At 49.1% G+C, this 561,292-nt stretch overlaps 19 protein-coding genes, 1 long non-coding RNA gene and 1 other non-coding gene across 55 annotated transcripts in view; 13 read left to right on the top strand and 8 right to left on the bottom strand.

Moving 5' to 3' along the window:
• Positions 1-67,830: 67,830 nt before the first annotated feature.
• LOC121354521 lies at positions 67,831-88,876 on the bottom strand. Its single transcript, XR_005955293.1, has 3 exons — positions 88,787-88,876; positions 86,969-87,094; positions 67,831-67,924 (listed from the first exon to the last, which is right to left on the bottom strand). It is a non-coding gene; the product is annotated as an uncharacterized LOC121354521 (long non-coding RNA).
• Positions 88,877-89,161: 285 nt separating this feature from the next.
• Positions 89,162-97,378, top strand: ADPGK (ADP dependent glucokinase). 2 transcript variants are annotated; one of them, XM_041468889.1, is made up of 7 exons: positions 89,162-89,433; positions 92,108-92,333; positions 93,607-93,669; positions 93,925-94,045; positions 94,326-94,522; positions 95,233-95,331; positions 95,790-97,378. In XM_041468889.1, the coding sequence occupies exons 1-7, from the start codon at positions 89,219-89,221 to the stop codon at positions 96,336-96,338; spliced, it is 1,470 nt and encodes a 489-aa protein (XP_041324823.1). In that variant the 5' UTR covers positions 89,162-89,218; the 3' UTR covers positions 96,339-97,378. The 2 variants fall into 2 exon arrangements, with proteins under 2 accessions (XP_041324823.1, XP_041324822.1); XM_041468888.1 differs by having other exon boundaries at positions 95,787-97,378.
• A 4,171-nt stretch (positions 97,379-101,549) lies between these two features.
• On the bottom strand, positions 101,550-136,186 carry BBS4 (Bardet-Biedl syndrome 4). Of its 4 annotated transcripts, none has more exons than XM_041468883.1 (16): positions 136,122-136,186; positions 134,269-134,320; positions 120,092-120,171; positions 117,426-117,489; positions 116,604-116,715; positions 115,977-116,049; positions 114,450-114,503; positions 112,977-113,104; positions 111,452-111,506; positions 110,326-110,394; positions 108,840-108,992; positions 108,559-108,730; positions 107,908-107,977; positions 105,123-105,264; positions 104,542-104,749; positions 101,550-102,999 (listed from the first exon to the last, which is right to left on the bottom strand). In XM_041468883.1, the coding sequence occupies exons 1-16, from the start codon at positions 136,143-136,145 to the stop codon at positions 102,842-102,844; spliced, it is 1,614 nt and encodes a 537-aa protein (XP_041324817.1). In that variant the 5' UTR covers positions 136,146-136,186; the 3' UTR covers positions 101,550-102,841. The 4 variants fall into 4 exon arrangements, with proteins under 4 accessions (XP_041324817.1, XP_041324818.1, XP_041324819.1 ...); XM_041468884.1 differs by having other exon boundaries at positions 116,604-116,662; positions 136,122-136,174; XM_041468885.1 differs by lacking the exon at positions 136,122-136,186 and adding an exon at positions 135,987-136,027 and having other exon boundaries at positions 116,604-116,662.
• A 1,794-nt stretch (positions 136,187-137,980) lies between these two features.
• Positions 137,981-188,229, bottom strand: ARIH1 (ariadne RBR E3 ubiquitin protein ligase 1). 2 transcript variants are annotated; one of them, XM_041468881.1, is made up of 14 exons: positions 187,742-188,229; positions 166,199-166,266; positions 160,338-160,482; positions 155,699-155,791; positions 155,300-155,355; positions 152,309-152,375; positions 151,503-151,609; positions 150,977-151,019; positions 149,745-149,816; positions 143,192-143,322; positions 143,036-143,093; positions 142,032-142,304; positions 141,477-141,589; positions 137,981-138,743 (listed from the first exon to the last, which is right to left on the bottom strand). In XM_041468881.1, the coding sequence occupies exons 1-14, from the start codon at positions 188,210-188,212 to the stop codon at positions 138,659-138,661; spliced, it is 1,782 nt and encodes a 593-aa protein (XP_041324815.1). In that variant the 5' UTR covers positions 188,213-188,229; the 3' UTR covers positions 137,981-138,658. The 2 variants fall into 2 exon arrangements, with proteins under 2 accessions (XP_041324815.1, XP_041324816.1); XM_041468882.1 differs by having other exon boundaries at positions 142,032-142,292.
• Positions 188,230-196,642: 8,413 nt separating this feature from the next.
• Positions 196,643-206,009, top strand: HEXA (hexosaminidase subunit alpha). Its single transcript, XM_041469231.1, has 14 exons — positions 196,643-196,937; positions 199,678-199,776; positions 200,075-200,140; positions 200,295-200,341; positions 200,669-200,779; positions 201,264-201,365; positions 201,454-201,586; positions 202,194-202,374; positions 202,684-202,770; positions 203,110-203,182; positions 203,677-203,857; positions 203,947-204,037; positions 204,428-204,532; positions 204,983-206,009. Exons 1-14 carry the CDS (start codon positions 196,670-196,672, stop codon positions 205,044-205,046), a joined length of 1,608 nt encoding a protein of 535 aa, XP_041325165.1. The 5' UTR covers positions 196,643-196,669; the 3' UTR covers positions 205,047-206,009.
• A 2,541-nt stretch (positions 206,010-208,550) lies between these two features.
• CELF6 (CUGBP Elav-like family member 6) lies at positions 208,551-225,215 on the top strand. The gene is made up of 13 exons (XM_041469037.1): positions 208,551-208,770; positions 212,607-212,689; positions 219,145-219,193; positions 220,626-220,754; positions 220,839-220,918; positions 221,378-221,521; positions 221,867-222,011; positions 222,094-222,243; positions 222,535-222,597; positions 223,379-223,459; positions 223,565-223,708; positions 224,831-224,980; positions 225,148-225,215. Exons 1-12 carry the CDS (start codon positions 208,626-208,628, stop codon positions 224,956-224,958), a joined length of 1,341 nt encoding a protein of 446 aa, XP_041324971.1. The 5' UTR covers positions 208,551-208,625; the 3' UTR covers positions 224,959-224,980; positions 225,148-225,215.
• A 2,612-nt stretch (positions 225,216-227,827) lies between these two features.
• PARP6 (poly(ADP-ribose) polymerase family member 6) lies at positions 227,828-235,597 on the bottom strand. 6 transcript variants are annotated; one of them, XM_041469029.1, is made up of 22 exons: positions 235,532-235,597; positions 234,692-234,769; positions 234,480-234,574; positions 233,453-233,513; positions 233,238-233,328; positions 233,081-233,147; positions 232,703-232,852; positions 232,293-232,473; positions 231,612-231,665; positions 231,167-231,262; positions 230,989-231,081; positions 230,789-230,914; positions 230,634-230,699; positions 230,427-230,494; positions 230,162-230,210; positions 229,642-229,754; positions 229,478-229,550; positions 229,239-229,308; positions 228,790-228,869; positions 228,629-228,692; positions 228,395-228,479; positions 227,828-228,317 (listed from the first exon to the last, which is right to left on the bottom strand). In XM_041469029.1, exons 1-22 carry the CDS (start codon positions 235,532-235,534, stop codon positions 228,215-228,217), a joined length of 1,866 nt encoding a protein of 621 aa, XP_041324963.1. In that variant the 5' UTR covers positions 235,535-235,597; the 3' UTR covers positions 227,828-228,214. The 6 variants fall into 6 exon arrangements, 5 of the variants coding, with proteins under 5 accessions (XP_041324963.1, XP_041324964.1, XP_041324966.1 ...); XM_041469030.1 differs by having other exon boundaries at positions 229,642-229,751; positions 235,532-235,580; XM_041469032.1 differs by having other exon boundaries at positions 232,320-232,473; positions 235,532-235,580.
• A 1,644-nt stretch (positions 235,598-237,241) lies between these two features.
• On the top strand, positions 237,242-257,136 carry PKM (pyruvate kinase M1/2). 3 transcript variants are annotated; one of them, XM_041469035.1, is made up of 12 exons: positions 240,636-240,748; positions 242,534-242,593; positions 242,807-242,976; positions 243,345-243,436; positions 246,278-246,409; positions 246,603-246,789; positions 247,573-247,843; positions 248,104-248,254; positions 249,567-249,719; positions 253,379-253,545; positions 255,605-255,786; positions 256,347-257,136. In XM_041469035.1, exons 1-12 carry the CDS (start codon positions 240,693-240,695, stop codon positions 256,451-256,453), a joined length of 1,728 nt encoding a protein of 575 aa, XP_041324969.1. In that variant the 5' UTR covers positions 240,636-240,692; the 3' UTR covers positions 256,454-257,136. The 3 variants fall into 3 exon arrangements, with proteins under 3 accessions (XP_041324970.1, XP_041324969.1, XP_041324968.1); XM_041469034.1 differs by lacking the exon at positions 253,379-253,545 and adding an exon at positions 252,778-252,944 and having other exon boundaries at positions 240,651-240,748; XM_041469036.1 differs by lacking the exons at positions 240,636-240,748; positions 242,534-242,593; positions 253,379-253,545 and adding exons at positions 237,242-237,396; positions 252,778-252,944.
• A 749-nt stretch (positions 257,137-257,885) lies between these two features.
• GRAMD2A (GRAM domain containing 2A) lies at positions 257,886-269,620 on the top strand. 4 transcript variants are annotated; one of them, XM_041469327.1, is made up of 13 exons: positions 257,886-257,948; positions 258,584-258,910; positions 261,298-261,411; positions 262,120-262,177; positions 263,483-263,555; positions 263,650-263,753; positions 264,327-264,425; positions 265,344-265,415; positions 266,280-266,342; positions 267,408-267,564; positions 267,829-267,928; positions 268,022-268,129; positions 268,601-269,620. In XM_041469327.1, the coding sequence occupies exons 3-13, from the start codon at positions 261,308-261,310 to the stop codon at positions 268,602-268,604; spliced, it is 942 nt and encodes a 313-aa protein (XP_041325261.1). In that variant the 5' UTR covers positions 257,886-257,948; positions 258,584-258,910; positions 261,298-261,307; the 3' UTR covers positions 268,605-269,620. The 4 variants fall into 4 exon arrangements, with proteins under 4 accessions (XP_041325261.1, XP_041325264.1, XP_041325260.1 ...); XM_041469326.1 differs by lacking the exon at positions 257,886-257,948 and adding an exon at positions 257,990-258,412; XM_041469328.1 differs by lacking the exon at positions 257,886-257,948 and adding an exon at positions 257,990-258,412 and having other exon boundaries at positions 261,273-261,411.
• Positions 269,621-270,984: 1,364 nt separating this feature from the next.
• SENP8 (SUMO peptidase family member, NEDD8 specific) lies at positions 270,985-278,936 on the bottom strand. 5 transcript variants are annotated; one of them, XM_041469333.1, is made up of 3 exons: positions 278,494-278,932; positions 276,756-276,833; positions 270,985-273,250 (listed from the first exon to the last, which is right to left on the bottom strand). In XM_041469333.1, the coding sequence occupies exon 3, from the start codon at positions 273,220-273,222 to the stop codon at positions 272,584-272,586; it is 639 nt and encodes a 212-aa protein (XP_041325267.1). In that variant the 5' UTR covers positions 273,223-273,250; positions 276,756-276,833; positions 278,494-278,932; the 3' UTR covers positions 270,985-272,583. The 5 variants fall into 5 exon arrangements, with proteins under 5 accessions (XP_041325267.1, XP_041325266.1, XP_041325265.1 ...); XM_041469332.1 differs by lacking the exon at positions 278,494-278,932 and adding an exon at positions 277,835-277,853; XM_041469331.1 differs by lacking the exon at positions 278,494-278,932 and adding an exon at positions 277,390-277,443.
• MYO9A (myosin IXA) lies at positions 277,797-451,617 on the top strand. Of its 4 annotated transcripts, none has more exons than XM_041469324.1 (43): positions 277,797-277,923; positions 308,709-309,630; positions 339,723-339,817; positions 344,077-344,139; positions 345,795-345,894; positions 348,585-348,641; positions 352,416-352,513; positions 354,531-354,657; positions 362,191-362,280; positions 383,235-383,351; positions 391,601-391,735; positions 403,901-404,022; positions 405,009-405,150; positions 405,860-406,055; positions 410,381-410,500; positions 414,470-414,545; positions 418,924-419,067; positions 419,714-419,753; positions 420,641-420,763; positions 423,961-424,041; positions 424,909-425,019; positions 425,999-426,121; positions 426,606-426,755; positions 426,982-427,292; positions 428,222-429,847; positions 431,062-431,137; positions 431,635-431,847; positions 436,338-436,450; positions 436,848-437,005; positions 437,385-437,611; positions 437,883-437,999; positions 438,481-438,669; positions 439,561-439,608; positions 440,270-440,381; positions 441,334-441,395; positions 443,647-443,839; positions 444,312-444,440; positions 444,776-444,881; positions 445,279-445,410; positions 446,571-446,694; positions 449,580-449,782; positions 449,948-450,090; positions 450,509-451,617. In XM_041469324.1, the coding sequence occupies exons 2-43, from the start codon at positions 308,788-308,790 to the stop codon at positions 450,991-450,993; spliced, it is 7,920 nt and encodes a 2,639-aa protein (XP_041325258.1). In that variant the 5' UTR covers positions 277,797-277,923; positions 308,709-308,787; the 3' UTR covers positions 450,994-451,617. The 4 variants fall into 4 exon arrangements, with proteins under 4 accessions (XP_041325258.1, XP_041325257.1, XP_041325256.1 ...); XM_041469323.1 differs by having other exon boundaries at positions 431,059-431,137; positions 437,388-437,611; XM_041469322.1 differs by having other exon boundaries at positions 431,059-431,137.
• Positions 451,618-455,616: 3,999 nt separating this feature from the next.
• NR2E3 (nuclear receptor subfamily 2 group E member 3) lies at positions 455,617-459,143 on the bottom strand. Its single transcript, XM_041469135.1, has 8 exons — positions 459,084-459,143; positions 457,876-458,026; positions 457,070-457,173; positions 456,738-456,986; positions 456,467-456,648; positions 456,029-456,260; positions 455,848-455,953; positions 455,617-455,772 (listed from the first exon to the last, which is right to left on the bottom strand). The coding sequence occupies exons 1-8, from the start codon at positions 459,139-459,141 to the stop codon at positions 455,640-455,642; spliced, it is 1,215 nt and encodes a 404-aa protein (XP_041325069.1). The 5' UTR covers positions 459,142-459,143; the 3' UTR covers positions 455,617-455,639.
• Positions 459,144-466,346: 7,203 nt separating this feature from the next.
• Positions 466,347-478,358, top strand: AP3B2 (adaptor related protein complex 3 subunit beta 2). Of its 7 annotated transcripts, none has more exons than XM_041469278.1 (27): positions 466,347-466,535; positions 469,213-469,288; positions 469,400-469,474; positions 469,584-469,679; positions 469,766-469,926; positions 470,467-470,533; positions 471,081-471,263; positions 471,379-471,555; positions 471,786-471,883; positions 472,161-472,215; positions 472,365-472,436; positions 472,562-472,624; positions 472,844-472,976; positions 473,059-473,168; positions 473,242-473,418; positions 473,502-473,688; positions 473,793-473,911; positions 474,131-474,242; positions 474,515-474,716; positions 474,793-474,955; positions 475,044-475,098; positions 475,680-475,786; positions 475,908-476,139; positions 476,235-476,319; positions 476,744-476,841; positions 477,506-477,644; positions 477,875-478,358. In XM_041469278.1, exons 1-27 carry the CDS (start codon positions 466,423-466,425, stop codon positions 478,023-478,025), a joined length of 3,306 nt encoding a protein of 1,101 aa, XP_041325212.1. In that variant the 5' UTR covers positions 466,347-466,422; the 3' UTR covers positions 478,026-478,358. The 7 variants fall into 7 exon arrangements, with proteins under 7 accessions (XP_041325212.1, XP_041325211.1, XP_041325214.1 ...); XM_041469277.1 differs by having other exon boundaries at positions 471,376-471,555; XM_041469280.1 differs by lacking the exons at positions 477,506-477,644; positions 477,875-478,358 and having other exon boundaries at positions 466,423-466,535; positions 471,376-471,555; positions 476,221-476,319; positions 476,744-476,840.
• A 10,566-nt stretch (positions 478,359-488,924) lies between these two features.
• Positions 488,925-520,485, top strand: CPEB1 (cytoplasmic polyadenylation element binding protein 1). Of its 4 annotated transcripts, none has more exons than XM_041469015.1 (11): positions 488,925-489,031; positions 497,235-497,423; positions 511,844-512,058; positions 513,528-513,777; positions 514,023-514,136; positions 514,250-514,303; positions 515,144-515,280; positions 516,277-516,475; positions 517,939-518,033; positions 518,262-518,342; positions 519,010-520,485. In XM_041469015.1, the coding sequence occupies exons 2-11, from the start codon at positions 497,270-497,272 to the stop codon at positions 519,118-519,120; spliced, it is 1,410 nt and encodes a 469-aa protein (XP_041324949.1). In that variant the 5' UTR covers positions 488,925-489,031; positions 497,235-497,269; the 3' UTR covers positions 519,121-520,485. The 4 variants fall into 4 exon arrangements, with proteins under 4 accessions (XP_041324949.1, XP_041324947.1, XP_041324948.1 ...); XM_041469013.1 differs by having other exon boundaries at positions 514,250-514,339; XM_041469014.1 differs by lacking the exon at positions 488,925-489,031 and adding an exon at positions 496,312-496,325 and having other exon boundaries at positions 514,250-514,339.
• Positions 520,486-521,113: 628 nt separating this feature from the next.
• On the top strand, positions 521,114-523,849 carry RPS17 (ribosomal protein S17). The gene is made up of 5 exons (XM_041469196.1): positions 521,114-521,256; positions 521,472-521,623; positions 522,098-522,203; positions 523,280-523,345; positions 523,725-523,849. Exons 1-5 carry the CDS (start codon positions 521,254-521,256, stop codon positions 523,803-523,805), a joined length of 408 nt encoding a protein of 135 aa, XP_041325130.1. The 5' UTR covers positions 521,114-521,253; the 3' UTR covers positions 523,806-523,849.
• LOC121354620 lies at positions 521,798-521,925 on the top strand. Its single transcript, XR_005955306.1, has one exon. It is a non-coding gene; the product is annotated as a small nucleolar RNA SNORA71 (small nucleolar RNA).
• Positions 523,850-523,986: 137 nt separating the features above from the next.
• TERB2 (telomere repeat binding bouquet formation protein 2) lies at positions 523,987-530,399 on the bottom strand. The gene is made up of 7 exons (XM_041468943.1): positions 530,336-530,399; positions 529,831-529,912; positions 528,455-528,600; positions 527,606-527,664; positions 524,936-525,024; positions 524,745-524,833; positions 523,987-524,666 (listed from the first exon to the last, which is right to left on the bottom strand). Exons 1-7 carry the CDS (start codon positions 530,397-530,399, stop codon positions 524,524-524,526), a joined length of 672 nt encoding a protein of 223 aa, XP_041324877.1. The 3' UTR covers positions 523,987-524,523.
• Positions 530,400-532,585: 2,186 nt separating this feature from the next.
• B2M (beta-2-microglobulin) lies at positions 532,586-535,145 on the bottom strand. Its single transcript, XM_041469212.1, has 4 exons — positions 534,991-535,145; positions 534,553-534,831; positions 534,033-534,068; positions 532,586-532,853 (listed from the first exon to the last, which is right to left on the bottom strand). The coding sequence occupies exons 1-3, from the start codon at positions 535,058-535,060 to the stop codon at positions 534,055-534,057; spliced, it is 363 nt and encodes a 120-aa protein (XP_041325146.1). The 5' UTR covers positions 535,061-535,145; the 3' UTR covers positions 532,586-532,853; positions 534,033-534,054.
• Positions 535,146-537,264: 2,119 nt separating this feature from the next.
• Positions 537,265-542,965, top strand: PATL2 (PAT1 homolog 2). Its single transcript, XM_041469211.1, is given in 20 exon segments — positions 537,265-537,354; positions 537,356-537,436; positions 537,870-537,972; positions 538,097-538,392; positions 538,514-538,582; positions 538,687-538,752; positions 539,130-539,297; positions 539,410-539,496; positions 539,671-539,825; positions 539,943-540,020; positions 540,098-540,236; positions 540,350-540,464; positions 540,545-540,645; positions 540,939-540,983; positions 541,137-541,279; positions 541,523-541,682; positions 541,936-542,076; positions 542,154-542,251; positions 542,328-542,480; positions 542,678-542,965. Coding segments are annotated over 20 exon segments (2,328 nt in total). The 3' UTR covers positions 542,718-542,965.
• A 2,772-nt stretch (positions 542,966-545,737) lies between these two features.
• On the top strand, positions 545,738-557,804 carry SNX1 (sorting nexin 1). Of its 2 annotated transcripts, none has more exons than XM_041469153.1 (15): positions 545,738-545,899; positions 548,904-549,006; positions 549,857-549,993; positions 550,505-550,574; positions 551,634-551,677; positions 552,591-552,732; positions 553,209-553,287; positions 553,547-553,622; positions 554,293-554,406; positions 554,533-554,626; positions 555,542-555,747; positions 556,340-556,483; positions 556,830-556,910; positions 557,194-557,265; positions 557,390-557,804. In XM_041469153.1, exons 1-15 carry the CDS (start codon positions 545,768-545,770, stop codon positions 557,438-557,440), a joined length of 1,545 nt encoding a protein of 514 aa, XP_041325087.1. In that variant the 5' UTR covers positions 545,738-545,767; the 3' UTR covers positions 557,441-557,804. The 2 variants fall into 2 exon arrangements, with proteins under 2 accessions (XP_041325087.1, XP_041325088.1); XM_041469154.1 differs by lacking the exon at positions 545,738-545,899 and adding an exon at positions 547,421-548,685.
• Positions 557,805-558,006: 202 nt separating this feature from the next.
• Positions 558,007-561,292, top strand: part of SNX22 (sorting nexin 22) — a 4,490-nt gene continuing 1,204 nt past the window's right edge. The window contains exon 1 of one of the 3 annotated variants that reach the window (XM_041469166.1): positions 558,007-558,484. In XM_041469166.1, coding sequence (XP_041325100.1) covers positions 558,287-558,484 — 198 coding nt within the window. In that variant the 5' untranslated portion in view covers positions 558,007-558,286. The remainder of the gene's footprint in view (positions 558,485-561,292) is intronic. The other 2 variants (XM_041469165.1, XM_041469167.1) reach the window with 2 other exon arrangements.

Here is a 561,292-nt window from a genome sequence, read left to right as displayed (position 1 = left end):
CACTACATTAAAAAAAAAAAAAAGTTACATTCTTGATCAAGGAACAAACTGGTCTGAATAGTCACAATCACATTTTACAGCCATGTAACTCTTTTTATCTTTTTCTCTCCCAACATCTGAAGAAGATGAACATCTGATTCCTTTATGTGGGAATTGCTTAAACCAGTACTGGGAGAAAATATGCAGTTGGATATTGATCTGAAAAGATGGAGCAAGTTCAACGCTGAGTTAATGGTCCTGGATTTTGGACAGGGGCTGACAGAGCTCAGCCCCTCTCAGGACCAGCCCCAGCCCGAGGCTCCTGCAGCTCCATTCTTTTCAGCAAAGGTTGGCTGAAGGAGCACAGCACCACTTCATTTAATCATGGTTGGAGTTCTCATATCCATAGGAAAAAAATCCTGGGAGCAGAGTGTATTTCTATGATCAGTGCATACAGAGTGGTATAAAATGTCTGCACCACTTCTTTCCACTCCAGCCTGTGCCTTTGAAGTCATGGTAACAGCTTTTGGATCCCAATCCTCTGATGAGACTCCTTGATTTATTAGGTAAAACATCTGGAAAAAATGAGGACTTGTGGCAGTGTAAATCCTCCAGAAGGAGTGGAGAGAGGTTTCATCTGAGCAGCCCTCCTGTCAAAAGGCAGGAAACCTGAGCCCTGGCCACTGGCTTCAGGGTGCTCCGAGGCTGAAAAGCTCCAGCCGGGCCCGTTCCCGTTTCACCCAGTGGCCAGAAAGCAGCTGTGAGCAGAGGAATGTCCAGCAGCCAGCAGCCCGGGCAGCTGGGGCCACGCCAGGCCCCTGGAATGGTTTGCAGACACTCGGGTGTCAGTAGCAGTGCTGCCCTTGACAGCACCACGGAGCCCCTGCTGTAAATCCCGGCGATCTGGGAGCACTCTGGGATGGAAATACCTGCAAATACCTGCCTGTCACCCGCACAGGAACAGGCACCAGCCAAACCCACTGCCCGGGCCCCTGCCGAGAGGGGCCTTGGGGTGACTTTTCCATCCCATAATTACAACAAGGAAAAGTTGGAGAAGAAAATGGTTTGGAAGGAATGAAGCCCGTGCAAGTAACAAACAAGGTGGCATGCACTTTGTGAGGCAGATTCCTTCTTTTATTTGGAACCAGCCCTGAGGTAAGAGAAGGAAAGAGGAGAGAGGGAACAGCAGGAGCAGCTTGCTGTGTTTGGGAGCTGGGCTCCCCCGTGCAGTGTGTGTGGTGGGCAGACACGTGTGAGAGCACACGCGTGTGCATCCGGCGTGGGGCACGTGGGGGCAAAGGTACAAATCACCCAGGTACTTGACTCACAGTTGTTTACTCTCTGCCTTCTCCACACAACAGCCCAGGTTCCAAATTTCAGTGCTGACACTCTGGGGAAAATCCCCCGAGAACCATCCTTTGCCAGTTATTTTCCTATCTAAATGCCTCTTCCAGCAATTTGAATCACACAGTTCAAACACCAGCCCTGATGCCAATGGGGCTTTTTGGAGAGGGCGTAGGACTGGCAGAGGAGGGGGTGTTTGGGGAGTATTTTTTTAATCAGATAAATTATTGCTGGGAAATCAGCCACTTCTCTCCATTCAATTTATACTCTATGGGGAATCCATCTAATACCCCTGCTCAGAGTGTGAGGCAGGACCAGCGAGATGCCGTATCAAACCAGGGAGGGAGGCAAAAGATGGGATGGAGTGCAGGGAATGAACAAACAACGGGAGGAAAGGGCTCTGGAAAAGCCTGCAGAGAAGAGGGAAAGCCAAGGGATGTGTCTGCAGCTCCTCAAACAAGGGAAGAGGGGAGAAAATGGATTTCTCTGCTGGCAAATGGGAGCAGGCTGGAGCATGGGTAGAGTGGGATGGTGTGGGATGGGATGGGATGGGATGGGATGGGATGGGATGGGATGGGATGGGATGGCTCAGAAACACAAGGAGCTTTTCACCTGCAGGGAGGTGGCAGCTCCAGACAGGATGGAGGGTCCGATCAGGCTCTTCTTGAATTTGCAAAATGAGTGTAGCAATTTCCCCTGTTTCCCAGTGGAACTGGGAAACTGCCAGTTCACCTCACTGCTGTATTTGGAAGTGATGAATGCTTTGCTGGCTGGCAGAGAGAAGCCAAGGCCTGGGAACAGAGACAGTTTGCAGCACCTGGGGTTCCAGCCGTGCTCACAGGGCAGCGTGTCTGGGAACCTTACCCTGCTGTCTGGGCATTCCTCTCATCCCTGTTTGCGTTCCCTGCTCACCTCAGGCTCTGCTGCAGCTCCACGGGTGGGGGACAGGCTGTGTCCTGAGGAGCTCCTCATCCAAAGGGCAAGCTGGAGCTGGGCACTGCCAGCAGCAGCACAGGCAGGGAATGATTGTCCCGAGCCCACCAAGCAAGCCGGTGACCAAACCTGCCCAGAGCCTCCTGCCCCATGCAGAACTGGTTCTCTTTCATGTGCTAACACCAATTTAGTCCAGAGGCTTCCCAGTCCAGCACTTCCCAGTGACTATAAATGCACATGGAGTTTTTAAAGAATTACAGGGTAATGGCACCTGAATGGGTGTCGAGGTGCACTTTGCTGGCCTTTTATTCTTCTTTATAACAAAGAATTCAAAGCTTTAGTGGGAGAGTTGGCAGTAAGCTCAGGAGATGGGGAGACTTCTGAGGATGATTTCCCAGATTCTGCGAGTGACTACAGTACAAATAATGTTGGAAAAGAAAGGAATTGACTCAGCAGGAGGCAAAAGGGAACAAGTGCAAGAGTAACTCTGCTCTGGAAAGCTGCGAGGAGAATATGACACAAAGCAGAAAAGAGAAATAAGGCCCAAAAAAAGAAATCTAATGTGTATTTCAGAGGGATTCCTTCTGACAGCCTGACTGTCCAAAAACTGCTGAGTGCCATTCTCAGGAAACTGGGCCTTACACGAAGTCCAGGGAATTTTGGCCCAAAACAACAGAGATGCTTTTGCTCAGAGCTCATTACCATCCTCCCCAACAGTCCACAGGCTCTCTCCAGTGCCCCCTGGCTCAATCTAAGCAGTGTGAAAGTGTTGCTTCTGACATTACACCCTCCTTTCCCAGGCAAAATTAATGCTTCAAGCAACACTGATCAAAACACGTAATTAAACCCCCTCTAGCCCACCTACCTAAAAAACTAATTTCCAGATGCCAATTAACCTCTGAGGTTATTACTGGGGATTACAGATCTCCCTAGAACTCCTCATGTCAGGATGCAGGGAACCCACTTGTTCTGCAAGTGTCAGGTCATGGGGATCACCTTAACCTTGGATCCTTGTCCAGCTACCACAGTCCTGGGAATAAAGTTAATAACTTTCTGGCATTTTCTCCCTCTCTAAGAAATGGAGAAAGTGTTATCTCTTCCTCCTCATAATTTTTCCTTGTATTTTGAGTCCCCAGACATCTGTACTTTGTTAAAGCACTACCCATTTCAGAGGCTTTTTCCAGGACTGGATGAACTCTGGTAATAGATATCCAAGCTGCTTCGTACATTTAGTAGTCCCTAAATGTCTGGTTTGGAGTCTGTTCCAGATTCTAATCATGTTACATTAAGGTTCAGGGACTCAGTAACCTCTCCCCTCCCAATCCCCAAGAAAAACAGAAACAACAGCCCTTCAACCCTGGATCAAGCACAAACCTCTCCAAAATCCCAGCCCAGAACCATCTTTCATCAGTCTCTGTTTTCCACGAATCCTGGCTCCACAGGACATGCAGAGTCTCCCTGTCCAAGGCAAGAACACCCATGACATGACTCAGGACTTTCTCCTGACAGAACAAGGTGGAGAGGCTGCTCATGGCCAGCCCATTCACATTAAGGGGCTCTTTAAGCCTCTCCAACCTTTCTGGAGCCTCGCTGGCCTGTGAGAGTTTTGGGCTGCTTCGTTGTTCCACGTTGGTTTTCATTCCTCATTTCTTTGACACCTGATGCCATGTGGTTTGTAGAAATCCCTCTGGGCTCAATAAACTACGGAACTGAGCCTCCTTATTCTGCTTTTTTTTTTTTTTTTTTTCGTGGGGACTCTGCTCTGGGTTTCTTTTTCCTCTGTCCAGCTGCAAACTTTCAGGTAACTTTTGGGAATTTCGTATCGGTGAAGTTACTCCCAAGTCTGCTGTCTGAGTTTCAGAAGGAATTCCAGGGAAGGGAAGAATGGCAGGAAAACATAAGGATACCTCTTTAGAAACCAAGACTAGTGCAGAAGTGCTGCTGGAAATCTTGTTTTCATCACCCACAAATTCCCTGATGCTGGAAAATGTCCCCCACTTTCCCATCTTCTCCCATTTGCTGCAAGTTCTGACAAGAACAGCTTCTGCTGGGAAGAGCTGACTGTGCCAGAATGGGAGAGCTGCTGTTCCTACACCTCCCTCCCCTCCCCAGATCCCCACGTTTCAGCCCAGAAAATGGAAATTGCTCTGTGTTTACCAACCCTCCTGCTCCTTCCCGCTCCACCAGGACCTCTGTGCCTGAGCCAGGTCTCTGCTGTTTACAAGCCCATCTGCTGCTGTTCCTTTTCCTCACCTCAAGTTTGAATGCTCTGTTCAGGATTTCGCTTACCATTGTGTTGGGAACTGCAGAGAGCAGCCGAAGATTTCAGGTGGGAAGTGAGCAGCAGGGAGGGAGGAATGCAAATCTGTTCTCATCTAAAGAGCCTTCAAAATAATTTAAAAAAAAAAGAAAGAACCAGATGAAAGAGGAAATTCCAAATGTTTTCAGCAGCACAGTCATTCCAAGGAGAGTTTGTCTCATATTTTTGTGAGAATTTGAACATTTAGAACCAGAAGGGAAAAAGCACAAGTGTTCCAATGGCTGTTGCCCTGAAATTACCCTGGTCCCTCTGGTCTCTGCAGTTTAGTCTCTACAGGAGCTTCAAGCCTCCACTTTGCCCAAGCCTGTCAAAAGTGTGTTGAGAGCTCTCCATGTCGTGTAACTCAAGGCCACATCTCTCCAGGAGTAAAGGGGAGACCCTTGGGAGTCACAGAGAGACTGGAAATGTCTGCCCAGAGGCCCCTCTGGGCAGCAGAGCTGCTGCTCTCCTGCCCGAGCCTGCACGAGGGGTTCTCTCTCCAAAAGCTGATAGATTCAAGCTCTCTCCTATCCTTCCCTTTGCCAGCAAGGAAGCACAGTGTGTAACAAGCCTGGGCAGGTGCTCAGACACCACCAGGCTCCTGCCAGGAGCAGAGATGGGAAGCAGCCAGGCTGTGGCTCATGCTGTGCTCCTGGACACGGTGTGGCTGCAGTGGGAACCAGTGACCCCCCAGCTCGGCTGGGCCCCACTGCTGGGCCTGGGTTCTGTCTGCTCCCAGTCCATGCTGGTGCCTGGATTAGAAGGGAAAACAGAAATTGTTTTCCTGGACTCTTCTCAGAGTCAGTGAGAATCAGGAGAACCCAAAGAGCTGAACTGCCCTGACCAGGTGACCGAGGTGTCTTTGCTCCAGCTCTTCCTGGGATTTACTCCTGGAGTTGTGAACTCAGCCAAGAACTGGCTAAAGGGAGCAGCATTTGGAAGGGGCTCTGCTGTGCCCTGAGCTTTGGGAGGCCCAGCTTGTCCAGACCCACCTGCCATTCCACATGGGAGAGCAGACATGGCAGGTTACAGAGCAAACATCCACGAGAAGTTCACACTGTGTGTGTGGACAATGACCAAGAAGGAGCAGGAAGAACGGGAAAGTGGAGAAGATGGATTCTCAGGAAGAAAAAGCCCACCAGAGGTTCCTTCTGACTGTCCCTCTATGCCACTGGAGCACAGTGGATCAGCTGCACCAGTTCTCAGCCAGGAATCTGCCTGGTTTAGGGAGGAACACACTGCCCTACTTGGCAGCCTCCGTGCCACTGGAGCACCAGTGCTGCACCACTGCACCACTGCTGCACCAGTTCTCAGCCAGGAATCTGCCTGGTTTAGGGAGGAACACACTGCCCTACTTGGCAGCCTCCTGGCCCTGCCCTACCAGCTCAGCACAATGCACAGATCCCATCCCAAGGCTGAGGCTGTTGGGAAAGGAGACTGCCAGGAGGGCAGGAGGCCCCTACTGTGGCCAGGGCAGCTGCTGTGCTCCGACCTGGAAGCCAGGATAACATTCCCTTCCATCTGCAATGCCTATGGCCCTTCCCCAAAGGATGTGTGTGTTTGGATTATCTCTCTTTGAGGACTTCACTGTGCAGAGCAAGGCCTGAAGAGCCCAGAACTGCTCAGAGGTGCTGAGTGAGTGCTGGTTCAGCTTCCTCAGCCCAGAGCACTCAGGGAAACTGCTGGATTTACAAACATGCTCCCAATGGAGCCAGCAAGGTGCTGGGATGCCCTGGAAATGCATTGCTGAGCAGGTGAGGGCAGAAAGATTGAAATTAGACTTTGCAAGAAGTTCCTGCCCTGTTCACTCCCAGAAATGTCCTCTTTGAGCCGAGCTGCTCCTGGGAATAGCTGTGTCTAACACCAGGCAGTGCTGCAGCTCCAGGGCCTGCAGCAGGACCTCTGGAGCACACATGCTCTTCATTAATGCTAATCCAGGAGCAGGAACGATCCGAGAGCAGAACCTCTGAGGGGATTAAGTACACAGATACCGCCTCACGGAGCTGCGGTGCAGGGCGGGATCCAACCTGAACGTCCTCCAAAACGCACTCAGATCTGGTTGCTCTGGTTTGGCCTCGACTCCAGCAGGACAGAAGGAGCTCAGAGAGATGGTGAGAGAGGGGAGAAGGAAGAAAGGAAAACAGTCTGCTCCCTGTGCTCCCCAAAAAGCAGCCTTTCACTGCTGGGGCTCTCAGCATGCACTACCAACTTGCCTCCCTTCCCTCGCTCCCACTTACATTGTTCACTTTGCTGCAAATTGTTTCCACATTCTGTATAAATAACCCCGGTGCCAGCGAGGGGGAGGGGAGGTGCAGGGAAGGGGTGGGAGGAAATCCAATGGCTTTGTTACTTTGGGAAAAGAAGGTGGAGGATGGAGAGGAGCGGTTGGAGCTGGAGCCCTGGCAGACGGAGCAGAGAGTTGCCATCGAGCTTGCGTTCAGACCTGGAGGAAGAAGAGTAAACAAGGAGGAGATTATATATAATTATAGACAATCATGTTGCCGGGGATAAACAGGAATCAAAAGCACAGAGGCACTGGAGTCTGGCACATCCCCAAGTACGGAACAGAAGCCAGCCAGCGAGAGGCACTGCGGCAGGAACGCGCTTCCCTTTGGGCCTGCTTTCACTTAGCTCAGGGGCTGGGGGGTTTTTTCCTCTCTTTTTGGCTGGAGGCATTCCCCCATAAAGAGAGGAGCCCATCCAATGGGGAACAGAAGCCAAAGTGAAGTCAGCAGAATTCTTGTCTGTGACATTCACCGATTACCCTGTGAGAAACGTCAGAAATATTTGGAAAAGATACAGCCCACAGAGGTCAGCAGGAACAACAACAGGAATTTCTGAAAAAAATGGCTTTAGAGACACTCCAGAATCTGTGCCTGAGTGTCCTGTGGGCAACTCCTCTTTGGCAGGAAGCAGAGGGGAAGCTGGAGATCAGGATGGCACTCGGGTCCTGCTTGTGCCTCCCAAGGATCCAGGGTTTGCTTAATGGGGAAATGGTGAACAAAGCCATGGAGAAAACCTGAAACAACAGCAGATGGGCCATGAGGGCTGTGCCGCGGGTTTTTAAACCGAGGACTTGGGGGAATTTGACAAAGAAAAAAGAAAAGGAGCCTCCTTCGTTCCCTTGAAGGCTCTTGAGAGTCAGAGGAAAGGTGACAAACAAAGGACAGCAACCGCCCGATGGTGACAGGAGGAGATTGTTTAGCAAGGCAGTGTGAAGAGCTCTCTCCCAGGCACTGTTTTCAATCCAAATAGCTCACAGCCTGCTGAATTCTTAAGCCATTTTGCTGATCTCTCAGCTGTTCTTCATTGAGAACACAGGCAGATACTTCAAAGCAAAAAAGCAGAGAGGAAAAATAAATATATTTAAGAAACAACCAGACCTGTGTTTAGAATCTGCATAAGACCAGAGGAGGCAGAGAATGCTCACAGGCTTCTTCACCTTCTCCCTTTCGTTACAGGTGCTCCAAGTGGCCTTTCTCCTAAGGAAAGAAAACGGATTTTTTAAAGGGAAATGACATTTACTCTCTGAGAACAGTGTCACAGTTTGGTGGATGGTATTATCTGTCTATCTGGATGTAGGATTGCATATTTTCTGTGCATTCGTCATTATGGGCATCCTTCCTCTGGGATTTCTTCTGCTGATAAATCCTTCCCCAGAGGATGTACCTGTGTGTGTGCCCATGCAGGGGCGAGTGAAAGATCTCTCTGCTGGCCATGTGGAAACTGTTTGGGTATCACAGACAAGTGATAAAACAGGAGTCATGTTCCTCTCAAAACTTTTGGAAAGAGCTCAGAAAAAGCAGAGGACATGGACTTGGAAAAGACAGTAAAGGGTTAAAAAGGTATTTGGAGTCCAAGTCTTATCTACTCTAAATTTACATCGACTCTGTGAGGTAATATTTAAGCAATCTCCTCCCATGCCAAGTTACAACAGCTTCTTCCAAATATCCCAGACAGTGAACAGAACCAAGAGTAAAAAAAAAGATAAAACAAGGATAGCAAAAATAGCCAAGCGCGTCCTTTCCCACGTGCCCCTGTGCAAAGTGGGGCACAAACAGTGCCAGGACTCGAGCCTGGTGGTGAGAGGGTAGCTCTGGACAGGCTACAGCCTCCTCACTTTCTCTTTCATTTGTACCTGACCAAGAAGGGAGAAGGACAGCTTTTGTCCCAATGTTCTGGCAAAACTGAAATGAGGTTACTGATCTCCTGCAAGCACAAATGAACATCAATCACCAAACACTCATCAAAGCACAAAACACAGTCCCTCGGTGTTGTTAGACAGCAAGAATTAAGAGTTTATCAAGCCGGAAAGAGCAGATCCTCGAGGGAGAATGGATTTCATAAGCAAGCAGCAAATCCTTCTCCAGGCGCCTTGGTGCAACTTTGGCAGTGAGAAAATCAAAAGAGCTCCCACCTAAAGAGGAACACACAGGAGTGTTCCCAGCAGGCATCTTAGGAAAAGCCCTTGGCGGGAGAAAGTCAGTCCTGCCTCTCCTCCTCCAGCTTTCCTGAAGCAAAGAGGGAAAAAAGACCGGGGGAAATGAAACAGAGTAAGATATTTGCATTGCTGCTTATTTTTACCCTGCAAAACAAATCTGTGTGTGCTGGAGGAATGGTTTGCACTGGCTTGTCACAAAAACTCTGCAGCTGGGGCAGTCAGTGGGACACCCTGGCTTAGGGCAGGCTGGAGGCAGCAAGAGCTGCCTGACACATCCACGGAGGGGCATTCCCAGAGCTCTGCCAGGCCCAGGGCTGCAGCCGAAGCTGCTGAAGGTTGGCAGAGGTGAAACTCAGCTGCATCTCACCCTGCTAATCACATTTTGGAGACTGGAACTTCGCCATGGGGAATGAAAAGATGACTGAAGCATTTCTTTATTCCAAGTTTGCCTGGCTGCCTTGAGATCCCACCTCTGGAAAATCCAAAGATAAAGGGAGAGAGCAATTAGGGTTTTCTCGTGGTGCTGGAAATCCTTGTATTCCCAGCCCTAGGACACTGTTATGTCCTAAAGTGTCCAAGTGCACAGTAACTGCACAGAGATGGGGGATTTCTCTGAGGTCAGGGATCAGAGGCTGGGGGGGACCAGGGGATGAGCTGCAGCATCACCAACTGCACCTTTAGTCACCAGTGACCTCTCCATGGCCCCACTTCCCTAGCCAGGTGCTCAGGAGGCAGATGTTTAAACCTGCCATCCAGAAAATGTGCTTCCCTGTCACTGTTCATGTGCTGACACTCCTTATGCAGCCACTTTGGAAATAAATATTCCCATTTTTATGAACATGGGCAGGGATGAGCTCAACCCTCTAGGCCAGAGCTGCTGGGCACAGGCAGCGTCCAACACACATCTGTAATGAAGTAGAGAGATGCTCAGGGGAACCCAACATTTTGTTTAATGAAAAAAAGCCCTGCTTCAAGCTTCTGAAGGGTTATTATAAGCTGTGGCGAGATGAAACTCAAGACATAAGTCTCTTTGTATTTAATAATACATGGGATCGATTTTTCCTATGGAGAAACTTCAATGAACACCTTTTTTTTTGTTTAAATCTTTTGTTGCAGGTATTGATTATTCATTGAAAATCTAAACCCCAAAGATGTGACCAAATGATTTCACAAAAAAGGTCTAATTTCTGGTCCAAAGCAGACATTTCCAAGCAGTGACAGCCCTTTTGCTGTACAGATATTGCAGCTCTGATGGTGAGTTTATAATTAGCCCATACAAATGTGTACACAAATGTACAAAACTGCATTTCAGGGCAAACTACTCACCCCCTAAAGGAAAAACGCAGCTCCAATACACACCAGAGAAATGCAGCAAGCATTCTGATCTTAGCAGGTAATTAAAACAGATTAATAAAAGTCAATTTATTACCAAAGTGTCCCCAGAAAGGCTCCCACAAAGCCCCCTTGAAGAGCTGCTGAGGAGGCACCACTCCCTGGCTTTACTGTTAAATCACTTTGTCACAGAGACAGTCCAGCAGCAATGACTCAAACACCTGTGTTTCTACACCTGATGCAACACGAGGGTGCCATCCTTTTAAATATGTATTTATGCTTCTTTAACCTCCCAGATCTCCTCCTCAGCACTGGCTGCACTGCGGGTCTGGTGGGATTTATTCTCCGAGCTGGAGGGGGGGTGGAGCAGATTGAGATGCACATGAGACAGGAGGAGGCAGAGGGAGAGAAAGAAAGGAAAAAGATCAATTAACGACCTGATCCCGGGGACAAAACAGCACAACTGTGGTCCCTAAAGTCCCCTCAAGTCGGTCGTGGTCGTAAGTGCTGGGGAGGGACGCAGTGCTCTGTGACAGAGCCCAGTTCCAGCGGCCGGGCACGAGTCTCCAGATCACAATAAGTCAGCTTGAAGGTGACAGATTTCATTGTTGAAGGTGATAAAATTCCACGTGGCGCGCTGCAAAACAAGGGCTGGAGCTGCGCCCGCGGAGAGGGAGCAGCGCCGCAGGCAGCGCGGCGGGAGGGAGCGTTCTCCTGCTCTCCCGGCCTGGAAAACCCTGGAGCAGTGCCCGATGCCCGCGTGGGTGACAGGTTTGCTCTTGCCTCACACAGGGCAGGGAAGCTGCCGGTGGCCAGGCGAACCTCGGCATTGCCACCTGCGCCGTGGGAGTGCCGCGGCTGCACCGGAGCGGCGGCTGCCGGGGGTGGGCACCGGGAACCGCGGGGAGGGAAAGGGAAAGGGAAAGGGAAAGGGAAAGGGAAAGGGAAAGGGAAAGGGAAAGGACAGCCAGGTAGGATCCTGCAGGATGCACACTGGCCACTGCACCGTCTCCGTGCTCCTTGCAGCTGCTCTCCCCCAGTTCCCTCCCAACTCCTGTGGGGAATGCACCAGCACAGGTTCATCATGAACAACGTGTCCCAAAAGCTTCAGGATTTGTTTTCCAGAATAACCTCCGATGCTGTTACACAGCTAAAACACCCATCCAGCAAAAGCCTGACCTTTGCTGTCATTAACACGTGCCCAGTTTGCTGCAGACACTCTGGGCAAGGGCTGGGCAAGGACAGGTGCAGACTCCCAGTCACACAGAGGTGCAGCTCAGGCTGGACACTGCCCCAGCCAGGCTGCTTGAAATGCAGGAAAGACTCAGTGGCAGAGATGTGAAAACAACAGGAAAATCAAAGCCTGAGACTAAAGGAGCAATTAAACCAGCCTCAGAATACATTTGAGTCAAATCAATCCATACAAGAATTGCAGTCACGGTGTGCTGGTGCCCACACTTCTCCCTCCCTCCCTCTTCATTTCCCTGTCTCTCCCTCCCTCCCTCCCCAACCCAGGCTGAGATCCAGCCTCACTGTCTGCTTCATCAGAATACGCACAAAGTGCAGTGACAACGCATCTCCTAAGATGCTTTATCAGTTTTTCAAAGTCCCAGTTCATCCTCCTCTTGTAGATCCATTTACATATTGATGTATTTATTCCCCTCTCTCCAGGCAGGCCCCATGAGATTAAACTATTTTATTTACAAAGACATTGGGTTGCAGCTTCTAACAATTAAGTCAGCCAAGATGGAACTTTGCTGGTGCTCCCAGACTGATGTGTGAACAGAGGAATCGGCCTCGTCAGCAATTTGGGAGCAGCCGGGGGGCACTGGCTCAACCCCATCTCTATAAACCACTCAATAGCTGCTGCAACTGGGGAAAATGAATTGGGGTGGTGGGAGGCACCAGTGTGCAGAAGGGAGAGATAATGAGGCAACAGAAGGAGAGATGAATAAAACCAGGAGGAGAAACTTTGCCAACAGAGCTCACCTTCTAAGGTTGGTGCTCCAGAATGGTTTGTGCCCCCTGGGAACTCGCAGGCTCCTGGGAGCTGCCCCTGCTCCATCTCCCCCCTCCACACCAGGCACACAAGGCTCCAGCATGTGTTCCTGTTAAATCCTGTGCCTCCCACAGGTGAAATACGTCCATCAGAGCACCTCAGGCTCCTTAAACACCGGAGCTGAAAAACACCTGCCTATTCAGGCCTGTATAAATCTGGCACACTATTGCCTCTCCCTGACAGCAACTTCATCCAGCGCCAGCGTTCTTCCCAGCATCTCTGACATTTCAGAATTATATTTAGAGACCTGGATGAGAATTTAATTTTGAAGTTTTCCACGGCACCCTGTCATATAAATATTCCTCAGTGCCTGCCGTCGGGGTGTCGGCGCGGAGCGAGCCCGTGCCACTGCCTCTAATTAAACAGGCCCAAGGAAAGGCACTAAAGAGTGCTGGAACCATCTTAAAAGTCAGCACGTGTCTCCCTATTAATTCTCACCCTGATCTTTTGCATAGCACTATCGCCAGGCTAATTAATCACCGGTGTGAGCTCGAGCATTAATTGGAACAATGAATCATTTTTTTTGTCTGTTCCTGGCCACTTCTAGCCTATAGGAATGCAGCTACTGCCATTACTTTAATAATTATTATAAATATAAAGCCAGCATCACGCACTACATTTGGTAGGCATTAAAAAAGACATGGTATTTGGCCTGGAGCATTAACAATCTGGTGCATGTTCAGGGGAGTGATGGATGCAGCTCACTGACAGTCCGGAAATGTGCTCCCTGAATCACTTTAACTCAGGACACTTTATGAAGGTGCTGGGGAAAGCACAGGTTTCAGGGATCCAGTGCCTGGATGAACACGCCTCGGCAGGTCCTGGCCACTCGTGGTATGTTGGGACTTCCAGGGTGCCCAGGGATGGAAACATCTCCATGAAGTGCACAAGGGAGGAGAAGCTGCTGACCGAGCTGTTCCAAGGGATCAGATTATAAATGTATGGAATGACTCAGGTGCACCCTGCATCCTGCCCAAGAAAAGCACCTGCATGCACAATGCCCGGCTGGGAGGTGGCACTGACAGCTCAGGCACTGGGGTCAGGCCTCACCTCCAGTGTCTGGGTGGCAGAAGTGCTTCAGCTGCTGGGAAACACAAAGCCACAAGGATGAGAACAGAACTTTTCAGGGAGGAAACAAAAGCTAAAATGTGAACAACTATAAACCCCCAATTTGTCACCCAGAGGACAGCAAGTATTTCCTTTCCTTGCCAGCCTGAAGGCTGGGGAGAAGCAGAAGTGGCTGAAGGAGAGCTCAAGGTGAGGCCTGTTATTTACTGCTGCTGATGAATAAGCAAACCCCCACATCATGTTTTCCTGCAGGACAGGAAAAGCTCTGGAGTGTTTAGCAGGCTGGGCAGTTGTTCTTTTCCCCCTCCTGGGGTGTGTTTTACATGCTCTTCCAGCGAGACGCAGTCCCACTATTAATTGTTCACACACATAAAACACATGGAATTCTCCTCCACCCCCACTCAGACCCAGCAGACCAAGTGGGGGAGGGCTGGAAAAGTCACCTACCAAGACAGAGGTGGGGGGAATAATGTAAAAAAGATCCAAAAGGATTTGTGCTGGTTTTTTTTTTTAAATGCAATATAATTCTCTGCACCAGTTTAAAAGCACAGGCTTGTTTGAACTTCCTAGGGAAGGCGGGAGCACGGGGCAGGAATTGGCAGGCTCCAATCTGGCTGCTCTTCCTTATTATTAGAAAATCCACTCTGGTCTTGTGCGAGGGTATGAATTCTTCATCTCATATTGTGTTTGCACAGAAGCGTGAAATACATCCCGAGCACTGGTGCCGTCCCCAGAGCACAATGCGAGAACAACGAGGGCACTGAGAACGGGGCCGCTGCCCGCCCAGGGCCCGGGCTCTGCCCTGCATTCAGCACATCCACGGCACCGAAAAGGACAGCCCCAGGCACGTATTTCCTCCCCAGGGCTCGGGGGCCCTGGGCTGTGAGCTGCCGTCCCTGTGGGAAGCTCCCACCCTCCTTTCCGTAAACGTTCCCCCCGCTGCCGCTGAATCACCAAATAATCAGGAGACCCGTGGGAAGGGAATTAAAGGGTGGTTATCACGCTGCCGTGTTCTGCTCACTTTATTTGTTTTAAATGACCATGAAAGCAAAGGGGGGGAAAAAGAAAACACACAAGTGGAAACTTAATTGAGCTGCTGAAATGTCTTCAAAGGAGCATTCTGGGCTGGATTGCGATGCCTCGGCTCCCAGTGGTGGCATTTGCTCACATGAGTGGGCAGCTGATGAGGCACTTTGGGACCTTTCTCTGAGTGATCTGTGTCTTCTGCTGCAGGTTTGGAGCAGAGGATGGGCACAGACACCCAGCTCTGTGGGCCTGGGGACACTGCATGTCCCAGAAAGGGGCAGGATGGGAGCAGGCTGCAGGTACCTGGCATTGCTTTGAGCTACAAGGGTCTGAGTCCTTGTTTCATTGGCAGGGTTTGCTCCTCCAGTGGGAATATCCATGTTGGGATACAACTTTTCCCTCCTGGAGCCAAAGACCATTTGCCCTGGCTCCACTTCTGGGCAGGAGGAAAGGGGAACCCGCTCCACTCATCACAGGCACCAAAGTACAGGCACAAGGTGACAAAACCACTTGAAGTCACAAAGTGGCCTTGGTTAGATGCTGTCTCAGGATGAAGGTTTGGGAAGTATTTCCAGAGGGGCTGCAGAGCCCATGGAGGATTTATGGGGCAGGAGAGCACAGTGGGCAGCTGCTGGTCTGGGGCAGGAGCACGATTAGAGGGACAGAAACAGTGCCACAGGAACAGAAGAGAACATGCCATGGAAGTGGCCAGCAGAAAAGGACCCAAATGTAGGACAGAGAAGAGGGAGGAACTGCCCTGACCAACTGGCTGGAGCTGGAATGTAGGAGAGGGGGCAAAGTAAAGCCAAGATGTGGAAAGGCAGGTCCCACAATCCAGCACAAACCAAGCCACCCACACCTGAGGGAGAAGACAGGGCGGGACTGTGTGGGAAAAGGGGGCTCAGGAGATCCAGTGTGGGAGCCCAGGGATCTGACAGGGAACCTGCTGGACCTGCTGGAGCAGCCACACTCCGGCTAATCTCCGAGTGGAACAGAACTTGCCTCTGGCTTGTTACACCCCGTTTTATTATGAGTCCAATAGGCACCCAAGTAAATAAAAATGGGCTCCTCTCTATTCAATCTTCTACTGGATCTTAAAATCTTCTAACATGCAGGAAACTCTGTAAAAGATCCCTTGGGAAGGATCCCTGCATTCTCAGGTCTGAGTTCCGAGTCCTGTGCAAATCCAAACGAAGACAAATGGGAGGAGGGGGAGCTGAGCTGCTCTGCCTTGCTGTGTGCATCCCTTACACTGGCCCAGCACTGCTCAAAGGAATGGATAAGCTCCTTTCTGATCCATTTGCCCAATCTCCTCCCTATGCATGGGCAGACTTCAGCCCAGCAGCAGTTTTTGGGATGCCCTGTCTCCTGCTCAGTTCCTCCTGCCCCTATCTCCAAGCCCCAGCTGTTTTGTCAGGTGCCTTCCAGCCCCAGGATCTCCCAGGAGCCTGCTACTCTGAAATCCAGTGAGGAGGGGTACACATCCCACTTGTGCTGGGAAGATAATGAAAAGGGCAGCCAGGGATGGAAAGGGGGATGGAGACCTTCCTGCACACCTCCTGCTCCACTGGCTCTCACTAGGTCAGCACTTTCTGGGAATTACTGCATTGCCAGATGTTGATTGGGCATCTGACAGGAGATGAATAAAGCCAATAAGGCTCTTATTTCTGGCTATAAAAACAATAATGAAAAGCAGACAGGGATGGGGGATACGTTGCCTAAAGCCTTCCTAGGCCACACTGAGCTGACTATAGCAGACACTACCTTCAGCTGCCCTCCCTTCTTGTTCCCTCCTGCCTGTGTGCCATGAGCAACAGCCCTGAGATGGAGCACTTGGATGATACTGTGCACAGTCAGAATTCCTCTGTTCCTGTCCAAACTCCCCAGCCATGACCCTCCTCCAGAGCTGTGTGTGCTGAGCTGACCCCACGGTGAGATCAGAGCTGTGCACAGCAGGGCAGCTCCGGCATCCCCGCACGGGCCAAGTCACCTCCTTTAAATAAAAATTCCTCTGCCTCCAGTGTAGCAGGGGAAAGCTCCAGTTCCTGTGCCAAAGGCTGCCCAGGCCTCTCTCCCAGAGGCACAGCCCTGCCTGTGCTTTCAGCTCCTACACAGCTAAAGACCAAGGTCTGAATTAGAACCACTTCCTTTGTGCTCTGTTGTACCAGCCTGGGGATATTTGGCCAGTTCTGAGAAGTTCTGAGATTCTGAGATGTATTTCTGCAGGGAGATTTGCTACACAGCTTCTAGCAGAAGAGCTGCTTCTATCCCTCCCTCCAACAGTGACACCTCTGCTCTTGGGAAGTGCGGCAAAAGGGGCAGATCATAGAATCAAAAAATCCCAGAATCCCAGACTGGTTTGGGTTGGATGGGTCCTTGAAGATCATTTCATCCCACTCCTGCTGTGGGCAGGGACACCTTCCACTCTCCCAGGTTGATACAAGCCCCACCCAACCTGTCCCTGGACACTTCTAGGGATCCAGGGACAGCCACAGCTTCACTGAGCAACCAGTACCAGAGCCTCTCCACCCTCATAAGGAAGACTCTCTTCCTAATGTCCCATCTAACCCTGCCCTCTGGAAGTGGGAAGCCAGATCCTAACATTGCCACACCTCCCAAAGCCAGGTGGCAGCTGCAGATTTGGAGGGTGAAGGGGACATTTATAAATAATTCCCTGGGTTTATAACCTCATAACCAGGGATCTAAATCAGCTCTCCATGAGAGGTCTTGAACAACCCACAAACCTGAGGGTTGGTGGCAAAGGTATCCTTTGTGGCAAAGGTATCATGCTCCCTCACTGCTATTGAGGGAATGCTGGCACTGACCTGTGCACACCTGGCTCTGGATAAACCTGCAGATCCAGCTCAGTCCATGGCAATCAGAGCTGCCCTGTTCCCCCTGGGATCCAGGCTGGCAACTGAAAAGAAACATTTCAAATGTGCATTAACACTGTTTTAGGGGGTGGGCACCACCACTGGGACAATGTCCAGGACCACAGAGACAATGTCCAGCCTGGCTGACACACAGCACCAAAGCAGAGTTGCATAACTGGTTAGCTGCAGCTCAGGCCTAGCTCTGACTCATAAAGCCAGGAACAGGAGCTCTTCCCAAACAACAGCACATTCAACCCAGAAACTGCTGCAAGCCACATGGAAAACCTCCTGCTGGACCTCAGAAGGCCAAGGAGTCAATTCCTGATCCAAAGGCAAGCGAGCTGCCTCAACACCACAGGGCACGGTCTGGTTACATTGGTGCAAACTCCTGCACCAGCAGTGACACACACACCTATGCATTTAACATTTCTGTTTTCCCAGGCCTCAGCTGCCAGCACAATGGATTGGGAATGCACATTTAAAGTGAAAAGCATTCCTGGAAACTGGCTGTTCTTCAAAGGCATATTTACTGCATGTTCCAATAGCCACAACTCAATAAACATACAGCAATATTACACTGGCTAAAAATGTCTGGGATAAAAGAAGAGTGAAACTCCCATTGCCGTTTATTTAATACTTTTATCAATGATCTGAATGACTCCATATAAATCCTTGTCATGGGAAAGTTTGCAGATGCCAACGAGATTGGTGGGAGGGCAACAAGAAGCAGGACTGGGCTATCAATACACTGAGATCTGACGTGAGTGAGAGCTGGCCACATGCCAGTGAAACGTGATTTAAACAGTCAAACACAAGGTAAGAAATCTGAAACTAGAAACTCAGGTTACACTCACAGGATGCTGCCTCAGAAAGGAAGAGTTTGGAAAAGGAACTTGGAGGACATTGGAGATTTGCCATAGCCCTAAAGCTGCCATAAAGGGGAACTGTGATCCCTCAGTGCTGAGAAGGGACAATGGATGATCCCAGCAGGGAGGATTCCTTCTGGCACACAGCTCCAGGAACCTGCTAGAAGGTCACAATCAGGCTCTCTTCCTTCCTTAATGGAGAAGGGGAAAATACAGGAGGAACTCCTCAAAGCCAAACACTGACTCTGGGGCTGGGAAATGGAAGGTGCCCAGTGTTCCTCTGAAGGAGCCCAAGGTGTCAGCTTGTCAAGGATGTGATCTATCAAGGATCACTGCTCCAAGCACTGATATGGGATGGCAGTTGGTGGGGAGGACTCTTGGGAACAATAATACCTTTTCCAAGGCAATTGCAGATTTAACCTTGAAGTAAAACCCAAGAGAAACAGTCATGGAGGATGTCCAGCACTGGAAGAGCTCCCCAGGGCACCAGGTGAAATGACAAGGTCAGGTGTTTTCCAGAAGGGGCTCTTTAACTCACCTCTGGGAGAAATTACTCAGGGGTTGGTTACACTATGGAATCCCTGGATTACTATACTGGAGTCTAGTCCTTGCACAAACTGTTTGGAGCAAGTGTCTCTCTGTATTTGAAGGAATGGAGGAAGCCTGTAGAATGGCTCAGGCAGCCTGGAAGACTTTTCCTGGCTGCCTCAAACTCTACACAAGGGGATACTTCTGCTTAAGCTTTACATACTGTAAGTTATAGGGTTGTCTCTTCCCAAATTAAGCAAACAGAGATTCCCTCCTGCTGAGCTGAAAATCTCAGTATCAGTTTCTGCAGTCCTCAACAAATCCTCACCAGTCTGGCTCTGGAGAAAATGCATAAAGAACCCCCGTCTGCTCTGAGTTCCAGCTGGGGAGCTGCACGGATATCAGCGAGGTTTCAGGGTGTAACAGAGCAGAAACCAGCTCAGCATGCTCATCTTCTCAAGCTAAGTCTGTCCTTCTGTTTCCATAGATTAGCTCTTCCCTGCATTCCCCCTGCACAGGATGCCAGCCTGGCCACGGCAGCAGCGAGCCGCGAACAGCAGGAGGTCCTGCTTCATCCAGCACCAGCTCCCACATCCCCAACAGTGGCAGCTTTTGTTCTCCTGGTTTGTGCTGATCTCTCCAGCCTGTCTCACATTCCTCCTTCAGGGCCTCCTTCAAAAGTTACTCCACAAAACATGATCCTGCTTTTCTATTTCAAATCCAGACCTGGCATCGGAGCAAAAATAAAAAGCGATCCATCATGGCACTGATGCACAAAGGTCTTTTTCCATCTCTGCTTTGCTTTGTGCAAGCTGAACTGTCACAAGCTGCTGCTTGGATACACAGGGAACACGTGGACTCGGGGAGGGGGATACCAGGAGTGTATTTCCTGGATAAAAAAGTGAATGCGTTGAGTAAAGTGATCTTACCTGTACAGCTTCCTGCCAAAGCAAGCTGTGAGCTTGTGGCACTGGGTGAACTCCACTTCTCACTGCTCCCATTCAGTGCTGTGTCCCACTTGCCCTGTGTCTTGGCTCCTAAATCCCACATCATCAGTGGCAACTTTTCCACCACAGATGAGATCCTTGGTGGAGTACCAGGTGCAAGTGTTCTCAGCAGATCCAAGTCTGCCCAGACAGTGCCATCCCTTCCCTTGGGAGCTACAGCGATTCTAATCACAAAACAAGCAACTTCCTGACTGGGAGCTATTGCTTCCCTGGAACAACAGCATTTCAGAGTGAATGTGTTATCAAAACAATAAACCAGGCTGTGCATGTCCTGATTAACTTTCATCTGCTGTTTCCAGGAAGGAGGAGCTGTTCTGACAGCTCCCTGCACAGCCCATGCCTGTGTTGGTGTTTGCTTTGTCTGGAGCAGGGCAGCCCCTTTGAGAGGACTCTCCTGACCTTGCCAATTACCACAGTCAGGTCCAGCCTGCAGAACTGGAGTCCTTTCAGGCATGGGAAGAGCCCCAGAGACCCACAGAACCCACACTGCTATTGAATGCTCCAAGCCATGGGGCCAGACCAAAGCTATCCCAAGTAATTCCTCCCAAAGCACAGAGTGGACCAGCACTGGGCATTTCATGCCCCAAATCTGTGCATATTGCACCTTCCTGCTTCCCAGGGCAGGTTGCACCTCTATGAAGCCTCTCTGCCCCTGCTTGTCTCCCTGCAGGACCTCATGGTGCATCCCAGACAGCTAACACAGCCCAATTAGCTAAATCTCCCCCCTTCCACTCTGTTCTGGTTTAGCTAAACAAGATTCCCATTAGCAGGAGAGGGAAGGTGGTATGATTGGAGCTCACAGTTTACCCACAGTTGTCAAGAGCAGCTCATCCCTGGAAGTGTTCCAGGCCAGGCTGGAGCAACCTGCTCTAGTGGAAAGTGTCCCTGCCCATAGCAGTGGTTGGGACTGGATGGGCTTTAAGGTCCCTCCAAACCTCACCAGTCTGTGATTCCATGATTATCCTCTTGTCTGTGAGTGAGTGCAGCCTGCAGAGGCCCGTGCCATGAGAGCTTGGCTTGGACCATCAAACCCTCAGACTTCTCCTGGCATTGTCAGGCTCTGAATAAAGGAAAATCTAAATAATCTAAAGAAAATCTAAATAAAATTCAGGCTCTGAATAAAAGAAAATCCAGAGCTGAGGTTCAGGAAGGGAACTGTGTGTTCTCATGCTGGAGGCCCTGAAGGAAGTAGAGGTAAATTCCCATAAAGAAATTACCAGGATCATTAAGGATTAATAATTATCTTTGCATCTGATAAGCTATTGGAGCTTTAATTTCCTGCAAGGTTTTTGTGAGTTGTTGTGTGTACAACAAATTGTGAGTGAGCTCAGCCTGGCGTTCGCGGGCTCCGATGACAGCCGGGTGAGATGTGCTCAGCCACCAGTTATTTTCCAATTAATGTGGAGCTGTGGTGTGATGAGTAATCGTGCACAGAGAGGGAATCTTAATTTGCCTGCCCTTAGAACAGGTTACTGGGATTTCTAATGGGTAGCAAACAATTGCAATTCCTAACTAACCAAAATAACAGGGCCCTGGCCGGTGTCAAGTCTAATTTCACTAAATGCCAGGATTGTTACATTCTCCTGTGGTGGTGGATTTGGAACTGGCACCAGGAATGAGTTATTCCCACTCCACGGGGATTTCAGATTTCATCTTTGCTTCTATCTTTGATTTATTTTCTGGGTTGGATGTTAATATTTTTGCCCTTCTGCTAATGATAAGGTCTACAGTTCAGTGTCTCAGTGGTGCAGGAATCGGGAGTGTGGCACCGGGGTATGCTGGAAGTGGGATTGGCTGCCTTTAGACATTTCCACTAGCTCACAAACACTGGTGTTCTCTCCCTTTGCAGAAATCTCAGTTCAAAAGCATCACTCTTCTCCCAGAAATGAATTCTGCCTCAGGAGCTGATTTAAATCAGAGACCAAAATAGAGGAAAAACCACTTTCCTGATATTTTCACTCTTCCCCTGCTCAGAATCTCATGCGACAAATCAACTGCTACTTACAGAACATCTTTCCAAGACTGAGCTTTTTTCCTGGAGAGGCTGGAAGAGGAGGGCACATCCCTCTGCCACTGGAGCAGCACAGCATCACTCTGGAAGCTGCTCCCAGTTATCTTCTATCAACTACTACTGGGCAAACATTTATGGTAAGAGTGACTTAAGGAGCCAAAAAATTTAAAAATTAAGGAAAACTTTCTCCATGTCCTGCAGGTGATTTCTCTCCCCCCACTCTCCCAGTATAAACTTCCCCATCTCCACCCTAAAAACCCCAGTTTGTACCTCCAGCTCTGCAACTGCCACGGAGCATCTTGGTCCAGTCAGGATCATGTTTTCAGTCTCTTGCATAATTCAGCAAGATTTTACTGCCAGAAAGTAATTTCTCTGCAAAGAAAGACCAGTAAGTCTTGCCTGATCCCTCTATCTCTGTGTAACTGCAAATTTAATGACCCTACACGCTGCCATGTCCTGTAAATCTTTAATAAAAATATTAAAGAGCCCCAGCAGAGGATCTGCTGCTCAGCCCCCTCCTCACTGACACTCACCCTGAGCTTTGAGCCTTCTTCCCTTTTTATTTTACCCTTTTCAAGAATAAATTATTTTAACCTACATTTAGGGAGTTTGGACCGTAATCCATCAGGCAAAATTTTCTTAAAGCCTCATGGACAACCAGATAGATTTATACTATCTAGCCTGATAGTTATTTCATTAGCATAAGTGATCAAATTAGTCTGACATGATTTACCTGCAATATATCCATGCTGACTCATTCCTATTACAGTAAATTTATACATCCTAAAAAAACCCCTGAGCTGCAGACTAACTGTAAATGAACATTTTAGAAGGACATTCCTCTGGAATCTCTGCCTCCTGTTATTATTTCTGTTGGGATGGAGCACAGCCATTGCGGGGTTGTTTTGGGAACGGGCTGGACTAAAAGTGAGCCAGAAGGTACAGGAACAAGTGGAGGCATGAAAGAACTATCACTGCTGAGAGGGCAGCCACAGACAAGGATTCTTAACTCCTTTCACAGAGAGACACAGCACGAGGAATTAAGCCTGGCACAAGACACTAAGTGGGATTTATCTGATCTGATTTTCTACAGACCCTGATTAAGCACCTTGGGCAAGACTTGGGCAAGCAGGCCCACCTTGGAGCTTCTAGCCACAGACCCACCATTGCCTTCTAATAAAACTACTAAAGCCCACCTCCCCAAAAAACAAAACAGCTATTGCATGGCCAAACTACCTGTTTTTTACAGTTCCTTTCCCCACCCACGGTGGGCAATAATGTCCTTCCCTAAAGGGTTTAGGCACAGCTGAATGCAGTGCCAGGCTCCAGGGAGCAGCCCCAGCCTGCAGGGATTGCTGCTGGCACAGCACACAGGCACTCACTGAGGCCTGGGGTGCAATTCCAGCTCTGCTCCTGTCCTCTTGTGCCACCTTTAGGCACAGCACCTTCCTCCCAGAGCTGGCTTCGCCTCCCACCTCGAGCCTGCCTTGGTTAAACCTGAACTCTCCAGAGGACAGAGCAGTTCGGGTATCTCCCTGAATCCTCTGGGCAAAGATGCCAAAATCTGCTTCCAACTCTTTCAGTTAAAGCAGAGACTTTTCTTTCATTTTGCTGTTGGCTGAACATTCAGTTGAGATTCCTCACACAGGATTTAAAGACAGGAGAGGAGGGAGAGAGACTTTTTATATAGGCAGGTAGTGGCAGGGCAAGGGGAGTAGTTTTAAACTGCCAGAGGGCAGGGATGGATGGGATACTGGGAAGGAATTGTCCCCTGTGAGGGTGGGCAGGCCCTGGCACAGGGTGCCCAAAGCAGCTGTGGCTGCCCCTGGATCCCTGGAAGTGTCTAAGGCCAGGTTGGATGGGTTTGGAACACCCTGGGATGGTGGGAGGTGTCCCTGCACATGGCAGGGGTGGAATGGGTGAGCTTTAAGGTCCTTTCCAAACCAAACCATTCTGGTATTCCATGATGTGGGAACTTAACCACATAACACTGGTAAATTAAATTTTGTCTAGGGAAGCATTTTGATATCAAAGGATGCTCCCAAAGGCCCACTCCACATGCAGATATTGTGTAACCTGTGTTACCACCTGAATCATTAAATTACATTTTAATTTCAACCCTGTACTCCAAGACAATGAAGCCATGTTCAACATCGTGTGAGGGCAAAGTCAGTCAAGTAGTTTTTAAATGGTCACAGTTGAGAGGTAAAACAAAGGTCCAGTCATTAAAGCATTGGAAAACTGGGCCTTTTTCACTACATAATCCTCTGTCAAGCCTCCCCACTCAGTGGTTGGCACAGTAAAATAATACAGCCAGAGATGATATTTTTTTCCTCCTACATAAACTCTCATTTAGTTTCTCGAGGGAAAGAAAAACCTTTTCAAGCTCTTAAGAGTTTAAAGAGAAATAGAGTTAAGTGTGACAGTCACTGAGGCATTTCCAGCCTTCTGTGTTGGATCAAGGGATGAGTTTTGTCCTTGAGGAAGAACAGGCACCAGTGAGGATTCATCTCTGACCAGCCAGCAAAATTCAGTGTAACTGAGGCTGGTCCTTAAGCACCATTGACTTCAAAAGGTTTTAAGCACATATTTAAAATTATGGGAGGCTTTGATAACCTGGGACCTTGCTAAATCCAAGGATCTCTCTAGGAAAGGAGGAGATACTATCTCCAAGCACAGGACACACATGACACTCCAGGTAACCCCTGAATTAGCACATAATCTGTGCCCTCCTAGGAAATCGGAGTCTTTTCTCCATGAGCACCATCAGCATCAGGCAGTGCTGCAGGAACCTTCTCCTTAATTACACGGGATCTCTGGAGCAACCACACACTGTGTAATTAGTCCCAAAATGAAGTATTTCAGTAACTTGCATTTAGCAAGTAGTACTGCCATCCTGATTGCCAGCCAGTGTTCAGCCACCATGAAAAGATGTTCTTTTTACACAGGAAAACAGATTTTTCCTGCTTCTAAGATGCTGCAGATTGGAGAATTTTTCCAGGCTTTATTAACATCAAGTCCTGTGTCCTTACAGATCTCAGGGTCAGCACTGACAAGAGAGCTTATCAGGCAGAATGATCTCTGGAGCAGGTTCCCAGCTGGATTAAACACTGCTGTGAATGGAGGAAATCAACCCAAAAAATAACAGGGAAAATGACAGCCTTTCTGCCGTTTGACAGAGATCTTGCTTTTCCCTTTTTTCCCTTGTACACGTTCATAATTTTGTAGACAGGTAATTACATGTCTGATGTAAAGACCACCCCTCCTAGTTCAGGCTTCAAAGCTGGCAGAATTCAGTTGCAATTTCATCGCAGCAATCACAGATCCAGCAGAAATGCAGCTGGGATGGAGGTGGAAGATCTCACTTCCAATCGAGGTATTCAAGTGGGAGACGTGGAATCAGCCACAGAGCTGCTGCTCTTGCCTTTACCTTCATCCTCCAAGCACAGGGGAGATCTGGAGGAATGCAGAGGTGAGCTCAGTTCTCCCCCAAGACAGGGATCCAGGCCACCCCAGCTCCCAGCTGAGCAGAACTGCACCCAGCCTGCTCTCAGGAAGGTGAATTAAGTGGGGTGAACCAAGATCACCCTAAACCCAAGCCTGTTTCCTACAGCCAGCTCAGCATCCCAGCCCTGCCATTCCCATCTCTCCCACCCTGGCTGTGGCAGGGGCAGAGCCAGCTCAGTCTGCCCAGCCTCCCTGTCCAGACATGCCCTTCCTTCCCCATGGAGCCCCACAGCCACATTCCCTTGGACTAAAAAACTTCTGGCAGGCCATGGCTGGCAGCCATGTGGGCCAGTGAGCACATGTTATTTGGGGAGGGCAGGAGTGAGGAACACCTCGGAATTTAGGGCATGGTAGCCCAATTCCAGCTTCCTCTGAAGCATGGAGTGGACTCTGCTCAGGAGAGGAGCTGGTGTAGAATTCAGAGTCATAGAACATTGTGAGCTGGAAGGGACCCACGAGGATCATTGAGTCCCACTCTCAAGTGAATGGTCCACACAGGGGTCAAACCCACAACCCTGGCATTAGGAGCACCTGCTCTGACCAAGTGAGCTAACCCCAGTGAAGAACCACAGGGAATTTTCATAAGGACACTGCCCAGAGACTGTGGTCTGTTGTCGTGAGCTGGTCTGGGGGCGTCAGAGCGAGAGCTGCGCTGCCAAGGCTGCCAAGATCAGGTGTAAATGAACACATCAAACAAGCAGAGAAAAAAGCAGGAGTGCAGTGAACAAACATTTGCTTTAACAGCAGCTTCCACTCACCTGAATCTTGTCAAAACACCTTTATCTCATAACCAGCACTGCTCAGCATCAGCGCCGTGCCATCCTAGCAGGGCAAACAAACCTTCCCACAAGATGTGAAGATAAAGGGGAAGGAATAAAAACAGCTTCACTGGTTTGCTAGTGACAGGATGGCCAGTGGAGAAAACTGATATTCCCTGAACAAAACCAAACACTGGATAGGAAATGAGCCCTGAAATTGCCATCAGACATTTCCCTGTCTAACAGACGCTTGTTCTGGAGGTCTTTAGTCATTGTTATTTCAGAGTTGTGCCTGGCATCAATTCTTTCTGACACATACACATAGAATAAGCCAGAAATGTATCCCAACTGCTCCTAAGAAGCTCCAGCCCTGGGGACTGTCCCTCTCCAGCCAGGACATCTGCTCACACCATTACTATTCTTACCACTTCCCCAGCACCTACATTGAATATCCCTTGTTGTTAAGGCCATTCTTGCCCTCCCAGCACAGAGCCATCCCTCCCTCTTTGCCAGAGCATCATCACCAGGTGCTCTCTTGCCCAAACATGCTCAGTTCCCTCTGTCTGCTCCCCGAGCAAATGTTCCCTGGAACTCTGATTGCTCCAACCTGCTGCTCGTCTCTGTTGGTGTCTGCACCTCCTGTCCCCCCACTGAGGCAGGGACTGGTTTACAGATCTTTCAGGTGAAATTTCTATTTTATGAATAAAAGAACAGATCTGATCAATCAGAGACATGAGAAAAAAAAGACACAGGAGCTCTGTCTCTGCTCAAACACACCCAAAGAGCAAAAGCCTAAAACACACTGCAGATGAGCAGATAAAATTGGGAGCATCACAACTGAATTGGGATGTCTGGTCACTTCAGCTCTGTCACAACTGTACCCTGCTGGTGCTATTGAAGCCTCTCAGCTGCCCTTTAGCAGCACGTCCCTTTCTGAAGCTGCCAGGCCTTTGTTCCTCCCCAGAATAGTGTCCTGCTCGTGCACACAGGGGCAGGGCAAGGTTGGACACTGTGCACTGCATTGTACTGTCAGCCTAAATAGAAGCTGATGGGATAATAATTAATTGCAGTCTCCCTGTAATAAAAGACAAGACAAAGCCAGAGATATAAATAAAATCATCAAAGGGACTCACAGAATAGGAGCTGTGTCTGCATTTTGTGGGCAATTTACAAGCCAAAGGAAGGTTGGGAACCCAAGGACTGAAAAGCAATAAAAATCCATGAAGCACTCAGAAAACCGTGACAGCGTCTCGCTGATCTGCCTTGTTACCAGGCAGAGGTATAAATTCCCTCAACACCTCTGTTGTTTAAGGAGCTGGAAAGGGAAGGGGAAACCAGGGCTTGAAGTGGGAGTGACCCCAGCTCACTGAGCCCCGCTCAGCGGGGAGGTGCCCTGGGAAGAATGGAGGAGACAGAAGGCACCCAGCCCTGCTCCGGGGGCAGCCGGCTGCCAGCGAAGCACCAGCCTGGAAACGGAGCTGCCGAGCTCCGGGCAGCCCCAGGGCTTTCATGGAGACGTTTTTAACTCTCTTTGTGCCACGAGGGCTCCTTTCCTTATGGCCTGCACAAAAGCAAACCCTCCCCTGACCCGCAGCTTGCCGGGGCCAGCTGCCTGTCCCTGCTCCCCGGCTGTCACCGCCTTGCAGCCCAGGGGCGAGACGCGGGGACGAGGCACAGCCAGGGCTCAAAGGGCCCCGGCCCTGCCCCGGCCTCGAGCAGCTGCAGCTGAAAACACGGCAGGGAGGAGAGAGGGGAATCCTCCCCCTGCTCCTCCCCATGAGGCCGTGACAGAGAAAATGGAGAAAAACGAGGGTGGGTACGAAGGGAGGGGAGGGCAAGCTCCTCTGTCCCGTTTAATGCCTCATTCTCGCTAAAGTCAGACAAACAGGTACCTAAACACCCTCCAAGCTGCTGACATGCCACATCCCTCTGCTCAGCAGCCTGCCCTGATGCCCAGATCTTTCCACTCAGCCTCAAAGACAGAAGGACTGAAGGAAGATGACCAAGTGCTCTCATGAAAGGGGGAGAGGTACAGCCCTCGCAGACATCTGGGCCAAACGGCTGCTGGTCCAGGCCCCTTCTCCTGGGAAACAGGCTATTGTACATTCAGCTCATCTCCATATGGCCCTGAATCCCGGCACACAGATACACGGGCTTCCTCCTTCATCCCTAAAGTGGATGGAGAGGCCAGGAATAGTGGGAAAGCAAGGAGGCACACCCTCAGCCTCTGTGGTGAAAGCTTTTCTTTCTTAAGTGTGTGCATAGCAGGGATGAGCTGGAAGCACAGATCCCAAATCCCAGCCCCACATCTGAGCTTTGTTTTATGTTCCTGTTTCCTCCCCCTGGCTTTTTTTTTTTTTTTTTTTTTTAATCCTCCTTTAAGAATCTTCTTTGGCTAAACCAAGCCAAGGTAAAGAAACAACAACTAATTAAAAGGAGCTGAAATTGCACAATGTCCCGTCCCCCCGTCCCAACCCCCCCGAAGGCAAACACGATCTTCTTCCCAAAGAACAAATAAGTCTTCAACTAAACAATGGCTTCCTTAATGGAGTCGGCAAAGTCTTTCTTCCACCCGATCCCTAAATAACAAACAAAGCAACCAGAGGAAAGTCGCCTCCCTTTTCCCGCTCCTGCCTTGCCAGGGGCTTTTCATCCCCGCAGCCGCGATGCCAGTGGGAAAGGGGCTCTGCAGAGAGGGGACCATCACAGAGCAGCCCTGCCCTGTCCCCCTGCAGCCCAGGCTTGTCAGGAAGGAGAGGTGATATGGCCCCAGCCAGCCCCGGGGGCAGCACAGCTCTGGCCAGCCCAGGAGCTCAGGCTACAGCGTGTTGCCTTTGCTTCCAAGCAGGGCACAGAACCAAAGCTGGGTTGGTTGGATTTGGGAACCAAGCGTTGGATCTAAAAGCCTGTCTGAGCTGAGGGTCAGCCCCACCTTACCAGTCTAAACAGCTCTATCTTATGAGCCCTTCTCTATGCTCAGAAGTTGCATTGATTATTTTAAAGCTCTTTTTCAACCTGGATGATTTTATGATTGTGTGACACTATCTAAGGACCTGGAGGGGCGATGCCCAGAGCAAACTCAGCAGTGCAGCATCCCCAGCTTGGCTCCAGGGAACTCAGAATGGATCAATCAGAAGTCTCCTGTCACCTGGCAGGTATCCTGATAAAGCCCATGCCTGTCTGGTGCAGAGCTGGAGCTGATGGCTGGTGTGTGGGAGAGAAAGGCAAACTGAGAGTTAATCTGTGTCCTTGACTCCAAGCAAGTTGAGAGCTGCTAGAGAGAGTGGGAGAGATCTGGAAAGCACCCAAACGTTTGTGGGGCCTGCCACCAGATTCTTCCTCTAGCTTGCAAGCAATGCTCTGGGTAGGGAGAAGGGAAGGAGGCTCCAAGTTCTGCCAAGGGAAGTGCACACTGTGGGTACACGAGCAGCAAAATCAGAGCTCAGCTGCAGCTGTGCCAGCTTTGTCACTGCCCACTCCCGAGGACCACCCTTGTGCCATCTGCCAGCCGGGGTGGCCTCTCACTGCTCCCTAATCTGGCTCAGCCAACATGAGCTGTCTTTTTCCATACCCTACACGTGCATGAGCACTTTCCTTCTGCCTCCTTGTCCCTCTGTGGGAGGGATGGATGGGTGGGGAATGCACGTGAGGAATTATCAGCATACTGCTGGTGTCCCACATTTCACATCCATCGTTTCCTGAGGTTTTAAAAGACCACAGCCCAGCTTGCTCCTCAGGAGCTCTCCCAACCCACACCTACATCACACATCCCTCAGCCAAGGCCATTTTAGAGGTATTCACTTTGTGCTCTTCAGGGCAGCCTTGTATTGCCAGATGCCACAATGGAGCCATGGAACACAGGGATTCTGGACCCATAAAGTCTCCAGAGACTGCAGCTTGGTAAGGAAGACAGTGGCAATCCCTATTCCCTCAGCCAAAGAGCTCTGAAGGCTGAATTCAGTCACCATGAAGCTCAGAACCAGGGAAAAACATCTGGCCAAGGTCTTTGGTGGGTGAGAGCCATCAAAATGTGTGCAGCCTGCCCTCTGTGCAGGAGGACACAGGCCTGGTGAGATGAGCCCCACAGTTCCAACACCAAACATTTCTTCGAGCACTCAGCCAGGAAGACCCTCCTCGCCCAGCTGGTCCAGAAGCTTCTTTTGCCAAGGGCACAGTCCTGGTTGTGATCCTGACCTGAGAATCAACATTGTTGCTGAACTTCAAGGCTCACCCCAAACTCCCCAACTCCATCCTTTCCTGCAGCTCCAGAGGGCTGGATGCCACAAGTGCCTGCTGGGGGGGGAGTGTCCCAGGGCTGCTGGGGTGAGCCAGGGCAGGCAGTGCAGAGCCAGCCCCTGCCAGGGGTCAGATCCCGAAAAGAGCAGCGTTGGCAGCAGGGCCCTCACCCAGCCCTGTGGGACTCTGCCCTGCCCAGAGCAGACACACCAACAGAGCCACTTCCCCGAGCTGCAGGAGCAGCCCTGCCAGCAGAGGGGCCGTAACCTTTTGCTGAAATACAGGAACTTCAAACAATCACATTCTGGGGATGGAACAGATGCTCATCTATCACACCTTCAGCTGTAAGATATCCCCTTCCTAGCAGCAGGCTTTTTTTTAACCTGCATCCAGGCAACGGGAGCTACGCTCGCTGATGGACACATTGCACAGCCAGCCCGAGGTAATTCCTGCTCACGGGCAGGGGAGGGAGAGCTTGGGAATGGCTCTGCTCAATCGTCCAGAAGGTGATTAAACACTGTGCTGCTCAGAAGCACACTGGCAGCCAGGCAGGAACAGGTCAGAGGTGAGGAGGGAGGATCTCACCATGTGAATATGGAGTATAAAGAGAAGCACCTCCCTCTGATTCTGCTTCCAGCCTCTTGTGCAGTGTGAGCAGGAGAACAGGTTGGAGGAGAGGCTGCCTGTGCTGTGCTGTCACAGCAGCACCCAGAGAGGAAAGAGGGGGCTTGGACTCAAGCTTAGAAACTACTCCAGCCTGTGCATGGAAGAAGGGGAGGGTGCAGGCACCTCCTCTGCCCACCCTCAGCCTGGATCCGGGACTGCTGCTCCTTCAGCCTCGGCAGGCTGATCAGGCAGGACCTGGGGCCGCCTGCCTTTCCTGTTCCTGAGCCATCCTGCCTGCTGTGCCATCTAGGAAGTGTGGCACAGATTGTGCAGGGCGTGAGCACACTCACGCTGAACCAAATGCAGTTCAAGTTTTTTTATCAGGAAGTGATAACACCTGGACTTTAGGTATTCAGACTAGTTTAGTGATTAGTAGTAAATATTCTTGATGATAGCATGTGTGAAATGCAAGCAAGAGCTCTTTTGATCTTCTGTCTTTGTGCTCCTGGATCCTGGACTCCATGGCACAAGGAACCACATGCCTACTGCCATGGGACGTGGGTGCTCATGTCCCACAAAGAACATTGCTGTGTCCTCTCCTGCTCTGCACTCCAAGATCCTGCTGTTACAGCGTGCTGGGATTGTTGGAAGGAGGAAGCTGAGGAGAAATCATGGATTTAAAAAAAAAAAACAGAGGAGCCCTGATGGATATGGCATAAGAACATGTGGGCTCAGCTTTCCCCAGGGGTTGGACAGGTTCTTGAGCCTTGTGAGAAGTCAAAGATGATGATGATAGCAGATGCTCATGATGCTCCAAGGCACTGTTCCCTGCTCCTCAGAAGCTCCCCAGGTGTCCTGCAGACCCATCAGCGGAAGGCAGAGCAAGAGCAGCGCACACAGGATGACTAGGACCATGTCATCGTGTGCTGCTAATGCCATGAGGAAAGAAACACCATACCTTGCAGGTTTTTTATTATTCTGTGTGCCCCAAGAGCAAAACTAGATACCAGCAGCTCTGCCTGCTGTAGGATTCTTGGAAGAGAGCACTCCATCCTGCTGAGCTCCCACAGACAAGTGAGGGCTGGTCTGTGACAAGCAGGTGTGACAAGCAGATGTGTTAAAACGCTCCCTGTAACAGAAGTTTTACAGCCCCTGAGGTGCTGCAGCCTTACATTAATGCTGCACTTGACTTTGCAGACTCTGTCCCTCACTCACAGCCTCATGATGCTGAGGTGAATCCTACAGAGCGTTTTCCTGAGCTCACCCTTCCAGGCACATCAGATTCACCTGCCACGCCATGAAGCAGCTCAGAGGGAGCAGCAGCATCCTGAGGGGCTGTTGAGGGCAGGAGGGCAGAGCTGCCAAGTCCTTGAGGGGACCTGTCAGCTTAAACTTTATCTGCTGGAGACCTGCAGGCCCTGAGCTCACACTTGTGGAGCATTGTGCTCACAGAAGAGCCCTGCAGTGCTACAGCAGCTCCTCTGTTCTTCACAAGAGTTTTCTTCCTCCATAAAGGTGTTGTTTTAGAGGCATTTCCTTCTCACATGTCCCCCACAGCGTGTCTGGGTGGTGCAGAGCTGCTGGGGGCACATGACATGACTTCCTGATCAGAGTTCTGGGAACTGGGCAAGGAGAACAGGCAGGCCCTGAACCCAAGGAACCTCCCACCCTGGGCTTATCATTCCAAGGCCTGGTTGCTCCATAAACCTGGTGCATGGTGGTGTGACCATGGAGCCACGAGGATCACAGCTGTGGAAGGCACTGGACTGCCATGGAGGGCTGTGGGAGCAGAGCTTTGAGTCACTCAGTGAAGACTTCAGCCACACTGACTGTGATGTACTCCAGGGTTTAGGACAGAGCCCTTCTCAGGAGTGACAGCCAGGGCTAGCTGCTGGCAGAGCACAAGGCACAGCTCCAGCTCAGCAGGGCCGTTTGTTCTTTGACTTCATCTTCATCTTCATCCCTGGGCCGCTCTGAAGGGAAGTTTGTGTGAGACAAACGTACATGGCACACAATGCCAGCTTCAGAGCAAGCTGTGAGGAAGCAGATTGAGCTCTCTGTGCAAACCAACAGCAAAACCATTCCTTGGTGGCTTCTCTTGTGGGACACTTCAAAGGCACCACGCAGCCACAGTGCTGCTGCTGCCCTGGGGAAGGACTCTCTGAATACCCTCTGTGAATGAGAAGTAAAAATTAAGCACTTCTATTTGGCACGTGCAGCCCAGCAAAGATCCCTGAATGCTCAGCTTCTCATTGAACCTAAGGCAGGCTGTTAATTCGTTATTCACTTCCCAGCCTGGAAGGAAAAGCATGTTATACCCGAGGGCCAGAACTGATGAACAGAGCCATAAATCAAGCAGTTTACAAGACCAGCAATTAGGAAACAAGCCGACAGAAGGGAGAACTCTGTCAGTAATAAAGCAGACACACCACAGGATCTGCTGAGTGCTCAAAGCAACAGGGGATACACAGTCCTTTCCACACTCCATCTCTAATTCTTCCAGTCACTTGCTGCTTTTTCCCTCTCTCTTCTACTTCCTTTTATTTCCTCCTGCTCTCCCTCCAGTTTTTCCTCTGTTCTCTCCCTCCTCTCTTCCAAAAAGCCTATTCTCCCAGTGAATGCAGGAACACACCTGCTGAGCAGATGGGTTTGGCAGCTGCTGCCCAGGAGCAGAGGCATGTGCTGGGTACCAGCAGGCACAGGATGATGGACGTGGGCACAGGTGCAGGGTGGCATGGGGACAGCTGGGTGCTGCTCTCCAGCCCAAGCACTGCACAGTGCAGGAGCCCCTGGGCAGGGGACAGGTCCTGGGATGGTGGTGCTGGGGGAGAGAGTGGCAATGGCACAGCTGCTCAAATAAGGAAGGGATGGGGTGACTCTAAACCACCTCGCTTGCTTCTGCCCTACGCATATCCTGGATCCAGCACCAGTCAGATTCAGCTCCCTTGACTTTGACAGCAGCTTCTAAAACCCTCCCAATGTCTCCTGCTCCCTTCCTACTTCCCTGTCCTTTGACATTACTCCAAATGATCTCCTGGAGTGGGGCACACTGGGTGGCCAAGGGGCTTCAGTGACTTTAGACCCACTGATCCCATGGGCAGCACTGCATCATGCAGCCCCCACAGAACCCCCCCAGAGAAGGGAGGCAGTGCTGGGGGCTGGCTGGACACTCCTTCCCAGATGCTGCATTCCTGTGGAGCAGCACTCTGGGCAGAGTCAGCCCTGAGCAGCTGTTCCTGCACACAGCACAGGCACCCACACGTGAAATGCCAGTGCAGGACATGGGCCTGAACCACCTGTCACATCCCCCTGCTCCATGCACTGCCACAGCTCCTGAACATCACAGATTTGGAAAGTCACAGCCAGAGGTGAGAGATTTTTGGCACCAGTATCCCTAAAAAAAGAGGAATATGGCTAATTATGAACTTCCTTTTATCAAGGAAGGAGGAAGACCAGACACTCCTCCAGTCACCCCAAGACCAAACAGATCAAGTTATGCCAAGAATTAAGTGTGTGATATTCCAGTGGAGCCTGGAGGAACCTTATGTTAACAATGAGCATCACTCCAACACCCTCCCAGCTGCCTGCAAGTGGAAAGGCCAAAGATTTGTCTGGAAGAGTTGTCCACGAGAGGAGGAAACATCTCCTCTAACCTTGAGCAGAGAGAGATTAATAATCCAGCTCCCCCAGCGCTGGGGATGGAAGGCTTTGATGAGTTCTTTGGCAAGTGCTGTAGGAAGAGGCTGCAATGCAAAGTTAAATAATTAGGTCACTGCAGAGCACGAGGCAAGAAAGTAGAAATATTCTCTGATTCCAGAGAAGGAGCAAACAGCTGCATTTCTGGAGACAGGCTGCATCAAGCTCCTCGAGGAGTTGGGGAGGGGAATGGGTTTCAGGGTCTTGGGGAAAGCAAATCCCCAACACGAGGCCATGACAACAAAGCACACTCAGCAGCTGGAACTCCTTAGGACGAGACAGGAGATCCTCTTCCAAGGAAGGCTTTTCCCACTCAGATCTTGGCAAGGCACTGTGAGCATTTACATTTCACTTATCCAAGGTCTCTCTCAGGCCAGCCAGCCATGGATTCCACTTCCAGAACAGCCGGACAGTTTCTGAACTACCATGACTCACCCTAAATGTGTCTGAGGACAGGGGAGATCCCAACAGAGCTGTGTGGGGCTTGCCTCAGGTATCCCAATACAGATGCAGGGAATAATGTGCTCTGACACCATGATTCAGAAGGCTGAACAATTGCTTTATTAAGCTACACTATATTACACTAATACTATATTAAATTACATACTAAAGAGATACTACACTAAAGAATACTACACTAAAGAGATACTAAAGAAAAACCCATGACTGTCTGAGACAGCCAGGACACAGCTTTGACCCAATTGGCCAAGGAATCAAAACAACCTTCACCAGTGTCCAATTAACAAATCACTTTGGGTAGACAATCTCCATAACACATTCCACGTGTGCCAAACAACAGGAGCAGTGAATAGAGATAAGAATTGTTTTCTTCTCTGAGCTTCTCACTGCCTTCCCCAGGAAAAACCCTGGGAGAGAGTTGTGCTTGCTGCTCTCTGTGAAGAGAGCTGCAGCCACATCCCAACCCCTGGCCTTGCCCTGGGATTCCCAGAGCCATGCAGGGAGCCCCTGTGGAGGTGTGCTGCTGTTTGTCACCTCTGAGCACAGAGCCCACAAGAAGTCACAGGTGCTCTCCTGCTGCACCATCCCAAGTCTCTCAGCTGGCCATGGTGCACAGGAAGGAAGAACTTGAGGGAATAACAACTGCTGGCACTTGGAAACACATTTCTGTTTTCCCAGAAATGCCACAGAGGATTTCCACAGCATCAGGTAGGTTGTGAGTGGCACTTGCAGGGAATTCCAGCCGCTGGGCTCTGCTCCGCTCCAGGAAGGGCAGAGCTCCGCAGTGAGCCATATGTTCAGCCTTGGCTTCCCCTCCCAGTGCCAGGACATGTCTGTGAGGAAGGAAGCCAGAGGGAATGTAGATCACCAATGAGACAGAGTCTCTCCTTGGCTCCCACCCTAATTAACCGTGGGAAGGGCCCTGCCTTGCCAATAAAGAGTGTGGGGTAGGTAATTAATTAGTGGCCTGTTGGGATCCCGGCACCTCTCGCCCAAGCGCAGCTCCATGCATTGATACAAAGTGGGTTTCATGGAAACACAGTGGTTTTCCCATTGTGGCTTTGAGCTAAATGGAACTGGTTTTGGAAGGAACCTCATTTACAGTCCTGTCTTGTGACTGATGGTTGGCTCCTCACCCTGCATGTACATGGAAAGGAACCTGCCTGTGGAATGCAGGAATGACACAGAGAGAGCCCCTGAGCTGATTTGGGAGCTATTTATGTTCTCCATCCTCCCTGCATAAGAAACCAGCAAGAGCAGGACACCACAATCCTTTCCCACAGTAGGAAGCTGGAGGTGAAAAGTGTCCAGGAGCTGGAACAGAGACCAAGCAACTTTGGCTTGGCCCAAACCAAGGCTCAGGTGGTTCTTTTCCTCTCCCATGACCATGGGTGACATTGAAGCACCAAGGTGTCAGGCCCAGGGGAAAGAGCAAAAGCAGGAAGAGCATCAGGAAGTCACATCAGGGCAGCCCAAAATATTTTTAAGAGATGCTCAGAAGACAAGATGAGGAGCAGATGTGAGAGGTCAAGAGATGATCTCTCAGGCCTGGGATGGAATAACACTTTTCGGAGGGTACTGAGGGTCTGGCACCACGGATGATACCCACTCTGCCACATCCCACCCAGAGACCCAAACCAGAGCCAGCTGCAGCATCCTGCAGATGCACAGAGCATGCACAGCAGTGAGACACAGCCACATTGTTGGGTGTCGGGGCTGGTTTGTGGGCCCAACCAGTGACAGAGCTCTAGGGGGCAAAGAGAACAGAAAGAAAGGTCATCCTGTTTAGAACATGGTGCTCAGAGCCAGACATAGCACACTATCAGCAGGGGGACAGGCCAGAACAGCCCTGCACACCAGGAGCAAGGAGCCATCCTCTGCCCAAACTTGCAGTTGTCCTCCCTTCCTAACAAGCTCTCTGGCTCATTAACCTTGTTTTGCTTCTCTTCATCTCCTTTATTGCAGCTGGAGCCTTTCCAGCTCCCTCTCCTGGCTTGATGTCCCTGTCCCTTGCAGCCCTGCTTTGGGGGGATGTGTGCCATGCTGCTCGTATCTGTCTATCCCCAGGTCACAGCATTGTCCCAACATCAGCAACTTCACACTGGCCTCTCCCAGGTGACATCCACACTGGGAGCTATTGTAACCTCTCCCTTCAGAGTCCTCTGATAGCCCTTGTTCAAATAAACTCATCTTGAAAAGATCAGGATTTTTCTTTCCAACAGATACCTTTTTCACTCCTCTCAGTCAGCCCTCATTTTTCCACATAAAGCTGTCAGTTCCATGAAAATGTCAGCTCAAGGCTCAGCAACCATCGAGAAACAGATCAAGTGGAATGAATCATTTGGAAAGCGAAGAACAGAACAGAAAAATCTATGATTCATCCACACCTTGGGTACTGCGGGCACTCGTGGTCCCTTCATCTCAAAAGGGGATATCAGAACTGAAACAGATTCTGAAAAGAGCACAACAGATGGTGGCAGACACACAGCATAATTAAAAGCACAATTACCGAGGCACAATGAAGTAGGCTCAGACTCGTTAGTGTGCAAGAGAAAAGGCTCGTGGGGAAAAAGTCAGGGTGTGAAGTCATTATTGCTGTGAAGGGGGCTTGGCTCCTCACCTCCTCCTCCAAGCCAAGGGCTTAGAGCTGTGGATTAAGCTTGGAGAGGCACCCCAGGAGGTGCAGCCCACCCCCACTAGCCCAGACCAGGGAATCCATCCTCTACACCTGCTCCTGAAGCTGGCACGGAGGCTTTGCTTCAAGTGTCTCAGGAACAGAGGGACAACCACGTTCACCTCTACAATTCCCATTATCTCCTTACTCTCAGTCAAACATCCTCTTCTCTCTATCATATTAGGAGAAAAGCTCATCCCAGTGTTCTCAGGAGTAAGTTAATTATACCAGTGCTGAAGGCCTTTCCTTGCCTCTCCCCATCTGTCATCTTTCATTCATTATGAAGGAATGAGCCCCCACCTTCTATCAGCTCACAGCACCAGGCCACCCACCAGATTTCCAACGAAGCACTCTCGTGCTTTTCTTTATTCACGCTTCTAGCAGGGAAAAACACCCAGAAAGCTCCTCACTTGTCTTCAAAACCTCCTTTTGCTGTGACTCTACAGCAAGTTTGCCAGCACAGCACCAGGATCACAGTCAGAATCCCTTCACTGCTCCTCTGTTCACCCCCACCAGTCTCACACTTTGGCAGGAGCTCTCCAGGACAAGCCTCCTCCTTTTCCCTGGTGCAATTCCACACCACAGAGCTTGGTTTTGCAACTCTCGTGCTGAGGATCTACCACAGGAGCTTCCCCAGCTGCATCCATCACTGGTTCAGTATCTTCCTCTTCTGATCCATTCCTTCCCAAAGGACCATGGGAGGGACATTCAGGTCCCTCACTGTACTGGTCCCACTCTCTTCCTAGACTGGTTGAGCTGGGACAGGGCATGCAATGGTCTGGGCTGGCCCCAAGTCCTCTGTGGTCTGCAGGGAAGGAAAGGTCTTGAAGCCAGATTTGTGTGTGGAATAAGCTGGAATCCCTTCAAAAGGCCGTGACACTTCATCTCCTCAGCAAAACATCTGAGATCCTGCACATTTATTTACTGTGATGTTCCAAGTTATAAAGTGCCTTTTTAAATCACCCTGGATGGGAGCTGGCATTGTCCCTTCTGCACTTGGAAAAGCCCACAAAGAGGCTGGAGGAGCTCTAGGAGCACAGGGGAAGCCTGGTGGGTGTTAAGACAGTGATAAACCTGCTTTGAAAGCAGAACCTCTGCTAGCATAGAAATGGGCCAAGATTTTGGAAAAGATTTCACACTCGGTACTGAGCACTGTGCTCAGGAAAACCCAATTATCCAGGACAGCAACCCAGAGAGGCAGAACAATCCCTGTGCTTGAAGACACACAAAAGCTGACTGGATGATGGCCAGACCAACTGGACTTCACTGTCTCCAGCTGGCTCTGGAGACTCCCTGAGTGTCCTTTCACCCCATTATCCACTGCCTGTGGAACTACACATCCCTGACACCACAGGCAAGTCTCAGTTGCAGAGGGAACAGCAAGGCTCTTCCAGTCAGCCCCAGAGCACTCCCTGGAGCTCAGCTCTCCTCCTCAGCCCCCTGGCAAGAGACACCCACAGCAGAGGACCTTCTGGCCCAGTCCTGAGCTGGGTGCCTTTTACACACAGGAAAATGGCTCCTGTCTTGACAGCATTCCCACAGTCTTGTGGATAAGCCAGAGGGTGCCCCTGGAAAAACAATCTGCAGGAAAGCTGAAAAGTTGGAGTGAAAGTCTGGCTGGATTGCATTTGGATTTCAGTAAAAAAGGCACTTAGACCAATGTTTGGCTCCAAAAACCCAGGTTTGAAAGCAGTTCCTAAGAGCCTTGCTAAAGCAGTTCTTGGCAGTGGGGTGCTGTCTGCAGAAGAAACACCAGCTCCCACTGACAGACACAGGATGGGAACTGCCCCTCCCTCACACCCAGACACACCCCAGGAGGGGCATCCTGTAAGGACAGATTTTACACCTTCACCTGGGGATCATCATGGAATACAAGGGGTTATAAAGCCACTTTATAACCTGGAACATCACAGCAAATAAATGTGCAGCATCTCAGATGTTCTGCTGAAGAGACGAGGCGCTGTGGGCTTTTGATAAGATTCCAACTAATTCCACATACAAATCTGGCTCCAAGGCCTTTCCTTCCAAGCAGACTGTTACTAAGCCCTTCCATCAAAAGGCTGAATGCAGTGACTGACTGCATTCCTCCTGACCAGGACTTTCTCTGGCCTCTTCTCCCTTGCTGCACAGCTTGGCCATCCCTAACAGTGCAGCACAAGGAGAGAGAGGACCGTGCTGCAGGACAGGGGTTGAGGGATGTTGGGTTTTGCTGCTTGCAGGTGTTTTCAGGGACCTGTTTTGAACTGAGATCACTTGGATTTGCCCGGACATTTGTAGCCCCAGGCCCCCAAGACTGTGCAGTAGCACAGGGGAGGGTAGTTCTCCACCAGGGAGCTCAGCCCTGAAGTCTGTGTGTATTCCAGGACTGGCAGGAAAACAGGGAGGAGCAGAGGCAGCATCACAAGGGGAAACATGAGAGACTTCCCTTGGAATAATCCCTTCCATGGAGAGGGGTTCAAGAAGCTGTAGGCTCTTCCAGATTACACCTTCCAAATCCCTGGGATCAGGCAGAAAGAGGCTGAGTTGTTGTTTCCACAGCCTGACTCTGGAAACTACACCCAGTAACACTTTACAGAGATGGTTCAGCACTGGCCCTGCTCCTGTTCCCCCCACATGCAATAAAAGAGTGTGCTGGCAGCTCAGAGAATTCCCCATGGCATGTTCAGATGTGGCTCATGTCCTTTAAAATAATCAGTGCATCCTCCAAAACACTGCCTGCATTCCCTGCTCCTGAAAACTGCCTGCTGGAAGTGCTAATGTGCTGTTAGACTCTGTGTGATGATTATAGATGATAAACATAATTATTTTGGGTCCTGATTGCCTCTGCTGTCTCCATTCTGTTGCTGATGTGTAAAGCAGTCTCAGTGTTATCAGTTTTATGGGCAGAGTGTGGAGGTACAGATTTATTCCTGAAGCCAAACCCTCAGGGAACAACCCCCCCCTCCCCTCCAAGGCACTGAGCTGTGCTGTGACAGATTCCTGCCTCTTGGAACGTGGAGTCTTTAAGATGCACATGAACACTGCCCAGCCCAGGTCAGAGAGTGATGGAGGTGGGTTTCCTCATCCAGCTGTAAATCCCAAGGGGATTTCCCACTGGTGGTGGAGTGGGAGTGATTTGACTGACCTCTGCCCAAAGCAGTGCTTTCAGGCAGGTACCACACAACCCAGGATTTCACGGAGATGAAGAAAATCAAGTCTCCTAAAGCAGCACAGTGGCCCATTCGACCTGGGGGTACCGTGAGTGAAGCTGGGGGTGGGGGAGCCCTTCAGATTAGGACCAGCAGATGCCTCAGGTTGGGATCCAGAGCACAAATGTCTGATTTTTGTTTTAAACCCCTGACTAATCCACCCTCCAAAAGAGTGCAGTTGCTTCCCAGCCATGAGAATAAAGACAGCACTGCTAAGCCCTATGGGGAAGATGTCATTGTCCCTTATAGAAGAGGGTGAGAGACAGGAGACACATGCTGTGACAACTGTAGGGATCTGCACAGGAGAAATAACCAAAGGAAGGCCCACTCTTTGTGTTCCATCATCTTCTCTTTACTGTCATATTGTCCTGTTTGTAGCCTTGGGCTGTGAACTCCCTCTTGTACTACCCCTGCCCCATCCTGAGAGAGATGGAAGTGGCATGGTCTGCATAGCACCATAAACTGTCCTGCCAGTGCAGGAGGAAGGGGTTACTGCAGAAGGCTGAGGAACAGAAGGAATAGTGGGATTGGCAGATTTTAAGCTCCCCAAGCAGCCCTGCTTCCCTCCACACTAACCCCATCATGACCTGGCTCCACAGAGACAGCCACTGCCTGGAAAACAACCCTCTCTTTAAGTTTTATTATTAAATAAATAAATCCAGCCAGCTATCACAAGGCCCTACAGCCAGAGCAGCCATGGAAAGGACTGGAGAAGCCAGAAAAGCTCCAGTGAGAGCAGGTAACCAGAGACATGTTCAGCACAGAGCAGAGACAAGGCTCCTCACATGAGCAGGCTGCAGCCCCACAAACATCCCCCCTGGCCTGGCCCGGCTGTGCAGGGAATTTACACGTACAGGCAGGGCGACGCCGAGCCCTGGCTGCTCAACAATCAACTTTTATTCTCTGCAGACCAGCAAAGCCAAGATTTCAGCAAACACACAACCCCAAAAATGTGCCTGTGGATTGGGTAGAGCAGAGCCTGTGCTCTGCCTGCCAAACTACAAAGCCCTGCTCCGCTGGGTGGTTTCACCGTGAGGTTTCTGTGGGGAGGAAGTGTTTCCAGTGGTCAGGGTAGGGAGCAGGGCTCCAGGAGACCTGGATGCCATCCCTGGCTCTAGGAACCTGGAAAGCTCTGATTGCAGGAAATCTCACACACACTCAGGAGCTGCTCTCCCTCTGCCCAGCCCTCCTTGCTGAGGCACAAAGCGCTGCTCCGAGGGGAGCTGATAACACTGCCTGACCTTGCAGGGGTGTTGTGGCGCTGGGTGATTGATGCCTGAAAGGCTGTCAGAGCTCTCTGGATTAAAATCTCTCTGGAAGGCACTGGGAGACTGCACAGACGGGTGCAGACACTGAGACATGCAGCTCACACACACTCTTCTCCCCTCCCTTCTCTCCAATCCCCACACGGACTTGCTACTCCTGCATTTAAATATTTACAAGCTGGGTCTGCAGAAAACCTGGGCTTTAGAGCAGAGCAGCCAACACTCAGCTCCAAGCTGCCCTGACAAACCCAGCCTGCTGCTTGGGCTGCCCAGGCTCAGCCCCAGCTCTCCTGAGCCCACAGCAGTCACAGTTTGCTCAGTTTGGCCAGGGTGGAACCTGGGACATCTTCTGGCCCTTGGCATGGCTTTCTCTTCCTTTCACCTTCCATGTCATTCACATGCTGCTTACTCCATCTTTTACCTCATTCATGAAGACAATAAAAAGGCTGGAAGCCCGGATCCTTGTGGCATGCCTTTGGAAAAGTACCTCCTTGACCAGCTCCCATCACCTCCTCCATGGGAAGGACCTTGCCTGGAGGTGTGCAGAGCTCCTAGAGCAGCTCCTTTGCCCCTGGGGAGAACTCACCAACTACACCAACAGTTTCTACAACAAATTAAAGAGGAAACAGGAAGGAATATCACTGTCACAGGCTCTGTGTTGAGCAGCTGTGCTGGGCTTGGCTCTTTACAGCATTTTATTTCACTTTTGGCCTCCCTTCCTGTCCTAAACAGATCTGGACACTGTTAACTTTTCTAAATCTTCTCTTACCTTATTGGCTGTGTTTCAGAAATAGGTGGCATGAGTCAATCACACAGGACCAGTTTATAACATTGTAAGCTACTTCCCTCAAGTGGAGGGAATAAAAATCACTCAGCTGTGTGTCACAGGCTCTGTGTGTACCTCAGGTAGGGAGAAGATAATGGGAGATGGACACCTGCACGAGGTAGAACCTACCAACCTGTCTGAAAGGTGTTAGGAGAACAGAAACATGGCCAGTGACAGTGCAGAATAAACTTTCCCACTGCACAGACCTCAGGGCACGTGGGGGGTACCCTTTGTGTCAGATCCCAAAGGAGTAGGTGCTCTGAGAGCCCAGCAGTTCCCATATGGACAGCTCCTCTGCATCCATGCCCAGGCTCTAGGAACAAGCTGAATGCAAGCTGAGACAGTGACAAGTGCTCCTACACAGCATTTCAGCACAAATGGAAGAGACTGCTTAGAAGCAGCTTGAGGGGTGAAAGACCTGAGACCTATGGAACAAAGCTTTCCTGCCTCCCAGAGCTGGGCTGCCAGGCAGGATAGGATGGAGGGCACCAGGCCCAGCTGAGGCAGCTGGCAGAACTGGGGGTGGGACCTGCACCCACCCCGAGGCTCTGTCTCATCTCATGGTTGCTGTTTTCCTCAGAGAAGCCAATGAAACACAAAGAATCCCCATTTCACCACAGTTCTACAGGTGTGGAGAAAGCAGCCCAGCTCCAGCCTCTTCCCTCTGCTGCAAGCAGGAGGATGTTTCATCTCCTGCAAATGCCAAGAGATAAGAGGGGTTTAGCACGAGGCAGGATTTGTTTCTGATCAGTCCAACAAAGGGACACACAACCCGTTTATCACTGGAAATTAATTGTGCCATCATAGCAGATGCCTGCAATTACTTCTGTTAAATATTATCTTTAATTAACTGTAAAATATATAATTAATAAACTTGCCCCCTCATTTTTGTTAAGTTTCACTGCTAAGACCTTATTACTGAAATAAATCTTCCTAGCAACACACGTTGACAGAACAGAGGAAGGTGCACGCCTCTAGCACAGGATAATTTCCGTATGGAAAGTTGAATTAGGAGGGAGGAATAATCACCTCTCTTCGTGGCTAGGACTGTAGAGACACCCCACTCTGCCACCAGTTGTTTCAGCTTGTGCTGCTTGGAAGCAGGCACAGAGAATCTGCTTTGGCTGGCAGGGATAGCTCGCTCTCAAAGCTGTCAGGCAGATGCATGCTCGTCTTTCAAGCCTGGAGAAACAAAAAATAAATTTCCTTTTCTGATTTACAGTCCATTAAAGAAGTTTTCTGACTGTAAAGCTGCACAGAAAGACCTTGGTGGTTAGGCTGGTACTTTTAGAAGCCCTGTGTTGCTCCAGCTCTCAGTGCTGGGCTAGAGCTGCATGACTGATTTGCTTCCCACTTACATCAGAACTGTTTGGATTCAGGGAGGTTTGGGGATGGCTCTTAAACCATCCCAATTAGAAACATTCAAAAACATTGCTGAAATTTGACTCCAAGCATAAAATTCCCCTTAGACTTTGTCTCCACTTGCGATCTTTACCTCAAGTTCGTTGATTGCCAGATTAACCAGAAGTAATTAAAATATTTCCAAAGGCTGTTCTGGGCAACACTTTTTGCCTTGCTGCAGGTGACAAATGTTTGTGGTTTGCCTGAGGCTGGTGTTCCCTCCTGCCTGAGCTGAGCATGCCAAACCCAGAGGAATGCCTGCTCCATCACCATCCTCCCTGCCTGGAGAAGGTGGCACAGGGACCCAGGGACTGCTGGCACGAGGGAGGAGTGTACAAGCACAGAGATCCAGCTCCTGGCCGTGGAGAGACAGAATGAGGCGCACAGGAGGAGAAGGGCTCTATGGCTTTGGAGGAAACCCTATGATTTCCCTGCTTTTGGAGGAACCTGGATGGCCCAGCAGAGCCCACGGGCTGCAGAGCCATTTGCCCACAGGCTGGCAGTGTCAGTGCAGGTGAACTTCAGAAACAGAAGCACAGAACCACTGAGGCTGGGAAAGACCTCTGTGATCACCAAGTCCAACCCTCCACCCAGCAGCACCTAAACCATGACCTCATTACTACCACTAAACCATGTCCTCAGGTGCCACATGCACATCTTTTTTGGACACTTCCAGGGATGGTGGCTCCACCACTTTCCTGTTCCAATGCCTGATCACCCTTTCCGTGGAGAAATCTTTCCTAATATGTGGTATAAACCTCCCCTGGCACAATTTTCCCTTCAAGGCCCTGGTTTGGTGGCATTTGGAGCTATTTCACAGATTCACTGAGGATGGAAAAGGCCTCCAAGACAATCAAGTCCCACCGATGACTCATCCCCAACTTGTCACCAGCCCAGAGCACTGAGTGCCACATGCAGGCATTCCTTGGACACCTCCAGGGATGGGGACTCCAAACCTCCTCGGGCAGCCCATCCCAATGTCTGAGCAACCTTTCCATGAAGAAATTCCTTCTGATGTCCATCCTGAAGTTCCCCTGGCACAGCCTGAGGCCTTTTCCTCTTGTCCTTAGTAGAAGAGGAGAAGGTTTCTCACCTTAACCACTGTACTGAGGTTTTGGCAATGAGATGAACTTGGGGAGACAGAGGCTGTCAGTTCCTGGCTGTCCACTACCACTTTGTCACCCCATTTTGCAGCTGTGAGCAGATTACAAAGGGCTGTGTGGGTTGTGAGTGCTGGAAATGCCCAACTCCTGACACAGAGCAGGTCCTGTCTCAAAAAATCTTACTGGAGACCCTCACCCTGCTACAGTCTGAGTCTAAAGAAAGGGCTCCATTCTCCACTTCATTTAACTACTACTTAAAAATGGTGTCAGACAAATGTTAAAACAGCCAGCCAATTTGATTACACAAAAATTTTAGAGTCAGCAAATTATCTAGTGAAATGATGCATACAGAAATGTTAATTCAACAGCAACCAAAGCCTTCCACATCCCTTAACATCTAAAGATGATAATTCTACACAAAGAAAAGAGTGGCCTGAGCATACTGTCCTTGCTGGAGAAATTACAGGAATATTCTAGCTCCCACCTACACTGTACCCTATATGCAGTGATATAAATAGCAGGGGCTGAGGGAGAGTTTAGAAGTGGGTTTGGGCTGGAAGCTCTGAAATCATATTATTTGCCCTGGGTTTGCTGGGAGAGAGGCTCCTGTATCAGCCCATTCCCACCATGTGCCTCTTTGCAGAATTTTTCTGTATAAAAGTCTAATTTTCCTGTTCTAGACAAAGCATAAAGGTACTTTATTTTGACACACACACACGCCCACCCTCGGGAATGAGGACCCTTTGTGCCCACTCCCAGGCATTTTGTTCCTCAGATCCCTGCTGGATCAGACCAGGAACACTGGAGAGGGAGAATGGAAGAGTTAAGCAACTTAACTCTCTGGCTCTCGGGCCGCAGAAGGGGAGGGAGCAGGGAGGCAAAGCATCTGGCTTCCCTGCTTCCCTAACAGCCTGGCGGGAAGGCTGCTGTCAATTCCGCCTTCTGCCTTGTTGGAAGAAAGTAGAAGTGACAAGAGGCCCTCCAGGCAGGCAGCCAGGAACCAGAAATTCAATTGTGCTACCTCCTGAAACTGGACGTTTTTTTTGGAGACCCTTTCCCTGAAATTGTTTTGACTTTAAAAAAAGGACTGTCATCGCGGTTCAGGGCCAATTCATCAGCCCCGCTCTCCTGGCTCTCCTCGCCTCCATGCAAGCACATTTGCACAAAAGGATTTCCATTTTCTGGGCTGCTCTACAAGCAGCCTCACCCACAATAAATACACAGACACATAAATATGCACACACACACACAAACACTGTTATTTATAGGTACAGACAGACGCCCGGCCGGGTGTGTTCCTTCGCTGTGTAACGCGAGGGCTGCGAGCGCTACGGCAGCTGAATTTACTCCACACTCACAGCTCAGGAAGCAGAGTGTGGGCCATACGGTCTGTCCCAGGGGCTTAGACCAACTGGTTATTGGCTGGTGCTGTTGTTCCTCTAACAAGCCCCTGGATATATGGCAGGGGCTGCAGAGAAATGCAGCTGGAGGAGCCTCTCCCTGTCAGCAGCAATCTGTCACTGCGCGCTCTCGCCCGCCCCGTGCTGCACAAAAGCTGCACGCCAGTGTCAGCACAAAGGTCAGGCTGCAGGTAGGCTGGAGGGGTTCTTCATTTCTGGGAACGTGCAGCCAGCTTGAGACACCGTCTGGATGCTGCAGCAGGAATTTCAGCCTCACAGATGCCTGGCTATAATTTAAAACAAGGCAACATTTCCATTACAAACCCCATTTCCCCCTGAGGATTTATACCTCAGCTATTCAGCTCCACTTTGGGGTGGACCTTCTTCACATTTTTGCTGCACAACATTTAAATCCAGCTCAGCCTCTGTTGGTTGTGAGATGGAGAAGGAAATTACGTATGCACACAAACACTCACGGGCACACACAAAAAGCTTACACAAACATATGCCCGCAGAGAGACCTGTCACAAAAAACCAGACCAGCCAATGCAAATAAGCTCGATTTTAAAAGTGAATTAATTTGACTTGATTATTCTAAATTATTAACAAGTTCCAGCAACCTTAGAATGCAATAACCACACTCAAGCTTTCATCTAGGTTAAATGGAAACAGATAACTTACACTGATAGAGATGGTATCAGTATAAATCTGTGACAGCAAAGTTGGAGGCACAAACCCGACCCACTCAGAGCCCCTCTCCTTGCTGCAGTGTGTTAACAACTCCTGGATGCTTCCCCTCCCCTGAAATATTCCAGTGCCATGAATCACCCTGACAGAGCCAGAACCCCCCTGTTTCCCTGGCTGCCAGGTGAAACCTGACCTGCACAGCACTCCTGTCTGTTTATGACTTGCTCTGCCTTAGAAAGCCCATTTTGTTAGGGGTTTTTTTAAACTCTCTATCGATTCTACTTTGATGTAGTCCAATAAAGCACATTGACAGAAGCAATTTATGTTGGCCAGTGCCTCCAGTTCCAAGAAAGCCTTCCTGGCATATGAAGAAGGGTTAAGCACCTGGCAAGTACTATACAGGTTATCTAGTTATCCCAGATTACCAGGTTCATTCAATCCAAGCCCAGGCCTGAGATGAGGAATGGCCTCCTGTTTCTCCCACTCCCAGCAGAAATAGGTATGATTCTCTCTATGATCTCTTCCTCACACCACACAGAAACATTAGGAAATGTGACAAGGATTTTCTCCATCTTAAAAAGAAAAAGCTGTAAGTGGCCACTGGAAGGAGAAGAGCATTTCCTCACCTCTGATGGCACAGAAACCAGTCCTGAGGCACCAGAGCTGGCACAGGTTCCAGCAGGGCTCAAGCACCTGGAATTTGTAAGATGTTCCTATCCATATTTCTGCACAGGTGTGCAAATGCACATTGTTCCAGTGCCACAAAGATCTCGATGAGGCAGTTAGGAATACCATGGATTTATCCTGTCAGCTGGAAACGTTGCTGGTGCCCACATGATATGCTCTACTCCCTCTTCCTTTCCTGGTTTCACACTCAGACCTTGCTCCTGAGCCTAGGGAAGCACTGACCAAGAGCATCCCTCAGGGAAGACATTTAGTAGATATTTAGGTGGCTTCTAAGTGCAATCTAACAGTTTCCTTGCCTCTTGCTAAGAGGGCAGAGGAGCAGAGCTGAGAGCTGCAGGGATTGGAAAACTCAGCTCAATTTAGCTACAGGGCAGTTTAAAGGGCCTGTTGCATTTTTCATCTAAGCACAGCAAATCCCCTCGCTAAGCACCAGCTCAGGTGGCCATAACTCCTGGAATGCTAAGTGGGGAGCAGGTACTGGACAGGCCATGCATCAGGCAGAGCAGGGAGCAGCTGGAGAGGGACACTGTCCTTCAAGGGAAGAGATGCCACCTGTCAGCAGCACCCGACCATGCTGGATTCTCATCCATCCAAAGCTTCCTGCAGTCACCAAGCATGGATAGGGTTTCACTCCTCACCAGCTGGAGCTCCAGGAAAGGCAAGTCTCTCTCCAGAGATGAAGATGAGGGGGGAACAGAGAGGCTGCAGTCGTGGCACAGCAGAGATGGCCATTGGGCACCTCCTGTGCCAATGGGACACTTGGGTGCTGAAAATGCAGCTCAGCACTTACAAAAGGAAAAGAACACAAAAAAAACCCATGGTCTCAAAACCCACCCAGACCTGCTGCCCCTCTGCCAGGCTCCCAGAGAGCTCCTGCTGCAAGAAGGGAGACAAGGCACATTAATTTACCATGAGGATGTGAGCACCTAACTTAGGGCTCTTCATTTATCAGAGGAAGAGCTGCAGAGCCTCATGTCTCCTCACAGAGAGCCCTGCCCAGCACCAACAGGAGGTTTCCTCATCCATCCATTCATCCACGCTGCGCTCCATGGGCAGCTGGCAGTGCCCAGGGCTGAGGATGGACGGCTGAGTGTGGCAGCCAGGCTGGAGCACAGGCAGACAGGAGCAGGGCGAGGAGCTGCAGCAGCCCTGGGTGAGCTGAGATGGACACGGGGGTCTGCACTGTGACCCCCAGTGTGTGGCTGCTCCAAGGTCCCCCAGAGCTCCCGAGTGCTCAGGACCGCTGGGGCTGCCAGGACAAACACGTGGCACTCGCTGGCATCCCACCCAGGAGTTATGAAGCCATCACTTGCTCAGGCTGTCCCCAGACAGTGCCAGCAGGCCTCAGAGCACTGCCTGCTCTCACCTGATTGGCATTTTTGGATGCTGTCACTGAGAGGCAATTTTGGAGCTTTGGGACCTGTCGAGGAGAATGAGGCCAAACTCTCAGCCTTTCTGCCTTCCTGCTTCTGCCCTGCTTTCTCTTTTCTGGAAAGTTTTCCCATGCTAAGTATAGCTCCTAACAGGTGCACAACCAGAGGGGACTGTCAGGGATGCAGCTGTCCCCAGAGAGGCCTGGCTCCATCTCCATCTGTCTCACTGGAGCTGTCCATGCTGCCTAGCTGAGCTCTCTGGACACAGGATGGGGGAGCATCAGGGATGCAGGCAGGAAATGCACGTACACACTCACAGAGGGAGGAAGACTGTGCCAGGGAATGCCACAAACAAAGCCTCTGACATCAAACTAATGCATCCTTTGAGGCTTTCAAGATCCCTTGGCACACACAGGCAGGCTGCCAGCTAACTCATCTCTCTTCCTTGCTATGCTCCAGCCTGATGCCAAGGTCAAGCTTTAAAGGAAAGCTGGCTGCTCTGTAATCCCTTGTGCCTCATTTGGGGATGCCACAAACTCGTAAGGATCAGTGGCAGAAAATATTTGACTGGGGCCGAGGCCAGTGTGATGCCTGAAGTGGTTCCCTTGGCCAGCCAGCTGCCAGCCCTGGCTCCCATCCTGCCAGCCCCACACCAGCCCCTTCCAGCTGGGAACCAGCACTGGGGCTGCAGGTGATGTAAGGCAGTGACACAGGGAGTTGGGATCCCTGTAACACCCCAGAGTGGCCTGTGGACATCAGGAGGCACCTCCACATGCACAGTGGTGACAAGGTGTCCCAAGTTTGCAGGGGACAGGTTTGAAGGGGTGACCCTCCTGAGCACTGAGTTGGCTCATCACTTTGTAGGGGATATGAAAATAGGAGCAACAGGGATAAGTGACAACCCTGCTCACAAACTAAAGGTGCTTCCTACCCCTAAGGTGTCCTGGAATAACTCCAGGCTGATAGGACATGAGGAAAGAAGCATTTTGCCCCAGCCCAGGGGGTGTTGCAGCAGGAACAGCTGATCTGGTTCACAAATCTGGGGCCTGGGACGTGTGCTGTGCTAACAGGCTGGCTTGGCTTAATGGGAGGGTGATGAAAACCATCTGCAGGGAAAAGGATGGCACAGTGACATCAGCACCCCTGGAAGAACAAAGGAGGAGGTTTCTGCAGTCCCACTGGGCTACCACAGAACGTGCTCCACACTGTGCTTTGGCCACAGAGTCCCACATCTGAATTTGGGGAACCCAGAGCCCAACTCCCTGCTCAAGCTGCAGGAAACTGAGCCACAACCAGCCCTCAAAACTCTGCCTGGGGCTCAGTGAAGGGGTGGGAGGGACTGGGTGAGATGGATGTGTATAAATCCTTAGCAGAGGGGAAATCCATTCTCTTCTTTAATTCTCTGTTCAAATGAATTTTAAAATGAAAACACACTGCTGGTAGCAATCCACTCACACCCTCCCAAAAGGAAGAACCCTGTATCCTGGGATCTGGGGTGACTTTCCTTCACCCTTCCACAACAACTCCTTTCAGGCAGAAGTGCTGACTGAAGCTCTCTGGGTCTCCAAAGACCATTCCATCAGCTCAGTGCTGCTGGGGCTGCCAGGCTGAGTTATCACAGGTCCTGCCCTCCCCTGCCATTAATACCTGCTCACCAAGGGAGCCCTGGCCAGCCCAGGCACAGAAAGGCAACCTTGAGCTGCAGGAGTCTCCCACAGTAAGGAAGGAGGCATCAAAGGGAAAAAAGAGAAAAATAAATATACCCCAGGCATCTCTGGATAGCCTTAATGGAGCTCAGACAGCCCCAGGAAGGGAATGAATTACTGAGAGTCATGAACTTTCCAGCTCGCATTCCCCAAGGAGCTCTAGCCACACCCCATGCCCAGCCCTGAACCTGATGTCCCACAGCACTGTGTCCCACAATCTGGGGTCTCTTTCTGTCCCAATCCAACCCTTTCCTGCCAGGCAGAGGGTCACACTGCTGTCACCTGTGTGGCTGTGCCAGGTAACCCCTGTAAATCATCTTTCTGCCAAAGCCCGGAGTAAACCAAGACAGAAGCAACATCCAGCACTTCAGCAGCACAGCTGGAACATCTGCAGTGTTATGCAATCCCCTGCCTGGCCAGACATGGGACTGAGAAAGGGTTTTCTGCTGAATAACACACGACATGGGTAAAATTCTTTTTGCTTTTGGTTTTAATTCCAGACCTCGAATGTCTCAGCCCCAAAACTCGTGCCAGCACCCCAGCAATGAGCACAGTCACCCCCTGAACACTCCAGAACTGAACAGGATCAGTGACCAAACATGGGAGCAGGGCTTTGTCCCTGGCCAGGGACAGCCAGCACCACAAACCCAACTCAGGGATCTGAGCAGCCTTGGTCAAACCTCCTGCCTGCACTTCACCATCCAAACATCAATCTGGTGGGGGGAGGAGGGGGGGTTGATGTGCTCCATGGATTAGAGCTGGTGAATTAAGAACCTATAAAGATATTATCCAGGATCAGCCTTGAGAGCCCCAAAACACCCAGAGCCACAACTTTACTACAAAGCCTTCAGAAACAGGGTGTTCCTCAGTGCCCATCTCCTGGGGCCCTGTGTCTGCATGCAAAATTCCACTTTTGTTATTGCAAAAATGCCATTCTGGGCTCCCACAGCTGAAGGGTCTGAGAATGCAGCTAAAGGATTAAACCCCTCCTCCCCAGACCTACAGTAAATAAAGAGAGTTAAAGCAGTTTTGCAAACTAGAAGGATTTGAAGCCAATTTTGTGACTGTATCAGGCAGTTCTGGCATTCTTTGTACTCAGGAGAAGCAGGGCAGAATAAAGGGGGATTGACCAGAGGACTGGGATGGCTCCCTTCAATGTGCAGATTTCTGGAGGTGGAAGGGCTGGCAGAGAGGAGGCAGAGAGGAACAGGAGCAGACATTTGAGAGACATTTACAAATGGATTTCTGTGCCAAAATTTCCCCTCAGTTGTGCCTGCATATCTCTGCAAACATACCTGGCCTCTGCACTGTGGGTTGAGGACAATTTAACCTAGAGTCTGAACAATGGCATTAAGCACTGGATCAGCAGAAAAATGGTTGCAGATAGCTACGATTGCCACTGGAGAGTGATTGTTTCCCTGAGCCACATTGTGTAGGTGTCGGTGCCTTTGTGAGATTTAATGGTCCAATTATCCCAGGCAGTGTCACCTCCTCCTTGTGCATGCCCAGACCTGCTCTCCTGCCTTCATTCCCCTGTTCTGTCAGCAGGCAAACACACCTTTGCTGCTCCTTCGTGGGCAGTCCTCGACTTAAATTCTCACATGCCCAGAGATGGGGGGCTGGGGATGCCAGACCAGTGGAAGAGGGGGTCTCTGGGATGGCTATCTCATCCTAAAGGTGGCTGTTTGGGAGCTGGTCTTTTTCCATGGGTGAAAATCAAAGTTTTTACTTAATTAGCAAAAATATAATTAAAAAATTCTCATTGAAGTCATGTCAAGCTCTCTTCCCAAACATCACCGTGAGCCACCAGCCTGTTCTCCAGCAGCTCCAGCCTCTGTCACACAGCACCTGCTCAGCGTCCCAGCAGCTCCACCTGGCACTCACAGCAAGGGGCTTGGCTAGGATGTCCAAGGAAGAGGATTGAGAGGGCCCTGCCAGACTACAAAGTGCTTCTGTCACCCAAAGGTTGAGGTTACACCCAGCCATAGATCAACCAGTCTCTGGTCAGCCCCACAATCCCTCTCTAAATGGATCCACTAAATACTCCATAGGCACAGAAACCTAGCTTTGGTACCTGGCTGCTTGTAGAGCAACACCTGAGCCAAAAGCCCATGGAGCCATGGCAATGGGCAGTGCTGCTCCTCCCCACCACAGCAGGGTCAGGCCACAGGGAGAGTTAATCACACAATCCCACAACGGTGGGTTGGAAGTGACATCAGAGCTCACCCAGTTCCACCCCTGCCAGGGGCAGGGACACCTTTCACTGGGCCAGTTTGCTCCAAGCCCCATCCAGCTTGGCCTTGGATACTTTTAAATTAATTCCAGAATTCAAGAAGGGGCAGGGACTGGTGTCAGGAAGGGGCAAAGCTCCTCTTCTGCTCTCCTAAGAGCAGCCTGCAGCAGGCCATCCAAGACTATAAGCTCCTCCAGGATATCAAAAAAGCACTATAACAATCAGAATTAGAGTTTCACCACAGGATTTGGACATTTATGTGCCTAAGAATAGCATCTGCAGGGACTCCAGCTCCAGTGACAATCAGAGCAGCTCCTGCCTCTCCTGCTCTGGGGTAGGAGCTGCTGCCAGCTGGGGTCAGGGGGGAATCTCCCCTCACAGGCGAGTATTGCACCATTATGGGCATTATGGGATTTTTATGTCTTCCTTTAAGGCATCCAGCTTGGCTTCTGGTGGAGACAGGATACAGGGCTGTACGTTCTGTTGGTTTGTTCAGTTCAGTTTTTATGTCCTAATACAAAATTAATGGTTCTCTCACTGAGACTTCATGAGGCAAAGCTGCCTGCTCTGGGCATTCCAACTGGCAAAGCAAAAGTGGGGCTGAAAACTCATTCCTTCCCAATGCTCCTGGATGGAACACATCCCCCAGCTCCCACCGAGGGTCTCTGACCCACCTACACCACTGCACTCCCCCAAACTCTTGAGAGCAGCACGGTGATGCTGGACCCTGCTGGGCTGCAGTTTGGAGCTCCCATGCTCCAGGGGTCCCTCAGCCTCCTGCTTCCTCTGCCAGGGATACCAGATCCACAAATCCCTGCTGCAACGCAGGTGGGTTGCAGGCACTTCAAACCTGACTGTGCCCCCTCTTCAGCAGCCTCTCCTGCTGACTGAAGGGCTGCCTGTCAGGTTAGGCAGGAACAGCTGTCTCAAAAACTGTATTTCAGGATTCACACAGAGGTTCCCTCTGATTGTATGGAACAACACCTCATTCATCATTCAGAGAGCCAGACAGAGCCACTCATCTTCACTCGATGACACCTTTTATCTACAAACACCTAGACTGACTCACAACCAGCCTGTGAACCCATCAGGATCTTTTCACCATGCCAGGGGCATGTTTTCCTGGCTCACATCCAGCACAGTGCTGGGGGCTGGAAGAATTCCTTGCTCCCATGAGGACTTTTTGAGGGTTTTTCTGAGCAGACACAGAGCTCCTAGTGACTGGAGCAGGCTGTTTTTTGTGGAGCTGATTATTTTGGTATCCAAATGGAAGCCAAGCTCTGCAATTGCCATGTGTGTGGCTGGCTTGTGGCTTGCCCTGAGGGAATCCATGGCACTGCTGGGAATTCTGACCCCAGAGTCCTGACTCAGGCATTCTGCAAAACCACAGGGCCTGTTGCTTCCAGGCCCATCTTTGTGCTCCTGTGTCTCTGCTGGGGCCAGCACAGGGATGGAAAAGGCAGGATTTGAACTGCTGGACCACAACACAGCAGTCATCTCCCACAGTGCAGCTCCAGAAGCCTCTTCCCTTTGGCTTTGTGTCCAGCTGTGAACCTGCAACAACTTCCACCATCCTCACATTCCTACTTCCACCAGATCTTCTCCAACACATCTCTACCTTGCTGAAGGCTGCCACAGAGCTCCTCTGCCTCCTCCAAGCCAATGCCATAAAGCAAATTATTGTGCACTGTTACTTATGGGGGAGCTTTCACACACACAGCTTAATTCACTGAGAAAGAGCACTCAAATATTAGGCCCTGACTCGGAAATAGGGAATTTCTCTTGGTGACCCCTAGACCTCAGTGACAAACTGACCACACAGAACAATGAGGCAGAGGAGCAGAGCCCCTGAGCCCACCCTGTGACACCAAACACTTCTGCTGTGCCCTGCTCTGATCACAGCACCATGCTGAACCCTTCCTTCACCCCACAGCTCTGTCTGTCTAGGGGAACAATGTCCTAATTCCTAGAGGGATGTTGACCAAATCATAAAGATGTAATGACATTGTCTGGGCTGACACGCTGATCAATGCCTTTCATGCAAAATTATGCTTTCTGCAACTAATAAATATTGATCCTTTTTGTTCCTGTGCAGCACTGCAATAAAGAGTGACTTAAATGTCTGCCAGCTCTGAGTTTCCACCATCATTTTCCAGCCCCCAGCTCCTTGGCAGCATCCCTCTGCACTTCCTACTGACACTGGTGCCAGTGCCTGATCCCAAGGAGGGCACAGCACCTCCCTGAACATCCACCTCCCTCTGTTCTTCTGTCCTTTGAATGGTACTTATGTTACAGGGGTTCATGGGAAGCAGTGGAAAATAAATGGAATTGGAGAGAGTGCTGGAGAAGGGGAGCAGGGTCATGTCCTGGGCACATTTAGGATAATAAACAGGAGGAACCAGGCCAAGTGCAGAACAAATAGAAACATTTACAACTGCTTGGCAGGGGAATCATGTAAGTGCTAATGGGCTCGGTTCAGACTGCTTAAATCAAAGCTCTGGGCTCAGCAGCCAGTGCCTGCTGACAAACTTTGCAGGACACAGGGATCCATTCAGCCCTGAGGAAAGGCTGGGCTCCACATGGCAGCAAGTCCTGCTCTATTTGCTCCTCTTCTGGAGAGGGGTCAAGGAGGACCCTGCCCTTGACACCCACTTGGCTGCCTCAGCTGCACAGCACAGTGCTCGGTGGCCACTGCTCCAGCTGCTCCTGCCCACCCAGAGTGATGTGATGGCACCCCTCAGGTTGGGTTATGGGACCCTCTTTGCTCCAGGTCTCACTCCACTGCCTCTCATTCTCCCATCTCCCCACCCCGCAAGGGGATGAGGAGCCTTTCCCAGTCTCCAAGGAGTGCAGAGAAGGGAGCTGCCCCAGAGAGCACAAGGTGTGAACTCAGAGCCGGGGCTGCAAATGGATTGATGATGACAGGCAGAGGCCTGGCTTCAGTCACTGCTGCCTGGCAGCCAGGCACTGATTGGATTTGTGTGCTGCACACATTTTGGGAGCACACTGCCTTCCTTTTCTGAAGGGATTCAAATCCGTCCTGAGCAGAGTTCAGCTGCAACAGTGAACCACAAAGCAGGAAAGGCCAAAGGTCCACAGTGCCCTGTACAACCTCAGTGAAATGTGTCCTGCTCCCTTCCCCACGCAGACAGCAGAGTGCTGAGAAGGCTTTTAAGGCAAAAAAAAAAAAATACAGATAAATACTCTGCCTCTGGATTACAGAGCTTAAAATACGATGCCATCTCCCCCAGATTGTGAATGGGTTCCCTGAAGAGCTCCTTCAGTTCTGAGACCCTCCCTTCCCCATTCCCCTCCTGGGAGAATTGGAGAGGTAAAGGGCTGCTGTTCCAGCAGATTTGCAGGAGTGGGAGTTGAAGGATCAATGAAGCTCTGAAAGCCAGTGGGGAAAGTCATTCTGCACCTTCCTGACACCAGGAATAAATGATTCAGCTGGAAAGGGAGAAAAAAAATCCAACAACCCTCAAATGAGGCTGGAATTACCCTCTGGAGAGATATTTCATCTTGAGGAATTGTGTTTGCTGCAGTGTTCATCTTACTGAGCCACAGCAAGGCTTTAATATCCAGCAAAAGGTCAAACCTAGATGGGAATTGCCAGAGCCTGCTGGAACTCCTGCCTGCACATGAGCTCCCAACCCTCACAAGGAGCAGCTACACCCAAACCAAGGGCTGAAACAGGGAATGGAGCTGAGTTGGACCACGTACGGGTATCTCCCTTCCCTATGGGATCCCACACACAGCTCAGCCCTGCACTCACTCCCTTTGGATGGGTACAAAGGTAACAGACCTGCCTGCCTCGGTGTCTTGAGCAAGGGGAGTTTGGAGAGAATGCTGAGAGCTTCCAGATGTTTCCACCCAAGGGATCTAACTGATTGTCAAGGAAGATGGGATTTTAAAGCACCCAGCTGTCAGCTGCTTCTCAGCTGGAACATCCATGCTTGAGGCACTGCCAGTGCCCTCCGAGTCCAGCACGGTCTGCAGGGCTGTGGGAGCTCTCTCCTCATGCCCATCAGCTCCCCATGCATAGACAGTTTTTCCACTTTTCTCAGTTCTGCTTTGGTACTGCTGCTGTCTCCCTCCACCCACACATCTGTTTAGCCTCTCCTTGGTAATTTGTACTCTTCTTCCTTCCCTCGGACTCAGCTCTGCCCTCTGTGACTCTGGTATCACTATCACAGGCTGCAGCAGAGTTCCAGGGATAAATTAGGCAGACAGGAGGTGAAGGCAGAGGTTCCTAGGGAGCTTCCTGTCTCCTCTACACTGTGACAAAGGTGAGTGTCCAAGAAAAGAAAGGAGGGAACTGAGCCCTTCCTGACACATCAAGAGGGCACAGTGCTCATCAGTGAGCTGAGCCGAGCTGAGCTGAGCTGAGGGAGGTTTTACCTAAAGCAGAGCTGAAAATCTGCTTGAGCTTTGACCTTGATAGAGAAACTGGTCCCATACTACAGGCTAAATCCAGACCCTGCAAGGAAACAGATTTGGGAACTATCAACAATCCTGACAGCCCTGAGCCTTCCACTGGCCACCTCAGTCATCCCACATAACGTGGAGCCCTCCTGCTTTCCTGTTCAGGACCTTGTCAACCTCTACCAATGCATCCTCATCCTGCCCAGCAATTCCAGCTGTCCTTTCAGCCCTTCCTGATGAACAAAGTGCCATCCATGATGGGTAACATGCTGGTTTCTGTGCTAGTGATGAGGAACATCCACTGGGGATGGAACTACCACTCTCACTTCCACATGTGACTCAAGCCAGATTTCACTATGTACAGAGAGATTAAATTTCTCTAAGGTTAACACAAGATAATTTTTTGTTCAAATATTTACAGTTAGAGCTCATCAGAAAATCAACAGGATTCTGCTGGACAACACTCAACTATCCACATCCCCCAAAGGCAAACAGGATTTTTATGTGGTATTTAAAGTATCCTAAGAAGCCATCCAGAATGAAGCCCTCACAACTGCTCCTGGGCCAGGCTGGGTCTGTGCCATACATCCATGCTTCTGAGGGAAGCAGGAAAAACTTGCTGGCCTTTTCTCCCTAATAATGAGCCCACATGGACACAGCCAGAGCAGGTCACCAGCCCCTCCTCACATGGTCACACAAACAGAGGAGGTGGAGACCATTCAGAACTGCATCCAGCAGCCACATACTTGGGAAGCTCATGCTGTGGAGAATGGGGTCAGATTGCTTCTCCCTGTGTTTGGCTTTATGGAGCTGTTTGTGTCTCCTGGATGCAAAACTTCCCTGGCAACAAACTGGAGCTGTCATTTGGAGATCTTGTCCTTTCTATGCAGGATGTTTAAATTCAAGCCTCAGACTTGTAGTTGGCAGGGAACAGGGGCAAACAAAGAGCCAAACAATCTGCTGTCAGCTCCTGAGTGCCCAGCCTGCAACAGTTATCCCTCCAGTCCACGGGGAATGGTGGAGTACAGAGGCAGTGGCTCAAGGGCCTGTCACAGATTGAAGCTGCTCAGACTTACAAGACAGAATTTAAAAAACCCAGCAGACAACAAGTGTACTGAAACATTTAGGTTTTGCTCCCTCCTCTACAGGGTCTGTTGTTTCATGAGCAGAAGGAACTCACCCACAGCTGCAGTAAACATCTAGGGCTTGAGGAACATTCCCTGACTGCTTCTGAACCTTTGTTTGCTACTCTCCCAACCCCTGATCCTGTTTTTGATATGTCAACCTCCACTGGAGGCTCCCCCCACCTCCTCCTGAGACTGCTCCCGTCTGCTGTGTGTCCCCCTGAGGTTTCATGGTTTTCTGTTAGGGAAGTTTTCTGGGAGGGAAGTTTGCCAGAGCTGCTGTGTCAGGTGCAGAAGCTCAGGTGGAAATTGCCCTCTCCCTCCTCTGCTCCTTTCCAAGGGTTAAGAGGGAAGGTGAGCACAGGCTGGATCCCTGCATGAAGAGCTCTGAAGGGAGCACAGACATCCTCAGATGTTACTCCCACCTAGGTGATTTAACAGCCTCCCTTCCCTAGCTGGACAATCAGCTTTCCAAGGGAGTCAACGACTTTCTGAGGCTTTTCTAATAGGCAGTGCTTTTCTGGAGTGAAGCTCCTGCTTTTGAAGGTGTTTGATCTCTCCCAGTGCCCTGGGGCTTTCTGCTTACTCTGCTCTTCCACGCAACCATGTCCTGCAAAGGCTTCCCATGCCAGCTTCTCTCTCTGCTGGGTGCAGAAACATTTCCCTGCAGCCACAGTGTTTGTGCATGGTGCCTTCAATCCACCAAGCTCACAGGGAATGCAGGAGGGCACACAACCCCTTCCTCTTGGTTGCCACCACTGTCCCCTGTAACCAGGCAAGCCCCAGCCCTACAGATGGCAGGTCAGCCCTCCCTGTGCTGCTGAATAAAGGAACACAGAGGCGAGGGGCAAGGGGAATGCAGACAATATCCTAAACAAATCTGCTGTTTACAAAGTCCTCTGTAAACTGTTTACTTTGCTGGGGAGAAAGCATGGAGGAACAGCAGCTGGAGAGTGCTCTTCCCAGCGGGAAGAACTCCACTCCTGTTTGTTCCACGGCTGTGGGAGGGAGTGGAGCTGATGTACATCTGGAAAGGGTGCAAATGCATGAGAGAAAAGAAGAGGCAGCAAAACCCCAGCACCACCCACTCCCCCAGCCTGTCAGGAGCTCTGGCTACCTCAGCACTGCCTCCCAGAGCACACTCTGAGGAAGGTGGTCTGTCCCTGGCTGCAAGGTGACAGGGAACAGCCAGCCTCAGGCTCTGAGCAGTGCCTGTGATGGTCAGGCTGAGCTGTTCCCTGCTGCCAGAGGAAGCATCCCAGCCAGCCCTGAAGCTTGCTTGGAGCCACTTGGCTCTTGGGCTGTGTGAGGAGCCTTGTGACTCTCATCCCTCAGAAATGTGGTGTGTGGTGCCTCCTGCTCATGGTTAAACACGGGGCAAGAACATTGCAAAGTGCTGGCATAAAATAAAAGAGTGTGCCTCTAATCTCCCTGTTTCCTGTCCATGGAAGGTTCTTTGAAGTGCCTGTGCTCAGGGCAGTGCTGGAACACCCGTGACCCAGCTGACCAGCACAACGCTGGCCAGTGACACAGCCTGACTGCCCAAGCCCTGGGGCTGCCACAGGGCAAGAAAGGCTCGGAGGGGAGACACGGAAGAGTTAAACCTCAAACACCCTGGATCAGTCCCCTTCACACTGGAAGGTTGGTTTTGTTACTTGAGCAGGATGTGAGAAAACACAGCCTCCACTCAAGGAAGGTGATAAGTGCTGTGAGCCCAGAAATAGTCCCAGAGGGGTAAGGGAATGGGCAGCCAGCTGGAGCAGCAAGGACAGAGAAAACATCCTCCCTACACATGATATGGCAACCCCTGTTCTGCTGGTTGGAAAGACATACAGGTACAATGACTAAAAAAAACAAAAAAGAAAGTGAGCAAACTCAGGCTGCCCAGAGAAGCTGTGGCTGCCCCATCAAGGCCGGGTTGGATGGGGCATGGACAAACCTGGGATAGTGGAGGGTGTCCCTGCCCATGGCAGGAGGTGGAAGGAGGTGATTTTTAAGGTCCCTTCCAACCAAAACCAGTCAGTGATTCTATGAATACAGGTACAATGATTTTTAAAACAAAGGAAATGGTCAAACTCACCCATTTGGTGTGAAGGGCAGGCAGGGACACCACAGTGCTCCATCAGCAAGGGGTAAGGGATGTTCATCCACATTTACTCTCACACACAGAACAACTCCACTCTCAGCACCTTCACCCTCCACCCAGTCATTCTTCCAGGGCCCAGTTGCGTCCCTTTGCTGACCAGGAAGAGGATGGGGGGGTCTCCCAGCAGAACCAAACACCTCAGCCAGCCAGAATGTCAGCGACATTGGCAGGATCTCTCAAGGACTGAGCTAAAAGAAAAACAACAGAGGAAAAAAATACCCAAACTTTGTCAGGCCAAGTCATTACAAAAGACCATCAAGTTCCTTTGTTGAAGAAAAAAACCTCAAATCCAAAAACATTTTTCACAGCCAACCCTAAAGAAAATTTGTTTGGTTTTGGTTTCAGAAGCTTTTGTGCAGCTCTAAAAGCATCAGCCAGCTACATTTCTGAATGAAATGGCTCCTCAAAATGAAAACTTGAGCAATTTTGCTTTAAACTAAGTCAGAAAGGACTGGAGCTGTAATCCCATAGGAGTGTTGGATGTGTTTCCTTGGCTCAAAATGACTTGCTGAGTTTGCCCTGAATTTTGTGGATATTTTTGCTAAACACCGCATGGTTCAGGCACAGTGACAAAGCATCTTCAGGTTCCGCTCCTTGCTGAGGAGCAGTGACCTGCAGGGATACCCCAGTGCTCCCTAGCCTTGAGGACCCCCCTGTGGTGGGTAGGCACAGTTTGGAAAAGGTGTCAGGGCTTTTTGGTGAGCGAGCAGCCTTTCCCACTTCTATTTTAATTCTGAGGGTCACTTATCTTCATACAACCAGCACAGCCAGGGCAAAGAGATTCCTTCATGCAACATCTCCAGTGTGAGCACCTTGCCCAAAAATCCCACAGGCAGAGGCAGTGACAGCACAGCAAATTCATCCATCATAAATTCCCTCATGCCTGGTGTGACAGGCTAGTCAGCACCTGTATCCTGCTAATGACAAAGGGATCATCTCTTCCCTTCTTCTTCCCAGAGGTTTTATTACTACAAACCTTTAAAACACAGACAAAATGATCAGGAATTAACCCACACATTTTCTAAGCATGACCCTCCAGACTCACATATCAGGCAATGTCCCAAAATCATCTGCTGGAATGCTGTCCCAGACATCTACCTAGAGCAGCCCTACACTCTCAGCCTCCTCCTGGACCTTCCAGGAGCATCCCTATTGTATTAGCAGGGTGCCCCGATGAAGGAAGGAATGATGAGTCTGACTCCATGTTCTCAGAATATTTATTACTTTATGATCTATATTATATTAAAGAATACTAAACTATACTAAAGAGTACAGATGGGATACTTAGAGAATGCTAAAAAGATAACAATGAAACTCGTGTCTCTCTCCAGAGTCCTGACACAGCCTGGCCCTGATTGGCAATGAGTGAAAATAACTCAGCAGAATGCAATGGAACAATCACCTGTGGGTAAACAATCTCCAAACACATTCCACATGAGCACAACACAGAGAAGCAAATGAGATAAGAATTGTTTTCCTTTTTCTCTGAGGCTTCTCAGCTTCCCAGGAGAAAAATCCTGGGCAAAGGGATTTTTCAGAAAATGTGAATGTGACACATCCCCATCCCTCCCTGTTGATTTAGAGGATGGCTGGGATATGGTCTGTGCCCCTGGGAGCTGTGGGAAAGGGAAAAGCAGAGCTGGGAGGAGGCAGTGGCCTGGTTTGGGGTGAGGATCCGTGCTCCCCATGCTTGCTCAAGGTCGGGGGCAGTGGGAGCTGCCCCCCACCCCTGCATCTCCTCACCCCTGTTTCTAGACAACCCTCCCTGCTGGCATGCCACAGGCCCTCCCATGCATGGAAGTATTCAGGAATTCTTGCAATTAATTCCCTGTCATCCCCAAGATAGCTCTGCTGTGTGGAGGAGTGCCACAGAGCAGCAATTAGGGGGCAAAGACAGACTGCCAAGGGAGGCACTGAGGTCACACCTGCGCTGCTCCAGAGCTGTGCTGGGAGAAAGCCCTGACCAAGCTCCGGAGGGAACGGCAGCTCCTAAGTCAAACCCAAGTAATAAGGTGGGCTTGTAGGGAGAAAGATTAATCATTATTGGCAGCAAAGAATGTGCAAGTCTAACAAAAGCTAAAGGGTTTTTTATTACAGTCCAACTGCAGCTGGGAAGACAATGTTAGCTAAGAATCATTAAATCTGTTGCAAGAATAAATTTTCTTTGATCCAAACCATAAAATGGGAGTGAAATCCTCTTAAGCCAGCAGCAGCTCCTAATGGAACAGACATTATTATTTTTTGCAAACCAATAATAGAAAATAAAAAAGGGTTAGATTATTAAGTGAATAGATTAGGCTCCCAAATGGTAAATATTTAGTCAAGAAAAACCTGCCTAATTTAATACCTGCCTCAATTAATTTTTCAGTTTGGGATTATAATTGAAGGGAATAAGGGCATTTTCTGACTGTACAAACAGGGATTCATGAACCCTGTTTGCCAGAATTCAGGCAGGAGAAGAAGGACCTAGGGAAACTTTCCCTTGCTAACCCCAGGTAACATCAGTGCTGCTGCACATGCCGGAGATGAGCTGGCAGCTTCTGCAAGCCTGGAAGATGGAAGGTGAAGCCAAGGTCCCTCTCACAGATGGTCATTAAATTTCCTGAAACATCTGACCAGGAGGTCACTCCTCATATTATCAAACATTAAAAATATTACAGAAAAATTGAAGTAATTTCTTACTGCAGTCTGATATAGTCCCTGCTTTCAGGGCAAGCTTGGAGTATTTCTCCCTCAGTGCTTTTCCCTCTCTGGCAGACACAGGAGATGTGGGAAGGGAGTGGAACTCTGAGCTCTAGCATTCACAGGGGCTCTGTACACCCAATCCTACCTACCCAATCTCTTCTCTGGGGCAGGCGGTGCAAAGAGAGTGTGTCCTGTGCCTAGGGAGCCTTTTCCACTCCAGACACTCCTCCTCTATGCTCTGGACAATCTGTCTTCCTCCTTCATGGGCTCTGCTCCCTTCCCACTCTCCAGAGGGTATCTTTGGATGCTCAGACCTTTCAGGCCTCTAAAAAGTTACCTGATCTAGACATGGCCTCTGCACAGTGGAGCTTTGCATCAGCAAGTCAAGGGAGGGGACTCTGCCTCCTCAGGTGAAACCCGACCTGCAACCTGCAGAGCTGCCTCAGCCCTGGGGTCCCAGCACAGGGAGGACGTGGAGCTGCTGGAGAGAGCCCAGAGGAGGCCACGGAGAAGCTCTGAGGGTGGAGCCCCTCTGCTCTGGAGCCAGGCTGGGAGAGCTGGGGGTGCTCACCTGGAGAGGAGAAGGCTCCAGGGAGAGCTCAGAGCCCCTGCCAGGGCCTAAAGGGGCTCCAGGAGAGCTGGAGAGGGACTGGGGACAAGGGATGGAGGGACAGGACACAGGGAATGGCTTCCCACTGCCAGAGGGCAGGGATGGATGGGATATTGGGAAGGAATTCCTGGCTGGGAGGGTGGGCAGGCCCTGGCACAGGTTGCCCAGAGCAGCTGTGGCTGCCCCTGGATCCCTGGAAGTGTCCAAGGCCAGGTTGGACAGAGCCTGGTGCAGTCTGGGACAGTGGAAGGTGTCCCTGCCTGTGGCAGGGGGTGAGACTGGATGAACTTTAAGGTCCCTTCTGAAAGAAATGGGCAGGAGATCTTTCTCCTTTTTGGGCAATTGAAGAAGAACTCTCAACAGTGAAGCTAACTTAATAGCAACTGGTCCAACCGGTTTTAACTCTGCAACCTTAAAAAAAATAGATAACTTTTTATTCATAACACCTTCCAGCCCAAACCCGGCTGAGATTCTCTGATTCTCTGACTTTTACAGCTCATATCCACAAAACACACTGATGTGCTCAGTAACAGCCATCCACAACAGCTCACTATCCCCATCACTAGCAAGACAGTTCTCCTAGAGACGAAGATTCCTGGAGCAGCTCCACACCCCACTACTGATATCACCACTAGCTCTGCCCCGGAAAGAAGCACATGGCCACTGGCTTGCAGCTGGCAACCAACTCTGCTCCTAGAAGTGGGAGGTGCAGTAAGTGGGAAGAAGAGAAACATCTGAGTCCAAACCTTCCTGCCTGCAAGCATTTCTGATCCCGGCTTGACCAGCTCAAACTCAGCTCCAGGAGTGTAAACTTCAGTGCATGTCTGAAGTCTTTTGGGGAGGAAGATGAGAAAGCATAAGGGTTTATCTGACATGGATCTTGCTGTCATGTCAGAGCTCTGTTGCTTTTGTTTTCCAGACAGGAACCTTGCTGGCAAGCGCTGGTGAGTGCTGCAGGCTCATGTAGGCTCTCCACACAAATTCCTGGTGCAGGTCTGGTTCTATGTTGTGCACAAGGGTCAGTGGGGACAAAAATGAGAGTGAGAGTGAAAGAGAGAGAGAGAGAGAGAAAGAGCGAGCAATGGATTCAATAATGAAACCTTGAAGTAAAAATGTGGCTGGTCAGATGACAGCAACAGAGGTCAGGAGTACTTTAGACCCAGACAGCTCTTAAATCCAGGTAAGAAACAGGACATCTGTGGAACAGCAGAATCATCAGAAATAGCAGTTAATCCCAAATTGGGAGCAAGTAAAGCCCAGAGCTTGCCAGGGAACAACATGTCAGCAGGATTACGGGCAAACCTTACAGGGCAGCTGTGATTCTGCAGGCCTGAGAAGCCAATTGTGATCAAAGAGCCACGCAGGCACAAGAGGAAACAGCATGGAACCCAGAATCCTTCTCCTGAAGGCAGATGGAGGTGAGTGACAGCCCAGCAGATCCTTTCCAAATCACCCCCCAGGTCCCAGGAGCAATGGATGGGGGACTGCTCACGATGCTGACTGACACGCTGCAAGATTGTCTGTGGGAAAGGAACAAGAGGGGTAATTTTATTGTCAAGTCCCGCAGGGGGGTGTAAGGAAAATCACAGCATGAGAAAATGACAGTGTATCTGTCTGAGGTCATTTGCATGCCCAGATAATCTGTGGGAGGAGAGCCAGAGTTGCTGTGCTTGACAGAGGCAACACCACGACAATGGGCCTGGGAATCCGGAGATTTGCAAGCCCTGAAACCAGCCTGGTGTTTGCTGCTTCAGAAACCTAAATGACCTGACTTCATCATTTAGGCTTCCATGATTACACTTTCCTCCCTCATTATGGGCTGTATGATGGTTTCATCTTGCTGATGGCACAGAGGGACAGTCCCACGCTCAGAAGTATGCCCACATCCCAAGGACACACTCAGGGGACACAAAGAGACATACACAGGCAAAGGAGCACAAACATGAAGGCAGACACTGGGTAGCAGTAGCAGGGCAGCCCAGGAGATTTTAGCAGGGATCCAGAAGAAGGAAAAAAGGCTTTGTCAGTGGTTACAGGTTGCTCCTCTGCTGCAGAGGGAGTAACCTGGGAAAAGCACACGGTAGCAGACGGGAACTGGCATGGCTGGCAGGAAAACTCGGCATGTCTGCAGTGGAAAATCCAGCTGATGGTTGGATGGAGCAGGGCCAGGAGGACAGGCTGCCTGCAGAAGGCACAGGCACTTCACAGGGAGTGTGAGGGAGATGGTGACAGGTTGGGTGAGACTCTCTCACAGAACCCTTTAACACAGCACTGCCAGAGGCTCCCAGGAAAATCCCAATGATAAGGTGTGTGGGACTCTGCACAGCACTGATAAGTGTGGCAGAAATCTGATTGCTTCGAAAACCTGGGCATTCCAAAGGGATTTCAGCTGGGTGCACAGGGAGGACGAGTTGGATTTCAGAGATAACCTTTGAGCAGAACCATCCAGCTTTCAGCAGAGCCCAGATATGGGTATTTAGAGAAAGGTCAAGTCAAAGAGAATGGAGGGGGTGAGTGGATGGTGAGAAAGAGACATCAAGAAAGGAGCAGGAAGAGCAAGCATGAGGAGATTTAAAACTCCTGAGCTGAAGGCAGGATGTAGGTGTCCAGGAAGGGCTGTCAGAAAGCAGAACATGAATTAATTTGGACAGTGCAGGACAGTTTAGAAGGAAAGGGATCACTCTGTGAGTCATCAGCAGGATATTAAATATGCAAAATTTGTAAATAAGGTCACCCCGAGAGGGAACACAGAGCAGGAAGATAGGAGGGCTGGGCAAATAGCCAAGGATGGAGCAGGTGAAGTAGCTGACAGTACCTGAGGATTGTCAAGCAGGGCAAGGCACAGCCCCACATCCTTCAAGGCAGGGGCAACTGGGCAGAGGGGAATAACAAACCCCCCTCTCCACCAACAGGTAGACTTGTCACTACCAGACCTGAAGAGAAAGCAAACTGTGATGTCAGTGTGCTAGTGGTAGCCATAGATTGGAAAAGACAAGCCCACAGCTGCAGCTGGCAGGGAGTTTTGTGGGAAGCTGAGCCTACCCAGCATTATTCAGCTGCTTCCCAGGTGCTGGAAGAGCCAGAGCTCGTGTCTGTGATTGCAGGGGCAGGAGCAGTGGGATCCTGAAAGGCTCAATTGACCCCAGATTACAGAGCCAGCTGGGCACAAGCCAGGGCTGAGCTCACCCACTCACCTGGAGCTGGCTGGGAAGCAGAAGGCAGCTCGAAGGGAATGCCAGGTTACCTTGTTGCTGGCAATGGCCTCTCATTTGTCAGTGAGGGATGCAGGCAATTTACACAGGGATGTGGGAGTGTTGCAGGTGTTAGGCAGCCACCCTGAGAGCTCAAGACAACAAAGAGATCCTGAAAAAAAGCAGATCCATTCCTAGCTGCAGAGAGGCTCTTAGCAAGTCCAGCAAGCCCCAGGCAGAGCTAGAGGAAGGGGGGCTGGGAACAGACCACTGGGACAATGGTCCAAGGACAAAAGGGCTGCATTACAGGGCCTATTCTGGCCGCTAAGCTAGGTTTAAGCAATTTTGCTGCTGCCTAATCTGAGGCTAATAATGTCAGTCTTAAAACCTGGAAATGCCTGGCCAAGTCAGTGGAGAAGAGAGGGTGAGGCACTTAAACAGTCCAAGCATTATGTTTCTGTCTGTTCAGAACAAAGGCAAACTGCTTTCAGGTTTAAAGTACATGATCCCTGATGGAAGCAAGATATACAGACCTGCTGTGGTGCTGTGATGGGGTGAGGAGCCTTAACATCACTGTCTGGTGCAACCCCAGAGGCAAAGTTCAGCGAGCTGGTGCCAGGGTGACCGGCAGAGGTTATCCAAAAGCCAGGCTCCATGAAATGCAGTTAGTCAGGACAAAGTGGCCTGGTCTCAGCAGGCTGCCTGCCTTGTTGTTTACCTGACCCAGCAATCCAGAATTTCTTTTACACAGCTTCATTTATAAAAGAATCCAGCCTGCAAAGCACAGCTTAGCCCAAATTTCCACTACCAGACTTCATCAGATCACTCCAGGCTCTGAGACCACTGTCTCCACACAGTAATAGACATCATCCTCAGGCTTTGTGTGTGTTTATGTTACCCTTCCATTTTCCCTTCAGATATGACATGCAATTCCTAGAAAATATGTTATAAACTCTTCTGCTCTGGAGTTCTGCCACCTCTGATTGCACTCATTTGAGCCAAGGATGTCGTTTCAAAGTAAATCAATAAACAAGGCTTAAAAGGGTCCTACAGACAGAGGCTGGGGGCAGCACCACCTCCCCCTCCCCAGTTATCTCTTCTTCAACCTAACCAAGTAAATGGGTGAAATCCAAACAGGAAAACACTTCCCAAAGCCCCTCAGTGTTGCTTTACAGTATGGGAGTAGGGGCCAGGGTCTGCCTTGCACCTGGAATATCACTTCCAGTGTTCAAAGTCCCAAATGAGCATGAGTAGGTGTCACAGCACAATCAGGGCTGGTGGGAAGCTATCCTAGGGATCACTGGCAGGGATACCCCTCACTGCTAGCCTGTGGCACCCACAAGGGGCTGCAGCCAGGGTCTCCTGGTTGCTGCAGGTGATCCTGGAGAAACCCAAGGAAACAACTCCAGTGAGAGACTGGAATGGCAAACCTGGAAAGTCTGGATTCAGAAAGGGGCCATGCACCTCCCACTCTTACTGTAGACATTTAGTGCCCCTCAGGCTTGCTATCACATGGAGAGTAACACATCCAAGTAGAGCATATCTAGATTTATTTGGGAATTCCAGGGAAGCACATCTTCACCACTAATCCTCCTTTCCACTACTTGTGGCTTCTCGTACTTCCCAGCACACCAACAGCCATACAGGCACAGGATCTGATCCTTGTGAGTCTCTCAAGAAGCTCTAACAAGGTTGTACCTCCTCAAGCAGCTCCTCCAAGGTGATCCATAATGGACCCTATGAGCACTGTATGGAATGCTGGCTGAGCACTTCCCTAGGGAAGAGCTGAGAGGTGGGTTATTCATCACCAGGAGCTGTCCTGCTCTCCAGGATCAATGCACACATGGGCAAGGGAGCTACCAGAGAAACCTCTGACACAAAGCCTGCTTGGATGCACTCACAGCAGGATTTACAGAGCAAATTAACTCCACTGGTTGAATTACTTGCTTTTTTTTTTTTCTTTCAAAATCTCCAAAGGCTGCATAGATACAATGCTGACAACTCAGCCAGAGAGGAGGGCTGCTGTTGCACACAATGAGAATGAAGACCCCCAAACAACTGATGGGTTTTTGCCTGGCTGCATCTTCAGTTGAGATCTCCATTACCCGTGTGCTGATGGTTGTATTGGTGTGTCTGCCTGGGCTTCCTCAGGCCAGCTCAGGACATCTGCTCTGCTGCTTTTGCTCGTTGTAAAACAGAATGAATCATTCAGGGTAGAAGTGATCTCTTGTTTTGGTTGTCTTCATGGGCTGGTCTCTGTTCAGTGCTCTGTTTCCAAATCCAGCATTGTATGTGCAGAATCTGATTAGGGGAGTTTACACCACCAGAATATACATCCAATGTAGCAATTACACACAGCTCTGGAAGAGCCTCCCACACAACATACTGGCACAGTGAAGCTCCTACTAGAGACATGTGGGACGAGCAGCCCACATGTCTCCTGCACAACCAGATTACTCAGCCCCAGAGTGCTGCTTGAAGCAACATTTTCTTGGGATTCGGGGAGAGATCCCACAGCCTGCTGCTCTTTTTTGTGGGGTCTGTCCTCGTTCACAGAGCTATTACTCATTGCCTGGAAGGCTGCATGCCACCAAGGTGCTCTGAGCTATCCCAGCCTGCAAAGAAGGTTCCTGTGAGCTGCACTGAGTGACACTAGTGCCAGAAGCCATCTCCATGGCCATATCCATGACATTCCCCTGCACAGCAGCAGGCATCTGAACTGCACACACTGCTGTGGTGCCTCAGTTTCTCTCTGTGCCTCCAGCACAGGCTTCCCTGCCCCTCACCCAGGCAAACCCCAAATTCAAAAGGCCAAATTCTTCCCTGAGTCCATGCAAAGCAGCCCCTCGTCTCCCCTGCAGAGCAACGGGAGACACTCCCCTCCCACCCTGCCCAGGACTGCAGAGCCCTGTTATGTGGCCCCAGTGCAACACTTCCAACCCCAGAGATGTTTTTCCTGCTGGGAAGCATCCCCTGCTCTGGGCACCTGCAGCACTGAGAAGCTTTAGGGGTGCTCAGCCATGGGGTAATTAATGAACACATGTGATCACTTCTATTATCTGCAATTTGAAAGTAACTCTTATCAAGGCAGAGCTGGAGCTGTGCCCACCCAGGGCACAGCCACATCTGGGGCTCAGGACCTTTGCTCACTCATTCTCCCTGGCTGCTCAGGGAGTCAGGTGGTGCCGTTCCTAGAAGGTGAATAAATTATTACTGCAAATTACTCTGATGAAGTGGCTTTTATTAGAAAGCCAGACACAAAGGGAGTTTGCTGATTGGCTCCCAGTGATGTCATACCCAGCACAGCACTCAAACGCAGAGATACGAATTTTCTCGTCTATATTTTGCATATAATTTTCATTTTCTCCTGGCAATAAAGACACCAGCGAAACCTTTCATTCGGGGAGGGTGGTGGGGGGTCTGTACTGCTCAAGTGGCTGATGAAAGAGAAGTGGCCTTTGTTCCTCTGTCTTGCAGGGAACCTCAGGCTAACAGTTTGCACCCACAAAGGCACTGTGGTTTATTGCTGTATTACAAACCCATCACTCCATTTTCTTCGGTGGATAGCAGAGAAATTGGCATTTTTTGGGCTTCACTGTATCTAAAATCATTCTGATCATAGGGATTTTGCTATTTACAAGCTGAAGCTTAAAGTGCAGATAAAGCAACAGCTTTCTGAACATCACCGAAGGCGGGTACAGGGCTTTGGGAAAAAACAGGCAGCAAAATCCCAACTAATTATTTATTTTCCAAATTTCACATGGTCATTGTTCCTCCCTGCAAAGCCATTGTGAGTTCTCAGTGAGGTCTGTCAGAGGCAGAGTCAGTGACCAGCACACCACGTGCTCTCATTCCCCTTCCCTAACTGAATGTCCTATCGAACTTACAGAATTTCCCTAGGAAACATTCCAGCTTTAATCATTCCTGGATGCAACAGGCTCAAACAGCAGACCCCTGTGTGGAGAGCAGGCATGGAAGTATCCCTTGCCTCACTGAACTGGAATGAACTCCCAAATTCAAGTGAAGGCTTTGGTTTCCTCAGCAGCTCCCTCACGCAAGGCTGCCGCAGGTCTGGGCCCCTCTTGTCCCTGCTGAACCTGGACATGGGCAGAGCGGAAGGTTTTCCATACCTTCCTGCCTCCATTATGTATCCTTGAGGTGTAAATTTTGCTGGGATGGCCAAGTGTAACATTTCCAGCCCTGGAAACAGGCTCCTGCTTGTTCTGTGCAAACACTGGGCTCTCCTCCAACAGAGCCAGCACAAATCCTGAGCTGACCTACAGTGCCTGCCTACTCCCCTTTGATTATGGCTCCAAAGTCATTTGTCCTACAAGGGCAGAAAACAAAACACATCTATCACTTGGAAGATGTCCTGGAAACCCCCAGACAGTTGTGCTGATGAAACTGGACACTGAGGGCTACTGGAGAGCTCAAACATAGTTAGATTTGCTGTTCCCAGTCCTGGGGTCACGACTCCCTACAACATCATCAACTCCACTTTATTCCAGGTGGATCGAAGTTGGAAATAATTCTCTCTTATTGTCTGAAGATTTGCTGAGCTGCCTGCCCTTTGTGGAAAACAGGAGCTGCCCTCAGACTCCTGGATGTTGGATCTGAGGCTTTTGAAATCCTGAGGGTGAAGGTGCAAGGAACAGGCATCCGGGAAAGAGAGCGCCTGACTGTGAATCCGAGTGAAAAGGAATGTGAAGGCTGCAATCCTGGAAGAGGATGCTGGCTGAGACACACGGCCAGCATCAGCAAAAAGGGAATGGGCTCTCAGGTTTAAGACCTGGAACAGATTCAAATCACCCCTTTTAGGTCTGACCTCCTTGCCCATCTGAGGGAGACAGCAGAGAGGGGAGGGAGCCATGAATCTTGGATCCTGTCCTTATGTGGCTTGGCCCTACATCCCTCTTTGCTTTTACCACTCCATGTGTAGAACAGAGGGTTATTAAAAGCACCAGAAGAATCTCAAGTAAAACAATTTTACTGTTTTAAGAGCTTTGTTATAGCATCTCTGGAGCTCTGGCTTGGACCACCACAGACCATTGTCGGGAAGCTCTAAACAGCCTTTGAATATTGAATTACTGCTCAGAAACGTATCAAATTCCAAAATTGCAAACACTTACTCAGGCCAAAAAAAGAAGACTCTGTAGAATAGTACATAGACAGAACAGACAACAAAACCATCATGCTGGCCTAACTCAGCTTCCCTTCCCCACCCAGAGCAACAGCCTTGCCCCAGTCTCATTCCAGCAGTGTCACTCCCCTGGGAAGCAGCAGGGCTCTAGAGAACACAGTCCCACCTATTCATCACTCACCTCAAAACGAGAGCCCTTCTATTGCTTGGCTTTTAATGAAATTGGGGCTTGATATCTCAGTCAGCCCCTCCCTTCCACTTGAGGACAGCATTAGCATCAGTCTGGATTATAATACCCAGGAAGATGTTCTGGGGCGATATGAATCAAAGCCCTGAAAGTGGGATTGTGTTTAATTAATTGTGGCTGACAGATGAAGGTATTGATCGTAGATTGAGAGGTTCAAGACTGGCCTGGGGGATAATTATTGCAGGGCACACTGTGTTAGGGTGATATTTTTTTAATTTCTGGCGATGTAGGAGGGAAGCAGGGGGGAAATAAGTGAATAATTGCAGCTAATTAGGACTTGTGTGTGCATCCCAAATTAATTTGTTTGAATAATCAACCACCAACAGCAGTCTGATCCAAAAGGAAAAGGAAACAACTGTTCAGAAAGATCTCAATTCCTCCCATAAATTGTGCAGTCCCATGTCTGGGATAAATGTTTTACGGAATTGAGGCCCTAAATACAGAAGGGGAATCAGGCAAGATTATTGAGTGGAAACACTTGCTTTTGCCTAAAATCTACAATGAATCCAAGGGGGTGGGTGAGGCTGTGGGATGGCAGGGTGTGGGATAGCAGATGCTGCTCTTGCTGTGGCCCCCACCCTATTTATCCCTGTCCATGTGCAACAGGCCCCCCCGCCGGACTGCCGGCCGCCACCCCCTTCCCAGGTGGGACACGGGAGGTGCGGGATGGTCACGGCGGGATCAGACACACAACTGCTGTCGCCGCGGGGACCATGAGAGGTGTCTCGAGCGGAGAGAGGGCAGATGGAGGCGAGGCTGCGGCAGCAATCTGTGTCCCGGTGCCCGGCCCCTCGCTCCGGTCCGCGGGATCCCCGTAATCCCCCCCGGCAGCCCTGCTGCTACAAACACTCTCATCACCATCACAGCGGGGGCAGCTCAGCACAGACAGCGAATGATCTAGCGGGGGGTTAATAAAAGGACTGGCGCAGAACAAAAAGCCTGTCAGCCGCCACAAGATGTGCTCTCCTCCCCTTGTGCCCCCCAGGAAATTAAAAACCGGAGCCTGTGGTGTGCAGTGTTCTCCGCGGGACTGGACGGGGCACTGGGATGTGGAAGGGTAGGGTGGGAAGGGGGAAGTAGGGAGTTAAATGTTTGTCCCAGCTGTTGTTTCTGACGCGATCTATCAGGTGCTGTTACTCTAAAGGACCGGACTACCTGGTCTTTCCAAACCTGAAGAGACCAAGGCACATTTCTGTGTGCTGCTGCCAGCAACTGCTCCTGGAGAGAGTCCACTACATCCTGCCAGGCTGCTCCGCCTGACACCACCGAAGTCCATGTTTCCATGGAAATGGGAAGAGAACGGATGCCTGTGACACGACATACCTTTTCTGATGTACATTTGGACCACTTCTAACATCCCTTTCTAGCAACAGCCTTCAGGACTGGATATTTTGCGGGCACAACCAAAACAGAACAAGAAGGGGGGAAAATATCTGATGGTATGAATCAAACCCCACTATCCTTTCTGGTGAACTCGAAAGTGCATTAATCCATTACAACACCCTTCTAGGCAGAGAGACCCCTGCACTAATACAATACAGTTCACAAGCGCACAGTGAGATCTGCCCCTCCCCTGTCGGGGCTGGCTTGGGTAAAGTTTCCAGCAGCATTTCCCTGCCGAGGGCTGCGATCGCAGCGCTCGGTTTCCCGGCTGTTCCCCGTGCCCAGGCCGGGCTGCGCAGCGCGGGCCCGCAGCGCCCTCTCCCGCGGCACCGGGGCACCCCCGGCGCCGGCAGCCGCAGCACTCCGGGCTGCCCGGCCCGGTACACGGGAGGTCAGTACCGCCCACCCAGGGCTAACCCCGGCACCACCCAAACCAGCAGCGACTTCTGCGCGCCTTGAGGGATTCTGATGAGCAGAGAGAAGTCTTTGCCTACCTGCAGCTTGCCAGCAATGCTGAGCACTTTAGATAAAAGTGAGGAGGTTCACAGAAGCTTTGCTGAGGGCCTGTCAGTTTGGCATGTACCAGAAGAGTGTGGAATAAAGCGATTATTCCTCTCTTGGACACAGTGCTCAGCACGTGAGGTCTGGCTGCACCTCAGGGTGTCAAGCAGCCAAACCCTCACCGGTCTGTTCTCGCACCACCTTCACAGAGGTTTTGTACAGCCTCTCTCAGCAGCTGCTCCTGTCCCACACTGCCCTGGGCACTGTGCTCTGGGCATCTCTGTGCCCACACTGCAGACCCGCCTGCCCTGGACCTCACTCCAGACCCATTAGCACAGCACATTAGGAGGAGAAACACAAGATATTTGTAAAGCCAAAGGCAAAGCAATGACAAATTTTGTCTCTGTAGGGAGTTTGCTTGGGATTATTATCATTTTAAAGGGCAAGTTACTGCTCCTCGAACTGGGAGCCCAGGATTTGAATAAAGGACCTTCATGAATACAGATACATTGCATAGACAGAATAAATAAAGCTGATCCACAGCTGCCATTTTACTTTCCAAGAGGGTGAAAAAAAGATGTCCCATCCCCAGGAGATCCAGAAAGGGCTTCAGCCCTTTCATTAGACACAGAGAAGAGGCTGAGATGCAAGGCCTGGCTGAGTGCTTCCACCCTGTCAGGAGAGCAATGTGCTGGAGAAGGCAGCCTTCCCAGCACTCCCAGGAAGCAAAGGCTTCCTGGCTGCCATGAAAACATTGAAAACTGGAAACACTCCTGCCCTTCCTCAGGGCAAGGGACTCCAGGAGGCACCAGTGTCAGAGCCAGACCCAGCTACACCCACAGGACATTTAGCACCACACTGCAGCTCCTGGAATAAAGTCAGCAGAATAAATGATAAATGAAATAAAATGGGATTTCAATTGACCAGAACATTTCATTCAGTCCAAAAGTAAATGAGAAGCCCAGGGCTCTTTCTGAGCAAGAAGCAGCAGCACTGTGACATGTCCCAGCCCTGCCCTCCCCAATGTGGACACTCACAGCATCTGGCCAGATGTGCCCTCAAGGCCCTGCCCTGGCTCATGCACCAGCACCTGCTGCTGGGAAATGAGTTTTTGCAATATTCCTTCCTGCCACATCCATCTCAGACAGTAGAAATAAATGTCATTTCTCTCACACCACGTTACATGTCCTGACAGATCTGCCCAACCAAGATAACCCTTGCAACACCAGCCTTGATTTTTCCCTGATCTCAGTGGATTTGGCACCAAAGGGATTTTCTCCAGGCTTGGGAAGGTTGTTACTTCTTTTGGTGCCATTGGGAAAACTATGTGTGCTGTGTGGGAGATCAGATGGGTGAGTGCAAGCAGCCCTGTAGTGACAGGAGGGTGGCTTATGTGGGGTTGTAACAGGGCTGGGACTATGCTCCATGGCAGGCAGCAGGTCTGTGTTCCTCCTGCTGCTGCTGAGCACATCCCTGCACATATCCCTGTCCCCTAAGTCTCATTTGTCCTACACCTGCAGTGAGTGTGTATATTTTTAGTCTCAGGGAAACATACAAGCAAGAATTGACCTGCTTAATGGATTCTGCTGGGTCCAACCTGCCAACAAAGAGCAGTGTAACACTGGCAGGACCTCTTGGTGGTAGTTCCATGTGGTCTTTTGTGTGCTGGTGATAGAGGATTTGTTTTTTCTTAGCACTTCTCTGCTTTGTTTTGGGTTTTCCACCACTGCTGGCTGTGGTAACATTGAGAGCACCAGCTTCAGGGTGTGCAGACATCAAAGTGAGGAAATTCCCCTTTTGGTGCTCTAGTAAGGAACAGATCAAATCCAAAGCAGACATGGGCAAGGTCCCCATGCCCCTGGCTCCAGCACTGAACATATACACTCACCCTGGGTTCAAACATTGTGCCAGGGTGCCACATCCAGCTCTGGCAGCCCCAAAAGCTCCCTACTGTTCACTCTGTCTGCACTCTATTTGTGGTCACCCCAGCTGCTGGACTGGCACCACCATGGCATTAACTTCAGGAGGGTGACAGTGACACTGTCCTGACAGAGCTCTCCTGAGGGCTGAAGCCCTGCCAGTGCTCAACACCTCCTCACTCACTTTGCCCTGGGCAGGCTCCAAACCCACCTCTCCCACTGCACTGCCCACAGCTCCTCCCAAGCTCACACCAGCTGTTACTCCAGCAAAGAAGTGAATCCCAGTAATGTGAGGACACTTGCAGAGCCTCAGCTTAGCAGGGACTGGAGTCTGTAGTTTATGCCTCCAGGGTGACATTGCAGATGAAAATCAAAATGCCAGAACCAACTAAAGGAATTTTAAAAAGCATTTTCTGCTTTTAGGCAGCTGAGGGATGAACAGATCTAGATTCACTGGGCTTAGGTCAGTCTTGTCTGAGATACACAGGTCCTTCTCCTTGCTTTGTCCTTCCAACTTCTTTCCCTTCCCAGAAACACCCAGTTGAGTCTCCCACTGTGCAACTCCCAGGTCAGTCTTTAGAGGGGCTGCAGTAGCTTATTTGTTTAAATCTCTGCAGGCACTCAGACTTCTCAGGAGCCCTCAATCTCGACAGAGTAGCAAGCATTCACAACTGTAAATGTGTCTTGCACAGTTTGTTCTCAGATTCCTGCTAACTACACCCAAAGTCTGGCTGATGCCCTCTTTTTCTGTGTTTTCTTTTACATGGAACAAAGATCTCGTTTTGCCATTGCTTTGTGGTATTTATGATGTGTAAGGTTGCTCAGGGTCCCAACTCTGTACCCTTGTGTCCTTTTCCCCTCACACAGACACAAGCTGCAGCATGTCACTTCAGCAGAATATGCTGAAGGCATTTGGGGGGTACTCACAGTGGCATTTTACAACTGCTCCTTGGGGATTTGATCTCTTCCTTCTTAAAAGACCTTCTGTCCTTGAAACACAGCTTGAACTTTTCACATGAGACCACAATATGCTAAACATTCCTGTGCTATTTAGAGACATCTTTACTCTGTTGATAGCAGTGACAAGCCCAGGGAAGCCACTGCTCTGCTGGCACTCCATTTACTGGCAACAGGTGACACGGTCAGCTCTCTCACTGAGGGACAAGGCCTGCTGTGGGTGTGTCATGTGGATGTAAATGTCTCTTTGGTAGGGCTGACTAGAGGATTGCAAATATTTAGAAGGAAGCTGGAGTTTTTACATCCCAACAGCATCTGAACTGACAGCACACACATTTCCCAGGCCGAGTCCAAACCTCAGGAATTCAGCAGGTATCTGCTGAGTGCTATTACAAACCAGGATTTCATCTGAGGCTTACTCCCCCAGCTCTTGTTAGCAGACTGATGGCTTTGTGGTTATGATCTTCCTCAGCTTCTGTCTTGAGATGTTTCAGTTTCTTTGTCAGAGATTGTCACTGGGCACTGCACTGACTCCCACTTCTCTCTGATTGCTGTGCTAATGAGACACTGAATAACCCATATGAAAAATGCTTTCCTTGGGCTGAAGGATGGTGTCACTCCCCCATTTCACAATAAGGACAGAAGAAGACTCCCTGAGACCTGCTAGCCTAGGAAAAGAACCTAAATTCCTGCTCAGAGGGATTCAAGTTCAGCTCCTGCTCATAGCATCTGCTGAATGGGCCATGCAGCACGAACCAGCCCTGCCTGGAGCAGGGCAGAACCTTGTCCTGCCTCCCTTACCTGTTTCCCATGAGCAGCACAGGGCTCACAACTGTTACTCTTTGGCCTGCCAAGCAAAAATTGCTATTTTAGTGAGAATGTTGGAGGCTGATGGAAATCTGACAGTCCATGGCTAAGCTGCCAGCTGGGAAGTGGGTGGAAATGAATCTTTTGTCGCATAGTTAAACTGCCTTTTCTCCAGATTAATTAATTCACAAAAATTTATCCCTTCCTGGGTTTCACAGCTGAAAACAAAGCCAGTCTCACCTCCCCTGCACTATCTGTCAGTTGTACCACAAAGTGCAGAAGCACTCACTCCATTGTTTCTCATATGATCAAGTCCTGGGGAAAAAAGAAAATACCTGCACAGGCTTCCAATTCACCTGAGGTTCTGAGCTGCCCCACATCAATTTTTCTACAGTTACACCCAAACAGCTGGTTCTGCCTTGAACTGATCACAGGGCCATGAGCCCAGGCAGAAGCCCCAGCACAGACTCAAAGCACTCAAGGCACTGCCCAGTTCTATTTTCAGCCCAAGTTTCCCGCAGTTTGTATTAAATGCCAGGTGTCTGTTCGATATCTCCACCACAGTGGCAACCCTCAGATCACATTTGGCTTCCCATGGACCAGATCCAAGGAGTGATGGATAGCTGGACAGGTGCCCAGCTGGAAGCTCAAGAGCCCAGCAGTGAGAAGCATCTCAGCACCTGTGTCTCGACAGAGACAGGAGCAGGCTGAAAAACTAGCTGTCCACGGGCTCCTGTTCCTCATCTGCTAGCACAGTTCTTTGGATAATCTCAAAGCCTACTCATCAGGTGCTCAGGGCATAGCTGTGCCCTTTCCCAGCCCCGTGTCCTGTGCAGCTGCCCAGACCTGTCTTTCTCACCTTCAACTGCCAGCTAAGTGCTAAATCTGTAGCAGACTCCTAAGATTATCAGTTCTTTTCCTGTAAGGAAGCTTTGTTTGGGAAAGGCTTCCTCACACACCTCCATATTTGGCACCTTAGCACTCCACTTGAAGTGAAAACCAAGCTCAGTAACACCTCTCCCCTCTAGAGTAGGCCACAAGGCAGTCACAGCATGTGCAGACTCCCACAGGCCACTGTCCCACCTCTGGAACAGTGAGATACCTGGGAAAGGGAAAGCCATCCCTCCCTGCTCACCCTCTAGTACAGAGGATTTCACAGTCCTCTACAGCAATGCTCTGGAGTTGAAGGGTTCCTTTTCAGTCAACTCTTCCTTGTACAGAAGCTGGTCCAGATCAACAGATTGTTCTTTCCTATTTTTATACTATACAGTTTTTGAAGTTAACAAGCAGCCAAAACTGTCCCTGTAAGCCTGAGTTTGGCGAAGGAGAGTGTTCTGTCAGCAGCTGATTCCTCAGGAGGAAGTCACTGAAAAGTCTGTTGTTTCCTTTGGAGATGAATGACCTCCTCCAGACAGCAGATGGAGTAGTCACTTGCTACTGAGGTCTGCAGCAGGATGTTTCAGCTAGGGGAAAAGGAGGAGGAATAAAGTGACATTCTGTCTTGGCCACTTCTGAGAAGGGAAATGTCACAATAGTAATTTCTGAAATCCAGAGAGCAGCAGCAGTAGAGAAGCATCAGTTTGTTTTCTTCTGTACTTTTGTGAAGATGAAGGAGGCAGAGTCTTTCTCAGTATGTCCACCATGGAGGGGCTTTCAGTGCCTTCTCTCTTCTCTTTAGCCCCTTGTCCCCATCAGTGCCCAAAAGCCATTTCTATTCGAGATGTGCTGTGCTCTGAGGCAGGGAGATCCACCATCCCCCTCAGCCCAAACAGCCTGAGGATGCTGCAGGGAAGCACTCAGTCCTGCAGCACTAACAAAGCACAGGCTGAGCTCACAGAATGGAGACAGTAAATCACATGCAGACTTGCAAAAGGCAGTCTCTGGGGCCTGAGCTGGCTGATCACCCAGCAACTTCCCTAGGAACTACCTGGGTTTCCCTTTGATCTCTTTTGGTTAGTATTTCTCCTTGTCATGCGTGATGCCCAGCCTAGAGGCAAGACATCCTCACAAGACTTATAAGTGCCACAGAACTACAAAGGCAAAAGGAATTTCATGCTCACAAAGCCTCAGCAATATCTATACACACACATAAGAAAAAACAGACTTCAAATACTTATAAAAGGACTTATTGTGCTCTGGATTTCTGTGGTTTTCCAATGTCTTACAGCTTTATTTCAGGATCATAAGACACTTTCTTTGAAACCTTTTCAAGCCCTTCCCCACACAACCAGTTTTAGCACCCCTTTGCTCCTCCATCCCCTCTTTATTTTAGAAAAGATTTTCTGGGTGTTCTGACTGTGCATCACTTTTCTCAACCATTTTTCTATTTCTCTGATTGTTGTCTCTTTATGAAAGAGGTTGGAGACCTCTTTTACCTACTTAAACAATGTGGTTCCATGTGCAGCCACAATCACTACCTTTGGTCTCATTTAACACCAAGCACTCCATGCCCTACGCTTCCTGTATTCACACAGAAGGAAAATACCAGGGACACCTTTGTCACAGCAAATTCTGTGGCCCAAACCTCTGTGGACAGATCTAGAGCCGACAGCTTTGCCAGCCACTGCTATTTATGAGCTGTGTCTGTTAACAACCCAGGGGGGTGTGTGAGCAGTTACAGTATGAACTATGAAATATACAAGTAGGTTTGGCAGTCTCGGTGGTGACATTCTCAAACAACTGCCTCTCAGAAGACCAATACAGACATTCACTGCAAAGTCTGATTCAGAGCTTCAGCTGGCATGTTAAAATATGCCCTGTTGTATAAGGCACATCCTATCTGGATCAGCCACCCCTGAGAGAGCAGGACCGTGCACCTGACTGCACATTCTGCAGGTCCTGGAGCTGCAGCACAGCCTGGAAGATGCTAAGGAAGAGACAGGGATCAGGAGGGTGGAACAGAGGTGGCCCCGGTGCTGCTCTGTGGGGAGTGACATGATCTGTAAGGCAGGATCCCCAAGGATGAGCAGCTGATGTCACCTCACACTGTCCCCACCCTGAGTGATTCTCCCACAGGGCTGTGGGTGACTGGAGTGGCAAAATGGGAGCTGAGCCAGTGGGAGAGAAGCAGTCCCCATGGACACATAGCCCCATGCACACAACCCAGGTGATGCGATTCTCTTCCAGCCAGGTCTTAGGAGCTCTCACAGAAACCCACCACAGCTGAGATAGCTCAGCTACCCTGAACAGCATAAAATTAACAGGATTAGCAACACTGAGGTAGTGTTGGAAACTGGAAAAGGTTTAATAAAAGGCAAAATTACAAAGCTCTTACAGAGAAAAACTGAGCCAGGGGCAAGAGGCTCTTGCTCCTGCTAAAACACCCCACAAAAGTGATTCTTTCCTTTGTTCTCTTCCTTTTCTAGTGAATTACCTAGGTGGGACCTCTTGGCCTCTGTCCAATCGGACAGCCCCAGATCTGAGATGAAGTCCCAAAAGTCCTATGGGATGTCTTTTGTACTGAATTGGGAGAGAAACTTGTGGGCTTTTTGCCTTTTTAAGCAGAGAAAGAATAATTTAGTCACTCTGTCAACAGGGGGCACCAAGACTTGTCTATTCCAGACATGCATAGGACACACACCAAGTGAGGAACAGAAACAGGTTATGTTCACACTGATAGCTCAAGTGCATATTTGCTGGTAAAACTGTGGGGCTTTCAGCCCTCTCCTTTCCCTCTCCCCTGCTCATGGAAATCTGAGGCGGTCCTGTGCCTTCCAAAGTGCCCTCAGAAGCCCCCAGATACAGCTCTGCAAGCTGAAAGACCCTACAGCACAGCAAACACTTGGCTTCTCTCTTCTCACCTTTCCAGGCCTGTCTAAATCCTTCTTCCATAATCCTGCTACAGCAAGGGCTTCAACTTGTGAAAAACACCATTCACTTGTGTTAAAATTTCAGAAGTTTAACAGTAGTAGAAATAGTAATGAAAATAGTAATAAAAATTACAGTAAGAATTTGGACAATCAAAGTTAGGACAATAAAAGACAATAAAAAAGCAAAGAATTGCTTTGCATTCTGCCACAAAGCATGTTTTGCTAACAAAGGATTAACCCTTAAAAGCAATAGCCTATTGCATATTCATATATCTCACATATGATTCTAACATTCCTTTCAAACCAAGGGTGTTTCTGCTTAATTTCAGCTTCCCCCCCTCATCTTGTAAATCAATCTAGGTTTTCCCGATAAGGAAGCAATAATTCTTCTCTTGGGATCTTGGTGTCTTGTTGCTGTTCTCTACGCAAAGAATTTCCTGATTATCTTTTCCATTCCTTGAGCTAGTTACAAAAAGTATCTTCCATCACATAGTTTCTATTTTAATATTATGCTATAGCCTATAAACTATATTTACCACACTACTTAAAGGAGATTAATACAGCTCTACTTAAAAATATTAGCACAGCATAACTTTCCAACATAACACATCTAGTATTCATTTCAATATTTGCAAAGAGCCAATCATATAATATGCATTTTTCACAAACCACAGCCTTAAAGAGTGCAAATCAAAGGCTTCTCAAGGATCCAGCTTTTGGGAGTTTTTTACATCAGTAACAGAAATAAAGGTTGCCCTTTTGGCATGTAATTTTGCTGGTGGGGTTGTACTACACCAGTTTGTTAGTCTGAGGTACATGATGAGGTTTTAGCAATGCCCTTTGTATCACAAGAATTAGATCAGGTTCAGTAGGCACCAAACATTTCAAGGCACATTCACTCCCAACAACGCTGGCACTGCTGTTAGTGCTGAAATGATGTGAATATAAATTATAACAACCATAATACAGAATCCAAAGTATTTACAATGAGATACAACCCACAGAACAGTCACCAATGGGCATGCAAATTGGATGGATGTAGAGTACTGCAGAATAATTCGAGTTTGGATCTCAGAGCTCCTTCCCAGAGATAAGACTGAGCATCTGTCATCCATCTTCTACCTTGCCAAGTTGAGAATACACAAAAACACTTCAAGCATTGCTCTGCTCACATATACCCATCCTTTCTTCTGAACAACACACCTCTTGTGGCAGCATACATCACAGTTGAGACAGGCACGAGTTATACAATTTCAGGAAGCTTCAACCCATACAGAGTAACACCATATCACATCAGAGGGCTTCAGGCATCAGCCCATACAGAGTAACATCATATCACTCCAGAAGACTGCAAGCATCTTTTTGTTCTTTAGCCCAACCTCTTATACCCCTCATGTTGATGCACTGCCCCTGTGTGCCCTCTGCTCCCTTTGGGGGTTGCTCAGTGCCCCTAGGCACTCCATGGCTCACTGCTGTCAGTGCTGCTCACAGCTGTGCCCACTGGGGATGAGGCTGGGCCACAGCCCCACTCCCATTACCACAAACTGTGTGCCTACAACCTGTAACACACCTAATCACTCTCATGTTTACAGGGCCACACCTGACAGATAAACACGGGTTTCGTTGCAGATCTCAGCTGCTGACAGCGTTGTAGCTGGAGTCACACAGGAGCAAGACTGGAAATGCAGTCAAAACACCTTCCTACCAAAGTTTCTCACTTCCTGAGGATGATTTCCTAACCTTCTTCCCACAAATTTTAGTTGTTCCATCTTCACTGATCTGAACCATTTGCTCCAGAAACAAGCAGCTCAGCAGTCACTGCCACCACCTCTGATTGCTTGGGGTGTTCACCAGCACAGGTGGTGGCTCACACCTGCTCCAGTTCCTGTGGATTTTCTGGAAGTCAGGCTGGTCATCACAGGGTGTGAGCAACCAGCACTGCAAAATCCAGCAATTTGGCTCCAATTGAAAGAAAGGCATAAATTTGGACATGGATGATGCCAGCTCTAGCCCTGGTGTCTCAGGCAAAATGGAAACAGTTCTGCTTCCCACTGCTGAGCTGTCAAAAACTGGGAGGTGGCAAGGTCTCCAAGGAAGGCAGATTCATAACCTGGGAGGGAGGGAAAGACATTCTCTGTGCAGAAATACTTTTGCAACAGCAAATCTCTCCAATGTGGTTCAGATTCTGCATAACATCCACACAAGTGGCATCTGGCAGCTTCAGACTCTTCCCAACTCTCATTCTGGGAACAGAGTTGCCAGAGAAGCTGATACTAATTATTTAAAACTGGGACTTGCATATTTCCCATGCCATTCTACTTCTGAAGCACTGCTCTACTGAGGAGAGGTTTGCAACTGCCAAGACATGAAAGAGTGTTTGTTATTAACACATCACTATATAACCAGGGGCTTAGCAGGGGGCTGGGCGTGCACATGAGTCTTCCTCTGTTGCTGACAGTGTAGATGGAAGTCCCCAGGTATCCCATTAGGTGACAAGTGAGAATGAGTACTGCAGCCAAAACTAAGCAATTTGGCACAATTTAGTAGAGAGATGGCATTTTCTGCTCATAAAGGGCCCAGAATTGGAACAGCACGAGATGTTTCTGATTGAGATTGAGCTGTGCTGGCCAAGCTGAGTGGGTGTCTCACAGAGCAGAGCAGCAGTGGGTGCTGAAGTCCAGGACTGAGATCTGCTGGCAGAGCTCAGACGGGGAATGTTGCCCAGTTTCTGAGAACAACACCGAGTGTGTATTTTAATTAGAGCCCCTCTGCTCATCTGCATGGCTCAGCAGAAACTTTGTGAATTTTCCAGGCCTTTATTAGGATCCAGCCAAAAAACCTACCTTCAATTTTTTTCTTCTCCTCCCCCAGTGAAGCCACACTGGTAGCAACCACCCACCCCATGTGTTCTGCTGCTGGCTCTGTGGAATGTCACAGGTAGGCACTGATTCCATGTACATGGAGTGATGTGTGGTTCTGGAAAGAGTGCCCAGCTCGGATTAAATGAGGCCTGTGAGCAAAGGCAGTCTGATAGCAAGGTATGATGACACACAGAGGAGTGAGCTGGACACACAAAACCTGAGTAACTGACTCCAGGGTGCTGGGGAAGGCAGAAGTAAGGGACAGTACATCGGGAGTGTTGGACAGGACAGGAGCTAAGAGGGCTGCAAGGACCTGCCATCCAAATTGTGCCCTGGGTCCTGCCCAGTGTTCATTGGCACCAGCTAGAGATTCCATCCCAGGCACTGCAGACACACATGACCCATCCTAACAACAACAAAGGAATTCATACTTTGGGAAGGCTCCTCCCCTCCCTGTGTTATGCACTGGCCTAGAGTTTAACTGGGCAAAGCAGCCCACAGGGAATGAGCTCATTTGAATATGGGAACTCAACTCAATAAGGAGTAAAGTCAATTGCTTCAAGGTTGTGAGTTCAGAGTAAGAAAAACAGGTTTCCAGATCTCCTTTGGGAGCTAGAAGCTTTGGCTTTCACCCCTCCCTAATGTGCTCACCCTCATTTCCTTCCCTCTTGCCTCCTGCCTAAGGAGGGTCTGGCAAACCCTCATTTCTCCAAACCAAGGCAAGTTTCAAGTCTGAAAAGCAAATTCAGTGAAGTCAAAAGCTCACACTGACAGGTCTGTCAGTTCTGAGCGGCCTGAGAACAGGTGCCACTGTGCAACTCTCCATAGCTAATCTTCAAACAAGCCAGAATCACATCCTTTGTCTGCTTCCTGAAGAAAAAGGGGAGTTTTCCACCTTTTCTCTTTTTCCCCACCTTTTCTCTCTTTTTTTTTTTTTCCCTAAAGGGAACAAGTTCCATTTCCAATAACTGAACACTGATTAAAACCACTGTCCTTCTGCCACTCCCCCAAGTCGCAAGCAGCTTACACCAAAAAGCTGTCAAGAAAAAGATTTCTTATACAAGAACTTCATAACACCAGGGAACAGAAATGAAGGAAAACTGTTGACATTAAATTTTAACTCTTTGCATTCTAAAAAAATCTTTTAAATCTTACCCTTCTCTTCCCATGCTTTTAATAAAAGTATCCCAGTGAAAATTCATTGAGATCAGTTTCAACTCTTTGAAATGACACACAGCAGTGACCCAGAGGCAATCAGCTTGCTATTTCCGTAATTAAACAGATATTTAATCAATACTTTTTACTCAGTCTGAGGTAGCTCATATGAATCCAACAGCCCTGTGTCCCTCTCTGTTACCTCTAACTGGAATTCATTGGGTGGCTCAAGGGCAGGCAATAAGGAGCTGGACTTGAGCTCTCAGCCAACCGTTTCACCTCTAATTTTGCTCTTTGAGGCAAATCTAGATCTCCATTGGCTTAAAAAATAAATGTTGACCAAGAAATGGGTGTTTAGCTCTTTAACTGAACAGGTTCTCTGAGAGAATAAACCTCTTATTTTTGTTGGCAGATTGTAAAATGAATCATACAATTACCTTTGCAGCCTTATTCAAGTGCACTGCCAGAACTGTCCATGGAGGCTGAACACCAGCACTTTACAAAGATCAGACTGAGGTGGTTCTTCCTCAGCAGCATCCATTGCATTGATGTGGAAACTGCATCTGCAGAAAAAAACCCCAAACTTTAGTCTTCAGGACAGCAACTGCATCAGCATCAGCTGACAAACTAATCTCCCCAATTGTGAATTGTGCCTGAACTCCCCAAACTATTGCAGTGTCAGATTGCTGCTCACAGCCACACCCTGACATGGGACTAATAATGGGGTCCCTGAGCAGTGACAACGCTCTGGGTTGAGGCTGCCCCATGGGCACATCTAATTATGATGTTCTGTGACAAGGCTATAAATACCCCTGGTCCCACAGGTGAAGCCCTCATTGCAGCAGGGTTTTGGGGCAGGTATGTACTCTGTTGTCTCTGCCTGCTTGGGCTGGAGGGCTGTTTGTAACCACGAGAGCCTCGCAGGCCTCTCCCCCAGGGAGTGTGAAACCAGAGAGATTTCATAAACACAGAGCAAACATCAGCCAGAAAAGCACTGAAGGGGAAATGATTCAATCTGTTCAAATGAAAAAACCCAAAGACCACCTGAGCAAAGGAAAAGAGCGGGTTACACATTAACCAAGCAACTCTGGTGGGCTGAACAGGGTCTGAGAGGAGAAGATGATCACTCTGTGAAGGGCTGCTATGGCAGGAAGGCATTTGAGGATAAAGAACTGCTTGAAGGATCTGGTAAAGAATGGGGAAGGCAGAAAGGCCTCCAGTTTGTCTTCACAGTTCTGTTCTTAAAGATCATTACGTTACTGCTTTAGGCTCACAAAGCCAGTCATGCCCCTGGTCACCATCAGGTGTCAGGTGAGAAGGGTTTTTTCTCACTCTCTCCTTCACCAGCAATTCCAGCCACCATCATCTGCCTGGCCTGCCCATCTTGGCACCTCAAAGCTCTGAGGAATAATTTCAGAGGAAGAGAATGCATAAATAAATGAGGAAATCCTTTATGGCAATGCCAGGAAGAAAGGGAACCTGATGGGCAGCCAATGAGCCATGAGGGCCAGACATGAATCCATGACATGGCTGCTGACTAAATACCATCCTAAAAAGAAAGAAAAATCAGCAAAAAAGCCTTGCATTGATCTATCTCCTTTACTGCTTGCTTTGTCAGAGTCTGAGGAGATGACAATCGCTCACAACACAGAACTGAGTAAGGAAATTATCGGCTGCCTCAGCCAACGCGCTGCGGCGTACAGTTGTCAAACTCTTGCAAATTTTGTCAGTCTCTGAGTGAAAGTTCCTGTGATTTCTAAAGAAGCCCAGAAAAACTCCCTTTCATTAAAAAGGGAAACCTCCCTTCTTGCTCACTAAAGCATCTCTGTGATGGATGCACCAGGCAGCAAAGGGCATTCCCAGGCCTGCGCCCAGCACCTGAGACGGCCTCAGGGATGTGGGCAGGTCTAACGAAATTTTCCAAAAAAAAAAAAAAAAAAGTATATTAGAGATTAGAGTTGGTTATTAGCTTCAGACAGTGACTGGGTTGATGGATGTGAGCCTTTAGAGAAACTTTGGTGTGAGGCAGGGCAGAGGAGCTGTGGGACGGCAGGCACTGTGCTGTTGGGGCAGAGTGGAAACACAATACAGACCCATAAAAGTGTTGGGGAACAAAGAAATAACGGCACCATGAGGAGGAACGCCAGGGAGGGGATGGAGCAGCAGCAACACATACATAGGAGGTTGCAGGCATGATGCCCAGACAGACATCAGCTCAGCTCTACTGAAAGCCCCAGCACCGGGGCAGTGCTCACCTCCTCATCCCGGCGGCCTGGGGGCCCGGTTGCCTCGGCCCAGCCCGTTCCCGGAGGCCTCGGCCCGGCGGTGCCGTGAGGGAGCCTCCGTCCCGCCATCTCCCCTCACGACGCGCCGCCCGCTGCTGCCTACGCTATTCTCGTGCCGAGTTACGCAGGTGACGTAGCGACATTGCCGAGCCGCACGTAAGTTTCGCAGGGGGAGCGCTATTCCCATACCGATTTACGAAGGTGGCGCAACCGCATGGCCTGGCCGCACGCAGGTTGCGCAGGAGGAGCGGCGCGACAGGATTCCCGAAGAGGTTTACGCCATCCGCCGGCAGGCGGGGGCGGGGCGCTACGGAGGCGGCGTAAGGAGGCCCCCGCCGGCGGCGCCCCGCCTCAGCCGCGGCGGCGGGGGAGGAGGAGGAGCGGCGGAGCGCGCCCGGCGCGATGTGGCAGCGGTCGGTGTGCGTGGGCCTGCTGGCCCTGGCGCTGGGCTACCTGTGCGTGCTGGGCCCCGAGCTGCCCCCCGCGGCCCTGCGGCAGCTCTCGGCCTCGCTGCTGGGGACGCTGCGCCGCGCCCGCTCGCTGGAGGCGCGCACGGTGGCGGCCTGGCAGGCGGCCATTGTCCGCCCCGCGCGCGGCTGGGCGCGCGTCGCCGTCGGGTAGGTGCGGGAGCGCGCGGGGAGCGCGCCTGGGCCGGGATGCGCATCCCGCTGTCCACGTGTGCGGGTTTGGAGCGTGCGGGTGCGGGGGTGCTGCGGCCCCGGCGCGCATAGCGGTGTGTCTGGGATGCACCTGTGCCGCCCAGGTGAGACCTCACCTGCAGAGCTGCCTCCGGCTCTGGAGTCCCCCGTATCAGGACGTTGCTGGAGCAAATCCAGAGGAGGCCCGGAGATGCTCTGAGGGTGGAGCCCCTCTGCTCTGGAGCCAGGCTGGGAGAGCTGGGGGTGCTCACCTGGAGAGGAGAAGGCTCCAGGAGAGCTCAGAGCCCCTGCCAGGGCCTGAAGGGGCTCCAGGAGAGCTGGAGAGGGACTGGGGACAAGGGATGGAGGGACAGGACAAGGGGCAGTGGCACTGCCAGAGGGCAGGGTTAGGTGAGATATTGGGAAGGAATTCCTGGCTGTGAGGGTGGACAGGCCCTGGCAGAGGTTTCCCAGAGCAGCTGTGGCTGCCTCTGGATCCCTGGCAGTGCCCAAGGTGAGGCTGGACAGGACTTGGAGAAGCCTGGGAGAGTGTAAGGTGTCCCTGCCCATGGCAGGGGATGGAGCCAGGTGACCTTGAAGGTACCTTCCAACCCAAACAATTCCATGATTCCATGAAAAAGAAGCGGATGTGAGTGCAGCACCTCCTGCAGTGCTGCTCAGTCGGAGCTGAATGTTGGCCAAGGGGATCAGTGATCCAGAACACTCCTGTGGTGGGGATTTAAGCCAGGCTCTGGCCCTGTTAGAGCCCTTCTCCAGAGGTATTATTCCTAGCTTGATTGTCTGTAAAACAAGTTCATGTACAGTCTGAGGGTTGGGGTTAGGGGCAGTTGGAGCTGCTGGTCCATCCAGCACAGGCTGGCAATAAATCGGTACCAGAGACAAGTTATAAAGTGGAGAAAGGAGCAGAGCCTTTCTTTGGGAAGAGGTAACTGAGTCCAGACACAGCTGGAGAGAGATAAGGAGGGAAGGGACAGGGAAGGAATGTTGAGCTCAGAGAAATTCAATACCCTTTCTCTTTTTAAAGTGGGAAGAGAACAAGGGGAAAGTTCAGGAATGTCACATTGATCTTATATTTAGCACTTGACTCACTTTCTTTTAAATATATGGACCTGGCAGGTAACTTGACTTTGACTGGAAGATTGATCCTTTGGATGTTGGAAGGGGTTATCCAGGTCCATGGCTGTGTAGCTCTGTGTTAGCAGAGGAATACGACTTAGTTTTATCCCCTTGGATCTGTAATGATTCGCTAAAACATAAATTTGGGGCTAAAATGCTGCTTGAATTTATGGTTTCTTTTCTCTGCAATGCTAGGGAATTTCTCTGTCCTTGGTGTAGGAGGTGGTGCACATCCGGAGGATTTCTGGGTTGGTTACCTCATGGAATGGAAAGCCTCAGGGTTTTTCATGTCCTTTATTTTGTGTGATGCAGCTTTTTTTTTGGTTGCAGCCCAAATCTGACTCCTGAGAGGTCACTGCCAAGGGAGTGCTGAGTGCTGAGCACTCCTCCCTGACAGGGAGCAGGAACTGGCCCTTGGACTGTCCTGGGGGGAGATGTGGAGAAAGTCAGGGATCCTGCACGAGTTCGATGATGGTTTGGATCCCTGTCAGGGAAATGTGGGGCAGAGGAACAGAAATGGCACTTGACAGCTGTGACAGAAGATGCTTAAGTTGCACCTCTGTGGAGTTGCTGGCGTTATCTCAGGAAGTATTTGCTACACTCTGAAACCACAGGGAGACAAGGGCAAGTGTTTCTAATTTGTCTGCTGGGGTTCTGGTTCTAGCCAGAAAGTCTCCTGTCCTCTAGTGTGAATGAAACTGTCCTGGCAGTGCCCAAGGTGAGGCTGGACAGGACTTGGAGAAGCCTGGGAGAGTGTAAGGTGTCCCTGCCCATGGCAGGGGATGGAGCCAGGTGCTGATTAAATCAATGAGACATGGGGACTGGAAGTTAGACTTCCCAAAAAGCCTGGATCTGCTGAAATGGTTCTTATCCCTCCCTTACAATCACAGGATTTTTCTCCTGTTTCCACTGCGTGCTGTTTCTGTAAGTTTGGGATGATCCTTTGGAAACTGCCGTTTTCAAATATTTCAACTGACAAATTGCTCTCTTGACTTTTTGTAAACAGAGCCAGTCTGTGTGGGGAGTTGTGTGTGGGTTGGGTATTATTAGGAATAGTTGAAACTCCAGAAGCTGATCTAGCTGACTTAAACGCTTTCAGTTTTGTTTTTAGCAGTTTTGAATCACATGCACATTTTAAACCCAAAATACACGGGTATTAGAAGCTTTTAAAAGCTTCTAAGAATTTAAAATGCCACTGTTAGTATTCCTGTTCTTTTTAAGAAGCCCAAGGCAGGAAATGAAGTGGAACCTGTATTGTAACATACTCAGCCACCCTTGGACCAGACAGCTTTCCTCGTTTTCATTCAGGAGAAAGTTAGAAATCCCTCCCTGAGCACAATAAAAGCCAGTCAAACGAAGAAAGCTTTAGGAGAGAACTCCAGGAAATTCCTGGGCCTTTTTTCCCTTTGGCTGGTTGCTCTCCCCCTGCAGAGTCAGGGATGTGACCTCACTGCACTCCCAGGTGCCCTGAGGTCTGTCTGCTTTTCCCAGCACACCTTTTCTTTCTCTCTCCCAGCGTCAACGCCTGCGTGGACGTGGTTCTGTCTGGGGTGAAGCTGCTGGAGGCGCTGGGCCTGGAGCCCAGCGATGGGAAGAACCACGCAGTCCTGAACTCCGGGCAGGACCTCAAGGAGGCTTTTGCTCACTTCATGGAGAGAGGGGCGGCTGCCGAGCGCTTCTTCAGCGATGCCGAGGCGTTCCAGGACATTGCCCGCACAGCCTCGGAGCACCCCGCAGCACAGGTGGGTCTGCACCCAGGACAGAGCCTTGGGAATCCTCTCTCTTGCTTCCTTGTCACTGCTGACTTTCATTCCCCCTCTAGAGAGCAAATCATTGAGGAAGAAGCTTGTGGTGTAGCTTGAGTTGTGTTAATGGTTTTCCCTGGGATTCTGCCCCGCTGCAAATGAGGCGTGGTTAAATGGTGTCTCCCCTGCTGACATTCCCAAACTGAAATGTCAGAGATGTCTCTTGGGAGCCAGATGGGGCAGAGGATGTAAAAGAGGTTGGGAGTGAGGAGTTGCCTGATTTTTAGCTGTATGGCCTGTTTTCTGTGAGAGAAGCCAGGAGTGGTTTGGGTTGGAAGGGACCTCAGAGCCCATCCAGTGCCACCCCCTGCCATGGCAGGGACAGCTTCCATTAGCCCAGGGTGCCCTGAGCACTGTCCATCCTGGCCTTGGACACTGCCAGGGATCCAGGGCAGCCACCGCTGCTCTGGGCAACCTGCACCAGGGCCTCCCCACCCTCACAGGGAAGAATTTCTCCCCAGTATCCCATCTAACCCTGCCTTCTGGCAGTGGGAAGCCATTCCCTGTGTCCTGTCCCTTCATCCCTTGTCCCCAGTCCCTCTCCAGCTCTCCTGGAGCCCCTTCAGGCCCTGGCAGGGGCTCTGAGCTCTCCCTGGATCCTGCTCCTCTCCAGGTGAGCACCCCCAGCTCTCCCAGCCTGGCTCCAGAGCAGCCCTCGGATCTTCTCAGTGGTCTCCTCTGAGCACCTGTGACCCTTAGGACAACCCATACTCGCTGCTTTTCAAGCTCAAATCAGAGTTTAACTGGAAAGTTTGACCTTTACTACTGAAGGAACTTCCACAGTTCCTTTCACTTCACATGGGCACAGGCAGCAGGTTTCACCTCGACCTCAAACTGGAGGAAGAATTGCTGCAGGTTTTAAATGATTCCTTGTCAGCCTTGCTAAAAACCCACAGGACTTTAGCCACCGAGTAAGGGCTGTTTATATGCTGAATGAGTTGTTTTTTACAGTGCTGTCAGTGCTGGGAATTAATTGATTTTTACATGGCTGTTACCTGAAGGTGAATATTTAGATTAAAAATAAAGAATGCCCAACTTGTTGAGAGAATTGTAAGATCATTTTGCCTTCAGCCCCAATAACCTTTAGTCACTTGGGTACTGCTGAACATTGTTCTAAAAAGCCAAAATCTCCAGCCTGTGCTGAGGACTAAATGTGTTTAAAGGTCCCAAAGCAAGGGGATGCCCACACCCAGCTCTGTTTGTTTTACAGCTTTACGTGGGAGGAAATGCTGCTCTCATCGGGCAGAAGCTTGCAACAAATCCAGACCTGAAGGTACACACATCTTCCAAACATCTCATGCCACTTGGTTGTGTTCTTTAATTTGCTTGTCTTATGTTATTTCCATGTAGATTTTGGGGATCTGGCAGTTATTTCTTAGGTTCTGCTGATGGAACATATGGTTGGACTTCCAAGCTGATTTTTAAAAATTGAATTACTAACTTTTTAAAATCAATTGTGTAGGTGATGCTTAAATTTTGGCAAGGGACATGGCAAGGGAAACTTTGTTTGTTTTTCCTTATTTTCTAGATCCTTCTTTGTGGCCCAGTTGGTCCCAAACTCCATGAACTGCTAGATGACAATGTGGTTGTGCCACCTGAATCCATGCAGGAAAGAGATGAATTCCATCTTATCTTGGAATATCAAGCAGGTACAATGGAGCAGGTGTTCAGTGGTACCCCTGAACATCACTAAGGTTGGTGCACAGCCAGAGGGGTGTCATTCTGAAGCTCCATAAACACTAAAATGCTCCCTGAAAACAGAGATTTAACCACGTGCTGATGAAACTCAGGGTAGCCTTCATGTAATGGCTAAAACAGTTCTAAAAGCTAAAATGGCTTTTCTTGCTGCTGATGGAACCCATTGAATTTGTGATCTTGCCCAGGAATAAAGCATTTCACACACACTTGGTCCTGTTTGCTCCACCCCAGGTGAGCAGTGGGGCCGAGTGAGGGCTCCTGCTGCCAACCGCTTCATCTTCTCCCACGACCTGTCCAACGGCGCCCTGAACATGCTGGAAGTGTTTGTGTCCAGCCTGGATGAATTCCAGCCAGACCTGGTGGTGCTTTCAGGACTACACATGATGGAAGGGCAGAGCAAGGAGATGAGACAGAGGCGACTCATGGAGGTGAGGTTCTGAATCCCTGAATTGCCTTCATTTCCCCTCCAGGTGTGTCGTGGCAAGGCCTTGTTTTCCCAGGTTTCAAGGTGTAGGAAGGCTGTGCCACAGATCTCAGGATTGAATCTCAACAGGAGAGTGGGAGCTACAGGAATGGCTGAAGTCTAACCACGTAACAGTGTCTTTTCTTAGATTCCATGGCTTGTCTAGGGAAAAGAAGAGCTGGTTGCCTGGCTGGAGGGTGTTGACCTGGGTACTGGGCTTGTCTAGCAGCTAAACCAGGCTTTTTCTGTGCTGGACACTGAGATGATCCAGATTATAATCAACACCTGCATTCCTTAAAGAGCATCTGTCTTGTGCCGCCTGTTTTACAGTTGAGGGCTTGTCCTGATGCAAGGCATTGGCATTTTTCATGTTCTGGGATCAGCTCTTCTATAGCTGCTTCAGATTTGTGAGGTTTTTGGAAGTAATCCTTTAGAAAGGTTCTGAGCTGGGAGCAGATTAAGGCTAGATAGTTTTCCTGCTCTGGGATTCTGCAAACTAGAAGTTGTTTTATATCCTCTCCTTAGCACTACATACACAGGTCAGACATCCCCTTGAATTGCTTATATCCGCACACAGGGAGATCAAAGGATGTGTATCTTGAGTCACAACCCTTTTTCTTCTTCTGTTCCTTAATAAATACGTGTTCTAAGGTTGTTTTTTCCTTTTTCCTGTAGGCTGTGGCCTCCATCTCTGATATCCCAACTGACATTCCCATACACCTGGAGCTGGCCAGTATGACTGATCAGGATTTTATGAGCAACATTATGCATCAGGTAAGGAAAATGAAAAGATGTGCTCTTTTCAGCTCAGTATCACAGTGCACACACTAGTGCATGAGTATAGACATCAAAACTCAACATTTGGACTATGCATTGGAAGACGAATTGAGGAATGAATTTGAGCTGAGTTTATAATTTTAAAATACCCCTCAATTTCTTTGCAGAATTTCTTTCCTGGTGGTTCCTTGTTTGGCTTGACACAGATCTGATCTCAGTGTTACATGTGGAGTTGTGTTGTTACTCTTTATTGTCAAAGTGTGTGTCTGGAAAATTAATTGCACCGAATGGAATGTTTTCTTGGCTAACTTTGTGGAAGTGCAGTGACTGGGAAACTGGGTGCTGCTTCTGCTGAGGCAGCAGCAGGGTACTGCAAAATCCCCGGCCTGGGGAGGGCTCCCAGGTGTGGCTCCGCTCCTGAAGGCAAACCCGCCGTTCCCTGTTTCTGTTAGCAGGTCTTTCCCCTGGTGAACTCCATCGGGCTGAACGAGCAGGAGCTGCTGTTCCTCACCCAGTCTGCTTCTGGTCCCCACGCCTCCCTGGCCTCCTGGAGCGGCATTCCCGACGTGGGGGTGGTCAGCGACATCCTCTTCTGGATCCTGAAGGAGCACGGCAAGACGGCGGAGCGGGCCTCGGACCTCACGCGGATCCACTTCCACACGCTGGCCTACCACATCCTGGTCACCGTGGACGGCCACTGGGGCAACCAGGCGGCGGCGGTGGCGGCTGGGGCCAGGGCTGCCGGCACCCAGGCCTGTGCCACCGACACCATCGACACCAGCAAGGTCTTCCTCAAAGCTCCTCTGGAGTTCGTCACCTCCCACACGGAGGCACCATCAAAAATTTCCCTCAATCCAGACGAGCCCGTGGTGCACTGGCACAGGGAAGGCATCTCCTTCCACTTCACCCCTGTGCTGGTGTGCAAGGATCCCGTGCGGACCGTGGGACTCGGGGATGCCATTTCAGCCGAGGGACTGCTCTACTCCGAAGTGTATCCTCAGTAGAAAACCAGGACTCTCCTTCCTCTTCAGCACTGCACGGTGTCTGAGACCCGTGGATTGGGACTTGAAGCAGTGGTGGTATAGGAACAGAACCAGGGTGTGGTGTGTTTTCTGGGTATAACTGAAAAAGAGCCAAAGAATAATTCCAGGTATAAACTGTCAGCTACATTCCAGTCACTCAGCAGTGGCTCGAGCGCTTCACGTGCAGATCAGGTGCAAATGTTTTAATATTTAATGTGAAAACTGGCTTTGTCTTAAGGGGGAAGGACACAAAGACCAAATCCCTGGCTGGCAAAGTTTGCTGTTTGTAGCTCAGAATGGATCTTTTCTGGTAGTGCTGCAGAGTGCAGCAGCAGGAGAATTTCCTGCCCCTGGATCCCAGGGAGAGCACAGCAGTGCCCGGCCCTGCCTTGCCTCTGGTAAATTCAAAATAAAAGGCTTGTGGGTTATCTCCTCCCAGCACTTTGCAAACCTTCCTTGGGGTGAGAATGGAATTATTGCCTGGTCCAATCACCTCTCTGTGTGCCCAGCCCCAGAGGGAGCCACGGTCCCAAAATGTGACACAGACTGAACCTACTCCAGGCTGCACAGGTGCTTCTGGATATCTGTGACTAAGGGTGTTCAACTGAGCCCCAGCAGCCTGTGCTTAGTTTTTAGGAAACAAGGAGTGAAGATAATCAGGGTTTCAGTTTGGGGGACAGCTCTGTTTCCGTGCCAGGGAACCCCCAAACCATTCCCTGTGTTTGCTGTACACTAAATACTCTGCTAATGGTGTGTTAAAGAAAAGCTCTTGAATGCTGGAGACTCATTTTTGGTTGGTTGAGAATGGTTGTGCCAAATTTTTCTGTCTCTCTGCCCTCTATTAGGAAAGGTTAATAATTCCAGAGGGAGGGGTCCCTCTGGAAGCTCAAAAGCTGCAATAGTGTTTTCCAGGTAAGACTGAAGTGAGATGCCCTTTTTAGGGTTTGATGTTGGGTTTTTTTTGTCTAGGTCACCAATAGTTTCTTTGCTCTGGCCTTTGAAATTAAAAAAGCAGAATCATGTGTCCTTGTTAAATATTTTGCTTCTATTTTTTAACCTTTTCACAGTCACACACTAAGAATTGTAGAGCACCAGCATGGTTTTCTCTCTTCCCAGCATGGTTTTGTCTCTGGCCACTTCAGGAACCTGGAGTGTATTTGCACAGCTCTCAAGCCAGTTTTCAGTAGAACTGGGTTAAGTGCAATCAGCATGTCTGGGCAAGCCTGTGCCTTAGCAGAGCTTGGCAGAGGTTGTTCCAGGTCAGTCTTTGCACCTGAATGGAGGGAGGAGAGTCTGTGTCACTCAGGGTGGAGTGATCTGTTGCAGTAACGCTGTCAGGCTGCTGTCAGTGGTGTTCTCTGTTGGGAAAAGCCGTCCTGGCTGCTCTGCAAGGATGAAAATTGGCAGCTGTTGTGCTTGCACTGACTCAGCACACAATGCTGTCTGTCATGTGTATTCAGCTTTCCCCCTGAGCAAAGTGTTCTGTTGTACAGAGCAGAAGTACAGTCAGTGCTGTGTTTTCCTGCAGCTCAGCCCACCTCGAGCTTCCCTTGAGTGTCAGCATTTTATCCAGGTGCAGGATCTTAAGACTGGAGGCATTTCTACCCAGATTATTTTTTTATTATGATGACTATTACTACTGTTATTATTATAATTGATAAACTGTAGCATAGGAGTTGGGAGTTCTGGTTTAGTCTTCCTAATCTGAAAATAAATGAAAAGAACCTCTCTTTTTGGCTCACTGAGAGGTCCAAGGCCATTAGCAAGGCTGTTTTGCAGCCTGGGATGGTGGCCTTTTGGCACTCCACTCCTAGGGCCACCAAAGGCCATGGATCTGCCAGCTGGAAACTGATCCTTGGCTTATACTGTAGATTCTGGACCTGGAAACAAAACAAAACTAAATACACACAAGCTGTCACCAGCAATGGCCCTGCTGCTGTATTTCACTTCTTGCTAAAAAACTTCCAGGGATGTGAGGCTGCTGGGACTGACATTCCTTAGGGCCACCTAAAAACATATGACTGCACATACCTTGTCCCAGGGTCAGCTGTGCTTGCATTGAACAGGAACATGACAGGCTAAAATTAGCTTTTTTAATCTGAGTCAGTAACCGCTGTAAAGAATCATTAAAAAGGAGCTTACTCCTTAGGAATCATGTGGGCCAAAAAGCTAAACTGATAGAATTATTCCTGCTGCTCCTCACAGGTAAACATTTCTGCTGTAGCCCATTCTGGGTGTGCTGGGAACACCTGGCATGGTGAGCCCCAGCTCCAATCCCAGCAGCTGGGGATGGCCAGGCTGCTGCTCTACCCAAATCTGCTTTATCAGGCACATAGAGCTCATGTGCACCCAAAGTCACTTCCCAAGGAGAATCCTTAACCACCATGACCTGTTCATCAGCTGTGCCAGTGGGATCCCTGATTAAGTTGTGGAACAATCTATATGGTAATAAATCTAAATTGAATGGAGGGGCCCAGCAGCCTCTGCTTTGTTTCACATGCTGTGAACATGATGTGCTTAACTTCCTTCTGCCTTCCCAAATTAATGACAGGGAGGCAGAGCTCCTGAAATGCTTCCCCTGTACTTATAGTCTCACACCTCTGCACAGCTACAGTAGTGACAACAAAGAAAAGCAGCTTCAACAGCTGCAAAAATACCAAAGCTTCAAAACCAGGCTTGAGCTGACCTTGTTCCCCCTCATCCTCTGTCTCTACAAATTCTATTTGTTCTCCTGTGTTACTTGTACCTTGAAATCCACAGTGATGGATGACTCAAACCTCAGCCAGCCTCACTCCTGGAGCAGGGTTTGCAATGGAAATGTTTATTCACACAGATTCTGCTGGAGGTGCAGCAGCAGAGCTCAGCACTGTGACAGCTCTCCATGGTAAAACCTGTGCACGCTGGTATTTTCACTTGTGTGTTCCTGCAGCCACCTTGGCTTGGGTTTATTTTGCTTTTTCCATGATCCAAAATTAGCATTCTTCCCATGTTTTCTGTGTATGGCACTTACTGAGGGTCAAGTGCTGGATTATTTGGGAGGTGTGAATCACAGGGGCCTGGCAGAGTCTCAAAGGACACGTTCCTTCTCCACTGTGCCCTTGGTGCTGTGCCATGGAAGAGCCAATCCCAAATCCAACTCTTGCCATTTGAAAGGCTCTTTACCTTTGTTCCTCTCCAGGGGAGTTTCTCAGCATTACTAAGAATTACTTGATTTTCTTTTGTTTCCTGGTTATGTCCTGTTGGGATGTGTGAGATCCAGCCAAGTTGGACCTCTCTTCCCAAGTTCATTTACAGAACTGGTGCTGAAATGTTCTTCCTCAGCCTTTAGCAAAGACCTCATTAACTGCTTTGTGCTGGATGTTTTAGAGCTCTGCTCAACTCATTAGCCACTGGAATCCAAAGCCTGGAGAGCAGCAGAGCACTAAATCCATTCCAAAACCCAATGGAAAACCGTCAGCAGTTGTGCTTGGGTTATTTTTTTACTATTTATCTGTAATGATACACTGAATTACCAGGGTTTGTGTGCCACAGGGTGACTTTTCCAGCCATGTCCTGAGCAAAGAGTTGAATAATGGGACAGTTCTGTGAAATGGTACAACAGAACTCAATTTCCAGTTATCCTAAAATGTTGGTTGGGAGTTCTTTTGGAGCTTGAAGCTTAGGTGAAAGCTGAGGTTTGTGAGTGGGTGAACAGCTAAAGTGTCTCTGTGCCAGTATTGTCTCTGTGCAATCTGTTCCAGAGCAGCACTGGCACAGACTTGTGTCACACAATTGCTGCCTTGCTATTCCTGGGCTAAGGAACCTCAGTGTTGGGGAGAACAGGAGAAAATCAGAGGAAAATACTGGGTCTGAGTAAGACTTTACATTTACTGGGGCAGTAAGACTTGGATCTCAGAGCCAGGAATGCTGGTTCTACCTCTTGGAGCTGTGGGATGAAGTTCTCCTCTTTCACTGTGGAGCAGTTTCTTGTTGGTGTCTCAGCTGGATCCAGGCAGAATTCTCAGGGAGTCACTAATCCAGACTGATGTTCTCTCAGCAAAGGAGAGGTGCAGGTTGCAAATAGCACATGGCCATTCCCTCCTGTGCCAGGAGCTCTGTTCCCAACAGCCTGGGACCAGCCTGTGCTCAACAGATCTCACAGCAGCTGAGGAACACAGATGATGGCAGGAATTATCCCATTAAAATATAAGGGGAGGCAATGGAAAAAATACCCTGGAAACCTCCCCTGTGAATTTCTCAGGAAAGCTGCCCCTCGGTGCAGACTGGGTAAAACTGGGTTCAAATCTCACCTGTGTGTTCCATTAAAAACACAGATTTTTTTTGAGCAGTATGGTTTGAGGGAGTGGTAAAGCTTTCCTTGTAGCAGAACTGGGTTTTCTCTTCTAGAAAAGTCTTGGCAGATGGAGTACTTGTTATAACATGGGCTCTTTTTGAATGCATTTATGTGTGGAGCTTATTATTTTAGTAAAGCTTTCCCCCATTCAGCACTGAGGCTTGTCTGTCTCTGCAGAAGAGGCTTTGCCAACTGAAACCCACTCCCCAACTGGGAAATCTAAATTCTGAACAGCTTTAAGGCCCCCACATCCACCTTGCTCAGTCACAACTAAGTAAACAAGTACAGGAGCACAGCATGTACCCACTAATACTGCCTGTACCATAAATCAGCATCCAGTTGTCTCAGGGACCTCAACACCACATTTTTTTGGGTTGAACACATGTTGCTGGATAGACAGATCATTACTCTTGGCTGGAAAAAGGTCTTGCCACCCAGGCATTGATGTTTGAATGACTTTTGTTTCCTGTGCAGAAGCCAAGATGTAAAGTACCTTGTGAGTTCTGCTTTACCCTGTTCATCACAGACCTTTCCCTAAAAAGGGGAAGAAAAGTCCTAAAGCAGATGGTTTCTGCTTCCCTCAAAATTAAGCTCATGATTCTTTTCAGTTAAGGGGGGGAAAAGAGGGGATTAGAATTATGGCTGATGCCAGAAACAGGTTTTGGAACATAAGGTGTGATTTCCAAAATCCCTAAATGCCTCAGTGCAGTCCTGCTGAACAGTCCCTTGCTTAATTCCAGCTGAAAGGGCAGTCCAGCCTCATTACCATTAGCACAAAAATGCTCTCCAGAATGATCCCAGGAATTTACTGCATGCAAATGCCACCATCACCATGCCCAGGGGAGGAAAGGGGACAGGACAGGAATTGCAGCTCTATTTATTATCCAACTGGAATTACATATTTAAAAATGCTCCCCTAGACATGAAGCTCCCAGAAAGTAAGAAGGTGCTACTGCTTCATTTTATAGAAGAATTCATTCACTGTTGTATAAGCTTTTCATAAAATATGTATTTAAAATGAATCCCTTCACAGTACCTCCAAGAGCAGTACGTGCTCCCTGTGTGACACTTATCCTATCAAAGCATCATAGGACAAAAATCTGCCTTGAATTAAAGTTTTGGGGCTGAAGTGAAGAATTTGCAGCCCCTGCCCACCCCTGCTCTCCAATCCTCACCTCTTCTTCCCAGTCACTCTGTTAGGCTGCAGGAACTTTCAGTGTAAGAAGTTAAATGTGAATAAAAATCTCTGCACTGTACCTGACTGACACTGTTTCTTGTCTGGTTTGTTTCAATTTGCCAGTGCTCTACAAAAGAATTCTGTTTAACTCTTGGCAGGAGGGAATCCTTACAGAAGTGCTGCCCTGGGGCTGAACTGACACAAAACCCAGCAGGAAGGACACCTGAGAGGAAAAAAAAGCCACATTTAAGATAAGCAGTCTGTTTGGGCTATCAGAACCCAGGGGAAAGTGAGGGGTTCTACTCTTTCCAGGGAGCAGGAGAGCACTTGAGCTCCTGGCTGGGCTCTAAAGATGCATTAATGTCCTTTGGATAAGAGCAACAAACCACAAAGCACAGCTGAAGGCTGGGATGTACCCAGAGCCCTGCTCATGCTGCCTCCAAGATGTTTCCATGAGTAACCTTCCTCTCCTGGGCTGGTAATTATGGAGGGATACAGTCCAACAGTGCAGAACTAAAAGCAGGAAATACATTGCCAAACAGCTGGGGAGCTTCACCAGCAAACACAGAGTCCTGAAGCTTCAGTTTACTGGTTCTTTATGCAAATTCAGCTGTTCACCAGTTCAGCCACTGGAAGGGTTTGATTCTCCTCACCATCCAGGATCCTAAATCACTACTGCTGGCTTTGCTAAAGGTCCTTCTGGAGGACTCACACCCAACCTGTGGAGAGCTGGACTCTCCAGTTCTGTAGAGAGTTGTGACTGCACTAAGAGTAGCTACACAGAAACCTCTGGTCACTGCAGTGACTCCTTGGAACCAGGCAGAGCCCACAAGCTAAAATCACTGATAGAGAACAGCTCCATCCAGACTGACAGTGGGGAGAAGCCACCATGGGGCAGGGTGGGGCAGGTCTCTTTCCCCAATCCCAGGCAGCCCTGGAGAGGCTCCTGCACTGCCTGTGCTGCCCAGAGCTGCCCTACTTTGCTGCCTCCTGGCTCTGGTGCTTCTCCTTCCTCTGCTCCTCGTCCCCTGTGGGAGCTGAGTTCTCCTCCGGGCTCGTTTCTGAGTCCTGCTCCTGTTCTGGTTCCAGAGGCAGGGAGGGAGGCTTTTTTGGCAGAGCTGGTGTTGCAGCACCTGGGGAGAGAACACAGTTAAAGTCACTCTATGGCTATGTGTGTGTTGTCTGCTCTTTATGTCCTTCCCAGCAGCAGAGGTGCAAAACAATCACAGCTTTTAATTACCCTCAGATTCCTTCTGCCTAACATTGGTTTATTGACACTGAGTTATCCAGACCTGACAGTGCCTGAAGTACTGCTGGAAGGAAGCTCAGGTACAGTCTCTCAGCTGTCAGAATTCGTACAAATGTAGGAGTTAACTCATGCTCTAGAAGGGAAAACATTTTCTAGAATCACAAATTTCAGAATGGTTTGGGTTGAGAAGGGCCTTACAGCCCATCTCATTCCATCCTCTGCCACGGGACACCTTCCACTGTGCCAGGGTGCTCCAAGCCTCATCCAAGCTGGCCTTGGGCACTGCCAGGGATCCAGGGGCAGCCACAGCTGCTCTGGGCACCCTGTGCCAGGACCTCACCACCTCACAGGGAAATGCCACTTCCAGTTCCACTGAAGCTGGTTAATGCTCAAGCTGGAGCCCCAACCAAAGTGTTGTTTTCACTTCACAGCTTTAGCAAATATGGGGAGAGTTTCCAGGCAGCTAAAGTAGCTACTTACAGAATTAAATCACAACAGGACACAAGCTGTTTCTACACTTACATTTAAGGTGCCAACTGATGTTATGAACCAGCTCCCTTCTCTGATCTGGGTAATTAAGTCCTTCAGGTACACTTTAAACCCTGGTGTGTTTTATTTTTCAGATTTTCTGGCTAAGTCTTCCCTGCATGGAAAGTTTATTCCATGTGTGAGAAATGGAACGGGTCCTTAGGGATGCCAAAGAAAGAGGCCTGGATTACACAACCACTCTCCTGGTTCAGTCCACAGGCAACAAAACTGAGAGTGACAGAAAATCATCACAACGAGCAACATCTCCAGTGCATTCCTCCCTGGAAGCTGAGGGGTGAGAGGAGGTCAGCCTTGGAATGGCTCAGGAGTTGCTCCTACCCAGCCCCAGCACATACAGTGATGGGCCGAGCCTGCAAAGGCTCACACCACCTCCTGAGAACCCTCAGTCCCACTAAATCCAGCAACACCTGCAAGGATGGGCAGCTTTGGAGCAATCCAGCTGCAGGATCACTGTCAGAAAAATGATGGAAGTACTTTGGAAAATTGTTCATCTTTTCCCTTCTCTGCAGCAGCCTCTGTGCAAGGCAGCTCCTGGGCTCTTGCAAAGAAAGGCAAGAGGTCTGATTGCTGAAACTGCTTCCTTTCCAGAGCAAGACACAACCTCATGCTATCTCATGGAATCTTCCCTGTTGAGGCTCAGACAGGAAGGGAAACTTTCCCAGCATCCCACATCCCTGCAAAAGCAGGAGAGTGACACTACACAGAGCATCTTCCTGAGCTTAGAAATCTGGGAAAGTTATCACCAAATATTGCCCTCACTGCTGTGTGAGCGAGTCAATCCCTTCCCAAACAGGTGCTGTAACTCTTCCAAAGGGAAGAGAGATTTATTTTCTTCTCTCCCACATCTATACTTGAAAGAACAGCAGAGGAGACGTACCTGGGGGGAGCTGCATGGTTTTCCCATATCCTGCAGCAGAGGACATGGCTTGACCCAGGGCCTGGTTGGAGCCCAAAGGCTGCTGAGAGCTGGATTTCCCTGACACAGCAGCTTTCTGCTTGGATTTGGACTCTTTAGAAGGCTTGGTCCAGACCAGGCTCTCCCCGACCTGCAGGGCAGCCCCCATCTTCTGGGCCATCTCCACCATCTTCTCGAGAAGCAAAAAGAGAAGAGCACCGTAAGCAGGGACACTTCAGATAACAATAAAGTCAACAACACCATAAAAAAAAAAACTACAAGAAAAGATCTGTGGAGAGCTGGCTACAGTTTGGTGTAGCCAAACTTGGGGGAAACATCTCCACTAATTCAGTCCCTTCATTAAGAGGGAATCTTGTCTTGCTGTGTATTGATTGAAGAACTGGGCTTCAAAGAGCAGAAAGGAAGTGAGCACCTCTCAGCAGGCGCTCGCTCTGCTTGGAAAATCTCATCAGCAGAATTTCTTCCTAATAACTGGACTCAAAGTGAAACCTCCTCCTCATTTGCTGCCTGCCCTCGGGTGGCTCCTGAGCCCAGGCACAAACCTCAGGGTCGAAGTCGGGCGTGCTGCTCTCCCTGGCCATGGTGACCTTCCTCTCCATCTCCTGGTACTGGCTCAGGGCCCCCTGCTTGTCGCCCTGGTTGTAGAGCAGGACAGCATAGTTCAGGTTGATGAGGGGGTTGCACCTGCAGCAGACACATGGGATGCATCACATTTCCTGAGGGAGCACTTATCCTGGCTGCAGTAATGCTAAGGTGTGCCCAAGCAAAGCTGGACACACCTCATTGCCTGGCACCAACAGAGAGGCTACAGCCAAAGTCCTTTGGGAGCACGGCTGAACCCTCTCTGATGACAGACCCAGTGCTGGGCTCTGCAAAGGCCCTGGGTGGGGGTGACAACAGAAACACCCCCCACTGCCTCCCTCCCTTCAGCAGCCAGTTCTGTGCACCTGGGGGCAATCCTGGGACTCTCTGGTCCCCAGCCTCACAGTGATGGGGTTTTTGTCACACTGAGACACATGATCTTTCTCTGATTTACCTCAGACTCTCCCAGCACTCCCAGTCTGCAGGAGAGCAGCTCATCATGGGACAGGCAGTGCAACAGAGCCCTGCTCTTGGGTTCTATTTTATAACCTGACACAACACAGAATGTGCTGTTTACAATTCATTTCCTCACCTCCTCTCTCTTCTACCCCAGCAAAACCACACACAACAGCAAGTACTGCTACAGGTGAACACAGGCACCTGCACGCTCCTGCCTCCCTTCCTGAATGAAGATTTCACAAGGCAGAACTGCTCATACACTCTCATTTCCCAAACCATCCATCTCCTTCACTGGGATACATTAACCCTTTCCAGGAGAGCCAGCTCTGCCTGCTCACAGCTCCCTGTGTGCACCCCACAGGAGCATCCCTGCAGCCAGGCCAGGCAGGGATGCTCTGATGCTCCGTGGGTTGACAAGAAATGTGAGTGAGGGACTGGTGCCCTCTCCTGGAGCATGGCTGGGATAACTGGAACCATCCATGGCCAAGGCAGAGGGAACATCCTCTGGAGCAATGCAGAAGGGAAGGATCCTGTTTGCACTGGACAACAAATGAAGTGTAACCTGCAGGCCCTGACTCTCCAGTCCTGGTGACTCTCCATCCCAGTGCAAGGAAGGCAACTCTTAGAAGAAAGCCCACTGCATTTATAACCATGGCTTCTCCTTTAACTAGGAAACTGGAATGCTGAGCTCACCACAGCAGAAGCCCTCCTCCCAGTCTTTACCAAAACACTGAGGAGATCAGACAGTCCTGGGAACAGCCAGTTTTAAAATTAATTGAACCTGATGCAGCTATTTCACTGCCTTCAAGAGCTGAGAAGCAATATGACAGTCAGAGAAAAATCAATAGCTGAATACCCACAGAAAGGACAGTCACAAGCCAGAACCAGGAGTGGAACACATTTTTCTAAAGAGTTTTCCAAGTTATTTCCATTCCAACCCCAGCATGGCACCCAGGCCACTACAAAAACATTCCTGGTGATGGAAACCAACCACCTTCATCCCAAACAGCTCAGAACACACCAGCAAAGGAAACTTATGGGGACACAGATTCAGCCTCACAGTCTGGATGTTCCCCCCAGCAGGCCCTGGCAGTGGGAATTCATTCTTGCTTTGATGAGGGTTTATTTTCCTGGTCAGACCATAGAGCTGGAGCATTGCCCAAGTGCCAAATACTTGGGCAAAGTTGTAGAGCTGATTTACTGCTCCTTCTCTTTGAGCAAAGCAGACAACATCCTGACTAAGTAGTCTGAGCTGCCTTTAAGGTCCTGTCCTGCCTTGCTAGGCATGGAAAGCTGATTAGGAATAGATTCATGGAATGGTTTGGGTGGGAAAAGACCTTAAAGCCCATCCATTGCCACCCCCTGCCATGGGCAGGGACACCTTCCACTAGCCAAGGGTGCTCCAAGCCCCATCCAACCTGGCCTTGGACACTTCCAGGGATGGGACAGCCACAGCAGCTCTGGGCACCCTGTGCCAGAGCCTGCCCACCCTCACAGAGAATTTATCCCCAGAATTTATAGAATTTATCCTGGTGTCCCATCCACCACCACGCTGTGTGGCCCCTGCAGATAAAAGTGCTTTTGGCACTGCTCTGTCACCTGCAGACAGACTCTGGGCTCAGGAGTGCTGGTAGGTCTAAGTGTGCAAATATTCACAGTAAACTGGGGACAGAAACAAAACTATTAATAAATATGAGGTAATTTTGATTTTGTGCCTGAAATGATGACATACTCTGAGGTTCAGCTTAACATTTCTGAAACCAAGTGCTCTGATTTTAAGACTTCGACTGCAAACACAGATGTTCTTAATGAAGGAGCTGCCCTTTTACTTGCTTTATACAAACTTCTTGCACATTCTCCCAGCTAAAATCTTCCCTGTGCCCAATTTAGAACAGGCTTTACCCCAGACATCTCACTGCTCTGCACTGTGCTCAAACTTTCAGTTAAAAAACATGTTTTCTTCTATTCAATCTGCTCCACTGTGTATAAACATTCACCAAAAGAGGACTGGCATCCAAAGTCATCACCACTGACTCACTAACCAAACAGCAAAACAAAAAACAGCTCTGGGTTGCTCTGAAATAAAATCCTCTCTCATTTTTCAGAGCTGACTTGAATTTAAAAAAAAAAAAAAAAGTTTTAACACTGTCACTTGCACAGCTACGAGAATAAAAGTATTTCCCTACTACAAACCATTGAGGGTCGAGGTACAGTGAGAGGCAAAGGGAATGAGGTGCAGTGAGGCAAAGCAAGCCCAAACAAGAGACAGCTCTGACAAAGACTTACTTGTCCAAGGCCACAGCTTGCTCATAGGAACATTTGGCGTTCTCGATGTCTTCAAGGTTGGTCAGAGCAACTGCACCAAAGCACACAGGAGGAGATGTTTCACAAGCAGCTGATTTTTAGGACAATTCTGAATGTCATAAAATAGGTGTCAGCAGGATTCTGGACTGCTGCCAGGATTAATCCTACTGAATGGAATGGCCTGGGTTGGAAGTGTCCTTAAAGCCCATCTAGTCTCAACCCTGCTATGGACAGGGACACCTTCCCCTATCTCAGATTGTTTCAAGTCCTGCCCAGCCTGGCCTTGGACACTTCCAGGGATTCAGGGGCAGCCACAGCTCCTCTGGGCAACCTGTGCCAGGGAAGGATTTCTTCCCAATATCCCATCTAACCCTACAATGTGAGTTCTGACATGTTTATCTCATTTCATCCCAAAAATATCCAGTGCTGGAAACCCACATCCACTCCTTAGGCAACCCAAACCCAGTCTCACATGTGTCAAGTCTTTTCCAATGTTTAATGTGGATCTGACTGCAGTTTTCCCTTCTATTTCCCTAGAGAGAAAGCCTTTATGGCATGTTTCTCTACTTCACCCCACACCTGCTGTCTGTGCTGTGGTGTTCCCAAGAGGGATGGACAGGGAGCATGCCATACCTGCCAGGAGCATGTAGAGCTCTGCCATCTTGGGCTGGAAGTTGATGGCAGCACTGAGGAAGTGGAAGGCTGAGGCATACTGCTGCATTGTGAGGTGCACCAAGCCCAGGTTGTACAGGATCTTCCAGTCAAAGGGAGCCAGGTAGTTTGCCCTCTTTAGGCAGCTGACAGCCTTGGGAAAAAAGGGATAAATGTGCTAGAACAGCCTCCACATGACAGGAAACTTGTGCTTGCATGAAACTGAATGCAGATGGCAGAATAAATGGAAACTGGATACTTACTGCCACGTATTTCTTCTTCCCAAAGAAGCACATGCCAATGTTGTTCCAGAGTGGAGGGCTCTCAGGAACACTGCTGGCCACCACCTTGTACTTGGAGAGGGCAACATCGAAATCGCCGTGGGCCTGCATCATGCTGCCAGCAGCCAGGGTGGCCTGGGGACAAGACAACAGTGACCCATCACAGCCCCATCTGCTCAGACACAGCAAGAACACGAGAGGACAAAATGATTAAACTAAAACCATCCCAGGAACAACCATTTCACTTCTAAGGACTGCCAAGACCAACAGTGGGAGCAGATGGGGATTCTGGAATCTCCCACCACAGAGCAGAACACAGGGTGAGGAACAAACCTGAGTCTGCTTCTCCCTGCACTGTTTTAATTATAACTGTCTCAGAAATGAGTTTGCCCAGAGAAGCTGTGGCTGCCCCATTCCTGAAGTGTCCAGGCTGTGCTGATGGGGCTTGGAGCACCCTGGGACAGTGGGAAGGTGTCCATGGCAGGGGGTGGAACAGGATGGGCTTTAAGGTTCCTTTCAAATCAAACCATTCTGTGAGCCTATAATTCCACAAGTACTGCAACACAACATTGCAAATGTTTAGGGTATCTTTTGGGCTGACAGAAGTATTTCTTAGAGTCTGAGCCTCTGAAAAGATCTGTGCACTAACAGATTATTTTACCAAGCACAAGAAGTAGTTTTGGTGCAAGTTAAATGGGGAGTAAAATGTACTCAAGCAAGACATGCAGCATAGCTCTCCTAGTTCATGCTGACTGGCTGATACTGCAAATTAATGGCAATATGCATGGGAAAAAAAAAAGGAAGTGAGTACATCACACTATATTTAAACCACACTAGTTAAGTCCTTTTTAAGATTTCACAGTGACAAGTAAAATTCGTAAGTGTAAAGGTGTTTTCACAACAATTCATGTTTGTCAACCACACATTTCAATGCTCTGCATCGCTAACAGGGAAAAAAAGGAGAGAAATTAAGTAACAGCCCTAAAAAGGGAAGCAGTTCCACAACGAGGAATGGAACCCAGACACCAAGCTCAGCCTTCCAGGCCAGAGCCAAGGAAATGCACACAGCAGCTGGAAGCACAGGCTATCAGCAGATGGAAGAATAATAAAATGCAGTATCACTTGGACCACAAGGGACCTGGCACAGCTCTTCTGGGATTTTTAAAATCCAGAAGACCTTCCTTCCAAAGTAAATTCCATCTGGCTTTGGTGTAACTTCAGATTAAAAACCAGAGGGATCAATTTAACATCCCACATTCTGCCTCCTTCCCTTTCCCTACCTCCACACACACCCAACTCCCCACCCAGGGAAACATCCCAGAAATATATTTCACAAAAGGCTCAGTGGGCAGGATCCTTTCCAGCCTCTCCAGGCCCCAGATGCAGATGGCAGAGCTCTGACACTGAGATTAGCTTTAGGAGGTGTCCCCTCATGGTTCAGCTGGGTCACTTCCACTCCTCACCCTACCTTGTAGTTGCCTGGATCGTAGGTAAGCACATTTCCAAGGTGTTCAAAAGCCTTCTGGTACTCCCCAGTCTGGGAAAAGAAGTACATAAGCATCAGAAATTCAGCAATAAGGGGAGTTAAGAAGGAAAATACAGGCTTTGTGGGCACCAGAATTTCTGGTTCAGTCAGAAAAGTGTGAACACTGTAAAACTCACCTTTCTGACTGAACCAGAAATTACATTTACACACACATGTTCCTGTTTCATAATTCACAGAACAGATTCTTAAGAATTTGACTTGGCTGGAGTCACTGCTCTGACCCAACCACAAATGAGCTCTGGGTTCACAGGTCTCTGCTAACTTTCTCTAACCTAGAAAGCAGGCTACAAACTGCTACTCTGCACATCCCCAAGTCCCTCACCACAAATTCCTCACTCCCCAGGGCTCTCCTGTTCAGGGCACTTCCCTCCCCTTGTCTTCTCATGCACTGAAGGTGTTAGTGGGCATCACTGTGGCCATATATGAAATCCTACAGACTGCACCCAGATAAGCTCTAAGGTCCCTTCCAAGCCATCCTGTGATTTTGTGGTTTCAATTGAGTTCACCTAAAGCTCGTCTCATTTCCCCTCAGAGCAGCTCAGGGGCCTCCTCTCCGTTTCAAGCACTACTGCCTATTCTTCTTTGCTTGCTCACTCTTTGGGAAGCCAGCTTCTGGAATAATCCAGCCCTTCCCATCCATTTCACAGACACAAGGATAAGCACACCTTTGTTATTTAAATTGATTCTGATTCTCCTTTATGGTGCATTAACACTCACAATTTCATGGCTGCTTTTTCAGGATAACTTGCAAGACTCCTGCTGCAGAAGCAAGGTAATGACTAGTCATGTTTTGTTATACTTGGAGGATTTATAACAGAGTTAGGGCTGTTGCCAAACAGAATTCCTGCTCTGGCTCTGGTCCAGGGAATCAGCTTGCTTTTAGCAGCAAAGACAAGATACAGAAAAGCAAGTTCTGTCCTGTTAAATGCAGTCGGTAGAGAAATGTGTGCAAGCAATGGGAAGGTGGATAGAAATTAACTCTATAAAAAATCCAACACGGTTATATTGACAATAATTAAGTTTTTGTAACAGTAACAGCATTTAGTACCTGCAGGTACAGTAGGCCCAGAGCTGTGAGGAGGTCTGTGTTTTCTGGAGAAAACCTGGAACACAAAAGCCAAAGGGCTGGGTTTGCTTTTCAGCCCTTCTAGAACAGGGTGAAAATAGAACATGGAATTCTGATGCTACATTACTGGTGTATCAATCCAGGAAATTAAATAGGTATTATTAAAAACAAATATTAGAACTGCCATCATGGGCACTTCCTTTGAATAGCATCACACCTCATCTACACAAATATCTTCTGGTATTGGTGGGAAGGCACAAGGCTCTGTGAAATACATCTGGACACATAATAAGATAATGTGGTTTTGTTAAGCTTCAAAGTGAGTCTGAATCAGTGACCTGGAAATACAAAATGAGATTTTCCATTGTCTCTCATAAACCACCCTGTAAATCCATCCATCCTAAGCCTCTTGGGCCATGTAGGACAAGCAATCCTCAGCATTCCTGATGGATCCTACACACTCCTCATCAGAATTTTAATTCACCTTATAAAAAGTTTACAAATAAATAGGATGGAAACCACAACGAAAAAGGACAAAGCAGAGAGAGACACAATTTGTGGTCTCACTCACCTCAACAGAAGACAGTTTTTAAGTCCCTGCTACCAAGACTTAAAAAAAATCTGATCTGCACACTCACACTGGCACCTCTAAACTTCAACCACAACAAAACCACCTGTGCCTGGTGGAATATAAACAAGGAATAACAGACTATCCTGGAGCTGGAAACAGCAAGAAAAATGTCATAGGCAGATGAGAACAAAAAAACCCCAGGAATAAACAGGAATGAAGAAGAAAGGAGGGCAGGGGAGCACCAGGATAAGAATATAAACCTGGTAAGATGCTTAGCAAGGATTATTTACGTAATAAACATTCTAGATTAGCCCAAATGCCTGCCCAACCCCACCCACCCTGAGGCAGCAGCAAAGGCAGACATGTAACCAAACACTGCAACAATACCCCTGTGGCTCCCAACACACTCCTGATTTTCTTTCTAGTGCTGGCCTCCATGGCAAAGCCACATTTGAAAGCATTAGCAAGGCTTGGAAATGCCCTAAAACAAGGATAGGTGGGCACTGAGGAGCAGTGCTGGGATGGGAGAATCTCCCTATGCACCAGCACATTTCCTCAGCCACAAACTGCTCTGAGGGAAAGCTGCAAGTGACACCCAGGCAGGGATTTTGGATGGACAGTCAGGGTTACATTGTTTTGGGAGATAAACCTTTGGGATGGATGAAGTCAGTTTTGGATCACTTTGCTCCCAGGCATCTCTGTCCATTTGTTATTCCATTTTTTTCTGGCAGCTCTTCCAACAGCTCCCTTCTTCCCTGCCACACTGTCAGCAGGATCTGAGACAGCTGAAGTGCTTGGAAGTGCCAGCTTTGCTCAGAGCCCCTGTAATTACCATTAGCTTTTTAATCATGGCCTCAATTCAGATCTGGGACACCAATCAATTTTCTCCTGGCATAGGATGGGAATGGGCAGATGGAAAAAAGGGATATTTCTTACTCTACAGCTTTCTTATATACTTCAATGGCTTTATCCACCTCCCCCTCCAAGAGGTGAATTTTGCCCAGCATCATGTAGGTCAGGTCGTGTCTGTTGAGCTCCAGGGCATTGTTGAGCTGGTCCCGTGCCTAAAAACACAACCAGAGAGAATAAAAAAATAGTAAATTATTACAGAGCCCTCAGCACAGCAATAGTCCATGAGCAATCCCCAACAGCCAGGGAAGGAGGACAGCCAACAATCATCCTCTGCACCTGGAGAACACAAACCCCAGCCCAGCTAATCCTTGGAACAAGCTCTGCACCAGCAGCCACATGCTTTTAGGGGCAGTAAAAGGCAACACCTTCCAGCCAAGCAAGAGGCAATGGCCTCCCAAGGAGGGGATGAGCACGGGCCTGCTCCTGGATTTGAGTTTGTTTGGCTTGAGGGATGCCCTGGATTTGTTGGGTAACTGATACTTTGCAGCTTATTCTTCCTTAAAATGCTTATTCCAGCAGTCAGGAAGTGAAAATCTCAGTGGAGGTGTGAGCAGGTCCCAGTTTGGAAGGTGTTGGTACAGACAACAAATCCCAAGTGTGAACCCACTCTCCAGAGGCTGTTTTTTCACAGGGATGTCTTGAACAGGGAGCACAGCTGGGGTTTACTGCAAGGGCCACAGCACCCCACCAGCAAGAGCAGCAGGGAGGAGCTGGGCCACACTGGGAACAAAAAGGGTCTAAATGTTGGTTTTTCCCTTAGTGTAGCTGGATCAGAGACAGCTCATGGTTAAGTGAGGAACTGGGAATGGCACACTTAGACCTGGGAATAAAACTGCATTTCAAACTCCAAAACTCCTTTACTAACTCCAGGTGTAATTCAAAAGACACAGGAACAAAACCTTCCCACAGAGGAAAAAAGGACCTGCTGCACCTCCAGGAAACAACCCCATAACTCTTTCCCTCTGAGTCCTGCCAGATCCGAGGAGCTGAGGTTTCCTTCAGGAACTCTCTGCATGAGGTGCAGCAGTTTGAGCTGGGGAAATGGTTTGGGGTTTTACCATCACCCTTCTCTTGCTTCAAGAGGATGGACCTGGATTGCTGCTCCTACAAAGCCAGCAGTGTTCCTGGGTCTGCCTTTAAAGGGCTCAGACACAGAAGCAGCTCTTATTGGAGCATAGCCCATTTTCTGTCTAGTTTGAGGTTTCTCAAACATTCCCTTTAAAACCAGAAATGTTCTCTGAAAAATCTTAGATTTCAGAAAAAGCCTCTGGCCGTGCCACAGGCTGATCTCCCATTACACAACCTCAATGACTTGCAGCTGACTCAAAGTAATTCAACACACAAATGGAAACAGAGACAGCTCACAAACCTTTGCTCCCAGAAACAAAACACTGAAGCAAAAAACTTTCTTGATACCTCTTGCTGCAAATGATCCATTTCAAGCTATCAAAGACAGTGAAATTTCTGGGATGCTTCCTTGCTTCCCACTGACATTACCTTGTTGAAGTGTTTCAGGTACATGTAGCACACACCCAGGTTGTGGCTGATCTCCTGCATGAAAAAAAGCACAAGGCATTAAATAAAATCTGACAACACTGACCCAGAGAAGGAGAGCCCTGACTGCCCACACCCTTCTTGCTTTTTAGAGCAAGTAAATCTATAAATTCCAGTTACTTCAGGCACCTACAGAGCTTAAGTGGGGTTGTACACAAAACTTTACAGTCCACTGAGACAAAAACCACAGAAATTGCAAATCTCTTTTGAGACATCAGACATCTTGTTTTCAGAGAACAAGGAGCACAGACTGGTTTCTTCATCATGGTGTCACCCTCTAAAACTTGCTGCCATCATGGGTGACTCAGTTTGGCTGTAGGATATGCACAGTGTCCAACCCAGCTGGACAGAACTGGAAGATGTGCTTAATTTTCCAAAACACAACTTGAGCACTGGAATATCTGATATCCCTCTGGCATCCTAAACAATTTTGCACAGGGTAGGGAGATCCCTTAGGGATGCTAAACACTCTGGTGACACTGCAGGGAGCATCCCTGCCCCTAACTCCTCACCCACAGTTTAACACACAAGGCACTTTCCCCACCCCAGCATATCCCTGAAAAGCAAGGTTCTCCCAATTTCTTATTTTATTCTGGTGAGCATTTCACTGATTCATCAGCTTAGACAGCCTTGACCTTTGGAAACTCTCTTACTTCCCCATCAACCTGTTTTCCTCCACGCAGCCTCTCCAGCTGTGCAGAACTGAATTAGTGACTCCAGGCTGCTGCAGATTGTAGAATGAGGGAAGAGCACAGTCAGATTCTGCTTCCAGTGCTGAGCCAGGAATGGGGAATAACTAATCAAAATACCCACTGGCATCTGCCTGCTGGGTTGTAAATAGGGTTACAAGCATGCCAAGCACTGCAAACGCAGGTGGAAAAAAGACTTGTGATACAAAAGGTTTCTGAGTTGTCTGGCACAGCGTAATTTGGATAACACCAAAGCTATCTTCGTATCCTGAATTTTGGATGTACTGACAAACAAAGGAATGAGCTCACACATTGCAAGCCTACTTTAGAAACACTTCTGCAGGCAAAACAGGCACCTGCAGAAGGCTGCAAGGGATGGCCTCTCCCCCAACTACTGTCACACCCTTCCCTTTTCAATGCTCTTTCTCTCTTTCTGTCTTTTTATACAGAAGAGCTAATTTAATCACTGCTCGTGTATTTTCAACAATGTTTTGCATTACAAAAACTTTCCCAATTACTCAAGCAAGTTTTAATAACTGAAGTTTCCAAACTCTCCCCATATTTCCCTTAAAGCACAGATGTGGTTATGTTAAAACTGATCCTTGGCAAAGTTTCAACACACGGCTCAATTCTCTGTGCCCCAAGCCAGGGATTTGCCCCGAGGTGTGGGATTTGGCTCCTGTGATCCAAACCAGGCTCAGACCACAGGCAGTGTGAGCTCACCTTGGTTTAGGACAAGTTTGCAGCTATTACAAGGATCTGCAACTCCCTGAACACTCACCCAGTCCTTCTCATCGAGTTTTGCTGCTTCATTGTACACTTCGATGGCTGCCTTATGCTTCCCCAGGAGAAACCTGCAAAAGGATTGCAGTTCTTATATCTTTCCTGTTTTCAGACCCTGCTGTGCAGCCACTATCACCTTTGCCAGTGAGAAATTATCTTATGTGCTGCAGCTCCAGAGGTCTGCAGGAGAAGTTTACAATCTCAGCACTGCTCCCTCTCAGGACCAAGGTCATCCATCCTGACACTACTGGGGATGTAAGGAATGAATGCCCAGGCTCTGCAGCCTGCTTTTGTCTACAAAGAAAGAGACAGATGCCCTAACACAACATTCAGCAACAGAACAGGGTCTGTAGGGCAAACCTGCCCAGCTCAGGTCAGCACCTGTAGCTCTGGACCTTGAAATCAGTATCACCGTTCTGCCTGAAGCCCAAAGAAAAAGAAAACACAACAGCAGCCAGGCAGATAACAGATATTCTGCTTAAAGAACAACCCACGCTTCTGGAAGCCAAGCCAAGTGTTGATAAGGAGGAAACATGTCTGGAATTAAGCAGCCTAAGAGAAAAACAAAGCATGGAAGGTCCTGGGTGGCAAATCCAAGAGAAACAACAAATAAAACACCACTCACAGGGATCGTGCCACCTGCTTGAGGTTGTCAGCGCTTCGAGGGTTCAGAATGGAACATGTCTGGAAAAGTTCAAGAGATTCTTGAATTTTCCCCTCCAAGCGAAATATCAAAGCTGTAAAACAACATACAGCAGGGAAATGAATCCATTCTCAGCAGGAAAAACGTGCCTCTGACAGCAGGGAAAGAAGGGAGAGTACAGATCTATCACATCAACGCTCCTCTGGTGCTTTCCCCTCCTGCAGCACCCACAGTTTTGTGTCTGAGGGCAGGACTCTGTGTGCCTGGAGAAATTCAGGGGTCAGAACAAAAGCTTTAAGCTTTAAACCTCGGGCAGTTGCTTGTACAGATGCAGTCTGGATTTCTCCCCACCCTAGCCTCTTCAGCCCCTGCCAGCAAATCTCCACTGTCCCCCACCATGGCATTTGGAATTGGAATGTCACATTTTGGGAGACATTTTTTAGGGGTCAGAGGGCAGGGCAGGAAGAAGAATACCATCCTTAGAGCAAGGAGCGAGACAGTGATCACCTGGGGTGGGTAACAAACAGAAAACATGCATCTGTAACAGAAGCAAACTCATACTAACACACTGAGGGCCAGGAATCCATAACCCAAAGAAGAACTGATGACAAATACAGAGAAAACAAGACATTTAATTTTCACATTTCATGTGAAAATCCTAAATGTCAAAACTAAATGGAGCAAGCAGAGGGAAAAAATGTGTTTTTGATATAACAATTCTGTTTCCCTCACTTAACCCCTGCATTGTTCTCTGTATCTCAAATCAGGGATGACCTGCTTTAACAAAAAGATTTTCAGACATACCTTGAACATAGACAGCATATTCACAGAGCCCTTGGGACTCCTGGAGCTGCTCTTTGATGACAGCCTGGAAGGACAAAATTGTAAACTCACATCATTTCAACAAAGCTGATTCCAGAGATTTGGTTCAAGTCACAAAAACCACAACCCCACCTCTAACAAGGGCACTGGACCATGACTGGGACAACCACACAGTGCACACAACAGAGCTCTGTGCCAGGAACACTGTGGCCCTTTTAGTATTCCTCTGTTCATTCCTATTCCCAAAGATAATTAGGTACTACCTGGGGAAAACGCCAGGAGGCATCTCTGAAAGCATCCTCTGCTGATAAGGGTATCTACTCCAGGCCCTTTGTGAAGAAATAAATTAAACTGCAGCTGAGTGAATGAAAGCCAAAAGAACAAATGAGGAGTGAACAGGGAAAAAAACCTGATGAAAATGTAAATTCTTGCTGGCTTCATCCACAGCTCCCAGTTTGGGGTGGGCTGGCTGCAGCTTGGATATATTCCACAGTCACAACTGGTCCCACCTTTGGGAGGATGAACACTCTGGACAGGAATCAAGAGCATAATTTCTGCTCTGAAATTCCTCTTTTGTGCAGAAGTGGAAGAACACAGGGGGTAAGAATAAATATCTGGGTGAGCAGGGACCTGATGCTCATCTGGCATTTCAGATGTGTGTGGTCAGTGCCAGCATCCCCTGCCTCTGAGATGAACAGAAATGAAGAACCTGAAAATTGAACCTCAAATACAGCACATGGGAGAAAAACTATTACTGAGGAAGTTATTCTTGAGAAGATATTCTGTTGAGAAGAAGGAAAATTCTTACTGACAATCCTCACTCGTAACAAGAGGAAGGAAGAACAGGCCTGAGCTGCTCTTCTCTCATCTGTACCTGCTAATTTATCTATGTAACTCTTTACAAAGTGCATGATTATAAAACATTGTACTCAGATTATAAAACATTGTACTCAATTCCCATACTCTGGATTGTTCCATCTACATAAACCTGGATTCTCAGAGCAAGAGAGGGCAATAGAGAGCTATCTTTTAGAGAAATCTGATTAATTCTATAAACCCTAAAAAGTCCCACAGCAAAAGGCCCTCAGCTAAAGAATATGATCTCAGATCCCAGATTTCTTCCCCAAAGTTTATTTAAGGAGCTGATGACAGAATTTAGACACAACTGGCAGGAGACCAAGCAGTTTCAGTGTCATCCCAGGGGATGCTGCAGCTGCAGACTCTCAGGGATGTCTGCCTGGCACCTTGCTCAAGCAGCATTGAAAGGGTCAAAATCACTTTAATGCCTTCACTTTGGGGAGTTGATGTCAGTAAATAGTTTTTAATGGCCTTTTAGTTCATTGAAAACTATGGGAGATTTTAAAACTCTGTTAGAGAGGGAGCATTTCAAAGCACTGAGCGGGAAAGACCAAAATTAATTAACACAACAGGTCACTTGTTTCTTACTGAGACTAAACTGATGGATTTTAACAGCATCCAAACTGTCCTGGAATCTTCCAGTTTTACTGCAAAAGCAGTTTTGTGAGCTCTGAGGAAAAGGAAAGCTGGTCTGCCAAGCAGAGGAGTATTTATTAGCTGTCTTCTCTCGATTTTCCCCTGCTATTTCCTTGCTTCCATGACTGATGAAGACATGGACACATCAGTGTTGCCTTTATATCATCCATTTGTTATTTTCTCTGGTTTCCTGAGCTGCACATATTTTTCTTTTCTGTACTCTGTGATTCCACATCCCATCACACAAACAATCAACACACAGAATCGCACCAGTCAGCCCACAAAAAAGGGAAACAATTTTCTGTTTTGAGGGCTAGTCCAGCTTGTGTTTCTATCTATGCAAACCAAGATCTGAGAGGAAATTACTTAATGATACAACTTCCTGGCTCTGTTAATTAAGAGCTAAATGAAATTCCTCCAGCTTGCCTGTTTCCTAAGCACCTCCAAGATCCCTCCAGCAGAGGCAAGTCCTGACCAACCTGGTGTTTCAGAAGCCAAAAAGTCTTTTTAGATCTTTGCTGCACATGCCAGAATCAGAATGGCAACTTTTGTCCCCTCCTCCTGCCCATGGGTGCATCATCTTCTTGTGTTCATTTTATCAGAAAAACACACTGTTAAATAATAATTTGCCATTTCCTTAGTCCACTTACCATTATAATTCCAGACAACCAGTTCCAAACTGCTCACCAAGCCCAAGATGAATTAGAGCATGTCATGGATCATGTGTAAAACGAGACAATTTTGCTCAAGAGTAACCAGGATGTTTTGTATTTACACTTGGAAGTAATGCTCCCCTCAACTCTAGTGTTTTCATAGTGTCTCTGTAGTACCATCAAGAAACCTGCACAGTGGAACTGTGTTATTATCAGTTTGGAAAACCCTATCCATCACTTGGAACAACAGAGGCCTGCAGTTCTTTCCACTTTTCCCCTCCCAGTGACATCCTGACCTCCTGACTGCTCCAGAGAGCTGCACTCTCAGATCCCGAAGGTAGTCAAGGACTGGAGAACACTGAAGTCATTTTACTTCTGTATTCTCTTGGTCCCCTTATTCCAAAAGAAGTCAGGAAAGAGGGTGGTTGGGAAACTGTCAAGAAAACTGTTCTTTTCATGGTATCAGTGAAATAATTCCCACATTCTGAAGGCAGCTCTTACCTTACACTCCTCGTAGTCTCTGCGGACGTAGAGCAGATAAATCAACCAGTTCTTCCTCTCTAGGATTGGCAGCTCTGGTGCTGTACATGGAAAATATTCACAAAACACAAGGAATCAGACTGAGCAGCAGAGAACGTGGGAGAGATATTCCCAACCACCCCGATTGCCTGCACAAGGCAAGTAATTCAAGAACTGCAATTGCAATTAATGATTTGACTTGAAGGCTGGAGTGTGGACTTCTAAACAGGGCCTGGTTTTATTCCACTTCTCAAACTTGTGGATAAAATACTTTGTTCAGAATAGATATTAAATAAAAGCTCTAAGAAGAAAACTTCCACCTACTGGAAGGTGGTCTACTGGAAGGTGTCCCTGCCCACGGCACAGGGTTGGAACAAGATGGGTTTTAAGGTCCCTTCCAACTCAAAACCAGTCTGGGATTCTAAAAGGCTTGAGGCATCAGCTCCTCCTGGAGCAGATCCTGAAGTAAACAGCTTCACACACACATTTTAATTCAACACCAACACTGGTTGGAGGAATTGGATCTTTTCAAATACACAAGAAGCAGCTTGGAGGAAATGAGTTGGATTCACATTTTGAATCTAGGGCAAAAAATCAAAGGTCTTTAAGATGAATTTCTGGGACTGAATGAGCAGGAAACAGTAGATAAACACAAAAGGAGATTGGAGAGATGGGGTCTGAAGGTGTGAATAATTTAAAGAGGTCAAACTTAGTTCTTTGAATCTGTGAAAGGACTATGAAACATCACGGGTCTGAGAGACTGAAGCTACTGCAGAAAAACATTTGATGCAGTGGAGGAGGAAGCCTTGTGCTCCAGCATTTCAATGGTGTGCAGCTCGCAGCCGTAATTATGGCAAATCACGGATGGATGTTGCTTAGCGATATTCACGTCGGGTTTACAAGTTGAACACGCTGCTGTGCATTTCATTAAGGCTGGGAATGTATTGCCTGGGACTGGAGTCTCCATTCCGAGGGGTAACCATAGCAACTGGCCCAAAAGCTCCGTGTTTGCAAGTCAATATTGTGACACGAGCACAGAGGCAAAGCCAGGCGAGCGCTGGGGCAGAGCTGGGGGGACACAGCACAGGGACAGCTCCTCCAGGCTTTGGGGCACGGCACGGAGCAGAGCCAGCCCTGCACACGCTGGCTCAGCTCCAGCAGCACAGAGCACAAGGTGAGACTGGGGAGCCCAGGGGCCCTTTGCCATCAGAGGTGAAGAAAAACCCTGCAGGGGGAAGGGCTGGATCACGTCGGGAGGCAGGTGCCAAGTGTAATTATCTTTTGGAATGGCTGAGCTTTAATCGCCTCTGGAGCACACCGGGCTCTCCCCCATAACCCACATCAAGTCCAGTTTCACTCAGAGCTCCTAAACCCAACATCCTTCAGCTGTTGAATTTGGAAACATTTCACGAAGCCATTCTCATTTTCTTGGTTTTTCTTTTTTAAATTCCAGAATATCCAACTAAATTTATATTAGAGCTGAGAATTAAATGTGCACACTAGCAATTTAAGGTCAAATAGCTTCTAAAGAAGGTTCAACTACCCCAAAACAAATAGAAAGCTCACAATCCAAACAAAAAAAGTAATCCAAACACACAAAAGAGTAATCCAAACAAAAGAGTAATGCAAACAGGCTAAGCTTACAGAAATGCACAGATCAGGGATCCAAACATTCCTGAATTCTGCTCGGCTGTGGAGTATCTGGATCTTTGGAAGCAAGGCATTTTAATAAGCGTGTTGCCAGATCAGATTAATTGATTTCTGATAGCTTTATGTTTCCCATTTGTCCTTCTTAGAGTTAAAGGATGAAGGGAAGAGTCAAGAGGCTGCCTAAATAGCCACAAATTGATTGAAACCCCACTATTTCACATCTGAAGCCCATTCAGGGGCGACCTATTTCACTGACCCTCTGTAATTACTTCCCTGTGCAGGTTATTACCAGTGCCAGGGTGTGACAGAAACACAGCACCTGGGGATGCTGGAAATGCTCTGCCCCATCCCTGGGAGTGTCCAAGACCAGCCTGGATGGGGCTTGGAGCACCCTGGTCCAGTGGAAGGTGTCCCTGCCCATGGCAAGGGGTGGGATCAGATGGGCTTTAAGGTCCTTTCCAACCCAAACCAGTCTGGGATTCTATAAAAGCAGCTGGACTTGTGTGTCCTTCCTGCCTGGCATCTCCTGGTGTCACTATTTGATATAAAACACCAAACCTGACACACCTGGGCACTTCTCACCTTCTTTTGTAAGTAGGGATTTAAGGACAGACACTGCAAACTCTATGTATCCATCAACATTCCACTAACAGTCAGAACTGAACTATCCTTCACCATTTTGTGCCTATTAACACAGCCTCAAATTAGAAAATCCTGCAGCTGTCTGAAATAGGGAATAGTCAAAAGAACTCCAGACACACCCCACCAGGTCTCCAACCATCTGTTCATGCCTTATTGGGAAGGTAAAAAGTACCATTAAAGGTTAAAATATACACCAATGTTGTGGGCTAAGATAAGATGCCAGTACACCAGAGAGGGGATGGAGGATTGCTTGTTTAGTTCCTGAAGGAAAGAGCTTTTTCACACTTATGAGACAAGAAGGATGTTATACTCCACTCCCACACCATGGAAACGCCTGCTGGGAACAGGGATGGGAAGGAAGAAATGCTGAACATCAGACTGAGGGCTGAGCAGAAAATCAGGCTGCAAAGAGAAGGGGAAACCCAAGGAGTTGCCTAAAAGTGGTGGGATGGAGAGAAAATGGAGAAATGAAAAGCCACTGTGAGCCCCAGGAGCGAGCAGTGTTGGCATCTGCACACAAACCAGCTCTGCTTCCCCCAGGGATGCACCTGTGAGCTGAGGAAAACTCTGTGTGATTGGGAAAACACAGGGAGATTTTATGCTCCTTAAAGTCATTTGGAAACAGCAACAAGGCTGACTGAGGAGACACGAATCACTTTTTTTCTTCTTTCTCCCTAACGCAAGCAAATTGAAAGCAGGCAAACAATTCTGATGTTTTTCAAAATCTATGTCTAAATTCACGATTAAGTTTGACACAGGAACATATCTGATCCCCCCAAAAATGGCTGTGGGAAGTAAAGGATTATTACCAGGCTCTGTGCTCTATTCAGATGCAGAAAGAATTAATGGAAATTATTTATACACCTCTCCAGAGCCACAACCACTTCATCTGCATTTCTGCTTTCCCACAAAGCAGTGGATACCTGCTCCTGGTGTATTTCTTTCCCTCAGGTTTGCTCCCCCAGCCTGTTGATAAGGGCTGTCACAGAGCAATGGGTCACTGCGTTCTCCTGAAGAAAATGGAAATACAAATACCTGGCTATTTGGATCTCTAGCTCCAGAGAAAGGGAATAAAACACCTTCTTCAATATATGGACCTTCAGGATTTTCTCCTAGGTCACTGCTGTATGAAGACACACTTTTCTTTGTCACCTCTAGCAATAATCCCAAGCACTGTACAGGCACAGGTTGGAAAAGTGTGGTTTAGATCCTTCTAGCAGTGAAGAAACAAAAAGTCATTATTTGCTGTAAATCAATCTGCCCAAAGGCCAGCCCAGGAAAACACAATCATCAAAGAACTTGCTATCTACATCAAAAAGAGTTTATAACTTGCATAATTGTCTTTCAGCCTCTCTTTTGTGGGACTACAAAAGTCCTGTGCCAGGGAGTCAGCCACCAAAAATATGATTAAATGCCTTTGAAGTGTGTTTTGATTGAATTCAAAAGGGAATCCATCTGATCCCCTCGCTGGCCAGTGATTGATTGCACGAGCCACTTCCAGCAATGTGATTTTTCTTTCTGACAATGCTCCTTTAAGGAAGCCACTGGAGCAGAAACCCTGACAGAATCAGAATAAGATCATCAGGTTTGTATCTGCGCTGCTCTATCATCACTCTTCCCTTTATTCCTCCTCTTATAGATTTTCTCAGAGAACTGGAAAAAATAATAATGAGTTATTCCCTTTTGTGTAAACCTCCCTAGGAAATTATTTTGTGCTTGCATCTTCATATTGGGTAATTGTAGCTTAGGGATGAACTATCAAACAGTGGGGTTTAGATTTAATAAAAGGGCTTTAAATTGCTGTAAAAAGAAGAGGGGGAAAAGGCCCCAGAAACTCTTACTTGATTTCGTGGGGGAAATGATTGCTAAAGCACCAGCAGTAAGAAGTGGCTCAAGAAAAAGTTTTAGTCATCTCAGAGGGAAAAAACCAATTCAAAGCCCAGCCCTCCTTCCAATCCAGATTATTGGAAAGGGTCCAACCCCAGTTCACCCCTTCCAGCTCTGAACCCAACCTGCAGCAGCCTGAGCAAGAGCAGCAAAGGCGCAAAAGACCCAACAGACACAAAGAAAAACTTGTTATTGCCCAAAACCCCCAACAGCCTAAAGCATACATAACATATAGCACAAAGAAAGGACAGAAAAGCTTTGCAAAGGCAGTTAAATAGAAGTATTTGATTTAATTTTTTATTTAATTTTTTTTATTCTGCAGTAGTTTCATGAGCCACAGCCTGGATCCATTGTGGTAGGTACCATGTATGTGGGAAAGATTTTCCAAAAGAATTCAGCTCTCCCTTTCCAAATTCTAATTCAAAATTCCATGTTGCAAAACAGCATCATCCAAGAACAGAGATATTTCTGAAACTAACAATCACCCAGGCAGTGCTTCAGTTCTCTATTGTGACATTTTGATATTGAGGCAGCAGAAGCACAAAAGAATTTCATAAAGTGAATCTCAGAATCACAGGATGGTTTGGGTTGGAAGGACCTTAAAGATAATCAAGTCCCACTCCCCTACCATGGGCAGGGATCCCTTCCACTAGCCCAGGGTGCTCCAAGCCCTGTCCATCCTGGTCTTGGGCACTGCCAGGGATCCAGGGGCAGCCACAGCTGCTCTGGGCATCCTGTGCCAGGGCCTGCCCACCCTCACAGCCAGGAATTTCTTCCCAATATCTATGTCTAAATTCGTGATTAAATTTGACACAGGAACATATCTGATCCCCCCAAAAATGGCTGTGGGAAGTAAAGGATTATTACCAGGCTCTGTGCTCTATTCAGATGCAGAAAGAATTAATGGAAATTATTTATACACCTCTCCAGAGTCACAACCATCTTAATCTCCATGCCCTGTCCAACGTGGCCTGGGACACTGCCAGGGATCCAGGGGCAGCCACAGCTGCTCTGGGCACCCTGTGCAGGGCCTGCCCACCCTCACAGGGAGGAATTCCTTCCCAATATCCCATGTAAGCCTGCCCTCTGGCAGTTTAAAACCACAGCACCTTGCTCTGAAGAAGTCAAACAGGAAGTGGAGCTGTGGCAAAGAGAGATGCAGGTTATCAGCTCCCATCGTCAGGCCAGGCTCGCTGGGACACAGCAACAGGACTGGATGGCTTTGGACATTCAATCCCCACTTCCAAGTCATTCTGAACGTTGCCTTAATGGCAAACTCCCAATGGCATAAAGACAACCCACTTGTCTCTGCAGGAGAGCATCCACATCTGAGAGGCAGCACATGGAATTCTGTGGGAGCGCCGCCCGCCCCATCCCACACTCCCAGCCCAGCCTCCTGTGGCTGACATTCCTGCCAGGATTACCATTATTCCACTCCCATGGAGTGGAGCTTGGGGAAGGCTCAGGCATAGCTGTGGTTACAGCCCAAATGCAGCTCTGTGCTCTCCTATCCACGTTAAATAAACATGGATAGGGAGGATGAGCCCATCTGTGCCTGTCTCCTTTTTGCCTTGAGCTTCACAAGCTGCCAACGCCAGGAATTCCGCTACCGTTTGTAAATCCAGTGTCAGGGAGGGAATGAGCATCTTCTGGGCAAAAATAACATTCAAATAACAGGGCACACACTCCAACAGCTTCTACAGAACAACACAGCCCTGCAGGGAACTGGATTTTCTGAAACAAGGTATGATAATGGAGAGAAAGCATTTGTAAGCTCTAATTCAATCTTCTTATCAAGATTTAAAACTAACAGACTGCCTTGGTGTGAGAAGAGCATCCTACAAATTTCTAGCAGAGCCAAATTTGACAAGAAATCCTCTTCCTTCCTCAGACTCTTTTACTGAGAGTGTGGCAGTATAAATACATTAGAGCTTTGAAAGAAAACTAGCACAGGAACATTGCTCTTCCTACGCCCAGATCCATCCTTGGAGTTTGAAAATGGAGCTGTTAATGTATTCAAAACTCAGTAATAATGAAAAATAACCCCAAAAGCCAGCACTCAGAAGAGGCACTACGAGCTTTATTTCACCCACCATGTGTGAGTGAATATATGTGAGAATAGAGGTGTTTGTATGCACAAATCCCTCTAAAATGGCTATAAACAACAACAAAAAAGGACCAGCTTTACACTGCAGCCATTCTCTGTTTAATCCCTTTTCCCTGTGTTTTCCCGTTTGCAAATTGTTGCTGGAACACCTTTAAATCAAGCCCTAAAGCCGTGTGGTTGCTCGTTTTTTACAGTCAGCTGGGGTTAATAAAACTCATCACACACAGCCCGGTGCTGGCGAGGAGCTGTAACTCATCCCCAGAGCTGCCTCCCACGGCTTAATAGCTCCACGAGGTGCAGGGAAAGCTGGAAGGAGGCTGGAAAACAGAGGTTTAAACAACAAAAAAAAGCAACATTTCTGACTCTCCACCTCCCCCTACAGGAAAATTAGCCAGGGATAGATGAAAGACTTCAAAACTGTATCTTAAATCTGATTTATACTCTAGGGCATGGGGGAAAAGGGGCATTTTCTCTTGCTACTATGCACTGCATAAATCTCATTGAGTTGCTTGCTCAGATTTGTCGTTTTTTTCTGATTTAAGACATTTACAGTTCTGAGTTACTCCAAAGAAAGATGGTTTTATTTTTTAAATAAATACACTGATTATTCAATTAATTTGCCATATATATATAATTTATTTATTTAATTATTTGTGTTCTACTACGTGCTGCTCAAGTTCAACCTGAAGGTGAAGTAAATAAACACACACTTGTCATCCCCCTGGACCTCCCAGTGACAGTGAGGCTCCCAGGGGCAGAACCAGTTTGGTCACTGGGAAATCTCTGTTAGGAGCAGGAGGCTGGTGAGACACCACTGGGCAGTCCTGAGTCCATCTTGGGGGGGATGAGATTTACACACATCTTTAACACAAGTACATGATCCCGATCATTACTCTACAAAAAGTTTCATTCAGGCCTGATAATGCTCAATTCAAGTATAAAATTTGTTTCAGACAAATAACACTGGTGAGAAATTTAGTAACAAACACTTTCAAAAGGAAATTTGAAAAAGTACGGTCTTTCTGAAAAATGAGAACGGAAAGTCTGTTTGCTCTGCATGAGCCAATTTTGACCATCAGTGCTGACTGCTGAGCAGAGATGTGCTCAGAACAGAGGAAAACAAAAACCAGGGGAAAAACCAAAAAACCAGGCTATTTTACATGTTAGTTCTTAAGTCCCTGAGGATGCAGACACCACACTTGGAGATACTCAATGATCCAAGTCCTGGCATGACACCCCAACTCTTCTCTGTTTAAACCATGTCCTGCTTGATGCCTCGTGCTCTTGTAGGCAAGGTGGAGTCTGAGCTCTCTCCAGGTGTCTGTTCCCAGATTTGGAACAGACACCTGGAGAGCACACCATTGCAAAGGCAAGGCAATAAAATGCCTTATGAACAGCAGAGGTGGTCTGAGATACTCACTGCTGGCTCCTCACTGGCTCCTCCCACAGCAACACTGGGATGGGAGATATTTCCCCCACAAAGTGGCTGCATGCATTCCCAAAATAACCGGCTTCTCATTAATTCCAGCATCAAGAGCAAAGTAGTTTGGGGATTTCCAGTTCTAATCTCTCCTCTGGCTTTAATTCCTATGCTTAGTCTTTTTCTGTCTAAGCATGAGGTATTTTACATGGAAATTGAGACTGAAATCGTTGTAAGGCATTTGTAAGAAAAGCTTTTCTTTTAGAAAGCAAAATAAAATTCCAGCATGGAGAGGAGCAGAATCCAGCCACATCAGTCTTTGAAACTTCCCATTCCATAAGGAACAGCACCTAGAACCTGTCCTCAGTTCATCCACTGCAAAAGAATGTTATATTGAAGGAATGTTATAAGAACATAGATATATATACACACAACAAAATATAGAAGCTGGTCTTGCAAACTTTTCAGTGCTCCCTACACAAGACCCTACAGATGGAGTTCTTCCAGGCTCATTGCCTCAGGATGAAGTTTTCCAGGAGGGAAATCCCAGTCTATCCCAGAATGAACATTTGCCTGAGCACCTTCTCTCTTCCCTACTGTACAAATGTGTTAATGATATAGTCTTTAATTACACAGTCACAGAAGTACACTCTGCCTCCTCCTAATTAGAAGTTAAAAAATGAATCACAGTCAGGCAGGGAATGAAATTATTGAGAATTATGAATAAACCAGTGACAAAATCCCAGGACTTGCAGCGTGTCTAATGCAGCTGGAAGCGTTGGCAGTGAAGGGGACAGGCCTTGTAAGGAGTGAATGGAAATATTTTTTATTCAAAAATCCCTCAGTGAGCTGCTCCTTGCTCAACATGTCCTGTCATTCCTGTGCCACAGGTGCTGTTGGAGAGCTGGGCTAAATGTAACAGGTGATTCTGTCACCAAAAACTCAGATGCTCAAATTCCAGCTGCACAGACATGGGGAATTCTGACTCTTGAGTGAGCTTCATCTCCTTCAAATGTCTGAAAATGAAGATATGAGTGACTTGCCTTGGGCTGTCTCCAAGGTAAAGGAGAGGAACAGGCATCCTCAGGAAGGGATTCATCCCAGCACAGGTGGCTGGGACAGGTCAGGGAATGGCACAGATGCCCTTTCCACTGACTAAACATGGAGCGCGAGTGATCTGCTGAGACTTGCTCTGCATCAGAGATGTCTCAATGCAGAGAGATGAATCCCACCCTTCCTAAATCTGTCACTTACTATTTTTACAGAATTATTTTTAAATTCCCACCAGGAGATGCTATTTTATCTGTATGCAGCACGCCAACAAACTGCGGCTGAGGGCTTTAAAATCAAAAGAAATTTGCCTGGCACCAAGGACTTTCAAAGAAGCTTCAAAAAATGAATGTACCTGTTTTAATAACTGGCACTAAAATGTTCCCTGTTGTGCTGTCTGCAAAGGATTCCCTGCTCCTGTCAGCACAGATATTAATGTACACACACAAGAGGGCAGAGCTGTGCTAGCACATTCCAATTTAAATATTACCAGTTCTTTGCAGTGCAGGGATTACTGGGCTGTTATTCTGGGAAGAAGAGGATGAAGTGAAGGATATTATACAATTTAATTACCCAGAAATGATAATCCATTTTTTAATCTCACTACTCAAAACTAGCAGCTGCATCAGATCCTGAGCATCACACACAGCAGTCACTGCTCCCCACTTATCGGTGAGATGGAAATACCCAAGTCTCTTACATAAAACAATGATGTAATTACCAGCTAATCTAGCTTATTTAGGAACCAATTTCTTCCCACAAGGTTGGGGGTTCAAATGGACTAAAAGATCTTGGCTTGCATGTGGCCAAATGGAAGCAAATGGGTATGGACAGATAAGGGCTGGATTGGCTCCCTCCGACCATGACATTCCCACTAAGGCCTTTTCTTTCTGACACACTTAGAAGTATTAATTAATTTAACTCAAGGGGGTTGTTTTTATCTGGATTTCTCAGGCAGCTTCACTCTTACAAGTTCAAAGGCAGCTTTGAAGCCAGCTCAAAGAATGGATTTATATTGATTTAAGAAACTGTATCAGAAATTCAGAAATGATCAGCACTGCAAGTGCATGGAATCGACTCCACGGGGTAGAGTTCCTGCTCTTCAGATTAAACACTCACAGAACCCCTTAAAACATCTGCAGGCACAGGAGGGATCCCCACTGGTTCATCTGGGCAAGCAAGAGCCACCCAGAGAGAGACAGGACAGCTCATCAAAAACCACTTATTTATTTCTGCATAATCTGAGCATTATTTATTATTACTTATTGCATTATTATTTATTAGCATTACTAAGAGCCACATTTTGAGATTGTTTATTGGCAGTTCCTAGCCAGAGCCACCACCCAACAGGCCAAGCAGTGCATTGTAATATATCCATTTATATGATACTTTTCATTTTATGTCTCCAAATGTTTTGTTAACCAAAAGCCTACAGCATCCAAAACCTGTCACTGGATATTAGGCCAAGCTTGCGGTTGATAAATGGAAAGCAACAAAAGCCAGAGCACTTTGTCAAAGATCACAGATAAATCCTTCCTTCAAACCCTAGAAAAAACATACCTACAAAGCATCCCAAAAATACCCCAATGCCCAGGCCAGGGAGAACACTTGATGTCTGCTAATAGTTTTGCAGGGTTTTCATTTTGAAAATTATTTACCTGACCCTTCCTGTGGTAAGTGTAGAGGTTGTTGATGACAATTCAGAATTCTCATTCTTGACAGATTAATGGATTTTTAGGACAAGTTCTTCCCAGTGATTCAAGCAAAATCAATTTTGCTTCAGTGAGTTTATTATACTGTGTACATATTTAGGATTCTACCTTGTCATTAAAACACCATCAGTGCATCTCAGAAAGTCTGAGGTCTCATATTCATGTAGAAATCCAAATGCATATAAAATCGTCCCATTAACCTCTGAACTGTTATTAGACAAACATGAACTCAGAACTTACTTTCGAAACATTTTTTCCACAATAAAGGGAAATAAATTTGAGTTATGTTCCATAAAAACCAACAATACAAGCTGGTAAAAGCACTTCTCCACTCCAGTACTATCAGATCCTATAAAATTATTTGATTTGCCTGCATGGGAAAAGAAAGTGAGAAGATGGGAGACAGTCTATCTCAATTCCAAACCAGTAAAGCATTTAGGAAAATATCTGATTAATTTAGAATGCAGGAGAGAGATTAAAACCCCACCTCAGCAGACTGACTCCTTATCACTTCACGAACAGGGCTTGAATTTATTTATTCCACCCTCAGTTGCTTGGGGATCAACAGAGGGAGAGCTATGGATGGAGCAAGAAAGGGAACTTTTTTGGGAGCAGCTCTCCCAACAGGGGATAAAGGACAAAATAATGAATGCTACTCCTGTGTCAGCTGCTGAGGGATGATTGTCACCAAGGGTGGCCACAAGATACTTGGAGGGAGTCACCTCCACCCATGCCATTAATTCAGATTATTGCATGGAGAGATTTCAAACCTGATTCCACCAACACCATCTTCTCCAGAACCTTGCTGAACACTCATCCTCTTCCCTCAGGGCTGGCCTGCCCACAAGCCAGACTCTCCCAAATCCCAACTTTCAGGCTTTGGCAGCCCAACAGCCACATGAGGATTAGCTACTCCATGAGCAAATTCCACCTCCAAACTCAACGTTATCCTTCTAAGAGCCAACAACCCAGTTGCTAAACACTGGTTGTAGGTTCCACCTTTTCTTGGATCACAGGGAGGGTCATGGGAGGAAAGCAAGAACAGTGAGGGGAAGCTACTCAGTTCAGATTCAATATATTCAATGGAAAGCAAGAACAGTGAGGGGAAGCTACTCAGTTCAGATTCAATATATCAGACCTGCATCACTGAAAATGTGGCCTTCTGGTTAAAGCTAGAAATCTCACATGTGTATTTTGTCATTCCAATGATTTTTGGCAAATTTGAGACTCCATTCTCAGAAACACACATTTAATGCCTCACTCCTGCTCAGTACAACACAGACAAGCTGAACAGGCTGAATGCAGCACTGTGATGGTTAACATAGGGCCTCAGCAATGACTTGATCCCACTCTGCTACACCTGTGTGCAATCACATCATCCATTATTGCTCTATTTGGGCACAAATTTTACCCACACCAAACTGTTCATATAGTCCCTGCATTTCACAGACCTGTTTGTGCTAACGTTGAGTTCAGGATCTCTCTTGTCAGAGAAAACACTGACACTGAAGCTTTATCCTGCTTGAAAACACAATGCAAATATAAAAAGGCAATTTGTTGTAACAGAAAGTGGCCATTCAATGTTTAAAATGCCAGTTTAAAATAAGTTTAGCAGCATTCTTCTGTTCAAACAGCACTGATGTAGTCTGGCTCCTAGAGTTCATCGTAATTCTCCTCAGCCAAACTAAAATGGGATGAGATATTTAATTAAGATGTTCTACAAATATTCTATTAAAAAAACGCAGCTGTCATGGGAAATAGATGCTGCTCTTTCCTGCCAAATTCCACAAAAAAATATCCAACATCCTTTCGTTCTCCCTCCTCCTCTTTTTCATGCCCCCAGTCCCCCACCCACACACAGAGGACACTGTTACATCACTCCAAGTACAAATCTTTTTGCTGCCCTCATTTCCCAGAGATTAACGATCAGGCAGCTCAAATCAGCTTTCCCAGCTGCACTGAAGTCAAATATTAAATGGCAAAGCCCAAAGGCTTTGAAGGCATTTCAGTCAGAACAGCCCGAGGTGTGCCAGGCCTGGAGATGCCTCAATTTACCTTAAAGGACAGAAAAGAGAAATTACAAAAGTCATGGGCTAGAGGATTTTTTAAAAAATCATCATAGTTTACTTGGTGTCAAGGGTTGTGTCAGTATAAAAGGGAGATCCAGAGCCACAAATAAATGGGACCTGCACAAGGAGGCAGAGCAGGGTGGGGGTTATGGAGGATGAGATGGGAGTCATAACCTTTATAGGAAATGATAGAGATGAAATAGCTCACCAGGGAGCCCATCAGTGCCTCCATGGAAGTCAGACTAATTGCCTCAAAGTAACCAATTTGGAGTAATTTTAGAGCAATCCTAGCTCTGAAAGAGTTGAGGGTCAAGATAAAAGTAAATTTGGGAGTTATTTTTACTTTCATGCAGGCCTGAAGCAGTAGCAATCTTCTCCTCAGCTCTGGGCAAGCTACCAAAGAGGCCTGGGCTTGTGCTGAGCCAAGCCCCATCTCCAGGACAGCCACACTCTGCTCAAGGGCTGGAATTCTCCTACCAGGAATTGGGACTATGTGAGGTTGGCCTGAGCTCCCCAAAAGCAAAGTAGTTTTTCCAGCTTCCCAAGGCCTACATGCAGGACAAAGCACCCAGTTAGGCAGATTGTCATTGCAGTGCCCAGCTGCCAGTCAAACTCCTTCTTGCTGCCAGCATTATCCTAAGGCAGGCTCCATCCCAAGGAATACTCTGACAGGCACATCAGGGCAGAAAATGGCCAAAGGACTGTGCTCACCAGCTGAGGTTCCCTGAATGCAAAGGCAAGGGAAAAGGAGGACTGCTTCTGGCACTGGTAGTAAATACTCTCAATTAGAATCTGAATTGATGGGGCCCTCTGCACACTCGAGAAAGGAGAATCTATCAAAAACCATCCCAGAAGCTCAGCTCGGGTAGGCACGAAAGCTCTGCAGCGGCCACATCTGTGCTGGAAGGGGAGCAGTGCCACAGAGAACACTCACTGTGTGTCAGGACAAGTCCTGCCTCAAGAACGAGGGAAAGCAGAAAAGGAGAGGCTCAAGAATTTACCAGATTTCTCAAAAAACAGCAGGATCTGGTCAAACAATTTGAACCAACAACAGAAATTGTACCTGTTCCAGTCCAGATTCAACCAAGATTTCAAACCAACACTTTGCACTGAGTGAATTAACACATTTTCATTATTAAAAAGAAACAAACAAAAGCAAATAAACTATAATTAAACTCACAACCTGCCTGATTTGATATCACTTTTACTTCAAATATTGGAATATGTGACGTAAAAAACCCCCACAAGACGGAATGTTTGCTTCCCAAGATTATATCCAGAGCAAGACACCATTCTGAAGAACCCAAAACAAACCCGTTATTATTTGAGAGGATAAATGAGTACCAAACTCATTAACAGCCCCATAAGTAAGTACACAATAAAATAAACAGTCTCACAGATTATAAGCAAACATGATACAGGCTGTGGCTATGGTAAGTCAGCCAGGAACAGCACTGAGCTCACAGAGACCCTGGAAAAATACTGGTACTCAGCAAATTACAGTCTAGACAGTCTCCTCTTTTCCCAGAGGACATTTATTTCCTCCTAGACAGCTGCAAACACTATAGAAAAAACCTTAAAACCAACCTGCCCAAGAAACACAATCAGCTCTTCAAACAAACCTTTTTTAGGACGGGGTTTTGTTGGTTCTGTAGCCGCTGGCGATGAAGAAACCTGAAAAGACAGAAACCAGGAGTAGTAAATAGACCAGGCAAGGTTTCTTGAAGCTCCGTTCCAGAAAATAATCAGAAAGGACAACTGGCAAATCCCAAAGGAGGGAACAAAAATAGCAGCATTGCTGCTGGACAAACTCTGCCCTGCCAAGCAAGGCAGAGATTTCTGCTCCACAGCTCGATTAAACAAACACCCTCATTGTGCAGCACATCCCTGTTGGTGGGGTCACTTCTCATCACCTGCATCCCGGGAAGGGATCTTTACCTTGCAAAAAAACAATACTGGAGCATTTAAGAACCTAATTAGAGATCACACAGAAAATAAGTCCAAACCATTTATCGTAAAACATTTATGAAGTTAATTAGGGCAAAGCTGTTCCCGGGGAACCATCTGAGTGCACAGGATGTGAGCACAGGGATGTCCCTTCACATGGAGGCCAGGGAACCTCCCCCAGCAAACACTGGCCAGAGCTCCCAGCCTGTGGAAAATACATTAATTTTACATGATTTTCTTACTTTGCATCCACCATCAAACCTTCATGGAAGAGAAGTGGGTCCATACAGGAAAGTATTTTTATTTTTCACTCTGCTTTTTGGGAAGACAAAATACGGGATTTTATACACCTGTGTCACATCCCCGCTGCTTTATAAATAATTTTTAAAATCAGAGATTCAGACAATCTTTGCTCCTTGCAATGTTTTGGGAACATTTTCTAATTGCATCTTTTTTTTTAATAGAGACGGGGCAGATCAGAGAGGCTGAGACATGAAAAATAACCCAAGAAAGGCTCTTCCTTTTTAAAAATTTTTTACTGCTTACTTTTTTGTTTCTTAACAGTTTCTAAAATTTTATTGACTTTTCTGATTCCTATTGTGAAAAACTGAGCTGCTATTTTCATGGATTTACCCAACTCTGAGCATTCCATCCTCAGCAGGAATAAGCAGCGCAAACACCTCACTGTTTTATTGTTTTACATATTTCAATTTTTTTTTTAACCTGCACACCCATCATTCTGAGTCCTCTCATTCTGCTCTGTTAAGACTTTCCGGAAGTTTCTCCTATTTCCTCCTCACCTGAGTAACTTCCTACCCATCTTTTTGTCCAGATCATTTCTAAGTACACTGAACAACCCAGGCCTCGTACTGACCCCAGCGAGGCTCCACAGCAACCACCCCAAAAACTAAGGAATTATGGAATGGCTTGGGTTGGAAGGCACTTTAATGATCATTTCATTCAGCCCTCTCCTTCCCAATATTGTTTTACATATTTCAATTGTTGCTCCAAGCCCTGTCCAGCCTGACCTTGGGCACTGCCAGGGATCCAGGGGCAGCCCCAGCTGCTCTGGGCACCCTGTGCCAGGGCCTGCCCACCCTTACAGCCACAAATTCCTTCCCAGCATCCCATCTAACCCTGCCCTCCGTCAGTCTGAAGCCATTCCCTGTGTCCTGTCCCTCCATCCCTGATCCCCCTCAGGCCCTGGCAGGAGCTCTGAGCTCTCTCCGAGCCTCCTTTTCTCCAGGCTGCACACGCCCAACTTCCTCAGCCGCTCCCTGTGCTGCAGCCCCTTCCCCATCTCCATTACTTTTCCCCTGCTCCAGCACCGAATAATCGATAATTAATGTTGATTACTTCAGCACAGGCTGAATTTCCCTCACGTTTTCCATACCAAGCGTGCAGATTAAAAACTCGCTCTTCAAAAGAACTTCCCGCCGCCGCCGCCGCCGCCCTTCACCTCTCCTCCCGTCCCTCGCCCCTCCCGTCCCTCTCGGTCCCCTCAGCCCGGGCGCCTCTCTCCCCTCACCGTGGCGTCCTCTGGCTCCGCCATGGCCGCGGCGGGCCGGGGTTGCCATGGCGACCGCCCGCCACTTCCGGCGCGGCCATGGCGCGCGGGGCACGGCGGGAAGGTGGTGGCGGGAGGACACCCCCCCCCTCCCATCCCTGCCCCCGTCTAACCTGAAAAACACCCGAAAAACCACAGAAATAATAAAATGCCAGGCTTTTGGAAGGTTTTATTGGGAACTCCGCGGTGTAGAGGGAAATGAGGCCGCCAGTGAGGAGGGATAGCCCAGGAAGCGCTGAGCGGCCGCGGCCCCGCTCCCTCCCCGCCCCACAGCAGCAGCAGGGAGGGAGGTTGGGATGGCGGATTTTGTTTATTTTCCTTTATATTTCTGCAGTGTCTGTGGGAATGGTAATTCACCTGCGAGCGCCTGATGCCCGTAGGAAAGGGACCGCAGCAGGTTCTCCCTCAGAACAGGGCTCTGTCATTGTCTTTAGGTTTGCCGACAGCCTTCGGGACCGAGGACGCCACAGAGCGCGTTTCCTCTGCAGTGGAGTGCCCACATCCTCGGCGTATTCCTTTCGGGAACACGGAGTGAAAACCCAACCTCTGTGCTTGCACCTGCCCAGCCCAGCTTCCAAGTGTTTCACCGCACGGAGGGAGAATTCCCAGCGGGAATGGCAGGGACGGATACGGGCAGGGCCGCCCCCACGCAGCTCTGCGCCATCCCACCCCTCCAGCAGCAGCAGAACAGCGCAGGGAAAGCGGCTGCACTCCCTCGCGTTTGATTTCCAGGGCAAAAAAAGGGAAGAGCAGATATACAGAGACAAAACCACATCCGTGGAATGTCGGTAGGAGCAGTGAGGGAGCCGAAGTGAGGCCGCTGCCAGCTGGAAACAGCATCCCGTCTTACAGCCCTGCCTGGGATCTGCCTTTTTATCTGATCCCTTCACAACTTCCATCCCCTGGAAGAAGGCAGAGCGGCTGGAGGCTTGGAGAACACTTGCCTGGCGAAAAATACCACAGAAGGAATTCCTATACAGGAGTAAATTTAATAAAACCACCACCAATTGTTTACTTTAACATAGCTCTTGTTACAGAAATCATAAAAATGGACTCAGTAGCTAAACTCATTAGTTCTTTCCCCTTTTAATTGAAAAATACTCCGCTGATTTCAGCTTCTACTGCACTAGATGGAGTGTTAAATAGTTGCCAGGACAGGACGCCCAGTGATTGAGCCCAAAACAAACACAAAGACAATTCCATCAGCTTTCCTTTTCAATGTTACGACTCGTTATAATGAAGTGAAAATTAAAACAGCAAGAAAGGGTCCATTTGACAGATGAAAGGTGGAGGGAGAGGAGATCCACAGCCGAAATCTCGCAGGAAGTCTTTGGAGAAGTGGTGCAAACCACCCCTCCTCGTCCTGCCTCGGGATCCAAAACAAACCTCTGAACACACACACGCACAAACACACACACACACTCACACGCCTCCTCTGGGATCACAGCACGTGTCCTGCGTGCACCACTGGGAACAGAGCTGGATTTGGGCAGGTAAAGATCTGGGGCCAAAAATAAACCAAGAAAAAGGCAAGGCATCCTGAACCAGAGCTCCAGGAGCTGCGAGGGGCCGCGTCCGTCGCCAGCAATGGATACACACACAGACCTGGGGGAGGCCCTGGACAGAAAGGAACTGCAGGAAGAAAGAGGAGAAACCCAACTGCTCTGGAAAAAGCCTTCCAAAAAGAAGAAAAACAAAAAAAAATATATATATAGATATATTCACTACACCAGCACACGCTTCCCCCACCCCAGCCCAGGGAAAAAAACCAAAACCAAACAAAAGAATCAAACTGAAAGAAAATGCACAGCAAATAGACATAATCTTGAAGATTTTTAAAGAATAAATATTTTTTTGTAATTAAACATTATGCAAACACGTGCCACGCTTGCTCTTTGTCCATGCATATGCGCTATATACAACTTTGAAAAATACTGTGTTGTCCTCTTTTTGTTTTAAAAGTCATATACAAAGGTTGGGTTTTTTTTTTCCTTGCTGTGTACCCCCCTCCTTCCCTCCCCAAAAATCCTCTTTACAATGAGCCAATCCACATTCATCCATGTATTTGGGTGGCAGAGAGGAGGAGGGGGGCGGGAGAGCCGCCCCCCTTACCAAAGTCCATCAAAATGGCTGGTTTGGACATGAAAAGCAGTGTCAAGAAACTGGTTTAAGTTTCATCTGTACTACACACAGGAAAAGAAAGAGAAAAGAAAAAGGAGTCGGCTTGGAGGATGAAGCTACGTTACAAGTTAAAGTTGGAGGGTTTTTAGTGCGTCTGTCACACTCTTGGCCGCCTAGAATACTGTTGTACAATGGTTTATCTACCTTTTTTTTATTACAATATAATTTACTTAATTTTTTCTGTTAACAAAACAGAATCCCGGTACTACAGACCAGCGGTGTAAGAGGCGGAGCAGCGCCCTGGGTGGGTTTTATTGGAATTGCATGAGCACTCTAGGATGGGAAAGGGTTCAGAGTTCATTGCTGCGGGGCCGGGCTCAGTCCTCGATGTACTCCCACAGGTCCTTCTCGTAGCCTTCATGCACGTGCTGCAACAAAACCCTCCGCCGGCTCTCGCAGTATCTGAGGGGACAGGGACAGCATGGAAAAGGCACGTCAGGAATCATGGAGCATCCCTGGCACCGAGTTATCCAAACCTACAGCATGCCTCACTTCCTGTCCCAGACTGCAAGTTGTTTCCTGCTCCCACATTTTTTGTCTGAGAGCCCCTTAATTTAAAATTTACAGCAATATGGGGGGGGTGTGGGGGTGGGTTTACATTCTCCATTTCAGGGAAAGCTCCTGCCCTCCTTAGCAAGTACCTGTCTTTCCAAACCAAAACACTTCCAAAGAGGTGATCCCCCGAGAAGGAGTTTGTATTTACAAGCCCATTAACAGCACTAATTAAGTCTTTGGTTGTTCCAGTCACTCAGCTGCAGGTCCCTGGCTGGAAAACCAATGTGCAAATTCAGAGTTTTTCAGGTAAAAGTATCCCCAGAGCCTCTACAGCTGAGAAACCTTCAGGAATAACTGGAAGAGGAGGAAGCAGCAGCTGTGGTTTGAAAAAGTCTGAACACAGGTTAGTGGAGACACACGGAATGGAATGAGCTCTCCTCAAACATGGGCCTGGTGCCTGCTCTAAGCCCCGTCAGGACAACAAAAACCCATGTGGTAGCTGGGAAAAACTAGCTGGAGGTGTTCAAGGCCAGGTGGGATGTGGCCACCTGGTCTAGTGGAGAGTGTCCCTGCCCATGGCAGAAGGTGGAAGAATATTTAAGATTTCTTCCAATCCAAACCAGTGCATGATGAAAACCTCAGGAGCACTGACACAGTTTTATTTCCCAGTGGACATGGAAGCAGTCCAAATGGTTACTGGTCTGGCTGGAGAGCAGGTTTCACCTCACATCCCAACATGTGGCTCTCAGAGGGACACTTACACCCAGGGAGCATTCCCACCTACGCTGATGGAAAAATGCTGCACATAAAACTGATCCAAGAGCCCTCCCAGGATCACTGATCCTGAGGAAAAGGGACCTCACAGAACACAGCAAAGGATGTCATTTTGGGTGTGTTAGAAGACAAAAACCACAGGAACACTGAACAAATTCAGGTTCCAAGAGCAAACTCTAAATAAGCACCTGAGAGGCTCTGGCTGCTGGGAACCCAGCTTGCTTGGCAGTGGTCAAACACTCCTCAGGAGAAACATCCCAGTGGGAAGCTATCCCTGACCATAATACACACTAACACCTGGCAGGAATTCCTCACCTACTGCTCAGGACCTTATCAGAGTGACCGATTTATCCATCAGAGCAGCTGTGGCTCCCCTCACTGCTGTCAGCTGGTGCAAGAGAAACCCCCGTACACACAGTCCCATTGATTTTCAGGAGCATGTGATGGCAAACACGCGGTCTCTGCTTTCCAAACTTTAGTTATTTTTCTGCTGGATGGGTGTGGGGGGCTTAATCCTGTTTTCTAGATATGTCTTTGCAAGCAAAGAGATCCAAACATCTGAAACTAAACCAGCCTGGAGGGCAGTTCCTGCAGCTTCCCAGAGCTCTTTAAACCCACCTCGATGACATCCTGCTCCCAGTCTTGCATCAAAGGGCACCGTGCAGGACATGATTAAGACATGACTGAACTGGTTAATCAGGAACCTGCACGGGCTTGACAGATGTATTCTTTCTTCCCAGAAATGTGAAGGCAGGTTTGGGATACTGTTTCCAAGCAATTCAGGCTATATTAGCTTGTCATTTCACCCCTACAAAAGCATCAAGGTTCAGAGGACTGAAGTAAACAAGCAGCTTCATCTGAAATATTGAATTAATGGTGGCCTTAAAGGGTAAATTACAAAAACAAGGTCAGGAAAGTCTTTTCCAGCCCCAGCTGTGCTGCCAAAGTTGGGCAGGATGAGCCACCAAATCTTAACAGCTCCTGCCACGCCCCCCAGTCCACTGAGTCCTGCAGCTCACCCTACTTTGGATATTTTCTTCCCCCTAAGCCAGGCATAACAAATTCAGTGATTTTGGCAAAATGCCTCAGAAATGCAAGCCCTAATCCTGTGACTCATCCGCATTTTCAGCTTTGTACTTTTCCACTGTGCAGAAATCATTCCCCTGGGACTGAACAAAGCACTGGCATCTGTGTCACCTGGACCCCAGTCCCCTGCTCCCCTTCCCAGCTGGGCAGGCTGCTCTATCCCTCTTCCTCAGGGACAGCTTTCCTACACCCACGTTTTGCACAAATGACCCAGCACACAATTAAAAGAGCCAATTGCTCTCTGCTGGCAGCTCATCCTAGGCCAAAGCTGGCAGCTTAGAACAACAAAGTCACTCCTTGTTCTTTGGCCCTCACTCTGTGAATCCCATTCTGGTGCTGGCCATTCCCACATGCTCCTTCTGTGCAGGAACAGCAGTGTACTGAGAGCCACTGCTTCTGGACACAGGATTTTTTCCATTCCACGGTTGGATCTTCCAGCTCCTGCTCTGCAGAGCAGATGGAAGGCAGAGCTGGGAGCCTCGCCCCACAGGCTGTCACCTCCCCTGAGAGCTGGTCCCAGCAGGGACACAAAAACACACTGCCAGCATCTGTGTGAGGGCTCCAGCAGAAGGATCCGGGGCTGGCTCGGGACAGCGCTGCTGCTCTCAGATATCCAGGGACTGGCTGATCACAATGGGTGGCACAAAGCCAAGAGCAAACAGCTTCCCAAGGATGTGGCTCTGGAGAAACTGTATCTTGGCAAGTGCTCAGGTCACTACCTGACACAGAGCATGGCAACACTCTGGCTGCTTTGAGAGAAAGGAGTATTCTAACACAAACCTGTACTTATCCTGTACTTTCTGCTTTATGTCTTGCAGCGAATCTTGGGATATATCTCGCTCCAGGTACCCAGAAAGCACCTCTGTAGCATTCTCTAAGTCTGCTTGGTTATTCTGTAAAGACAAAAAAAAAAAAGTGTTCAAGGGGGGGTAAAGAAAAGGGGGAAGATTTTTATTTCAGAGCTATTGGAATCAGTACCAAAATAAAAAAGGATTACATATAATAGAATCTCAGACTGATTTTGGGTGGAAAGGGACATTGAAACTCATCCAGTTCCATCACTGCCATGGGCCACCTTCCACTAGACCAGGTAGCTCCAAGCCCTATTCAACAAGGCCTTGAACACTACCAGGGATGGGGCAGCCATGCTTTTGTGATTCTGCGGCTCCTCCAGCACACAATCCTACACAATGCCCAGAGAGCCTCTAACTTCTGCACATAAGAATATTAAACCAGACTAAACTGGGTGAAAGCAAGAACTAGAGGCCTACAAGCATTAAATCTTATTTCCTCAGTTTTACAGTTTGAATTCCTGACAACCCCATTTTCTCTTACCTCAAAGATAATGGACTGATTATTCTTTTTGAGGTAGAAGGCAAAGACGTAAGTGTACATGAGTGTGGCACGACACTGGCAGAGGACGTCGACTGCTTTCTTCAGGAACTGCACCTCGATCCATGACATGTTGTGCTGCTGCATCTCCTCCATCTTCTGCTTCACCTGAGCGTAGAGCTTGTGCTCGAAGCGCAGGCTCTGCATGTGGTTCATGTAGCGGTTGCAGTAGAACAGGTACCTCTGCAGGGCTGCTCGGGATCGCTGTGTTAATTCCCATTAGGGAGAAAGAAAACAAATAGTTAAAACAAAGTAATGGCTGTAAGAGAAGTAAACCCTTCACAAGGCTCTTCCTGATCCAGAGAATGAGCTTCCTTTCCAAAGGAGGCTCCTCTCCGGTCATGTTGGGCAGACGGCTCCGCACACCCCGCTAACCCTGGGAAGCGCCCCAGGCACTTCCCAGCACAGCTCTGACATCCTCACTCCCAACCTTGGAAGCAATTACAATCACACTACTCAAGCCCCATCACTTTTGTATTTCAGCCTCTCGACTCGAGGTACAGCACTCGCATGCTTCCAGTGTCATGACAAAAGTGAGATGATGATATTTTGTTGGGGGTTTTTTTGCTAATAAGGAATTCTAATTACTGTGCTTGTGCTAAGAGGGCAATCTCAGGATGATTATAAAGCAGGGGAAAGGCACCATGTGCTAAATAGTGCAAGAGAACCAAGATGACTCAATACACAGTCATTAATCTTATTTTCTTCACACTGACAGACCAGCTGTAAAAAAATAACACCACGGGCATGGTTCAACTTGTGTGCTCTGGATGTACAAAGGTAGCACATAGCAGGCAAAACCATCCCTATCTTAAAAGTCAAAAGACTTAACTGTCCTTTGGATTTGTGCCCAAATCCGTGAATTCCTTCAGAGCAGATGTGTAGGTTTACAGAAAGCACAGCACAGGGCCGATGATCTCCCTCATCACCAAAGGTTATGGACTCACCTCCTGTGCATCCCTTGCTGCCTTTGCATCATCCTCATTGTAGCGATTACAGTTGTACCTGTAACAGGGACACCGATTCCACAGATTTCAGTCCAAATCCATGCCGTTTGCACCACGACCTCCTCGCCTTCCAGCAAGGCACGTTCCCGAACTCACCAGGCAGATCCGTGGGGCTCCCAGGGGCCCAGACACACCCAGCAGAACTCCGCCTTGCAGTTCTGGTTCCGACAGACCATGTGGTTGCAGCCCCCGTCCTTCTCGATGGTGACGTGGCATTTCGGGCATTCCTGTCCACAGGACAGAGAGCACCGTTAGCAGGGCAAGCACGGAACCCCAACAGCCTGGGGAACTTGGAAGGGTTCCCACGGCAGTCAGACAGAGCACGTCAAGTGAAATACATGATTTAATTCTTCCCTTTGGACATCGAGATCCTCTTCAGTCAGGCCTTAAAATACTTCCAAACCCGGAGCAGTTAGATAGAAAAAAATTTAAGGAATAACATATTTTATCTATGCTGCTCTCACAGAGGGACACTGGGTGAGTCACTTCATGACCTTCCCCAAAATCCTAGCAGAGAGGTGGTCTCTAAGAGCCTGGGAAGCATGTGGCTTTCCTCACCACCAAGTGTCTGGTCCACTCTGGGACTGAGACCAAGCCGGAATCACGCTGTTACCAATCCTGCAGCTGTAACATGCCATCCAGAGAGGAGCTGAAAACATGCAGCAAGACTCTAGTGTGCTTCAAAGAAGCTGCTGTCATCTAAAAAGACACTTCTCTTCCTGAGGTGCTTCCATGTTTCCCGTCAGGTCCCTTTTTTCCCTTCATGTGACACCTCACTGAAGACTTTTCCATAAAAGCTCACATGGGGTTTCCCTTTCAGGAGTAAGGCTCTTGACAAATGTGAGTATCTCAAAGGGCAGCTCTGCACAGGGAAATATCTGGGGAACATAACACCAATATCATGGTCTCCATGAGCTTAGAAATTAACAGATCAACAAAGCAGCAAATACAAAGAAAAAAAACTGCATAAATAAAACCAAAACCATTTTAGGCTGAATCAGCTCCTCATCCAGCTCATCCCACAACCACACCAGCGTTCATGAAGTTTCTGCACAAGCCAGTTTTTATATATAATACAATAACAAACATATCCAAACCAGTGATACACACACCTGTGAAATCAGCTGAAGCTTTTGGGTCAGCATCATGTGAAATCCCCTCCCCAGCCTGGAGCACATCATTGCTAACCAAAGCAAGCAGCTCCTACCATGGCATTCAGATAAACTCTCAGCAAAGGAAGAAACCAACAGGCACAATCACTCCATGACTGCTCCTTCTATATAGGACACAATCCAATGGGTTCTTGTACACCCACTCTGAGTGTCCCAACTATTACTGCGTTTTATATGAGTTTTCCAGTTTGTATTGTGACAATCAGGAGAATCTGAACATCAAACCAACGGGATCAAGCAGCAACCAAGCATAGAAGAGGGATTTTCCAGACCTGTCTTTTTCCCAGTCATCTGTGTTTGCTCTTCAGACTCAGTAACTGTACTACAAACAGAGTAAGTGAAACACAGTAGCTCCTGTGCTGGTCCCTTCAAGGGCACAACACCAAGATGTTCCCTAGGACTGTCACAGGATGGATACTCAGCCAGGGAAGCTTGTTCCCAGTTAGCAAGTGCAGTTCTGTGAACTTCAAAGTCAAAACTGGTCCCTCCTTCAAGCAAATCACTCAGGGCAGCATCTATTTCCCTTATCCAGGCAGCACTCCTCCCTCTTCCAATCCTGCACCAACAAGTCAAGACTCAAATTTAGGTTTATGCCAGCAATGTCCTCCCCAACTGCACAGATCCCTGCTCAGTCTGCTCATCAGCCAAGTACAGACAGTGTCCCTGTCCCACCATGATGACCCTGGGCTGCACAGCCAGAGGAGGCTGTGGAGCTGAGCAGCTCTTCCAGACGCATCTCCTCCCATCAGGTGCCCGCATCACTGTGGGAGGCGCAGCTGATCCACACAGCTGCCATGGTCCCTCCTGCTGAGCAAAATCCTACAGCTGAGAGAGGGAGAACAGGCCTCAGGTGACATGCCAAGCTGGAGAGGTGCCACAAGCACATATCCACAGCACAGGGACGTGGGGCCATCTCACCCCCAGCAAGGCTCCATCAGGAGCATGGAAATTCTGCCCTTCCTTCCAAGCTTTCCAGTGTGTCCACATTGCTCAGGGCTTTGAGCACTGGAATGCAAACTAGGCCAAAAAGACCCTTTCAGTGCCTCAAAGGGCTCCAGGAGAGCCTGGAGAGGGACTTTGGACAAGAGGGAATGGCTTCCCACTTCCAGAAGGCAGGGTTAAATGGGATATTGGGAAGGAATTCTTCCCTGGGAGGGTGGGGAGGCCCTGGCACAGGCTGCCCAGTGCATCTGTGGCTCCCCCATCCCTGGAAGTGTCCAAGGCCAGGCTGGACAGGGCTTGGAGCAACCTGGGATAGTGGAAGGGGTCCCTGCCCATGGTGGGGGTGGAACTTGATTTAAGGTCCTTCCAACACAAACCATTCCATGATTCTAGGATCTCATTCCAGCCCTTTTCTCACAGGGAATGCCATCCTTTTCACGCTTTTATGCTCCTGTCGAGCAAAGCACAAGGAAGAGGTGACACAGTATCTGTGCAAATCCCTAAAGCTGTGTAAAAGTGTAACATTGAATATTATTAAAAATTAAAGCCATGAAAAGCACACACTAAAGAAATGCTGCACACCAACAGAAAAAGAAGTAGCAACTACTCATATCACCAACAGAACAAGTGGGAGAGATTTATAGATTAATGAGGCTAGAAAAGGAAGATCTCCCTGAGAATTACAGCTATGCAACAACCCAACAGGCAGCAAATCAAGTTACTAAACCTGCAGATTATTGTGCACATTATCAGTCACATCACAACACAGAAGTGACCTCATTAACATTGTTCCACTTCAAACAATTCCGTACTGGGCTTGGAAACAAAAGCCTGGGCAAACCTGGCAATGGAGAACAATCCTGATTTTGTTGTAGAAGTCCATGCATACATAAAACACCATGAACCTCAGCTGCTCTTTTATGAACAGGAAGCTAAACAGAAACACGTTTCTTGTTTCAGAGCAAGTGAAAGAGATTAGTCCTTTCCAGAACTCCCAGAGGAACTGATGGACATCAGCCTCCCACAGCCACATTCACATCAACGCCTTCACCTCTAGCCCACCCTAGAAAAAGAATCATCAAAAGCCACAGGGATTTCTTAATGAATTTCAACAAAACCCAAAAACTTAATTATGGCTAGCACAAACAGTACACCACTCTAACACCTAGAGTCAGAGAGCAAAACTTTTTTTAAACAGATTTGAAACACCAGTTCATCTGAGAAAGGGAGATGGCACTTGGGCACCTTCAGAAAAACACAGATCATGGCTCCAGCGCAGTGGGAAATGAAGGAGCACAGTTTGGTGCTGGTGCTGAAGGATTCCATGTCCTGCCAGGATTTCCATGCATTAGAACAAATGCAGGATCTCCAGAAAGTACAGAGGGAGCACTTTAAGCCATTAAAAAGTGATCTGAAAAGGAAGAGATGTGGGCTCATGCCATTTTATCTCATGCACAGGAGAAAAACAGCCAATGGTTCTTTTGGAGAAGAAAATGTGCCTGGTTTATCCATCAGCCCTTCAAGCTCTGTCTGGCCTGCAAAGGAAGGATGGGGATGTGCCAGGAGCCAAAGAAGCAAGGCTGGGGCTTTTTTAGTACCAGATTAACAACTTTCATTAACACCAATTTAAGTTCCACAATAAAAAGCAGTGCTTTGTGTGCAGGCCAGCACTGTCACCATCTCTGTTCTTTTCCCTTTGGTATTCCAACAAGCAGAGATTAAAATCACACTCAGGTTCCAAACAGGTTTCCCCTCCTCCTTTTAGACACTCTTGATACACCTTAAGAGCCCAAAATAAATGCACAAATCCAAGTTGTCTCTATTTTTCACTCCTCTGCATGTCCACTTGACAAAAGCAATGGATCTCTGTGGCTCCTTTATTCCCAAATATCCCAAACCTGTCAAGTTTAGCTCAAGAAAGAACCAAGTTTGTCAAATAAACTGAAAAAGGAAGAAATGTGCAAATCCTTGGGCTATTCAATCCCATTCCTCAACAAGACTGAGAATTACAGGCTTGATAAAGAACTTGCATTGCCTTATCTCAACTTTAAATTAATCTAGTTAAGCTGAACTCATGTGAAAGTAGCTTATTTTAAGAAAAAAGCCATCTACTCTGCTGCAAGGGTTGTGTCTTTTGTACAAGTAGAAGGAATTTAGGTCTCCTAAGTGCAAGTAAATGAATGCAAAAGAATAAAAAAATCGTATCAGAAACCACAGAATTCACTACTCGAACTTCCTCGTTTTTCATTCAGACCACTCTACATAATTCATCAAAAAATGCATCACATCATTCCAGTTTGGGAACAGAACCCAATTCAGCTGGGTTTCACTCTTCTGTTCTCTCACACAATTGTCTAATCTTCCTTTCCAGCTCCATCTCCCAGGACAAGCCGGAACAAATGTATCTCACATTCTCCTGTTGTAAAGGATTATCCAGATTTCAAGCCCACATTCCAGAGGATTGGCATTTCTCTTTTACACCTTCATCTTGGTATGACAGGAAGTCTCCTTCCCTGAGAGGAGCCCACATGGGATAGGATTCATGCCTGGATGGCTCCAGAAAGTGCTTTCCAAAAGCCAGAAGCAGCAACGGAGCGCGTAGTCACAGCTGAATTCCTTGGAGAGCTGTTCCCACTGATAATGGGGATTTCTGCACCTGATGGCACCTGATTCCTTTCTAGGTTCTTCAAAATGAAGTTCAACACAGAATTTAGGCTGTGAAGACAACAGATGCAGGCACAAGTTGTGCCTCACCAAACACAGCTGCCTTGCTTTCCTGCTAGAGCAGTACAGAGAGAAAGGAGGGATGGAGACACACTCCAACTGCACAATTCCCATCCCAGTCTGTCACTACAGCCCCACACCCAGACAGCCCTGGGGTTTCTCCATGCCTCTGGTCAGGGATCAGCAGGGAACCGAGGCAGGAGCTGGATGCAGCCCCACGATCCTGGGCTGACCTGGTTCTCTGGAGGCTGCAAAGCTCCCAGGACACACATCCCAGAGGCCAAAGCTGGAGATTCCCACCTTCCCCAAGGCAGGGATCAGCATGAGGGTGGGTTACTCTTCCTGCCAACTTTCCCCTCAATTGAATCCAGCATCAGCTCAGAGAGAAGAATGCCATATTGTCCTTCAGTTAATTCAATGGATATGGATGCTGTAAGACTCCAGGACTGTTGGCTTGCTCAAATGTCTGGAATAATTACCCTGATGGCAATTTTTCTCCCTGTTGCAGCCTGGGCTCCTAAGTATTCCCATGTAGGAATGTCTGGGACAGTATTAAAGGAAGTAGCTTAGACAGCGATGTCCCAGGACACCTCTGCTGCTCACAGCAGACTAGAGGTACCAATGAAGAAGCAGGGCTGGTGCCAGATGCCACCCTCCAGATGGGTGTTCCCCCCCTCCCAAAAATCTTCTTATTCCCAAGGCAGGGACAGGTACAAGATGCGGAACCCCAAGATCTTGAGGGCGTTAACAGGCCAAGTAGGGCTGCTGCTGTTCCAGTGTGCCAAATATGTGAGACCCAAGGCTAGCAGTGCTTACACTCTGCCTTTTCCAAGCTATTTGCTGCTCTTACTCAGGTTTAATAGGAGCAGTCCCTGAATACCCAGCAAACTTCACACAAACCTGGTTCAGTCCCCGAGCCACTTTGGAACACACTGAGACAAAGCCAAACTCCCTCTGGTGACTCTGCGAGCTCCAAGCAGGGCCCACTCCGGGCTGATCTGAGCTGCACAGCAGGGGTTTCTCTGCCACCATAACACAACATTCCAGCTCGATGAAAACCAGGCAGCCAGCCCCGGAAAGCAGCGAGGCTGCTGCAAACAATGCCATTAACCACTTACACAACAGAGCTAAGAAAACAAAGCAGCCATTTCCTCACTCCCTCCCCACCTTCCTCCTTCAGCTGGGAGCCCCAGGCCTGCTTCTCACCCCCATGGGATCTGCTGCTTTTGTGTCCTTGTCCCATGACCATCTTGGTTTTAATTTGTCCCAAAATGATCAAATGCTAAAGTTTCAGGCAAAGTTAGGCTAAGTAGAAGGAAGACCTTTACATAATGAAATCCCAGACAGCTGTTCTCTGCCAGTCTCCACCTGGAATGCTGCCCAACAGAAATGAAGGCTCCTCCGGAGGCCAATCCCAGGGATTTGAAGGCAGATGTAAAAGATCCCAGCCAAACGGAGCCACGGGTGGTGCTAACATGTTCCACACAAGGAATGGGCCATGGATTTGTTTACGGAAGCCACCGGTGCCAGACAGGAGCCCAAAGACTTAAATCTTGAGCTTCCTTTGGGTCTCCAATTAACTGTTTCTTCCAAGCACTTTCCTCCACTGACCTTGAAGAAACTCACCTGATTCCAGGCATTAACACCTGTTCATTCTTCAAACAAGAGCACTTGAGTGTACTGTGGATTTTAAGGCTTGCTCTTAACGGGGAACAGAAAAGGCAATCCTAGTGCAAGGAATTAGATTGATGTCCTTTTCACCTGACAAATCTGTATAAAATCTCTATATAAAATAGGAGAAAACCTCTCACCTTTGTGTTGGCTGCAATCCAATTGGAGGTTTCACTGTCATCATCACACTTCTTAATCCATTTCTTTAACCACTGTCAGAAAAATGATGGAAGAAGAGCATTAAATCTAACTGGAGGAACTGTACATGTTCCCAAGACACCTGCTCACATTAAGGAAAGGTACACCCAGCCACATGGGAACTGGGGAGTGTTGGTGCTGTGCAAACAGCCACTAACTTAGTGGCAGACAGTTCCTGCAGCTCCATCCTGATCCAGCAAGCACAAGCACCCAGCACAAACACTCCTGCAATGAGTTTGCAGCTCTTAATCAACACAAACTTCATGCTGGACTCTTAAATAATAAGGACATTTTGGCTTTGGGGTGACTAATTGTGGCCTTACAGTACCTGAAAGGAGCCTACAAGAAAGATGGAGAGACTGTTTACAAAGGCCTGGAGGGACAGGACACAAGGAATGGCTTCCCACTGCCAGAGGGCAGGGATAGATGGGATACTGGGAAGGGACTGATCCCTCAGGGGAGGCACTGGTACAGGCTGCCCAGACAAGCTGTGCCTGCCCCATCCCTGGATGTGTTCAAGGACAGGGCTTGGAGCACGCTGGGCTAGTGGAATGTATCCCAGCCCATGGCAGGCTGTGGGACTAGATAATCTCTGAAGTTCCTTCAAACCCAAACCAGCAAAACCAAATTAGTTCCTCCAGTACAACAGATCATGCCTGACAAACCATCAAACACCTACAGGAACAACTCCTACAGGAATGCCCCTTGTCCAAAGAACACCTTCACTCCTCTGCATGGGACACAGGTCTAACAATCTCCTCTTCCAGACAATTCCCCCCTGGATGAGGCACTTTTCCCACACAAGGTCCAACTGTGAGGCAGCAGTAAAGGCACCCAAATTGGTGAGAACAACAAATGGGTTCAATAATCCCTGGGGGTCCCTTTCCAGCTCAGAATCATCTATGATTCTATGGACAGCCACAAAAACTTGGGCTTCATTGCTAGGATTTCACTGCTGGTACTCACCCTGTGATTCAAACAGGTGAGCTACTCAGCTCCCTGGTGAGAACAACAAATGGGTTCAATAATCCCTGGGGGTCCCTTTCCAGCTCAGAATCATCTATGATTCTATGGACAGCCACAAAAACTTGGGCTTCATTGCTAAGTCTTGCACACAAATTTATTTTAAACTTTTTCAAAACACAGATTTGGACAAGAAACTTGATGCGCTCACCTTGCATTTAACAGGATCATGCCAGTTTTCACCACAGTTAAAGCTGTAAGGGAAAGAAAGGGAAAATAAACAGGGCAGATGATTGTACTTATAATTAAACAGTTTAAGTTTTCTTCTGGGTTGTTCAAAGCCAGTCCTAAGGAAACTCAACACAATCCCCTTCAACCCTCAAATCCCTCAAGGGCCCCTTCAAAACAGTGACAGAGAACAAGGGGGAATGGCTCTCCACTGCCAGAGGACAGAGTTAGATGAGATTATTAGGGAGAAATTCTTTACTGTGAGTGTTGTGAGACACTGAAACTGGTTTCTAGAAGTCACCCCATCCTTGGGGTGACTAAGACCAGGCTGGACAGGGCTTGGAGCAGTTTGGGATAGTGTAAGGTGTCCCTGCTCATAGCAGTGGAACTTGATCACCTTCAAGGTCCCTCCCAAGCCAAAGCAGCCTGAGCCTCCATGAACACACACTAACACTCTCCCAGGGCAGTGAGTACAAAGCAGGGTCAGCATCTCTTCCTTGCTCTCTTACCAGAACTGGCGGCCACATTTGCAGCGCACGGGTTTAGCATCCGGGTATTGGACTTTAACGACGTGGTGGCAGTCGGGGGCAGGACACCACTTTAACAGTCGATTACACTGCGGAACAAAGCACACATCCCACATCACACAGGAAGGCTGTGCTCAAGGACAGCTCCAGCCCTGCATCCCTTTGTTGTGGCTGCAAACAGCTAAGAAATTCAAACCAAACCCACTGCACCCATCACTCCTGGCAAGGACTGAAAGCTTGATCCCGTAACAGCTTCCGCCCCGGGCTCTACAGGACAGCTGAAGCCACACGACTGGGAAACTGGGACAGTGCAAACATCTTGCAAAGCACCTTTCTCCAAGTTTATTTGGAGGCTATAAAACTATTAGTATTTTGCCAAAGCACTTTTGCAGTTTCACTTCAACTGGCAAAATGTTTAAGGCATGTTCTTGTGTTTATGGCATTTCCTGGTTTTAAATGTGAAGTATCTCAGGTAACACTCAAGAGTTATAAATATTACATAACTATTATGTAACCATTATAACTACGTAATTCTGCTTCTCAGAACTCAAATATTAAGCAACTGCTCTTACATTCTCTTTAGGTCTTTTGTCCTAAAGTTTTTTTACTGTTTTCCTACAATTATCCCTGCAATGCAAAGGACCATAAAACAACCCCTCATTCACACTTGATTAGAGACTATGCAAAAAACCTGCTCTGCAGTTCTAAACAAACCTCCAGCCTCTGGCTGGCTACACGTGTGAGACAAAACCATTAAAAGCCATTAAAAAATTCAAATAAAAACTCACCTCTACAAAACTATTGGTTATTAAATGCTGGTACTTTAATTTAACCTTGGAATCTGTGATCAGACGCCTGTGGGAAGGAAAGAAACAGAAAAATTCCAGCAGAAATCGTGTTTTTTTCCATATACTGCCAGTAAGTTAAGACAAATAGGTTTGATTCATCCTTCTACACTTGCAGGTACTTTTTGTACTTAACTGTTCTCTATTTATTTGTTACATCATTTATTACTATTAAAACTACATTCATTCTATTCAATGTATAAATATATATACAAATATATTAGTTTCAGAAACAGAAAGCTCAAACAGTTCAAAAGAACTGAAACTCTTGGTGTTGAGGATTTTTATTTAAAAACACTTCCCTGAAGAGCCCAAGAAACAAAGCAAGCAATTTTATCAGTTCATTTACATAAAACAGGCACATTTTGTGGCAAATCCCTTTAAAAAGCTCCAGAACAACCCTTGTGTGGCTAATAACTTTGGGAAGCCTCATGTTAGCTGGGTTTCAGTGGAATGTTACAGCTTCAGCTTAAAAATTAATGGTGTTTTAATCAATTTACCATAAAAACAAAGTTGATTTGAATTCAACATCACTAGGGGTGTACACAACATGGCCTTTAAATTAATTCCAGTCTGCTTGGAACTGGGGGAGCAGAGGAAAACTGACTGATGGGAACCCTTGACAAACGTGGTGACCACTTTTCTCCTGGGCACACCATTCCAGCTGGCATTTGCAGACTGCCCAGCCTAAATGCATCCAAAATAACTTAATTATGGATTGCTGAGCACTTCTAAAAATGTCTTTTAGCTATGACTGGAGTGTCTTCCCAATATATCTAAATATAAAGCTGCACTGACACACCCTTTGTGGCATTCCTGGTTTAAATCCTAGTGTGGAATACAGCTTTAAACAGGTCATACCACGGGTAAATATTGGAATTAATGGATTTTGCTTTCCAGCTGCAGCCAAAACTAAGGGTACTCCTGCATGTTATCCTTACAACACTCCCTGAGGAGCAGTGTGTGCCCATGGGATGTGCACAAATCCCAGCCCTGGGCAGCTGGGGAGCTCCTCTCCCAAGCACATGCTGGTTATTACATAAATCACAGCACGTGGCAGCTCAATTCCCAGGGCTAAAATAAAACAAACCAGCTGACAAAGCATCTCCTGCAATTCTGGAGTCAAACTTACTGAAGAATCAGAAAACAATCTGAATTTAGTATTAATTATAAATCTCTATTTTTTATACCATACCTGGGCTTCAAGACATACTGAATAACACCTTGAAAATGTACTGTATTATAAGAACATATCAGGTACTGGAATTTAAATTAGCAGTCATGCCATGACTAACCGGAGCACAGAATCTACTGGTTTTTTGCTTATCAACATGCTTTGATTTCCCCAATCAACATCACCAGGTCAAGATCTTCAAGAATTTTGCTTTGAATATTAGTCTTTTGGAAAATCACAAATAAAACTAGGCAAATTAAGAGGTGAAATCCATGCCCAGAGCCCATAAATCATATTAATTTTGTGTTCATATCACTTGGAAACTGAGAGCCGGAGACTTTGTAAACAGGAAAGGACTTAAAAAGTAGTAATTAACAGCACAGAAGTGGGTGCAGGTTCCGGTTGAGATAATTGACATTTTTTGCAATATATATTGACATATCCTAGGATTGCCACACTTATCTGTGTTGGCTTTTAAAGGAAAGAGCTTTTTCAGAAAATGCACCTTCCTCCCCACAGAAATCCAGGTAAGACCAGGCAAAGGTGGATTTTTACTTCTAGAAACAGTTTCTAGCTTTACTCAGACACATGGGACTTGTTTGCTTTAGCACCCAGCTGCCACTGCCCTATCCCAGGGCTCATCCCTGGCCTCTCCAGCCCAGGGGAGTCCCACAGCACTGCCCTCCTCTTCAATCCTTTCCTTGCTGCTGCTGCCACTGCCACCTCCAATGCTTTCAGCTACTCAATTTCACATGCACTGTTTGAACAGCTCATTCCAACTGTTGCAATCAAGAAAACACTCCAAAAAGTCCTGCTGAGAGCGTTTCACTCCACAAATTGAAGTTCAACCTCTGGTAAACAAAAATCTCAATCAAGTTACTCAAGACATGCCAACCTCAGCTCAGTTTCCACCCACTGGGCTCTACAAACCACCCCTCAACAGGGCAGAAAAGCATTTCAGCTACTTCCACTTCCATCCAGCCTACACTCCATGAGTAACCAAGAGCCAAAATTGGGAAAATCGTTACTCTGAAAGCAACTGATAATAAAAAAACACCAAATTAATATCAATGAATGAGTCAGGCTTCAGGAAGGAAAGAATAAGATAACAGAATAAGCCTCTACTGAGATGTTTTAGCAAGAATAATTAAAATGAACTTGAACAAATTTCAGCATTATGAAGGATATTGCTCATGCAACAACCTCCCTCAGTATAAAAGAGAAGGAAGCTCATGGAGTTCACTGCTCCACCATGAACTATATCAGTCATTCTACAGCTGGACAACTTAATAATCCCAAGGACACAGGATGACACACCACCTTAATCAAATCTTGTGTTTGAGGGTCAACTGCCTCCTATCAGAGGGCAAAAAACACATCCTGCATCAGCCCTTAGGACTCCTGTCCTCTGACTCACCTATTAACTACAGCTATAGGGCTTGGGCAACCACTGGGTTGACCTGGGTACAAGTCCTAAATTCCTAGGTAAACCAAAGGAAACAAAATGCACAAAGCAGTAAAACAGGGTTTGGAAACCCTGGTGTCACACTGACCAAACTGGTCAGGGAGTCTTTCCTCCCAGTGTCATCACACCTGAACAGGAAGTTAAGAGACATTCTGGAATCAAAGCAGACAGCTCAAGACAGGCTCCTCTGCTGCCTGCAAGCTTCTGTGCAGTTTGTTGGAAGCATTTAAATACATCTGAATAGCACAGGAGTAACACAATGGAAAGAGAGAGCAAAGCCAAGAGCATTACTTACATAACTGTATTGTCGTCCACTAAGATATCACAGCCATGGGCAGGGCATGAAATGGTCTGAAAAACACAAAAAGGTCAGAGGAGGAACAGTGATTATCCTTGTTTTGCATCACAAGGAATTCCAAGGCAACAGACTTCACTACAATCCACAGCCAAAGGAGTGCCCTTCCTCTCCCAGGTGTGCCACTGGCTCCTCCTCCCCCAGCCCAAAAACCTGCACCAACTCCACTCAATTCTCTCCAGATTCACCTTAGCAGAGCCTGCAGCCCCCAAACCTTTGGGGTTTGAGCTTTCTCTGCTGTTATTTTGGGGTTTTTTTAACTTTAGCAGAGAGACTCTACCCTGTCTCTCCAATACACAGAATTTCCAGAAATAAGCCATGAGGTTAGTTGAGATTTACCTGTCCCATGCCTTCCTCCATTATTTTGGTAGTTAAATATTCACTCCAGCACTGCATACAGAATTTGTGTCCACACTCTAGGCCAGTGAAGTACTGCAATGACAAAGAACACAAGACATGGCCTCATTTTATCACATGGATTGACTCCACAATTTCACCCTTCTTGGTGCTGTGCAGTTCATCCATCCCATCCCTCATTCCCCACACCAAACCTGAGACATTGCTATTCACCTTGCATCATCACTCCTACAGAACACTGCCAAGGCAGCCTTAGTCACTCTTCCAAAGCCAGACTTTAATCCCCAACCCCAGCAGCAAGGAAAGGTGTGGCCCATGTTTCCATCCTGCCCATTTAAATTTATCCTTGTTTTAGGAGTGTATATGGAGCACAGCATGGCTCTCTCCCATTTTCCTTTGGAAATCAGTCAAATAAATGCAACACCAAAGAGGCCACAGTGACAAGGATACAGTCTCTTCATTCCTCCTGTTTTTTCCCGTTGGCACATGTGGGTGCTGCCCTGAAGTCCCAGACCTCCCCAGGGAAGTTCCCCCTGAAACCCAGATGCTCATCAGATGAGGACACTCAAGGTCCTAATTGGCAGGTGTAAATTGCTCAATAAATTCAATAATGATCTGCTGTCACAGACAGCAACAGGGACAACTCCATCCTTGTCTGCATCATCTGCACAGTGCTGTCAAGATATCATCTGGGACTGAGTGGTTACACAAAGGGTGGAGAAGCAAACACTGCTGAGGAAAGAGTGGAATTGAAGTACTTTTCTCTGGTCAGCTGAAAGTTATTTTATACTCAAAGTCAGCACCAAGGAAAACTGTATTTAAAACACTTAATTTGCACCACTATTGAGGTAATTGCTGGCTCAGCTTTTCAAACCAACTTCTCAGCTAGTGAGATAAAACCAGAACTCTACCTTCAGACATCAGCAAACCATGAAAACTCCACAGAGGAAAGAACCTGGAACCCTCTGTGGAACAGCCCCAAACAACAGCAGGATGATGGTAACTGAGGAAAGGAGAATCCACTTGAGGCAAATGCTCTTTCCAAGCATTCTCATTCACCACAGATATATTCTGTCCATCCCACAGAGGTGCAGCAGCTGTGCTGTGCCATCTCTGGATGCTCTGGCATTGCCCAGAGCAGGTGCCTGTCAGCAGCCCTTTGCCAGGGCTGGCAGGCTGTGATTACACTGCTCTGACACTCCTGCCACCAGCACAGGCTGCAGCCTGGGAGCACCAACACAGCTGAATCTGACCTGAGCATCTGACTTGGTTCCAGGTAAAAATAGAAACATCCACCCCCAAAAAAACAATAAAGAGATCAGAGAGGAGGCTGACACCTATGTGGTGCCAGGTACACCAGCTGCAAGAGTGCGAAAAGATGCCATTGGTTCCTCCTTCCAATTTCTGAACCCTTACTGAGCCAGATAACAAGGTATCTGATGCTCCACAGATGCTGCTGTGGCCAAATGACATCTCCTGGAGATGCAGAGTTAAGAGTAAAAACACTTCAACATCTGTAACTTTTGGGATGCCACAGCATGAAACCATCTCAAAGACTGCACTGGCTTTTCTGTGAATTCTGGCTTCTCCACATGTGATGGGAAGCAAGCACAGATAAGGGAATCATCCCTTACTGAACCCAAACATTCCTGAAGCAGGCACACACGAGGAACCAGCACAGAACACATCTTCATGTAAGACCTGTTTTGGTTACTTCAGGCAGGAAAATGCTTTGCTAAATGCCCACAGAAAGGCAGCCACCACCACGCTTCCTCCCAGGCTGCAAGGAATGCAGAGAATCTCTCAGCTCTTTTCTTTACTTTGAGGGAGTTCCCAATTATTTTTGGCTCAGCTGACAGCAGATGTCAAGGGAGCAAGTAAAAAGGGCAACATAAAACCACCAAGGACGGGGGGAGCACAAACTCCTTAGGCAGCTCAATAGCCCAGGGGACAGCTCTGCTGTCACCACATCTGTGCTCAACATCTACAGTCTGGACAAAGCAGGATGTTCCCAAAAACACCCCCAGCCCACTCTCCTGAGGGTGAGGGGCAAGAGAGGAGGAAGGCCACGACCCTCCCAATTGCTGTCTTCCCAATAAAGGTGTCCCCTAAAAGAACTGCTGGGACCTGACAGTGCTTGACAGGGACACAGAGTAGGGGAAACATCTCCCTTAAATCCTCAGACTTGCAGGGTGAGAGCTTCAAATGCTTTGTTTGGCAGGTGCTTCCCAAAACCTCAAAGCACAGCTCTTTGGAGATGACTGAAGAGCTACACAGAGACTTTGTAGATGGTGTCTCATGTACTTCAGACTTTCAAGACTAACATTCCTGCAACAACTGTTGCACTGTAAAACTTCTTAATACCTCCAAACTCTCAGCTTTCCATAGGCTCAAAGGGGCTCTCAGTGCAAAACCCCCACCCAGGTTTCATGTGGAAAAATAATTAGCTAATTACTGCAAGAGAAATTTTCCAAGCTGAGATTTTAGGTTGGGCATTGAACATGAAAATAATCCTAGAATTTATAATTCACACCAACTAAAAGAGGTTCAAAACAGATTTCAATTACCTTAGACACAGACACTATAGCCTTTTACAGAAGAAATAATAAATACTAGTTTTCCTATAGGCTCCAGCTTTTCTGTAGAGCAAAGAAAGAGTCCCCTTTGTGTCTTTTAACACCAGCAACAGAGAGAGCCCTGCTCACCTGCAACATCTCTCTGCTCCAGCTAAAAATCTGCTCTTCTAACAACTGGGCCACTGCTATTTGAGCTACAAAATCAAGAAGTGTTAGCATGTTTTGTGCTGTTCTTTCCAGTGTCAAAACTCTAGACAATGCTGGGTGTGATTTCAGAGGCTGTTCTGTGCAGGGCCAGGAGCTGGACTCGATGATCCTTGTGGGTCTGTCCCATGATTCTCTGATTCTGCTTCCCAGGCAGCACAGTAGCCCCAGCCAGAGGACAGGCCTGTCACTTGTACCCCCACCCAGCACAGCAACTATGTTAAAATGGAGAGAACAATACATTAGAATATATTGCCTTTCTTTCTCAAAGCAGCTCATCATACAGAGCAGGAATTTGCCTTTCCAGCTACTCTTCACAAGAAGGAAGTCAGGGCATACAAGAGGAGACACGTGAAGCCTTGTGGTTCCTGGCTGAAGAGCAACAGGGACCTTAATGCTGAGAATGGGAGGCCTGAAGCTGGGCTTGGCTCAGCTCTGTCCACTCCAGGGAAGATCCAGAGCAAGGGGAGGGCACAACCAGGGAACTTCACCCTCCTGAACCCCAAAGCTCATCACGGTTCCTTGATTAAAAAACACCCAAAGCAAGAGCAAATTCTTATGTCAGGGCAGCTTTACCTGGAAAGGCCCAGCACTTGTTTTAGGGTGTTCTGGAAGGGCAGCTCCCCCACAAAGAACAGGTTCCACTAAAGGAAGAATTCCTTACTATCAGCACTTTGACTTCTGATGAACTCTCCTACTTGAGCTTTTCCACTCATCTCCTTTTCTCCCAGGTCTCCCAACAGTATGTCCTGCCCCAGGAGTCCCAGCAGAGCCTGGAGCTCTTAGCAGTGTATAGGAATGCCTCAGTTTGGTCAACAGTGACCAAAGGAAGTAGCACTATCACCCAGAGCATTGATGCAGGGCCCCAGCAAGCACTGGGTAACACACCCTCAGGTCTGACCAAGAGGGTATTGTCCAATATAATAAAGATCCAAAGATATCCACATTTTACTTCTACTACTTTTTTCTAGACTTCCTAGTTTGACTATTTTGCTTTTAAAAGATCTTTCCTACCTTGTATTTCTATTTAAGTAAATCTCTTTGCCCATCATGCTTTTCACAGATTTTGAATTTCACATATCCTTTATCTGTACACCTCACCTGGTATCAGACCTTTGCAAACATCACCTGCTTGCTTTGTCCTGAACTTTACCACACCACTGCCCAGGCCCCAGCACCCTCAGAGGTGGCTTGCAGGAAAATGTGAAGTTTCAGGTTGGAAATTTGGGGAGTTGCTGCTTAGGTAGTGTTAGAACCCTGAATGCTGAGAATTTTAAACTTTCTGTGCTTAAAGGCACAGACTTGCAAGAGAGCACTGCCTGTGACCTGAGGCTGTGGAGAGGACTTCCAAAATTGATTGACAGCACTGAGATTACGGGCGTGTAATTGTTTAGAAGTGTGTAATATCACAGGGTGGAAAACTCAGAATGTGGGGTTTTAGAATATAGAAATAAATATGAACCAAGATGGAGGTTTTAGGGCAGAGGCAAGTTATTCTTCTTTACCTTCTTCTTCCTTCTTCTTCATGGGTTTGGGTGATGTTTTGTAACTGGACAGAGAAGTCCACATTGCAAGCTTCGCGGGGTCAGTTATTGGGTTAAAAGGGAAAGTAATCTAGGTGTAATTTCTTAATTGGATAGTTTAGTCTTAAAAGACCTTGTAACAAGAGATAAACATTTTATGCCTTGTTAATGAAATGCTGCTGAACTCATGGTTGTGAGGCTGTTTCACTGATAAGAAATAATAAACACCTGAGTCCGACCATGAACTACCATGTCAATCTACCATCAAACTACCTTCAATCCCAACCTCAAGAAACTGACAGGCCACTGGGTACTCACAGAATTTGGGTAGTTCAGATAGCAGATCTGACAGGACATGTCCTGGGCTGATGATCTGGTGTTCATCTGGCGCGTTCGCGACTTTTTACTTGGATTAATTACGTGACACTCTGCAAAGAGCTTCTCCAAGTTGCCATCAAAGTACCTGCACAACACAGGACAGAATGAAAATTTAAGCACCTTCTAAATCATATTTCCATTCTATGTAGCAGTTAAGTGTACAAAGATGCTTTTTGTATTTCAGAACTCACACACCCACTACTTCCAACAAACCCTTCTCTAACACAACACAGAGGTGAATATTAGACAACAACAGAACTTCAGAGACTCTCACTTGAATTACACACTCCTGAAATACAGGCACCTTCAATTCTTCAGCTGCATTTCAAGTAATTTGTGACTCTCCCAATTGCTTTGCATTAGAATTCCAGGACAGGAAACTAGAGCAAGAACACCTGAGTTCAGTTCAGTTGTGAATGCCACAGTTCAGGCATTGGAACACGTTCCTAAAGCACAGGTTTGATGCCTTCAAGCTCATTTATTTTCAACTGAAGCCTTCCATTTTTCCTAATATTCTGATCCTTAGCCATTTGAGCATCTTTTCTCTTCAGTCAACCTGAGGTAATTTTCCAGGTTTACAATGCTTCCAAAGATAAGGTACCTATTGGAAAGTAGGATGCAAAATTGCTTGGGGGGTGAAAAAAGATCACTTCCTTTCTATTTCCTATTCCCTTAAGGAAAAGAATATTGGTTTGCTTTAAAGACTGATAAAAAGCTCTTCCTAGGAGAGGAGAACCAAACTGGAGAGAATCATTATCAGAAAGCTCAGCCTCTTCCCAGAATCCTTCACACACCTTTCTCCAGCCTGCAGCAGCTGCAAAGAACTAATTAAACCAGACAATTAACCAGCCCCATCACATGCACACATCCCCCAGCCAAACCCAGTATGTCATTCCCCTGCTCCATTACAGCTCTACCTACCAACAAGGCTTGATTTATAATTGAAAAAATGTCAATTTTCCTGCTGTTTCATATGTTTCTCAATGCAGTTCATGTATTCTGGATCTTAAATTTCAAGACACTGAATCTGGAAGGAAGTGGTGAATTCTGACATCACAGCATCCATGAGGTTTTGTCACTGTTCTGCAATGTTAGCTCAGGATTTCACTCAACCAAGTTCTTTTGTTTACTTAGAGGATTTTAGTTAGAAATTTGTACGTTATATTTAAATCTAAATATATAAAATTATACATTTAGAAAATTTTAGCAAGTGAATTCAGTGCAGTCCCATTACAGGCAGTATTTGTTTATTAAGAATCACGGATAAATATTAAGCCCACAAAAGTTTTCCAGCCTTCCAACTGCTCTTAGTGGCAGCAGGAGCAGCACAGGACACGCTCTGAGGAGAGCAGACACACAGCTGGGTGTGAAGTTTGCAAGGAAAATAGTTTTGTATACAAATGCTATGATGCAACTTGAACCCTGATACTCATGACCAGCTAAATGCTTATGGAAATACCAGAGCTTTTTGTAGTGGTGGGCTGGTTTTAAGGGTGAATATCCACATCAGGAACTTGACTTTTTTCACCTGGAATTACCTATCCCCTTTAAATACCTATGGATAGTACTCCTGCTTCTCCATGCTGTTTTCTTTTCATGCATTTTCTTTCTGAGTAAGTAATTTCCACATTTATTTTTAGGTATGTCTCTCAGACTCATACTCATGCAGCCACTGGGCTGTAAGAACTCCAGAAAATGCAGAGGAAAACTGCATTTTCAGAGTGGATCTCCCTGAAAACACACAGCTCCAATGGATACTCCAAAGTCCAACAGCTCTCTAACTGCTCACCACTCCTCAGGCAAACATGCCAAGGGCTCAGTCAGAAGACTCTTGCAGTTCCTTCAAAGGTTAGGAACAGCACCTAATTCCAATCACCATCCCTTTTCCCCACCTTTTCCAGCATCACCACAGACCAACCATGCAGAAAGATCTCCCTTTGCCCTTCCCATGTTCTTTGGGCATCAAAAGAAAAGGCAGCAGCTCTAACACCCTTCCCTCCTACAGCAGGTGAGCTCCATGTGACATTCACCAAATTCCCTAGCCAGCAAACCTTTTCCACCACCAGTTTCCATTTCCATTCATTCTCCCTGAATCCAAGAAAGCCAAAACACATGCAGTCCCAGTCCTGATCTGACCCTGATCTCACAATTTCATTTAGGTTTCTCCTCCAAATCTCACCTAATGCATTGCAAAGAATGGCTACATTTCTGATCTCCTCCATGTCAGCATTCCTCCTCACTTCCTTTACAACTCCAAGAATTCTGATTTTTCCTCAAATACTCTCTGTTAAAGGGCTGGTTCTTGGTACCTCCATCCTTATTTTCATCCTAGGGAGGAGCACAGCACCTTCAACAGCCCTTTAGATCCTGTGCCCTCCTTTCCCTTCACAATGCAGATACTGAATAATTCCAGCTCTTCTGGCACATGAGAATTTCCTCTATTAATTCTTCTAAGTCCATTTGCTTCATCACAAAGTTGGGTGTTTTTCTGCTATTTTAAAATGAATGGACAAACCACTGTTTGTCCATTATTTTCAAATGTTTCTACTTACCAAGACCAAACCTATAGCAACACCAAGTCTTTCTGGCAGAGGGATCAAGCTGTCAGCCCCTTGATCTCCTCAAAATTCCCTCCTGCTGTTTGTAACTGCCTAATCTCCATTTTCCAGACATAATCAAATCCTACCCATGGAGTATCAAAGATAAAAAGCCTTTTCACTGAAAAAAATTGCTTCTAGTACATATTTTGGGATATTTACTTCCATGGAATAGCATTTGTGAGTGTCAATGCATCAAAACACTCACAATAAAAGATATCTCCACATCAAAACTCCTGCCATGCGCCATTTTTCACCTGTTCAGCCTCTGCTGAAGAGTGGAAAGTATTTATTTGTTCCAGGGAAAACAGGCAGCCAGGTTCTGGAGAAGATGCAATCTGGGCATTCCTGACATCCCTGCTCTGCTCAGAGGGAGGAGGGACATGTGTCCACCAAGATAAGCAGCTACAAGGGACTGCTGGATCTCTGGCTGTGCCTCCAGGGATTAAATCGGGCCTCGGGGACATGCTGAGACACTTTTCTCTTAACAAAATGACCAGGGGAAGGAAAATAAAGCAGGAGAACTGCATTTGAACCTCTTCATCACACAGAGGTTCCTCCCCAAACTCCCCTCAGGGGAGCACACCATCAGCCATAGCAAAATTGGAAGGTAATAAAGATAAGGTTCAAGTTAAAGCACTTTCTTCACTTGATTCTGAGGTGATGTGGTCATTCTGCACCTGGTGCTCTCCTATCCCTATGAATCACACCTGCAAGACCAGGAAAATAATATTTGACATCTTTATTCTCCTAAACACATGCAGCATATCAGAGGCTGAACTAGTATTTCCTCCACCCATCACTTCCATCCTACAAATAAATGCACCCCAAACCCCCAATTTTGCTCTGCTTTTGCACACAAACAGAGTTTCACCAGTGGGACAGGGCAGTTTTTTAATTGTGGCTGTTATTACTTTACTGTAACTGGAATAAATATCTGTAGCACATCTGCCCTCTGAACACCACTGTGTAATTACTCCATGACAAAGCTGGCACAGACAGTAACAACCTGCTCATTAAAAACAGGCACAACAACGCTAAAAAAAAGTGGGAAAACAGAAATTTTCACGTCACAAGCTCAGACCTCCCCACTTATCAAAAAAAGAGAAGCCACTTGGTTGAAGTGCTTTCCTCCAGGCCAGGTCTGATAAGGCTGCTGGGAGGTCATGCTGACTCACCATGAACTAAGAGAAAACAGGCACTGATTAGGAACTGCAAATACACACCATCAAATAACAGGAACTTTCAGCAAAATGTATATTTTGGGGTTTTTTTCCCCTTAATCCTCACCTATCACCACAGCAATGACCAAACCCTCTTGAACAGCAAGAGCCTGCTCTCAGCCTCCTACCCAGCTTCCTACTCCTGCTTTAACACAGCTCAGCACTCCAGAAGATTTCATGGAAGTTATTTGGTGCAGAAGTGTCAGAAGGCAGCACCAGGCACTGGAGAGATCCTGTTTTGGTGTTTTTCAATACAACAGGACATCAATAAGCACCAAAACTGGGACCAGTGTACAACAGGTCTGCCTAAGTAAGTCATCTATTCTATTATTCACAGGGGTAATCCTGCTGAGTTAAGTATTTAATGAATATGTTTACCTATGGATTTGTAAATATAACATGTACTTAAACTGTAAAAGCCTTAACAATAATACCTCACACTGACCTGGCTGGCACCTCCCTTGAGAAAAAAAAAAAAAAAAACCCAAAAACAAAACCACAGCCCAATTTTTTATTTTTTAATTGATGGCAGCCCTAAACAAGCTTTCAACAACAAGGGACAAAACCTACTGTACACAAAGGGATGGTTTTTCAGTGCACTTGTGTAGAGGTATCTCCCAGCCAAGGAGAGTGAACTTTACCCCAACCAAAAGAACCAGCCCAAGAAACTCAAACACCAAGTGAGCAGACATGTTGCAGAGCAGGTATTAAATCAGAATTCTTAACAGCTGTAGTTAAATAGTGGATATATTTGTAACACAAAGTTTTCAGACTTCCAACATTTACTAAAAGAGGTCAGTCTCAGGAAAATAAGGACTAGAAAGCTGTAAAAAATACAATCACTTCAGAAAAAAAAATCTAGGTTAAATAAAACAGAAGATATATCTGAGCACCATCACTAACCAAAAATATTACACAAAGGGCACTAATGATGTCTTAAATCCATTAGCCAAGGATAGCACAAATATTTATACTCCAAAATAATTACTAACAGTGTGAAAACCTTTGCTCCTCTTCCCCTGGGTGACAGAGTACCAAACTACAGGGGCTCAGCCCCAGGGTCAGTGAAGAGACATTTATCAATTCATAGGAGCACCAGCAACTGCTCCTGGTTTACCAAGCACATCTCATCTTCTCATACCCTGATTATCAGGCAAAGGAAATGGTAATTAAGGGAAAAGTCAAACTAATGATCCCACCAGGCCCTCCACACCCACTGGTCACTTCACACCAAGTAAGACCAGCACAACCAGCAAGTCCCTGTACAGCTTTTACTGCTCCTTTTGGTCCAGATTAATTCTCCTCCCAGTTTCTAAAGTAATTTAAATTCTCCAGCTCCCTCAACTCTCTTCAACACCAACACTGGCATTGGAATGAACCAAAGGCAGCTGGAGTTGGTCTCCAGTGTATAACAACAAACTGAGAAGTACATTTATCAAGCAGCATTCCAAGAGCTGGGAATCAAAGACGGGAAATAACCATAAAACACTCTGCTCTGAGGGGGAGGGAGAGGCAAAATTCAAGCCATTATTTACACACCCTAAAGAAAACCTAGAGCTGTGGAGATGAAGACAAGGCAGGACCATTATCAGCCAGGAACTATTTAGCCTTGGCCAGAGCAGCAAATCAACATGTCAGGAATACACATGCCAGCATGACAGGCATGAGCAGCTAAACCCAAATCCAAAACAGTTGCTAGATAACAAGAACCTGTTCCTGCTTGCTTTTTTCCAAAGCCTGCCCAAAGCCTGTACATGTTCAAACTGGAAATCCCTCTTTCCAATGGGCAACATAACTTCCACAACTTTAAATCTAACCAGGCATCAATAATATTAAAACAATGAGTCACGAGTCACCCTTAGCTGGGAAAGGGAGAACATTTAGAGCTTACACAAAAGATTCTCCTGCCACACACTGTGCATTCATCCATCCTCACTTGATCCAGGAATAAGCTTTTTTTTCCAGCTCTCCAACTGCTTACCTCTCCATCAGCTTCTCCTTATCCCAGTTGAAATGGCTAAGCAGTATTCGAGTGATAGTCGCTGGATTCTGGAGAAAGAAGAGAAAAACAATCAATAATTGGGTAACCAAGCCAGAGTGAGAACACCAGGCAGAGCTTTGAATAGGCAAAGGGAAAATCAGGGTGTCTGATAACATCATCTGTTCAGACAATACATGTTTACTGGCATGGACTGGGAAATAGCTGGACTTGACAGACAAATTTAAAGGGGAAAAAAAACCCAAACCCAACTCTATAAATCCAAGCACATATATATATATAAAAAAATCCAAATCCATATAAAATGAGAATTTGCTTGAAGATTTAAGGACCAGACTAATTACACCTACCACAGTGTCAACATCTCCACATCCAGCATGCCCACACAATGCAATTCCAGGATGTCTGTAAAATGCAGGAAGGGCTGATTTCTACCCATTATATCCATTTTTGCCACAATCTCCACACTACCTGCAGAGCAAGAATAATCCAGCCCTGACCATCAAAACACTTGGGCTGAAAACTGTCCGAGAACACAACTGGCTACCAGTGTAAGATGACAAAGTTCTTGGAAGACCTCAGAAATTTCTGAAGCACCATCAAATCCAGAAAAAAACTCAGGGCAGCTAAGGAAAGAAAGCTAAGGAAAGAAATACAGTCTAGAAAGGTCAGAAGGAAGGTGGAACATAAGAGCTGATATTCACTCCTGTACAAGTTTTTATTCCAACTAAATCTGAACCATCAGCCAAGAGTTTGATTATATGAGAAACACACCAGACCATATGGCTTCTGTTACACCCCAGAACTGCGTTTTAGCTCTCCAAATCCACTTTCTGCGCTCAGTTTTAGGACCATTTACATGCAAAGGAGACAAGGGGGGGGCTGCCTGAGAGTGGCTGTGTGTACTTTGCCATTTGACACCAAAATGGAAGTTTGCCTCAGGGCCAACGTTCAATGGACGCTCTGAAGCTGTTGAAAAGTAGGACATAAACCAGCAATGTGATTTCCTGAGCCCTGGAGCTACAGCCACAACCTGATGCTGCCAAAAGCCAATGCTGTCACCCACAGCAGCGATGCCACCCCATCCCTGCATCTCCTGCCCTCACTAGCCCATACCACTACAGCCATTTTATGCTGCAAATAATGGCTCAGAAACTCATCTTCTCTTTTCCTTTAGGTTGTTTTTTTCATGGAATCAGTTCTCCAATCTATTTGATTGCCTGACCACACAAACAGCTGCATTAGCACAAGGGGAAAGCAGGACAGCCTCTTTCACCACCACCACCAACAAAACCTTCACTGAAATAAAGCCCTCGGGTGACAGTGTAATAAGCAGAAAGAACCAGTCTTGTGGTTTATACTATAAAAAGTGACACTCCTCTCCTTCTACAGTGTGTTCTGACTCTTATTAATGCCAGATTGTTTAAGGCCAAACTAAGAATTTTTTTCCAGCTTAAAAAGCCCATGTGAACCAAAGCAGCTATAGAAAGGTTTGAGCAGATCCCTGATGGAACCCCATGAACAGCTGGGACAGCAGATCTACACAGTAAGGGGCAGGAGATACCAGAAATGGGTATTGCATGGTCACAGTGTGGTTCTGGTCCATATCTGAACCAGTCTCCCAGGTGACAGGAATCCAAGCTCTTCCCAGCAGCAACACGAGGTGAGGTGCCTGGCTGACAATCACATGTCACCAGCATCCCTCCCTCAGCCAGCCCTGCAGAGGGGAGCAAGCAGCTCAACTCTTTCAAGTCAGTCCTGCCAACAAGAAGCTCTATGAGAATTTAAGGGTCTCCTTCACCCAAAGGTTCATCCAGCAGCCTCTTGTGGGGTTTAGTTTCTGATCTTTTTAGGTTATTTTGTATTTGGATCTCCACAACAACCTTTTCTGTAACTCTGGCTGTACTATGTAGGAGTACTTTAAAGGAGTTCTTAAAAGCTCACTTAGACACAATTCCTGGAGCAATTTAATCAAAGATAAAAATATACCTTAGTAAATAAACCAATCTTATCTCTAGATTATCTTGGTTATGATACCAGCCCCTGTAATTCTCCAGTTATGAATTTCAGATAGCAAAGCACACAGCCCTTCAACATAAGGAGTCTTCACTCAGCCCAGAAATCTGCCAGATTTCTGTACAAGGAAACACATTTTTCTTCATTTCTCAAGCATTGAGAGAGCTTTAATTAAAATCAGCCCAAAGTCTTGTCCTGTCTCCTACTACAGCACCCACTTGGCCACTTATTAAGGCTTCTGGGAATACCTGTTAATCACTTAATAGGCTAAGCGGCAGCTGAGGTAGTGGTCTCTGGCTGACTTTAAAAAGACAGAAGGTTTTCCCTGCACTGAAGTAAAAACTACAGCACATTGATAAGAAACTCCAACAGTCTGCAGTGATTATTAAGCAGAACAAGGCTGATCCAGCAAATACCACTCCCCAAAGGAGATGTGGCTGGAAAGGACAAGAGTTTCATCTGTGGCTTCTGCATTTCCCCAACACACAGGCAGTGCAGCTTTCTCAAAGCTCCCCTAGGTCAGAGCCCTCAGGTATCCCAGCACTGCAAGGTGAGGGTACAAACTGGACATTATTTAGGATTATACTGTTGACTCTGTGTACTATCACCTTCTCCCGGCTTGCTGGGCTCCAGCTTCCTCCTGCACTGTTGGTTGAACATTTTAAAAAAGAAAGCAAACGCCAGCAGCATGACAAGCTCCCACCAGAAATAGCTGGGCTGCCTGCTTTCACTGCCTGCCACATCCCAGATGTAGCATTCAAACCTCCCCTGGCTGTTTCCCAGATACAGAAGGCAAGAATTAACACAGCCCTGCCCTTGCTCATCCCTGAACAAGGATACAATCTGGGCTGGAGGCACCCAGGGAGCACAGAAGATTGGGAGGAAGGCAATGAAGGAGCAGATCCGAGTTAAAATACAAATGCACAAAGTTTTGACATGAAGGATTGTTCCAGTCTAAGGCCAGGCACACCACCAAGGAATGCACACATGTCCCTCACAGTTATTCCAGAGCAGTGCTGGAGGAGTCAACCACAGCACCCACCCCGGTGAGAGCTGTGCCCTGTACCTCAGGCACAGAGGGTTAAAACACCACCAAAATAATGTGCTATTTCAACACCAGCTCCACTCCAGCTTTCCACCAACCTTCAGCCATCACTTTGGAAACTCATGTAAAAATTAATGGAATGTCCAAATCCTGCGTTACACAGCACTGGGAAGGCAGGGGCTCTGTTCCTCCTCGTTTGGCACACAGGATTATTTCCTACGACTGACACCACACAGATTAGTCATAACTCTATGCAGGCTCTGCTGCTGCTCAGACGGGATTATTCCCAAGGCTGCGAGAGCACGCTCCTACTAAGGCTGTTTTCTGTTTACAGAGATGAATTTTCCTACAGAAAGCAGCCAGGGACGGACAGAGAGCAAGGAACAGCCAACACGTTCTCCTCCAAACGTGTCTGATGAAAGCTGAAACAGCAGATCTCACTTACAGCAGCCTCCTATTAAATTTTACATGTCGGAGCCGAGGCGGATTGCCTGGAGCCGAGGGCAGCAAGCCTGTTGATATCCAGATAGGAACAAACCCGAGGAAGCAGCCATTTTGTTGAAATTCTCCGGGCACTTCAAAAGATTTCCTAACAAAACATTCAGAATAAAGCTCTGCCCAGAGAGAAACACCCTCAGTCCTTCAGCAGGGAATTTTTTTTTTTTTTTTTTTTTGGAGCTAACAACGCAACCAAGTCCCACATATGCTTCAAACAAATTCCACTCCACCACAGCTTTTCACTGGAGGTATTTACATTTACTGTCCTTATCTATGTTGCCATGCTCCAGCACACCAATGCAAGCAGGAGATACAGCAATAGGAAGCCTTAAAAAGGTCTGGACTTCACCAAAGAAGCATTATTAATTCAAATAAAACTCCTTAATTTAATAGAATTTAATTCAACTGGAAGCTTCATCAGTGATAAGAATTAGAATTCTTTTTGCTGTCAAAATAAGAAAGTACGAATCGGAAGGAAGAATCTGGATGCACTTAAACGCACAAATTAATTATAAATTAAATATTATTGGAACATTAGCTTGAATCAGAATTTCCAAGCAGCACAATTTGCTGAATGACAGTTGGGAACACTTGATCCATTCATGTTTCCATCCATCAAGACAAGCAGCATGGTTAATTCTTGATGTTATTACAAAGAAAAGCACATTTTACAGTTCAGCTTCTCCTCACATGCTGGGAATCAGTTCCTGGTTCCAGTTTCAGCATTTACTGCAAATAAAAACCATTTAAGAACAACTTAAGCTCAGTTCTCCAGCAAAATCCTCTCACACCTCCTGGAGACATGATATTGATAAATTCTTTGTTTTGTTTCTTTCCACATCATGGCTGGTTTTGTTTTCTACCCATGGTAGCTTCTGCAATCCAAAAGTTTTCATCTCAACTGCAGCACCTCCATCCCAATAACAGAGGCTTTTACAGCAATAAGGAATTGATGCCAGTTCCAGTTGGGTTTTCTACACAATTGCTTTGCACTTGTGAATCCAAGCAGATGCTCCAGAAAGCCTGACTGCCCAAGCCTCAGAAGTCTGTAGAGGGTTCAGACCTCAGCAATGTCCACTGCTGTATTCCACGGGGACACAAGGCTGGGTTTACATTTCCCAGCAGAAGGAAACCCATGGTTTCACATCAGCTGACAAGACTAAGGGTTTTGCTTGGTGGAGGAGCAAAGAGCCACCACAAGCTAATGCTGGTCTGAAACCAAGCAGCACAAACATCTGCTCCAGTGAAGTGGCACCTGGGGACAACACCACTGTAAATATTTAATCAGCCAAACCTCCAGTGTTTGCAACAGAGCACCAGTTGGAAACTCCCGCTGCCCAGCATCTCCAAGGCCGGTCACGTGCACACTGTGCCATGGGAGAAGCACTGATAAATAACCCAGAGGTCACGTTTAATAGCAGTGGGGAGACAAGAAGGAACCCCACCATGAGACTGTGACCAACACCAGACACCAAAGAGCTGCTTCATCACATCGTTACCAAGGGGCACCAGCCCAAAATTCTGCAATAACCTGATGTCTGCTCCATTTGGACCCTCTGCTCTTCACCCGCACCTCCTCTCCCAGTCCCACACAGGTTATGCAGATATAAAGATGCAGCTAGAAAGTGTCTTAAATCAGCTTTCAACCTGCTAAAACACATCACAGTACAACTGTCAGCAAAAGGTTTGTGCTGCTCTGCAAGTGGACTGAGTGCCCTTCATTTGTGGAGATCCATTCACATCTATTCTTCCAGGAGACAATTACAGGAAACCTTACAAGCACAAAACCTCATTTCTAGCAGCTTAATAAAATTCCCAGGAAGCCAGCACAGAAGATGAGATCCAAGTGTTGAGTACTTCCAGGACATGATCTCAGACTTGCTAGTTTTTAAACACCACCAACTGAGCACTCTGAGAAGCTGCTGGAAAACTTCCGCGTAATCTAATATTCCCTGGCTCAATTACAGCCAGAACATGAGAGGGCTGCTGCGAGAAGAGGACAGCAGCTAAAGGACTCCATCTGCCAACCCATCCGTGCTCTCTCCCTCTGCCATCCCCTGGGGTCTGGGAGAGAATGACACCACGGACATTTCTGCCATTGGCCATATCAGGGTTCCCAGGGACAACACTGGACAGTGCTGGTGGATCTCAGATAGTTTTCACCTTCCCCTCAGAGATGATAACAACATCAGAACTGCTCATTCTCTGTACCCCACTGAGGGGATGGTCTTTGCATCTTACATACTACTGAAGCTGTATCAGAAGACTGGAGTTAGAACTCTAAACCACATGAAAATGTACCAGTTTCCTGCCATTTCCACACAACTCCACAAGAAGCCAGGCTACTCTCTGTGACTGTTGTCATCTGCTGTCCTCCACCTGGCATTTGCCACCTCACTATAACTTCCCATTAACACATACAGAGCCTTCAACTTCAACACTGATCATCTCCTCAGCTCCCTACATCTTTCTTCATCTCGTTAACTTCCCTCACACACCATCTCCTAATTCTGAAAATTAACTTTTACAGAGTTACTGAATTAGTACCATTACCTGATGGAACCAAATGGTAGCTTGAGCTGATCATCAGTTTGTAGTAACTTACATGCACTTTACTGACTCTTTCCAGCTCTGATGAACATACGTTCTTCTAGCAGGGGAAGATAATAAAAAGCAACTTCAGCTAAAACTCTATTACTTCAGTTAATTGGTTCAAGAGACAGAAATGAAGCAGTCAGCTGCTTTACATTTTCTCAGAGCCTTTTGGAAAGCTTTCAGGTTAATGATTAGGAGCTGCAATGAAGAGCCATTGTCTAATAGAGCTTTTAAAAGCAGAAAAAAATACTAAAGCAACAATTCCAGGATGAATTAGCAAATTTGGAAATACAAGAACTGAATTCGCACTGTAATACTCCTAAATAAAAGAAGATGGCATGGATTCACCCTGTTGCTCTCAGACGACTGCAGAAGCTCCACCACCAACTCAACACAAATTAAAAACGACGGGAAGGCTTCTTGCAGCATTTCAGCTATGCTGACTTCCATAGCAGGAAAGCTAGGGTTGATGACAGAACACAGAGAGATGTTAACCCTTAATCTATACATTTCATCTGAAGAACACTTTGGTTTCTACCTCCTTTTGCTATAGTTTTGGAGTATGAAGTCCATCCTTTAAAGAGGAAGGACCCACAGGTCCTGAGCTGATGTTCTAATGCCCACAACAGCAGTATCACCCAAAGGATTTCTCTCTTCCTGGTGTCTCCCAGCACAAGAAATCCCAACATATCAAAATCCCAAAAGCTCAGCAAAGCTGGTTAGACAACACAAGCCCCAGCTCTGGTTTCTGGAGTCTCTGCTGAGCAACTGCAGCTGCTGTGCTGAGCACCGGGTGGGAGCACATGGGCGCCAGCGTACGCTGCACAACGGCTTTATTCAATCCTGTGCCTCCCACTCAAGGATTTGCAAAGACTTGCCTTAAAAGAGTAGGAGAAGGTGATGGCATCATTTCCATATAATTCTCCCAGTTTACTATTTCAGCAGCTCTGTAATATCTCCCCATCCACTGTGGAGGAAGCAAACAGCCCCCAGCGCTGCAGCTAGGCTGGGCAAGAGGTGAGAGCAAAAACCCTGCAAGTTTTGGCACCATGGATGTAAAGGGTCTGTGTGCTCATCCAGGTAAACTCCAAGTCCCTGGAGTTTATTTCCCCTTCAAGTCAAATCTTTAGTCAACATCCAGTGCCACAGAGTTGCTCTGACAGGATGAGACCCCATGAAATAGAAATGAATATTCAGGAATCAATAACAGACCTCTGTGTCCTCATCACAAATGATGCATGGTCACCTTCCCTGCTTGTCAACAGAACATCACTCCCATAACCAGCGTCCACAAAGCATATCTGAGCCCGCTTCCCTCTTGATACCACTGCTCTTCCAGATCTCCAGGTTCCAATTTTCCTCCTCTATCCAACATGACTCCAATCCTATTGAAATTCTCACCACACTTAGTCTGACCATACCACATAGCTACTGCACTAATCTCATATATGGATCACAAACGTGTCCAGCACTACCAGACACAAAAACTTGGGTTTTCTCCAGATCACAAGCATCTCTAAGGCAGAAAGAACATGATTAGATACTTTCAGTTCTATACAGTCTCTAGAACACTACACACAGGGACAGTTTCAATTCTTCTCTCACTAATGCCTGGCTTGAATAAAACACACTGTGTTGCTTCAAGAGGAAAGCAAAAGCACATTTTGCCACAGAAAAAAAAAAAACTATACTCAATGCAGGCAGGGACTGACAGTAAGCACCAAAACACCATGGCCTGGCCCAAGAGCACAGGTCAGAGATCTCTCCCCCTGCACAAGATTCCAGAGAGGCCGAGGCAGACTCCAGACACCCAGAACGGCTTTGCTATGCACCAGCTCTATTTTTGCTTGTGAGATGAAGTGACAGCAACTTGGATTACGATTTTAATCTGAAATAGGGCAGTAACTGGGCAAGACCAGACCAGCTCAGAAAATATTTACTCAGCAGCAACACAAGCTCACACAAGCACTGGCTCCTGGACTTGCCACTGGAGTCAGTGATGGGAGCAGGAGTGACCAGACACAGGAACTGACTGGGTAAAGGGGGTCGCTGGTTTATTTTAACACAGACAGGATCACCGTGTCACCAGACAGCTGAGCTGGCACAACCTGGACAACAGGGACTTGCTTCCAAGAAATCTGTTTGTCTCAGTCTGCCAAAAGCCATGTGTCAGGCACGTTAAAGCTGGGTCTTCCCAGATCAACAGACCCCCAAATCTTCTTGTCCCAAAGACTGTAAAGCACATTAGGGTATACTGTGATACCAGGTAGAGCCAAAGTTCCTACTTTTTCTTCTCCATTATCTCACCAGCTATGAAGAGCAGGTCCTCACCCTCTTCACCCCAATGTCCGAGAGCTGTATTCACCTGGCCTACCAAATAGCAGATCTTGATAGTAAACTGTGGGAATACTGCCAATATCTACTACCAAGTGTCCTCAACGTAGCCACGTGAGCCTGACAGAAATACACTTTTTTTTAAGGTCTTTTATTAGTCAATGTTGGAAAGACTAGAAGTGGCATATGTCAGGCCAGCTACTCATCAAGCTGATAAAAGAAAACAACCCAAAGCACATTTTTCATGTGCTGTCTTCAGTGACTCAACTCCTGAATGAACTGTGCATTTCTGGGAAGGTACAGGTCTGCTGATGTGAGCTCCAGAAACTGTCCTGTTTGCAGGCAGAAGTGGATGTTAAAGGAATAAAGTTGAAAGATGAACTGTACATCTGCTTTCTTCCTTTGAATCATTTTGTACAAGTCTTCTGGAGTCTCAAAAAAGCTTTCCCTGCTCTTTTCCCTCACTCCAATATGTACTGGTACATTGACTCGGCTCTTTCACCACCATGTGCACTGCCAGGGCCTGGCCCAGAGCCAGAGGCACCCAAAGGGCTGTACCAACATCCTGGGATTTATAAATCTAGAGGAGACTGGCACTGTTCTCCACACCAGGGAGGAAAACTGCTGGCTCTGCTGGCTCCTTCTCCAGCAGCTCATGCAATGTAAGGAACAGGCACCTCAGCTCTGCCCAGTGAATGATTTCCCAGTTAACAGTACCCAGCATTTCATGGATTTTGCACACCTTCAGCACAACAGAACTTTGCTTTTGCTGCTTTAAGCACATTCAGAGGCACCACCCAGTCCAGGGCAGTGTTAGGAGGCTGCTATGAGCAGATCAGTGGAGGAAGTATCAGAAGCAACTTTTAGAAATAATGATACCATGGCATACTTGCAATGTTTAGAAGAAATCAGACAAACTCTAGGAGGATGAAGGCATTTTTCTAATACTCAGCATCACAGCTGTACTGGGAAGGGTAAACTCCCAATAACTTGAGGATTTTTTCCACAGCCTATTTCCATGACAGGTCTGTCTGTAGGCTCAAAGGTGTGCCATGAAAACAACTAATTGATTTCTGGGCTAACTTTTATAAGTTCTCAGCAAAGGGCTCTCAAACTGTCCTTCCAGATGATGATTTAAGGGTGTCCCCTCTTCAGACAGTGTGCAAGCAGAGGATCAGCCTCCAAGGATGTTCAGCATCAACGTGTCTCTCAAACACAGCTGGTTATATCTCAGGTTTTGGGTGATCTGTCTCCCACCTGCTTTTGTTACTGGGCACTGCTGGAGAACACCTATCACAGGGTGCTTGGGCACAAAGACACATGAGTTGTTTAGTGCAGAAGATATAATCCAGCCAAACTCTGTATCACCTCAAGACAGTCACTGTTGATTCCTGAAAATCACAAGATAACCTGACTGTGAACAGAGAAATCCCCAGAAATCAGTCCTCAGACTCACAGGTATTTGGGGGAAATAACTCACCATGCAAAAATCTCACAGTAATATGCCTGTGCAGCCTGTCCTGAGTCCTGACTTCCAGTCCAGAACATTACAATTAACATTTTCCAACAAATATACAGGCAGGAAAAAGAAAATGGTAAGGGATGATAACTTCTTCCACGAACACAATGAGGTGGCAGCCACAAAGCCCGGCAAGTTAAAGATCTACCATGGTAAGTAAACAAAAGCCATCCCAATGAATAACTTCTCTCATGGCAATGGCCAGGTTACTTCAAAAATATTTGGATACATAGTCACTGGTGGCATGCAAGTGTTAACCCCTTCATCAACAGCATGACTACTGAGAAAAATGGGCTTAGCACAAGAATTTTTATCCAGGGGCGATTTACATGAGTATTTTTGGAGAACAAAAAAAAATCCTTAACATTTTTCTAGCTTCTGTTTCCCCTCCAGGCCCTAGTGAGGTGAGCATTTAGTACTTTTCTTCAGTTCTCTGTCCTTCACTGCTTCTGATTTTATCCCTGCTTCAAAGCAACACCCACTTTTATGATCCATTCCCTCTTTACTGGGTCAAAGAAGAAGTCTTCCCATTGCAGAGAAGCATCATCACACTCCACAGTATTTTAGGAAAGAAAAAAACACATTCCTCTGGGTGATTTCATCTCCCCATCACAGGCAAAATATGTTTTAAACACTCAATGTCACCCTGACAAACAGGCAAGAAATCCATGCTGATGATGCCTATGCCTTAGTCTACAACTCTCAATCAAGAAAAAAAAAAATTTAGCCATCTTAAGAAACTCTTTAGGCCCAGGAAACCACTGCCAATGCAGCAGTGGCTTGGGGATGTAATCTTTGGCAGCATCTTGAGGCTGGCAGCAGCCCCAGCGCAGATGTGGTTGTGGCTTGTACCACTTCCCTGCAAAAAGCAGCTTTACCTGCAAAAGCACTTTGTTCTGCTGGCACAACCTGCATCTGCACTTGGAAAACCTGCCAGCATCCTTTTCCCAACAAGCCTCTTCTAGCTGGGATCATTTTTTAATGATGACTTCGCAGTTTATCTACCACACTCTGCTCATTTATTCTTACTTAGTTTTACAGCCAACAAAACACAGCCTTGGCAAACACGTTATTTTATAAGCCGGGATTTCCGCTACAAAAAGTAATTTTGCTTCTTTATACCCCAAAACGTTTTCCTCCAAGGGTTCTGCAGAAGCTACCTTTGAAGAAAAGATATTCTGGAGGCATGAGGAGTTTAGCAATCACTTGTTTGCTCTTGTTCCCAACAAGATATACCTCAAAGTCTAACTGCAGTCTCTAATTGCTGCAGGTATTTTTAACCAGCTACCTGAGCTCCCTCGAGTTACGAGAAAATAGTCTGGTGGGATCTGATACAGAAATAGCAGAACACAAGTCATACAGCAGTGGGTGAGAATGGGAAATCTCCAGTGTTTTCACCATTTTGAAGACTTGCCTCTACACAGACCTGCACTCATTTTATCAGAATTGTTTCTACAGCTGTGGAGTCAAACCAGCAAGAAGGTGCAGATTCCCTATCTCTATTCCCTTTTGGTAGGGAATGGGAAACAAACCTGGACGTGCAATTTTGTATTTGATGGGCTCCACATTAGCTGACAAGGATATCCCTTGTTCCTCTCCCATTAAAATATTACTGTCATCAAGACATTGGGCTTCTGCAAGAGGAAAACCCCACCTAATCAGCCCTGCCTTGTAACTGCTGCGCAGGGCAGCAAGAGGAATAATTACACTAATGACTGGTGAATAATTGAGTGCACTGAACAGGCTGGCACCCAGCCTCCTCCAAATCCCAGTGCTCCCTGCAGAAACACCCTGGCAAAGGACAGTAGGGAATTACACCAGGCACACGAGAGTGACACAGAGCCCAAACATCCTCCCTCCAGAGAGTTTCAGTATCCATCATCCCTACAGAGAACTCCAAGTCCTTGCACTGTTCCCCACCTAGAAGTTATCATCCCAGCCAGAAATGGTTTTGTGCACATTTTCAAGCATCAATTTCAGCTCTATTAACAATACAAATAAGGACATTTCAAGCATGTCATATTATCAAGTAAAATAAAGAGACTGGTTATTACAGAACAACCTAATGCATATCTAAAATGTGTGTAAATCAAAGAGTATCACCTTAATTTGCTCTGATGGCCTTTCAGCCATTGTAGAAGTATTACAAACTATCAAAACAATGACATCTGACACATTATTTCATCAGATCTTCACAGTCTACAGAAATTGCTAATTTTTTTTTATTGAATTGTTATTTTATATTATACTTATTTTCATCTATGCACAGTAGGTGAGATTTTACTCCAAGGACCTACCAGTTTACACTGTTGCTCCCAGAGGAAAAATTATTCTGCTAACTAAGAGCTGGGATGTTGCTCTTCCTCCCTTTTATTAAAAAGCTGCTGTTCAGCCTAGTTTTAATACACATTGTTTAACAAAGCTCTGTCCTTCCAAGCTCCTGCTCTGGAACCCAACCTCAAGACAAGGCTCTCCCACACTCTTCTTTTCACACCATTCCTTTTACTCCTTAATTCTCAAATGCTAGATGACTAGGATAAAGATAACTAGGAGTTAACTCAGTCTTAAGTTTTTCTTCCCACACAGGAAAGCTCATTGCAAGGGAGACTGTTTATTCATGTGAGTCCTCCTGGTTCCCACTAATCCCTCTCCACATTTCTGTCTGCCAGACAAAGGAATGCTGATTGCATTTGTGTTTTGTTGCACAAGAACACACCAAGCCCACAGCTACCAGCTGCAGAGGGCATCAACATTTTAAAAAACTCTCCAGAGCTCTTTCCAAAGTTAAATATGCACCTCTAACTAGATGTGCACACAAAACAGACCACAGAAATGTTGAGGTGTGGATGCACATCCACTTGTTTTGCTGACAGAGTTGAACAATTCAAACACCGTCACTTGTGTCACCTGGAACAAAGCAGCTGCTCAGGGGGTCAGAGGGCTGAGCAAGAAGAGCAGAGAGGAGACACTTTTAACTGGAGAGTTCCCTGATCCCCTGCATTCTACAGCCCTGCAAACAGCTGTATCCAGGCAGCCAGGGAATGGGAACTGTCCAAGACCAATATTCATGTAACAGCTCTGCTGTGGGTGCATGTGTCTGTACATCCCAAAAAAGCACCACTGGGGATGAGTGTCAGACACTCAAACACCAGAATGGTTTGAGTTGATGTTTCAAGCCAGCCAAGCCCATCCCAAGTGCCCCAACTCCAAAACCCAAAGGCAAACCCCAAAGAAGTGACCCAGAGTGAAGCAGTGCACTGTCACTACCGTACCAGGTCCACACACCCATCAAAGCAAGCACAGGACAGTAAGAACAGCCATGTCTTGCTGTGAGTTTTACACAAGGGTGTTGTTCAAATACCAGCTCCTTCCTCTGTGGCTCTGGAAGTGTTTTGCTGAAGAAAACAGCCAAAAAACCACCCTCTGCAGGGCAGCACCCAACACGCACCCAACCTCCTTCAGAGGTTGACCCAGTCACGAACACCAGGCACGAAATGGGAACCTTCAGAACCACTTCAAATTTTCATTTCTTCACCTTGGAAGAAAAGAAACTCTCTTCAGGCTGCCTCCTTAATAAGAATTGCAAATATTAGTGTAAAAAGAAAATCTTTGAACTAACACTCGAAAAAGTCAGTTATTTTGGCATTTGACTACTTTCAGGTGCAATTATACATGTTCTTCTGATTCTGCTAAGTTTTTACTGTGTGTTCTCTACTTTGAGAGGACTTTAACTGTGCCCAAGGAGAACCCTTTCGAGCAGGAACTCCTACTCTATCTTGATTATCTGCTGGGAAACAGAGCTTAGAGTCTGCATCCCTCATCTGGTGAAATCACTGCAAAAATCAGACAATTTTTCTGAAGGACTGCAAAGGCAATAAGCAAATATCCAAGCTCTTAATTTCAAACATTGTGACTATCTTCCTTCAGCTCTCAAATTCCTCAAATCACAAAGCAATGAAAGCTTCATCTGTTGTGAATTAAAATGCACATGAAAGGCCTATTTGTGGTGTCACAGTACATGGAGAGTCCCTCCCCTCAGACCAGGAAGCCTTGCACACTTTCATGCTTGAGACGCAAGTACTGTCCCACAAGACTTAATTTTGAAGCAGATGGCCAAGACATCATCCTTGCACTGCCTGTCCCCAGAAACAAGAGGTGCCACATGGTGCTTCAGCATATTAGTTTTTAACCAAGGAAGATACAAAACCAGGAATGTTTTAGAAAGACTGGGAAGAAGGACCTTCATGTGGCAGCATCAGTAAGTGGGTACCAGTGGAAACCACCAGGAGAAGACCAAGAAGCCCAGCCTGAGGTAGGTTGTACACTCAATTACTACCAGACTACAGCCAAGAGCCACCTGCTCTCAGGGCTCTCAGCTACTGCCCTGTCCCCAGAGCTGTATTTGGCTCCTCTCCCAAATACATCCCCACAGAACCACAACCTTCTGCCGTCACACAGACGTGCTGCAGCCTGGCAACAAGGACAGGCACCGTAACATGGCCATGGAGAAGCTGTGCTCTCCTCCCCAGCTGTCTGGGCTCCATGCTCCTCCAGAGGGAGGACATCAAGGGGGACACATCCCTCCAAAGCCAATTCTTTGTTTCTCCCTTTTTACTAGGCAGTGGCAATGCCTATGAGCTTTGTGCTCCACCAGCTCCCAAAAGTTGCCCAAAACTCAAGGCAGGACCGCTGGCAATGCCAAAATGCGCCACAACCGCCCAAGACGCTTTCACAAGGCTTACTCACTTCTTCCAAGTGACTTTGATGCTGTCAAAAGCTATCTGTGTCAGGTTTTGGATCTGAAATTATTCCAAACATCTGGAAGAAGTTCTCAGTCTTTAAAAACAAGGAAAAGACTCAACGCCAAGGGTTCTGTTTGAGTGTTGTGTATGGACAGTGGTTCAAACTCTCACCACTGTGAGCTGCTCGGAGTACCAGAGATAATGACCTGGCACTGCTACACCACCTAAACAAGGGATCACTCCTGCAAGAGCCCCTGCACTTACATGGCCATTCCAAATTCAGGAAAGGAACGTACCTGTGAAGTATAAACTCAGCTACACCTGAAACAACCACTGAGGGAAGCCTTGGATGACAGTTTTCAAAGCATTTATTTAAACAGTGTTTCCATGACAGCTCAAGATCAAAAGCTAAGAGCAAGGCAAGGAATTCTATACAGGCCAAGCTCAGGGTTTCCAACACTCCCAACACCAAACAGCTGGGATGGTGAAGATATCTAAATATTATCAGCATTTCCATTATCAAATTACTAATGATTTTCCTCCACCCAATTGCCTCATCCCCTCAGAGCCTCCTCCTGCACCAACATCCCCCACAAAGCCAGCAGCCCTCTCCCAAACCTCAGGCATCTGTATTGCAGGCTGCGCTCAAATGCACCATTTGGCATTACTGAGCAGCTACAAACCCTCCCAAGGTGTTTTACAGTAAACAAGGCTGCAATTTCCTTGCAGTTGCTGCAGCTACTAAATGACTTGATGAAATTCAGCAGCATTATGCACTTGTATGCACCCAACGGCCTCCAAACATCCTTTGTGGCTGTCAGGGATCCAGCATAGCCAGCCACAAAGAGAAAACATCACTTACAATATTCAGATCCCGAAAATTCCAGAAGTACCAGAAATCTGGAGGACTCTGGAGTTCAGGACTGAGCTATGTGGAAAGGACTTCCAGCCACCTCAGTTACAGACAAATTCCAGGTTCTTTTCCCAGTCAACCAGCTCTCCTAAACAGAGGAATGAGTTGCTACCTTCTCCAGAAAAAAGAAAAGCTTCTGAAAAGAAATTCTGGATGAAAACATTGACTTACTGTTAAAACAAGCACAATGTGGAGATCAACCTTCACTTCCTTCAACTATCACAGCTGACACCAACAGCAGAACCACAGTCTCATTTGTTTCATTAATAGAGTAAAGAGGAAGAGAAATTAGCTTAGAAATAGAAAACTGAAAACCATTCAACAGGTGCCAAAGACACAGGACTGTCCTACATTTCCAAAGGGCATTGGAGCTTTGGGGTTTATTTGCTGTTAGAAACTTGAACTCGTGCAAGGTTAAAACTAAGGGGTCAGAGTTTGGGACAAGTATAAAAGGGAAATCCATGTTTTCGTTTTTAATGATGCTTTAACACCCAGAAATACTTTGTTTCTCATCAACTGCAGTCTCACAGCTTCCACTTTACAGCAGAAACAACACTTCTACTTTGCACAGCAGGAATGGTCCTGCTCACTGAAATTAAACCCACAGGAAATAGCAACAACTGTATTTACTATTTAGTTTTAGCTTTCTGGAAATAAACATTTAAAAGCAGCTTTAAAAAATGAGTGTTTTCAGTTTCACTTTGAAACATCCCAAAACACACTGGTCCCCATCTGCACCCCAAGGCCTCTAAAGAAAAGGCTGCATTGCTGTGATTTTGGGAAAACTATGTTGAGACAAAAGCAGCCAGCATCAAATGTTTTCATACGTGGTCAACCATGAGATTTGCATTTGGCCTAACAGAAACATAAACCACAAAGCAAATGGGTCATATTTAAGTACTAAGTTGAAATTCCTCTGGAGACTTAACAAGACTTTTCTACCTGCTAATGCTGAAATTTAAAGTAATATTAAAAAAAAAATCTATCATACTCAGAATTACATGTCTTGGCAGTCAGGAACAGACACCATGTCATTTCCAAAAGCTTTGGAGTGATTGCTTATACAAGACTCCAGGAATGCTTTGTCACAATGAAGTTTATTCCATCCCTTGGAAATATTAAATGCATTCCTACCATAATGAAACACCTTATAAACACCACGTGACAGAAACATGGGGTTTAACAAAGCATTTCCTTCCAGCATCATAACATTCAGGCCCCTGACATGAATTTTATTATCAAATAAGTAACCACACAAGGAGGTTTGCTAATGCACCTCGGGCTGCGAGAGGACCCGGATGGAAGCAGCACCAGCCTCGAGTGCTTCCACCCACAGACTCCCACCTAATGCTTGTCAGGCAGCTCCAAGCACTCCAGATTTCCAAGATGTCATCTTGAGCATTAAATACAATTTTAAGCACAACCCTGTACTACAAGCAGCAATTCCTGTTGCTCACTGGCAAGTCATCCCTGTTTTGGGCAATACCTTTGGAATGTACTGCCCACAGTATGCTGAATTACACCAGTATTGGGAAGATTTCCTAAGTCCTGCCTGAAAATCAGGATGTTTTGTCCAAGCAAGTGAAGTCACTGTTTAACAAGACCCCTCCTGTAACAATGGGTTTGCACTTGTCATCACAGAGCTCTATTTAACCAGGGCTGTGAACTCCAGGGGCCTCCGGGAAAAGCCATTCCTCAACAAAGATGGGTTTTAAACTTCAGAGTGGTCTGAGGTTTGGACATATTTTAATGGCAAAGCTTCTACCAGCAAGGACCTCACCCTGCTGCCAAAGAAGTCATCCAGCTCCATCATGTAAATGAGAAACCTGTACTTGCTGCAAATGCTCTCATGTTACATCTGACCTGGTCTCTAAAAAATCTAATTTAAAGCCTTTAATCAAAAGAAAAGGTATTTTTGAGCTAGATTAAGTTTTGTTGGATCCAGGAATGCCATGTCCTTCCAGAGAAAGCTCAGGTCTGAAGCTCAACATGCTCACAATCTTGCAGGCCAGGCACAACACCCAGCCACATCCAGGATTCTGATCCCTGCTGTGGGGTGGGGAAAGAAAACAAGAGGCTCAACTCCTTTTTCTGCCACCTCAGAGCTTCAACCCAGTATTTTCAATACCTCAACATTACAAAGTCCAGGAAGAATGAACATGGTCAGTGACATCACAACAATGCCACTGGAATGCTCCAGAAAAAGGCAGGTAAAAAGGGGAAATTAATCCCACCTGGTAATACTGGAATTGCACAAGGTTGCATCAAACAAGGAGAACACTGGGCCAAGCCAGGCTACAGAGACACATCATGTGCTCTATTCAGAGCAGAAATAAATATGCCATTCTAAACATTTTTCAAGTTTATTTTCAGAAAAAAAAATCTAGAGCAAAAATGGAAATAGCAATCTGATATTAAAAAAAAAAAAAGAAGTGGCAGTGGATTATTTGGACAAAAGTTCAGAGAGGAAGAATATGGGGAAGACATTCAACTGTGGGAAAATACCTTTGGGAGGAGAAGCCTTTTGTTCCACAGCACTTCTGTGTCTAGGTTTTTACAGTCCCTTGCTAACTTATTCTGCCAGCAGCTGGAAAACCACCAGAAATCCGCCTGTTTACTTAGACAACTAAAATTCCAAATACCATGGCAAATGGCTCTCTGCTCCACCTAATCACAGGGAGAGGATGGGAGGAATACTCTAAGGTTCACAAGTCTCAGCCAACCAACAGCACAAGATTATGGGGTTATTCATACCCCTATTTTTGCATTTGGAGAGCAAGGGGAATTCTTGTTGTGCGATACATGGAGACAAACCAGATTATGAGCATAAGTGCCAAATACTGTACAAAACCCACCACTAAACACCTGAAATCCTGCTTATGCTCAGACAAGAAAGAGCAAGTGTAAAATATTCAGAATATCTGAGATGTTCTGAAACCTGCCTGGAACACTGCAGGTTCAGTGGCCTTAGGGAGGGCAAGTGCTAAGAGTCTGGCACTGAGCAGATGTCTCCAAAAGCCCATTCCACACTAAGGGGTGAATCACAGGCTCTGTGAGCAGCAACGTAGCTACAAGTTAGCTCCTACTTCTGCAAAGTCCCCATCATATCAAATCCCTGCCCTGAAAAGTTCACATTTTTTCGTACATAGTTTTTATTTGGAAATGACCACATGGATGGGAGAAAAAATTTAATTTAGACCCTTCAACCTATAGCCCTGTCAGCTAATAACTGCTCAAATTGAGTGTTCTAATAGAGTTATACCTGCCATGGCTCAGATACCTCCTTGCAAATACTCTGTGGCTCCCTGTTCCATTTTCCTTTTGCTGCAGCTGTAAAACAAAACCCCATTTATACCTTACACTTGATCATCAAAAAAAAATCACTCATAAGGGAGCACAAGACCCACAGATGAAGTTTTCAGGCTGTACATTACATCTCCCTTGAACAAGGAAGTTCAAAGCACTCAAAAATGTAACCATAACCATCACTATTTGCTACCAAGAACCCACGGCAGACACACAGGGACCAAAGCCATCCAGTACTTGACTGGAACAAGTGAATCACAGCTCAGCAACTGAGGATCCGCAGCAGGATCCCGAGCCAATGTGACTCCAGAAAAGGTTTACTGAACCAGAAAAGCAGCAGCAGCAATCCTGGTTGGGTGCCAAATACAAGGAAATAAACAGAACAGAGCCCTGGAAGATTTCACCAGCAGCCACAGGAGTGAGGATGAGCAAATCCTGAAGCATCGGCCAAAGTCGGGCCATTTACCTCAGAACAGCCCAGAAATGTGATGGCAGGAAGCTGGCATTTAACAGTCATCCATGGCAACTGAGTGCTTTCCTACCCTCTCCTGATGCTTTCCAGGGCCTAAGTTGGTTTTGGGCCCCGAGTTTACCCATGACATTCTCAACAGACAGACTCTGTGCACCCTGCTCTGCTAAACCAGGAGGAACTACTGCAAACCCCAGGCAGAAAGTGGAGCAGGAGAGCAGGCACGGGAAGGTCCGGGGGTGGTTCTGCAGAGCCCAGCACAGGGGCAGGCCTCCCGCTGCCACCCCGGGGATGGGGCAGAACAAGGGGCTCCTCACCTCAACCCATTTCTCTCCACTAGTTCTGCAACTCACAGGTCGAGCACACAAGTCAAACAGCTTCAGGGCAGTGTAGAAGGGGGCAAATCCACTCAGACCAGCAATCAGGACCTTCTCTAACAAATTAGTTCATGAACATGCAGGTGAGTCCATCAGCCAGGTATGGAAAATGCAGGAGCAGGAACACTCAGCTCCTCACTGGCAGCAACTTTTCCACCACTTGTCTTATGCAAAGATAGGGAATATGCCAGAGTCTGTTCAATACAAACAGAATGGGCCGTGACTTTTGCAATCTTAATCATTAAACACAGACTCACTATTTTAATAGCTATTTGAAAGAGTAAAAAGCTGAAGGTCCCAACTGTTTGCATGTCTGCCTGCCAACTGTTTCCCTCCCTACATCAGGATCAATAACTGGGAGCAAAGAAACATCCCTGTTTAACCATGAGATCTTCTTTAACTGCAGGGTAATCAGCTAATCCGGGCAGACTCCTTTATTCAGCTTTACATGGGCAATGCTATCATTAAACTTATAAACTTTAATTTGACTCAAGGATTGCCATTTACTAATTTAGCACGCAAATATTTTCACAGCTGTTTGCATCAAGCTCCATATAAACTACAAGGGATTTATAGCACATAAAGCAATATTTTAAAGTTGCTTTAAAGCCACTGCAGAGCACAGGACAGTTGGAGAAAAAACATTCACTGAGGCATCTCGTGTTTAAAGAGATTTACCAATACACACAACCAGCGAAACAACTGCTTTCTGGGCACTGGATCCCTCAATATTTCATATCCACAGATTTCTCATGCTATTCCCTTTGGCATACTGGAAAAGGGCAGCACTTCCTAGTGACTCTGGATAATGGTAGAGCAAACGGGAACTAAAGAAATCCCATCACCTGAAGAAAAGTGAACTGCATCAGGAACTTTATGGTGAGCTGGAGCCAAACCCTGCCACGAACATTTAGAAAGGGATGCTAAACCGCTTCAATGGCTTGATTTTTTTTCTCCAAAAACTTAGAACCAAGAGATAAGACTGAGATACTTTGAGCTAAAGAAGCTAAATGTTATTTCAAACTCTATTTCAGTTTTAAAGAGACACGCTTAAAAACTGAGGGTAAAAAAAGTTACGGTTGTGAAGGGATTGCTCGTACCCCTCCTGGTCTGTGCTGGAAATAAACACAAGGTTCAACCTCTGTGTGTGGCTGGGGGGAAGGGAAGGGAGACGGCAACAAAACCAGAGCGGTGCCTCTCCTGGAATTCCAGGGCTTGCCATGGACTCCGCGGGTTAGCGAAGGAGCTGGAGGAGCTACACCCCGCCAAACACCATGAGGACGGAGGAGAATAAAGAAAAAACCACAGATTACGGCCCCCAGCTCGCAACCACACAAAGAAAGAGGAGCCCTTTCAGTGCCAAAGGCCTCGTTCCCGACGCTTCCACAGCAGGAAGCGAGATCCTGGCCGGGCCCGAGGGGCCTCCCGGGAGAACGGGGTGACGAGGAGCCCTCTCCAGCCCCAGGGTGTACCGAGAGGGGTCGTCCCCCCCGCCCCTCCAGAGTCGGAGGATACCGAGTTAAGCCCCCTCCAGCCCCGGGGGATACTCAGGAGCCCCCTCCACCCCCGGGTTACCGACAAGTGTGTGTGAGGCCCTGGCCCGCGGACGGGCCGGGTCCGGTGCCCCGCAGGAGGCCGCTGGCCCGTCCCGCCACCCCCCACGCCCCTTCCCCGGTGCGTCCCCCCCAGTCCCGGTGCCGGGGGGCCGCACCTGGATGACCTCGTTGACCTCGCGGATGCACTCCACCATGTGCTGCAGGATCTGCTCGGCCGTCAGCACCTCGTAGCGATAATCCTCCTCCTGCTCGGGGCCGCCGCCGGGACCCGGCCCGCCGCCCAGGCCGCCACCGCCGCCGCCGCCGCCGGGGCCCAGCCCGCCCGTCTCGCTGCCCAACAGCCCGTCGCGCTCCCCGCCGACGCGCAGCCCGGGCTCCACCAGCTCTACTTCGCCCAGGTCCAGATTATCGTCGGGCTCGTCTTCCTCCTCGTCCTCCTCGTCCTCCTCCGCGCCGCTGTCCTCGCTGCACTCCTCGTCCTCGTCGAACTCGTAGTTGTACCCCTCGTCCGAGTCCATGGCGAGGCGCTGAGGGAGCGGCGGCGGCTCCCGCGGCCTCCCCGCGCCCGGCCCCGCCGCCGCCGCCGTTGGCCCCGGCCCGGCCCGCGCCTGCGCGCCCGCCGCCATCTCACCCCGCCCGCCGCCGCCGCCATCTTGGGTGCGCGACACGCCCCCACCCAGCCCCCGCCCGCCTCAGGCCGGCGCCGCCATGTTGAGTGTGGCGCTGCGCCAGGGTGGGTGCGGCAGGGAATCACCGCACCCACTGGGGTGGAAAAGATCTCCGAAACTCATCGACTCCAACCTGAGACACAACACTATCCTGTCAACCAGACCACGGCACTGAGTGCCACATCCAGTCCTTCCTTGGACACCTCCACGGATGGGGACTCCACCATCTCCCCATCCAATGCCTGACAACGTTTTCCATGAAAAAATTCCTCCTGATGTCCAACCTGAGCCTCCCCTGGCACAGCCTGAGGACGTCTCCTCTTATCCTGTTCCCTGGAAGCAGAGCCCGACCCCCGCAGCTGTCCCCTCCTGTCAGGGGGTTGTGCAGAGCCAGAAGGTCCCTCCTGAGCCTCCTTTTCTCCAGGCTGAGCCCCCCCAGCTCCCTCAGCTGCTCCTGGTGCTACACAATATAAAGGGGTTGGAATGGACCTTAAAGCTCATCTCATTCCAGCCCCTGCCATGGGCAGGGACACCTCCCACTAGACCAGGGTGCCCCAAGCGCTGTCCAGCCTGGCCTTGGACACTTCCAGGGATCCAGGGGCAGCCACAGATGCTCTGGGCACCTGTGCAGGGCCTGCCCACCCTCACAGGGAGGAATTTCTCCCCAATATGTAACTTAAATTTTCCCCTTTTCAGTTTGTACCCATTACTCTGTCCTATCCCTACAATTCCTGATGAAGCTGGGCGCTGGGGGAGCAGAAGGTTTGGGGGGTTACCAGCTTCTCCTTCTGCCCACCCCGTGATGGAACATGAGGTGGAGCTGGGGCATGGAGCCCACATGAAGTGCGCTGTGGTCCAAGTGTGGAGAAGACTCCCAGTGCCACCATTAAATTGAGTGGTCTCTGGCAAGCGACTTGTGAGGAAAATGTGATGCAAATGTGAGGGGAATGTGAGGGAAAGGTATAGGAAAATAGGTTGCACTGCCTCAAAATCAGAATAAAATTGCACTGAGACCCACCAGGCAAAAATTTCTAATCATTCCATGGGATAAACATGAGCCCACCATCCCTGGGGGGACCCTGACTGTGCCAGGTCTCCAAGCTCCAGTGTTGCTTTCTAGTCCGTGAAGATGGTACTACCTTGGTTTTCACTGGTGCCAAGTTTGATTCCCTTTATTCTCTGTTAATTTGGCATTTTGCAGGGGGAAGAACACACAAGTGGTTTCATCCCCAGACCAGGGATAGACTTTTTTACCTCCTGGAGTTGACAAGTGCCCTGGGCAGTTCAGGAATGCTGTTCCCAGGTGGTCTCATCCCTGCCAGAGCCTCTCACCTGAACACTGAGCTGCTACAAAGGGCAGGATGAACACTGAGATGCTGCAGGGGCTGAGCACCCTTTGTCTCAGCCTTCCCTGCCTCCAGCATCAGCTGTGCTCAGGATATGGAGGAGGCTCGCTGGGCTCATTGTCTGCAGCCGATCGGGGAGCTCACGGAACTCCGGTTGGCTTGGAAACAAGGCTGCAGTCTGGCCCAGAGGAGAACCAGCTGCTCTCCCCTCTCCACCACTGTTCACCATGGATGTGAGAGCCTGGCACAGCCCCAGGAGGGCTCCAGGGTTACCTTCTCCCACTGGTGCTCACCTTCCACTTCCTCATGCCCTGGGGAATAATTTCTTGCCGGGGTGAAGTGGGGCCATTCGGATGTGGTGACGTTATTCACCCACTGTGCCTGGATGAAGATGAGATTCATCAGGGCAGTATGTGGTGCAGGTGTGACAAATTTCATCAGCTCTTTGGGACAGGAGTCATCTGCTGCAGCAGGATCCTGCTTCCTGCTTCTGTCTCATACAAATCCCTTGTGAAACAGGAAGAAAATTAGAAGCCACATCCCAAAGTGTGTTTATTTCCTGCTAGAACACAGCATAATGATGGCCACAGTGACAAGGGTTTACACATGCAGGTTCCCTCAGGGATCTGAGCAGATTAAGTGTCCGATGGCCTGGTAGAAGTCTCTAGAACCCTCACTGGGTACCCAGCTGCATCCTCACACACAGGCAGCTCCCTGAGCTCTGCTTTGCCTGGATCAAGAGCAGGGGGTGTGGACTGGGCATGCACATTGCCTCATGCCATGCTACCCCGTCAATAAAGCCAGTTCTCTAATTACCCAACTTAGGTGGAATTGCAAAGGCCAGAGCTTTAATCATCCTGCCCTACATAAATGTAAGTAGCCCTGACTTGGTTCAGCTCCAGATGCACTATCTGGACATCTGCCAGGCTGGTCCCACGTCATGTGTGGGCTCAGGTGGTTGCTCCAGCTCCTCACTCCATGCTTCTTCCCCAAGGGGGACTGTGTGTCACCCCCTGGGACTCTGAGCTAGTTCTGCCCAGCTGGTGGCATGCCCAGCTCCTGGCCAGCAATGACAAGGCACAAGCCATTTTGGGGCTGCTCATCTGGCCACAAGACCCCAAGAAAGGCACTGACCAAACAATGGGGTTTGGCTTTATTGGATTTTGGCAGCTTTAGACACAAAAATCCTTGGCCGAGGTGACCTTCCTCTCAGGGACAGACCCGGGGGAGTGTTTGGGAAGCAGCTGCTCCTGGGAGCAGGGACTGGCCATCTCCAGGTGCTCCAAGAATCTCCCCACAGCCCTGTCCTGGCCCTGGCCAAGGCTGCAGAGTTCAGCCCAGAGCCTTGCATGGAACCCAGAGAGAGGAGGTTCTGGAGCCAGGCTGTGAGAGTTGGGGGTGTTCACCTGGACAAGAGAAGACTCCAGGGAGAGCTCAGAGTCCCTGCCAGAGCCTAAAGGGGCTCCAGGAGAGCTGGAGAGGGACTTGGGAGAATGAATGGAGGGACAAGACACAAGAAATGGCTTCCCACTGCCAGAGGGCAGGGTTAGACGGGATATTGGGGAGAAATTGATCCCTATGAGGGTGGAGAGGCCCTGGCACAGGTTGCCCAGAGCAGCTATGGCTGCCCATGGAAGTGTCCAAGGCCAGGCTCGATGGGGCTTGGAGCACCCTGGGCTAGTGGAAGGTGTCTCTGTCCAAGGCAGGGGGTGGAACAAGATGATCTTTAGAGGTAGGGACCTACCTTCCTACCCAAACCATGCTATGATTCTATGATGGTTCTATGACCCCAGTAATACATATTTATAAACAGTGATGGGATCATCCCAATGACATCCCACAGATAAAGGAAACCAGTTCACCTTCTACAGTCCCAGCCTTATCTTTCCCAACTGCAAAACAAGCACCAGCATTTCGTAGCCAGTTACTCCAGCAACAGTTACACTAATACATCTCAAAAATACTCTTTGGAATGAAATTTTAGCCATGCCTTTTGCAAAAGGCCTTTCTTTATTTTGAAATTTCCAGCCAATGGTCACATACGAAGTCCTGGGCACCCACCAGCTTCTTGTAGGTGGTTGGCAAAAGGCACCTGAGAAAAGCAGGGCTGCTGCCTTTAGCTCATTTGGAGAGGATCTGCACTGTCTCTGGAGATTTTAGGACTCTAGCTACTGAGGGAAGCCAAAAACTGCTCTTCTGCTCACTCTGAAAAATGATTTAGATCTCCATAGACACCTGGTGCTTTTTCACTTTATTCTTCCAAGAGCTTAATTACCCAAGTGATTCTAGTAACTGTTAACACTGAAGCTGACAAGAATAAAATATTGCCTTGCAATCACCTTGCTCCCCAAAGTTAAGCACATGCTTACAGGATTTATGGGACCATCGCCTCTGGGCACAGGGAGTTTGTCACGGCGCATCCACAGGCTCTGATTGATTCCAGCTCAGCCCCACAGCCGTGACTGGGAGCAGCCAGGGACAGCAGCCACATGTACTCAGCCTCCACAAGAACTTGCAGCATCTCCTCGTGACAAGCCCTGATTCGTGATACCAAAATGCTGTGAAAGTGCTGGTGCCCCTCACCACAAACCGCCTGCAGATTCAGGGTGAACCTCCCATCCCACCCAGCCTCTTTCCTGCTCCCTCATTCCTTGAGGAAGGCAGGATCTCTGGAAAAAGCCTTTCTTCTCCATCACCAGAGACACACAGAGCTCCCACAGTGGGAGAAAGGAAATCCAGAAGATTTCTCAATGCCTAGGGTTTGATTTTGGGTGACTACACACTCCTTAACAACCTCAACCATAAGCATGGGCTGAGCAGCCCCTCGGATCACCACCCCAAAGCTGTGCAAGCTGGAGATAACCCAGAAGAAAAAAAGGCTCTGTGATAACATCAACAGGGAAAACATCACCAGGCTGAGCTCGAGTCAGGACCCCAAATTCTCCACACTGATGAGCACATCTCACTTCAAGCTTTTTGATTTAAACTCCACTCTTAAGCTCATAACTGTTGAAATATCAGAATTGATAAGTGGTGGTCTACTTGGGAAGGTAGGGATGTGGAAATGAGTTATCCTGTGCTTTGAAAAGTGATGGAATGCATCCTTGTGGCTACAAAAATATCCTGCCACATACCAGCTTGCTTTGGCCCCCCAACTCATGGGCTGAGTTGTTAGAGCTGGTAAAAATCCCCTGGATGTGGATTTAGCATCTCATGTTTAGGATCTTCTTTGTGCACATGCTAAAGCTCCACCAAATGTGTCTGGGGGCTCCTGCTGGGTGTTTAAATGTGAGCACCCCTCTGCTTGATGATGAGCAACATCATCCCTGAGATACAAAGATGTGCAACAGGAGGGTCCACACCTGAGAAGACCTGGCACATGCTGACCACACTCCCTCCAGATCACCACCACAAGTAAGGACACTTCAACGCTGCAACCCTTGTGCTTGCAGTCCTTTACCAATTAAAGTGAGGGTAAACAAGCAAATGAAGACAGTAGTTTTGCCCAGAAAGAAATGCCAAAATTCAAGTTAGAGGTATTTCCAGGAGATGATCTGTGTTTTCCAAAGCCCTCTTCCAGTCACACCATCAACAGGTCCCTTGAGCTGGGAGTTGCTTTATTCAGGAGCAATTTTCCTAGACAGTGTTGGCTCAAAGAGCAAAGCAAATAGAAAACTCATGCCCTGTGAAGGTGTTCATGAATGGCTTTCTCCAATCCCACTTCACTGGCTCAGACACTTCTCATCAGAGGAAGAATCTGTTTGCAAAGCACCCTCCTGGTTAAATGCAGAAGCAGCCAACATTATAGGGAGTCAGGCAGCATAATAAACGGACTTATATATTTTAAAAACGCTGTGCTGCAACTTCACTGACATCCCAAAGGCCACCTTCATGCCCTGAAAGCAAACAAACCAGAAAGACCCAAAAGTGACACCAGCTAGGTTTTATAACAATTTATATCAGAATAATTAATTTGGATTGTTAGCAAATTCACTGTTGGTAGCAAGCAGGTAATCCAGCAATGTCCTGGCACAGCAGTTTTTTGCAGTCCCCCAGCAAGTCCCAGCTTTTGCATCAGAGATGACAAGAGGGGTTTGTAGACTGTTACCTGAGCTAGTACAGCCCTGCCTTACATTCACTCCCTGCATGTTCCTTGCTGAACTACCTTGGAAAAGGCCTCCCAGGTGGTTATGTCAGCCTGCAGATACGCTCTGAGCCCAGGAGCTGGTCTATTGATGGGCTACTGGAGAGCATCAGCAGCTTCAGGCTGCTGGTGCTCCCTGCCCACCACAGGACAGAGTGTAAACCAGGTTCTTCCAGCCAAGCTCCACAGTTAGACACACTCTTAAGCAGTTTTCTTATGTAAAGAAACACTCGAAAATCAGACTGTTAGTCTGGATTAATGCCGGCCAGCTACAGATGAACTTCAATGAGTCATCCCCCAGAGACATCAGGTCCCCTAAAATAGCATCAGCAACTGAATCTGTAGAAAGGCTGGAATATTTGGACTGAAAGCTCTGATCACAATGCTTTACATAAGCTGGCAAACATGCCACCCTCCCCAGGCTCAAATGAGAATTCGCCTCAAGCCAGGGCACTCCCACAGTTCTGTCTCATGTGCTGGGAAGCACAGACCTAACACTGCCTGATGCAAGACAGCAACAAACTGGCTTGTTTGGGGTGTTTTTCCTTCCACTGGAATTTTAATTCAGTGAAACTACTTGAGGACAAGTCCAGAGATACTGAAATCAACCAAATATAGTCAGAAAATGGTGGTAACAGCTGGTGCTCCAGAAGTTTGCACAGAGAAAAGCAACAAACCCAGCTCAAGACCACAGAGGCTTTATGCAGACTGGCAGCAGGAAACTTGAACACAAGGAATGACAGGGGCCATTTCCCAGAGGTCTGACACAGGCTGGAATACAGGTGTTCTCTCTTCCTGCTGTGTGATGAGGACAGAGACAGAGAAGGGCCACAAAATCCTGGAAGAATAGCGAGGATCCAGCCTGGCATGTGCTATTGTGTTGAATTTGGGTCCTGCCACCTCTGTAGGGAAAACAAAGGATGATTTCCAGGAGCCTGAGGGAAGCAACAGGCTTTTATTGCCCCTTTAATTGGTCCCTCTCCTGGGACCTCCACCCATGAACTCCATAAACTCCGTTCGATCTGAGATCCTGGCAACCAATTCTTCCTGATCTCTGCTATGAGTGTACCTGCTCCTAGGTATTCCTAGATTGATGTTGGACTTCATTTGATGCCTTTAATTCTCTGGGTGATACCTGGGCTATTGGTCCACCCCTGTGCTGTTAGCCTGGCTGTGCAGGTACACCCACCTGGTAAGGCTGTGCCTGTCCTTGGCTCCTGGCTCACTTTCCCATTACGTGGACTTTGCCATTTTACACAGCTGGAAAAGAAAGATGCAGTGCTGTGTAGCTGTTGAGCTCATGGCAACACTATTTGGCTCTCTTTGACCCCCTTCCTGATGGAGCCCAGCTTCTCTAGGTGACCCTTAGTCCCCTCCCTGCCTTCCCCCCATGAACCTCCTATAAATTTTCACTAACCTCATCAAATTCTCACAATCCCATTTTGACCCAAACCTGACTGTGATCTCCTTCTGGTGCCTCATCTCCCCACAACTTTTTTACCTCCACGTCACCCCAAGAACTTCACTGGAACCTCACAGCCTCCTTCAGCATTGGAGAGCATCTCCCTCCATCTCTGCCCAGCCCCACTGAAACCCTTCCATGTCTTCCCAGCTCTTTTTCTTTCCCCATTGCTCCCCAGCTTTGTGCTGGTGCTATTCTAACCTTTGACAACAAGTTTCTTGTGTTTTTTTTTCTACAAAAAGCTTTTTTCCTGTTCATCCTGTTCTCTCTATACTGCTCCCATGAGGGACAATCCCTTACATTCCCCACCAGACCTTTCCATAGTTATGTCCTGCTCACACAGAATGTTTTTTCCTCTTGTGTGATGGGACCATCTCCCTTGTCATGCTTTCTCCTGTGCCATTTGTTTAATTTCCTGCTTGCTCCCATGCCTCTGGCTTGTCTCCCAGCACGCCTGATACCTTGGAGTATTCTAGGACAACAGGTTTTTAATAATTTCATGGAGTGGGTTCCCTTGTAGGTTTGTGCTGGCAATTAGATGGGTATGACCTGGGCTTAAGGCCCTTATTTGAGTTGGGGATTGCTAAGGAAAGCAGAGCTGGAGGGAGGAAGCAAAATTAAATAGAGTTCATCTGAGGTTAAGCTTTCCTTGGAAAAGCCAAGCACTGCATGGAAAGCATCCCTGCACCACTTCACTGTGAGGATCCACCATGGGATAAAGCCCCTTTTATTTGTACAACCCAATCAATACTTCACTGGCCACATATAAAATATCCTTGGAAACTTGTGCAAAGGATGATTTATATATTGCTCATAAAAATACACAGCACCAACAGAAGATGCTTAAACCCAAGGTGGATCCAAAGTATGGGCAAGGGGTGCTGGTTTTAAACTGAGAGAGGTCTAGTTAGGTTAGATACAAGGAAGAATTTATTTACAATGAGGGTGGTGAGGCCCTGGCACAGGTTGCCCAGAGAAGCTGTGGCTGCCCCATCCCTGGAAGCATCCAAAGCCAGATTGGACACACAGGTTGGCAAGGTGGGATAGAGGAAGATGTCCCTGCTCATGGCAGAGGGTGGAATTAAATGGTCTTTAAGATCCCTTTCAGCCCAAAACACTACATGATTCCACGAAAGCAGCACGGGTGAAATACGTGATTTAAACCATCAATCTCTTCAAACCCGGAGGCAGGCTGCTGAGGCTCCCTGACGGCAGAAATCCTGGCTGGGGTGGGGGGGCTGTAAAGCCTGAAGGCTGGGACAGAAATTACCTTCAGTGGGGAGCTGCAAAGGTTTTCATACTTTATTTGAAGAGAACGAGGCGAACGAGGTGGATTTCTGGGGGAGGCTGTGGGGCGAGGGCGCAGCGGGGGGAGGCCGTGAGGGCGGGCCCGAGCTGCCATTTCGCGGCCGCCCGGCCCCCCGCTGTCGGGCGGTGCCGCCTCCCTCAGGCTCGGGCGCGACATGGCGGCGGCGCGGGCGCTGCAGCTGTCGCTCCTGCGGCTGCTGCTGCTGCTCCCGCCGCTGCTGCTGGCGCTGCTGCCGGGCCCGGCGGGGGCCGTGTGGCCGCAGCCCCAGGCCCAGAGATTCCCGCCCGGCGGCAGCCGCTGCCCGGTGCCGGCCCGCCGGTTCCGCTTCGCCGTGGCGGACGGCTCGGCCGTGGGGCCGGGCTGCGCCGTGCTGGACGCCGCCTTCCAGCGGTACTGGCCGCTGCTCTTCGGCCGTCCCACCGGTGAGGGCCGCGGCGGGCGCTGACCCTTCTTCCGTGGCTTTGAGCTTAACAGCCCCCTACCCCCACACTGATTTTGGGGTCAGACCGCGGGGTTTGGTGGCCGTCTGCCTCCCCTCAGTTGTGCGGCGGCAGGTGGGGTGGGAGTTGTGGCTTGAATGGAGTCTGGTGGCAAGGGCGGCGATGGGTTGGGATTTGGAGAGCAATGCCTATGGCACGTGAAGAAGAAATCTAACCCAGTTTGGCACAGCACTAGTTGTCTTTCTGCCAGGATTTAGGCTCTTGCTATCAAGCATTTTCTCTATCTCATTTTTTGCTTCCTGCAGGTAGTGTTAATCTCCCCACTGCTTCATTTCACATCCTTCTCTTGTGGCTGTAGGAATGGCTTGCAGCCATTCCTGCTTCAGGGTTACTGCTAACTCTTGGCTGTTCTCATTGGTAGTAGCTCTTGGTGTCCTGTGTGAGGTCTCACCTTGAGGAAAGACTTGCTGCTTTGTGTGTGTTCTTCCAAGTACGTACTTGTGCCCGGGACGCCTCTGCCAAAGTGGAGCTGTTAAAAGTCCTGAGGCAGCATGGCTTTTCTGCCAGGGAGGGATTAGCTCCCAGATTCGTCCTGAAATTGGAGGGTAAGATGAGGAAAGGCAAAAGCTTTGAGAGTCTGGAATTGCTATGGGACAGGCTCTAAAAGTTTCTTGAACCCAGACTTCTTCATGATAGCACCCATTGCTTGTCTGAGATGAGCTGCAGGAAATCTCTTGGCTGTGGAGTTGACGTGCAGGGATGCTCAGTAGCTGCGTGGGTCTGCTGCAGCCTGAAGTGCTATATCCAGGGAGTATGAAGCACTTCATTCATCAAAAAGAGCTAGTAACTCTGCTCCCGAGTGTTTTAAATGTCAGTGTGAACTCTGTCGCTGCTGATCAAAGCGGAGAATGGTGGCAGGGTTGGAAGCTCCTTGGCTTTGTCTTGAGTACATCATACTTTGAAAAAAACAGGTTTGAAACAGAGAAATCTTTGGCTTATTTTATTTTTTCAACTCTTGTGAGTAGAAGTAGAAATAAATTTTGATTTGGGAGCCAGAAAGACTCCTCTTGGTTCTCTTTTGCTGCTAGGAACTAAAAACAGCTGATCTAATTATTCACGCTCTCCTGTTCCACTCAGAGGGGAAATGTGACCGTCAAATCACTTGGAGCAACACTGCGATCACAAGATCCAGCTCACACTCATCACTTTCCATATGCCCTGCTTTATGATGCTCAAACTACACAAATTATTTTAAGGCCTTTTTTCCCCTCTTTGCCTTCAGTTTTTTTGGTCTTTTTTTTTTTCCACATGGGTGGTTAGTAAGAACAGGCAGTCGGAAACCCTGGATGAAAGGAAATAGTTTGCATTAATAGGGGAAATAAATGGCAGAAACCATTTTCTGGCTGCGCTGCTTTGCAGGTGTGGTTGGTGGTGGTGCCTGTCTGCATCTTGGCTTAGGAGGCTGTGTTTGGGTTGGGAAGCACCTCACTGAGCAGGTTCAGACATGGTGTGTGATGGTGGGACCAATTCTGTCGAGGCTCCTCAGCAGAATGAGTGCTCCCAGGTCAGAGCAGCTGTTCCCGGTGAACTGCCGCCTTCCAGAGCGGAGGGAGCAGGTCTTGCTGTGCTGCTTGCACATCTGTGAGGTTGCCTTGGCTACCAGCTTGTCTGCAGCCGAGAGGAAAGCTCAAAACAGGGCTGGCTTCAAGCTGTTTTCCTTCTCTCCGCAGAGGTTTCGTCATCCCTTCATGGAGAGATTGGGATTTCTGTGAGCTCCTGTGAGCTGTGGAGCAGGGGCTCTCTGCATTTCTCTGAAATGCTGGCAGTGCCACAGTCTCGCTGGAAACTTCTTGGTGCTCTTGGCTGATTCAAAGCCAAGCTCTTTATTTTCAGTGACCACATTGAGCATTGGCTGTTCCTGGGAACGCTGTGGGGGTGTAGGCATGGACCTTGGCTGGCATGAGCAGGGTCCCAACCTGCTACCCCATGCTCCTTCTGGTAACTGACGGCATCCCAACAGAGGCTGAACGGGGGAGTGACTCAAGTGGGAATTTAGACTTCTGCATCCTTGGAAGTGCTCTTCAGTTAGGGAAATATGCCCAGAGCTCCTACTTGAGGTCTAAATGTGACTGGGTTCGTTTCTCTGGCTGCTACACCAGGGACCTACTCTGCAGAAGGTGAAGTCAGTTGGGAGCTTTTCTGAGCTGGGTGAGACCTTTTGATTGCCTCTTACTCAGCCCAGTTTAACAGATTCATTCTTCACCCTTTTTAAAAGGTTTTCTTTGCCCTCTTCCAAGAAGTTTGGGTAGAGCAGAGCTCTTGGGCTTGTACTTTTTTTCAGTGCTGGGAGATCATGGAAACAAGAAGCTCTTCACCCTCATGGAGAGGCTTTCACTAGTCATGGCTGTAGTGTAAGAGCCAGGGCTGATGTCCAGGAAGCCTCAGGGGCTGCTGCTGGTCCATATTCTGATGTTTCTCCTCTCTTGTGTGCTCCTTTAAGCTTCCTTGTGGGCTTCCTCACAGGTTGGGATCAGCTCATGCTCTTCTGTTTGGCTGTGTTGAAATTAAGCCCTGCTAAACACCGTGGTGTCTGTTTTGGGATGCAGGAAGGGGTGCCTGTTTCTGCCTCCATCCCTAGCTGGGCTGGGAGGATGGTGGTGGGCTTGGAAGCAGGGAAAAGAGCTGGGATGGGGTTGATGTGCATGGTCTGTGTCCTTTGCAGAGAATGAACCATCCTGGGAAACACCCTGCGCCGAGCTTCTCGTCTATGTTTCCACTCCAGGCTGTGATGGGTTTCCCAACCTGGACTCCAATGAGAGCTGTAAGTGTCAGGGTTGGGAGCAGGAGGGAGCGTGGCTGTTTCTGTGCCTGTCACTGGGAAGTAGCACTGTGCAGTTACCCTTGGATTTGGAGAGGGCACCAATTCTCTGCTCTTGAGACGCTGGGGCAGGGCAGGAGGGACAGACTTGAGGGTGCTGATAAAGCCGTGGAGAGAGGATTAAAACAGCAAGAGAGGGCCAAAATTCAGTTCTCTGCGGTCCTGGGGTGCAGTTCTGTACCTGAGTCCTGCCCAGTGCTGTGGTGGCAGTGTGGGACAACCCCCTGATGCTGTTTTTCAGATAAGCTGTCTGTCTCCAAAGGCTCCATGCTGCTCTCGGCAGAGACCATCTGGGGAGCTCTCCGAGGTGAGCTGTGCTTCCCGCAGGGCATTCCCGCTCTCCCTGCCTCGGCCTGTGGGGATGTCTCACGGTGCCTCTCTCTTCCCATAGACTTTGTTAATTGAGCTCTGCTCCTTTGGGGGTGTCTGTGATGAGAAAGGGGCTGTGTGTTTTCCTGCAGGCCTGGAAACATTCAGCCAGCTTGTTCGGAGAGACGAGAATGGCACGGTGAGTCCTGGCCTCAACCCCTGGGGGCAGGCAGCTCTCCATAGTGCCCCAGCCTCCATGGGGACAGGCTGAGGGTTGCTGAGGTGCTTGGGATGAGTGGGCTCAGCCTTGCCAAGGCCTAAGTGGAAATTCATGGATCCAGCCAGATCCCTGCCTTCTGAATGTGTAAAGAAATGCTGCAGCTCTTTCTGGACACTTTGCAATCTGGGCAGTGAGGGCACCTCTGTCTTACCAACCCTGGGGACAGTGGTGACCCTTTAGTGTCTCTTGCTAATGGCTATTTGCCCACCATCCTGCTCACATCTTCCTCGTGTCTTCTGTGTGCAGTACTACATCAATGAGACAGAAATTGTGGACTTTCCCCGCTTCCCTCACCGGGGACTGTTGCTGGACACCTCTCGTCACTACCTGCCTCTGAGAGCTATCCTGGAAACTCTGGTAGGGCACCTGTGCTGGGAGATGAGATGGTTTAATTTGGTGTCCCTTCCCCTGTGATAACTGAGCTCCCTTGTTTGGGTGATTTCTCAGCTGCCTTTGTTAAAAAGAAAACTCTTGAGTTATTTTGGATTCCTGCAGTCCAGGTTACTCTTCAAGGCTGAGTTGTTTCTAAGGCAAGGGAAGACACTGGCAAAGGTGGGTGGTGGTTCTGTGCTCATCCCAAGCAGAATTAAACTTCCAGATCTCCACCAGTGGCTCAGTTACAGGGAGAACAGGGATTTTACTAAGCAGAAGTATTCCTGGTGCTGTGCGGCTTTTTGTGTTTAGAGAGAGGTGTCTGAGTCCCTCTTGGATCCTGGGGAGCATTTAGGGACTCCACCTTGTCCTTCTGGAGCTGGAGGACCTTGTCCTGTTGTCTGTGGCAAGCTGGATGACCTTTCAGAGGGGATGGGACATGTTCATCTTTGTCCCTGTTCCTTCCCAGGACGTCATGGCTTACAACAAGTTCAATGTGTTTCACTGGCACATTGTGGATGACCCATCTTTCCCCTATGAGAGTTCCACGTTCCCAGAGCTCAGCAAGCAGGTAATGATCACCATGTAACGCCCATCTCAGGTGAGCAGATCCCTGCCTCTGCTCCTGAGCAAGGCACTGAGCTTTCCTGTGTTCCCAGGGAGCCTTCAATGCCATGACCCACGTGTACACAGCCAGCGACGTGCGCACTGTGATCGACTACGCGCGCCTGCGCGGCATCAGAGTCATCGCTGAGTTCGACACCCCCGGCCACACCCTCTCCTGGGGGCCAGGTGAGGAGCACAGCCTGCCTGCTGCTGCTCTGAGGAGAGTTGGAGTTGCCCTAGGGGCACAAGTGGGTGCTGCAATCTGGACCCTAAAAGCTGGCTTTGACGAGGAGCAAACCATTATTTGGGAGATGTGGGACCCAACGGTCCAACTTCAAGAGCAAAATCCAAAGGGAAATATTTTCATCTTTTCTTGGGTCCAGGCTGGGTGATTTTTTTGTGGGAGCATCTGCTCTGCCAAAACTAACATCATGGCTAATTGCAAGGATCTTGTGTTTAACTGAGGGTATAGCTGGCCAAGTTTCCTTGCTCTGCTCAGCTGTGTCCCAGTCCTGACACACTGCTCTCTGCTCCAGGGACTGTGTCTCCTCTTCTATGTCTAGAAGTGCAAGACCCTCCAGGAAAACATTCCATTGTCTTTTTCTCTCCTTTCCCTGCCTCCAAATGCCAAGGCCCATGTTAGAATTCTCTGTGTGTGTGGTCACAGCTGGAACAGTGGCTGTCCCTCCTTCCCTGTCCCCTGAGAGGCCGTGAGTTGTGCTGAGGGGCATTGTAGAGGATGACATGGTCACACTTTGCCCCTTCCTCACCATCCTGCATTTGTTATCATCAGGTGCTCCAGGCCTCCTGACTCCTTGCTATGTGGGCAAGGCTCCTTCTGGAGCCTATGGGCCCATCAACCCTATTGTTAACAGCACCTACCAGTTTGTGACCAGTTTGTTCCAAGAGGTCAGCACTGTGTTTCCAGACTTCTTTCTCCACCTTGGTGGTGATGAGGTAGATTTCACATGCTGGTGAGTTTGAGATCAGTCTGGATGGGGGCTGGGGGTAAGTATTTGGGATTGGAGTCCCAGCCTATGGCTTCTTGGGCATGAGCTTTGGTGTCCTGCTCTCCCAGGCCAGGGGTAGTGGTGGTGCTTGAGATTTTGGGGATTTCTGTGCTCATGGTGATGCTGAATGTAGGAAGCTGCTGGTGCTGGTCCAGCTACAGGTGTGGAATACCTGGGCAAGCCTTGGACTGATGTGGGAGGGACTTGACCATGCCTTGACCTTACTCCAGAGTTCAGGTTGCGATGGTTTTATTTCTTCTCTTTGGTGCACAGGAAATCCAATCCAGAAATCCGTGCTTTCATGATTAAGATGGGCCTTGGTGAAGATTACAAAAAATTAGAGTCTTTCTACATCCAGAGGTAAGGACAGGTCATCCAGGGCCTGCTGCTGCACTGTGTGATCAGTTCAGATGTCCTCTGACTTGGGGATACCAGTTGTCCTTTCCAGGAGCATCTGCATTGGTTGTGTCTCCCTGACCCCAAAAGGGAACATTTTAGTGGGAGATTGACCACAAAAAAGCCTGGGGCTGAGGAGAAAGAAGCCCCACAAGGGGCTGTGCTCTCTCCCTTTTCCTTCAGAAGCACTCCACATTCTGCTGAGGATGTTGGGAATATCTGTGCAGCTCCTTAGGCTCTATGTAACCACCAAAGAGGGAAATCAGTGAGATCACCCGAAACTTGGTACTTTTCCCACTCCAGGCTTCTGGACATCGTCTCTTCCCTTGGCAAAGGTTATATTGTGTGGCAGGAGGTGTTTGACAACAATGTGAAGGTGAGAGCTGCCTGTGCTGGGGTGAACAGTGCCAGCACCCCGCCTGACACACTGGTGTGCTCTGGGGGACTGTACTGGGGTGAAGAGTGCCAGCACCCCACCTGGTGTGCTCTGACACAGTGCCACCTGACACACTGGTGTGCTCTGGGGGGCTGTGCTGGGGTTGGTGGGTGTTACTCTGTAATGGGACTGGGCTTGATCTCAAGATGGTGCTGCCAGTGAGCTGCCCTCATCATGACTTTGTCACACTACTGCCAGTGCTCTGCTTCCTCTAGGATGCAGGTTTTAACCCTACCCAGGACACTCTGCCCAGGGCTTTATCCCTCCTTCTGTTGTTCCTGCAAACCACATGGGAAATGGCTCAAAAATCAAGCCCAAGTCTGCCTCAGCTTTCTTTTGGGGGTGTGGAGGGGTCAGGGCACTCTGCTCGGGGGAGCAGGTGATGTTCTGTCACTGCACTGATCCCCTGCCCCATGTTCACCTGTGCTCCTCAGCTGAGGCCTGACACCATCATCCACGTGTGGAAGGAGAACAGCATGCAGTACCTGAACGAGATGGCCAATGTCACCAGGTCTGGCTACCGGGCTCTGCTCTCTGCACCCTGGTACCTGAACCGCATCTCCTACGGGCAGGACTGGATAGAAGCCTATAAGGTGGAGCCCTTGAACTTTGAAGGTGTGTTCCTTTGTCCCCTTTCTGCATGGCAGCTGGCTTGGAGCTCAGACCTAGTTCCAGAACTGGCTGTTTTGCTGTCCCCTCCACAGGCAGCCCTGAGCAGAAGGCCCTGGTGATTGGTGGCGAGGCCTGCATGTGGGGTGAATATGTGGATGTCACCAACCTGACCCCCAGGCTCTGGTAAGGGAGGCCACAGGGAGGTCACTTGGGTTGCATGACGCCAGGCTTGCGTCCCTTTTCTTTGCCACCGAGTGTCATGTGCTGAACTAATGTGTTTGGTCTGCACATGGTGCCTGTTCTCCCCTGTGCTGGTAACAGCTTCACTGAGGCTGAAATGGGAGTTTGCAAGGCTGTAACAACCTGCTGCTGCAACCAGGTTGTGTTTAACACCTGTCTGTCCTGTCACCCTGGTCTGCTCCTGATGGGCACGTCCAGCAACAGATCTTGGGATACTCTGAAGCCTTTGTGTGTGGAAGGATGCTGGTTAGAAAAGTGCTTGGGAGTTCAGGGCTTCATGTAAGAATCTTTTGAACTCCCCCCTGTCCTGACTGCCTGTCCCTTGTCTTCAAGGCCAAGAGGTGGGGCTGTAGCTGAAAGACTCTGGAGCAATGAGACTGTCAGCAACGTGGAAGACGCATATGTCCGGCTGGCGGAGTTCCGCTGCACCCTGCTTGGGTAACTGTTCTGGGCTCAACCCTGGGAGGGCAGCAAGGGAGAAGGGCTTGCCCTGCTGAAAAATGACCCTTGTTCCTCTGGAAAGCCCTGGTTTTTCTGCTGCCTGTGTGTGGGCAGAGCTTGCTTTGTGCAGCACTGGAAGAGCGCTCCTGTTGCTGGCGTAGGCTGATGGCTCTGGCGAGGAGAGGGCTTTGTGCTGAGGAAGGAGGGGACTTGTCAGTTCTTGCCACTCCTCCTGCAGCACCAGCTTCCTCAGGAAACCTGTCCTCACCCTGTGCTCCCACACATGAGCAGAATCGGAGTTTATAAGCACAGGATGAAAACCACTCCCTCCTTGTCACACCTGAAACGGGGTACCCACGGCCACCCTGTGCCACTGGAAGCCCTCATACCTGGTGGTGTGTCTGCCTGTACCCTCTCCCTGATGCCATCCTTCTGTTCTCTTCCCAGGCGTGGTGTCCAGGCACAGCCTCTCTACGTTGGATACTGTGAACATGAATTTGGCGAAGTTTGAAGGGAGAGCCCCACTGCCCTCTGCCTCTGTGCATGCAGGAGGAATGTTCCCCCTCAAAAGGGCAGAGGGACCCCTTGCCACCCCACCTTCTGCTCTGGCTTCATTGCAATGAACATTTCTTTTGCCTCGGCAAGCACTCTTTACCTCTTCTTCTATTTTTATTTCTTTAAGTCTATAAATAAATGACCTCAAAGAGGAAAAAGGTGCCTATTCCTGCTCATCTGGGGCTTGGGACACTATGCAAGGGTTAGCAGGAGATGGGTAGGGCTTGCTCCAGAGATGCTGGTGGAGAACCATCATCTTGGCAGGTCTGGAAGTTTGCAGGGTGCCTGCTCAGCTGGATAAACTGTGCTTAGCCTCTGCTGATGTCCCAGGGTTTGCTTCTGCAGTCACATTGTGCTGTGGGGTCCTGTCCTTGTCCCTTCTCTGTCCTCTGATGGGCAGGCCTGCAAGCTACCACCTCTGCTGCCCTAAACCCTGGTTGCTGCCACCTCTTCTGACTTTTCCTCAGCAGATGACACCCTGGAGCCTCCCTGAGGAGCCCTTGCAAATCTGCTGAGTGGCGCATGGATACTAAAAAATCTCTGCTCAGCGCTTCAGGCTGTCACCCCTGCCTGGGATTTGTCCAACTGACCCGTCCTCCTCCTGCTCTGTTATTCTCAGGGTGAGGAGCTCAGCTCCAGGTCTCCTCCATCCAGAGGGGTTGGTTTTGATGATGTTTTCCTTGGAGAAGAAACCAGTGGTGCTGCTGTCCCATAGACAGGTGTGATTGTTGTCCTTCGATGGTTGGGATTGCCGTGCTGGAAATGGCATTCAGCTGAGAGCAGGGAATCTGTCAGGGAGAAACCCTGGCTGGCTGGGACTGTTGTATGGGTGTCTTGTCTTAAGTGAGTGAGATGCACTGTTATGGCTGGAAACCTTTCGTGACTGAACTTTAAATTAAAAATAGTGAATTAACAGTTATTACTGCCTCCTATTTTTAAAAGTCAGATTTTTTTTCCTTTTTTTTTTTTTTTTTTCCCCCTCAGTGTGCTGTAAAGTAGTGGCTAGGTGCTTTTTTTACTGCGGGGAGCTGCTGCCAGCAGGGCTGGGGCAAGTGAGACCCTGGCCCTGGGAAGGGCGCTTTGTTCCCAAAAATGTTGCTCTGTTCCCACAGATGATGCTCTGCAAGAGATGCTCTTCACCACCCTATCCCATTCCCTGCCCTCATTCTGCCTTCCCTTCCACCTTGCTGGGCTCCCTTTCCCCCACAGCCAGGTGGGAGAGCCCCCAGGGCTTGGGATACCCACAGAGGACCCCCTGACATTGCACCTTCCACTGAAGCCTGGTATTGTGATCCAGGTTAAACATCACCTATGATCTCATTTCGCAGGGTGTCTGCACCAGCATCTTCCCAAAACCACCCTCATGGAGGTGGATCGGTGACGTTTCCACCCTCGGACGGGCCGGGATCCCGGAAGCACCCTGCTCTCCCCGCCGCGCCTTTGCCGGGTGGCCCGTTCCTTCCAGAACATCTATTTTGGTCGTGTAAAACTTGCCGGGGAGCAGGGAACAGGGAACAGGCAGCGTGTGAATCACTCGGGGCCAACGGGTTTAAAAATAAACCCAAGCGGCGGCGAGGAGCAGCCGCCAAGCCCCCGGATTCCGGCAGGATTGTGCTCCACACGTCCCAAACCCACCCGTGGGCACCGGCACCAGCCAGGGGAGTTTATTGGGACACGCTTGCAGTGGCGGGCACCTGTGTGCATGGTGTGTGTGAGTGCTTGTAAACACGTGTGTGCTTCGGGGGTGTGCCTGGAAGCGTGTGCGCAGTGCGTGTGTGCTTGTAAATACGTGCTGTGTGTTCTGTGTGTGCTTGTAAACACGTGTCTGCTTGTGAGCACACACTTGCACACACGTGGTTATGGGTCCTCACATCCACTCGTGCACACACGTGCAGGAGGGTTGTTGAACACGCGTGCATTAAGGGCCCTTGCACGTGTGCACTCGCACACATGCACAAATGCACTTGCTCACACGTGCATGCGGGTCTTTGCACACATGCACTCGTGCACAAACTTGCACACAGGTGCATATAGGTGCTTGCATGCGTACACTTGTGCATGTGCCTGCACACCTGTCCATATGGATCCTTGCACACACGTGCAAATGCCCCCACATGTCATTGCCCAGACTCACACGCAGGGCTGAAGCCACATGTGCTGTGCACGCCCTTGCACATACTTACACCCATGTGTGCACTCTTGCAGCAGCTGTATGTTGTTGCACAGGCTAGAACACACGTGCACGTTTGTGTAGACTTGCACGTGCTTGCACACATGCTCACACACACATGTACCCTGTTGCACACGCTCACACCCCTCCCACACTTACAAGCCCCTGCACGCACGAGGCAGCGCGCTGGGGAAGCCAGGCTTCCCCCCACCTGGCTGCTGCTTTGGGACTAATTAATTAATTAACGACAACGCCAGGTATTAAAGCAGCTCAGTCTAATTACAGATCTTTCGGGGTGACGCGGGACGCAGGAGGGAAGTGCTCTCCTCCTCCCCCTTCTGGGGCAGCCCCAGCGGGGCAACAGGGGCAGTGTGGGGTCCATGGAGGTGAAAGACTCAACAAAGTGTTCAAATTGACCATTTCTGAGCCTCTTTCTGTATGTTTAAACCCTGCTCTGAGGTGAGGAGCAGAGAGGGGTTATGTCTGGATGCCACTAAAGGGCTGCAGGGGGAAAGGTGGGAGGCTGCTGGGCTCCTTGGACAGCCCTGGCTGGGGCTGGGGGATGATGGGCACAAAAGGGGGATGGAGGGGGGTGAGGGAGTGGGGACGGGATGGAGGTGGTGAGGGATGATGGGGGTGATGGGGAGACGGCGGAAAGGGAGGGACACAGGTGGTCATGGGGGTGATGGGGGGATGAGGGCAAAGGCGGTACCTGGGGGGATATGAGGGGGATGGGGGGTGGCAGGGCATGACAGGGGGGTGATGGGGGTGATGGTGGTGATCGGGGTAATGGGGATGCCGGGAGGTGATGGGGGCTGATAAGGATTCTGGTGGTGGGGCGGGGCGGTGTGTGATGGTAATGACGGGGGCTGATGGATGGTGATGGGGGTGCTGGAGGTGCCCAATGGGGAGACACAGGGGGGCGATGGGCGCGGGAGGGTGACGAGCCGGGGGGGTTCGCGGCGAGCCCGGCAGGGCGCAGCGGTGGGCGGAGCCGGGGCGCGTCCCGCCCCTCATTCCGCCCCGCGGTTCTGATTGGCCACCGCCCCCTCATTATGCTAATACAGCACCCCTGGGCGGGGCCGTCCGGCTGACGTCACGGGCCCGCTGGCGGGCGCGGGCCGAGCCGAGCCGAGCCGAGAGGTGCCGAGCGGGGCGGTGCCGAGCGGTGCCGAGGCGAGCCGAGCGGTGCCGAGTGGTGCCGAGCGGTGCCGGGCGGTGCCGAGCGGTGCCGGTCGGGCGGGGCGGGGCGCGGAACGGGCCATGGCGGCGGCGGCGGCGGCGGGCGAGGCGGCGGGGGCGGCGTTCAGCACCGCGAACAGCGGCCGGGTGAACGGGCTGAGCCGCCCGCCCGGCGCCATCGCCATGAAGGACCACGACGCCATCAAGCTGTTCGTGGGGCAGATTCCGCGCAACCTGGAGGAGAGCGACCTCAAGCCGCTCTTCGAGGAGTTCGGCCGCATCTACGAGCTCACCGTGCTCAAGGATCGCTTCACCGGCATGCACAAAGGTGCGGGGGCGGCGGGCCGGGGGACCCCCCGGGTGGGACGCCCTGACATGGGACACCCAGGTGTGGGGGCTGTCCTGAGGTGGGATGGGACACCCTGGGGTGGGGGGGATCCTCAGTGAGGTACTGCTCTAGTGGGATGCTCTGAGGTGGGGGGCACCCTCAGTGAGGTACTGCTCTGGTGGGACACCCTGGGGTGGGGGGCACCCTCAGTGAGGTACTGCTCTGATGGGACACCCTGGGGTGGGGGGGAACCTCAGTGAGGTACTGCTCTGATGGGACACCCTGATGGGGGGGGATCCTCAGTGAGGTACTGCTCTAGTGGGATGCTCTGAGGTGGGGGGGAACCTCAGTGAGGTACTGCTCTGGTGGGACACCCTGAGGTGGGGGGCACCCTCAGTGAGGTACTGCTGTCTCTGATGGGACACCCTGAGGTGGGGGGGATCCTCAGTGATGTACTGCTCTAGTGGGATGCCCTGAGGTGGGAGGTACCCTCAGTGAGGTACTGCTCTGCTCTGCTGGGATGTCCTGAGGTGAAGTATCCTGAGATGGAAGACCCCTCAGGTGGAACATCACTGAGATCTGGCACCTAAGTATGGGCCACCTGTGAGGCAGGACAAACTGAGGTGGAGGCAACCTCTCAGGTGAGGGATCCTGTCCCTCAGGTGGGATACTCCTGAGGTGAGGTGCCCCTCAAGTGGGACAGCTGGAGATGGATCATCTGGGCAAGGGGATACTTCTCAGTGGGATGCCCTGAGGTGGGATGCTCTGAGGGTGGGGACCTCTTGGTTGTGGTACCCCTGTGGTGAGATAAACTGAGATGGAGCATCCTGGCATATAGGGGGACCCCTGGGGTGAAGACACCCCTGAAGTGGGACACCCTGAGGCAAAGGCACCCAAGTGTGAGGCACCCCTGATATAGCACAGCCTGAGGTAGGATATCCCTGAGGCGAAGGCATCCCTGAAATGAGGTTCCCCATCAGATGGAACAATCTGAGGTTTGGTACCTAAGTGTGGGCCACCACTGAGGTGGGATGCCCTGAAATGAGGGTACCCCTCATGTGGGACATCCTGAGATGGTGCATCCCAAGACAGGGATACCTCTAAGGTGGAACATCCCTGACGTGGAGACACCCATGAGGTGGGATAACCTGAGGTGGAGCACCCCGAGGTATAGATGGGATGCTTTGAGAGGGGGCACCATGATCTGGAAGTATGCCTGAGATCGGAGACACTGGTATGGGACACTTGTGAGATGGGGGTATCCGTGAGGTGATGTATCCCTGAAATGGAGATACCCCTAAGGTGGGACATCCTGAGGTGGGGTACCCAAATATGGGGCACACCCCTCAGTTGAGTTACACCTGAGGTGGAGATACCCTTGATGTGGAGGCTGCACCCATAAGTATGGGGCACCTCAAGGAGGGGAAACATTTGGGGTGAAGGTACGGCTAAGTTGGAGGCAACCTTGAGGTAGAGCACCCTGAGGTGGGAACACCCCAGTTTGGAGCATTTGGATATATGGCCCCTCGTAAGATTGGGGTGCCCCTGAGGAAGAGGGGAGCACCCACCAGGGGTCAGAGTGCTGCTGTCGGGCTTGGGGGCACCCCTGTGATCAGAGCATCACAGGGCAGGGAGCACTGCAATGGATTTTAGAACATCTGCCTGGCTTGGGGGCACCTGTCTGGCATCAGCACACCCACATGAGTTTTGTGCACCCCTGGAGTTGGAGCACCCCTGAGATAGAGGCACCCCACAGTGGATGGGGACATGCCATGTCTGCACTGTGTCCCGGGTGCTGTGGCACTGTGGCACGGCATGCGGAGCGGTGACGCACCGAGGGGTCGCACAGGCAGCGCCAAGGTCTGCACAGAACGCCCCACCCAAGAGCTGTTGTGTGCAGTGCCAGAGCAGGGTCAAGGCACCCCAGGTATCACCCAGACAGGAGCCACGAGCTGTCACCAAACCCCCGTGCCACGGCCAGCACCTGCTTCGCTGGGACTTTCCTGGGAAGCCAGAACTTGGCATTTATGGTTGCTGCCTTGTCAATGCCCTTCGGCTATGGGGCAGCCGCCTGGACTCTGTCATTTTTGGCACTTTTGGCCTCCAGCATTTCTCCAGGTGTCTCTGAAGCTGCTTCTGTGCCTGGATCAATGGGATTTGCACCCTTCCAGGCTCCCTCTGCGCTTCCTCCAGCGCGGGCTTCAACGTCTGCGGCCCAGCCGCATGATTTAATTGCGGACGCTTCTCTAATTTGAACGGCATCCTCCCTCCCGGCGAGCCTCCAGAGCAGAACCGCTCCTGCGCCAGCCCTCTGAACTTCTCCAGAATGCCCGGGCACCGTCTACATTGTCGCCTGCAGGAAAAACAGGGAAAAAAAAGAGAGAAAGACGAGCGGAGAGCAGGAAGCCAACATGATTACAGATGGTAAACACTGGAAATGGCACCGGGACTGAGGCGAGCTGCTGTGCTGATCTCCCCTTCCCACCCGCAGTGGGAGAGTATTGATCTGGGGGGATCTCTCCTTGCTCTCCGTTGAGGGCAGATGTCCCCAGCACCCCAAGGCAGGTGAGGGACCCCATCCCGCAGCATCCCCCGCCCTGCCGCCATGCTCCCTCTCCTCCCAGGCACGCTGATTGTACTTATTAAGAGTTATTAATACTTAATCAGCTGGCGGATTTAATTGTGCCAATATTAAAAATGCATCAATGTCAATTTTATTCATTAAATATTTACTTTGTTGAAGGGAAACTGTTTTGCTGCTGTTTTAATATCACTTTCAGATGCTTTTGGATATGACCCCAGCAAATTGGGGGGGAGCCCTCAGGGAGGGAGCGGTGCAGCGGTGGCACAGGCACCAGGAATGCTTCAGGAGAGACGGAGCGAGGAGGACCGGACCCTGTCCCCAGGGCTCTCGCTCGTTGCTGCCAGCTCTGCGAGCGAGTGGCTCGGCAGCGTGAGTCAGCGTGGGAAAACCTCACCCCAGGCGTATTCCCAATTTCCAAAGCGCCATGATGTCGAAGGAGCCGGAGTGCCTTCGCTACATGAATCTCATCCCAAGGAGGATGCTTAGGCTGGGGGAACTGTGGTGGCAAGAGAGGGTGCACAGCCTCGACACCTGGAGATCTGCTTCCTGGAGGACTTGGGCTGTGGCTTTCCCCAGGGCTGGGGCCAGAGCACCACTGCCCATGTGCTGCCTGCTCCCCCTGGCTCCTTCCTTCATCCTGCTGCTCCATCTCCTACCCTGTTCTGGGGGTGAACTGTGACCTTGTGTGTGCCCATCTGGGTGTAGAGTACCAGGGCACCAGGATGCTGGATGCTGGATGCCATGGAGCCGGGGTGTCAGTGTAACAGGATGGTGGATGCCATGGTGCTGAGCTGCTGGATGCCATAATGCCATGGTTCCAGATCGTCAGGGTGCTTGTTGCTGGATGCCGTGGTGCTGAGGTGATGGATGCCACCATGCCAGGGTGCCAAATCCCAGGTTATAGACTGCTAGGATGCCAGGATGCTGAATGCCAGGGTGCCAGGATGTCAGGGTGCTGAGATGCTGGATGCCATGGTGCTGAGGTGCTGAATGCCACCATGCCAGGTTGCTGGGTTCTGGATGCCGCTGTGCCAGGGTGACAGAGTGCTGGGATTCTGGATGCCACAGGGCCAGGGTTCTGGATGCCAGGGTATCAAGTCCCAGTGTGCTGGTGTGCTGGGTATCACTGTGCTGGATGCCAGGATGCTGAGACACCACAGTGCCATATCAGCTGTGCCACCAGCTCCCTGTGTGCACAGGGCGCTGTGGCAATACCAGGCCGGACACTGATCCTGTCTCCCTGTCTCCACAGGCTGTGCCTTTCTCACCTACTGCGCCCGTGACTCCGCACTGAAGGCACAGAGTGCCCTGCACGAGCAGAAGACACTGCCAGGGGTAAGTGACACGAGGGCGTTGGGGTCAGTTGGGGCAGGGCCTTGTGACACCTCCCTGAAGCATGGGAGAATTAAGTGACACTGAGGTGGTCGAGTTGAGCTGGAGCAGCACCTGGTGACACCTCCCCAAGGCGTGGAAGCCTTAAGTGACACGGAGGGATCGGGGTGAGCCAGGGCGGGGGCTGGTGACACCTCCCCGAGGCGCGGGAGCCACTTCCAGCAGCCGCAAACCAAGGCATTGATTTTCCAGCCGCCCGCGTGCTGTTGCGCTTTCTGTGGGCTCCGACCTCCCGAGCTTAACAAAGTGAAAATAAATATTTAATTATTCGCCTAAATAAAAATCAATAGGCCCGCGGGTTGGCTGGGGAAAGAGCCGGGGCCCATGAATATCAATCCCTGTTATGTGTGTGTGTAGCTGACAGAGGGGGATGAGGTTTGCGGGGATGTGGCTTCCTGAGCCGTGCTCTCACCAGTGGGGCCACACATCAGTAGGTTCAAGAGTTAACAGCCCACCTTGGCAGCCTAAAGGAGGCCGGGGTCAGGCCCTGCCTGGGGATTCTCATCAGGCACACACGTGTGCGTATTGCTATTGCCATGGCCACTCACTTGGGGGTTGGGGGGGTGTGTGTGTGAGCACGCGTGTGCACATGGATGTGCGGGTGCACGCCCCACAGGGACTCACAGCTGTGTTCATCCCTCTGCGTGTGTGTGCACACAGCGGTGCAGGGGACTGTGTGCTGGTGCTCACACCCCTGTGCCCATGCAGGTTCTCACACCTGTGTGTGCTCACCTGTCTGTGCCTGAGCACCCCTTCTGTTCTTGCACACACCCATGTGTACGCACTTGTGTACGCTTGGGTACATACCTGTGAGTGCCTGTGAACATCTCTCTGCTTGTGCACACAAGCACACTCATGTACATTTATGTACAACCCCTCTACCTGTGCTCACCCCCTGCACCTGCTCATACCCCTTGTATCTGTACTCACACACCTATATCTGTGCTTACATACCCTGTACCTGCTCATGCCACCTATACCTGTGCTCACCCCCTGAACCTGCTCATACACATCTACCTGTGCTCACACCTGTACCTGCTGACCCCCTGTACCTGTGCTCACCCCCCTGTACCTGCTAACCCCCTGTACCTGTGCTCACACCCCTGTACCTGCTAACCCCCTGTACCTGTGCTCACACCCCTGTACCTGCTGACCCCCTGTACCTGTGCTCACCCCCCTGTACCTGCTAACCCCCTGTACCTGTGCTCACACCCCTGTACCTGCTGACCCCCTGTACCTGTGCTCACACCTCTGTCCCTGCTGACCCCCTGTACCTGTGCTCACACCCTTGTACCTGCGCACCCCCCGTGTTCCCACCCTCGCCCCCTGCCCCAGCCAGGCCCCGCCCCCGGCGTGTCGGGGGACCGGGGGCGTGTCCAGACGGCGATGGGCGTGTCCCCAGAGAGGCCCCGCCCCCCGCCCGTCCCGGCTCGGCTCGGCGGGGCTGCGGCTGCCCCGCCCTGTGCCCCGCCCCCCGCGCGCCGCTGCGCGAGCCCAGCCGAATCTGGCCGAGCCGAACCGAACCCAGCCGAGTCTAGGCGAACCCAGCCCAGCCGAGCCCGGCCTTGCCGAGCCGAGCTAAGCCGAGCCCGGCCGAGCCGTCTCGGGTGGAGCCGAGCGCAGCCGAGCTCAGCCGAACCGCCTCGGTGGAGCCGGCGGTCCGGCCGGTCCGGCCATGCAGCTGCCGCAGGTGCCGGCGCCGGGGCCGCGGCCGCCCGTGCTGTGGGTGCCCGCCGGGTCCAAGATCCTCTGCATCGAGGTAGGGCCCCGCCTTTGTCTGCCGCCGCCTCCGCCCGGCCCGGCACGGCCCGGCACCGCCCGGCAGCCTCCGCTGGCGCCGGGGTGGGGGGGCTGCACCGGAGGGGCTGTAGAGGGATGTGGGTGATGGCGAAGGGGTGTATCTGCTCCCGGGGATGATGTGTGGGAGTGGGGGTGATGGCGAGGGTGTGGATCCTTGCTCCTGGGGATGGGCATGGAGGGGTGTTGATGGTGAGCAGGGCGTATCTGCACACAGGGATGGGGATGGAGGGCTGTTGGTGAGAGGGTGCATCTACTCCCAGGGATGGGCTGGGGATACAGCAGTGTTTGTGGTCAGGGTGTAATTGCACACCGGGAGGGTGGGTGTGAGTGTGGGTGTTGGTGATGGAGTGTATCCGAACCCAGGGATGGGAATGAGGATGGAGCAGTGTTGGTGAGGGGGTGTATCTGCTCCCAGGCATAGGATGGGGATGGAGTAGTGCTGGTGATCAGGGTGTATTTGCACACAGGGACGGGGATGGAGGGGTGTTGATGAGCAGGGTGAATGTGCACACAGGGTTGGGGTGTGTGAGTGGGCGTGTTGCAGGGTGTATCTGCACACAGGGATGAGGATGGAGGGGTGTTGGTGGAGGGTGTATCTGCTCCCAGGGATGGGGTGGGTGGGTGTGGGTGTTGCAGGGTGTATCTGCACGCAGGGATGAGAATTGGGGGTGTTGGTGACAGGGTGTATCTGCTCCCAGGGATGGGTGTTGGGGATGGAGGAGTGTTGGTGAGGAGGGTGTATTTGCATAGAAGAATGGGGTTGGAGGGGTATTGGTGAGAGGATGTTTCTGCACCCGCAGATGGGGTGTGTGGGTGTGAGTGTTGCTGTGCAGGGTGTATCTGCACCCGGGGATGGGGTGCATGTGTTGGCAGGGTGGTTGTTGGTGATGAGGGTGTATTTGCACTCAGGGATGGGGGCTCTGTGTGTGTGTGTGGCCGAGAGGGTGTACCTGCACCCAGGGAAAGGGAGGGTGTTGGCAGAGGGGTGTTGGTGATGTATCTGGACCCAGGGAGGCTGTGTGTGGTGTGGGTGTTGGTGAGGAGGGTGTTCTGGCACCCAGGAATGCTGGATGGTTTGCAGGCAGGGATGGAGGATGATGGTGAGGAGGTGTATCTGCCCCCAGGGATGGGTTTGGTTTGTGTGTTGGCTGGAGGGTGTATTTTTCCACCGCAGGTTTGTGTGTGTGTGTGCGTGGTGCAGGTGTGCAAGGGGCAGTGCTCGGGGGTGTTGCAGCCACAGGCAGTGCAGGGAGGGGGGTGTGTGTTGGCAGGGGTACGGCTTTGACCCCCGGTATGTGCAGGTCGGTGCTGGTGGATGTGCAAGCACGTGGGTGTCTGTGTGGGAAGAGGAGCTTAGGGTGTCCTTGCCCCCAGTGTTGGTGGCAGGGTGTGGGTGCACATGGGCCGGGGGAGTGGCAGCAGTGGGGGTGTGTGGGCACACCGGGTGTGATGGGGAGTGCAGGTGTGCTCAGGTGTTGCGCTGGGCTCAGGTGTGCAGGGTGGCCCTGGGGGTGGGATGTGGGTTTTGCTGGGGATGCTGTGAGCCCACCCAAGGTGTCTGTGTGCCCGTAGAGGGCTCCTGGGGGTCCCAGTATGGGTCCTGCTGCTACAGTGGGGAAACTGAGGCAAGGGGCATTGTATCCCCAGTGCTGGCTGTGTATCCCAGGGTGCATGCCCGTGGTTGTGTGTGATCCATGGCAGCAGGCAGGGCTCTGTGGGAGTTGCGTGGCATGCAGGCTGGGGTTGTCCAGGTGCCCGTGGGGCTGTGTGCCGCACGTGGGAGCGCAGCGGTGCTGGGACAGACGCGCGGTGTGCGCAGCGCTGCGTGGGCACGCGTGTGTGGCTTCCGAGGTCTACGGCTGTGCCAGGGGGGTTGGGGTGGCTGTGCTTGGGGGGTGCTGGCTGTCTGTGGTTGTGTTTAGAGGTGTGTGGGTGTGTGCAGGGTGTGCCAGGGTGGTCATACATGTGCAGGGTTGTGCAGTGGTGTGGCTGTCCCCAGGCTGGCTGTGTGGCCTGGCTGTGGGTTGCCCCCAGGGCTCTGTCAAGGTATTCCTGTGAGGAGTGACTGCCAGTACCTCGGTTCCTGTCTCCCTGGGGTGGCACGGACACCAGACTCCCACGGGCACTCGCTGCTCCAGTGTCACCTGCCACCTCCATCTCATTTGGGTGCACGGTGGCCTGCTGGATCCTCTGGCTGTTGGTTGTGAGGACAAGGAGGAGTGTGATGCCAAGGAAGGAACAAAGGCCAGAAGTGACCCACTGAGCACATCCCCTGGCAGTGATTCTATGGGCTGGCCCTCCCTGGTACCTAGGTTCTTGGGGGGCTCCAAATTTGGGTGGGGGACAGTGCCTGAGCAGTCAGGAGGTGGTTTAGCAACCGCTCGTGACCTCCTGTGCTGTGGAACACCAGTGGTTTGGCCATGGGGTAGCTGGGACTTTGTGAACTGCTGATGATGGTTGGTGCTGGAGCACCCCAAGCAGGGTGTCACTATGTCCTTGGGGTGTGGGAGATAGCTGGGAGTTGGGAATGGATGGATGGATGGATGGATGCTGTGGGAGTGGAAAGGTGGGTGGTGGCAAGATGGGAGATGGATGGGCAGATGGAAGGGTGGTACAGGGATAGAAGGGTGTTGGGGGATGGATGGGTGTTGGGGGATCGATAGAGGATCTTGGCAATATAGATAGATGCTATGGGAATGGATGGGTGTATGGGGATGAATGCTGGTGATATGGATGGCTGCAGTGAGGATGGACAGGTATTCGGGGGTGGATGGATGGATGTTGGCAATGTAGATGGATGCTATGGGAGTGAATGGGTGTTATGAGGATGGGTGTTGGGGATATGGATGGGTTCTATGGGGATGGATGGATGCTATGGGAATGGGTGTTGGATTATGGCTGGATGAATCCAGGGGGAAGATGGGTGTGTGGGTGTCCGGGATGGATGAATGGATGGATGGGTGTTGCAGGGTGGCAGGTGGGTGTCAGGAGCAGGGGAAAATGCCTAGGTGGCTGTTTGGTGTGGGAGGATGGATAGAGGGCTGTGTGGACACAGTGCAGGGGTGCTGTGGGGACAATCAGGAGCTCTGGGTGCCACAGGGGGTCATTGAGCACCCTGTGGTGGGCATGTCGTGATGTCAAGGGTGCCAAAACCCCCTTCTGGGGGTGTCTAGAGGCCAGGACAATTTCTCCTTGGTGTGGTGTGGCAGCCCTAGGGTAGGTTAGCTGGTCCCTGAGGCCTGACATTTATAAACATCAGCCGCTCCCGGGGAATCAATACAGTTTAATAACCGGCGAGCGGAGACGGGAGACACATCAAAATGACACTCTGCGGCTCCGTAAATGTTATTCTAAATCATCCTCACTGGGTTTATTACATTAAGCATACAGCAGCGGGCATGGGAAATTTATTCCATCAAAGGCCATCACGCTGGTAAATGGGGCTGGCAGGTCAGTGGAGGGGGGCAGCCCCCCCCAAAATGGGGTTTCCTCCTCCCAGCTGTGGCAGGGATGTGAGGGACAGCGGGGTTTGGGTTTAGGGTCTGGGTGCTGTCAAAGCCTCCAGAGTTTGGGGTGAGCCAAATCCTGCCCCTGCCCAGAGTGGGTGTTTGGGGGACTGGTGACATAATGGGTGACACTGTGAGGTGTCCCTCGGTGCCACTCTGTGCCATCCCATGACTCCTGGGGACTCAATCCTTTCCCTGGACCATCCCCAGCTCTGCGCTGACATTTCTCTCCACGTTTCCCTGGAGACGAGGTGGTTGCTGTGGAAACCTCCCTCCTCTTCTCTCTTACCCATCCTCTTCCTCACCCTGATGTGGGGGGGACTGTCTCTGCCCCCACCCAGCCCCAAAATTTAGGGACCCCTTCCAGGGGTGCAGCAGAGGGCACCTGGGATGGGGTGCACACACACATGGGGGCGACTGTCCCCGTGTGTGCTCAAGGCGTGTTCGTGTGCGCACCCCCGCGCCGTCATGTGTGACATCTCGCTGTTGCCGTGGCGACCCCATCGAGCACATGGCTCGGGCTCCGCAGCATCGCGGGGGAAGCACGCTTGTTGCCATGGAAACGGCCATAATTGTAGCATTTTTCGGCTAAAAGAGGGGAAAAAGGAGGGGGAGAGAGGAGGAGAAATGGCTCCATGGGGCAGCGGGCCACGGATGTGCCTGCCAGCCCAGTGTGTCCTGCTGCACACGGGTGTCATGCTCGTGGGTGCACGTGGCGGTGACAAGGAGGAGGCCAAATTTGGGTGAGGTTTGGGAAAAGGAGGGCAATGGTGCCAGAGGGGCCGGGGCTGGCGGGGTGCTACTGCTGCCTCTGCAGTCCTTTGCAGTCGAGGAAAGCAGGCAGGCGGCCAAGCCTGGCACTGGCGGCCCCGCGGGCGCATGCAGCACCGGGTGCCCATAGCCAGGGCCGGAGCATTGCCCTTTGCACATGGCATCCCTGGGTCTCTGTGGCCACAAGCCCCAGATCTATTCACGCAGGTCCCTCCCCTTTTCCCCAGCTCCTGGTGCCAGTCATTGGCCAAATCCTGCTGTTCCCTATGGAGAGGGTTCAGGGGCCACCACACTGACCACCCGCTCTCGCTTGTGTTGCAGATGAACCGCCCCATCCAGGTGAAGCCGGCCGACAGCGAGGGCCGAGGAGGTAGGTCCTCAAGTCTCCAGATGCCTGGCATGGGCAGGGGGGCACAGGTTCATCTGGGGGGTGATGGGGGACATGGTGGCATCACGAGGGCTGCTGTGTGAAGGTTGGTTTGGAGAGAAATCGAGGAAAGGATCTGCCTTTGCTGGTGGCATCCAAACATGGGTGCAGAGCAAATGCCATCTTCTCCCTCCCTGTCTGGTCAGCAGGGGGAAGCATCCTGATGTCATCCTGGGAATGTCCTGACATCATACCATGAGCATCCCAACATCCTGGGGGGCAGAGCGCTAGCCAGCCATTCTCCCTCACCACCTTAATTTACCAAAAATTCCCTCTCCAGAGCTGCCTGTGGGGATCCTGGGGCAGGAGCTGGCTTCATATGGCCCAAGCCCCTCTCAGTTCTTTGTGAGCATTTGCCACTCATTGGGCTGTGGCATTGCCAGGCTGAGGTAATCATTTGAGCAAAATCACAGGAACTGGATCAAAATCCCACATCTGTTGTGTTGCTGGGCAGGTAGGCACTATTGGACATGCAGGATGCTCTCATGGGGCCGCCTGCACTTGGCAGGATGGCTGGGGTAGCTCCCCCCTCATCCAAACCCTGTTATTAAACACTCCGGGAGCTGGTCCCAGCATGTCCCAGAGGGACCTGGCAAATAAATTACCCACTTACCGAGTGTAATTGGTGAAGGATTAAAAATCGATGGGTGAGCTGGGGCTCCCATCTCCAGCCCCCTCGCCCAGGAGGCAACGCTGGGCTGCCCAGCCCACTCCCCCTGGGAGGTGGTTTATGTTTAACTAGACAACACACAAGCCCTATTCCCTTAACTAATTTTCCTGCTACCTTAACAGACTAAACATTCATCGTCTCCTGCCATTATTTATTTATTTCCCCAGCAACGCTCTTGACAGGGCACCTTATTTCCTTTGTCAAATGCCATTAGCGTGCGGCAGGAACGCGCGGCCGCACAAGACAGATGCTGGTAATAATCATGAAATTCTCATTATTTACTATCCCTTCTCTTGTGTTTGGGTTATTGATGTCCCCTGGGCACGGCTGGAGGCTGCGGGTTGTTCTGTGAGTCGATCACACGAGGGTGATCACGTCCAGTTTGTGGATTCTCTTTGTTCCACCGCATCCCACCCTAGTGCTGGGGAGCCAGCCCCCCCATTCCTAGGAAAAGCCCCAGCTCCACTCCCTAAAGCAATGGCTCTTCCAGAATTCACCCCTCAGCAATTTCCCCACAGGAGAGGTTTTCCCGTCCTGAGTGTTCTGTAGGATGGAGATTGTAAGCCTGGCACCTTCTCTGTAGGATCGGTGTTGCTCCCTCCCTCTGATGTCACTTGGCTCCTTCCCCTCCATACACCATTTTTGGTGAGGGGTTGGGATGGTGAGTGACCTCCCACTCTCTGATGGGCTTGGTTTTGTTTTTAGAAGACAGGAAGCTCTTTGTGGGCATGCTGGGGAAGCAGCAGAGCGAGGATGACGTCCGCCGCCTCTTTGAGCCCTTCGGCCAGATTGAGGAATGCACCATCCTCCGAGGGCCTGATGGAGCCAGCAAAGGTGGGCTTTGGGGCACCAGGTGGGCATCCTATGGACCCACAATGGCTAAATCCAATCTGTTCCATGTTCCCTCTGTTCCCTTAGGTTGTGCCTTTGTGAAATACGGCAGCCACGCCGAGGCACAGGCTGCCATCAACAGCCTGCACGGCAGCCAAACTATGCCGGTAAGTGCCAGGCTCGCACCCTGCCCTGGCTGACCCCATGCTGCCTGCTTAATACAATCACCCACTAATTTGATCCTCAGTCTAACTGCATCAAAATCCTGCAGGCTGGCAATTTGTTGGCCACATCACCCCAGGTTCCTCCTTGCCAAGGTGCTGAGCCCTATAGGTGGGAGCATGGGGCTAATTCTCTCCATGCCAGAGAAAGGGGCAGTTTAATTAACGCTGAAGGTCAGAATTGTGGACAAGGAAAGGGAAAGGAAACAGAGGTCAGGGAGCTGCCACTGGGGAGAAAAACTGGCTATAATTAAACCTCACATCGATCATTGGTTGCTGCTGCCAAGCTGGGCAGCGTCCCCAGGGCTGAGGATGCTACAGACACTGCGAGCCACACCACGGTGGGTACACAATTTGGGGCATTGCTGTGGTCCCACCATCAGCCCCATCTTCCCCCCACCTCAGGGCGCCTCGTCCAGCCTGGTGGTGAAGTTTGCGGACACAGATAAGGAGAGGACCCTGCGGCGGATGCATCAGATGGCAGGGCAGCTGGGCATCTTCAACCCCATGACCATCCAGTTCGGCGCCTACGGGGCCTACACACAAGCGGTAGGAGCTGGTGCACACTGGGGCTTTGGGGGACCCCTGTGGGTGGGAGGGCTGGTTTGGCCCTTGAAAGCACCGGTGCCAGGATGTGTGGATGCCTGGGAGGGTTGGTATATCCCAGTTTAAGGGCAATTGCAGGGCTTCCTCCCCACAGCTGAGGGTGGTTGTAGGATTCAGTGGTCCCATATTTAGCATCACCAAGACCAAGACTCCTGTCCCTGGGTCTGGCAGCAGGTGGCATTTATTCCTCGGAATCCATCCAAAGCAGAGATGCTGATTTGCCCTCCCCTCTCTCTCCTTCTCTCTGCCTCCTGTGCTCTGTCTCTTTTCCGCCGTTCTTTTCTGAAGATCATGCAGCAGCAGGCAGCCCTGATGGCGGCCGCGCAGGGCACCTGCCTCAACCCCATGGCTGCCATCGCTGCCGCCCAGATGCAACAAATGGCTGCCTTCAATGTCAGCGGGCTGGTGGCTGCCCCCCTCACCCCCTCTTCAGGTAGGACCCCCGCATTTGCCACTTGACATCCTCGGGAGGGCACTCTCGGGGTGATGCCGGCCCTGACGCCATGCTCCTGCAGGTACAAGCACTCCTCCCGGGATCAGCACGGCGCCGGTGCCCAGCATTGCCACGCCCATTGGGGTGAACGGCTTCAGCCCGCTGCCGCCCCAGACCAACGGGCAGCCCGCCTCCGAGACCATCTACACCAATGGCATCCACCCCTACCCAGGTACAGCCCTCCTGGGGCTCTGCCGCAGCCCCGGGCAAGGGGAGTGTGCTTGGCTCATGCGGGATGCTCAGGGGGTGCTCCCCATCCCAGGAACATGCTGGATGAACCTGCCGTGTGCTCCCCGTGTGTTCCCGTGGCATCACTGCAGGGAGGAGGGAATTCAGGCAGGGAGCAGCTCTGCCCCTCCATGGCGGCGTTTGGTCAGGAACCCTTTCCCATAGGAGCTGTGCATGCATCCCTGGCTTTCTCTGGCTTATTCTATCTTCCTTCTCCTTTCTCTTCTCTTCCCAGCTCAAAGCCCCACGGTGGCAGACCCCCTCCAGCAGGCCTACGCCGGCATGCAGCACTATGCAGGTCTCAAACTTCGCTTCCCACTCCTTCCCTCTTTCCCCTCTTTGCTCCTCACCCTTATTTTTGGGAGGTGAACATCATCCTGGGGTTGAACATTGGACTGGGACAGTGTATTTGGGCATGGATTCATGAGGGGACCAGCAGGTGCTGAGCCCTGGCAGGAGCTCCAGGGTGGTGATACCAATGAAAGCGCAGTCCCTTCATCCCACTGGCCCCCTGTGCAAATTTTGGATAGTGCAAAGTGAATTTTAATACCCATGAGGCTGAGAGAACTCCATGGGGGAACCCTGGCAGTGGTATTGAGAAGAGCAGGCAAGATTTGGGAGGTGACAGAGGGCCACCTCCACACCAAGACACCAAAAGTCTTTGGATGTTCATCGTGTGGCCAAGTCTGATGGCCAAGGACATGGGCCATGGAGGGAAAGGAGACAGAGCCTCCCTGGAAATATATCAAGCCCAGCAGCCATTTAATTAGGAACATTGACAGCAAGGTCTAGATTTGCAACAGAAAATCAAGTTTTGGACCCAAATCTTTGGGGTTTTTCACCAAAAGTACCATCTTTCCTCAGCCTTGAGGCTGTATTACTGCTATCAGCAGCATTTCTCCTGGGGGAGCTGTTCCCATATCCCTGGTGTATCAGGAGGGGTGGGAAAGGCAGAGCCAGCAGTCGTGGGGCAGGAGAGGCCCCTTGATCCCAGATGGCAGCAGGGGACCTGCCTGTCCCAGCCCTCTCTGTGGCTGGGGTGGGTGCTGTGGCCTCAGCTTCTTGTTTCTCTCTTCCAGCAGCATATCCCACTGCCTACGCTCCCATCAGCCAAGCCTTTCCCCAGCAAGCGCCCCTCATCCCGCAGCAGCAGAGAGAAGGTGAGGGGTGGGGCTCACCCCATGTGGGGCCGGTGGCTCCTCGGTGTCCCCCCGGGGTGACCCCACCTCGTAGCTGACGTGTCCTGTCCTTTGTGTGTCACCCAGGTCCCGAGGGCTGTAACCTGTTTATTTATCACCTGCCCCAGGAGTTCGGGGACGCGGAGCTCACGCAGATGTTTTTGCCTTTCGGCAACGTCATCTCTGCCAAAGTCTTTGTGGACCGTGCCACCAACCAGAGTAAATGCTTTGGTAAGTCCCAGGGTGTGGCTCTCTCTCCCTGGTGTCCCAGCTCAGGGCTCCAGCTCTTCCCAGTCCCCAGCTCAAGGTTCCAGCTATCTATAACATCACAGCTTGGAGATCTGGCTCTTCCTCAACATCCCAGCTCAGGGATCTGGCTCTCTTCAGCATCCCATTTAAAATATCTGATGCTCCTCAACATCCCAGCTCTTACCAGTTTCTAGCTCCAGAGTCCCATTCTTTCTGGTCTCCAACCTGAAGGTCCAGCTCTCCTAATATTCCGGCTCAAGGGATCTGTCTCTCCCCAAATTTCAGCTCAAGGGTTTGGCTCTCCCCACTCTTCCCAGCTCGGGAGTCTGACTCTTCTGGACAACCCAGCACAGAGCATCTCCATATTGGGTGTCCAGCTCTCCCTGAGGTTCTTGCTTGAGAGTCTGTCTCTCCAACATCTCATATTGGGGATGTCTCTTTCCCAGCTCAGATGGAGTCCATGTCTCCCTGCTGTCCCTTGCTTGGGGTCCAACTCTTCCCTATGTCCCCAGTTCAGGGATTTGTACCTCCCTCTCATAGACTTCGGTGTCCCCACAAACCTGGTCACTTTGGTGTCCCCATAGACTCTTTCACTGTTGTGTCTTTGGAGGCCCTATCACCTCAGGATCCTGCAGACCTGGCCTACAGATGTCCCCTGAGCCCACACATCCCATCCTGGTGTCCCCACACACCCCATCACCCTGGTATCTCCACATACCTGCAGACCTTAGCGTCCCCACAGACCCCATCACCTCAGTGTCCCTGCAGCCCCTATCACTTTAACAGACCCTGTCATCCCACTGACCCCACAAATCCCACCCTGTAGTGTCCCTGCAGATGGCTCCAGTGTCCTCTGGACCCTCTTATACTGCTGTCCTCACAGCCTTGTCAGCTCAGTGTCCCTGCAGACCTCGGTGTCCTTGCAGGTGCCATCACCTGTCACCCAGTCCCCTGCAATCCGGGGTTGTGATGTTACCCAAGGACCCTCTCTCCCAGCACTCCCAAACCAGGAGCATCCCACAGGATTTCAGTGCCTGGGTTGAGGTGAGGCAGCCGCCTGTGTGATGTGTGTGGTGACAAGCCCCTGTGTCCCCTCCCCGCCAGGTTTCGTCAGTTTTGACAATCCGACGAGTGCTCAGGCGGCCATTCAGGCCATGAATGGCTTCCAGATCGGCATGAAGAGGCTAAAAGTGCAGCTAAAGCGGCCGAAAGATGCCAACAGACCCTACTGACCCCAGCTCAGCCTGCGGAGAGGTGAGGGGGCCTGGCCCTGGGGGACGTGGCGGTTGTGGAACGTCCCCCTGTCCTCATCAGGGATCTCTGCCTGGCACCACCCACCCAAAGGATCTGGGTCCCTCCCTCCATCCTTCCCTCCCTCCATCCCCCAGAAGCAGGCTGACAACCTTTTCCTTCTGTTTCAGGTCGGACGTCCCGCAGTGTCTGACGACTTTCCCCTTCCCCAAGTGCAGTATCCAAACCCGTAACTCTCTTTCTTTGCAACACATCCCGGAGGAGGAAAAGGAGGATGAGGAGGAGGAGGTGAAGGAGAAAATGGCAAAGAAGAGAGCGTTTTGGTCGTAGCTTTTCCTTTTTGAATTTTTTCCCAGACTGGTCTTGTTTGTTGTTTAATGGGAATGAGAGGAAGACAAGGAAGGAGGGGAGCGATGCGGTGCCGGGGTTGCGATTCGCCGCCGGCCGCTCGCCAGGACTCACCGGATCCCTCACTGGGAGCAAGGCTGATGGCTCCGGGCAGCCGGGCCACAATCTACCTTTGTTTTTTGGGTTTTTTTTTAAAGCACTCATTTGCTGCTACCGATTTCCCAGGAGAAACGAGGAAAAGAGGCTCCAAATGGATTCTTAAACCAAAGCCGGTGGGACGGGACCAGCCTCGGGCGCTTCACCTGGAGGATGTTTGTTTGGTTGATAAAGAAAAACGGCAAGATTTTCCTTTTTCCCTGCATTGGGGGAAAAAAAAGAAGGATCAAAGTATGTTGGACTTATAGAAGATATATATAAATAAGTATATATATATATATATCCCATGGAGCAGGGTGGCGGGACACGCGCTTCCCCTGCTTGTCACTGGCACAGGGACATAGGATTACTTGTTTCAGAGTCATATCATTCCTTAGAGTTTAGGGACCAAAGGACTATTGCTTTTTTTAAATATATCTATAAATAAATTAATTTAAAAAAAAAAACAAAACAAAACAAAACACACAAAAAAACTTCGGGAAAGGAGGAGAAAATCCAACAAAAATTAAGAAGGTTGAGTAAAACCCTCGGGCGTTCAGAGCCACGAGCGTTTCCTACAGGGCTCGGATTTGGGGGGTTCAAGGGCTCGGTTTCGGGGGCCAGTTCGTGGCTGGGGACTGGGGGGATGCAGAGGGGATTTGAGGGGGGGACTGCAGTGGCTCCCCCAGCTCCATGGCCCAGGGGGAATTGGAGCCCCTCGGTCGCCTCTGGCAGAGGGCGGAGTGATATGGTTCTTTGCATTTTGGGTTGGTTTGGGGGGATTTTTGGGTTGGGATTTTTTTTTTCAGCCAAAAAAACTTAAAAAAAAAAAAAAAAAGAAAAATGTGAGGTTTCAGCCGAAATGAAGTGAAGCGAAATAAACTTATTTTGTCAAAATCGTCACCTTCGTTGGTTCTTTGGAGCAATCACTGCCGCGTCCACCACCAAACACGACACCCGGGCCCCCTTTATGGCCAGCTCAGCTCCAGATGGGCTGGAGCATCCACCAGGATTTGGTGAAGCTGGGAGAGCACCATAGGCCTCTCTTTTTATTTGCTTTTTCACAGGAAATGCTAATTTTTGGAGAAATTCACCCTGGCTGCAGAGGGAATCAGGACAGGACACAGCCCTGTGGTTTCACTGATCTTTCCAAGGGACAGAGGAGCTTCAGAGAGATGTGGCCATGTCCCATGGGATGTCCCTTCGCACTCGTGGGTACAGCTGAGTGACTGCCATGATCCCAGGAAAGTGATTTATTTTTTATTTGAGGAGAGGAAAAAACCCCAAACCCCACAAATTTAAGCAAACCGGCCCTCACCAAGGGGTAGGTGGCAGGGCTAGGGGCAAGGGACTGGCCACCAGCCCAGATTTGGGTGGCCCTTGGATACTTGGAGCAGCCAGTGTGGGACAAGTGAGGATAGACAGATGTTGGGATCCGGGGGGACAGAGGACAGGGATGTGCCAGAAGTGACACTGAGTGCACCCATTGGTGTAATGAACCTGTCAGGACTCAGGCGGTGTCTGTACCAAAACCAGGATAATTCTTACAATTGTTCTTAAATTCCATCATAAATCCTGGCTGAAATCGTGGCCTTGCACTCCAGAGACTGACCTGGAGAGCCCCTGGACCGTGGGGAGCAGCAGTGCCCAGCCCCCTCTGCCACCCTGGGCCTTGGCAGCCTCTGGGCTGTCTCTGCTGGGTTTCCATCCAGGTTTGGGTCTAGCAGGATGCAACTGTGCTGGCACTGCCTCCGTGCCCATGGAGTTACTGGGATGGGCTTGGGCTGAAGCAAAATGCTGTCCCTGGGAGGTTCCTTCCCGTTTGAATCTCTGCTGCAGCACCGGTGCCTGGGGGCTGCTCCGTGGGGTCCCATGTCCCAGCCCCTGAGGCACAATCCCTTCTCCGTGGTGTTCCACCTCCACAGCACCATCCCTTTGCCACGGTGTGATGGGGGAGTGCTTCCCTCCCAGCGCTATCCCAAAGCTGCATCAATTCTCTATGGCACTTCCCCACTGTCCCATCCCTTCCCCTCAATCCCATCCCTTCCCCAAGATACCATTCCATGTTTCTCACTTCTTCTCCACAATCTTATCCTTTTCTCTTGATCCCATCCCTTACCTGTGCCCCCATCCCTTCCCCAGGTTCCAATCCCTTCCCTGTGCCCCTATTCCTCCCTCACACTCCCACCCCTTTCCTTGAATCCCAGTCCTTCCCTGCGACCCCATCCCACCCCTTCCCTGTGATCCCATCCCTTTCCTGTGCCCCTTTCCTCACAATCCCATTCCCACTCTGTACCCCCATCCCTTCCCCAGCATCCCCTTCCCATACCCCACACTTTAATTCCAAGTTAAATCCACAAACACTGATTCCTTTTCTCTTTTTTTTTTTTTCCTATGTTTTTGGGGTTGTTTTGGTCTTTTTTTTTTTTTTTTGCTTCAGTTTGTCATCATTGATAAAAACGCCGTCGCTGCCAACGCCAGGAGGGGCCGTCCCCAGCCACGCTGGTCCCACAGCTCCTTCTCCAGGCTGCCAGAGTCGGGGACAGTGGGAAGGGGACAGGGAGGGGATAAGGGACTGCTGAACCCGCCTGGAGCTCACAGGGTGCCCAGTGCCTATGTACAGGTGGAGCCGCCGGTGTTGCCCCGGCTCTGCCCTGCCCGGGGGGCTCAAAACCTGCTCGGCCCTGCCCAGCCTTGCCCGGGGGCTCACTCGGTGCCCAGCGGGTCCTAGGGTCCCACTGCCACCACCACCGCTCAGTTTGTGTACACCTGAGTCCCGATCACACGCATGATCTCCTTCTGGATTTTGGGGTCCTGAGTATTGATATTGGCATCTCCCACTTGGCCATCTTCGTACCTGGAAGAGGAGAAGGGGGTGAGGGGGGTTCTGTGGGGGTCCCGCAGGTGCGGCATGGTGGGCACAGCCGGACTCACACAAAGAAGAAGCGCGTGCAGACGTGGTCCGAGACAGGGCAGACCCAGATGTTGCCGTGTTTCTGCAGGTCCTTGGAGGTGATCACTGCTGGGGCAAGGGGCTGTTGGAGGCGGGATGGGGGACAGAGGGCCTGTCTGGGCACAGCCCGTTGTGGGGAGCCTCCACCCCTCCACCCACCTGGTGACCCCAAGGGTGCTGCCTGTCCCCCCCATTATCCCCCCACACCCCCACACCTTCGCAAAGCGCGATGCAGTTCAGGTTGCGGCTCTGGAGGAAGCGAGACTGGATGGAGCGGGTCTGTGGGAAGAGCACTCGGTGTTACCACCCTGTCCCAAACACCCATGGGTGCCATGTCCCCTCTCCCATCCTGCCCCGGTGTCCCCTGGCCCACCACCTGGGGGATCGTGTTCATCCGGTTGTACCGCTGCACCAGCTCATCCTTCGACGGCATCCGGTGCTGCCCTTTCCCCATTCCTGTGGAAGAAGCAAGGCAGGGGCTTCAGTCTCTCAGAAAACTCCCTGGGGTGATGCAGGGACACATGCCACAGACAGGGATCACCACCCTCAGTGCTCCTGAGCCCTGGGAACCCCCCAAAAGTGTTTGCAGCAGCTTCTGAAGCCCATAAAATGATGGGGGTTTGATTCTTTGGTGTGTGGGAAAGCCCCATCCTGGCTGGGAAGAGGCTGGTGTGATGGGATGGACATGGGATGCTGCCACTGCTGTGCAGCTTCTCCAGCCAGCACGATGCCAAACCTCCCTAGGCCCATGCAGGGAGTGGGAATGGGAGCACAGGCAGGACCGGGCAGCACAGGCAGGACTGGACAGTGCAGGCAGCCTCTTACCTGAGTATCCAAAGGAAATACTGGAGATGGGGCTCAGATAGATGCCCTTGCCATAGGCTGCTCCATGCAGCTTGCAGGAAAATACCAGGGTGAGCGTGGTGGGATCACCCCGACAGCTCAGGCACAGTGGTAGTGGAGGAAGCCTGGGACTTCCCAATGTCTGCTCCCTCCCTGCCTTCCTGCCCTCCCTGCCCGCCTGTGGCCCTGGGGTGTGCTGGGTGCAGGGAGCAGACTGGTACCTGCAGTTTGGTGTAGGAGGCGTTGACCAGCCCGTTGCGGAGGATGGAATGCCAGTTCTCAATGTGAGAGCCACTGGAAAGAGCCAGCCCCACATCAGCCCCTCATCCATCAGCCCCAGGGCACCCACCTGGGGGGCTCCCACCATCCCCCCTCGGCAACTCACTGGAAAGCGAAGGTGCTGCCGTAGAGTTTCTTGGCTGTGCGGAACCGGGCTTCCTTGGCCGGGGGGCTGCTGAGCAGGAGGAACTGGTGGGAGGTGTGCATGAACTTCAGCTGCTACCAGGGGAACGGGAAGAGCAACGGCAGTGCCGGCAGGAGAGAGGACGGACGGACAGACAGACAGACAGACAGAGATCATGCACGGCCGGCCGGCCCTGGATCCAGCCCAGCCTGGCTTTGGCGACTCCAAGTCTGCCAGAAGGGTCCTTCACATCCCTGTTTTGCCCCCACCCCACAGCCTGTGTCAAACATCCCCCTTCCTATATCCCGTGTCCTGACTCCCATATGTCCCAGGCTAGAACCCCAACCAGAGGGATTCATCCTACATCCCAGACCCTTCCATTGCCCATCCCATATCCTTACATGCCTCATCCTGCATCCCATCTCCTGTGTCTCTCCATCCCACCTCCCATATTCCATACCTTTATCCCACACCCCACCTGGAGCCTAGCCTGGCCCCTTACCCTGCTGAGAGGCAGCTTGACAATGTGGGATCTGTTGCTGGAGATTATCCTTGGGAAGAGGAAGAGGAAAAGGAGGAGGGTCAGAAAAGGTGGTCCCAATCTGCCCCAAGATCATTAGATGCCCGTGACCCCCCAGGAGAAAGGAGATGAGAGGGTTGTGCCAGAGATACCTGGCTGCCCCCACTCCATCCCATGTCCTGGGGAATGTGGGGCAGTGGGAGGGACAAGGGGCAGCAGGAGAGTGCCACAGCACCCTCAGCCTTACCACTGCAGGAGGGGATGTGCCAGGGGGTCCAGCTTGTCCATCTGCTTCTTGATTTCCAGGTAGGACCCCTGGCAGAGGCAAGACAGGGTGCAGGTGGGTCCCCCAGCACCCAGCCATGGGTAGATGGAGATCAGCACCAAAATGCCACTGCCAGCTTGGATCCCACACCAGGGATGTCACATGGGGCTGTGGGGCCACGCCACGTACCTGGGTCATCTCCCGGATGGACATCACACTGTCCAGGGCTTTCTGCAGCCGCTCGTAGTTCTTCTTCTGCACATGGGGCAGGAGAGGAGTGGCCATCAGAGGGGTCTTTGGGGCACCCCCTGGTGTGGGGGAGCATTGTCTCCCGCAGCGCTTACCTTGGGGTTGAAGGCCAGAGTTTTGGGGTCGTTGGGGTCCACCACGGAGGGGTAAGGCTCGAAGATGATGCTCTTGCGAGGGGACTCGAGGGCAGCACGGCACATGGCCACCAGCAGGTCCACCACCTTGGGGCAGAGCAGGGACTGAAGGGACAGCCCCTCAAGGGGCTGGGGGGGGTCACCACCGTGCCCAGCCCTACCTCGGCGCCCGTGGCCACCTCCTCAGCTGCGCCAGACATGACGCCCAGGGTGTAGAAGGAGAAGACGCAGAGCTCCCGGGTGCACACGGCCGGCTGTGGAGGAGACAGGAGAGTGCTGAGTGTCAGGGATGGTGACACAGGGGAACAGCCCGCACCTGAGCCAGCCCTGCCACCCCACCTTCAGCATGGAGCCGTTCTGGAAGACGTGCTGCTCGTCACACACCACGCAGTACTCGTTGAGCGTCGGGATCCGCTGCTCCGCGTACTTCATGATCTGAGGGGCAGGATGGAAGGAGTCAGGCCCTGCTGCAGGCATGGAGCTAGGGGGATGCTCCAGGCAGTGGGATGGGGATGAGTGGGACTCTGATCAGTGGGGAGGATGATATGGGCAGTGGAGTGTGGATAAGTAGGATGTGGGGCACTGGGGAAGATGTTCTGGGCAACGGGACAGGGCTGAGTGTGATGTGGAACAGCGAGAAGGACACACTGGGCATCAGGATACGGATGAGCATGACATGGATTAGTGGGGAGAACAGCAGGACGTGGATAAGTGGGAAGTGGGACAGTGGGGAAGGATGCTCAGGGGCAGCAAACTGAGGATGAGCAGGATGCAGGACTCTCACCTGCACGAGGAAGCCGTACTCCAGCGTGGGGATGTTCTTGCAGTGGCCGCCGACCTGTGACGGAGCCAGAGCGGAGCCAGCTGCGTTATCCCCCTTCCCACACACAGCCCCGGCTCTGCATGGCACGGGCAGCCCCAGCTCCCCCTGGCACAGCAGGACCCCCAGCATACCAAAACCCTGGCACAGCAGGACCCCCAGCATACCAAAACCCTGGCACAGCAGGACCCCTGACATTCTAGTGTGCCCCAGCACAGTGAGACCCCCAACATGCCAACCCTCTCCCAACACAGCAGGACCCCCAACATCCCAACACCCCTAACACAGTGGGACCCCCAACATGCCAAACCCCTCCTGGCACAGTTGGACCCCTGACATCTGAACACCCCCTGGCACAGCGGGACCCCCAACATGCCAACATTCCCTGGCACAGCACGATCCCCAACATGCCAACATTCCTGGCACAGCAGGGATGCAACACCAGGAGTGGGGTAAAATCCCAGAGGACCCCACAGCCAGGCTGCAGCTCCCCAGGATCACCCAAGACTGGGGACACGAAACCCTGCAGGAGCTCCCCCATTCCATGGGGGTCCCAGTGCCCCACAATAAATGATCTGACCCCAGAGGAGCCCTTGGGAAGGGGAAAGAAGAGAAAAGCAAACCCCAAGGCGGGGTGGCACCCACCAGGATGTTGAAGGGGGCAACACCTGCCTGGGTGCTGGCGGGTGGGTAGCCAAAAACCTCCACCTTGGGATTCTTCACCATGCAGGACACGGAGCGGTTCATCAGGCGGTTCACACGAGGCTCGGGGATGCCCAGTTTGCCCTTAAGCACTGAATCTTGGATAACAGGAAAGCTGGGAGACCTGCAGGCACAGAATTACCCTGAACACCTGTTTTGTCACCGTTCCCTGCTCCTCCATCACCCAGTGCCAGATCCACCCATCGGCTACTTGTTGGGAGCAACCACCTCCTGCTTGGGATCTGGTAGGGAGCAGCAGCATCCAAGTGGGGAAACTGAGGCACAGTGCCAGGACTCACCAGGATGAGGGGACAGAGGGCTGGTCCCCTCTGGGGACAGCATCAGAACCTTACTTGGGGATGGGTGAGAAGATGCTGAGCCCAGCACGGAACTTCTTGATGGTGCCGCTTGTCTTGAACCAACTGTGCCGCTTCTCCTGCTGGGTCTTCAGGAAATCGTTGCTGAGATGTTTCCATTGCTGGGATGTGAACATGCCCAGGATCCTGGCAAACAGAGGGGACAGTGCCCATGGGTGCTCGGTGGTCCATGACACCCCCAGCCCCTCCTCTTCCCCACACACAGATGGTGGTGAGCCCGTCACAGGATTGTGTGGTGGATAAAAGGTGGTGGCAAGGGGACATGTGGCACGTGGCCAGTTTTGGGGCAGGACAGTGACTCTGAGAGCCACCCCACCCACTACCCTTGGGTGCCCACCATGTTTCAGCTCTTACTTCTTCAGCTGCAGACCCAGCCCGAAGCCCTCCTTGTTGGACGGCTGGAAAACCTCGATGGACGGTTCTGTGGGGAGAGAGGAGGATGAGCCATGGGTGCTCCACTGCGCCTGTCCCGAGGGCACAGGGACACCACGTCCCGCCCGTCCCCACTCACCGGGGCCATCGAGGTACTGGGAGAGGGAGAAGCGCAGGCGGAGGACGATGGGCTCCGTCCGCAGCACCTTCCACGCCGTCGCCACCTCCTCCTGCCAAGGCAGAGACACACTTTGCCACAGCCACGGGAGCTCCACCCAGGCAGGGGCGTCTGGAGACCCCCCCGGTGCATGTGCCCACCATGCCAGCACTGCTGGGGGCATCCCAGGGACTCACATCGAGGAAGCTGATGTTCACATGGAGGTCGATGTCCACGTCATCGATGGTCCCATACTCCCTGTGAAGACACACGCTGCTGTGGCATGGGGGGATGGCACGGTGCTGGAACAGTGTCCCGGTGCCCACGGTGCCAGGGTGGGCAGGCTCATGGGACAGGGACACTGGCATGTCCCCACATATCAAATGTATGCACGGGGGGAGTGCCCAGAATGTGGATGTGAACCTGGGAATGTGACAGCACAGTGCTCAGGGGATGGCATGGCCAGGTGTGCTAGGGGTGCCATGGTTGCCTGCCTTGGGAATGGCACAGCTGGATGCCCGGACATGCCATAGCCAGGTGCCTTGGTAATGCCATAATAAGGGGGCCCGAGGATGACACAGCTGGTTATGCAGGGGTGCCACTACTGGGTGCTCCAAGATGGCACAGTCAAGTGCCTGGGAATGGCATGTCCAGGTGTGCTGGGGGTGGCACTGCTGGATGCCTGAGGACGGCACAGCCAGGTAACCCACGGATGGTACTGCTGGGTGTCTGGTAATGCCATGGCCAGGTGACCCAGTGATGCCACAGCTGAGTGCCCTGGATGCAGCCGAGCTGGGTGCCCAGGGATGGCACAGCTGGGTGTCTGAAGATGGCACACGAGTGCCTAGGGCTGCCACAGCTGGATGCTCCACGAATGCCATGTGTGGGTGCCCAAGGATAGCACAGCCAAGTGCTCAGGGCATACTGTGGCCAGAGTCCTGGGGAGGGTATGTCTGAGGGATGGCTCTGGGTGCTCTGGGCATGCCGTGCTCAGGTACCCCAGAGATGGCACAACCAGATGCCTGGGGATGCTGCGGCCAGATGTTCTGGTAACACCACAGCCAGGTGTCCCAGAGATGGCACGGCAGGATGGCTGGGCCTGGCACAGCTGGGTACCAGGGACAGCAGAGCTGGATCCCTGGGGATAGCACAGCTATCCTGGCACGGCCCAGCTACACACGAGGGCCTGGCAGTGCCCGGCGCAGGGGCAGCAGGTGCACCCACCTGACGGCCACGGCATTCTCGCTGTAGATCTCCTTCACCGCCTCGATGTCGGCGTCCAGCTGCGGGTGCCGGTACAGGTCGGCGGCGCAGGTCCCCTGCGGCACAGCACCGTCACAGCCGGGGCTCCCCAGCCTCCGGCACCCCCGGCCCCGCAGCGGGCTCGGGCTGGGGTTCCTGAGCCTCCCGCGGCACCAGCGGGACCCAGCACCCACCTGCACGCCATAGAGGAACTCCTCGGACTCATTGTCCCCGTCGGAGTCATCGTCCGTCCAGTACTGGCCCTTGAGGTCCTGGGGACGGAGGGGTGGGAGGCAGCAGGGATGGGGGAGAGGGTTGGGAAGTGGATTGGGGGAGCACATTAACAGGGAGGGAATTAGGGGGGAGCAAGCTGGGGGAGCTGGTTCTGGGGAGAGGGCTGGGGGCAGTGGATTGAGGGAACAATTTAGGGAAGCAGTTTGAGGGCAGCAGTAGGATAGGGAGAACCACAGGGGTTGGGGGGAGTGTTTGGGGGCAGCAAGATAGGGATGTGGGATGGGGGGAGTAGGATGGGAGGAATAATTTGGGGGGCAGTGGGATGGAGGAGCAGATTGGGAGAGGGAGGATGGGGGGAGCAGATAAGAGGGGAGCAAGATGGAGACAGCAGGATGGACCAGCAGGATGGGGACACTGGAATGGGGGAACAGGATGGGAACAGGATGGGGGAGCAAGATGGGAACAGAGGGATGGAGGACCAGTGTGGGACAACAGGACAGGACAGCAGGACTGGGAAGCAGGAAGAGCAGGATAGAGGACCGGGATGGGAACAGCGGGATGGAGGACCAGGATGGAGGATGGAGGACCAGGATGGAGGACCAGGATTGCGCATGGAGCTGCCGGGGATGCCCGGCCGATCGCGACGCGGGGCTCCCTCCTCCTGCTCCAGCCCCATCCCCGCCCCGAGCCGGGGGACCCCGGGACACGCGGGGACACCGAGGGCCGCTGCCCCTGCCCCGCCCCGGGCCCCCGCGGCCCCGGCCGTGTCCCCGCGGCCCCGGCCGCCTCCCGGCCCTCACCATGTCAGCGCGGACCGGCCGGCGCGGGCACGGCCGCCATGCTGCCGGGGGGCCGGGCCTGACGTCAGAGCCGCCGCACCGCGTCACCCAGCGGCGCCGCCATGACGTCACCGCCGGGACCCCCCCCACCCCCGAGCCCTCGGGGCGGCAGCGCCGTGAGGGGACGCGGGGCTGGCGGGGACCCCGGGGTCCCCAGTGCCGGGTCCCAGCCCCAGCACGAGGTGCCCCATGCGGTGGCCGTGCTGGGTCTCCCTCACGGTGACCCCATGGTCCAAGGCGGTCCCGTGTCCCCAGCACAAGGGGACCATTTTGGGTCCCCTCCTGTGTGGCACGGCCTTCCCGCAGCCCAGCCCAGTGTCCCCTGCGTCCGCAGTACAGGGTCCGCAGTGTTCCTAGCGCAGTAACAATGTCCCCAGTGCAGAGTCCACAGTGTCCCCAGTACAGGGCTCCCAGCCCCCCAGCACAGGGGGACCATTTTGGGTCCCCTCCATGGACCACAGGGTCCCCCATGCACCCGGTGCAGGACCCCTCTGTGACCATTCTGGGTCCCCGGATGGCCGGCACAGTGTCCCTGCAGTCCAGCACGGGGTCTGTGTGGCAGGTCCCTGTGTTAACGGCGTGTCCCCAGTGTCACCACGGTGCCAGTGTGGAGCCACTGTCATGGGTCACAGGCAAAAGGTCCCCCTGGTTCAGGGATCATGTCCCCATTACCTCCAGCATGGAATCCCCAGTATTACCAGCCAAAGGCCTTCGTGGATCTGGCATGCGGTGTCTGTGTTGGGTCCCATACAGCTGGGACAGTGGCCCCAGCACAGTGTCCCCAGCATGCCCAGCACTGATTCCATAGGCTGTAAGCTTTTCTGTTCTGTGTTGGTGTGCAGCTTTTAGCTTTCTATTAAGTGTTCCTGGGATCTTTTCACAGGGTGGTGAAGACAAAACAATCCTGTTCTATCTGGAGACTCAAGGACAATCTCTTCAAACTTCAGGCCCAAAGCTTAAACAACGTGACAAGAGGAGGGTGGGCAAGCAAGCAAGGAGGATGAAACTTCATAATTTGAAGCTATTAATTGGACAGATAACTCCTGTATGCAAAAGGACTAAAACTTATAAAAATGTGAGCTCTCGTGACCAAGCCCTCTTTTGCTTCCATCTTGGAGCCGTGCGGGCAGAGCCACGACTGTGGCTCGGGCACTGCCAGGGTGTGCCCTTTGAGGGCACTTCAATAAATATGCACTTGATTTCTCCTAACTCCATCCAGCCTCTGCTCCAGCTCCTTAGGGCATCAGCACCACGTCACCAACATCTCCAGCCTCGTGTCCCCAGCACTGTGTCCTCGCAGCCCCACTACAGAGATTCCACACTGGTCCCCAGTGTCCCCACTGGAAGGTCTCAGGACCCTCCAAAGCACCCCAAAACACCCAGAGCCACTGCCCCCGCAGCGTGAGGGACCCCTGAGGTGTGAGCTGGGGGTCTCGGTGTGAGCTGGGGGAGCTCGGTGTGAATCGGAGGGCTCGATGTGAATCGGGGGCCGCGGCCCCTTTAAGAGCATCGCGCCGGCTCGCGGTCCCTTTAAGGCGACGAGCACTCTCCGTCCGCGAGCGCGGCGGCTGTGCCGCCTCCTCATTGGCCGGCCGAGCGCGTGCTGTGACTCAGCGCCTCCCCCTCGTGCTTTGTGCGTCCGCTCCTGAAAGTAGCCCCGGCGCCCCGCCCTTGCGGCCCCCGGCAGGGCGGGTGGCGGAGGGATCCGAGGGGGGCGGTGCTGCGACCAGCCGGGATCACCTTGGCGGGGCGTGGGGGCGGTGTGCAGAGCGGCGGCGGCGCTCGGAGTGAGAGGACGCAGCAGCAGCGTGACTGAACGGCGGCAGGTAACGGCGCCCTGAGGGGCTGCGAGCGGTGGGGCCGGCCACGCCGGTGCCGCCGTTATCCCCATGTTTCCGCCGCCGGGAGAGGGTCCCCCCGGGCAGCGGCTGAGGGGAGGGGGCGCGCGCGCCCTGCAGGCCGGTTGAGGAGGGGGCGCGCGGGGGGCTCGCGGCGCCGAGCACGTGGCTGCCGGCAGCCCCGGCCCCGCGTCCCCTCCTCTGCCTCTTCGAGCATCCCCTCGCCATCCCGCACCGGGGAACGCCCTTTCCGAGCATCCCCTCGTGACCCGGCGCTGGGGAGCGCCCGCTCCGAGCATCCCTTCCGATCCCGCGCTGGGGAACGCCCGTTCCAAGCATCTCGCCACGGCCCGCACCGAGAAACAGCCGCTCCGCGCACGGGGAGGCGCGGCGGGGGTCCGGTCTGGGGTACGAGGGTGCGGGTGAATGAAGTGGGGCACGTACGAGCGGGGAGCCCCGCGTGTGCCCGGCGGCCGTGCCGTTAAACGGAGCGCGCGGCGCCGCTGCGGCTGCCGCCCGGTCCGGGCAGTGCCGGAGGAGCCGCGGGCAGGCTGAGTCAGAGGCAGACGGAGTGAGGCGCTAGGCCGCCTACCCCCCCTCCCCGTGCCCGCACTCACGTAAAAGCCGGCAGTTCCCCGAAGGGCATCAGCTTAAATCAGCGTCCGGCTCACTGCACCCACCACTGATGCTGCAGCCTCTTCCCGCCCCCCCGCCCCGGGAAGAGAAGGCCCCTTCAGAATTTATCTTCTCCAGTAATTGTGCCTGCTTAAACACGTCCAATTGATTTGGACAGTTTCTTGAACTGTGTGAACCTTTCAAACGTGTTTAAACCCCCTTTGCAGAGCTACCAAGGCATGAATAGCGCTTTTGTCGGCGGACAATGGCAATCTCCCGACTGTCTCCTGAGACTACTCTAAAAACCTGCTTTGTTCTGATAAGGCAACTCTGTATCAGAGAGGCCCAGGTTAAAAAAAAAAAAAATCAGTGTTTTATAAAAGTTTTTGTCATGTTAAACTGTTAATTGTCCTGCTGCTCGTCGTGACTTGCCTTGGCTCAAAGGTGCAGTGACAAATTTTTGGTTACTCAGACATGTCCAGGAACTTGTGCAATTAGACGTGCTTAATTAAAAAAAAAAAAAAAAAAAAAAAAAAAAAAAACCAAAAAGCAAAAAACAAAAAAAACCCTCTAAAGAGTGTAATTTTATGCCCAAGATCCCGTTTATAGAGCAGAATTCTGGATCATATTAAAGAGTTCCATGGGTTAATGATCCGTACTGGTGCCAGCAGGTTTTCAGCCCATCACCGGATTAAGTAGGAGGTTTTTGTGTGAGGCAGGAAGCACTGCTGCGAGCCACGTGCTTGAACCGGGGACTTCTGCCTGTGAAACCCTTCTGAGAAACTTCACTTGCACTAGATAAAGAGCTTGGAGTCTGCAGCAGCCTGCGTTTTTTTTTTTTTTAATTACCTACTGTTTTATCTGTCTGAAGCTGTTATTAAAACCTTCATTTATTGCTATTAGCCGTAGTGATGCACCGCCGGCCTTAATTCCCTTTCCACCCAACAAGTTGCTAATTTAATTTGATGGGAGTAAGACGTTTCCCAGGCCGGCTGGAGCACGTGCTTGTCCTTTATCTCCCGCCTGGCTGTTGTTCTCCTGGAGGAAGATGGAGCCGCAGCGGGTGGTGATGGATGGCACGTAGGGAATGGGGCTGCAGTACCGGGGCGCTGCCACGTGCAGCAATCTCCATCCTGGAGTGGGGATGCAGCGCAGTGGTCTACACTTCTCCCTAGTTAAATGTGAAAAGAAAACCCCCCAAACTTGCTTTTAGCCTGTAAAGCAAGTTTTTACAGCTTGCCTGAAGGCAGCCAGGTGCTTTTTGCCAAGCTGAAAGGCTCCTTGTCCTCTGCAAGGTTAAGTCTGTAGGTGTGTCCTACAAATACCCTCGAGATAAGTCTTTCTCGTCACCAAACATCCGATGATTGCCACCTCCTCTTATTTTTTTAGTTAAGCCTTCTAGGGAGGGCAGCTCAGCAAAGGCACGGCTGAGCCAGCAGCACACGGGGAAGGTGCCAGAACCAGCCTGATCTTCCTGTTCCCCATTGCCAAAAAGCTGGAGAGGCCTCTCCGTTTTGGGTCTCTCCTCCCGTGGATCTGCAGCTCGATGCTGGGGAGAGCGTCGGCCAGTCAGGAGCAGGTGGTGGCTCCTGGGTTCCATCCGGGCTTGCAGAAAAGGGATGGAATTTTGGGGTGGCCATTTTGTCCTTACGTAACAGCGAGACACCACCTCCAGCTGTCTGGCAGGAGTGTGCTGTCCTCCCTAGGAGAGGGGATGCCAGGCCAGGGTAAAAACCTGCCTCTCTTCAGAGCTGCATTTCTGTTGTTGAGTGCCTTTAGCTTCTGGAATGAGCAAAGCTGATGTTTTTCTAGGCTTCTTTGGGAATCTGAAAGCCTGCCTGGTTTCATAACCCTTCCCTGAGCACTAACTCAAACCATTTCTGCCTCTGGGCAGGGTCACTGGGCACGAGCAGCCTTGTTCTGCAGCATCCGTGAGGTTGTGTAAGTGAGGCTGACCAGTAAACCCCGAGTCATCATCCCCTGGGAGCCTCCTGGCTGGAGTTCCTGCAGGCAGTGACACAGCTCTGGCTGTGGCCTGGGGACAGCCCCTGCTGCAGTTTCTACTTCCTTTTGTCACCAGTAACAGCAAAGACTTGGCCCTGGGTGGGGATTGCTGCTCCCTCTCCTTTCTCCATCCCCAAGGGGCATATCCGGACAGACCATGATTTTAGGCTTTCTCTCATCTGAGCCATGGGATGAGCTGGCTGGAATTAGTCACCTGGCTACAGTAAAAACCAGTCCCGACCTGAGATGGCTCAGTCTGGAATATTCAGGAGCTGGGGAGATACCAGACAGCATAGGGGCACCCTGCCTAAAGCATGAGCAGGCTAAGTAATAAATTTGGGGATTTAATCATTACTCCTTGAGGAATGAATTCAGGTTTGTTCAGTGCTGGAAACATTCAGGCATTGTAGGGTATTGCTCACCGCCCCCCCTCAATCTGCCCAGACTGAGTGCTCCGTGTTTTCTGGTGTCCTTGAAGTCCTTGCTCCTCTGTTTGATGTTAAAAAAAGCGGAGTAGTGGGAAATGCCAGACATTCCTGTTATAAATATGAGACTGGTCATTCCAGTAAAATTCAGTTGATGCCTTGTCTCAGTGCATGGTGGTGGAAGGCAGGAGGGAGTATTGAAAAGACTCTTGGTGGTCGTGGGCATGGTGCTGTGGACAAATGGGTGTTTGGGATACTTTCTGGCTCCTGCGTCTCTGCTCTCGCCCCTGGACAAGGTCACTCTGTGCTGTTAATTTTTCTGAGCCCTCTGAACTGCTGGAAAATCCTGTGAAGGGGATACTGGCTGGGAAGTGAACTTTTCCTTTCTCTTTATAAAGACTGCAAGGGTGTTAAAATTATATTTGCACATGACTTGAGTGGGTGGGGGATTTCCATGAGGCAGGGAGAATTCATTTGACTATTTTTTATAAACTTCCAAGTTGTGCTCTGGCTGCAGTTTCCGTGTTGCGATACCTTGTTCAGTATTCCTCTTGTTCCTAGAAGCTGTGCAAACCCGATTGCCTGTGCGTGGAGGTGATTTCCCAGCAAAGGCTTGTTTTTTTTGGCATCTAGGAAAAGTGACACTGCTCTGCAGGTGTCGGAGGGTGCAACAGCAAGTGTTAGAGGGCTGAAACACAATGTTTTAGGACTGACCAGAGGGTTTTCCTATAATAATGAGACTTTGTTGGGCTTTTTATGTGGGCAGACCTTCTTGTAGTGACTCTAGTGAATCAGCAGCTTCTGGCAGGGCTGAGGGAAAAAAAGCTTTGCCAGGTCAAATTATGGTTTTTGCTGGCCTGGCTGCTCTGTGGCGCATGGCAGCGTGGTGAGGGTGAGTCAGGGCTGCCTGCGAGAGGATCTGCACGTACGTGAGGAAGGAAGGGCTGCGGAGCAGGGGAGGAGCGTCTGGGCCAGGCAGCAGACTGGCAGGGCTTGGTCTGCCCTTCACTGTGCTCAGTCCTGCCAGCTATGCCAGAGTTTTTGGGTTTATTGGTGCCTCTGTGTCAAAGCTGGATATGCTGAGCCAGCTGGTGTGTGCCCCTCACACCGTTCTGTGGTTTATTGGTGGGCTTTGTCTGCCTGGGGCAGGCAGAACAAAAGCCCAGCTCTATTCCTGCTCTGTCACAGCTTTTCGCTGGGCTGCAGCCCATGTTTCTATAAGCACATCTTGGAGGTGAAGGCTGCTCATGCCTGCTCTGAGTCTCACCTGTGTGCCCAGGACACAGAGTTTGAAGCTAAACCAAACTTTAAAGGCAAAATGAGTGATCTGCCCATGCCAATAGCCACCACCTTACATCACTCTTTTACTAGAGGCTTTTGTAATGCTGAGATTTTAGCCTGGCAGGTCTAAGAGACAAAGCTTTGAGCTGCCGCTACTATTTGAGAACAAAATTATTGCAATTAAAACGCCTGGGGCACCAGCACTGCTGTGAAATGAATGTCCTCCCATCCCAATGGACTGTTGAGCTTCAGCTCAGCTTCCTCTTGAAAGGATAGGTTGGTTCCCAAAGAATAGGCTGGTCCTGCTGTTGTGGAAACTCTAGCCCAGAGGAAGCAAACAGCCTGAGTTCAGAGAGGTTTTTTAATCCAAATGTTGAAAAATACAAGCAGTTTTAAACCTTATGATGAATTTTGGTGCTGTAGGTGGAGGGGAGTGCAGGAGGTGGGGGAGACCTGCAAGTGTCTTCAGTCAAAGAGAGACTTTGAGTGTCGTAAATCTTCAGTCTTTTATGTGTTCTCTGCCAAAGTGTTGTGTTTAATCAACTCAAGTCTGCTTGCTTGTCCAGGCTTAAAGGATGGGGTTTAGGCTTATGCGGACTTTGCTGTGATTAGGTGCTCCTGGGCAGAGGGTTGCCCGTGTCCGGGTGTGCTGCAGTCACGCCAGCGCCGAGCTGCCCCGGTCCCATGTGGGATGGGATGTGCAGTTGAGGCCTGTAGGAGAAATGAGTGGAGAGCTGGGAGGGAGGAGGCAGAACCTCTGCCTGCGCACTCAAGTGCTTGAATTTTGTTGCGTTGTGTAGCTCCAAGGGAAGACTGGCAATGAAGAGAAGCTATGAAGGGAACATCTGCATAGAAGGCAGGTGAGCTTTGGGTGGTCCATGTGGGGGATGACATGGAAATAGAAATGTGCCTTGCCTTTTAGGATTCTCAAATAGGAACATAAAGATAGTTTGACCCAGTAGCAGCTTTCTTGTTATCTCCATATTCATCACATTGTTGTCTTGGTGTCTCTGCTCGATGGGCAGTTTGGGGTGGGTGATTCCCAAACCTGGCACCGCTTTCTTCTCTTCCAGACACAGGAATCGAGCAATCATGTCGAAGCACCATGATGCAGGGACCGCTTTCATCCAGACCCAGCAGCTGCATGCTGCCATGGCAGACACCTTCCTGGAGCACATGTGCCGCCTGGACATCGACTCAGAGCCAACCATTGCCAGAAACACCGGCATCATCTGCACCATTGGTAGGCTATTCCTAGATAGGAGAGAATTGCAGCTAGGAGCCCACACCTTGGTGAAACTTATTAGGGAAATTGTGAGAAGGATCTGACTTTCATCCCTTGCCAGGGCTGAACTTGTGTGGTGAAGGAACATGACTTTCCCATGTTTGTCTAACCTGTGTTACTGCTGGGAGTGAATCCAGTATCCAGGGAAATGGGAATCGCTTGGGTTCTGCTGCACTCCGTGGGCAAGTTAAAACAATATTTGCTGCTGCAGCGCTGAGCAATGCTGTATCCATTTACCTTTTCTCTTCCACATGAAACAGCCTGGTCTGTGTGGGTTACCTCATTATTTTTCTAAAGTTAATGTTCAAACTGTTTCTTCCTCCTAGGCCCGGCCTCCCGCTCTGTAGAGAAGCTGAAGGAAATGATTAAATCTGGAATGAACGTTGCCCGCCTCAACTTCTCTCACGGCACCCATGAGGTAAGGGTGCGGTCCAAGCTGCTACGGCCCCTGTGTGCCTGCTGATCCTGTCCCTCAGCGAGGAGGGAAATCCAGACCATCCTTGGTGTGGGAAGGTCAAATATCTGCTTTTGGGGAAAGCATGCTGGTTGTACATACCGAGCCTGCGTCACTGTTGATAACATTGAAGTGTATTTTCTGAGCCTTTTTGAAAGCAATTCAATTCCACACCCCACCCTGTAGTGGAGAGCCAGGTAACTGGTATTTGACACCGTGTGCCAACCTGCTTGCCATGAAATGCTTCAGTTCTTCCTCATATCCTGCTGTTCCCAAAGCTGCTGCTTCCCAGTGAGCAGCAGAAGCTGAGAAGACCTGTCCCTCTTTTGCACCTCTGCAGGAGGTCACACTATCAGTTAATCTCACTTTTTGTTGCATTGCTGGAGATTTTGCAAGCAGGTGATCCGTGAATAACCCTGATCAAAAGGCATCTGTTATTGGTGATTTGATGTAATTACTGTGCTCAGTGGGAAGAATGGGCTCCTGGGTTTTCTGGCTAACCAGCTGCTCCAGATGCATTCCTGGCACTCTGGAAGGTCCCTCTGTGGAGCTTGGGTCATGGTGTAGTGAGCTCAGAAAAATAAGGTCAGAAGAAATCAACACTCCATGACAGTCAAGCCCTTATTGCTATAAATAGCTGACACTCTCAGTGATACTGGAGGAGCTGAGGATCCCATTCTGCTGAGGTTTTTTGGGGTACTTTTTGACCCTGGCTGCTTTCCAACTTTCAAAATGTCACCCAGTAGCAGCTGTAGGTGGCTTTACTTAGTGACCCATGAGCCTCGTGGTATGTAACAGCTTGGCCTCTCACCCTGGTAGCCTTTAATGAGCACAGGGCAGTGTCAGGATCAAAAGGGCTAATACTTAACTGTGGGCAACCATCAGACCTTGACTAACCACCCTGGGGTAGTGTCAGTACATGCCTCCCAGTTGGGAAATCAGCCTGGAGAAAGAATAGTGTGGAGTAACTGCATCCCAGGAGTCAAATCCTTGCAGCTGGGTGGCTCTTGGGCCAGGTGACACATCAGGGAGTTGGTGGCCAGGCAGAAACTGGGAATTCTGACCGTTATTGCCTGGTTGCTGTGGTCTGTGAGCTTGGCTGGGGTCTTCCTGCTTTGTGTGAGGTCTAATTACACATTTTACACCAACGAAGCTGACTGCAGGCTCTGCTGTGGCTGTTGCCTGCAGAGTGTGACCATCAGCCATAGCCAGTCCTGAGCTTGTGTCCCATCCTGGCTCCTCCAAAATGCCCTAGTTTCCAGTGAAGGCCCAAAGAGTTTCCATCTGTCACAAGTGCTTCAGTGCTCCTGTCCACCCCAAAGCATTTACCAGGGCTTGAGCTTTAGAAGAGGTGCTTTGGCACCTGCCTGGCTCCCCTTAACATGGACTAAAAATGGCTTTTACCTCCAGTTCTGCCTTCGTTCCCGTTCTGCATGTGTAACTTTTCAGAAAGTCAGCCTCCCTAGGAGCCAGTTAGTCCTTGGTATCAGACTAAAATGGAAATCTCAGATGATTGGGTTCAGATAAGTGTTGTGGCACTGTCAGGGCATGTGTTCTGTGCTGCATCCACCCCAGCTGCAGTGCCTGGAAGGGTCAAGGCCATCTCCATCCCAGCTTGCACACAGTCAATAAACTGACTCATTTTCCTGCTATAAAGAGTTATCAGCTGTTAGGTATTTCTGGCTAAGGGCACACATGTGAACTTCAGCATGGCTTTTCCCAGCCCAGCCTTCCTGGTGCTGGCTTATCATCCCCGAGATACTGAAGTCAGTGTGGAGGGCTCGTGTTGGGGTGAGTGAGTGACATGAGGGAACCGAGTGTTCCAGGTGAGTGAGGTCAAACTCCATCAGTCCATCTGGCACAGAGAGGAAAGGGTATGTCTTATCTACTAAAGTCTGTCAAGTGTTACACAACTCTTACTAGTTGTAAGTAGTTGAGGTTATCTCTTAATGTTATTTGAACAAGTAAAGTAAACTGATCTCTTGGCCATCTGTAGCAAATTTGAGGGAGCTGGGATGGGTTTTGTCACAAAACTATCTTAAAACTGGCAGCATTTGGCTAAATGCTCTCACAAACAAGGTTTGGAAGCCAGGTGTGTGGTGCTGGACTATTGAGCTGTCTGTGATTGCTTTGACTCCGGAAATAAACTGTAAATATTTACATGGATAACATTCTTTTAGCAAATCCTTTATCTGTGGGAATTCAGGCCAGAGAGTGAAAAGCTGTCCACCTGCAGGACTGATAGTGGGTCAGGCTGGAAGTGTGTGTGGGAGCTAGCAGTGTGGAGAGGTGTCTTCCCTTGCTCTGATGGGAGGAGGAGCACAGCCATGTGTGGCACTGTGATGTTCTTCTGCCATCAGGTCTCTTTGAATGCACACAGTTATCCAGCTGCTGGTGCTGTGAATATTCTGCTGTGTTGAATAGGCAGGTGTTCAGGTAAGCTTTTGGAAGACTTACTCCTTAAAGGCCTCTTGGTTGGTGAGCCACCTTTGACTGGCAGATCTGTGTCCTCATGAAAAATCACTTCAGCCAGACCTCGGCACTGTCTCCTTGACTTGTCCTTCTGGAATTAGAGTTGAGGGCAGACCAGATAACTTCCAGACTCTGCCTTCGTGGCAGGAAGGCCCTTGTATCCTTGCACTATGCTTTACTGGAAACTTTGTCTGGGTTAAATTTTGAAGGTAGAACTGAAACTGAGAGCAGAACAGTCAGCTTGGGCAGCCTCTGGGGTGCACTGGGATCTTTTCTGTAAGCAGCCAAGTAGAACCACCTTTAACATTTCCTTATTTTTTCTTTTCTTGCCAGTATCATGAGGGCACAATCAAGAATGTGCGAGAAGCCACAGAGAGCTTTGCCTCTGATCCCATCACCTACAGACCTGTGGCTATTGCACTGGACACCAAGGGACCTGAAATCCGAACTGGACTCATTAAGGGAGTAAGTTGCTTTTTTTAATCACACTTTTTTCGCCACACAGACTTGATACTGTGTTATGCCTGTGGCCATTTCCAAACAAAAAAATATCACAGGAAATGAGGTTACAAACCACCTCCCAAATATTCTGGCAAACTGCTGTGGGCTGCGAGGTGGTGGTGGTGTACTGGTTTTTACTGGTTGTGTTGTCACACAGAGTGGCACAGCAGAAGTGGAGCTGAAGAAGGGCGCACAGCTCAAAGTGACCCTGGACGATTCCTTCATGGAGAACTGTGATGAGAACACACTCTGGCTCGACTACAAGAATCTCACCAAAGTTGTGGAAGTTGGCAGCAAAATCTACGTGGATGATGGTCTGATTTCTTTGGTGGTTAGGGAGAAAGGTGGGTAACAGCCATTTTAGCTCTGCCTGTTTGTGTGTTCCTCAGGACATACTTGTGGTTTCCCTCCAGTAACTGTTTCTTAATTTGCAATTGTGTGTTGTAGAAAGGAGAACATAGTTCTTGATGGTTTAGTGAGACTTTGAGCTAAATTTCTCTATCTCAAGTGTAGGAACTTTCCAAAAACTAACTTCAGCTGGGTTTCACTGGGCTGGCATCTAAACCCCATCTTCAAAGGGGAATGTGTGGTAGGGCCATACCACTGTTCATGATCAGCCGGGCTAATTCATGCTCTTAATGAAGGATTTAACTAGTTTTACAGCACAGACCCTGGGTTTTGTAGGTAAGAGACAGAACTAGTTTTAATTGGTAATGTGGAGACAAGGTTCCATAATACTCCCTTTATAGTGCTGTCTAAACTGCTGTAGCCCCAAGCCTCTAAATCTGTGAGCATGTAGGGAGTGGGAAGGGAGACTTTGGTGTTGCAGGGCTCTGTGTGCAAAACTGCAACCTGCTAGCTTTTCTTGGGGGAGGTGATCCCAACTTGCTGCAGCAAACAGCTGCTATCTTATCCAGGAACAGCCTAGAAGTTGTTTTAGACCAATCTATTGTGTTCCCAAGGGTAAACTGCAAGCTTGTGTGGTACAGAAATGCTCTGAAGAGATGGGATGTGCTTTTTATCGCGTGTGCCACTGTTGACACTGCAGTTCCCAGGCAGGGAGGTGGTGTGGGAGTTGGTAGCAGCAGCTATCCTGTGAACACTGACCATGGGAACCTGTGTTTCAGGGAAGGACTATGTCATGACAGAGATTGAGAACGGCGGCATGCTTGGCAGCAAGAAGGGCGTGAACCTGCCTGGTGCTGCTGTTGACCTGCCTGCTGTCTCTGAAAAGGACATTCAGGACCTAAAATTTGGTGTGGAGCAGAACGTAGATATGGTGTTTGCTTCCTTCATCCGCAAGGCTGCTGATGTCCATGCTGTCAGGAAGGTGCTGGGGGAAAAGGGAAAGAACATCAAGATCATCAGCAAAATTGAGAACCACGAGGGTGTGCGCAGGTGAGCTTTGTGCAGGGGATGCTTTGGGTTTGTCACGCTGAAATAAAGCAACTCACACTCCCTTTTTGTAGCTTCAGGCAGCTTTGTGTAGCACTGAATATGTGCTGTGCCTTGCTTCTGGTTTTCTTCCTTCTTCCTTGGCATTGCAAGGACCCAAACAGCCCATGAAAAGCGTGAGTGCTCCTTTCAGAGGAGGACAGACAGATGGGAAGGTGCTTTGCAGAGCAAATGGGATAACACAGCTCTTCTCTCGCTGTCAGGTTTGATGAGATCATGGAGGCCAGTGATGGCATTATGGTGGCCCGCGGTGACCTGGGTATCGAGATCCCAGCTGAAAAAGTCTTCCTCGCCCAGAAGATGATGATTGGGCGCTGCAACAGGGCTGGCAAACCCATCATCTGTGCCACTCAGGTACTGGAAGCACCACCTTTGGTTCCTCACTGCCAGAGTCTGGCTGGGAGGGAATGTTGGGAGCAGCCGTGGGTTGATTGTATTGGTTAAAGAGTGAGACGCAGAGAGGTTTTGCTCATAGCTGAAAAGCTCATATTTAGGCATTTCTGTGTTTGGGATTTTTCCTAATTAGATTACGGGACCTCTTGCCAAGGGTTGTACACCTCAAAACATCACGTGGTAATGAGCCTTTGGGGCTGACCTTGCAAATTCAAGGGAAAAATTACAAATGCTTTTCCTTGGCATCTTGTGGCAGAACATCCCTGCCTGACAGGGAAGGTTTGCTAAGGTTCCCAGGTGTCTTAGTATAGTATGTATCTTAGTATCTTAGAAATGTGCCCACGCTGCAGCTTCAGTAGGAACTGAGTAAAGGATCCATCTCCTTTCTCTGGGGGTGGTAGGGATCACATGCACGGTCCTTGAGCACTGGGAGGACTGGTTTCCTGACTATCCTTGCTCTGCACACAGGCTGTGGAAGTAAAGACTTATTTGGACAGTAGTCATTAAAGAAGGTTCTGGATTTACGGTGGCATGTGCTCCTTTTTTCCTGTATTGCTACAGAAATGCAGCTGAAACACAGCCTCAGGCAGTGTCCCATGGGTGAAGCAAATAGTGTTTAAACAAGTGGTGAGCTCCAGCTGGGGGGATGCTGAGGACCTGAGGAAGACAGGACAGCTGGCCAGAATTGGGGTGTGGAAAGGGATTAGGAAATGCTCACCTCATGGCAAGCTGTCCCGTTTTCCACTTTTAAGCGTGGATGCTTAGAAAGCTGGTTCTGGATTTACTACCCTGTACATATTGTCTAAAGCATTTGAAATCTTGTGTTGGGAGGGGGTGACTACGTTGGTGCAGACCCTGCTCTTCATGGTTTCTGGATGATAAAATCCCCAAATTTGAGAATGTATGACTGGATTTGAGCTTTCCATAAATGCGTCTAATGCCACACTGCTCTAAAGAGCTCCAAGTTTCTTGGACCAAGCTTTGTGCTGGGAGGTTGAAGTGGAAGGTTGGAGTATTTTGTCTGGGATGTTGTGTGGCTTGAATCTCCCTGGAGAAGGAGTAAATGTGGAATGGGTATCAAATGGAATGGGTTATTTTCCTTACTGATGGAGGCTTTAAATTAAAGCTGGTTTAGGGACCAGACCCTCTTTCTTTTCCATACCCCTGGAGAGCTGGATTCCTGAGGTTGCATCCCACTTTCTGCCCAAGCCGTAAGGAGTATTGCAGTCCAGCTGCTTCCTCTGTTGATCCCTGTGGGTTTGTTCTCTCCTAGATGCTGGAAAGCATGATCAAGAAGCCTCGCCCGACCCGTGCTGAGGGCAGCGACGTCGCTAACGCCGTCCTGGACGGAGCAGACTGCATCATGCTGTCTGGGGAAACAGCCAAGGGAGACTATCCCCTCGAGGCTGTGCGCATGCAGCACGCTGTGAGTACTGCCCTGCCCTGCCTGCTGGGGACAGGGACACCACCTTGCTCTTGGCCGCCTGAGCTGGACACTCAAAGGCCTAAATGGCTGCCTAAAATGGCCTTTTTGTTTTTCTCACACTCTGTTGTGGGTGTTTTTTTTGAACAAACATGGTCCTGAGGGCCTGGAAATTTCACTTTGTGTGCTCCAAACTTGCCGAGCAGAGCTGAGAGCTGCTCTGAAATGCTGAGATATAAAACTTCCAATTTCTTTTTGCTGCTACCTCAATAGAAATTTCATCCAGTGTCCTATTGCAGTGGCATATTAAATGCCTTAAACTTCTGCAGGGTCAAGGAGCTGCTTTAAGCAGATTATCTATAGATAATGAAAGGTTTTTGCTGAGTCCTGCATGGGAGGGGGTGGGGAGGCCCCTGAGGGTGATTTACAGCACTGTTGCATTCAGCACCTGCTGTGTGCTGGGGGTTGGGGGGGTTTGTTGCATGAGTACTGACAGCACCATATTTTTACATGCCTGAACTGCCAGAAACCTCTGCTCTGCTTCAAGTTCGTGTTTCAGCTGATATAAGCCTTATGTCAAGTACCTGTGAGCGTTGCTGCTCCCCAGTTACCAGTGCTGTGAATCACAACACGATGTGAATCACATCACAAGTTCTAACTCTCACCAGTTTTATTTGTAATTCAGCTTCTATAGGTTATTCAACTCAGGCAGTGTTGGTTTGCAGTGTGTTACCTAAACATCTTTTACCTCAATATGGAGTGGTGTTTTTTGCACGAGGCAAATGCAAAATACAACTTATCACTGGGCAGTGGTGCTCCTTTACAGGCCAAATGCTATCAGTGCACCTTAAAGCTTCTCCCTCCTTTTCCAACCCCTAAATCACAAGAATCAACTGCCTATCAAGACTTGGGAACTTGCTGCAGCAAACCTTGCACCTGGGTTTCCATTCTGGCATTAATCCTGTGGTCTGAGCAGGTTGTGTTGTACCTGTAGCCTGATTTGAGGATCTGTTGCATGTGCTTCCCTCTTCCTACAGACCTGGGCATGGTGTTCTTTCCACCAGGGCTCCTGGAGAAGCACTCAAGGCTTTAACACTTTAACACTGCAGAAATTAAAATACAGATTTACTAAGTGTGAGATGTTCCAGGCAGCAAGGTGCCAACTCTTATGGTAGGAGCACATGCCAGTACAGTGAGGATCTTTCCTCTGAGCTAATTCAATTCTTGTTAGTCAAGCCCAGCAACAATGTCCTGAGTAACCATGGTCTGGGGATCTGCAGCATGGCTGGAGCAGGTGGATGTTACCATCTGAAGTGGGCAGTAGCAAACTTCCAAATACTGGGCAGGCTGATTGCTGTAGGTGGGAGGGGCATCCTTCCCATTCCACTCCAGCATCCACTCTTCAAAGCCCAGCCTGGCCATGCTATGCTGCCTGATGGGACCAAGGTTTAAACAGCCTCTCCATTTTCCTTTTTCCCACCTCCCTGGTATCTCCACCTGTGCACCAACTGGAAACCCTCTATAGCTATTCCTGCCTGAGCAGATCCAGCTGTGGGGTGAAGTTAAGGATTGCTGTGCCCCTCTGCAGCTGCTGTCAAAGCAGACACTTGTATTCCTACTTTCCATTACACATGGGGAGTGCAGACTTCCCTCTAAAATCAGATTTGCTCTCTGTGTTACATGGACCTGCTGCCTTTGTACCAGGAGCTGAAAATAAACTGCCAGGCTTCCAGCTCCTGCATTTGGAGTAAGTGTTGTGATGCAAATACTCCCCTTTTATCTAAATCCAGCAGTAACAATATGCTCTAGGACAAGCTGGCACTGGCCTGCTCTTCCGGCCTGCTGCCTGTGTCCTGTTATTTTTAAACCTAAGATACTTAACTACTTTGGCTTAAACTGATAACTGTGGAAGGGATAATTCCCAGCATCACATAAAATAATTCATTAACACTGGAGTAGCAAAATCCTGATTTTTCTAACTGCAGAGCTTTCACTGTGATGGCACATCAGTCTCTAATTCAACATGAAGTTGTCATGCTTTGTGTAGCCGCTGTTCACTTTGTGGAATAACTGGGTGAAGTTGTCCTTGAGAAGATCATGAACCTTTGCATGCTTTTCTAGTCTCTGCAAGCCTTCTTTATCGGGTTGTCAGGCCTTCCGAGATGATTAAGCATGATGATTCCCAGGATTCTGGTATGAACAGGTTGCTGAACCTGTTGCCAATGCTCAGCCAGAACTCAAAGCCTTTAGTTGTGCCTCTGTCCCTTTCATCTGTCCACATCTGGCACTGTACAAACACTCCAGCATCCACACTGTGACAACCCTATAAGGAAGACTTGTTCCTGTTTATTTCCCTATTACCAAAAGGAAGTTGGTATCCCATTTGGATGTGAAGCTTATTGACTCTCAAGTTAAAATAAATCTTTATTGGCTCTCAAACTGCATCTTTATTTGCTCTCAAAGTAAGCCAAATCTTCATTGACCCTGAAGTTAAACTAAATGTAACAAGACTGAGAGAACAGTCTCCCACCTTGAGGGGTGACATTTAAAATGTGTTGCTTGCATGTTGGCTCCATGAAAACTGTTCCAGCAGCACTCTGTGGTGCTGGGAGCCTAGGAAAGGAAGCCAGATATTCCTTCTTAGAGAATTGCAAGCAGGACCACGGGCAGGCAGGTAGGTGGCACAAGAGTCTCTCAGGGAAGTCATAAGCAGCCATGACAAAGCATGGTGCGGCTCTGAGCTGGCTTGTTCTTGCTCCTTGAAAAGCAAGTTATGTTTGCCTGCTCTGCTGGAACTCCCAAATACAACAAAAATACCATGTTTGGAATGCTTGCCCAGTGACTGGGGCCTGCCCGTTCCATAGTACGGTGAATTTTAGTCTGGTCGCATTTAGCAAAGTCAAAACCTGAGAGACAAAAAGCTTCACTGCTTCACCTTAATACCTCTTGCATGCATTACTATGACAATTAAGCAAGTTAACGTGATCTCATGTTCCTCTGGTATATCTTTCCTTCTTTTCTTTCCTCTGTTCTCCTCCTTCCCTCCCACTCGGGCCTGCAGATCGCGCGCGAGGCTGAGGCCGCAATGTTCCATCGTCAGCTGTTCGAAGAAATTTTACGCCTCAATGTTAACAACAGGGACCCTGCCGATGCCATGGCGGCGGGCGCGGTGGAGGCCTCTTTTAAGTGTTTAGCTGCAGCCCTGCTAGTCCTGACTGAGTCCGGCAGGTAGGGCTCAGAGAGGGGCCTTGGGCCGGCCCTTTCCGTGGCAAAACACGCTGCACTCTAACACTGCAGTCTTTGGCCAGCTGCTCACTGCCCATGCCAACCTTGTGTAACCGCTGCCATGTGAGCTGACCCTGTGCCAGGGAGGGATCCCAGCAGGCAGGAGCAGAGCGAGAGTGCCTGGCAGTTGGCATGAGTGTCACCTGAGTGTGGGCTTGACAGGGCGAGGTGCCACCATTGGAAAAAGAACCCTTGGGAATCGAGTGGTTCCTGTGCAGGGACACGCTGTTGGGGTGAGCTTAGTCTGAGCTCGCTGGTTGATGACGGTGCTGAAGGCTGGCAGTAGGGACGTGGCACTCTGTGCTCAGCACCTCGCCCTGCCCTGTGCCCGAGCGCCTGCCGTGAGTGTTGTCTCCGAACGCGTGTTGCTCTTGTAGATTGCCCGGGAGGCCGAAGCCGCCATCTTTCACAGGCAGTTGTTTGAGGAACTGCGTCGTCTGACCCCCCTCAACTGCGACCCCACCGAGGCCGCTGCAGTTGGCGCTGTGGAAGCGTCCTTCAAGTGCTGCAGCGGGGCCATTATTGTGCTCACCAAGTCTGGAAGGTAGGAGGGGACAGGTGCCCCCAGGTCAAGCCTGCTGTGTGACAGGGTGGGGGAAGGAGAATCCCATGGCTTTGAGAGACCAGTGGAGTCAGGTTCTGGCAGTGCCTGCAGTGGTGGTTCCTCGGGAGATGGACACACATCCCTACGCTCTGAGTCCTCGGCCTGCCTCTGCCAGCGTGGCACCAGCTCCGAGCCCAGCCTCCCCTCACTGCTGCAAGTGGCAGTGGCGCCAGCTGGAAGAGCCAAGGGAAAATAAGCGTTGCAGCTTCAATTCAAACTACTTGGCAAGAAATCATCAATGTAACAGTGAGGCAGAAGTTCAGTGGATGCAGAATCTTTTTTTTTTTTAAACAAGGCTTTGGCCTTTTGTAGTAGCATCCAAATTATTGGTCCCTTGCTAGACTTTGCAATCATCAACCCTGCTTGCCTGAGCCCAAGGGGCGAAGAGGGACTGTGCAGCCTGTGCTTGGTAGGCAGGGAAATGGAGAGTGTTGGAAATATCCTCTTCCAGGATTTCTTGTCCCTGCCTGCAGGTAATCTCTCTGCACAGGCAGGCATCTGGCAAGCACCAGGTGAGCTCAGTGGCTGCAGGTGAAGTGTGCTGGAACAATGTAGTTTGGGATTTCTGTCCAGCAACAGTGACAGCTGCCAAGCAGAGAGACTCGTTCTTCCAGTTGTGGAATGGGAGCTGGAGCCTCATGGATCAGCTCTTCCATCTAGAGGACCTGGGCTGCCTGCTCCCAAAGCACGTCCGACCATAAGTCTCAGACTGCTTTCTGGAAGGAAATCAGGATTTCTCACGCTGGATTCACACCAAAACAGTAGTGCAGCACACATACCTGAAGATGCGGACCATCGGGGAAACCGTCACCAAAATGTACAGCTTAAAATGATTTTGAGCAGAAAATGACTTTCTGCAGAGATGAGGAAGGAACTATAAAGCACCGAGTTCTGGATGTCCTCGTGCTTCTAATGTTTCTTTGTCAAATGTTCCAGCATTACACTTGACCTTTTAAAGAGATTTGAACTCTGATATTTGAATATTTTTAGCTGTGGATTAGGTTAACTCTTGTGAGTACCTGAATCTCCCGGATCTCACGGGAGGCGGCTCGGACAGTGTGGGAAGGATTGTCTGAGAGCTGGCACGTGTGGTTGGGTGCTTGGAGCAGTCTGCTGACCCCTGCTTTAAGCAGCAAACTTTGCATCTGTGTGTTGCTGAGCTTGGCTCCACTAAACAGGGCTGCAAAAGCAAGTGGAGACACCAGCATGTCCGTTGGAAAGTTGGAGCTGCAGCCACAGCCTTGCAGTTTGAATCTGTTTGCAGATTGCTCTCCCTCAGCAGTGCTCAGAGAAAGGAAAGCTGTAGTCTAGTCCCCACCCAGGCTGTGCTGCTGCTATTTTAAAGCATTTTAAGGACTTTGTGCCCAACTTCCCAGTATAAATTTTATATATTAAAACGCCTTGGGAAGCAAACGCCTCTGTTGCGTTTGCTTCCCATGGGGTGCAGGAGCAGAGCTCTGTGTGGAGGAACTGGCCTGTTTGCTGGCTTCAGTAGGTGGCTGGGAGGCAGATGGCTTCCTCCTTGGCATGCTTTGGGCAATGCTGCTGGCACTGGCTCTTTCCACCCTGAAAACCGGGAGCTCCTCAAAACAGGGAACTTTCAGGGACCCCTGTTGAGATGCCAAGGCCTGCTTGCGGAGGCCAGAATAAATGGCACCTCGCCACCCTAACATAGCAACAGAGACAAGTAAAGGCTTGTTCAGGGACCAAAACACCCTGGTGGCACTTGCTAAACTTGGAGGTGAGGAGGTTGTCACCGCCAGTGGGGACAGCCAGTGCTGGTCTGCCCAGTTGCCTAACTGGGAGTCCAGCAGAGCACCAAGCTGGTTGGTGAGTGGCTTTTGTGGAGACCAGTCACATGCCCCCAGGGGTTTTGGGGAGCCCTGGTGGCTGACAGACAGACCTTGGGGCTGCTGTGCTCCCGCAGGCCGTTGCCAGGTGTCCTCTCTGGAGGCTGTGCTGGCTGTGTGGAGCCCCACGGTGGCCGTTTTCCCCGCAGGTCGGCGCACCTGGTGTCGCGGTACCGCCCGCGGGCCCCCATCATCGCCATCACCCGCAATGAGCAGACGGCGCGCCAGGCCCACCTGTACCGCGGCATCTTCCCCGTGCTCTGCAAAGACCCTGCCCAGGACGCCTGGGCCGAGGACGTGGACCTGCGTGTCACCCTGGGCATGAATGTTGGTGAGTGGCACCCTCCCCCTCCCCTGGGACATGGCTCTGGTGGCATGTGGTGGCCCTGAGCACCAGCATACTTTGGGGTCACTGGTGATGGGAAGAGAGGAACTGGCTGCTTGTGTGGTAACTGGATCCGGACAGGAAATGGGTGATGCTTGCATGAGCAGAACCACATCCGACTGGGAAATGGGGTGGTGGGTTTGGCACAGCTGCCTTTAAGGAGCTTCCAAGAAGACCAGGTTGGGTTTATGGTGGTGAGTGATAGACCTGTGACGCTCACTATTCCTGAGGGACAAGGGAAGCCTGGAGTGGGGTTGACTCTGTCCTTCACCTCTACAAATCATGTGCTGTGGAATTTCAAGCTCTGTTGAGAGAACCCCAGAGCAGAGGTGAAGGGTGTCAGATGGGTGGGCAGCAGGAAGGTGGGGTCTTGATACCCTCCTGGAGCCCCAACTACTGTGGCACAGGCAGCCTTAGTGACTTGGGGAGTGGGTGATGAGCACTGCTGCCCCTTGGCAAGGAGACAGGGTGGGACTGGGCTCTGACACCTCCCTCTTCTCTCCTAGGCAAAGCTCGAGGGTTCTTCAAGAGCGGCGACCTGGTGATCGTGCTCACGGGCTGGCGCCCTGGCTCTGGCTACACCAACACCATGCGCGTGGTGCCCGTACCCTGAGCGCCCACCGGGCCTTCTTCTCCTGCCCCCCTGCCCTCCCACCACCCCACTGCCCTGTCTCCCATTGCAGTAGACCAGCCATCGCTTGCGCTGTTGTCCTTGTCCCTAGAGTGGATGTAGGTTGCTAAACACCACCCAGTGCAGCAGCAGCAGGGGCAAGAGACCTTAAATCACTAAAAAAAAATATACTTGAAGTGTTTAGTTTTTTAAAAATCTCTCCCTGTAGTTAAAGTCCTGCCTTGATGTGTGTTGGAGTCAGCGTAGGAGGTTTCTGCGTGCTGTTGGGACTCCTCTTTCCTGGTGACTGTCCTCAGAGTGTGAAATGTCCCTTTCCCTGGCCCTGGTGTGGGGTTTTGGGGAAGGCGAGAGGCGATGTGGTCAACAGTTCTGCTGGACCCCTCCTTGCTCGAGGCAAGCTGCTACTCCCCCTTCCTGTAATGGCTACACTCCTCTCCAGGCCCAGTCCAAGGCAGATCCAGCCTTTCTCAGCTGGCTCTTTTTGGAATGGGGGCAGGGGAAGAGTGTCAGCTCCATGCACAGAGCTTCCCGTGCTCCCCTTGCAGCGTTGTCTCCTGTGTTAGTCATGTCCCCCCACCACTCCAGAGTCCCCCCCTCACCCAGCACTCTGATGGGCCCTGGGGTGGGAGAGCACAACTGTCCATCAATAAAGAGAAGCTGAAGCACCTGCTGGGCTGAGCTGCTCCCTGGGGGTTGGTGACGGCTCTGCAGGGGTAGGGGTAGAGGTAGGTCTCCTGGTGAAGGGCTACAGGAGATGGGGAGGTCTGCAAGGATGGGGCAGTGCTTAGGGTTCTTCTGGGTGGGAATCTGGTGAAGGAGTCTGCAGTACTTGGGCTGTCTGGTCGGGGGTCTGGTGTGGGGGTCTTCAGGGGCTGGGCCAATGTGCTGCAGTTTGAGGGTGCCAGTGGAGGAGTTAGCTAGGCTTGGGGCTGCTCGCAGGGGGTGAGGGGGCTCTGGTGGAGGGGCTCTACAGGGGAGGGAGCGGCAGGCCTGGAGGCAGCTGTTGGGGTGGGGAGTGGGCCCAAGGAGTCAGTGCGGCTCTACAGGCGTTTTAGTGGGGAGTCTGAGAGCTGGGGTTTCTGTGCCTGGGGGACAGAGCCAGCAGGGGCTCCGGGGCCTGTTGGGGGTCCCTCCCGCGTGGCCTGAGACCCGCCCAGGGCGGAGGAAGCCCGGAGCTCGCCCGCCGCGCGGCCCCTTTAAGAGCCTGTACCGCGCTCCCTTTAAGGGCCGGGACCCCGCCAGGCTCCGGCCCTCACGGTGGTGGGCGGGGCCTGTGGGGGCGGGATGTGGTACTCAGCGTGGCGGAGGCGGGACCGGGCGGTGGGAGCCAATGGGCGGAAGGAAGGGGGCGGGGCTCGGTAGTGTGCGGCCAATGGGTGGGGAGGAAGGCGACAGGCGGCCAATGGGCGGGCGCCGTGGCGGCGCGAGGAGGCCGGGGCGCGCGGGGCATGACGGCGGCGCGCGGGGCCGCGCGCAGGTAGCAGGGGGGCTCGGGGGGCTCCGGGACCGGGGGGGGACCCGGGTCTGAAGGGGGGTTGGGACCGGGAAGGGCTTCGGGGCCGGAGGGTGCCGGGGCCACGTCCCTCCCGCCGCCGCCGCGGAGCCGGTGTTGGCCCTCGGCCTGTCCCGGCCGGCGGCGCCGCGCTGAAGGGAGCGCGGAAACACCGGCACCCCGTCGCCCGTTCCCTGAAGAGACGGGACGGACCGGGTCGGGCCGGGCCGGGGAGAAGTCCCGCCGCTGCCCGCCGGTGACCCGCCGGCTTCGCCTGAGGGGCTCTGAGCGCCGGCGGGGATGGGATCTGCGCCGGGGCTGGCCCGGGCGCGGCCCCGGCCGTGGCCGAGACCCACAGTCCCGCCGTGCCCCGCTCAGCCCCGCAGCACGAGGGTCGCCTCCCTTCGTGCTCCCTCCGTGCCGCGGGGCCCCGCCCGGAGCGGGTCCCGGTGAGATGAGACCCAGCGCCCCGGGCACTACGGGCATCCCGGGACCCGGGTCTCGGCTCTGTCCCGGCCGTGACCCCCCGGTTCCCGGGGCGGGGAACACCGGGCACACCGCGGGACAGACACGCGGGGCTCCCTCCGGCCTTGACGTCGCGCCTCGTTCTCTCCCGCCAGCGCCGCTCGGCTCCGGCCGTTCCTCTCCAGCATCCCGGGGTGGCTCCGCTCCAGCTCCGACACGCGGGACTGAAATGACCTTGGACGCCGGGACCAAGGGCAGCTCGCCGAATCCCGCCCGGGCTCGCTCGGGCCGCGGCCGCCCGCCCGCCGGTGCCTCCCTCCGCCTCTGAGCCTCCCGGGGTTTACTGGGAGGCGGGATCCCTGCCTGGCTCGCTCCGGCCTCCGCCGCGCGCTTCTCCGGCAGCGGGGAAGGGATCCAGCGAAAATCGTTCGTCGACGGAGGGGCTCGCGCCGGACCTTTTCCAGGCTGGATCCCAGCGCCGCGTAAGGGAAGGGAGACGCGGATCCCGTGGGAGGGAGAAGCACCGGGTTTCGCCTGGCAAAACCTGGGGGTTCAGGGAGCCGGGGTGGGCGGGTAGGAGGTGTCAGAAATGGGCAAAGGGGCATCAGGTCGCTGGATTGTTTTCACCTTGCTGGGAACTTCTACATCAACCCTCTCTGCCTCCTCTCTGGAGCTCTGAACGACTGGTTTTGTTCCACTTGTATTTTGGGACACTTGGGATGGTGAGTTTACCTTAGGAACAGCTTGGTGCTGAACAAATTCTTTGAGGAGGATGACAGTATGAGCTGCTAGAAAGTTTTCCTTACTGTGCTGGCACTGGAAGCACCTCTTGGAAGGGAAACCTTCTTGTGCCTGGAGCCTGGCCTTACCCTGTGCTCCCACACTCTGGATGTGTGGGATGCATCCCATACATTAGCCCTGATGCATCTAGGAGCCAGGATGGAGCAAGATCTGGACAGAGGAGACAAAGCAGCTCCTGTGATGTCCCTGCTGGAGCTGAGGATGCTCCTCACAGCCCCCAGACTCCCCCTGGAGCATCCCACTGCCAGCACTGTGTCTGGGAGTTGTCCCTGATGGTGTCTATGAGAGGGAGAGAAAACAAGGATGCAGCACTTCCAAGTGCTTTCCAGCCTGTGTATTTTCTCATTTTAGGGGATTTCTGTGTGTTTGGTGACTTCAGAGGTGGTTCTGATGCCTTTGCCTCTCCCCAGTCCCTGTGTGGTGCCCCTTGGTGTCAGCGCCGGCTGGGGATAAATCCGCTCACCCGGATTAAGCAGTGCAGGCACTTGCGGATTTAAGGGATGACGTGAGGGAAGCCAGAGAGTGCTGAGCTCTGGACAAGGAGGCTCAGATTGGGTCATAGCCCCTTTCCAGCATGAGAGAAGGGCAGATGGAGGCTTGGTGCCTCCATGATAGGAGTTTCAGCTTAAGGGCAGGATGGCATCCCCTGGCAGAGGATACCTGAGGAGCCAGGCAGGGAAAACACCTTTTGATGCTATGCCAGGGGATGTTATTTTGCTGCTTCTTGTCAGTAAGGTCTCTTTTTCCTTCCTGACACATCCTTTGACCTGAGCTCCTAAAAACCCACAACCTCAGTGTGTCCATCCCATCCCTGCAGTGCTTGGACTCCAGGGCTGTGCATGCAGGCAGGTCTTTGCCAACAGGGGCTGTGGCGATCCAGGGCTATTTCCCAGCCTGTTTCCAACCTCAAGGCACCAGTGACTTCTCTTTGGTTCTGTGCCCCCATGTATGTGTTAGGTGTTGTGGGAGCATTCCCTGTGCCTCCAGCTGGGAGTCAGCTGGGCTCCATTGCACCTGGACAGTGTTTTGGTTGGGTTCTGAGGCTGTGGGGATGTGGGAGCTCACACAGCTTCAGCTCTCAGCCCATTTATGCTGGGATCCAGCTGTTGGGATCCAGCACCTCTATCCTGGCTTTCCTGAGTTGGGGGGATTATTTTCATGGGTTTTCCTTCAGATGAGCCCCTCAGAGCAGGAGCAGGATGTGTGTAGGGAAGTACAGGTGGCGAAGGAGCTGCTCTCAGAGTGTAGGAAGTTTGGTTGGCTCCTCGGCCTGGGCTCTGCCGCACTGCCATGGCATCACCCCCGCGGGCCCCGGGATGCGCTCCAGCTCTGCGCCTGTCCCGCCTGCTGGCGCTCATCCTGTCCTGCCGCCGCCCCACCTGCTCTGCCATCGCCCCCTGCCTAGTGAGCTGAGTGCTTTCCCTGGAATAATTTCCTCTCCATGGGTCTGTGGCTGTTTGCTGGCTCTGCCTTGCCACCGGTCCCCTGGGATGGTGCTCTGCTTGGCTGCCAGTGCTGCAGCAATATCCAGTGGTTTGCCGAGGGTGGAGGTGTCACCTTTGTGGCCTGCCAGGTGATAACCTGCCTGCGGCGCTGGGCCCGTGTTTGCTTTGCCTGCCGTGGCTGATAAGCAACCTCTGATAACATTCCCAATGGTAAATAAGTGGCTCTAAGGTGCCTGGTGATAGCTCTGCCCTGGGAAGATGGTGTTTGCTGACCAAGAGGAGCAGACCCTGGCTGAAATCTGTCCCCCCAAGGCGTTTCATAGCCCTGTGGTTTTTCCCATCCCAGCTTCCAGCGCTTAAGGAGAAGAGTCTCTGCTTTGGAGGGTGTTATCACAGGGAGCCGCAGCAATTTGGCTGCTCTGTTCTGAGCGCCGGGGTGTCCCTGGCAGAAAAATGACTTTTTTTTAATCTCCATATGACTTGAGAAATAGCAGAAGTATTGTTGCTGTCCTTGAGCGGCAGATTCTCATGTTTCTGTGCAGGCTGGGATTGAAGGGAACAGATTTACAGCTCCAGACCCCTTTTCCCCTTTCCCTAGGGGGCTGATGGGTGTCTCCTTGCAGTGCCACGCCGATGCATGAGAAGGCAGCTCCCCTGAAGAGCCCTGAGCCCAGGCACGGTCGTGAGAAGCTGGAGGTGTCCCACAAGCAGAAGAGTTTGGATTCCCTCGACGGCAGGTGAGGAGCAGCATCCCAAGGTCTGCCTGCCGTTGAGTGTTCTCTCTTTTCTGTCCTGCTGTGGCATTCCTGCTGCCTTCAAGCCCTGAATACTGCCTGCCAGCTGGAGCAGGGCACAGGGGGCACCCAATTTCATTTTCTTCCTGAAATATTGCGGGTATAAAAGCAGGGAAGTGAAAGGTTTTGGGAAAGGGGATGGTATTCCCACTGCTGAGGCTGTTGGTAGGATATTGCTCTCTCCATGGTTTGTCCTTCCATCTGTCCATGGGATGGACATGGATGGATGTCCCTGTGCACGACCAAAGCTGAGTCCACCCTCCTGCTCAGGCACATTCCCAAATTCCTGCCTCTGCTTTCCCTGAGGAATCCTTGCCCCAGCCGTCAAATCTGCACATTTCCACTCCCAACCTGTCCTAAGCTGCTGCCAGGACAGCTCCTTCCCCCAGAGCTGAGTGTGTGTGAAGTACCTTGGTCCTGGTGCCTTCACTGGCTCTCGTCAGAGATCAGCCCTCAACAGCCAGTACTGACCCTCAGCAGTGCCCAGTGCCACGATAAATCATGGAGACTCCCAAAATGTGGCTCTCTGGGGGTCTCTCTTCAGTCCTCTACGTTTTTTTATGTCTCATATTGCAGCACACGTTTTTTTAGGGAGCAGATGAGAGAGCTGTTGCTCTTTGCTTACCTGGTGATTATCGTTTTTCTTTCCAGCCTCCGCCTGAACGAAGCCCTCAAGGATGAGGACATCAAGAAATGCCACCGGGAAGTGGTAAGCCTTTGGCTTTGGGAATGACCAGGCTGGAGTGTTGTAGCCTGTTGCCCCAGGAGGAGCCTACCTGGGGTCTCAGGTGTGGGCTGAAGGAGTCAGAGGCAGCTTCTGATGTGGAGCTTCCTGCGTGTAATTTCAGGAGACCTGGTGATGGTTTTGTGTGGCCCGTGCTCTACCTTGTAAATGCTTCCAGGATTTTCCATCTAGAGCAAAGGAGAAAGTGGAAATGTTGACTGAGAACAGATAAATTTCTGTCCATTTGAACCTTTCTGCTTGTTCAAATCATGCCCAAACTAGATAGTTTTTTAGGTCCATCTACAGATAGGAGATGCTCTGGAAGAGGAAGGAGTGACAGGAAATAGCATTTTGCCTTTTTCCGTGAAGAAAATTGAGGGGAAGAACGTTTTTCGACTTCCTCAGAGGCATCTGGGAGGGTGACAGGGCCAGCAGTGGATTTGTGCTGGGGCCAGAGGGTAATGCCCTCCGTGTTCTCCTGGAATGCTCCCACTGGCACCCCCACCATCCCAGCATCCCTCTGGGAGGTCTGAGCCAACTGCAGGTGCTGCTGAGCCTTGATCCTCTTAGGGCCCAGCTCATCCGGTGACAAGGTGCGCAGAGCACCGGTGACCTCGTACCTGTGGGCAGGAGGGCTCTGCCTGCGTGGCTGCCACCAACCAGCCTTGCTGTGCCAGCCTTCTCTGCATCCTGGCAAAGCTGCTCCTGCCTTGGTGACAGCGGGACAGCCGTATCCCATGGGAGCATCCCGAGGGCAGGGGGCACAAAGCTGCCTTACAGGACCGGTTGAGCAGAGTTATGGAGGATATTGAAGTGCTTCGGAGCTTTACCTTCGCCACAGGAGCGTTTCAGGGCCGACCTGCCGAGTCTCCCGCCGCGGCTGCCGGCAGGCTTTGAAGTGGCGCCGGGAATATAAATAGCTGGATGGCGCGGCGCGATGGGCGCAAAGCAAGTGTTGTCACTGTGTCCCGGATAAGGGAAGAGGAGGAGGAGAGAAACCGCTGGGCAAAACAAACTGCCTGCAGAGGAGCCTGGCAGAAAACCGGCTCCTCACCAGCAGCCCCTGTAGCTATTAAGGGAAATGTTAATCTGGGAGGATGGCACAGCCTTCGCCGGGTGCTGGATCATCCAACCTTCCTCTAATCCGTCGGGGCTCCTGTTCCCAGCCCGGTGGGACCCCCCTGCGCCGGTCCCGGGTGCGGGCAGAGGGAGGTTTTCTTGCAGGAGAGGGATTTTTGGATCTCCTTATCGGCAAGGTCACCGGATAACTTTGCTCTGCTTTTCTTTCAGGCTGCTAGCAAGTACAACTCCCAGTACCACAAGCTGTTCAAGGACATCCCGACGGAGGAGAGCGTGCTGAAAGGTGGGTGGCAGGGTGAGGGATGGGCGCGGAGGCGGAGGATCGGCACAGGAGGATCTGGCACAGGCATTGCCACGGTTCTCTCTTTGCCTTGCAGTTTGCTCCTGCGCGCTCCAGAGAGACATCCTCATCCAGGGAAGGCTTTACATCTCCCCCAACTGGCTCTGCTTCTACGCAAACCTTTTTGGGAAGGACATTAAGGTAACGTGGGCACCAGCCCACCCTGGTCCCTCAGGGCTTGTAACCACAGCTTATCCCCTCCTTCTCCAGAATACCACCAAAATCCCCAACAAAAACCTTCAGTAGGAAAGGGAGCACGGCCGTGCCTCCCGCTCTGATGACCTGTGGCATCAGCCTGGGGAAACCAAATATTGGTTTCATTTAAAATTCCCTGATGCAAAACCTCCTTCCAGCCGCAGTGGTGCTTCAAGGAAGATCAAAGGTTTTGGGAGGGGGTGAGATTTGAATCTCTCTTGGCTTTTCTTCTTGATTTACAATCTGATGTTTCCCCATTAGTCTTGTGGCTGACGAGGATCTTGGGCAGAGACAGCTTCCTTTAAAACTGGGCTGAAGGATTGAATTATTTATATGTGATGCTTTAAACAAATACCTGAAGGAAGCTCGAGGTTTCAGCAAAGTTACCCTGCCAAAAATAACATCCTGCCTTATTTTTCACCCTCCCTGGGCTTGCACGGGGGGCTCTTCTGGCGGGTCTTAGGGAGGCTGGCTGGATGATGCTTGTGCTGTGTCCATCCCAGTGTTCCTGCCCTGCAGGTGGTGATCCCAGTGGTGTCTGTACAGCTGATAAAGAAGCACAAGACGGCTCGGCTGCTGCCCAACGGCCTGGCCATCACCACCACCGCCAGCAGAAAGGTAACACCAGCACACAGCAGATGCCCAGGTCCAAACGGACGTGGTTTGAGAGCAGCGAAGGAAGCGATTCCCATCCCTGGTTAGGAAGTGAGAGTTGCTCTCTGTGCTGGTTGCCAGCCAGGGCAAACACCACAGCTTTGCTTTTGTTCCTGAATTTCACTTTGTTCCTGGACGAAGCAAAGCCCAAGTGAAACTCGGCCGAGCCTGACAAATCCCTGCCAGGCTCACGTAAAACCTTTAAACTCCTTAAGCACAAGTAGGGAAAGGGTTTGGGCTGGCATTCAGCCAGAGCTGGCAGAAAACATGGATACAGGGCTGTGTTTCCAGCTTTTAAATCCTGTTGGATGTTGTTGGCTGCAGTGAGCTGATGTAGTGTGTCCAAGTCCTTGTCTGCCCAGGTGCTGCTGCCAGCACTGTGTGTTGCCTGTCCCTGCCAGGGAGGGGGTTGTTCCTGCAGAATGTTGGGAGGCAGTTATTCCTGTGGAATTTGGGAGGTGGGTTTTAGCAGGGAGTGGCACAGGGTAGGATTTGGGCATTCAAAGCCATGTGTGGCTGCACTGCACGTCACCAGGGGCTCTGTGTCAGGCATGGTGAGCGTGGCCCTGTGTCCCTTCCATCCCTGGGGATGTTTTCTGTAGGTCCTGGCCCCATTTGCTGCCGTGTCCCTCTGGGTTGAGCATGGGAAAACTGTAGGAACAGCAACTGAGCAAGACTGGCCCCAAAAAAATCTGGTCCAGGTTTTAGCAGGCTGCAAAAATAACAGCAGGGAAGCTCCACAGGGAAATGCCTGTGGGGGAGATGTGACTCCTGAAAACGGGGAGATTCAAGGGCATGATGTCTCTGCCTGTCACTGCCTGTGGAGAACTGGACTTGGGATGGGGGGAATCTCTCCCAACAGCTCGCCTCTTTCTCTTGCAGTACATCTTTGTATCCCTCATCTCTCGTGACAGCGTCTATGATGTCCTGAGGAGAGTCTGCACCCACCTGCAGGTACCTCCACTCTGTGTCCCACCGTGTGTCCGTGGCCCTGAGGTTCTGCACCTTCCCTTCGGGCAGAGCACAGCTCTTCATCACTGCCTCCAAGGCTTTGGACTGCTCCCAAAGCCTTCTCCAATTCCCAGCATCCTCACTCCTCAGCAAGGGATGGGAAGAGGGGCAGGAGCCATGCCTTGGGCACGTCCTGTCCCTGTGGGCTTTTCTGGGTCATGGATGAGGCAGAGCTCCGAGTTTCTGCTCTCTCTCAGGGCGTGGGTATGAATTATTTATAATCTGGTGGTAATACTAGTTCTGCCACTCTGCACATTGATGCCTTTTGCCCAGATCTAAAGTTTTAAGGGGAGAAAGAATGGTACAAAGTTAAAAAAGAATTTAACTTAAGTGGGGGAAGACATCCATCAGCCCTTGAGCTGGAGAGGATGACTGTGGGGACCTCTTCTCCCTGACTTTGAAGCACGTGGGAAGCCCTACAGGAGCCCTGCCCTGCCCTGCCCTGCCCAGGAGGGTGTGTGCCAGCTGTGCCAGGGCAATGATTTGGATGATTCAGCCCTGTTGCCAAACTGGGGGACTTATTCATTGAAATGTGCTGGGCTCTGCCCAGATGTACCCTTCTTTTTTTTACCCCCTGATGTTTTATCCTGTCCATGGAAGCCCTTGGCTCAACCATGGCCCCACCAGGTTTTTGTGATGGGAAGCACCGATGCAGTGCCCTTTCCCCATGCCCCAAATCCCCATGATTATAAGTTCTAGCAGCTGCTCTTCATAGTCTTAGCAGAATAGCCCAGATTCCATCTTGTGGCTGAGGCTGAAGCAGGGAGAGCTGGCACTGTAATGCCCCATCCTGTCCTCCCCATCTAGGTTTCCAGTAAGAAGAGCTTGAGTCTGAAGGAGCTGTCGGAGGAGCCGGACTCCGTGTCACTGGTGAGAGTCAGGGCAGCTCTGGGAGAGAAGAGGAGAGACCCCCTGAGCTCGTGCTGTGGGTGGAGAGGGCCTGCCTTGGTGGGTTTGACACTGTCTGGTGGCTGCTCAGAGAGTCAGGAGAGAGCTGGTTCTTCTGTTGGTGCCATCAAAGGGTGCAAGGATGTGCCTGTTGCCATCATAACTTGTCCTCTGGGACCCTCATCCCCAGACTTGGCAGGAGCAGATGGGTCAATAGGACTGGCTGAGCACAGCCAGTGACTCTGTCTGTGTATAGACAGAAAAACTTCAGAGAGATTTGGAAAATGCCACCACTCTGCTCCCCAGGGGCTGGTGCTGTTCACAGCTGGGAATGTGGATAACAGGCTGGGAATGTGGTTGAGTTACCCAAAAATCTGCAGGATGAGTAGGATGGTGGGAGAGGGAAACACCTGCTGACCCATGGCATGATCCAGGGAGCATGGGAGCCATATCCTGCACCTTTGGAACAGGGTGTCTTCCATGGCTGCTGGTCCTGAGCCTCGGGCTGGGTGCAGGAGGTGACAGTTGGGGTGCTCCAGAGGGTGACAGGTGGGATGTCACCCATGGCCTGGTGACATCCCAGGGGTTAAAGATTCATTTCACGGCCTGAACTGGGAGTGACCCAGGCTGATGTGGCATTATCTCCTGGTGCTTCAGTGGGATGCAGCCCTTCAGCAGCTCCAGCCCTGGGAACTCTCCATTGGTGGAGCCCCTCTCTGTGCCAGCTGCCACCCTGCTTGATTTGTTGTCTTTTTGGGGCACTTTTTTGCCCTATTTAGGGCCTGCTGGAGAACTCCAGGTGTCCACCCTGAGCTTCAAGTGGTAGAGGAGGCAGCAGCTGGTATTTGGGGCAGGTGTTGGGTGTATGGGCAGGTCCTTCTTTGATAGTAGGAACCTGCATTCCCAGGGAGCCATCATGGAAGACCAGCTCTCCCTCGGGATGATGTTTTCAATGTGCTGGTGCTCCAAGGTTTGAGTTTGAATCTGGCCCCCCGTATCCATGGCAGTGCTGGTTTCATTCATGGCTCACCAGGACTGTTCCCACAGGAGGTGATCGTCCCTGAGGGCAAGTGGAGGAAGGTGTCACCTACCTCACTGTCACTGTCACTGCCAGATGCCAACTACCAGTGCATCCACCGGGCCTCTGTCAGCAGCCTGAGCACCAAGGAGAGCTCCTTCACCTCTGAGGAGCCACTGGTTTCAGGTGAGGGGCATGAGCTTGTGCCCTGCTCCACATGGGTGATAAGCTCCATAAAAGTGTGTTCATCCATCCTCTGCTCTCGTGCAGGGGAATTCTGCCTTACAGATTAGACTGGGAGTCAACTATGGAGTCCTGGGAATGGGCTGGGGTCTCCTGGCTGCAGGGTCTGAGCCCATGAGGGAAGAATATTTGATGTTTCCTGATTGCTGTAGGAGCAGGAGCATCAGCCAAGTGTGGCTGTGCCGCTGACTCTGGGTTTGCTTTCAGAAAGTGCAATAAATACCGAGGAGGAGCTGGAGGTGGAGCAGAGCTGTGTGGCAGAGCTGAGACCCTCTGACTACCAGCTCCTGAAGATCTTCATCGTGCTGTAAGTGTGCCAAGGGTGCTGGGAAGCTGGGGGGACACTGGGAATGTCAGTCTCAGTCTCAACTGGGTGTTTGGCTTCTTCCTCTGTTTCCAGCATCTGTCTCCTGGTTGTGTCCTCCTCGTACCTGGCATTCCGCATCTTCCGTCTGGAGCAGCAGCTCTGCTCTCTGAACCGGGATTACCTCTCCCGCGGGCACAGGAGGTGAGAGGCCCTCAAGGACATTGTGGGACACACAGCTCATGCCATGAGTGGAGGACTTGAAGGAATGTGGGTGCAAAGAGGAATGGCTCTGCTCTGTGATGTGTCTAAGGAATGCTTTGTCCCTTATCCTGGGCCTGCTGTTGGGCTGGCCAGTGACAGAACCCACAGTGCCATCTCCAGACCAGAGGTGATCCCATCAACTGCTGGTTTGAGTGACTGGGAAGCTCTGCTGTCCTGGAGACTCTGGAGCTTGGGAAGAGGTTTCCTCATTGGTTTGGGGCTGGTTCTCCAGTTGTAGGAAGCACCAGGACATTTTTGGAGCTGGGCTGTGCCTGGGGGCTAAGACCATGGATGTCAGCATGGGATGGACAGGAGGGGAATCTCCTTGGGCTGAGGACATCAGAAGGCACTGGGATGGGATACGGAGCCTCTGCAGTTACTCATCCCATCTTACCCACTCCCTGCTTGCAGGTGACCGCTCCCCAGGTGCTGGCTGAGGATGGACACTGAGGTGGTGGCACCCTGCCCACGGATCCCGGTGCTGTGTCCTCCCAGCCGTGGCTGTTACATTTGGTCCGGCTTTCCCTCGGCTGGTAAAATGGGACCAAGTATTTTCTCTCTTCCTTCGGGCACTTGCTCCTGGTGGGACTTTCCAGCCAGGTTCTGGCCACCAGTGCCAACTCCCCATCCCACTGGAAACCTGTTTTCTCCCTGGGACACTGCTGTGCTGTAGCACCGGACAGTGGCTCGGGGCTGCCGAGCACTTGGACCTTCCCTTAGGACTTGCTGCTAAGATGGATGCTGATTTTTATTTCAGGCTTGTTTTTTTTCTTGTTAAAAGATGACCTTGGGCTCACCAGGAACCCCCAGAAATGTGGATGAGTTGCCGCTGCTGCTCTGGGAGAACCCACCTGTTTGTCCCTCAGTATCCCTGGGAATGTTCCTGGAGGAATGGCCCTGAATACAGGGATCTGTGGGGATGGGGAGAAAGGGCCCACTAGCCCTGTGGGGTGTCCCTCATTTATCCCACACACAACAGTGGGGGTTCAAGCCAGGGCTCCCCAGCCCTTCTCTCCTGGAGCACCGAGCTCAGAGAGGGGGGTGTGTGTGTGTGCATCCCTTGCAAAGCACTTTAAGGTCCCCCAGACCAGGTGTCCTCGCTGGGGTTCACACCTGGCACAGATGAACTTTGTCAGTCCTGCTCGCCCCATGAGGACGCTGGAAAGGAGCCCATGGCTGGCACTGGGGAATGTCCCAGAGTGCACAATCTGTGCCCTGGTTCGTGTTAACCCTGTCTCGCAGGATTTGTCCCACAGCCCCCCTGGGAGCACCCTGGGGTGGCAGGTGGTACCGGTGTGATTCCTTTCTTTCCTGTTTTTTTGGGAACTACAAGTGCTGATGGGGCCAAATCCCGGTGCCCTGGGGAAGAGCTCACTGCTCGCTCTGGGCTTGGAACGGCTTTTAAATGGAATTAAAATAAACCCTGGATTTTCTAGCACATCATTGACTCTTACCAGCGTCCTCCACAGTGTTGCTAGGCTGTGAGCCCCAAAACCGGGCACCCCAAAATCTGTGCTGTCCCAGAGTCCCTTCAGGATGTGAGTGACATGGGGACAAGGGGACAGGGATGCTCCCGATGGAGGGGCCAAGGAGGTTACTGCACTAGATGGCAGCAGAGACTGCGGGATGTGACGCGCTGGTGGCAGGGCCGCCCTGGGGACAGCGCTGCGGGGGAGGGAGCTGAGTTGCAGCCCCACCCAGCTGGGCTGGGCAGGGTGAGCCTTCCTCTTTCTCCTCCTCCTCCCTGCACATTCACAACCCAATTCCACTCCTTTCCCCGGCCTGGACCATGCAGCAAAGTGCATGAAAATGGCCCAACTTGAAAACCACGGTGGCACTGGTTAAATGGGGACAGGGGTGGTGTCACCTGTTTTGGGCGGGATTTAGCACCCGGGGGTGCCTGGGGGGAATGGTCTGGTTTATTCAGAGCCCTGGCATTATGGGGCTGTCGGAGCCTTTGATTCCCTGGGTGACCTGGAGGATGAAAGGCGCCGTCCTGTCCTTGCCAGGGACTCACCCAGCTTGTTTACGTGGTGTTGTTTTTCCAACAAACAAGTTGGTGTTTAGTGAGTGAGCCCAACCTCAAAGTGGGGCTCTTGGCCCCAAAAAGAGGTTTAGAGGTTGAGGACTGGGGGGGGTTTGGTCCGATGTGCCCAGCCTGGTGTTTGTTGGGTCCTCCAACAGCAGGTGCTTGGGGTTCCTGTGCTGAGGCCAAGCCAGGAATATGGTCTCCTTTCAAGACTCCTTGGTTAAAGCCAGTGGTGGGATGAGCCATGGGTGCAGTGACTTGTAGGAGGTTTGGAGGAGCACTGGGATGAACCCCCAGTGTGCTTTTGGAGGGCTCTGCTGCCAGGATGTGGTTGCAAGGTTCTGGTTTTGTTTCCCATCTGGTGTCTGCCTGCCTGGTTTGGTGCATGTTGGCTCTCCCAATGACGTCCTGCTTGAGCCTATTTGCTTTTCTTTGTGTAAAGAAATGCCACGTAAAAGCCTCGGGTGCAGGGAACATCCTTGGACACTCACCTTGCTGGCCTGGAAACAACAATGAGGAGCACAGGGTGGTGCTGGAGGAGCACAGCCCCTGCCCTCACATCCCCCTGCTGTTGCCCATGTCACACCCACGGTCCCATCTTCTGTCTTCCTCCCTCCCCAGCCCAAGCCAATCTCTAAAAATAGGATTGGGAGATTAAATCAGCCAAGGCAGCTCTGTCAGACGGATGAGTCAGAGCCACCATGCTGTTACACTCTGCACCACAGCATTAGCAGGGACACCAAGGACTGGATGACACTGGGAAGCACACAGTTTGGTCTGAGTTTTATTTGGGATTTGGGAGTGGCAGTGATGTTGCTCTGGCAAAGCCCCTCAGAGTCCAAAGGGAATCCCCTTCAGCAAGCAGCTGGATCCTGTTCTGGCTCCAGCTGAGTGGGTTTTCCAGGGAGGGCTGGTGCTGGAGGCTGCTCTCCTGTCCAGGCAGTGTTAGGAGGGAGGGGAACAGCCCCAACCCTTGTCAGGCCCCAGTGCTGCCATGAGGGTGTTTTGGGGCAGCCTGGGCTGATTTCTTGCCATTCACTTGGAGCAAGGGAAGGTGAAGCCCTCCAACCCCTCAGTGCTGTGCTGCTGCACTCACTGGTGATGAAGAGCTCCAGGTTAAAAACAATCCTTCCTCAAGGGTTGTATTTAACCCGGATTTCCCGTCTCAGGTAGGGGTGTGGTTGCTCTGCTAGACACCATCTGAGCAACCTGTTCTTTGCTTCTCACCAGGTGAGAGATTATTCCTTATCCTTATCCTGCAATGACATCTCAGTTTAATTTTTATTTTCACACTGCTAAGCCTGTCTTTAAGGAGAGGATCCACTCTGGGATCCCAGCCATCATCCAGCACGGGAAGAGAAGTGTTTCAGTTTTCTGAAGTGCATTAAGGACTTCAAGGAGCCCGCAGTTATCTTTGGCTTTTATACCTCAAACTCTGTCCTTTTGTTCTCCCTGGTGTATTTTTTTTTTTTTTTCTCTCAAGTAACAGAACTGGTTTTGTGTTATGAGCAGCGACCGCTAACAAGGGTTGGGGAGCACTGACAAACCCTCCCTGCACAGAGACGACCTAAAATCCTAATGAAAAACACCAAACTTCAAAGAGTGAGTGTTGCTTTTCATCTCAATTAAGTTTCTTTTCCTAGGATTGGCTTTCTCAGCTTCCTATTAATCTTCCAGCAGTTCAGAGTCAGGTTTTAATTTGCAATAAGAACAAGCAGGGGTGGGGGACCAAAAAAAGCCATCGCTGTGTGGCTGAGGAGCACCTGGCTGATGAAAAATGACTTTGATTTTGCCCTGTTCTTAAATTAATTGTAGCATTTCCTTTGCAGTCTCATCTTTTTGCAGTGACATCTCAGTGTTAGATTTTCAGGGGTACAAAATCCTGGCTTCTAAATCCCACATTTCTCCAATACCATTAGCAGGAGGCACAAATTAGAACTGTCCACGATAAAGCACTCGGGGGCTTGGGTTTAAAGAACATTTGCTAAACGTGGCTTGGAAGGACAATTCCTGGAGCCAACTAAAGCCACCTAATGAGGGTGTGTTGCCTGCTGGGCACAGGTGGAGAAGTCTCTTTAGCAACCTGTTTTGCCGCAGCGATTACTGTAAAAATTTACCATGGAGAGGGTTTCTTTGAAAGCAAAGTGACTCTTGTCATTAGAAGTTGAGACAGACCGGTGATTTTGAGAGGAGAATAAGGCTTTTCCTGGAGGGAATGGGGTGTTTGGGGGGGTGTAGCCATGCTAGAGGGGTTACATTCTTTTTCTTTGGGACAATCCTGTGCATGGGCATCTCCCTCAGGCACTGGGGGTGCTGCCTCTTGGACTGGGAAGGCAGTTTTTGGGGGGCCGGAGGTGCATCCCCATCACTTCTGTGCCAGTTTTGTGATGAGAGCTTTCCACTCTGACCTCTTCTGCGTGATGTAGGAGGGGGTGAGGAGCTGCAGCAGAGGCTCCATCCGGCCCTGGAAGTAGCCGTGGCACAGAGCCTCGGCGTTGCAGATCACATACATCCCACAGTCGTAGCTGTTCTGCTGTGCCGGTGCCTTCTCCTCCACAAAGGTGGCTTTGCCCCCTCTTTTTCCCAGAAAGGCCTCCAGTTTCCCTGCCACTTGCTTGGCGTGTACAGAGTTGCATTTACTGTGGGAATCATAATGGGCGAAGCACTTCTTGTCCCTGAAATAAACCAGTAAGCTCCAGTGGGTGCCCCCAGCGGCCTGGCTGGAGTTGTCATTGATCGGCAGGAACAGCAGCTCCTTGCAGAGAAGGTCCAGGGGCTGGAGGAATATGGCTATTTCTTCCTGACTAAGGGCACACTTGATGAACTGGGCCACCTCGGGGCTGATGAAGCAAACACGGTGGCTGAACTCCTGGAACTGCTGGTTGGCGAAGTACTCGAAGGCGAAGCCGATGATGCGGTCGTTGAGCCAGTTCGGGGGCTCCAGCAGGGCCACGTCCGACTGCCTCAGCAGGCTGTCCACGTAGCTGAGAACCACGGGATCCATCCTGCGCTGCTCCGGGGCACCGCCAGAGCTGCAACAGACAAAGGAACACGGGTTGGGAACTGGATCACACCCGGGATACAGCCCACACCTGGATGCAGCCCAACAAACACCTCAAGTTCCTTCTCAGCAGCAGTAAGTGAGAGCCCAGGATTCCCAGATGGATATTTGCAGGACCATGAGAAGATGGAGAACACACAGTGTTGGGTTAAGCAGCAACCTACTGTGGCTCCAATGAGATCAACCTTCCATCCTGAGGATCTGAACCTCACAAGAAAGGAGTTTCAGAGCAGTTCCTGCACAGAAACCAGGAGTGATCCAGAAGTCAGGTCTCAGTGTTTTACCTGTGCAGTGACAAGCACTGGAGTTCTTTGCATCACCAGTATTCCCATAAATAAAAACCTTTTTGGGCTGTCTGACAGACATATGGTCCCCTTCTCCAAGCACAGAGTGCCCCAGCTCTGTGCCAGAGGCATGACCTGTTCCAGGAGAACCTGCTGGGCCGCCGGCACAGGAGGCACAGCTGTGAGTAAGGAGCAACAAAGCAGGACGAGATCACAAACAAACCAGCTCCCAACCGTGGGAATCTTTATGACAACTCTTTACATAGCCAGAGTAGGATTTAGGAAATTTTCCACATGGAAATTTGATTTAGAGCCCCTATATCTACCCTGGTTTTCCTTTAGCTCTCACACCCTGCAGCCCTTCCAGGCTCCTCAGTGCTGTGATGCATCCTCAGCCTCTAGATCCTTTCCTGGCCAGGACTGGGCTAGAAATGCCACAACTTGGGACACAAATGACATGGAGCTGGTTTTGGCCTCATCCTTCCCTCCTCTGTCCCAAAGGCAGCACGAAAACATCTTCAGATTTCTGAAAGCCTCGTGTGAAAGCTCAGAAAGATAAGATCACTTTAATATGATTCACTATAAATAAGTCACCAATTTTCCATCGTGATAAAGAAGAATGAAGCAAATGGCGTGTTCTGTTAGGAAGAAGTAGATTCACACTTCTTATTGTGACATGAATCATGAGGAATAACCTTCCTGGCCAGGGATGCATAAATTAAGGGATTTATCTCTCAAAAATGTTGGCAAGGTCCCCTGGCACGTGACAGGCAAGGAACAGAATGGATGAGCCATGGTCCATGTGTAACACGTCGGAAGGAAGGGCCGAGGTGAGTGCTTGGGGCATGAAACAGCCAGTGAGCGTTGGTGTGTGGCTGGTGGATCCCGGAGATGCCGAGCAGCAGGAGTCACCGGAGGAAGGGAACAGCCCTTGTTTATGCTGAGCCAAACACAATGGCATTTGGACACGCTTCCGACCTTAATGAGCTCCAACTATTTCCAAGCTCGTGGTGCAAACCCTTGTAGTATAAAAACAAGAAATCCCAACAGAATCCCAGTAACTCCTCAGCCTGCCCGAATACAGCCTGGTTTAAAGATCTGGACAGCCTCCAAACATCGTGTTTGGGGGTTTAACATGGGCACTGCTGAAATACTTCTTGTATGTGCCCACGAAATGCCCCAGATTTTCCTTTACATTGTGTTCTTTCTGCTTCATCTTCTCCTGGACGTGTAGAAGTCCAGCCAATAGCTTTCCACTCCAGTCCAAATGAGATTAAGAGCGAGGGAAGCGTGTGTCCCGTGCTCTGTTAATTTTCCACTCTGCAGAAACATAGTTGTCTTTCTTTTTTTTTCCTGTCATGACATTTGGCAGGTTCCTCCAGTCAGGAAGGAGAGTGCAAGTGCTTAATTGCCACTAGCTACTACTTTTAATTTTATTGCCATCTGGTATTTGTGAAACTGCCTGTGAGTTCTGTGGGATGACTCACCACATGCAGCTCCAAGGGAAAACCCTTGGGAGGCTCCCTCAGAGCCAGGTCAGGTAAGCAGCAAGGACCAAAACAAAGTGGTGGGGCTGTGAAACGCCACTGGTGAGGTGGCTTTCTTTGGGAGAACCTCCCAGGAGCTAAAGATGGATCTGCAGAGGAGCCAGGACGTGGATCTGAGCCTCTGAGGAGTGTTGAAATCCCAACGTGGATTGGGAGCAGCTCTGCTCAGCCACAGCCAGGACTCTCTTCCTGAAGGCTCGGGCACGTTCTGTTCAGTTTCCATAAAAATAAGAATAAATACTGGCACAGGCCTGGAACATTTGCTGGAGGTTGCCAACAAGTGTCTTGCTGGTTCATTTTATTTGCATATTAGTAGCTGGAATTTGTGCAAACTCCCTGGAATCCTCAGCTCCTCCAAGGGATTTCAGCTGCCCCATTTCCAATGCTGAGACGAGGAAACCGGGGAGACAGAAAGGAGCATTTCCATACAAACACCATCATTCCATTTACAGATTTGAAAACGGTGCTGTGCTGCATCAGTAGGACAAGAGGTCAAGCCTCCCTCACTGAAGTTATAATAATTTAATTTAACAAATTAGGTGCTGGCATTAGTGCGAGTTCAATCCATAAATGGATGGGGCTCCTTCGTGTCCGGACGCAATGCAAAGCCTGTGTTTTCCAACACTTGACCAAAAACCTCCCCAAACCTGTCATTTTCACACCATTAAAGACAACAACACTCTGCAGGTAATTGTTGAAGGCACTTGAGAGCCAAGGAATGAGACTCCTCAGTAGCTGAGTGTAAAAAGGCAGTGACAGAGCAACGGGAGCGTGAACTAGGGATGAATCAGATTCCTGAAGTCTATTTTAATAAATTAGAAGTGCTAAGAACCTTCAGAGTGAATAGTTTAGGGTGAGACGTCACTAGAGTCCTGCTCCTAATTTAAAGAGCATGGAGGTAAATAGGAAAATAGTCACCTGGAACTGGTCTGATAAAAAATCCAGACTTTATCAGGGAGCAGGAAGAAGGACAGAGAAGGTTTTGTCTTAAAGATCAAGAATAAAAGACCTTATGGTTTAACTTTCTATTCACTTTTCCTGGAAATATTGGGTTTAGATACCATGTCTGGATAGTTGTCTGGAGCAAGATCAGACAAGGAACATTAATTTCTATTTACCAGCAGGAGCCAGGCTAGATGACACCTGAATCTTGTGTTTCCTGACAGAGCCAGAGGAAAAACTCATGGAAAACTAAGCAAATCAGCCAGAATGGAAGCATAGTTGTCTCCTTTTCTGTTAAATATAAATAATCTCTCTGCAGCTGTAGGTTATAACTCTTGTATGATACAAGAACATCCCACTTCTGAAGGATGAACAGGCCACGAGTGCTGAAATCAGAGGAAAATACTCCAAGTTCCATACTCACTATGCCCAAACTGCTCTGTTCTGGACAAATTCCCCAAACCAGAGACCCTACAACCAATCTCAGAACCTCTCTTGGTGTCACAGCACGAAACCAAGAGCCACAGGAACAACACACAATAATGGTTTTTGCTCTCCAGGATGGGGTTCACCAAAACCTGGAGTTTAACAGGAAAAATCCCCTCGGTGACCAGAACACCCGAGGGTGAGCGAGGGCACCGGGAATGTCCCGAGGTACCGAGGGGATCCCGGCTCGGATCCCTAACCCCAGCGATGCACTCACCTCTCACCTCCCGCAGAGAGGGTCCAATCCAGGGAGCAGCAGGAGGCGCGGGGAGGGAATGTAACTTGCCTGGAAGACCTGGAGGTCACAGGGATCGGGTCAGGAGTGGGAATTCGCCCAGGGAAGCGATCGGGGTGTCCCACGCCCCACGGAGGAGGAGCGACCTGCTGACCCCGAGCCTGACCCCGAGCGGGTCCCGGCGCTCCGGTGCCGGATCGGAGCACGCCAGCAGCCCCGGGAAGATCCCGCTCGTCCCATCGCTATTTTATTCACATAAAATAATCCCATTTATTTTATGGGAGTAAACGGGAATTGCGGGCCAGGAGAGGGTGCACCCGGCCCAGGGCCTGGCTGGGGTGGGAGCAGGGACCACCCACAGCACCGTCACACACCTCCACTCCCTTACCCATTTTACCCTTTTTTCTCCTTAAAACGCGGGCTTGAAGCTTCCGGGCCCGAGGCCCGCCAGCACCGACCCCCGACGGCTGCGGCCGGCACGACCCCCGGGCATGGCGCCCAGCACCGGGTCCTTACCGGGACCTGGCTGACACCATGTCCCACCATGTCCCGCCGTGTCCCTCGCGTGTCCCCGCGTGTCCCCCCCGTGTCCCTCCCGTGTCCCCCGGGGTCTCACCCGCCGCCTCATCGCCCGTCGCCGCCGCCGCCGCTCGGTTACCGCGCACTGCCGTAAAGCGGCCGCGTCGTAACGACAGGGGGCGTATCCAGGGGCGTATCCAGGGGCGTATCCAGGGGCGTGCTCGTGGGCGTGCCCGCGGCGGGGCGGGGCGGTGCGCGCGCCTCCCTCCCCGCCTGCCTCCGCCGGGCGGGCGCGTGAGAGCGGCGCGCGCGCGCGGGCAGTCGGGCAGCGCCCGGGCGGCGGCGGAGGCGGCGGGAGCGCCCGTCCGCACCCCCTCCTTCCCGGGACCCCTCTCAACACCCACCCTCGGGACCCCCGGACCTCCCTCAACACAGCACCTCCGCACCGGCCCCCGGGACCCTCCTCAGCACACACCCTTGGGACACTCCTCAGCACCGACCCTCCTCAGCGCAGACCCCCGGGACATCTGTTCAGAACCGACCTCCTTCAGCCAACGACCCTCGGGACTCCCCTCAGCGGCGGCGGAGGCTGCGGCTGCGGGCGAGGGATGCGCCGCGCCCCGACACCCAGGTAAGCGGCGGCAGCGGGGAGCGGAGCGGGGCGGGGGCCTCCGGTGCGCGCGTGAGGTGGGAGCGCCGGGGCGGGGGTCGTGAGGCGAACCCCGCCGGAGCATCGCGGGGCCGGCGGGGGCCTTTGTTCGGCGGAGGAGGGCGAGTCTCCCCGGCGTCGTGGGGTCTGCCCGGTGTCGCGGAGTCCTCCCGGTGGTGTGGGATCCTCCCCGCCTGAGCCGCCCCCGGTGGGTGCGCGGTGCGGGGCAGCCCCGCGTTCCCCCCGCTCCCCTCCGCCTCATGCACGGGGTTTCGCCGCCCGGTGCCGCTCACCCCCATCGCGGGTGGGTCGGACACTCAAACATGGAAAAACCAGCCTGGGGGGGAGGAGATTTACCTCAGAGGCGTCCCCGGTGTCACCAGTGGGGCCGTGGGCTGTAGCCCTGAGTGTGGCATAGCCCTGAGGCCACGGCTGCGGACATCGCGACGGCGGCAGGTCGCGGTCGCCCCGCGGCTCCGGCAGCCCGGTACGCCGCGCAGAGCCATTCCCGAGTACCCACCAGCCATTCCCTCCCGTCGGAACGAGGTGTACCTGGGTTTGCCTAGCACAGTGCTGGACTTCACGGCAGCTCCCACCCTGGCACGCCGGACCCCTGTGGAAGCACTGCTCCTCCGCAGGTTAAAAGAGTCGATATTTCTTTCTGGAATTTTCCTAAACGTAGCCAAAACGGCCTTTGCTTTATCCCGAAAAAATAAACCCCCTCCGACGTGACCTGCGCTAGGACCTGCCGTGACTTCGGAGCCGGGCTTTTGGCCGCCCTTCTGCTTCTCGGTCGGCTTCCTCCTCCTCCATTTAGGTTTTCCTATCCCCAGACCAAGCCGAGGTTGATAAAGTGGGGAGCGTGAGCTCAGCAGAAATCATGGCTTTCCCATCCCGCGCTGCAGCGCGGTCCCTGCCCATCGGCGGATCAAAAAAATAATCACGTAGCGGCAGAGGAAGGAGATTTGCTGCTACGGGAGGAAAACCGGCGCGGTGTCTCGCTCAGTCGATAACCAAGCGCTGTAATAAATCGCTCTGTAAATAGATTGCTAGGTGGAGAATTGGGTTTCTGGCCGGCTCAAGTGCTTTCCTGACTCTTTTCCCATGGGACTGCTAGGAAATGACAGGGGAGCGTTGTGTTCCCATGGAGAGGTGCATGGATGCTGCGGTGATGGGCTGTGAATCCTTAAGCACGACCTTACAAATCTGCCCTTATTCATAAACTCTGGCTAGGTCAGAGCTGTGTTATCCCTGAAGAGCATCATCTTTTCAGCCCCTCGCCATACAGTCTCACGACTTCCCCTACGTCCTTGAGTAAACTCACCCATTTCAATGGCTTTTCTCATTTTTATGTTTTATTTAATTAAAATAAGAGGGTTTTCTATGCCTTTTCCCCTCATTAAGATTCTCCCAGCCTTTGCCTTCCCTTCTGGCTGTAATTTTTGATCCCCAAGACCGTTTTGGAAGCTGTCAGTCAGGCTGCTGATGGCAGGGAAGGTAATTGAGCAGCCCCAGCACACAACTAATAAGCTTTTGTTTCCTGGGCTATCAATGATGATGCAACTTCATATTTTTTATTTAATTTTTTATTTATTTATGTATTGATTGTAATCAATGCATAAATCAGGGTGGCTTTAGAGATTTTTCCTCTGTGTTGAAAGGCCTTGTGTCCATCAGCAGCACTTGGAAAAAGCTCTATTGGAATTCATCATGTATTTAAAATGTAGATCTGTTTTGTGAAGTTATTTTTTTCTCTGCATCCACTGCTCCTGTTATGATTTATAAACTTTACATTTTAAGCTTTTTTTTCCTCATTTTGGGTGGGGAAGCTGCATTTTCAGATTCAAGGTATCAAATGCCTGACGTGACTACTGCTGTTATAGCATCTTCCACAAGCACTGGTACCAAACCACTCAGACAATCAAATGTTTGGAATCCTTTACTGGGAAAATCTGAATGCTTTATGCCTAAATTGTTTGTATCTGGGATGTTTATGGTGTGTTTTGTGAGCATTGATCAGGTTTGCAGGAAAACCCCTGAGAATGTCAAGCACCTGAGTTTGGCCACTTGGGAAATGTGAAACTCAAGTTACCTCTGCAGCCTTTATTTAGCTCGTGTCAAAGTATGGCTGGACTTGAAATCCTCATCCCCTGCTTGGTTTCTGGGAGAGCAGTACTCTGCTCTGGACGGAAGGACAGATTGCTCCTTCCCATGCCTGCAAGTCAACAGGGGGAGTACTGGGAGCACAGGCACCGTGCTGGTCTCTCCACTGGTTTTGCAGCTTGGCACAACCAGACTGGCTCAGTTGGAAGACCAGGGCTCACCATCACAGCCTTGAGACCACAAGTGTCCTGTAGTCCTGAAGCTTAAATGCCTCAAGTCTGGGGAAACCAGGAGCAAACTTCCAGTGTCTGAAAGGGGTGTACAAGGAAGCTGGAGAGGGACTCCTCATGAGGAACTGTAGTTCCAGGACCAGGGGAATGGCTTCCCACTGCCAGAGAGCGGGGTTAGGTGGGATATTGGGAAGAAGTGGTTGCCTGAGAGGGTGGTGAGGCCCTGGCACAGGCTGCCCAGAGGAGCTGTGGCTGCCCCGTCCCTGGAAGTGTTCCAGGCCAGGTTGGACAGGGCTTGGAGCAACCTGGGATAGTGGCAGGTGTTCCTGCCCATGGCAGAGGGTGGAACAAGACGAGTTTTTAAGGTCCCTTCCAGCCCAAGCCAGTCTGGTATTCTGTCATTCAAGTGTGACCAGAGAGTTTCTGCAGTCATTTGGGGTGGTTGGTTTTGGTGAGTGTAGTGTGGCCATTTTCTGCCCAATTCTAGTTCTTGCTCTAAACCGTGCAACTTTTGAACTCAATTCCTTTAAAAATACATTTATGAGAGAGCAAACAAGGTCGTTGAACCACTGGAAGCATCTTAGCCGGTCAAACTTGATTTCAGAAATTCCTGCGTCCCCTCAGTTTGTAAATAAAAGGGAATTTGTGTTCCCGCTTGCACGCGAAACACCGGGGTTGAAGGCATGTTTGTTGTGTCATTGATAAAGCTCCCAGCTTGGGCCTGGACTCTGGCTCCCTGAGATGGGCTGGGTGCAGGTTTCAGCTTTGCAACACCGTGGTTTTTTGTGTTGAGGTTTAAAAGAGCATCTGAATTTCTCAGGCTTTGTCCTGCGTGCCGACGTTTGCTCCACTTCCTCTCGAGTGAACGGGATTTCTCCCCTCTCAACAAAGTAAACATGAGCATAAATATTTAAAAGATCACGGTTCAAGTTTGCAAATTGGAGACTTTCTCTAGCATTCCTTTGGACAAAAGCAGTAGCATCAGAGATTTGGGATGTGTCTGGGTGCTCCTCTGCTCTGGGGAAAAGCTTGGTAATTCTTTGTGCTTCACACTGCAAAAATACTCTGCTGTCTATTCAGGTTAGATGGCTGGCATTATCACAAAGCTTGGATTTCCTAAGACATTTTAAGGATAAAATGCTGCTGATGGGATATCTGTGGATCATTGGAATTGAGGTTGTTTTTGTGGAATTTTATTTTTCTTTTACACAGGCCAAATTTTTCCATAGGTTTTGTGTATACACATGAAGGCGCAGGTGTTCAGAGCTGAGACTATAGAAACCAAACATGTGAAACTCTTGCCAGATACTGGATAAAAACAGGAAAAAAGGGAAATAGAATAGTCTTTGCTTTTTTTGTGTGGACTCTTTAGTATTAAATCTTGTGCTGCATTTGACAGGTTGAAACCCTATGGTGACATGTACGTCTCACTCCTGTGATTGTGTCGATGTCTTAACCTCTGTGTCTTGGAATTAAACTTTTAAAAGTGGAACTCAAACAACTTGACCTCAGAAAATATGAAAATTCAGGAAGGAAGGCTATTGAACATGGGTTTTTAGAGTTGAACTGATTTTTGTGTCTGTTTTTAAAACATTATCAACAGTTGCGGTTTTGTTAGACCTTGTGGTAGCGTTTTTCTGTCTGTGGGGAGGAATCTATTGTTCCCTTTTTCACAGGTACCTGTGGAAAAATCTTACAGGTGAGGTGAGAGTTCCATGTCTTTGCTGCAATGGCTTTTTATTCCTAACAAAACCCCCATGATCTTAATGCTACCTCTAATGGAGGAATGTAGGCTCACCTGGGTCAGAAGGGAACTCAAGAGGTCACTTGGTCTAAAATCCTGCTCCCAGCAGGATTGTCTTCAAAGTGAGGTTAGGTTTTTCATGGCTTTAGGTGTCTCATGTCAGTTGTGTTCCACCTGTGGTTTGTGGGCTGCAGGAGGAGAAGGGAAATGAAGTGGTTTGAGCTCTGTTAGGTGGGAAGTGTCCAAGTAGAATGAGATCATCCGTGACCCACTGCTTGCAGAGCGTTGTATTCCACTTGCAGCCTATTAAATTGCTGCTTCCCTCTGCCTTTCCATGAGTTCATTAAGCTGGTATAGTCAGAGGCTCCTGTTGGAAGAGGATCTGGCCTGGCTGAAGTTAACTTTGGGACAAGAACGTGGATAGTCCAAGTCCATTTGCTGATAATCAGCAGGAAATTGGCAAGTGGCTCCATAGTGTTTTGGTGGAAACTCCTCAGAGATTTTCTAGGCAAAATGAAATAAATAAATACCTGTGCTTTAAGGATTACTGTTATTCTTCTGATTACTTTCTCCTGTTCAAGTCTTGCATTGCAGTTTCTCATTAGGCATGGATGAGCATCCCTTTGGAGAGGGATGACATGTCTTTTCTTGTAGAGTTCTCATATGCCTTTGACTGTTCACACCGTGCCAAACCATGGTTGGACAAAGCCATGGGTCATAGTTTTGGGCTCTGTTGGTGTTTTTTGTCAGCCCTTTTTAGAGTTTTGCTAAGAGCCTCATGGAGAGACAGGGCATGGTCTTCAGCCAGGCAAATTTTTTGCCAAGGGAGATGGACTCAGGAGTGGAAAGGCTGTGGAGCACTGAGGGTGCTCGGGGTAGGATGGCGGTGAGGCTGGGTCGTGTTGATGCCATCATGGAAAACAAAGGAGATAGGGGCTGCAGGAGCTGACAGGCAGCCAATTATCCTAGGCAGATACACATTGTGTCCAGGTTTGGGTATGGATACCTGTGCCGTCTCTGCATTATGCACACAGATACAAGCTTGAAGTTTGCTTGGGCCCTTTGAGATCAGCCTCTATATCCTCCCAAGGAGTATCGATATTCCTTAGTTGGATCCTTTGTCTGTTGATGTGAGATCATATGTGGGGAGCTCAGGCAGCTGTGTCTCATCCAAGCTCATTTCACTCACCTACTGAGATAGGTTGCTTTTTATGCCTGTCTTAAAGCAAGATGCAGCCATAGCTCTGCTGTGGTCTCCTGTCATCCCTCTGTTGTGTTGTGGTGTGCTTTTAAAGATCTCTGCCAGGTCATGGAGGAAGTTTATGAAATCCCTGTTGGTGTTACAGCCCCTAGGGATAGGCTGGCTCTACGTATAGGTGGTCCCCTTTGAGAGGAGGGCTGGACTGGACCCTTTCAACCCTGGTAGTTTTGGTGGTTGCTACTGTCTGCTCAGCTTCTCTTGGAAAAATCATCTTGGTTTCCATCCCTGTGACTCACAGGAATTACTGCAAATCCCTCTTAGGAGCAGTGGGGAGCAGAGCAGGTGACTGTCTTCCTTGGATGCTGCGTGAAGTAGCAAAGGGAAAACATAGTTTAAAACAAATAGCCAAAATATGTGGGTTTCAATATAATTTTTGGGTCTTATTTGCTGGTCTCTTCACCTTGAATCACTTCTGGCATCACCCAGATGACCTTGAATCCTAGAGTTACTCTTTGGATGCCTGTTCCAGGTCTTGGCTTTTATCCATCATGCACAGATAATCTGACAGCTTCTGTGCTGTTTTTTAATCAAAATTCTTTGAACTGTCTTCTCTTTCTTCCAAAGCATGACCTTTAAAAAGGTAGAGGATCCTGGATATGCTGTATCACGGCTGAGCATTGATGGAAGAGGAGTGTTTAATCCAGATGGATCCATCTTTGGAAAACCTGAGCTTTAAAACCAGCTCAGACTATGAATGTTTTTGATAGACCGCCAAGAATTCTTTTATTGTATTCAGCATCTACATGGTTGGTTTTGAGGGATGAACTTAAAACAAGTTAACTGAAAATATTTACTTTAGTAGACTTCCGTAACTGTACTGTCTTTTCATACTTCACGTAAATACATAGGCCAAAATAAAAATTCTCCTAAATGTTGCCATTTAAACTTTTATGGCACTTGTCTATAAACTGTTAGGTTGGTTTGTGCTTGTTGGGTGCACAGGACAGCCTCCCTGGGGAGGAATTAGTAAATGATTTAATTGTTAAGGAATGTGGTCCCATTAGGCAAAAAAAAAAAAAGCTGGACTGCAGTGGATCGTTAGAAATGTTGTGCTTAATTAAAACAATGCTGAGCAATTTGTAATGATTTTTTGAAATAAATGAGTGTTTTGGAAGAGGGAAGTTCTGGGGGTAAACAACCTTTCTGGAGGTTTCTTTGGGTGCAGAAGAGCCAGTCTCTGCTCCTTAATTCACCAATTGCTTCATAAATGAGGCATCATTATGTGGAATTTGTCGCTGCTGGTGGTGGCAAGGATGGCTGAACCACTCCAGCTCAACAAAGGCATTTGGAGAGATGTTTAAAAGCAGAGCCACTGTTTCTTTTGCTTCTTTTCATCCAAAAATAAAGATCCAACCCTGCTGCCAAGGGATGCGGCGGGCCCAGGCGCCTCCCTTGGGATTCGGGCCCCACGTTTTTGGAGTGTGGTGAAACGTCTGGCTGAGCAAGGAGGGCACTCCGCGTTCCCTCCCTCCTTCCCGGGCAGCCCGTGGCACAAACACCCCGCACGGGCAGGCGCCTTCCCGCAGGAGAGCTGGGCGGCCATCGCCGTGGATAATCTTATCCGGAGGCACTTCACCCTGCCTGGCAGGTAGGCAAGGAGATAGGAGGACAATGCAGAGCAGAGGTCAGGTTTGAGGTGCCTGCAGCAGATAATCAGGAATCTTAAGAGTTTTCCTCTGCTATGAAGAGAATGAACTTTACCAAAAGCAATGGAGGAGTCTGTCTGAATCCACAAATCCTTTTGGTGCTCGCTGCTTAACCTCGCTTGACTCCAGGGGTTGCCAAGTGCACCATGGCTTGTCAGAGCACTTGTTCCAAAATGCAGTTCCCTGATCCAAATGCATCTCTGATCTCACTGCAATCCACAGGGATTTGATTAAGGAGTTTATTAGCATTGATAAACATTAGCAGCAGTATTTCTTCTTCTTCTTTTGTCTTTAAGAAATAACTTTCCAAGAAAGATGACTTGGCAGCTGTTGTCTGTTCCTTGTCCCACCAGTTTTGTGGAAAAGACATGGACTTGTGCATTGTTGCAGGCTCCAATCTCTTTGTAATTCCAAGTGGGAGCTGCTGCCTTCCAGTGTTTTGTTGCTGAGTTCAGCTGTGCTATTCTGTGTTTCTTCATTTTTGTGACTGAAATACCCCATTGCAGTTCACCTGGGGTGAACAGTACAATAAATATGAGGAGAAAAATATATTAAAAAACCGAAGAGCACTTCTAGCAAATGGGGTAAGGAGAAAAAATTAGCACAAAGGTCCATTTCTGAGGGATTGAGGATTCATTCTCCTACCTAAAAGTCTTTGCTGAAACAAGGGGGAAAAAAAAATTCCTTCTTGAGTATTTTCCTGTTCCCACAGAGGGAAGGTGTGAATCTCACCCAGGGTTTGCTGGCTTGGATTTAGCAACATTAGGGATTTCCTCCTGTTTTTTTTTTCTTTTCAGCTCAGCTGCTTGAAGGCTGCTTTCATTTTTGTTTTGTCGGGGAAGATGTGAAACCTGAGGAGCAAAAACTAAATGAGATGTTTAATGCAGTTGTTGCAGTCTAAGGAGTGGCCCTGCATGAAACTTTTTCAGTTGCAGAAAAAACTCATTTGAAAACTCAGTCTGAAAGTAGCTCAGTCTGATATTCATGGTTCAGACTGTGTGGTGGGGACATTGTGATCTCCTGTCTTGTGTTGAGTCTATTTTTAATAAAAGTGGAATCCCTGAGAGAATTTCTCAGAAAAATAATTGGAAATTAAAACCTGGAGACATGGATACACAATGGTGTGGGTGCAGTTTTTCTGTGTATTTTGAAGGTTTTTTTTCCCTGAGCACAGACTATCCTCTGCACCGAGAAAGTTGTTGAGTTTTTTTTTTTTTTCTCTTGTAGGACTGGATCAACTTTCTTTTCTGTTTTGGGAGCATTAATCTACATACTTTCTTTTCAGGTATGCTCTTCAGGGGCTGCGAGGGGCAGGTATTCAAAAAACTTGAACAATTTTCCTTAGGTGAAGGATCATTACAGGTTCAGGTGCTGCCGTTATTAGCGAGACTCCTGCCAGCTGCAGTTTAATTTTCTAAACGTCTAAATGTTGAAATTCCGGATTGTTACACAGGTATGTGTGTTGGTGTGCTTTGAGAGGCTGGAACTCTGGACTGCCGGGATAATTCTTAGCTAAAGATGTTGATGGATTTGAAGAGAATGTCAGTCTGGGAAATTAATCACCAAAATCATAAAAAAATTCAACCTGTTTGGTTTCTAATGTAATGCAGCCCCATGTAATGTGGGTGCAAAATTATTGTAAAGCTGCAAAATCAAGTGGGAGAATTGAGCAGAAAATAGTGACTTAGGGACCTGGTGCACGCCAGGAGACCTTGAGATGCTTGTCCTGGTGTGCATCTTCTTCAGGAGCAGCCCATTGCAACCTTGGCACCTTGGGGATGGGGGGAGCAACATGGAGGAAAACAAAGCTCAAAACTAACCAAAAAATTCCTCTGGTTTAGTTTTGGATTGTGCTAGCTGGACTATGATCCTTTAGGGAAGACTGAGAGAGAAGGTGCTGTGGTGGCACTGAAGACCTGGGTTAGCCATATTAAACATGAGACCATCCCAGTGTGTTTCCACTGGTGTTGCTGGTGTCTTCTGCTTCTTCCTGCACTTTCTGGTGCTCAGCAGTTCTGAAATCTGGTCCTGAACTGGGTTTTGGGGTGTTGTTTTGGCTTTAGGGTTGGTTTTTTTTTTTTTTTTTTTGTTTTTTGTTTTTTTTTTTTTTTTTTTTTTTTTTTTTCTGCTGGTGTGGTGGGTTTTTTTGTTTGCTTGCTTTCTTTTTTTTCCCCTTAATACCTAAAAATATGCCCAGCTCCGGTCACCTGGTAGGAATCACCTATTGTAGAGGCAAGTAGGGAAGTAAGATCTCTGTGGTGGCATTTGCTTGCTGATAAGAGTATTTTTTTAATGCATTTTCTTTCCTCATTCCCAACATGCCTTTTAATTCCTCAAGAAAAAAGGTGTGGGGCCTTCTGGTGCAGTAGTGGAGATTGGAATCCTCTGTGTTTGGTGCACATGCTGGGATCCACAGGGGAAGTCTTGGGTGTGTGAATTTGGGGTGGGCAGCTGTGCAACTGTGTGTTATTTTGAAGAAAACAAGTATTTTGCTCATGTTACAAAGTACTGCTGAGGGATTAGTGTTGCAGGTGAAATTTTGGGTTATCTGCTTTACTTACCATAATGTGCTGAAAAATTATTAATACACATTTGATATTGCTTTTTTTTTTCTTTTTTTTTTTCTTTTCAATTTTTAAGCCTTTTGTTGTCCTGAAGCTGTTGATTTTCAGGCAAAAACAATACGAGGCAGTCGCTGTGGTCTGCAGGGTGGGGCTCAGAAAGGTCTTGTTGCTGATTCCCTTCGCTGGGAAGGGCTAATTATAGAGACAAACTGGGGAAGGAAGAGAACGGGGTCAATTAGAGCATCCAGCACAGTTTCCTTTAAATTAGAGGTTGGGCTGGAGAGATAAAAAAAACCAAACCCCAACGTTAAAGAGGCACACAGTAAGACTTGAAATTCTCTGGCGCACAGCAAGCTCAGCAGCTACAGCAGATGTCCTGCAGTTTCAATTTTAAGTAAAGAACATGTTGAATTAAGAGTTTTATTGCCAGAATTGCCAAATCGAGCTGAAAAGACAGAGATGTTGCTACTGCTTTTATTCTTTAATGTACTTTCGGCTTGCAGTAGGTTGTGATAGTGAATGAAGCAAAGAAATAGCTTGCCCCATTGTTGATTAAAATAGATTTTGTGGGAAAAAGGAATTAATTTTAAGTCTTTAATGCTCAGAATGTTATATTTTCATAAAAAGATTACCTGCATCTTTGTACATGTAACATGGATCAGTTTTGTACATGCTTTATCCCTTGTTGGAGGGGCCACTAGGGCTCAACTTTTTCTTGGAGCTGTCTTATGGGTATAAAAGGTTTTTTCCATGGATTTATGTATAAGTTAACTCAGATTAGAGGACACAGTATTTGAAGATATGGTGCAGACATGGTACAAGCTCTGGGCTTAGAGCTCTGCAGGTGTGGAAAGCAATAAACCCCAATGCCAACTGGAATTCGTGCAAGTCAGTGAAAAACCAGAAAAGCTTTTATGGTGCTCTTCCCAAGTGATCCTCTCAGTCTCTTAACAGCCTCTTGCCTCAGTTTTTAGGGCAAAGCCACGGTTGGCAGACCTTGCCCATGTCTGCCGGGTATATTTGCTTCCCCTTTGCCGGATTGCCTGCCTGGCAGCGTGCAATTACCGGGAATTGCTGTGCACAAAGGGAGATGGCAGAGCACGGAGAAAAAACCCCAGAGCTTCAGCTGAATGTTTCAATCCAGATTGGCAAGTTCCTTCTGCCGGTGGCTGACTCATCCTGGGCTTCCTCACTGGAGGCCACCACTGGCAGGGCATCAAAGGAGCAGCCCGCGCTTCCAGACTGGAGCTGAACCAGGATCTTTCAGGAGCAGGGGCTGTTTTTCTGGTCCTGCGATCTCTCAATGTACAGAAGGTGATGAGGTGCTCCCAAATCTCAAGGGAATTGATGATAAATGTGCTGAATTCATGCTGAGGGTAAGAAGGGTTTCTTGTTGCTGCTTTGGGCAAGGCACGTGCCTGTCCAGAGGCTCCTGCCCAACCGGGGATGGGCTGGGAAAGGCCCTTTGAGGTCAATGACACAACCAGAACAGTTTGTTCACTTCTGGTTTCTCGGGTAGAGCTGATACGCAGGGGTTTAGTGTGGCAGTTAGGAAGTTCTTCAGCAAGGAAGGAAATTTTTATTTTTATTTTTCCTGAGGGCATAGGTAGAGGTACTCTTTGCTCAGGGCTGTGGTGCAGCAGAGACTCCTGCCCTCCTCTCCTTTATTCTCCTGGTAAAACTGACTATATGTATGCTTCTTCCTTGTTTTTGGTTCAACCAACTTAGCTCTAAATCTTTCAAAGACTAACTTTTTTTTTCATTTGGAACAAAAACTGAACAGCTCTACCAAGTTTAGGATTGTGCCACCAGGACCTAGGAGAGCCTGCAGGATGTTACTGGTAGTTTGATGTGAGAACACCCTCATAAGTTCTACTCTTATTTTTAGGGATTTTTTTCCAATTGAAGGGCTTGAACATTTCCAAATGTTGTGTAGGATTTCTAATATTATTTTATAAATAATTTACAGTGTTAAATAGCATTTTTAGGCTTTTCCTACCTTTTTATTATATCATCTATGTGCCCACATTACAGTCCCAGGTCTCTTGTGAAGTTGTGAACACTTTAACTGTTTGAGATGGATCTGTAGGGTCTACCAAGGAGATGTAAGTTTTGGAACACCCACAGCCTTGGTTGTGGAATATTCCTCATTTGTAGGTGTCATGTAGGGGAGAGAAAAGCTGCAGAGAATGTGGAATGGATGTATAAATTTTTAGAAGATGTTTCTTTCAAATGTATGGCAGGAGACTCTTGGAATATCATGAAAAGTGGTGGGGTTTTTTTTCATTCCTGAATAGGTTGGAACTGGAGATCAGCATCCTGAGCTGGCAGAGGAGTCAACCTCTTGATAGCGATCTAGAGTTGTACATGAGGAAGAGCCTCAGAGTACAGATTAAAAACGCAGAGTAAATGCAGTGAGGATCTCTTGGGGTGCAAGAGAAGAGCAACAAAATCCTATAAAACTATGACTTTTGCTGCAATGTCCTGGCAGGTCAAAATTGTCTTTCTCAGATCAGAAGGAAGCTGCTGTTCTGGCTTGGATAAGTGCCTGGAAAGGGAGCTGTAACTCTTTTTTTTTTTTTTTTTTTTTTTTTGAGGGATTTACCCCCCCTCAATTTTTAATTTATACAGTGACATTCTAAATACCAGATTGTTCTGATTCCTCTTTTGCTTCCGTTTCATGTACACATTCCTGTCCTTGTGTTTATTCCACGTGTGTGACAGCGTCTGCAGCACATGGATGAGGTTATGGTTTTCATATCACCTCCTTGTCCTGCCTCTATCTCCTGCAATCCCTGGGGTTTTGGAGAGCTGCTACAATACTTACACTTCAGCAGTTTTTCTAATTTTTTTTCACCTGCCGCCTGCGTGTCAGTCTGCTTTTCCTCCTTTTTGTTGTGCAACATTTTGCCACAGTTTAGAGTGTTTTAAAACCAAGCTTCCTACTTTTTTTTTGGTAAAGTCATCAAATTGACATTTTTCTTTCAGATTGTTTCCTGCAGAGCCCTGAGTGATTTTTTGCCTTTGTCTGATGAGTCAGCACAACTGTTGAGTATGTGAAGCTTCGCTGATTGCCGAGTTCTGTTTTGCTGCTCAGTTTTTCAGTTAGCCCTTTAGCTGAGAGCACTTAAATGCAAAGTATTGCAACTTGTGATGCACTCGCTGGATCTCAATGCTGAGTTGGGTTTATTTCTAATTAAGATTTTAGATGGTCGCCTCTAGGTGCTTGTATGTGAAAACTGCCTGGAGAAAGCCGCTGCCCTGGGTACGATGTGCTGAAGGAGATAATTCTTTGTTAGGTCTGTGATTTTTAAGAGTCTTATTTAATTTTGCATGGATTCAAGTGTTTGAACATGCTCAGTGCTGCTGCTGCTGTATTTTTTTCCCTCCTCAGCCTACTCAAGATGTTAGACCCAGCTTTAATTTTCTCAGTTTCCTATGATTCTCAGTTAACCCTCTTTTCAGGAAATCGGTGGCTTCCTGCAGGCTATTTGTAGTTGCTGCTGGCCAGCTGAAGCGAGGTGATGTCTATGCACTGAAATATGATGAAAACCACAGAAAGATTTGTTTGGCGCTACCAGGATGAGGTTTTTTTGAGACATTGTCGAGGTGAAAGCCCATGGCAGCAGCACTTCATTAATCTTATTTACTGGTGTTTGAAGAATATCTGATATTTTTGTCTCTTCCTTCATAAGGGAAATCTAATCTCCACTAGAATTAGCCTTTGTAATAAGGCTCCTCCTTGATAAACGAGTAGACAAATATTGGGGCCTTGCCACCGAGGGCTTTATCCATCCCTGAGATAAAGCGGTTGGGCTCAAACGTAGGTTATTTATGCACAGAAAACAGACTTATCAGCATTCCTGAATTGTCCCTGTTGCAGAGACCGGGCACTCCTGCCCCAAAACAAAGCCTCATTTAGCTCGATGGCTTCTTCCCTAGCCCAGGAATAAAATATTTTCCTGTTTTCCCGCGTGGCCGGTATTTCTGGCGCTGCCTATGCAGAAAAAGCGTAAAGAATCTGCTGTCTGTGGGCAGATCCCACACCAGGCCAGGGCTTCCAGCGCTGTGCTGAAATAAGTGCAGCCTGTTCCCTCGGCGCCTACACGACCTGGAGAGGAGGAGGAGGATGGCAAGGGTCAGGAGCAGATTGTTGCCCTTGCAAATGAAACCTCTCATCCGTCCTGCAATCCTAGAGGGGATCCTGGAGGTTCAGCACTTTTTGCCTTGGAATGGAACGAGTGAGTTAAGCTGCCTTGGAGCTTCAGTGACATACAGGGTTGGTGTCAGAAAGTGGCTGGTGTTGGAAAGAGAGAGAATAAAAATTATCGTAAGTGGGATTCTTCTGAAGTGTCTTTTTGACTTTCCAGAGTGTTGGTCATTGCGATGTGGATTTTTTTTTTTGCTTTTTGGGTGAAAAAAGTGGAGGGAAAATTGCTTCCAGAGGTGGTCTTGCAGCTGATGGCAGGGGGCACTAGAATAGAAATGGCAGTAGAGTTAATAGATGGAGGAGGTTTCTTCCCATCCTTTTACAAAATTCCTGTTGAAGCATTGTGTTATGGGGGAATTCTTTGCAAAATAAAGCCAGGACACCCCTTAGAGAGCTCCCCTTTGTTAACCTCTTGCAAAGCCAGCCCATGACATGGCTATGTTCAAGATGAACAATCTGAAAAAAACATTTGAAGTTCTTCATCATATTACTGGAGATGAAGTATTTATTCTCACTTCATCCTATTTCTACATTAACTCATTAACTGACCTTCTCTGCTTTGTATTTCTCCTAATTAGTATTTTCAATGCCCTAGTGGACAGTTTGGTGTCTTCAATGCTCATCTGATCGAATAATTCTCTGTGTTGGTTTATAAAAGTGCTTCCATTTGCACTGGCTGTGGTGTGGAGTGAAGAGAACCTCAGAGACACAACGGGATGTTGAGAGAGAGGGGAAGGGGATGTAGGAGGCTGTAGTTGGACAAAATCAGTCCAGATCAGCATTTGTAGTCAAGTGGGACATACAACGTAGTCATCAACTTGTGTAATTTTGGTGGAGACAATTCAAAGTTCAATTTGAACACTTCATAAAATATCCATATGTTAATTTTGACAGCTTCTGTGTGTCTGGGTCTTGCTTGGTTTTTCCTGTCATTCATGCTCCTGTGAATGTTTGCCAGCAGAATTCATGGGACTAAAACTTCCTAACATCTGGTTGGCCTTGGTCCAGTAATCATCTGCCTGTGTTTTTCACCTTAAACCTGAATGAGTGAGCACAGTCCTTAGGTATGGAGAGCATGAATGCCCTCCTTTGGAAATTTCCCTAAATCTTGATGTCATGATTTGTAGGTGTCTCAGCCTGACAGGATTTCTGGTGGTTGGTGTGATGGGCACCCACTTGACTCATTTGGACATGTTAACCCGATTTCTACCAGCCTGATCCAATGTCAGGGTCCCACCATGGACATGTTCAACCAGAGTTTTGGCCAGCTGCTCGTTCTGTTGGCACATGAAGTGTAAAAAATACTTGCCATCCCTAAAAATGTTTTGAGTTGGCTGGTTGTCTCCATCATAAGCCCACCTCAGTTTTGGGTTTCCTCATTCCCAAACACAGAAAGCAGTGACCAGATGATCACAGGGAAGGAGTGTTGGAGGATGTGACCTCCTCTTCAGGAACTTGCTGTCCCTGTTAATTTTTTGGCCCAATCCAGTGCTTCTCATTTTCTTCTGAAAAACCAGCTGGTTTAACTTCCCCTCGCAACACCACCCAAAAAAACCCCAAACCCGGCAGTAAAGGACAACCTGAAAGGAGATGTCATGGAGTGCTGTGGCAAGGACCTGCTGGGATGCAGTTAATTTTTTTATAAAATCAAATTAAAAGCATGTTTGCCACAGCTGCTCATTGGAGAAGCTGTTTTGATTTATGTTCTTGCATCTTTTGCTTCTGAGATGAGACCCGGCATGGCAGAACGATGAGGTTCGGGGGAATATGAGCCAAACAGATGCACTTCAGAAAATGAAACTTCAATCTTGGATTTACTTAGCTCATTTCCTGGTGTCATTACCTTTTCCTGATGATGAATGTGCCTAGTTGTGGGATCCTACACTGAATACATTTTGAAATGTTTTTTTCACGCTCCCTTCTGTGGATCTCATCACACAGCCGAGTTAATCCATTTCAGGCAGTTTCATTTCCATACCATATGTTCTTCAAGGCGTTCTGGAGGGATAATTATGTGGATATAATTTACTTTCCTTTGTCAGGCCAGGATGTGCTCTGCTTTTCAGGTACAGGGGGAGGCACACGTGTCTTGTTGAAGTCTTGATGACTTTCTGAAAGTTCCATCTCCTGTTGTCTTTTAGAGGAGTCAGGAAGGACAAGCATGAGGACAAGGAGATCATGTACTCACTCCAGAGTGTTTATTAGACTGACTTAACACCCCATCCTGCTAGTGGGATGTTTTCCTTAAAGATCAGCCATCATTTCCATAACATTAATTATTGGGGAAGGTAGGAATGTAAATATTGTGGTGAGTTTAAGGGATTGAAGATCTTTCCTGCTCAAATCCCCCTAGCTAAGTGTTAATGTAAATTATAAAAGTGATTTATGTACTCAGAGAATCTCTTCTGGGTTTTTTCCTATCTAACAAATAGTGAAGAACAAACTCAGCTGCAATTGCAAATGCCTGCAAAGGCTTCACTGGTTTACCCAAATTACTGAAGCAATGCACTGAAGTAGACAAATTTAGCAGCATCTGGATGGCACCGAAAAAGCTGAAACCTTCATTCTTGAAACAAATCTGTTTCACCACTGTCTTTGAGCAAAGTTTGTTTCAATTGGTTTGTCTTAGAGGTGAACAGGTTGTCCTTGGACTACAGATGTGACTGAAGTTTGGAGGAAAAAATATACTCAGTTGGATTATTTGGTAATTTAGGCTAGGAAATCTCTTCCTTGCACACACTTCCATAGGGTTTGGAGTTTTTTTTAACTAAAATTTGTTTTTTTAAATGATTAATAAAGCCCTTAATAAAGCCAGATTGAATGCAAACCAGAATGCCAGTATATTAACTTGACAAAACAGTGCAGCAAGAACACTTGTTTCCCACACAGGACTTATTTTTACTGCTTTTGTAGAAATTATGTCCTTTAATATAAATTAGGAATTTGTGGCTGTAGTAGAGAAGAAATGTTTTGAAAATATGTCTGCTGATAATTTGCATTATAAAAGAGACAGAACGATTAAAAAGGGATGGTGTGTAATGGATGGTGTCCCTGCCCATGGTGGGGTTGGAATGAGATCGTCTTGGAGGTCCTTTCCAAGCCAAGCAATTCTGGGATTCTCTGATCACTGGGAGCAGCTTTATTCCACCAAATCCATTGCTGTATTTTAGGCTATTGAGGCTGAAACCTCTACATAGTTGATTTCAGGACTGTGGCTGGCATCTTAGTGATACAGGGATAAAGGTGAAAAGGGAGACTTGCAAGGAGGGATGTCAATGATTAGATGATAAATCAGTGAATTCCTTCAGTGGTAGCAGTTTGGAAGATGGAGATGCAGCCTGTTCTTTCTTCATGGCAGCAGGAGAGCCTGGGGTGACTTTTGGTGAGGGGAATCCCAAACCAGCTGGTTATGGAATGTGAGGACAAGGAACTTGGTCTTGTCTTCCACTCTTCATTAAAATAAATAAAATTTTAGAAATCCCCAAACCTCTATTTCAGAGAAACGTGTTTTAAAAAGGGCAACAACCAAAATCCCTCATCCATTAAAAAATTACCCTTCAAACCTCATCATCCTTTAAAGGTCAGGGGTTAAGCATGTTTAAGTCAAATTGCTGATGAGTTTTGCCGTAGATTTCATTGGAGAGGCTCAAGGAAAGTGGAAAATCCCTGAGGCTCAGGTGTAAAGTCAGCAAGGACAAGCAGGAGTAGAACGATGGGTTCCTCTGTGTCTGTCAGACCCCAAACACTGACAGCACAAACACATTTATGTGCTTAAATGTCTGGGAAACTTTGGTTTGCTTTCTGCCTGCAGCCAGGGTATAGACAAGGATAACAATCCTAGGCTGTTTTTCTGCAGAAAGGGACTTTTGACTGAGGATCAAAGATAGCATAGGGTAGAACACAAGTTTCCTGTCCTGAAAAGTCAGCTGAATCTCAGGTTTCGGGTCTGAATTGTGGTCTGTGACTCCTGTGCTCACCATATAGGGGGACTTGGTATACTGGGGACAGAATTTTATAGGGTGGTACGTGAGGATGGGCCTACTGTGAACAGAAAGAATGTTTCATATCATTTTATGTCTCAAAAAAATCCCAAACTAATACAGACACTGTGAAAATAATCAGGGATGGTAAAGAAATCAGGTCTGTTTTGGTCTCGTCTGAACAATGAGCAATAACCTGGCATTCATCTGACAAACCAAGACAAGTCCTCCAAACCTTTCTGCTGAGATCCCTGTGGCATAAATTCCTTTTTAGGGCACTTTGAACTTTTCCTTAGTGTATTTTGAAATTTACAGGGGTGACACACCTGCACATTCTTCCCACCGTGCTCATGCCAGCAGCTAACCCCGGGAGCTTGAGATGTGTCGGACCCACGCTGTGTCTTCCCGTGGCTGATGAGAGCTGAGAGGTGGCATCTGCTCCAGACACTGCTGGCTGCAGGGCAGCACAGGGCATGGATTGTTGGGTGTCATGGCCCCAGGCACCTGCCTGTTGTGGCAGCCTGCTGTCCTAATGTTTCTAATTCTGCCGGTGAAATGGAATGGAAGTAATTCCAAAACCCAATAGGTTGAATATTCTGGGTTTTTTTATTCTATTGCTGAATCTCCTTTTCGCCCCCCACCCCTCCCCATTCCATAATGACCTTGCTTTGCCTCCAGCATGAAAATTGAACTAATTTTGTTGACTTGTCTTTTTAAATACCCGTTATTGGATTTGCCCGACCTCTTTTTCTGCTGTGGAGAGTTGTGCTGGCTTTGTGCCAGTGGAATAATTTGTCGTAATCTGAAAGCGTTTGGTTAAAAGGATTTGCTGGCCCTCTCCCCAAACTTCTGCTTTGCATAAAATGATTCCTGGGGAACTTTGAGGTGTGTTGGTAGTTCGGGAGATGAATGTTTTGAAATAAATCCTTTTGAGTATGAAAAAGATAAGACATGTGTACAGGACTGGAAATATTTCACCTGGAATATTTGCAGTGCGGTGAATATGAATTAAAGATTTAATAGCTTGAGAAAAGTAAATGGTGTAGTATTTTTAGGCAGGATTTTGGAAGGTGCTTGTGAACTTCAGGGGGAGGTTTGTGATAGAACATTGTATTTTAGTGTGGCAGAAAGTGTGGGTTCTCTTTTGTGATCAGTGTTGGATTCTCCTAAACGTATTGGAGAAATCCATATATTTGCTGCATGAAGACGTGCTTGTGTAAAACCACTGAGATCTGGATATCTGGAGGGCCTGTCATTCCCATCTCAGTTGTCCTTCATATAAATAAAAGGTGGAAATGAAGCCTCTTGTGTCACCTGAGCCTGTTCCACAGGATCAGCATCGCGTTTCAGTTTCTCCAGATAACGCACGGCTGACCTTGGCTGTGTCCTGTGCCCTCCTAGGGGTGGGAATGCCAGGTTTAGGAATAGTTTCAAGCTTGTGGAAGCTATTTGGCTGATCATAATAATTCTTAAAGAGCTTCAAGAAATGGAACTATTATGTTTATAACCAATTCTTCACTGTGACTTTGCTCACTGCAGAATTGTCTTTTTCTGTACTGATGGCACAGAAAGAATTGAAATTGTACTTAATGTTTTTTATTAAGGAAGAGGCTTAAAACCCAAGCGTGCTGCAGTTTTTGGAGGGATGTTTGTATCTCACCTCCTGTGTCAGGTGTAATCAATGGCTTTCTGCACTAAGATAGGGAGCTCTCTGTTTTGTGGGAAGGAGGTGCCTCTGCTTTCCCTTGAACACAGGAGAGAAAAATTGGGATGGACAGGCTGGCAAGTGGTGGAAAGTAAAAGGTGAGAGGGCCCGATTACTTTCTCTGGGAATAACCCAGCAACCAAAGCTTTTACTCCTTCGATAATTATGGAATCACCTCAGACATGTTCAAAGCCAAGATATCCCATGGGAGGCTTTCAATTTAGAACAGGTTTTGTAGGAAATAAGCATAGGAGTTGGAAAGGAGATGTTTTCACATTGCAAAGGGCACCCTGTTTCAGGATAAAGGGTGATTATCCGCCGCCTGCAATTAGGGAAAATCCGTCACCGGAGCCGCTTTGGGAGCGGCCGGTGGAAAATGCAGGAACAGATGTCGGAGAAGCAGTCTGCAGACCTGGCTTAGAGGAGCTTCTCTTTCTCCCTGTGATGGTTCTGCTTGGGATGGGGAATTATCTTGGAGATGTTTAATACTGGGCTGCTGCAATCTGTCATCCAATTTCTTCAGCCATCTGAGGATGCCTGACCTCTCTCTGTGCTCTGGGGCTGTTTGTTTTCCCATTGTTTTAATCTTCGCTATTTGAGGATGGACCAGATCAGAATTTCTTTTTCGTAGCAGTGCTCTATCCTAAAGAAAAATCATTCTTGCCAAAGGAAAAAAATTGGAAGGCTCACCCCCCACATCATACTCTGGATGGGAAAATAGTCCTAAAGACAAGGGAGGACACATGAAAGTACTGATAAAAAGCAAATTCATTGTGCTAATTTGAATATGCTCAGGTTTAACTTGTGCTCAGTGAAGCATTGAAATCATTCCAGTGCCAGTCCGGTGAATATTTCAATTTTTGCTGCTTGGTCTCTCAAGAAGCCAGACCTTCAGCTTCCAGATGAGATGGGTTTTTTTCCCCCAGAGAATATAATGAGATACACACTGTTATCTCAATTGACTTAATTGCTACCTTATTTGATATATACAGTGATTTATAGAGTAATTTTATTTTACAGAATGTGCTTTTGAATTTTATTTTCTTTACAGCCACATTTGTCTGTTCCCCAAGTTTGTGTGGAGCTGTATCCTGTCACTGGGAGAGTTGGAAGCTTCTACCCAAGTGCATCCTGATCTCAGCTGGGATGTTGTTCCATCTTTTGCTCCAAGTAGGGAAGATTCAAATGAAATGCCAAGTCAGTGTATGTCTTTGCTCCCCAGTGTCATCTTAATCCTTGTTTGTAGGTTCTGTCTGTCCTCCTTTTTGTTGGGTGGTCATAGGGGTGTACCTGTTTACGAGGTTTGGAAATCAGGGATGCTTTCCTCCTAATCCTATAGCACAATGTGTGGAAACCCCCAGAAACAGCATTAAATAACCCAGAGGCACCATAAACCACATGTTTATTACAGCAAAATGCTGGCTCAGAGCATCTGATGTAGATCCTTGATAATTTACTGCTTATTTAATTTTAAGGTGAATTATGACATTCCTAATGGATGTATTGCTTCCCTGATGCTGGTCATCAAACATCTCTGAATTTCTGCAGCCTCCAGTCAGTGTGTCTGATCCATCAGGAAAAGCAATAATGTGAGGACCTTAAGGAGGAGCTGGATTTTGCTTGTCCAGGGCTTCAAGTTCTGCTCAGCTGAGGCCCCACCTGCAGAGCTGCCTCCAACAGCAGGAGGAGGATGTGGAACTGCTGGAGCCGGTCCAGAGGAGGCCATGGAGCCCCTCTGCTCTGGAGCCAGGCTGGGAGAGCTGGGGGTGCTCACCTGGACAAGAGAGGGCTCCAGGGAGAGCTCAGAGCCCCTGCCAGGGCCTGAAGGGGCTCCAGGAGAGGGACTTGGGACAAGGGAAGTACTCATTAAATACTTAATTAAATCCTGCTTTTCTTTTTTTTTTTTTTTTTTTTTTTTTTTTTTTTTTTTTTTTTTTTTTTTTTTTTTGCTTCTCTGTCTGATATCAATGTTTTCAAAGAACTACAAAGCCTGTGTTTCAGGTAGCTGCCAAGAACTATTTTTAGCAGAGCTGTCAGCTCTAATTCAAGACATTTTTGGTACTTCTTGCATTGTGAGGCAGCTTTTGTTTTTGGTTTCAAGTCCTGATTCTTTCAGAACACTCTTTTTCAAGTTTAAAAGCCACTCTTGTGTTGTGGCATTTGCCTGACAGTTTAATTTTCAGATAGAATATATTGGTTTGTGGTTCATTTAAATCCAGCATCCTATTCCTGCTCTTGCTTGTAAATTATCATCATCTGTGGGCTGAATATTTTTATAAACATGGCCTTTAGAGGAAAATGACTATTTTTTTTTCTGTGAACTAGTTGCTGAAAGTCTTGTTTAAAGTATGACTCATCCTGTTTGGTGTTTGTTTTGGTTTTGGGGTTTTTTTGGTTTGGTTTTTTTTTTCCCTTTGTAAGGTAACTAAGCCAGATCTGGCAGAACAGTTTTAATATTATTTTCCCTTTGATCTTTGACAGCACAATTCTTAGTGCTCTAAGATCTATTCCTTGTGCTGCATGTGCTGTGCAGAGAATCTATAGCCTTAAATCAGTCTCTGGATAATAAAATCTTGCTCCTGCATGGACCAGGATGCTTTCATGTTGGTGCTACAGGATTTTCAGTAGTTTTACATTGGAAAGAAACTAATTTTGGAGGATTTGGAGCTGCTTGGTTTAAAGGAGTGGAAGGTACCTGTATGGTCTGGCTACAGAGATCAAATCCCTAAAATGTATCAATTATTTATAAGTTATTTATATTATTCTGATAGAATCTTTAGATTATTAAATATCGCTAAGCTGCTTGAGACACTGAACATGGAGAGGAGACAGATAAGAAATGGCATCACCTCTTATTTAATATGAAACTAAATCCAGGCAGGAGCAGTCTCTTGATTTCCTGACGACACTGCAGCTCCTGCTGCTGAGGGCTGACCTTCATTGAATGCAGAGAAGATGATTCTCTGTGGGGAAATGATTTCATCGCCCATGGAAAACGGGAAGGAGGTGCAAGGACGAGAGGCAGCTGAAGGGTGAAGTTAGGAGGATTGCCTTTGTTTAAGGAGGATTTAAAAGAATGAGGATGGGCTGGAGTGGAAGCTTTGGTTATTTTGTTGGGAAAATTCAGACTTGTAGCAGAAGAAACCAGCAGCTGCAGGGGCACATGGCACTGTGAGATTATGGACTCCCAAAAATAACTTTATTCCTGTTCAGATGCTTGAGAGACAAGCTGGACTGTAGTGTCACTGAAGAAGTAGGAGACTAAGCTGGAATACTGGAGAATTGGCCTTTTAAACTCTCATTCATTAACAGGTATGTCCTACCTAAAATGGGAAGACATAGGATTTGTCTGCTGCCCAGCCAGAGTTAATTTGTATGGTTCATTTTGATCTTGAACAGTAAATGTCCTGTCAGGAGGAAAGTTGGAATCTTCTTGGCAGAAGAGAAAGCTCTTCTGGATTTGTGTTGGTGGGTTGCAGGTAATAATTCTTGTGAAATGCAATAAAATTGTGTAGGGAACGCTGGAAAACTTAATTTGAAATGGACTGTTTGCCAAAAAGAGTTTTCTGTGAGAAGGCTTTAAAACCATCCCTTCCTCACTATCAGTCATGGTCCATAATCCTCCATAAAATGAGGAAAGGGAGAACATCAGTAACCACATTATTACATCTTCTCCTGGTGCTATTGCACTTAAATTTTACTTTGCTCCTAAGCTGAATTATCTTCTTCATAATAACTTCAAAGCTCCTAAGACTACAGGAAAAACATCTGAAATTATAATTATTTGATCAAGTACTCAAAAATAACACAGTGACATTCAATTATGTAAATTGTCCCTAATTTTATATTTTTAGGGAAATACAGTGTAGCTATCGTCACTTCCACAGTGATTTAATGTTTATTTTCCTGTGGCTGTGGACTCCACAATAAGCAAGGCTGAGAGGTGTCCGTGTTTGTCTTGGCTCCTGCTGGAAGTGGGTTGAGTTTCCCAAGGATAGGGAATGTTGAGGAAGGATCCATGCCGAGGATCTATGGGAGGACATGATTCTTTAACCCAACAAAATCCTTTGGCATGGATCTATATACTGATATTTATCAGTTTATTGATACATGCAGTTGATATAGATCAATATATATTTATATGGCAATATTCAAAATACTCTGCCATTTTATCATAAAGGTGAGAAATAACTTCTTTGTGATAACATATCATTTTTTTTTAATGAGCTGCCCTTTATTTCCATTATCTTTGGAAACTTCCTAATGCAGCGATTTGATGCATTTAGGTGCCAGCACAATGTATTTGTGCAATTCTTGGTGTTTCTGTAAATCCTTCTGCATTTTCTCAACTGTTATCTCAAGTGTGGTGCTTGTTGGAGCTGGAAGTGGTCCTGGAGTGGCTCCACATCCTTCAGCAAGCTTCCTTTTCAGCACGCCAGTCCTCAGCCTGCTCCCACCACCTTCACCAGTGCATTAAGAGGAGAAGGATCCCTTGATTTACCCAGGTTTTGTTCTCTGAAGCTCTTGAGCTCCTCTAGGCTAGAAGCACCTTGTGCTTAACACTGGTGTAATTCCTGAGCTCTCAAAAGGTATTTTCTGCAGCTATTTTGGGGCTGGGAGATGCTCCTCAGCGTGAATTCGTTTAGTCCTTGGCAATGTTGCTTACACTTCATATCCGTCATTTTTATCAGCTTCAAAAATGTTTTTATTGTAAGGGCTGCTGGTTTTCAGGCTCTATATGTGAAATTTTAGCTGCAAACTAAAATATAAATAGCTGGGCACATGATTGTAGAGCTAAAAGGTAGATTCTGAGTCCATTTACAGTTTCTGCAGCTGTCTGTGCTCTCTGGCTCTGCTCTGTGCCTGCAGCAGTGTGGGATTTGACAGGGATCTGTGTTTTTGGGATATCAACTCTACCACTTTGTTTCCAGAGAGGCTGAACTGCTCCGTGTCCACCTGTGAAGAGCAAATCCAACCAGTCAAGTTGAAAATGTGATATTTTGGCTGTTTGTGTGAACAGAATTGCTGTGTTGGTGGGGGATGCTCTGTCTGAAGATGATGCTGGAGCCTGGAGTTAATCCAGGAAAACCTGAAGGGGCTGTAAATGTAATTCTATCAGTTTATAAAGGACGGATTTTTCTTGCTGTTTGGAACAGGGTTGTCCCACCACTGACTACTTCATTAGTTATTAGAAGCAGCAAAACAAAATGTAGCAAGGATTTGTTTCCCTGCAGGGCTCAAAACACTCACAATACACCAGGCTCTTCCTTAGTCTCTGCCTTTTTGTTAATCCTTGCCATTCACTGACAGTTCTCCTTAGCCATATAGGGAATATAGGAGCAGCAAAGTAAGTTAAACAGGTTTTACTATTGCAGTCTGAGGGAGGATCCAGCAATTCCTTTTATTTCTTTAAATTTTATTTTTTATATTACTATTTTGTTGGTTTCTGGCCAAAAAAAAAAAAAAAAGCCAATGGAGCAGCTAGAGGATCCTGTTCTCTTTGTAGGGTCGTGTTTTGGGAGAACAGAAGTGCTTCCAGAAGTCAAGATTCAGTGACTCAAATCTGAAGCTCAAGAAAGAGGAACAATCCAGGCCAGGTTTTTCTTTGCACCACTTATTTGGGTTTCCCAGCATCAAGCAGAGATGCTGTGGTGGAAGTGAAGATGGGAGTCACTTCTCCCATGCAGCTGTTCCAGTCAAGACCTCACCAAGCCTCTTCGTAGTTTCTTTATTTAATTTTCATTTCTTTGGCACCACAGATGATGGATCTGTGCCTTTGGTAGCATCTGCAGCCAGTGAGGCAGGAGTCATGCAGGCAGGAGGTTCATTCACTGCATAGCCCAGGTCAGTTCCTTGGATGCTGACTCATTCCCTGTACAGAAAGTGCTTTGACCTCCAGGGAAAGAATAAGTGATTGTGCTCTTATTCACATCCTAATTCAGTTCCTCCTTCACCAGAAATGTTTGTAACATACTAGGAGTAACTGATTTCACAACAGCTTTTCTTGTAATTTTTTTAGTTCTTTTTTCTTTTTTTTTTTTTTTAGACAAGGAGGTGACAGAGTTACTTAAAGTGCTGAATAAAACTAAAAGACACAGGGAAAAACAGTGTGATCAAATTTGTCTCAAATTTTTCAGGTCATGGAAGAAGCTGTTACTCTCAGGAAAAACTTAGAAAATACTTGCAACCTATTTTAGTTCCAGTGTGGGCACCATTAGGAACGATTTACGTAGGGTGAGCTGTGCCACTGCTTCTTTTGTGTTGTGGGAATCCCCTTGGGGGCTGAGTAAGCATCTCTGGCTGTACAGGATCTTTACTTCCAGAAAAATTCCCTTCTGCTTGAGGCAGGATGGTTGACACTGTCCAAGGGTTGTCCTTTCATTATGGCTCTTGGTAATAACAGCCAAACCCCAGTTTACAAATCTCACTTGGACTGAGGACATTGAGGAGGTTTAACTCAAAATCACTTATGTTTGCAGAAAGTGGAAGAACACCAAATTTTTATGTTCACTCACATTTGCCTTGAACTCTGAGCAATACAAAGCAGGTTTAGCAAAGGAGAAGAATTTCTTTCTTTCAAAGGAATTGTGACCAAATGGAAAATTTTAAGGGGAGAGGAAAGAAGCCTCTGAAACAGATGTTTCATTGGGATGTTGCTGCCATTGCCTCTGTGTCTTCACTGTTGGTGCCTGCAGGGTTTTGTTTTGGCTCAGTGCCAGGTCCAGCAGGGTCCTGTGTTGCTTCTGAAAATGTGTCTCCACTTCTGCTTTCATTTTCTGTTCTAATTTAAGTTGTCTCACTGCTTTGGCATCTTGCTTAGGTACCTCAGTCCAAATAAACTGCTCTGAAATTCAGCCAAAAGACCTTCCTTCTATATGTGGACAATCCTGGAGTGCTAATGGGTATATTTTTCCCCATCCAAGCTTATCATCATTTAAGAAGTAAATTTGTATTGTGATTACAAATCAAGTTGAAGACATTTCTGCTCATTGCAGGAGGGTTGGACTAGATGACCTTTAAAGGTCTCTTCCAAAACAAACCATTCCAAGATCTCTGTAATGCTTCCAAATCTCACTTTTCCTGTGATAGAACTTTCATTCTTTTGGATGAAAATAATTTGCATAAATCTGTGTTTTGGGTACCACCACTACTGCACACGAGGTTCTTTGAGAGGGACCCACATAGGTGATTAAGTGACAATAATTACATTTCTCTCCCATCAGCAAACAGTGAGAAGAGAAAAACGTGGTGAGCTTGGAAAAGGAAGATGATAAAAAAAGAGGGTTAAGTGTTATGTAGATTCTGAAGGGAACTGACATGTGAAAAGGTGCAATGATAACCAAGATGTTGAGCTTCCACCTGGGTATTCCTCCTGTGTGTAGCTGGCACAGATGTGTGGGTCTGGTGTCAGTTTTGATGTCACTGAGGTGTTATTTTGGGTACCACGAGGCTGTCGGCTGCTACAGGAGAAACATCAAGAGAGCTCTTGTGCCCACAAATTCAGATTAAGCAGTGAAGTGTGTTTAGATTGGCAGCTTCTTTATCAGATTTTATAAGTTTATCGATACCAGGAATTACTGCCCTGCACAGTGTGTGTTGGGAGGTGCTGGTGGATGGATAAATCCAGGCTGTCCTGAGAACCAAACCCTGAGGATTGGGAATGGGGAGAAAGTTTCCCTGTTTCTGAAGTCCCTTGCCAGGTTAGGAGATGTTATAATAAACTCAGTGAACTTTGCTTCCAGAATTGCCCCTTTAGCAGCCTCAATGCTGACACTGATCCCTGTTTTTTCCAAATCATTCGGTATTTGGCAAACTCTGCACATGATTTCAAGCTTTAGCTGTCACAGATTATTTATGCTGGGTTTGGATGCTTCCAGTGGACAGTTTGTTTTGGATTTTTGCCACGTGCTGCTAATGCTGTCCCTGAAAATGAACGTATTGAGGCTGCTCTTTCTGAATGGGTATTAAACTGTGATCATATAGCAAAAGATCACATAGAATGTCAAAATCAACCAATATTTACCTGTTTAGTGTCTGTACAAAGTCTAATTGGTAATCAAAGTTTTAGTCTTTTTCTGTCAACCTGCTAATAATCAGATGATTATTGTCAATTTTATCAGGACCCTCTGAGCCTTCTCCTTGGTAATAGTAATTGATTTTGTATGTAGGAGAACCCAGGTAATACAATTAATTTGTAACCATGTTTGGAGATTGTGCTTTTTTTATGTTGGAAATAAAATTATATAAGTGTAGTAAAATTGAACAAAGTCAGGATTCAGGATTAATTTGAGAAGAATCTTCATTCAAACATAGAAAATGGAAAAGGAAAATAGAAAATATTAGGATGAAAGTATATGGTCGGGGGGCTGGAGCCCCTCTGCTCTGGAGCCAGGCTGGGAAGACTGGGGATGTTCACCTGGAGAAGAGAAGGTTCCAGGAAAACCTCAGAGCCTCTGCCAGGACCTGAAGGGGCTCCAGGAGAGGTGGAGAGGGATTGAGGATAATAAAAGGAGGGACAGGACAAGGGGGAATGGCTTCCCACTGCTGGAGGGTAGGGTTTGATGGGATATTGGGAAGGAATTCTTCCCTGTGAGGGTGGTGAGGCCCTGCCCAGAGCAGGTGTGGCTGGATCCTTGGAAGTGTTCCAGACCAGGTTGGATGGGGCTTGGAGCACCCTGGTCTAGTGGAAGGTTTCCCAGCCCATGTCAGAGGTGGAATGAGATGATGAGCTTTTCCAGCTCACACCATTCCATGATTCTGTGTTGACTTAAAATGGCATAAATGTTTCCTTTCATAGGTGTGCAGAGTCCATGAATTTTTGGCCAAAGTGTTCCCAGGAGTTTGCAGCAGACGAAAATGTATAAATGACTGAAGTGTAGCATCATTTTTATATATTCACCTATAAATGTAAGCATGTAGTAACTCAAAATGCCTTTAATTAAAATAGTGCATAGAGCAAGTATTGATGGGTGACACAATACAAACTTTGTGTCATTCTTTTCACGATCCCATTTAATTTTTCATGTCTAAATGCAAAAATATTAATTTTTCAAGTAATAAAATAGCTAATACAACAGCCTGCAGGAGTGGTTGTCGTTAGGAGAGCCTTTCTCCCTACATATGCTAATTACCTTAGGATGGATATTTCATTGCATTATTTTCTCCAAAATGCTTTGAAAAAGCTGACTGCATGCACAAGTTGTGTTGGACTCTGAGCCAGGGTCAGGCTCATGTACAGCAGGGCATAGGAGACCACAACCAATTAACTTCATTAACATTGCTTTGACCTCCCTCAACACTCCAAGCCATGTCTGAGGTTGTTACCAGTAAACCCTGTGGCACCCCTGGGATTTACAAGGCTCGAATTAACACCCCTTTACTTTCTGATCTCGGAAGCTTCTGGTCTTTGAGTGGTTTTGTGGGGGGGACTTGGCTCTTCTATGTCCCCAGAGCTGCTGAGGCTTTTAGCATCTCCATGGGGTTCATGCTTGGCTTGCAGCCCTGCTGGATTCAAGTTGTTTGGATGTAGAAGACACAGGTGTTTGTTGTTACCAATTCCATGCAGAATAAACATATCTCGAGATGTTTGGGTGGGTGGGGTGCAGTAGCGTGGTGCTTTATAGTGTATTTATTGAGTGTGGAGGAGGGAGGAGGCAAGGTCAGTTTGCTCAAGGTAAGCAACTTAAAGTCCTGTTTGCACTTCTCACGTGAGTCAGCAGTCTTGGATACGCTCTGATAACATCAATAAAAATAGCCAGTCCTCTTGGCCTCAGCTTTGAAGTAAAATCTGGGTGAGGAATTACTGAGCTTAACTATAGTGGGGGGGTTTGTTCACCCCTTCTTGATGAAAAGCTGATGCTGGAGTTGCAGAGCTACACAAAGCAAACCCAACCCAGCACTTCCCTGACATCATCCCTGTTGCATCTGTGCCTGTAGTAAAGCCATAGGAGAGCAGCTGGAACACTTCCCGGTGCATAATGTATGTCCTGCTACCAAGCACTGCGCCGTGAATCTCTGCCAGATGTATTTCACTGGGACATATTCATTTCTGGGCTTTGAAGTGCGCGTGGCTGGGGATAATATACTTAATGAAATATTGGAGCGAGAAACAATACAGCATAAAATAGTGCTGTTCATTTGGGGGCCTCAGTAATGAAACAATTCTCCAAATCCCAGCCTTGGAGTGGATGTAGGAGATGAGGGTGGCTGTACTTGGACTAAAGGTCCTGGATCTGGAAACCTGGGGGAGACTGCAGGAACAGGGTGACCAGTGAAATGCTTTCCCTGAATAGTCTTGTCAGCATCAAATATCTGAAGTTCCCTAAACCTGTTGTAGGTTTTGACTTCATGTTTTTTTCACCCTTCTTGAGCATTTTGTTGATGCCAGGAGGGAGCTGTCATAGTTGTGAGGTCTTGCTCCAGTGGGGCAGTGCTCAACAAAAAACTCAACATTGCAAATAACATTAACATGTGTGTCATGTAAACTTTAATCTGTATGAAGTGTCACTGCCACCTGATTGCCCAGATCGTGGTTCTGAGGGTCCTGCTTTTCTCCCTAGTTCCATTTCATCTTTCTTTTGGAGTAACTCTTAACATCTTCCAGGGCAGTTTGGAGTTTGCTAGAACTGGTGAAGAGCTGGGGCCCTTTAACTCTGAATTTGCTTTTATCTGGGGCTGCTGGTGGTGTTTTATCTTCCTGTAGTGATGAGGTTTGAGAAATCAGCTGCGCATTTGATGTTTCATTGCCAGAGATATGGGTTTGTTTGGTTTTAAGCAGTACAAGAGAAATAAAATGTGCAATGTACACAGTAGTTGGTTGCAATTAACTCATATCCAATGTGAGATACGCACATCTCTGAAAAAGTGTGACTTGGTAGGGGAAAAAGTGCTGCTGATTAAATCATCATGGGTTCAAAATCTCCTGGACAGGAAGGAAAGGAGTTTATCTCCTCTTCACTGGCACAGGACTGTGGAAAAATGCCTCTGTAGCAAGGGCCTCTGTAGTTGTGCAGGGGAAGGTGATGGTAATTTTGTTTTAGCAGCTGAAATTTGTGGATGCTGAGTACCATGCATCCATGAGATTGATTCAGGAGGTTGTCTGGTGTGCTGCTCACAAAATTTTCACTGAAAATCAGAGGGTGTTTCTGATACCTCAGATTGGGGGCAAAATTAGCAAAAGCTTGAGGTGCTGTGGGAGGGGGAATAGGAGGAGGCTGTGTTGTTTGTGTAGTGTTTGGGTGTTGAATACCTTTATCTGCTAGCTTTTTAGCTTTTGGGTATTTTTAGGATAGCACCTAACCTGGGTTTATTTTGGTTTTTTTCAGCCTTGCAAACATGATGACCTGACAAGATACAGCACAGTCCTGACTATGCAGCACAGGGACTGATGGGAAAGGATCCAATATGAGTGTAAATGATGTTGGAGGCAGACGACGCTTTGAGGATAGCGAGTACACGCTGCACATCTACCCCGGGAGCATCGCAGAGGGGACAATCTACTGCCCCATCACCGCCAGGAAAACGTCCACAGCCGCCGAGGTGATCGATTCGCTCATCAACAAACTCCAGCTCGAGAAAACAAAATGCTACGTGTTGGCAGAAGTGAAGGAGTTTGGAGGGGAGGAATGGATCCTCAACCCCACGGACTGCCCGGTGCAGCGCATGATGCTGTGGCCGCGCATGGCGCTGGAGAACCGCATCAGCGGCGAGGATTATCGCTTCCTGCTGCGGGAGAAGAACCTGGATGGCTCTATCCACTACGGGAGCCTCCAGTCCTGGCTGCGGGTGACGGAGGAGCGGCGCAGGATGGTGGAGCGGGGCTTCCTCCCCCAGCCCCAGCAGAAGGACTACGATGACTTGTGTGGTTTGCCGGACCTGAACGAGAAAACGCTCCTGGAAAATCTCAGAAACCGCTTCAAGCAGGAAAAAATCTACACCTACGTCGGCAGCATCCTCATTGTTATTAATCCCTTCAAATTCCTACCTATTTATAACCCTAAGTATGTGAAGATGTACGATAACCATCAGCTGGGGAAGCTGGAGCCCCACATTTACGCTGTGGCAGATGTGGCTTACCATGCTATGCTCCAGAGGAAGAAGAACCAGTGCATCGTGATTTCAGGAGAGAGCGGCTCGGGAAAGACACAGAGCACCAACTTTCTGATTCATCACCTCACCGCCCTCAGCCAGAAGGGATTTGCCAGTGGAGTAGAACAGATTATTCTTGGAGCTGGCCCAGTGCTTGAGGTAAGATGGAAACGATAGTAGTGTGGAAATGTTTTAATGGTGAAAAAAACCAAACCTGAGTAGTTGGGATTTTATTGTGACACTTAACTCTGTGGTTATCGGCTAAATGCTGATAATCAAGTGACAACAGCGTAGCAATGAGAGAAGCTTGTGTTTCCACCTATAGAATATTACCTGCTTCCAAAAAAAACCAGGATGAAAACAAAAGTACAGCAGATGGCTTGCTGCCAAATTTGTTAATGCTTTGTTTTCACTCAAGTGTTTCTCAATGCAGGTTTATCTTGGTGGTTTCTCAGTGGGAAAATGGAAATGAGAATTATCAGTAGCAATTTTCTAGTGTATTGAAAAGGGAATTTGTTGCATACAATGTATTGATAACTCCATTGTATTTATGGAGTTTCTGTGCAGTCAGCTTCTTTGAGCTGGGGAAGAAATCAGAGGTAACTTTCTTGGTCAAAACTGTGTTTTCTAACTATGAGTGCTTGACTTGGCCACTGATTGGTTACTTTATGAGGACTCTTCCTGCGTATCAGAGGTTAGATAAACTTGGACATCAACTTTTCAGGTATGAAACTCTGAAGTGGGATACCAGCATTCATTCATTAATTTGTCATGAGTTTGCCCCATAGTGGTTGAGATGGTTTTCTTTGGAATTGCCAGCTTTGCTAGTTAGAGTTTTGTTGCTTAAAGGCCATCTGCTCATGGGTGATGTGTCAGTTTCAGCAATGCCACTGTCCTTGGAAACCATGATACATGGAGGTGGCTTGGTGCATGCATCCTCTCACTCTCTGGAGTTGATGAGAAAACATCAGACCAGGCTCCTGTAATTAATGGTGGTTACTGTGGTGACCCACATTGGTGACCACATTAATTACAGAAAACTGGTATGAAGACTATTGCATTCCACCTCCAGTCCTGTTAGTCCACCTGCAATCCTGTTATTTGAAACACTTCCATGCTCTTTAGTTTTTGATAGGTTGCTTAATGTATCATGTTGGACCAAGGTAATTTTATAGTTTTCTTTAGCAGTGTCAGAGAGATCTCTGTCTAGGTTAGATTTCTGGAGGTGGGGAAGAGAGATCTCCATGAAAAGAAAGGTAGAAGGAAGTTTGGGGAATCGGTTTTTTTTTTTCTTAGATTCTACTTTTCTCAGGAATAGGTTGTTTATTTGCTTGGCTCTTGGATGGAGAGAGGCATCACATGGCTTACTGGGAATCCTGCTCTAGTGGTGCCCACTCACTTCTTCTGGGGACCATTCATGGAATGGTTTGGGTCGGAAGGGATCATCCCATCCCCCTGCCATGGACAGCAACACCTTCCTCTATTCCAGGTTGCTCCAAGCCCTGTCCAACCTGCCCTGGAACACTTCCAGAAATGGGGCTTGGACCAGGGCCCTGTGCCAGGGCCTCTCCACCATCACAGGGAAGAATTCCTTCCTAATTCTTAATATTCTTTTCCTTTCAAAAGCAGCTTTGTAGTTCCTCTCCTTGGTTCCCTTTCCTCTAGAGGAGGTTGCTCAAAGTCCCAGTGTCTGGCAAGTTGTGTGTGTTGGGATGAGGTGGAGAGCAGGGATGCACTCCAGCCTTTTGTTTTCCTTTCGCAAGATCTGCAGCTGTTTTTGAGGGAAAAAAGTCCTGAATCATATCTGTTATATTTTTTTTTGCTGTTGGAACAGAAGTTTGCATTCCTTCACTCCAGCAGCTGGACAACTGCTGTTGTGCTGTGTCTGCTTCCAGTCCTCTTGGAAAAAGTGGGGGTAATCCAGAATTTCTTCTGCTCTGCCAGCACCGGTCCCAAATAGTCACAAATCAGGCAGCCTGAAAGATAATGTGCCTATATTTCTGCTTGTCCTTCTCTTTCTAGAGTTTCCCAAGAAAGGGATCTTCATAGCAGAGCTTTGGGTTGCATTACTCTGGAAAGCGTTTGCAGATTTGACCTTTTGAGTTGTGGTTGAAATAAATTGAATAAACTCTGGAAGTTCAGATGCCAAACTTTTGGGGATTTTTTTGCTTCTTTTCCTTTGTTCTTCTTCTCTCCTCCAGACACCTTCTGCATTCCCTTTGCTTTCCCTTTGCATATTTGACATCAGATTGTGTTCAGCTCAGGTTTGTCCTTCAGAGGCAGTGACACAGCTCTTTGTGCTGCGACTTCTGGTTTAGGAGATGGAGCAACCAACAGCTCACTGATCTCTTTCTCTGCCTGCAAAGTGTCTCTGGCAGGACAAGTGCATGGAACCTCCTGTCCCTGGGAATGCCTTTGCTGTCATGCTCACACAGCAGGAGCGGAAGTAGAGCAAAATTAAGATTTTTTTTTTTTTTTTTCTGCAGCTTCTCTGTTTTCCTAATTTACCTTTCTTGAACAGCTTCGGGCTATTGTTCGGGATTTTTTTTTTTTGTTGTTGCATGAGATTCCTGAGTGTTGTCCAAATTGGACTTTTGGGGATGGCTGACAAGCTGTTACTGCCCTCTAAACATGGTGACATCATTCACTAGTTGCACGTAGCTCGAGGTGTGTACTGAGACCAGGCGTGTCCTTTTAAAGTGTATTTGATGTAAATCCTATGGACTTTCTTTTTCCTCTGCTGGGATTTAATAGGAGAATTTTGTTGTAGTGGTCCTCCTTGGAATGGTTGCAATATGCTTCTTTTGTTGATAAATGATACTTTAAAATTGTATATTTATATATTATCTTCCATAAATTATATTAATTAAATAGCATACTATTTTTTTCAATAACAAGATCCCAACTTTTTTAAAAACAGGTGATTTTCTTTATATTTTTCCTCAGTTTCCCCCCATTTTCTTATAAAACACATTGTGCCCTATCAGAACTTGCTTATTCAGCAGAGCTGAGCTTACAAAAATTTTGCACTCTGGCTCTTTAGTTTCAAGATTGAGCTTCCCAAAATCCATAATTTTGTGTAGTTAATTGAGGAAGAGTTCCACCTGCTGCAGTTCCATTCTGTTTCTGATTGACTCCATGCAATACTTGAGGTGAAGATGACTTCTGCTCATCTTGATCCTCCATCAGGAGCCCAGAGTGCCACACCTCAACAAGACATTGAGGGTCTGGAGCAGCAGGAGCAGCTGAGTGCTTTCCCTTTGCATATTTGACATCAGATTGTGTTCAGCTCAGGTTTGTCCTTCAGAGGCAGTGACACAGCTCTTTGTGCTGCGACTTCTGGTTTAGGAGATGGAGCAACCAACAGCTCACTGATCTCTTTCTCTGCCTGCAAAGTGTCTCTGGCAGGACAAGTGCATGGAACCTCCTGTCCCTGGGAATGCCTTTGCTGTCATGCTCACACAGCAGGAGCGGAAGTAGAGCAAAATTAAGATTTTTTTTTTTTTTTTTCTGCAGCTTCTCTGTTTTCCTAATTTACCTTTCTTGAACAGCTTCGGGCTATTGTTCGGGATTTTTTTTTTTTTTGTTGTTGCATGAGATTCCTGAGTGTTGTCCAAATTGGACTTTTGGGGATGGCTGACAAGCTGTTACTGCCCTCTAAACATGGTGACATCATTCACTAGTTGCACGTAGCTCGAGGTGTGTACTGAGACCAGGCGTGTCCTTTTAAAGTGTATTTGATGTAAATCCTATGGACTTTCTTTTTCCTCTGCTGGGATTTAATAGGAGAATTTTGTTGTAGTGGTCCTCCTTGGAATGGTTGCAATATGCTTCTTTTGTTGATAAATGATACTTTAAAATTGTATATTTATATATTATCTTCCATAAATTATATTAATTAAATAGCATACTATTTTTTTCAATAACAAGATCCCAACTTTTTTAAAAACAGGTGATTTTCTTTATATTTTTCCTCAGTTTCCCCCCATTTTCTTATAAAACACATTGTGCCCTATCAGAACTTGCTTATTCAGCAGAGCTGAGCTTACAAAAATTTTGCACTCTGGCTCTTTAGTTTCAAGATTGAGCTTCCCAAAATCCATAATTTTGTGTAGTTAATTGAGGAAGAGTTCCACCTGCTGCAGTTCCATTCTGTTTCTGATTGACTCCATGCAATACTTGAGGTGAAGATGACTTCTGCTCATCTTGATCCTCCATCAGGAGCCCAGAGTGCCACACCTCAACAAGACATTGAGGGGCTGCAGCAGCAGGAGCAGCTGAGGGAGCTGGGGGTGCTCAGCCTGGAGAAAAGGAGGCTCAGGAGGGACCTTCTGGCTCTGCACAACCCCCTGACAGGAGGGGACAGCTGGGGGAGGCTCTGTTCCCAGGGAACAAGGGAGAGGGCAAGAGGAAATGGCCTCAAGATGTGCCAGGGGAGATTTAGGTTGGAAAAAATTCTTCACACTGGAAATTATGTGGCTGCCCCATCCCTGGAAGCATTCAAGGAGAGGCTGAACAACCAGGTCTAGTGGAAGGTGTTCCTGCCCAGGGCAGGGGGTTGGAAAAGATGACCTTTGAAGTTCCTGTCCGATCCAAATCATGCCATGATTCAATTTGCGCTCTGCCTGGAGAACTGTGCTTTATCCCTGCAGGGGTATTTTATCCCAGATCTAAGGAACTTGTTGATGTGAACTTGGAACAGTGTTTTAAAACCCTGTTTTCTCTTTAATTATATTAGCTAGAAACATCCAGATGAACTTTATGTTGGAATCCCAGCTTGTTTTTATGGACTGTAACCCTTAGAGGTGGGATGTGGGTGGGATCATCACCTTGTACTGGTACATGGTACAGCCTGTGAGCATCCTCCTCCATCCTCCTAAACCATGCTTCAGCTTTCTGGGGAGCTCTGAATGCGAGTTAATTTATTACATCTTGCTAATTTATTTTTCAATTATGCATAAAACTGCAAAAGTAGGAAAATCCTCCCTGGCTCAGGTATGTCCAAAGGTCCTCAGACAGGTATTGGATGAACCTTGGTCTAAAGGAGTCTGCACCAGATTATTTTACCATCCGTCCCTTTCTCAGCATCTCATTTGTCACAGGAGTACAGCCATGGCAGCTACACACAGCAGATGTGTTGTCTGAGCAGCTGTTTATTTGCCTTTTCAGACATCCCAGTGGGGATCTCTCAGTTGGTTAAAAAAAAAAAAAAGCCAAGAGCTGTGTTCCTGGGAGAGGCCTCGGAGCACAGGCGGTGGCCAAGGGGAGCTGCTGCTGCCCTTCACAACTGATATGCATCTGCAGCATTTCTGCCAGAAAAAAAAAAGGATTTGATTGCTTGAATTGCTTTGGAAAGAACTGCAGAGAACTTTCTGTAGACATGGCCCTGCTATTTGCATTCCCAATGGTGATGGTTTGCACAGGAACCTTAGGAACAGCAGCTGGAGTTGCTTTTTGGTCTCTGGAGCAATGTTGTGCAATGTGTGTGTTTTGCTTTTGTGGGGGAAGTCAGAGTTGCCACCTGAAGGCCTGGGAAGCTGAAAACCTTTATTTTTTCTTGTTTCTTTAATCCTGATTATGGGGTCCTTAGAGGGAAATGCAGGCAGCATCTAGAAGATGTTAGATGTTATTTTCTAGGACTTTGTGGTAATGGACAGGGTTCCCCCAGCTGAATTCAGCCTGGGCAGCTGGAGCTGCAGCCCTGTGAGGTGTGAGCAGAACAACTCCACACTGCTGGAATTGCAGTGGATGCTGCTGAATGTTTCCAGAGCCAAACAAAGAGCCATTGAGTCGAGTTAGAAAATTCAATTAACTGGAATGATCAGGCGTGTCCTGGACTTCCAGTAGGTTCGGGTAGCATTGGACAACACGGAGGGGCCAAAGCTCCCTGTGCACAGAGCCTCTGCTGCTTCTCCTCTGTGTGCCAGACCTGAGTTACCCCAGGTAGGACCCAGCTCCACTGGCAGATCCCACACTCTTAACTCCTGTGCTGTGGAATCAGGATAAGGGGGTATTTGATTCATATAGGAATTAGGGCACCGTTATTTGCCTGTGAAAAATGACATTTGCAAATTGATCATATTAATATTTTTAGCTGGAACAATGCTAATGGGATGTCAACTTTGATTATATTCCCTTTTTTCCCCTATTCCTGCTTGAAACAGTATTAATGGGAAATAAAATTTAAGTATATTTACATTTTTACCCCCTACTTGGAATGGTATTAATGGGAGGTAACCAAATTCCATTAAAATACACTTAACAAAAGAAAATAGATTCTCTGATTCAGTTCACAATGTTCAGTTTCCAGTACACTGATTTTTAAGTAATTGGCTTGTATTGTGTGGCTCTAAAAGTTTTATATCCAAAAAAAAAGATTTATATGAAGGGGAGAGGGAAGATTTATTCTTCTGCTCATTATTCACCTTTAATCATTTTTAACCTATGATATGTGCAATTATCACCACTCTGCCATCTGAGTTTGGGGTAGGTGTGAACGCAGCAGCCAGGATTTTTTCCCTCTGCATTCTTGCCTCCCCAGTGCCTGGAAAGGTTAGAGAGAGAGCAGCACACGGAGATTATCCAGCTGATGCCTAATGTGGGAAGAATTTGTGCAGGCCTGACACAAAGGACTCCCACAGCAAGGCTCAGGCACCAACTGCTTTTCACCAGCGCTTGCAAAATGCTGGGATTCTTCAGCTGGGGAGGTTTTACAGTTCCAGGCTCTGTATCAAATAGCATCTTGTTCATCCCTATTTCTGACACTGAATTATTCAATATTTTCACTGTAGAGTCTTCCTGCCATATCCAGATGGGCTGTATCAGTGCCTGGGTCTAATATTGTTATTATTTTTCATTACATGCTATCTTCAGCAAATATTTCATTACTCCAAAGTCCAGATTATTGCACTTGAATGACAGAAATTGGTGTTTCTGCCCTGAGATGACAGTGGGGAGATGGATTTGTTATTAAAGCAGGTTTATATGAAGCTGCTTTTTCTCCACCCTTAGGAATTAGGAGCTATTTTGTTTCCAGGAGGGAAATGCCAAATAAACCCTACCCTTGTTGGGTGGAGTGCTCACCTTGCAAGACATCCTGACTTTATGGACCTCTAGATAGGCAGACTTTATGAATCACTAAATATCAGGATCTCTGGCTATCCAGATTCTATAAATATTTATGTATCTATACAAAATAACCCTGAATCTGACCCTGGCAGAGACCACATGTTCACGCAAACTGAGATGATGCTCAGTATTATATGGTATTAGAGAACAATTTACTTTCTAATACCATTTTTAAAATATCTTTCTCTGTCTTATTGCACCAGTGTTTCTGTTATTTGGGTTTGTATTCAGCTTTTCTGGTAAAACTTGAATATCAAGGTGCACATTTAACAAAACATGAAGGAAGGGCACATTTTCTGACACCTTATTTCTCCTTTTTCTCTCTATTTAACAAATGCTGTAATTATAATGTAGCACTTTGATAAATGATGTTTTCAATCAAAGATCATGTTGCTGCTGTTTGGTAAGGCTTCCAAGAAGACTTAATAACCAAGACAAGGACTTTTTATCCCTAATGTGCATAGTTAATACAGTACCATGTTTTTCTAGTCATGGAGTGAGGAGTTAATGCCTTAGTAGGGATTTTGTTTCTTCCCCCTCCCCCTTCTCCTTGTCAAAATACAGATTTTTTTGGTTTTTTTTTGTTTTCAGGAGCATTTACTGAGTCCCTTTTGACTTTTCTCGTGGCTGGGTAGCCTGTATTGGAATCCACACGCTGGGTGCTGGGTGGATGCCAGGTGGATGCTGTGCTGCAGCCCTTGGTGGGGAACAGAAGAGCCTGGGAACAAGGACCCTTTGTAGGACAGGGACTACACCCAACTCTGGTGGTAATTTCACAGATTTGGGCTTTTTAATGGTTTCTGCCATCCTTGTGGCTTTTCCGGGCCCAGAATGAGAGTGCTGTCCCCTAAAAACCTCTGGGAGATGATTTGGGTTTGCTGCCCAAGGAGCAAATCCCTCTCCTGACTACTCAATGACAAAGTGTCCTACTGAGCTCAGAAATTGTATCCCAAGGGAGCAGATACGATTTTCTGACTCTGTCCTCCATGTCTTCAAGAGAGGTTCCCCCTTCTTATTTGTAAGGCAAGAATTGCTATTTGTAACAATAAATTGTTATTGCCACTAATTTTATCGTGTGGGGGACAGAGAAAGTGTCGTTAGTTATGTCAGGGACCACAGTGGTCACCTGGTCCCACCTCCCTGCTCAGGCAGGGCTGTTCCAGAGCACAGGGCACAGGATTGTGTCCAGACACCTCTGGAATATCTCCACTGAGGGAAACTCCACAGCCGCTCTGGACAATCTGTCCAGTGCTCAGTCACTGCACAGTGAAAAAGTTCTTCCTCCTGTCCAGGTGGAACTTCTTGGGCTCAGTCCCTGCCTGTTGCTCTGGTGCCATTGCTGGGTCCCAGAGCAGAGCCTGGGCCCTGCTCTGCCCCTTCCTGCACCCAGGGACTCTCAGGGATACCCAGGGCTGAGGGACCCTCTCTGCTGGGGCTCCTCTCCAGGCTGAACAGCCTCTCCTTGGCAGGTAGGTGCTCCAGGCTCTTCCTCATCTCTGCAGCCTCTGCTGGACCTACTTCACTCTCCACAACTCCCTGACAGGAGAGTGCAGCCTGGTGGGGGTTGGGCTGTGCTCCCACGAAACGAGGGACAGGACAAGAGGACATTCATTGTCTTAAGCTGCCTCAAGGGAGGTTCAGATTGGACATTAGGAAGTTTCTTCACAGAAGGTGTGATTAGGCATTGGAGTGGGCTGCCCAGGAAGGTGGTGTCCCCATCCCTGAAGGCATGACTGGATGTGGCACTCAGCACTCAGGTCTGGTTGACGAGGTGGTGATTGGTCACAGGATTTCATGATCTCAGAGGTCTTTTCCAATCTCAGTGATCCCATGATTCTGTGATAACTGCAGCTCTGCAGCAATGCAATGTGTGCATCTTCTTTCCCCATATGATTCCTATGGTAATAGACTTGATAATTCCAACAACTGAGGGACCAAGACAACTTTGTACTTGGGTTGATTCATACACTAGGTAAAAAGAAGCAAACCCGTTATTTTGGTCCATCTGTGCAGAGATGTGACAGCTGCACCAAGAATACTGACATATCAGGACTAGGAGACCTCCAGTTGAGCTGGTGTTCATGCCTGTAATTGTTACTTTCCAAGTCAGTGCGTTCACTGAGGAGTGTGATGACAGTCATCGTTTAGGGTCGTGTCACTGAAAATGCTTCAACCCAGGAATTGCTGGGATGGGCGTTGTTGTGCACCTCTTCTACAGCAGGTGGATTGCATTTTTGTTCTTTCAACATCTTAAGGATATAAAGGAGTTTAACCAAGTGCCTCCTGATTTGCCCCAATGGCTTTGCCAAATCCAAGAGCAATCAGTTAAAAGAGGTAAGGTACTTCAGGGAGGCAGAGGCAGGGAGCTGCTCCGATTTGTTTGCTGTTTAAGATTAACTATTACGTAGATGTTAAGTTAAAGCTCGGCGGAGGGCAGTGGAACAATCATCTCCCAGTCCCACGTTGCACAAGCCTCACAGGAGCTCATGGCAGCAATTCAGGGTAGGCAAATAAAATCATTGTTTGCCATGTTTGCGGAAGGGATCTGCCTTAACGGCAGCAGCAGATTGCAGCTCCCTTCTATTCCCTTAATTAAGATGGATGAGGAATAAACGTCGTGCCAGACAGTTGAGCCTTTGGCTTTGTCACTGCGATTGGGGATTTGGACTTCTCTGGGAAGAGGCTGCGATAGGGAAGATGAAAGGACAAGCAGAATCTAAAGAGTTTAAAACAGTGGAGATCTTTTGTAGATAATTTATTTTCAACATATCAATATAAAAAACAAATTATGTCCATTTGCACCAACTCTCCCTGGGTAGTTGGTGTCCCAACATCGCTCCCTGCTCCCGTGAAGCCTTGAGCTGAAGGGAAACACCTCCTGTGTAGGAGTGAAGAGCCATGGAGAGCGAGGTCTTCCTCCTGTCCAACAAGGATCTCTGTGCTGCCACAGATGAAGGCTTCACCTCATCCTCCTCCCAGCCCTGGGAGGATATGAGGCAGGGCAGGATGAGACTTGCCTGCTAGTCCCATGACTTGCAGGCAGCTAGCTCAGGGATCTCCTAAATTGGCACCATCTTCATCTAATAAGTCTGAATGGGTGTTTTGGGGGTCAGCTTCACTATCAATGGCCATAAGGAAAGCCTGAATAGAGGAAAAGATGTTGCAATATTGATTAAGAGTCAAAATAATTGAAAATTTAGCACAAGACAAATCAGGATTGTTGGCTGTTATGAAAAGCATTATTTATAGTGATAGAACATATGTATGTATATATTTTTTAAAAAAAGAAAAAAGGAAAAGTTGAGCAATTTCTGCCCATAATGTAACTTTTAAAAATCTACATTTTTTTGGTCAGTGTTGTCCAGATCCACACTATTCTCATCTGAAAGGAGGAAATAAGAACAAAAGAATGTGATTCCTGTGCACTGACTTTGTGGTAGAGACCAAAGATTTACTGATTGTCCCAAAACAGGCAGATTTACTTATGGTTTTTAATTGGGAGAAAAATCTTAGCCAAGGATCTCTGTGAAGGATAACAAAGGAGAATGAAAGCAGCTGGGTAAATACTCATGTCCAACATAAGGAAAAAATATTTATATTTAATTTGTCTTATCATTGAGGAAATCAACAAAGTTTTTTTTTTTGAGAAACAACAGGTTTGGGGAGCAGAGTTTTGGTTTGGTGGGTTGGTTGGGAGCTGTCTCCCAAATATTTGTTGGCTTGAGTGCTTTCCAAAGCAGAGCAGATCCAGACTTCAGTTAAGCATGTAATGTGCTTGGAGAACAAATAGAAAAGAAATAAATGAAGAAACAAAAGAATAAGAGACAAAGCAGATTTCATAACACAAAATCCTTTTTTGAAGAATTAGTGCTTTCTCAGGATTCCAAATATTCTACATACGGGCTGGTAGGTGTAAGGAGTAGTCCTGAGTCTCTCCTGTGGGAAATTATGGGGTTCAGTTGAGGGTTTTCTTCTTATTACAAACTGAATTATCCTTTAATTAAGGAGATTTGGAAAATAGTCCTGAAGAGCAGAAAATGCACTATTTTTTTGTTGTTCAGCAAATACAGATGGAGTGGTTTCCATCTGATGGAGATGGGGAAGATTTGGTGTTGTCTCCTTAAAACAACCTTTTCTACAAGCTCATATCCTCTTCTTCATTGAAAGAGAACTTTGCAAACTTTGGAAATACACTTTTCTGGTTTAGTTTAAGGCTCTGAAAAATGTGGAGTTCGAGACATTGGAGTTTGTCTTTATCTCCAAGGCTACGGCTGCGGAGCTGGCGATGCTTGGAGGAATGTGTTTGAATTATTAGGCTGAACTCTGCATTTCTGGGCCAGAGTGTTCCTGGTATTTGGAGGCCTCTGGGATAGAAGTAACCTTGCCAGCAGGTCATAAATTTGAGCCAGGTTTTTTTACCTTAGTCAGGAAATTCATGCTGGAGCTTTCCTTAAGCCAGGATTCGCAGTGATCTAATCCCAGCCCGCTGCCAAACCCGACCTGGGAGTTGTTTTCTGGCGTTTCGTTGCTGTCTCTTTGTTTTGTCCGTCGCGTCGCGGATCGCTCGATTTCCCCTGCTCCGTGCTTTTCGCTAGAGCTTAATCAGGAGTGGATGAATGCACACAATCAGCCTGCAAAAGCCTCGCTGCTCGTTGTGGGCGATGGCCAGCACCAGGATGTGCTATCCAGGGGAAATTATAATGAGCAGTTCATTTTAGTTTCCCCAAATAAACGCTAGAGGAAAACCTGCCATGGGATTTTGGAAGTTTTGGGACGCTTCATACACGAGCAGGTAGAAATCTGCATTACAGGTGTCATGTCAAAATCAAACAGATAAATAACAACAACAACATATATATGTTAATATCTCCTATAGTAATAATAATAAAATAAGTTATCTCCTATAATAATGGCATATATATTAATTATATGAACGCACACACAAATCTGCATTGCAGGTGTCACATACAAGCCCAAAATAAAATATATATTATAATATCTGCCATAATAATATATGTAATAATAATGGTGTAATTACATATGTATACACACGCCCCAATCTGCATTGCAGGTGTCAAAGAAGTTAAAAATAACATCTGAAATAATATTTGTTATATTAATATATGTAATATAATAACAGTGTAATTATATATATGCACAAAGAAAAATCTGCATTGCAGGTGACTCAAAGTAGTCCAAATTTATATATATTAATATGGCCTGTAATAATCTATGTAATAGCAATATATCTGTATACTCATATACAAAAACATTGGCACTGCTGGTGTCATAGTTGTTCATAATTACAAATAATAATAATACCAACAGCAACAATAATACAACATCTCAGGTGTCATATAGAATCCCCAAACAATTACTCAGGCAAAACCCCATTGCATTCTCTGGGTCGTGGCTTAATGTAAAAAGCTTTATTTTAACTTAATTCTCAAGCTGTAACAGAAGTAAACCCTTTATGCTATGGAAAAGCACAGCTGTGATGGACAGTTAAAATATTTTGGAGAGTATTTAGCAATGGAAATTTGTCCAATATGTTAATTATTGCATCTGTTAGTGAAATGTGAGGTATGTTTGGTACGAGTGGAGATGCTGCTGCAGTACATGGCTACATCGCTGTGATGTGAAATTCATATGAATTAAGCCAGTTTTAAAGGAATTTCAGTGGATTCCTTGGAATAGCAGCTGCAGAACACTGGGATGCTGATGATGTGTAATTCCCACTGGTGCTGTCAGTGTTGCTGGGCAGTGATTTTTGTGCTGCAAATCCAGCACAAGGTTTATTTTCCCCCTTCCTTCTCTTTTCTTTCCTTCAAATTGAAGCTTGGAAAGACCTGCTCCCACGTCCTGCCCAGATTGCCACTGGATGTTTGCTTTAAATCAGAATATTCTATTGCCAGACATGTTAGATTAAAATTAAATTGTTAAAAAATAATATTGTGGAAAGAGAACTTCAAAGTCCTTTCTGACTTGGGAAATATGTCTAAAAATTCAGCACAAGGTGACCTGCCATTTCCATTGCTGGTGCATATAGCCAGTCAGTCTAAATGCACCCGTAATCCACCAATGCTCCCCATTTTTACATCATGTAGCTGCTAAAAATGATAAATAATCCAATTCCTGCTTCTCCACCTTGTGCTGCAAATTGGGGGAATGGGGGTGCGCCTTCAATTTTGCACAATGAAACTTCCTAAATTGCCTTGTGTCCATGCACACAAACTCCTTGCCTTCTTGAATATTCTCAGTGTAACAAGTGGGCATCCAAGAGCTGTTAAACCTGGATTAATCCTGTGCTTTGGCTGCTCCAGGAGGGATTACAAAGCATAATATTGGCATTAAGGCTTTCCAAAGTGCTTACACAGCACAAAGAAACTTTGCCGGCGCCTTTCGGCTCGCGTGCGGCCCTGGGCTGCGAGGGACAACCCGGGGCTTTCTAGAGTTACATCACAATTATAATATTTGTAATCACAGAGATGCAATAGAAATAACCTCCTGGCAGAAGGGAAATATGTGGGTAATGAATGGGTGCGACCTGCCTGTTGCAGTCCTGGGTTTTTGTGCTGGCTCGCGCAGCCCTTCCCGCTTTGCAACATCTGGTTTTCATCTGCTGCAGGAAAGCCAAATAATTTCAATGAAACTGGAAGAAAACATAATGCTTAAAAAAAAAAAAGACAACTATTGATGTTAGCCTGGTTTTCAGCTGGCGTTAATTAGATTTATCAGCAGGGTTTATCGACAGAGTGGACACTCACTTGGATGCTTGAGTTAATGCATCATCCAATGGACAGCGCGATTAGCAAGGGCTAAGCCCCAGGCTTTTCCTTGGAAGAGCTTGAAATGATAAATAACATGAGTTCAGACTACTCTGATTTTTGGTGCATCCTCCAGGTGACGAGTCAGGAGGGAACTGGGGCACAGAGGGGATTTAATTGATGGGAGTGGCCTTGGTTCAGTGGCACTGGCCGTGGTTGCCCTGAGGTGAAGGATATGGCAATTCCTGCATCATGCTAGCCTACAACAAAAATGCATTCCTTAAATTGTCAAATATTAGGTATATTGAAAGAAAATAAACATACAATAGGTGTACAAGCTATATTAATAAAAATATAACATATCATATATAAAAATGTAAAATAAATGCAATATATACATGAGTTATAGAAATATGAAATAAAAATGCATTGTTTCCTTTCTATCCATCCCTCTAAATCAGAATCAGGTTTTCATTGAGGTCCATTTTCAAGTTTAGAGCAGTGTGGGTCAGCATCTGCTTAATCCCCATCACATTAGAGCCCCCTGGACTAAGTTTTTTAACTGCACTTTATTGATCGCTGGGCTTTTAAAGACATCCATGAGCTCTCAGCAAATGGAGTGTTTGTCCTGCTCCGTGCAGATTGACCCTGTTGGGCAGGGGGTACTCGAGGAATAGGCAGGCTTTTTGTTCCATCTGTGCTGCAACACTCTTGTGGGTTGCTAGATTGTCTCCCCTCAGTGGGTTTTTGGTGCTGGGAAAGCTTCATTAAGATAGAATTCTGAGTAAGCTAAATATTTCTGGTTTTCCATGTTCATCGTGTCTGTTTGGGAAGAGAGCTGGAGCTGGGAGAAGTTTTGAATAAGCAGGATGTCTCACCTCCTGGCTTAAGGCATGAGGATCTGTGAGAGCAAATACTGAAGGAGCCATAAGTCTGTATTTTGATTTAATGGTTGTAATTTTTAAATTGCTTCATGGTTATCATGTCATAAGATCTTAACCACTAATTTTTCCAAATAGTTTAATTAGCTTTCAACTGGAAATTCAAAATAGAAAATAGGTTTGAGCTTACTAATAAGTTTCTTGCTTTGAGAAAAGTCACTGTATTTAATAGAACTGTGGAATGGGCAGGGTTGGAAGGACTTTGATTTGTTTGACTGGATTCAAACCACAGTTAATTCAACTTCACCCCTGATTGCCAGATCCACACTTCAGTTTCTTATGAGCCAAATTTCTCTGGACAAGGATGCAGTTGGAGCAGGGCACCTGCAATTGCTCAGAGTGTTTTCAGGAAAATCCTGGTATTTTATTTTTTTCTCCCATCCTACTCCTTGCCATGGAATCAACTCAGTTTAATTTTGTGTGTCTTGTAGGGGGCTGGTGCCAGAGATGGGGTTAAATGGACGCCAAGGGTGAACAGTTCAGTGAGTCAGGCCTTAAATGTGTGGATAATTCAATGTGGTTATTTCCCTCCCTCTTTCTGCCTCTCACATGAGCTGTCTTTGATGCATTTTTTTTTCTAAAGTGGCAGTGGAAGGATTGCAAATACAGTAGCAACCCCCAAACCGTATGTTTGTAGGCTGGATCAGGGTCTTGATACAGCTGGGAATAGTGTCCCCCATGTATTTGTGCCAAATGTCCCAGGGAACAGCAGACTACAGGTGGAAATCTCTGAAGGTGATGTTGATTCTCAGCATCACTTATCATCAAACTAAGATTTTTTAGAGCTCCTTAGCACCAGCTCTCTCCTTTTTCCCTCCTTTTTTTTGGTCCAGCCCCTGATACTGTGGGATTATTTTTCCATGCCTTGTTTCAATCCCAACCTAATTTTAATTATTATAGTAACTTTAGCCTGGGAAGCTGGTGAATTATCAGTAACCCCTCTATCCTGGATGCCATCCAAGGGGGGAGATGGGGAAGAAGGAGCAGTAAAAAAGAGAGATGGCCAGGGAAGGGCCTCGCTATCGGCTGCCGGAGGCCGGGTGAGCGAAGCCTTCCTGCTGAAATCCGGCCAGCACGAGGTAGGACAATCGTGCTGCTGTTCTCCTTGGGAGTTATAAACAAGAGGATGAGGCTCAGCAAGAGAAAGAAAGGTTTCTTTCTGTGGTTTTCCTTTCTGTCAGTGTTTTAGTTTCCTTTTCCACCCTCCTCCCAAATTGCAGGCAGATCTATTTAGAGAAGAAATGCTGTTTTCACATGAGTTTAATTTTTTAATGTAGTATTTTACTTGCTGATTAAGGTCAATAAAGAAATACATTTAATATCCTCTTGAAAGATGCAAACAAATCCCTCCTTAGTTAGCACTGATGGTGTTTTTGTTGGGGTTTATAAAGCTGCTTTGAGTGAGCCAGCGGGAGCAGCATCCCCATCTTCCCCAGCCAGGATAAACAGAGGCAATCCAGTGATTCCTGCTACATCCCACATGCATTTTTTAATGCAAAAAGGAAAATTATAATAAAGAAGGTTGAAAAAATAATACATTCACATCATCCCAAATGCAACAAGTGCAGCTGAGCTCCCTGCTTTATTTCTACTTTTAGGATGATGCGTGTGTTGTTATTTAAGGGAGGGATCTTTCAGCTCTACACCCACAAAATCTTTCTAAGATTTTTTCCCTCTAGGAGATATTTTGACCACTTAAGTGATCATGTCCTTGTTGTTTTCATCATCTTGACAATTGGGTGGTGTATGATGAGGTCACCTCTCATACATTGTCACCTCTCAGGAGTAACTTTATATGTATAGAATAAAGATTTTGGAGGTGGATAAGAGGTGCTGGAAAATGTGAGATCTGGATCTAAGTCTCCCTGCAGCCTGTTTTTCATTGGCAGGTCTGAGCTTGACTAAAATCCTGTAAACCATCACCTCCCTTGTTCTGCCATATGAAGGGACATCTAGGACATCAAAAAAATGGGTTTGGATGTGTTCTTATGCTTTTTATTGAGAACACAAAATTATGTCTTGGATCAGTCATTGTGATCCAAGACATTCACCCCCTGGAGATGCTCTATCATGCAAGGGTGGTATTTGTACTGGGTAGGAGATGGGGATGTGCCTCTGGGCACTGTTCTGCCCTTGGCCCTGCAGGGAGGGATGCTCCAGCATTCCAGCCTCACTCCTGGAGCAAGTGCCAGAGTGCCAACAGCTCCTTTCCTTGCAAATAAACACTGGTTCTCTGTTCATTTTTACAAACCAAGTGTAATTAGTAACGGCTCACTCTTCAATTGTGCTGTGCTGCTGCATGTTAGGTCACCACTTGCTTCCAAATAATAGATGGAAACGTGGTTTTATTTGGGTTATAAATTATGTATTGCCACTCAGCACAGGGAGTGCTTGTTTTTCCTCTGCCTTTTCCTATCCCTGGGCTCCTCTGGTTAAGGATCCTTTTCTCCCATTCAGTTCAACCAATCTCTTGCTACATTGAGAAAAAAGACTCTAAATTTGTGCTTGAGCTTTGCAGTTTGTCTCAGCCTGGCAGAAGACATGTACTCCAATTCTGGTTGAGTTTTCCAGCTATTCCAGTCAGGCTGGTTAAAGATACACTTACATCTGTCTACAAAACTTCCCACCTCTTTCTTGTTCTATCACAGCTACTTTGATACCAACATCAGGTTGTGATTTTATTCACTATATATTTAATTGCAGAAGATTTGCTAAAAGATTTTAACACACTGTAGTGATTCTTCAAAGGTTGAACGAAGAAATTAATTTTACTGAATTTTACTATTGTAGAGGCTGAAAATTTCTACAAGAGGAGTTGTAAATGTTTTTAGTTACACCATGATGGGGAGGGACTGAGTATCATCAGAGTAAGGAACAATCAGAGAGGTTTTGTCAGGCTGTGTGGTGGCAAGGAAACAAAAAAGGTGTTAAAAGAAATGAGATGTACAATACCTGTGCACTGGAAACCAGCGTTTCAGGAAATCAGAGGAGAGGGAAGTTAATGAGCATGTGCTCTAGCAAAGCCTTGCATATTCGCATGAAATTAATTGGATAATGAAGTCTGGTTTGCCGTTTGCTCCGGCAAGCAATGCCCCTGTGGATTTTCCAAGTGTATCTGCTGTGTTTCTCCTGCTGGCAGCTGTAGTGGGAAACACTCATGCACGGCTCCCAGCACAGCAGGTCACCAGCACTTCATCCAATACACCTTGCTCTGGAATATTTGTACTTTTGATGCATTGTTGCACATACACGTTATCCTGTGTCCTTCGGGAGGGCAGGAAGGCTTGAAAAGCTGGTGTTCCCCAAAATATGATACACATAGACAAAGGAGATGACAAATTTAAATGCTATTAAATGCCTTTGCAGACTGAATTTGTTCTAAGACATTCTCAGTGACACAGCATCCTCCTGCTGTTTCCCTTCCCTGCCCTCCTCATATCTGGAAAGATCTCAGCAGCTGGTAGGGGAAGATCCCAGATGGAGCTTCAGTGGTACTTGGTTGCTGCTGTAAAAATTTGGACCACATTCCTTCCTCTGGTTTGCTCCGTTTTGGGTAAAATCAATGCAGAGTGGGTGGTTTGGGCTGGCTCTTTGCTCCTGGAAGTCTTGCAGTGCAATTGGATGTGTGTGGCCACTGTAAAAATTTATACTTCAAGTGTTGTTAAAAATCCTGCCCCTCCGTGGAATATACAACCTCGAACTACATTTCTTAATACATACATGAAAACATGGAATTGAAGGAAGGTGCTTTGAGTCCCCACTTCATGATCTCTCCTGCTTGGCTGTTGTGGATGGTGAAGAGCTGCTGTTCATCTTGGTGCAGAGAGAAGGAGCAGCAAGGCCTCTGCATCCTTGGCATGCTGGCAGTGCATCTGCCCTGGCACACCAGGCCTGGGCTCGGTTTGACTCCTGCCCTTTCCAAAAAGGAAAAGGAAAACACGGTCCTCACATCCATCCCAACCATTTGGCATTTTTCAGAGCCAGGCTAGGAAGAGGTGGACAGCAGAAAAGTATCCGTGTTGGTTTTGAAACGTTTTCTGCAATGCGGAAAGCTGGAGTATAAAATCTCACCACGTTTCCCCTAATTTCATTAATTCAGGACTTTCCTTTTTTGGTTGGATTTTCTTGTCCTTTAAACCCCAAAGCTCTGTTCTCAGAAATACCGGCCTTGGCAGTGTTAAGGAACATTGCGCAAAGCTAAATAGGTGGTTTTGGCAGGATAACCTTGGAAGTGAAAGCTCCTTCCCTGCCTGGAGACCTCTCCCATGACAAGCAGAATTGCAGCACCGTGCCAATCTCGTGCCACGGGGCATCGGCTGCGCAGTGCTCGCCTCGCAGCTGTTCCTGCTCTGCAGGGAATGGATGGAGTGGTGTCAGATTTACCCCCAGCCCAGGAACCTGGTTCAGTTCATAGGAAACCTCTCCATGGTGGCCTCAAGGAAACCCCCAATTATTCCTCTGGAAAGGTGACAGGCAGTACCTGTTGAATTGTCCTGTTTTGCTTTACCTAACGGCTGGAAACAGGCAGCCTCTCCTAACATAAATATCCAATAGGAACACGCTGATTTTTGAGACTTCTCTTTTGCTTCCTAAAAAAAACCAGTGCCAGCTCTTGTTTTTCCTGGTGCTTATCAAATTCTGGTCTCTGATAAGATGATTATTTTTCAGTGCTTCCCATCGATCCAATGAGATAATTTTTTCACTGCTATGCCTCAGTCTGACTCCTGCAGGTGTTGTGGTCCATCCCAACACTTACTAATAAGTCTTTTTAATCTCTTACTTAATTTGAACTGTGGAAATAAAGGAAAAGGTGTTTTTATGGATCAGTCAGCCATCTGAAGCTGCCTGTGGCTATTGAAACATTACAAAAGCTGGAAAAGACGAGCCCAGCAGCGTTGCCGTGGTGGAAGAGACTCATCCAAACTGCATATGAGGCATGGAAATTTTATGCTGCTGCTCAGTGGCGCTTGAAATTTTGGAATCGTGTCAAGAGGAGTTGTAGATTATTTATATAATCCCACAGAAAAGCAAGGAAGGGCTGGAGATGTGTGGATTCACGTTTAACCTTCTCTTTACTCAAGAGATTTTTTACGTGGCAGAAAACAAATGTGGGTTTTATTGTGTTGATTTAATGACAAAGCTCTGATTTGGTTGGTTTTTGTTTGTTGGAGGGGAGGGCGTGGATGATTTTTTGTCCGTAAGAAGCAGAAAGTGGCTGAGGTCTGAGAGGAAGGACAGCAGGGGCGGGAGCCAAGCTGAGGCTCGGGTTACACTGGTATGTTTTGGTTGCTGCCTAACGTGTTTTTGTTTTTCTTCATTACACATATTTCTCTTGGGAAAAGCAGGAAAAACTGTGTGTCAAATATACATCAGGGCTCTGTGCCTCTGCTAAGAGGTTCCAGATGGGGAGTGTTACGATAGGGACACTTTCTCCTGCCTTTTACTTTGTGGCATTAATTTTGGTGACAAACTGCAGGAAAACTTATATCAAGCCCAGAGTGTGCAGTGAATGCTTCTTCTTCTTTTTTTTCTTTTTTTTCTTTTGAGCATTTTTTGGGCTACCCAAGTATGCAATAGGAAGTTGAAACTTCATTTCCAAACATTTATGGCCCCACATCAAATCATGATATTCAAAAAAAGGGTAAAAAACTAGAGTTTTGAAGGGACTTGGAGAGGCTTCCTCCAGGGGCTGGAGAGTGTCCAAGGCTTGTCCACCAGACCATATCCCTCTCCCTAAATTTAAGGCTGATGCCTGGGAAGGAGGGGGTGGAAGCCTCTGCAAGGGATGAGTGTCTTGCCAATGGGCAATGTTTAATTTCTGTGCTGAGCAGGGGCTGTGGCTCCACCTGGAGTTGGCACTGTGTCTTCTTCAAGATGACCTCCCAGGACTTTGATGGATTGTTTCCAGACCTGCCCTCAGGCTGAGGCTCCACAGCTGCTCCACCTGAAGTGAGTGGTGTGGCAATGGGAGCTGCAGTCAGGCTCGGGTGATGGCAACTTGTCATCACCAGCTCCTAAAATCAGTGAGTCACAGCTTCAGCAAGTCTCTGAGTGCTATGAGAGCTGTCAGCAGGTGACAACGGCGACAAGAGTGCGGCAAAACCTTGTCCTAAAGTGTTCTCAGGATGTAGTTTCCTGTGTGGATGTTTTTGCATGATCAAATTATGTCTTAAAAAGTAGCACTTGGTTTGTGTATTGTGTCATTTGAAACATCAAGTTTTCCGAGTTTCCGAGACAAAAAGACCCAAACCATGTTACTTTGGAAAGGATGTGAAGCCACAGGTGAGAGGTGGCTTTCTACAGCTGGATGTAATGCTCCATGCTCTAAAACCAGGAGATGTTTTAGAGACAGGAATTTACCCCCATCTTCTGCAGAGCACTGAAATATGTGGAGGGATGACTGTTTGAAAATAGAAAAGTGATATTTTCTTTATCAGGGGCTTCAGGGCAGATGAAACACGAGTGATCAGGAGCTCTGGAGACTCAAAAGCCTCAACCTTGAGAAGAAAAAGGCAAATGTGGTGCTAAGAATGTTGTTACCTGTTTATCATCGTGGAATTACAGCATGGTTTGGGTTGGAAGGACCTTAAAGCCCATCTTGTTCCAACCTCTGCTGTGGACAGGGACACCTTCCACTAGACCTGGGTGCTCCAAGCCCCGTCCGGCCTGGTCTGGAACACTTCCGAGGGTCATGGGGCATCCACAGCTGCCCTGGGCAACCTGTGCCAGGGTCTCCCCACCCTCACAGCCAGAAATTCCTTCCCAATATCCCATCTAACATCTCTGGCATCCCATCCCGTCCCATCCCGTCTGGCAGTGGGAAACCATTTCCCCTTGTCCTGTCCCTCCAGGCCCTTGTCCCAAGTCCCTCTCCAGCTCTCCTGGAGCCCCTTTAGGCACTGGCAGGGGCTCTAAGGTTTCCCTGGAGCCTTCTCTCCTCCAGATGAGCACCTCCAGCTTTCCCAGCCTGGCTCCAGAGCAGAGGGGCTCCACCCCTCAAAGTATCTCCGTGGCCTCCTCTGGACTTGATCCAGCAGTTCCATGTCCTTCCTGTTCTGGATACTCAGGGCTGGAGGCAGTTCTGCAAGTGGGGTTTCACCTGAGGGGGCAGAGGGGCAGAGTCCTCCCCTCCTCTGCTGCCCACACTGAGAGTTTAGCCCAGGCCATGGGGGTTTTGGGGCTGCCAGGGCAGGTCTGTCTTCTCCTCCACCAATGTCCCAAAGCTCCCCCTGGGGCTGCTCTCACTCCGTTATTTGCAGTATTACTGTATTTAAAATAAAGGAAGCCAGCAGTGCTCCTGGCACTGTGTGAGGCTGTTTCTAGCAATGGCAGACAAGTTTTATTTGCTGCAGCTGCAGTTTGTACTGCATTGCTGCACTTCATCCAGCTCTGCATAAGAGGGTTATGAAAGGTGAGAAGGAAATAGTGATATGGCTTAATGTTGCAATGCATAATATAGCTTGTTATATAGGTTATACCCTCCTCAGTCATCACTTGAAATATATACATTAATGGGTCATCATGGGTAATCCGTCATCATTCTGTCAGTGCAGCTTTGTTCCCACTGCAGTGCTTGTTTACAGCACTTGTATTGCTGGCTGGGGAGTGTAAAACCTCCTCCTTTAGCTGTGACTTGTTTCCAACTGGTCACTTTATTGCTATTTCTGTTTTATTGCGATCATTTTATGTCTTTATCCTATGAAAAAATCATTTGCAGCACCAATAAGGAGATTTTGCTCATTCCTGGCACCTGTTAGACACTTGCTGCCTGCGTTTGACAGAGTAAAGTTTGTTCTTTGGCTGCAGAATATGAATGTTGGGAGTTGGAGAGACACTATAATAACACCAAGTTTCCCAACTTCATTTTGGGATGCTTCTTTGAATCCGAATCTCAACCTAGGATGAAGATTTTTTTCCACCCAAATATTTGCTGGCCAATGTATGCGAGGTTGCTGGAAAACATGAGCCTTTGGCTGTTCTTCCCAGGGTTGTCCACCCTGCTCACAAAAACATGAATGTCTGAGCAGAGGAGCAGGAATGTCGGCCAGACCGTAGGGATTTGGCAGCCTGTGCCTCCAGGATCCGTCGTATGGGCGTTTGCTGGTGGCTGCCAGCTCAGCTCAGGTTTTTTTTCCCATTATTGCACTTGCGTAGGAAAACTGTCCCAGTTCGGGAAGAGGACTTAGGTTGGAGGCTTTGCTTGGGTTTTGGGGTTTTGTTTTCTTGCATTGTGGTTTCATGGTAATTCCTTTTTTGGCAGTGCATCACTTGAAAGGAAGAAGCTGCCGTGGTCTGATCCTGTGCTTAAATATGGGAAAAGGAGGAATATTCTGCCAACACTGAAGTCTTTGCTGGGAATGCAGACACTAAATCCTATTTCTTACATAGCTGGTACAGCTTCTGCATTGTGTCTCCCACACAAGGGTGTGTTGTAGTGATGCTTATGGGGTTTATCTCAAGTATTTTACCCCATAATGGTGCTTTGGATATTTCCATTACATTGGCACTCCAACTAAATTGACTCCTAAACCTTCTGTAACTTTGCTGCTCTCCCATTACAATTCCTTCTCTTCCATATTTGTATTGGGGAGTGTGAACTCAATGTGCACAAAGACACGTGGTCATAACTGAGCCTGTATTTTAAGACAGGTTGTTGCACAAAATTTGTTGTTTAATTTCTCCAGGCACTGAACTCCTCTGTGGTGACCAGGGACAGGACCTCAGGGAACAGCTGGAGCTATGTGGGGAAGATTTAGGTTGGATTTTGGGAGAGGTTCTTTCCCCAGAGCAGGGTCAGGCGCTCAACAGGCTCCCCTGGGAATGGTGATGGCCTCAAGGCTTCCAGAGCCCCAGCAGTTGGGACAGTGCTCTCAGGGACATGGATTTATTGTGGTGTCCTGTGCAGGGACAGGAGTTGGACTTGATGGTCCCGTCCAACTCAGGAATATTCCATGATTCTATGTTTCTCCATGCCAGGATGTTGACATGATTCCCCAGAGGGGAAAGTGCTATCCTTGAATAATTTCAGTCTTCACCCCAGGCAGGGTCAGTGCAAGTGTCTTACCATGACAAAATATTTTTAGTTGACATAAACTGTCTGTAATGAGAAAAAAATTATTTAAAAAGATGTTTTATAGTTTGTGCCATGAGGGTTGTATTTTACACATTAGTTTAACCACAAGAGGGTTTGTCTGTTAATGGGTAGAACTCATTTGGCTGCTGTTCAGTAATTGTAATTCTGGAATGAAGGATTTGGTGTGCTTTTTGATGGAAGAATCCTGCTGAGTTTAATTCCATGTAGTGGTGGCTGCGCTGTCATTGACAGTGAAGTGGCAGTGAAGGGATGAAGAGCATTTTAAACTTCATAAATGCAAAAATTGTATGTTTGGTTGGTGTGGGGAGGCCCCTTAAATAAGGTCTTGGCCCTTTGGGCAGTCTTTGCAAGCCAAATGGACCTGTTCTCCATGTCCTCCCTCGGGGCAGGAGGAAGAGGAAGGGTCATCAGCACTTCCCAGGTGTCTTTATCCTCTGGACTTTCCGCGTCTGAAGTATTTGTAGGTCATGTATTTGAAAGGTTCTTTTGTGGGTACTAAAGAGCAGGGACAGGACAGATGTGCACCTTCTGGTTTCTGCAACTGCTTAAAAATTGAGTATTGATTTTATGGGAAGAAACAGGATACTCCATGGGTTTGAGAAGCTCATAAGCAAAAAATCCAGCTACCACAGGAAGCAAACACCACCAAGGAGATGTTCTGCTGTGTTTGCTGCCAAAGACTGGATTCGATCCTGCTAAAGCAGTAGGATTAGATTCTGTTCATGTCCACAGCCAAGACATGCTTTCTCTAGTGTTACAGACAAATATCACCAATTTTTAAACAACAAAATAAAAGTATTTTGTCATTATAACCTTGAATTTCAGTTGCTTTGTCATGTTTTGGTTTGAGTGCTCAGAGGAGGCCACAGAGATGCTCTGAGGGTGGAGCCCCTCTGCTCTGGAGCCAGGCTGGGAGAGCTGGGCGTGCTCACCTGGAGAGGAGAAGGGTCTGGGGACCCCTTCCAGTGCCTAAAGGGTCTCCAGGAGAGCTGGAGAGGGACAGGGGATAAGAGATGGAGGGAGAGAACAGTTTTAAACTAAAAAGGAGAGCTTTAGATCGGATGTTAGAAAGAAGTTCTTTCCTGTGAGGGTGGTGAGACCCTGGCACAGGTTGCCCAGGGCAGCTGTGGATTCCCATCCCTGGAAGCATTCCTGGCCAGGTTGGATGGGGCTTGGAGCAGCCTGGTCTAGTGGAAAATGTCTCTGCCCATGGCAGGGGGTGGCTCTGGGTGATGTTCCAGGTGCTTTCCAACCCAAACCACTCTGTGGTTCTGTGTTCTGTGAAATGGAAAACCCATATTTGCTCTTCAAGGTGCTGCAATGGCCCTTGAAGCAAAGAACAGCGAGGTAGGAAAGTTTGCAGGTCTTTAAAGGTCAGTGTGTGGCAGGTCAGGGTGTGGGGCAGGCTCAGGCCGGGCTCAGGCATTGCAGCAGGAACACCATAAATAATCTGTGGTTTGTGCTTTTGACCACAGAAACACCGCTGGGTTCATCTCTCAGTGTGGGACACGGAGCCACAGCCGAGAGAGCAAAACCCCGAGGTGCTGGCGCTTCAAGTCGTGTTTAGCTGCTATAAATTAGATTTTCAGTGTTACTGTTGAACCACAGCTTGAGGGGTTCCCATAAAAGCTATTTTTCTTTGCAGCTATTCAAGTTGTACCTCATACCTTTTGGCTTCCTTAGGGGCCGTGATCTCTCTGCATTGAGGTGGCTCCTCATGGGAATTGAATGTTGGAGAGCTCCATCAAAGTGGGGTTGTTTTAGCACATCAATTTAGTCTGGAAGATTTTATCACGAGGTGGGAGCTGGAGGTTTAAAAGCTCTTCCCAGGGCAGGAGCAATAATGGGAGGGGATTTAGCATGGCTCTAACTTAAGTAGTGTACGTGCAGTTTATGTTCTGGTCATAATTCAATATATTTCTGTTAAAAAACAATATAACAGGGCAAGAAGAGTGCTGGGAGCTTGGTTTCAGGTGGAATGAAAACTAGGGAAAATGATCTTTATCATCCTGCTGTATATGTTTCAGGAGGAGGAAGAAATTTATGAGTGCCCTGGACACATAAAAAAGACATTGAATTTCAAAAATTCCAGTATGCTATTTTTCTTCCCCGTGTGTTTTTTTAATTTGGGGAGTGAAAGTGTTTATGGATTTTTTTTCCCAAGCATAATGTATAGAATATTGGGATAAACAGCCCTCAGATCTGGAAATAAATTACAGGGGATGTTTGAATCCACCACTTTTTGTGGATCCACCTGTTGTGTTTCTCCAAGAGAAGCTGTAGGTGAAGCATGGGAATGCACATCTGATGGGCATCATGGAATCATGGGGGGGTGGAGGGGGGAAAAGGCCTTTAAGATTTTCAATACAACAATCACCCAGCACCACCACCATGTTCATCACCAAACCATGTCCTCAAGTGACCCATACAGTCTTTTTTTGAGCACTTCCAGGGATGGAGACTCCACCACATCCCTGGGCAGCCTGCTCCAATGCTTGACAACCCTTTATGTGGACATTTTTTTTCCTGATATCCAACCTAAACTTCCCTGGCACTACTTGAGGACGTTTCCTCTCCTCCTGTCCCTGTTCCCTGGGAGCTCAGGCTGATCCCCTCCTGTCAGGGGGCTGTGCAGAGCCAGAAGGTCCCTCCTGAGCCTCCTTTTCTCCAGCTGAGCCCCCCCAGCTCCTGCTGCTGCAGCCCCTTCTGTATTTATGTTATTTGGTGGGAAATAGGTTTTAGCAAAGCTGTTCCCAGCATGCTCACACAGTTACAAGTCATTCAGACTTTATGGATACATTTGATTAATGAACTCCAAATTTCACAGTAAACCAGGGAATTCAAATCCTCCAGCACTGTCTTGTCTGATATTAACCTGTTTCTTCTTTCTGGAATTAATGAGCTTGATGGAATTTTGCTCCCAGTCCCTTCCATGCCCCTCAGTGGAATATAACTATTAATATAAGTATTCCACAATGGCATAGTTGAGATTCAAGCAGTCAACTTGCTGTTCTCCTGGTATATTCATGGTATGACTTTCAAAAAAATTCAATTTATGTTTCAGGTTAATGGGGAACCATTTAAAAACTCTTGTGTATTAATATATTTCTTATCCTCTACAGCAAAGAGAAGATGATGTTTTTATTTTTCCCTCCAAGGGTGGGGGCTAAAGGCTCCTCTTAGGGCTGTGGACCTAAAATATGCTGGCAAAGGTCTGTATTTCCACTTGTTCTTTTACCACAGAAGCTGTAATTCCATAAGGGAATGCAGCTGTTATTCTGTAGGAGAATATTGCTGTTATTCTATGGAGGAATAACGCTCAGTTTGGATGATCTATAGAACAGTGTTTTATTGCCAGATAAGAACAATTCACCACGGTGTTTTCCCAGTTGCTGAGGTTTGGAAAATGACGTTTTTTCAGGAAAGACATTAAAATAATCCTTATTTTGACTGTAATCTGGAATTAATCCAGATTGCATCAATATTCAGGTGAGAACGAGGAAGCTGCAAGCCTCTGGGATCAGAAGGAACGTGGAGCATTTAGCCAGGAAACTGTTAATTCCTTTTTTCCCTCATCCTGATAGACATCTCTTTGTGCAGGAGGGCTGGAGGAGGAGGAATGGAGCTGCTCTCTCCTGCCTTCTCCAAACTGCTGGATCACCCTCCGGGTCCAGAGGGACTCCCAGCTCCTACAGAGGAACGTATTGAATTTTGTTTCCTTCCAAATGTTGAGCCCTGGCCAGTAAAAGCTTTGGTCTCCCCAAGAATCCTTGGAATGCTGTTCTGGAGTTTTGTCCGTTGAGCTGCTCAGCAGCCTCAAATCAATGAGTCAGTAAAGGGCAATCAAATGAACAGAAGATAATTTGTTTTAGAGAAGTTATAACTCGTTTTCTGAAGTTGAACTATTATATTCTGCCCCACTTGCAAGGGACAGGGTGTTCTGGTCTGGTCTGTATGGATTAGACATGTATAAATTGAATTAATAGCACTTTTTTATAGCTCAACAGTCCTGCTAAAGAAACCTTGTGAGTAAAGCAAACAAAAATGTATTAAGTTGTCTCAAATCAAACACCAGACGTTTCTCCAGCTACTTGTTGGCCCATTCCCAGCGTGCCAGGCCCAGAGTCACCTGAAGTTTGCACAAGAAGGGATCCAAAGACCTTTCTTATTTGTATCAGCACGAAAGAAAAATGCATGAAAGAGGAACATTATGGGCTGTGATTTCTGGAGGCATTTGGGTTATAACATATCATGTGGTCTGGCACATTCATCCCCAGAAAAGCTCATAAAAAAGGAGGAATCTCGCTGTTCCCCACTGCTATACTTGAAATGTTTTCTCTTAAATTTCCTTGCTACAGAAAAAGATTGATTCCTGAGCAAGGCTCTCCCCAAAGAAATCCTAATAAATAGACCTTGTTTGCCTCTGTGAGTGATTACTTATGGTAGAAATACAGGGAATCAAATCAGAAATCTTTTTAATATTATTCTTTGCTAAAATTCTTTTTTTAATTTTATGAAAATTTCTTATATGAGGTGATATAAAACTGTGCTGCCTTCTGTTTGGTCTGTTCAGGTTCATCTTGCTGCTTCTCTAACAAGCAGTGTTAATTAGGTGTATAGAAATTTTATCTCATTGCCTTAAGATGGTTTCTTAGAACATGAGTGATCCCATAGCAGATAAATGCTCGTAACCTAATTAATACCATTTAATACCTAAATATAAGGGGATGCACTTGCATGTCTTGAATATTCTGCTTAAAAGCTTCTTGCTATGTCTCTGCTCACTGAAATACCTGGAGGTAAATCCTTTGGAAATCTTAAACACTGTCCTATCTTTTAATATCAAAATTGCTGGTGTGGGGAGAGTGTGACTGGATTTTCATCTCCAAGAGAGATCTGGGGCTTCAGGGGAGGTGTGGGTGCCTTTGATGTCCTCTGGAGGGTGGGTTGAGGGGGTTGCTGGGTGCACAGAGGATTTTTGGGGCAAATAAGCATTAAAAAAGTGTGAACAGCCTGAAAAGATGTGACTCCTCTGTAGGGTTCCTGAGCTGCAGCTCTGGAATCATCCCTCCAGAATAACCTGTTTGCTGGGCAGGTTTCTGCTCTCCCAGAACCTGCTTTAGTCTACTAAAGCAGATTCATATGTAATAGTTGGAGTTTAAACAAATCCCTGTATTCAGATGGGGGGGGGAAATCACATTGTTATTCCATGGCAAACCTCTGGGGTTCTTAAATCATTAAATGTGAGCAATTTGGGAAGTACATCAGCCTGGGAAGGGAACCGGATCATGCACGGACAGGATGTGTCCAATACCCTTTCTCCAAGGTCTCATTTCATTTGGCCTTTTTATTCTGCTTTTAGTTGGGAAGTTAAATCCACAAAGGTCGTTTGAAAAGCTTCAGATTATAGATGGAAAGCCCTTTTAATCTTTTCTAATAAATAGCTGAGCAGGGAATAAATCTATTGGGAGCTGAGCTCTGATGTTAAGCCTCAGCACAAAATGCCCATACATGAGCAACACTTTGAAATTATCTCAGAACTTATAATTACCTTAAATAAATTTGACTTAGAAGAAAAGGTGTGTGATTATGAAAACTGGTTTAATAAATGAAGCATTAATTGGACCTGGTGGCTTGGCAGATTCTGTCACTGTGGTCCGGATGATTATGAAAGTGATTTAGGCACAACTGAAAACAGCAGTTTCAGTTCAGAGATTTCTTTAAATGGCAAAAATTACTCTCTCCAGTCAGTGCTTTGGTAAGGCAGGGTTGGAATAAAAGCTTTGCATAATAAAGACTTAAAAGCATTTTGATTTTGGAAAAGCAACAGCAGCAAGGGTGTCTGAAATGCTGAAAATACTCTGGGTTCTGCCGGTGCTGTGTATGACATTATCTAGTCTGAGTAGCCTTCAAAGCATTTTCTCCCCTAATTCCACATATAATTAAAAAGCAGCTTCCTCTAGCTCATTAAAATGTAGAGTCCTGTTGGAGCAGTGTACTTGTATATTTATTTAAATGAACAAAGCACAGCTTTAATGCAGACTGTAATAACTTCAAACATTAAATCTCTTCTGTGCAGCTCACACTTTATTTTTAACCAGTGTTTAGCTTCTCTTCATTTACACCAGCTTGCAAAGGAACATGGTCCCCAGCAGCTCATTAGATTATTTTGTGAACCACTCAAGAAACTTTCCCCATCCCCTCTTTTTTGATGTGAAATGATAGGAAAATCCCCCAAGTCCAGTTGTGAGTGACGCCCATGGAAATCAGGCAAGGCGGTGGCTTTTCCAGCATAACGATGGCATCTCCCTCTTTTCACAGGCATTTGGAAATGCAAAAACAGCCCATAACAACAACTCCAGTCGCTTTGGCAAATTCATCCAGGTGAATTACCAGGAGACAGGCACTGTGCGAGGGTAAGTGGGAACAGGGGGAGGGTGCTGGGTGTACCCAAACCTAAACAGGCTGCAGTAGGGTGTTACTTGCTTTGGTAATATTTTTCCCAAAATGGAGATAAGAAATAAAAATTCATAGGTTTTAGCTTATTAAAATCTGGTGGTATGGAAATATTGGTGCATCCAAGGTGAGTGCTGAGATGTGGGTACACCTGAGCTGCCTTCAAGCCAGCTGAGCTCTCCATAATCCTGATGTCAAATTTTTAATGAACCTGAAAAGCAGCGTCTCCTCCTCAGACAGGAGTTAAGGCAGAAAAGGGGAATGTTTTAGCTGGGATGGGGTACAAGCTGAGCAGTAGATGGGGAGTGAAAGGTTTGGCTCAGGAGCCAAGGGGAGGATTTAATCTCTGTCTGGGAGTTCTGAAGGCCATTGAGCCACACTCTTCTTGCTGTCTTGCCCCCAGGCTCTCCCTGCAAGTCTCTCCTTTATTCAGCCCTTGACCAGGGAAAGCCTCTTCTTCCTCCCAGGTCATTGCAAGGAGATCCTTGTCTCCACTGTGGTTCTCCTCAGTTTATTTCAGCTTTGGAAATTTGAGAGCAGATATGAGGAGAAGAATTTTGGGGTGATGATTGATGAGAAGCTCATGGACATGTGCACTGGGGACCTAGAAACCCCCCATGGCCTGGGCTGATCCCTCAGCATGGGCAGCAGGAAAAGGAAAAGGGAGATGTTGCCCCTCTGCCCTGTTCAGGTGAGACCCGACCTGCAGAGCTGCCTCAGCCCTGGGGTCCCAGCACAGGGAGGACGTGGAGCTGCTGGAGAGAGCCCAGAGGAGGCCATGGGGATGCTCTGAGGGTGGAGCCCCTCTGCTCTGGAGCCAGGCTGGGAGAGCTGGGGGAGCTCACCTGGAGAGAAGGCTCCAGGGAGAGCTCAGAGCCCCTGCCAGGGCCTGAAGGGGCTCCAGGAGAGCTGGAGAGGGACTTTGGAGTGACAGGACATGGGGCAATGGTTTCCCACTGCCAGAGGGAAAGTGGGATATCCCCAAATGGGGTTTTGGGAAGGAATTCTTGGCTGTGAGGGTGGTGAGGGTGTGAGGGTGTGAGGGTGGTGGCACAGGTTGCCCAGGGCAGCTGTGGATTCCCCATCCCTGGAAGTGTTCCAGGCCATGTTGGTCATGGCTTGGAGCAGCCTGGGCTAGTGGAAGATGTCCCTGCCCATGGCAGGGATGGAACTACCTAAACCAAACTTTCTCTCTGGCTTCAGATAATTTCCATGGCATCAGATCATCACCAAGGAGCTGTAATGAGCAGGGCTTTGTTAACTCCTCTTAACTCAAACTAACTGAGTCATTTGGAAAAATGAGGAGTAGAAGCATTTCAGGGGCTGTATAATTTCTGCAGCTGGCTAAGAGACCTCTTGCTGGGACTTTGTTGTTATTTTAGAGAATTGCTTTTAAAATTTTTTGCTTTCTTTTTTTTTCAGCAGAACAGTATCACACAAAGAGCTGCCATTAATTTTTCAGCAAGCTTGGGTACTCCACGTCCTTTCCCACTGGTTTTGCATCCCACGTAAAACCTGATGCTCTTTTTTCCCTCTTATTTAATTCTGCTGCACAGTTCTCTTAAAAGGATAAACGTGATTTTTTTAATACCTCCTGAGTAACAAGAATCCAACAAATGCCTTAACTGTGTATTATCTTGGCATGATGTAGCAGCACTGTGGTTGTGGCCTCTATTTTTATTTGGCAGAGATATGCAAATAACATTATATTCCTGTATTGTAGTTCATAAAATAGGAGGAGTTTGCTTTTTAAAAAATTAGCTTTCTTGGTCTTTGGTTGCACAGTGTGCTGTGACTGTACTCTGCTATGAGCTAGCAGTGCTCTCCCAGTGAAAAGAAAAGATGTTTAAAGAAAAATACATGCATTTTAAAAACAAAAAGAATATGTGACATATGAGCCCGTATGTTTTTTTTTTCCTGTGAAAGAAGATCTTTGTAAAAACTTAGCAAATTTTTTTTTAGCACAACCCAAATCAATTATCACCCTGTGTTCTGAATATCAGCAGCTTTGGTAGTGGAACTATAAATTGCAGCCCCTAATCAGAGTTTTCCTCTCTTCAGAGGTTGAAAATAACATTTGAAAATTTGCTTACAACCTCTCTGAGTATAATCACCCAAAACGTGAAGAGATTGAACAGGCAGGAGTTTGAGCAGGACCCAGCCCCACCCTGTAAGATGAAGTTTTGGATGGTCTCAGATTGATGGAGTAGGAGCAGTGCTGCAGTTCAGTGCATTTCCAGGAGGCTTCCTGAATTTTGGATGTACTAATCCATGATAAGCCAGGCCTGGAGGAAGGTCTTTGCAACCTGCTCAGTCCCCATGAGATGATCAAAAGCCTTGACACCTGACATGAGCCATGAAATGGCAGAAGAGCCAGATGGGAGAGGCTTTAGAGCCAGCTAGGAGGGGTTTAAATCAAAGCCCTGTGAAATACAGGCTCTCTGTATTTAAATCAGTGTTTTACATAAGATCATTCCCTTAGAGCTCCTTTTCTTTGCTGTTAAAGAGCAAAGAAAAGGTCAAACTGATAGCTGACAATGGTAAATAAAAATAAATTTGGAGACATCAACTATTGAAGACATAAGCTAGTTTTCCTACTCACTATCCTGTTACAAGAAGGGACAGATGTTGTTCTTGGGACCTGGATTCATTGTGACCTTTGCACTAAACAAGGGAGCATTTTACCCAAGTAGCATTGTAATTGCATCTATTAAAAAATTAGAATAAAATATAAAATAAAATTTAAAATATATAAACTTTCTACAATAAAATTTATAAAGTAAAATGAAAATTTTAAAATAGCAAATAAATGAATAAATGAAATTCCCCTGTGTTTGGGACCAGATGACCTCCAGAAGACCTTTCCAATCTAAATTATTGCCTAAGAATGATTTTTGGGGTGGTTTATAATAAGAGCAGAAATTATAGGGGTGGGGAGGAATGCCAAGGGCATGGACATGTTGCAGGTTGTTGTACAGGAGTGTCTGAGCCATTATCCAGTGGGATCTCATCAGTGGGATCTGGGATGCTCTCATTCCTGTGTTCCCTGACCCTGCCGTGAATTCGTGGCTTGGGAAGGAAAAATTGGGTTCAGGTTAGAAAGGGAACATAAAAACCCCATCAACCTGTGGGTAAGGAAAATCCATACATAGACTGTTCCCAGTTTCCTCCCAGGGAATAAACAGGAATACAGCTTTGCTGTTTCTCTTCCTTTACTCCTCCTGTCCAGCAAGATCATCCAGCAGGGAGTTGGATTTGCCACTTCCAGTAGCCTCTCCCAAGAGCTGCCATAAGAATGTTCACAAAACCTTGCAGCATGTCCTGATGATTTATATTTTAGTTTTTATAGAAGGAAGGGAGAAAGTTGTGCTGGAGGTCATAATTAGATCTGGCTTTCCCAGGAAAAGTATAGTGAAGGAAAGCACCTCCTTGTCCCACCATGCCTGAGGTTCATTGGGTTTCCTAATTCCTCCATAGCTCCGACCGTGGGAGCCACGTCACTGGGCATCTGTCACCAGAAAAGCACAGCTCCACCATCCAAACTGCCACCTAGAACTCTGGCTTCCAAATCCCTGTCATTACTGGTTAGGTTTGTTTGGAAGAAAAAAAACTGTGGAAGCTTTGTTTAACTTGACAAACCTGAAAAAAGTATTTAATATGTAGATTGAGCGTGTTTGTTGTGGAGGCTCTTAGGAGAAAATGTAAACTGCAATGAGGAGCTTTTGCAATTGTTTATTTTTTTTGACTGGAGCCAGAAGTTAATAACCCAAATTTTTGGTGAGAAGTGGCTCTTCTGGAAGAGGGAATGGGGATTTGGGGACTGATTCTGCAGCTAAATGGCATCTTGCACGCTTGTGCTCACAGATGTATTTCCATGTGCACGGCTCCTGGGCTGCAGGCAATGGGATTTTGCTGGCTTTGGATGAAATAGGGATCCGAGCTCCTTCCTTGCAGACAGCATTTCTCTTGCCCATAGGCTGACGCATCTGAGATCATGTTTTTCAGATCCAAGTTAGTTTTGGCTTGGTATCAAACCAAAAAAACCTCAAAAGCCAAACATAATATTTGGCTTGTTCTGCTGAGGAAGAAATTTATATAACTAAGTGAAACAAGGCTGAAACTTCTTTGTGTGGGTACAAGGCTGAAGCCCCTGGTAAAGCTGTGTTCGTTGAAGCTGAGTATCAGGTCAGTGAATGATGCTTTGATTTTTCTCTTGCAGAGCTTATGTTGAAAAATACCTCCTGGAGAAGTCCCGACTGGTCTATCAGGAGCACAACGAGCGGTGGGTGCCTCTGCTTTGCCCAGGGCTTGGGTTTAACTCCTATATGTGGCACAGATAACTTAAATCCCTGGTGGAGCTGGCACAGGGGATCAGGATTTTCATACTCTTAACCCTGTGCTGCAGAGATTAATGATGCATTTTATATTTGAATATTTTGTTGTTTAGGAAGAAATCTGCTAATGGAAGGAATCAACTCCATTATTTTATCAAAAGTCTTTGACTTACCATGAAATCATAGAATAGGTTGTATTGGAAAGGGACCATTAAAGATTATCTTGTTCCAACCCCTGCTATGAGCAGGGGACCTCCCACTACAATATTGTTACATTTCATTTAATTTTCATTTTCTTTATGGCAGATAGATTGTTATGTACCACTTCATTCTTGTGCAACTTGTGAACTGCTTAATGTGTCATTTTAGGAGAGAAACATGGTATTTTCATTCTTCTTTGCAGTTCACTGAAGCCTTCACAGGGCCTCTAGAAAGACCCAAAATTATATAGAGAATGAACTTATGTGAAGTGTGTTCTTTCCTAATTTGATGCATAGTCTTTGTTGCATATTCCTCTCCTCTCTCAGTAATTATTATTCCACTTTTAAATATATTTGCTGCCTTTAGTTGCCTTTCAACTCTTGGCACTTCTGGCTGTGTTTCCCTTTGGAGACAGATGTGTGAGTTTTCTGGAATGCTCCAGGGCTGTTCCTGGAGTTAAAGAGCATCTACAGCCTTGACAAACGTCCTCTTGGGTGTTGCAAGATGATTAAACTTGGATCCTCTTGGAAAACATCCAACATAAAAGCACAGCTTTAATTTTAGAAAGAAATGGCGTTAATCTGTGTTAGAGTCGTCTGGAAGCAGAAGAGATGAGTGTCCCTTGGGGTGGGTTTAGCATTAGTGATATTCAGGTATTTTGAATATTTGAATTTTTGAATATTTGAAGATTTTTCAGTCGTGTCTCATGGAACAGCAACTGCAAAGTTGCTGCCTTTTTAATGGTAATAAGGTATGAAAACTCATAATTTCTGCATTGCAAGGAAATAAATTCTAAAAAAAGAGGTCAGGCTCTAATAAAGGAGCTGGGGACAGTCAGGGAACGAGGTACAGGACAAGGGGAAACGCCTTCAAGCTGTGCCAGGGGAGGCTCAGGTTGCACACCGGGAGGAATTTCTTCATGGAAAGGGTTGTCAGGCATTGGAAGGGGCTGCCCAGGGATGTTTGGAGTCTCCATCCCTGGAGATGTCCAAGGAATTCCTAGACATGGTGCTCAGTGCTCTGGGCTGGGAACAAGGTGGGATTTGGGCACAGGTTGGACTCAATGCTCTGGGAGGTCTTTTGCCACCTAAATGATTATGGGATTCTGTGAAATATGTGGGCATTGCACTTGGTTCTAAAGGAAAACCTGAGCATCCCAGCTAGAAATTCTTCAAGTAGATTCTAGGGCAGTGGCTGTCCTTGGATGGAGAAGAGGGATCTCATTCTCCATGACATAATTGAATCTGTTCCATCCCTGCACAGCAGGTACAGACCAGCTCTAAACGGTGTCAGGCCTGAGCTTGGGAGCTGGAAAATCAGGTTGGGAGGTTTCAATGTGCCTCTGCTCAGTGCTGCTGTTCATTTTCGAGTCTAACAGCTTTTGTTTTTCATTTGTCACCAGGAACTACCATGTATTTTATTACCTCCTGGCAGGAGCGAGCGAGGAGGAGAGATCAGCGTTTCACCTGAAGCAGCCGGAGGAATATCATTACCTTAACCAGGTGGGAGTCCTATACAGGAATACAATCCTTGGTTTGGCCTTTTCTTCTGCTGATATCTAATGCTAATAAAGAAGAGGTGTGGAGTAGTAAAAGTGGGGGTTTTTAAAGGTGTGGGGGTTTGTGCAGTAGCAGCTATTTAAAAATTGGTTTTAATGGTTTATGGGAAGTCTTCCGTCATTGGAATAATTCTGCATTAGCAATCTGAGCACCTGGTAGTGTTTCAGGTAAAAAATAATCAGCGTTTTCTGTACCTGGGATCTGTTAAATGTATTGAGTTTTTGATTGCTGGAGGGAGAAACAGTCAGAATTTCCTGCTCTCTGTGTGAATGCCATTTACTCATTAATAACTGACTCCTGAGCAGAAGAGGGGAAGATGTGGCATACTGAGATATAACATCTTGCATGAGGAAGTCCTAATTCTGTAGCTTCTGGCTGGCTTTTAGCAAGACCCTCTGAATTTAACAATAGAACAAGTCTAATATAACTAAAACCACAGCAGCCATTGAAAACCTGGGAATTAATGATGGATGAGGTGTTAACCAACAGCCAAATAAACTCAGTTTACATGATGATAATTTTATAATAAACTGATTTACTTGAGGTATTTAGGCAGTTATCCAGTGACTCTTGCAAGCAGGGACTTCAAAAAGACCAAAAAGAGGAGGAATATGTGGAAGAGGAGTTAAGTTACATGTTGATTTTAACTAATTGCAATTTTCTTGGTGCTGAAACATGAGGAGCAATAAAGAGTGATTTAACCCCTAAGCTGGAAAGAAACTTGGACCCACAGCCCAACCCAAATAACCTTTAGTCTTTATAGAAATATAACTTCATTCAGGAATAGCTCTCAATTACCAGGGACTTTTTAAGGATGTTTTTAAAGCAAGCAATCAACACCAAAATCCATTGTATATTAATGACTCCCACACACCCATGGCAGGATTGGGAAATGTTCCCAAGTGAGGAACACTTTGAGGGCTGGGGGCTCTTTGCTGGAGTCTCTGTGCCTCAGGCGTTGGTTGGAGAACGTGGTGTGATCTCCAGCACCATCTGTGCCATGGTTTTGCAGTGGGACAATGCCAAGATGGAATGTTTTGTTGGATTCTCAGGTTTTGTTGGGCCATCCAGTCACTTTCTGTTAGTTGAAAACATTGCTTTTAATTACAGTCCTTTTCTTTTACATAGCAGTTTAAGAGCATTTATATTTAAAGGAAAATTAGTAATCTAACGGCACGTAGTGTAAGGAACCAGTAGGAATAGTACAATTTAGGGTGAAATGTTTATTTTAATCAAAATTAAGGTGCTGTGGGGCAAGTAAGCTGGAGAAAGCTGCTAAGATCAGTCCAATGGATCAGGGAAGCAGACTCTGGACTTCTCTGAACACACTGTTTGGACAGCAGTGACACTCTGAGTTTTTGGGAGGTTTTAAAATAATTTTTAGTAATTAGGACTAGAGTTAACACTGACAACTGTGGAAAAACAGCACCTTTAGATGTGGTCTGGGCATGGTTTCACATGAAGACCATCTGACAGTGCAGTAGCAGCTATTCCCTGCCCTGCAGGAGAAACAAAAAGGAAAATAAGGAGAAAAAGGAAAAAAGAGATAGTGGAGAAATGGAAAAAGAAACTTGGGAAACATTTAAGAAAAAAATGATAAAATGACCCTTGAACATTTGCAATCTCTTCTTAAGTGTGTCCTGCAGAAGACCCTTCATTTTAAAAGGGAAAAGAACCAGCTCAGACATGAACTGAAGTGTTTTACTGAAAATTAAATATTCATATAGAGAAGCCATAAAATATTGAACCAGGCCCCTGAAGTGAAGGAGTGACTCAGTCCTGAGTCAGGCTTTACTTTCCTCCTCCCAGGTTCCTCTGCTCTTCTTGTGTTATGCAAAGCAAAAGGGGAGTTTGCTTTGCAGATGAGAAATAATCTATTAAGATACTTAACCAAAATCTGCTCTGTAAATGGAGGGAGCAGATTGAAAATAAAGATTTCAGTTTATTTTAAAATGCAAATTTACTCAAAGTATCCCCTGAGTATGGGGATAAGTATTTCCACCTCTCCCCCAGTGGCAGGTGTACCCACTTGTGCGCACCCTGCAGCTCGCTGAATATTTTCTGTGCTGGTTATTAACTTTTATCCATTTTGAAAACAGCTATTTGCAGGTTTAGATCCTTATTTTCAGCTCCTCAGGAGCTCCAGTGCCATCTCTCTCCCCCTTTGTACTGGTAATGCTTTGTCTTCTCTCAACTCTGTCTCTGTCTGATTGGAAAAAGACACAAATTCCTAAAAAGCTTTTGGAGTGTTGCTTGGAAGAATCTCACTTTTGCTACACTTGTGTTTGTCTGGAGCAGAGGTTGAGAGTAGGAACAAACCAAATCTGTTCTTCAGTGAGATTTTGGCATCAGTGGCTCTTCAGCTCCAAGTAAACCAAGAGTTTCCTCAACTCTTAAGAAGAACATATTTTAGTATATCCATTAGGATTATTGATGAGAGGGCCTCGCTCGATGAGATGCACTGTGAGCAGGAACCAGCACCAGGAATGCAAAAGCATCATGCATCTCCCCTTAAAACAAATAAAACTAGGGAATGACTATGCAGAATATCAATAATTTTCCTGCTTAGGGAGCAGGTGGTCGGGGTGATTTGGGGTGGGAACACCACTTAACCCGCTCTGCCTTGCTTTCAGATGACAAAGAAACCCCTCAGAGAGAGCTGGGATGATTATTGCTATGACTCGGAGCCGGTCAGTACAAGAACCCGCCTCTTCCGTGTTGCTGGTGCAGGGCTGCTCTCACTTGAGTGTCTTAGGGACACAAAGAAAGCCAAATCCAATGAAGTTTAACCCATTAACCACCCTTTGCCCTGCAGTGGTGTTGCTTGTGACAATAGTACAGATTTTTTTTTTTCCCCTTGCCCTTTTATGGTTCCTTCCATTTGGAAAGCTTCTGCAGCAGTTGGAGATGGTCATGTCTCCACAGCCCTCTCAGTTTTAGAAAACTAAGGGGGTTTTCATTCCTTCCTGATGGAATACGTGATGGTGTATGGAAATTGTGATGTGACAGCAATGTGAAAATTGAAATTCCATTCCAATAAAACAGCAAATCAGTGTCTTGAAGCCCCAAGAGATGCATCAGTTCATGCTGGTTGTAGTGGTGTATCTGCTCTCCAGCTTCCAGGAAAAAACAGACAAACCCAAAAACATCCCCCCAGCCATCTGTGACAAAATCAAATCCTGATATTGTTCAGAATGCAGAAACAATTCCTTCTCCAAAAATACTTCTGCTGACATGATCATCCTTTCCAAATGGATTGTCCCAAAAAAGGGAATGGTGAAACTTCTCCCCCTTCCCCGGCTTCTCCTGCTCTGGGTGTCTGTGTGTCCCATGGTGCTCCCCGTCGGTGTGTCCTGCATGTGGAAGCATGTTTGGCATCAGCTGCTTGTCCTTCCTGCAAGTTTTCTGTGTGCTTGATGATTGCCAAAGTCTTGCTGATGCATCTGGAAGAGTAAGAGGTGATCTGGGAAAGAGCTGGATTCACTTGGGCTAAACAAGTGTCTTAACAGCAACATTTCCCTGCAGGTCCTTAGGAGGGGAGGAGGGAATTTCCCTCACAAGGTTAAAAATATTGACTATTGGATTGGCATCCTTAATCCATCAGCATCCATAGGGGCCCTGCAGGAGCAGGGAGTGATGAGCAGGTGCTGTTCTAGACCTTAATACCCTTTTTTAAGTTGGAAAGCCCTTAATTGCTTTAGGAATGGGCTGGGACAATTTGCTGAAGGAATTAAAATTAAAACAACCCCAAAATTTCGTACCTTCTCCTGGCATGACCAAGAACACCCTGCCAGCCTGGGGACTGCCATGTCTGTGCCCTTATTCTGTGCAACAAAACCATGTGTTATTACCATTTGGCTGTTTATTTGCTGATTTATTTAGGATCATTTTATTTGAGATAATTTTCTGTGACAGTCCTGTTTGCTTCAGTTGATGATTCACTCTTAAGCCTACCCTGGTCTTCTCCCCATACCCATGGACTCAACCTGCTGCAGACACCAAATTTATAGAGGAACTCTGTTTTATCCTCTGTAAATTTTCCATGGAAATCCATGGATTGCTTCGATGTGACTGTAGGAAGCAGGGGACTCACTTTTGCTGGGAAACTAATTGCTCTGGCAGGATATTAACAGCAAGTTAGGTCTGTGGGGATGGACTTTGTGATGCTTGTCTGCTCTAATATCAAGGACACTCCTCTATTTTATAATTATCCTTCATTTATCATCCATTAGGAAGCGGTTCCGTGCTGGAACACTGCAGAGAGCATCCGCTTTTAAGCAGAGAATTTGCTAAAAGTCTTTCCATGCGGATTAATGAGTCGGGCAATTGTTATGTAAATCGTTAATTAAATTGCCTTCGGCGTAGATTGTGCTGCTTCGGAGTCGTCCAGGGTATTTTGCTGTTGACTCGTGACTTAATTTTGGAGGAATGATGCCAGAAAATGAAAATGTCTCCTGGAATGTGGAGTGCCACTAAAAGCACCACTTGGTGTCTTTAAAAAAAGCTTTAAAGCTGCCTAATTTGCTGGATTTGTGGGTGTGTTGTTGTCCTGCCAAGTCCAGGTCGTGCCAGAAGGAGGGTGGGAAGTTCTGCTGAGTTCTCAGTGCAAGAGCAGTGGCTGAGGAAGGCAGGCTTGGAGCTTAGGAGGGACAAGGTCTTGCCCTGAGGTTTTATGGTGAATAATCAGTGCTGGTGCCTTTGGTGTCCCTGCTCTTGGTGATGTCGTTGTCGTGTCCCTTTAGGTGGCTCTGGAGCAAGGTTGTTTCTGGTTAGCTCCTAATGGAAGGTGAAAATGCCCTTTTCTAATGACTGTTTCCTAAAACAGGCTGGTATTTTCTCCTGGAATTTCAATCCCTGCCTTCATTGATGCTCTGCATGGTTTTAAGAGATTTTACTGTTCAAAAGCTCCAAATTCACTTTGCCCATGGAGCATTAACTTGTCCCTGAGGACAATTGATAAAAAAATTTCGATTTTCTTGTCCAATTGCACTTCTCTGGCTTTTAGTGCAGTTGTGTGGATGTCTCCTATGCTGCAATAAATATTTTAAATATGTAAACAATATAATAAATAATAATATAAACATTTAAATATAGAAATAATATAGATAAATATATATCTTAAATAAGGGTTTTCCACTCTAATTATAACTATGCCTGTAATGATTCTCTGGAGTGGGATGAAGAACTTTGTTGATATGGTTGTGAGGCTTTAAATGCTGTAAACCACAAAGCTGATATATTATAAAATAACTTCATTCTGTATATTCTGTATTTATGCTTAATCTTCTGTAATATCAGTGAGTACAAGTGGCTTTTCAATGATTTACATAACCCTACTTAATGCAGTCTTTCCTAAGTATTTGTGCAAATTTTTTTGCACATTTCCTTGTGTGATAAATATGATGTTCAGGAAATTATGAAAATAAATTATGTGCATTCAGCTGCTTAATTAATTCCAACTGCAGCTACAATTTTTATTTGTATTATTTTAATAAACTTTTAATAGTCTTTTATAGAATTTTTATTTGTATTTACTTACACTTGGATTAACTTGTTGAAACTCTCTAATTACTTGTAGAAAGTCTTGATTTAAGTGTTAATAAAATAGTCTGAGGTTTAAAATAGCATAATATTGTGTGATACACAATAAATTAATTTTGATTTATAGATGGGTAGTTTTTATAGGCAGCAATGGGTAGAATATTAAATATAAGCTAGGAAGGCAGAGAGAAGAATAAATAATCCATTGAAGGCCTACAGTTAGCCAAAGCAGAATATATTTGGCCATATTAATGGTTTATATATTAATTTAAAGAGCATTTGTGTTTCTTAAATATTGGTTCAGGACAACTTTGTTTGGATCTGGAGTGTCACTGGATTTTTCCAAACATGTCAGTGACTGATATCAAGCAAAAACAAAACTGGTCAGGCACATGAGCCTCCAAGAAGTATAAAATATCCTGGATCTCAGATTCTCCCAATTTTGAAATAACTTCTACGTGGTTCAAATAAAGTTTCTGAGAAATATATTTTAAGATTTGCCTTTCCCACACAGGATTTAATGCACTGATCATTTACATGAAGTTATCTGAATTCTATTTAAAAACTGAATTTCCCTCCTTAGATATACGACTGAATGTAGAATAAACTGCTTGTAAATGTAGAACAGATTTCGTCTTGTTGTTATTTCCCATCCTTTTTGTGTAGGGTCACACTGACCAACTCTCACATACTGTTGGAATGAGGTGGCTCACCTCTTTCCTTAGAGGTTAAACCTGGGAAACGAGGATATATCTCCAGAAAGTATTAGCCAGAAATGTTGTATTTCCAGTGCCAGGTTGGAAATGTTGCTGATGAAAGACCTGGAGATCACTCAGTGATATTTACAGAGCGCTGACTTGGCCATCTGGACCTGATGTGGTGTTAGTTGTGTCAGTGCTTCCTCTGTGTGTTTGATCCAACAGGATTGTTTCTCCGTGGAAGGGGAGGACCTGAAGCACGACTTTGAGCGGCTGCAACTCGCCATGGAGATGGTGGGGTTTCTGCCCAAGACACGCAGACAGTGAGTTTATTTTCCATTTTAATGGCTTGGAGATGATTCTGGTTAATGCCACCTCCACTGGCAGGACATTGTCCAGAGATGCTGTGGCTGCCCCATCCCTGGAGGTGTCCCAGGCCAGGTTGGACAGGGCTTGGAGCAACCTGGGATAGTGGAAGGTGTCTCTGCCATGGCAGGATGGAGCCCAGATGAGTTTAAGTCCCTTCCAACCCAAACCATTCTGTGATTCCATGATCACTGCTGTACTGAACAATTCTCTTCATGCAAATGGAGCGTTGGCAGGAGTTGACATCTTGAAGTATTTCTCAAGTGTTCATGAATAATCACGCCTCACTCTGCATGTCATGAATCCAGAGCTTGGTTTAATCAGAAGTTCTCATTATCCCTCATGAAACTTAACCCTTTGTGTGCAGTTCTAGGTCTGTAGATGCATTTCCAACTGGCCTTTTCCACTAATGCACTGGACATGCTGGTTTGAAAACTGGACTTTAGCTGGGTTGAGACACCACTGACACCATGGAATTAGAGGGTTCCTAAGGGTCATCTCCAACCAGACCTACAAAATAATCCCTCCTGTGTTGATTTTTGGCTTGAAAGGCTTGAGTAAGTTGGGAAGAACTTGACAAAAAAAATTACTTCAAAGATATTTTCACACAGCTGAGAAATTTTGAGAGCTCGTTCTTTATCCCTCACTTGTAACGAATCAATTATGAAATTAAACTGATTTTTCTCTAACTTCCCCACACACGTGGATAAACCCAAGGATCCAGACTTGTGTGACTGTGTTCTGTGTCAGGGGCTGCTTTATCAGGCTTCAGGACAAGGTTTGTCTAAAGCCTGTTGAGGGGTTTAATTGCCTGAGCAAAGCAATCAAGAAGTGTCAGGACTGAGCAGAGTCGGGTGATGCAGTAAATTCTCACTTCTGATTTACTGTGCAATGATTTTTCTTGGCACACAAGTTGCTCCTGGTGAATTTTGCGTGTCAAAAATAAAGTGGATTCTTCACTACACGAGCAGATTTATTTTGCTTGGCGTTATACAACTGCAGTACAAATAAGAACCACCTTCAGCTGAGATACAGGGTAAAACATACCAGGGAGTATGTTTTAAATACTACTCTACTTTTAAAAGTAATTTCTTTATAGCAAAATATGGGGTTTCACCTTTGTGGAAACAGCAAAGAGAAATTTTTATAAAATTGCATCCTGAAATTCACAACAAGGAGTCAGTATCCCTGTTTTGGAGATAAGGGAGGACTTGGAGAGGTGAAGGTGTGTTGTCCAGACAAGCTGGTGGCATAGCTAGGAATCACGTTTGGGTTTATTCATTTTTAGCTCCCAATGGAGTGTAGAATTAGGGACAAACAGGATTTATAGCTGAAGTCAGACATGACTTAGGAGTTGGGCTTGATGAACCTTGTGGATCCCTTCTAACTCAGGATATTCTTTGAGTGTCTGATCCTATTTTTTTTAGAGGGGAGATAACTTAAAAATTACCAAATTCCCTTCAAAACAGAAAAATTGGTTGGATAAATTTCTTTGAAGTTTCACATCTTTTCTTTGTTTCAGTTGCTTAGATATTATAAAAGCATTTATGCTGTTTTGTACAGTCTTCTGTTCCTGGCTGGGACTGGATCCAAAAAGGTGACAAAAAAATGCGTCCAAGGAGACTAAGAGGGATCACCTGCATGGCCACACCCACTCTATCCCTTAATTTAGGAAATTGCGTGATAAATAATTAATCTAGATACCAAGATTACTGGAGGATTTCTATTTTTCTTACAACACGGACTGTAATTTTGTAACTGGGGGTTTGATGTGTTAAAGAATTTTCAAGGCAACTGTATGGATGCAAGTTTGGTACTTGACTAAATGAAAATCTTTTTGACGTGAGGTGAAGTGGATTCTTTGCATTGAAAATCAGAAGAATGAGCCAAAGAGGGGCATGGCCCTTGGGGGTGAAATTTGCTACTTCATTCACTTTACGGAAAACTGAGTGAAAATGAATTGTCTCTATTTAGGATTTTCTCTCTGCTGTCGGCGATCCTGCATCTGGGGAACATCCGGTACAAAAAGAAGACCTACAGGGATGACTCCATCGATATCTGCAACCCTGAAATACTTCCTGTTGTGTCAGAGCTGCTGGAGGTAAGGCTCTGCTTTCCCTCCTGAAACTTTCACACCAAACAAGCCACCTCTGATACAGGACACAAAACAGGTGCAATTTATTTCCAGTTTTACCAAAGAGTAAGCTTGTCACCGTCATATTTTGTGAAAAATCTCTTTGCCCAGGATTCTTCTCCTGGGAAGCTGAGAAGCCTCAGAGAAAAATGAAAATAATAATTACCTGATTTGCTTCTCCTGTGTTTTGCTGCTTTGGAATGTGTTTGGACATTGTTTACCAACTAGTGATTGTTTCATTGGTTTTATGTGAATTGTTTTTGACTTATTGGCCAATTACGGCCAAGCTGTGTCAGGCTCTGGAAAGAGTCACGAGTTGCATTTAGTATCTTTCTAGCCTTCTGTCTGTATCCTTTCTGTATTCTTTAGTATAGTTTAATATAGTTTTAGTATAGTATTCTTTAATATAATATAGTTCATTCAATAATAAATTAGCCTTCTAAGAGCATGGAGTCAGATTCATCATTTCCTTGCCTTCATTGGGGGCACACAAATACAAGTTTTTGTGTGTTTCCATTCTTATGGGCTGTTCATGTTTGCCAGGGAAAAGGTAAGGAACTTCTTTTAAAAGGTTTTTCATGGAGGGATTTTGCCCCTACTCTTCAGCTTCAGGTTTCATTGACTGAAAATCCTGTTTCTGTGATTAAATGTGTAAGGTTTCAGGGTCTAGATGCCAAGCAATCCTGCTGTCCAACACGGCATTGTCTTCAATTGCCAGCCATCAGCTGGTGCTCCTCAAATCTGTCCCAAAGTCTGTCTGAGGAACTCGAGCAGTTGTACGACCATAGCCCCATGTTTTGGTTCTGTGCTGGCTGTAGGAGGTGCTGAGCTTTCTCGCTGTGTTTTTTTTTCTGTTACTACCTGCCAGATTCCACAAGGGAATATGTAGGCCCATCTCACCCCTCTAGTCCCTATTTATGGGCCTGTTATGGAGTTCTTTGGTGCATCTGTTGATTATCTGCTGTTTAGGACCTGATACCTTGGCCTCTGTGAGCCTCTGCTGTGCTGGTGTCCCTTGGGAAGGGTTTGTAGGACTCCACCTGGCTGGCCCAGGCCTCGTCCAGTAAGTCAGTGCAAAAGCATTAAATGAGTTCTTAGGAGATCTGCTCTGTCAGCCCAAGCAGGTTACGAAGCTGTGGTACTTATTTTCATGAGAAAAGTCTTGAATGAGCCAACTTGTCCTACTAACCTTCAGGAGCTGAGCTCAAAAACTTCCTGACATAGATTGAGGTGGCCAGAATCTCCCCTTGCTGTCTCACTGCACTTGAAATGCTCTAAACCTCTTGCAACTGAACTGTTTTTCTTCTAGTTGATTATAGCAACAATTATCTTTACCCTTTGTACTCCCTGGATGGTCTGGAAAATGAATTTGTGCTGATTTTATGGTGGATTCAGAACGCAACTTGTTCTTTTGTGTTACACATGGTGCTCTTCCCATTAATTCCATTAAATAACTGTTGTGTTATCTCCCTACCTACAGAACTTGGGAATTGGCTCTCAGGGATTTTCATAGCACTTCATTAATACTTTGAATTTAGGGAGGGGAAAGCTTCTGTAAAATATGGTTTGAGCAGCTGGATGCTCTTTGCATCTTGGCATTGGAAATTGCAGAAATAAACAGAAGGAAAATATAAGTGGGGAGCAGAATGTTGTTGATTTTACCCTGTTAAATGTGGCCAAGTCAGTTAAGTAATTGTTTTTTAAAAAAGTTTTGAGTAAGAGAGTGACTTAGAGAGCTGAAAAAGTTCCAGGCTTTGGGTCTTTGCCTTTGCAAACAAACCCTTTTGCAACATCTGCATGCGGGGAGGTCGTGGAGTGGTTTTTACACATGATTATGTGAAATGAAGCATTGGCTGAGCCATGTCAATCCAACGGTGCCTTAATGCCCTGAGCTGGAACAGCACCCCCAGGTAGTGTCAACAAGATGTAAAAATCAATAAATGTATTTGTTTTTCACCATTAAAAAAAAAACAACCCAACCCTAACCATTGAGATCTAATGTATCTGAGCAAACTGATAGATTTCTGGTCATCTTGGTAATTCTTTTTGCAAATTAAATGACCATCTAAACATAAAATGCTTGTTAATTAGATTGGGACAATGCTTGCTGCATTGAGGTAGGATCTGATGAAATGCATCACTGAGTTTGGGAAGCGGTGTTGTTTGTCCCTTAAGTTGCATTTAGGTGAGAATTGATCCAAGGAACTGGAAGCATTTGCTGCCTGCAATAGACCCACTGAAATCAGCTGAAATAAAGCAAATAATCTCATTTTCAGACTTGATTTATCTTTATGAAATGCCACATTTCGCTTCGCAGACCTCAACAGATGTTGCTGCTTATTCAGGTTTGACCCTAAGGAACAACCAAAGGTTTCAAACAGATGAAGCACCATTACAAAGAGCAGCCACAACTCCTTATTCATTACAGCTTTCCACATTAAGTGCAATGAGTTCTGCTCAGCCAGAGATTTAAAATACTGCTTAAAACATTTGACACTTAGTATTTTGTCTCATTTGGGTAATTACTTTATTACATTCTTTTTTTCTTTGTGGTCACTGAACAGTTTTGCTTTTCCCATTGTTGCTGAAATTATGAATTGGCTTGAAAAAGTTGTTAATCCCCTCTCCAGATCTTGGCATTAGACACTAATAACTGAAAAATCATCTCAGAATAAAAGTAATATGAGTTGACAGAGAGCTGAACTTCCTTTCCTGTGGTCACTGGCTGTTTGGTGGGACCGACTGGAGCACAGCAAAGGGATGGAAGAAACTGTGATCTGATACTTCCTTATCCTGGGGCAACTTCTGGGTTGATCTTTATACTGAAATGACTCATTGGATTTTTCAGTCAAGGATTTGACACAGAAAAGAGAAGGAAAAACTGCAACTGGAGCTGCATTGGCCATCTCTGAGAGCAGCCAAGAGGGGACGCAGAGATGCTCCAGCATGGCCTCCATGGGGATGTAGCCTCCAAGGGCAGGAGGGGAACCACCAGCCTGGCTGAAATTAAAAACTTAGGCAAAATTAGGGTCTTCTCCCACTGCAAAGGGGAATGTGCCCCAGATTTTCGTGAGCTGGTTGGTTTGTGTTGGGATCTCTAATGGTAACTGGGGGAACTCCCCTGCTGCACCAGTTAATGCAACACCACTGCACAACTATCCTCCCTCTGTGTAATGAGGTTTGTGTCCCTATAAAATGAAGCTAATAGAGAGATTTTTTGAAGGAATCTGGGAGGAGATGATGATCTGCAATGGATTTGCTTTTTAGATATCAACAACCCCATCCAATATATTTTTGCTTTATTAAACCATCCAGAGCAGCGTTTGTTGAAACTGCAATATAGGATTTTGGCCAGACTCTGCAGATCATTGTTTCATTTACAGTAAAATCCCTGATTCCATTTTTTTTTTTTCAGGAATAGACATAGTGTGTGGATTATGTGATGCTTTTGGCAGATTTTTCAGGGCCTTTGTTTAAACTCTGCTGAAATGCTGTGCTGGGGAGTGATGTCAAGGCTGCCTGATGGATCAAGCAGACGTGGAGTCCTGTGCAAGCACTGCAAATATCCCAGGGCCTGAGTAGAAATCGCAGAGGGTTGTGTAAAACTTTGTGTTTCTGGGGGAAAAGCTTGGAAAAGCTCATTTGTGGGCTTATTAATAAAAATAATATATTACAGATTATGTAGTTGACCTTAAAAGACACTTTTTGTTTCCCATTGGAACAGTAGGAACATTTTAATTGTGTTTGTTTACTAAAATGGGAAGTTATTTCCATGGATGGAGCATTGAGGGAGGAGATAAATCTGTCTTTGCTCAGTGGAGCAATTTTGTATTCAGTTTTTAGGTTTAGGTAACCAATGCAATACCTAACCTCAATGCAAATAAAGGTAAATAAAGTTATCAAGTGCCCTAAATTAGTTTTGCCAGATTTCCCAGTGCACATTTGTGTTTGGAGCTAAAGTTGGCCTCTCCAGGAGATTTATGTGCTCAAGTTCTTCTTGCACTAAAAAATGGCCTTCAGCTTCCCTGAGGGATCCCACAGACACTGGGGCTCCTCCTGTGATAAATGTCTTGGAAATTAATTGGGGAGGGGATGAGGATTATGGAGCAGACAGTGCTTGCTTCCAGCTTTTTCTTCTGGATTTATTTTTCAGATGATGTTTTGTAGAATCACAGAATGATTAGGGTTGGAAGTGACCTCCAAAGTTCATCTGGTCCAACATCCCTGCAATGAGTAGGGATATCATCGTTAGATGCAAAATTTTGAGCCATAATTAGAGTCAGAAAACTTCAGAGAATCACAGAATATGCTGAGTTGGAAGGGATCCACAAATACCTTTGAGTGTAACTTCACAGACACAGGCCCTGCACAGACACTCCAGCAATCCCACCTTGTGCCTGAGAGCATTGTCCAAACACTCCCTAAGCTGTGGAGCCTTGGGACCCTGACCATTCCCTGGAGAGCCTGTTCAGTGCCCAACCACCCTCTGGGGGAAGAGCCTAAACCTCCCTAACGCAGCTCCAGCCATTCCCTCTCATCCTTTCTAACTCTGGTTATTTGAAAGAAATAATCTGAGGAAAAGGTTCAGCTCTTTTCCAAGAAGAGCTGGTAGAAATCTGAATTTATTTTCCTTTACTCCACACGAGGCATCTTTAGAGCGAGCACTCAGCACTGTAATCCCTTTCTCATATATGGAGGGAGAGACAAAACCTGATGCTTTCTTGTTCTCAGCTGGAAATGGTTCATTTTTCTTCAGCTGCTCTAACATAATATCCCAGAATTACTGGAGGAGCAGTCTCTGCCTGCCTTGGCTCCAGCCCAGCCTTGCTGGCTCCCTGCTCCGCTGACGTTCCCAGCTGTGGCACTGTTGGTCACCCCTCACTGGCTCATGGAGTTGAGGCCTCCAGCCCTCCCTGGGCCCACTTGTGGCAACCAAGTCTTAAATCTGCATTTTGTCCCTGTAATTAAGATCTAAACTCCTGCAGGCCATGTTTAAGAGGGAGAGCAGGTCATGCCCTAAAGGAAGCACCAGGAAGCAAAAATCCATGAAATGGGACTCAAGAGTGAAACTCCTAGGGCACAAAGTAAAGAAATAAGTGGTGTTCTCCTTTTTTGCTGCTCTGCACCAATGGGTGTTCCTATTTTAGTGTTTCACACTTACTGGAGGAGGTAGTGTAGGATGTGGGGAAGCTGTAAGTACCTCCATGTCCTTAGTCATCAGCACGTGCTGAGTTTTTATTTAGAAAGCCCCAGTGGCTCCTCCCTGGCATCAGGAGTCAGCTGCTTTCACGCTGTGACCTTGAATGCAGATTAGGATGATTTGTTTGCACCCGTGGTGCTCATCAGAGGTGATGAAGGAATCAAGATCAAGCTCCACTGGGTGGTAATTGCAGGCAGGGGCCTGGGGAGATGCAGGGATTCCCATCCTTGCCAAGAGTGTTTTTGTACAAGCAGATGATTTAATGGGGTCTCCGCAGGTCAGGAGAAGGATGCACATCCACAGGTTCCCTTAATCCTGAAAGCAGGGAGGGAAAGAACCAGAGTGACCATGAGATGGGGATGGTGAGGGATGGCGTGGGTAGTTGTTTAAATTGCTTAAAATCCCTGTGTTTGCTGACAAATCTGGGACTTGGAAGTGTTCATGTTGTTGAGGAATATTTCTTTGGACTGTTTTGATTAGGAACCATCTGACACCCCTCTGCCTTGTTGCCTTGGATAATTAAAAAAAGCCAGCATGCTGGCTGTGGGTTTGCAGCATTCCTGAAGGAGGATAATGGATGGTGTGAAACTCACTTTTGTTCCAAGTTGTGCAGTTGAGGGAGAGCAGCTGATGGTCCCACAGTCAAGAGCTGCTGGAAAAGTGTCCACAGAGCCGAAAATTATAAAATCACATATTTTGGTGAATGTAGAGGAATAGAAACCAAATGTGGAATCTTGCCTTGGCTCTCTGGATGAACCAGAAAAATTATTTTTTTCCCTGCTTGATTTTGAAAGGTAAAATCGAATTGTAGGAACTGGGGGGTCCTGAGTAGTGCTGAGCACTAAAGAAATGAACCTTGAAGTGTCATTTCCAGTGATAGAGACCTTGCTGGCAGGTGACATCATATACAGGTGACTTGATGTATTCTGATTTCCACAGCAACAAGTTCTTGTTGCAAGAAGAATCAGTTGTATAAAAACTCCCTGGGTTTTATCAGGGAGAATCCCATAATGGTTGTTTTGGCAGAAGGAGATTTTTGTACAGAAGGGCATCATTATTGCTACGGTTTGTGAGATTCCTGACCTTTCACTGTCTTGTTTGCATTTCCTCTTCATACTAATTCCTGGATTAAACCCTTAAGTCAAAGTACGTACATAGAGTTGTTTTGGTTGGAAAAAACCTCTAGATCATTGAGTTCAATTTTAGACCTCTCTGTTTCCCATTTTCCTTGTAAAATCATAAATGGTTTCCCTGTGATAAAAATAGGCCTTGGATGGCTTCAGAAATGTGGATTTTGAACAATCAGAGATGTCCAGAGGAGGTCTGGTGCCTGCATGGAGTCCTTCAGGTCGGATAAGCAGTTTGTAGAGACTTCAGTGTAGCTTATCTGTATCAATCCACATCCATTAATTATGAGCTCCAAGATTTTCACCCAGACTCATGATGTCTTTTTTGACTTGGAAATTTGGTGAATATCAGTCAATGACCCAAAGTCTTTATTTCTAAGTGATTTATTCTGGGATAGAGGACACCTTCCGAATTCCTCAAAGTAAGAGGGTCTTGAAGCTGATTGGGAAAGTGGCTTTTCCCCAACAGCTGCAGGTACTACTTAATTTGTCAGCACTGTTTTCCTCATTGCTGAAGTGTCTGTGTTTGCACAACTGAGTTTTGTTCTGCAGACCTGTGAGGGCTGATTAGAGACTGTCACCTTGCCAGGAACTGGGGCTTTAGGGAGTAAACATCCAGTGCCAACAGCAGAGTAAATATCAGGTGCTTTTCCAAGGGTTTCTTCCTCCTTCTGACTCCTCCCCACCCTTAAAAGCACGAAAGAAAACCTCCTTCACTTGGATATCTCTGAAACTGATGACACTTCTTGGCGTATTCTAGAGTAATTTATATGATTTCATCTTGACAACACTGGAAAGTTGACTTATTATGCCAAGAGAAAGTGTGGGAGGGAGGAGGCACACCGGGAATAAGGAAACCAATGGGAAATTGCTACAACTGGGATGTCTGAATGCAGAAAATCAGGTTCCTTTGAATACCCTGGTGTTAGGTTTCTGATGCTGGGTTTATGTGCTGAGTTGGCTCCTCCCAATGGCATGTTTTTACCCATTGAACTTAACTCTGCAAGGGCTGGCAAAAGTGTTTTATTTTTTTTTTAATTAAATTTTGATCTTTGAATGTGTTTACTCTGAATTTTTTTTTTTTTTTTGTTTAAATGTTAGCATTTTTTTTTCTGGATTTAAAATAAAAAAAGATCACTAGAATAATCATTAATATCTGTACTTTTGTTCTAGGTGAAAGAAGAGATGCTGTTTGAGGCCCTGGTGACCAGAAAGACAGTGACAGTGGGAGAGAAGCTGATCTTACCATACAAATTGGCAGAGGTCAGTACATGATGTTTGTTATTAAAAGGCAACTCTTGGAATGGTTTTCAATACTCTGAGATGAACACTCAGAGTTTCTATCAATTTTTATTTATTTATGTCAAAATAATGTAGGAGAAGCTAATGGGTGTCCTAACCTAGGAAATTATTGACTTTTCTTCTATTCCATTCCTGGAAGTACTTTATTCTGATGGTTTGTAAGTGCTTTAATGACTTGTGGTTGTGTGAGAGTTGTCCAAAGCAGAGCTGTGCATTGCTGAGTGTGAGTGTGAGTGCAGGTGTGTGTTCATCTCCAGATGTCATTCCTTGAGCTGGAGAACTGACTCCACAGCAGAGTGCTGACCCAAGATTCCAGGAAATTTTTACTGCCTTCTTGAGCGCCTGTGTTAGTGTGGTTCTTGTATGGCAGGAGCTGCAGATCTCCATAGGAGATTCCCAGTAGCTTTTCCTCAGACCCCTCAAAACCTGAGCCCTTTTGGATGCTTTGGAGCAGCCACAAATCCATCAGCTTCTCTCAGACTCCAGTGTAGTTATATGGGATTTTCAGGAATTCTGAGTTCTATTCTGTGGCTGGTAAAGAGAAACATTTTTTTTTCCTCTTATATTCTTCAAAATACATAAGTTCTCTTCTGCTGAACTGCTTGTTTTGGTTATTTCTGCCTCTAATCTTCTTGTATCCCCCAGATTAGGAACACTGAGCATCACACCACACTTGGTCCCTCCGTTCCCTCTTGTTGTAGGGTTGTGTGAGAATTTAGAGCACCTTGAATAGCATCTTGAGCAGCCTGTTGTGTCACAAATAACTAAACACATCACGTTGTCACTGGGGATCAGCTGGAGATATTTTGACTCCTTTTTCTGTGAGGGGAAAAAAGTATATTTTCTCCCACTTTGAGGGTGTGTTTAAGCTCAGTAACTGTTACTGAGCTTTAATCTTTAGAAATGAAGTCTTGCCTTTGTGCAAAGGTGAAATGTGCCCTAACAAAGGGCACACAAGGGCTCTCTGGGTCTTTGAGATGGACATTTAATGTGGTGTTTCTACTTTTTTCCTTCATCTTGGGCACAGACTTAAAAAAAATGGCTAGAAAAGTTTAGAACTGAGCTATAACTACCCTTCTGCTGGAGGGTTCTTAGAATATCATAGAGTGGGCTGGGTTGGCAGGGACCCTAGAGATGGTCTTGTTCCAACCTCCTGCCATGGGCAGGGACACCTACCACTGGACCATCTTGCTCCAAGCCCCATCCAACCTGGCCTGGAACACTTCCAGGGATGGGACAGCCACAGTTTCTCTAATCTACCTGTGCCAGAGCCTCATCACCCTCACAGCCAACAATTTCTTCCCAATATTCCATCTAATTCTACTTTCAGTAGGATTGAAGCCATTCTCAGTCAGTTGGAAGCTATTCCCTCTTGTCTTGTCCCTCCAGGCCCTTATCCAAGTCCCTTTCCAGCTCTCCTGTAGCCCCTTTAGGCCCTGGAGCCTTCTCTTCTCCAGGCTGAGCAATCTCAGTTCTCTCAGCCTTTCCTCACACCAGAGCTGCTCCATTCCTCTGATCATCCTGGTGCCCCCTCTGGACTTTCTCCAGCAGCTCCATGTCCTTCCTGTGCTGGGCTCCAGGGCTCTGGGGCAGCTTTGCAGGTGGGGTCTCACCTGAGCAGGACAGAGGGGCAAAATCCCCTCCCTTGACCTTCTGCCCAACATCTGCAGTGTATTGACACTGCTGGGAACAGTCTTACCTTGATGCTCTTTCTGGTGAGTTGAACTAGAATGGCTCAGCATGAGTTTCTCAAGTGCTTTCCCAAATGTTTTTGGTGATATGGCTGCTCCCAAATCCCAGGTGTCCCCTTGGAAAGGTTTATCACCAGTAGAAGAAAGGAAAGATCAGGGTGTGGTGGCTGTGGGGGAAGACAAAGGGGAACAAGGCTCCTTTGGGAATGGTTGATGTGATCTCCATGACAAAATCATTTGGGAGAAGCTGTGAATTGTGTTAAGATAAGCACCTCCCATGCTTTTTGTTTACCTCCTTACATCATCAGCATCCTGACCACCAAATTTAATCCAGCAGTGACCTTGCTCTGGGGGCAGGTTCACTGCTCACACAGCAGAATTTGAGATGCTCCAACTTGAACCTCCCCATGGTAAGAGGCCTTCTCCTGGTCTTTCTCTGGCTCAGGGAGTAGGAGGAGTGACTTAAATTCAGATCTGTCTGAATCAGGGAGGAAGAATGGGATTCATTTGACATTTGGGACTTCACAAAGACTACTGATGTCTGATAATCCCCACTCATGACTCACTGGGCTCTTGGGAATCAACGGGCTGGTTATTCCTGTGTGTTTAACAAAGGAGCATTATAGTTGGCTCCAACGGATGGAGCCATTGAGGGTTTGAGGATTTGCAGACATGGTCTCCCACCACGACCTCTGTAGCTCATGGGCAGCTGCCTTTCCTGATGGATACAGCAGCTATTTTATTCGTCAGATGCCTGTGGGTTTTTTCATAGTTTGGTACACTGAAATTTTCAGTGGAGTTTGTCTGGAAAAGACTGCTTCACAGGCTCTCACAAAAAGGATTGCATAATATCATTTTGGCATGTCCTTTCTTCTTTACATCATCAAGAAGAGCAGATTGGATCTACCAGTCTTCAGGTTGCAAGAGAGGTGGTAGATGGTAGATTCCCTGGAAATGTCCAAGGCCACGTTGGATGGGGCTTGCCCATGGTGTGGGATGGATGGAGACAAGCTTTATGGTCCCTTCCCACCAAACCATGTGGGATTCCACATAAAAAGCTTGAGATTTAAGTTTGGGATGGGTTTTGAGCTTTGATAAGGTTCCCATGTGTGTCTGCTCCATTCTGGAATGTTTCACTTTCTGTGCTCAGCACAGGGGCTGACATTTGCCCATCCCTTTCATCAGTGTTGGAGTATGTGGAGATGACAACTCTGTGCAGAAATGCTTTTTGTGGAAAGTGAATGTGATCATTCCATGATCCCAGCCTGGCTCCTGAGAGAGCTGTGCCCTCAGGGTCCTGGTGTGACAACTGTCACCCCCTTTAATAATCTTGAATGGGCAGAGTTGGCCTGAAGGGATCCCTTCCCTTTGGTATTTTGGAGGCTTCAGAACTGAGACTGGGGTTTATTTTCCAAGCCAAGCCTTTTCTCTTGCCCTTTGCTGAGCTGCAGCCCTGGAGCACATGGAGAGGCCGCCTTAGTTGGATTTGCAGTGATGTCACATTCCTGGCTGGCTGCACGTTCCTGCCTTCTTGTGTGCTGATTGGAAACACAGTCCTGTGGTTTGGGGCTTTTTTTTTTAGAAACAGTGGTTTGGACGCTTGGCAGCTTGCTTGAAACATTCTCTTTCAGTTATGAATTGATACCAGACGGACTGCTCCTGGTTCTGTTCATCTTTGCAGTAATTTGGGTAAAACTACATCTTTTATTCTGGCATATTTTGGGTAGATGGTACTGCAAAGTGGGGACAACTTGTGGATGGACATCATGGAATCACAGATGGGTTTGAGTTAGGAGGGACCTTAAAGCTCATCTCATTCCACACCCTGCCATGGGCAGAAACACTCTCCACTATCCCAGCTTGCCCCAAGCACTGTCCAGCCTGGCCTTGGACACTTCCAGGCATGGGACAGCCACAGCTTCTCTGGGCAACCTGTGCCAGAGCCTCTCCAGCCTCACAGGGAGGAATTCCTTACCAGTATCCCATCTAACCCTGCCCTGTGGCAGTGGGAAGCCGTTCCACCTTGTCCAAAGTCCCTCTGGGCTCTTGTTCCAAGTCCAGCTCTCCTGGAACCCTTTTGGCACTGGAAGGGGCTTTTGAGGTCTCCCTGAAACCTTCTCTTCTCCCAGCAGCTGGAAGCCTGCAGTGTTGAAGGAGAAGCTGCAACTGGCAACCACAGTAAATAAACTTCTGTTTATTCATATTGTACTTCCTCTCTTAGGACTTCCTCTTGATGGTTTTACCCCAGGAGCTGAGTTGGGTTTTTCCCTCAGGAATAATGTGCCATTTTAAAGTTAGGTGGAAATATTGACTTTGTCAACTTTATGGTTTTTTAAAATAAATTCAAGACATTTTGATTCTTGCCCACATATATGGATGATCTTGGAGAATCCAAGGACTGGATTCTAGCACCTAAAGGGGAAAGCTCCAGAGTGAGTTTTTACAAGGGCCTGGAGTAACGGGACAAGGGGAAATGGCTTCAAACTGAAAGAGGGCAGAGATGGATGGGATATGGGGAAGGAATTCTTCCTTGTGAGGGTGGGGAGGCCCTCTCACAGGTTGCCCAGAGAAGCTGTGGCTGTCCCATTCCTGGAAGTGTCCAAGGCCAGGCTGGACAGGGCTTGGAGCAGCCTCGCCTAGTGGGAGGTGTCAGTGCCCATGGCAGGGGGTGGAGTGGGATGGGCTTTAAGATCCCTCCCAACTCAAACAGTCTGTGGATCTTTGATCTAGATCAGGTATCAGGTTAAATGTAACACTGAAGTCCAGTGAGGAGGTGGGATTCCAGCAATTAAAATCGGGGTCTCCTGTGTGCCAGAAGTTGCTGGTGCCATTGTCTTCAGCTGAGAAAGTTCTTCCCAGCAGAGAGAAGATTTCATTTTACTGTATTTTACCCAAGAGCATTCAAGGTGTGTGACAGCAGCACCTGCTCGAGCAGAGCTATAGGAAGGAGCAAATAATTAGTTGCGAGCCAAATGCCAGAGTGGGATTCTAGGTGTCCCAGTTCCCATTCTTGGGGTGTTACAAGGTTTATGGGATGAGTGTGTGGTTTTTCAGGAAGACCCTACAAAGCATAATGTGCTTTTCTCATCATTCAGTAACTCATGGTTTATTGTTTAGAGGTTGTGTATGACCACGGTATTAACATTCAAGTACATCCCCATGTCTGTGGAGCTACAGATCTTTCTGAAATTAAGGAGAGGGCAGTCAAGGGGAGATCTGGTTTTGCAGGGAAAAATCAAAACTACTTTGTTTTGCCTCTTGTGGCTGTGGCACCGATGGCAAACGTGCTTGATTTGGGACCCTGCAGGGGAGCTGCCATCCTCTCTGGCTGCACCTCCAGCACCTCTGGCATTCAATGACATCACATTAATAAATAATGCTTATATTCATCTCTGGCAGCTGCCTCTTATCTCCTGAGCCACAGTGGCTCATCTGCCATGGAGCTGCCTCCTGAAACCATCCATTTTTCCTTTTATAGCACTGGATGGTGTTTTAATGCAGTTTGGGCGAGCGCAAAGGTTTAGAAGCTTTAGGCCATAGATAAACTTAGGGAAAAGGCTGCACAGACATGAGATGCTGCACTTCTGTACTGAGGTCTTGGGCTGTTGTCCAAAACAGCTGCCAAAGACTTTATCAGAAGTGAGATGGTGCATTAATGGAGCTAGCAGCACTTCATGGGTTTCCAGAGAAATCACAGTGCAGGATGTGGTAACAGTGAGCTGGAAAATTCCACTTATCATTTAGCAATGGGGAGGACCTTTGGAAAAGGCCATGGGAGCAATAAAGCCATCAGTGGTAGCAGTGGTGATTGGACTATTTTGATTCAGATCGGCCTTGGGCATTGGGCATCTCTACAGCCCCAGCCATCTTCTCCTTGATAAGGCAAAATACATCAGGCACGTAGCTGAAAAGGGGAAAAATGGGATTTTAATGGCAGCAAAGTAACATGCTGTGGGTTGCTGTTGTCCTTCCCAAAGTTCCCCTCATCTCCAGACTCTGGGCACTTTTTTTCATATCTTATAATGTGCATTTTTGCAGTTATACTGAGGTAGGAAAGTTTCACAAACCACAGTTCAGGTATTCAAAAGAAAAAAAAAAAGATACTCTAAATATCAAGTACTTGACTGATATTTGGTGGGAGACATGTGGGAGCAGAGCACTTCAGTCACGTCTTTGTGGAGAACTTGTGTTAAAAATGTTTTTCTTGATCCTGTTTGTAATCTGAGTATCATCTTAATCCATGCAAGGAACTGCTCTCCTGGGCCACATCTGTCTTCCTGCTTCTATCTAAGTAATCCAAGAAATTCAGGTTTTCTCCATCTCCGCTCACTGCAGGTCTCCAAGGCTATTAGAATATGTCTTGACTCATCCACTCATTTAACTCTCTCAAATCCATCTTGGTTGGTGTTTCCATCCTTTTCCATCATGCCAGAGACAAGCCTGTGGCTGAGCTCCACAAGCATCCCTGCCTGGTTTCCATCCCATCTGTTCTGTTTATCAGGCTGGTGTCCAGCACCTGCTTGTCTGTTTTTCACCAGTCTCTGCATTTTTTCCCTGTTTTTCATCCAATGAGACAAAACTCATTCTCAAAGTAAATACATCTGTTAGTGAGCCCTGTTTTACATTCCTCCAAAAAAAAAAAAATTCCATGATGTTTTCAATTAATTAACTTCATTTAACCAATACAGTTAGTATTTCTTAAGCAAGTGACTTTGCTAATAGACATTATTTTAACAGATCTTTATAATTTTAAACCATTTGCGATCAAGGACATTTTACCCTAAGGGTTAGAAAACATTAATTCACACTTTTGGGAGAAATCTGATGTGAAATTGCACAACAGAAGGAAAATAAAAGATGTGAGACAACTTCTTGGTCAACTGACCTGATTCTTGCCTTCCTTTAATTCTGGAAAGCAGTTGGGAGCTGGTTGTTTGTTGTGATGGATGTCACTATAAGCATGCCCTGTATTTAACTGAATGTGTGTTCAGAATTGTAAGTGGAAAATGGGTGTCTGAAAACTCAGAGGAGCTCAAAGGGACTGAGATGTACCTCCAGCAAGGCTGTGCAAGCAGCTGTTGGGCCAGCAGCCCCGAACTCCCCCATAACCTGGGCAGCAGGAAAGGGGGATTCTTCCCCTCTGCCCTGCTCTCGTGAGACCTCACCTGCAGAGCTGTCTCAGCCCTGAGGTCCCCAACATCAGAAGGATGTGGAGCTGCTGGAGCTAGTCCAGAGGAGGCCATGAAGAAGCTCCAAGGACTGGAGCCCCTCTGCTCTGGAGCCAGGCTGGGAGAGCTGGGGGTGTTCACCTGGAGAAGAGAAGGCTCCAAGGAAACCTCAGAGCCCCTTCCAGCATGTAAAGGGGCTTCAGGAGAGCTGGAGAGGGACCTGGGACAAGGGCCTGGAGGGACAGGACAAGGGGGAACAGCTTCCCATTGCCAGAGGGCAGGGTTGGATGGGATATTGGGAAGGAATTCTTCCCTGTGAAGTTGGTGAGGTCCTGGCACCCAGAGAAGCTGTGCCCAGAGAAGCTGTGGCTGTCCCATCCCTGGAGGTTTCCAAGGCCAGGTTGGACAGTGCTTGGAGCAAGCTGGGGTGGTGGAAGGTGTCCCTGCCCTGCAGGGAGTGGAACTGGATGACCCTGAAGGTCCCTTCCAAGCCAAACCTGTCTGGCATTCTGTGATCATGTCTTCATTCAAGTGTCTGGGTGCTCCATGCTGTTGTTATGTGACCATGGATGGTCACCATGGAACTGTTCTGTGACTGTGTCCAGACCACCCAAATTACAATTAAATCTGTGAAATGCTTGTTATTCTGCATAAATAGGTGCAGCTGTAAGTGCATGTGAAATCAGCTCATGATTAGTTAGAAAAGCAGTGATGCAATTCAGGTCAGATTTACAAACAAAATATTCAGGCTCTTGACAATCTTGAGATGTGCAGGATTAGGCAGGAGGTGACAAGCATTGAACCTTGTGTTTTGGGTGACAGCAAAGCAGGAGAGGAAAGTCCAGGCCTTCTGGAAATATTTGCTGAGGGCTCCACAGCTTTTTTTTAATTGTCCTTTCATCCTCTCATGTTCATTGTCTCTGGGTCTGTGCTGGCTCAGCAGAGCCAGAGAGACTTCTTGGAGTGGGAGGAGAGTTGGATTTGTGTCCTTTGGGAGAAGGAGAGAGGAGAGAACCTTTGCCCAGGAGTGGTGAGCCAGACACATCTTTCTCTTCTGGTGCAACAAAACCATTAGACTTTATTTTTTCACGTCACCAAATGTAATTTTACCTGGCCCTTCTTCACCTGGGATGAATTTTTGCCAAGGAATACAAGGCTCTTGGAATGACCGTCACAGGATGGTGAATGGAATGATAAACTCTGTTGTGTTAGGGATTTTAAATCAGGGAGAACATCTCATTTTCAGCACAAACACTAATTTTCAACCCAATAACAGTTAATTGGCAGAGGCACAAGGTAGAGAAGCCTTGTGGAGTGAACTGTAATGAGTCAAAAAAGTATTTAATTACAGTAAAGAACTGAGTGATGTTTCATTCTCTATATCCTTATAGTGGAACTGGCTGATGCCTTTTTCAGCCCATTAAAAGGGAGAAGAAATTGAGTTCCAGGGCCAAATGGCAGAACATTACCTAAGATATTAAAAAAACCCAAAAAACAACAAAGGAAAAGATCATAGTTGCAATTAATCACAAGCCTAAAAATATTCAAGGAGAAAAAGTGGGAAGAAGACAAAATAATTAATAGCATGAAGAAATGAAAATTCTCAGTCCTGAGGTACAAGGACAGGGACACTTAATGGAACAGAAAGCAGCAGAACTGCTGGAAGCACCTACTTATCCCAAAATCCATTAGCTGAGGAGACTCATTGTCACCACAGGTTATTAACATGAGGAGCTCAGCAGGAGCCCTTTGAAGAGCTGCTATGTTGATGAGTGGATTCAGAATTCACAGAAAAATATTAATGGAGTAAAACTGAAACCCCACAAAGCTTTTAAGAGCCAAGCAACTGTCTCTGCTTCGGGACATGAGGGCAACCTGGGAGGGTGGAACTTCAAAAGAAACCCATTTGTGGGATGAGGTTTCTCACTTTTGCCTTGGAAATGCACATCCTCATGTGCAAAAGCTGCTGCAGTCACTCTACTGCTCCGTGCCACCAAGGAAATTCCTGTGTGCTAACTGTGTTCCTGCTATTTATTTGGCACTGATGTCTGGGAAAACAAGGAAGACATTGGGATTCCAAGATTGCTGAACAAAGTCCAAGATCAGGACTTTAAGAAGGGAAATGCTGACTTTCCATTGCTCTGCCTATAGCCCACTCCAGCTGCCCTTTCAAAGCAAATCCATTCTCAGCTCTTTAAAGGATTCTTTTATTTACATCTGATTACTCAGAAGGTGCTTTATTGTCACAGAGTTCTTTTAGTTACTTAAATTTCTATTAAAATCATGTGAAAAGTTTTCAAGGAATGCAGGCAAACCGTTCCTGGATTAGTTAGCCAGCTCTTTCCACAAGGGATGTCATTTTGGTACATTTGCTTGGAATATGGGATTTTCATGTGTAATACCAATCTGAATAAATTCAGGTTGATTTTTTTCCTCAGCCCAGGGCTGTTGGACAGTGGCTGAAGGAGGAGGAAGTGTAGAAGTTCTGTGTCTGGATAGGGTCTGTTGCACTAACTTTGCCTCTACAGCGGTAACAGCTGAGGTGTGATGAGAAACAACTTCTCTTTGGGGAGCCTTGCCAAAAAAAAAATAGTAAAAATAACCTGGAATTATGTCAATGGTGCACTGGCAGAACAAGTTTGTCTACACTTGCATTCTGCTTGGGAAGGACCAATCTAAAGGCAGGGTTTGGCTTTTAAAGACTCGAGGGCTGGTTTTGGTGATTGATTGGACTCGTTGGCGAGGATCCCAGTACATTGTGCCTGTAAGTGCTGAGCAAATTTCCCTAAATGTGTCCTCCTCACATCAGGTCACACAATTTCTTCCTGTGACACAAAGTAATTTATTAATTGGTTTTTGTACTGTGAAAACATGGGTGGAATGGGAGCTCAGTTCATGCCATTGGCACCAAGGTGGAGGAAAGCACATTTTGTCATCAGTGGCTGCCTGGTGGCTCCATTCTCCTGTAGTTCTGTGGTGGGCTCAGGATGGCTCTGTGTGAGCATCTGTCCCAAAGGGATGTTGCACCTGTCTCCTTTCATCATCATCTCCACAGGAGAAGCAAGAGCTGCAGCCTTGTTTTCTGGAAGGGTTTAATTTCAGGAAGAGAGAGTGGTTTTTTTCCTTTCCTTTTTGGTTTTGATTTGTTACAGATGACACTTTCTAACCACAGTGCCCAAATCCAAAGGCTCTGAGTGAAATCTTTTTAGGAAGATGATGCTCATAACTGCCTGGCTCCGCGGTCGGGACTCAGAGAAAATCTATAACAAGATTTGTGTTGGTTTCCTTTGCTCCTGGCTCTGCTTGGGGGCTATTTCTGAAAAGCATAACCACAACGTGTTCCAGTCATCAGCTGCAAAGTGACAATATCAGAGACAAGCCTTGAAATCAACTATAAAAATAAACAGGCAGGCCCTGGCCTGGGATGGGGATGGGAATGGGAGTGGTTGGTCTCCCATCTGTCCTTTCCCAAACCTGCCTACCACCAGTGGGGACACAATAGCTAGATCATCAACACACCCAAAAAAGATTTTCTTATTGTTCTTATTTGAAGTTTTCCACTTCATTTTCTGTGTTTGCATCCAACTAATGACAGGAAGGATCAGTAAGAAGGCAGTTGCAGGAGTACTCTGATACTTTCTGTGCTACTCAGAAATCACAGGAATTCACAGAAGCACACAAAAAAAAAGTGTCTGGTGGCTTGATCCATCTAGAGATGAAACATCTGTGTATGAGGAAATGAGAAGTTTTAGGGTGTGAACAGTGTATTTACAGGGTGAAGTATAGATTTTAGAATTTAGGTACAGGGGGGTCATGAAGACAAGATGGAGGATTCAGGGCGTGGTCCTGGGTTCTTTCTTTTTCATGTCTTCCGTTTTCTGTGATGATGTTGGCACTTTTGGATTGGTTCATGGGGAAGGTACACTTGTCAATAAGGGTGAAAAGTATTGGGAATTAAAGGTAAATATGATAGACGTAATTTTCACTATAAAAGACACAACCGTCCCGTGGGCGGGAGAGAGTGCACATGGCTGTCCTGCTGAGCGGACCTCGACTGGCCAGAGAGAAAGTATTGTAGATAAGAATTAATAAACAAGATTGAAGACCGAAAAACCTGAGAGTCCAGACTCGTCCTTCCAAGCGCGGCCGCCCAGAACCACTTTTCCTGTGTCGGGGCAGAGACAAATAACAGCGAACCCCAATAGTGGAGAATTGTGGTTTCCCACTGTTCTGCTCCCTTTGCTCTTGTGACCAACATATTTGGTTTCCATCCCCATCCATGTTCTGTGTCTGGGATGAGCCAAGCAGCCTTTGGGGTTCCCCCTTGGCTCACAGGGCATGGGCTGGGACAAGCAGGATTAGGGTTTTTTTAAAACAGAGGCTTAACACCCAGAGGAAAGTACTCTTGCAGGATATCAGACTCAAGCTTAATCCCTGACTTGGCATCCAGGAGTGTTATATCATGCTTGGGCGGGAGAAGTATGATGTCATTTTCCACACTCATATTTTATCTGAACATCTTATTAAAACCCTGTCATTCTCCTGGGTCATTTTCCTAAGAGAACTCAGATCATCAATGCACCACTCTGGCCTCAGCCTGCAAGAAAGGTTTTTTTGTAATTTTTATATACAATTAAGGAGGAGCCAAAATATCTTTAAAGGCATCATTGAAAGCAAAGGAGTGAAAAATGCTTTTTTTTCATTTTTGATTACAACAAAAAAGAGGAAAAGCTGGCTTAAAAGTAGTTTGAGCATTCTTTAAAGGTTCATTTTTATGCTTTAATTCTATAAATGTACCTGCAAAGGAAGTACTTTGAAAAACAACAACAAAGCACTGAAACCTTGCACTATCTCTGGCTCCCGCCCTCCCGGCTGGCTGCCACATCCTGGCAGAAACCTTCCACTATCACCCTGGAGTTGGGAGGCAGCGAGTTGTCCTGCCAATGGATTTTATCCAAGGGATGCAAGTGTCAGTGATGTTTTCCAGAACTCAGGGGTGGATTTTCCAATGAGAAAAAATAGCCTGTAATGTCATTACCATACAATGCTGCGTCGTGCCCCGACATAACGCTCAAACACAAAGGCACTCCAGGATTTTGTCATTAAATCAGGTGTAAAAGTTCTCACATTCAGGAGGGGGTTTAGGTATTAGTTTCAAATTTTATGTTACACCTTTTTTTCTAATTCTTCTTGTGCTCTCCCTCCTCGTGTACCAGTTTCTCAGTACCTTCCACGTGGGCCAGTTGGTACCTTCACAGTCACCCTCCTTGGACAAAGGTCCTTCTCCAACCTGCCAGTCTGCATTAGTCAGAGGCATATTAGAGGGGATTTCCCAAACCATACCAACACCCTTCCTAAAAATCCTGATGGGACAAGTCAATTCAACAAGTTTATCCAGAGAGACAATTTTCCAATGTCAGCATATCATCAGGTTGACAAGGACATCCTTCAAAGCTACTTGCTTTCTTGCAACTTTAGGAAATTATAAACCACTAGTAATTCATTATTTTTTAAAAAAATAATTATTTCTAAAAAATAATTAAAATTATTTTAATATCACTATGTTCTCATCCTGGATTAGTGTGTTCATCCTGCAGACCATGCATGGAGTAGGACCCATGGCATGGGAGGGGATTCTCCCCCTCTACTCTGCCCTTATGAAACCCCACTTCCAGAGCTGCCTCCAGCTCTGGAGTCCCCAACATCAGAAGAATGTGGAGCTGCTGCAGCAAGTCCAAAGGAAGCTACAGAGATGCTCTGAGGGCTGGAGCCCCTCTGCTGTGGAGCCAGGCTGGGAGAGCTGGGGGTGCTCACCTGGAGAAGAGAAGGCTCCAGGGAAACCTCAGAGCCCCTGCCAGGGCCTGAAGGGGCTCCAGAAAAGGAATTTAGTCCTTGTCTGATCCTAGCAACTGAGAGGTTTCTGTTGGTTTCCTTCAAACCCAGAAATGTTCCCCCAATTTCAGTGACAAGCCGTAGATGCTCCAGCAGGTTTTATGTGTGGTGCTGCTCTCCTTCCTCACCATCCTCCTCACTTTCTGCTCTTTCCCTAATTTAGCTCTCACAGCTACATCTCTCTCTTCCTTCGTTGCTACTCCGTCTCAGCACAGGAATGTCAAACCCAGCAATAAACCCTCAGCAGTTCTGTCCCTACAACCACAAACCCAAGCTGCAGCCACTTTCCATGTGGGTTTTTTCAGCCCTCCTGGAGCAGTAACAGTGTCAGAGATAAAAACTAGATTTTTATAGTATTTTAGTACACGTGGTCTCTACTCCTGCAACACTATGAGTAGCGCTATGAGTAGTATCTGGCACTTCTAAGCACTATTCAAATAAAATTATATCTTCAGTTTGCTTTTTCTAATCTCTTAATTAGTGATTGTTGTAGATCATCATCTCTGAGATGCCCACGTGGGCTGTTTTCAATTGTCTGCACATCCAAGGCTCACTGAGAATGGGGGGTTGGCTTCTGTTCCTGGTCATTAGATCTCTTTAGGTGATCCAAATCAAATGCATTAGAAGAGCTTGAATTCCTCCTGCTTTTGCTTGTTCTAATCTTTGGTAAATCCTATCCCTCTTCACAGTGGGATTATTAACACTTGTTAATATGTGTATTTTTTTAAAAAGCAAGCACAATTTTTTTTTAGATTAGAAACTGATTTCTTTAATCATTTACTTGCATGCAGCATGATTTTATTGAATAGGTACTTTGAAGCAAATAAGAAAACACATACACTCTTTTCCTGATTTTTCCCCTTACTGGAAATTAAATATGTCATTTAAACCCACAGAAGTGATGGAGGGAGGGAGATTTTCATCTGAAAAGCACAGGTAAATACCATGGGTAAAATTCAGTAGATTGTAAAATGTAGTTTTTTCCTCTGAGCCATATTGGAGTGAGACATTTGTGTTACAGTAAGTACCAATGTAATTATAAAGCCAGATTTCACCCTAGAGAATAAATGGGGGAAAAATGGGAATGGCTGATAAGGATTTCAAACCAGACATCAAATGATAATGAAAATCTAATCCTGTTTATGATAATAGCTCACTAAATAATTTCTGTGGTAGGATATCAACAGGTTTCTGGGATTTAGTGCCAAATCCCTGAGAGTAGAAACACCAATTGATTAATCAGAGAACGTGCTGAAAACTTATTCCACCTATTAAAAGAAAAGCAAACAAATGAAGCTCCCACAGAGCCACTAAAACCACATATCCAGATTTGATTTTTTGAGGGATTTCCTGAAGAGGAAGAATTCTACTGCTACTTTTTTTTTCCCAAACGTTTCATTGGAAGCACCTTTCATCCTTGTATAGAAATTATAGGAAGCCCATCAAAGGCCCTAAGGGAAAAGGGGATATTTCCTCTCTTCCTGCGTTCAGATCTGATTTCCTGAAGAGAAGAGGAATCTCTGTTTCTTCTTTCCAGCAGAAGAAAATGTATTTTGTGTTGCCCAACTTTACTTAAGTAATTGAACACCTGTTCTTTATGTTTTACACCAAATCTTGCAAACTTCTCACCTGGAAAGAAACATTTCTTGTCACCTTGGAATTACTGTAATTGTTCAGTATTTGTTGATAAGAGTCTGAGAGGGGAATGTGTTGCTTGTTTTCCTCCTGGAGGGCAGGAAACAGCTGCACATGTTCCGGAAGAGTTGGGGGGTCACCAGGAGAGAATGAATCCATAGGTGGCTCCTATGGCTGTATCAACATCATTCCTAATTTAACAAATTAAATTTTGGAGCTATTTGGAGTTCTTGGGAAAATTACAAGGAGTGTTGCTTGTAAAGCCATATTTTTTGGGATGGGTGGGAGTTCTGCATTGGTAAGGAATGCTGGTGCTGGCAATGTGTTTATCCAGTGTGAGCAAACAATGTCAATATTGTCCATAATGGGATGCACACACACAGTCTCCTGGGAAAATGCTGGAAAACTGGAGGTAAAAAGGACCATGACCAACTATGGAGCAAGTCATGTGAACTGTACAGCAAAGCAAAGCCCCAAAGTTGCCTTTGGGGCTGACAAGCCAGGCTGTCTTCTAAAAAGTCTTTTCTTCTAGGTCCAAGGAATTTTCCAGGGCTGTGCTTGAAAAATGGCATTTTAAATATCAGCTTTTCAAGTTCTCATAGCTTGTAGAAAATCTGGAGTGGGTGCACTGACCTTGCCCACATGTCTATGATGTCTCCAGTGAAAAACTGGGATTTAACAATGTTATGTTGATCAGAATTGTTGAAGGTGCAATAATATTGTGTTGACCAGCTGAGTCTGTCAGCACATCTTTATGGGTGCCTCCTAGATTTGCATAATGCTGAGAGATGGGATAAGTGTTGTCAGAGTTAATAAACTCCAGGGCTGTTTAATCCTCATTAGGGCTTTAAGTCATTTTGGTGCTCACACTCACTTTCCACTTGTATTTAAATCCACTTCTCATTAACTGAGTCTGTGCTCAGGGACTGGGGTCTAAGCCCCAGCTCTGAGCACTGTGCCCTTCCTGAGGTGCATTTTTCATAGCAGTGGCCCAAACCAGACAGTGATGTCCAATGTGTGTGTGTGTAAAAAGGGCATCTTTTATATGAAAAACTGGTTTGGGTTTTTTGTCTTGCTTTTCTTGAGAGCAGCATGGTGGTGCTGGCTGCACTCCAGAAGTTTCAGTGACGGAGTGAGGCTTAGAAACCCTCCTAGGCAAACTCAGATGTCTACATGGCTGTGCAAATGTAATATTAAGTTGTGTTTTGATGATCATAAGAGCTGTCCAAACCCAAGTATCCATGCACCACCTTTCTCCTCTGTCCTGGACCAGTCTATGCTGTCCTCCACATTAGTTATGAGGGAAGATGGACAAACCTCTCAATGAGCTGAGATGCTTGAAGTCTTTAGAGACCTGTAGCTGTCTCATAAATACCGCTTTGGAATGATTCCTACTCAGAATTGCTTAGTGCACCAATACCCTGCTCTTCCTAAAGTGATACAAAAATGATGAGCTTTGCTTTGTTTTGGTCTTTTAATTTTCTGATTTTATGTTGAGCAAAGTGCTTCATTTTAGTCTGACTCTTTTGAAACAAAATGTTAGAGGAAGTATTTATTGGTTACAAAAGCCCTTCATCTATGGATTTATTTGGGTCAAAAATGCTTAAAGCTGAACACCAGGGCCAGTTGCTGTTCCAGATATGCTCCATGGTTGGTGGGTTCGATGGAGTCATTGAGAAGAGGGTCTGTCTCCTGTATTTCTGTCCCACTCTGTATCTCACTGTGGTTACTAGGGTCCACACTCCAGAAAAATGTTCCTCTTGGCTATGGAAGGGTGTGGCTAAAACCACAGAGCTTCCAGCAGCGTCTTGATGGCTTCTTCCTCAGAGAATATCCTGAATTGAATGAGGCCCACAAGGATCATCAAGTCCAGCTCAGTAGGATCTCTTTGCTCTCTGCTCCCTGGGACATCCAGTCACTGAGATATTGCTGCAATTTTTGATCTTTGCCTTTCAAAGTCCTTCAGCGCTTGCTTTCACCCACCCTCTGTTCTCTGGGCTTTGTTTATTCCCCTTAGTCTGAAAAATGTAAAATATTTGAGGTTTTGTTGTTCAGATTGAACTATTGCTGCTCTTGCTCATGTGTTAGGTTAGTCAGCAGTAAAAACACTGAATCTAATAAGGACCATGGGAGGAACTTCCAGCAAAATCATGTGAAAATGTCTGTGAAAGGTTAGCTGAGCATCTTGGAATCATGGAATCAATTGGGTTGGGAAAGATCTCTAAGATCTAGTCCAACCATTCCCCTGCTCTGTCAAGGCCACCACTGACCCATGTCCCCAAGTGCTATAATCCACACATCATTTAAATCCCTGCAGGGATGGAGTCTTCACCATTTCCCTGAGCATCCTGTGCCAGTGCCTGACCAACCTTTCCACCAACCTGAGCCTCCTCTGACACAGATTGAGGCCATTCCTTCTTGTCCTGTCCCTTGTCCCCTGGGGTCAGAGCCCATCTCACGCCCATGGCTGTCCCCTCCTGTCAGGGGGCTGTGCAGAGCCAGAAGGTCCCTCCTGAGCCTCCTTTTCTCCAGGCTGAGCCTCCCCAGCTCCCTCAGCTGCTCCTGGTGCTCCAGACCCTTCCCCAGCTCTGTTTCCATCTCTGGCCCCAGCCCCACAATGTCTTTCTTGTAGTTTTCAATGTATAAGCTTGGTGGGGATTTTAACCTGCCTTCTTACCCTGGATTTTCTGGGTGCCAACAAACATTTTGAATAATTCCAGCTTGAAATTTCAGCCCTCAGCTGAGTGCAGAAGGGCAGGAGTGAGGGATCCTGGAGCAGGGGGTGCTGTGGGATGGCAGCAGACAGATTTGCTTAAATATATTTAGTGACTTTATAATCTCAGTTCTTAAGAATCTCCTCTGTGTGTACAAATGTGTTTTACAGAGACTTTTAATTTGAGCAAGTTTGGGTTCCTGAGATTACATCTTTTCCAGCCTCTAAAACACAGGCTGCTGCTGCTGGAACTGTAAGTCCTTGTTCCAAAGCACTTCAAAAGCAGATTTTAATTCTTCAGCCTGTCTTCCCCTTGTTCCTTTTAACAGAAGATGTTTCCAGAACTTTATCTATTTTTAAGGCGGCCTGAATCAGATGCTGATCATGACAACTTTCAGTACAATTAATTTGGCAATGAAATCTTACAAAGAACTCAACTATGTTATGTCAGGATCTTAACAAAAGTTGGCCAACCCAAGAAGTGGAGTTCCTGTCATATAATAAATAATATATAGATCCTTTCTAGCTTGATAAGCAGGAAAGTATTGATTAAAACCTTGTCTGTAGCTTATTTCCTGACCTGCTGAGTCAAAGCGCGTTTGATCTGTCTCAGTTTGGAATCAGCAATATTTTTGTGTGGGTGCAACATGTCCTGCTCCCTTTGATCCCCAGAGATTTGTTTTGGCATTACAACAGCTATTTTTATTTTGCTTTGTGAGGGAAATAGAAATGGTTTGATGAGTATCACCATGTTCCAGATCTGCCTAAATGTCACATAAGGAGACTTGTGGAAGACACCAGAAGCTGTAGGTGTTGACCTGAAGACAAGCTGTATGTGATGTATGGATATAGTTCAGAGACTAGAATTAATTTAAGATATGTAGGATAGTAAAGAAATAAATGATTTCTCATTAAATAAAGTATAAAACCTTATTTTAAATGCTCTGCTGCAGCTCCTGAATTTGAAAAGGAATAATATTCCTTGATGGTCTCCAGACTGGATAGTTTTGGAATCTGTTTAGGATAGTGGGGGGTTCTATTTCAAATGTGACATCAGTGAAGATCTATTGTAAAAAGTAAATATTTTATTGAAATGAAATAAAAAATTCAAATAAAGAAAGGCCTCCCCTAAACCCTGAGTCATTCAAAACAGTTTCATTTCAGTGCAGGTATTTTTTAAATGGATGAAGGCAAACTGCTCCATCCACCCTTTATTCTCAATATGTTGCTTTGCTAGGAGTTTCCTACCAGCCCTTACATTAAACCATCTCTTCTAAAAGTAGCTGTTGAACACTTTGGGGTCTGGGCCACTGACTGTGGGACCCAAGCATAGCAAGGAAATCACCTTTTCATGGCTTCCCAGCTTTCCATGTAGCTGAGACCACTTTGGGAATAAGAGCAGTGGCTCATCCCCCAACCTGCACATTCTGGAGGAAACTGGGCAGTGCTGATGTCAGGGAAATTTCCCAGTCTGACCATTCAGGAGACTCGTGGCAGTCACACTCTCAGCATTCCTCAGCACTGGAGTGGTACAGGCTTAATGATATCCTAGTTTATTTTGGAAAAAAAACCAGGGATATTCAGGGATGAAGTCCTGCACATTCCTGCAACCTCTAATAAAAGGTAATGAAAAGTATTGTGACATAAACTCATATATGATGCTGTAGGAGAAATAACTATGTTCTTTTTGGCTTTAAATAGAGATGGAGTTTGTTTTTAATTGCACGTTGGAGCAATTAATTGGGCTGGTTTATGCCAGGACAAAGCATTAGGGCAGTGAGAGGCATTCCTGAATCTTGGCCTTAGGTCTTTCCCCAGAGACTGATTTTTCTGTGGCACTGATTGTCTTCCAGCTTAATGAAAAAAGTGTAGATGGAGCCTTGAATTTTCTATTAATCACTGAAATATTGTCTCACATTTGAGTAAATTTAAAAAAAAAAAAATAGACAGCAACCTCCCCCACCCAAACAACCCATGTTGCTTTTAATAAAAACAGCCAAAAAACCCACCCCAAACCTTTTTCATCAGTACAGAGAAGAAAAAGCAGTTAGTGAGAACTGGAGCTCTTTGTGTTTGAAATGCAGGCTGCTTTCCAGCCCTTGTTGGAGAATTCGAGCATTTCAAGAGCTCACTCTTTAAAACTGCTATTTTAGTCTGAGCTGCACCAAAATCCTCTCAGTCCTGTTGCTCACCTATTTGCATCACATGGTTGTTTTTGATTGTTTTTTTGGGTGAGAAATTCCTTGCTAATTATGGCCACATTTTGTAGTTACCTTGGATGTCACTTTTTATTGCTTCATGGTTAGCACCATACAGAGGCTGTGAGCATCCTCAGCCATAGAACCATGGAATTGTTCAGGTGGGAAAAGCCCTCAGAGCTCATCCAGCCCAACCATCCCCCAGCAGTGCTAAGGCCACCACTAACCCACTTCCCCAAGTTCCACATCCACACATCTGTTAAATCCCTTCAGGGATGGGGACTCCACCCCTACCACGGGCAGCTGTTCCAATGCCTGACAGCCCTTTCCATGAATAAATTTTTCCTAACATCCAACCTAAACTTCCTCTGGTGTGGACTGAGTTAATCCCTTCTCCTAGTCCAGCTGGACAGGGAGAGGAAGTGAGACCATGTGCTTAATAGCATTTTAAGAGCAAAACATTGGCAGAACGGCTTGTGATCACACTAAATGCTGCTATCTCCAAAAATCAAGGAAAAAAGAGGTGGGAGTAAGCTGATAGAAGATAAATGATGCTACATGAGCTTTATTCCTTCACTTGGGGTCAGTGACATGAGGCCACTCAGATGATGTTCCTCGAAGGGAGTGTTGGTGGGAAGGATTTCAAGGCAATGTGTGACAAGCCACTGATTTGTTACAGTTCAGGGTTTAATTGAAGTAATTACATGGGAATCTTCTGGTTCCTTTTTTATTCTTCTGCAGTGGCTAAAACGAACCAAAATGTAGCAGCCATGGCTGGTGCCATAAGTTTTTACGTGATCAATTTGTACCAAAGCTCTACTCGTGGTGATAATGGAAACCAAGGAAGAATCTCAAGCAGCAAGAACAAAGATAACCTTTAAATAGAAATTCCTGCTTTCTGGGTCTCTATGTAGGTGCCTGTCCAAAAGCCCAGGGATCTTCCTTTGATCTCAGCTTTCATCCCATCAAGCAGAATCTCTTTGATCCTGGCCGTGGTGGGGATGACCCTTCCTCAGCGCTGTTATTCCTCTCTCTGGGAGAGCTGCTGGAGGAGCACTGAACCTGCCTGCCATGATTTGTAGCTCCCACTGGTGGTACCTGGAAAACTTCAAGTTTTCAGGAGCCCTCAGATTTACCAGAGGGGTTTTTAACCTCCCCTTTTGTAGCCGTTCTGCTGGTGCCAGGCACTGCCTGTCCTGGCCTGTGCTTTCACGTCGCTTGCTGTTGCTCCTGCTCAATATCCACCCTTCTCTTTCCTTCTCCCCCAGGAAACCTTTCAAGGGTCTTGGTGAATTTATTATATTTATATTTAATGTATGTATTTATTTTCTTTCCCTTCACCACCAGTGATGGGATTTGTGGTGTGATCTTGTGTATTATCCACTCAAATGCACGAAAGGAACCAAGCCAAAGTCAGGGGCACATCCACAGCCCTGGGATTACACCCAGTTCCCTGTGCTGTTAGGACTGTTGACATACGTGGCATAAAATAAAATAGCAGACAAAAGCTTTGGCAAGGGAGAAGTATGAATGTCGGATATGGGAGTTTGAGAAGCAAAAGCCATTTTAGTGCAGAGCAGGAATCATTTCCAATCACCTTTTTTCTTTTCTATTTCAGGCTGTGACCGTGCGGAATTCCATGGCCAAGTCGTTGTACAGTGCCCTGTTTGACTGGATCGTGTTCAGGATCAACCATGCGCTCCTCAACTCCAAGGACATGGAGGAAAGCACTAAGGTAGCACCTCACCAGCTCTTGTGGCTCCTCTCTTGGGTTTTTAAAATAGATAACTGAGTGATAAAACATTACCCAGGCGTGTTGCTTAACATGAAGTTAATTTTTCCTCGGATCATAGCTGAGTACATCATTATTCTGAGTGGTGCTTGCTGAGCTGAGAAAGATGAAGCACCTTAAGTATCATAAGCTCAGAGCAACCAGGGAAGAGATTTTGTTGTAGCCACAAAAGCCAGTTCCCCCACCCACTCCAGGAACAATTATTCTGCGTGGTGCTTGCTGAGCTGAGAAGGATGAAGCACCTATCATAAGCTCAGAGCAACCAGGGAAGAGATTTTGTTGTAGCCACAAAAGCCAGTTCCCCCACCCACTCCAGGAACAATGTCAAATATTTTCCTCCTTATGTGTAAAACTAAAGGGCCATGTATAATTCAGAGGGAAAAAAGGGAATTCTTGCTACCGCATTTTGGTGAAGTTGCTCCGTGATGAAATGATGAACAAGGTGGGTATCTGTAGGTACTGAGGTAGTACAGTAGAAAAATGAATTTAAAGAAAAGAGTCATGATGGGAAGAGTGAAGCTGGTGGGATGCTGTACCATCTTCCCAAAGGACTGTTGAAGGAATGACATGAAGTTTCCTGCAATAGCAGGGCCTGCATGCTGTGACCCAGGACACCCTCCCTAACCCTCTCGTGTATTCATCCACACTCCTCGTGGCTGGGGGATACTGACCCCAAAATCCATATCCATGTACACTTCCAGCTCTCCAGCTACCCCTGCCTTGGGAATCTGGGACATGCTCCAGCAGCAAGTGGAGTTTTTTTGGGGGTCGTGCATACAAACTAAAGTCACAGCTGCCAAAAGGAGGATTTTCACTGAGCACTGACATTTGGATTGTGCCATAAAACTGAAGTTGCAGAGACTCTCAGTGTGGTCACTCCTTTATTTGATTCCAAAAAAGGGTTGTGGAGTGTAATTGTGGACTGGAAATAAAAACATGTCTATGAAATCTGCTTATATGCTTTTCTGACAAAGAAGGGTTGTTACAGTGATAACATCCAGTGAGCCTTCTGACTGCATATGCTGCCTCTCCCTCTGTTTAATATTTTACCAGAAATGTTGTGTTCTTTCCTGATTTTTTTCCAAGTAATCAGAAGTTTTGTCTGGGCTGTGAGGAGAAGACAAACCACACTGTTTACATATTTGGTGAAGCAGAAAAGTGGATTTGTTTTGACAAGAAAATGCATCTCAAATGCTAATTATTTTTTTATTAATGACCCAGTGAGTCTTTGAAATTATTATCTGTTCTGTAATATTTAAATACAAATCAGTCTAGGACACTCTTGTATGCTTAGTCAGCATGGCTGTGAAAGTGAGGCACCACGGTAGCTGTTTATGGGCAATTAAACTTTTGTTCCCAACCTCAAATCTCAGCAGGTAAGAGCCAGAACAACCCAAATTCCTGCTTTTTTTCCAACATTGCTGCTGCACATTAACCCTCTGCTTCCTCCAGCCAAGACTCCCATGGAGTGTGACCACCCTCCCCCTTGCCCACCTCTGTGTGTCATCTCGTGAATTCACAATTCACAGGTTTCTGACCCTTTTTTTTGCCCCAAATCGTAATGGTAATATCCAGGTCAGGCAGCAGGCACCAGGAGCTGGGAGTGGTGTTGCCCCTGTGCCAGAGCAGATCCTCCCATGCTGGCAAATGCCCAGGACCTGGAGCTGCAGAATGTGCTCATATCCAGATCCAGGGAGGCAATCCTGGACTGTACTTGGGCCAGAGTTTCTGAAGCAGAAAGGCAGTGCACAAAATACCAGGAAATATCTGCTGCTCTATGCGTGAGTGTAGTTCAGTTTATCTTCAGAGTCCTCTATGAATTGGATTGATTCCCACAAATCCCCGAGAAATCATGAAAATGCACAAATCCTCCCCATTTTAGGGGTGGAGACAGTGAGGAAGAGATTTATGTGCATTTCAGAGCAGCTTTGTTAAACATTGACAGCCAATTTTCCCTTGAGTGGCTCTACCACGTCACCTCCCAGCCCTATTTTTAGCCCCCAACTTGGGTTGTTTCAGCACAGAGAAAGAAGAAATGTCTCCCTGGACTGGGCAGGGCTGGGAATAGCTGCTCCTTTGCCCTCAAGGAATAACATTGCTGCCAACAAGTGTCCAAGGGCATCCTGGGCTCTGCAGCTGCCGTTGAGGCACCAACCAAGAATCACCACTGTGGAGAAACGGGGCCAACAATTGATCTGATTTTTCCTACCACTTCCAAATCCTGTTGAATCCCTTTTCAGCTCATTCTTGGAGAAAGCCCAGATGAGGATGCAGGTTCTCCTTAGCTTCCCATATGTTGTTTTGAGGTTGGGCAATACTGGCTGGGTTACTGGGAGGTGGACTGAGAGCAGTGGCATCTCCAAACCCTGGGAGTACCTCCTTGTTGCAAGGCAAGGGCTTGGCACATAGATGACATCTCCTTGCTGGCATATACAAGCCAAAAAAATATTTTAAACACACCAAGTCTCTGATTTATGAGAGAGAATACAGCCTTGCACCTCAGAAACTCCTGAGTATGCAATGGATGAATAATATGTGACTCACCCTGCGGCACATGTCCCGGATCGATCCCAGCCCATGCTTGACACTGATATTCCTCTGACTTTTAAGATACATTTTGAAACAATCCTGCAGGTTCAGAAAGTGTCAGATGATGGATTTGGGGCACAGAGCTTTCTTTTATAATAATCACGTTATGCAGAGGTAAAACAAGACTCAAAACTATTTCAATTTAGAATGTGTGTGGGAGAAGTTGAGGAGAAAGATTAATGCAGAAGTTTCTCTCTTCATCAGTGTAGATTTGGGACAATGGGAACCGAGATAATTTTCAGATCCCAATATGTGTTTATTTGGTATCAGCAGTAAGGAGAAGATCAAAAGATGAAGCTGGGCAAAGAAAAATAAACACTCGGCCGTTGTTCTTCCATATTGTCCAGCAAATATTTGGAAGATGTAAATCAGAACTTTGATATCCAAACTTAGTTAAATGTGCAGTGAAATATTTTGGGAAAACACAGTGGGATTTGGCTTGTCTTGCTTGGTGACAGGATTTCTAGCATATTATTTCTGACCCGAGTTGTGAATATGTTATTTGATACCTCCTGGGTTATGGTAATGGCAGAGCTGCCATGGGTCGGATTTGCTCCAACTCCCTTTTCCTTCATCTTCTCTCCATTCCTTTTAGTTCCTTTTATGGTCTCATGATTGCCTACAAACTGTCTGAAATCTGACCTTTATTAATGAGGTCAGAGACTTTTCCTTCTCTTGAGAATGAGATTACTAAACCTCCCAGAGGTTTATTATTGAATTCCCGTTCCATAAATCAGGTTAGGAATTGTTGAAGTCCATCTCACCTCTTAAAAACAATGATAGAGTGGAGATTGTGATGGATCAAAAGGCATTCCATGGGTGTTCTTAATCTTTCCGCATTTGGTTCTTGTGAAGTGTCTTCATTTCTTCCCAAATCATGCTGCTGCCATTCTTGGATGATGTGCTGCATACATGGGGATGATGGTGAACTCATGGCTGTGAAGAAAAGTAAAATTAATGGCTATGAAGAAAAATTCGTGGCTGAACATATGAAGAACTCGTGGCCATGAAGAAAATTCATTTAAATTCAACCAACCAGTTAAGTCTTGGCTTGTTGACCTGAAGCAGAGGAAGAATTGCTGAACATGCAATGTGTTTATTGTGCATCGGTTCATTAATTTTAGGTCCCAACTTCCAAGTTTGTAGCAAATCACAGCCTTTCACTTTATATAATAGGTCATCCTGTATATTGGGGTGATGTAGATTGGAGTGGTCCTGTTGGATGAAGTGGTGATGGATTTTGGGGTTCTGGGCAGGGATTTTTTGCAGTATTGGCTTTGGAATATTATAAATGAAAAGAAATTACTGAAATGACAAGAGGTTAAAAATTTAAAAATAGCAATAAACGAAATTTTTCCCCTGAATTTGAAGCAAACCTATTTGTGATTGCCAAAATGTACCTCCATGGTGGAATTACATCACTAGCATGCATTTGGGACAACATAAATCAGCTCCAATGATCCCTGTTTAATGGCACTTTGGGAATTGGACAGCACAGAGTTTCAAGGCCATCATTTGCCAAAAGCCCTTAAAACTCATGCTCTGTGTTTAAATGTCATGGCTGAGACATTTTAAGAAAAGCATGAGGTCATTTTTCATCATCTCAAGCAGAAAGTGCTCACTGACCCAGGGTTCACCCAAATTTTATAAATCCTCACAGACATGCACTTTTAATCACAGGAATTTTGATATGCTAATTAATACAGTCACACTTTTTAATTCTATATGTTTGTTTTTATAAAGAAACAGCATTAACACACAAACTAGACTTAGCAAGTCAAGGTCTGAATTATCTTTGTGTGATTTCCTCATGGCACCTATTCAAAGGACAGATTTGAAGCTGAAGACTTAAAAGATTTGTACATGTTAAACCCTTTTGATTCTTTTTTTTAAATATTGGGCTGCAAACTTCATCCTAAACCCACCCAGATTAAACACTTTTTACAGGCAGTTTAACAAAATTAATTCCTGTCTATGTCAATGCAAATCGTGTTTTTTCACCTTGCTACCAGAATTGACTGTGTACTAGTATTTTTGTGCTGCTTTATCAGGGACAGAGAGCAGAAAAGCTGCCATAAATTCCAAATTTCTCAGGTTTTAAAGTTTTCCCAAGTGGCATCCATTGGCCCCATTCTTTTGGAAGCATCATAGCAGAGGACAAATGACGGTTTCACTGCAGAGCTCTGCCTGGATTTCTCTGGCATGAAACTCTGCAAAAAAACACACAGTTTATAATCTGTATTCTGGAGGAGTTTGGTAGTTACAAACACAGGGATGTGAGAAAAATGCTGGTTTACTCTGTATAACAACCATGGCAGAATTAACCATCCTCCTCCTGGACGTGTGGTTTGATACCTGCAGTGCTTTTGTGAAATGCAGATTATTTTTACAATAATATTTTTATAATGTTAGTTCTGTGTGTGTTTAATTTTAGGTGTCAGCAAAAAAATTATAAAAACACGACTTTAAAATATAATATTTCCATAAGATTCTTTTATAACTGTCAGGGCTATTTTTTTGCTCGATATGACTCTTCTGTTTTGCTTTATAAGTGTATTTCCACGCCCACATTGAAATATATTTGGTAGCTATTTCAATGCAGTAAATGGACCGGGATTGGAAAAAAGGGAGAGGGTTTTTGTGCTCAGTTGTTGCATGTTAAATTCAGTTTATGAGAGCTTAAAGACCTTATTCAGCTTCAAGTCTTCACTCATGGCAGGGGCTTAACTATTTCCACAGGGCATCAACACGATGCTTTTGAAATCTGGTGTCAGTACATCCATTAATAGTCTGGAAGTGTGAGCATTTTATCTTCCAAGTCTTGTTTGTATATGGTGGAATAGAGACTTTTATGTAGGGGATTTTTTTTTAACTCTTGTCTATTGTAGAGATGAGCTTGAAAAGCAATGAGATGGTTGGGGTTGGGATTTGCAAGGGAGATGAGAAAAGTCACTTTGTCCTGTTTCCATCATCAATTTTTCCATGGATATATAGGTAAGATATAATCTGTTAATCATACAGAGAGTTTAAGAAGAATTCCTCCTGAGATGTATTTAAAAAATGATGAGGCAGATTTCTGCCCAGTGAGCAGAAGGGTTGCCACGTCCATTGGGACAAGCAGGAGAAGATGCTGGACCTCGGGAAGCAGAGGGTGAGAGTGAATCCCTCTGCCAGGCTCAGTCCTTGGTCCAGTGGTTCCCAATTTCCATCTTCTGGTCAGAGAGCTGTTTCTCATGGGTGTTTCATCAAGTGATGCAAACTTCTGGGAACGTGGCCAAGGGCCTTCGTCCTTGTTGTGGCATCAGGGAGGTAGAGACTGTCTGGCCCTGGAATAGGGAGAAAAGCCTGGACAAAAGATGAAGTAGTCAATGAGCTCTTGGAAAATGGTTTAAAGACTTATCTTTGTGTTTAAATGCTTTTTTTGTTGTGTTTTCGCTTGTCCCAGTGGCCAGAGTCCAGGTCAGACAAAGCTCCAACTCACAGCCGAGTGGCCGCTCTGCCCACGGCAGCCATGCCTGCTCCAGCCGTAGGTGGTTCCCTGGTCAGGAGTTGGGCACAGAGGGAATATTTTCCTCCCACATTATGTGATGTGTTGAAAATGGACAAAAGGCCGTGTGGAGAAGCCTGTGGACAGTCTGGTTTGTATTCCTGGCAGCGGATGGAATTAGTGTTAGAAAATCTAAAGTGCAGGTAACACCAATAGAACTAAAACCAGGACACCTGGCAGCTCTCAGGTCCTCTGAGGTGGAGGGGAGGGGTTATTTCTCCTCCCTACTTGAGGTCTGGCTCATTTGACCAGTGCTAGTGTTTTTACCTCTCTTATTAATTATTTAATTAATTTTAACAGCTGAACAGGGTATTTGTGTGAGGTAGCTTTGATTGGATCCCAGAACATGGTGCTTTAACAAGCTGCTGGTAGAGCTCTCCCCAGATGTGTCCTTCAGGCTCTTCACTTCTTTTCTGATGACAGCAACCTTCCTGAGTGGGCACAGTATGAGTTTTATTTATAACACTAATTATGACTTAGGTGTTCAACACAACAGTCATGTACAGGTATGGAAGCTGCAGCAGAAACTGTATCTTGAGCTTGTTTTTCACCCCGGCTCCCTCTGTGGATGAGGTTTATTTGCTGACACATCCCCATGTCCCTCTTCCTCCGGGTTTCCCAAACCCATCTGACAGGCAGAAGGCTCTAGTTGGATGAAAACCTGTACCTACACAAAGGAGAAAGTTCCACATTTCTACTCCCATCAAGGGTAGGAAGCACAGTATGAGCCAGGATGTGATGGGTTGCACTCGCCTGCAGGCCAACACACGCCTGGCCAGAGGCCCACTGCCTCTCCTTGCCTGGCTGGTGAGGGGGGAGGAGGGGGCCAAGAGGATGCAAAGCAAGCTGGGAATTCACTGCAGCATTGAGCTCTCTTTACCAATAGAGGAAATCTTGGTGCACCCACATCTTGATGAGCGTCTCAAGAGGTTATTGTAGATTAGAGACCAAACAGGCATTGGCTTTTCAATTTGGGGAAAAGCCTGGAGTGAGATATGGCTGGGGTTTACAAAATAATCAAAGTGATGGGGGAAAAAAGGCTATTTAGAACTGTAACTCACCAAATCCTACAATTTATATTATGGGTTATGGATTTAATAAAAGAAAAATTTCCCTATTGTGAACTTCTGGAAGTTTGTTAGAGAGACTGTAAGGCTTATAGTGACAATGGGTTCTAAAAAAAATGGAATGTTCCCTCTTTACACCTCTCTTGCCCATGAACTAACGGAGCACATAGGTGCCCCTCCATATCCCTCATCCCAAACTGGTGGGGGCCAGTGGAAAAAGGTTCTGGAACACAGAAGAGCCGTGTGGACACAGCCAGGTGTCACAGGGGAAGATCACGTGGGCAGGGCTGACCAGCAGTTAGGGCTGAGTGTTAGTCGGGGCTTTGGACTCCCTTTTTCAGCAGCATTATTGTTTTTGTGTTAATTCCCCCCTTTCAGTGAGGCAGGAGCGACTCGATGTTCCCAAACATCAGTCCATTGTCTGATCCATCTGACAAACAAGGTGGATGCTTTATTTGTGATACTATTTCAGTTTTCACCAGGAGAACTAAAGATTATTTCCATGGGAAGCCCTGATGTGTAGGAGTTTGTTTTGTTTTTTTTTTTGAGGTTTGCAGCTGGAGTGGCTTTGCTTGGACAATGCACTCACCTTGGAAGTGTGTTCCCGTGGGTTGTCTTCACGGTGCAAGCTTTTGTTTCCCAAGCCTATCCCCATTTTTCCCTTCTGAAGATCAATACTCTTAAATCCAATAAAATAACTTGGAACAGGCTTCAGGTTTCTTCAAAGATGGCCATTTGTTTGTAAATAAGAAAAAAATCACTTCTCAAAGAGCTTTTCTCTTAGAACAAGCCCTTTTGTCCAGATATCTAAAGTTACGTGCTGTCTCTCTGATTTGGAGGAGTCTTCCAAATGGCACAATATCAACAATTCTAGTAAAATTCCTATTAAGTATATTTAATTCTGTCTGTGTGCTTTTGATTATGTACTGTGTACAAATAATCCACTTAATGTGATTTTATTCTAATCCTCACTCTTACTTTTCTTGCAGACTTTATCCATTGGAGTGCTTGATATTTTTGGGTTTGAAGACTATGAAAACAATAGTTTTGAACAATTCTGCATTAACTTTGCCAACGAGCGCTTGCAGCACTACTTTAACCAACACATCTTTAAACTGGAACAGGTAAGTCCAGAAATATTTACTCTCTGATGCCAGTGAGTATTGACATGACTTTGTGGCCCTGATAAAGTTCTGAAATTGTCCCTTTAATTCTGTTTTGTTAAGGTGTGTACACTGAATTACTCCAATTTAACTTCTAATTGACTGTATGACAAACTTCCACCTGTAAAATAAAACCCAGCCAGATATTTGCTGGTTTAAAATAAACATTTTGGCTTCCAAAAACGTAATGAAGACCTTAACCACTGCTCTGTTGTCTCCTTGATATGTGCTCAGAGGGCTTATCAAGGAATGAGCAATTCCTTCCCTGCCTTTGCCTGGACATGCTGCCATGCCTTTTGATATCACATAAAAGTTATTTTTTGGTATCTATTGAAAAAGCCACCCCAATCTTGCAGTGTTTTTTTGCCTTCCAGTGTTGATTTGTGGGGAAGGAGGGGAAATGTCACTCATGTGTTCTCAGAGTTCAGACTTGAGAGTATTATGACCTTCCAATAGCCCTGGCAAATTGGGAAAGGCTGAACTTTAAGCTTTGCTTTACGTTTGCTAAGACAGGGTGTTGTTTTCCAGCCTCAAATTAATGCACTTAAGAGAGATAACAAAAACAGAGGCTGCAATCCAGCAGGTAACACCACAAGATGGTTTAGAGGGATAGGAGGAGGCTTCTCCATTTGTTATCCAACAACAAGCAGGACAAGAAAACTGAAAGTTGCTTTCAACATCCATGTGTTGTTTCATGGATGAGCAACTATTGTCCGGCTGTACAACACAGGAAATATGTTAGAGACCTTCAAAATGCCTCTTTTTCACATGACAGTCTGCATGTCCTCTCTCCAGGTGAAATTCTTCTTGGGGGAGGCCAAGGGAGACCCTCCTTATCATCATTACAGAATTAACCCAACCCTTCCCAAAAACCCTGATAGTTTCATTTTGGGCTTCTCCAGTGTTCTCAGAGATTGGAAAATTCAGAAGAAAAAGTTGCCTCGAATATGAGGATGTTCAAAAAACAAGTGATATGTCACTTAGGGAGGGCTTGTTTGTGAGTTTGATGGTTTCTGTTTCATCTCTTTGGTTTTGATCAATAAGGTAGAGCAGAGCTGCTCAAAGGCATTTAATTTCAGTTTTTGAAGTGGCCTTTGTATGTAGGTGCACCCTACTCAATAGATGCTCCAAGAATGGGAAAACCTGTCTATATCTAGGGACAGGTTTATTTTCCCATTGTCCACCATAAAAATGCAAATTTTGATACTATCACAAAGCCTGGATTTTTTTATAAACGTTGCCATACACTTCCTAGAAGAAACTCAGGGAGGGAGGATCCTTGCTGAAAGCTGGAGACAGATGAGTCCTCCATGAGGTGGGGTTTCAGCAGCCTCCTCCAAGATGCCATCATCCATGAGGGAATTCCTGTTACTGAGCTGGGATTTCTTAGTAGGTCTGTGCTCCCCCCCAGGCCTGGGGGATACACAGAGATCCTGAGTGCAGCAATCCCTAATTCTTCTTGGAGCAGCTTCAGAGCTAATTAGCTTTCTCCTGGAAATCTGTCAGGCCTGTGAAGTCACTGGAGTCAGTGTTTGCTGTATGGACATGAGGAGCAGTTGTGGAGCCATCAAACTGCAAAGGGCCCATTCCAATTCTTAATGCCTGAGCACGTCATCCTGCTGGACCCCAGCTGCAGCACTGCGAGCTCTGCTGCTAGAAAATTCAGACATCTTGGCATAGATTGAGTCTATAAATACAAGTAATCTGTGCAGCTGCACGAGCACTGATCCTTGGGTGAATGAATTAGATGGTTTAACCATTTACTTTCCCTGGAATTCCGGCTGCATGTGGAGGAGTGGATTAGATGGAAAGAAAACTCAAGGACTCATATTCAGATCTTGGGTCTTCAGAATATTCTTCGTTCCTTGCTGCCCCAAAGGTTTTTAAATTATGGTCACAAGTCCACAAATGAAGACCAGGAAGTTAATACTGTGTTTCTAGGGAGCAAAATAGTTCTGTTACTTCAAAATGTGAATTTATCTGAGGTATTTGTATCTTTATAAGGGTTTCTTTTATGTCTTGGTGATAGGGACCTGAAATGGATAGATCCTTCTCTGAATCCTCAGCTCTCCAAAGCTTGCAGGAGGCCAAAGAGAGATTGCTGAGATACCCAGACACCTCTGCCAAAAAAATAAGTGGCAAAATTAAATAGTCACTGAGGATTTTTCTTGAAATCCTAATAGAATTTGTCTGCCAGAGCTGCATTTAGCCATGATGGAATTGCTGCCATGACATGCTGTTGATGTTATGGAAACCAAAATACCCACCACAGTCCTCTAGGAGAACCATGGGATTATTTTAACCTTTATTCCCATTTTTTCCCATGGTGAAATCTAATACAATGTGTCTGGTGAATCTTTTTTTAAACCTTCTGTCTGAAGATGGCACTATATCCAGTGGTTTGCAAACAACCACTGAGGCATTCTCAGTCTTCAGCCTGGTGTATCCCAAAACTACAGCAGCTCTTTCATTTGGGTTTTTTTACGGCATTGCGCTAAATAATTGCTGTGGATGAAGATTTAGTTTGGAGTTCACCAGTACCATACCACCCGTGATCTGAGTTTCCTCCAAGTTTACAGGTCTTTGGCAATTTAAGGGTCAGGAGTACAAGTTTTTATTTCTTCATGTGTCCCATTCTCCAAACTGTCATCTTTGTCCTCACCGATCTTCCCCCATCCCTGCCAAGTCTCATCAGGTTCTGTCCACCTCACACACCTTCCCCTGTTTCAGCTGATGCTTTGCAAAGGCTGAGGACTCATCCTGTAGTTTTCATCCCACAGGTCCTGCTATTAAAGTTCTTTTCTACCTCTTTTTCCAGATTTTGCTTATCCACCAAACCTCAGTTTCAGGGGCATGCTTTTATTGTTTAAAAAAATCCATAAATAACCAAGGTTGAGGCTGAAAAAATTACAGAATTTGGAGTACAATCAACTGGCAGGAGCTCAGGTGTTCAGTGAAGTCTATTTTCTGGTGGAGTCCCTGATGAGCTTGGTGTCCCAGCCAGTAAATTCAGCCTGCTCAGACTGAATTTCGTCAGGATAACGCATCCTGTGGAATATTTGCTCAGCCATCCAAAACTCTGTAAATATTTAGGGAGGTCTGTAGGGTTTACTGGTCCTGTGCAATAGGTGGAGAAATCCAACAGTCTGGTCTAAATCATGGTGGTGTTTGGTTGGAGGTGAGATTTGATGGTCTTGGAGCTCTGGTCACTACCTCCAGCCACCTCTGAATTTCACCTCATGATTCTGAGCAGCAACAGCCCCCAGGAACATGACACTCTGAAATGAGTTTAGATATCTTACTTAAATGTTACATTTAGAAATCAGTGTGGGAGTGAATTAATTTTAAAAAGCATCAATCTAAAATATTTAAATTTAAAATAAATGATGAAAAAAGGTCTCTCTCCTACTGCTTGGAACATTCTTCCTTTCCTTCCAGTTAGGGATTTTTCTGTATCTCATCACTGGTTAGGCGTTAACGCATCTTTATTGCTTCTGAAGACAAAAGCCAACCATCAGAAGTCAACCATTGAGTCCTGGGAGGCTCAGTTCAGATTTCTGTTTTCCTTGGAGATGGGAGAGCAGCTACCCTCTGAGAAATGTTGGCCAGCTGCGGGCCACGTGACCCGTGCAGAAAAAACAAGCTGCACAAGCTATTGATTTATTATTTGGCAGAACGCCATCGAATGCAACTCATGTTTGGGGGAAGAGGATGATGCTTAGAGCACATAAATTATATTAATAAAAATCAGGATGCTGAGAGCTGTTTCAATGGTATCTGCAGGGCAGGAAGATTTCAAAGCACATTAGTGAAATGAAGGATAACTGATCAAGCTGTGCCGGGGTGGGTTTGGGTTGGACATCAGGAGCAATTTCTTCATGAAAAGGATGGTCAGGCACTGGAACTGCCCAGGAGGTGGTGGAACCCCCATCCCTGGAGGTGTACAAGGTACACCTGGATATGTCACTCAGTGCTCTGGGCTGGTGACGAGGTGGGGATCAGGCACAAGTTGAACTCAATGGTCTGGGAAGTCTTTTCCAAGCTCAGTGATTCTGGGATCCATTGTCAGACCCCCAGAGCTTTTTCTTTAGTCCTTCCAGCATCCTTGAGTCCATGGATGTTGCATAACTGGGCCTGGGGGGCTTCATTTGCCACCCAGGGTTTGTGTCTGGGTTTTTCAAAATGATGAGCAGTAAATACATAAATATAATGTATAATGTGTGACATGTAATAGGATATATCCTAATCTGTTATATTATTTATATATCCTCTGATACCATAAAGTAGATTGAGTTGGAAGGGACCTAAAAGATCATCCAGTTACAACTCTCCTCATATGGAATTTTTTAACCTTTAATTTATTCCTGGTGTGGGGAAGTGCTGCATCTGGCAAGCCCATCCCTCATCCCATGCTCCTTGCTGTAACTCTCCAATTCACAGGTGCTTGCTCCCAGTCACCATCCCTCTCCCAAGTCACCATGATCCCTTGAGCTTTTTTCCTCTCTTCTGAGCTGGTTCCTTCCTTTTTCCAGGTAGATGATGATTTCTGCTGACTGTGGTTCCTACTCAGATGTATTGGCTAAATAAATGCACAGACTGTGCCAGGGATAAAAATTTTTATTTATTAATGGTACAAGAAGGGTTTGGAGTGCCAGGACAAGGGGGAATGGCTTCCCACTGCCAGAGGGCAGGCTTACATGGGATATTGGGAAGAAACTCTTCCCTGTGAGGGTGGAGAGGCCCTAGCAGAGGTTGCCGAGAGCAGCTGTGGCTGCCCCACCCCTGGAAGTGTTCAAGGCCAGGTCAGACAGGGCTTGGAGCAACCTGGTCTAGTGGAAGGTGTCCACAAGATCGTGGAAACAGAAGATCTTTAAGGCCTTTTCCAGCCCAACCATTCTGTGTTTCTGTTGGTGGATTTTCATAGGACAGAATTGTGCAATGTGACCTCTCCGCTTAAGCAAGAGGATGAGCAGGAAATCTTTAAAAACCTCTAAAACACTTCAGCCAACCTAAAAATTATCTTATTGTGGCAGGACTGGAATCATGAGTGTGTTGACACAAGTGTGGAGTGGGACTGGAAGGGGGAGGAGATGTTCAGCCTCAAAGACCAGTCTGGTCCTTATCATGACCACTGTGGAGGTTCCTTCACATCTCCTAACTCTGATCCATCTTTCAAGGTGCTGACAGATGCAGATACAGATATTTCTTTTTCTGTTTTATTTTTGATCACAAGAAATTAAAGGAATTGGTCCCCCAGCAGATCACACAGCAATGTTAAGCTCGTGCTTCTCCTGGCTGCGTAAGGGCAGCTTGGGAAGAAGATGTTTCTGCAGAGAGAGCCCATGGGATCATGGCAATGTGTGTGCTGCCAGCTGAACCATGCAAACCAAATTCTGCCCATTTTGAGAGCAAAATATAATCTATAACTGAAACCCTGTTACTGCTGAAGTTCAGGGAGCTGATTTGAGCTCAGAGATGGATGGTTTGGAGCTGGCATACGATTTTCTGGGCTGAACCTGCTGGTTTAAAACACTTTCATGATAGAGAGTCCAAATTCCAATAAACTCAAATATGCCTATGTACAGCAGGGGGGAAGTTATCAGTGGGTGAAGCATCAGAATAAAACCAAATTCACATGGCATTTGATGAGGAGCTGCTGATATAGTCACCTGGAAAGAGAGAGGACCTTGGCTTCAAGGGAAGGCTCATCAGCTCCCCTGCACTGCCTCATGTTGTCATGGACAGAGGGGGCCTTAAAAACCTGTTTATAGATCATGTATCCATAGAGAATGTGGTTAAGTATTTATAGTTGTTGTGTCTGTGAGCACGTGGTTAAAAAACATATGTGTTATATATTTATATTTATGTCTGTGTCTATAAATTCCTTTTCTACTGAAATTGAGAACAAACATAAAAATCCTCATTCCTAAATGAAACCATCAGCCTCAACATCTTTTCCTGGAGGGATGTCGGGAACTCGAGGCATCCACCCTGTCTGCAGCACAAGCAGACTAAGGACCAGACACTGGTCTCAATCATTTAGGACCTTTCCACATCCCATGGATTTATCATATCAAACTCATTTTAATCATCAGTTTATGCTGGGATGATTCTGCTGGGCCTGGCTCACAGTGCCCATTTGCTGAACAAACAATTAATCCTCCATGGGATGGGCTCATGCCTGAATGGAGGAATCCTTAGGGGAGAGATTCTCCCACACCTTGTTGCCATTTCCAGCTGTGGGCAAATTTTCCCAAGCTCCCCAGGGTGGATTTTAGGATGAAAACGTGTCCATACATAGCCAGAAAAGAGCCTTTTTGAAGTTTAGCTCCCTTAATTTTTCGTATAACAACATACGATACAAAAATATTTTGGGATTATTTTAAACTGGGGAATTGAGCTAGGAATGGAGAGAGATGTGGAAGGGGCATCAGTTCCTAGTTTCTCACTTTGCAAAGAAGCCTGAAGCTGAAGCAGATGGTGTTCAAGGCAAGAAGAGAGGAATTTCACACCCTTCTGTTTAGTCGGGAATTTTTATGCCAAATATATACATTTAGACATCCAAAAGTAGCTGCCTGTTGATCGTATGGCTCTGGATTACACGAGTTTTTATGACAGGAGTGCAATGGGAAAGGTTCCCACATGGGGTTATGCTGGGAAAAAGGATTTTTCAGTTGATTTCTCACTTGAATCTGGGAATTTTCATTGTGTAAACAAGGTTTTCCTATGCCTCAGTAGGGAAAGGCTGGAGTAGATAAACTCCTGGATCTGCTCTAGTTCTGCCTGGGAGGAGGTGAATGAGTTGGTGGAGGTTTCTGCTGCTCTTGGGGGTTGTGAATCTTATTTTTGGGGCTGTTTCTCAATTCTCACTGTGACTAATGGCAATATCCCTGCGGGATAAGACATCTGCCTCCAGGGCGCTGAAACACTGAGGGATTTTCAGGGCTTTTGGCTTGCAGGATGGATGCCCAAAGCCCTCCGGACCTCTTTAAATCATGGGAAAATTTGTATCTTTGATATCCCATGATAGTGCAACAAATTTCACATATCATGGTAAAACCTTTATCTTTAGGAGTGTCTTTTCACCACCTTCTGATTTGAATTTCCTAAACCCTGAGTTCTGTGCTTTTAGACAGATGGGGAATTTATTACGGTTTTAATTTATTTTTATCACGTCTCCTGTTTAATTTAATCTCTGCATTTCCTCTTCTCTGAAATTTTTCAAGCCCCTGGTCCCTCCCTCCCCATCTCTGAACTTTGCCACGTGATTTTGGGGAGCAGCAGCACCCAGGGACCATGTTACTCCAAAGAGAGTTCAGATATTTTATTTAGATATCATATTTATCACAGATATCATGTGTACATAAGTGTGAGTTTCAAAATCATGTGTAACTTTTCCTCCCCTAACTGTGCTTCTTAGCATTTGGGTTTAGTGATGACTGTGGTTGGATACAGAGTAATTGATGATCCTATGCAGAGGTGTAAAGACATTTTCCAGCATCTCCCAAGATTTTGTTGGGCTTGTGGGTGTTTTATCCCACTCAGGATAAAGAAATCTTTAATTCTACCCTGGATTAGAGTGTTTTGGTTTGGTTTAGCGCTGAAATAAAGTTCTGATAACAGAACTGGTCCAACGCTCATGTAGAGATAACAGGACTTGGTTCTTAACTCCAACTATAAAATTAGAGGATATTTCTGTTCCTGGCAGGAGGGTTGCCATCAGGCCTTGCAGCCCAGTTGGGAAGGTTTTCCTGATGCTCAGCATGTGTGTTTTAATTTTAAATTCATTGTTCTGTGCCATGGGCAGCGTTCTTGCTCTGGGTCGGTGTAGGCAGGCAGAGTTTCCCTTTAACAGAGCTTTAAAAGAGCCCCCTTTCCTAGAGTTCCAGTAATTTTCCTGCTTAAAAAATGTTGGATATTCTGCCCCATTCTGGTTGTTTGGTACCCCAAATTTTACATGCTGCTTTGCCTCAGCTAACACTGTGTGAGAGTAAAGATTTACTCTTATATTCCATGTGCATTTCAAAGTCTGCATGCCCATTTTATATCTTTATAAAATATATTTGAACACCATAAACTGTGTTTTACTCAGATCCCTTCAGTGACCCCATGCTGACATACTGCCAGTGTCTCTCTCCATGCTTAGGGCAGCAAAGCTGTTTCTGAATTCCCATTTGGGAAGCAGGAATCCCCTCATGGAGTCCAGAGAGGTCACCTGGAGAACAATCTCATCCAATAATTAAATGAAAATATGGAGCTGCTGGACTCTAAAAAAAACCTTAATGTCTTTTTTCAGTTCTTTGCTCCATTTCTTTTGCCAAGTCTGGGAGCTCTGTGCTCTTCTCTCCAGTGAACTTGCATCTCTCCACTTTCCAGCAGACCAGGTTTCAGGTATCCAGGGATGGGAGGAGTAAATCCTCACATTTTTGTTGCAAGTAAGGATGCCAAAAAAGGGGCTCTGTGGACTTCACTGCACTAGAAACTTTTGCAGATAGTGGTAATGTTAACAATTTGGTTCTTAATGTAAAGATGATCTTTCAGGAATAGGACATTTGAATGGCCCCTAAACGTAAATTAATTTTAAATCAATGTATTTAAGCTGATTTTTAATCAATCTCCAGCTTGAGGTGTTTTTGTTTGGATTAAAGTGTTTCATGTTGTTTTTTGTTGTTAAATGAAAGCACCTTTTGTTTGAATGGAATTCCCTAATACTCCAGTGCTCCAAGACTCTGTGTCCATCAAAGGATAGCAGAGGCTTTGTTGTCATGCTGAGAAATGAAGGAATATTTTGGAGGTAGCTTTCCAGGATATCTCCTGAATTCTGCAGGAAGATGGTCATTAGAAGATGAATATAGGAATCATGGAATATTAACAACTGCAATTTAATTAAGTTTAATAGACAGCAGTGATTTTATCCTATAGCTTCTGTCTTTCTGTGAACAATCTACAGGGTGTTCTGCAGAGCAGCAAATGCTCCAGAAATTACAGCAGGCTGTCCCAAAGCCATAATTGTATCTCTTGAGCTCAGATCCTGAAGGCAACCAAACGAAGAACTGGAAAAATGCTAGGAAAAAAGGAATAAGGGGAACTTATTTCCATTTAAGCTTTGGAACAGTTGCTCTGGAATAGTTCCTGCTGCCTGTCTTGAAATGAGAGTAAATCTCTGAATTATTGTGGAAAAGGTTGTTTGTTGAGGACTTGAATCCCTCTTCTCATTTGGCCAGAGCAGGAACAGTTTTTGTTGGGGATGGGAGGGAGGGAAGAACCCCAGAGCCTGGGAGTGAGGGTTTCTGACCCAGCCCAGAGAGAAAAAAGGAGCAGAGGAGGGAGAATTAGCCAAAATCCTGCAGCTGAAGGAAATGATGCCAGGAAGGACCTGATGACTGACCATCAGGTCTGTGGAACAACTGAAAATGGGCCAAGAGAAGTAGAGACCTTGAACTCTGGTATTTTTTGGTCATTTACTCAACTATTTTAAAAAAACTCCATATCTGGCATTGCTGATTAGTGCTTTTGCACTGATCTCAGCAGCAGTACAAATTTTTAGTGTGGCCAGAGGAGTTTCACAGCACATTTGCTGTGCAGCTGCTGAATGTCCCATGTGGAATTATGGATATCTAGAGGCCTTCTAGAGCACAGTGATGGTTTCTCAGCTTAGATGTGTGTGGAGACATAAAACTCTACATGATTTATGGGTTTTTGGGGGGGCAAAAAATGTAAAGCCCCCAACAAGTACTTCAACAAAGAGTCAGGATAATAAATATATAAGTCTGGCAACACCCCCCTGTCACCACTGAAATAATGCTGCTCTTGGCTCATCACACTGAGGTTTTATTGCTCTCTGCATGCTCCTGACCAGTCTTGAGCTGGCAAAGCTGGGCCTAATGGACCCTGCACTCCATTAAGGGCTGCTGGAAGCAGGCAGTTGATGGATGGTGCTGACTCCCAGTGACTCTCAGGGAAATCCCTTGGGAGCAGCTCGTGCCTGCTCTGAAATACACAGCCTGTGATTGCTGGATAGAAGTTTTTTCCTGGCTTGCAAAATGCCATGAGGTTTAATTAAATCTGTGATTTTTGATTGCCTGTAATTCAGCAGGGCCTTGAGAATGTTGTTGTGAGGTTCTGCTGTGTCCTGCTTGCTCGGCAAGAACTGAAGGTAAAAGATTAAAAAATAAAATGAGAAAACAAAATTCATGATGCAGTCATTCCTTATTTTCAGGATTTTTTCCCCAGTGGGATGTTGTATATTTTGAATCCCAAAGGCTAGGCTTTAGGGATATTAAAAACTCCTTCTAAGGCAGCACACGTCTGTATTTGTCTGTACTGTTGTTGTAAGATTACACAACGTCTCCAATACTGAATTCAAGACCTTCTAGGGGTTGCTTTAGCAAAAATTTCCTCGTGAAATGTCTCAAAGCTCTTCAGGCTCTTCATTTCTAAGAATATCTTTGGAGTTTGTGTTAATTTTGGATGAGGATGAGCATACTTTTTTTAAAGTTGTTTGCTCATATTAAAAATAAAGGCAGAGGCACAAATAATAATGAATCTAATTATTATTAGAAAGATGCATTCTCTTAGGATTTTGAAACTTGTTTGCTTTTTATCTTCAATTCTACCATCAAAATGTCTTGTGATAGAGAAGCAAAAAGGCAGCTGGATCAGTAGGACTTTGTCCAACACATGGAGTAAGGTGCATGATCCAATAGCTCTTTTTAGACAGTGAGTCACAAGTCCTCAAACATATGATAAAAATTATGATTTTTAAACTCTACTTTCATTTAGATGCCCTAAAATAATTTCTGCATAAGACTTCTTGAAGTATTTCAGTTGCAAGTGTGTCTCAGAGGAGATAACCTTTATAGGAGAGCAAGGGTTAGAACTATTTTGGTGGAAAATGAATAACTTTTTTTGCCTCAACTTGAGTTTGGAGGCAGATCCTCATGTTTACTGTGGAGGGCGGTGGTTCTGCTGGCCCTGGAGCTGTGGCTTTGTGTAGCTGGAGGTCTCTTCATTTGCTCATATAGCACTGGCCATTAATAGTGGAAGACGTGGAAAAGCAGAGCCCAGGGAAGCAGGAAAGGGAGGTTTACTGCTTTTTCTGTTTAATTAATATGTTGTACCACAATTTTCTTCCAGCAAGTGAATCCTAAATATTAATTGATGCAGGTTGTGTGACACTTTCATGGTTGGGATGTTCCACATGCCCCAGTCACAGTCACATGCACTGGGAACCTCAAAACCCCCAGATCCCAAAGCGTGGGAAGCAGGAGAATCTGCGCTTCTGCCCCACACAGGTGAAACCCCACCTTCAGAGCTGCCTCAGCCCTGGGATCCAACATCAGAAAGATGTGGAGCTCCCAGAGCCCAGAGGAGGCCCCTGAGCTGCTCTGAGGGTGGAGCCCCTCTGCTCTGGAGCCAGGCTGGGAGAGCTGGGGGTGCTCACCTGGAGAGGAGAAGGCTCCAGGGAGAGCTCAGAGCCCCTTGAGGGCCTGAAGGGGCTCCAGGAGAGCTGGAGAGGGACTGGGGACAAGGGATGGAGGGACAGGACACAGGGAATGGCTTCCCACTGCCAGAGGGCAGGGATAGATGGGATATTGGGAAGAAATTGATCCCTGTGAGGGTGGTGAGGCCCTGGCACAGGTTGTCCAGAGCAGCTGTGGCTGCCCCATCCCTGGAAGTGTTGAAGGCCAGGTTGGATGGAGCAACCTGAACTAGTGGAAGTTGTTGCTGCCCATGGCAGGGGGTGGAACAAGAAGAGCTTTAAGGTCTCTTCCAACCCAAATCATGCTGTGATTTAGAAGGAATCTAGAAAAAGAAAAGGGGGAATTGACACACCCCGGGCGTCCTTGGCAGGCTTGGACTCCCACACAGCCACCCTGAGTCCAAACAAATGTCTGGTGCATCTGAAATTGGGAAATGCTCTGTGGTTCGCTTTGTTTCAGGTTGTTCCAGAGGTTCTTTATCCTTTTCTTTGGAATCACAGAAAGCATTGATGGAATATTTACAGGAGAGATGTCTGTTTCAGTAAATGGGTTATCAGTTTCCACAAAACCCTTTTGATTTTGTCTTTTATTTTTGCTTGCACCAAATCATCATTATGTCATCTGTGGGATTTTATTTTTTTAGGAGGAATATAGAGCAGAAGGAATTAGTTGGCACAACATCGACTACATAGACAACTCCAGCTGCATCAACCTGATCAGCAAGAAACCAACAGGCCTGCTCCATCTGCTGGATGAGGAAAGCAAGTGAGTAGGAAAATGCTGGCTTTGGAAATGACATTTGTTTTTCAGTTAAAATGTGTTTATCCTTCAGTTTTCTGAAAAAAAACAGCTTCCCAGAAAGGTGCTAATAGCTCGCTGGGCTGATTGGTGTTTCTAGTGTTGTTTTTGAGGTGGCAACACACAGAGTGGAGAATCAGCCAGCTGAGCAAAAAGTCTTAAAAATTATAATTAAAATTCCTTTCCAGAATTTTTTCCATTCAAGGGAAGGGAACAGGTTTCCTTTGCTTCTCTCCTCATTTCTTTCCTTGTCTCTTGGGGTGTGACAATGTGAAGGTGCTGAACCCAAGTGCATGAGTTAAAGCAGGATGTGTAGGTGCTGTTATTGAGATATAAGGTGGATTTATCAATTTACTGGTAAAAATTGAAGTAGAGTGAAGTGAGGGCACTTGTCCATAGGGACTGCACTTGCACAGGGTTTCATGGGCATCAGGGCCTTAGCTCAGATTTGCATCCTTGGTTGCATCTATCTGTCTCGGGAGAAGTTGTTGGGGGAACGTGGGGCTGCCTTGGTGTGGAAACTTTGGAGCAGTACAGTTCTCCCATTGGATGCTTATGCCAGTTTCTTCCATGTGAAAGTCAGGGAAAGGCCAGGTGGGTTTTGCTGACGTCACCTCAGATCCACATGGCCAGGGGCACGAGGTCTGCTCCCACCATTTGCCTTGCAGGTTTCTCCCCCACTTCTTGTCTTGTTAACAAGAGACCAGCAGTGATACTTTCCCAGTGATATTGTACTGGGATAAAAAAAACTTAAACTGGGTGAAGTTGTGAAATACATCCCCATGCTGCAGATTTCCATGAAGTTTGAGGATGGAGGGTTGGCTTTCTCTACTGAAGCAGACACAGAAGTGGAAGCTCAGAATGTCTCTGTTTTCCCTTTCATGGACATGAAAGAAGTGGAAAAGTTTTCCTGTTAGGTTTACAGCTTCTTCCTTTCAATTCTCTCCACTCAGTTTTCCTCAAGCCACAAACCAGACGCTGCTGGACAAATTCAAGCGTCAACACGAAGGGAACTCCTACATTGAATTCCCAGCAGTGATGGAGCCAGCTTTCATCATCAAACACTATGCGGGCAAAGTGAAGTACGGAGTCAAGGTCTGTCACCCAGCTGTTCACCAGCAGTTGCTTTCATCTAAATCTGGGACTGGGAAGGAAATCCCCAGAGGCTCCACAGAGATGTTTTGGAGAGGACTTGGCCCAAGAAGATGGGAGGGTCAGGAGAGAAGTGTTGGGGAAATGAAAAGGTAGTAGGGACAGGGTCTTCCCTTTCTCCTTCACGTGGGCATTTTGGGAAGAATTTAGGGAAGCACAGCGAGTTCAGTGCTACACCCCAACAACAAGTTGAAATTGGGTGTCTGGTGGCCTTTCTGAACTTGGTGTGTGTAGAAAACCCAGTGTTTTCCTCATCATTAGCCACTTTTAATACAGGTTATGTGTGCTTAGTCTCCACATCCCACTGCTACATGTGCTTTCTGGAATCCCATGCAAATTATTCCAAAGTTGACCCCATTTCTATTCATGCCACTTATTAGCAGAAGGAATTCCGGTGGCCAGATGAGCCCATGTGAGAAATAGCCTCGGGATTTGCAGCTGCAAATCTCTCATCATGTTTCTGATGCAATAAATACACATGATAAACATCAGAGACGATGATCATAAAGAGGTATCCGGTATAGGAGCAGGAGAGAAAAAAGAAACAGGATTCAATAATTGTGCTGGCCCAGAGATAGCCTGGAAGTTCCTACCTGGAGTATCATGTGGATATTGTTTCTTTTCCTCTTTCCTCCTCCTTCTCCTTCCCTAGGATTTCCGGGAGAAGAACACGGATCACATGCGCCCGGACATCGTGGCTCTCCTGAGGAGCAGCAAGAACGCCTTTGTCTGTGGCATGATTGGGATTGATCCCGTGGCTGTTTTCCGCTGGGCTGTCCTGAGGGCCTTTTTCAGGGCCATGGTGGCCTTTAGAGAGGCTGGAAAACGATACGTGGAGAAGAAAACTGGTATGTGTGCTCATCACCTGGTCCTGGAGCCTGTTTTTCAGCAGTAATTTGGGTCTAATATGTTATTACCCTGTTTTAAGTAGCCTGACTTATTAGGAGTTTTGAATCTATTAGAAAATTTGTTTAAATAACAGGTAGATTTTTTGCAGGAGTCGCATTTAAAGGTACATTTGGATTTTAACGTATCATAAGGAAATATTTTCATTTTACTGTTGCTTTAATTTTTCATCTTTGTAGGATGCATGGTTAGAAAGACACAAGTCATTCAAACAGAGACATACAAATTATCCAGCAAAAAAAGGCAAATTATTTTTTTAATAATTCTTGAACTGTTAGTTACATCTGGAAACAAAAAAAGGCAATAAATCTTCCTATGATTTTCCAAGCTGTTCACCCTTTCAGCTGCAGGAGAGCATGTCTCTTGTCTAGCAAAATTCATGGCTTTGCAGTCATCCAGAACCACGGATCACAGGGGCATTAAATTAAAGGAAAGTGATGGTGCATCATCATGCTGTGGCAGGCAAGACCTGGCTGTGCTTTTAGACCATTTCTTGGCATAAAACAATTTCGGAAAGACGGGTACAAGCTATTACTGTTCATTTCTGGGCACAAGAGGGCTTGAAATCCGTGATGGAATTAGAGCCTCAGCAGGGAAAATGTCAGCTGGGTTAAAATTAAAGCAGAGCTGCACCATGAATTACTTTGTAATCAGTGAGGTTTGCATGGTGGAGAGTGATGGAGCCTGGGACAAGGAGCATAAGGAGGCAGCTGTTCGAACAGAACGAATAATTTTCTTGGGAGCAAATCCCAAGAAGAGAAGCAGGCAAAAAATCAATTTTCGGGTCTTGAGGTTCTTCCTCTGACACCTCCTGAATGTGGTATAAGAGAAGAGCTGATTCTCATGAGCCTGGGTCTGTCTGGCACATGAAGGCAGCATTTTTGGACAGAGTAACCAAAGAGGGAGATGGCAGAGATGTTTGGCTTCGGGAGAAAGGCCACTCCAAAGAGCTGGCTTCCAAAATCCATCTTTGCATTTTCATCTTGCATGCTGAACCCCAGGCTGAACTCAAATGAGGTAATCCAGAAGATAAGAAAAAATCATTCAATCTCAGGAAGTAAGAGCTGATTTCAAGCCCTGCTTCGCTTTCTGTGTCTCTGGCAACTGGTCCTGCACACTGCTGTGCTCGTCTCCTCACTCCCGCTTTTCAGTCCAGAGTTTGTAGCAGTACCTTGCTTATGTCTCTCTTTCTATGTATATCTGTATCAATATATAGCTATGATTATAGATATAGATATATATGGAGATATCTGTATGTAACTGGATGAGACCAGGAGGTCTTGAGACAATTCTGAGACTCAATTCCACTCTCGCCTTCTCTTTCCATACCAAAATTAACTAATACGTGGTGATGGCTGAATTTCTAAACCTTTTCATGGTGCTGCTCCATTATCTGTCCATGTCCTTTAGCCTGTATTCAGATGGCATTGTGCTTTGTGCCCTCTGGGTTTTGAGTTAAAAAAAAAACAAACCCCTCAGAAAGCTGGACAAGGCTTGTCTTAAACTTACCAACAATCCACAAGTCATTTATACCCTAAATTTTTATGTGCATCAAATTGGGAAAAAGTAATGAGAAAGTCTCCGTTATACAGGCAACACTACTGGGAGGTGATGACCTAAATCTAAATTCCATACTGAGGTACACCTTATCTGTGGGAATAATTTAACCTACAAGCAGAGGAGAGCTGGGATCGTTGTCCTTGCCCTCTTTGGAGAGCTGCCCACCATGTCCGAGCATGACCATCCAGGCTGGACAGGCCTTGGAGCAACCTGTAGTGTGAGGTGTCCCTGCCTGTGGCAGGGCGTGGGACTGGATGATTTTTAAGGTCCCTTCCAACTCAAAATCATTCTGGGATTCTGACTTTGCCCAAGTCACATTTAGCAAGGTGAGATCAGTAGCAGGGTTTAATTGTGTTTTTGCTGATGTGACCTTACAGCCATCCCCTGTTCCATTGTCCTCCTCCAAAATCCTGTCACCAAAGCAGGTGGCTGTGGAAGAGGTAGACGTGGACAGAAGGCTCAGCCACTATCAGGACAGCGTGACTGCCAGGTGCTGGAAATCCCTTCCCTTCTCCAAAACAGTGCAGAAAAGCCCCCAATTGATGCTTTGCCTCTATGGCAGAAAACATTTGTGAGTTATAAAAGTATCACTAAAGTTCTCCCGTCTTGATAGATAGAAGCAGAGAACCAAAAGCAGCACGTTTGAGGTTTATTTTGGTTTTTATCAAACCTTGATGGCTTCAATTAGCCTGATTTGAGCATCTGCCTGCCTACAGATGTGGAGCTGCTGGCAAAATTATGGTAGAGTAAGAAAAGCCTCTCACACAGTCATCCACATGCACACACTTTATATTTGTACAGATATTTTTTCAAGACGTGCTGCCCGTTCTTCTAACCCTTTCCCCATCCATTAGGCAGGTAAAGTGAGGGAGCAGGGAAATATCCAAAACTTGCTTCTTTTAATTAAAGGCTCTTTGCATTCTTTGTCTGAACCCCAACTGGATCTCTCATGCTTTTATGCTTGCAATACCCAACAGGGTTTTTCCAGAAAAATCCTTGGCTTATGTGTAAGCAGCTCTGCAAAATTTTGCTCTGCTTCCTTTCCACATCATCCTTTTGGTCTCCTCCATGCCAAGCACATGCTTCTGGAAGGATAATCAGCATTTTTTCTTGCTGGCTTTGGGGACTCTTCTTTTCTTGCGCTCCTGATACCCTCCTAGTGCAGCTTTTGGTGATTGTGTGATTGTCCTCGTTAACTTGAAGGTGAAAAGCAGCAAAGTGGTGTCACTGTGAATTTTTGTGTCACTTTGGTACCTTTGTGTTTCTGCCTGAGTGATGCTTCTTAGGGTGCTGCCAACACTGCTTGAATGAAAGATGCCAGGATCGGGCAAGCTGCACTTAAGCTGAAGGGTGGAACTCTTCAATAATTTGATTTTTAATTCTTTTTATTACTAAGTTTATCAATGAAGATTGAAGTAGTCCAATAGAACTGCATGTTAGAACTGGATTTGTTTGTGAACTTGGATTAAAGGAACACTGTCAAGCTTTTTAGGAAAGAAAATAGGCTGACTGACTATTTTTGCTGTCATCAATACCCATTTATTATGCAAAACCCTCTAATTCATAGCAAAAACTTAATGGAAAAAATGTTATCCATACAAACTAGGCTGTGGAGACATGGTTTTGCTGGACCTAAATCCTTCCTCTGATGAAGGTTTTGTGGTCTTGAGGCTGTGCCTGTCCTTGATGGGCTCTGCAGTTGGATTTAGCCAACAAGGAGTGCTCCTTGGGTAATTCCTGCTTGAAAATAATCCCACTGTCTTCTGCAGATTTATTCAGAAGCTGATAACCAAAAAAACCACTGCCCTCAAAATAATCAGTAAAAAAGGCTGCACTTGCCAAATAAAGGTGACAGCAGCCAAAAGTTTGGTGTTTGAGGTCTCACTGGTGTTAAGGTGAGGAAGACACCCCTTGACAGTGTTCCTGTGGAAAATTCAGATCAGTCCTTTTCTATGGTTTGATTTGTTGATATGAAATGCTCCCACAGATGCTGGCACAAAGTGACTCCACGGTGACCTCCCCACGCCTCACTGGGAGTGTGGCACATCCTGGACTTGGCTAAGCATGACAGAGAGACACTGTGTGTTGGCACATTGTCACTGGTGTCACCTCCCCTCCACCCTGTGCTCACAGCTGGGCCATCAGAAGTCCTCTTTGCCACACATTGATGGTTTCTTCCAATTCAAACCTATCCTGCCAAACTCCAGACTCTGTGTTCTCTGCCCTCAGGGAATATGGAAATGGTGCTTAATGCAAATAATTCACATTTTTCCTTTTAATTGCCAAATTCGGAGCAAAATGTAACACTGGGATGCACGATGAGAATTCCAGGTGGTTGTGTCATGGAGCACCTGGACAGGGATTTGAGGGTAACACTGGGCAGAGCCACAGAAGGGATTTTAAAAAGAAGTTAATAAAAGTAAATATTTATCTAATAATCCTCTTTTTGCCCAAATAATCTTGGAGTGATTATTAAGTGTTTATGCTCTGTCTAATGAGGATTATAATTAGGACTGGGACGTGGTCCAGCCTATTGCTTCCGTGCCACAGTGCTGTGAGGAGGAACCCACAGTTAAATTGTGTCAAGCACAAAAACCTGTGACCCTCGAGGTCCTTTGGGCTTGTTCCTTCCCCTCTCCTAACTTCTGCTTATAAAATCTTTCTTTTCTCTCAATTTTTTTTGTCTGTTTTTATTTTGCTTCCCAAGGGCATGATGATGCAGTGCCATGTGCGGTTTTGAAAAGTGTGGATAGTTTTAGCTTTCTCCACCACCCAGTTCATCAGAGGAGCTTAGAGATCCTGCAGAGGTGCAAGGAGGAGAAGTACAGTAAGGCTCCACCACCCGCCCTCCCCTCTGATACCACACTCACATGTCCAGAAATGGAAACCAGGTGCATTCCATGTAGAAAGGATAAAAAATCAGTGCCTGAGGAGCCCTCCATGATCAAACCAGCTGCCTCAGAGCAGTTTTGAACCTGTTGGGAAATAATTAGGCAGAGTTGGAAGAGTCAAATTAAAAGCAAACCCATATCTCTTGAGATCTTGCAAAAATAATTCTGTTGCAAATTTTCCTGTTTACTCACTGCAAATATTCCTGATACAAGGCTGGTACAGCTGGAATTCAACTTAATTTGGATTTCATTGGACTTCAGAAATATCTTTAACTTGTGGAAATACTGTGTCCCAGGACTTTTACTTAAAACAGAGGCATTGTCAATGTTATTTTATGGAATGATGTACTTGGTCTCCATTTCTTCATCTTCACTCCTCTGTCATGTAATAAACTCATCCTGCATGACAACATGGACACTCTTGCCTGCACTACTCTATTTTATTTTTTTATTTAAATAGATATTTGGTGCTCTCATGTTTAGATATGTTATTTTCCTACCATTATTCTCTTCATTCATGTTGTGTGTTAAAGCTGACAGAAACAGATCTGCTCTGCATGGGCAAAACCTCAGCCCAACTTGCTTAAACTTCATGAAATTTAGGTGTAAGTGGAAACCACCTTTTTTTTCTGTAGAGCTGAGCATGGTAAGTACAGTAGGTGCATGTTAAATCTTCCTAAATACGGGTTTCCTGTTAGAAACCTTCTGTCAGATGTCTGTGCTTCCTGCAGCATGTGGGACTGGGGGAGCAGTGGTGGTTTAGGTCTTAATTTAGGCTTTCATTCTTAATTTAACTATGTTATTTTCCCCACATGTTCCCAACACTGCTATAAGAAAATATAAAGGAGTGATACTAAATTTTGCTTGATTTTAGATTTATTAAGAGGTGTTGTGCCAAGTGACATTACTGATACTACCAAGAAACCCGTGGAAAGGAAGATAGTTATCAGCAGAGTAATTTTCCTTGCAATTGATGAATCAATTTAACTTTAATTTTTAAGTTGGCTCAGCAGTATGGGAGATCTTGGGGGGTTTAGTTTGCATTTCCTTAGGTGGGAAAAAGGAAATTCACACAACTCAAGAGATACTTAGAGCTTTGATTTAATGGGAAGCAGGAAGTTGAATGGGAGCAGGAAGTTGAGTTGAGTTCCCATAATAATGGGAAGCACTGTTGAGCTCAACACCTCAAAACCTCACTAATATAGATGAGTCCACACAATTTGGCATCTCTTAGGATAAATCCAGTGAGTGGATCTAAGGAGAACATTGCCAGTTTGTGAATTGGCATCTGACCAGGCAAACGAGTAATTCTTGTTCTGCGTTCAGAGATCCTTCCCATCTCCCCACGGGGTGTGCTCCTGCTTCCCCAGGCTCCCAGCCTTGGCAAGCTCAAGTGGGCTTGGAGCATGTGGAATGTTCCAGTTCAGAATACATCAGGTGAGCTTGGCTCCAGGGACTTGGCTTTTCTCACAAGTCAGATGAGGTTATACATCCACATCATCCTTGAGACAGGAACCAAGGCCATCCCCTTGTTTTGAACTGTGCAATTAGCTCTGAATAAAGAGAGAAAACAAATTGCTTTGATGAGTTTATTGAGATTCCCTGTGGGTCCCTTGGTATTCAGCTTCTGGAGCCAACTGGTCACCCTTCCCTTATCATCAGCTGCTCCCCTAATACTCTACCACCAGTTCCCCCAGAGCAAGGCACTGGGCTTAGACACCTCTGAATCAAGACTGGAGGTCTGCTGGTTGGCATTCATCCATAGAGAGTAGACAGGGCTTATCCAAAACTCCTCTCAACAAGGGCAAAGACCTGTTGGGTAAATCAGTCTGTCTTTCTGAAACACTCCTGCTGAAGGAAAGGGAATATGCTTCAAAAATCAGAATAATTTCCTGCCTGAAGTGTAAACCAGATCAGGCTGTGTCTCAGCCTGACAGAAGGGTAGGAAGACAGATTTTGCTCCAAAAAGAAGGGTATGTATTAAAAAAATATTGGAAACACCAGTGAAATCCCATTTTTCATGGACTCCTTTAGACAAGAAAAGCCTTCTGGGCCTTAATGGAGGAGTATCCAGGCATATTAAAATATATTCATTTAATCTATATTAAAAATAGATCCAGCTAGACATTAGGTGCTTTCTTAGTCTAAAACTAGCTACACAAAGTACTAATGCAACATTTTAAGTAGATTCATGGTTATTCCCATTTTTCCCTATTTACAGTTGGGTTTCTGTGCTCTAAATCAGGACTTTGGACACAGAAATGCCAGTCCTAAAAGAGGTACAAGAACACTCTTAAGACCAGAAATGTAACCCAAAAATGGATTACATGGCAAGAAGAGGGATTGAAAAGAGTTTTGAGCTTGGGTATTGTTAAGCACTCAGATGCATTACCTGCCTTGCTTTCCAAAACCCTCCAATGCTGGAGATGCCAAACCTTCTCAGCTGGAGTGATTTGTTTGGTCCTGCCTTGGAGCACAGGCAGGGTTCAAAGATACACACAGGGACAAAGGGACAGCACACCCTCAAATTTTCTTTTGTTGACATTTCCTGAATATTTGGGCATCTTTAGATGCAAAAACTTAACCAGGTGGACCATCAGCCTTTTCAGGGATCTCCTGCCCTATTCAAGATGAACAGATTCTCGTGTTCAGCTTCAAGATGAGAGTTACAACACCTTAACAGGGCAAGGAGAGTGGTAAATGTCCTGTTAAAGGGATGCCTTCGGTAGGAATTCATCTTCTCCTCAGGAATTCCAGGCTCAGAACAGCAGGACAGGCTCAGGTCTCAGTGTATTTGCTTTGTGCTCATCTTTCAGAATAAAAAATCGCCAGGACATCTTTTAGCTTAGCAGCTGGGCTGCATGAAATAGTGGAATTATAAATATAGGGAGGAGGGATATGCCATTGCTTCCTCCTGTCCTGCTACAAACCATAGTTTAGACTTTTTTCTTTTTAGAAAGCTTTTTTCCCCCTTTTTTCCCCACTGTAGATGTCTCAGGGTAGAATAAAACACATTTTCCCCATGCTGAGGTGAGAGCTGTGATTTTTCCTGTCTCACAGCAATGATTTTGAGACAGTTATAAAATTGCTCAGCTGTTTTCATGTCAAACTCCACATTATCAGATCTTTATATTTTTGTGGTTTGATGACTTGAAGTGTTTTGTTGTCTACAATAATTGTCTCCTGTCTTCCTAAGTGCTTGGTTACAAAACATTTCCACTTCAGGGCAGATAACAGCTGCTACTGTAACCATGTGTGGCAGCTACCTTGGCTGAATACAAAACAGATACTTTATTTAGTATGTTGTTTTATTAGTTATATTTTATTACAAATAAATTATTCCAGGTATTAAAGAATGTAGGCTCAATAGGCGATCAAGCCTTTATGAAATAGTATATAAAGCATTTCCTATTTGCTGCACATGTCCATATATTTGGAGGAAAGGAGAGAAGAAGTGTCTAAGGAATAAATTACCATTTTTCCAAGCAATCTAATTATGTCCAGGTGTTTTGTCCATGCAGCTGGGTTATCCCATGCACAGTGGAAAGCTTGGGAATCTTTTGGACATGGAGAACATGAGTGACTGCTCTCCCCCATCATCTCCTTCCCTCACCCCATTTGCTAGCTGGGACAGCACGTCCCTAAAACACCCCGTGTGTGTGTGGGAGAGGAATGAGAGGCTGGAGCAAACAGTGTTACTCACGAGGGTGATGACTCTGGCAGGGAGGTGGGACTGGGGAGCGATGGCATCCCTGGCACCCGGCATGTGCCAGGACACGTCCGCGCTGCTCCGCGCCAGAGTCAGGCCTCAGCTATGGCACTGCTAATTGTCTGTGGGGATGGCTCTGCTAATTGTCTGTTGGGTATGAGCCAGCTGGAAACGTCTTCCTCATGTGCTGCTTCAGGTATCACTCGGAAGAGCCCACGGACGCCGCTCTCAGACCTCCAGGGAGTCAACACCATCAACGAGAGGAGCCCACGGTAAGGCTCCTGCTTTTACCTTGGCATGGCAGGGATCTGGGATGGGAGAGCACTGTCTGTACCTGAAAATGACTGTATTGACATTTCTTCCATCTCACCTATCAGTCTTCTCTTCCTTCTTTCTCTGCCGTGTGATCGGATCTAAACACCTTTCCTGACTAAACAGCAGGCAGGAAAAGCAACTTCCCTGTGTCAAAGGCAGCAGTTGTTGGTGGTGGGTGTATGAGGGGATAAGAAGCTTAAAAAAATGAATGAATGTGCCAATATCAAGGAAATAGTCATTTAAGGAGGACAGGTTTGGGTGCAGAACTGCATACAGCATGTGGTAGCTCCAGGCACCCTGGAATGTGGAAAACCTGGAAGTTACGGAGTTTGAGATGGTACTTTGCCAAATGCTTGCTTGTTTTCAGGGGGGAAAAAAGCATATTTGCTTAAAAATTGATTGATTTTTACAGATTTTATGTACATCTTTATTTTTAAATCCCTCCTTGAAGTTTCTGGCCATTTAAGCAGCTACTGGATGAAACTCAGGTCTACACTTGAGATACAGATCTGTGCCCCTTCTCCTCCTCCATCTCTATCCCCTTCTTGTTAATTCATAAGAATTAACTTGCTTGTGAAGCCAAAGTCTTCATTTCCAAGGCATGTCTGGGTACTGATCCTTTTCCCAGCTACTCTTGTGCTATCCCTCCTCACATCCCAGGAGGTCTGATTTTCCCAATATCCCTATAAAGACGTGTGGTGCCTCTCTGCTTCCCTCTGAGCAGGTGTGTGCTGGGAAAGGAAGTGATAGGAACACCCTCAGCTCCTACAACCACTGCTTGGAGCTGCAGATATCCAAGTGTGTCTTTATGGCTGCTCTGAGGTTAATGGGAAGACCAGAACAAGTCAAGGGAGTCTGTCTCCTGAAATGTGCCCACTAAATCAGTCCTTGCATCTTAGTGGCTTCCCTTCCACAGAAAATTAAATATCTTTCAAGGATATTAGGAAGGCTCATTTTTAATGGCTTTAATGCCAAACTGCCACAACAAAAATTAGGTACACATCATTCCTTTTTTCTAGGGGAAGAAAAGTGGCTTCTTCTGCCTGGTTTTGTTCACCATGTGCTCTCTGAGTGTCATCAAGAATAGAATGTCCTTCTTCTGAATTCCTCCCCTTTGAGAGAGGCAGTGGCACCCTGTGAAGGAGAACTGGGTGTTCTCACATCATTACAAGTCCATGGAATTTACTTAAAATGGTGGGATTGAATTAATGAATTTGTGCCACTTCTCGAATTTGAGCAGAAATCCAGGTGGTGCAAGCAATGCGACCCTATCCTGGGAAGGTGATGCAACCCTGGCTGTCCTCAGCTCAGTCTTTGCCACCCTCCTTTCCTTTCTCATTATGCTGCAGCTGCTGGGGCCCTGATGGGTTGGGTTGCAATGACAGCCAGTCCTTGGAAACGCTCAAAGCAGTGAAGGTTGCTGTCTCCAGAGGTGACGTTCCCTGTTTCCAGCACCTCTGATTGTGCAAGTTTCCCTCAAGATAACGTAACCTGAAACTTTGTCCCTTTGGAGATCTTCCCTTGGAGATAAGAGGATTCCTGCAGTTTCTCTATCCAACCTTTGGCACCTTTGGAGCATCCATGAACTGGGACAGGGCTTTTCTTGACTGCCCAACTCCAGCTTTGGGGGCACTGTAGAGTGGGAGGTGGGGCTGCCAACATTTTCATAGCCCAAAATATTTCAATTATCTCAGCAAAGGGACATTGTGAAGGCAGGGAAACTCTTCCTGACCCAGGCAAGGAGGAGGATATGTTTATTTACTGTGGAGTTCAGTATGTGGTCAGCTCTGGTTATGTGGCTTAGCCTATGCCAGCACAGCAGACATGTCAGCCTAAACAGCCAGAATTGAGGAACTGTGTTTTTCCTCCTCATCCTCAGCAGCTGTGTCCTACCAGCAGCTTCAATCTGAGCATTTATTTGCAGAAAAAAGTGCTTTTGGAGTCATCCTAACTCCTGTGTTCCTCCTCCTGTGATGCCTCAATAACATGGTCTGTGATCTTCCCTTGGGCATCGTCAGTAATGGGTCCCCAAATGTCACCTTTGCCCTTCCTTCTGGAAGTACAAACCAGGTATCTCATAAGATCTCCAAGGTCCAGCCTGTACTTTCAGAGTAGTCTGGTGATTTTGATCCCTTTCGTTTTAGCTGCTTTTGATCTGGAGGGTCGTGTCACCCTTGATGAATGTTGGTATTTCAGGTAAATGGCACTTGTTGGGCAAGAGGAGGTGAGCACAGGAGCGCAGGTAACAGGGCTGGAAGAGAGACTGGCATTAGCAGCTTCCCAGCAGATCGACTGGCAGGCCATTTACAGCTCCAAATCAAACAGGAATTGCTTTCAAAGCCATCTCATGATCATGTGGTCGCTGATAAGTCTGGTTGTGCATCCAACCTACAGGATAGCCCGGGGCCTGTTTCTAAAAGCAATTTTGAGGCATGACATCACTCAGGAAGTCACTGTGGAGGGTTTAGGGAGCCAAGTGCTCTCCTCTGATCTCAGAAAAAAAGTGGACGGGTGGTTTGCACATGCTGGGTGGGAAACCAGGCTTCAGCAGAGCGTTCCAAGTGCCTTCCCCAGCTGCTGAGAAATGAAGGCCAGGTCATGCCTAACCAAAACCACTTGGGCTGGTTGGGATCCTGCTGGTTTGTGCTCACTAATGACACTTTTATGTGCAGGGTTGTCTGAGCAGGTGTTGGTGTGGAAGCAGCTGGCTGGGTAGGTGAGGGGATTGACCCCAAAGTACCAAAAGCCTGCATCTGTTGCCATGTGAACATATCCATCCTAAAGTGTCCATAACGAACAGAGCTGTCATTTTATCTCTTGGGTTTTTTAAAACCACGTGGGAATTTCAAGGATTTTCCATAGAGGCTGGCCAAGATTAATGGTGTTGTACATCCCAAAAGTGGCTGTTGAGTTTTAGTGGTTCCCATCACCTGGTGATTTTTTTTTCCCACCTGCAAACAGGAGGGTTTTGGTGGATGGTACCTGAGATGTAAAGAGAAGAAAGGTGAAGAGTCCCAGGGATCTCTTGGATATTCAAGCTTCTCACTAACCATCTGTGAATGGAATGCTTAAGAAAGCAGGTCGTGGAGCACTTAGGGGTTTTGCTTTGCTGTGATTGATCCCTCCTTATAATAGTGGTCCATGTCAAAATGCTGATTTAATAGGATCAGGAAGGAATTTGGGAAGTGCTTAGATGAGGCGGTGAGGTGACGTTGCTCCGAGGATCTGGCTCCAGGCTTTGAGCTGGCTGAACATACAGCTTTACATCCTTTAATTTTTAATTTCCATGTGGCACTTGAGATTTGCCTTTCATCCAAATCGGGACTTTAAGGCAAAGGACTGCCTTGTTGTCAGAGCTCAGAAGTGGCCAGTGCCTGAGGCCATGTTTAAACCACCGTGTCCTTCAGCATCCTCATGATCTGGTGCAGCCTGGAGTCTCCTCCTGGTCCTTTTCCTCGTGTCTGAGATAACTTGGGTGATGATGGGGAGGGGGTGCATTGCAGCCCCCACATCCTTCCTTAAATTGCTTTTATTTTGTATGATGATTTCTGCAAGGCTGATAAAAATTTTAGAATTTAAAACCCCCAACAAACCATTAAAAACCCACCAAGCCAAAAGTATTTTGGTGGGGTGCTGCCCATAAGAGGCTTCATGTCCCCTAGACACCACTGAAAGGCTCCTCGTCTCTAGAAATTGCTTGTCCTGATATGCAGTTTGGTCAAGTATCTGTTTCCATCCCTCCAAGAGAGGATTTTGGTTCCTCTCCTTGTTTCCTTTAGCCCTTCTGAAGCCAGGTGGGCATTTCTGGAGACCACAGCAGTTATGCTCTGTGGCAGAGGGGACCAAATCGAGTGACTGATTTGTAATCAGAACCCAGAGAGTGATTCTGGGTCAACCCATCCATCCAGCTGGGGCTGACATCCATCTTTGTGGCAAATAATGAGTTTATTGCAAATTAGATTTGCTTTTTCTTTTCTGAATGGAATGATTGTGTGAATTTGAGGAGACAGAGTCAGCACCAGATGTCATGGCCTTGTATCCTTCAGACCACTAAAGGTATCTAGAGGTATCTGCAGACTCAAGGTTTCTGTCTGGGAGAGCTGTTATTGTCCTGCTGTTAATTTGTTCCTTTTGTGAATATTTGATCTTTGAGAGGTGCTTTAGTAGATGATGGCTTCATGTGCTGTCTGGCACCAGGGATTCATCCCATGGGAGCAAATGAACAATGGAAAGAAAAAAGCAGCAGCTCTTTTTCTACCAATGAGTTATTTTAGGGTCTGTTTTTATCATGGAACCGTGGTTTTTATCTCTTCCTAATGGTGTCTGGTGTTGCAGGGATGCCTATGGAGTTGGCTGGAATGGCCGGATGGGGATGAGGCACAACAGGCTCAGCAGCCCTGGCACCTTCCTGGACAAAGATGGGATATTCGTCAACACCACCAACAGCAAACTGCTGGAGAGGGCCCATGGCATCCTCATGTCAGTACCCAGGAGGGGTCTGGGCTTTACTGCTGCAGCACAATGAGCAGCAAGGGTAGTTAGGGGAATGTAAATAGCCAGGATATAAAACTCTCAGGGTGCCAAGTAGACTTGGAGCTGTCTCCCAGCTGGGTCGAAGCAACGCCAGTACATTTGACATGTCTGATTTAATTTGTCTCATTCATTCAGAATGACAGACAAAGGGAAGAAAGAGAAGGAACAAACCTTCTGGTCACACAGTCTGGAGATACAGCAGCCATGTAATGCAGTCACACTTTTAACATCTTATCAGAGTTTCCATTGTAATTATCTGGGCAGATGATTCACACTGCAGCCTCCTCGAAGGTTCAGGGAGCATCCCAGGGTGGCTGGAATGAACATGGGGTTTGGAAAGCAGGAGGCTGGTCAATCATTTTGTGACCTGGCTTCTTCACTCTTCCCAAATTCCCAGCATACCATCATTTCCAATGTAACCATTCCCATGAAATGGATACACCCCTCTCAGTCTGCAATATGCAGGACCAGCCCCATTTCAGTGCTGGCTACTGACAGCAGATGTCAGGGGGATGTGGAGGGCTGGTTTTATAAACTCCTCCATTCCACAATTGCACTGTGGATTAACCTGAGCCATTTATTATCTCCCCAGGCGAAATAAGAACTTCAAAGCCAAACCCAGTCTCCCAAAGGTGAGTGAGAAGCAGCATTTTCCCCCTTGTGGTTTGTGGGTTAAGGCTGTAGCCCAGTCATGTGATGCTGCTGGATATGAAGAAGACCATTGTGTCAACTCAGCTCTGTTTAGGGCTCTTTCATTCATATAAACCCAAAGGATTTCACCCCTGATTTCTGGGAGAGAGAGATACGAGCACTTACATCCTCCTTGGAGCTGCTCTGTCTCCTTTTTCCTCCTTCTGAGGAGTATGTACATGCTGGTGAAATTTAATAACTAAATCTCTAAACTAAAATGAGCAAGTAAGTGATGCAGGAGAGCTGGTACCTGATAGACAACAGGCTTGTTACTTTCCCTCTGTCTTGACTACATTTATTATATTTTAAGAGATGCCAGGACATCTGCTGTCCCTAGAAGAATAAGGCTTTTTGTGGTCCTCACTGATGCTGCATCCGTGGTCAGAAACAGAGCACCAGGAGAGGAGCAAACATTGTTTTTACTCCTCTCTATGTCCATCTTGCATCTGGAGAGGCACTGATGCAATTAGTCAATGAACTGCTCATTAACAGTGAGGAGAATCCTAGAATCATAGGATGGTTTGTGTTGGAAAGGACCTTAAAGGTCATCCAGTTCTACCCCCTGCAATGGGCAGGGTCACTTTCCAGTAGACCAGGGTGCTCCAAGCCCCATCCATCCTGGCCTTGGACACTGCCAGGGATGGGGCAGCCACAGCTTCTCAGGGCACCCTGTGCCAGGGCCTCCCCACCCTCACAGGGAAGCCATCCCCCAGTGTTCCCTGTTGAGATTACATCACCTAAGGAAGGCTTGTGAGGGTAAAGGAGGGATATAGCAGATGGTGTGATGATAACAGCTGGAGTTTTTTATGGATTCTCTCTTTTTCCACAGCACTTGCTGGATGTGAAGTCCCTCAAGCACCTCACAAACCTGACGTTGCACGACCGCATCACCAAATCTCTCCTCCACCTCCATAAGAAGAAAAAACCACCCAGCATCAGTGCCCAGTTCCAGGTGAGCCCTTTCCTTTGATGGAGAGAGGGAAACCCCCTGCTCCAGGCACTCTCCTGCCCCATCCCCTACAGCATTTAGGCCATGAATCCCACTGAGGGCTTGAGGGAACTGGGAGACATGGCAGGTATTTGAAGGGTGCAAATGGAGAGAAATAAGAGTGGGGATGGGTATCATGGGGGATGACGTGCTGGTGCAAGGTGGGACATGAGGATGAGCTGCAGGAGGAGATGCTGGTGCATCCTGTCCTCTGGTACATCATACTGTGGTGCTTTCTCCCCCAAATCCAGAAACCATCAAATCCCCAAATCACGTTTTTTGTAGTCTTTATACTCTCATCCAGCATAATCTGTTCTGAGACAGAATGGGAATTTTAATAGGGGCAGAAAAGTCAGAATCCTGCTGCATTATCTCCTGGTGAGCACAGGAATTCAGAGGAGGGATCAATCTTATGTTGTCAGTGAGGTGTGCCAGTCAGCCATCCCTAGGGTTGGAGCAGGGAAAATAATCCTCCAAGGACTTGGCACTGCTGGGCTCACAGTTGGGCTCAATGATCTTAAAGGTCTTTTCCAACCTGGGATTGTTCTGTATGTGCATCACGGCTTGGAAGCTGCTACAAGACATGTGCACGGGCAGGTGGTAATAATAGAAAGCAGCTTTTCACTTAAAATCTGTGTTCTAAGCATGTCTGGGTTGGTTTTGACTTGTAATTTTGACTGCTTTGGGGTTTTTTTGGAGACGTGGTTTATATTTAGAAAGTCTCTGTGTGTAGGTGTGGGTAAAAGTAAATAATTAAAAATACATGCACACACATGTGTATATATAATTTGCAGAATGCACATCTGTAAATTTATATATTTAGCCTTGTCTAATCTAATGGTATTCTGGTCAAAATTCACTCCTGCAGAGTTTAATTCATACCCATAGAGGGGTTGAAACAGGGTTGTTTTGGAGTGAAAGGCCTTCCCAAAACCTATTTATGCTCCCAACAAAACTCTGAAAAGCCCCGGGGAACAAAATTGATATTTTTTGTATATTTTCACAGCACATTTAAATCAAAGATCCCTAATTTCAGTGAGCACTTGTTAAAGAGAATAATTTTAAGGAACAAAGCAGCAGCATTGCTTTTTTAATCAAGAGCAAACTAATAAAATTGCAGTGCATGGAATTGGGTCACAGGCAGGAAACACAAATGTTTCCTAACGTGGTTTTTTTTTGCAGAGAAACGCTGCTTTGTGGCTAATACCTCAACACCAGGCTTGCAGCTGCTCCATCTCCTGTGGATTTCCACTATCCCTAGACTTAGGCTAATCTGTAGGGGAAATAGCTGCCTCAGAGTGTGCTCCAGGAGCAGGGATGGCTTTCACAATGGAAAACAAAACCCCCCATACCTAAAACTGTAGAGCTCCCCTTTAACCCACATACAGGTGGTGCCCTGGAGACAGGGATGGAAGGGTTCCTGAAAGGCTGAGTACAAGTGCTGAAGGAGTGGGTGGCTGGAAAGTTTTGCTGGCAGAGGGACAAAGGAGATGGATACAGGGTTAATCCAGCGACCTCACATGTCCTTTGTGGATTCCCGACCACCAGATGGCAGAGGGTGCCTGGACCATCTGCCTCAGTCAGGATGGCCCTGAGGGAATGGAAATGCCCCCTCCTATGTGTCCTGCACATCCCATTCCCACCATTTCCAGCACTGGGAGCACTCTGCTTGCCGGACTTTCAACAAAGGGGTTGTGTCCCTTGAGTATCCCCTCTCCCTCCCACTAGCCTGTGTGGGCACAGTGGGTTGCTGCAGCATTGCTGCTGGTTGAAAGCTCCCAATAGGCTTCTTTTGTGTAAAAATGTTTAATTTCAGATTTTTAGAAAACCAGGAGCTTGCCAGCAGAGGTCTGCCACGTCATGGCATTATGCTGCTCCCTGGGACAGGAGCAGGGATATTTGCCTGAAGTTAATGTACATAACACAGCTGCATCACATGTGCGTGGGATCCATCCCTTGCTCCTTCCAAAATCCTGGATGTGAATGAACATCCAGGATTTTCATGTTTTTCTAAACATGAAAGGCTTCCCATAAAGATGTCTTTGAAATGATCAGAAGGAAAAAAAGGCTTCCTGTGAGCCAATCTGTGGGTAAAATGCTTCTTTGTAATACTACACCAGTTTATTAACTCCTGTATTCCAAAATTTATAACTCTGCTTATATCCTTTACATGACTGAGTTTTAAACTCTATTATAATCAGGAGTAATCAGCTCTCTGTCACTTTACCAATGCCATGTTTGTAATGTGCTCAGCAATTAGAGATGCCCAAAGTATTTATAGGACACAAGAAAAAAATGTGGCTGAGGAATCTGGCCAGCATTGATGGACTCAGCACGCTCTGATTTTCAGCCTGGTTTTATTCCAAGAGCTTGTTATTCATCCCAAAAAGTCAAAGGTTTGCAAGGTGAAAGGATAACTCAGCATGACATCCCACTGGAGCAGCTGGCTGTAGAGTGATGCCAATGTAAATTCAGTTTATGGGAGAGACTTTTAATGGTGATGAATAAATAAGGGGAAATAGAAAAATGGAACCAGGAAACCCCTTGATTCTCAGTGATCCTTCAGTCAGGAGCATGCCAGCATTGAAGCTCTTCTCTAGAAACAAACTGTGAAGTGTTCAGGGTTGCAGGCTTCAAAAATATTTGTGAATTCCCAATTTTGCCTTGGCAAAACTTTCATTTAAAAAAATTCATTTTTAGGCCAACAGTAAAGTTTATTAAATTAAAAATCAGGAGTAAATCCTGCCTGGAGTCACTTTTAATAAATGAAAATTTGATTTGTATTTAAAAAGCATTATGGGAACGTAAAAAAACCAAAACATCAATGATTGTTTGGTGCCAGGTGTAAATTCTTGTCTTGAAGCTCCCATTCATGGCTGGAAGAGGCTTGTGGTGTGGAGTGGGATGGGAACTTGGGCTCCAGGGAAGCCAGAGATCTGAAAATCCAGCCAGCATTATATTTATCTTTGGTTTCTTTACTGGGGGCAAAGACAAAATCAGCCAAATTGCTTGTGCTAAAACACTAATTTGGGAGAACAACTTCCCATGTGCCTCATTTACTCATAATTAATTCCAATTTATGTTGGTCTATGATTTAAGCATTTGGATTTTCATTATCCCCTGTGGTGTCCTCTCCCTTCCCTGTGTCTCCTCTGTTGCAGGCATCCCTCAACAAACTGATGGAGACCCTTGGCCAAGCAGAGCCGTATTTTGTCAAGTGCATCCGATCCAACGCCGAGAAGGTAAATGCCGTCCTGAGAAAGCAGGATCCTGCTAGAAATCAGCTTGGGAATCTTTTTTCCATTTTTACAGGGAGTTAGATAGGAAACAAACCCTCAAGTGGAGCTGAATTTAGAAGATTTGAGCAAGGGGAAGCATGGATTTATCACTTGGGTGTCACTCTTGATAAACTGCAATGGCTCTTCTTATATTTGTAGAAACATATGTATGCAAATAATAGTATTTTAATTTATATGAAAAATATATTTGATTTAACAAATGAATTTGACTCCTTTGAAGCTTCTGACCAGCCATAAGAGAGATTTATAGAACCATGAATTCACTTGTGCTGGGTCTGAGCCCTGAAGCTTCCTTAAAATAATGTTTCCGTAGGTAAAAGCAGATACTTTTAGAATAAACTACATGGATCACACTCACTCATATTTCTTGAATTTTACTTTACATAATTGTGTCATGGGCCGAGGACCCTCAGTTCAAAATGTAGGGATCCTTTGTAGATTAATCCTTCCGAGTTTTATCCAGGCATTTAAAGCTGAAGCTTTTTTCATTGGATATTATTTACTTGCTCAAAACATCATACATTAACTATGCCCTTGGGGACTCTTTTTCAATTGAAATGCAGAAAAATTTTTTTATGGCTTTATTTCTCTAGTGAGCTGTTTGGAAGTCTCAGAAGCAAACAGGATTCAATCCCAGTGGGATTAGTTTGGTTCCTGGGGACCCACATTCCCTCCCTCCTGTAGCATCGCTGACAATGTGTGTGTCATGCACATGTGCTCCATCTGCTGAACCCTTCACCCATCCGTGCACTTAAAAGCTTCAGGGAAAGGAAATATTTGCTCATCCTTGGTCTGGTTTTCCCCTTGCAGCTGCCCCTGAGGTTCAATGACAGCCTGGTGCTCCGGCAGCTGCGCTACACAGGGATGCTGGAAACTGTGCGCATCCGCCAGTCAGGATACAGCTGCAAATACTCCTTCCAGGTGGGGTACAATGGCCTTTGTCTTCCATCACCTTTAGCATCATTAGCAGAGTCATCTGAGTGTTGCTGGTTCATTTTTTTGTCAGGGTAATTAATTTCTAGCCCTTGGAAGGCAGTGGATGTAACAGGCTGTTCTCTGCCTATGAGCCAGTCTAGACCTCAGGGAGGGCTGTGAGCCCTCTGCACCATGATTTTAGAATAAAACCAGTATTTTTTTGCAACACGGACTCCCTTTTGGAAAAAAACTGATTTTGCACTGATTTTTGTTCTCTTCTGCATCTGGAATTACCAGGAGCAGTGTTAGCCCTGTTATGTTGGCTGCATCCCATCAGGAGGATGATATGCATCCTCTGAAGTGCTGGAGTTAGCCAGCTTTTCCTGTTTTCCTCTTTTCCATGTGTTTGCCAGGTTTTGTGTACGTCGGTCCTTTCATGCTTTGCTGGTGCTGATTGGTTTCCTGCTTGTGGCTGCTTTGGGGCAGATGTCGCATTCTGCACAGCAGCTGTTTAGAAAAAGAAAAATGCTCAGTATTTTTTTGCCGTGAGCAGGGATCCCAACCTTGCTTGGGAGGATCTATCCTCTCGTACCTCCTTCACTCTTTGAATCCTCCCAGCAGTAACGGCTGGAGCATCTGAGGAATGTTTTGCAGATGTTGGTATCCACCTTCCATTGTCGCCCTCGATGGGGATTTGGAGCATTTTTTGCTCGGGTTGACCCTTTGGCTCCTGCAGAACCTCTCCTCCCACGCTGAAAAATGTTTGAACCTTGCTAGGTCCCTGCTTTGATGTCTTTCCCATCAAACCACAAATGTTGGATGAATCTTGGTGTTCCTCGGTGCATAAAATGTTATCTGTCCTTCTGCTCACTCCAGAGGTCTTGTTTCATGTGGCCAGTGGAGTAAATCTGTTATTTATGGGAGAAAGAAGCAGCAGGACCCAACTAACCAAATCTTGGTGTTGCTTTTTTCTTTTCCTTCTCAGGATTTTGTGAACCATTTCCATGTCCTTTTGCCACAAGGGATCAGCCCATCTAAGCACAATATCCATGATTTCTTCCGGAAGATAAAACTCGATCCAGATAATTACCAAGTTGGAAGAACAATGGTAAATGTTCATCCTCAGTTCAGCCTTTAAGACACAGATATAACATTTGCCTGTATTTCTGTCTGATAAATTAATATCTATATATGGTTTTAATTAATGAAACTATTTTTCTTCTGTTTACCAAAAATCAGTGATTTAAATGAAACTTAATATTATTAACATAGAAGAGTAAGGAATAATATTGTTTTGTTATTGATTGTAAAGAGGCAGCCTCAAAAAACTCATGTCCTCCAAAATCTCTGTGTGTGTGTAGACTTGGCTTGATACAATGGTTCTCATTTTGCCTCCCCTGATGGGAAAACTCTATAATTCAGAGCTTAGACAGTCACAGGCTGTTGTGAAACTGCTGAAACTTGTTGGAGGTGCCTTCACAAAAATCAGCCCCTCAATTTTCTGGGAGCATCCAGGACACAGAAACCAGGAGGATTTGACTCGTGGTCTGGGAAGCTTTCCATGCTAGTGTTTTTTGGGTTGTTTTGGCCAGGTTTTCATGAAGGAACGGGAGCGGCAGCTTCTGCAGGACCTGCTGCACCAGGAGGTGCTGCGGAGGATCACGCTGCTGCAGCGCTGGTTCCGCAGCCTGCTCTGCAGGAGGCAGTTCCTGAGCCTGCGGCACGCGGCCATCAGCATACAGGTGGGTGCTGGTGCTGGACTCCAGTGCAAATTACCATCCCCAAATCCTACAGACAAAGCCCCTGGGTAAAATCAGCTCTCCTGTCCAAGGAAGGAGCTTGCAATCAGGACTGACTCCTTCTGCCGTAATAAGCTGGGAATGGTGAGGAGCTGGAGAGGTTGAATGAAGCCAGGTACTGTCCCTTCACACAGCACCCTTTACAAGGAATCCCCTGCTGTGTTTGCAGAGATTTTGGCGAAGCTACCAGAGCAGAAAAAAAGGCAAACCATCCCCAGACCCTCTGGTTCTCAGCAAAGCCGCTGTCATTCTTCAGACCCACTGGCGAGGCTTCGTGGAGCGGCGGAGGTTCCTGCAGATGCAGTTTGCAGCCCATCTCATCCAGAGCTGCTGGCGGGAGCACACCAGGCGCCGGCACGCCGCAGCCACCAGCATCCAGGCAGCCTGGCGGGGACACCGTACCCGGCAGGCGTACACAGCCCGCAGGAGCAGGGCCGTGTGCCTGCAGGCGGCGTGCCGCGGGTATTTGGCACGGCAAAGGTAACACCGTTGGCCTCGGGTAAAGAGGAGTGTGTTTTTGGTGATGCTCACAGGGTGGTTGGTGTGAATCAGGGCACTACAGTGACTTACACAGGGCAGTGTCCCTTCGTGTATCCATGACCCTCTCTTGACCCGCCCTGGTCCTTCGTTTGCCCACGCTTTCTAACAATTTAGCTGCACGTCCTGCTCTTGGAATAAGCAGAACCTATTTCAGGTTGGAGCACGTAAGCAGTGCAAAGCCAAGGCTGTAAATACTCACAAGGGTTTTTTTTTTTCCACTTGGCAGCAGCACCAGTTTAAGTAGCCTATTTTTAACTCAGATTGCCTCACCAATCTGGTTGCTGCGCTGGCTCACAAGGACAAGGGATACCGGAGCCAGGCGCTGTGGAGGGCACAGGCTGTCCAGCCATGCCTTGGCTCTCTGGCCGGGGGGCAGGTCACAATTCACTCTCCAGAGGTGCTGCCTGCAAGGTGTGGAGCACCTTAACGTCGCTTGGAACATTTGGGAGCTGCAGAGAGCTCTTGGTGCCAGGCACAAGTCCCTGCTAAGTTGTTCCAGACGCAGTCCAGGCAGGACGGCGAAGATGGAGAAGCCAAGGGGTTGTGATGGGTTAAGCTTTTCTGGCTCTGACAGCTTATGAAGGAGCTGGACCAGGGATGGAGGTTGGACCCGCTGCCGTCGGCACGAGGGGAGCTTTCAGGTGCGTTGGGGCAGCCCTTCGGTAGCAGAGATGGCAGAGGAGGAGGAGGTTTAAAACCGAACGTTTGTTCCTTGCCTTGTCTTGCACCAGATGTGCAAGGAGGGTTCTTGAGACGCTGCTGGTGGTGAGGTGATGGTGGTGGTGGTGATAAGACACCATTGATGCAGTGCCTTGAAGGGTCCTGAGTGGATGCAGGGCTGAATATCCTGGTTTTCTGCTTTCTTCCAGGTTTAGAGCTTTGAAAGAGCACCAGTTAAAAGAGATGCAGCTGGAGAATGGCCTGGCAGGTAGAGAAGAGGATGGACTGGAAGCAGATGGTTTGGAAATTAAGGGCTCTGACCCATCTAAGTGGGAGGACAGCTCATTTGAAGAGCGAGTGAGAGCTGTAGAACAACATAAATCACTGTTGGAGAATAATCGGGTGAATCACGTGGACCCACTGGATACTTCCCTGTACAAAAGGCATGAGAGAGCCAGCAGCCAGAGTGGGATGGACACCGAGGAGGAGATCATCGTGAGAGAGAGGCCCAAGTCACTGGAGGATCTCAATCAGAAAAAAGTGGTTCGTGCAAAGAGGGAAAGCCGGAGGATGCGGGAGCTGGAACAGGCCAAGTTCAGCCTGGAGCTGCTCAAGGTCCGCTCCACAGGTGGGCTGTCACCTTCAGAGGAGCAGCGCTGGTCCACCGAGCTGGTGTCTGAGGCACTGCATTCCCCTCAGGGAACCCCGGAGAGCGAGAGCTCTCAAGGGAGCTTCGAGTTGTTAAGCAGCGAAGATACCTCAAGTAGTAAACTCATTTCTTTAGTCTTAGATGAGCATGATACACAGTCATTTTCCATGGACTCCCTGCCCAGCAGTCCCCAGGCTCAGCTGCAGGAGAAGCCTTTCTGTGCAGCGGATGGGAACAACGATTTGCCCGGCTGCAGACAGACCCCAGCAGACACGGTGCTGCCCGATAACCTCAGCAGGAAGGAGCGTGGGGTTGGTGACCCCCAGAACGTTATAAAGGCTCACCCAAGAGAAACCCTCCTTTCCAGCAACCTCCCCACTTTCTACGTTCCACCACAAGACAATGTGAAGGTGAAGATGGTGGAGAATAACCTGAGGAATAAAGCAATGGAAAGAGAGGAAAGAACAGTTATGTTATCCGAGGTCAGGAAGGACTCTGAACCAGACCAGGGTAAAGCCTTGGAAGAAGAGGAGGAAAAGGATAAACCCTCTACCAAGAGAGAGGAACGTGGGACAGTGACAGCAGCACGGGCCCTTTCTCCAGGTTCTGTCATTAAGAGACTGGAAAAGCTCAACGTGGAGAAGGAGGAGCGGCAAAAGCAGCTTCAGCTGCAAAATGAGAGGGAGATGATGGAACAGATTCGTCAGCAGAAGGAAATTCTGGAGAGGCAGCGCAAAGCCTTTGAGCAGCAAGGGAGGGTAGAGGCTTTGCAGAGGACAGAGCAGAGCAGAGTGAAGGACCCTTCCCTCAAACCATCCAAAAAACCAGACAGCCGGCCTCAGTCCGTCCTCATCCTGCACCCCCAGAGCAGAGGGGAGCACAGCCCCACGCCAGGCATGGCTCCAACCTCAGCAGTGGACATCAAGGGTCTCACTGTTGGGACCAGGGGAAGCTCTCCAGCCCACAGTGCCCCCAAAGACCGACCTGTCAGCATGTTCGTGGAGCGAAGAGAAGGTCTGGAACCCCGCTGCCATTCCAAACCAGCTCTGGACCCCAAGGACCACCCAGGCAGCCATTTCTCAAGGACAGAGCGCCTCCGGCAGCCTCGGATGCCCAACCAGGCCACTGAGGAGACGAGGGCAAACTCCATGTTCTTCACACCAAAGGACAATCCCTTTGGCCTCCAGTGAGTAAAGAGATGGTGGGCTTTCTCCTGTGCTGTCTCCATAGGCTTTCTCCATGGGCTCTTTTTCTGCTAGGGACCTTTTTGTACAAAGGGTCCAGAACATTGTTTCTGGAGTCTGCACAAACCTCATAGTTAAACAAAGGGTTCTTGATCTTCTAGCAACGAGGAGGTCAGAGGGAAAGGAAAAAGACCTGGAATATGATTTCCCAGGTTCTTACAACATTATATAATCCAGGGGAGATAATCACGGACATGAGCAGGTGAAGAGAGTCAATAAGCAGGCTCAATACTGTTATTATTTACCCTACATGAACAGGGATAGGAGTTTATTTCTCAAGGTGAAATATGATGAATAAGTTCTTAGGATTTTTGGGTAATTGAAATAGAAATGACTTGATGAAGCAGAAAATTCCAGGATTTTCCTTGTTTACCATATAATTAGTCCAGCAAAGACACTGACCGTTGCTAGATGAAAAAACATCAGCTCTCCAGAGAGAGTTTGTGCATGAATGCTCTTTGGACACCGTATCATTCACATATGTAATTAATTACACCTGTAATGGACTTAGCAGTTGCTCAGCTCCGTCACTTTGCTTAACTTTGGGCTGCTCCAGGGTCTGGACATGGCAGCCAGATCCTGGGACAACATTTGCTCCTACTCTGTTGTGTTGCTTAAGGTGCCTTGCCTAATTTTGGGGTGGTTTTGGCCATGTAGCTCAAAAAAGGATATAAATCACCCTCCTCCTAAATCCTGCTGCACCCTTTCCAAGGCAAAAGCTCCCAGTGAATGACTGTTGGTAAATCAAGGTACTTCCAAGTGTAGTAGTCTTGTGGTTTCTGTGCCGTTGTGACAGGAGAAGATTCCTGTTGAAAATTTCTTTTCCTGGTTCATGTGCAACATGAGCAAGAAACAGGAAGAAAAAGACATTAAGAATTGCCGTATTTTAATTTTTGCTCTGCAACAGAATAGTCACATTAGAGAACCCCAAAATACAAAGACACAATCCATAACGACCTTGCTGTTTAAAGTTGACAGGCAGAATGTTTTCTCTTCTTGTCTTGTGGTATTAAGTCCAGTCCTGAAGAATCCAAAACCCTTTGACCTCAGACTTGCAATTTAGTCTTGACTGCTTGGACTCCCAGGATCTGGGCTAGCATGGTGGGAAGGCTTTTGGGAGAGGATGAAAGATCTCTGTTCTGTTGTGTTTCAGCAGAGAGGCAAATCATCAGTGCCTTTCCAAGGGTGAAACACGGAAGCCATTTAAGATGCCAGGGTCTGGCAGAGGCGAGGTGAGTTGTGATTTGTTTATTTTCTCTTTCCATTGAAAAGGGCAAAAAATAACTTAGTTGGCCAGTTTTCCCTCAAAAGCTTCAGAGAAGTGAAGTCTGAAGCACAAGGGCTGCTAGACATGGGAAGGGTGATATGACAGCACAGTAACCTCCACACCTTATCTTAAAATAAAAAACCCTGTAGGAATAATTTGTAGCAGCTCTGGATTAAAGGATCCTGTGATCCTGATGGCAAACACTGTCCAACGCCGTCTTGTCTTGGTTTGGTTTAATGTCTCCGTTTGAGTGACACCCATGATTGTCCATTTTCACCGTCCTGTCTTAGTTTTTGTTCTTCCTGGTCCTTTGCTGTTTTCACTAGACTTAATACTGCATCCCCTCCATGGGGTGCAGTGGCACTCAGAGACGTCTTAAGGCTACATGGGTAGAGTCTCCTTTTTACTTTAAAACCCTTCTTTTCGTTTTGTTTTGTTTTGTTTTATCCTTTGGTCAAGCAGGTGCCCAGACCGAGCCATAAAAAGAAAGCCCGCATGGCGCGGACACGCTCCGATTTCTTGACTAGAGGTACTTTTGCTGATGGGGAGGGGGATACGGAGGAAGAGGATTACGATGGCAGTTTTGAGTTCCTTCTCTCCTCTGAGCACCCTCCTCACGCCGAGGCGGTGCCCGCAGCCCGCCTGGGGCAGGCCTGTTACAGTGACTCCGAAATGGTAATTGTGTCCAGTGTGGTGGGGGAAATGAAAGCGGAGCTGTGGGAGCCTTTCTTTGCTAACCTTAGCTGCACTGATCCCTTCACTGCTTCTTTTCCCACTCCCAAGGATGCTGTAGATGGGTAAATTTGGCAAACACAGTAGAATCAGAGGCAAAGTCATGGAATCACAGAATCACGGAATGGTTTGGGTTGGAAGAGAACTAAATCTCAATTCCAACCCCCTGCCATGGGCAGGGACACCTTCCACTAGACCAGGGTGCTCAGCACTCCATCCAAGCTCTATTTCTTGCTCCTGGGTTGATTGGATATCCACCACAATTCCCATAGCTTTCCTGGAGCATTACAACTTGTATTGCACAATTACCTGTTTTGGGGGCTTTAACCTCATCCTCCCCTTGGAACCTTTTGATCTAAAAATGGCCTATATAAATCTGTAAAAAAAGAAAGCAAATATTGTTCAAAGAGCAACAGATAACAAAATTATGTAAATCCTGCATCTTCTTTTACTTTTGATTTTTTATGCTTAACCACAATATCCAATGATTACTTGGTCCTCAATTATCAGAGTGATTCTGGCAGACAGCAGCTCAGAAAAAGCAAAACCATGGAAATTGGGCAATGAAAACATAGTGGGAACAAAGACAACCAACCAAAGCGTTTTTTCCAAGCACAGTGACAAGTATCCCTTAGCAGGTCTGACATGAGCCAGTGCAGTGGAGCTTTTCCATCTCAGGCTTAATCTCCCACCCACATAAGCTGCTTTTGGAAAATCACAAACAGAGAGGTTTCAGAAGTGGAAGAGCCCAAGAGATTCCAACTCGCTCATAATTTTTTTCCTGAGGTAGTGGAGATGTCCCCATAGGAGTGTGGATAAACACCAGGAATTCTGTCCTGCTCTGTGAGCTTGGGTGGAGTGCTAGGTAGGGCTGCCATGTTCCTCTCCTCCAGCTGCAGTACAGGATGTGGAGCTGAGTATAAAACCAAAGAAAAGCATGAAACCCAAAGCCAGAGAGTTATTTTGTGCCACAGCATTGATGTGTGTCCGGCAAACATCCCGTGCGATCCTAAAAGCTGCTTTTCCAAGAAAAGCAGGTGTCAGGATAATTTCCTCACTGCAAGAGGGCAGAGATTTACAAATTCCATAAATTTTCTAAGCCTGCTCTTGATAAATTTGTTGGGGGGTTGAGGCAGGAATACTGAAAACCTGATTGAAAGACATGTCTCTTTGGGCTGAGATAACCTGGCTGCACCTTTATGCAAGTCCCTGCTTGAGGACTGGGAAAGGGAGAATTTTATGCAGTAAAATGTACTTTTTTACATAGAATCATAGGAACATTTAGGTTGGAAAAGATCTCTAAGATTGTTGAGTCCAACCACAAACCCAGCACTGCCTTGTTCACCACCAAACCACGGCCACGTGTGCCTCACCTGGAGTGCCTTGCTGTGCTCCTGGAGGCTGCCCACATACAAAGGGAATTGTAGCTGTAGGAATCATTCCCTCTGGGGTGTGAGAAGTGCTGTGCTGGTGCTGGACAAGCTCCATCTTTGGGAGCATCCTGGGTCACTGTACTCCTTGGAAGTGCTCCTTGGGACTCTGCTCACCTGGTTTAACAGCTCTCACTGCATGCGAGTAGCAGTAGGTGCCACCTCTCTCGTGTCTCTGCTGTGTCCCTCTTCTCCTCTGCTCTCCAGCACTTGTTCTAACTGGTGGTCAGGACTTTCCCCCCTGGTGTGTTAAGTTCTGCTTTCTAGGCCAACACTACCCCTAACATTTTATGCTCTGTGCTACCCTCCATCTGTGTGTCCTGACAATGTGTCCAGTGTTTCCATCTGTATTTTGTATTGCAGGTTTGGGACCAGCCCTTTGGCTTGGGGCTTTTTTGGGTCAGGATCATCACAAGTTGCAAAATTTAGGGACTGTTTATTCAAATTTATTTGCAGTTTGCCATCTGCAAATTTGTTGCAGATGGCAGAGCAGCCTGTGATAAAGTGGGACTGGTGCTTCTAGGGGTTGTTTTGGGTACAAACTCAAAGGTACAGAGGTTGATGTCTGTGCAGACACATTGGCTGTGTCTTGTGATAGTCACATGAAGGTGAGCCTGGCAGCCACCATGTGCAGGCTGGTCCTCTGGCCAGTGAATAGCTCCTTCAGACAGCTCCTGCCTCCAGCTATGACTTCCCAAACAGCCTCTTCCCATGTCCTGCTCAGCAGTCGAGGCTGCTGGCTGGGTGAACAAGAGATTGTGTGCAGCCCCATGGAGCCGAGCATATGATGGGCCACCAGCTGCTCTGCCTGTTTTGCCCATTTTTTTCTTGGCCATCAAGTCACTGATTGTGTACCCCAGCTGGTGAGTAGAGGCCCACTGGAATCCAATGCTCCTGACCCATGTTCATGGTATCCCAGAGAATCAGACATCTAGAGCATCTGCAGCTGGAGCTGAAACCCATGGGGCAGCAGTACATGAGGTGGCTGCTGAAGGTACAGTTGACTCCGAGATTCTTTAAGGATTAAGGACTTCCTGACAAGACCAAGATTCAAGATTTTTGGCTGGTGAATAGCCAAGGATTAAGCTACCTTGCAGTGAGACACAAGTGGGAGGAACAGCTCCTGGCTGTTCTGCCAGCGCATGTTAACACCACTTTTGTTTGGCACCTAAACCTGGAGAGCTTTCCTGTAGCAGCTGCATAAATGGAAAGCCTTGGCTAGAGGAATCACACCAGAAATACTCTCTGGAAACATCCTTAGAGAGTGGGACCTGGATAATGAACCAGTCATTTTGCTCCACCCTCCACACTAAAGCCATGAATTGACAAACATGAGTCCAAGAACCTGCCACCAGCTGATCCCAAGTACTGCTGAAGAGCCAGCAATGAAAGAAGATCTCTTGTCCTAAGCCATTCAGAGGGAGCTTCAGGAAGTTTTTCCATGCAGCACCCAGCACTGCTGCCTGCTGGGATAAATCCCTTGGCCATAGTTACCTTATGGGTGGGCGAAACACAGGTTACTCTGTCAGAGGAAAACTACTTGGTCCCTTCTTAACCAGGAGACAACTTCAGACCCCCAGTTATTGCCATTGCCCTCATGATGCTTTGTGGTGTTCCTTAGGGGGGGTTTTCTGGTGCAGATGCTCATCTTGACATCTGAGAAGGTTTCCCATCCTTTCCCTTCAGAGTTTCATGGCAGATAACCTCAAACAGAAGGATCTTGTGCCATGCGCTTTAGTCTTTTTTTACTAAAGCTGGAAACTCAGAAGGTTGAAATTACTCAAGAACAAAACCATACTGTGGGGGCAAATATTTAACAGATCATTTTTAAAACAAGTAGTAGGTTTGGGCTGGATAGAGATCACTTTTATAGGTTTTGAATTGCTTTTATCCCAGTATCCATCCACAATTTCTGTGTGATCATCACCTAAATGTAAGAATGACAGGAACAAAATCTGTTTTATGGTTTAGGCAGTTCCTGACTTTCCCAGTGGTAATTTTGCCTTGCATGCTGCCATCTCCTGGCTGGAAGAGATGTTAGTCTGTGAGGGGAGGGAATAAAACATGGAAAAAGAGTCAATATGGCAAATGTGATCCCCTGCAGCCTACTTTTTATAGAATTTTTTATAAATATTTTTAACAGAAGTAAAATACTTGCTTTAAAACATAGAGCATTCAGTTGAGACATTGAAGTGATAAGAAAGCTACAGGAGATATTTGACCGTCATCTCCCAAATCCTTTCACACAATCTGATTCTCCACTTTTCTTATCCTGAAAGTTTCTCCTCCAGGAGTCCAGTTCCCAAATCATAGCTGCAATTGGAAAATAGAACAAAAATTCAGATATATTTTAAATATGGCAAGTCTATTTCTGGGCTACTTCCTGGGATCCTGTTACGTTGAGTTACTGCAAATTCATCCCACCTTTAAAAAGTATCAGAGGGCATTTTAAATGGTGGCAAAGGTGGAGATATTTTCTATTAAAGCTGCGAAATTTCTTCATTAAAACGTTCCTTTTGGTGTGTCCTTGGCACAAAGACTTTGGGGTTTTTTTGTGTAAAGTGCTCAGCAAGAGTTGGAGGAGGAACTTCTGCTGGGACAGATCCAGATGTTTGAAGGTTCCCTGGGGGAATCACGTCATTGTGGCTAACGGGACACTCTAGTGGAGAGCAGGAATGTCTGGATGAAGAGGGTGGAAGAACTGTGCAGGCTGAGCAATAAGGACCTGTGGCTTGGTGCAAACTGGTTTTCATCACCGATTGCTCAAGGAGAAAGAAGGTTGTGCCTGGTTGGAGAGTTGGAGCAAGGGAAATGCCTCTCTTTATTAGGAGTCATTAAAATATTTCTCTCAGAGCTCACCAGGACTGTAGGTTTTCACCTGTAGGCAAATATAAATAAAGAAGTAGGAGATAAAATAGCTGATTTTTGATAGGGAAAAAAATATCATCTGATATCCCAAGAGCTGTCTTATTTTAAAATGCTTCGTGCTTGGAATCGTTACAGACTGTGCAGCGATTCACCTCCGGGGAAGGCCAGGCCAAACTGCACAAAACCATGTCCCAGGGGGAGATTGGGAAGCTGGCAGCCACACAGAAGAATCTGACTCCAGATGGGAGGTAAGAATCATGGCTGGAAATGGCAGACAAGTCCTTCCTGTGTCCCTCTTGCTCTTCAACGCCTTGTTGAGTCACCCAGGCTCCTTTGGAGGTCCACTTGCAGCATGAGTTACCCATCCCAACTTTTCTACATGACCATGGGCAGGCCCAATCAGTGTGTGTGTGGCTCACACCACAATTAAGCGTTGGTGACATGGGCCACACGTCCTGTCCCAAACCACCCAATCCCATGCATGCAAATGAAGTTTCTCGCCTTTGCTGAGGATGAGTAGCCATGTTTCCCTGGTAGAAGTTGCATGGATTTATCTCCTCAGGGATGTCCAGAAGACTGAGATAGTTTTGGATAGAAAGCCGTTTCCTAGTTAAGGCAGTTCCTCTTTCCATGACTTATTTCCAGGCCTCAGCGAGCCAAGATGAGGTTTTGGGTGAAGGGAAAGCAGGGGGAGAAGAAGACCCCCCGGGAGAAGCTTGCTACCCAGTCTGAGCTGCTGGAGCTGTACGCGGAGCAGGAGGCCCCTGGCAGGGAGACCATTTCTGGACTGCAGATTGGTGAAGGTACGTGGTGGGGAGACACAGGACCAGTTGTAAGGAGAGAGAAGCTGGGTTGGGAAATTGGGATATATCCATGCTGGTTCGTGTCTCTTAATTCATGGGTGGTGTCAAGCCAGAGCAATGGCAAGTAGGTTAGAGGGTGGGATCCATAATGGATCTCAAGGAATTCCATGTTGCTAATCCTTCCAGTCACCATCTGGAATGGACAGATGTTTCCTCCCTAGAGGGAGGAAATAACCGAAGCAGAAATGATGTTTAATCTTCCCATGAGTTCTACACTGTGCTTTTCTCTTCCACAGGTTTCTTCCAATGCCCTGTTTTAGTGTCACAATTATTTTTCATCTGCTCCTCAATCTCTTCCCCTCTTTTCATTGATCACCAGCAGAGTTGGGTCCTCATCATCTGACGCCCCCACGGAGTCCTGAGCTGTCGGGCATCTACCGCCGGGAATTCAAGGAGAACAAGGAGCCCTCTCCCAAAGTGAAGCGCAAGCGCAGCGTCAAAATCAGCAACGTGGCTCTGGAGCCTGTGCAGTGGCAGAACGACTCCCTGCAGATCATAACCAGTGCCAGTGACCTGAAGAGCATGGATGAGTTTCTCCTGAAAAAGGTATCTCCTGCCCTCACTGCTCCATAAATGGGCACAGAGATCCAGGAGCAGACAGAGGCAATACAGTAAAAATGATCCCATGGGTAGCTGTAGTAATGCTAATAATTCATCTAAAGGTGCCAGGGCAGGTCTAGAGAAGTTTCTGGTTTTCGTGCAGGAGAAACCACCTGGTGATCATGGTGGAGCAGCTGCTTCCTAGTGCTGCTTCATCTCACGCTAGCTCTGCTGCAGCAAAAGAGTCATGGGTGTAAAAACCCCCTTGTTTTCCCAGATGAATGAACTGGACAACGAGGATAGCAAGAAGGACACGCTGGTGGATGTTGTTTTCAAGAAAGCACTGAAAGAATTCCGACAAAACATCTTCAGTTTTTACTCCTCGGCATTGGCAGTAAGTGACTAGATGATGGGTAGGACTTCCACCTCCAGGAGAAAGGGGATATTCTGGATCCTCCTGGTGGTACAGGTGTTGCCAAGCCCTTCATTTCTGCTTTGCTCATCCCAAAGGATGGATGTGCTTCCTTTGTATTCAGTCCCATCATCTAAATTTGGACTAACTCATGAGCTATCTCTCAGGATACATTGGATGTAGATTTCTGATCTTCATTACAGCTTTGCTCCCAGCCAAAGGGGGGATGACAGAAAGTCAATAAACTCCAATTTGTCACCCAAAGTGCCTGGAAACCTTTGTGTTACCTTTGCTGGTGGTGGAGATGCCTGATCCTTTATTCCTTCTCTGTATTATATTTGAAGTTTCCCTAAGCAGCTGGAAGCTGGTGAGGCTGGAGTAATTGTTTGGAGAAGAAAAAGTCTCTAGAAAAACCTGGGCTGTATAAAAATTACTTTTCTTTTTGCTTCTGTTCCCTTAAAAGATGGATGATGGGAAGAGCATCCGCTACAAGGACCTCTATGCCTTATTTGAGCAGATTCTGGAGAAGACCATGAGGCTTGAGCAGAGGGACTGGAGTGAGTCTCCAGTTAAAGTCTGGGTCAATACCTTCAAAGTCTTCCTGGATGAATATATGATAGAGTACAAACCCCTGGACTACACCGCAGGGAAGGTACTCATCACTTTTCTTAAACTCCCTTGAAGGTTTGGGAACTGTATTTCCATGGGGTTGTGCCTCTGTAGACACCTGGGACCCTCTGTTGTCTTCTCTGCTTTAAGCTGAGCTGGACAAGACAAGATGTGACTCACTGGTTGCGTGTCACTGGGCTCAGCCAACCCCAGATCACACTGGGCTGCCAAGGATGAGATGTTATTTCCAGGGCAAAGTTGCAACCAACTGTGGCTGGTTGGAAAGGCAGCTCCTGTGCTTCTTTAGTTCTGGGGGGTTTGTTCAAACTTTGAGGGGTGCTGAAAGAGACACACCTTCTGGGGTCTCCTGACCACTTCCCAAGTGACCATACACATCACCGTGGGTTGGGTTGCAGGAGAAGGGGACATGAGCAGTGGCTCAGGTCTGGGTACCGTTCTTAGAGCAGAAAGAGCCTGCACTGTGTCGCAGACCTGATCTCACTTCCCTCTCCGTATTTTCTGCAAGGCCAGCCACAGGATCTGAGGCTGGGCTTGGGAGATGGTGTCTATTGTACAAGTGGTGTCTATTGTACAAATATTCCATCTCCTGGGTCTTCTGCTCCAAGTCCTCTCCAGCCTTCTCTCCAGGCAGGTTTTCTTCAGAGCATCATGTTTTCCTTGGGTCACTGCTGGTGGGGTCAGAGCTGTAGCAGCAGCTACTCCCAGCTCCAAGGTGAAGATAGGGAGAACTGTCCAGGGAAATTCCAAAACTCTAGTGATCCATAGAAGAGTTTTCTAGAGTGACTCTTCTGGGACTGCAGGTGCACTGGAAGATGGGGCTGGAAGGCACTGGACAATGTCAGATATGAGCCCTCTGTACTCCTTGCCTGGCAAAATTGCCCAAAACCTGAGTTAAATCTCTTTTCCTCACCAGATGCCAAAAACAGAACGAAAAAAGAGAAGGAAAAAGGAAGCAGATGTGGTGAGTTAAGCCTGCACATTAAAAAATCAATGTCCTTGGGGCCAGAATGTCAAGAGACCAGCTTGTGACACATCCTGGGCTGAGATCTGATCTGAGATCAGCCCTGATAGGACATGTTAGAAAGACGTTTGAGATGGATTTGCTTTGCTTGATTAAGGGTCACTTGGGTTGGCTCTGAAAACACATCCCTCATCAGCCAAGACATAAATGTAATGTTGAGGGTTGTTAGAAAAGGGCTGAGAGGAAAACAAAGTCTTGCTCCAGCTTTCTGCATAAGTTTACAGTACGTGTTTTACATCTCTGGGATCAGACATGGAGGACATTACATCTCCTGTTTTCCTAAGGGATATGATTGTACTAGGAAAGGTGCAGGTGCAGAGCCAAAAAAAGGGGCCACAGATGCATAGAAAACCTTAACATGAAGAAGTTGACCTGCCAAGCTCAGTCAAAGAGTTTCCAGCCTGCTTCCGTGATGGTTCGGTTCCCCTACGAGATGGATGTTGGTTTGAGGTTGTCTGTGGGGTTGCTGAGCTGAAAAAGAAACAAAAATACCAAATAAAAGCAAGAGCTAAAGTTGAAGAGCTGTCTGTGTTCATCTCTTCCTTTTGCAGCAGGCTGAGCACTAGCTCCCTTTTCTCACCACCCAACCTTTATCCTCCAGGTGGAAGAGCACAATGGTCACATTTTCAAGGCAACCCAATACAGCATCCCCACATACTGTGAATATTGTTCCTCCTTGATCTGGATCATGGACAGGGCTTCTGTTTGTAAATGTAAGCACCCTTTCTTTGATTCTTTTCTTGTGCTTCTATCAGAGTGATGAGTTTAGGGATTTTGAAATGTGTTTACTGCTGTTTCCTGCAACCCCATGCTCAAATAATCAAATTACAATATATTACAAATTATCTCTCTCTCTCTTTCTCTCTCTCTCTCTCTCTCTCTATATATATATTACAAATTACAAATAATTTTGATTTTTGTAACACCTGAAGAGCTTTAGGGACAGGTCTTAAGGTTTCTGAAGTCAACTAGTAAGCCCATCCCAGCAGTCCTTCCTGACACAGTTAATTAACTTCGTGTTACACATCTTATCCCATCAGGTTATGTGCCCAGACACATTTTACTGTCATGGTAGGAAGGACAGTAAAGTCAGGTATGGAAATGTATCCCTAGGATGCTTGTGGGGATCCTGACCTTGGCAAACTCATTGGCTTCGCCTGTTTGACCTCCAGGCATGTGAATTTTTAGGGAGATCAGGACAATGGAGGAGGGATGATGGAAAAGCCTGATCCATCTCTTTTTGGAAAAACCCAAGAGTTGGATCAACCTTTTCCATCATCCCTCCTCCATTTCTGTGATTAGGTTGGCAGCATCAGCCCTAGAGCATTTCAGGCCCAGTGCAGGAAGAATACAAAGGAGGTGCCATTTCCAGTCTCTGAGGATATCTGTGTCTGATAGCTCTCATGGGTTATAGTCTGAGTTGATCTGTCAGGAGAATGAGGGGAGGCTTTAATGTTCCATGAATGTGAATATGGCACCTTTAATTTTAAAGGCTTCATTATTTTTGTTTGAGTGGATCTAATACAGACTTGGCCCCTAGAAACTGCAAAAGCAACATGCTTTTGACTTGGTGGTTCTGAGAAGTGCTGCTCAATTCATATGAATTCCTGTTTCTCCCGCAATGTGACTTTTGGGATAATTAAACACTCCTTTTCTCTGTTGCAGTATGTAAATATGCTTGTCACAAGAAGTGCTGTCTTAAAACCACGACCAAGTGCTCCAAAAAGGTAAATGTCTCTCATTACTTTGCTTTAATTAAATACCTTGTGACAATGATCCCAGGTTTGTATAAAAATTATTGGAGGTGCAAATCTTGATAAAATTCTGGAAATAACCCTCCTTTCAGCAGGAGCTTAGACCAGAGATCCCCAGAGGTCTCTCCAACTGGAGTTTTGTAGATATTTTGGGAATTACGCGGTGATGAGTCACTGTAGATCTGCCCAGTCATGCAGCAGATGTTGCAGTGTCGTTCCCTGCCTTGTAACCACACAGAATAATAGGAATTTCCCTAGCTTTGTAGCTTTTAAGGATTTGGAAATGTGGGGTTATTCTTGGAAATACAGGCTTTTTCTCTACAGTTCTTGCTTGCCACAGCTGAGCGAGGAAGGGCAGATGGAGGATGTTCACTGCCCTCTTTAGAGGGGAATTAAATATTGTTTACTGGATTTAAGGGTATGGGGAACAGGGAATGAGAACAGCAGGTCATCCCAGCTAACAATGAATCATCAAGATTTGGTGGGGATGTTTTAAATAGCTTATTTTGTGCCCAAAAGAAGGAAATAGAGTCACAATAATAATGAGTGGAAAGTTTATCAGCTCCCTGGGAGGCTTCTCAGGGGAGAACAACCTCCCTAATACACAGCTCCCAGAAAGCTGCATAAGTCCATTTTTCCCAAGGAATAATCTGAATATATACATTGAAGATGTGTGTGTATATGAATATATTTGTATTTTGAATATATATAGAACTTCTGCTGCAGCCTTTCCTTTCTGGCACTATTTCTGCAAGGGCTGGGAATGCCTCATAAGAGTTTGTGCTCTAAAATCTGGGAAGTTCATTCAGATCTCTGATTAATTTTTTCAGACATTCTTGGAGCTGCCTTCTTTTGTTGTGATTTCACTGCACGAGGAAGTTTTTGTGCTGCATCCAAGGAAGCAAGTTCACTGTGTCTTCATGGGTAGCTTTGCACTGGGCAGTTAGAAGTTCTCTAGGAAGGCTCCAGTTCCTCTGTGCTTGGTGAATTTGTGTTTTAGGGTTGTTCTCAGTGAGCTACAAACCATCAGTCATGAGAAAAAAACAACATTGGGACCTTCCACACATCTGCTTCTAAGGTTTGCAGGATCAATGAAAGGATGGCATTGAGTGGGAGAAAGAAAAATGCTGGAGTGATTGTGAGGGGAGCCACTGCCTTGCTGAAGGCAGAGTTGTATCTCACCTTTCTTTGTCTAGGGCTCAGAATTTGTGTCAATATTTTATTGGATCTTTTGACTTTTCCCCTCCAGAATCTCCTGTGCAGGAGGACTTTCTTCACATTTGAATTTGCCAGATATCAGCTGTCCAGTGAGCATTTGCAGCTGGCAAAAGGGCCCTTCCTGACAGTTGTAGATGGGTCTTTCCATGTTCTTTTGTTGGCATCTTGTTTGTTCTGTAGTGTGGAATATCCCTTTGGCCACTTTGGGTCACCTGTCCCACCTGTGTTTCCTCCAGGTTTCTTCCTCCAAACCTGAAAAAAGTCCATGATTTAGGGTAAACACAACTTAGGAGAATCCCAAACCCTCAGTGTGTTATCAACATCACTCTCAATCCCCAATCCAAAGCAACAGCTGCTGGGGAAGAATTTAACTCTGCCCTGGGTGACACCAGGACACCCCCAGCACTGAGCTGATGCATCCAGGGCCTTGTTTTTCTTGTTTTTCCAGAAAAGCAATGCCTGGAAGCACTTGGAAGCACTGGTATTTTGTAACTTTCAATTCTTCAAGTTGATTTAAACACCCAAGGTTCATATTTGCCTCTTCTGCTTTGTGCATGTTTGGGAGGTGAAATCATCCCTGGAGATGGTGCCAGAGGGGCAGGAGGTGGAGGACAACCATGCCCAGCTGCCTTGGCTCTGCCAGGCTGGGAATATAACTACAGTGGGGTTGGTTAAAGAAAGAAAATCCCAACTTTTTGCCTTCAGGTGCATGTCCAGAGACCAGATTAGCATTGCAAGACCTGTGTCCTGTCCTGTCCTCCTTCATTAGACTCACACATCTCCTGTATCTGCTGAAGGACTCTGAATTATGGGATCCAAAGCTGCACCAGCATTGCATTGCAGAAGGATTTCAATCCCTTTTTCCCTTTTTCCCTTCTCCTGTGCAGCACGACCCGGAGCTCTCACCGCGGCAGTTCGGCGTGGAGCTGTCCCGGCTGACCAGCGAGGAGCAGGCAGACTTTGGGGATTTCAATCCCTTTTTCCCTTTTTCCCTTCTCCTGTGCAGCACGACCCGGAGCTCTCACCGCGGCAGTTCGGCGTGGAGCTGTCCCGGCTGACCAGCGAGGAGCGGGCGGTGCCGCTGCTGGTGGAGAAGCTCATCAACTACATCGAAATGCACGGGCTCTACACCGAGGGCATCTACAGGAAATCAGGATCCACCAACAAGATCAAGGAGCTGCGGCAAGGCCTCGATACAGGTCAGAGGAGAGAGGAAAAGATCCTGCTTGGGGAGGAAAATCTGCAGCAGCAAAGTTGGATGGGAGGAAGGTGGAATGTTTTAGCATTCCTGACTCTGGGCTGTGCAAGACGTTAGCAGCCACAACTCATGGGTTTTTTGGGAGCAATCCATGAAAAAAAGTCATTCTAATTGAGGGAAAGTGCTACCTTATTTACACCCTAGCAATCAGTGAGGAAAGAAATCCTGGTCCCACCTGAAGTTATTTGCCCTGGAAAATGTATTTCTCTCTAATTTTACCATGTGGAGCTGAAATCATATGCTGGCTTTGTTGCCATTAAAGGCACGTAAACATTTTGTATTTTAGAATGCTTTATGATAGAACAGTTTGGGTTGGAAGGGACCTTTAAAGGTCACCTTGTCCATCCTTGGGCTTCATATTGATCATTGTCTCTTGTTCTTTTCCTTCTTGCTTCATCTGGTGCCAAACCCAGACATCGATAACGTGAATTTGGACGACTATAACATCCACGTCATTGCCAGCGTGTTCAAGCAGTGGCTCCGAGATCTGCCCAACCCCCTCATGACCTTTGAGCTCTACGAGGAGTTCCTGCGAGTGATGGGTGAGGAGCTTCCCTCGCTATCCCATTCCCTTGGTAGAGGGAAATGGTGGCCACTTTGAGTGCCAAACTTTTCATTCACTCTTCAGGGCCAAACCAGCTGGTTTTGCCAAATTGTGTTTACCTGGTTGCAAAGTCTGATTTTTTGGTTATAAAGGGTATTTTATGCAAAACCTCTGGCAATTTGGTCTCAGTTTGGTGGCTTTTGCATCGTGGTTCAGCTAATTTCAGCCCCAAAGTTCTATCTCTTAAGTAGTAAAATTAAGTGTTAAGAAGTACCATTTTAAATAGGAGGAAGAAGTAGAAGCTGCCCCTAAATTCTGGTGGTTTCTCCACAGGCCTCCAGGAGAGGAAGGAGACAGTGCGTGGGGTGTACTCAGTCATCGACCAGCTCTCGCGCACCCACCTCAGCACCCTGGAGCGCCTCATCTTCCACCTGGTCAGGTACGCTGGGCCTGAACAGCTTTAGGCAGAGGCAGGATGGTCAGGCATCCTTCCCCAAGAACATCCAAGGCTTTTGCATCCACCCTGTCTCCCAGGAGGTAGTCATGGAGCTGTTTCTCCAAGGGATGTTGTGTTGATGAGTGACCTCTGCTGTGCTCTGGTCACTTGTGGTTCCTACAGCCCTGAGGTGCCTCTCACCACTGCAGGGACATGTTTTTGGGTGGAAAGGGCTGGTTGTTGCCTTGGGAATATCTGAAATGTCTTGAGGATTGTCTTTCTCCCTCAAAGCAAGATTGCACCATAGAAATCATCTCCTCTCTTCAGCCATGACCATGTGCAAAAGGTGCAGTGGAAGTGCCTCCACCTCTGACTTCTCTCTTAATCCCTGTTTTTTCAGGATTGCCCTCCAAGAAGAGACCAACCGCATGTCAGCCAATGCCCTGGCCATTGTGTTTGCTCCCTGCATCCTCCGCTGCCCCGACACAACTGACCCACTGCAGAGTGTTCAGGACATCAGCAAAACCACCACGTAAGAGCCTGGGCTGGGTGAGCTAGCACCACCACATCACCATTCACATCTTGGTAACCCCTAGGATGGTCAAATGGCTCAAAAATTGAGAACTTTGGCACAAAGGGATAAGCACATAGTAATTTATGCATCCGCATGAAGATATTTCAAATCCTATCAATCCCCAAGAAGTTGTTTAATGAGGATTTTTAAGTGATGGAGGATGCCCAAGAGTGGATAAGCTTTGTTTCTGCCTGGCAGGAAAAGGTGGAGCTTGTGGTGACATGGTTTTATAGTTAATGCAGTTCATTTTTGGCAAGCAGATATTGATTCTTGATTTTGGCTTTTTTTACTGAAGGAGATGAGTTGTTTGGTCTGCAGCAATAGTAATATTAATATACTTAGATTTATTTATGGTGTTTGCCATAACTGAAAAGGTTTTACAGAGAAAAAGTGAAGTACTTGCCCAGGTTCAGTTTGGCTTATACTAAAATAGGTGTTAAAATAGATACTGGAGTCAATTACAATAATGAAAACCCTGCAGTGAAGGTCTAGGTTTCTGAAAGGGGTGGTTTTACCTCCAGTAAATATTAAAATTGTTGAAGACCAGAACATGTTTGGAGACCCAGCTGGCAGGAACACCTGTCTTTTAACAGGATTTCATTGTAGCTTCTCCCTCACACTTCAGCTCCAGCACATTCTCTCATTTTATTACAAGGAAAGGACTATGTTTTTCCCCAAACACCCTCCTGACAACATTAAACAGTCAGCTCAGTTGCACAAGCTGCTGCAGAGTTACTGTGTGCAAGTGAGTTGGAATCAGCCTGCCTTCTCCAGGTTTGTGTTCCACCACTCCCTCTTCCAAGGGGAGTAGATTTCTCTGGTGGGATCCTTGGCCATCTTTAATATCTGTAGGCTGTTCCTCATTCCATCCCTAACCCGTGATCACTCTTTTTAGGAGAATTCTCACCACCCTCTGGCTTCCAGATGGAACTTTCTCCTCCATGCTCTTTCATCAGAGCAGATCTTCCAAATAATCCTTTCCTTGTAATAAATGAGAGGATGTGCTGCAACTAAGGGAGAAGCTACCAGGAAATCCTGTTGAAGGACAAGGCAGAGCAGCTCAGATCAAACGGCTTCCTCCTCCCATTTTGTCTTCTTTTGGGTTTTTTCTCCCTTAGTTGTGTGGAACTAATTGTCATCGAGCAGATGAACAAGTACAAGGCTCGGCTCAAAGACATCAACAGCCTGGAGTTTGCAGAGAACAAAGCCAAGAGCCGCCTCTCCTTGATCCGCAGATCTATGGTGAGATGCCAAAGCCCTCTCTGTCCTCTCCTGTCCTCTCCTTGCCCCTGAAGCCACCCTACCTTGTCTTCTCCTGCTTATCCCAGCCTCCCAAACCTCTCGCAAACTCCCACACCGTCTCCACCAGGACAGGGACCCTCAGCCACGTGGTGGCTCCTCACCTTTGCAGGGAGTCATACCAAAGCAGGATGAGGTGGGAACAGTCCATGGAAACATTGTCGCTCCTTCTCAGATGTTCCTGATCAGCATTTCCACCTTCATTTGAGCTTGTTTGGTCCTGAGCTGAGTCAAGCCTTTCAGTGACCAGCTGAACATCACCCCACGGGTGACTTGGACCATTGTTTTTTGTGCTGAGTCACATTATCTGAACCCAAAATTAGTTCCCCAGAGGCTCTCCCTGCTCCCGCACTGCCTTTTTGGGAGCCTCAAACCCATCTCATTGAGCTTCCATGCTTGCAGGGGCCTGCAGGCTGCAAATGCACCTGTGCTTGGCTTGTTGGGCTGTGGGAGAGGGACGGACCTGGTGCAGCACCATCAGCACAGGCTTGGGCTGAGGAGCCAAGCGGCCCCCTCTGCTTGGACCTGCCCCCTGTGATGCTCAGGGACACATTGCTTCTGCTTTTTGGGGATGAAACCCAAGCAGGGGCTGCCCAAGATTGAGTAGCTGGTGCTGCAGAGCTGCCCCACTCATCTCAGTTAACCAAAAAAACCTCAAACTGAGCAAAGCGGGTTTTCGGAGGGGCGGCGGCATGTGCACTCTAACCTTCTGCTTTCCTTTTCATCTCCTCTCTAATCCAGAAGCCCGTACTAATTGCAGTTAGATTTATGAGCATAACCCGCAGTTCAATCCCGGTATGTATCAACGGCAGCTGCCGCGTCCCTCGTTGTGTGTCACCGTCGCTCATTCCAGCTCTGTCCCACTGGCCATTGTCCGTGACCTGTCCGGTCCCGCCGCTCCTCGGAGCCGCCGTTCCTCCAGCAGGTCCCGCGGGCACAGGAGTTTGGGGCTGGCGCTCGGCCATCCCTGCACGCAGCTCCTCAGAAATACGCTTCCCACCCCTTTTCCCTTCCTACTTACTTTAATTTTCTATTTTATTTTCTTTTTCCATCCTGTGCTTCCCTCTTTTTTACTTTGCTTGACTCATCCCTTCCCTTCCCACCTCGATTTCTCCTCGCTCAGGATGTGTTTCAGCATCAAGTTGCTTTCACAGCGCTGCTGTTTCTGAAGATGGTGAATAAAACCCTCAGCTTGGATGCCTTGGAGACCACGAGGCATCCAAAGGTCTCCTCCACTTTTGAGGAGGAGCACCACCACCCTGACCACAAGGTCAGGACACCCAGGTTTGAATGAGGAGGAGTCCAGCAAGTCCTGTATTCCCCAGCTCCATCCCAGCTTGAGTTTGAGTTCTGTGCGATTGTGACAGGCAAGAAAAGCACCTGCAGGATTTTGGGAATGCTCATAGGGCTGTTTCCTTTCCTAACAGGCTCAGTCCATGATGAAAGTTCACTCAGGTTCCCCCCATTCTTCCACATCCATAAGTGTCAGGAGATGGAGAAGAGCAAAATTTGAGCTCTGCTTCCCTGAGCACAGCATTTCTCAGGGGCTTAATCCACGAGGCAGTGGGATCTTTGGGATCTTGGGGCTTTTGGCTAATAGGATTCAGGGAGCTGCGCTTCAGCTCAGGAGCCCACGTGAAAAGTGTCATCAGAAGAACACCGGGGCACAGGAGAGGCTTTGCAGACAAAGAAAGCTCTCTGAGGTGTGGCTTTAAAGGATGAAAGGGCTAAAATTGAGAAAATCTGGCTTTTAAAAGTAAAAAGGGAGGATCCCTTATCCTGAAAATATGCTCTGAGCATATGAGTTGTCAGGAAGACCCAGGGATGTTACAGTTGTAGGGGTTAAATAGGGGGAGCAAAATTGACCTGCAGCAAGCTCTTCAACCCCAAGGAGATGCAGGATCTTCCTGGGTGATGGTTGTCAGGGGAGGGCAGCAGGTGATGGATGTCTCCTAGTCCTGGTCATGTCAGGATCTGGAATGTAGAAGATGAGAAGTCTGGTCATGGTAACAGTTAAGAAAAAAGCTGTTTAATGTCTGCCATGTCCCTCATCTCCAAGAATCCTCTATTTTCCTCTGCTCTGTGGAGCAGATCTGTAAATCTGGTCCTCAGAAGATGAAAACAGTTGCATATATATCTTTCCACCTCCACCACCACCATTTGTGTCCTTTTTCATTTTCAGTTTCACTGTTAAAAAAATGAGATAGTTCTTCAGAGCTGCATTAGATCAGAGTTCAACAGTGACATCCACATTGATTGTCTTACAATGGACCACTGGAGGTGGTCCTGGTTTCTGGATCTCCTGTAGATGAGACATGGCATGGACAACATAACTAGGTGGGAGTTCCTGTTTGCTGAAGGGGTCAGTGAGACCCTTGTGATGCTCAGGAAATACCAAGGGTGCATGAGGGAAGGATGTGAGACTTGATCCAAGGATGAAACGGGTTTTATCAGGAGCCCTGAAATCAAAGCCTTGGTGATGCTCCCACCCAAAGCCGCCATCAAGCTTCCCATCGTGCAGGCTGTGGGCTTTGTGGGAACCCAGCCTGCTGCTAGCTGGGCTTGCTTGGACCTGGACCAAGTTGCACTTGGTCCATCAGCATCATCCTCACCACTGCCTCACCACCTCCATCCCCAGCCCCTCCAATGTGTTGAGTCCTTCTGGTACTTCTCCCAGCCTGAGGGCCCGGGGTGCATCCAGCAGCGGCACACTGAGGACCAATGCCTGGGGCCTTCTTCTTCACTCCTTGGGAGAGCAGTGTGGTTGGCACCTGAGTGTTTGCCACATCACCTCGGCTGGCGGCGGTGACACCGTTGTCTCTCTCCAGGGCAAAGGACGCGTGCGGCGCGGCGCCTTCCCCAGCCCCGCGTCCCCTGTCACCGGCCGCTTGCCCTCAGTGACAGACGTCCCTGAGGAGACCCTGAGCAGCGAGGAGGCCATGGAGATGGAAGTGACAGAGCAGCAGCAGGTGGCCATGCAGCAGGAGGAGAAGGTGCTGACTGAGCAGATCGAGAGCCTGCAGAAGGAAAAGTGAGTCTGGCTGAGGGTTCAAGCCACGTCCCCCAGCCTCTGGATGTCATGTGGTTGATAACTGGAGGCCTCCACTCCTCCATGATCTCTCGGTGCATGTGCATCCCTTTCTCCTCTCCACCTTTTTGTTCCTGTTGGTTCAGTGGGGCTGGGTTGGCTTTGCAGGGAGGAGCTGACATTCGAGATGCTGACACTGGAGCCCCGCGCCTCCGACGACGAAACCCTCGAGTCCGAAGCCTCCATTGGCACAGCTGACAGCTCTGAAAATTTGAACTTTGACTCCGAAGGAGCCATCTCCGATCGCTCGGGTAAATCCAGGTGTTCTTGGGTTTATGATGGAGTGGTTTGGGTTGGAAGGGACCTTCAAAGCTCATGTAGTCCATCTCCCTGCCATGGGCAGGGACACCTTCCACCATGTTTTTCTGTTGCTTTGGGAAGGGCTACTTGGGATTTTCAAGTTTATTTAAAGTTGACAGTTTAAACGTGTGCAATGACAGAGGTTAAGGGTTCAAGCACGTGGCCCTGGGGGATGGGTGGGAGCAGCCAGGATTGGTGGGGAGGTGAGCATTCTTCCAGCACTGCCACATCAGCTGCAGTGATGCTGCCCCCACCGAGATGCTGGGAATGTTGTCCTGGCTTCAATGGCACGTCTCCCCAGGGAGCGGGGTGGTTGGATACTGGGTGCTGTCTGGGTGCTGACCCTCTGTGGTCCTTCTGCCCCTGCAGAGAGAAGTGTAGCACTTACCTCCCTGCGCCCTGCCAAGGCCGAGGGGCCGAGCCGGCTGCGACGGCACCCCAGGATGCGGCTGGACCCGGCGGAGCCAACCGACACCCCCATCTCCTCCTCCTCCTCCTCCTCCCAGTCATCCACCTCCTGCTTGCCCCACCTGCCCCGGAAGCGCTTCCAGATGTACTCCAAATCTCCTTTCTACCGAGCGGGGGGACACGGCGAGGCCCCCGAAACCCGGGCGAGCCCCGAGGGCCTGACGGGGCCTCTCCATCATCCCGAGGACCGGCCGCAGTTCACCACGCGGGGGACCTTCAACCCAGAGAAAGGCAAACAGAAACTGAAGAGTGTGAAATCTTCCCCCCCAAAAACCAAAGAGCCCCCGGATGGGGGGCCTGGAGGGGGACGCAAGAGGAACCCTGAGGCCGATTGCGCCGCCGCCCAACCCCTTGTCCTCCTGGGGAGCAACGAGTTCATGGTCTGAGATGCTCCACCCGGAGCCACATCCATGCCGGGGCATCCTCCCCATTGGCAGTGCTCTGATGGCTTCCTCGTTAACGCCAGGAGATGAATTCTTAATTAAAAAGGCCGGGAGGGGACGGTTTTAATGGTGGCCTTAATGATTTGGGGGAGCTGAGACCTTTGGGTGGCCGGGGGGTGGACGGGGATGGGAGGCACTGAGCGGCTCCTGGCCCTTCCCCTCGGAGCATCCGCCGCCAAATCCTTGTGCCGAATCGCCATCGCCTGTTGGTAGGAGCAAAGCAAGCCTCAGAATCCCACGGGAGCATCCCGAGCTGGCTCCACTGCAGCCGAGCCCTCCGCGCTTTAACCACCTCATCCACGCCAACGCCAAGTGCATGGAAAAGTGTTAAAACCTGCCAAAAATCACCTTTTCCCTTTGGTTTTTTTATTTTTTAACGAGACCTAACCCTCTTTCCTTTTTTTTTTTTTTTTCCCTTTTTGAGATCATCAGTATTAAAAAATAATAATAATTAATAATAATCGAGGACTACTTGAAGCGATATTTGTTTATATGCTGGTTCCTGGAGTTTTGTGTAAATATATATTTTTTTAATTTTTTTTAATATTTTCCCCAGACAGAACTTCTTTTTTTTTCTTTTTTTTTTCTTTTTTTTTTTTTCTTTTTTTTTTTTTACTATTATTATTATTATTGTTATTATTATTTTTGGGCGGGAGAGGAGGGGAGCAATTGACTGAGCCATCCTTGGTGTCACCACTGGTGTCACTGGCCATCACTCCATAAAAACATGGAGTTTTACTCTCAGCAGGAAATCCCTGGAGGTGTAATTATACCATCATAACCCATCATAGGACTAATTAATTGTGCTAGTTACTGACTCAGTTTGTAATCCCTCCCCAGTCTCATCATCCTCAGTGGCACCTGGAGAAGCTCTGGGTCCCAGAAAACCTCTGGAAAGGCAAAATCAGGAGCCCCAGGGCAATAATTAGATTTACAAAGGCTGGATCTGTCCTCCTAGGTGGGCTGGACTGGGGCTCATCCTTTCCTGACATGCCACCAAAAATGGGGAAAATAGCAAAAAAGTGAGTTTTCCTGAGTGTTTTGTCTTTTCCTGGCATGACTGGATTTGGCTGAGCTGCTCCTCGGTCCCCTCTCCCCCTGCCCTTTCCAGGGATGGTTTATTTATTGGGGTAATTTTTTATTTGATGTTTGACTTTTTTTTTCATGTTATCTTTAATTTTTTTCCAACGGGGGAAGTGACAGGTGCTGCAGGGAGAGTGGGAACAGCATCGGCCTCGGCGCTGCATCCTGGGAGCGGAGCAAGACCAAGTCAGTCACCCCCATCCATGGGGGAAAATGGCATTTTCCCTGTCCCAGAGGGGAAAATAGGGCTTTGGGGACAGACACGGATGCACTGGGAAGGCAGATGGTGACCATAACAGTGGAAACTCCTGGGGAGCCATCCCAAATTCCCTGGGAGCTGGGTTTGCTGGGAGCATCCGAGTGCTTGGTGCCAAACCAGCCTTCTGAGCCTCTTGAACTAAAAACCCCAGAACTGCCCCTAAAATGGCCCCAGGGGAGGAGATCCTGGCATGAGTGAAGGGTCCAGCCTCGTCCTCAGGTTTCTCATCCCCGTGGGATGAGAGCAGGGATGTCAGATCTGACTGGGGCAAATATATATATATACATATATATACACATAAATACATATATATGCATATATATACGCACACACACATCTATGTGTGTATATATGTGTGTGTATATATGTGTATATGTATCTAATTTCTTTTGGAATATATTTCTTTTCCTTATATGTATTTAATCTCTATATAAGGAAAATATATTTAAGTGGTATTTATATATATAAAGAACATATATAATAATATATATTCTATATATAAAGAAAATATACACACAAAATAATAAATACTCTCTGTATAATTAAAAAATACATGAAAGAATATTAAGACTAAATACATTTATGTATTTTCTATTTCTTATATATAGTACGTATTTATGTATAAATATATAAGATATTCTATATATAAAGAATACATATTTCTTTATGTATATATGCTTATATATTTATATATAAAGAAGTATATAAAGGAAATTAATTATATATTTCCTTATGTATATATTTCACATATTTCTATATATAAGGAAATATATATATAAAGGAGATATGTACTATATACAAAGAATATTTATTACTTTATATATATTTTAATGTATTTCTTCTCTATGTAGAAACATATTTAATGTTATATGATTTAAACATATATTTAATATATGTTTAACATGTATGTTTATATATGTTTCTTCACATATTTATATATTTCTTTATATAAAGAGTGTATTTCTCTGTAAAGAAATATATAAAAGAAATATATAGTATATATAAAGAAATATATTTTCTCTCTATTTCTTCATCTATGTAAAAATGTATGGAATGTAGGGAAAATATATAAAGAAAACAGACTTCTTGACAGAGATAAATGTATGGAATATATATAGAATATATAGAAAATATGTTTCTTTATATATATAATATATTTGTGGGTTTATGTATAAAGAAAAACACATGTAAAAGAAATATATACATATATATATATATAAAATCCAGCTGTGGCAGGAGCTGAGCAGGACTGGAGGATAATGGCATGTTCCAGGGTCCCCTTCCCCGGCACCCCCCGCTCCTTCCCAGCCCTTCCCTGGCAGGATTTGGGCTCCCAGAGGGTTTTCCAGAGGGCTGAATGTACTGACTACTGGAGGGCTGCGAGGGGAATTATTGTTATTTTTCATGGAAAGTTTTCTAAGTAATTTATAAAGTCGCTGCTTGTAAACTAAACAGAGTCTGTATGGAAGAGGATATATTATCCCGCGGCGCCCGCGCTCGGAATCTTGTACAAACTGACAAAAACGGACAAATAAAAGTGTCATTCTGCAAAGGCCAAGAATTCCCAGTGGGACATCGTTCCTGCCACTCCCTGCCCACGTCCCAGGGCTCTGGGGCTTGTTCCATTTGTTCCATGGGGTTCTGCAGTTGTGGATTTTCCTGATCCCAATCACGTGGATGGAGGAGCTGGGATGGGGAGCCACTTCCCTTCGGATTGTTTAATGCTGGTTATTCACATTCTCATTATTTATGTGCACAAAATTTCTGTTTTACTTGTTATTCACATTCTTTTTATTTATGTATATACAGATTCTTTATATACAAATTATTTTTAATTGGATAATTTTATTTTATTTATTTAGACAATTTATTTTCAATTTTTCTGTATGCAGATAATTTCTGATTATTTCTATCAGATTATTTCATATTTCTATTTCTATAGATTAGTTTTAGGTAGACTGTTCATATTCAGACGATTTATTTTCAATTTATTTCTATTCAGATTATTTCATTTTATTTCTGTCCACATAATTTAATTCAGTTAATTTCCAATGAGTCGTTATGTTTCTCTTATTTAGATGCAGTTTGTATATTCTCAATTTATTTCTATTATTTCAGCTCACTTAGTTTTATTTTCTTTCTATTCAGATTATTTAAGGAGATTTCAAAGCAGATATTTATATTCCAATAATTTACAAGCATTTTATTTCTATTACGATTATTTAATTTCATTTTGTGTCTGTACTATTTAATTCCCTTTTATCCAGTCAGATTATTCTTATTCATCTACTAAACTACCAAGATAGTTTATTTTCAGTTAATTTCTATTCAGAGAATTTCAGTTTGTTTAGTTTCATTATATTTCTATTTAAATTATTCAGATTCTTCACAATAGAATATTTCCAAACAGATTATTTATATTTCTCTTTTTTATATTCAGATAATTTCAGGTTATTTATTTTCATTTTATTTTTATTCCTATTTTTCTATTTATCTTCCTTATATTGATTATTTAATTCAGATTCTTTATATTAATTTTACTTACATTTAGTTTACTTCCATTCAGATAATTTATTTTCAAGGTACTTACATTCAGAATATTGATTTTTATTTATTCCTATTTGGGTTATGAACATTTAGCTGATCCTCCCAGTCCCCCATCCAAGGGGACCCAAGTCATTGGCACAGGGACTCTGGCTGCAAAACTCTCTTTATTCCGAGTATAAAATGGGGGACACGAGTGGGAGACCCCGGAGCACAGGGACAAGGGTCTGTCACTGCGTGTCACGCCGGGCTGGGGTCACCCTGTCCAGTGTCAGCCCTGGCCTGGGATCAACCTGAGGCTGTCCCAGCCTGGTGTCACCCCCCGGTGTCACCGCCTTTGGCTGTTGTCACCCCCGGGCTGGTGTCACTCCCGGGCTGGCACCACCCTTGGCTCTTGTCACCCTGGCTGATGTCACACCCAGTTGGCCCCTGGGTCAGTGTCCCCGAGGCTGCCCCTGGGTGGCACCAGGTCCCCGTGGTGCCAGGGTGCCAGTGCCCTGGGCACGCACTTGGGGACATCCCCCTTCCATCCCCAGGGAAGCTGCTCCCCCTCCCCGCTGCCGGCAGCATTCCATGGTCCTGGACATTGCCCCAGGGATGGGACCACGGGCACCTTCACAGCCCAGGGTGAGGAGACCCAGGGTGGGGGTGACAGGGTGCCAGCGCAGGGTGACAAACACGCCAGGTGACAGCGGAAGGGGGTTCAGTTCTTGAACATGTCACACAGCAGCTTCTCCATGGGGGTGTTGCCGATGGTGCGGCGGAAGAAGAGCAGCTCCACGCGCTCCGAGGAGATGAAGCGCAGCGCTGGGAGGAGCAGCAGCAGCTTCCCAAACCTGGGGGATGGAGCAGTGGCCATGGGTGGGTGACCCGCCCTGGTGTCACCCGTGGGGATGTAGGGACAGCAGTACCTGACGGGTTGCCCAGGGTAGTGGGAACGGTTGTGCTGGCCCAGCATCACCTGTGACTGGTCCTGCAGGTTCTCCACCTGCTCAGGGTCCTTCAGGCCACGCGTCTCTGCAGGGACAAGGGGGTGACAGCCTGGGGAGGGGCACGGGGATGGCCACTGGTGGCTGCTGGGGGTGGCCTCACCTGGTTTGAAGAGCACCACGGCCTTCATGCAGGCAAATTCCGTGGGGTCAACAGCCAACGCCTTGAAGCGGCCAAGGGTCTCCTGCAGCGCCCGCACGTCCAGGGTGGCCGGGAGCAGCTTCCCAGGGCCCGGCTCAGGGACAGCCAGGAGCGGGCAGCTCTCCAGGGGCATGGACCACTGGATGGCACAGAGCAGGAACAGCTCACTCCATGCTTCCTCCAGCAGGATCACCTGGGGAGAACAGGAGGAACCCCAAAATCTCTGTCATGCCCAAAGTCTCCAGGACCTGTAGCCACCACAGCTGGTTGGGCTGATGAGTATCTGCAGGAGAACCCTAAGAATGTCGTGGATAAGCTCCAACTGGCTGCTACTTCTTTTGGGGTTCCTGTTGCCCCATAGGCAGATCCCCAATTCCTCATGGAGACTGCCAACCCCACCTGGTCACGGAAGGGCAGGTTGGAGAAGACGGGCAGGTTCTTGGCCCATTTCACCGCCATGAAGAGGAGACGTGCTGAGGTCTCGTAGATGTTTTCGGGGCTGGCTGCCGGGTACGGCGCCACCTGGTACTCGCCGCTTGCGCGCTCCGGCTCACTGCCTGTCACATCCACCGTCTCATCAGCTGCAGGGTTCAAAGAGGACGCTGGTTGTCACCACACCGTGGGGGCATCCACCACCCACCCGCCCCCCTCTCCACTGGCAGCCACCCACCGTCCTCGGGCTCCAGCTTGGCGCAGGTCTCGGCCGTCATCAGGCTGGCCATGAAGCGATGGTTGGTGGGTGGTGTGGGCGCTCGGGGACCCGGGGTGACAGTGGCACCAGGACCACGAGGAGCCGGACATGGTGATGGGGGGACCTCACATGTGGTGGCCACGTGCTCAGGGGGCAGCTCCGCATCCAGCTGGATGCTGTCCAGCTGGACCTGGGCCGTGCTGCGGGGCTGGCGCTCGTTCTGCACGGCTGCGCAGACAAGGTGGCATCAGCACCGGCCACCCCGCTGTCCCCCGCTGCTGTTTGTCACTGTGTGTCCCCCCCCATCTTACCGTCCTTGTTCATGCCAGCCTGCAGGCACTTCTTGAGCCGGCAGGCCTGGCACTGGTTGCGGTGAGCCTTGTCCACTGGGCACAGCCCTGTCCCGGCCTGGCACCTATGGAGAGAGGTGGCACATGGCTGCAGCCCCTGAGGTGGCCCCTGTCCCCGAGAAGGGTCCTCCCTCACAGGTACCATGTCTACCATGTCTCTCCCCATGGGTTCCCTCCCTGTCCCCAAGAGGTGTCCTGTCCCCAGTGGGTGCCTTGTCCCAGTGAATGCTCTGCCTTGGTGGGTGTTGTGGCCCCATCAGGGGGCTCTGGCACCTTCTCCACAGGTGCCTCTCTCCCTGCATGCCTGTCTCCTGTATGATTTTAAGTCCCCCTAGGTCTCTACCCCACCCACACCCCATGCCCTGGGGTCCCTGGCCTGCCAAGTGTCCATCCCAGGGTACCCGACCCCACTGGGGCCTGCCCCAAGCTCCCTGTCCTGCTGGGTGTCCGTCTGCAAAGTCCCTGTCCCACAGAGTGTCCCTCTTGGTCCCTTTCCTTCTGGGTGCCCCATCCCATGGGGTCCCTGCTCTGCTGGATGTCCGTACCCTGCTGGGTGCCTGCTCCCCCCACTCCTGCCCCACTGTGTCCATCCCCTGGATCCCTGACACCCTGGCTGGACATTCCTGGAGTCCCTGCCCTGTGGGGTGTCCTTTCCTCCATGGTGTCTGTCCATGAGACCCTGGTTCTTGTCCCCCTGGATGCCCTCTGCAGGGTCCCTGCCCCTCTGTCCCCCCACTCCCTGCCCCATGGGCACTCCCTGTTCCCACCTGTAGATGAGCTTCCTGCGGACGCTGCGCTTGAAGAAGCCGCTGCAGCCATTGCAGGCGTAGATGCCGTAGTGCTTCCCACTGCTGGTGTCCCCGCACACCTTGCACAGCAGCACCGGGCTCAGCTCTTTCCCAGGGGCTGGGCTCAGCCCTGTGGGAGAGGAACTGTCACATCTGGGTTGACTCTGGGCATCCCAATGTCCCTCGTCCCACCCACCTGCCCCTGCTGCCCCCCAGCATCCTGGAGATGGGGTGGCTCCTGCCTCTGCTGGTTCAGCCCAGGGACACGAACGGGGACACCTCAGGGACTCCACGCGGGGTTCACCATCTCCCCACACCCCAGCACACAGAGTGATGCAGGATGGGCTCTCACAGGAATTTTGAAAATTAAAAAAGGGATGAAATGGTGTTTTTAGGGATGGGGACACCAAGCATCCCAGGAAGGGGACTAAGCATCCCAGAGAAGGGCTGCAATAAGGGATGGGAGGAATCCTGGAGAAGGGACAGCTCTGGGGACATGGACACCCCAGAGAAGAGTCACAGCAGGGAACTGTGGGGATCCTGGTGAAGGGCCAGGGACCAAGGATATCCAGGAGAGGGTTTTTACAGGGGACCCCAGGAATCCTGGAGAAGGGGCATAGCTGGGGTCCTCAGGGATCCTGGAGAATGAACACAAATGAGGACCATGGAGAGGGTCGGGCACTGCAGGCATCCTGGCCTAGGGAAGGACCATGATGGGGACTCAGCATTTTGGAGAAGGATGGCAGCTGAAGACCCCAGGCATGTTAGCAGACCATGATGGGGACCCTGGGCACCCAGGATAAGGACCATGAGGAGAAGCCCAGCCATTCTGGAAAAGGTTGGCAATGGAGAACCCAAACCTCCCAAACAACTATGATGAGGACACCAGGTGTCTTGGAGATGAACCATAATAGGAACCCCCAGATATCTCACAGAAGGACCATGACGGGGACCAAAGGCATCCAGAAGAAGGCCATGATGATCCCAGGCATCTCAGGGAAAAACTGCAGTGGAGGACCCCAAGTATCTTGGTGATTGACCACTATGGGGATTCCAAGTACCCCAGAGGAGAACCACGAAGAGGCCCACAGGCATCTTGGGGAGTGACCAGAGTGGGGGCCCGGCCATCCCAGAGAAAAACCCGTGTCCCTCCGAGTCTCACCCGGTCCAGCAGAGCCACCTCTTACCCGTGGGACTCTCATCCAGCCCGGCGCTCACCACCGACCCGGCCGGGGACGCAGCCATCCCGCACCCGGCGCTCCCGACCTATCCCCGTCTGTCCCGTCCCTGTGGATCCCCGCGGAGGCTCTGGCAGGCGGTGGGTGCTCCTGCAGCTCTGCGGCCAAAGGGGCTCTTGCCTTGCTCTCTTCAAGGCGGCTTAGCGGCGGGCGCTGTGTAAGCAGCCGCCTCTTTGTCACCCTCTTAATCTTTAGTGTCTGCGCGGGGCGGGGGGGATCAATCAGCCACGCGATGAAGAATTAAAAAGGTGCTGAGCCCCAGCCCTGTAACCCTAAACCCCGCGACACCCAAGCCACCCCCCCGCGCCGCCGCGGGCACAGTGGGGGTGTCACCCCGGCAGTCCAACCCCCCCAGCACTGCGAGGCCGAGATTGCGGCGGAGGTGGGAGATGGGGCTGGGGACCCCCCGTGTGTGTCGTCCTCCCCTTGGGACCCACCAGGTCCTGTAAGCGCATAAGCCCTTCACTAAGGCGGTTAGAGGGGAATAACGAAAAGTGGTAATTAAGGGGGGTAATTTCCCTGCCCCCAAGTAATTAATTACCGGCCCTGATGGCGAGGGGAGTGGGGATGCTCAACAGGGGCCCCGCCGTGCCTCAGCATCCCCTCCCGGGGACGGGGCCCTCCACGGAGGCTGGGGCTGCTGACACGGCAGAGGGTGGGGGCCAGGTGGCCCCGGGGTTATGCAACCACCGCTAAACCCTCGCGGTGACAGGGCAGCACAATTTGGGATTTGCGGGCTTTAGCCGCTAAACCCCCCCCGCCCCGCTCAGGGGGGTGGCGGGTGGCCACCGTCACGGGCCCGGCTTGTCCCCAGCGATGGGCCAGGCTGAGGACAGGGGTTCCCGGCCTGCTGTGCCCCTTCCAGAGGGGCTCAGGGGTGTTGATGTCTATAGGTGTCTCAGGGGACAGGCCCTGGCAGCAGGTCCCTGCTGAGGGCTGGCAGCAGTGACTCCAGCGGATCCAGGGGCTGGGGGTCACCCCTGAGGCATTCTCGACTGATGTGGCTCCATCCCCGCTGCCTGCAGCATTCCTGCATCCCCCTGCCTGCCGCATGGCTCCATCCTCCTGCCGACAACCTACTTCCACCCCTTTTGCCTGAAGCGTTTCTCCATCTTAACAGTCTGCACCATGGCTCCATGTTCCCATGTGCAGCAACATTCCATCACCCATCCTGACTACGTGGCTCCACCATCCTTCCTGTCTGCACCATGGTCCATCCCTGCCTGCACCATGGCCCCATCCCTGCCTGCACCACGGCTCCATGCCCTTCCAGCCCCCAGGTCCCACCCTGGGACCCCCATTTCCCCATGGTGCCCTGTCCCACCCACAGCCCCGTCCTGACCCAGATCTCTGACCGCCACCATCTGCGGCGGGGCCGCCTCCTCCTCCCGCGGCAGAATTATGACGCTGGGCTAATGCAGCAGGAGCAAGCTGTCACCTCCCTGCCCGGCCCCTGGGTGCCTCCACACCTCTCACCCAAGGGTGGAACACTCCCCGGTGCCCAGCCCAGGGGTGCCAGGAACACGGGCATCCCGGCGTGCCAGCCCACCCGCGGGCACACCCTCGGCCGTGCCGGGGCAGCGGGGAGCGGCCAGCATGGCGGCACAGCTGAGTTCGGCTAATTTGCTGTCCCCTCCTTGCCGCTGGGTAAAAGCCAGCTCTGGAGCAGGGATTTGGGAGGGGGATTAGCTGGGCCAACCATCTGCTGCCAGCCAATCATCAACACCCCCAGGAAAGCCAATAATCACGAAAATATGGTTTCCCACCCCGTTTCTCCATTGCACCCAGCTGGGTGCTGTCCCTGTGGTGGGCTCCCCCTGGAGCAGCACCCTGTCCTCTTCCCGGTGATGAGGGCTCCATGAGCACCCAGCTGGGCACTGCTGGGAGCCCAGCCCAGCCTGTTTTGGGTGCCACACGAGCAGGCCTGGCGTCACGGCCGAGGGGCTGTGGGTGGTGGGTGGGGGTGAAGGAGCAAACGTTAAAACCCGAGGCAGGGTCGTGACTCGGCTCCGTCACAGATGCTGGGGCAGATGCCACGGGATTACCCAGCCTAAAACCTTGGGATCTGGCCCCCTTCCCCCCAGCAGAGAGCATTTAATTACTAATTTACTAATTACCTAAAGATGCTGGCGATGGGCTTGAGACCTGTGGTCAGGAGCAGCCCCAGGGCTCCAGCCACCCTAATCCCACTGGCTGTGGGGAGCTGCTGGATGGACCCTGGCTAGGGACAGCTTGGCTGGGGACACTGAGTGATCCAGGGAAGCACCACTGTCCTGGAAGTCCCACTCCTGTTGGTGATGACACAGAGTGGTGGGGAATGGGACAGGACAGTGGGGACAAGGAGGAGACAATGGGGACAAAGACAACATGATAGGCACCAGGAGGAGATATTGGGGATCAAGGGGTGAGAGTGGGGACCAGGAGGGGATGATGGAGACCAACAGGAGCCGATGGGGGCGGGAGGGGAGATGATAAGGACCAAGAGGTGACAACAAGGATCAGGACGGGGTAATGGGAACAAGAAGGAGGTGATGAGGACTGGGAGGCAATAATGAGGATCATGAGGGGACAATGGGAACCTGGATGTTTAGACAGTGACCTCGAGACAATGACAAATGGGAAGAGCAGGAGGTGACAGCAGTGACCTGGAAGGGATGATGGAGACCAGGACATGACAACAGGGACCATGTGAGGATGATGGGGACCAGGAAGGTGTGATGGAGATCATGAGAGGGCAGTGAGATGCAATAGGGTGAATGGAGATCATGAGGGGATAGTAAGGACTGAGATGGGATGATGGGGACTGGGAGGGGAGGATGGGAATGAGAAGGGTGTGACGGGTGCATGTGGGCAAGGCAACAGTGACCAGGAGAGGATGGTGGAGATCAAGGGGACAAGACCAACAAGAAGATGAGGTGAAGTTCCAGGAGGGTGGCTGTGGGACTGGAGGTGGCTGGGAAGGGTTAATGTGGCCGCCTGCACTGAGCTGGGTCCAGGCCAGGCTCAGGTTTCACCTGTAATTAGCTCTTGTTTATTGGAGGCTCCTTGATAAATGATTCTTTGGAGGTTGCCCGATGACAGAGGGTGACAGTCACCCACCTGAGCCCGGCTAAAGCCTTCACTGACCCCCGGCACCAGGATTAAAGTTTAATGTGACTCTGGAGCTGACCCCGGGCATGCACCATTCTGGGGCAACAGGGCTGGGGACAGGCTGGTGGCCATCCCTGGGACATGGGGCTGGGTACGGGCTGATGGCCTCGCAGGGCCAGAGGGTTTTGGCACCAAGAGGTGATTTGTCATAAGCCTGGTGGTCAGTGCTTACCAAAGCATTGTGGCCACAGGGCTGTTTCCTGGCTCCTTTGGAGTCACCCAAGAGGTTTGTGGATGAAATGTCACACCAGGTTGGGTTTGTCCCCCTGGGACTGGCCCTACAGGGTGGGCACAGTGCCACGGTGCAGCCGGTCAGGGCACATTCCCAGGCACCGGTGGAGCCATGTGCCGTTGCCAAGAGCCACCGCGGTGCTCACGGGGTGGGCTGAGCTCCTGCCCCGCAGCCACCTTTGGAGCAGCGGCAGCTTGGGAAGCACAGTGCAGTGAGGGACCTTGGAGGTGACCCCAAGGTGAGGCAGAGAACGAGCTCTGAGGCTGCAGCTTGGGTTTCAGCAGGGTGACATGTCACCAAAACTGTGGGGACAGAGAAGTCCCCCAGGTACGGGGTGCCTGCCCCCAGCTCTCGGACATTGTGTTTTCTCCTTGCAGATGAATCTCCTCGCTCAGGTAAAGGGGGAGCTGGCAGGAAGGACACCTGCATCCAGGTGATCCCACCCCTCTGCCATAGCACCCAGTGCCCCTGGACCCCACAGCTGGGACCTGCCAGGTGCTGGGTCCGGGCAGGGGGGAGGGAGGTGTGTTCTGGGAGGCTGGGCTGGGCTGGACAGCGTGCTGGCAGAGATGGGTGGTGGCAGGGGACGGGTGTCAGAAGGGGGACGGGTCCCCGTCTTGTCCTGCCCGCTCTCCCCACAGGTGAGCTCCTTCCTCCAGACCCTGCAAGCCCCGGACTGGCTGTTCCTCCAGCCCTGGCACTGGCTGGGCTCCTGGGTATGGCGGGTTTGGGGGTGCTGGCATGAGAATCCCAGCCAGGTGCTTGGGCAGGGGGTGGCAGCAGCCCAGACCAGGGCTGAGCCGTGACACGGGTGCCACTGGGGCTGATGCAAGGTGTTTGTCCCTCCAGGTGAGCAGCTCCAGGCAGGTAAGTGCTGGCATTGCCCCTGTGCCCTGCACTGCCATCTCACCCCTGGCACAACTGGGCTGAATCCTGCACACCCTGCCTTTTCCTGGGCACCCATGGGTGCTTCAGCACCTAGAGCAGGCAGCCCCTTCCCAAAGGGTTTCCATCCTTGGAGATCTGAGACCCAAGCTGTGCTTAAGCCACCAAGGATGTGGGATAAGCCAGCAGGTCAGTGATGCTGCTGGTGTCCCCAGGGCACCGGTGGCCCTGAAACACAGCTGGCTTCCCAGGCAGTGACTGGGGCAGTGACCACGGCAGGGTTCTTCCTCTGCGAGGGGCTGCTGGGACAACACTTCAACACGGTCCCCAACGGGGTGGCTGAGCCCCAGCCTGGGGACCTCTTCCTCTTCCCACTGGCTTCCGGAGGCCCTGGCTGGTGGGGTGCCCACGCTGGCATCTACTGCGGTGACGGGGAGATCATCCACCTGGAAGGTGAGCCCCAGGAGCTGCCATGGCACGGGGACATCTCCACGGAAGGGACATGGGGTACAGAGTCCGTTTTGCCCTGCAGGCAGCTCAGGGACGTCACCCTCAGGCATCGTGGCTAAGCACGGCAAGAGCCACCTCCTGCGGACACGGGGCCCGGCCAAGGTGCTCCGGAGGAAGGGAGGGCTGGACGTGGCCGCCCTGCAGCGGCGGGTCCGGGCGGCCATGGACCAGCCAGTGGAGTACGACACCGTCACCTGCAACTGCATCCACTTCGCCCTCGCCCTCCTGGGGCTGGGCCACCTCGCTGGTGCCATGGTGGGTGCCACCACCAGATCAGGTGTCACCACCCTGCCATACTTTGGGATCTGCTCCAGCCAAGCATCACCAAACCTCTTCTGTTTTCCCAGGTGTCCCCAGCGCTGCAGTGAGGGGGTGACGGTGCTCCTGGGGAATTTGTGGGGCTGGAGCATCCTCCCCTGGGCACTGGAACTGCACCAGTGACTTATCAATCCTCCTGTGTGGCAATAAACTGTTGCATGGAAACCCTGCGCCAGCCCTGTTTGATTTGTTGTTTTCTCACTTTTCCCAGAAGCTGCTGTCAAGTGATGTCCCACCTTGGCACACCTCGAAGGGAGAGGCTGCTCTTTGATCCCCATGGCCTCCTGAGACAAACAGCTGCCTCTTTCACTGCTGGCATTTAATTTTGAGCATAAAAATGAATAGTCTGCAGGTTGCTAGGTTGAAAATGGGCCAAAAGGCTGGATGAGATCTGGCCGGAGGCTGGTGCTGTACCCCAGGGGTCAACTCTGTGTCCAGTCCTGGTCAACCTCTTCATTGCTGGTGCAGTGGATGAGGCAGAGTGTATCTGCAGTGAGGAGGAGCGAGTCACCAGCCCATGGTGGTCCTGGCACCCCCAGAGTGCTGCGTCCTGTGCTGGGCTCTCCAGCAGGAGAGAGACAGGGACACTGGAGAGACACCACAAAGGGCCACCAAGGCTCTGGAGCATTTCCCCAGGAAGGGAAGCTGAAAGAGCTGGGCCAACTCAGCAGGGAGAAGGAAATGTCCAGTGGGATTTTATCAGTGTTTATGGGGGGGAAAGAAGGGGAGTCTGGCTCTTCTCTGCGTTTCCTGAGGGTTGGGGTCTCCAGGAGAGCAGCAGAGTCTCCAGGAAGGTCTGAGATCCAAGCAGGGTTGGGGTCCCTGGGAGGGCTGGAGTGAGTGTGTCTCTGTGCTGAAGATTAATTGCTGTCCATTAATTAGATGCTTTATTCAATTCTGCTACTTGAACCTTGGCCATTTTCCCTTGCTGCCCCATTCCTGTGGGATGGGGTGAGTGCTGCCCCATCCACACAGCTCCAGGGCTGGTCAGTTGCCTGGAGAAACAATAGCAGGAATATCTGCCAATAGTATAAAGCACCTGGGAAAAATCAAAGAAATGCAAACAAAATCTCAACTATAATAACATAAATAATGATATTTTATGATTGATATAATTTATAGTAATATATAAAATATAGATATGAAACATTGTAATATGCATAGTCATATCTACAATATTTGTATTTAACAAATAGTTAAATACATAGTATTTAACTGTAGTATAGTCAATATATGATCACATATCTAGTATATAATTCCTATCATGTTATTGATAATAACATTATATATAAACTACAATAGCTATAACAATATATATAAAAATAATAATTCAGATATCATGCATCAGGTATACTATCATGTGGAATATAGATCATAAAATATTGCTTTTTACCATACAGTAGATAATACATAATACAATATGTAATATGTACTACATTAAATACTATATACTATATAATAGAATTCATGTAATCTGCAATATAATATAACATAGCATAACATATAGCATATATAACATATTGCATACATTATATATAAACTGTGGAATGTAGAATGGTTTATGGATTATCTATAACATAGTATGATTGAATATGGCAAACATATAGTATTGTGTAATAAATGAAATCTGTAATAAATAACATGGAATAAATTGTATAGAGTATGCAGCATGTAATAGAATACATAAATTATACGTAATGTATAAATAAATGTATATTATGTATACTGCAGACAGTATTACATAAAAATAATAATAACATGCAATACAGTATGATGTAATAATATATATTGTAACCTCTGAACATATAACATTCTTTACTATAATGTAATCTATTTTAAATACGTCTAATTATAATCACACAGAATCATGTCTATTACAATAATTATAGATTTTGGTGATTCTGGAGGGGTACGCGTGCGGCCGTGAGCTCAGTGACTGTCACTACACCACAGCTGTGTCCCCAGCAGCGCTCTCCTAAAGTCAGCCGTGTCCCGCTCGCAAACCTGCGCAGGTGCGGGGGCTGCAGGGGCCCTGCGGGGCAGCGAAGCTCCCCCGGCGCTGCGCTCCCGGTGCCGGCGGGGCTCGGTGCAGCCGGGCGCTGCCCCCGCCCGGGGCCGGGCCCGTCCCCGCCCGCGCTGACATCAGTTCCCGCGTCCCCCCCGCATCCCGCATCCCGCATCCCTCCCGCCGCCATGGCCGCCAGCCCGGCCTACGGCGAGGAGAAGGGCGGCTCCTCCAGCCTGGGCGAGCCCGAGTACGGCCACGACCCCGCCAGCGGCGGCATCTTCTCCTCCGACTACAAGAGGTGGGGACAATGCGGGCACGGGGACAAGGACGAGCCTGCCCGTGCGGCCGCCGCTGCAGGCCTTCGCCGCCGCCTCGGTGGTACCCGAGCCGGGCTGGAGCGGCCCCCGACGTGGGGACGGGGATAGGGACGGGGATGTGGATGAGGATGGGGATGGGGATGTGCATAGGGATAAGGATGAGGATGGGGACAGGGATGGGGCAGAGAATGCGGTCACTTCGCCGCCGCCGTCATTTCAGGTTGCAAAGGCCGGAGAGGGTGGGAACACCGCGGGATTTTGGAGATGGTGCGGCTGGGGGAGATGTGCGGGGATCCCCCCTTGAACCGCCCACCCCTGGCTGGGGCATCCCGGGCATGGTGTTCCCACCACGGGATCTGCTGGCTCCTGTGGCTCTCCTGAGCTGATACCCCCCCCACCGCGTCGAGGTTCCCAACGTGGGGGGGCATGTTGAGGAATGTCACCATGCCATGGGACAGGCTCCTGCGGGGGGGCAGGGGTGAAGAGGAATAGAGGGGGTGTGCTCCTGGAGCTGCAGGAATGTCTTTTGGCCTTCCCTACTGTGTCAGTGTCCCCCACTCTGGCACTGTCCCCGGCTCCCTGCTGCCCCAGCAGGAAAGCACTGAATCACAGTCTGACAGCAGCACGCTCTCTGCCCCCGGCTGTGTCCCCCAATCCAGCAGTGGCTCCCCATCCCTGCCCCTCTGGTTGTATCCCCCCATATGACAGTGTCCCTCCAGTCCTGATTCCCTGATCCCCCACTTTGAATGTGTATCCCATCCTGACCTCTTGGTAATGTCCCCAGTTTGGGAGTGTCCCCTCTCTCCCTGTACTCCTCCCTAATGCTGCAGTGTCCCCCATTCTGGATGTGCCCCTGATCTGTGACTTGATGGCAGTGTTCCCATCTCACTGGGTCCTCCTTTCCCTGAATCCCTGGCAGTGCCCCCTTCCCTCTGATGCCTTGGCAATGTCCCCCAGTATGACAATTTTCCCCAGCCCTGATCCACTGGCAGTGTCCCCCAGTCTGGCAATGCCCACTATCCATGACCCACTGGCATTGTCCCCATCTCAGTGTTTGTCCCTCCCATGAGCCCCTGGCAGTGTCCTGCAGTTTGTCCAAGTCTCCCCCTCTCTGAAACCTTCCTTGGCAATGTCTCCCACCCTGGAAATACTTCCCTGCTCCCATGTCTGCCTGTGTCCCCTGACCCTCACTGGCAGTGTCCCCCACTCTGGAAGCATCCCCCAGCCCTGACATCCTGGCTGTGTCTCCCAGTCTGTCCAGGTTACCTCATGATCTACCATCAGTGCCTCCCACTCTGGCAGTGTCACCGCTTTCACGGCAGTGTCACCACTTTCACGGCAGTGTCCCCTTACCTCTGACCTCCTGGCAGTGTCCCCCACACCCATAGTGTCACTGTAGCCTGCATGCTGCTCTTTGCCAGAGCCACACCAGGTCTGTCACCACTCCTGTGAACCATCCATGGCATCCATGGCACATGGGGCAAGACAAATGCACCAAGTGTGACCCCACCTCCCTGGCTGGACACCCACAGGAGCCCCATCATGCCACCCTATCACCCAGGCAGAGTGTCCCACCATGATGTGCGTTCCCTGCCCAGCACTGAGCCACTCAGCACTGAGGAAGGAGCTCCCTGCAGTGTCCCCAGGTCCCAGCTGCAGGTCAGATGTCACTTTGGACGTGACATCCCAAGCTGGCCTCATCCACTGGGAGCTGTGTCCTGATCTAGGCTGCAACCCAACCCCAGCCACGGCATCAGGTTTCAGCCCACTGTGCTGGGCAGAGGAGCGGGGCCACAGCCCTGTCACCATCCCCAGGGCCACTGCCGCCTGTCAAAGCTATGATGTCCTTGCCGCCAGTGCAGAAGCTGCTGCAGCAGCTGCCGGTGGGGCCGGTTGGCTGGCCGAAAACACCAGAGGGTGCTGGTGTGGCCGAGGAGGTGACAAGCCCGGTGCTGGCCACCGAGGCTGGACAACCCACCTGCTACAGCGCCCTGAGAGCCGATGAGCTGCGGCCACTCGCCGGCACCAAGCCCGCAGCAGACACTGTCACCGGGCCACCGCCGCGGTAAGACTCCCCCAGGGAGCGCCCCCAGGACCCTCTGGTGATGGTGGCTCTGCACGAGCATCATCCCATGGGTGTCACCCTCAGTTGCTGCCGGTAGATGCAGCCTTGCAGGTGCCCCCAGTTTAGCGGGGGACCAGTGTCCCTTAGAAAAGAGGAGAGTGGTAATAACTTTACAAAAGGCTGTGGTATTTTCCCAGTCCAGGAAGGGGACCAGGGAAGGGCTTTGCATCGGGGTGTGCTGGCACATCCACGCCACTATGTCCATGAGGGGACAAGGGAGACCCAGCCAAGCAAGGATGGAGCTGGTGGTGGGCACCTGTGGCTTAGGGAAAATGTAGGGTAACAACCACAGCCAGGATGGGATGGGGTTCTTGTCCCTGTGCCTGGGATGAGGATGGCACTGGGTGCTAGCACCATGCCAGTCCCTCCGGTTCCTCTTTCACCTGGCTGTAACCCAACTCCTGTCCCCATAAATATTTCATGATGAAGGATTGGATTGCCAACCTGATGGAAGGCTGGTAGCAGAAAAAAAAAATACTAAAAAGAGGTAAAAATGTGAAAAAGGGATTTTTTTTTCCCCTGGTGTGGTTCAGGCATGATGACCTCAAGGAGATGCTCGACAGCAACAAGGATTCACTCAAGCTGGAGGCCATGAAGAGGATTGTGGCGGTGGGTGCTGTTGTCACTGGTGGGGACCACTGCTGATGCCAAGCTGTCTCATGCTGTACCAGCCCCTGCTGTGCCAGCTGCCCAGTGTCACACCACTTCTTTTCCCCCTAGATGATTGCCCGTGGTAAAAACGCCTCCGATCTCTTCCCAGCTGTGGTGAAAAACGTTGCCTGCAAGAACATTGAGGTGAGGAAGATCTTGGGTGGCCCTGGCAGCATCCCAGGGTCTGACATTTCCCTGTTTTTGGGGATTGGCTGGAATTTGGGGGCTCTGAGGTGGCACCTTCACCCTGCAGGTGAAGAAGCTGGTGTACGTGTACCTGGTGCGCTATGCAGAGGAGCAACAGGATCTGGCCCTGCTCTCCATCTCCACCTTCCAGCGAGGACTCAAGGTGGGCTGGTCTGAGGACCCAGGGGGGGTCTGGAGGAGCACTGAGCCTCCCACAGCTGCACTACAGCCCCCCGCATGTCCCCACAGGACCCCAACCAGCTGATCCGCGCCAGTGCCCTGCGGGTCCTGTCCAGCATCCGTGTGCCCATAATCGTGCCCATCATGATGCTGGCCATCAAGGAGGCCGCCTCGGACATGTCCCCGTACGTGCGCAAGACAGCCGCCCATGCCATCCCCAAGCTGTACAGGTAATGGGGACGGGGATCAGCTGCTATGTGTAAGGTATGTGAGTTGTTGTAATAAAGCAGCCAGCACTCAGTTTCTTCATGCAGAAAAGCCAATTTTTTAGTCACAAAGCTCATATTTACAGGAAATATCAGAAGGCACTGTGTTAGACCTAATTGGCTAACAGTACACTGATACTCAGTTTATTGGTCAGTAAATGGCTAGGGTGTCCATCTGTCAAATCTCTCCATTTTTGGTTAGTTTACATATTTTGTTCACTGGTTCCCATGGGACACGTTTCTTGTTTATTACAGGTGCAAACTTATTTTTAACTAGAATAGCTTGTTGTGCTAAATGCTTTCATTCTTATGATTTTTCACATGGGAAGTTACAAGCTAACTGCTAGCTTAGCTGGAGTAATAGGGCCTAAATCACATTTTATAAGGCCTTTCTTTTATAACATCTTTACCTGTATGCAACATCAATATGGGTCTTGGCTGCTTGGTAGGCAGGGATGGGGAGGAGTTTGGTCCAGCATCACCTGCCCTGCTTCTGCCTCACAGCCTCGACTCAGACCAGAAGGACCAGCTCATTGAAGTGATCGAGAAGCTGCTGGCTGACAAAACCACAGTGAGCAGAACTCTGTGTCTCCCGCACCTCTAAATCTGGGAATATCATTGACCTGGTGTCCTCATGGGGATGGAGGTGTTCCCACCAAACTGGTGTCATCTCATGCAGCCATCCCCACAGGGATGTCATCCTCATGGGATGCCATTGTCCTCACTGATCCAGCATCCATAAATGGATGCAGCCATCTCCCAAGCCAACATCTTTGTGGGGATGTCACTGTCCCTAGCAAGACAGAATCCTCATAAGGATGCCACTGTCCCCACTGATTCAGCATCCTCACAGGAATGCAGATGTTCCCACCAAATTCATGTCCTTGTGGAGATGAAGCCATCCCTGGAGAGGGATGCATCCTTGTGGGAGTGCTGCTGTCCCTACTGGGCCAGCAACCTTGTGGGGAATTCACCAACTCCACTGAGCTGGGATCCCTACAAGGAAGGGTTGCCCACCAAACCAGCACCCTCATGGACATGCCACCATCCCCACCAAACCAACATTTTGTTGATGATCCCACCACTCCAGTAAGTCACTCCGGGCTTTCCCTCTGCAGCTGGTGGCTGGCAGCGTGGTGATGGCATTCGAGGAGGTTTGCCCAGAGCGCATAGACCTCATCCACAAGAACTACCGCAAGCTCTGCAACCTGCTCATCGATGTGGAGGAGTGGGGGCAGGTGGTCATCATCAACATGCTGACTCGCTACGCCCGCACCCAGTTCCTCAGCCCCAACCAGAACGTGAGTTCAGGAGCACAGAATGCCCTGGGAGCCTTGGGATGTCCTGGGAGCCCCTAGGGAGGTGGGGTGAAGGGGGAATGTTCTTGGGAATGAAGAGGGTCCCACCTGCCAGCAGGAGTCCTTGCTGGAGGAGAACACTGAGAAGGCTTTCTATGGCTCTGAGGAGGAGGATGCCAAGGATGCCAAGGCAGAGGCAGCCTCGTTGGCCAAGCGCAAGCCCTACGTCATGGACCCCGACCATCGCCTCCTCCTGCGCAACACCAAGCCCCTGCTGCAGAGCCGCAACGCCGCAGTGAGACCCTCACTCCCACCCTGTTCCTTCCCCAGGGCCACTGGTGGTGTCCTTCAGTCTGGGCTTATGATGTCCCCACAGTCTAGGACTCACTGGGGTGAGGGACACTCAGAAATGGGTGTCCTCAGGGTCAGGCTACCTTCTAGTGCTGTGAGTGGCACTGGGGGACATGGCCATTCCTCAGGGTGTCACCCATTCCCACCATGTGACACTTGGGTATATGTCCATAGGTGGTGATGGCCGTGGCACAGCTCTACTTCCACCTGGCACCCAAGGCAGAGGTTGGAGTCATTGCCAAGGCACTGGTACGGCTCTTGCGGAGTCACAGGTGTGTGGCACCTGGGTTGTGGTGGTGTCCTACCCCTCCACCCGAGTTGTTGGAACCCATGGGGAGCTCCAAGACCCTTTTTGAGAGACCCCCAAAAAGCCCATCCCTGGAGGGACATCAGGCTGGAGGCCTTTTTGGGCTGGTCCAGTCCAGATGTGGGGTGACAGCATCTTGGTGGCACCAGCCTGGTGCTGGGTCCTGGCCCATATTCACAGGGACTTGCTGAGGGTGTTTGGCCCTTGCCCCAGTGATCATGGTCCCCTCTTTGTCCCCACAGTGAGGTGCAGTATGTTGTGCTACAGAATGTGGCCACCATGTCCATCAAGCGGCGGGTGAGTCTCAGACTTGGTGTGGGAGGAGTTGGCCCTGTTGACTCCGGAGCAAGATGAGGATTAGGATGCAAGGTCACCAGAGCCCTGGAGGTGGCCTTGGCCAGGTGGGGGGACAGAGATGACACTAATGTCTCTGGCTGTGCATGTAGGGGATGTTTGAACCCTATCTGAAAAGTTTCTACATCCGCTCCACGGACCCCACACAGATCAAGATCCTGAAGGTGAGCTGGAAACATCTGTCAGGAGTGGGTTTGGGGCTTCATGGAGCCCTTTCTTTGGGTCAGCTGTCCTCATGCCTTGGGGACATCATGCCCCTATGCTGCTTATCTCTTCCTCATTCCTGCAGCTGGAGGTCCTCACCAACCTGGCCAATGAGACCAACATCTCCACCATCCTGCGAGAGTTCCAGGTATGCCATGGCCATACTGAGGCTGCCACCCTGGCATGGATCTTGGTGCCAAACCACCACCATGGAGAGGGCAAAGGAGACCCCTCCGGGACGAGTGGGCTGAGGCCATACGACCCCATCAGCGGTTCCAAAGGGCCCCAGTGTGTGACCACTGCCAGGGGGGATGTCCAGCATTGGCACATGGGTGACATGTTGTGTGTGCCCTCCATGCCTCTGCAGACCTACATCCGCAGCATGGACAAGGACTTTGTGGCAGCCACCATCCAAGCCATCGGGCGCTGTGCCACCAACATCGGGAAGGTGCGGGACACCTGCCTCAATGGCCTGGTCCAGCTCCTCTCCAACAGGGATGGTGAGGACACATGGCAGGGGTAAAATGGGAGCTCCATCGCTCTCAGGGCAGGACCCACCTGAGGCTGGGTCTCTGCCCGCAGAGCTGGTGGTGGCCGAATCCGTGGTGGTCATCAAAAAGCTGCTGCAGATGCAGCCGGCCCAGCACAGCGAGATCATCAAGCACGTGGCCAAGCTCACTGACAACATCCAGGTTGGTTGGAGTGTTGCTGACCCACAGGAGCAGGGGATGGCAGCAGTGCCACATGTCTGAGGGCATTTTACAGGTGCCAATGGCGCGGGCCAGCATCTTGTGGCTCATTGGCGAGTACTGCGAGCACGTGCCCAAGATCGCACCTGATGTGCTGCGCAAGATGGCCAAGTCCTTCACCAATGAGGAGGACATTGTCAAGCTGCAGGTCATCAATCTGGCGGCCAAGCTCTACCTGACCAACTCCAAGCAGGTACCGGGGATGTGATCCTAGGGTGGGCCTCAGTTTCCCTGCCGGGGAGGGAGCGCCAGCCCTGAGCATGTTCTCTGTTGCAGAGCAAGCTGCTGACCCAGTATGTCCTCAATTTGGCCAAGTACGACCAGAATTACGACATCCGTGACCGGGCTCGCTTCATCCGCCAGCTCATTGTGCCCACTGAGAAGAGTGGAGCCCTCAATAAATACGCCAAGAAGCTCTTCCTGGCCCAAAAACCGGCTCCCATCTTGGAGTCTTCCTTCAAAGGTACCCATTCCTGGCCACAGGGTCACTGGGACATGGGGCACAAGCTGTCACCACAATGCTGCATGGCTGTCCCTGAGCTGCTGTGTCCTTTCACCTCATTGTAGATCGGGACCATTTCCAACTGGGTTCCCTGTCCCATCTGCTCAACGCTAAGGCTGTGGGCTACCAGGAGCTGCCTGACTGGCCAGATGAGGCTCCTGACCCCTCTGTGAGGAATGTGGAGGTGCGTGGAGCACCTTGGGTGCATGGGGGAGGAAGGGCCATGGTGGGGACACTGGCTCAAGGTCTTGTAAGAGCTCCAGAAGGTACCTGGGTACTGCTCACCTGCCCCCGTTCCCTCTCTAGTGCTCACACATCTGCTTGGAGATGGGGGGGACAAGGGTGGTTGTTTGGATCCCCCAGTCATGGGGATGGCCCTGCTCCATCAACCCTGTGCCAGCAGGTTCCTGAGTGGACCAAGTGCACCAGCCGGGAGAAGAGGAAGGAGAAGGTGGAGAAGCCTTTCTACTCTGACTCAGAGGGCGAGTCAGGGCCCACGGAGTCGGCAGACAGTGGTGAGGACCTGAGGGTATGAGATATTGGGAAGAGGTCACTGTGGCCATCAGGCAGGTGCCACAATGGCGGGGCATTGGACAGGGGACATGACAGTGGGGTCACCCCGTCATGGGAGGGACATGGCAGGAGATGTGGAGGGACATAGTGGTGGGCAGTGGGACAGGCAGCAGGTGTGGGGATGCAGTGGGAGAATGGAGGATGTAGTGGGATGAAGTGGGAGATGGGGGAATGTGGGGGGACACAGCAGCAGGGCTGAGCTGTGCCCCCACAGAGCCCGAGTCTGGCAGCGAAGAGAACGGCAGCAGCAGCAGCTCTGGCAGCTCCAGCTCTGGCACCGAGGAGGAGGATGAGGAAGAGGAGGAGGAAGACAGCGGGGAGCAGTCAGAGGACAAAGAGGAGGAGGAGGAGGAGAAGAGGCCAAAGAGGAAGGACAAGGAAGGTTCCCATAAGGCAGTCTTGGGGACCGCAGGCAGGTATGCCCTGGGAAGGCAGGGGGATGCTCTCAGCAAAACCCCCACCCCAACCCCCTCAACTGGGCTCTCCCTGCAGCCCCAGTGAAGAAGAGGAGGAGGAGGAAGGGGCAAAGAAGGCCAAGAAGAAGGCCCCACAGGGGAGGAAGGGCCATGCCGAAACCTCATCAGAGGCCAGCACCTCCGAGAGCAGCTCCTCTGGCTCTGACTCGGGCTCTGAGGCAGAGGCCAAGCAGAGGAAGGTGGTGAGGGCTGGGATGGGGTGGGATAGGGGCCTGCACAGGGATACCTGGACCCCCTATTGAACTCCCCATATCTGCCCCGCTGCAGCCCCCCAGCAGCAAGGCCAGCTCCAAGGAGATCTCCCTGCTTGACCTGGATGACTGTGAGTGGCTGCCTGGAATACGCGAATGGCCGTGGTGGTGGTGCTGGGGAAACTGAGGCATGAGCACTAACCCCAGTGCCATCAGGACTCCAGGGGTCCTTTGGGAGCTGCAAAGATGGGACAAGAACAGGTGTGGTGAGGGGTCCTTGTCCACAGATGATGGCTGTGGGACAGGCAGCTGTGCCTGTTGGATTGTCCCCATGTGGCTGTGCACAGGGACAGCATACAGGGTTGTGTCTACACCAATGGAGCTGTGCCACTGGGCTGTCCTTGTGTGGCTCTCCTCATGGGACTGTGCCACCAGGGCTGACCTCACATGGCTGTCCCCATGGGGCTATCCCCATGAAGCTCTCCCCATGGAGTTGTCCCCATGGCACTATGCCACCATGTCTGTCCCCATATGGCTGTCCCCATGTGGTTGTCCTCATGGAGCTGTGCCATTGGGCCTATCCCCGTGCCATTGTCCCCACGAAGCTGAGCCACTAGAACTGTCCCTGTGTGGGTGACCCCCTGGGGCTATGCTCACAGCCACGGGGCTGTGAGTTCTGTTAACCCTTTCCTCTCCCCTCCCCACCTTGCAGTCACTCCGCCTCCTCCCCAGCCCATCCCCTCCAGCAGCATTATCTCCACCAGCCTGGTGACCGACCTGGAGGGCCTCACTCTCACCGACACCTCCCTGACACCCACTGTAAGTGTCCCCCATGCCCTCCCTTGGGAGGTCCCAGGCCCCCTGTCACCTGCAGGGGCTCCTGGCCCCTCTGCCACCTGCAGGGGTTGCAGGGAGCCCTCACCGCTGTCCCCTGGTGCAGCTGCTGAGCCCGGCGTTCAGTGCAGTGAAGACCTACGAGCTGCTGCACCGCATGGCAGGCGAGGGGCTTGCAGTTGAGTACTGCTTCAGCCGCCGGCCCTTCCCGGGTGACCCCCACATGGTGGCCGTCCAGATCCAGATCTCCAACAACACCGACACCGAGGTGAAGAACCTGCGGGTCAACGAACCCAAGCCACTATCTGGCATGCGGATACAGGAGTTCCCTGAGATCGGTATGGCATGGCACGGCATGGCTGTGACGCTGTGGGAGAATGGGGACAAGGGCTGGGTGGGAATGTGGGATGTAGTGGCAGCCCTGTGGTTTCAGAGCACCTGGCGCCAGGGGACACAGCCACTGTGGTGATGGGCATCGACTTCTGTGACTCCACCCAGGCGGCAAACTTCCAGCTGTGGTGAGCATCTGGCACGGGGCAGGGCAGGATGGGTGTCCCCAGGGATCAGGGCATCAGGTGCTCCAGAGATGGGGAAAGTGGGATAGGTATCAACATCCCTCCATGTAGCAGGGAACAGGGGACAGCAGAAGCAGGGCATGAGGATGAAGGACAGCAGGAAAGACACCAGAGTCCTTCCAGGGAAGAGGAGACAGTCAGATGGGCATGGGGTGGTTAGGGGACAGGAGGAAATGCACAGGCCTCCCTGCAGGGGACGAGCAGGCAGCAGCAGCTCCAGGTCCAGCCTGACAGGTTCCCCTCATTCCTGAGCCCTTTTTTGCCACAGTTTCCCCAGTCACTCCTGCCCAGGGTGGGGATGGGAAGCAAGACATGGAGAGGGGACATATTCTGAGCACATGCCCCTGTCACCTGCCTGTCTCCCCAGCACCCACACGCGCCAGTTCTACGTCTCCATCCAGCCACCCGTGGGGGAGCTCATGGCCCCTGTCTTCATGAGCGAGAACGAGTTCAAGAAGGAGCAGGGTGAGTGGGGCCAGGGATGGGGACAGGGTGCTGCATGGGCACCCACCACTGACACTCACCCCCAATTTTGTCCCCTCTGCCGCCCTTGCTGTGGCCCTAGAGCACCTGGCACGGCCGGGTGAGGGTAAGTGGCTGCTCAGCTGGCCCCTAGACTAGCTCTGCTCCCCTCACCCCACCCTGCACCCCCAGTCTGTGGGCTGGGGTGACCACCCTGGTGCCAGGGTGGTCTTGTTGGGTCTTCACAAAGTGTGATGGGCTCATGTCACCCTGGAGCTCACAGAACTGTATCTGGTGAGTGACAACCTGTGTCCCCATGCTTCTGGAGCAGCACATCCCCACCCTGACCCCATGGATGGGGGCTGTGTTAAGTAGGGGGTGCTTGGTGCCCTGCAGCACCTGGCCCCATTGCTGCCACTGTCCAGAGGAGTCTCTCCCCAGGGATGTGGCTGCTGCCACCAGGCAGGAACATAGGGATGAGCACAGGAAGAGTAATGATGGATTTTCCCAAATCCACTGACTTCTGAACCAAGAGCAAGCAGAGCAGCCAGCTCAGGATGTCACAGGGAATGCAGGGAGCTGGGGGGGCTCGCTCTGGGCATGTCAAAGCAGGGCCCAGCAGGGTGTGTGGCCAGAGATGGGCAGGTGCCTCTGTTGCCTGCTCTAGGGAAGCTGATGGGCATGAGCGAGATCACAGAGAAGCTGACACTGCCTGAGAAATGCCGAAGTGACCACACCATCGTCCAGCAAGTGACCTCAGCTGCCAACGTGGGCCGCGTACCCTGCGGTGCCAGCAATGAGTACAGGTAGCTGGACCCCCACACCTGGATCAGGCAGGTGCTGTCACATCTCCATTCCCACCCGAATCACAACGGGGACACTCAGGGCTTCCTTTAAGATGAGGGGCCTGTGTGAACCCAAATGTGACAGTGGCCGTGGGTGTCAGGCACCTGCCTGTCCCCACTACAGCATCCCCTGGGACCAGAGGGTGACAGGGGACAGCTTGCCTTGAAGCCCTGTGTTCACCACCCAACAGGTTTGCAGCCAAGACAGTGACAAGCGGGAGTCTGGTGCTCATCACCCTGGAGCGGCGGGAGGGCTCCATGGCCCAGCTGACCATCAACAGCGAGAAGATGGTCATCGGCACCATGCTGGTGAAGGACATCATCCAGGCCCTGACACAGTGACAGCTGGGCGCTGCCGTGCCCATGGCCCTGCCCTCCCACCCCTTCTGCCCCATGCTGCTCCCCAAAACACTCCCTTGCCCCCGTTTCTGCCAGGTTATTCTCTGCCCCGATCCCAAAAGAGGTGGCAGGCAGCGGCCCTCAGGCCGGCTTTGCTGCTGGGCGGAAGGAGCAGGATGGGGCAGATGGGGTGCAGGGAGGTGTCCTACTCGGAAGGGCAGAAGTGGCTCCAGCCCCCACGGAGCACAGTGTGGCCCCAGTCCCTCATCGTCCTCTCCCAATGTAACCCTTATTTATTATGTCCAGGAACTCCCAATAAAGCTCTTCTCCAACCTGCTCCCCTTCCCTCCTCTGCTCTGTGGGCACAACAAGCCCAGATTCCCCCATGCCAGGCTCTGCCAGCCTCCCGAGGGCAGCCACAGGGGACATCAGAGGACCAGCCATCTCTTAGGTGACTGGAAACACTCAGTGTGTCCCAGGGATGGGCGGCTGCTGGGTCCTGGAGAAAATAGTGTCGGGGTGAACCCCCGAGGGCAGGAGGTGCTCAGTTGGACCAGGGATCTGAGGAGTCTTGGGAGGGTTCCAGCTATTTATTCAAGGCAGAATTGCTCATGCTTCGACCGCAGAAATACCTGCTACGTCAGGGCTGGGTCTGTTCTGCAGTGTCACTGGAGGGATTCCTGGGGCCAGCTCGGGGAGGCGTTTCATCTCCAAACTGGGATTACAAAAAAAGAAGGAAATCTGACTCTTTATTAAGATCTCTCCTCCCAGCACAGGCTGGGTAGGATTTCAGTGAGCACTGGCTCTCTCCATCCAAAGCTGCAGCTCAGCACAGAGTCAGGCCCAGCACCAGAGGCTGAGGATGAGCAAAGGACGTGCAGGAAGGTCTGAATCCCGAACCGCCTCCGCTGCCACAAAAAGGGTGAGGGGCTTTCTGCTTTTTCCGGGTAAGAGATGGAAAAAACCCCTTTGTGTTTTCTGATGGGTGAGGAATCCCTAGCTGGAGCAGCAGCAGCGACCACTGGGTGTCAAGTGCTTGTTCCATAGGGAAAAAGCCCATTCCCATAAGGACAGGGGTGGGAGCTGCAGCTGCCTCACAGGGAGCCACAATGATGCCACCACCCTATTTCCCTTAGGGAGGCCATTTAACCCTTGGGATCCTATCCCTTCATGGACTCAGTGAGTGCCACAGCCTGTGTGTGGAGCGATGCCAGCACACTGAGCCTGCCCTTGGGAACCTGACTTTAACCCCCTGGGGGTCCCATTCCCTCATGGGGGGCTCAGTGAGCACCACAGCCTGTGTGGGAGCTGCCAGCACTGAGGTGTGCCTGGGAGGGAGGCTGCAGCCGGGCATCACAGTGCCACCACTCCATTCCCTTTAGGGAGACTGATTTAAGCCCTTGGGAGTCTCATTCTCCCATGGGGAGCCCAAAGAGTGCTGAGCCTGTGTGTGAAGAGCGGCTGGAGCCAAAGGGGGTCTGGAAGGACTAAAGCCAGGCACCACAGCACTGCCACCACCCCATTTTCCCTGGGGAACCCATTTTAACCCCTTTGGGTCCCATTCTACTCAGAGTGGGCTCAGTGAACACCCAGCCCGTGTGTGGCAAGTGACTGGCACTGTAGTGGCCCCAGGGTTCTGAAGCTGAGAACCACAGCACTGCCACCATTCCAATACCTCAGAGGAGCTGATTTAAGTCCTTAGGGGCATGACTTTAGCCCTTGGGGATCCCATTCCCCTCAGAGTGGGCTTAGCAAGCACCACAGCCTGTGTGTGGGAGCAGACAGTGCTGAGGTGTCCCTGTGAAGGCTCCAGATGGATACTGCAGTGCCACCACCTGCCATTCCCCTCACAGGGGCTCATTTAACCACTCTGGGCTCCCATTCCTTCCTGGGATGCTCAGTGAGCGCCACAGCCAGTGAGTGGGGAGCTACTGGCACTGAGGTGTCCCCTGGAGAGCTCCATCCAGGCACCCCAGTGCCATCATCCCGTTCCCCTTAGAGGGGCTCATTTAACCCTTTGGGGGTCCCATCCCTTCACAGGGGTCACAGTGAATGCCACAGCTCATCTGTAGGAGCTGCCAGCACTGAGGCTACCCTTGGGGAGCCCCTTTTTTCGTCATGGGGCATCCCATCCCATCAGAGGGGGCTCAGCGAGTGCCACAACCTGTGTGTGGGGAGATGCTGGTGCTGAGGTGTCCCTCGGGGGCTTCAGATAGGCACTGCCACCAAGATATTGTCCTCATGGGGGGTCTCATCCATGAGAAGAGCACAGCAAGTGCCACAGCCCGTGCATGGAATGCTGCTGGCACTAAGGCATCCTCAGAAGGGTTCCAGCCAGGCAGTGCCACCATTGCATTCTCTTTAGAGGGACTGGTTTAAGCCCTTGCAAGTTCAATCCCCTCATGAGGGGCTCAGTGAGTAACACAGCCCGTGTGTGGGAGTTGCCAGCACTGAGGCTGCTCCTGGGGAACCCCATTCCCCTTGACAGGAAAGATGTGTGCTCATGTATTTACAAACAATTCCATGGGTGAGGGGATGGGTGTTAATGCCTTTCAAGTGGTTCTTAATGTCTCTACCAACTTTAAGCCACAGGTTTGTTAGAGAAACCAGACAGTTTGACTCCTGAAACAGGCAAAGGATCTGTATAAGCCTGAGTTTCTGAACTTTGAGGGGAAGATTACATGTTTAAAGGGGGAATATGTGGTAGGCGGTTCGGGAAGGCTGTACCTTCCGAGTACCTCAGCTGATGGGGAAAGGAAGAGGGCAACATGCGGCCGGGAGTTCAGGCTAAAAGGAGGCTGTGCCCTCCGAAACCGAGAGAGAGAGAGAACCCCGCGGGCGTATGCCCCAATCAACAACCTCTCCCTTTATTGTAATAAAGTTGCAGGACTCCTCTGTCTCCTTTATGGCCACTGACTTTTCAAAACATGATTTCCTGCACACCCTCACAGGGCACTTGGTGAGCACCCAGCCTACGTGCAGTGAGTGGCCCCAGAGCAAAGAGTCAGAACCGCTACCATCCCAGACCCCTCAGAGGGGCTGATTTAAGTCCTTAACTCCTGTCATTGTCCCCTGGGGTCCCACTCACCTCAGAGGGGCTGATTTAAGTCCTTAACTCCTGTCATTGTCCCCTGGGGTCCCACTCACCTCAGAGGGGCTGATTTAAGTCCTTAACTCCTGTCATTGGCCCTTGGGGTCTTGCTCCCCTCAGAGGAACATGGAGTGTGGCCAGTGCTGAGATGCCCACAAGGGCTCCAGCTGGGCAGTGCCACCACCATCCCACTTCCCTTAGAGGGGCTGACTTAACCCGTCAGGAGCCCCATTCCCTCATGGGGTGTTCAGTGAGCCCCACAGCCCTTGAGTGGAGTTTCTGTTACTGAGGTGTCCCCAAGGGGCTACAGCTGGGCACCACAGTGCCACCACCACCCCATTCCACTCAGATTTAACCTCTCAGGGCTTCCATCCCCTCTGAGGGGGCTGAGTGAGTACCACAGTCCATGGGTGAAGAAATGATGACACTAAGCCTGCCCTTGGGGACCTCAATTTAACCCTAGGGGATCCCATTCCCCTCACGGCAGGGTACAGCAAGTGTCACATCCTGCATGTGGCAGCTGCCAGCACTGAGGTGTCCCTGGGAGGGTGGCTGAAGCCAGACAGCACAGTGCAGCCGCCCCATCCCTCAGAGGGGCTGAGTGAATGCCTCGCATGACCCCACGGTAACCCGCGGGTGCCCCGTCCCCTCACGGCGGCCGGGGCGAGGCAGCTCGGCGGGGCTGTGGCGGGAACCGCCCGATGGCGGCGGGCAGCCGCCACGCGGCCAGCGCGTGCTGCGCGCATGCGCCGCAGCCCCGCCCCTCAGCGGCACCCCTGCCCCTCCCTCCACGCCCTCACTCCCCGCCCCCGCCTCGGGCCGGCCCGGCCCGGCCCATAAAAGCCGCGGGCCGGGCGAGGGGCTGCGCCGCTCTCGGTGTCTTCGTTGCCTCTTTGGTTCTTCTGTGCTGCGTTCCGGGACCGCCCGCCCGTCCGTCCGTAGTGCTGCCCATGGCCTTCCCGCCGGTAAGTGCGAGCACGTGCCGCCTCGCGAGGCCGCCCCGCCACGTGGTTCCACGCGGTGGAGCTGCCGGGGGTGGCGTTCCCGCCCGTTTCACCTGCGTGAAGAGGGGACGGGGACGCCGAGCCCTCAGGACAGCCCTGGATGGAATTCCCCTGCTTCCTGTGGGAGCGCTGTTGTGGGATCCCCCTTCCCGTTGGACTGGCCTCGTGGGTGTCCTGCTGCTGACGTACCCCGGGGAACAGGGGTCTGATGGAGCTCAGGGAGCACACCAACTGACCCTGCCTTCAGGGAAACGCCGGAGGAAACCGGATCCTAGCCTAGCAACCTTTTAGGTTTTAGGGGGATGAAGCTGGGCTGGAGGCGCTGAGCTCAGGTGTGCATGGTGGGGTATATTTTTGGCTAGAGTGGGTGCTTGTACTCATGCAAGTGGTATTTTTGCCCCGTTCTAAACTGCCTTTTTTTTTAGTGCATGAGGTGACCAAAAGTGGTGTTTTATTTGTAAACCGTGTGCTGAAAGCTTCATGTGGTGTCTGGCTGGGATGAGGGCTGACACAGGAGACTCAGTTTGTAACTGAGTATGGACAAAGGTGATTCTTTTGAGTGAGACAAGTCTGCTGAAAAATAGGTTGTTTTTTTTACCCTTTGCTATTCTCCAGCTGAAGCCAATTAACGCTCATTACTGGTGCCTGTGTTACGGGCTAACAAGGTGTGCTGGCACCTGAAGTGCTGATGAGGGACCTCAGGTACAGCTGTGCACAGGGTGGGAGCTGGGCTCAGGGAAGTGCTCCAGGACCCTGTTACTTTGCTGCAGTTTGTCTCAACTGGAACAGTCTCCCTAAACCAATTAAAACCTTATTCAGCTTTGACAGTCTTCTGCAATAGGCAGCTGTGGGTATTGCTCATGTACAAAGCTGCTTGTGAGTGATGGCTTAAAAAAAAATATACCAAAAAATAGGTGCCTTGCTGGTGAAATGCCTTTAAAAAAAGGGATTTTGGCAAAACTGGTGGTGTTCTGAAATGAGTGCTCCCCTGTGGATTAAGACCAGTCTTAATTCAAAGCAGGTGTGTTCAAGATGTCTCTACTCACTAAATCACTACACCCCAGGACAGCTGCTTGACGTTAGCCGTGCTGATGGTGGGAGACCTGGTGCAGCCTTGCTTAACACTTTTTGGGATGAGCTGGAGGTGGGAGTGTGTTGCCTGGTGGAAACAGTTACATCAATGTTGTGTTTTGCACGGGTGTAGCTGACTTCAACTTGGGAAGCAAAACATACCAACAAAAAAGGATTTTTTGAGCTCCCTTTCATTGAAGTCTGGAGCCATCTCAGCTTGGTTATGTTGACCTGGGCACCATTTTAACAGCATCTGAAATTTTGCCTTGGGATTGAAGGCCCTCTTGGCTGTAGCTACAGCTCCAAGAACCCCTCTGGGCATCAGCATGGTGCTGCCTGGGTGAAGTTTCTGTGGAAGATGTAAAAAGCAAAGGCTGGATTGTAGCTGAGGTGGATGAGCTCCACAGCATCCCCGGGAGCTAATGCACATCTTGGCCATACTGGCAGCCAGGCTGTGTTTAATGACTTCCCTAAGGATTAGGCTATCCTAATCCTGTGCTAGTGCTGTTGTGATGCTGCAGGTTCTGCCTAGCCCAGGGATTTTGTTATCTCTAGGTTTCCTGCAGGTGTGTCTGCCTTGGTGCTGTGGAGGCTCCTCATTTCCACTCGCCTTGGACAGCTGTGGGGTGTTTTGCTGCACAGGTGTGTGTTGTAGCACTGACTGAGTGCTGCTGGTTGTGCCTGGTGTGGGCCCTCCTGCAGGTCAGCTCAGCAGGGTCTGCTTGGGGCTGGTGGGATGGGAGCTCCAGAGACCTCCCAGCTTCCTGATGCACAGCAGGAAAACAAAAGCTCTCTGCCATGGTGGTAAGGCTTGCTGGTGCTCTGTTACTCTGAGGGAGGGGAACTCCTCCCTGTTTCTTGACACTCCTTTTCTCAAATCCGTGTGTGTGTGTTTGGGTTGTAAGAGGGGTCTGAAGCCTTTCAGTACCTTCCTTGAAGCCTCAGAGTTCTGGGGATTAATTTTCCTGGAAAGTTCTTAGTTGAGTCAGGATGTGGAGGACTGCCCTCCTGCCTGAGGTTCATCCTGTTGTGTCTGTGTATGGTGCTGCTTGGGTTTTGTGTTTCTGACCTCCAGTGACTTAACCTCCCATCTCAGAATTGTTTGCTCTGTGGCACTATGGGCCTGCTTTAGAGACCTGAATTGTCCTTTGGTTCTTATCCAGTGACTTCTGTAGAAACTTTCAGCTCTTTAAGAGACGGGGTGTCTTACCAGGTGTTAAGAAGTGGTGTTTGACTTCTGGCGGCTTTTAAAGTACTTGTCAGCTGGATCAGCTTCTCCATTGACTTGTTTATCCTGTGATAAAAGCGTGTCTGTGGATTGGGATTGTGAGGTATAGCAGGATGGAATGGCTGAGAGTGGCTGTTGGGTCACTGGTTACACCCCAGGGTGTCTCATCTGGTGCCAGGAGAACCCACCAGTGCTGCTGGGCTGGTGCCTCTGGAAGCAGAGGGGATCTGTAGTTTGTAGCTGCAGTGTGGAGGCTTCTAGGGAAGCCTGGAGAGGCAATGTGTTGAATTTGCCAAATCCTTCCAGGTGGGGCGGGGAAACCAAATCCTACCTGGGCTCTGGAGTTGCTCGTCTTGGCTGGGGATGATAGAGCAGCCCCGGCTCTGGGACACAGCCTCAGGCGTGGTGTTTCCCTGGGCTTTGGTGTTGGCTCCGAGATGGAAGCACTTGGCTGGGTTCTCCAGTCTGCAGACTCTTCCACTATCCTCTCCAGGCGCTTGGGGGTGGTTTGGGCTCTGAGTGCTCCGGAGACCTGCAGAGCTCTTCCCAAAGGAGTATCTTATTTTCGGGTTGAGGTAGGGGAGGGTGTGCTAGGAGCTCCTTCCTACAAGGGGTTGCAGTGCTGCAAGGTCCCCCCTACCCTATGTCCAGGATGATTGCAGTATCCCACGGATGTCCTTGACTGTCTAGCTCTCTAGCAGGAGGGATTTTCGTGGAAAAGCTTGTCTGTGTTCTCACTGGTTTCTGTTCCTGATTGGAGCAGGACTGGTGCTGCCAGTTGTGGAGGCTAAATGAGAAGGAACGGGTGCGGCGTTCAGCTGGCTGCTCCAGGTTGCTTTGTCTCGCTAGTGCAGACTCCTAGGGAAAAGCTTTGCCTCCCCCTGGAAGTGGTTCTTTTACAGGAACAGGAGTAGAATGTGGAGTTTCGTGCTTGTGCTAAGGCAGCCTGATGCGGCACTCCTTTTTATTAAAGATGACTAGCAATACTTTTGTAATTTGAGCTTCTGTACTCCAGCTGCCCTTTATAGAGATGACTTAAAGTGCACTCCGCCTCTTCTCTCAGCCTTCAGCTGGCTTTTAGCTTTACCTGTTTCACTGTTTAAATGTTCCCTATTTAAATGTCCCCCCAGAGCGGTGGGCTCTGACGTGTGTTCGTGTATCTACAAACAATTCCTTGGGTGAGGGGATGGGTGTTAATGTCTTTCAAGTGGTTCTTAATGTCTCTACCAACGTCAAGCCGCAGGTTTGTTAGAGAAACGAGAAAGTCTGACTCCTGAAACAGACGAACTCAGCCTGAGTTTCTGAACTTTGAGGGGAAGATTACATGTTTAAAGGGGGAATATGTGGTAGGCGGTTCGGGAAGGCTGTACCTTCCGAGTACCTCAGCTGATGGGGAAAGGAAGAGGGCAACATGCGGCCGGGAGTTCAGGCTAAAAGGAGGCTGTGCCCTCCGAAACCGAGAGAGAGAGAGAGAGAACCCCGCGGGCGTATGCCCCAATCAACAACCTCTCCCTTTATTGGAATAAAGTTGCAGGACTCCTCTGTCTCCTTTATGGCCACTGACTTTTCATAACGTGATTTCCTGCACAGCTCTGAGCATTTCAATAGCCAAAGAGCCCAGCCCTCAGCGCTGAAGAAATGCTAATAGTCCTAAACGGGCTGGAGTTCTTCTGGAATTGTTCAGGTCCCGCCTGAGGGCACGGTGCGAGCTGTCTGTTCAGTGGCTTCCAGGGCTGGGTTTCCTTTGCTTTTTACCTGTGTGGTGGGTAGTTGGAGAAAAGGATTACATCGTGCACGTGTAATGACGAGGCGGGGGGTGGAATGTAAGTGCCAGGCTGATAGTGGGCTGGGCTAATATTCCCGTCTCCATGTGAAGTTCAGTTCAGACCAGCCTCCTGGAACGATCCGCAAGGGGTCATTAGAAAGTAAAAGCAGCGCGGTGCTTCAGACTTGTTCGCGAGTGAAGCAGAGCTGGAGGTAAGTGAGGCCCGAAACTTGCAGAAGCACATCGCAGAGGTGCCTGTAGTCTTCTTGACAAGTACAAACAGCCCCATTTGGAGCTTCGGTGTGTGTTGGAGGAGCAGGGGCTCGTTTGCCAGATTTGATGCTCTTCAGTTTTTTGGATTTGAGTTTAGCTTCATTTAATGGCCAGTATTCTGCTCCGGAGCCCCGGACTGGCGGGTTGTGCCTCCCCGCTCCTCTCTTTAAAGCAGGTGTTAGTTGCCGGCTCAGCATGCTCGGGGGCAGGATTCTGCAGTGGCTTTTGGATGGCGGGTAGACCTGTCCTCGGCCCAAAACGCTGGTAGCGATGAAGCTTAGCGGCTTCTGAATTGTCAGAGGCTCGAATGTGGTGCAGCTGTTCCCGAAGGAGCCTGCATGTCAGTGGCTTGTGAGCAGAGCTGGGAAAGCAGCTGCTCTTCCCGGTTCCCTGGACTGGCACCCGGGTGCAGGAGGGGTTTGATGTTTCTCAGGCAGAAGCTTTACAAGAGGTGATCCTTTTTTAGGATGGTCGCAAAACCTTGATGCTGGTGGATCTGTGTGCGTGCTGGGTTGTGCTAAAGCAGAGATGGTTTGGGGTGACTACCTTTGTGGTCAGGAGCTGCTGCCTGAAGGAAAGATCAGGATTTTACCTTCTGCCTTTCCTCAAGATTGGGGCTGTTTGATTAGCTGGGAAGCAGTGTTGTTTGGGTTTTTTTTCTGCAAACCTGAAGTGGTTGCTGCTGACTTGGATCATTCCAGGATACTGTTCAGAACTCCAAGATGGGTAGTGAGGTGAGCCTTGTGCTCCTCTGCCATGCATAAGAGGAGCTGCTGTGGTTCCTTGTGGTGTCTGCCTGGACAATGAGCATCCCACTTGTCCTTTGGTGTCAGGAAACTGGTTTTGGGGTAGAAGGTGTGTGCCCTCGTTAATCAGATCTCTGCTGGTGTTGTGATGGGCTGGAGAAAAACAGCAGGGAGCTGTGTTCACAGCCCAGCTGGTTTGCTGTGGCTGTCAGCCTGAAGTCCATCCCTGGTCCCTGTGTGTGATGGGCAGTCTGCTCCAGTGTGCTCTGCTGACAAATTGCTGACCAGTTTGCTTAACTGCTTCTTTAATGCCAAGAATTGGGTTTGAGTGTTGCTAAGACCTAAGCTAATGTGAATATTGGAGGCAGTCCAGGCTTTCCACAATGTGTTGAAAGCCGAGTACTTGCCTATTTGACACACATACTGGTTCTTTTTTACCAGAAAGAAGATCCTGTGAGGAGCATAAAAGACTGCTGGGATAGCCCGAATGCCCCTGCACTTTCCACTTGCAGCAATGCGGATATATTCCGCCGAATAAATGCCATGCTGGACAACTCTCTGGATTTCAGTGGAGTCTGCACCACGCCTGTCACAAAAGGCAAATGTGACACCCTGCCAGGTGATGGAGGGGGGCTGCTGGACTGGGGAGGCACTTGGTGGGACCTGGTGAACAAGTGGTGGTGGTAATCCTCAGTGGTGTGGGTGTTGGCACATTTGGTACTGGGGGGGGTGGGTATCTTTGCTTGTGTGCCTGAAATGAGTAATTTGTGTATTCCCTGGCAGTGTGGAGGTGCCTGGGAAGGCTTGCTTGCCTCCCTGTGGTGCTGTGGGTCATTGTGGGCAGGTTGTGAGTGCTCCCTGCCTGACCTGCCAACTGCTGGTGGGAATACCTCCAGCAGACTCCTTTAGTCTGCCTTTCCTGGAGGCAGAATTCATCTGCTCTCAAGGTTAGTGAGGCTGAGTTGCTGCATACATTGAAATTGCAATTTTGAAAAACCATATTTGCCACAGGTCAGTTAACATGCATGTAAGAGCACAGGTGGGTGCAGACTTCCCTGCAAAGCAAGCTTGGTGTGATGAAATCAGTGCTGCAAGCTTCTGTTTCCTCCAGGCTGAGGGGAGTGGGCATGTTCTGCTGCCTCAAGACAGAAATTCTGTGCCAAAGCAAGAGAGTGTTTGGTCTGGTCTTATTTTTATCCAAGTGAAGGACGTGCTTTTGTCCCTTTGCAGCAGCCCAGGTCTGCCAGTAAATGTACCTGTGCCTGATATTCCTTTTGCCAGCGCACCTCTGAGCAGCAGTGCTTGTGCCAGGATTTGGGCCCTTGAAAGGCATTTTTCTGCCTCTCCAGCCTCTGAATTGTAGGGTCAATAAACACTTCAGCCATTATTGGAAACAAACTGACCCCTCAGGATAGGTCCCAAAACAAAGTGGGAAGTAAAGGGCTAACCTCCCCAGTTGATGACCTTGCAGGGTTCCCTGGGCAGAGCAGGTTTCTCTCCTGTCACGTGGAGAAAGGGTTGCCTTGGCCTCATGGGTAATCTGAGGTTTAATCAAATGGGTGTGGAAAAAAGCTCTAAATGAGTGTCTGCACAGCGTGTGGGTCTGTTTGTTTGATGCCTGTATAGTGCAACTTTGTTCTGGGCTAACAGAATGACTGCTACCAGATGACTTCCAGTGCAGCTTAATCTCCTGGGTATTTGAAGGTTTAGCAGTGAACCTGGGGCTGACTTGGCCATGTGATCCCATGCTGGCACTGCAGAAATACCAGAAGAAGGGAATTACTTGCTTCAAGGCCTGGATCCATGGCCAACATTGCTTGAAACCTGTCTGGTAAAGTGGCATTGGCGGCTATGCTGGCTACTCCTGAGCACTGGTGTAGTGAATATTAACCAGTTGAGGTTAGTGGTGCATTTTTAGATATTTGCTGCTGTGCTGAGCTGGTTTGGCTTTTTATTTTTTTTATTTTTTTTGGTCTCCTAGCACAGTAGTAGCCAGTGCTGTATCTGATCTGGATGCACTGGAAGCATAAAGGAGAAATAAATGTAATACTTTCTATTATCTCCTTGCAGTGAGTTAATGAAAGAGTTGTTTCTGGCTTCCTTGTTGAAATATTTACTATAGCCCTTCCTACTCCATTTGGAATGGGAATATTTCATAGACTCTTAGAACATGATCATGGTATTTCCTGATTAAGTTTCAGCTTGCCAAAGTTAACCTGATTTATAAAGGAGATGTCTCTGCCTGCTAGGGCAGATTGATCATGTGAAGGTGTGGGTTAGTTCTGGTTTTGTGTCTGGGCTTAAGTGCTGGCACAGTAATTTTAACTTGCAGTGCTGTATTTGACTTTGAAAACTCTTCTCTTAGGGATGGGGGCGTCTGCCTGGCACTGAAGTAGGAGTTTTTACTGACCTGCTGCTTGCAAATCTGTGTGTTCTGTCATTTACTCTGGTTTTTCCTAGGGATGTCTGGAGCAGAGGGTCTTGCTAGTGATGCCTTGTCTGGAAACTCTTGGGTTTTCTGTCGTGTTAAACTGCTTGTTTCAGGTGATAAGTCCTGTGGAAGACCTCTCACAAGACTAGTACTCTGGCACTTGGGTGTGAAAAAAAAAAAAGAGCACCTTCCTCTCGCAAATGTTATTTTTGCTGCAGGGAAGCCAAAGTTGTTTGGCTTTGGGGACACCCTAAGCAGCTTTTTTTCCTGCTCGGCAGCTGAAGACCTGTCTCCCCAGTGAGTTCTGGGGACCAGGGTGGGAGCCTTGCTTGGCAGTAGTTACCCAGACAGGAGGGTTTTAGCTTGTGTCAAATCCCTTATATAGTGACACAAATGCTTATGTGAGGAAAGAGTTCCTCACTTCTCAAAGGATACTGGGCCCTGCTGAGCTGGGCTGGAGGAGGGCTGTCTTGGGCCAATAGAAGTGTGAAGGTACTGATAAGAGGGCAACCTGGGCCAGCAGTTATCAGCTGTAAATTCGTGGATGAGTCAGCATCTGCCAAAGCGTCGGCAGCTCAGAGTTACTGGTCTCCTTGCAGTCCCAGCCTTGTTTCCTTAATGTTGGAGCTGGGTCCTCTGTGTAGGTAAGGAGGGCCTGAATGCAGCGGCTCTGCAAGCTTTGACCTGTCTTTGGAGCTGAAAAGTGCAGGAGCTGCTCCTAATGTTTGGTAATTGCTAATTTGATAATTGAGGTTGCTAATGAGAGTCTTCTCCATGAAAAAGCTGGCAGTGTCAGCAAAGATGTGAATCCTGGGGCATCTGTGATCTATAAATGGGGGAGTTAGTTTGGCACCTGGACCCTGGCCTGGGTTGTGCAGAAATTCACACCTGATGGCTGTAAGGCCAAGCAGCTGATTGCTAAAATGCAGAATACAGTGCAGGTGTCTGGGCAGGTGGTTAAGCCTGGAATAGGTTGTTGGAGCTGTTTGCCTTGCCTTTGAGTCAACTTCTGGGTAAGTGATCAATGGAGCAGAGACCCTTCATCTCATGTGCTGTTTTGTCATTGCTCCAAGTCAAGTCACTTCTGAAGAATTCCTGAGTCTGGTGCTTTTACTTTGAGAAGGAGCAACTGTTAGTTAGACTAGATTATCATGAAACTCCTTGCTTGGGCAGGCTCAATTAATCCTAGAGATATACCATGACTGTTGTAGCTATAACAGGTGAAAGGACTGTCTTTTTACAGCTTAAACTCTTTTAATGGCAGAGCTTGGGGAAGAGACTTTATTCCAGCAGTAGATGCTTGGACTTTAATCTATTCATGGTCCCTCAAGCTTTTCAGTTGTCATCTTCAGGTCAAACTAAATTTATCCCAGCTTGGACTTGTGTTGAAGAAGCCCCTTTGAACACTAAGAGGATTACACGTGGTGCAGAAGAGATGGCAGAAGTTCATGACCTTTCACTAATGCTATTGGGGAAGCACGTGTGGAGACACTTTACTGGGCTGACAGCGAGGCTGTGCTGGGATCAGTCCAGCAGCAGCCTGAGCAGTGTGAGAGGACAGGCTGATTCAGTACTCCTGGATCCACACAGTCAGTGTTATCCCCTTCTGGGCAGAGCTGGGACTGCTGCTGCAGCTTCATCTTGTCACACCTAAAGTTGGATGTGTGTAAAGATCAGTTTGCAGCTTATGATGATACTCTTCGATGAACTTGGTTGCCTTGTCAGAGCCAGCTGTGTTGGGATGCCTGGGCTGACCACCCCCCGAGGTTTGTGGGTAGCTGTTCCAGGAGCTCTCCAAGCACCAGGCTCAAGATGCTCTCCCAAACTCTGGGGTGTAGTGGTGTGGGGAGAACTGTCATTGTAGAACCTGTCTGGTGGCTTCTGGGACAGGGTCATGATGCTTCACAACTGCTGCATGTCCGGCTGCCTCAGTCCTCTCTGGAGAAAGGCGGAACCTCCTCAGTGCAGGCGTTACCCTCTAGGGCTTTTTGTGTGGTGCTGGAGATGGGAGAGGCAGTGTGGCCTTGACAGAGGCAGGAATCAGCATCTCCTGACGGTGCTGCTGGAGCAGCTGCCTGTCCTTGAGCAGCTGCTGCACAAGGAATGTGATTTTAAAGCTGTTGCATATGTTTATCACCTCTCTGAATAAGAACTTGGCCAAGGCCAGTTTCTTAACTGGCTGCTGGTTTGCTTTCGAGGCTTTAAAGCTGAGCCTTTCTGGGTGGAAGGTGCTGCTACATACACCTGCTTTTGAAACTGTAGGCACAACTTCCAGTTTTAGTAGAGCTGGGAATAATGCTCCCACGGTAGCTTTTGTATACCTGTTGCTGGTTTCAGCTGAAGGCAGCGCTTTGTTTAAAAGGAACTTTGAAGACCTGTAGGTACCCCAAATGTCCCAGCAACATTGATCTCTCATTCATTAAGCTCTGCTCATTTAACAGCAACAAAGCAGCCATTATTTTGCTCTAACTTGACAGCCTATTGTGTGAAGAAATGGGAGATGCTTAAATGACTTCCTTCGCATAGGAGAGGCTTCAGGTGCCAAGTTCAGTGTTTAAAGGCTGTTAGTTGTGGCCCATCAGGCTTTAATGACTCTGTGGCTGCTTTATTTAAGGAAAACTGAAGGACAAATGCAAACCCAGACTAGCTGATGACTAAATCGTCTTCCTGTTTGCTCTTAACTGCAGTCAATTAATGACCTATCACTTGTTTAGCCGTCCAAAAAGTGTCTCTGATACTGTAATGTAAATTCCTCTGTTCTTCCTCTGCAGCCCCAAGGAAACATTCCGGACAGGCTGGATGCAGCTGACCTGATATACATGGTCTTGAATGAGGGAATAAAGTGCTCTAGGATGCAGGGACCCAAAAGGCAGCTCTGCTTACCTGGAGGTACTGAGAGAGAGTGAGACTCTGAGCAGGAGCTCACCTGAAGCTGGCAGAACCATTCTGCCTGCCCCAAAGAAATGCTGGATGCCATGTATACATCCAGAACAGGGAGATTCCACACCTATACCCCAGAAAAAGAGCACACTTAGCTCCCTTGGTCTTGTTGGCCTTTGGATTTGAAGTGTCACGTTGCCAGATTTTTTTGCCTATGCAATCATGATGCTTCTTTCTACTGCAAAGTGCCTCTAGTAATTGGGTTTTGTATCAGATAGGCAGATAGAAGCAGGTCAGTGTTCTGCAGAGCAGGGACTTGGCCTAGAGGTGTTGTATTCGGCCGTGGTCACAGACTGGTGGTGTTCCTGAAGATCCAGCAGTTATATGATTTGTTCTGAGCTCTGTTAGGTTTTTGGTGCTGTAATTCTGTGACAGTCTCTGTTACTCTTGGAAGGGGGAGGCAGAGCAGCAAGACTGTTGCAGTGTCTCTTCCTTGGTTTCTGAAGTAGCTGTTTGCCAGCTGCTCAAGTGTTTGTGGTTATGGAATAAGGCAGACTCCTTCATCTGGCTGTGAAACAGGTCACATAGCAGCAAGTGTCTCCACTTCAGGACCTTTTCAGATTATAGGGGAGATGCTTAGTTGTGTTTCAGAAAAACCTCTTGTAACTAGTAGGTTTATGGTGAGCAAGTGTTTTTCTAAGTCCCTGATGATCTCCACTGCACTTCGGGAATACAATTGACTCATCTGACAGCTTTCACTTGGATATTTGTCTCGTGTGCAGAAGGCACTTGAGAGGCTTAATTTTCTGGGATGCAATTCCCAGCCTTTACAGTTGGAGGTGCAGAGAAGTGTGAAAGCCAAAGCAATGCTGCTGCTAACTGCTGCCTTCTTGTTTGTCTTCTGAAGGCTTCTCCAGATTTGGTTTGGAAGTTCAGCCTTGGTCAGAGCTCTAGTCCATGGGGTGAATCTGGTTTTGTCAGAGAACAGAGCTTACAGCTGAGCTGGGCTCATCATTCTGCTGCCCTCAACACTTGGGGCCCATTCAAGGGGGGGTTTCATTTGTATTCAGGCTCTGGTGGAAACAAGCATGTGGGAGCAAAAGGAGAGCTGTGCTGGCTGTGGAGGTGGTAGGAATGGGATCTGACTTGGTTCATGTTTGCTTAACCATTCTGAAGGAGGAAAAACCCTGTTTGCTGGATTGTTAGCTGGCCTTCCCAGATCTGGAAGGTTCAAATATCTGAACACCTTTATTCTAGGTTGAAGCACCACCTTTCCAGACTGATGGCACAAATGCTGCTGCTATGGGCTGGGAACTGAATCATGCTCCCTGTTCCTCCTGCTCCCTTAACCCACAACCTGCCTGTGGATCACAGCTTCTGCTGCCAGGCCCTGTGGATCCTTCCCACGCAGGCTTAGGCTGTAATTTCCTAAATATTTTCTTGTTTGAAGTGCCTGGTTGGTGCAGCCATGCTGCATACCAGATCAGGGGAGAGAACCAGGCTTAAAACTAACTCCCTGTGGCTTGGTTTTAACCAGATGAGCTCCCCAGCCCAGCTTCCTGTGTGGAAACTCACCTGCCTAAAGTGGTGTGAGTGGAGGGGGTGGGATGAGGTGGGGACAGGGGCTGGGCCTTTGGGAGCTGTCCCTGCCTGCAGGTGAGAGCTGAGCTTTGGAGATCTTCACCTTCAAGAGCCTTTGGAATGTCTTAAATCCAGGGCTCTCAGTTAAAGTCTGGAAAATGCAGCTTTCCTTGTGGGCAGTGGTGTGGAAAGCTGTCTGGCCTGTGCTGCGGTGTGGCCTGGCTGCAGGGATCTCCTGGGCAGGCCAGGAGGGAGTCACCCAGGAGAGAGACTTGCTCCAAGGCCAGTGAGGGAGTGTTTTGTTAAGGACTTTGTTCTCATAATGCTGTCGAAATCAAACCCAACAGGCTTGGGAGGCAGGAGCTCAGTCTCTCCCAGACGCTCGGGCACGAGCCCAGCGCAGCGCCGCTCCCTCTGCCAGGATGGTTGGCTTCCAGTGGCAACTCCAGGGAAAAATCCAGGTTGGAAGGGCTTGTGCTGGTGGTTGGTGCTTGGAAAAATCTGCAGTAAAGCATTTGGATTGGGCTGTCAGGTTGCAAAGTGAAGTTATTGTGTTTGGTAGCTATTTAGTTATTCATAACTTGAGGTTATGGCTCTTAAAACTGAATTTTTGTCTGAAATTTAATTCTTCCTGCTTTAGTAGCTGATTAGTTTTTTCTGCCTGCAACAATTGATTGCTTTTAACAAATCTCCAGACTCTTGACTTTTAAAAATAACTAGTCCAGAAATCTGTGTAAGTTCTTTGTTTTTTGTAGTTGATGTTTTGCCTGGATGACCTGTATCTGTCTTTCAGCCTGGCTGGGAGTATTAAAGGGGAAGCAGCTTGGGCTGGTTGTTGGCTTCCAATGGGAAAAGGTCTAATTAAAAACTGCTGGTTATCTGAGTGGATTCTGCTCTGTGCTTCCATGGTTAGAGCTGTAACTGGATTGCAGGGAGTTTGTTTTTAATGTGAGTTGAAGTCGTCAGAGGGAATTATGGATCTTTTACTTGAATCTGATTTGGTTTGATTAAATGAAACAGTTTATTTCCTGAAAAATGTGGATAGTTAGGGAAAGCTTGGCTGGATACTGCGGAGTGAGTGCTTCCTGTCACAGATAAATTTGTTCCCTATTTTCCTTATTTCTTCAGTTGTGGGTTTCATCCAAGCTGTTGGGATTCAGGTTTTGCTGTGTGTCAGTACTGTGTCCTTGCTTTCCAGAAGATAAAGCTTGGTGGGAATTATTCTTTTCAGACCTAGTAAGATCCCTGGTCCCCAAAGGGAAGGGAGTCTCCTGCTGCCAGGGATCTGTGCACAGCACTTGTGCTTTTTCATAAAGGCAGGAATGTTACATATTCATATGGACAAGTTATGGTTGCTGTGGGAACTGAGTTGGCTGAGCACTGTGTCTTGATCCTCTCCTCCCTATGTTAGAGAGGTCCAAAACAAGCCATCAAAAAACTATTTGGGAAGAATTGATGTAGTGAAATACCATGCTGGAAGATGCAGTGTGATGCTGTCAGAGGAATAGATGCTGTTACAGGTGCTTGGTGGTAATGTGACTGAATTGGCACTACAGCTTGTACTAGTACTACTAGGAGTAGGAAACACCCTGGTGGAGTGCTGTGGAGGAGGCTGGAGCTGGGAGGGGGGGAAGGTGACATGTTGCTAGCAGGTTATGGTTTTAAATGCTCTGATCCTGCCTGTGGTGCCTCAGTCCCCTCACTGGGGTCTGGGAATGCTGGTGCTCCCCAAGTGCCATGGGGTGAAGGCAAGGGTCCTGCCTCTGGCAGCAGTGGCCTGTGTCACAGGTAGGCTACCCAGCTGCCACCAGCCTTTGTCTGGGCTTTGCTCATGGGCTTCCAGGTGGCATGGGATGTGGAAAAGGAGGCCAGGAACGCTGTTGGGCTGTCTGGGATGGCTGGGACTGCACGTGAGGGATAATGTGACAGACTGGAGCGACTGCAGCGCCTGCGGAAGAGCCGGGAGCGGTGTGTGGAGCGAGGTGTACATCTGATGGCACAGTGGGAGGCTGTGGGGGCAGGGGGAGGAGGAGGAGACAGCTGCTGCTGCTTGGGAGTTGGCTTATAAATGCCCTCTGACTCAGATTTCGGGTAGCACAGCTGAGCATCTTGTGGTTTCACCAGCCCCCAGATCCCTGCGTTAAACTGGAATTCTCAGACTATGAACCTGCTGCGTTTCCTTAGGCTGTTGGCACGGGCTTAAACCAAGGCGAGAATCCGCATCTCCAGTACTGTAGGCTTATGAACCCTGCAAGGAAGGGGAGGGCTGGGCAAGGGGGAACCAGGCGGGCAAAAGGTAAACAGGCCATGAAAAATTCCTGATGTGAAATGGGTCTGCTTGGTCCTCTTCCTCCTGTACCAGTGGGATGTGCCCGCTTGGGCTGGACCTGGGATGATGGGCTGCTCTCCCGGTGGTGGGGGTTGAAGGTTATCCTTGTTACTCAGGGGTAAACAATGCCGAGTCAGTGAGGCACAGTGGCCAGGCTCAACCAAACAGATTATGCCAGCAGAATTGCGAAGCTTTGCATCGGCTCTGAATCGGAGCCAGCAGCTGGAAGCTGGCCAGGACTAAAGTGTTTTTGGGTTTTGTGGGTGGAGGGAGGCGGGGACAGGAGAGCTGGGTAGCACTAAAACTAACTGTGCTCTGTCGCTGCTGCTCTCGTCGTTGCTGGGGGGATTGCTGCCTCCAGCCTGGTGTCTGCTGTGCCGACGAGCCCTGCTTTGTGCTGCCTGCCTCCCCTGATTTACTGGAACTGCTCCTCTTTCCTCCTGCTACCGTCTTGTCTGTCAGGGGAAATCTTCTCCTTTCTTCTTACCTTTATTTTGTAAGAGCTGATGCAGTTCTCTTGCATGGCAGAGTGACGTCACTGTCAGCACAGTAAGCATCAGCAGCCTGGTCACATGCTGACCCAGTCAGTAATGCAGACGGGATAGGAAGGTGGAGGGGCCGAGGGGGGTGGGGGGCTGGATTCTGGACATATGGTAGCCCTCCCTTTTGGGGTGCAACTGCTGGTTGCAGGAGCTGTGGCTTCAGAGCGACACGAGACCTGGCTTGGGGCTTAATGCTTTGGAAAACTCCTGCTTTAAAAAGAAAAAAGCAGCCCTGAACTCTCAAGCTTCTGTTTGTTCTCCATCCGAGCAGACATCCAGGACTCTGAAGAAGCAGTGGCAAGCAGGATGCTCTTCCCTACGTCCACGCAAGAGTCTTCCCGTGGCCTCCCAGACACCAACGATCTGTGCCTTGGCCTGCAGTCTCTCAACCTGACAGGGTGGGACAGACCCTGGAGCACCCAGGACTCTGACACTGCAGCACAAACCAGCACACAGTCCGGTGAGTCTGCTGACACATGCAGCAACAGTTGTTGGATTCCGTGTGTGTTTTTGGCTGGTTTCAAGCTAACGTGGAGCGATGTGCTTGTGTAACAGGGCGCTGGCGGCGGCTGATGGGGGCTTCTCGAGCCGTGGTGCTTGTGTAATGTGACAGCTGAGTTGGGGAGGCTGTGGCTGCCTGTGCCACAGCCCCCTCTGCTCTGCTGTCAGCTCACTGCAGATGAGAAGTGCCCGGGGTTGTTTTGCTCAGAGCTGTAATGCTGCTGGAGGAATAACCTCACCAGGAGAGGAGAGATTCTCTTGCTGTGTTTGGAGGGAGTGGGTGGGGGGTGTGGTGTCAGGAGGCTGAACACGCTGGGTAGGAGTGAGGCTGAACTTCGCTCCAGCAGCCTGAGGAAATCCCTGGTGGCAGGGAGCAATGCAGGTGGGGAGGGGTGTGCTTGCAGAGAGTCCCCCCTGTGCCAGATTGCTGAAGTCCCCGCAGCCTCACTTGCCCAACTCTGCTGTGGGGTGTGGTACAGCCAGCACCCAACAACTTCAGCCAGGTTGGGGCTGGGTGGGAGACTTGGAGGGATCCTTCTCCACTCCCACACTCAGCTAGAAATAGCGGGCTGTGCAGTGGGCTGCAGGAGATGCAGTGGAATGGCTTCTTCTTTTAACTCTTCTGGTCCGGCGCAAACCTACGTGATGGGCAGGGTGTGGGCTTGCAGCCACGCGCTGCTGGTTGGTGTGCCCTTCCCCCTTGATCCTCTCCAGTCTGCTTTTGCAGCTGGGATCGGCTGGGGGATTCCAGGCATGCTGGGTGCCCCCCCTGGAGTGATGTGGGGTCTAGTTAACTGTTTGCGACATGGGCCTTCCCTGTAAAATCCCAGGAGGAAGGAGTGCTGCATGCACAAACTTAATGCATCTCTCAGCCTGGTGTTGGAGTAGAGGGGTAAAACAGGGAAGAGTTCACTTGCTAGCCTTTGAGGCATGTAAAAACCAGTTTCACAAACTGTGTGTTCATTTAAGTATCAGTCTGTGGAAAGATCTAGTGCTTTGGCAGAGTTTGTACAAGTACAGCCTGGTTGCTACAGAAACTCATCCCTTTATAGCAGCATGCTGCTGCTTTGTTGGAAGGGGAGTGCATCGCTGCACAGACTTGGGTGACACGGAGGGCCCAGGCACTGAGTTGGTGCTGACAGGAGTATAGATAGGTCCTTGGGTGGGGGAGCTGGGCAGTGGGGCTTGCCTGTGTAGATGTCTGGAGGGGCAGGGGGGTGCTGTCCTAAGCATAGGAAGAGCTTCTGGAACACAGCCCTGAGTTGCTGCATGAGTTGTAAAACAGCAAAAAAAAGTACTAGTGGGTTAGCAGAGTTTGAACAGCTCGATCTGCATAGCTCATTTGAGTTTCTGCATTTAATTTCCACAAGACTTGGCATGTGGGGCCTGGCATGGGCACTTGAGGTCTGCCTGCAGCCCAGCTGCGGTAGCTTTATTAAGCTTTGCTCTGCTCCAGTGAGCAAACCTCCACATGGTCCTGTGGGCTTCCCCTAATGAACCAGGGAATACCACACACTCCTGCCTGTACTTTCATTGCCAGCTGAGACCTCGAAGGAGGAAGGAGAAACAAGTTGTTAGTGTGCAGTGGGCCAGCCAGGTGCCTCAGAGCTCTGCTCTGAGCCCCTTCTGGCTGTTGGCAGACTGGAGCCCTGCTGTTCCCTGTGTCACAGGGTCTTTAATGGATGAAGAGCGCACTTGGAGCGGGTGACATCCCCTGGAGTAACCCTGCTGCTCGCAGCCCTGGCGCTGGGCTGGGCACACAGCGCGCTGCGGAGCGAGGCTGTCACACACACGGAGGCAGCCACTCGGTGCGGATGTCCCAGCTCCACCTGCTCCTCTGTAGCCATCTCCAGAGCTCTCTTGGCCAGTTTCCTGCCAGCCTGCCTTGGCAGAGGCGTGGATGTCTCCGCAGTGCTCCGGCAGGCAGGCGAGCAGTGCTGGCATGAGCCCGGGGCGGGCTCTGCGCCTCAGAGGTTGCGTGGTGGGGCTGGCATGGCCATACTGGTGGTGGGAATTTACTGTTAAGGGGGTGGAAGGGCTGCTGGTTTCAGGAGAGAGATTGAGTTGGAGAGGATTTGAAGGTGCTCTTCTGGTGACCTCTCTGCTCACAGAGGGTGTATCTGGTGTCAGGTGCCCCCACTGACTGCAGTGCTTTGTGCTGGAGCTCCTGCCTGCTGCAGAGGCCTGGACAGAGCTGTGGAAAGGATCTGGCCTCAAGCACAGCCCTGGGCTCTGGTGATCTGTGCCCACTGGGTGGTTGTGACAAGTGTGGTAACAGCTGGTGGAAGATGGCACTCAGTGCTGTCTGAAGAGGCCTGTTTCTTCACTTCTGACTCTGGTATTCCCATTAGTACACAAAGAGGGGGTTGTTGAGGTGTAAGACCTGCCCAAGTGCAGCTGTACTACTTGTACAGAGCAGCCTCTGGCCTTCAGTGGCTGTGCAGAGGGTCCAGTGCCCTGTGGCTGGCGGTGTTGTGATCCTGAGACAGTGTTCTCCTTCTCACTCCCACACTCCCTTTGCGAGCAGCAGCTGGGCCAGGAGTGCTTCATGGTCTGGGCTGCTGTTACTCTCCAGCTTGAGAGCTGTGGGGATGGTATGTGCTGGGGAGGCTGAAAGTGATGGTGTGGGCTGGGGAGGTGAAAGGCTGGTCCTGTGCACAGCTCTGTATTGCTTCAGCCACCCACACCTCCCATCCCTGTGGGGCCTTAGCCCTTCCTCAGGGCTCTGGAGGAGTGGCAGTGGAGCTCCTTGGGAGCAGAGGCCTTGTAGTTCAGAAGTGTTTTCTAAAAGGTTGTGGAACGCTCTGGGTGGCAGAAAAGTGTCCCGTGTCTGAAAGCTGTGTGGGTCTAAGGAGCTGGCAGCTGCTGGTGTGTCCGGGTGGCCTGTCCGCGCTGTGATGGCAAGAGGGAGGATGTGGAGAGGCTGTTGCTGTGTCTGAGTGCTGCTGAGGCCTGGGAGGCTCAGCTGGCCCAGCCTCTAGGGCCGGGGTCTCCCTCGGGGTGTCCTGCAGGCAGGGGAGGCTGCGGCAGTGCTGGGCATGGGGGAGGGCTGGCACTGCCAAGCAAACTGTTGTGCCGCTGGCACCCAAGCGTTTGGAAGGTTCCAGCAGTGACTCAGCTGTGCGGACCCACGGAGAGGTGGCTGGAAGGGTGGAAATGCAACAAAATAGCTAACAATCAGGCTAAAAATATTGCTGATGTGGTCCCCTGCAGTGCTGTGCTTGAGTACTGATGAGCTGGGACCTCTTCTCTGCCTAGTCCCTGCCAGCACGGAGCTTCCTCAGCTTGGGAAGGGCCTTTGGCTGCAAAGCCTTCTGGTGTCACCTTGTGCTCCCAGGGCGTTGTCACCACACAGCTTGGTGCAGTAGGAGCACATGCCAGCTGATTGGAGGCTGGAGAACAGTGGGGCTGGTTTGTGTGCCTCAGTCCTGCATGCATCCCCTGTTCCCAAAGGGCCGCTGAGCCCCTTGCACCCAGACAGGGTTATTTGTGAGGAGTTTTTCTTTCTGCACCAGGCCTGTAATGCACAGAGGATGTGTGCTGAGCTCTGGGGAGCATGCCAGAGGCACTGCTGGTGCCTGGAGAGGCTCTCTGGAGGCAGTGGCTGCTGCAGGCTGGAGCTGCTGGCACTTCCTGGCTGTAGGATTGAACTGCTGTCTCACAGCCGGCAAAGTGTCTCATACCCTCTGCTGCCACTAGATCTGTCAGGCTGGAAATACTTCAGCAAGTCCCAGCAACCTGCTCTGTGACCTGGGGAGGGACTTGTGCAGGAAACTGGCCTTTAACGCTTGCAGTCCTGCCATTCTGTATTTCTTGAGGCTATGTTTCTCTGTCTTTAGCCTCCCAGTAGGTGGGCAGGTGTGCTGAGATCTGAGTTCAGAAGCAAGGAGGAGTTAAGAGGCAGCGAGGTGGGACTGCCCTTGATGATATCCTTTACCTTCACTACCCTGTTTCTCAAGGGGTGCAAGCAAATGGGGTCTCGATCCAGTTTTTGCCCGGAGAGCAGCAGTGCACAGCAGATCCGTGTGCAGATTTTGGGTCTCCCTGCCTGGCTTTCAGCCTGCGTGCCAGCTGCTTGGTCTGGCCGGTCTGTCCTGCCCTACATTGGGAGCTGTCCCTATGTGGGACAGCAGACTTGCCCACAGGGAAATCATCCTAAAACCAGTCTGTTAACACTAAGTCTGCAGTGCTAACCTGGGAATGTTTTTAGCAGGATCAGGTCCTCTGGAGAAGATGCTGGGCTCTTGAAGTGAGGTCTTCCTGCTGGCATCTGATCGAGCACCTTGCTGCAGCTGCTTCTCTGCTTGTTGTGTGACCCTAAAGCTGCTGGTGCAGCAACAGATTTGAGCTTTTCCTTGGATTTGCTCTTGAGACTGCAGCTCTAGCCTCATCTGTGCCCTCTGCGGGGTGGCTGCTGCTGTCTCATTCTCCAGCCTGCAAGGTTGCAGCTCCTGTCGCTCTGGTTCTGGGGAAATGGCCCATGGTAGGAAAATGCTGCTGAAATTTTCCAGCCCTTGGCTCTTCTGCTTCCCAGAGCACAGCAACTCATTTTTGCAATAAGCTTGCTTATCTGTAGTTGCTTAAAATCTGCCAGGCTGGAGCTGCGGGCCGTCTGTTGTGTGTTGCCTGGCAGATAGTGAGGCCTCAGAGCACGAATCTCTCTGAAGTCTTCAAGGCAAAACCCCATCTGAAAGATGAAAGAAAAGACCTGTTGCACAGGAAGAACGGTTGTTGTCATGGACTCTTTGCCTTTCTTCTTGATAACAGCAGGAGGGATTCAGAAGCTGCTCCCTGAGGTCAGGCTGTTTTCAGGGTGTCCTCAAATGCTGTGTGTGGTGGAGGGCAGCTGAGCCCCCCAGGGGAGAGTTGCTGCTCAGCCTGGGGTGGCTGTTTATAAGTACAGCATGGCAGTCACTGGCTTTCCTCAAGCTGCTGGTTTGAGTGGTTGGATGCAGAGCTTGGGACAGAGGATTTTGGGTCCCCATTTCTCCATCTGTTTAATTTGCTGCTTGGCTAACTCATGCCAAGCTCCATAGAGCTCTCCTTTGTGCATGTCTAGGTCTCTCCCTGCTGTTTTTCCTGCTGTCTTTTGGGCAAGTGGCTTCAGCTGACCTAGGTGTGTCCTCATCAGCTCCTGCGTATTCTGGCTTGGCTGTGTGTAAATGCTTCTCCTTATGCTAGAGGAAGATTTCAGAGGTAGATCCTGATGGAGAGCTCAGTGTCTGGACAACACTAGGTTGACATCAGAATATTCAAGGATGATTTTCCCTGCTCTGTAATGAAAGAGGAGTACTTGAGGTGAGGGGGGAGAGCACTTCACCTGAGTGATGCTTACTTCCATCTAAGCCCAAGCATGCCTAGGAAACTCAGTGAAATGTTCCTTTGTGCTGCTGGTGGTGTCACTGCTGGGATGAGGAGGGAAGGGCAACTCCTGCTGACCCTGGATCTGTGCCTGGCTCAGGATAATAGGTATCCAGAGTTTTGGTTGTGGTCCTGAATTACATATTCTTGATATGCTTTCCTCCCTTGAAAGGAGGACAGACTTTCGCAGCAGCCTGGTTCTTTGGGAGCAACTTACTGATGTTCAGAGTGTAGTAATGGAAGCAGTGGTGGTGGTGTTGCTTTCTGTGTGAAGGTTGTGGATGATAACAGTGTAAGGACACAAAGCTGGGAGCTGGTTTGACTCTCTAGGTGTCCTGCTTGGTGCTGGTATTCCAGGAGTACCTGAGACAGCCTTACTAAGAGCTTGTCCCATGCCATCCCAGTGCTTGTAGCACTCTTCTAAGGACTTACTCGATGTGGGTACTTCATGGGCACTTGTTCCTTGACTGTGTTTCCATAAGAGCTGCTCATGCTCAGTGGTCTGATTCCTCAGTGCTTGGCTCCAGCCACAAGTGCTGGGGAGTAGGAAATGCTTAAAAGCTGTACATTGCTCATGTGGCAGCAGTATTTGATCCTTAACAGAACAAAATATGTATCAAATAAGTAAAAGAAGTATCAAACCTGAGCTTGCAATTGGTTTCTAAAGGAAGTTGCTCTCAGTCCAACTCTTAAAGCTTCCATTTGGGCAGCTTCTCATAAAACAAATTTATTTTTATCTGCACTGATGCTGTAAAACAGAAGATGCAAATAGAGGAGTAACTGGAACAGGAACCCAACCAGCATCTCTGCTTGTATCCAGCCAGACCTGAAGTGGGTCAGGGCAGCTCCAGTCCTATGCTGGAGGCAGCTTGTGGGAGCAGGCATGTACCACCCAAAACCCTCCCCTTGGCTTCTGTCAGGAGGGGTGTTTGATTGTGGCCTCTGGAGCAGCCCTGTGGCACTGTTCAGTGGTGATTTGGAGAACATTTCTCTTGGCTCACGCTGGAATTGAGCCTTAAAAGGCATGTTCCCTTCCAGGGAGAGCATTGGAGCTGCTGTTTGGTGGGTCTGAGCTGCCCCAGGCAATTCCTGGCTTAGTCTTTCCTGTGATTGATACAGAGGTAGCAGCAGGGAGAGTGGTTTAGTGTGTGCAAGCCCTGGCCTGGAGTAGGATTCATCCCCAGAATTACATCAGTCAAATGAGAGATGAGGTTTTCCTCCAGCCCTTGCACTGCTACATGTCTAGGCAGTGGATGTGAGGGTTCCTTGCTGGGCAAAACTGACTCAAAATGCTGTGCTGCAGCTTCATCAGGAGCATGGGAGCTTTCTAGAAGAGGTCTTGAATGTGTTTTTGACTCAGTGCCTTTACTGCAAACTCCACAGCACATGCTGACATGAGTGCTTCCACATGGAGCTGGCTAGGGAACAGCTTTTGGACCTGCTCTCCCGGTGTGCCTGTAGCAGAGGCTTGTGGCCCTCTGCAATGCTCTTGGCATGCTGGGGTTTTTGGGGCAGCATCTCCAGTTGGAAGGTTGAGGTTATCCAGTCCAGCTCTTGCTCGGAGCAGGATAGGAAAACTGCTGGAGGGTGGCAGAAATAATGTAGCCCAAAGGGGTTCCAAAAACTATTTCTGCCTCTTGTTCCCACAAAAACAACCTTTTAAGTGGGTGCCTCCTCTGAGCTGGCTCAGAGATGATTCCCTTCCAGAGGATGCTGCTGTCCTTGAGCTGTCACTGCACAGAGGCTGAGTGGTGCTGCTGTAGGGCTGGGGCACTGGGCAAGGTATCTCCAGCCAGGGTTGCACCTCCATCCACATCTGCAGGCTCACTCCCCCTGTGCCTGGTCCCTTAGGTGATGGCAAAACAGCTGAATCACAGGTGCTGTCTGTGCTGCTGCCAGCGCAGAGGCTGCTCTCGGGCACAGCAGCTGGTGCCACACATTTGAAGTGGCCATGGGGGCGTCTCTCCTTGCCCCTCTGCCTGGTTTTTTCCCCAAGTGTGGAGGGGAAGATGAGGCAAACTCCCAAGCTGTGATGCTAAGGGGTGCAGACCTCTGGAAGGTAACTGGGAACCTGCAATCACTGGTGGGGCTTGGGAGTGCCAGTCTGGCAGTGGCTTTATGCCAGCTGAAGGGCTCAGTGATGCTTGTGTGCCATTTCCCAAGGAAAATTGAGTTTGGGACTAAAGTCTGTCTTTTTTTCAGTTGTTTTTCCTTCACTGCAGCCTGCACTGGGGTCTGGCCAACACTCTGCCCCCTTCCAGAGAGTCTCCCTTCTAAAGGTGTATCCTGGCCTTGACACCCCCAAACTGTGATGCAGCTGAGGATGAGTCACTCACCCTTGTTATCACGTCAGGTAACACACACAGCACAGTTTGCACCCTAGATGTTGCAGCAGATAATTGAGAGCAGTTTGGTACTTAAATATAGAAGTGTTTGTTCTTGAGGCTTGCAAAGATGAAGCTTGTTGTGCAGAATTTGACCTGAATATGTTGGCTTTTAAATCTCTCTGGGACTGATACATGTTAAAACCTGCTGTATTTCAGTGTTCTGATCTTTTTAAAGACAACTGTGGTTGTGGCAGCCTGCTTAGCGAATGCAATTACCTGGGCACTTGTAATCCTGAATTGCATTTTAGCTGTCTTTTCTGATTTTTATGTTTACCTTGGGCAGCTGTTTTCTCTTCCTAGAAACACACAGGAGTAAATTCCCTGCCTCAGGAACCTGTGAGCCTTGTTTTCAGCTGGGCCCTGCTCTCAGTGCCAGCAGAGGACCAACGCTCTCAGATGTTAATGCAATAATTTTCTACTTGTTCCCAGTTTTGCTGCTGTTTCCATTTTTCAGGGCAAGTGACTTACCATGTTGGTGCCAGAACCAAGAATAGACCTCAGGTGTCCTGACTTTAATTCTGTGGTTCAGCTGTGGGATCATGCTGCCTTTTTTTATTCCCCTGCCCCCTTCTTAGCAAACCAGAAATAGCTGCTGGAATATCTTCAGTTTTTCTTCGCCCCAAATGAAGAATCTGTGAGGGCAGAGGTTCCTCTTTTGTAGTTCAGGGGAAAAAAAAGGGCTGTGCTGTAGGTCCTACTTAGATGGTGGTTGCTGCTGGTTTGATTACATCTGCAGTTCTGGGAGCTGCTTTTCTCCTGAGCTGGGTGTTGGCTTAAGATTATTTGGGCTTCTGTGGTCATACAGCTTGGAGAGGACAGTGCCTTGGACTTTGCATGGCTCCTCTAATAACAGCACTGACTTTTTTCAGTGGAATAATGGCAATATAATGAAAGTGGAAGGATTTGAGTGGGGCAGATCCTCTGGACATATCCAGTGTGCTGCTCAGGAGAGCTCCAGGGCTCTAAGGGCACAGTTCCCTCCACCTCTGGGCCTTGTCCCATGGCTGCTCCACTTAAGAGGAAGAAATGTTTGTGCCACTGCTCTTGCTGCAGCTTTTGCTTGGCTTTTTTGTGTCCCTTTGAGAATTTGGTAAACAGGGAGAATCCAGTGTCTGCCTTCCTTGTGCCAAGCAAAGCCTGTCCCTGTCCTGTGTGCTCCAGCACCACATCTGCCACTGCAGCTGCTGCTGGCCACGTTTCAGTCCATGTTTCTGTGCATGCTCCTTGCAGGCAGCTCCTGGTCCCAACAGCTGCAGGTGAGAAGTGCTAAAATTTAGGCTTAGACTGGAGTGTTGGTCACCCCTTCCTTGCCATGAGCTTTGAGTTGTTTGGTGCTGGTGGTGTGAGGAGAGTAAGTTGCTCACCCTGGCAGCTTGTCTGGCTGTGTCACTGCTGAACTACAGCTGTAGGAGGTGGTTGAGGTGCCCATTTGCTTTTCAGACATGCAAATGTTTCTCTTGCCATGGAGTTTCTCAGTGTCTGTAGGAGGTGCTGCTTTTTGGCTGACTAAAACATTCAGCTTGCTCCCACCCCACCAGGGCAGAGCTTGGCTGGGTGGTAAAAACTGCAGACGAGCTGTTTTTCTGGAATTGCAGCAGGCTATTGTTTAGGACATTAGCTTTTTTTTTTTTTTAACTTTACAAGCTTATTTGATGCATGACAAAAGAAAGTGCACTGTATTCAGTCTCCAGGGCCTCAATCACACTGCTTCTCTCCTCTGCTGCCCTGCCCCAAATGTGTACATGGTGCTGCAGCCTCTGGGCATGGCAGGTGTCACCGAAACCTGACTCTTTCTCCTGGTAAAGAGCATTCCTGTTCTGTGGGGACATCCAGGCAAAAAGGTGAACTTCCTAAGTAGTTGTAAGTAAGTAGTAGTTGGTGGATGCAGTGGGAGGTCTTAACAGCCTTGCCACCCTTCTTGTGCTGAGTAATCTCTGAGCAGATAAACTTCTGGAGATGGCAATGTCCCTCTTGCTGGAGGTGCCAGGCTGCAGAGGTGACCTAGCTCAGGTCCTGCTCTGGCAAGTCCTGGACTCTTCAAAGTAGGCTTTTTCAGTCCTGCAGTGAGTTTCTAAAGGCTGGAACACATCTCCAGAGCATTACTTCCAAAAGCGTGTGTGCTCCCCTGGCCCTGGGGCTGCGGCCAGTGCGGTTTCAAGCTGCCTGTGCACAGCGTCTGTGGGTGCCAGGCACAGCTGGCAGCTCAAGGACTGGGCCTGGCACACTGCTCCTGCAGCAGGAGTTCCTTGGCCCGTTCTCCACGTGTCTCCAGCGCTGTGTGGCAAATGTTGTTCTCAGCTGTGGGGGAGCTCCCACTGGTGTTCTGAGTGTGGACAAAGAACTTGAGTGGAAGGACTTGGGAAGCTGCTGAGTAAGAGAGATTTTTGCTCTGGGCAAGACTCAGTTTCTGGATAATTTGACTAAACTGATGCACCAGGGAGTAAAAAGTGTCAGCACAGATCTCATATGCTGGTGGCTGGGTGGTCTCCCACAGAACTGAGCTGAAGCATTTTGTTGAAAAGGTGGTGTGGAGGTGGCTGAGGTTCTGGTCAGCTCTGTCCATCAGGCATAAACTCAGTGGATGCTCCATGTGAAATGTCTGGATGTGCCACTTGGTGCTCTGGTCTAGCTGGCAAAGTAGTGATTGATCAAAGGTTGAATTCTATATTGGTCTTTTCCAACCTAAATGATCCTGTTGCTCTTAAGGTTTTATCCAAGGCAATAAACTGTCATTTGTCATCAGCATAGTGGTTATTTTCCCAGAGCCCTTTTTTCCCTGAGCTTCCACCACCAGCAATCCTTGGGGCTCATCTTATATTCATGTCTTACAGAATGGGCATGGGCAAAGCTGCTAGAAAGGTCTACATATCAAATGTCTGCAAATTACAGTGTACAGAGAAGAGCTGTGTGCTCCAAATTCCTGGGCAGGTGCTTAAATTGCATGTCTTAACTGGTGGATGGAATAGTAAAAGCTGTTCTTAGTGCTTGGATTGGACATCTTGCAGTTGGGACACTTTACCAAAGTGTGCTCTGAATTGCAGCTTGTGCTGGTGGAGTGATCTGCTTGTTAAGGTAAACTCACATTCAGTGTGGTAGTTCAGTGATTGGTAGTGGGATTTAAAGGATAATTTGGGGTCTCCAGGTAGAGATGACCTCAAGAGTTGAAACCATCACTGTGGGCTCATTGTAGCTGCTTGTTCCTGTCAAGTGTCTGGCTCAGGTATGATGGGTCTGAGAGTCTTGAGTGTGCTCCCCTGGGCTTCTTCAGGGGCCCTGGGTTGATGCAGGAATAATGGTGTATCCAAACAGCAGTTACTAGGGAAGGCTCAGCTAAGGAAGAGGAGTTTGAAAAATGCTCCTCCAGGGAGTGACCTGTGTGGCCAGGACCTGGCAGTGCCATGTGGTGTCACAGCTGTTCCACAGAGCTCAGAGGTGCCAGTGCTGGGCTGGCACGCCCGGAGATGGAGCACAGTGCGCTGCCTCCGTGTCAGGCGTTAGAGCTGCAGCAGCGAGTCAGAAGTCAGTGCCCAGATTCTATTAAAAGCTCCTTTTCTGCTGTCCCCTGCAGAGGAGCACTGCCATGTGCCTCCCTCGCTGCATTGAGCAGAGGCAGGAGAAGTTCCAGAAGCTTTTGGTGCGCGAGTGGTGAATGGGAGTCATGTTGACCCCCCTGAGTTAAAGGTTCCCCTCTAGGTGTGAAAAGTACTTCTTTGCACTCATGTTCTGTTCTTACCCTGAGTTAGTTCCATGATACTTGCTTTTTCATTTTGGGACTTTAAGGGATGCTCTTAACTCCAGGAATTGCTGATGCATCTTGCATGTGTGTTGGGAATGATTTTTCCCTTGCGTGAGCTGTCTGCTTGGAAGGGAAGACAAGGCCAACTCCCCAGGAAGAAGTGTGGCCTCAATGCTTGCAGGCTTTTTTTAGGTGGGCAGCCTGTGTTGGGCTCTTGTGCCCCATTCCTCAGGAGGGGTTTGGTGGGTTGGAGCAGGGAGTTAGATCAGGATGCCTTTGGGATAGTGCTGAGGAAGATCATCTGGGTGCCTCATGCAGGTGTTTCCTAGGCTACCTGCACAGCTTGGCATCTGGGCACACAGTCTGGTCACTGAGCAAGTATAAAAGAGGAAATGCTGAGTTTTACTCATGGCTTTTCCTCCCAATGTCCCTGTGAGTGGCTGTGGGTACCAGGTGAAGCTGAGTCAGGCCCACTGGGGTGATGTGGGGTCTTCCATGAGCTCAATTTGTCCTGCAGAGTGTGTAATCAAGTGCTGCCAGTGCAGAGCTGTCAAAGCTGCTGGACTGGATGAAATCCATCCGTGCTAACAGCAGGATGTCAGCACTTCCAGGACATGAGGTTAGGATTGGAGCAGTTGAAGCTGGCAGGGTTTTGTGTGGTGGTAAATGCCCAGACAGTAGATCCTTTTAAAGGCCAGTAATCCTGCCACTTCAGTGTGCTTATGCTAGCCTTACTGGTTTTGTAGCTGTTGCGAGAGCTGAGAAATTATAGGAGAGATGTGTGTGTGGTGGCAGAGATGAGGATGTCGTAAATGGGGCAGAGCAACTGGACCCTGTAATGCCACTGGGAGCTCTTGATGAGCCCCAAACCCTTGCTGTTGTATCCTAAATAGAGTTCTGGTTCCACATCTCTGCTAACCAGGAGATACAGGGCAGGGTAGCTTTGTCTGGTAGCAGTCTGCTTGGCATTAGCTGCTCCAGGTCTCTGGAATGCTGTGCAGCTAGGGTCAGCACAGGGCTGCAGCGTTCCAAGCCCACGGCCCTCACTGGCTGGGGAAGGAGGAGGGTGTCAGCGCGGGAGCATTTGTTGGCAGCAAGGCTTGGGCTGTGGGATCAGCTGCTTTGCTTTGCCTCTTGTGCTGTTTAGTGACTAATCAGATTTTGGAGCCTGTCGGACAGATTCAGCTGTCTCCCCAGAACAATACGCCGGCTGTATTTTTAAACACATCACGTGGCTTCAGAGAAGTCAGCAGAGCAGCAAGTGCGGCTTGCCGGGGCTGGGAGATGCTGTGCCCTGCTCGGAGCTGTGTCTAGGCGGGAGCATCTCCTCCCCAGCTGTGTCACATTCCCTCGGTCCCAGGCTGCTGCTGCCCGGGCTCTGCCCAGGTAAGGACTGCTGGGCTGACTGGTATTTTCCTGTGGCTGCAGGGCTGGGTGTGAACACAGGTGCTGCCTGTCCAGGAGAGCGAAGGGAAGGAGGTCCCTTTCTCAGTGTGGTCAGAGTTGAGTTCCTAGTCCTGTGATGTAGCCAGAATAGGGGAATCTTGCAGGGATAAGGCTCTGCAAATGTGGGAAGATGTTGTGACTGTTGCTGAGGTCTCTGCCTTGAGTTGAGGGAGATGCTTAAAGGATCCACCTGTACCTGTGTGCTGTTGGGGTGGTGAGGAAAACCCCAAGTGTGGAGCTGGAGATGCCAGCTTCACAGCAGGTGTGCCTCTGGATAATGCAGCTTGGGATAGGTACATCCCAGCAGCTCTCCCTGGCGCTGACACTGTGCTGTCCTGCTGTCTGACCACAGTGTGCTGGAGCTGTCACTCTCCTGGTTTGGCTGGTGGTTTGGATTGTTAATCCTCATCTGCATAGGAGCTGCTGAAAATCTAGGTTAAAACCTCATGGTTCAGCTTGCTGAGATCAGGTGGGGCTTGGAGGATCTCGAGTGGATCCCAAATTTGCTTTGCTGAAACCTGAAAGCTTCAGGGCAAGCTGCCTTGTTTTGCAGCCTGTGAATAATTAAAACCATTTCTGAATGCTTTGCTCTTTTCACTTGGTTCTGGTACACATTCAGCTTGCTGAGACTTGCTCTTTTTGAATAGACTGCTTGGTGGTGTGCCCCTGTGGGATCCCTGCCCTACATTCCCTCTCCTTGTGGGTGGCAGCTGCCCCCACATCACTGACCAGGATGTGACTTTGTGACCTTTGGATGGCCTGGCCCTCTGCTCAGAAGCTGCTCTATTTGCAGGGAGACATTTTCCTGGATTCTCCTCAGTGGGAGGAAAACCTGCAGTGTGAGGGAAGCAGTCTGACACATCCTTGTCTGCAGGCTCTGGGACAGAGGCCTGACCAGACAGACTTGCTGTGAACACACACTAGGGACAGCGAAGCCTCTCTGTCAGCAGCCCAGGCTGGCACCTTCCTGGCTGCCCACAGCCAGCTCCTGGCAGGGATGATGGGAGCAGTGTCCCACCTCTGAGCCTGAAAATTCCTGCTGGTGGGCCAGATGTGCCTGCCACTGCTGTGTGCCCCCATCCCTGGGGAGCTGCCCTCCTGAGCCCCAGGACAGGTGGAAGGGAATGACATGGACTGGGCAGAGGGCCTTGTCCCAGAGCTGAGGTCTGTAATCTGGGATGTGGGATCTCTGAACTTTTCCCACATGAAGTGGATTCTCCTGGCCAATCTGTCTCATAACCCAGCTTCATGTTTGTCAGCCACACCAGGGGGGGTGTGGGTTCTGTGCAGCACCGTGGCCCAATTGATGGCAAACAGCAGAGGTGCCACCACCCAGACATGGCATTTATGGGCTGACAGGAGCCCGGTGGCCTCCTGGGCCACAGGAGCCAGGAGGAAGGAGCAGTGTTGTGCTGCAGCCCTGACAGACTGTGTCACTCTCTGTTGCAGTTCTCAGCATGCTGAGTAACCCTCTTGGGAACGTCCTGGGGAAGCCCCCGCTGGGTTTTCTGCCTTTAGACCCCATTGGTTCAGACCTGCCAGAAAAGTTTTCCACACCGCCGCTGAGGAACTCCCGCTCCCTCCTGGACTCCCGCTCCAGCAGCCCCTCGGACTCGGACACCAGTGGGTTCAGCTCTGGTTCTGACCACCTCTCAGATTTGATTGTAAGTTTGGGTCCTGGGGTCTTGCTGTGTTTTCTGGGGAGCACAGAACAGCTGAGTGGAGCTGCCAGCCAGAGCCCTGTCTGCTCAGGAATGGGAGGGAATGCTGGGAGGAGCTGTTGTGCACACACTGGCACAGCCCAGGGTTTGGGAGGAAGGCTGCTCATGCAGTCCTTCACCACAAGCCAGCAGTATCCTCATATTTTTTCTTCTAAGCTAATATTTTGGCCTTTTGGGTCTGTGCTTGCAGCCCTGCTGGGTTACAGTAGCTCCCAGAGGGATCTTGAGTGCTTGAGCTGGTGTGTGGCAGGGCGGTGTCTGTGCCCTAATCCCAGCAGGGAGGTGGCTGATCCAGCCTGGACTTCTGTGGAGCTACTGTCCTTGCCTTTCATTGCTCTTCCCATTTGACTGCACTTCTCTGTCTCAGGGCAGTTTCTTCTAGAGCAAACTGGGTCTGGCCTGCTCCCATTCCCTAAAGCACAGCTAAATTTGAAAGGCAGGGAGCAAGTGAGTGTCTGGCTGCCTGCCCCAGTCTGCTCTCATGGGTCTGTGGTGGGTGCAAGTGGCAGCTCTGGGTGGTAGCAGGGCAGCCTGGCTCCAGCCAGCTCTGGGATGCTGCTGCATGGCCTGGCCTTGGCATGGGAGGGTAAAGCCAGGAGCTGCTCCAGGCTCTGCTGTGGTGTTGCCATGGCCTTGACCCCTGTGTTGGGGTGGGTGTGAAGGACAGACCTGACTGGATGTGGGGTTTGGTTCTGCTGTGATCCACCCTGGGGAGTCAGGATGTGCTGAGTGACTGCAGCACCCAGGCAGTGATGGTGGCAGGTGGTGCAGGGCTCTGTGCTGGCCTTGTTTGTGAAGGGCAGGACTCTGAGCATGGCCCTGGCGTGGGCGGCTGCCGTGACAGTGCAGGGACAGATCCGCAGAGCAGCTGGCACTGAGCTGTGCAGCATCTTGCCTCCCTGCTGCTCCATTAATCCGAGCTTTCCTTCCTCCTGCCCTGGGAGGAGCTGTGGTCCATGGTGCTCACTCACTGGTCAGCCAGCCCCGGAGATGGGCTGTGAGGATGAGATCTGGCTGGTGCCTGCAGAGTCCCTGAGCACTTCCAACAAGCCCTGCCCACTGCGGGCACAGCACAGAGGCTGAGGCTGGTGCTTCCCAGGGGTGACACTGTTCTTGAGGCTGTACAGCCAAGGGTAGCTGTTGGCTTGGTGGTCTCTGAAGTGCCTCCTGCTTAATGGTCCCTCCTGCTGATCATGGGCATGGGTTCAGTGGAGAATGGCCCAGGGCTTTCCTAGGGTGCCAGGATGTGTTGGGATTGCTGCTTTCTTGCCTCTGCCAGGCCTCAGAGCATCTCGGGAAATCCCTGAAAGCTCCCTCTCCTGCCGTGGGCAAGGGCAGGGCCCCAGTGTGATGCCTCACCACTAGCATTTATGTGCACAGAGCTGGATTTCAACATGGCCTTTCTCTTGCAGTCAAGCCTTCGCATATCCCCTCCTCTGCCCTTCTTGCCTCTCAGTGGGGTGTCAAGAGACCCCTTGAAGATGGGAGTGGGATCCCAGCTGGATCAAGATCAAGCTGCCCTGGCTGCAGTAACTTCCTCCCCGGCCAGTGCATCAAAAAGATGGCCTGGAGCATCTGCGTGGCCTTCCTGGGATCTTCTGGATTCTCCAGAAGACCCCTTCAGTATTGAGAGAGAAGCCCGGCTTCATCGGCAGGCAGCAGGTGAGCTGGGAGGGGGTCCAGGGGACAGTCCCACCCTTGGGGGGGCTGGTGGCCTCTGTGCAGACACTGGCTGAACATGGAGTTTGCTCCAGGCCCAAGCCTGACTCTGGCTCTATCTGCTGAGAGAACAGATGGCTCTGGGCAGCTGCCTGTGGCTGTTCAGCTCTGCTCAGCCTGTAGTTGGGGAATATGGGGAGTGGGAAGGAAATGATCCTGTACTGAGTATTACTGATGTTTTCTGCAAGCTGTGAACGAAGCAACCTGCACCTGGAGCGGGCAGCTGCCTCCCCGAAACTACAAGAACCCAGTCTACTCCTGCAAAGTGTTCCTGGGAGGAGTCCCATGGGACATTACAGAAGGTGAGCAGCCCAGGAAAGTGAGGCCCCATGCCAAGGCCTTGGGTGTTGATATTGGGAGGGTGCAGGATGTAGCTTTTTGTGGGAGACACTGATCTCTCTCCTTCTCTCTGTAGCTGGGCTGATCAACACTTTCCGTGTTTTTGGCTCCCTGAGTGTGGAGTGGCCTGGTAAGGATGGCAAACACCCACGCTGTCCTCCCAAAGGTAATATGCCTAAAGGTAATAGCGAACACGGTAGGGTTACTTTTTTCCCATGCTATGTTACAGCACGGATGCTGGGATGGTACAGCTGCATGCTGGTGACTGGTTGGTACAGAGCACCTGGGGTAATGTCCTGCCCTCACTTGGGTCTGCACCTGGGCTGCAGGGCACTGCCACCCCAAACCCAGCATCCTCACCCATCCATAGCAGTGTGGGACAGAACTGTGGGCTAGGGGGAACCCTCTCTGGGTGTTTCTGGAGCCCCATGTAGGGCTGTGGCTTTGGAACAGCTGCTGATCCCACTGCCAGCATGTGCAGCTGGGCTGGCATATTGTGTAAGCAGGAATTAGTTACAGGGTAGGAGGTGGATGGTTTGGAGGCCCTGTAGTGCCTGATGGCCTCATTCAGTCAGCAGAGCAATGTGAGGTAGAGCACTGGCATCCATGGAAGGGATTTTAAAACCCTGGACTGTATTTGAGCCAAGCCACCCTAAATACATAGCAGGGTCTATTTTTCTGCAGACCTCGTTGTGGCCAGGCTGGTGGTGTCCACCTGGCATGTCCAGGTGTGTTTGTGGATGATGGACAGTGGCCCATGTGGCCCTGGGCATCCTGCCCCTCGTGCTGTGCTTGGGTTTGGGCTCTTCCAGCTTGGCTTATACATTAAGAGGATAATATTGCTGGGAACAGCAAGAGCTACCACACAGATACTTCAGGTAGCACCCAAGAGTGATGTCTGCAAATTGGGATGATCTGTTCCTCCTCCACCACAGCTCTAACAGCTGCTTCTTTCCCTTCCCTTCCAAAGGCTACGTCTACCTGGTGTTTGAGTCGGAGAAGTCGGTGCGTGCGCTGCTCCAGGCGTGCTCCCAGGACCTGCTGAGCCCCGACGGGCTCAGTGAGTACTACTTCAAGATGTCCAGCCGCAGGATGCGCTGCAAAGAGGTGAGCAGAGCTGGGAGAGCAGCCTGATGTGGCAGCAGGACATGCAGAGGGACATCCTTGGAGGAAAGGAAAGCAGGGCTGGAACAGCAGCTGAAGGCGTGCTGGCTCCTGGCTGGCTTTGACTGCTCTGTGCCTGTGATAGGGATGTGCCAGCTCAGTCTTTGTGTCCCTCACAACAGCTTGTGTTAAACCAACCTGGAGCTCCTGGGTTGGTGGCAGACCTTGCCTTCAGGTTTCAATTAGCTGTTACAGAGCATGGAAACAGGGATTTGACTGCTCTGTGCTGCTTCCATCACACCTTTGCTTGCAGAAGCAGACTGGGACCCCTCAGGTGCTTTGTCAGGCCTCCTCTGCTTGCAGAACAAGTAACTCACCCTCAGCAGGCAGATATTTTGGATCCCAGGCCACTCCCCAGCATGGCCTTGGCTGGCTGACCTGAATTTTGAGGTTGCTGGAGCTGCCAGAGAGGCTCTATTTGGGCTTATGGGAAGGGGTGTCCTCAGATCACGAACAACTGCCTGAGTTACAGGATGGAAATGCGGCTCTTAATCTAGACAGGCACAAACTAATTGTGCTCTAGACAGCTCTCGTGGTGTCTGGCAATTGGCAGATCTTCCCTGCTTCGTGATATAGTTCTGCCAGAAGCTTCTCTCCAGAGCCCTCCATCAGCTGCAGAGCAGATGGGAGCTCCTGATGGAGCTGCCAGTGGGTGATATTCCAGTGGTCCCCTCCAAGATCAGGCTCCTGTGCTGAGAGGTACCTGACTGGGCCATAAATGCAGGTGGAGGGATGTGGCTTGTCCATTGGCTGCCACCCCCAAGGAACTGCTGGCTTGGGTTCCAGTTTGGCTGGAAGCAGAGTGGGTGTTGTCCCTGTGTGGGTTGTCTGGAGGTGTCTGGGAGCTCTAGGTGGATGTGGACCCTGAGCAGCAGTAGATAACAAATGGCATTTGCAGCTGGGGATGAGGTCTGAGCTCGGGGGTGCTCCTGGTTGCAGGTGCAGGTGATCCCGTGGGTGCTGGCCGACAGCAACTTCGTGCGCAGCCCCTCGCAGCGGCTGGACCCCAGCAAGACGGTGTTTGTGGGGGCCCTGCACGGCATGCTCAACGCAGAGGCCCTGGCAGCCGTCATGTACGACCTGTTTGGAGGGGTGGTCTATGCTGGCATCGACACTGACAAGCACAAGTATCCCATAGGTAAGTGATGGTTCCACCGGGATTGGTGGCTGCCCCTGCCGTGCTCTGAGGCTGCAGTGTGCCCTTGGCTTGTCCTGTTGGAAGGCTGCCCAGGTGCCAGGCTCAGAGAGCAGATGCTGTCCAACCTCTTCCGCAGTCTGTGCTTCTCATCTCCTGGCCCTGGGGAGGCAAGACCAACCTGGGGGAGGGCTGATAGAGCTGATGTGCTGGGGAATTGGAAGGTCCTGGATCATTCCAGAGAAGCCTGAAGTTTAGAATATGCCTGTAGGCATTGCTGAAGGTTTCTCTGTCCTTGTTCAATGCTATTAGTGGTTGGTGAATGCTGCTGTAGCTGCTTTTCCATTCCCAGGTCAGAGACAGTTGTGGGTCTTAACCCACTCTTGGGCTCTTGTCACCAGAGCTGAAACATGTGTCATGATGTGTGTACATCCCTGGAGACCTCATGGGCCGGGGGACAGCACTGAGGTGGCTGATTGTTGGAAAAACCCCCCAGCCTGTGCCTGAGGACCAGCTTTCCAGGCTCCGGCTGCAGCGAGTCACAGATTCTGAGATACTGTGGATCTCCTGGTGTTGCCAGGCAGTAACAATGTCAGAGCTTGGTAGTGCAGAGTTGTCACTGCCCTTGGATAGCAGTCAGGCTTTTCTGGACAAGGCTCAGGTTTAGGGCATGCATGTTGTGCTGCAAAGCCCCTGAAGTGCCTTTAGGGGGACAGTCTCTAGGAGGGTGGCAATGGGAGTATGAGACTTCAGGCAAATTCTCAGTGAGACTGTGGATGAGGTGTCACAGAACCTCCCTGTGCTGGCCCTGTGAGATGCCAGTGTGTGACCCCAGCCTCCTGTGGTTCATGCAGAGCCCAGGTTACTCCAAGTAGGCAAGATCCATCTCCCAACAGCTCGGTGGCACTTCCACCCTTAGAGCTGTCCTAAAGTCACAGCAGTCAGAGCTCAGTTTGGGTAACTAAGCTGTGCCCTGGTTGGTTGTGCTGATTGAGGGCATCTTCTGTAACCCCAGACTGGATCCAGGCCCTCCTACCTGTGTCCTGTGCAATGCTTTGGGAGGGGTTTTGAGTGGCACTTTGTCCTGAGTGCCTGCTTTGAGTGGCTGAGCTATGTAGGGATCTGCCAGTGTCAGTCTTAACAGACCTTGGCTGGAAAGGAAGTGGTGCTGGAATGCTGCTGAGCAGCAATGAGGCTGCAAAACAAGGCTCTTGGGTGAGGGGGGGCTGGGAATAAAAGCTGCTGAGCTGTCTCAGCACTGGTGCATTTCAGGTGTAGCATGAAGCACTCTGCTGATCCTGGGAATGTGGTGCCTGGGGAAGGAGGCAGGAAGAGGGCTCTGGATACCATCTCCCTGTCAAAGCTGCTTCCCTGTCTGAGTGGCACCAGGGAGGGGGTGGTGCTGGCAGTGGTTCCCTCTTGATCTCTGCTGTTCCTCTCTAACATTGTGCTCTGGCTCGTTCCAGGGTCGGGCCGTGTCACCTTCAACAACCAGCGCAGTTACCTGAAGGCTGTGACTGCTGCATTTGTGGAGATCAAAACCACCAAGTTTACCAAGAAGGTGAGTGGGGCTGATGGGGCAACCCCAGGAGGGGGTGTGCAAGATGGGTGGTACTTCTGGGAGTGCCAGTGCTCATGGAGCCTGCCCCATATTGCTGCTCAAGCAGTGGGAAAGTGGGGCTGCTGTTCTGCCAGCCCTAGGGGTGCTGCTGGGGATGGATTTGAGGTACCAAGGGAGAGGGCAATCATCCTGGTGCTGCTCCATGCCCACTGCCTCATTCTCCTGCAGGTTCAGATCGACCCGTACCTGGAGGATTCCATGTGCCAAGTGTGCAATGCCCAGCCTGGCCCATTCTTCTGCAGAGACCAGGTAAGGCTAGTTCTCCTGTGGGCTGTGCTCAGGGCTTTCTCAAGGAGGAGCAGGCCCTGCTGCTGGGTTTTGGGGATATATACACTGGTTCTTCCCCAGTGGGCAGGATGGGAGGGTGACCTTGTTTTGGGGGAGGTGCAGTTCTCCTGGAGAGGGAAACTCTGGTGCTTGCCAGGAGGCCCAGGCAGGCAATGTCCACCCACTTTTAGCCAGGGATACTGCAGTTTGCTGGTGCTGTGCCAGCACTTAGTGGCACACCTGGGGGGAGGGGAGGCTGCTGCTCTGTGAGCCATGATGGTCTGGGGTTGGGGTGCATGCCCCTGTGGCTGCCTGAGGCACAACTCTGGCTGCAGGTGAGGGATCTTGGCTGGGCTCTGGCAGCTTCCTGCAAAGCTGGGATGGGCTATGAGCAGGGGGCAGGAATGCCATGGGGGTGATGGGAGCCCTGGCAGAGCCCAGCTACTACCCCAGTGCCCAGTCCCTGATTTTCAAACCTGTTCAAAAGATGGAAGCTGGGCACAACAGCCCCTCCAGAGCATCGCTGGCATTCCCCCTGTCCAACCCACGGATCCGTGTGCTGGTGGGGGCTGCGAAACCAGGCAGGGGTGAAGGGCAGGAGTGGCTCTGCTGGTGTCACCCCAGTGTTGCCCCTGTGCTCTGCCCACAGATCTGCTTCAAGTACTTCTGCCGCTCGTGCTGGCACTGGCAGCACTCCATGGAGGTCCTGCGCCACCACCGCCCGCTGATGCGCAACCAGAAGAACCGGGACTCCAGCTAAGGGGCCGCCGGGCACGGGGCTGGCACGGGCAGAGTCCTGGGAGAACCTGCCAGAGGAGAGCGCAGCAGCGCCTGCCGGAGCCAGGCCCGGCTGGGAACGTTCTTCCTGAGGACTGATGGGGAAAAAAACAAAAATCTTACATTCATGTTTGCACTTGCTGGTCTTTTTGTTTCTGCACTAATGCACAGTGAGTTTTGTTGGGGTTTGTTTGGGGGTGTTTTGAGGGGGGGAGTGCCCCTCAAGCCATTCTGCAGTTCCCAGACTTTGGTTCCTGGTTTGCTGACGAGAAGCAAAAATTGAAAACGAATAAACCCAACCAACCAAGGGCCATGTGTCGCGGAGGCGTCGCCGCAGGCGCCCCCGCCCTGGTTTTTTTATTTTTTAAAGGCGCTTTTTTACATTCCTTGCAATACTGGTGGAGAGAGCGCAGGTCTCATTGGTCATTGTTTTGCCGTTGCCATACAGTGCCTTTCCATTCATTTACCCCCACCTGGATGGTGTGACCTGGGTGTTCAGCTGGCGTTTTTTACTGTAACAACAAGGAGACTTTGCTCTTCATTTAAACCAAATCATATTTCATATTTTACGCTCGAGGGTTTTTACGAGTTCCTTTTTACACTCTTAAAAACAGTTTTTAAGTCGTTTGAAATGAGAGATTTTTTTCTTTTCCTGGCAGCTTTTAACATTATTGCAATTTGTGTCTGGGGGCTGATGGCAGGACGTTGTAAATCCAGGGGTTTGCAACGGGACAGGCCGGGCTTTTTTTTTGTTTTTGGAGTTGAAACTGGACGGGATGAGGATCTCTGAGCTGCTGTATATAGTTTTAAATAGTTTGTTGCACTTTTTTAAGTTGCACTTATGGGGGGTTGATAGAGGTTTTTAATCACACAAAGTCACAGGACTTACCTTTTCTTTTGTAACAAGCTAAAAAAGGGCTGCGTTTTGGTGGACGATGAAGGTTCCTGGGAGCCCTTTCTCTTAGAGGGGACAAGTAATTTTCCTTTCCTTCCCGAGATGTTTGGAGTATCAGTGCAGTCGACTGAAATGCTGCTGCTGGGATTTGAGACCTTAATTATGCTGATCATTATTATTTTGTTACTTTCCCCTCTATTGGAAGCTGTGTGCCAAAGAACCAGTGTCATAATTTCTCCCTCTTTACTATGATTATTTTTTTTTTCTTTCCTGCTGAGCTGATGTTGCATTGTTGCATATCCCAGCTGCTCTTTGTGGGGTTTTGTGAAGCTGTGTGTGAAGTCTCTACCTCATTGTAGTATATGCAGGCAAGACTGCACTCTCCTACAGACGTGTGGAGTAAGCTGTGGTGTAGTTTTTGGCACATAATAAACACGTTGCAGCAAAAAAAAAAAAAAATTTCTTGTGCCTTGTGTGCTTCATGGGAGATCTCTACAGCTTGGAGGCTGTGGTGTCACTCCCTGGAGGCGTGGGGGAAGGCATGGATGTGGTCTGGGGAGAGGGGTGGATGGAGCCATGAATTGTGGGTGCTGTTGGTGGGTGACTCAGCTGCGAGGGAGCTCTAGCTGCTGCCCAGTGCATTGCTGGGTCCCACTTACCTGAGGTCCCTGCAGGCCCCTAGGCTGCAGCTGGAGCTCCCCTAATTGCAACTGGAAGCTAATGAGGCTGATGGGAGGGAGCTGTGTTCTCCCACTGTGCCAGTGGGGGGGCTGTGAGGGGCGAGGGCCCCAGGGCTCCTCTCTGGGGCTGGGGAGGGCTGAGTTGCCCTCAGGCTGCCACAGAGGACACTTGGTGTGCCCCGTGTCCCTGGAGCAGGGCAGCTCCGGCCTCCTTCCATGTCCCACAGCGGCCTTGTCGCGGTCACCCCTCCTCCTTTGGGACTGGGCGCTGCGGGTCTGCGGATGCTCAGTGCCCTCTCTGAGGGCCAGGTGTGGGAGGTGCCGCTGGCACCACAGCTCTCCCCAGTTCCCTTCCCGGGCGGCTCCCTCCTGCTCCGGGCCGCGGGGCGCAGCGGAGCGCCTCAGGCTGGCCCCGCCCGCCGCTCCCGCCTCGCCTCGGCCCCTCCTCCGGGCCCTCCGAGCCGCCAGGGGGCGCGCTGGCCGCTGCTGGCTTCCGGCGCCTCCCGCCATCCTCCGCTCTTTTTCCGCGGCTGCCGCCGACATGGTGGGTCCGGGTCCCGCCATCCGCCGCCATCCTCGGGAGGGCCCGCGCCCCCGCGGCGGGGAGCGGCAGAGGGGGCCGGAGGGGACCGGGGCGAGGGGCAGTGGGGGGCGGCGGCGGCCGGGATGGCTGGGAAAAGTGGGGGGACCGGGGGTGGGGGGCGTTGGGCCTGGGCTCGGCGGAGCCTGACCGGCGGCCCTGCCGCCCACACCGCGTAGGGACGCGTTCGGACGAAGACGGTGAAGAAAGCGGCACGGGTGATCATCGAGAAGTACTACACACGCCTGGGGAATGACTTCCACACCAACAAGCGCGTGTGCGAGGAGATCGCCATCATCCCCAGCAAGAAGCTGCGCAACAAGATTGCGGGGTGAGGCACTGCGGGCTCGGGGCACTGGGGGGTCCCGGCTGGGCTTTAGAGGGTCGGAGGGGGTTCGGGCACCGCGGGGCTCCGGATGGGCTTCGGGCAGCTGGGAGTGTCCCGGGGGTTTTGGGCATGGGAAGGTCCTGGGGGATTCGGGCACGGCGTGGGGTTCCTGCTGAGCCCTGCATTCGAAAGTGATTACGGTCCCGCCTGTGGCCGGGTCATTGATAGTGCAGGGAGAGGAGAGCGAGAGTTTTCCCGTGTTTGGGGGGGTCTGTGTCTCCCCCAAACCCTGTTGCTGTCGGACACTTTGTCTCTGATGTCCTCTGGAGATGGTGGGATAATGCCCGGGTCAGTGGTGGGATATCGCCGGGGTAGATGGTGAGAGCTGTTCTCATCCTGCTGTGGTTCCGGGATTTGGGGTGTGGGGAAGGGTGACGTGAACCTGGGAAAGCCCAGGACACCCCCGTGTCCCCACAGGTATGTCACCCACCTGATGAAGCGAATCCAGAGGGGCCCTGTCCGCGGCATCTCCATCAAACTGCAGGAGGAGGAGAGGGAGAGGAGGGACAACTACGTCCCGGAGGTGAGGCTCCAGCTTCCCCATCCATCCATCCTGCCTCACTGTATCTCCATAAACGGTCCCAAGTTTTAAAACAAACCCTCAGCCAGGAGGAGCTGAGGAGGGTTTGGATCAAGGAGGCCGAGGTAGATCCCTCCAAAGCTGCCACCTGGCACAGGAAGGACAATCGGCTTCTCATGGTTTGGTTTTCCTAACTAAGAATTCGGGGAAAAAGTAATTTGATGGGAAGCAGGAAGGTATTTCAGAGCAGCTGAAAATCTGCCCTGCAGTTGGAATCCCCAGAGGGAGGTTTTGGTAGAACCCCCTTGCCTTAACCCTCTGTTTGGACAGGTCAAGATCTCACCTGTCACCTGGGCGGGGTGGTCCAGGAGGGCTTCCCTTGTTCCAGAAATGTGATCCCGTTGCTCCTAAATCTTGTAGCCTTCAGGCACAGCACATCTTACCCTCTTCCCATCAGCTCCTGGCAGAGCTGCTGGTTTCTGTGCTGGTACCAGAGAGGGGTTACAGGGAGGGGACTCCAAGCAGGGAAGGAGTGTCCGTGCTGCAGCTGTGGGTGTAGTGTCAGCACACAAACCTGTGCTGTTTGTGGTTTCTTAGAAGAATCCTGGTGTTACGTAGCTATTGGGGAAGGAAACCTGTGGAGGTAGAGTTTTTGGGGTCTGGAGAGGGCTGGAGGAGGTTTTGCTGGGATTAAAGAGCAGAGGAGCACAGGTGTCCTGGAGGTGGGACTGCCTTTGTTGGTGCCATGGTGGCCTTGTGTCACAGGGCAGCTGTGAGTGTCACTGATGACTGCCAGGACTGGCGCAGTTGAGGGTGCCATGCCAGCTCCTCAGCAGCCTTGGCCTGGAGCAGGTTGGGCCTCAGTTTCCAAGGATTTGCCATAAACCAGGCTTTTCCCTCTACTGCTAGTGGCCTCTTGCAGTGTTCAGTCGGGAAAGCTGTGTTCCATCAGGATGCTCCTGGCTGTGCTGCTGGAACTGCTCCCCAGAGCAGTGGGATGAGAGCAGAGTGGCTGTGGGGACATTGGGGTTGTTGTGGGGCTTTACCAATCACACCTTTTCTCTCCCCTCTGTCCCCAGGTCTCTGCCCTTGACCAGGAGATCATTGAAGTGGACCCAGACACCAAGGAAATGCTGAAGCTCCTGGTTAGTGGTCACAACTGTCCCTGCCCAGCTGCTGGCATATCCCTGGCACAGCTCCTGCTGCCCTGAGTGGCTGGATGGTGTCAAGGGCATCCCTCTGCCCCGGGTCCTGTGGGAGGATTAGTTCATGTATGGCTTTTGAAAGGGCAGAGGCATGGGGGCTTTGCCACCAGCAGGGTGAGGGTGTTCCTTGCCCTCCATTCTGATGATTCCCTCACCAAGGAGTCAATCTCTGGAGCAGGGTGGTCTCCCCTTCTTAGGAGACCTGTGTCCACCCTTGTGCTGCCCCAGCACCTTCCCACACCTTCCTGGAGGAACTTGCCTCCACTGTCAGTGGGCAGGATGCTGTGACTGATGCCATTCTTCCTGTGTTGTTTTCCAGGATTTTGGCAGCCTGTCCAACCTGCAGGTGACCCAGCCCACAGTGGGAATGAACTTCAAGACGCCCCGAGGAGCGCTCTGAGTCTGTCCCTGTGTGTCGCTTTTCCAATAAACGTGAGGAAACCATCTCAGCCTGCCTGGTCTTTAGACACCCAAGGGATGAGGGAGGGAGGGTTCTTGGGGTGCCACATTGGAGCACACAGAGGACTCAACACCTTCATGTGCACCAGCATCTTTTTGGGTTCTTTCCTGGCAGTTTGGGGTGTGAGGTGTAAAGCTGTTATTTTAGAGGCTCTCCTGCCTTTGGGGCAGTGGAGAGAACAACCATGGTGGCTCCTTGGAGCTTGTGGGAGCCTGTCCTAGGTTTTCCTGTGCTTCCTCCGAGTGGACAGCCCAGGAATCAGGCTGTACCATAATAAAAGTTGCTTTTTGCTACCCTACTGGTCACTTCCAAGTGCTTAAACGAAAGGGGAAAAGTCTTAAAATTCCTTGATTAAATTAAAGTGAGGAGACCTTGGATTGTCCCTCCAAGAAAAACTTGCTTAAATTAGTTAAAACACAGCTTAAACCACCATCCCTGCCCCGGAATAAAAAGAAACTATTTCTGTTTTGGGGGAAAATGTCTGTATTTATGTTTGTTGTGAAATTTAGTTTTAGTAGTTACTTAAAGAAGCAAATACTGCTATAACTGTAGCCAGTACTTAAATAACACATTGAACTCTCTGAGCTGCAGTTGGATAATTTATAAATCATCTGGCAGCTCTTACATTGAAGTTTTTGCTGCTGCAGCCACCTGTTCCTTACCATTTCCTCTTCATTTTGGTCTTCTCACAATAAATGCTACATTTGCTCTGAACCCAGTACGCTGCATAGCCCGAGGTGCCAGGGATAAAATCGTGGAGTTCCCCCTCATATTTCTTCATGTCCCGTGCAGAGGCATAGCCTGTGGAGGGAAAATGGGCTCACTGAGTCCCTGCTCCGTGTGCTCCATCTGCAGCCCTTTCCAGGTGGATTTATTTACCTGTCACCATGTTATTTATTGGGTATTCCTGGAGGGCACGGTATGGAAATTCTCCCTGGGCAAGTGCTTCAGAGTCTGTTTCTTCACTGCTGTATCAGGAGGGGAAAAAAATCTGTGTTTAGTTCCTGTGTGTTAGGATTGCTTGGAATCGGGGGTGCATCCAAATCCTGCCACCGAAGGTAGGAAAATACCTCTCAGCCAGGTCTAGCACTTCCTCCTCTGATTCTTCCTCACAGGCATTTCTTGCTGCTTCTGGTTCCTCTGTCGGATTTTCGTTGGGCTGTGAATATCAGCACAAGAATGAGTTACAGTTGTGCCCTGGGTCACCTGCAGAGCACCTGGGAAACATTCCCAGTGCATGAATTGTTAGGGCTCATGATTTTAAGCATAATTCAGAGTTAAATTTTAAATTTAAGGGCACTCCTGCTTCAAAAGTGCTGGCAAGTTGCTTTGAGAGGAGAGTGAGCAGTGACATGGGGAAGGAAAGCAGCACACCAAAGGGCTGAGCTCAGCCTGTGGCAACTGGAATGCCTGGAACAGCACACTGCTGACTAGATATGTCTAGGGCAAGGGAGGCAGACAGTCCTTCCAGTGCTGTCTCCCTCAGGATGTCATGGTGGCAGGGACACACAGCACAGCAAGCATTAGGTTGGAGAAGACCATCGGGTCCAACCAGTGACCATCACCACCTTCCCAACCAGAGCAGAGCACTGAGTGCCACATCCAGTTTTGGGCAGCCCGTTCCAGTGCCTAATCACCCTTCTGGGAAGAAATTCTTTCTGATGTGCAACATAAACCTCTCCTGGTGCAGCCTAAGGCAGTGTCCTCTCATCCTGTCCCTGGGAGCAGTGCCTGACCCCCACTCAGCTCCACCCTCCTGTCAGGGAGTTGTGCACAGTCAGAACGTCTCCTCTGAGCCTCCTTTTCTCCAGGTTGAGCTTTCCCCCAGCTCCCTCCTGGTGCTCCAGACCCTTCCCTGGCTCAGGGCAAGGGAGGCAGACAGTCCTTCCAGTGCTGTCTCCCTCAGGATGTCATGGTGGCAGGGACACACAGCACAGCAAGCACAAGGAATCAGAATCAGGTTGGAGAAGACCAGTGACCATCACCACCTTCCCAACCAGAGCAGAGCACTGAGTGCCACATCCAGTTTTGGGCAGCCCGTTCCAGTGCCTAATCACCCTTCTGGGAAGAAATTCTTTCTGATGTGCAACATAAACCTCTCCTGGTGCAGCCTAAGGCAGTGTCCTCTCATCCTGTCCCTGGGAGCAGTGCCTGACCCCCACTCAGCTCCACCCTCCTGTCAGGGAGTTGTGCACAGTCAGAAGGTCTCCTCTGAGCCTCCTTTTTTCCAGGTTGAGCTTTCCCCCAGCTCCCTCCTGGTGCTCCAGACCCTTCCCTGGCTCAGTCCCTTCTCTGGACCTCCTCCAGCACCAAAATGTCCTTGAATTTAATTGAGGGGTCCAGAACTGGACACAGCACTCAAGTTGGGGCCTCAGCAGTGCCCAATACAGGGGAAAAATCAGGACTTCCTGGTCCTGCTGGCCACACAGGCCAGGTGCCACTGGCATTCTTGGCCACCTGGGCTCACGTTCAGCTGCTGTTGATCAGCATTCCCAGGACGTTTTTTGCTGGGCTGCTTTCCAGCCACTCATCTCAGTCTGTAGCTGTGCAGGAGTTATTGTGGCCAAAGTGCAGGACCCAGACCATGGCCTTGTTGACCCTCCTACAAATGACCCTGGTCCATTGATCCAGCCTGTCTGGGTCCCTCAGCAGAGCCTGCAGCCTCCAATAGAACCACACTCCCACTCAACTCGGTGTCACCTGTGTATCTAGCAATGGGGGACTCAGTGCCCTCATTCAGATCTTCAGTAAAGGTACTGAATAGGCCTGGGCCCAGCACTGATCCCTGGGGGGATCCTGGTGACCAGACACCAATTGTCCCAGCTGTGGGCTGCAGTTCTCCAGGAGGTGCTGTGGGAAATGGTGTCAAAGGCTTTGCTGATGTCCAGATAGGCACATCCACACCCTTTCCTTCATCCAGTGAGTCCCCTCGCCATGAAAGGAAATCAGGTTAGTCAGGTAGGACCTGCCCCTCCTAAATCCATGCTGGCTGGGCCTGATCTCCTGGTTTCCCTGGATGTGCTGTGTGATGGCACTGGAGGTGACCTGCTCCATAACCTTCCCTGCCACCACTCACTGAAAGGTCTGTAATTCCCTAGACCCTCCTTCCAACCCTTCTTGTGGAGGCGTGTCACATTGTCCCTTGTCATCTGGGCCCTCCCCAGTGAGCCAGGACTAGTGATAAATGATGGACAGCAGCTTGGCAAGCTCTTCCTCCAGCTCCCTCCTCGCCCTGGGATGGATCCCATCCAGGCCCATGGACTTGTGAGCATCTCAGTGGCACAGCAGGGCAGTGACTGCCTCCTCCTGGATTTCTGGGAGTCCATTCTGCTCCCCATGCCTGTCTACCAGCTCTGGGGGCCCTTTGTCCTGATCCAACCAGTCTTAGTGTTGAAGGCTGAGGCAAAGAAGGGGTTAAGTACCTCAGCCTTTTCCTAGTCTTTGGTGATGGACACTTCAATAAAGAATGGAGGTTTTACTTGGCCCTCCTTTTGTTAATAAAGTATTTATAAAAATATTACCCTTTACAGAGGTGGCCAGATTAAGTTCTAACTGAGCTTTCACCTCTCTAATTTTCTTCTTTCTGCATGACCCAAGGACATCTTTAAATGCTTCCTGAGTTGCCTGCCCCTTTTCCCAAAAATTATACTCTTTTTCCCCTGAATTCCTGCGCAAGCTCCCTGCTTAGCACAAGCTCGTCCTCCAGTACATACATGTGTAATACAAATTTTTTATCTTACCTGTTCTTCAACAGCATCTGCCTTCTCCCAAATAAACCGGCCAATTTTCCTTCTGATTTCTGACAAGAACAACAAAACTAGTGACTGAGAGCACCAAAAAACAGGGCTGTGGCAGTTGCTGCCAGTGTGGTGCCCTGCAGGTGCCTCTGGGGACAAGCCCAAAGGCAGAGTCCTGCCCCTGGGTAAGGGCAATCCCAAGCACAAATTCTGGGTGGGCAAGGATGGATTGAAAGCAGCCCTGAGGAGAACTTGGGGGTGTTGGTGGATGAGAAGCTCATGGATATGACCCAGCCATGTATCCTGGGCTTGTCTCTGGCATCCCCAAGAGCAGCAGGACTGGAGCTCCTGGAGAGAGCCCAGAGGAGGCCACGGAGATGCTCTGAGGGTGGAGCCCCTCTGCTCTGGAGCCAGGCTGGGAGAGCTGGGAGTGCTCACCTGGAGAGGAGAAGGCTCCAGGGAGATGTCAGGGCCCCCTCCAGGGCCTAAAGGGGCTCCAGGAGAGCTGGAGAAGGACTCGGGACAAGGGCCTGGAGTGACAGGGCTAGGGGGAAAGGCTTCAAACTGACAGAGGGCAGGCTTAGATGGGATACTGGGAAGAAATTCTTCCCCTGTGAGGGTGGTGAGAGCCTGGCAGAGGTTTCCCAGAGCAGCTGTGGCTGCCCCATCCCTGGGAATGTTCAAGGTCAAGCCATTCTGTGATAATAGATGGATCATACTCTGCCCTCTGGGAGGAAGAGCCGCTCCCAAGCAGAAGGAAAAGTCCCTCCCTGCAGTAACTGTCAGTGCCAAGGCTGTACTCGTGGGGGATTTCCATGGGAAAATATCCCCAGATGATTTTTTTTGCCTGACCTTCATGCAGGCAGGCAGGGGGCAGGACGAAGCGGCCCAGAGCCACCGAGGGCCTCTCTCCATCTCGGGTGCTGGCACACACTGAGAGGTAACAGGAGTGAAAGACCGTGGCTCTGCCCTCCAGGTAACTGAGACTCTCGTGTATGCTGGAAGAGAGAAAGAGAGCTGGTTTCCAAAGGAGAACCTGCAAGCAAACCAAAACCAAAATGTTTAAGATGGGTGTTGTCATGAAACCTGCTCTGATTTTTTTTTGCCAAAACACCTAATTTTCTGTGATTTTCTACCTGTGAGACTCTACCAGTCACGTCCCCTTACAGTCCCACCTCCCAGGGCCAGCCTGGAGGAGGGACAAGAGTAAATGTATTTTTAGGGATTACACAGTCCCACTCTGCTCTTGAGGTGAAACTACTTCGGGGAGGGCAAAGACAGGATTTTTCTACGATTATCCTTCACCACACTGGTTCCTGCTCACACAGCTGAGCACAAGGAAGTGGAGGTGGAGGGTGTTCCAGCCCTCACTGTCCTCCTTAGAGAGGAACTAAATCTTGTTTGCTGGGTTTAAGGATGTGTATAATAATTACATTTTTTCACAAGGAACTATCTAACAATATACATTGAATATATATATATAAAATTATCCAGAATTCCCCCTTGAGGAGCAGGTTGGTCTGGCAGCACGTTGTTGCAGAAGAAAAGTTGTTATTCTGTGTTTATTGGAATTCCCCTCACTTAGCTGGAGTAGGTGGCTGAAAGATTCCAAAATTCAAAACCAGTTTTAAGCACTGGTGTGTTAAAAACAAACTACTTAGTCCAGCCTAGCAAAGCCTAAAAGAAACATGGCAGCTTCCTTTCCCATATATATTTACATGACTAAATAATGAGTAAATACAAATATTCACTGATCTTGAGGAAGTGAGGAAGATCATTAAGACTTTCCTTTTATATCTACAAATGTGCCATAGCTCTCTATTTTAATTTTTTTTTTAATTATTAAGCATTTCAGTCCTTTTCCGTCCATTTTTACCCCAGTGCTTCCTTTTAGCATTAATTCACACTGGCTTTTTAGCAAAAGGTTCCTTCCTTGGGAATTGCATCGGCTCTGTTTTAGATGCTGATTTTCCAGCAGATAACTCACAGCCAGCAAGAAAACAGCACAATTAATTGAATTCATATCACAGTTAAGCCCCTCTCAACACATGATGTTTTTTTCTCTGTTCTATCTATCTATAACTTAGTGTGGGGTGAGTTTTCCTGAGCCCGCTGGGCAATAAGATCCTGGCAGATCCATGACTTTAAAAACACACCCTTGACTTTTACAGGATGTCAGTATCCATGAAATACTTTTCACTAAATACATTAAAGCGTCCTTTGCCCACCTGCGGGTGTCGGGGTGGGCAGCATCGCTGCTGAAGAGGTAATCAGCATCCAGCCAGTGGGCGAGTGTCCCGCCAGCGTCTGCTGCAGGGGACAGGGAGCGAGGTCAGGGTGGGCACCCAGGGGCTCCCACCTGGGGGTGACCTGGGTGGGGACAGCTGCTTCTGGGGCCGCAGAGACGGGCCCTGAAGTGGAACTGTGGCAGCTCCCCATGGCTGTGGGACTCCCATTGCTCCCCCGAGGGTTGTTCAGGGCTTTTCCCCAGTGTGAGGGCACCGTGGGCTGGCCAGACTCGTGCTCTGCCCTGTTGTGTGGGTCTCAGTCCCACAGAGGGGTGACAGGGCTGTGTCCCCACTGCTGTTCCCTGCTGAGGAATGATGGGGCTCTGCTCCCCTCCTAACTCCCCCTGAGAGGTGACAGGGCTCTGCCCCTGCCAGATCCCCGGCGGATTCCTGCAGCTCCGTGCCCCGGGGCTCCCCTGGACTTCGCTGTCGTCTGCCCCCTCACCCCACAGTCCCCGCGGGCCCGGGCTGACACTCTGCGAGAACCAAGCACTGTGTCCGCGGAACATCGCGGCGGGAGCCGCCCTGAGGGGAGCGGCCGTGAGGGGAGACGAGGGCGGGAGCGGCCCTGAGGGGAGCCCTGAGGGGAGCGGCCCTGAGGGGAGACGAGGGCGGGAGCGGCCCTGAGGGGAGGGGCCGGGGGGAGGCGGGAACCGCCCTGAGGGAACATGATGGCGGGAGCGGCCCTGAGGGGAGCGGCCGTGAGGGGCCGGGGGGAGGCGGGAACCGCCCTGAGGGGAGATGATGGCGGGAGCGGCCGTGAGGGGAAGCGGTGGTGGCAAAACCCGGCGAGAGGGGGAACGGCTGGAGCGACGTCAGGGAGATTTAAGCCGATATTAGGGAAAGGTTCTTCCCCCCAGTGTGGCCGGGCACTGGGACAGCTCCCCAGGGCAGCCCCAAGGCTGACAGAGCTCAAAGGGCACTTGGACAACACTCTGAGGCACAGGCTGGGGTTTTGGGGTGTCCCGTGCAGAGCTAGGAGTTGGACTTGATCCTTGTTCACCTAGAAACTTTTCTCAGAAAAACCCTTTCATTTTGCTGATTCCGGAAACTGCTTGCAGAAAAATTGCTTTTATTTCATACAGCACAAATGAGGCTTGTTTGATGCTTGAAGCTTTCCAAGATATCCCTCAGGATAACCCATCCCCTGGGAACTGCGGCCAGCAACAGCGGCAGCACAGCAACATTCTGAGTACCTCAGAACCCCAGGGATGCTGGATAAAACAGAGAAGGTATTTCTGGACATGGTCCTGAAATCCAGCAGCTAAAGGAAATCAGCCTCTGATGTGGTCATATATTGTTCTCCCACAGACAGGGGATTTTTGAGTAAACCATCAAAATGTTTCTTAAGTAGGAACAGAAAAATTCCACAGATGCAATCGGCAGACCTCACCAGTGTGGGAAGATGATGATGTGTCCTTTGGGGACAGGGTCACTTCACATTGCCCCCACTGAATCTTCAGTTCCGGCAGCCGTCTCCACTCCTGTCCTAATTAGGGTGAAGCACTCTTGGTGGAGTGGTTACCCAGCAATTATTCTGGTGCCTCTTGAGGATAGGAAAGGCGGAGCTGAGGTGGTGGAAAGCACTTTTGTGGCCCTTCATGATCCAGGGGAGGAGGCCAGGACATGTTCCACAGCTCCTTGGGCTCACACAGCACCTTGTGCTGCTCCACCAGGATGTCTGAGAGAGGACCTGAAACCTTTTCCCCTCTCCCAGGCCACCTTCTCTCACACAGGGAGCACTGCTGGTGCTGCCTGGTTACCAGAGTGCATCTGGTGCTGCATGCTGAGCTGTGTCCTGCTGTCCCATGCTGAGAGATGAGCACTGTGCACAACCAGCCAGCCGTGACAGCCCCGCCTGTCCTGCCTTGAACACCCTCTGATGAACTCAAAGGGATCCCCATCACAGGGCCCTGCCCCTCAGCAACCTACCATGTAGGTGCTGGACCTGCAACAGCCTGGATTTTCCAAATCCCTAACAAAAAAAATGGTTATAATGAAAATAACTAGGGAACAAGACAATATCCATCAAGAATCCCAAGTGTATCTTCTGTGACACCATCACAGCCAAGAAGAGACATGGGATGCCCTGAGCCACCAGGAACCCTTGATCCCATACAAGTGATCCTGGTTAAATCCATTTGGATACAAATCCTCAAGCAATCACTCTGATTTCTTCATAAAATAAAAATGAGCTGATGGCAGCAGCATTGGTTTTGGGTAGTGTGAATCCCCCACAGTGCAGCAGAGGACTGGCCCCAACTGCACTTCTCCATGGGTTCAAGCTCAGAGAAAACCAGAACTGAAATTCACCAACACACGTATCTGCTTCCCCCAGGCTCAGCTTTACACCACACACACCAAGATGCATCTGCCAGAGCTCTCCCCATTGGAGTGAGCACCATTCCCTGCCATTGCTCCCTGTGTCCCCAAGGCTCTTTATCCCTTTTTAAATCTTGTTCCTTCCCTTCAGACCCATGCAGGAGCCTCCAGCCAGGCAGATACCACATCAGCAAAAAAAAAAAAAAAAAAAAAAATCTTTAATTCTCTTTTTATTGATGGAAAAGTGTTCTTGCATCTTCTCAGTGGGATATAAAAAGCACAAGTGCCCATCATGCCACCAAGGCTACATACCCACCCACAACCCAGTGGCCATCAGAGCCTGTGAAATCAGCTTGTCAAATGACTCTGAAGAAACATTTTAAGGACCAGCAGTTTATTAAGGTATACAAATCCTGCAAAATTTTGAGCAGCGAAGAGTTACTATTGTTTTTTAAGCAGTAATGGGGGCATTTTTAGCTACATGTTCAAAAAGCCTGGAGGTCTTCCTTGATGCTGTGGTTAGGTGATACTTTTAACAAGGCTTATTAGCAAATTTCTGAAAGGAAGTTCATCAGTCTTGTGGCTATGATGAAGAATGACAGAAGCTGGAGAGGATGTTGACTTGCAAGAATGTTTCAAATCTGCATGGAGAGTAGATTGACGTCAGTCACTCTAGTGGCACCTTTAACTGCAAACATTTTAGGACTAAAAACCAGTTTCCTCAGAACAGTCTGACTGCAGGGTCCCTGCAAAACCACCTTCCAGTGAGATTCCAGTGAGACTTTTCTGTCCCCTCCTTGGTGGAGTTCAGAGTTCAACATGTCAAGAGGATCCTTGTTCTCCACCCCAGGGAGGAGTTTGTCCTGCTCTCCACTCTTTCCATGCCAGCTCAGTAAATCCTCGTCCCCAGACCACAGTGAAGTCACCCACGTCCCACCTCCAGCCAGCCATGGCATCCCTCACCAGTGTCCCACCAACCACAGCCATGGTGCAGCACATTCCAGACCCTGCCTTGGGGCCAGGCTCACACCCCCACTGCCCAAAGGTGAGCGACAAACCACAGGAGTGACTGTATACAACTTTTTGTATCTCTGCAGGAACTGGGGCATTTCATATAAAGGTCCTGTCAAGGCTTGTCCCAGGAACAGTTAATCATTATCCACCCTCTAACAGGGCACATAATGTAGCTGTTTCAACCAGGATTACATCAGCTCAGCCACATATTCAGTTTCTTTTCCCTATCAAGTTTTAAACTAGAATTTCCCCATTGCTACATCCAGATCAGTTACACACAGAGAGTTTGAAGAACTTGGAGCCCTCAGACTGAGACACCGGTGAATTAAACCCAAAGGTGCTTCTGGTTCGTGCCTCATGAATCCCACAGGAGGCTGCCCTGCCCCAGGGTTACCCAGCCTGCCCCCCACTCTGAGGCACAGGGATCTGGGGTACAGTGACTTCCTGCTCCTCCCCTGACAGGAAACAGCACTTCAGGCCTGAGGGAGCTTTAGGGGACCTGCCACAACTCTCTCTCTCTGCGGTATCTAGCTGACACAGCAACGACATGCAAGGAAGATTTTCTCCAAAGTTCTCCTTTTTTTGGAGCAAAGGACTCTTGTAGGCACGGGATGGCCAAAACCACACCAATATAGTGGGCAGAAAGGGCGTGGAAAGAGTTTTTTTGTGTCCCAAATATGATCTACTTTTTGGCTGTGATTGCTCCTGTTCCTCAGCTTTGCAAATCTCCACCACCCCCCCCAACGATACAGAAATGGGTCTGTATTTCCCTTACCAGCATGGCACACAGCATGGGAATAACTCACCATGGATTATCCCAGATGCAGCTCAGAAGTCTGGTTCTGCAGGAAAGAAGCACAGAGCATTAGACATGGGGGCTAATGGCACCCCCTGTCCCCACAAGGATTCCCCCAGAAACAGCCCCAGTGTGGCAACCAGCTGCCTTCAGCTGTAGCTGAGGCTAAGCCAACACCATCAGCCCCGACCACTGCTGTGTTTCCTTTGTCCTTCTTTATACTCACACAATATAAAGCAAAGATTCACTGCATGGCCCACCACCTTCTAGTTAAGTTCACCAAGGCAGAGATCGGTGACACAGCATCACCAAATCCCTATGGATTAACACCAGCGTGTGTCCCCTCTGAATCCTTCACAGGTACGTGTAACAGCCTTTTCAGCTAACACCAAGTTAGCTTTCTATCTCTAACACCTTCAAACCTTCAAACCCCACTCCGTTACAACACCCTGCTTCCCAGGAAAAGGAACAGAGACAGCATGGATATAAAGCAAGAAGCTCCAGCACACAGGAGGGAAGGCACAACTTACCCCAGAGGTAATTGCGTGGCTCCGGCATGGTGGAATGCGCCACCCTGCAGGAGAAGACGTCATCCCTTGTGGGGACGAAGGGCACATAGACCAGGCGCTGGAACTGCCACTTCTCGTTGAAGGACAAGTCCCCGTACTTGACGCCGGGAATGGGCTCCCCGTTCTTCAGGAGTTTGATATCAATCCTGGGTGGGTGAAAGCCAGTGACAAAGCAGTGGAGGGTGTTCTCCTTTCCCTCCTCGGCGCGTGAACGGGCGTAGACTTCCACCTTCGGCGCCTCTGGAGAGAAGGGCGAGGGCGCGTGAGAAGCGGGCCAGCCGTGGGCATCGCCTCGATGCCAACACTCGCTCACCCACCCGGGCACAGTGACCCGGACCCGCCGGGACCCCGCAGCCCCTCACCCCCGTCAGGACCCTTCGCGCCGCCCCAGGCACTCACCAGCGGCCGCTCCCAGGCCGAGCAGCGCCAGCAGCGCAAGCACACCGAGCGCCAGGGCCGCCCGCGCCATCGCCGCCCGCCGCTGCCTCGCCGTTTCCCGGAATGTCCCACCCCTACCCGCATTCCGCCTTTTATAGCCTCCGAACCCGCGGCCAATCGTGGCGCGGAGTGGCACCTACGTCATCAGTTTCCAGGTAGAACGGGAGCTCTGGGGTTGTGCGAGCCAGCTTGGAAGCGCTTTCGCTTTCAGTTCCGCCCTGGGTGGGGGGAGAAACCGGGCAGAGACCCCGGGGCGCGGGCAACAGCGGCTGGCCGTGAGCCCGGGTGGGCAATGGCACCTGGTCTGGACCAGCCCCGGTGTGGCCGCAGGCCCAGGGCAGCGCCCGTCCCCGGTGCTGGGCGCTGCCGAGGCCACACCCCAAATCCTGGGTCAGTTCTGCGCCTTTTACTCAAAAAAGGACATTGAGGGGGTGGAGCGTGTCCAGGGAAGGGAACAGAGCTGGGAAAGGAGCTGCAGCGCCAGGAGCAGCTGAGGGGGCTCAGCCTGGAGTAAAGGAGGCTCGGGGGGACCTTCTTTCTACAACTCCCTGACAGAAGGGGGCAGCCAGGTGGGGTCGGGCTCTGCTCCCAGGGAACAAAGGGGAGGACAAGAGGAAACAGCTTCAAGTAGCACCAGGAAAGGTTTAGATTGGATCTTAGAAAAAAGTTATTCTCTGAAAGGGCTGTCCAGCCTTGCCACAGGCTGCCAGGACAGTCCTCATCCCTAGAGGGATTTGGATTTAAAAGCCCTGTGGATATGGCACTTGGGGACATGGGTTAGTGGTGGCTTTGGCAGTGATGGAGGAATGATTTGACTTGATGGTCACAGAGAGCTTTTCCAACTTAACTGGGGGTAAATCTCTTGCAGAAGATTTTGTATCTAGGGCCAGTATTTTACCGACAGGCTATGGTGGAGCAAGCCTCCACCTTCCTTTTTAACCTCTTTCAAAACCTGTGTGGTATGTCTCATTCCAGCAGCTGCAGGGTGGGAAATTGACTGTTGTTCTAGCACAGCAGAGACTCCCTGACAGAAAACGTGAGAATTCTGACACCAAAGAAACAGGTTTGCCTCCTCCAGAAGAACTGTGAGCACCAAAGCCCAGTGAGGCTAGGAATGCCACTGAGTGTCCCAGTAGTGCTGCTTGGAAGGAAAATAAAGGGAAAAGAAAGTCAAGTCACTGCTAGTGGGGAGAAAAAGCAGCATGGTGTAAGCACCAAAACACTAAGTCCCTTTAGGACCTCTTAATGTACCTCATTAAAACACAAATTAAATTAATATACCATGTATGGTGAACACCCCAAAGGCAGCAGGTAAATCAGGAGAGGCCAAGCAAAGGAAAATCTTGAAAACACTTGTTATCAGTTCCCACTGGCCCAGCTCCTGCTGGGTTTGCCAGCTACTCAGTGAGCAGTGCCAGCCATGCAGCTGAAAACACTCAATGTTTTTCTCAATGTGGGATAAACAGCTGCAGCTGTGGCCAGAGCCTTATCAGGGATCTCAGGTTCCGGCAGAAATAATCCCTGAGCGCTCCATCAGTGGCAGAGTTGTTGTCAGGATCATCGCATCAGGAGTCACCAGCCCAGTCCCGCTGTCCCAGGGGTGAATCTGGCTCTGCCCAAGTGGACACTCCCCTCACCTCGGGGAGAGGATGGCAGGACATGGAACCTTTCCATGGGCCCTTTGGGATGTGAATCCCTAGCAATGACTCTACTGTAACCCACACCACCTGTCAGAATTTCCCAGTAAACAGAAGCACAACTCTTCCACATGATGTTTATTAAAAGCCACAATGATTTGGTTAGAGTAGCCAAATCTTCCATTTTAGGAACATTTCTGCTTTTATTAGCAGAATATTGGGAGAATTATTTGGGAGTGGGTGACATGACCAAGTGCTCCTGGTATTCAGGGGGATAAGGGCAACCCGTTATGCTTTGAGGGATGCAGAAATCTACAGTGTTAGTGTTGACATCTGTGCTCGGTGTTACCTACCAGAAAATTCAATCCCGACAGACCACATCCCACCAGTTTTCCATAACTCCTCAGAAGGATATCAGCTCTGAGAAGAGCATGGCAGCCAAGGAGCGGCGGGGGAAGCCGGGCTGGGCTGCTGCGCGCTCCGAGCGCCGCAGGTGCGGCCACTGCACCCCCCGGCCCGCGCTGCCCCCCAGCTCCAGGGGCTGCTGGGGGGCACGGCCAGGCCAGTGCGCAGGCGCGGGACGCCGCTGGGAGCCGCCATGCTGTACGGCAGGCGCATGCCGGGGCGGCGGGGCCGGCCCATAAAAGGGGCGGCGGGGGCACTGTGGCCCCGTAGAGGGACCCGGGACGGACGGAGGGTGGGTGAACGGGAGGAGGAGGAGGCGGCAGCAGCACCACCACCGCGGGATGGCGGAGGGCGGCGAGAGCGTTGTGAGTGCCTGCCCTGCTCCGCTACCCCCTGCCCGCTGCCGCCTCCCGGCGTCCCGCTCCCTCTGCGGTGCTCGTTCTCCGGGGCTGGCGCTCCCCGGTGCGGTCGGTCTCGGAGCAGAGTCTGCCCTGGAGGTGCTGGTGGGATGCTCTTCCCTGCCTTGTGCTCGCGTGCCGCCCGTGCCCTCGTAGCGGGTGTTCACTCTGAAGCCTAAAGGTGTCTCAGCCCAGCCGCGCTGGTGCCGGCAGAGCTGCGCCTCCTGTCCTCGCTGGCAGCGCCGCTGGCTCCTGCTTTTCCCTTTTCCAGCTGTGAGCCCTGTGGTTTGCCTGGCACCACCAGTAGAGTGTGAGAGGGAGGTTGGGTGCCCCTCCTCACTTTGGGAGTATGCTAGGGTTACCTCTCCCTTAGCGAGGAATCTGCTGCTTCCAAATCCAGATTATCGAGGATTTTCTGCTGGTGGAAGATGCACTTCTGCTGGAAGAGATGGCTGAGGAGGATGAGGAGCTCGACCTGTACAACGAGATGACTTTTGGGTTAGGTAAGACCTTAGGGGAGTCCTGGTGTTGGAGAGACCTGCCAGCACTCGGGGGGAGCAGACACCCTGGTGGGCACTGCTTAGGCCTTTACCCACCCTGCTGTGTGCTGCTTCCTCCCCCTCTAAGACCGAGACTCCACAGAGGAGGATGTCCCAAAACTCCTGGTGGTACCGGAGATAAGCCCTGAGGTGGCCAAAGCACTGGTAGAGGCAACTGGAAGAGCAGCTGAGCAGCTGGAGGAGCTGGCCGAGGAGGAAGGTGGGATAGAGCTGCAGATGGAGCAGGTTAACTCTCAGCTGGAGGAAGAGGTAGAGGAGCTGGGGACTGAGGAACAGGAGGAAGATCAGGAGTGCTTTGAGGAGCCCAGTGAACTGGGAGACCCAGCAGTGATGAGAGCTGTGCGGAGCAAACCCACGCTGGAGGTGATGTGTGAGCAGCCAGGGGGTCCTGCTGCTCCCCGCTCCGTCCCACACCTGTGGGTCCTGCCCACAGGACTGCCCACTGGGGCAGGGAGGCAGACCTTTAACTCCCCTTTCCTTGCAGAGCCAGGACTCAGCGGTGCTGGACAGCGGGATTGGGACTTGCTGGGAAGAGTTTGGCAAGGAGGACACGGTAATAATGTCCCCACCCATCTGGTGATGAGGGTGGCTCCTGTGGTGTCCCTTGCTCTCTCCTCTTGTTCATTTGCCTCATGCCAACATCTCCCTGTTTTCTAGCTGGCGATGGATCCCATGGCATGGGGCTCCTGCCCCGGCAGTGTCCCACGCCACCTCATGCTGGAGGTGGGTACCTCCAGCCAGGCCTTCAGGAGTTGGATAAGGGCTCTCCACTACTCTGGAACAAGGGTCACACAGGGGATTTGGGACACCTGGGACATCTCTAAATGGCTCTGGAGGTGCACAGATGTGTCTTGGGTGCCAAGGCTGTGAGTGCCCACCTAAAGCAGGGCCTGGGTTTGAAGGCAAAGTTGTTGAGACTGGGGGGACTGAAACCCCTATGCTGGGTGTTCCCATGGGTCTCCAGCTGCTCCACACTATGGGGGTGGGAGCCCAGCTGGTCTTGGTTGAGCAGTGACCAAAGGTTTTAGTGAGCTGACTATTGCTGAGGGAGCTAAACTGTTCCCAGCTGTGCCCTGTTCCCACCTGCCGCCTCCTCACAGGATAAAGCCATCCTCCAGGTCCTGGAGAGACCTCCACCATCTACCAACATGGCTCTCGACTTCCTTGGCTCTCCTGTGCAGAGGGGCTATGGGGGCTCTTCCCGGCTCAAGTGCTCTGACTTAAGACTTATGTCCCCCAAGCCTTTCTCCCAGTGCTTTCTCCAGCAGGTAACAGGTTTGGGGGTGCTCTTGCATCCCTTCTTTCTCTGCCTCCCCTCCTTGGAGGTACAGCCTTGAGGACAGGCCTGAGTGACACCTCCTGTCTCCTGCTCTGCACCAGGCACCTCTGATATCTCCTCGCTCCCCGTGCTCTCCTCAACCCTTCCCACCAGCTTGCAGACCCTCTGCACTCTTCACTCCCAACCAGGTAACGTGGTGGGCTTTGAGCCATCGAGGTGGTCCTGGAGTGGCAGGGGCTAGGGAGAGTGGCAATGTCTGCAGGTAGCACTTTGCCAGAGGGGTGGGAGCACAGAGCTGTCTGACCCCTCTGGGATGCTCAGAGGGGAAGGCTCAGACCCTTGCTCTCCTCTCTCCCTCTCAGACAGCAGGGTATGCGCCTCCAACCCCTTTCCAGCCTGGGTCCCCCACCGTGGGCAGCCCACCACAGCCCCTGGGCGTGCACTTCAGGCCCATGTCCTCTTCTTTGGACCCTGCTGTCTTCTTCAGCCCCTCAGCCACGGGCCCGCTGAACTTCAGGTAGCAGGAGTGGGATGTTGGGGTGGGACTGGAGGGGTCCTACAAAGCAGCTGGGCGTCACCTCACTCTGGAGGTGTCCCAAAACTCCCCTTGACCCCTGTCTGGTGTCCCCTGCAGCACACCCAGCCACATGACCCAGCTGCACCCCCAGCACCAGCGCATCCTGATGCAGCGGCAGGGCAGGCAGGTGCAGAGGTATGGGAGGTGCTTTTGGGTGCAGGGCAGGGGGGCTCTGGGTGGGCACAGTGGGCTGAGTTCTTCTCCTGTGCTAGTGTCTCCCCCAAGAAGCTGTGGTCTCGGAAAGTGGACCCTTATGCTGGGCTGATGACTTCCAAGGAGAAGGACTGGGTTGTCAAGGTGGAGATGATGCAGCTGCAGAGTGAGAATATAGATGATGACTACTACTACCAGGTGAGCTCCTGCTGGCAGCACCTGCAGCTTGTTCCCCTCAAGGTGGGGCTTTGGGAGCTGGAGAAACCCTTCAGGACTGGTGGAGAGGGCTCCTGGCTTTTCTGCTGTTACAGACCTACTACCACCGGCTGGAGCGCAAACAGGCGGAGGAGGAGCTGCTGGGCAGGCGCAACAAGCCCCCCAAGCTGGTCACGCCGTTCATCCAAAAAGTGGAGACCTATGACTCTGGTGAGGGGTTGGGGCAGGTGTTGGGGGGCTGGGTGAGGAATTCTGGGATGTGTTGTCACTGTGTTCCTGCTCCTCCGCAGTGGTGCGCATCGCGGGGTCGCTGGGCCAGGTTACAGTGTCCACCTGCTACAGCCCTCGCCGGGCCATTGATGCTGTGCACCATGCCCTCGTAGAGGAGGAGGTAGGTGAAGGGAAGATAGGCTGGTTAGGGCCCTGAATTGCCAGGAGTGCTGCTTTAGGAGCTGCCCTGAGCAATAGGATGGGGCACACAGTTGGAGGAGGTACTACCTCAGCAGTGGCAGCTTGTGCCCAGCCAAGGAGTGGGATTGGGTTCTGGCCATGGTTTCCCCATGGGACTGCTCTGTATCCTGAAGCCACCTCTGATCCTCAGGGAGCAGCTGGCCCAGTTCTGGGCTGGTGGCAGTGTCTAGGGATGGCTGTAACCTTTGTGCCTTCCTTTCTATCCTCCCAAAGGCTGCAGGGACCCACCGGCTGCGGGCGCTGCACAGGATTGAGAAGGTGAGTGAGTGGTGATTTGGGGAAGGGCAGCATAGTCCAGCTTTTCTGTTTTCATCCAGGGATTTCTCTAAGGGGACATCTACCTAGGTAGGGTCCTGGACAGCCAATTGGTAGATGTCCAAGCTTCCTCCTTACCCTGTGTCATTTTTCCAGCTCTTCCTGCAGCTGCTGGAAGTAGAGGAGGTGCAACAGAAAATCTCCCCGGGGGAGAAACAGCCCCAGAGGCAGGAGCAGAAGAGCCAAAAAGTGGAGAGTATCTACCAAGCCTTGAAAATCAGGGCTTGCAGCAGTGAAGAGTGAGTCTGTGCTGTGGGAAAGGGGAGCAGGCAGCATGTCCTGGTCCTTGTAGACCTGAGATGGTCACTGATGAGCAGGTCTGGGTCACAGGAGCATTGGGTCCTTCCTTCTGTGTGTCACTGCAGCCTATGCTGACCTGCCTGTGAACCTTGTCCTCCAGTGGAGCTGATGCTGGTCCTTTTGGATGGACAGAGATGCTCCAGGTCCCTTGGGATTTGTGCCAATGGAGCCTTTGTTCCCAGGGAGGCAGAAGATGAATTCCTGCAACTGCTGTGTGTGCGGAAGGGCAAGAAGCTCGTGGCCCGGCTGCTGCCCCACCTGATTGGAGAGCAAAGGGAGAAGATCCTGCTGACGATCACCTACCACCTGCCCTTCCTCATGAAGAAGGACATGCTGGATGAGGCAAGCACCTCCAGCCAGGGCAGGGATGACCTGGGCTTTCTCCTTCCTTTGCTGGGGGTGGCACCCTGGGCAATGAGGGGGGCCTGTGTTGTGGGGTTAGCATGAACAGGAGCTTCTTCCCATCCATGGGGAGGAGAAGGCCTCCATGAGTTAGTTACCAGCAGTGACCCTCCCCTCCAAGTGCTGGGATGGGGGTGTGGCTGTGACAGGTCAAAGGATCTCAGATTCCTGCTCTCCCCTCTGCTCTGCCCAGTCTCTCCCCCTGCTCTACAGCCCATTGAATGAGGTGGTGGGTGAGGTGACCTTCAGCAAACTCATCGAGCTCCTGCAGGAGCTCACCCATCCTCTACCTGAGTCTTCGGAGCTCCCCCTCACCATGGCCTTGAAGAACCAGGTACGTGGCCCTGAGCCCCATTGTGTCCCTGGGGTGCCACTGCTGCTGGCTGTGACACTCCTGGTGCTTTCCTGCAGTTTGGCATCTCCTTGCTCTATTCCCTACTGAGCCATGGAGAGAGGCTGCTGTCCTCACATGCGCCACTGAAGCCGTGCAGAGGGGACTTCGAGGCATGGTGAGTGCCGGTGTGAGCTGGGGGGAGGGTTTGTCACTGCTCCGTGGGGTGCTCACCCCTGTGCTGGTGTCCCCAGGACAGACACGGTGTACCTGATGTCCCAGGAGCTGTCACGCCTGCCTACAGCCTCGCTGGCAGAGCCTCTCTTCTTGCCCAGCAACCTTGTCTTGCTCTTCTGCCGCTACCTGGACAAGCAGACTGTCTACCACCTGGCAACCAAGATGTCCGAGTGAGTACTGCCTGGAATGGCTCTCCTGGGGATCCCCCAGGGGGACAGGAGCACATAGACTGGGGGCTCACTGCTTCCATCCCCCCCTGGAATTCTCTCCAGATATCTGCTGGTCTGAGCTGATCCTGGTGCCTTTGCTCCCGCTTCTTTGGGACAGACCAGCACCCTGATACTCCAACCTCATCCTTTCCCTGCAGGTGCTCCCCGCTGCCCGCGGAGGCTGACATGCTCTGCTGAGCCCTGGGAGCTGGGGGTGGGGTCTGGAGCCGGTGGTGCCGGGGTGGGCAGGGCCCGATGCCGTGGCTTTGGAAGCCAACGCTTACCCTGGTGCGGGGCACTCTGGGTGACACGGGCAGGGCTGGCGCCCAGGGGCTGATGCCGCCCTGTCCCGGTGCCTGGGAGCACGGGGGTGGGTGGGTGTAACTTATTTTGGCCTCCCCCCTGGCAGTGGTGGGTGCTGGGTCATGGCAGGGGCCGAGGCAGTGCACAGGGGCGCTGGGAGCACCTGGGGGGGATTTTGTCTCTGGCACATTCTGTACAGTGCTTGAAATAAAATAAAAAGGTGATTAATGAGCTCATCTGGCTCCTGGGGCAGCTTATGTTGGATGCACAGTGGTCCTATGGGCATTGCTGGGCAAGGAGACCCCTGGTCTGGGACAGGAGAGGGGAGGGATGCTCAGAGGATTGAGGAGAGGAGAAAGGAGTGCTTGGAGAGGGGATCAGAGGCCCCACACACCTGAGCACACATAGGGAGGGGAATGGGCTGGGAAAGAAGGGATGTGGTGGTGAAGATAAGTCAGAGCTTGGCCTGATAGGGAAGTAAAGATTGGTGTAACATGGGAAGGTTATGGTGGGGAAGTTTTAAACAGATGTGGGTGGGTAATAAAGCACCTCTTGTCTCTGATGAGCTCCCAAAGGCTGTTTAGTCTGAAGTCTTCCAGCAATTCTGACTACCCCAAGCTGATCTTCACTTTTGTATCTGAGCTCTGTGTGTGCAGTATCTGCTCCCATTGTGGGAATCTTGGTAGCTCCTGCCTGTTTTATGGTGGGATTTCCCCTAGTCCTGTGGGAGAGCTGGGACTGGGCCACCCCCACCCACCCAGAGGTTTAAACCTGACACCCAAAGCCTGGTGTGTACTCAAAAGAGGTTTGCAGCACAGAATTGTCTCATCCTCAGACTGCTCAAGCTCCAACCTTGAGTGGATAAAGCTAATTCCTTTAAAAGGGCATCCTTCAGGGGCCAAAGGGAGAATTTACAGAGAATAAGGCTGTGAGGGCTTGGGTGGGACTTATTTCTGCTGCTCATCAAGGTAGCTCAGTTTCTTCTCCTTCAGAGAGTGCAAAGTCCAGCTGGCAGGACCTCCCAATCCTTCTGGCAGCTGTATCTCCTCCTGCTCATCTTAAAGAATGTATATGCTCCTCATGCTTTATCCTTAGGGAGTTTTCTGGAACAGCTGTGTTCATTCCTAGCCATCCTCTTCAAAAGAGTGACCCTGGCAGGTTCTCCATGGGGTGAGCCCCTTGTTCCAACCCCACTAAGGCAATGTGGGAGAATTCCAGTGTGGGGTCTCACCTGGCAGTGAAAGAACCGACCTTGCTGTTACAAATCCCAGGGAGAATTTCAGGCAGGAGAGAATTAGCAGCTGCTCATTGATAGCAGGAGCTGGGGAGGACACTGGCAAGTCCTTCAGATAAAGATAAGCTGTGTTCTGTTTTCTGTTTGCTCCTTGCCTGACTGCCAGTGTGGCTGAAGGATGAAAGTGTGACCTGGCTGCAAATGTGTGCTAGACCAAGTTCTCTAGCATGGAAGGTTGGAGATCTCTCCTGGATTTTGCTGCTCCATTACAGGAGGGAAAAGAAGGAAAACCCATCTCTTTGTTACTCTCCCACAGCACCCAGTGCTTCCCACATGGAGGATCAGACCCTCTCCATGGGGCAACACCCAGGAATGAATCCAGCTCAGGGGTGTATTGTACTTCTGAAGACCCCCGGATCATTCAGCTGCATTTGGATGTTCTCCTTTAATCCAGAACTGCTGGAAGTCTGGGGTGTCTCACCTGCCCAGCTCCTCCTGGTGCTCTCCTGAGAGCATTGTTGGCCCCACAGCATGGTGTGACCCGTGACCATGGGCTGTCACTGTCCTGGGGAGGAAGGAGGTGTGTGGGGCTCATCCTGGAATGTTTTGGGGTGTGTGGAGCTCATCCAGGCTGTCTTGGGTATTGTATGGGGTTAATCCTGAAACATTTTCAAGATGTGTGTCTCATCCTGGGATGTCTTTGGGGGTGTGTATGGGGTTTATCTGGGGATGTCTTGTGGGACTATGGGGTTAATCCTGGGATGTCTTGAGGTTATGGGGCTCATCCTGGGAGGTTTTGGTAGGTGTATGGGGCTCATCCTGGGCTGTTCTGGGGGTTTATAGGGCTCATCCTGGTCTACCTCCAGGGTGTGAGGCTTATCCTGGGATGTTTCTGGTGCTGTACAACTTATCTTGAGGTGCTTTGAGGGGTATGGGTCTCATCCTGGGATGTCTTGGTGGGGTGTAGGGTGCATTCTGGGTATTTTTAAGGTCTGAGGCTCATCTTGCAAAATGATGGTGAGTGTATGACTCAGCCTGGGATAACTTAAACGGTTTAGGGCTCATCCTGGGATGTTTTGGTGAGTATGTGGTGTTCATCCTGTGACGTTGTCAGGGTCTGGAACTTATCCTGGAACATCTTGGGGGTGAATATGGCTCATCCTGGGACATCTTCAGGGTCTGTGGCTCATCCTGCGATATCTGGAGTGTTATAGGGCTCCTTCTGGGGTGTCCTAGGCTTTGCATGGGGGTCGTGGTGGGACATCTCTAGGTTATGTTGGCTCATTCTGGGACATCTTCAAGGTCCAGAGCTCACCCTGCGATGTTTTTTGGGTGGGAAGGGGCTCAGCCTGGCGTGTTCTGGCGCTGCGGCAGTGTCCCGGGCTGGCGAGAGGCCAGGGTGTCGCTGTCGGGGTGCGGGCTCCCTCGGCCGGGGCGCTGCGGGACACGGCGCCCTGAGCGCCCCCACTCCTGCCGGCCGGGGGGAGCCGCGCTCCTCTGTCCGCCGCAATGGTACGGCCGGCACCCCCGTTTCCATGGTGACGACGCGGCGCCTGCCAGCGGCGGCGCTCATTGGCTGTCTCTGGTGGCGGGGGCGGGGCGGGCAGCGACATTGCCCAATCGGCAGCCCGCCCGCAGTCGAGGCCCCGCCCCGCGGGTTTAGGCGTGGCGGGCGCTTCCGGCGGGGCGGGCGCGGGCGGAAGCGGCGGCGATGGCGTCGGGCGGCAGCCACGGGTCCCGCTCGCCCTCCCCGGCCGAGCGCCGCCCGCCGCCCTTCCCCGAGCACCGCGGGCCGGGGGCCCCCGACAGCGACTCGGAGGGCGAGGACATCTTCACCGGCAGCGTGAGTGCGGCCGCGGGCGGCGCGCCGCCCCGGGGGCGCTGCGGGGCCGGGCCCGTGTACGAGGAGCTGCCCGGGGCATCCTCCTGGATGGTGAAAATAGTGCGGAACACCCCCGAACCCCCCGAATAAGGGGGAGGGGGCCGTGCCTCTGGTCGTGTCCCTTCAGGGGAGCCGCGGGCCGGCGGGGCTCAGCGCGGCGCCCGTGGCTGTGGGATCGAGGAGAGGCTGTGCCCGGCCGCGCCCCGTCCCCCGGGCTGGAGCCTCTCCGTTCCTGCGGGGAACGGCTTGGGTGGAGCTTGGAGCAGCCTGCTCTGGTGGAAGGTGTTGCTGCCCGTGGCAGCTGGTGGAGCGAGGTGGGCTTCAGGGTCCCTGGCGGCCATCCTAGAGCGGCAGCCGCAGCTCAGCCTCTTCTCTGCGCGGCTTGTGAGGAAGCTGAAGCCCATCTGCCTTCCCCCAGCATCACCAGCTCTGTCCCCTCAACATCCAGAGGGTGCTGCCGTGGTATCTTCAGTCTGAGATTGAGGGTGGTGTGGAGGTGAGGTGACAGGAGGCATCAGTGTCCCCTCTCGCTGGTGGTTCGTGCTGTGCTGCAGGAGGGTTTTGGAGGCTTTGGTGGTACTTGTTCAGCAAACCGGGTGCTGCTGCACAAATCCGTGCTGAAGGTGGAGGTGTGAAGGGTGTCAGCAGCTCTTTGTTTCCAGCAGTCCCCTCGGCAGCAAGTCCAGGTTGCTGAAGGCTGTTGGCGTTGACTCCCGCTGGCATTTCCCAGGTTTGCTCCAGGCAGTGACCAGCAGGCAGGAGGGGAGGAAAAACTGACCGGTGCTTTCCCAAGCTGCATCCCAGTCAGCTGAATTTCCCCAGTCAGCCACTGGTCCTTGGGATCAGCATCTTCATGGAGCAAGGACCTCAGCTAGGGGGGCCACAGAAGCTCTTCCTGGAGGCTGGAATGCTGTGGGGTTGATTCCCTGAGCTCTGGGAGCCTCTGCCCACCTCACCCAGACTTTTTCCAGCCTGCCAGATTCAGCTGGAGGCACAGGAGGAGTTGGTGTCTGTGGCAGGAAGTTCTCCAGGAAGATTCTGCAGTTTTCCAGCCCAGGGAGGCCTCAAGCAGGAGATTGTGGCCGTGACCAAACAAACCTGCTGGGAATGGCCTGGCCAGGCTTCTCCTGCCACTGACACAAAGCCAGAGCTGCCTCTGCCCTACTCCTGGTGCAGCTCCTGCCTGGTGTCTGTGAGCTGTGCTTGTGCTTTGCAGCAGGGAAAAAGGGAGATTTGGGGGAATGTGGATAGGTTGTGACCTTGTGAGGGTGGAACTCACACTGCTCTGGGCAAAGCAGCAGCTGGGCTGTATGTTTGGAAAGCTGGGAAAGTCCAGCCCTGGGCCGTGCAAGAGGAAGGTGCTGGTACCTATGGCAGGCACCAGGTCATGGAGATGGTCTGGAACCTCCCAGGAGCTTCCTTTGGCAAAGAACTGGAGGATGCAGGAGGTGGCTTGATGGTCCAAGAGGGGTGAGCACCAAGTGCTGTGGGATTTCATGGGAATCACACATCTCTGTGCTGGAAGGGGAGGCTGGTGAGCCACAGCAGCTTATCAGGTGTTTGGCTTTGTTGTGGAAGCCACTGTTGTAACTAACACAGGCCTGTTCTTGTGAGCCGGTGGCTTTGCTTGTCTGTGCCCTTGAACGGTAGGAAAACACTTTCTGAGAAGCAGGGGAGGCAGATCTGCCTGGCTGCTGGCATTCAGGAGGCTCAGCAGCACCTGGGCAACCAGCAGGGTTTGGGCAGACCTGAACAGAACCAGAGCTGGACCTCACCTGTCTGTTGACAGAGGTTGGATCCCTGTGTGACCATGGCTCTTTCTAGGGATGCCTCCAAGGATCAGCTCTTCCCAAACAAGTTCTGTTTCCCTGTGGTGAGGGTCAGGCTGGCACAGGGGCACCTCTGCCCACATGTGTGATGTTGGGGGTGCTGAATCCTGCCTCAGAGATTGCTGGTGTCCTGTTTGGGCTGATCTAACAAGGCCACAGCTCCTCTGTAGCAGCAGATGGAGAAGTAGGAGCAGGGCGTGGTGCTTTCATGTCTGAGGAACTAAAGGAACTGAGGAACTAAATTTAAAGCAAGCTGGGAAGCAGTTGCAGTAGAAAACCACTTTGTCCATGTGCTGTGGGCTTCTTTATGAGCCTGAATATCTCCTGGGGGAGCAGAGGAGCTGTGTGAGCCCTTTCCTCATAGGTCACCACTGGCACCAGTCCTCTTGTTGGCTTGGACACCAGTCTGAAGGACCCTGGGGGATGTTTGGCATGGAGGTCTCTGCTCCCCACTCTCCATCACTAACATACATAGCTCGTGCCTTTAACTGCTGTGATCCAAGCTGGGAGCAGCCCCTCCTCTAGGAAAAGCTCCCAAAATACAGCAGCTCTTGCCATCAAGTGAGTGTTTTGATGGCTGTTTTGTTTTTACCACCCAAAGACACGAGCCCACCTTAAAGAAAAGCTGCCTCAGCAGCTTCACTCCTTCGGGAGCGACGTGATCCGTGACACTGCCTTGCTGGAGAGAGTGCCAAGGAGCTGCTGGTTTGGAGTGTCTGATAGAGCTCCATTTACTGCCCATCAAAGACCTGTTCTGTTCTCTGCTGGGACCTACAGAACAGCACTTGCTGTCCCCTTCTTCCATGGGACATCTGCCTGCAAAATGAGGGATGGTTTGGGATGCAGGCGTCTGTAACAGCAATGCTGGAGCAGCTCTGTCTTCTGCTGGGGAGGACTGGTTGGCATAAAAGCTCTCAGGTGGGCTGTCCCCTTGTCCCCAAGCCTGCTCCCAGCAGCCAGGATGGTCCTTTCTGGGTGGAAACTGGCTCCAGATTTGGTGTGATGCTTGTTGTCCTTCAAAGTGGCAGCAAGGGTGGTGCTGAAGGGCACAGGGTGGTGGGCAAGCAAGGTGACATGTTTGCTCCTCCATCCCTCAGTGTAAATGACCTGTCTTTGACCTTTTAATCCTCTCACAGAGCAACTCCCCGGCCCTGAAAGAAGAACCTCCTCTCCCTGTGAGCAGCTCCTCCAAAGAGAACGGAGTTCACGTGGAGCAGGATGATCAGGACCTGTTTGCAGGTGAGTCTGTGTGTGCTGGGCCTCTCTCAGCCCCAGGCCTGGAGTGATAGTCCTAAAATACCCATAACCAAAAGCAGATCATAAGTCCTTATCTAAAACATATGTTTGAGTCCCCCTGCTCTGGGGCTGTGTTCAGGAAGGTCGGAGCAGCCTCTGCCAGGTCTCTAGGATAATCCTGCCACAGGAGTAACTGCTTGGGAGCTGAAGAGGATTAAAATGAGGGTTGCTTTTGTTGCCTTAAGCCCTGAGGTGGGGAGTGTCTCCTCAGAGGTAAAGAGTTTTCCTTCTCCACCTTCTCCTGACTCCAGGCCAGTGGAGGAAGCATCTCTAGTAGAGACCTGGCTGTTCCCAAGGAACAGGAAACACAACTCCCCTCAGCAGGGGAGAATGAGGAGGGTCAGACATTCCCCAGCCCTGGCATGATGGGCTGAGAGTCAGTTCTGGATACTTGTGCTAAGAGGTGGAAGTTTTTACATCCTGCAGGTGGAGAGGTAGCCTGGGAAGCAGCCTTCCTCCCAGGTAAAATCTGCCTTGGCTTTAGCTGCTCTGGGGTGCAGCTCCTCAGGCACACAGCAAGGAGGTGATCAGGGAGAGGTGAAGCCTGGCTCCTTCTGCAATAAGAAGTTCATTGGACTAACATGATGTTGCCCAGCAGGATCGATGAAATGCTCTTACTGCAGTGATGATGCTGTGTTTTGCTCTTCCCAGTGCTTACAGATGTTCTCCCCATGGATTTCTTTGCTAATTAAGACTGTTGTTACTTCCTGGATCCCACAAATCTGAGAATATTGCACTTGCCTTTCCATAAACCCCAAGAGAGAGGCTGACCCTTGCAAACTTCTTTTGACAGATGCCACTGTGGAGCTGTCCCTTGATAACACTCAGAACAACCAGAAGAAGGAGGTGGCCAAACCATCCAGTCCTTTGCCCCCCTCATTAGATGTAGCAGCAAGTTCTTCTAGAAACCTTTCAAAGAGCTATGAGGAGGTGAGAATTCCAAACTGTCCTCCAGGTTTCAAACTGTCTTTGGCAGGAGCCTCTCTGTGTACTCAGTTGTAAACGTGAATCTGAAATGATGTAATTAATATGTAATTGCCTCATTGAATGCCCTGATTTGTATCTCAGGCCATCAGTCTGAGACTGATACCACTGGACTGGGGCTCAGGGGTGGCATTCCTGCTCCTGTGGAGCCCAGATTCCTTGCAGAGCTATCACAGTGGTGGACCTGCTCCTGAGGGTCCAAGCTGTGAATCAGAGCTCTGCAGTTTCTTCCTGGGGCTGAGCAGTTTGTGCATCAGTGGGGTAGGAATAACAAACCCAGTTTGGGATCCTTGCCTGGGCACGACGAGGAGCTGGAAGGCTTTATGGAACAGTCCTGGCCACACTGAGGTGCTGGAGGTGCCCTGCAGGGGGACAAGCTCACCCCAGTGGTCTGGGGTGGGTGGAACCCTGCTTTCCTGGCTTTGACTTGCTGTCCCTCTGTGCTTCCTCCAAACAGCTGGAGGAGGAGGAGGAGCAGGAGGACAAATTTGACCTGACTGTGGGAGTGAGTGACCCAGAGAAAGTTGGTGAGTTACAGTCCTGCATGGGGGAAGGTTGGGGGAGCCAGGCTGGGCCCTGCAGCTCCTGCCTCTGGGCTGTCTCTAAGCACAAACCTGAGCCTTGAGTAACATTTCCAAGGCTTCTTCTGGCATCTTAAAGAAATGGTGCTGCACAAAGCCCAGAATGAGCAAAGCAGGGGCAGGTTCTAGAAAGGCCAGAGCCAGGTTTTTGGGTTTCTTGGTCCTGGCACTGTGGTGACCAACTTGGCATGACCTCCAGGCAGCACTGCCCTGTGTGGAGCTGGCATGGGTAAGCAGAATTCCCTTAACCTGAAACTGAGTGCATTGTTCCATGCTCTGGCACATTCCCTGGAAGCTGGGCTTGCCAGGGAACCAACTCTGCCTTCAAAATGAGAAGCAAGAGGGTTTCTGTCTATTGAAAGAGGGGTCAGAGTGTCATGACCAGCCATGTGGAAGTTCCTGGGGTGCAGAAAACCCAGGGGGACATCTGATCCCAGCCAGCAGAGCAGCCCCACGAGTGGCAGCTTGTTCCCACCCCATGGCTTGTGATCTCTGGAGCTGGGAGGTGTAAATCAGATGTATCTTAAGGGCAGCACTGGAGCTCGGAGGATGCCCTTCAGATGAACTGCCAGGTGAACAAGGGCATTTCTGTGTGAGCTGGAGCAAACTGCCTGTGGTGTTCCAGGATCCAGCCCCATCCAGCCTGACTTGCATCCTGTGAATAGACTGTTTCATGTGCCCCACAGCCCCCGAATTGTTGGGGTCTGAGCAGATGTGTGGAGCCAGCCCAGAGGCTGCTGGCACAACAAGTGCCCAATTGTCAGCGCTGGCTCCCGTAGGAAGTGTGGGGAGGCATAAGCAGGTTGGGAAGTGGCTGCTGGGCAGGAGTCCAGGGCCATGCAGCAGGAAGCTGCCTCTGGTTTTGCAGCAAGATGCAGGGCTCCATCAGACCCGAAATCAGGATCACTGAGGCAGGAAAAGGTCAGGAGCCTTGTGCTTTGTGTTCAGGGAATAGTGGAAAGTGCTGATGTTGTGATCCCAACACCTCGTTTCTGTTTTCCTTAGGGGATGGCATGAATGCCTACGTAGCCTACAAAGTGTCAACACAGGTATGTCTAACCCCTCTGTGTCTAGTTTTCCATTTTTCCATGCTTTAAGGCAGCTGGACTGTGTGTCCTTAGCCAAGCCAGCAGTGACCTAAATAAACAGGAGGCCTGAATGCCTTGTTCTGTGGATTCAGGAGTTATAATCCACAGAGGATGAGCCTAGCAGAGGAATGGGGTTGGAATCTATTTGAAAGGAGACTGGCTTTGTTTTCACAGCCAGTTACCTCTTTGCAGCCTTGGCTGAGAGGGATGCTCAGCATTGGAGGGAGCAGGAATGACATCTGTTGGGAGAGTCCCTGAGCCCGGGGCTGCTGCTGCAGCTTCTGTGCCAGTGGCAGCATCAGACAGAGCAGACCTGAGCTCAACACTCTGCAGAGCTGCTGCTGTAGTTGCATTCACATCAGGACCGATTCCCCTCAGTTTCCATGAGAAATGCAGCTGCTGGAATGCTTTGGAGTCCTGCTCTGGGCTCCGGAAAGTTGCTCCAGCTGCCTGTACCGTGGCTGCTGGGCTACAGGCAACCTGTGGTCTGAAGAAGAGACGAGGATTTGTTATCCTTAATTCCTGATCTGCAAACTCAGTCCAAAGCACTGGTGGGCCCTGTAGTCTTTAGGTGTGTCCCTGTTCCTGTGTGGAGCAGGGATGATGGGATTAGGCAGTAGGCAGGGCTTACTAAGCAGCCAATGGCTGCAGGAACAGCTGTTTGTTGTTTCATGCTGTTAATTCTGCTGCTGGCTCCAGGGGGAACCCAGCTGGGAGAGAAGCTGTGGAAAACCTGGGCCAAAACTGGCTCTGTTCATTGCTCACATCTTGCGGAGCTGCCACTGTCCCATTCACCCCAGAGGTGCCAGCAGGCAGAGCTGGCAGGGCCAGGCTGTCCTGGGGGAGCGTGACCCAAGTGCCATCTCTTCCCCAGACCAGCATGCCGATGTTCAGGAGCAAGCAGTTCTCAGTCAAAAGGAGGTTCAGTGACTTCCTGGGGCTCTATGACAAGCTGTCAGAGAAGCACGCCCAGAACGGCTTCATTGTCCCTCCGCCGCCCGAGAAGAGCCTCATAGGTGAGTCAGGAGCTGCACAGAGCCAGTGCTGGCACTTCACAGCTCTCCTGAGTCCTTCTGGTGTGAGTTCTGTGCCCAAGGATTCGCCTGCAGCAGTCTCAGAGCTCACTGGGAAGCTGCAGAGTAGACAAGGAAAAGAATCTGGGTTCTGTGGCACAGACAAAGCTCTGGCTCCATACTTGGAGCTCAGGACTTAAATCCTTGATGGAGTTCACAGATGCTGCTTGGTGAAGAGTACAACCTCTGTGGTGTCGCTGAATTGCTGTTCACTTGAGTTCAGCCCGTTGCTTTTCCTCTTTCCTGCATGTCAGTTCCTTGGGTACGAGCAGATTTCAAATTTCCAAATTCCAAATTTTTCAAATTTCCTGTTGTAAGATTCCCTCCTCCACTGTCACCCTGATAGTCTGTAATAAACCACTTTACCTTGTGTGTAAAGTTTAGAGCTGCTCATTAATCACATCTTCCCTCTGTGTTAGGCATGACCAAAGTGAAAGTTGGGAAAGAAGATTCCTCCTCTGCAGAGTTCCTAGAAAAACGCCGGGCTGCTCTGGAGAGGTATGACCCCATTGGCTGTCCCTGAACCGAGTGAGGGACCTCAGAGAGGTCTGGTCTTTGTGGTGGCACCACCAAATTCCCCAGGGAGATAGGAGAACTTGTGGGTGAATTAGAACAGTTGTTGGCTCTGATGTCCAGCTCCCCAGCTGCTGTTCTGGAGTAAATACTCCAGAAGCTGTGTTGCTGTGATGGACAGATGTAAAATCAAAAGCTGGATTTGCTACAGCCAAAGGAACTGCTGGAGTTGTTCCTCCCACAGGTACCTACGGAGAGTGGTCAGCCATCCAACCATGCTGCAGGACCCGGACGTCAGGGAGTTCTTGGAGAAGGAGGAGGTCAGTGGGGTGGAGTAAGGAATCTTTGGAAGTGCTGAAGGAAATGGTTCTTGAGCAGTTAATGAGGCAGGATCCCCCAGAGCTCAGTGGGAGGTGGCAGAGCCCTGTAAGAGTGGGAGCTGGTGTTGGCACCAGGTGCCACCAAAGCTGCTGAACCATCCCCTCAGCTGGACGTGAGGGAGAAAATAAACAAAAGGCTTGTGGGTTGAGGTGAGGGCAGGGAGAGATCACTCAGCATGGGCAAAACAGAATCATGGCTTGGGCTGGAAGGGACTTTCAAAAGCCCATCTCATTCCTCCCCCTGCCATGGGAAGGGGCACCTGCTGTTGTCCCAGGTGGCTGCAAGTCTCATCCACTGGCCTTGGACACTTCCAGGGCTGGGAGAGCCACAGCTTCTTTAGGAAACCTGTGCCAGAGCCTCATCACCTTCACAGCTAAGAATTTTTTCCCAATATACCATCTGTCCCTGTCCTCTGGCAGTGGAAACTCATTTCCTCTTGTCCTGTCACTCCAGGCCTTGTTCAGATTCCCTTTCCAGCTCTCCTGAAGCCCCTTTAGGCACTCAGTGGGGCTCTGAGGTTTCCCCAGAGCCTTCTCCTCTCCAGGTGAACACCCCCAGCTCTCCCAGCCTGGCTCCTGTGGCAAAGTGAACTTTTCCATTCCTTTCCAGCTCCCAAGAGCAGTAGGAACCCAGACCTTGAGTGGAGCAGGAATAATGAAGATGTTCAACAAAGCCACGGATGCAGTCAGTAAAATGACCATCAAGATGAACGAATCGGACATCGTAAGTGTCAGGGCACCTCTGGGCGTCCCTGTCCTCAGTCCAGGGCTGTGTGCTCTTCCCAGCTCCAGCTCTGGGTGCAGGGAAAGCCCCTCCTGTGGGGATCAGCTCTGCATTTACCCATTGCAGTGGTTTGAGGAGAAGCTGCAGGAGGTGGAGTGCGAGGACCAGCGGCTGCGGAAGCTGCACGCTGTGGTGGAGACGCTGGTGAACCACCGCAAAGGTGACTGCTGGACACTTGGGCTGGGACAGTCACACTGGGCCTGCCTGCAGGGCTCACCAGGGCCACGTGTGCCAGGGACACTTCCAAGGAGCTGGGACAGTGCTGTAAAGGACTCTCTGTCCCTTCCTCCTGGGAAGACAGGTGTAAAATGGTCACCCCAGTTCTTCTGTCCAGCTCCACAAGCTTGGGATGGCAGTGTGGAGGGGAACCTGTGTCCTGTGGGATCATAGAATCCCAGGATGGCTTAGGGGCTAAAGGAACCTTAAAGTCCATCTTGTTCCACCCCGTCCTGCCATGGGCAGGGACACCTTCCACTATCCAGCCTGCTCCAAGCCCCATCCAACCTGGCCTTGGACAGTGATAGGGATGGGGCAGCCCTAGTTTGTTTGAGCAACCTGTACCAGGGCCTCAGTTCCCTCACAGGGAAGAATTCCTTCTCAATATCCCATCTATCCCTGCCCTCTGGCAGTGGGAAGCCATTTCCCCTTGTCCTGTCCCTCCAGGCCCTTGTCCCCAGTCCCTCTCCAGCTCTCCTGGAGCCCTGTTAGGCACTGGCAGGGGCTCTGAGCTCTCCCTGGAGCCTTCTCTTCTGCAGGCTGATCAACCCTAATTCCCTCAGCCTATCCTCATGGGCCAGAAAGCTGCTGTAGCAAACCTGAGCAGGGCTGACCTCTGGGAGTGGGGATATTTTCCTTCCTCTGCATTTTTCACTGACTTCTGCAAAGCTGTGCCTGTCCTTCCGCTCAGCTGCTTCCCTTTTCCTCATGGCTGGAAGCTGCTAGCTCTGAGCCAGTGCTGGCTCTTCCAGCTGGTATCTCCTGGAGCTATGGAAAGGCAGTTCCAAGGGCTGAACCCTCTGCTGGGGAGCTCCTGGTGCGGCCAGGCCCATCTCCTGACCTTCATCCCGTTCCCCAGAGCTGGCATTGAACACAGCCCAGTTTGCCAAGAGCCTGGCCATGCTGGGAAGCTCAGAGGACAACACAGCCCTGTCCCGGGCGTTGTCCCAGCTGGCCGAGGTGGAGGAGAAGATTGAGCAGCTGCACCATGAACAGGCTAACAATGACTTCTTCCTCCTGGCCGAGCTCCTGGGGGACTACATCCGCCTGCTCTCGGTTGTGAGGGTAAGGATTCCTTTACTCCTGCTCCTCGTACCCATCCTAGGCTTAGGGATGTCAGGAGGTCTTCCAAACTCAAGCACAGGACATGCAGGGCATGGCCTCTTCAGGCAGAGGGAAAACTTGCTGGTTGTCCAGGTGTGCACTGGTTAGGTTGGAAGATGGTTGTAGGTGAGGCCTGGCTGTGCTGCTGTTCTCCAGAGGGGATGTGCAGCAAGTCCATGGCGTGTGGGTGACCCCAGCCCTTCCAGAGGTGAAGGCTGAAGCTGTGAGCTGGTAACCTGTGATGCAGGTGCTGAAAATTGACCTGCCAAGTGCCTGCTGAGGCAGGGCCTGAGTGCTGATGCTCCTGAACTTGGGCATCGAGTCCACACAGCCCACCTGGTGCACTGGGAAGAAGCAATCCCATGGGAGTAGCAAGTCCAGCAGGCTGACCCCTTCCTGCCCCAAAGGCCAGACCACCATATCCTTGGTCCACTGGTCCGTACAGGAGCTGTGGATGCTCCAGAGCAGGACCCAGTCTGTGTTGTGGCTCAGCTTTGGTTCAGGACCTCCAGTGTCCCCTTGTCAGGAGACCTCTGCCCCTCCTTCCCTCCAGGGAGCCTTTGACCAGCGCATGAAGACCTGGCAGCGCTGGCAGGATGCCCAGACCATGCTCCAGAAGAAGAGGGAGATGGAGGCCAGGCTGCTGTGGGCAAACAAACCTGACAAGCTGCAGCAGGCCAAGGATGAGATCTCAGAGGTAGGGGACAGAGCGTGGGGTCTCTGCTCTGTTCCTGCCCTCCATGCTCCAGTGGGGGATCTCCTGGGCTGGGGAAGGACCTTGTGGGCTGGGGGGCACCTCCTGAGCGGGAGGGACAGGTGTCTGTGGCCAAGCTGCCCCAAGGGCTAAGCCAGCCTTGCGTGGGGCTGCAGGAGGGGCTGCTCGTGCTCCTGCCTCCTGTGGCCTCCATGCCAAGGTGGTGACAAGGGCTGGAAGGACGGAGCTCTGCTCCAGCAGCACCTCCCACATGCACAGTCGTGGCTCCAGCCCCATGGAGGGGGCAGGAGCTCCTCCTGTGCCCACACTGCACTTGCTGTCTCTGCAGTGGGAGTCCCGGGTGACGCAGTACGAAAGGGACTTTGAGCGGATTTCTGCTGTCATCCGCAAGGAAGTGATACGGTTTGAGGTACGTCAGGGGCAGCCCTTGGCACTGCCCTGGGCTCCTGCCCCTCCTCCTGGCACAGCAGCATCCCTAAATCCCAGCATGTGTGAGCTGGGGTGCCGCTGAGGGGGCTTCCCACAGGGAATCTTAAAATGAAGCTGGGTGGGCAAAGGTCCTCTGTGTCCTATGCCCTGGTCTCCTCACGGGACCGCAGGAGGAACAGGAAAATCCTGTTGGTTTCTCCTTCCCCCTCCCAGACTCTGGAGGGTTTTGGTGGTTGGTGCAGCCTCATGCCCATCTCTTGCAGAAAGAGAAATCTAAGGACTTCAGAAACCACGTCACGAAATACCTTGAGACGCTGTTGAACTCTCAGCAGCAGGTGAGTGGTCCCTGATGTGTTTTTATGTCCAAGTTCAGGCCCCGCTTGTGAATCTCTCAAGCGTGATCCCTGCACTGCAGCTCCACCCTCAAGGCTCCTGACTCTCTCCCTCTCCTCCCTGCAGCTGGTGAAGTACTGGGAAGCGTTCCTGCCCGAAGCCAAGGCCATTTCTTAATTGGACTGAGCAAACAAACCTGAATTTTGCCTTTTTTTTTTTTTTTTTATATACACTATACCTCCTCCTCCTCTTTTCCACGTGAGCGACCCCTCGTTCCACATGCTGGAGCTGGTAGAGGTGTCACCCCCAGAAGAACAGCTTGCGAGCCAGTAACTCTTCTAACTGTATATTTTTCATTTAGCAACATATATTTTCTTACTGAAGAGAAACTAGTTTCCTGCTTCCAGACCAGACCCGCAGCCAGGGGGTTAATGAGATCTGGCAAATATCTATTTTTCAGGCTGGGTTTTAAGGCTCTACTGAATTATCTTACTCCTGCAGTGCCATTAAAGTTCTGTAATAAAACTTCTATCAGGGCAAACAGGCTCTGGGTGTTGAGGGTGGGAGTGGGCAGGGTAACGGTGCATCCCGTGGAGGCCGAGGGAAGCAGCAGAGCCTCCCCCGTGTTGTGACGGGACCGAGGTGACCTTGGACGCTGCTCTGGCCACCTGTCCCCGCTCTTGATTAGGTTTGGCTCTCTGCCTTTCCTCCAGTGGGAGCCGTTTTTGGGATCTGAGCTCAGCGGGCTCTGGAGCAATCCCACTTGGTGGCACTCCCCAGAGCTCCATGGGGCTCCTACCCCCCTTCCCCGGAGCTAGCTTTGCCCCTTCCCCCCTTCCCAGCCTCGCGTGTGCGTTTTATCAAAACCGATACCCGTTCAAACAGAGAAAAGGCAGCTTGGCCTGACTTCCCTCTTTCCTTTCCCCTTATCCTTGTGAAGCGGCTCCCTGCGGCGGCTCCGCGGCTGCCTCCCCCCGTGCGGCTGGGGCTCATCCCGGGCTGCCCGCCGGCCGTGACCCCGCCATGGGCGCCCGGGGCGGTCCCTGCCCGGCCCCGGCCCCGCTCCCGGCCCGTCCCGCCCGCGGCCCCGCCGCGCCCCGGGCCATGATCGCCGTCTCCATCCCCGCGGCCGAGCCCCCGGAGGCGGGCAGCCCCGAGCGGGCGCACACGGTGAGGGACGGGGCCGAGCGGGGCGCGGGGGGCCGGCTGCGCTCGGGGAAGGTGGGTGAGGGTGTCTCCTTCTGCCCCGGGAACGCGAGGTCGCCGGTTGTCCCCAAGCGTCCCCTGCCCCTCCCGGGAGTGCGGGTCCCTGCCTTTCCCCAGGGGTCCCTGATGGTGGGGAGGTGTCCCTGCTCCGGGGGGTCCCAGCTGCCCCACGACTGGAGCCCCCCAAGTTCCCACGGGGTATCACCCTATGCTCCCGGGGGGATTTGTCTCCCTCTGCCCCAGGAGTCTTCCACGTGCCCTGGGAGTGGAGGTCGTGCGTGTCCCTGCTGTGGCAGACGCAGACCCGGTGCCCTGGAAGGGGCTCTCTCTGCTCCGGGGCTCTCTCTGCTCCGGGGTGCCGGGTCCTGCCTGCCGCTGTCCCGGGGGCTGCGGCGCTTGGAGGTTTCTGCCTCTGCCCAGAGCTCTCTCCCTGCCCGGCTGTGCTTCCACCCTAACCCAGGTGCTGGGGGTCTCTCATATCCCACCTCCCCCGTGTCCTGTTCGTCCCCAGCACTGTCCTCTGTTCCCGGTGTCCTGGCCCTGGGCTTGGAGGAGCCCAAACACCCCCGGGAGAGTCCCCGGCAGCCCCAGCGGGATCCCTGACCCGCGGGTTGCAGGCGGGGATCCTCGCAGGGGTCGCTGCCCATGGGGACTCTTTGCCCTTGAGGGAGGGGATGGGGGATGTGGGCAAGGTGAGATTATTGTGGCCTGTCCCTGGAGGGTCCCAGCCTGGGGGAGCACAGACCCTTTACCTTTGAAAGGGGGAGAGGTCCCTGTAGCCCCCATGGCTGGGGGTTCCCTTCCTTCCCCGGGCTGCCCCACCTGCTCTGGGACTGGAGATCCCCTCGTTCCCCCAGGCGACCCTGAAGTGTCCCAGCCTCAAGGGCTGGAGGTCCTCAAGTACCCCGGGTGGTCCCCACCTGCCCCGGGGGTCTGTGCCTGGCTCCCTGCCGGGAGCACCTTCTGCCCTGGAAGTTGGGAGTGTGTCTGTCCCGCAGCTCCCTCTCGCCCCGGGGTCCTGCCTTGTCCCCAGGGGTCCCCACATCCCAGGGGTGTCCAACTTGCCCCAGGGGTGCCTCCACTTGCCCCAGGGGTTGGAGGCTCTTCCTGCCCACCCCGGGGTCCTGTTCTGGGGATCTTGTGGCTCCCACAGGTCCCCACCTGCCCGGGAGGGTGTCTCCATGTGCCTCAGGGACTGAGGGTCCCCAGGTGTAACTGGGGAACCCCATTTGTCCCAGGGGTAGCCCAGGGGCTGCCTTCTGGGGCTGTTCCTCTACCCTGGGAATCCCCTCTGACCCCAGAGGGTTCTGGGGTCCCTGTCTATCCCTGAGTACCCCCATCTGCCCCAGGGATGTGTGTCCCACATCTGCCCTGGGGCTGGGATGTCCCCAAGTTGCCCCCCCCGGTGTCCCCAAATTCCCAGGGGTGGCTGTCCCTGCCTATGTCCAGAGGATCTCTGCTGGGGTGAGAGGGAGGGACAGACAGTGATCCTGTACCCCTGGAAGGGGTGGGAAGGGGCATCACTGGCAAGGGTGTCTCCTCTGTTCCCATGGGGTCCCTGTCATATCCCTGTGCACCCAGGATGGGGATGTGTCCTTCCCCCAGGAGTGCAGGATCCAAGTGCCCCTGAGGGGTCCCTGTCAGACTCTTTACACCTGGGATGGCAAGGATGCAATTCCCTCTGGCATTGGGGTGGGTCCCTGTCTGTCTCTGGGTGTCCCCTCTGCCCTGGGTGTGAGGGTGCTGCTTGCCCTGGATGGTGGAGGGTGTGGGGGTCTTAATGTGCCCACCGGGGTGTCCCCAAACGCTCAGGGGGTTCCCAGCAGCCCTTACCTCCTCCCAGGGTCCCAACTCTCCAGTGAGTGAGGAGGCCGGGGGAGAGAGGGGCAGATGGGATCATCTGCCCTGAGGAGGAGAGGTCCCCAGCTGTCCTCATGGCTCCCTTTCTGGGAAGGGGGACACAAAGCCCTTGAAGGGGAAGGGATGGGGATCCCTGGCCCAGGGGGTGCTGGGCAGAGGTCCCCACAGAGTTCCTTCCTGAGGTGGGTCTGAGGTGGGTCCTCTGCCCTTCTACCTTGGCCTGGGGGGTCCCCTGTGGGATGGAGATGCCTGTCTGTCTTCAGGGGCCATCCTTGAAAGCAGGGGCTGTCCCTGGCCTGGGGGATCCCCACTGGCCCTGGGGAGTGGAGTGGGGGAGGACCCCTGGCTGTGTGGGGAAAGAAGGGTTTCTCCTGTCTTCCCTAGGAGGGTGGAGATCCATGACTATGGCAGGGGGGCTTACCTGCCTTGGGGAAAGATGGGTTGTCTCCCTTTGTCCCATTGGTTTGAGGTCCCCAAGTGTCCCTTCCTGGTGTCCCTGCACACCCCAAGGTGTTGGGAGGTCCCTGCCAGCCCCAAGGTCCCAACTGTCTGGTGGGCTTTGGTGGGGGTTGGGATGTCACACCTCTCTGTGCTCCCCTTGGGAGGGGAGAATTGTGTCCCATCTGCTTTGAGGGGTCCTGCCTGGTCCCGTGGTGCCCCCATTGGCCATGGGGGTGTTGGGGTCTGCCCTGGAGGTTGGGGGTCTCTGCCTGTCCTAGAGAAGTGGGAGTGGAGTGTTCCAAGTGCTCTCCACAGGTGTGTGAGTTAGCAGCTCCTACCTCCTCTGGAAGGCTGAGTGTGGTGAGGGTGGTGAGTGTGGTGAGGGTGATGAAGACGGTGGAGGAGATAAGGATGGAGAGGGTGCTGAGGCTGGGGCTGGTGAGGATGATGAGGGATGGTGAGGGTGATGAAGACAGCACGAGGATGGTGAGGCTGGGGCTGATGGGGAGCACACGCTGTCTG

This window comes from Pyrgilauda ruficollis, unplaced genomic scaffold, assembly GCF_017590135.1.
Source record: "Pyrgilauda ruficollis isolate IOZ18807 unplaced genomic scaffold, ASM1759013v1 scaffold23, whole genome shotgun sequence".
Lineage (NCBI taxonomy): Eukaryota > Metazoa > Chordata > Aves > Passeriformes > Passeridae > Pyrgilauda > Pyrgilauda ruficollis.
This window is presented reverse-complemented; position numbering and strand designations above follow the sequence as displayed.

Excerpts from the sequence above, each read along its gene's own strand:
- ADPGK (XM_041468888.1), top strand. The coding sequence starts at position 89,219 with ATGTGGCAGCGGTCGGTGTGCGTGGGCCTGCTGGCCCTGGCGCTGGGC. Across the intron at positions 92,334-93,606 it reads CGGAGCACCCCGCAGCACAG|CTTTACGTGGGAGGAAATGC; the intron begins GTGGGTCTGCAC and ends TTTGTTTTACAG. Across the intron at positions 94,523-95,232 it reads GACAGAGGCGACTCATGGAG|GCTGTGGCCTCCATCTCTGA; the intron begins GTGAGGTTCTGA and ends TTTTTCCTGTAG.
- BBS4 (XM_041468883.1), bottom strand. The coding sequence starts at position 136,145 with ATGGCGGAGCCAGAGGACGCCACG. Across the intron at positions 134,321-136,121 it reads CGGAGCCAGAGGACGCCACG|GTTTCTTCATCGCCAGCGGC; the intron begins GTGAGGGGAGAG and ends CTGTCTTTTCAG. Across the intron at positions 105,265-107,907 it reads CAAGCTGTGGCCTTGGACAA|GTGCAACCCCCTCATCAACC; the intron begins GTAAGTCTTTGT and ends TGTCTGCTGCAG.
- ARIH1 (XM_041468881.1), bottom strand. The coding sequence starts at position 188,212 with ATGGCGGCGGGCGCGCAGGCGCGGGCCGGGCCGGGGCCAACGGCGGCG. Across the intron at positions 155,356-155,698 it reads TGGAGGAAGGCATGGGACAG|ACCATTTCATGCCCTGCCCA; the intron begins GTAAATCTCAAC and ends TGTGTTTTTCAG. Across the intron at positions 138,744-141,476 it reads AAAGTACAGGATAAGTACAG|ATACTGCGAGAGCCGGCGGA; the intron begins GTTTGTGTTAGA and ends CTGTCCCCTCAG.
- HEXA (XM_041469231.1), top strand. The coding sequence starts at position 196,670 with ATGGCGGCGGCGCGGGCGCTGCAGCTGTCGCTCCTGCGGCTGCTGCTG. Across the intron at positions 196,938-199,677 it reads GCTCTTCGGCCGTCCCACCG|AGAATGAACCATCCTGGGAA; the intron begins GTGAGGGCCGCG and ends TGTCCTTTGCAG. Across the intron at positions 200,780-201,263 it reads GAGCTATCCTGGAAACTCTG|GACGTCATGGCTTACAACAA; the intron begins GTAGGGCACCTG and ends GTTCCTTCCCAG.
- CELF6 (XM_041469037.1), top strand. The coding sequence starts at position 208,626 with ATGAAGGACCACGACGCCATCAAGCTGTTCGTGGGGCAGATTCCGCGC. Across the intron at positions 212,690-219,144 it reads AGCAGAAGACACTGCCAGGG|ATGAACCGCCCCATCCAGGT; the intron begins GTAAGTGACACG and ends CTTGTGTTGCAG. Across the intron at positions 222,598-223,378 it reads CGGCATGCAGCACTATGCAG|CAGCATATCCCACTGCCTAC; the intron begins GTCTCAAACTTC and ends TCTCTCTTCCAG.
- PARP6 (XM_041469028.1), bottom strand. The coding sequence starts at position 234,838 with ATGTGCTCCCCCAATCCACTTCCCAACCCTCTCCCCCATCCCTGCTGC. Across the intron at positions 233,329-233,452 it reads TGAACATCAGCTTCCTCGAT|GAGGAGGTGGCGACGGCGTG; the intron begins GTGAGTCCCTGG and ends CTGCCTTGGCAG. Across the intron at positions 229,755-230,161 it reads TCAAGCTGCCTCTCAGCAGG|CAGCTGAAGTTCATGCACAC; the intron begins GTAAGGGGCCAG and ends TTCCCCTGGTAG.
- PKM (XM_041469035.1), top strand. The coding sequence starts at position 240,693 with ATGGGTGTTTGGGATACTTTCTGGCTCCTGCGTCTCTGCTCTCGCCCC. Across the intron at positions 249,720-253,378 it reads CTGTGCGCATGCAGCACGCT|ATTGCCCGGGAGGCCGAAGC; the intron begins GTGAGTACTGCC and ends TTGCTCTTGTAG. Across the intron at positions 253,546-255,604 it reads GTGCTCACCAAGTCTGGAAG|GTCGGCGCACCTGGTGTCGC; the intron begins GTAGGAGGGGAC and ends TTTTCCCCGCAG.
- GRAMD2A (XM_041469327.1), top strand. The coding sequence starts at position 261,308 with ATGCATGAGAAGGCAGCTCCCCTGAAGAGCCCTGAGCCCAGGCACGGT. Across the intron at positions 261,412-262,119 it reads TTGGATTCCCTCGACGGCAG|CCTCCGCCTGAACGAAGCCC; the intron begins GTGAGGAGCAGC and ends TTTTCTTTCCAG. Across the intron at positions 263,754-264,326 it reads TTTTTGGGAAGGACATTAAG|GTGGTGATCCCAGTGGTGTC; the intron begins GTAACGTGGGCA and ends CCTGCCCTGCAG.
- SENP8 (XM_041469335.1), bottom strand. The coding sequence starts at position 273,222 with ATGGATCCCGTGGTTCTCAGCTACGTGGACAGCCTGCTGAGGCAGTCG.
- MYO9A (XM_041469322.1), top strand. The coding sequence starts at position 308,788 with ATGAGTGTAAATGATGTTGGAGGCAGACGACGCTTTGAGGATAGCGAG. Across the intron at positions 426,756-426,981 it reads ACGCGGCCATCAGCATACAG|AGATTTTGGCGAAGCTACCA; the intron begins GTGGGTGCTGGT and ends CTGTGTTTGCAG. Across the intron at positions 450,091-450,508 it reads AGCCATCTCCGATCGCTCGG|AGAGAAGTGTAGCACTTACC; the intron begins GTAAATCCAGGT and ends CTGCCCCTGCAG.
- NR2E3 (XM_041469135.1), bottom strand. The coding sequence starts at position 459,141 with ATGGCTGCGTCCCCGGCCGGGTCGGTGGTGAGCGCCGGGCTGGATGAG. Across the intron at positions 458,027-459,083 it reads GCTGGATGAGAGTCCCACGG|GGCTGAGCCCAGCCCCTGGG; the intron begins GTAAGAGGTGGC and ends CCTCTCCCACAG. Across the intron at positions 456,649-456,737 it reads CAAGCTGGAGCCCGAGGACG|CTGATGAGACGGTGGATGTG; the intron begins GTGGGTGGCTGC and ends TGAACCCTGCAG.
- AP3B2 (XM_041469277.1), top strand. The coding sequence starts at position 466,423 with ATGGCCGCCAGCCCGGCCTACGGCGAGGAGAAGGGCGGCTCCTCCAGC. Across the intron at positions 473,169-473,241 it reads AGCTCACTGACAACATCCAG|GTGCCAATGGCGCGGGCCAG; the intron begins GTTGGTTGGAGT and ends GGCATTTTACAG. Across the intron at positions 474,956-475,043 it reads CAGAGGCCAAGCAGAGGAAG|CCCCCCAGCAGCAAGGCCAG; the intron begins GTGGTGAGGGCT and ends GCCCCGCTGCAG.
- CPEB1 (XM_041469013.1), top strand. The coding sequence starts at position 497,270 with ATGCTCTTCCCTACGTCCACGCAAGAGTCTTCCCGTGGCCTCCCAGAC. Across the intron at positions 514,137-514,249 it reads CCCATGGGACATTACAGAAG|CTGGGCTGATCAACACTTTC; the intron begins GTGAGCAGCCCA and ends TTCTCTCTGTAG. Across the intron at positions 518,343-519,009 it reads CATTCTTCTGCAGAGACCAG|ATCTGCTTCAAGTACTTCTG; the intron begins GTAAGGCTAGTT and ends CTCTGCCCACAG.
- RPS17 (XM_041469196.1), top strand. Across the intron at positions 521,624-522,097 it reads CTGCGCAACAAGATTGCGGG|GTATGTCACCCACCTGATGA; the intron begins GTGAGGCACTGC and ends GTGTCCCCACAG. Across the intron at positions 522,204-523,279 it reads GGGACAACTACGTCCCGGAG|GTCTCTGCCCTTGACCAGGA; the intron begins GTGAGGCTCCAG and ends CTCTGTCCCCAG.
- TERB2 (XM_041468943.1), bottom strand. The coding sequence starts at position 530,399 with ATGTTCCGCGGACACAGTGCTTGGTTCTCGCAGAGTGTCAGCCCGGGC. Across the intron at positions 525,025-527,605 it reads CAGATGCTGTTGAAGAACAG|CCCAACGAAAATCCGACAGA; the intron begins GTAAGATAAAAA and ends TGATATTCACAG. Across the intron at positions 524,834-524,935 it reads GTGCTAGACCTGGCTGAGAG|CAGTGAAGAAACAGACTCTG; the intron begins GTATTTTCCTAC and ends CTCCTGATACAG.
- B2M (XM_041469212.1), bottom strand. The coding sequence starts at position 535,060 with ATGGCGCGGGCGGCCCTGGCGCTCGGTGTGCTTGCGCTGCTGGCGCTG. Across the intron at positions 534,832-534,990 it reads CGGCCTGGGAGCGGCCGCTG|AGGCGCCGAAGGTGGAAGTC; the intron begins GTGAGTGCCTGG and ends CCTTCTCTCCAG.
- SNX1 (XM_041469153.1), top strand. The coding sequence starts at position 545,768 with ATGGCGTCGGGCGGCAGCCACGGGTCCCGCTCGCCCTCCCCGGCCGAG. Across the intron at positions 549,007-549,856 it reads TGATCAGGACCTGTTTGCAG|ATGCCACTGTGGAGCTGTCC; the intron begins GTGAGTCTGTGT and ends TTCTTTTGACAG. Across the intron at positions 555,748-556,339 it reads GCCTGCTCTCGGTTGTGAGG|GGAGCCTTTGACCAGCGCAT; the intron begins GTAAGGATTCCT and ends CCTTCCCTCCAG.